At 44.4% G+C, this 496,387-nt stretch overlaps 7 protein-coding genes and 1 non-coding gene across 20 annotated transcripts; 4 read left to right on the top strand and 4 right to left on the bottom strand.

Moving 5' to 3' along the window:
- The first annotated feature begins 47,663 nt into the window (after window positions 1-47,663).
- LOC110563697 (charged multivesicular body protein 3) lies at window positions 47,664-125,547 on the top strand. 4 transcript variants are annotated; one of them, XM_060383556.1, is made up of 7 exons: window positions 47,803-48,818; window positions 50,966-51,105; window positions 102,525-102,585; window positions 109,711-109,890; window positions 120,248-120,369; window positions 122,199-122,313; window positions 123,614-125,547. In XM_060383556.1, exons 1-7 carry the CDS (start codon window positions 48,593-48,595, stop codon window positions 123,763-123,765), a joined length of 996 nt encoding a protein of 331 aa, XP_060239539.1. In that variant the 5' UTR covers window positions 47,803-48,592; the 3' UTR covers window positions 123,766-125,547. The 4 variants fall into 4 exon arrangements, with proteins under 4 accessions (XP_060239537.1, XP_021483165.1, XP_060239539.1 ...); XM_060383555.1 differs by lacking the exons at window positions 47,803-48,818; window positions 50,966-51,105 and adding an exon at window positions 90,450-90,624; XM_060383554.1 differs by lacking the exons at window positions 102,525-102,585; window positions 109,711-109,890; window positions 120,248-120,369; window positions 122,199-122,313; window positions 123,614-125,547 and adding exons at window positions 60,063-60,178; window positions 60,383-63,705 and having other exon boundaries at window positions 47,664-48,818.
- A 7,413-nt stretch (window positions 125,548-132,960) lies between these two features.
- Kdm3a (lysine demethylase 3A) lies at window positions 132,961-174,551 on the bottom strand. Of its 3 annotated transcripts, none has more exons than XM_021660866.2 (26): window positions 174,419-174,551; window positions 173,646-173,861; window positions 167,366-167,521; window positions 166,177-166,287; window positions 162,796-162,898; window positions 161,754-161,878; window positions 161,413-161,485; window positions 161,234-161,322; window positions 155,316-155,479; window positions 152,968-153,479; window positions 149,922-150,126; window positions 147,444-147,658; window positions 144,421-144,573; window positions 144,184-144,279; window positions 143,713-143,840; window positions 142,216-142,411; window positions 141,445-141,617; window positions 140,927-141,163; window positions 139,789-139,960; window positions 138,929-139,022; window positions 138,306-138,436; window positions 136,084-136,203; window positions 135,861-136,000; window positions 134,637-134,813; window positions 134,425-134,559; window positions 132,961-133,637 (listed from the first exon to the last, which is right to left on the bottom strand). In XM_021660866.2, the coding sequence occupies exons 2-26, from the start codon at window positions 173,829-173,831 to the stop codon at window positions 133,557-133,559; spliced, it is 3,972 nt and encodes a 1,323-aa protein (XP_021516541.1). In that variant the 5' UTR covers window positions 173,832-173,861; window positions 174,419-174,551; the 3' UTR covers window positions 132,961-133,556. The 3 variants fall into 3 exon arrangements, with proteins under 3 accessions (XP_021516541.1, XP_021516542.1, XP_060239535.1); XM_021660867.2 differs by lacking the exon at window positions 174,419-174,551 and adding an exon at window positions 174,083-174,303; XM_060383552.1 differs by lacking the exons at window positions 161,413-161,485; window positions 161,754-161,878; window positions 162,796-162,898; ... (2 more) ...; window positions 173,646-173,861; window positions 174,419-174,551 and adding an exon at window positions 158,183-158,235 and having other exon boundaries at window positions 161,234-161,315.
- A 56,159-nt stretch (window positions 174,552-230,710) lies between these two features.
- Reep1 (receptor accessory protein 1) lies at window positions 230,711-321,883 on the top strand. 2 transcript variants are annotated; one of them, XM_060383550.1, is made up of 9 exons: window positions 230,836-231,103; window positions 280,855-280,927; window positions 286,564-286,640; window positions 289,461-289,581; window positions 294,165-294,278; window positions 309,239-309,416; window positions 313,875-313,910; window positions 319,402-319,553; window positions 321,444-321,883. In XM_060383550.1, exons 1-9 carry the CDS (start codon window positions 231,072-231,074, stop codon window positions 321,513-321,515), a joined length of 855 nt encoding a protein of 284 aa, XP_060239533.1. In that variant the 5' UTR covers window positions 230,836-231,071; the 3' UTR covers window positions 321,516-321,883. The 2 variants fall into 2 exon arrangements, with proteins under 2 accessions (XP_021516546.1, XP_060239533.1); XM_021660871.2 differs by lacking the exons at window positions 313,875-313,910; window positions 319,402-319,553 and having other exon boundaries at window positions 230,711-231,103.
- A 5,630-nt stretch (window positions 321,884-327,513) lies between these two features.
- Mrpl35 (mitochondrial ribosomal protein L35) lies at window positions 327,514-340,134 on the bottom strand. The gene is made up of 4 exons (XM_021660870.2): window positions 339,996-340,134; window positions 334,375-334,564; window positions 332,700-332,844; window positions 327,514-329,293 (listed from the first exon to the last, which is right to left on the bottom strand). Exons 1-4 carry the CDS (start codon window positions 340,036-340,038, stop codon window positions 329,105-329,107), a joined length of 567 nt encoding a protein of 188 aa, XP_021516545.1. The 5' UTR covers window positions 340,039-340,134; the 3' UTR covers window positions 327,514-329,104.
- Window positions 340,135-344,698: 4,564 nt separating this feature from the next.
- On the top strand, window positions 344,699-387,722 carry Immt (inner membrane mitochondrial protein). Of its 7 annotated transcripts, none has more exons than XM_060383543.1 (15): window positions 344,699-344,892; window positions 357,945-358,018; window positions 359,597-359,786; window positions 365,606-365,714; window positions 367,798-367,899; window positions 368,221-368,316; window positions 371,521-371,657; window positions 375,503-375,606; window positions 376,587-376,722; window positions 377,199-377,328; window positions 380,279-380,293; window positions 382,173-382,396; window positions 384,356-384,487; window positions 385,549-385,678; window positions 386,783-387,722. In XM_060383543.1, the coding sequence occupies exons 1-15, from the start codon at window positions 344,848-344,850 to the stop codon at window positions 387,394-387,396; spliced, it is 2,238 nt and encodes a 745-aa protein (XP_060239526.1). In that variant the 5' UTR covers window positions 344,699-344,847; the 3' UTR covers window positions 387,397-387,722. The 7 variants fall into 7 exon arrangements, with proteins under 7 accessions (XP_060239526.1, XP_060239525.1, XP_060239528.1 ...); XM_060383542.1 differs by having other exon boundaries at window positions 367,795-367,899; XM_060383545.1 differs by lacking the exon at window positions 368,221-368,316 and having other exon boundaries at window positions 367,795-367,899.
- A 5,227-nt stretch (window positions 387,723-392,949) lies between these two features.
- Ptcd3 (pentatricopeptide repeat domain 3) lies at window positions 392,950-422,577 on the bottom strand. The gene is made up of 24 exons (XM_021661458.2): window positions 422,439-422,577; window positions 420,668-420,720; window positions 420,499-420,535; window positions 416,722-416,767; window positions 415,189-415,257; window positions 414,329-414,433; window positions 412,592-412,715; window positions 410,584-410,699; window positions 407,899-407,954; window positions 406,521-406,608; window positions 405,397-405,457; window positions 404,872-404,957; window positions 404,056-404,200; window positions 403,154-403,204; window positions 398,798-398,887; window positions 398,540-398,568; window positions 397,808-397,914; window positions 397,411-397,489; window positions 397,224-397,314; window positions 396,499-396,584; window positions 395,461-395,609; window positions 394,400-394,441; window positions 393,712-393,870; window positions 392,950-393,465 (listed from the first exon to the last, which is right to left on the bottom strand). The coding sequence occupies exons 1-24, from the start codon at window positions 422,543-422,545 to the stop codon at window positions 393,372-393,374; spliced, it is 2,070 nt and encodes a 689-aa protein (XP_021517133.1). The 5' UTR covers window positions 422,546-422,577; the 3' UTR covers window positions 392,950-393,371.
- LOC132654450 (small nucleolar RNA SNORD94) lies at window positions 394,714-394,850 on the bottom strand. The gene has a single exon (XR_009592092.1). It is a non-coding gene; the product is annotated as a small nucleolar RNA SNORD94 (small nucleolar RNA).
- Window positions 422,578-422,649: 72 nt separating the features above from the next.
- On the top strand, window positions 422,650-486,850 carry Polr1a (RNA polymerase I subunit A). The gene is made up of 34 exons (XM_060383541.1): window positions 422,650-423,042; window positions 426,599-426,803; window positions 427,932-428,081; window positions 430,901-431,008; window positions 433,646-433,731; window positions 433,853-433,956; window positions 437,479-437,586; window positions 438,744-438,849; window positions 439,088-439,250; window positions 441,571-441,741; window positions 441,934-442,056; window positions 444,001-444,231; window positions 448,512-448,766; window positions 454,854-455,045; window positions 462,220-462,369; window positions 463,242-463,425; window positions 464,611-464,693; window positions 464,804-464,962; window positions 466,854-466,952; window positions 468,724-468,876; window positions 470,300-470,382; window positions 471,821-471,986; window positions 472,738-472,959; window positions 473,789-474,003; window positions 474,555-474,722; window positions 475,406-475,541; window positions 475,971-476,128; window positions 480,321-480,447; window positions 481,426-481,536; window positions 482,079-482,354; window positions 483,565-483,765; window positions 484,918-485,035; window positions 485,508-485,672; window positions 485,944-486,850. Exons 1-34 carry the CDS (start codon window positions 422,966-422,968, stop codon window positions 486,042-486,044), a joined length of 5,154 nt encoding a protein of 1,717 aa, XP_060239524.1. The 5' UTR covers window positions 422,650-422,965; the 3' UTR covers window positions 486,045-486,850.
- Window positions 486,851-496,387: the final 9,537 nt, after the last annotated feature.

Raw genomic sequence — 496,387 nt, 5'->3', positions numbered from 1 at the left:
TCCTGTGCCCTTCACTCAGAGCGGTGGAAGGCAGCACGCCAACTCCTTTGTGGGTAGCTTTGGCAGGCCTGCCTTCCGAGCGGACCTCTCATCCCTTGCCCAGAAGAAACAGGAAGCGCTCTGAGTTCTACCAGGCCGAGCCAGCTGTTGAAACTGACACACGCCCCAGTCAGAGGCCATCGGGTATGGCGCTCCACTCCTCTGGGACTTTGTTCGTGTAGCAAGGGCGAAGCTGAACTTTAACACCACCGTTTACATGGCGTGTGGCCCTCCGGTTTTGTCAAAGTTGTGTTAGCATGGCCCAGAGGGGAACTGCGTGTTAAAAATAAAAAGAAGGGGGAAAGGAGGTAGAAGAAGCCAGAAAGACCTGGAGGAGACAAGAGCTCCACAAGGAGACCAAAAGAGCCCAAAAATGTGGGCTCATGGGGTCCTGCAGAGACTGATGAATCAACCAAGGACCATGCATGGAGAGGACCTAGACCCCCTGCAGAAATGTAGCCAAAAGGCAGCTCAGTCTTGGGCTTATTGGATGGCTCTTTGATCCCCTCCCTCTGGTGAGGTGGCCTATCTAGGCCACAGAGAAAAATATCAAGGCAGTCCTAAAGAGACCTGATAAACTAGGGTCAAGTAGTAGGGGAGGAGGACCTCTGCCATCAGTGGACTAGAGAAGGGACATAGGAGAAGAAAAGGGAGGGAGGGTGAGACCAGGAGGAGTTGAGGGAAGGGGCTACAGTCAGGATACGAAGTGAATAAATTGTAATAAATAATAATAATAATAAAGAAAAAATTAAAAAAAAGAAGCGAGCAGAGGGAGGAGAGACAAAGCTACCCAAAAGGTTCAGGATACGTAAGAAAACCAGACAAGAATCAGAAAAATAATGTGTGAATCAATGTATGCTAAATTGTGAGAACTGAATGTTGAATTATCTAAAAGCAATACTAAAATATATATCATAAAAGTCTTCAGCAATAATTTGAAAATTCTTCTGAATCAAAAGTTTACAATTCATCAGAGGGCTGATGGGGATGACTTAGTGGGAAAAGGCGCTTGCGGCTAAGCTTGACACCCTGAGTTCAATGCTTGAGACCCACATGATGGAAAGAAGAAATCAAATCTGAGTCCTCCTCGGACCTCCACATGCTCATGTTCTCTCTCTTTTTCCCTCTCTCTTCCTCTTTCTCTCTCTCTTTCTCACATACACACAAATTAATTAATTAAATGAATGGATAAATAGTAAGTAAATAAATAAATATAATGTTACACCTCAGTAAAGAAACAGCAATTACCAAACAAACTAAATAAAGATAATAATGTTGAAAAGCACAGGAAATACAATTCAAAATCCTCTGTATAGACTTGGCAGTAAAAGGAAGTAGCAGAGGGAGGAATCAGTGAGACATCTGTGGAAAACACTCAGCCTGAACAGAGAAAAACAGAGTCCTAAAGACCCACGTGATGCTTCAAGTATTTGGAAAGCCACCTGAAATTTCTCTTCATTTGGCAAAAGACATGAACCTACAAACTCAAGAAGCTGAGTCAAATAAGACACAAAGAAATCTGTGCCAAGACACACACTCATTTCTGAAAGCTAAAGCTGAAGAAAAAATATTGAAAGAAAACAGAAGTAGATATTGCTTATGGGAAATGCCACTGTGATTGACAGCAGGATTTTTTTTCCTTCCTGAAACCGTGGGGCTAGAGAAAGTGCTATGCATTTTTTTTCTCCAGACAAGATCTCACTGTAACCCATGATATCCTCAGACTGGTGGCAGTCCCCTGCCTCAGCCTCCAGAGCACTGGGATTACAAATGTGCAGTGTCATGTCCAGCTCTCATAACACTTTTTAAGTACTAAAAGAAAAGGATCACCAGACTAGAATCTTATGCCCAGAAAAAGTTTCTTTCCGTGATGAAAGGGAAATCAGGACATCTCAGTAAACAAAACTTATCCCCAAAAATCTATCGAGAAAATGGCGAAAGAACAGCCCTAAGCAGAAAGGAAATGAGAAAAGGAGCCACAAGACATTAGGAAGGACAGCACAGCTAGGAAAAATGCATCATGCAACAGGACTAGGGGTGTGGCTCAGTTGGTAGATCATTTGCTTAATGTGCATGAAGCCCTAGATTTGATCTCCAACACCAAATAATCCTAGAGTATTGATACACAGTGGAGGTAGAAGGACCAGAAGTTCAAGTTTGTCCTTGGCTACAAAAAGCTTTCAAGGCCAGCCTGGGATACATGTTCCAAAGAAAGAAAGATTCTCTTTGTATATTTTGTTTTTCTCAAGACATGGTCTCTCCCTGCATATCCTTGGCTGTCCTGGAACTTACTTTATAGACCAGGCTGCCCTGGAACTCAGAGATCCACCTCCCTCCTCCTCCAGAGTGCTGGGATTAAAGGTGTGTGCCACAACGCTGATGTTATTCTAAGTTACATAGAAGAAATTACCAAAACAGCCATGTAAACAGTGAATGATCATTCAAAGGGAAGTGCAGTAAATAATTTTGATTGCCAACTTGATTTTACATGTGTGTTGGTGCCCCAGAGGCCAAAAGAAAGTGTCAGATTCTCCTGGAGACAAGCCATTGTGAGTCATCCAATGTGGGTGCTGGCAACCAAACCCCAATCCCCTGCAAAAGGATTAAGTGTTTCTAACTACTGAGCCGTTTTTCTAGTCCCAAGCACTTTCTCCTTGCTTCTTGTCAGATGTTTGGATGTAGAAACAAGAGAAACAACTAATATGGAAGGTGATGTTTCTATATCTTGAGCTGGTAAAATGATGACATTAGTGGACTGTGATAAATTCACCTTATGTTAATGCGAGAAATCACAATAAATAACAACAACACAGAGAAACTGTGTTGTTAATAAATACTCCTGAGGGAAAAGGAGAGGGTTATCTATCTGTCTATCATCTATCTATCTATCTATCTATCTATCTATCTATCTATCTATCTATCTTGGTTTTTGAGGCAGGGTTTCTCTGTGTAGCCATTGCTATCCTGGACTTACCTTGTACACCAGACTGGCCTAGAACTCATCCACCCGCCTCTGCCTCCCTGAGTGCAGGGATTATAGGCCAGCGCCACCATGCCTGCCTATCACAAAGTTGCCATTTGGATGACTAAAAGGTTCTAGAAATAGATCCTGGTTACAGTTGCATAAGTAACCCACAAGGATGGTACAAAAAAGAAACTAAAGGATAAAAGTAGGACACAGAAAACAAAACATGAAATGGCATACTTAAACTGAATGCATCAGTAATTACATTAAATCTAAATGCACATTATAAATACTGCAATGAGAAGATTAAATTGACAAAGTGGATTTAAGATTGTAACTATAGACCTGAGGGTCTACAGTGTGCTCATTGTAAACATGACAGGTGCATACTAAATGTAAAAGGATGTGAAAGATATACCACACAAACATCAACCAAAAGAAAACAACAATCACTCGCTTACCACTACACGAAGAAACTGCAGAGCCAAGAAAGGTATGAGAGACACGGGAGGGCTTTAGGACAAGATGGATCTACTGAGACATAGCGATTCAAAATAGGTAAGGTCTAGAGAAAACACTGATAGAACTAGGGAGAAAAATTGATTACATTTATAATTCTCAATCTTTCAGTAATTTATAGAACAACTAAGTAGAAAACTAGTAAAGACATAGAGGTCAAAATCATGGGCAAGGAGATGGGGGGAAAGTGCCTGCCACCTAAACGCAAGGCCCGAGTTTGCACTGCCAGGACCCAGGTAAAGAGCCGGGTCCACAGCGTGCTCTGGTAACTCCAGCCGAGGAAGCAGTACGGAGCGAGGCACCCGGAGCCTAGCCTCATCAGCGGCTTCCGCTTCACTGAGAGAGCTCGGCTCCAAAAAGTGAAACAAAAGTGAGGTAAGGTCGAGGAGCCAGAAAGCTGGCTCAATAGCTAAGAGCACATGTTGCCCTACAAGAGGACCTGGATCCAGTCCCAGTATCCACACAGTGACGCACAACCATCCATTACTCCGGCCTCAGAGGGGCTGAGTCCCTCCTCTGACTTCCACTGGTACCTGGCGTGCATGTGGCACACGGACACACATGCAGGCCAAACACTGTTACATACAGAATAAAAAATAAATAAATTTAACCTAAATAACTAAGTGTCAGGCATGGTGGCGCGCACCTGTAATCCCAGCACTCAGGGAGGCAGAGGCAGGTGGATCAAGGCCAGCCTGGTCTACAAAGTGCATCTGGGACAGCCAAGGCTATACAGAGAAATCCTGTCTTGAAAAACCAATAAATAGATGATAGATAAATAGGTAGGCAGGCAGGCAGATAGATAGAGAGAGAGAGAGAGAGAGAGAGAGAGAGAGAGAGAGAGAGAGATTAAAAATAAGCAAATTTGGAGAAAAAAATGAGGAAAGGACACCCAACAGTGGCTTCTAGCCTCTACAAACATGCAGGCAAACCTTGTATACATCCCACACATGCATGCCTTCATATTAACCACAGGGACCTCTTTGAATGATTTCTTTAAAATGCATGAACGCAGAGCTGACAGGAGAGCTCCGTGGGCCTGTCTCTGAGCCTGATGACAACTCAAGTTCAGTTCCTGGACAAGTTAAAGGAGAGAATCAGGCCCCTCAGGTTGCCCTATGACCCCTACATGCACACACTCCTCAAAATAATTTATTTAAATGCATGAAAATATGCAAATGTTTCCAACCAGTTTTTAGACATAATTTTATTTTAAATTGTGTGTGTGTGTGTCTGTAGGTATGTGCACATGAGTGCAGGTACCCCCAAACGCAAGAAGAGGGCATCAGAGTCCCTGGCATTGGAGTTACAGGTGGTTGTGAAGCCCCTGCTGTGAGCACTGGGAGCTGAACCCAGGTCCTGTGTGAGAGAAGTGTACACTGTAACTGCCGAGGCACCTCTCCAGCCCTCCATCTGTCTTCATATGTGCTTTTGAGAGCGCACATAAAGAAGAGAAAGAGCGGCCTCTCTTTATGTCCCTAACTGTTGTGTCAAAAGCCTCTTACCCGTGTTTTTAGTGTTGTCTGGTTTGATTTTTCCAGAGATTGAGTCTGTGCCACATTTACTTCCTTCATCCTCTTTTTTTTTCTGTTCCCCCTCATTTTCCTATCAAATAATCAATAGTATATTTGGTGCAAGAGTATTTAAGAACAATTTGACTGTTGTTCTGGAGAGCACGCTTGATCTTCCCATTTGTCGGGATAGCAATGCACTAGTTACTTCTCTGTCGCTGTGCAAAGACACCATGGCCAAAGGCACCTGAAGGAACAGGGAGTTTGTTTTGGCTCATGAGTCCCGAGGGTAAGAGTTCATTGTCCATCATTTCAGGGAGGCGTGGCGGCAGGAGCAGGAATGGCAGCAGGAGCAGGAAGCTGGCAGCCTGCACAAGCAGAGAGAAATGAATTAGAAGTACCTGTGCCCAGTGACACAATTCCTCCAACAACGATGCACCACCTCCCCAAACAGTGTCCTTTTACCGGCCTGATGGTGTAAATTATTTGTCGCATGATGTCATTCCAAAGTTATTACACAGTTTGATGCCTTAACAAACACCCTCTCATTTTCTGTGGGTTAGGAATCTAAGAGCACTTGGATGAAACACTCCCAGGCTATAATTAATCACTGCTCACTGGGCTGTCAATCAACTGAGTAGGAGTCTCTTCCTGAGGTCAGGCACATGGGCTAAGCTCAGTTCCTCCACAGGCCGCCCTTCTTTCTGTACCACGCTATCTTCTCTGCAGGGCACTTGGGACGGGAGCTGGCTTCCCTCAGGATGAGCAAACAGGAAGGCGTGAGCGAGACAGACAACCACCTGGTTTTACTGCCTCATCTCAGAAATGACTCACCTGCTGGAATGCCAGTCATTAGAGGCCAGTACTAGGTCCAGGGCACAGTGCAGGTGAGAGAATTAGACAAGGGCACGTATGAGTTCTGGCAGGTCACGCGGAGCCCCCTTCAAGGCAGTCTGTGTTCTGCCCTTGAGGGGTCACAAGCAGGCTCACAGCCTTCCAAAGTCTCCCTAAGTCTTCCTTGGTTGTAGGAGAATAACTGAACCCTATCATAGTTGGAACTGTGCTCATCTTTTCTTACCGATTTGAACAAGAAGAAATGGTCTTCAGTAGGAAAGAAACCTATAGGAGGTCACAGCTACAAAGCCAGCTACATGAATAAAATCCTTGAAATAAAAATATAATCAAGATTATTTTTATTTTTACTTTTAATTTGCATATCTCATACTTTTGGGAGAATGCAATAACCATATTTTAAATATCCTCATTCAGTTGCATTTTTGATTTGAGTGTGAAGATATACAACTCAAGTGTCAGCCGGTTAACCCATGGAATTCTGCTTACAGCTGAGTTTGTGGCACCAAGTACATGGATCATTTATATTTCACGTCACAACTCAACTTCTGAGATACAATCAGCAAAACCCCATGGTTGCTCAGAAGGAGAACTCCTTCTGTGGTGTGGGGAGTGAAGGAAAGGTGGCCGGAGCTGCTACAGCTTGTGCCCTCTCGCTCTCTAACCTGCCTCTTTGTGACACACATTTTTTTTTTTAATGTAAACACCACAGGGTCAATTCCTGAGCCACTGACTTCAAATCCATTTCTCTTTTTAAAAGAGTTCTCTCATTTTTTAAATGTGGGTGTATGTCCACACACATGCTTCTGTATGTCCAGGATGTCAGGTATCCACAGAAGCCGGAAGAGGGCATTGCGTGCCTGGGGCAGGAGCTACAGGTGGCTGTGCACTGCCTGACATGGGTGCTGGGAACTGAACCCGGTCCCGTGCAAGAGCAGCACATGCTCGTAACAGATTGTTAGGCCGTCTCCACAGGCCCTTCAACAGCCGTTTCCATGAGAAGCAGAGTGCCTTGACCCGAACCAGAGGGACTGAACCTAAATCATGTCTTATAGCATCCAGGGGCAATGACTTCAGAACTTCCAAGGACATCAAAACACGTGATGCTCAAGTCCTTTATATAATAGAATGCTTTGGCATGACCTCCGGGTCCCTGCACATACTTGGTATCATCTCTCGATTACTAATGCAGGGTCGATACTATGTTGTTGGGCTTTACTGTTTAGGGAGGCTTGCCTCTACCTGTTCAGCACAGATGCTCTCCTCAAACGTCATTCGTATTGAGTGCGTGTATGGAATCCACATTTATGGACTTGTGTGGATCCGCATTTATGCATTTATGGACTGACTGTTCTGATAATGCAATTATCAAAATCCACCTTTCCTGTTCCCATCCCAGTGAATCGGAGAGTTTCTTCTCTGCCAACACCTTGAGGGCTTTAAAATGAATTTTGAGGTTTACATTGTCAAAATGAGGGGAAGTTCTTAAGTTACCTCGTTTATTAAAGAGAGAGATTCATTCTTACTTTACAGGGGGTGAGAGGGAAGAAAAGAAAATCCATCACTGGGACCTAGTGGGTATCTTTGAGGTAAGTGCTGTTTTTAAAAAATATTGTGTAGCACACGCCTGTAATCCCAGTACTCAGGGAGGCAGAGGCCGTCGGATCTTTGAGTTCGAGGCCAGCCTCTGTGTGTGTATGTGTGTGTGTGTCTGTGTGTGTCTGTGTGTGCATGCGTATATGTGTGTTGTGTGTGTGTGTGAGTGTGCACTTGCACATGTGTGTGTAATGAGTTTTTCATGCATCTGTGGTTGCAGGTATGTGTACGCTTATATATTCATGTGTGAGTCAGCAGGACCTTGGGTATCTTCCTCTGTCAGTCTCTTCCTTGCTGCCTTGAGGCAGTCTCTCTGTGATCCGGAAGCTTGCCATTTAAGATAGCCTCGCTGGCCAGTGAGCTCTTGGGGCCCTCTGCCTCTGCTCCTCAGATCCAGGCTTACAGGCGTGCACAGCCGTGTTCTGCTGCATCTGTGGGTGCTGGGGTTTGCTCTCAGGTCCCACACTTGCATGGTGAGTGCTCTTACCCACTGAGTGGTTTTGTTTTCTTGTTTTGTCACAAGAAACTATGAAGAGCTGGGGGCAGTGGCAAATTCCTGTAATTCCAGCATTTGGGAGGCAGAGGCAGGCAGATCTCTGAGTTCAAGGCCAGCCTGGTCTACAAAGTTGAGGGCAGCCAAGGCTACACAGAGAAACCCTGTCTCAAAAAAAAAAAAAAAAAAAAAAAGAAAAAGAAAAGAAAGAAAGAAAAAGAAAAAGAAAGAAAGAAACCAACCAACCAAACAAGAAACTATGAAGAAAACAATTCACAAAAAGTTAAAAGGCATATTATAAATAATAAATTGACATCTCCTAAACACGCCTTTTAGGGGTCACATGCAGTGCCCACTCACTGAATTTGGTAACCATCCTCGCCCCTCTCATCACTGAGCCATTGTTCTGGAAAGGGTTTCTCAGCTTAAGCTTTCTATTCTAACTTAAACCAACCCACCACATTCTTTGCTCACATTCTTCTTGATTCTGCTCTGTTTCCTGCTCCTTTGAACCCCTCTTGAATGCTGCTTGGTCCTCAGAGAAGCCAAATTTCACATGAACCCATCGATGGATTGCTCTTGCAGATTGTTGCTAAATATTTTCTTTTAAAAAATTATTTTATGTGTGTGTTTTAGCTACATGTATGTGTGTGCATTATGTATGTGCAGGTGCCCACAGAGGCAATGAGGACATTAGATACCTCAGAACTGGAGTAAAAGGCTGTTGTTGACTGCCATGTGGATACTGGGAATGGGATCTGGGTCCTTTGCAAGAGCAGCCAATGCTCTTAATCCCTGAGCCATCTCTCTAGCCCCTTGTTTGGTTTATTAACCTATAGGTTACAACCTGAAGGTTTAGTCATAACCTTTCTGTGTCTGATAGCTTAGGATACTGGTTCTCGAGTTCAGACCTTTGGAGGTGAAGCACATTACAGAACGGGGGTTAGTCCTGTCCACTGCTGCCACACGGTAGTGGGCATTGCTGTACATCCTTGAATCTTAAGGGTGCAGGGGCAGGAGGATAACCTTTTTCCGTGAAACAGAGAGCTCCTGCCTGCCTTAGAGCAACATTAAAATTCCAGACGACATTTCAGAGCTAGTTGGCTCACATGCAATTTAACAGACACCTGCAATTGATGTTTCCCAGCATCTTACCAGAAATAGTGTGTGTGTCAAGTATTCTGCATGTGAGCATTCATGTGTGTAGTTTTCTATGCCATGTGTGATTTATTTCATCTTTCTTTTTATTTCCAATATCTTATACTTTTATAAGTGTCTTGAATTTTTATTTAAACTAGGTTGTTTGGTGGGCAGTTTCTTAAGTTGCCTACTTTTCCCAGTACCATTTATTTTTAAGCATGTGTACTCATGCCTGTCTGTGTAGGGGAATATGCAAGCGGGTGCAGGTGCCTGGGGAAGCCAGAAGAGGTTATCAGATCCCCTAGAGTGGCAGTGACAACCGAGCCACAGGCACGGGTGCTGGGAAGAAAACTCAGGACCTCTGCAAAAGTGGTAAAGTGCTCTTAACTGTTGAGCCATCTCCAGCCCATGCTGTTATCTGTCTTACACGACTTTCCTGAGGCCCAGGAGGAAACTCTCTACACACTTCCTGCCGCAGCTTTCCTCTGTAGTCATTTCTTTATAAAATATACAAATCTCTATAATCAGGAGCCAGAGTTCTCATAGATTTTCCACCAAATAAGATTACTACTTAGGAAAATTCAACTTCAGTGTACTCTCCCAAGGCTATTTATTCTAGGAGCCAGTTTTGGCTATTTTTATTTGCTGACTCTTTTAGGCTTACTTGGATGTGAAGAAACACCATGACCAGGGAAATTTATAGAGAAGAACATTTATCTGAGGGCTTGCTTACAGTTTTAAAAGGTTAGTTCGTGATTAGCCTGGTGGGGAGCATGGTGACAGGCAGGCATGCTGCTGGAGCAGTACCTGAGAGCTTACTTTCTGAATTTCAAGTTACAGGCAGAGAGAGAAAGCAACTGGGCCTGGGCCTGGTGTGTGCTTTGGAAACACATAAGACACCTCCTCCAACAAGAACACGCCTCTTAATCCTTCCCAAACACTTCCACTAACTTGGAACCAAGCATTCAGCATGATTCTATGAACACAATTCTCATTCAAACCACCATATAGACCTATGTTACTAATGTAATAGTTTCTGTTACTAGTTTTCCCTGGCATATTAGTGGGGGTGTGTGTGTGAGATTTCATTACTTACCCCACATTAACTACCCAAGACAGCATAGCTTTAGCAGTATCACTCCAGCTGGAAGTTGATCTATTAATTTTTTGTCATTTGTTGTTTGTTTGTTTGTTTTTGGAACTCACAAAGGTCCGCCTGCCTCTGCTTCCCAGAGTGCTGGGATTACAGGCATGTACTCTAGGGCTGGAAAGATGGCTCAGAGGTTAAGAGCACTGGCTGCTCTTCCGGAGGTCTTGAGTTCAAATCCCAGCAACCCACATGGTGGCTCACAATTATCTGTAATGAGATCTGGTGCCCTTTCCTGGGGTGCAGGTGTACATGCAGACAGAATACTGTATATATATATTTTTTTTTTCAAAGAAATCTTTTTCTCTATTGGATTTCTGAATTTTTTGGTTTTGCTTTTTGTTTTTTGTTTTGTTTTATTTATTTATTTATTTATTTATTTATTTTGAGACAGGGTTTCTCTGTGTAGCCTTGGCTGTCCTGGACTCACTTTGTAGAGCAGGCTGGCCTCAAACTCACAGCCTCTGCCTCCCTGAGTGCTGGGATTAAAGACATGTGCCACCGTGCATGGCCTCGGACTTTTTAAAATTCATCTTTACTTTGATCTTTATTATTTCCTTCCTTGTTCTGAGTTTAATCTTTTCTAGTGCTTTGAGATAGATGCTGCCGTCACTGGCTTTAGGGTTTTTCCTCTGCTCTAACCCAGGTGTTTGCATTATTAAATTGCCCTTAGGTGCCGCTGGGAGCATGCTCCAGACGTTTCGATGATTATCATTTTTTTTTTTCAGCTCAAAAATATGTTGCAATCTCCACTTTGATTTCTTCTTGACTCATTATTTTGTTGATGAGTATTTGGGGTCTTTCCAGCAAATTTTCATCAGGCATTGGAACAAGACATACTTTGTATAATTTGAGCTCATTTTAGTTTATTGACACTTGCCTTATGGACCAGAATATATTATATTTTGATAACTGTTGCCATGGACACTTGAAAATGCATAGTCTGATACCATTAGATGGATACATTTATACATGCCAATAAATGAGGTTAATTGACTGCGGTGTCAGCTGTGGAATTCTCTGACTAAACCTGTAGCTCCCAAAGTGGGTACATACCTCCCTGAAGGGATGCAAAATATCTATTGACTATATGCCACATATAATTTACTAAAATAACATATGTACACATACATTTTCAGATTAAAAAAGGAGCTAATTTTAGTAACGTTCCCAGGCTGATGTCGTATACACTTTCTGTTATTTGTTTCTTACTTTTGTACCTTGTAACATTCAGGTTGGCTTCCAAACTGTCTGGTGCAGGATATGTTTTAAATTTTGGATTGCACTGGTCAGATTTGCATCCGTGGGACAAAGTACCTGATGATAATTTGTTGAAAAGGAAGAACGGGTTTTGGCTGATGGTTTCTGATCTCAGTCTGTGGATGCTTGACCCCATACTGAGGGATCACAGTAGATCAGGGCCAAGCATATGACAGAGGTCGCCATAAAGGGAAAGACAGGAAGTAGTCACAACAATCCCCTCAAGGACACATTTCCAAGCCTTGGAGGTAATTCCAGATCCAAGCTGGAGCACATATTCAAATTTTGGAAGTGAAACTCAGATCTGAACACAAAGTTCATTTGTGTCTCAGACATACCTTCTAAATATGGGCTGACGGTAATTTTGTATGTTCTTAATGATCTTGTGTGTTTGAAGCAAAGTTTGTGTCAACGCAAACGCCTCCAGGAGCTGAGTCCCCTCTGGGGGTTGGGGTGTGGCAGAAACTGTGCTGTGCAACTGTCGTGCATACAGCCCATCACATGGGGATGTGGCGTCTTCTGCTCGCAGAATCCCATTAGTGCCGAAAGCATTCAGGACTTAGGACACCAGGGATACTGCGCAGGATGATGAACATGGCTGATTTTATGTTCAGAAGGGCATAGCTGGGCATAGTGGTACAGGCCTCTAATCCCAGTACTTGGGAAGTAGAGGCGGGAGGATCAGGAGTTCGAGGTCATCCCCAGCCACACAGTAGGTCTGAGGTACTTGAGATCCCATCTCCAAAATCAACAAGAGCTTATACAATACTAGGTCTCCAGGTCTGGTGACACAGTGCACCTTTTGGCTCCACAAGGAGGCTCACAAGCATAGTCTTTCTATGGAGAACCCCTGAAGTAAGGCCCAAGTCTTCGGAAAACTCCACCTGGGAGTCATTGGGTTGTAGCCGTGACAATCTGATGATAATTGCCAATTTTCTTTTGAATAGGTGATTATATATTTTTCTGCAGCTCTTTTATTTTGGTTAACATTTTAGCTAATTTTTTGTACAGTTCCACCTCCCTACTGTGCTTGTTTTTTTTTAACCTTCTGCATTCAGATCCAGACATCACAATCCACAGCAATGAGGCTCTGATGAGCTGATGCACCCTGCATGAGCGCAGCTGCAGCTCTCTTCCTCATTTAACATTCAAATGTCGCTGAGCCATCTGTCACTTAGTTAAAAGTAGCTTACCTTTCTTGAAATGAATGTTCTTAGTGCCTTTTCATCAAATGTGAAAACTCTGGAGGAAAAAAAAAAAACAGACATTTTTATCAAATTACTTGCTTAAGACAAAATGAAATTTGACTTTTCTGAAAGTGGAGAAGTAGACTAATTTATATAGATTACCAATTGACTTTCATTAATGTTATTTACAACATGAAAATTTGTCAGCAATTTTGTTAGAAAGAAACTATAAACAAAATAATAACATGGATGAAAGAGGATTAAAGCTGTTGTTTTGTGGTTGACTTTTATTTAGTTAGTTTTATTCATTTGATTATTATTTATTTTTATTTATTTTATTTTAGGTGTACAAGTGTTTTGTCTGCACATATTATATGTACCACATGTGTGCCTGGTGCCCACAGAAACCAGAAAAGGACATCAGGTCTCCTAAAACTAGTTACAGATAGTTGTGAACTACCATGTGGGTGCTGGAACTGAACTCAGGACGTCTCAGAGCAACAAATGCTCTTAACTTCTGAATCATCTCTTTAGCCCCAAAATTGTTATTTTGAAACTAGACTTGAAAGAAAGAAAAAAAAAAAAAGAAAAGAAAGGAAGGAAGAAAGGAAGGAAAGAAGGAAGGAAGGAAGGAAGGAAGGAAGGAAGGAAGGAAGGAAGGAAGGAAGGAAGGGAAAGAAATTTGTTCTTTTTCTTGTGGAGGTGGTGGTGCAACGTTTCCAGACAGGGTTTCTCTGTGTAGCCCTGGCCGTCCTGGACTCGCTTTGTAGAGTTGGCTGGCTTACAGTGATCTGCCTCTGCCTCCCTGAGAGCTGGAATTACTGGCGTGCACCACACCCAATTATCTCTTAATTGAAGCTTGTGTTTGCCTTTTCTCTGGTCCAACACAAAATTTATTTTTAACTAAAGTAAGGCAATTTCTTATTATTTTATTTTATTTATTTTTTGAGACAGGGTCTTTCTACATAGCCTTGGCTATCCTAGAACTTACTATGTAGACTAGGCTAGGCTGGAATTCACAGCGATCCACCTGTCTCTGCCTCCCAAGTGCTGGTTTTAAGGACATGGGCTACCATCCTTGCAATTTCTTCTTAAAGATTAATTGCATATTTAAGAAGCTAAATTCACCAGCAAAATGTCCATCTCTTTCCCACAAATAGCTTTTTTTTTTTTTTTTTTTTTTTTTTTTTTTTTTTTTTCATAAAATTCTAGAACTTGTGGAGAGGCAGAGCAGTAAACCTCAGCTCGAGTGTAAGGTCCGACATTAGGTCACAGCATTCTCTTTTCAGCATCACCTCCCCAGGTCGCACAGACGGTGTGATGAGTCTTCCCACAGTTCTTTTGTCCAGAAAGGTCCTGGTGTAGACGTATGTCAAGACTGCCCACAGAATGAGCAGGAGACGGCTTTCACCCCAGCACTGGGAGGAAGAGAAGTGGAGCCCTGGGAGTTTGAGGCCAGCCTGGTCTATATAGCCAGTTCCAGACCAGCCAAGGACACAGAGAGGAAATCGGTCTCAGAGACAAACTAACCCAACAGACAAACAAAACCCCTTTCTTTTGGCAACATTACTTGTCTTAAATTTCTGTTTCATATAAACCCAAGAACCTTGTCACTTGCCCCCGGAGATCAAACTTGCATTGTTTGACTACTTGGCCATTTCACTAGCTCCTCATTCAGATTTTCAAAGCAGCATCATTTGGCTCTCATCAGTGTGTACAATCTCATTTCCTAAGTGATGAGCAACTGCTACTTCAGTACAATAAAGGAGAAAGGACAGAAATGCAGTCCAGTGTTCAACTGTATTATTGGGTTTCTTTAATGAAATTTTTATAAAAGTTTTGCCTTTACTTAAAACATTGAAAAACTAGAAATTATGTCTGTGGTCAAAGGAAAGAGAATTTAACAGTGCAATACACCTGGTTGTAGAATCGTGTAGGGCAAAACCACAGCTCCCACCATGGTGTCACCTCCACTGACTGAGAAGAGCTGTTCTCTGGTAGGATCTTGTGTCTTTTCTCTTTCCTCAAGATGGCCTTCCATCGTTACACACACAATCCTCACATCTGCTCAGAAATCCATTCCATCTGCTCCTTCCCTCTGGGATCTGTTCAAGCTCTTGTTTTTATATTTTTGTCACTTAAATAAGGGAGCAAAAACATTGATTTTGATGCTGTCATCTTTCTGCCTTCGGTGATATTTATTTTATTTTATTTATTTGTGTGTCTGTCTGTCTTCTGCCTGTATGTATGTATGTATGTATGCCTGTACATGTGTGTATGGATGTCCTTAGAGGTCAGAGGCCTCAGACACTCTAGAGCTGGAGTTATAGGCAGTTGTGAGTCATCCATTTTGGGTTCAGGTTCTCTGCAAAAGCTGTCCACGCTCTTAATCAATGAGCCATTTGCAGGCTTTCACTGGAATGTCTTAAAAGCAAAATCTAATAACTTGCTTCCATTTCTGCACCCCTCTGCAGTCTGCTTTCCTCCCCATTTTGAAATGTTCTCTCCTCAAAGGCTCACATCATCCATGTGGACCCCTAAAATTTCTTTTACTGTCTTCTTCTTTGGCTCTCCTCAGTGATTCCCTAACTAACCTTAACCACTTTCTGGGTCTTTCTGTCTATATGCAGACAAGTCCCCAAATGTCTCTCAGTCAGGAGCTCTTTCCAGAACTCAATAACTAAGCATCCAGCTGTTGGAAGGCCCTCTGTACCTGGACATGCCACAGGCACCATGAGTTGAGAATCTCCCAAGTGATTCTGTCATCTTTTCTGCGCTGCCCTCTCCTGCTCCCCACTCTACGCCTTGTATTAAATCATTCTACCAATTTAGACACCCAAACACCATCCATCTCAGCCACGGTCCCCGCTCCTCAGTGTTACCCCAGCTCAATTCTCACCTGTGCCATCACCACAGGTTTATTCTGGTTTTGTTTTTCAACCTAGAAATCTGCCTCCAGCCTTCTCAAACCAGCTGAGATAGATGGGAGGCCCCAACTCTCCTTAAGGGGATCTGGATAAGCATTAAGCGCTGCGGGAGTTAACTTCATGATAGAGCTTGTATAAACACTCAGAGCGTTTCCCCCTCCTCTTTTAAAGAGACTTATTTACTTTTATGTGTGTGAGTGTTTTGCTTGCTTGGTTCATGCCTGGTGCCCATGGAGGCGAGAAGAGGGCATCAGGTGTCTTGAAACTGGACTTACAGTTCTAAACCACCATTAGGGTGCTGGGAACCAGAGCCAAGTCCTTGTAACGCAGCCAGTGCTTTTAACTGCTGCGCCATCTCTCTAGCCCCTTTTCTACTGTTTAAATGACGAGAGCTGTCAGGCATGGCAGTTTGGCCAATTGCATTGCAGCCATCCCCTGTTCCTGATTCAGAGGCTGCTGTCCTGAGCTGTGGAGGCCCCCTCAGGACTGCCACTGCCACCTTCATAGTTGCCATGCCTGATGGGAATGTGTGCAGTATTACTGCTCCCCAGCCGGACAACAGCAAGGAGAGGGAGATGCCAAGGAGGTGCTCACCTTTCTATCCCCGTTCTCAGCACTACCATACACGGCTGTTTAGACGTCTTGTCACTGCTCAGGGAGATTCAGACGAAGCCCCGACACCGGAGGGACTTCCCACGAGGGAAAGATGCCCTGAAGCATGTTCATTCCTGTCATGGCCGGCACCCAATGACACTGCCTCAGGAGGCCTCACTTCAGCCACGGCAGTTGCAGATCCTCCTTGGCAGACCCCATCCAGAGTCATGCGCAGATGCAGTCCTTGCTCTGAATGGGGTGTCAGCGCCTCGGAAGCCCACGGCAGCTAGTCTACACCCACGACAGGATTCAACAAGCATCGTGTCCTCACTCTTCTCACACCTTCTTCCTGTGCACGGGCCCACTGTGCGCTGCAGCTCAGGCCTCAATTAATGCTGTATTCTTGTTTATTGGCTATTTCTGGTCTTGACCACAGTGTGATGATTAGCCTTAATTGTCAACTTGACACCACTTAGAACCCCCTGGGGAAAGACAAGGTGCTGTTTTGGCCTGTGGGAATGTCTGCGGGAGGTTGTGACCTCTCCCACAGTGGGCGGAGCCATCCCCCTCATAGGGAGTAGGGAACTGCATAAGAGTGGAGAAGTTACCTGAGTACAAGCAAGGTAGCAAGTGAGCATGTGTGCATGCGTTTCTCTGTCCTTGACTGTGGCTGTCACGTGACCAGTTGTCTCCAGCTCCTGCAACTATGATGTCCCCACAATGATGAACTGTAATGCTGAATTGCAAGCCAAGGAAAACATTTCTCCCATAAGATGCTTTTTGTTAGGCTATTTAACACAGTAACTGAAATGAAACTAAGACACTTGGGTACAGTAGACATCTTCTGGGGCTGCCAGTCAGAAGCAGCAAGAAGGCAGCCGAGAGCAGAGACTGTGAGGAGCTCAGATGGCAAAGGTAAAGGGTGCAAGCAATCCCTGGCTGCTGGGGTACCTCCAGGGTTTCACTCTGACTTGGGCAGCCACCAAGGTTCCTTAACGGAGCTGGGAAGAGCAGACGGTGCTGGCACTCAAGGCCTGTGGCTGGAGAGAAGGCCCAGCCTTTAAGAACTTGCTGCTCTTGCACAGGACCCAGGTACAGTTCCCAGCACCCATTTCAGGCAGCTCACAATCTGCTTCAACCCAAGTTCCAGGGAATTCAACACCCTCTTCTGGCAAGCACGGGCAGTTGCACTTGATTAGTTGATGTATCTAAACTCACACAGGTGTGCTTGTGTGTCTGCTACATGCCCTGCCCACAGCTTTCTAAAACAATGAACTTAGACCAGGACAGAGTAATCAGCATAACCTCTGTGCAAGGACAGCATGTAAATCTAGGAGCTATCCCATACTTTTTTCTCTAAACTGACTAGCTTGTCAGAGATAGGTAAGTCAGTGGCCTGAGGCTATTTCAAGTACAGACACTAAACTGGCCTACAGCTTATCAAGTTGAACATTACCCATATTTTTCCTCCTTCTCTTTTGAACATTTGTAAGCTCACAGCTCAGCAGATCTGACCCTATCTTCTCAAGTCTGATACTGAGTTGGCTTTTCTCTCTCTCCCACTATGCTGTTCCCTCTTGGAAGGCAGCAACACACAACTTAATTTTTTTTTTAATTCATAAATTTGAATGAGAAACTTCATGCTATGCTTTTAAATTTTATTTTGCAAGACAACCACTTATCTCCTTGCTTAAATATAGAAATGTTTCCCATGCTTTCCAGATATATATTTCCTCTTATAATTTTGAAAAATTATAAATGCCCAGAGCTGGTACTCAAGCTCAGAACAGCTAACAGGAGGAAGCCACACTCTGCCTGTTCATGACATTATCTATCTGAATAGAACAGCAACAGAACCCTTGGCTAATTGATGGCACATCCATTCTGTTCCCTGTCACTCATGTTATTCTATTTATTGCATAAATTCCTCCTCTTAATCAAATCCCTTAGTGACTCCTCCTCTGTCCAGGCCATAAACTCTAACTTCTTCAGCATGGCTTATAATGCCTTTCGCTCTTTTATTCCTGTCCATCACTCACCCTCGCCTTACCTCTTCCTCACCAGTACTTGAAAACATTGAAACATCTCTAAGGTCCCAGCAGCATGTTTGTTCAGCTATAGAAATGAGGTTTCTTTTGTTTGTTTGTGTTTGTTTTTGTTTTTGTTGAGACAGGGTTTCTCTATGTAGCCTTGGTTGTCCTGGACTCACTTTGTAGACCAGGCTGGCCTTGAACTCACAGAGGTCCTCCTGCCTCTGCCTTCCTGAGTGCTGGGATTACAGGCATGTGCCACGATGCCCAGCTGGAAACAAGTTTTAAAACATTGTTTAATAGCATCAAAATACAAAGACCCAAATTCCCACTATAGATAAATAAATGATGGCATATATATTTAGTGGACTAATACTCAGGGATTAAAAAAAAATGGCATACAACAACAGCAACATAGATGGATCTCACAGATATAATGATGAGCAAAGGAAGGCAGGCCAACATTTCCAGCATCATAGCACTCAAGATTAAAGAAAACTAGTTGACAGTGAATAGTGGTTGGCTACATATGCGCAGTGGTATGGCCTAGAAAAAGATAGGAGAGAAACTTCTGTGGAACAAGAAACGTTCTCTTCTGTGTCTCTGTCTCTAAGCTTTTGTCTCTGTGTCTGTCTTTCTGTTTTTGTCTCTGATTGTCTCTGTGTGTGTCTTTGTAACCCCTTTAAATCTCATTTACATGACTCCAGCCTATCATTCCCCAAAGGCCCCTGGAAGAAGTGGTTCTCAACCTTCCTAATGCTTCAACCCTTTACTATAGTTCCTCATATTGTAGTGACCCTCAGCCATAAAATCATCATAACTGTAATTTTGCTGCTGTTATATATTGTAATGTAAAAATCTGATATGTAGGAGATCTGATATGAGGCCCATATGAAAAGGTGTTCGATTCCCAAAGGGTCGAAGACCCACAGATTGAGAACCACTGTCCTAATGCCATTACTGTAAGGGTCAGTATTTTCAGTATATGAACCGGGAGGCACAAAGGTCCTGATCACAGAATGCCTGGTTTGGCGGTCATCAAACGTAAACACGGTGGGTGCTGAGCAGGTGCGCCCTTTGCACACGCTGATTGCAGTGCGGGGTGATACCGACCTCTGTAAAGCGTCAGGCCTGTGTAATGGGAGTTCACATCTGAAACCCTGCCCTAGTGATTCCACTCTTGGGAGAAAAATTCCTAAAAACGGGCTGTGAATATAACTCAGGGGAGAGTGTAGGAGGTTCAGTCCCCAGCACTGCAACAAACGCTACACAAAGGCACATATACGTAATTTTAAAAAATTAATAATGATTTATTTTATTTCATGGGTGTTGGTGTTTCTTCTACATGTATGAGCTGCCATTAGGGTGCTGGGAATTGAACCTGGGTCCTCTGGAAGAGCAGCAAATGCTCTGAACTGCTGAGTTGTCTCTCCAGGCCCCATACATATTTTTTTAAGTCAAGCAAAGGTTTGTAAACCAGGTGTAGAAAGATGTTTAAAACAATATTGTTCATAAAGATAAAAACTATTTGCAAACCTAATGAACCATTATTGGGAAACTATATATATCCAAGTAAACTATAATAAAGCAGCATAGTCCTCTAAATTATCTCTCAGCTTCTCAAATGCCGAAATGTGATGCCAAAAGGAGGTTAATTCCAAAATCAGAATGCAAATATCAGCTACCAAATTGTATCAGTTAATCTATAGTACATATAAACTACTTAAAACCAGGTGGCCTGAAACAACGCTATGTAACCACAGTTCTGTGGGTCATCAGTTCCGGTGCTCAATGGTGGTTTTTAACGCATCTGGCCTGGGGCTGCTCACTAGACTGCATTAACGTATCTGGTGGCCTGTGACTGATTCAGCACGGATGCTATAAGAAAGCTCTGCTTGCTTGTCTAGTGTTGATCCCGTGGAAGATGGCCTGAGGATAGTCCGAGGAAGCCGTGCTTGGGCATCTGTGCTGGACATCGTCTGGAGGACAGGCCTGTCTCCTTCTAAACATGTCTGTCACAGAGAGAAAGCTCGTCCAAGCTGCTGATGCAACTGCTGTTTTCTTCCTCCTTTTCTGCAACAGCACCTCTCTTCCCATGCTGACCGCAGGTTCTCTGCGTAGCAGAGGAACTTCTGTGAGTGCAGACATGAGCATGTTCCGCTACACCCGTTTATGCAATGCTGGGCTGGAACCCAGAGCCTTGTGAATGCTGGGGAAGCGCTGCCAACCAAGCCACCCGCAGCCAAGCTTCTTCCTATGACACTGGTGGCACCGAAGCAGTGCTCATACAGAAACTGCTGCTGCTCAAGGGCAGCCACAGGCCAGTAGAGGCAGGAGCAGAGGCGACAGATTCCACCGCTGGGTGGAAGGCACATCTAAGCCACAGTGCAGAGAGGGGAGTGAACAGTGGCCATGATCACACAGTAGCTGACAGCTGGTCTCAAAATGAGCACGTGAGGAAAAATCTGTACACTGATAGGAATTGGCAAAACAGCCACACAACTGTAGCAAGTTTTGTATATAAAATTTTCCATGAAATTATCAGTGAAATGTTCCAACTGAAGAAAAGAAAAACTTTAACATACCAAGATACATTATTTGACCACATTAAAGGGAAATGCAGAAAACTGTTTCATTCACAGGTGTTGCTCGTAAGCAGACCAGCTACGCCCAGCACAGTGGTACACACCTATAGTCTCAGATGCTTGTGAGGCAGGAGGATAGGCCGAGTCCAGGAGTTCTGGGTTGTAGTGTGCTATCCTTCTCAGGCATCCATATGAAGGTCAGCATCAATATGGTGACCTCCTGGGAGCAAAGAACCATCAGGTTGCCCAAGAGGTGTTTGGGCCCAGGTCAGAAAACATACCTTATAAATGTCGCTTGCATTAGATCCTGTCTAACTACAGAGTAGATCAAACAAGAACAAGATGAGCTTTGTTTGTTTGTTTGTTGTTTTTTTTCTTTTTGTTGTTGTTTTTTTCAAGACAAGGTTTTTCTGTGTTGCCTTGTCTGTCCTGGACTCACTTTGTAGACCAGGCTGCCCTCGAACTCAAAGGGATCCACCTGCCTCTGCCTCCCAGAGTGCTGGGATTACAGGCATGTGCCACTGTGCCCACCTACAAGATGGGTTTTAAATTTTTAAATAAAATATAATAGGTGAGCTGGGCGGTGGTGACACTTGTCTTTAATCCCAGCACTCTGGTGGCAGAGGCAGGCGGATCTCTGAGTTTGAGGCCATCCTGGTCTACACACTGAGTTCCAAGATAACCTGGGCTACACAGAGAAATCTGTGGTGGTTGATCTGGAGCCAGATGTTAACTGTTTGCCACTTCCCCAGCACCCCACCCCCTCCCCGCCAAGATTCTTAGTGTTCTACAAGTAAACCCTCATATAACCAAAAAAACGATGCTGTAATAATTATATATATATTAATAGTAGATATGAAGAGCATTATTTACTTCAGAAATCTTGACTCAAAAAAAAAACTAAACTGTGTGTGTGCCTGTGTGTGTGTGAGTGTGAATGTGTATGTGTGTGTGTGTGTGTGTGTGTGAGTGTGTGTGTGATCAGTGGCTTCTTTAAGGAAGAAAAGACTTACTTATCTCACAGGGTACACAACCCATCACAGCAGAGAAGCTTGAGTCAGCTGGTTAGATTACATCATTTTCAGCATCCAAGGCAGAGAATGCATAAAGCTTCCCAGGTCTCCTGAGCTGAGACAGAGCATGGAGACAGTTCTCAAGGTGCAGACTGGCTTTTCTAGATGTACAACCCAAAGATTTTCTGATTTTCTAGTTTGTCACAGAAACAAATGTTTGTACCTACTTATGAGCAAACCATTTTTATTTCATCATGAACTTCAGGTCTCTCCATACTCATAATTTTAGGCTTCTCCTATTCAACAGACATCTATCCTTACGTCCCTTCTAATAACGTCACTGCCCCAGATCTCACTAGATTCCCATGAAGCATGCTTCTTTCGGCGATTAGTTTTGAGATCTTTTTGACTAAATAGACACCTTGGACTCCTCCTACATCTAAGGCTATCCTTTAAACTTGGCATGACTAAAATGGAATTCACTGCCCCCCACAAACCACCTCTCTCTGACTCCTTTGGTTACCAAGCCCCTCATTTATTTCAAGTGCACCAGTACCAAAATTCAGGAGTCATTTAGGTGTATGCCACATACCTGTAATTCTATCATTCAAGAAGCAAAGGCAAAAGGGCTAGCCTGAGCTACACAGTGAGCCCCTGTTCAAAACCAAAAACTAACACAATGATCTACAGCCCATTTGATTTTTATCTTTCCTGATAGCATCATGCTGGTTTCCTCAGCCAGCTAATTTGCCTCCTAAAAAATCTCTTTAACCCACTTTCTAACCTCAAAAGGCCCCAGTTCGGTTTTTGAGGATAATTTGTCTGAGGACAGAATTCTCATCACTCTAGCCTTCCTTCATGCCTCATGCTGCCAACCATGTTCTTTGTAAGACAAACCTGGCAGATCACCTGATGAGAAAACAGAGTTCCATTTCTCCTGGAGGTTGTATGCAGAGGAACCTGTCTTCTCGTCCTTGGCATTCAGGGCTGTGCGCACTGCAGCGTTGGTAACATTTGGAAAGCCCTGGAAAGGCAGGAGAGGCTGAGGTTGGCTGCAGCCAGGGGGCTGTTGCAGTACCTTGCTGTCCAGAGTGTGATCCGCGGACCCAAGACTCAGGTTCCACATCTTAGCAACATCCTTGAGTGATTCTCCATGTGACCTGGGAAATCTTGGAAGGGATATTGCTCATGCACTGCGTTACACACGTCCAGTCTCAGGTGTCACCTCACTGTCTAGACCGGCTTCAGCAGCTGTGTAGGCCACGGCCCTACACAGCTACACATAGCAGCCCCTTTCCCTCCTTTGCCGTCCTTGTTTGTCATTCCTTTGACTCTCTGCCAGTACCTTGTCCAGTAAAACTAAGAGTCTTGCCAGTTCTGGTCAACAGACACCAGAGTATGTGGCTTATTTTGGAATTCAAACAAACGCAATATTTATTTACTTGTTTATTTTTAATGTGCTTTAGTATTTTGTCTGACTGTCTGTGTGAGGGTGTGGGTTCCTCCTGGAACTGGAGTAACAGACAGTTTTGAGCTGCCATGTCAGTGCTGGGATTTGAACTCGGCTACCTATGAAAGAGCAGCCAGTGATAGCGCTGAGCTATCACTCCAGCCTGCAATATTTATTTATTTAGTTATTTATTTTGCACTTTCGTGTTGCAGAGGAGTCTTCTCCTTCCCTGAAGGTTTTATATCGGTCTGATGTTTACATTCCACAGTGGCTTTCTGCTTCTGAGAAGCCCAGGGGCAAAGTTCAGAGCACAGAACTCAAGGCTTCTGGTGTTAATGCCACCGCAGTCCTGCTGACCATTGAATCCTTGAACTCCTGCCCTGACCGCCCTCAGTGATGAAGCTGTAAGCTGCTCTGATTGCTTGTTTTCATGATGTCTTGTGACTCTGTCTCAAGGCAATAAGATGGCGAGTGGTAAAGACACCTGACATCCTTCTCTGGCTTCTTCCTGCATGGGAATAGACACATGCACCCTCACACTCACATGTATGCACCATCCACACATACAATACACACCATACAATCACACACACACACACACACACACACACACACACACAATAGGTTTGTATGGATAATAGACTAAAAAAAAAAAGTTAAGAGAAGGCTTTATTTTGGCTTACAATACCCAGCAGCTGGTAGGCTTGGGCCTGTGTTTCTGTGTTTCTGGCCTATGTGACTACAGTGGCAGGAAGGAATAAGAGAGCAGAGCAGCTCCCTTAGCAGCAGGAAAGCAGAGAGAGAGAGAGTGCCTGCATGAGTAGACTGACATGAATGAAGACCACCCTTCTCTGGCCTAAAGTTTAGTGAGCTGAATTTTGTGTTTTCAAACATCTCCTGTCATTTGATACTGATACAGACTAGGGCCGAGCCTTCCTGTATTTTTAGCTGTCTCTCATCCCTGTATAAGTGCCTCAGGAGTGGTGGCACTCTTTGTCGCCACCATCTTTGTCGCCAGAACACTATGCACATTCCTGTTGGCCTCATTGCTCAGTGCTTTGGCAAACAAGCACAAAATCGCTCTCCGCAGCTGGGGCTGCTCTTCTGTCTGTTTCCTGCCCTCTTAGCTGGTTCAGGGTGTGCTTAAAACAGTGGTGGTTGGTGTATCCCACAGATTACATTCCCTAATTAATCAATCACCTATAACCAATTCATGTGATGAAAACTTGTGCCAGGGGCCTTCTGCCGTAGTCACTCTCCAGCCAGCAGGGAACCTGCCCTCAAAACCTGTGGAGCTACAGTCAGAATATCAATGGTCAACAGGGACGAAAAGACCAGTCCTGTGAGACAATGTTCAGGTAAGGAGTCTGATTGTTTTGGCTGGTATTACACAACCACTCCAGTATACAAAAGGTCAAACAGATGGAGCAATATCATCTGACCAGCTCATCTTCTAAGCAAGAAAACGGGTATCAAGAGAAGAATTGTGGAGACATAGGTATCCTAATAGAGAAGAACACCAATTAACTACTTGAGTCAAACAACATTGAATCCCAAAAATCTGTTTAATTATATCAATCATGACCAATATTTGTGTGTATTGTATGTATATGTGTAAACGTGCATACATGCCTATGAAGGGTAAGGATACCTGTTTTCCTCTATCACTTTCAACTTCTTCTTCTTCTTTTTTTTTTTTTTTTTTTTTGAGACAGGGTCTCAAAATGTAGCCCTAACTAGCCTGAAACCCCCCATGTATAGCCAGATTGGGCTCCAACTCACAAAGATTTAGCTGCCTCTGCCCCTGGGTGCTGAGAGTAAAGATGTGTGCTAGCATGCCCACATCACCACTCAAGAGAGTGTCTTCTCGCTGACCCTCTACCCCACCAGCTCACCAGGGAGCCCCTGGGATCCTTCTGTCAGCCTCTCAACACCTAACTTAGAGCCAAGCCACTGAGCCTGCCTTTTTAAACTGTGGGTGTTGGGGTCACAACTCACATATTACCCGGAAGCCTTCACCCAAGCGCCTGAAAGTAAATCTTAAAAATCAGCTGGGCAGTGGTGGCATATGCTTTTAATCCCATGCTTGAGAATCTATGTGTGTGTGTGTGTGTGTCTTTCTGTCTTTCTCTGTCACTGTTTGTCTCTGTCTGAGTATGTGTGTGTCTGACTCTGTCTTTCTGTCTCTCTGTCTCTCAGCTTGCTCTTCTTCAATAGCCTTCTTAGCCCTATTCCTGGATTTTTGCCCTGGCTCTTTTCACTTCCTTGCTATTTAGATAGATTCTCCTAAGGCAGTTCCTACTGCCCACTGCTTTATCACGCCATATGTCAACATTCCCATGCTTTCACTCTGGGCTTCTCCTGAAAGGACTAATCTGTTTTAGTTCCATAAAATTCAACAATACCCTTCTCTCAGGAATCTTTTTTTAAATTAATTACAGTTTATTCACTCTGTATCCCAGCTGTAGCCCCCTCCCTCAGGCCCTCCCAAACCCACCCTCCCTCCTGTCCTCCCACGCCCCTCCCCCAGTCCACTGATAGGAAAGGTCCTTCTCCCCTTTCATCTGACATTAGCCTATCAGGTCCCATCAGGACTGACTGAATTATCTTTACTCTGTGGACTGGGGAAGGCTGTCCTGCCCCCTCAGGGGAGGTGGTCAAAGAGCCAGCCACTGAGTTCATGTCAGAGACAGTCCCTGTTCCCAGTACTAGGGAATCCACTTGGAGACTGAGCTGCCAATGGCTACATCGATTCTAGGTTATCTCCGTGCATGGTCCTTGGTTGGCTCTCAGGAATCTTAAAACTCTTTCATACTTTGTATAAATTAGGCTCATACTTACACGATTATAAAAGACAACTTGTTACAGTGCTTAAAAATGATGTGTGCAGCTGGGTGAGTTCAATATTTGTTAGTTGGAGGCCAGCCTGGTATACAGAGTAAGTTCCAGGATAGCCAGGGCTATTACACAGAGAAACCCTGTCTCCAAAAAACCAAAACCAAACAACAACAACAAAAATGGTGAGTGTAAGAGGCAGGTGGATCTCTTTCAAGGCCAGCATGGTATACAAAGCAATCTCCAGGCCAGCCAGGGCTACAAAGTGAGATACTGTCTCAACAAACAAACAAACAAAACCAGAGAGTTCTTAGTCACGAGGAGCTCCGAGATGATTAGCTGGATGCTAATATGGAAGTCCACATACCAACACCAGACTCCTACTGTGTCCCCTCACATCATAAGAAATATGAGGTAAAGTGGAAAGGCTGTATAGTCAGGAGCTGCAGTAATGTGCATTATATTGGTAAATTCTCCTGTGTTGCTTTAGTCAGTTGAAAGCAAACTTTGGCAGGAGGCTTTTTCTCACCTCCAGTGCTCCTTGCCCTCAGGCAGGCTGTGTGGTAACCCCACAGCCAGGAGAAGGAAAAACGAGCAAGTGTGGGTACTAAAAACATCAAGTCATGAGAACAGCCAGAGAGTGAAGAGCTTCTAACCAAGGCTACTATTTTCATGTCATCGTATAAAAATGCCTACAGAGGGAACATAAAGCCCAAAGTTCAGCTTTCGAAACTCATCCATTAAGAAGACAGAAGGGACACTTGCCCAAACATCTCTCAGTCAGGAATGCCTGCTTGACTGCCTCAGCTTCCAGTCAATTTTCTGCTGGACGTTTGTGAGCCCCAATCTGACGATGTCACCTCCGGTCCGCATTCTCAGCTTTTCTGGACATCTCTGGTGATGTGGCCCTCGTCTGAACTGATGGTGTCTTGTTGTCTGTCCGCTGCTTCTCTGTGTTGGTGTCCACTATTTATTCTCTTACCTTTTGCTTACTATACACTTAATAGAAACTTGCTCACTCGAAATAAAAAATTCAGCTATCACAGACCATTCTCTGGACCTCACTGAATAATCATTTACATTTTATTCTGAGACATCCCACCCAGACCTCCCAGGGCCTTCTTTTCTACTGACTTTGACCCTTCAAGCCTCCTCCTAGAACTATCATTCTCCAGCTTTGGAATGAGCCTTTGCTCATTTGAAAAAAAAAAAAAAAAAAGAAAAGCAATTTTACAAGACTAACAAAAAAGGGTATTGATTGCCTCCTACTTCCTTGAGAAGGCCTTTTGTTTCTTCTATTTTTATACAAAGGTGAACAGCTTCTGTTCCCCAGTTCTGTGGAAATCCATCTGCTTCATCCTGATTACCCTGGGCTGTGTACCCTAACTCCAACTTAGATGTACAAAGCAACCTCGCTTGTATTCCATTTGGCCTCTCACAGATTAAAAGGGGGCGGATAATACACCTGCTCTTCATGCTCTCCCCTTGTGGAGTAAACTTTGAGGAAAAAGCATGTGTGCTGATGGTAAGGGCTGTATATCTTCTTGGACGAATAATAGGAGAAAACATCAACATTTCTGCCCTTTGGTTAAAAATATCTTTTGAAGAATTTCTTGTAGAGAAAATGTTGGTTTCTTTAAAAACACAGAAATGCTGTGAGAATATGCTTTCGTTTCAGTTCCGGGTATGGGATATGGGGCTGCTTCAGACTGAGTACAGAAGCTAACTATGGTTTGTCTCACACTCTGGCAAGGTCATGATTTTACCAGCTGAAGATAGTTTGCTTTTGGAATTCTGGGGACTGTTCAAACCAGAGCCCCAAGAGGTTGCTGCTCCCCCTTCTGCTGTTGCTGGTCGCTGGTTGGTGATTGCTGGTTGCTGATGCTTGCCGGGTTGCTGATTACTGGTTGGAGATAATCCTAACAACCAAGATCAAACTTGCCCAAGAAACTCAATGCCCCTAATCCACAGGAAGTAGTTTACTTTATTGGTGCCTCCTTTCCCTCTAATCTTTCTTTCCTGCCTAGGGTTGGGTGGTCGGAAGGGATAAGACGTAAGAAAAAGAACCCAACAAAGTAGACAAAAGTCCGGCTACAGTTTTTCCTAAGAAAATTATCACTTATGATAACTTGTGAATCATGTAGTAGAATCAAAGATGGTTGGCAATCCCCATTGGAATTCTAAATATTGCAAATGTCCATCTAAACCATTAGAGGTTTGATTGCATAGATTTCTGTACAGCTATACACAGATGATTGCTGCTACATAAATGAAAAAGTAGAATACATTGCCAAGTGAAAAAGGTCATTTATAAAGCTGTTTGTATGTGTGCTATTGTCCCATATCTGTTTGTTTTTCATGTTTATACATTCCTTCCTTGACTTATTGTGTGTGCATGTCTATGTACATTTTCATGTGTGTGATTGGGTGAGAATGTCCACATAACAATGCATGTGTGGAGGTTAGACAAAAACCTCGGGTGTTGGCTCTGGCCTCCTTTGGGACAGGTTTCTTTATTGCTCACTTCCCTGTATGCCAGACTATCTGTCCCACAGCTTCTGGGAATTCTCCGATTCCAGCCTCCCATCTTGTCTTAGGTGACAGGAACTTCAGACACTTGCCGTTGGGCTGACCGACCTTCATATGAGTTCCGGAGATTCAAATTCAGGTCCTCATGCCCCTGTGCCAAGTGCTTCACCCACTGCATTTCCCCAGCCCTTGTTTATCACATTTTTTACATTAAATTTGATGTTTCCCTTATAAATGTGCCTCTGAATGTAATATGCCTCTTGCTTCTGACTTCTGTCAAGTTGTTTGTTTGTTTTGATTCCTGACTGTTTTTCAGCTGCTAAGATTGGATGAGTATCTTCCCAAGGTCCATATGCTAAAGGCTTGGTCCAGGATGTTGCTATTGGGATATGGTATGTGCTTTACCCGCCAGGCCCCATGGGAGATGGTTAGGTCATTGATGGTGTGCCCTCAAAAGAGATTATGACTCAGACGAATAAGAATAAGGTGAGAAGGACAGAGGAAGACACCAACCTTGACCTCTGGCCTCCTCCTTTCTTTCCATCCGTGAGTTTTTCCTGCCACATGCCGGTGCTGATAACCTGTGTCCTCATAGGCTCAAAGCCAACCATCATCCTGGAATTCTCCTGAGTCAAATGATTTTTCTCTTTGTAAGATTATTTCAGATATTTGTTCCAGTGATAAAAGTCTAATAAACATGCTAGCAAGCTCTGCTCTTGTGTGTTACTGTGACTTGGAAACAGTGTGCTAATGCTGGCCCTTGTTCTCATGACCTGTCAGGTGAGAGAGGACCAATAAGGACTTTTTCACACTAGCCTGTGGGAAAAGCCTTCTCAGTTCTGTGAGACTTCCAGTTACTGATCTCTCCATTCCTTTTAGGGGTTCTTCATCTGGCCTTGGGGAATTCTTTCACATGCACACACTGATCCCTGTCTAGCCAAGTACTCAAGGGAGATCCTCTGAACATCTCTGGGATAGTTATTCTGTAAAACTTTCTTCTGTGGGGGATGGAGAAATGGCTTAGAAGTTGTAGAGCACTTACTACTCTTCCAGAGGACCTTTCCAGTTCTCAGCACCCTTGTCAGGAGCCTCACAACTGCCTGTAACTCCAGCTCATGGGATTTCAGTGCCCCTTGGCTCCAATGAACATTTTTCACACACCAGGCATGCACACATACCCACAAATAAAAACAGAAATAAATATATTTTTTAAAACTCTCCTCAGTGGGGCAGTGGTGGTAAACACCTTTAATCCCAACACTCAGGAGGCAGAGGTAGGTAGATCTCCAAGTTCAAGGCCAACCTGGTCTACAGAGTGAGTTTCAGGACAGCCAGGGCTACACAGAAAAACCCTGTCTTGAAAAGCTAGCTGGCTGGATAGATAGATAGATAGACAGATAGATACATAGAGAGATACATAGATACATAGAGAGATACATAGATACATAGGTATATAGATAGGTAAAGAGATTATAGATAGATAGATAGATAGATAGATAGATAGATAGATAGATAGATAGATAGATAGATAAAAAGCCAGCCATCTCTGGTACTCATCCTGTAAACTTTGTTTCTTGATCTTCACAGACCCTAGACTCCATCTCTTTAATTCAAGGAGACTCCTGGTCCTCTCTGGCCTCCTGTTCCCTGCATTCAAACTGTCTCCACATACATACAGCTGGGACAAGAATAGTACAAATAGCTCATATAGCCAGGATTGTATAACTCCATGGGTAAGACTTTGCAGGTGGCTTTAAGTATAGATTGAAACAAGATGGAGTTTCAGAAATGGGGTTGTCCCAGGCTGAGGCAGCTGCTTGTAGGTTAGTCCTCGAGAAGGAAGAAAGGCATCTCCTAAGCCAGTGAGCGGCTTCAGAAGAGCTTATCTTGGGTGTGCTGTGAGCTGAAACACAAGATGTGCGAGGAGAACACCAGGGAACTGAGATAGTAGCAGGAAGAGGGGGTGGGAAGGAGCAGGAATAAAAGGATGATTCTGACCTAGAGAGATGGGGAGCAGAGTGGGGTGGTTAAGAAAACAGTTTGAAGGAATGCTAAGGAATGACAGAGTAAAAGGTGAATGAGGGCCGTTAAGACGGCTCGGTGGTAAAGACATTGCTGCCAAACCTGATGATCGCAGTTTGGACACCAGGACCCACGTGCTGGGAGGTGAGCACCAGCTCCTGGATGTTGTCCCTGACCTCCACATACATGCCACCTGTGCACACACAAAATAAATATTACAGAAGAGAGAGGTGACTGAAAAGGGGAGGTCCCGTGGAAGACATTTACAGGGAAGGTCCCATGGAACTTGCTGCTCATTTGATACTGCCTTAGAGGAGAACGGAGAGGCTGTGTTAACTCAACACTCTGTCTGTCTAGGAAAGCCTTCACATAGTCTCAGTGCTGTGTAGCGCCCTTTGGTAGGTGGTAATTGATTACACTGCTCAGGAAAAGCAAAGCTGGGCTAGCTGCCTGGCTTCTTTCTGTAGCTTATCAGAGCTCTCAACCTGTTGAGCGGAAAGGCCTGAATCCAGGGCCCTCCCAGCCGCTATACAACAGTCTCTAGACATACCCACAACTGAATTTTACTAGTATACGTGCTTCTCAATCCCAACAAGAGAAAAACTAAATTAATCATCACACTCTCTGAAGAGACACAAATATTCCCTGCTTTACAGATGATGACCAAAGACCCAGATTACATAATTTCTGCATTCCTGAAAGCAAAGCCCAAGACAAATACTTCTGAGTAGGGTACTTATTTTTATTTTTTTTTGAGACAGGGTATCACTACATAGCCTGGCTAGTCTAGCCCAGGATGACCTTGAACTCACAGACTTCCCTGCCTCTTCCTCCTCGGTGTTAGGACTAACTAAAGATTTACATAGCATTGTCTGTCTTGAGTAAGATTTTTAATTGAAAAAAAAAAAAATCCCAAAGAGACAGAGAGGAGAAAAAAACCAGAAGGAGTAAATGGGAAAGAAACAATGCCAGCAGGAGGCTGTGCACCAAGTTGAACAGCACGGGGGAAGACTGGTTGTTTTATCCTATGCGACCTTTTAAACCTAAGCCATCCAAGGATGACGGGAGACATAGCTATCCATCAGCTACCCCAGCCCACACCTCACATACCGCCATGCTGCAGGTGAGAGCTGCGTAAGTCCTATAGATGGCCCAAAGCACATGAAAACGGGAGGGGTTGTCCCAGGAGCTAGGCAAGGGGAGTGTCATACAGATGCTGGCACCGTATCCCACGTAAAAGTGTAGAAGGGGTCTCCGCTTCAGCTGAGAGCTTCTGGGGAGCTCAGGATGACGTCACAGCTGGTATGAGAATGTAAAGCTTGTGGGAGCCCGGGCCAGGACTGTGCATCCTTATTAGGTCTTTTTTTTGTTTTTGTGTTTTGTTTTGTTTCTTTAAAGCTGCTTTTAATAGTTTGGTGTGTTTCCTGGAGAAGTACTGAATAAAAGGGTACATTAGGGCACGCTAGAACCCTGGTCTAGAGAGCACAACTGACAGAAAGAATGTATATTCTAAAAGGGGGTTATTAGATTGCATACGTGTACGGCCCAGGGAGTGCAGCGATGGTTGCCTCATCCTGCAGAGGCTGAGAACCCTGTAGCTGTTCAGTCTAGGAAGCAAGACGCCCCAGCAGCCCCGGTCTGGTGCTGGAGGTCTGGAAGGTTCCTGCTTAGACAGGAATCTTCACTGATCTTCAGTCTACATAGGAAGTCCAAACCAGCTGCGCTCTGATGTCCATGAAGAGTCGCATCAGTGGAAGCCGAGGTAGATGAATTTGCCTGCATTACAAGGAATAAGCAGACAAAAAGCAGAAGCTTCTCCTTCTCCGACTGCCTCTGTGTCTGAGCCCGGTGTGCGCAGGGGCGGAGTGCGGGCTGGGTGGAGGATTGCTGCTCATATTTCCAGTGGGTCTTCCCGCTTCACTGGAAACGATCAAGAAAACCCCTCACGGGTATGCCTGAAAGACTCGTCTGTTAGGTGATTCCATATCCTGCTAAGCTAAGCTGACAGTCGAGATAACTGCCACAAAGGGGTACACTACTCGGCCCCAGAGGCTGTTAGGGAAAAGAAGCGCTAGAGAGTAGCTGCAGAATTGGATCAAGGGGAATGCCGCGCGGCTGGGCCCCAGGAACATTACCTGTGGACACATCAGGGCCAGTTTCGGCCACAGGGCAAGAGGGTTGACACCAAGCCACAAACCGGCTCTGATCCCTCCTTCTAGCCTGCCTTTCTCTGGGCTGCCTGGCCTTGGAATCCCGCTGTCAGTGGGCAGCAGCAGAAACCCATCTCCAAGCTTGACCCAGTGGTGGGTAAGTTGGGGTGCACTAGTGGGGTATTTTTAACCTTTTTGTCAAATGTGCCACATTTTGCAGCCCCTCCAAAGCCGCCTTGTTTCCTCCTCCTCCTCCTCTTCCTCCTCCTCCTCCTCCTCCTCCTCCTCCTCCTCCTCTTCCTCAGGGTCTTGAACATAGACAAGCACCCTACCACTAAGCAACATTGGCTTTTTTGAGACAGGGACCACTTCAACTCACTCATGATCCTCCTCCCTGCCACCTACAAGCGCTGGGATTAGAGACAAGTGCCATCACATATTACATCTTAAGTCAGGGCAGCAAGATCCACAAAACTCACAGAAATCTGCCACAGAGCCACGGTCCCACGGGAAAGAATCAGATGCCCGCATCTACAAAGCTGCTTGGGGTAGTGGCTGGTAGCTGCATCAACATGGTTGGGAGGTCCCTTTGTTCATAATTCTAATCGTGACAGTTTCGCAGATGTGTGCAGTGTCTTGTGTGCATATCTCCCCATTAGCTTCCTTTATCATCAGGTCCAGAGAAACTCGAGACAAATGGCTGGCTGTGGTGCTTAAACCAAAACGGACACTGGCTGCCAGGCCCACGCAGCACTGGTGGCTCCTCTCTGCTCCTTTCACCCCCACACCTACCCTACACCTCCCCAGCTCAGGGGCTGCCCTTCCCTTTCCCCATCTTCTGACTCCTATAAAGACTTGTCATTTTGGCCACAAGTTCTCTTTGTCCTCTTGGATCTCTTGGCTCTCTCACTTGGTTCCCCTGGCTCTCCCTCTTGGTCCCCTTGGTTCTCGCTCGGTCTTCTCCTCTTTACTCCCTCTCTTTTCGCTTCCTCTCTCTCATGTCCCCATGCCCCTCATGGCCAGTTCAGTCTGCTGGCCGGTTTCAATCTACTATTTTCTCTCCGGCTCTGGACTCTTCCAGATGCTGTTCTCTCCCTCATCGTCTACAATGAAAACCTTCGCATCAACAGTGCCTTGGAATAGTCCTATCCATTTCCCATCCTGCCAATGCCCCCTTTTCTCCTGCCACCCCTTCCTTCCAAACTCCAGTCACCACGCCCTCGTGACAAGCACCTGATGAGATGCTGAGCCATCTCATCAGCCCTCATGTCTTTCTGTACATGCTGCCGTTGTGCGGGTGGTCCAGCTGCTGCTCTACGTTCATGACTGCAATGGCCACGCCCAGGAGACAGCTCTTTGCTGCGCTTCTTTCTATTCTCCACATTTTCCATCTCTTATTGATTGACTGATTTTGTTTTGTTCCTTTTTTAATTGTTTTGTGTTTTTGAGACAGGGTGTAGCCCTGACTATCCTGGAACTTACTCTGTAGACCAAGTGGGTCTCGAACTCAGAGATCTACCTGCCTTTGCCTCCTGAGTGCTGGGATTAAAGGTGTGCACCACCACTGCCTGCCTATCTTTTTTTCTTCCTCCATCATTTATAATCTTATCACTATCTCTTTCTCAGTGTTTTCTGGCCCTTGGAGGGGCTGAATACCCAATGTTGTGCATTCACAGCTCTTCAGCCAGTTAAGAGTCTCTTCATTAATTACCTACTCAAAATGAAGCTTCTCCACCCCAAACACTTTCCCACACTCAGTGCTAGTCTATAGTGAGAAACCCCAATATTTAACAAGCAGTTTGATTCTGTGTCCATTTAGCAAGGTATTAGCAGTACAATCTTCCCTATTAACTGGAACTTCCCCAGCCACACCCACCTCACTTTCAGCTGACTGCCTCCACTCTGATCCTCCCTAAGCAGCCCAAGGCCCCAGAGCACCTTCCTCTTTGATTATCCACAGACTGGTTCACCGTTTTCCTCTTCCTTCCCCAGCTCCTTGATGAGTGTCTTTTTCGTAATATGTTGTTTTAACATTTTTATTGTTTCTTACAACAAGAGTTTGAAACACAAAAGGACCTTCTTTGACTACTGCTTCTTTCTGCTGCTTATAGCTCGAGGTCTCTGGCAGGTTCCTTGCCCAATCCACTATGGGAGAGTAGGCCTTGTCCTCAAGCTTACAAACAGCCCCAGGACATTTTGGCTGTCACGGTGCCTATCAAAGCACAGATTATTCTTGGTTTTGCCGAAGGAGTGGTTTCACTGAGCACAAGGATATTTCTGGGTGAATGATTCAGAACCATGGCTCCCTTTACTTTTGTCAATTAGCTTTTGGGCTAGGTGTTATTCTAGATGTAGATCAGTAAAGTGGTTAGGCAACAGCCCTAACCTGTTAGGAGTTGATGTGCTAGCTGCAAGCTATCAGGCAATTCACACACAATAACTGAATTTTAATTAAAGTTAATAAGTTATGTGCAAAAATAAATTGGGACATTGTATTAGAAAGTGGCCTGGAAAAGAGGTAGCACAAGAAAAAAAAAACCTTAAGCCAGAGAGGGGCCCAGCATCTAGAGAAGGTGACAGAGCAGAGTATAAAAGATGAAAGTGAGCTGCTGTATATATCAGTTATCTACTGCCACAAATTATCCTGAGATGTGCAATGTTAAAACAGCAAACGTTCGTGGTCTCCCTGTGCTAGTGTCGTGTTTCTGTAATAAATACCCTGACAAAGAGGGAGTCTGGGGTGAGAGGGTTTATTTGGTTTACAATTCCAGGTTAAAGTTCATTATGTGGGGAAGTCAAGACAGGAACTCAAGCAGCCAGTCACATCACAACCATTGTCAAGAGCAAAGAGAGGATAACCTCAGTTTTACTTGCTTCATCTAGCTTTCTTCTCTCGCCAATGGTTCAGGACACCCTAGGAATGGTGCCTAGGGAATGGTGCCACCCACGAGGAACTGGGTCTTCTTATGCCAATCACCAGCTAAGACAATTCCTCAAGGTCATGTCCACAGGCCAGCAAGGTGTAGATCAGATATCCTGCATATCAAATTTTATATTATGAATTATAACTGTAGCAAGATTACAGTTATGAAGTAGCAATGTGATAATTTTATGGTTGAGGGACACCACAAGATGAGGTATTGTATCAAAGAATTGTAGCCTTAGGAAAATCAAGAACTACTGGTATAGACATATCTCTTAAAGATGTCTTTCTAGTAGATTCTATGTTGTGTCACATCAACAGACAAAAATCAACCTGCACATCTACCATTTCTAGCGCCATGATCAGGCATGGTTGAGTTGGGTGCCCCTACTTAAGAGTCTCTAGAGACACTGAATTTCAGGTTTCAGCTAAATTTGTGGTCAATGTAAGGAATAAGAGGGGATAAAGGAAGATGAGATTTTATGTCCATCCCTGAGCTGCTGGTCAGAGCTCAACTCCTTGCCACCCAGGCTGTTGACCTTTCTGATAATAAGCTGGTAAGAGAGTGGACAGACTGATATATACTGATACATGCCACTGGTCTACACCTTGTTGACCTGTGGGCATGACCTTAAGGGACTGTCTTAGTTGGTGATTGACATAAGAAGACGCAGGGTGTCCTGAACCATGGAAAAGAAGAGAAAGCCAGATGAAGTGAGTAATTTAAGTGGTATTAAGATCCCAGTCAGGAGGCTGAAAGCAGGAGGACCACAAGTTCAAGGTTAGGTAGGCTATGAAGTGGGAATACGTTTCAAAATGAAACAAAATTAAAATGCTGGTGAGGATGTGGAGTGTGGCAAGAAGGAACCCTTATTATTGTTGGCAGGAGTGTAAACTAGTAAAACTTCTACGGAAAGCATTATAGACGTTTCTTTACAACAAAAAACAAAAAACTAACTAACAAAATCTTTGAACCTAGATCCAGCTGTGCCATCTCTGGGATCTACTGAAAGAAATCAAAGCACACATACAATAAAGATTGTTATACATCTGCAATACTATTCACAATAGCCAAATTATGACATCAGCCTAGTCTCCATTAATGGATGAATGGGTAAAGAAATATACATATTTCACATGCAAAAGAGAGGATTATTTAGCCATAAAGAAAAATGAAGTCAGCTGGGTGATGGTGGTACACACCTTTAATCCCAGCACTTGGGAGTCAGAGACAGCTGGATCTCTGAGAGTTCGAGGCCAGTCTGGTCTACAGAGTGAATTTCCAGGACAGCCAAGGCTACACAGAGAATTCCTGCCTCAAAAAACAAAACAGAAAGAAGAAGAAGTCTTGTCATTTACAGGAAAATGAATGGGCATCATCTCAGTAAGGTAAAACCCTTAGACACAGAAAAACTAGTATCCCTTGATTATTTGCTCCCATGTGTAAAAACTGGGGAAGAAAAAAGATGCCCTGAAAGTGGAAATGGGACTCTGGGGAAAGGATCGGACAGCATGGACACATTAAGATGGTAAATTCTGTGGTATGGGAATTCTAGCTCAACTTTTTAAATAAATACACACTTGAAAATCAGCCATAAATTTGGAAATGCAAAATGAATGCAAATGTCGACAAACCAGCCTAATCCATCAATAGCATTGAAAGCCACAGGAGGGAAGGAAACCAAGTAACTTCAGCGACTAGAGATTTGCTTGACTCTTATAAGGCTAAGAGCAAAGAGCAGGAAACAAACACCACCGTGCCATTATCCATAATATGTTTAGTTTTTTAATTTTATATAGAATACTCTTATAATTATAATTATAAAATTATAAGAGTATGTTAAGAGTATGTAGTATAAAATTATACTTTATATAATTTTATATATAGAATACTCATAAGCTTGTTTTAGAATTAGTGACTCATACCTCCCTGTGAAAATAAGTTTATTATTTAGAATGCCATGCAGTCATGCACTGCTTGATGATGGACATACATTCTTAAAAAAAAAAAAAAGCATCAATAAGCAATTTCCTTGTTGGTCAAACTGAAGCATGTGCTCACATCACTCCCATTCTGTTATTTTTAGTATCTGTTACTAATTAAATTAACATTTATGGCTGCCTTAGTTGCTTTTCCTGTGGCTGTGGTAAACACCATGGCAAAAAGTAATTTGGGAAAGAAAGGGTTTATTTGACTTACAGATTACAGTCCAGTAGAAGGAGAGGCTAAAGCAGAGCCTAGGCAGGAACTGAAGGGTCCTTGGGACCTTGGAGGGATGCTGCTTACTGCCTTGCTCAGTTTGCTTTCTTACACAGTCTAGGACCACCTGCTCAAGATGTCATCACCCAGAGTGGGCTGGACCCTTCCACATCAGTTACTAGTCAAGAGAACTCCCCACAGACATGTTCACTGCCTGATAAAGGCAGTTCCTCAACTGAGGTTTCCTCTGCTCAAGTTTGTGTCAAGTTGACAAAAGTTAACCAGCACAGTTACCCAGAGGGGAATATAGGCAGTGGAAGAGCGCTTGCTTGTTATGTGGTGCCTCTGTGGGTTCTATACTCAGCCACACACACACACACACACACACACACACACACACACACACAGATGTATACACATGGGCATGCCCCGGGAGTGAGAAATAGTAAATATGCTAGCATTCTGGACTGTATGCTAGACACAGACTTAAAATTGTTCCCTTTCCCATGTCAAATCTGTGCTGCCAGACATAAAACCATAACATCCAGACAATCTGAGTAGAACTCAGATCTCTGTCTGCCACTTTCCTTATCTCCCCCAGAAGCCAAAATCATTTTGGGATTATTTTATTTTATCTTATATTTTGAGACATGTCCTCAGCATGTCGCCGAGCTGGCCTCAAAATCCCAGCAGTACTCCTGTCTGCCTCTCGGGGCGGGAATTACATCCATGCACTAACAGGGACAGCTGATTCCTTTTCTTCCATTTGCTGTCTACCATTCTCGTTTGCTGCAAACCCCAACCTTGCATCATTTACTCTCTGGAACTGATTGTGTCTTAAATACAAAGTGAATTATAATAAAAAATAAAACAACTCTTCCACAGAAGAATTTTTTTAAGCTGCATGGGCTATCAAGTCAGGTCAGCAGGTAAAAACGCTTTCTGCCGAGCCCGATGACCTGAGTTTGATCTCACAAAGTGATCTCTGGCCTCCACGTGGGCACCATGGCACACACATCTACACAATAATTCGATAAAAATGTAATCATTTTTAGTGACTTAAAAAAATAGCCACAGAAGCTGAGAACAAACCTCCCGGTGTTGCAGCCTCGTTTTCTCACCACTGGCTCTGGTACAACTCAGAAGTTTAGGGCTAATGGGAGTCTGCTCCCTTTCCTGGCTGCCCAGGCTGGAGAGGGATGGAGGGGTGGGACAAGCAGAGTGCACATCGCTTCTACTGTCCCCCCTGACCACAGTTCAGTCACTTACCCAACCTGACAGCAGGAACAGGCACAAACTATGGTCTATCTAGGCTCCACTGAAGAGACGATGACAGAGTAGGCCTTCTGCCACAACACTTAGGAGATGACACAGAACCCACAGAAAGTTCAGAGTTTGGGAACACTGAAAGCCCAAGGTGGAGTGTGGGCCTGAAATAGAGGTTTGCTCAAAGTCTTGTTGACTTTTCTCATTGCTGGGATAAAACACCCAAAAAGACAACTTAAGAAAGGACAGATTTCTTGTGGCTCCCAGCTTGTAAGGTACAGTATATCACAGCAGATGACACCTCTTTACTACCAGGAAGCAGGGAGAGATGAATGATGGAGCTCAGCTCACTTTCCTCTTTTTACTCACTCTGGGACCCAGCCCACGGGATTTGGAATGAGTCTTCCTACCTCAGTTAGCCTAATCTAGCATCCTGCCCCCAACATACACACTTAGAGTCTCTTAGGTGATTTAGAACTTGTCGAGCTGACAATATTAACTTCCTGGGCTCTGTGAAGGCAAGCACCTGCCTTCTTCAACCAAAAAAGAAGATGTGGTTTGCCCTCTCAAGTGAGCGCACTGGTTGTGGACTTGGAAGCACTAGGTCCACCTCAGAGCTGGAAACTCACAGCTAAAATGGGGGAAAGGAGACACCTGTGCTGTGTCTTATGTCAACTTGACACAAGTTTTCTCGGAGGAGGGAACCTCAATTAAGAAAAATGCCTCCTGGAAGACTGGGCTGTAAGCAGGCCTGTAGGGTATTTTCTTAATCAGTGATTGGTGGCAGAGGGCCCAGGCAACTGCAGGTGGGGCCATCCCTGGGCTGGTGGTCCTCCCTATAAGCAAGCTTAGCAAGCCATTTGGAGCAAGTCAGTTAACAGAGTTCTCCATGGCCTCTGCAATGGCTCCTGCCTCCAGGTTCCTGCCCTGCTTAAGCTCCCGTCCTGACTTCCTTTGATATGATGATCTGTGATGTACAAGTATGAGTCTAATAAGCCCTTTCCTCCCCAACTTGCTTTTTGGTCATGGTGTTTCACCAGAGAAATAGAAACCCTGACTAAGACATATCCAAAGGTACTAAGCACAAACCAAATAGCTGAGACTTGCTGGGCTCTGCCTCCTCTTCCATCCCAGACTGCTGATGGCCATATTTAAACACGCTAGGTTAGATTTTTCTTCGGAGACAGAAAACAGATTGGTGAGAATGAGGAAGCTCAGCCCTGCTTCTCACCCAACAGGGGTGCTACCCACTCTCAGGCAGCTGACTGCCAGTGAGTCGTTTGGCATCTCACATCTATGGACCTGTGAACAGAGAGCCAAGACTCAGCAAAGTAATTAAAACAAGCCTCTAGTGGAAGTGACAAAATCCAACAAATAGAAAATAATCACAGGTGGCACAACCTTGCAGTCCCAACACTTGCGGGACTGGATCCTGGCAGGACGATCCCCAGAAATCCAAGATCACATAGCAACTTCAAGCTTGCATAGCAAGCTCCACGTCAGCCAGGGTATAGAGTGAGACCTTGTCTCATAAAACAAACACGCCCAAATGGAAATGAAAACAGGTCCAGGAGAATGCAAAGGTAAATGATGCTTCAGCGGGGAAACTGCTATAATTAACATTTCAGTGATCACACAAAAAGAACAGGAGAAAGGGCTCACCCCAAGTGTCCTAGCACATGGCAGCCAGGAACAGAAGGATCAGAAGGCTAAGGTTATCTACATAGTGAGCTGGAGACCAGCCTGGTTACAGGAGATCCACATCACTTTTAAAGGGCAGCAATCAAAATGCTGCCAGCCTTCCAACAGAAAAAATAGCAGATCATTGTTTACATATTTTTGGAGGGAAAATGATTGTCAGTTTAGGGGTCTATACTTAGTAGTAAGAATAATATACTTTAAACATGAGAGGAACTTCAGCTAACTCTCAAATAGTTGAAAAAGAAAGTATGTGTATACAAATTAGAGAAAAGATGTGTTTCCTGTCTGTTTGCTGGCTCAAGTGATGTGTAAACAAAAGATGTGATAGGGAAGTTAGGTCAGATTAATTAGTTCCTTATTTAAAAATGTGAGGAAAGAGAAAACAAATTTGTTTGTTTGTCAAGACAGGGACTATGTATCCCTGAGTGTCCTGGAAGTTGCTCTGTACCCAGGCTGGCCTCAAACCTGGAGAACCATCTGCCTCTAGCCTCCACCTCCCAGTTGCTGGGGTTAAAGGCATGCACCACCACTGCCCAGCTGAGAAAACAGATGTTTCAGGCCTGCAACTTCTCCAGAGTTCACCTGTGTGCTGGTTTCCTGACGAGCCTCTGTGGAACGAGACATGGTCCCTACTGACAAGGAAGTAGAAAAACCAAAGTACATCTACAGGATCAAGGGAAGAAGGGATCCTTCAAAACTGGGACGGAGACAAAGAATCCATCGGCGCCGATGGACCCTGGATAACAGCAACAGGTATGCAATGGCTCTGGGGTGCAGCCTGGCACAGTCTGGAAGAAAGAGACTAAGAGCAAAAAGGTTATTTCCAGCACAGTGTGGGACCTGTAAATATTTGAATCGTTTTATAGTGTTGAGAGTTTGGGAATGAGTAAGTGGATGGCCACAGAAAACAGAATAAACCAAAATAACGTTGTTTTTGTTTTGTGAGACAGAGTACTGCTGTGTAGCCTTAGCTGTTCTGGAACTTGCCCTATAGATCACCAGGCTGACCTCAAACTCACAGAGATCAACCTGCCTCTGCCTCCTGAATGCTGGGATTTAAGGTGTGTGCCACCTTAATACACACTGTGTTAAGGCCAGCCTGTTAGTAAATTATTGATTCCAAGGGAAATGAATAATTCCACTCGAGAGGAAATATAAATCTTGTGGTTTAACCATGAATAGATTTATACAATTATAAAAAATATGTAATATTGGGAATGAAGAAAGAGAAATGGTTTAAGAATGAAAGGTATGAAAGAGCATTCTACAACAAAACATAATACGTAATCTATAAAATGGAAAAATCAAGAAAAGCAGTAGAAAATTTTTCTTTTAAAATATAGAGATTGCAAATAAAAAAGAAATGCTAAAAATAAGAATGTGGAAGACGGCTCAGAGAATAAAGTGTTTGCTGTTCAAGAAAGAGGATTTGAGTTCAATCCCCAGCACCTATGTCAAAAACTCATGTGGCACCAGTAATCCCAGACACAGGAAGATCCTGGGAGCTTGTTACCCAAAGCTAGCCTAGCCAGTGAGCTCCTGTCAGTGAGAGACTGTCTCAACAAGTAAGGTGGTGAGTGATTGAGAATCATCAGCATCAACTTCTGACCTCCTTATTCACACATGAACAAGTACACACACACACACACACACACACACACACACGTGCACATTGGAAGGAGGAAGCAAGAAAGGAAATGAGGAAAGAAGGCAGGAAGGCAAGGTGGCTGGCTAGATTGAAGGGAGCAGTAGTCTCTGGGAAATAAGCTCAGGATCAGTTGGGGTAAGCAAGGATGTGTTTTTCCCAGTAGGATTTGTCTTGGAAAATTCTGCGTTAGATTTGTGAGTTTGGTACAACTTCATTAGCATTGCCTTCACTCTCAGAACTAACTGTCCCAGTGAGAATGAAATGTTGACCCTCCCTGCGTGTGTTAGCTGCGTGTTATCTCTATGTAAATAGAGTGAAAGAATCGTTGGACTCCCAGTAGAATGCACTGTGTCACTGAGCTCAGCCTGATTTTTTTTCTTCCTCTCTTTCTCCCCACAATCTCCCCAACCCCTTTCTTTTTGAGACAAGATCTCATTCCATAGCCCAGGTGGCTTCTAACTCAAGGTCCTCTTACCTTACCTTCCCTAGAGCTGGGGTCGGCATACCTGGCTACCTTTGACATTTTGTCCCCTTAAACTTAGTTCAATTCACATAAATAATGAGTGATGTCAGAAATATGAGTGATGTCTGCCTCTGAACATTGTTTCTTATATTATCTCACTTAATCTTTTTTGTTTTCGTTTTATTTTGTTTTGTTTTTCATGACAGGGTTTCTCTGTGGCCCTGGCTGTCCTGGAACTCACTCTGTAGACCTGGCTGGCCTCAAACTCAGAGATCTGCCTGCCTCTGCCTCTCAAGTGCTGAGATTAAAGGCACGTGTCACCACTGCCTGGCACTCTCATTTAATCTTTTTGACAATGTAAGGGTGGACATCCTTTTATGGATGGTAAAAATGAGATCAAGGAGGTCTTGTTTCTATCTGACCAGGTGACATAGCTAGTAGGTAGTAATCCTTACTGGATAGGATTCTATTTAAGGTTTCCATGCTCTGTGACAGTATCAAATCATGAGGCATTTAAGCTGTCCTACAAATGAGCAGAATTTAAGATGTGAAACAAAGAACCCAGATCAATAGCCTAGCTATTACAAAAAGGGATTATGCAAAACAATGACTCACTCAAACATCATTTTGTCAGCCTGCTCTTTCAAAGAGGTTTTCATCAGTTTGTTGCTATGAATTGTATGTGTACCCCAAGTTCATGTGTTGAGAAATTGAACCCAAACATCACTGTGTTGAAAGGTGAAGTTTTCATTGTTCTTTTGATTTAGTGATGAGTCTGATTATATACCTCAGGCTGGCCTAGGAGTCATTATGTAGCATCAGGCTGGCCTATATTGCTGGGAGCACAGCCAAGTCACCACCACACACTGCCTATGAAGTTATGAAGTAAAAATTTCTTTTATTTTTTTCTTTCTTTCCTCCTCCTCCACTTTCTCTCTCTTTTTTTTTCCTTTCGTATTTTGAGCCAGGGTTTCTCTATGTAACAGAGCCAGGGTTTCTCTATGTAATAGAGCCCTTGCTGTCCTGGACTCACTTTGTAGATCAGGCTGGCCTCAAATTCGAAGAGATTTTCCTGCCTCTGTCCCCCAAGTGCTGGGATTAAAGGCATGTGCCACCATGCCCAGCTGAAGGAAAAATGTTTAATAGGATTGGCTTCATAAAAGCGGTCATTCCCCCCTTCCACCCTGCTACTCCCTGTCTTATGGATACAGGGAGGCTCTCTCCAAGTTCTGGTTTTCCCAGTATCCAGTTGTGGTCCAGATAAACTTCTCTTCATCACAAATTACTCAGTCTATGGGTAATCCCAAATCACAGGGACTGAGCCACGTGACCACCTAGGTTTAGGGGAAATTAACTCCCCTTTGTGGAGGACAGCCCTCCTTTCCTACCCCTGTAACTTTTGGAGTCCAAAGAATAAATTGTTCCTGCTAAACCTCCAAAGAAGGGCATACTGGTAGCTGTTCTCTAAAGACAGCTTTAAGATTAGAGAACTGATACTAAATTTCCATCAGAAAAAAAATAACAAAATAAATCCAAGGCAGAGTTCTACATCTTCAAAATGGGTATTCTACCTGTACAGACAGTTAATTCTTCTGGATGATTTTTTTTATGGCAAGTCCTTTAAAAGAAAGTTTTAACAACTTAAGAAAAAAAGATAAAGAACAAACGGAAAAAATCTGAATCCCAGTATCACTTAAACAATAAAAATGACTGACACTTTAGGGAATGACTTTATTTTTTAATGTGTGTGTGTGGGGGGGGTGTATGCATGCATGTGGGTGTGGAGGCCAGAGGCCAACTTACGCTGTTCTCCTTTATCTCTCTTTATCTTATTATTTATTAGACAAGTTCTCACTATAATATAGTCCTGGCACACCTCAAACTTGCTATGTAGAGCAGGTTGGCTTTAAACTTACATAGATCCACCTGCTTCTGCCTCCCAAATTCTAGAATTAAAAGTGTGTGCCACCATGCCTGGCTCCACTTTTTTTTTGAGACAAGATCATTCTCTGAACTTGGAGCTCACTGATTGGATAGACTGGCTGGTCATAGTTCCGGGCTACCACCTGTCTCTACCCTTAACACTAGAGTCACAGGCACATATTTTGCATGGATTCTGGAGTGCCGCATGCAGGCTCTCATGCCTGTACAGCAAGCACTTTACCCAGTGAACCACCTTCCCAGCCCCTTCTTAATACAAATCTAAAGTTAGGAGTGTCACATAAACTTCCGAGTTATCTGCCTTCTTCTCTTTCTCCTTCTTCTTCCTTTTCTTCTTCTCTAAACACTATTTTGGACAGGAGACTACCTTTTCCCTTTACTACCTGTGTAATACTAAATCATTTTTATTATTGCATTTGTTCACTCCTCATTTTTGGTTTTTTGTTTGTTTTTGGTCTTTTGTTTCTCTGTGTAGCCCTAGCTATCCTGGAACTTGATCTGTAGACCAAGCTGGTCTCAAACTCACAGAGCTCCGCCCGCCTCTGCCGCCCCAGTGCTGGGTTTAAAGGCGCACACCACTGAGCCTGGCTTGTTTTGTTGTTTAATTGCTGTGACAAAAGCAACTCAAGACAGCAGGGGTTCCTCTGGCTCACAGTGTGAGGGGGACAGCCTATCCTAAGGGAAAGCATGGAGGAGGCAGCTCGAGGTGGCTGCTTGCCTTACGTCCACAGCCAGGAAACAGTGATGGATGCTGCTGCTCAACTGGGTTCCTTCTTTCTTTTTCCTGTTTATTCCATTCAAAGCCCCAGCTCCTGGAATGCAGCCACGTTCAGGATGGGTTTTCTTTTCTCACTTCATCCTCTTTGGAATCTCCCTCACAGCTATTTCCAGAGCTGTGTTTCCTAGGTGACTCCAAATTCAGCAATGAAGATTGTCACATGCTAGGTTTTCTTTCTATTAACTCTGCCCTTAAAGTAAAATATTATACCCATCTTTGCATCTGTACCCAATAATTTCCTCAAAATAAATTCTCTGAAGAAAGCTTCCTGTAGCAAAGATCACATATTTGCAAGGATCTTCTAACTCACATTATAGATCACCTTCCTGGAAAGTTGCCCACCTCTACCAACAGAGTACATGTGTCCCTATGCCCTTATCCAGCCATCACATGTCTCTCTCATTGGCATGCCTGTCTGTCCTAAGAGTTAAACCATTGAGGGAACAAGTCGGAGGGTTGGAAATTGAGGCGACAGAAACAAGCAAGTGAAGTAAAAATTGTTTTTTTAATTTCTTTTTTTTCCTAGCCTCTCCCACATGATTTATTTTTCCGCTTTTAAACCCTGGCCTGGCTGGCTCCACCCTCAGCTCATCCTCCCAAAGTTCCCTACCTGTTATTCTTTCCTATTACTGACCCTGTGTCAGTCTGTTATTACTGAAATGCATTCCTTTGAGGCAAGGGATATCATTCATGTGTTTAGGCTTGAATAGCAATGCCACCTCCTAACAGTGCTACCATGAAATCAAGGATGCTGAAACTACAGAGCCAAGCCTGTCAGCGTGAACTGTTTACTGCCCTCTCCTGCATGGCCTGCTGCCCTGGACACAAAAGCACACTCGAGCTAGTTAACATGGAAGAGCAGAGCTGTACATTCCTACATCCTTGCTCCTGAGCCTGTCCCCCCTAACTCCTCCACTAGCTGGACACTGAGATGCCTTTGTTAACTGCATTTTAAAGGGATACTATTCTTCCCCTACTTTCTCGAGGTCCATTCTTTGCCTTCCACGGCTCAGTTGCTTGTGGATTGAGGGTCACACTCTCTCCCTAAAATTTTCACGCCTGGTGTAGGGTTGTTCGTGCTTTTGCATGCTGGCTAACATTTCCTCTGGAATTACTTGCAGTTCCTCTGGAACTGCTTGTTTTCCTCTCAAGGGGCTACTGGAAGCTTCGTTCAATTCATGAATCCAACTGTGCCCTCCGTCAAGACTGACACAGACATTTAAATAGAGGGCACGGGCCTGCTGGGGTTAAATAAACACGGAACCAGGTACTGTGGCTTGTCTGTCAAGCTCATTTTATACAAAGCTCCTCTGGCGGGCTAAGACACACAGACCTTTGCACCCGGACCTATCCGCCTAACAACTTTTGTCCTGAGAACTTAGGGCCTCCGTGTCTACTTTTTAACACCCTGAGGACACTGTAACAGCTAACCACAACTGGATCTTATACTAACATTCTTTTTAGCCAAACCACATTCTAAAGCAAAGGTCGGAAAAAAAACATCTGTTTTCAGAGTTACACCTGAAGCCCCTCAAGCCAGCTGTACCAAAAAACATCCCCAGTTCACAGGGACGCGACCTAAAATAAAGCTCTAATTTTTTACAAGTCTTGATGACTTGGGGTGGGCGTGGTGGTGGTGCACAGCTTCAGCCCAGCACTATGCCAAGGCAGGCAATCTCTGAGTTCTGAGGCCAGCTTGGTCAACAAAGTGGTTCCAGGCCAGCCAGGACTACATAATGAGACGCCTCCGTCTCACAACAAAACAAAAACCACCAATAAAAAACGAAGATCCTCAGCAGCCTTCATTTTTCACGCGCAGCACAAACATGCACACCCTTGCAGGGTCCAATGTCCAGTTCCGGGACTGAAATCGATGACTAACCATCTGCGGAGGAGAGCGGAGGGAACGCCGGAGCACACTAATTGGGGAGGCGTCGGCCACCCCAGCCTTGCTGACAGCCCCTCTCCCCGGGCTCCCCGCCGCTTCTGACCCCGCCCCTCCGGAGGCCACGCCCCTAGGCCGACGTCAGTTGTTATGTCTTGACTGGGGCCGCGGCTGCAACGGGTCCAGTGCTCCGGGGGCGACGGCGGCGGGCCGTGGAGGCGGCGGGGCCGGCGGGCGCGGTTGGCGCCGCGCGGCGACACAGCTGACGGGAAGCCGCCGGGAGGGCCGCGGCGGGGCCTAGCGTTGTCTGCTCGGTGCTCCTCTCCCCCTCCCTTCTCGACGGTCGCCGCGCGCTCGGGGTCCCTCTCAGCGGGAGCCGCCGCGACGCCCCCTCGCGGGCCGCGGGCCTGAGAGGCGCCGCCCGCGGGAACCTGGAGCCGCCGCCGCCGGGCCTGGGCGGCCGCCGGGGCCTCCAGCCTGGGCGCTCGGCGCTGCGGCGGCCGCTCCTCCCGGGCGCGCCGGGCCCCGGGCCTGGCCCAGCCAAGCACCGCGCCCTCCCGGCCGCGGCCGCGCAGCCCGGCCCCAACCGCCCCCCGCCGGCCCGCAGCGCCGCGGAGCCGCCGCCGCCGCCGCGGGCCCCGCCGCCCGGGTCCCTCCGGGCTGGCGCCTGGCCGCCGCCGCCGCCCGCCGCTCGATGGGTGCGGTGCTGCTGAGCGTCCCCCCGTCTCCCTTTCTCGGCTCTTGACCGCAAGGCCGGAGCCCGGGCCTGCCGGCCCCCTCGGCCGCACGCGCGCGCCGTCCACCTGCCTCCCCGCAGGGATGGCCCGCCGGTGACCGCCGCCGCCGCGCGCCCCAGCTGCCCTCGCCCAGGCTGCGCCGCGTCGCCCCGCACGCGACCCCCTCCGCTTGTCCGCGGCGTCCCGGCGACGCCAAGAGGCCGAAGATGTGGCTGAAGCTGTTTTTCTTGCTCCTGTATTTCCTGGTCCTGTTCGTCCTGGCCAGGTTTTTTGAGGCCATCGTGTGGTATGAGACTGGCATCTTTGCCACTCAGCTGGTGGATCCTGTGGCACTGAGCTTCAAGAAGCTGAAGACCATTCTGGAGTGTCGAGGGCTGGGCTACTCCGGGCTGCCCGAGAAGAAGGATGTTCGGGAGCTGGTGGAGAAGTCAGGCAAGTGCTGGGCTCCCAGAGGTCGCCTCCCTGTCCGGGCTCTTCCGGAACGAGGCGGTCCCCGGAATGGCTGAGGCGACTGCTCCGGAGAGCTGCCCAGGTCTTCTTTGTCCGTGTTTTCTATGGATTTTTCTGGATTTACATATAAATCCAGGCTTTGAAGAGGGGCTGTTAGGAGTATTGTTAGGAGTATCGGTGTCTTCCTAGGGTTCTTTGGAAATGACAGTTTGAAAGCGTAGCTTTTGAAAAAATTATTAAATGTAATCATTTGTTCCAGAATTCAGGAGCGGCAGTTAAAATTGACTGAAATGTAGGGAAAGGGAAAACTCCAAAATGTAGCCTGTAAAAAGCAGCATCTCCATAGTAAAAACAAGCCACTGGGAGGATAAAACATCATTAAAATAATAACAAAGAGGCACGTGGACCTGAGATTTACATGTAAATTATGCGTTTAAGTATGGCTAAGGTATACACTATGCAATGCTTTGCTTTTTATACTTTAAATTCAGTAAACATTTGGTGTGACTGTCGGCCTTGTTTGGAGTTCAGGTTTTCTTGCAGGATTGCAATTTTTAATATTGAGTATTGAATGTATACCTTTCTTGTCATGTGTCACAGGAATCCCTGCGTCACTTAATAGGTTGAGGAAGAAACTTGAAATAGCGCTGAAAGAATATTTAATGCCTTAAAGAATGTATTTACAGTAGCCACTGATTTGGGGTAGGATGGGGTGGGGAAATAGAGTTAACTTTTAAAGTGTCTCTTTAGATTGTCTTCCTGAGAGAGGAATGTAAATTGAGAAAGGCATTCGGAGTTGCTGTAGGAAGCCTTTGTAACTGATGATTATCTTTTTTTGTCGGTTCAAGTGTGTCTGTAAGCTAGGCCTTTTACAAGATAATTTTTCCCCTTATGTCGTGCTATCTAGACATACAGTGTGATAGGCAAGATTACAAACCATAGTCTAACACTGTGTATTTATGGAGTAAGGGTTACAGAACTCATCTCACCAGTGGGGTGGAGGGAAGGAATCCTTTGCTTGAAGGATACATTTTTCAACTGTGTATTATTTTTGCTTTTGTTTGCTGCCTGGCTTACGCTGCCATTTGTTGTTGGTAGAGGGAAGCGGGTTAGCTAAAGCAAAAGTTACTGTCTCATACAGTTACTTGATTACACACTTTTTCCCCTTTGAGCTTTATGTTAGGTATTTTTGCTATCTTTTGAGCCTAAAAGTGTTGTCATATGGAATGTACAAGGAATCCATATATAGCCTAAAGAATATACAACCGAAGTCTGATTCAGATCATATATTTTACAGCGTAACAACAACAGTCTTGGTATGGCAATTTAACCGTACAACCTAAATGTTTGTTGTGGATGGTTTTGCTGTTTGGAGTGGAACTGTGTTGTTATTGACTCACTATGTAATATTTAAGGCAAGAGTTAAATAATGTGATGTGAAGGTTTGGTTTTTATATTTGATGATACAAGATCCAAGTTTACCCTGTCAACTTGTGTATGAATGTGGGGTTTGTTCTGTTAGGTAACTTGCTATTTCTCCCCTTCACATAAACACCTTGTTGCCATTTTAAGCAGGCTGATGGCAAGTTCTGTGAACCCATTTCTAAAGCTTTTGAGTCAGAACACATTAAACAGGCTGTTGAAAAAAACATGTGAAGCCTTCACAGGCTTTATGTCAAATTAAATGGTTACTAGTTTAATGGGGTGTTTTGGGTTTTGGTTTTTCAAGACAGGGTTTCTCTGTGTAGCTTTTGCTGTCCTGGACTTGCTTTGTAGACGGAGCTGGCCTTAAACACACAGAGATCCACCTGCCTGTGCTACCTCAAGTATTAGGATTAATTCAGTAATTTATTTTCAAGCTGTATGATGACATCGTTAGAAGACAAACTCTACTTAAAGAGATGAAGTATTGTGGTTTTTGTTCAATTTTTATTTATTTATTTATTTTTTTTTTTGCTGATATACAAATCTTATATTCAGGTGCTATTCTTTTTCATAGAATGAAAATATAATAGTGTGCTTATTCATGATATAAAGTGGAATTAATCATCGTTAAAGTTGGGAACATGGTTTTGTTTTTTTTTTTTTTTTTTTTTTAATCTTACAGGGGTTTTTATTTTTTCCTTCAGGTGACTTGATGGAAGGTGAACTCTATTCTGCTCTCAAAGAAGAAGAGGCATCTGAGTCTGTTTCTAGTACCAATTTCAGTGGTGAAATGCATTTCTATGAGCTTGTGGAAGACACAAAAGATGGCATCTGGCTTGTCCAGGTAGAAAGAGTGATAATGCCTGAAGACCTTATTTATACCAAAATAGTTTTTGCCACTGAGTAACATTTCTGTTGTGTCATGCTTCCTAGGCAAAACTCAGTTCCCACAGGGCTTTTCAAGCCAATGATAGTGAAAATTAGGGCAGCTCGGTTGGCAGAGTATTGCCATGCTCATGAAGTCCATCCCTGGTGCCATCTGATACCAAGCACACAGGAGGCCCAGAAGCTCAAGGCCTTCCTCAGCTGCACATTGAGTTCAAAGCCAGCCTAGGACACGTGAAACCCTATCTTTGAAAAATGAGTGAAAACTAAAGAGTGGGAAAGGAAAGATTGGAGAAGGGGAGTTAATTATTTTCAGAATCAGCAAAAAGAAATGTCTAGAAGCACACATGTTCTTTTTCATGTAGTAATCTGCACTATTTTTATCTTTTGGGTTTTTTTAAGCTCTAGTTTTTAGTTCATCAGTTCACATATCTTTGAGTTTTTTTTTAATTCTAGTTTTTAGTTCATCAGTTCAGTTCACATAGTTTTAGTATGTTAGAGAAGAACACTAAGAGTAAAGAAATCTTTGCGTTGTGAAGTAGCCAACTTTGAATGGCAGCTATGTTAACAGCCGTAGAATCAACAACTCAGCAAAGGAGCAACTTAGTAGCTGTACTGGGGAAGCTGTGGAGCTTGCATTATTTTGCTTATGGTGAGAGATAGTTTTTATGATATCAGAATGAGGAGATTTCATTAGTATATTAGAAATTTCAAGCTGTAAAGGGCCTTAAAAATTATCTTTCATGGTATGGTTTATGGTAAGTGGATGTACATTAACATTAATGTACCCATGTAAATTAGAATAATTATGATATTGAGCGTGTAATGTCATCCTAAATATTGCTTAGGAGAAAGCAAAGTTTAATTTTGAAAATCTATATTCACTTGCAGTAACATATCAAGTAAACTTGGAGCCTGAATGTAGTGTGTGGATGGCTGAAACGCAGAGGTCATATCAAACTAACCATTTCTGAAGCAGTAAGAAGTAGTTTGTTCAAGGTCCTGGGACTTCGCAGCAGTATTGAACTGGGATCCTGGGCCCTTTGATTCTTTTCTTTCTTCAGACTAACTTTTATTTGATCATTGATGATTTATACATACATCCTCCCTTATCCTCGGTGCTTTTGACCTATCACTTTGCAAATTTTTTGCAATTATTGACAAATTTTGATTTAAGGTTTGAAAATTAAAATAGCAGCTTCATATTACTTTCTGAGAACAAACACTGCAAATTTGAATTTAAAATAAGTTTTGAATTCAGAAACCTTAATTGGAAGCCTAATGTTGTCATTGGCTTGCAGTGTGATTGGGAATAGGTGGGTGTTCTCCTGTACCTGGCTGGACTCAGGCAGACATGCAGTTAGAGAGGGTGGAGTGATGCTGTCATCCACTGTGCTGAAAGGGTGAGCTATGGTACTTCTTGTGGAGATGTCATTGGAACTGCTGACCTCCCCTTTAAAGTGCTATTCCTACTGCGTTTGACCTTTTACCTTCTAGATAATCAGCAAAGGTAGAACCTGAGAGGGTTTGGTCTGTACACTATCCGTTCTAGTTTATTTCTGTCTCAGTTCATTGATTTGAGAAATAAGCTGTAAGGGTTGAGAATATGGTTCAGGGGTAGAACATTTGCCTAGCATGCCTGAAACCCTAGATGTAATGTCCAGTATTGAAAGAAAAAAAATTAGTCATTTCTTTAAAGTTTTAAGAAATTGTTATTCTATTTTCCCCCAGTACTTATTTCTAATAATCTGGTCAACAAAGATTTCTTGGTTTTGCTAATTTTAGATTTATTAACAAGATAGAATAGCCAGTCCCATTGCTGTGCATGCATAGCCTAGATGCTTATCATTCACATGAATAAATTCTGTACAAATGAATGGTGAAAGAAGGCAAGAGGCACCTATGAAATTCAGAAGAACCATGCCAAAGGCCTGGGAATTGCTTTGAAATCCAGGATCCTACCTGTGAATGATAAATATATTTGATTGACTAGTTAGCAGTATATTCTCCCTTTGGGGAGGAGGGGAGGGGGTAGAGGGGGGAGGGTTGAGACAGGGTTTGTTTGCATAGCCCTGGCTGTCTTGGACTCACTCTGTAGCCTTGGCTGGTTTCAAACTCACAAAGATCTACCTGCCTCTGCCTCCCAAATGCTAGAATTAACAGTGTGTACCACCATGCCTAGCATAATCTTTACTTTTAAGTTACCTTTTTAAAAAGGATTTATTTGTTTTTATTTTATGTATCTGGGTATTTTGCCCTATGTATGTCTGTGTGTCATATGCATGCCTGGGTCAGCAGAGGCCAGAAGAGGGATTTTCTGGAACTAGAGTTCCAGGTGGTTGTTAATTGCCATGTGGGTGCTAGGAATCAAAGCTAGGTTCTCAGGAAGAGCAGTCAGTTCTCGTAGCTACTGAGTGATCTTTCCAGCCCCAATTATGTTATATTTTTTGATGTTTTAAAGATATATGGATTGAATCCCTTAATATATGGTAAAATTAACCCATTTATTCAGTAAATGGCTATGCCAGGCCCCGTTTTAGGATCTAAAGATATAACACAAAGATGTCCAGGGCTATGTCCAGGCAGCTCAAATTCCAGTTGTGAGACTCAAGACACCAAATAAATCAATGTTCAATATAATACCAATAAGTTCTGAGGAAAAAAAGAAACAGCCTGAAGAGATAGGATAATGAGAAATTTTTTTATGAGATAGCCATTGAACAAAGTTAGTAATATGTAATGGTGTAAGTGTTACACTATAGCCATATAGCTTCTAGCCTCTACATCATCTCCTCCCAATGTATTTAAGTCATGTAATAACAGGTGAAAGTGCCTCCTAAGAAAAATGGTGGAATGTGTGTATATGGGAAACAGTTTCATAAGGAAACAGTATAGTGGGACACACATGTTTTTCCAGTAATACTCAAGGTTTACACTAATTTCCACTGTCTGGCTTGTATTCTTTGTGGCCAGGGACTGACATCTGTCAGATTGGTCGGCAAGAACAGTGTCTGTTAAGACAGCTGAGAACAGTAAGCCTGAGACCCTGAGCTTGGCACTGTCAACTAACAGGCTAAACCTATTGGCGCCATAATTATTTGGGGGGGGGGTTGATTTGTTTAGTTAGTATTTTGGTTTTTTTGGGGGGGGGATTATTTGGTTTTCTTTTTTTAAGATTTATTATGTATACAATGTTCTGTCTGCATATACATCTACATGCCAGAAGAGGGCTCCAGATCTCATTCTAGATGGTTGTGAGCCACCATGTGGTTGCTGGGAATTGAACTCAGGACCTCTGGAAGAGCAGCCAGCTCTTAACCACTGAGCCATCTCTCCAGCCCCTGTTTACTTAGTTTTAAAAATTATACTTAAATTTTTTTAAACATCTGTTAGAAACAGAGGGATGTGTTCTCTTGGTTGTTTGCATTCCTCAGCCAGATCATATTAATCCAGCCTTTCAGGAATACAGGTTTCTACAGTTTGAATTATGGTTCTTTCCTACTTCTGTTTATGTTTTCTGTTGTTGCTTCTTTGTTTTGAGGCAGGGTCTCACTATGTAGTCCAGGCTTAGTAGCATTCTTCCTGCCTCATCTTTCTGAGTGCCTGGATTACAGGTGTCAGCCATCATGCTAGTCTTCTATTTTATGTATTTTGAAAGAAGCTGACTACTTTGTTTGTTCTTTTCTATTTTGTATAAAGGCAGTATTCTGCCTGTGCACCAGATCTTACTATAGATGGTTATGAGCCACCGTGTGGTTGCTGGGAATTGAACTCAGGACCTTTGTAAGAACAGCAAGTGTTCTTAACCTCTGAGCCATCTCTCCAGCCTCTTCTCCATTTTTTAAAATGTCTATGATTAATATTTTCATAGGCTGCACTGCATAGATTCTAGCCCTTTCTGTCTTCAACTTGTCAAGCCTGATTTCATGTGTCCTTGAGCATGTATGATGAATAGGACTGTTTTCTTTTTCCTGTTGATGTCACAGAATACCTGATGGTAGCAGCTTAAGAAAGGAGGGTTTATTCTGGCTCCCTTTTTGAGGATATAGTCCGTCATGGAGGGAAAGCACGGCAGCATCTGTGTAGGCGGCTGGCTACATCTCAGCCATACCAGGAAGCAGAGGGAGGTGATGCTGGCACGTGTGTACATGGTGCAGCCAGAGGACGGCTTTGTGGAGTCGGTTCTCCTACCTCTATGTGGATTCTGGGGGTCAAACTCGGGTCTCCAGGCTTGCCAGGCAAGGGCTTTTACCCCACTAAGCCATCTCTATCCCCTGATTTCCCCCACTTTTTAAAATTACATTTTTTTGTGGTGAGAAGTACTTGTGTAGATCAGAGGACAGCTTATAAGAATTGGTTCTCTCCACCAACTATTGCAAGAACTAATTTTCATTTTTTCAAACATAGCAAAATCCATATGACACTTTTACCAATGATATACACTATGTTTATTCACACAGAACCAAGGCCTTTCATTGTAGTACGATTGTAACACAAAGCTACAATTTCCTGCTCCCTCCCTAACCTAAGCTCCTGCCTCTCATTAGCCATTAATTCCCAATTTTGTGGATTCTTGGACTCTACCACCACCCAGTCTCCTTGGCATCAAAAATAGAAAATGATTCTTTTGTTTCGAAAGAATGCTGGTCAGAGAGTCAAATGACTTTTGAAATGGAAAAGTTACATAGTAAATGGCCTTTATGGATTTGTCCCTAACATTTTTATTTGTTTTGACTTTTGTCATAATTCAAAAATTCAAAAAGGGATATAGCTATTTGTTTCCTACTAGCTGTCCCAGTTAATGAGTTTAAAGTCACTGTGGTTGCACAGGAGTGAAAAAACACTTTATAATTTAAAGTATGGAAAGCTTTGGTCACTATTTGTTGAATTATGTTAATGCATTTCCTGTTTGGCTGGAAGCACTAACAGCTGATTTTAAACTTGTTTATTTATCTTTGTTCTTAAGACAAGAGTTTTGTTTAGGTTCAGTCTAATTTTTTACTCCTTTAATGGGCAACTACAGGGCAAATTATACAGCAAATACATATATTGGTGAAAACCTTTTTGAGTTTACCTATTTAGCAAGCCCATAAGAATAGTATACTTGATTTAACCAGAAGTTAAAGAAACAGTAACAAGGTAAATACTTAAATTAGTTAATTGAAATGCTGTTCAGTTTCAGCTTTTGTCCATCACTGACCCTCATTTTTGATGATTTTATACAGGTAGCATATACATATTTTACAGTTGTGAAACTAGATCCCTGTTAAAGTACTGAGAAATGTAGAAAATGTCAACACTCTCATTCCAAGAAATGGTATTATTTATGACTATTTGTGGGGATTAACAAGGATGAACCAAATGTTCTCATGAGATATAAATCCCTCATCTTCAAAAACAGGTAGAAGTATATCTGTAAATATACTAAATTTAGGCATCTTTTATATCTAAATGATTGAGATGATTGGTTTGTAGTTGTATAGCAAGATGCCATTTATACTGTCTTTTCAGATAACATTCAGGATGACAGGTTGCTGGGGAAGGAACTTTTGGTTATAAAAGAAATAGCTTTAAGCCAGGTGTGGTGGTGCATGCCTTTAATCTCAGCAAGAAGGCAGAGGCAGAGGCAGGTGGATTGCTGTGAGTTCAAGGCCAGCCTGGTCTACAAAGCAAGTCTAAGACAGCCAGGGCCACACAGAGAAACCCTGTCTCTAAAAACCGAGGAGGGCCAGCGCAGTGGAACAAACAGTTTAGGTCAGCTCAGATGTTTAATGAGCAGCGCCCAGATCATCTATAGAGACACTATAGGGAGTGAAAAGAATGCCTCACATTTAGCCTGTGATGCCAGGGCTCTTTTAGGCTTGAAATTCAAGCCATACTTCGGTCCAGAGTTTTTCTTGTATCTGAAAATATTCTCCATAGAGAATGAAGTCTCTTTTTTTAATTTCTAAGAAATATCTCTTTCCCATGTAATGAGAGCAGCAGTGTGGATGCCACTCCAGATCAAGAATGCTTTGTGGGACACAAGCTGTAAGTCAGTGAGGCTCCTGCTAATGTGCCACAGTAGTGACAGGCTTAGAAGATTTTGTTTTGCTGTTAACTGAGCCAGTAACAGTACCTGAGTTACTGTGTGTGTGAAAGCACTACCATTGTTATGGTGACCATTTAATTCAGCCTCCTTCAAAGTTAATGTATGCAAAACCATTAACTGACTAATGTAACTGCGTAGGATTTTAACAAAGCGATTTGTCATTTGTAGGTATAGTGAAAGAGTGATAAAAAATGATTTCAAGAAATGCTTAAACGACTTCTCATTTTTGTGCAGCTCTCTCAGTCAGGGATCCTTAAACTCGCCCAGAGCAGATGCTAGAACAGATTGCTGAGTAAACAAGGCCCGGGGTTAAAATTGTCATGTAGCTCCTCAGCCGTGCCCACAACTCTCCTCACTCACCTCTGTGTTCGCTGCCAGCACCCGGATGTGCCTGCCAACAGCCTTCTCTCATTCCTAACACAGGAATGCTTGTCATAAGTCTGCAAGGTACTTGCACAATGCACAATTAGGTCTTCTCTCAAAGAGGACCTAAGACATAGGGCTGTGTTCACATTGACAGAGGCACATGGAGAGGCTTGAAGCAATGTTATTGCCAACACAGGCCTAAAGTATCTGGGTTATTTCATAGCTTTAGTCAAGACATGGAAGAATGTTGGAAAAGAGTTATTTTAAGGAGAGAGAAAAGAAGAGACAGAAAAAGGAAAGTGCAAAGAGCAGAAAGTAAGACAGCACAAAGAACAAGAAAATATTTTATATAATTCCCCAGAGACCGGTATCATGAGAAATCTGAAAATTACATTCAGGTTTCTTGTCTCCATGATCAAGAGACATATGATTGCCTCTTGGGAAGTAACAGAAAGGAAAAAGAGCATTGCTTTGTGGCTGGGTATGGAGCTGAGTAGTGGAGCATTTGCCTCGTATGCCCCTACTCTCATGTGTCCCGCCTCCTGAACCACCACCACAAAAAGTAAAATAAGAAGCCAACCATGCTTGACTGCTTGATTCTCCAGGTAAACCTTTACAATATACATTTGGACCAGAGAAAAGGGTCAATAGCATCTTAGGTAATGTGATCAGCGTTACCCCCCTAAAAAGTCCTATATCTAAAACCATGTCTTAGGCATCTGAGAACGTAAATGCGAACTCATGTCTCCTTCAGTAACCATGTGTTTTCATTAAAAGCACCATCAAAATCATTGACTTACTTTTCTAATCTGTATGTGTGTTGAGTATCTAATGTGTTACACAGTGTTACATATGCATGTACTGCTCCATTGTATTAGAACACCAGTATTGGTGCCGTGTTGTTACTGAATGAGCTGGTAGTACAGAGAGGAACCTTCATAGTTTAGGACCATGTGTTCTTAGCCTGTGATGCCCCTGACATTGGTTAGACTTCCCAGAAGAAAGGCCACAGGTGAGGTAGCTGTACCATCCACCCCGTGACTTCTCCCAAGGAGTTGACTGCTGGCACTCAGTTCATCCACATGTCTGGAACTTCACTTTCTGGAGGCTTTTTGAATATAAAAGTGGTTCTTCCTGTCAGGAAAATTAGAGGTCCCAGAGTATTGTGTTGTAATTTTCAATTGAATAATGTTAGTAAACATGGCATTTATGAAAATAGGTTAGGCTTATATATGCTAGACTTAATTAGATGGTTTCATGAAAACTTTATACATTTTTTTTTGAGATGTACAACTTGAAACTTTATACATTTTTTGGCTTTCCATTGAATTGTATTTTATTACTTTTATATTTTATTTTACTGGTGTCTTTAGTGAAACTGTGCTTCCATTAAATAGGAAGATTGGAGCTAAAGAGAAGAGATACTTAACTACTGACTGACATAAACAGAGAAGTTATTAACATTTTGAAAGTCAATTTAGAATGTTTTCCTTTCTTTAAAAATAATCAGTTTCTCTCAGACCTAATTGTGTATGCATACTTGAAATAGAAGCGTAATGCTGTCAGCCAGGTGAGGTGGCATTTATCTTGTAATCCCAGCACTCTGGGAGGCAGAGGCAGGCAGATCTGTGTGAGTTTGAAGCCAGCCTGGTCTACAAAGTAAGTTCAGGACAGCCAAGACTACAAAGAGAAACCCTGTCTCAAAAAACAAACAAACAAAAAAGTTTAAGGATGTCAAATTTACTATGGCTATTCCTTTTCCTATGGCCTTTCAAAGTTGCTGGGGGGAAAGTTCTGTGAGCAGTACTGATTTAGTCAAAGCATAGTCTAATAAAAAACGTGTTTGGCTCTTGGCTACAAAACTGAACATTGAAAACATGAAATCTGAACTTGTTAAGTCCACATAATTTTTAGAAGCTTTATTTGGATTTTTAAACATTTATTTTTAAAGAGAAATTGACCTCCTAGCCATTTTCTGTCTGTGTAATATACTCACAGAGAATAGGTCACAGAGAATACAGCTAGCATTTTCACAGGCTTTTGACTCCTGTACTGTGTTACTGCTAGAGCGTGGAGTTTAGCATCCTATACTTATGTATGTTTTCTAGTTGGACAGTTGGAACTTCTGTAGGAATAGCAGTAAGGGCCAGTAAGGAGGCTCAGCAGGAAAAGGTACGAGCTGCACAAGCCTGCTGATGAGTTCAGCCCCCGGACCAGGAGAAAGGAGAACTGACTGCCACAAGTTGTCCTCTGATCTCCACAAGGTTGCTGTAGCACTCATGTGGAAACTTTAAATTAAAGTTTAAAAAATTTCAGTAATTAAGAGATGATTCAGTTAAACCAGAACTGAAAGCAGAATGTCTTTATTGAAAAAAGACTTATGCTGTAGATAAGAATTAGGTAATTTGGTTTACGTAATTAAAGTTTCATGTTTTCCCCCTCTCTTTTTTGGGAAATAGGTCATAGCAAATGACAGAAGCCCTTTGGTGGGTAAAATCCACTGGGAGAAAATGGTTAAAAAAGTGTCAAGATTTGGAATACGAACAGGCACTTTCAACTGCTCCAGTGATCCCAGGTAAGTGGATTAGTAAATGCTGAGTTTGAACCCTGGCCAGAATCTTTTTGCTTAATAAAGACAATACTACCAGAAGCCCACCAGAACTGAAAATTTAGTTACATGTGTAGTGTGCTGCTAGTTACCCAGATGTTTTTAGTTTTGCATAAACTGGTATTTGCTGACTTTCTCAGAGATCCCTTAAAACTTGTTCTTTTGTTTCAGTGTTCTCTTCCAGATGGTTGTGGATAACATCACTGTTCCCACCTATAGCTCAGACAGCTTCGAACTCATAGACCCCTCCCTCAGGCAAGGGCTCGGGTTACAGGCATGCGGTACTGCTCTCATACTTCTGACCTTCAGTTTGCATTTCATTAGTCACTTTCCGTCTGTTCCACAACTGTCTTTAGACATGCTCTTCTACCTAATGTCAGTCATATTTATCATTTTATCTAATCAAATATGTCCTTTCTACCTTTTTTTTTTCTAAAGAAGGCTTTGTTGGCCACTCTTTATTTAAAAAGGTGTATTTATTATTTATACAACATTCTGCCTGCACACCAGATCTTACTATAGATGGTTATGAGCCACCATGTGGTTCCTGGGGATTGAACTCAGGGCCTTTGGAAGAACAGCAAGTGTTCTTAACCTCTGAGCCATCTCTCTAACTCCCACTTCCTACTTTTTCTACCCTCTCACTATTTTATTTTTTTTCACTTTTTTTTTTTTTTTTTAGTTTTTGATTTGTTACTGTCTTCAGTATTCAACCTATTACATTATTTTTTGTCTTGTTCCACTTTTTAATTAAAAATTTAGGTTATATGCCTATGTGTATAGAGGAGTTATATGCATATGTAAGTGCAGGTACCTTTGGAGTTCAGAAGATGATAGAGGAGCGCTTGGGTCTGGAGTCATAGGCAGCCATGAGCCATGTAGTATGGATGCTGGTTAAAAAAAAAAAAAAATCAACATTTTTATATAGCCAAAAGAACTGACAGATAAGTTGGGCAAAGTGGTATGGGCATGTATTCCCAATGGAAGGCAGAATGGTAGGATCTCAAGTTCTGACCCAACCTACATAGTGAAACACTGTCACAAAACAAAACCCTGAAGAATGTTTGTTGTTTGTTTGTTTGTTTTGTCCAGGAGTGGTATAGCTGGATCTTGATGTAGCACTATTCCTAATTTTCTAAGAAAGCACCAGATTGATTTCCAAAGTGGTTGTACAAGTTTACATTCCCACCAGCAATGGAGGAGGGTTCCCCTTTCTCCACATCCTCTCCAGCGTGTGTTGTCACTTGAGTTTTTGATCTTAGCCATTCTGATGGGAGTAAGGTTTAATCTCAGGGTCATTTTGATTGGCATTTCCCTGATGACTAAGGACGTTGAGCATTTGCTCAGCCATTCAACAAGGACATTTAATCAACTATGTTCATAGCAGCTTTATTTGTAATAGCCAGAATCTGGAAACAACCTAGATGTCCCTCAACTAAGGAATGGACACAGAAATTGTGGTATGTTTACACAATGGAATGCTATTCAGCAATTAAAAACAAGGAAATCATGAAATTTTGCAGGCAAATGGATGGAACTAAAAAAGATCATTCTGAGTGAGGTAACTCAGAAGCAGAAAGACACACACGGTATATACTCACTTATAAGTGGATATTAGCCATATAATATAAGATAAACATACTAAATTCAATAGCTAAACAACAAGGAGGACTCTAGGGAAGATGCTTAATCATCATTCAGAAAGGCAAACAGTATAGACATTGGAAGCAGAAGAAAAGAGGGAACAGCACAGGAACCTACCACAGAGGACCTCTGAAAGACTCTCCCCAGCAGGGGATCAAAGCAAATGCTGAGACTCACAGTCAAACTTTGGGCAGAGTGCAGGAATCTTGTGGAAGAAGGGGAGATAGACTGACCTAAATGGGACAGGAGCTCCACAAGGAGACCAACAGAACCAAAAATTCTGGGCCCATCTGCAGAGACTGATGAACAAACCAAGGACTTGGAGAGGACCTAGACCCCCTACTTGGATGTAGATCATAGGTAGCTCAGTCTCCATGTGGGTCTCCTAGTAAGGGGAGCAGGGACTGTATCTGACATGGATTCAGTGGCCGACTCTTTGATCACCCTCCCCTGGTGGGGCAACCTTGCCAGGTTGCAGAGGAAGAGGATGCAGTCAGTCCTGAGGAGACCTGATAGGCTACAGTGAGATAGTAGGGGCAAAGGACCTCCCCTATCAGTGGACTAGAGGAAGGAGTATAGGGGGAGATGAGGGAGGGAGGATGGGACTGGGACAAGATGAGAGAGGGGCCAACAGCGGAGATACAAAGTGAATGAATTGTAATAAATAATAAATCAATAAAAAAAGAAAAAAAATGTTCTTTTTGAATTGGCAGTAAAAGGTTTTATACTGATGCATGGTTATATGCAATTCTTAAAAACAATATATGCATGTAGTCTTGTCTTTGTGAGGATACTTTTAGATTAGTATTTAGAAAAATGTATGTTTGTAACCAGGTGTTTGTAAGTATTAGGATGTTTTTTCCAAACCTGGAAAACATGATTTAATTTGAAAATTATAGCATAGGGAATTTTCTTTTGTTGGGTAGTTTCAAGTTCTTTTTAAAATGACAAGACTTAAAAAATATCAGTTCTGAACTGAAGAGAAAATATAAAAGGAGGAAATGAATGCATTAAAACTTCGCTTGTTTTACAAGCAAGATTTTTTTTTTTTTTTGTCATAAGGATTGTTATTTGATTTCTGACACAAGTGAGAAGCCAATGTAGTTAAAGGAGAGAAGATAAGGGAATGACCAAGAGTAGAGATGTGGGGCTGGGCAAATGTTTCACCAATTGAGAACATTCTTTGCTCTTGCAAAGGACCTGGGGTCAGTTTCCAGCACTTAGCCAGCTTGCAGCTGTCTGTCTCTAGCTCCAGAGCTCTGAGGGAAGCTGCACACATGTGATGCACATTAAGTCACATAAGCATGCACACTACATATAAAAATAAATACAGATTTTAATGAGTAGAAATGTGACATCACAATTATCTTGCAATTAAGCCATTAAAGTTCCTTAGATAAGATCTGGAGGAGGCCATCGTTTATGTATTTCATCTACTGTTTGGTTTTGGCAAAGGCAAAAACGGGATTCATATCATTGAATTATTTTTCATTGAATACATATATTGTTAAGGGTTGGAAATACTTAATTTTTAAGGCTTGTTTCTATTCAAACCATTTTATGTTAATGGAATTTGTGCTGTTAAAGGATTGAATCAATGCAGTAAGAAGTTGAAAGTCAGGAGCTTATGGTTCAAAGTCACTGTGATAGCTAGCTTCCCAGAGTCCTCAACAACCTGCTCTTTGAAAGACCGTATACCATCTTCATGTATCTGAAATTATACGACAGTATTTCTGAGACAAGTTAGTCATGCTACAATTGTAAAACATGCCACATATTAGCCTTTCCTCAATGGATCTTATGAATGTGTAACATACTTATCTCGCCCTAATAAAATATGAAAGTGCTTATTAAGTAAAATGTAATGTCCATGATTTATATCAATATTCTGAGTAACAACATAAATCATGTGGTACCTATTTTCAAATCTATAACATTTTTTTCAAACCTATAAGATTTTTTCTACCCTTTATCAATATAAATTTTGTATATCATAAAATTCCACATGGCAGGTTTTGGGGAGTTTAAGAAACAAAACAAAGGAAAATGTCAGCAGTTATCTGTGGTAATGCAATGGCTGTTTTTGTTTTTTGAATTTCTTATCACCTAGATTTTCAGAGAGGAGAAATGTCATATCACTGACTACGTCCATAAACTTAAAACAGATGACAGTTGTAATTATGCTCTTCTCATTCACTCTACTGGTAAAATGAATTGGACTGAAGCTCTTTCTACTTTCTTTGTTTCCTAAGTGTTAAATCCTGTTTTTCACAGTACTCATTAAAGAAAGAAGAAACCTAAGGGAACTTGAAATAGCTCTTTTGGATCAGCTTATGTAAAAATCACTGTGTGGTGCTAGGCCTTGTTGAGAAGTAGTGAGGCGGGGCCATACCTAAGGGACTTGGTATGTAGGAGCATTTCTCTCCTTCTCTGTCTCCCTAATATCTAACCATTTTTCAAGGCCTAGTTCATTTCCCAAACCTTTCTTGAACTCTTCACCTGCTCAGACTCGTGGTGATATCCCCTTTCTTTAATCTTTCTTTGATACTGGTTTTGCACCTGTAATAGGATTTTTTCATTCCATATGAGCAGAAATTACTTACCACGTAATGCAGTGGCACGGACAAGATGATAAAGTGCTGGCTGAGTCCTTGGCTCAGAAGTGCTTTTTGGTATACCTTGTACAAACTTTCTCCTTTTCCTAGAAACAGAAACTCAGAGTAGACTATGTAAGCTGCTTGTTCTGTCACAGTTGCCAGTATTGGTTTCTCTTTGGTTATTAGGAGGTCGTGCGGTCTAGGAGAAGAGCGCTAGAGAAAGTGTAAGAATGTAAGTTGTGCCGCAGCCTGGCTGTTTACTCAGTGTACTCTCTTCCAGGTACTGCAGGAGAAGAGGCTGGGTCCGCTCCACACTCATCATGTCTGTCCCACAGACCAGTACATCTAAAGGGAAAGTCATGCTTAAAGAGTACAGTGGCCGCAAGGTTGAAGTGGAGCACATTTTTAAATGGATCACTGCCCATGCAGCTTCTCGGATCAAAACTATATATAAGATTGAGCACTTGAAAGAAGAATGGAATAAAAGTGATCAGTACTGGGTAAAAATATACCTATTTGCAAACCTTGACCAACCGCCAGCTTTCTTCTCTGCATTAAGTATAAAATTCACTGGAAGAGTTGAGTTTATTTTTGTTAATGTGGAAAATTGGGACAATAAGAGTTATATGACAGATATTGGTGTTTATAACATGCCATCATACATACTTAGAACTCCTGAAGGAATTTACAGATATGGAAACCACACAGGTGAATTTATATCCCTTCAGGCCATGGATTCATTTCTCCGCTCATTACAGCCTGAAGTAAATGATCTGTTTGTTTTGAGTTTGGTTCTAGTTAATCTTATGGCTTGGATGGACTTATTTATTACACAAGGAGCGACCATCAAGCGATTTGTGGTTCTCATAAGCACCTTAGGGACATACAATTCCCTATTGATTATTTCTTGGTTACCTGTGTTGGGCTTTCTACAGCTCCCGTACTTAGATAGCTTTTATGAGTATAGTTTAAGATTGCTGCGATATTCTAATACGACCACACTGGCTTCATGGGTAAGGGCAGACTGGATGTTTTACTCTTCACACCCAGCCCTGTTTCTCAGTACATACCTTGGACATGGTTTGCTAATTGATTACTTTGAGAAGAAGAGACGGCGCAGCAACAATGATGAAGTTAATGCGAATAATTTAGAATGGTTATCAAGTCTGTGGGACTGGTACACCAGCTACCTCTTCCACCCGATTGCTTCATTTCAGAACTTTCCTGTAGACTCTGATTGGGACGAAGACCCTGACTTATTCTTGGAACGGTTAGCATTCCCTGACCTTTGGCTTCACCCTCTGATACCAACTGATTATATTAAAAACTTACCAATGTGGCGGTTTAAATGTCTTGGGGTGCAGTCTGAAGAAGAAATGTCGGAGAGTTCTCAAGACACTGAAAATGACTCAGATAGTGACAACATGGACACTTTTAGTAGTAAGGATGTATTTGAAGATAAACAAAGCATAATTCACAGTTCTCCAGGAAGAGCAAGTCACTGTGATGCTGAGGCTTGTTCATGTGCCAATAAATATTGTCAGACCAGCCCATGTGAAAGGAAGGGGAGGTCATACGGATCACATAACACTAATGAAGATACGGAACCAGACTGGTTGACTTGGCCTGTGGGTACGCTGCACTGTACTGAATGTGTTGTTTGCCTTGAGAATTTTGAAAATGGGTGTTTGCTAATGGGGTTGCCTTGTGGTCACGTGTTTCACCAGAATTGCATTGTTATGTGGTTGGCTGGGGGCCGACACTGTTGCCCTGTTTGCCGTTGGCCTTCATATAAGAAAAAGCAGCCATATGCACAACAGCCGTTGTCAAATGATGTCCCATCTTAACCATGTGCAATTTGTCCTTATAAGCTTTGAGTATCTTACAGCTTGCCTTTTTAATGTTAGTCACAATGTTTTTGTGGTTTGAAGTTAGTTCAGTGACAGGAAATACACATTATGCTGATGTTGATGGCAGAAATTTATTTGGTTGCCTTGTATGTCAATTGAATGCATACTAAACTGTAAAAAAAATTATTTACAGCATTGGAAATTCAGAAGTTAATGTTTTTCTGTAAGCACAAAAGAAGTATGGTAGAAATTTATCCTAGCAAGACTTTATGAGGCAGGATCAAATCCTAGTGGGACCGAGCTGGTTTCTCCTCCTAAGTGTTTTCTCCCTTTTTACAAACTCTGTCCAGCACCTCTTGGTAAATAATGTATGCTCTGAGACATGAAATTAAACAGATCTATGAAATAAATTATTTTAAAGCCAGAAGGTTATAGGTTTTCTGATATTAAGGGTGATAAGGTGACTGCTTTTTGTAGGCGTTTTGCTGCTTTGTTAATTTCTTGGGTAATTGCAACATGATTTTGAGATGGAGGAAAAAGGATAGGAATCCTATAGCAGACACTGCCCATGAGGAATGGTGGTCCACCTCAAACTTGGTAACTTTGACAGGAAAAAATTTCATAGGGGACTTTTTTAAAAAATGAATGTTACAACTTTATAGTATTTAGCATATTCATCTAAATAAAAACAACTATGGTGTATTAGTCATACAAGGATCATCTTGTATGTCTGACTTTTTATTTTGAAAATTTTCCAGTACTAGAGGAAAGCTGAGACTATAAATAATAAATATCCATTTCTCTTTAATGCACCATATTTGTGTTTTATTACATTTATCACCTTTTTATTACAAGTTTAATATTTCCCCTTTTCCCCCTTGAGCCTGTTGAAAGTAAACATGAATCATTATAATGCTTTATCCCTAACAGTCACCACATTTTCTATGAATGAGGGCTTTTCTTACATAATCACCACACCATTATCACATCCCTTAACTTTAATATTAATACCCAATATATGATCCTTGTTCCACAAATGCCCTTGCATGTTTATGTCTTTGTTTCATTCTTATTGTGAATATAGAGAAGACTCCTCCATTGGGTTTAGTCTTTCCTTTCATCCTGTCCTCTAGAAAAATTGCTGTTCGTGTGTGTGTGTGTGTGTGTGAGAGAGAGAGAGAGAGAGGGAGAGAGAGACTTTCCATTTTTCCATGTTTTGAAAATCACTGGACCCAGAGTTATTATTAATTTGTTTTAAAACTTCAGGTGCTCACTAGTTTAGAGCACTGGCTGTTTTTCTAGGGCACCCGGGCTTGATTCCTAGCCTCCATGGGACAGTTAACCAGCTAACTAAGCACCATCTATCTGTAGCTACAGTTCAGGAGGCATAACATCTTGTCTGTGCAGGCAGTGAATGCACATGAGACACAGGCAAAACACCTACCCACATAAAATAGAAATTATTAAAGCTCTAAAACATGCTTTCTGGTGTCCAAACAATACCATATTTAGCTAGTAAGAACATCTGTATACTGGCCTTTATGTCTTGTTAATGTCTGTTAACCTGGAAACACTTTGCTTTGTGACTCAGCCTTTTTGTCATCCATTTCTTCAAAGTACCCAAGTTTCATGATGGGCACCTCTAAAATCCTTAGTTAACTGTACTCTAAAATGGTAATGGAGAGGGGGGGAAAAACCCCTCATACTAAATTGCTTTTAGGGTACTAACATAGTTTTCTTTCATGATTAATTGTGCCGTACTTTTACATAGTAGTAGAAAATAGATTCTTTAGATTCTTTCCCACTTTTAGTGGAATTATATCATGATAAATCATCTTAAATTGAAAGTATCGCAAGTTTAAAATGCATTTACAAGTCTAAACTACCAACATAGTACACTGTAGAAGAATGTCAGTTGTTTCCCCTTAAGATCCCCTTGGCTGGCAGTTCTGACTTCATGCCCCTATCCAGAATACTGTATTTTTCTCATCTGGGAAGTGCTCAGAATTTCAGCTAACTACCTCTACAGGGACAGACTTCTTTCTAATCATAAAAATTGAGAAATCATCACACATAAGTAGGGATCTGGGGACATAGCTGAGTCAGTAGAGTGCTTGCCTAGATAGAATTCAAGAAACACTGAATTGATCCTCAGCACCATATAAACTGAGCAGATGAACAAGAGTCCAGTGTCATCCTCAGCTACATAGAGAGTTCAAGACCAGCTAAAGCAACATGAGACCTTATCTTAAAAAATAGAACAGGAAGCTACCTGTTAGTACAGCCTAAAATAATACAGCTGTAGAATCTGTATTTCATAAATTTGAGAACTTAAAATAGCAGCAGCCAGTGCTGCATATGATTCTGAATAGTAGAAACTGTTTTCTTACCTCTTCTTGTTCATGCTTTCAACAGTTGGTTCTCAAACCTACCTGGTCTTCAAAGGCCCTTCCAACATCATCAGTTTTATATGCAGCTATCTGCTAGAAAACTTCTTCTGGGTGTTGTTTATTCACTAAGTCCTTAGGAGTGAACCCAGGTCTTTCAGGGCATGCAAGACAAGCACCATATCATCCTCAGCCTTTGATTTTTGTCGGGAAGGGCCTCCTGTAGTTTGAGTTGGCCTTGAACTCATGATTATTCTGTGTTTAAGCCTGCCATGCCCTGGCTCTGAATTCTTTTAATTAAGTGTAGTGCTCTGTTGTCATCCCCAGTCATCCTCTTAAGGTCCCAATTTCAGTTAATGGAGATAGGGGAATGTGTGGGTAACAAGTTACAAAATGTACATGAAAGTGTAGAAAGGTTTAGAGCAAATTTCTCCAGCTTTCCAGAGCACAGTACACATTGGATACCATTATCCTAGAACAGGCCTTTTAAATATTTTCCATTCATGAGCCCTTTCATCCAAGAAAGTGATCTTGGGCATATAGGTTTATACAAACAGCTATACAAATCAAACATTTTCTGGCAATAAAATCATAAATCCATTTAAAATCCTCTGTTAGGCATACAGCTTTGCTGTTCACTAAAGAGTAAGTCAATTTTCCATACTAGTGAGATAGGTGTGTTTATTTTTACATAAAGAATTAAATCTTGGCTGAATGTTTTATGTTAACCTAGAAGCCCAGCACATCTTTGACATTATTTAGAACTGATCAACTTTTTAATTTTTATTATTGTCAGTGCAGAAGATGCCACTTTGTGTAAATATATAACATAAAATGAAAAGAGCAGAAATATGTTTAGAGCCATTTCAGAAATTATTGGAAATTCTGCCTAATCCCATGTCAAAATTCAGTTAACAATTTTTAATGAAACTGAGCTAGCAAACTAGCAATTCTTAAACAATCCGGAAAAAAAAAATTAAACAATCTGATACAACCCAATCCAAACATTTACTAATTGTACTAATACACTGATACGGTAGTTATATGCTGAGAAATAACAATAAGGAAAATTACTAAAAGCCTTTGTTTTCTGTGATTAAACTATTGTGTTTTCTATAAGAGCAGAAAACCACATATATGCTAAAAACATTGCACATCACATATGTTCATCACATATGATGGCCTTGAGTCTCAGCCAGGTTCCGGCATTGTGTTGGCTCTGGTAGCGTCACTGCACATGCAGGGCAGCATGTGTCTTGTATGTTCAGAAGCAAGACTAGTGAAGCCACACTGTGTGTCTCTATGTTCAGAAGCAAGACTAGTGAAGCCACACTGTGTGTCTCTATGTTCAGAAGCAAGACTAGTGAAGCCACACTGTGTGTCTCTATGTTCAGAAGTAAGACTAGTGAAGCCACACTGCAGCACAGGTAGATGGCACCAGAAACACCTTAGATTTACCATCTGTCTTATTTTGTATTACCTTTGACCTTTTGAAAATTCAGGAACCTTTTACTGTTACCAAATTTACCTAGACCCCCAAATTCAGTTACTGGACCCCATAAGGGGTCACAACCCACAGTTTAAGAAGTTGAGGCCTAGACAACAAAGAGATCTTACACTGGCCACCAAAACCCCTATTAGACATTCCTGGTCTCCTATTTCCGTTTGTTATCATTCCACATTACCACCCATGCTATAATCTTTGTCTCCAGGGGGTGCTTTGCCATCAGACCTTCTACCTGGCTGTAGTGTTCCTTCCACTACTCTTTGCCTGGCTTGACTGCATTTTCTCCCTAAATTCTGCACCTTCCCATCTTCTGCTTCATTAGACTTAAAAAGAGGCAAAGATATCTACAGATACAGTCAGGTGAGGGACCCCTTACTCAAGTGATCTGTCTTAGTGCAGCAATGGTTTGCATGTATATTCCAAAGAATGTATCAGCTGACCCGCTCTGCACCGTTAGCTCTATTGTAGCTTTTAGGTAAAATCATCCCTTTCTAGCTTGTTCATGGGTTTTTCTGCTGTGTTCAGTCTCTCAGAAAAAACTCATTGCAGAAAAAGCAATGGTAACTTGGGCTGGAGAGTTTCCTCAGAGGTAGAACACTTGCCTGCCTGGTAGGTACAAGGGCACGGGTTAATTCCTGCAGGTGCCAGTTTAGCTATAAACCAAAGGACGTACAGTTCCCTTTCCTAACTGTCTATGGAGCATCAGCATCATAGCTATCACAAAATTCTGCAAGCTCTTTGATTTGGAGGCATGTTTTTCAGACTGTTTTCTCTTTGTTGATGAATCGGGAACTGGTAACATTTTTACATGGGCAGCTTGGAGTTATTTTTTTTTTTTTAGAAAAGCCAACTCCTACAACAAATAGCAGTCAGAACACTAGTACTTGGAGGAGGGTTGTATTTGTCTTCACATGGTCTGGTTTGTGTTTACTTAATTCCTAATCCAAATAGCCAAACAGTAGGTTTCTGAAACAATCTGTCAAGCCAATTCCTGCCTTTGTTGCCAGGTTCTTTGGTAGAAGAAGCCTCTTAGAATACAGAGAGCCATATCCTAGCCTTTTAAGCCGTGTTGTTCCAATCATTTCTTAGTACTGAATGTTTTGCACTGGGATGTTGCTTTCTTTAGAATCCACTTCGTATTGTTTGACAAGGGGTAAAAAAAGGATGTGCATCTTAACTATTTTCCTATTTAAAATCATCAGAATCATGTGTGATGGTCAACCCGTCAAATCTTTCTGCCTTAATTTAGGTCACTGATGGCCACATTATGCCTGGCACACTCACCTTTACAAAATGTATAAACACTCTACCTGCCAGAGAAGCGTGGGGTTAGCTGGCAACATAGCAGCCTCCGGGGTTGAAGGTGGACACTCTCCAGTGCCACCATGCTTGGGAAGGAAGATAAATCAGAGTTCAGCTTTTGAAAAACCCAGTCCTGCTATAATCGCTCTTGGAAATATATTCCCATCACATCAAAACAGTAGCTAGTTCACTGGCTCTCTTTATTTTCTTTATTTCAAGAAAGCCCCATGAGCTCATTCCTGTGCTTTCAGCACCAAAATCATCTGTTCACACTAAGCATCTTCAAAAGAGGGAGCAGGAGCTACAGGAGCAGCTTCTCACTCCAGGCAAGCAGGTTCCTGCTGATAGGGCGTGAGGGCAGATCCACAGTCTGTGCTGTGCTTTACTGGCTGCGCAAAGGGTAGAGGGGAATATGCCAAAGCAAAGGGCAAATCTTAGCATAGCATGCACCAGATGGAATTACACAAAAATTAGAGCAAAGACATGACGATTTTCTAAGGACTAGAAAGGCCCACAGGAACCCACTGACTTGCCTTCCTTTACCCTAAGTGGGGTTGGAGCAAATAAACCCATTCAGACACTTGGTGCCTAATCAAATAGCCCAAACTTTTAGCAGAGGATGTCTTATTAAGTATAAATTACATTGTTTATCTGAGAATGATTCCACAGTCTTGAGTGCAGCCCTCGTGTTTCCTGAAGTAATATTCCCAGAGGAAGAACTACAGGAAAGTGGGAAAGTCCTTAGATGCTCTGTACTGTATGTTCATCAGCTAAAAAGAGGGATGGGACAAGAAAAGGATGGAACAAATAAGATAACCTGGGCTCGGATTCAGAGAACCCCCATAAAAGCCAGATGCAGTAGCACACATTTGTAACCCCAATACTCTGATAGCCCTGAGGTGCATGGGCCAGCTAGAGCACACAGCGAAGCAGTGGAAACAACAGAGACCCTGTCTCAAGTAAGGCACGAAGTAAAAACTGACTTCTGACTGTCTTCCGGTCCCAAGATGTAGGATGGTATGTGTCTTATGTCCCTATTGCTGTAAAGAGATACCATAACCAAGGCAAGTAGTCTGCGACCATCCTGGTGGAGAGCGGGGCAACAGGCAGGCATGGCTCTCGGACAGTAGCTGAGAACCTACCTCTTACCCACAACAGCCGGCAAAAAGATAGCAAGACTAGATCTTGCGTGGGTTTGTGAAACCTCAAAGCCCACCCCTGACACAGCTCCTGCAACAAGGCCGTACCTCCTAATCCTTCCTAAACAGCCTACCAACTGGGAACCAGACAAAAATTTATGGCCCATGGGGGTCATTCTCATTCAGACCACCAAAGTATGTTTGCCTATACAGACACAGACATCAAAGCCAAAAGCCACACCACTACCACTCCTAAAACAAAACAAAAACCCAAAGGAACAGATGCTCGTTTTCTTTCTTTTGTAATTCTTTTGGAAAACAATGTGCTTTCATAAAAATAGGAATAGGGAGCTGGAGAGATGGCAAAGGTCCAACAGTTAAAATTATATATTATGCCCTTTCAGAAGACACAAGTTCCATTCCCAGCATTCATGTCAGTTGGCTCACAACTGCCTCTAAATCTAGCTCCGGGAGTTCCAGCCCCCTTTTCTGGCTTCTGTAGGCACCTGCACTCATGTGTACAAACCCACATATATACACATACACAATTAAGAATAATCTTCAAACATAAAAATCAAACACGTAATTTGTAAATTTATCACAAAGTCAAACTATTTGTGTAACTAGATCACTACCGAGATTTGACATGTCTTTTGACTAAATAAAGAATTTCAGCATAGAGACTGCCCCACATAGCAATTACATACAGACATTATATTCCCTTCCTAGAACAAGACCACAAACAAGATTATTAAAAATAACTGGGGCCTAGAGAGAGTTGGCTCATAGGTTAAGAGCACTGGCTGCTCTTCCAAAGGTCCTGAGTTCAATTGCGGGCAACCACATGGTGGCTCACCACCATCTATAATGAGATCTGGTGCCCTCTCCTGGCATGCAGGCATACATGTAGGCAGAACACTGTATACATAATAAATAAATAAAATATTAAAAAAATAACTAATAACTAGTAAATCATGCTCATATTAAAAATATATGTATTGAGGCTGAAGAGGTGGTACAAGGGTTAAGAGACTGCTCTTCAAGAGGACTTGAGTTCGATTCTCAGTACGCACACAGTGGCTAACAACTCTCTGTAGAGTCCAGTCCCAGGAGATCTGACATCTTTCTCTGGCCACTGTGGGCACAGAGAGCAACAGGCATGCATGTTGTACACAGAAGTATATGCAGGGAAAACACCCATACATGTAAAAACTAATAAAATTTAACACGCACACACATCTGACTAAGCATGGTGGTGACCTCTGTACCCAGCGCTTAGCAGGGCCAGGCGAATGTCTGTGACACATAGGGCTGCTATGAATAGTCTTCTATATGACTTTGGTTTCCATGTTAATGTTTGCTTAGAGTCAATTTCTGGATTATGGCATTCTCCTATGCCCAGTTTTGGTAAACACTGACCCAACAGATATTTGAAGCCTGAGGAAATACCAAACCCAGTGATCACTGATTTTTCCCCACACATATTTATGATTAGTTTTAATTTATAAATTAGGTCCAGCAAATGATTAACAATAAATAGTAAATAGAATGATTATAAATTATGTTAATTTTCTCTGTTTCAACATCCTGTTTTTTTCATTTGTAGGAGACATTTTATGACCTTTCTTTGGCATTTCCAAATTACTAACATCACTATTTTAAAAGAATATTTTTTTTTGGCAATTCCATATATGTAAGTATTTCATTTTGATCATATGTACCCCCAAACACCTCCAACACATTCCCCTCCCCATTTTGTATCTTCCCTTTATTGTTAATTACCCATTGGGTTTAACCAGTGCTGTCTACTAGAATGCTGACTGATCTAGGTGGCTGGATTTTATACAGGTAATCAGCTACAGTGAGTTCACGGGTACAATGGCCATGCCATGTCCGGAAGACAGCATTTCACAGTGCTCTTCTCCATCCTCTGGCTTGTCACATACTTTCCCCTGGGCTTCCACTGTTCTTGGGCCTTGCTGGAGGGGTGGTAGTTCATGGCCCAGTAAGGGCATCACCCATGTGCCTCCAGACAGTCACTCAACAGCTATTCCCACTACTTGTGCTACTTATGAAGCTTTGCATTGACTGTTGACTGCTGCAGAGAGAACCTTCTGCAACTAAGCTCAGGTAGCACCAATCTATAACATCGCTACTCTTACCCTGGGGGCTGTTACTTCATAAGTGACTGTCACATGAAATTAAACTCTGATATGACAAACTGATAACCGAGACAACACGGAACATTTGCAGTGTGAATACACTGGACAAAAGAACAATTCCTGTTCCAGGCAAGATGGCACATGATCTTATCACTGTACTCTGAATGGTGTGAAACTTAAAACAATGAGCTGTTTATTTCTAGAATATTCCATTTTATATTTTTAGATTGCCATTGGCAGCAGACTGGAACTGTGAAATCCCAGGGTTAAGGTTAGGGTTAGGGTTACGGTTAGAAAGGGAAACCGCAGATAAAAGACGAGTGTATAGGTTTAAAAACCCAATACGCATAGTGTTTTCTCTGTCCACTTTCAGCCCCCCTCAGGGAGCTAGGCACCCAGCCCCTGTGGGTAAGCGGTGGGGCTTCTTGTGGTTTGGAAACAGGTTTTTACATTTCCATTTTCTTTTCTCTTTTTAAATCACTGATTTGTGTGTGTGTGTGTGTGTGTGTGTGTGTGTGTGGAGGAGGGGTGTTTGTTTAAACAGTCTCTCCATGTAGCTAAGCTGACCTCAGATTCAGGGCTCTTCTGCCTCAGCCTCCCTAGTGCTAGGATTGCAGGGATTTGCCACAATGCCTAGATCTTCATTGATTTGTTTCTTTGTTTCTTTATTTCTTTGTTTCTTTCTTTCTTGAGACAGGCTGATCTCTAAGTCATTCTGTAACAAAGGGTTACCTGGAACTCCTAATCTTCAGATGAGGAGTACTCCACCATCCTGGGTTGCTGATTTCTAACCCTATTGAATGTGGTCATACAATGTGTTGTGTTTCATGTGATAACTTCCTATTTGCCATGTGTTCACGATAAGACAAACCAAGTAGTTATTTTATATTTTATTGAATAGATGTCTTCCTGATCCATCAAGTATCAAAAGACAACTTCTAGCTTTTCTATCTATGGTGGCAGAGATTATAGTCTGAGTTTTATCTCCAAAAATTCAGATACTGAAGCCCTACCCACTAATATAACTATATTTGGAGAACAGGTTTCTAGTGGGGTAATGAAGGCAAAACAAGGTCATAATCACAGAGGCCTCTTTTTAAGATCATTGTTACCATTTTTAAAGTACCTTCTTTGGGATTTCTTTCAGTATTGGTTTGTGTTTTATGGATTCTTTTGGTATCTCTCAAACATAACTTTATTTTCATCACCATTCATTTGGAGAGCATTTTCCTGAATGACTCAATTCCAGTGTCAGAACCAGCCCAGGGTGTTAAGAAACTGAAGAAACGCAGACAGTTCTGAAATTTCACAGCAATTTACTAGCTTTTCAGATACATCCCCTAGGATGATAGCAAGGGAGAGCTGGCCCCACCACTCATCTGCCACGAGGTGGCATGGGTACAGGGATGATGCCCTCCCCAATCTCGCCCCTCACCATCTGAAGTAGTCAGGGGAGCGGGAGAGCTGACCCTGCCTCTCATCAGCTGTGGCATTGAGAGAATGGGCCCTGTGCCTTGCCTTGCCTTGCCTGGTCGTGAAGGTTTGGGGGGACTCAGCCCGAGGGTTTGAGAGCAGGAAAGCTGGCCCTGGGGAGAGTGGGCCTCCAGCCTTGACTGGGCAGCACAGGAGAGCTGGCTCTGGAGGCGTGGGTTCAGGTAAACCACCTGAGGTCATGAGAGCAGAAAAGCTGACTCTGTCTTCTGGGTGGCCTGGCAGTCCTGGAGAGCTCACCCTACCACTCAGGCCCAGATTCAGGGCTTTGAGTTGGCCCACCGAAAACTCTAGATCATCTTTGAACTGTTGGGGCCCATGAAAGGGCCAGTCTTGCTGATCTGAAACCACAGGATCTCCATGACATAGGCTAACAACAGGATAACCAAGAGGAGTCCTGGTGAGGACCTGATATTGATGGTGTCACAGAAGCCAGACACCTCGAACCAAACTGATGGCTCATTGCAATGGACATTTGCAAGTAAAGATGTGTGAACAGAGAATACTATGGGACACTGTGACATACTACAGCTTCCATGAAGAGATGTTTTTTATGCTTTTTTTTTTTTTTGTCTTTTTCTGTATTTTTTATTTTGGAGAAAGAGTGCAAGGATGGAGGGCAGATAGGAGGGGATGAGAAGATGAGTGGCATTTGGTTACATGATGTGAAACTCATAAAGAAGCCATAAAAAGTTTGGGATAAAAAGAAAATGCCTAATCCCAGCACCCAGGAAGGTAGAGGCAGGCAGATCTCTGTGAGTTTGAGACCAGCCTGGTCTACAAAGCAAGTTCAGGACAGCCAAGGCTACACAGAGAAACCCTCTCTTGAAAAGAAAGAAAGAAAGAAAGGAAGGAAGGAAGGGAAAGGAAAGCAAAGGAAAGGAAAGAAAACGCCTCTTCATAGGAACAAGTTTTTCTTAATTAGTTATGGATAGGGAGGCCCCGCCCATTGTTGGTTGTGCCACCCATAGGCTGATGGTCCTGGGTTCTATAAGAATGCAGTCTGAGCGAGCCATGTGGAGCAAGTCAGTAAGCAGCATCCCTCCGTGGCCTCTGCATCAGCTCCTGCCTCCAGGTTCTCACCCCATTTTAGATCCTGTGCTGACTTCCTTTGATAATGAACAATGATATGAAATAAACCCTGTCTAGGCACAGCAGCACATGCCTGTAATCTCAGCCCTCAGGGAGGCAGAGGCAGGCAGATCTCTGTAAGTTCAACGCCAGCCTGATCTACAGAGTGAGTTCCAGGATATCCAGGGCTACACATAGAAACCCTGTCTCATTAGAAACTCTGTCTTTCAAAACACAACAACAAAACAAAAACCAACAGACAAAACCACCCAGACAAACAAACAAACAAAACCCAATGAAACTCTGTAACCTGCTGGAGAAAAACACAGGGAATACACTTCAAGTTGTAGAGACTGGCGGAACTGTCATAGAATAGTCCCAAAAACCAGCAAGTGGGACTGCATGAAATGAAAGGTTTCTGCGTGTCAATGGAAATCATCAGCAGAGCAAGTAGCCTACAGAATGGGAAAACAATCTCTTCCTCAGATAACCAGTCAATATCTAGACTATTTAAAGAACTGTAAAAATTAAATACCATGAACAAAACCAACAGTTAAAAATGGTCTAATGAATGGACAGTTCTCAAAAGAAGAAACATAAATGACATTAAATATTTTTTTTAATTGTCACCATACTTAGCCATCAGGGAAACGCAAATTAAAGTACACTGAAAACTCAGCTCAGTTAGAATAGCTCAGAGCAAGAAAGCAAATGATGGGATCAAAGAGATGGCTACTGGTTAAGATTACTGGCTGTTCTTCCAGAGGACCAGCACCCATGTGGTGGCTCACAACAATCCGAAACTCCCAGGCAATCAATCTCTTTTTCTGGCCTCTGCAGGAAGCAGGACATGGTGCACAGACAGACATGCATGCAAACATGCACATACATAATAGTAAATAACTTTTTTCAAAAGGAGCTAGGCACAGTGGTGCAAAACTTTAATCTCAGCACTTGGAGGCAGAGACAGGGATTTCTGTGAGTTTGAGGCCAGCCTTATAATGGGACTTTTGGATCTATCAGCAGTATAAATAACAACACAGAGGCTTTTTAATATTTTAAAGCTTAGGCCTTTTTTCGCTAGGGCAGTCTCCCAGCCAACTATCTAGCTTAACCCTACTAATGCTGTCACTATGTCCCTCCATGCGGCTAGCTTTACTTCTCTGTTCCTGCTCACGTTCATCCATCTCCTTTGTGTTCCCTGGAGAATCTCCCACCTTGCCTTCTCCTCCCTGAGATTGGTCATCAGCTAGCTCTTTACTACAACCAATAGACAAGCGAGGAAGGACGAATACTTACAAAATGTAGGAGCAGCGATGGGCCATAGAAGTAACAATACCAAGATCTCACTAGCTCCTGGCTCTCTGCTGGCTTAGCCATCCAGAGACATCTTCGCACAATCTACCCCAACACAGCCTGCTCTACAAAGTGAGTTCTAGGATAGCAAGGGGTACACAGTGAGACCCTGTTTCCAAACAGCCAAAAAAGAAAAAGAAAGAGAGAGAGAGAGAGAGAGAGAGAAAGTGACAACAAATGCTGGTAAGACTTTGGAGAAAGACAGCTTTTCTTATTCATTGCTGGCAGGAGTGCAAGCTAGTACAGTCCTAGTGGAAATCAGTGTGGAGTCTCCTCAAAAAGTTAAAAACAGAAGCAGCATATGACCTGGTTAAGCAAGCCCTCCTGGACATATGCCCAAAAGACTCAGTATCTTTTTGTTTTGTTTCATTTTGTGTTTTTTTGTTTTGTTTGTTTGAGACAGGGTTTGTTTGTGTAGCCTTGGCTGTCCGGAAACTCACTCTGTAGACCAGGCTGGCCTCGAGCTCACAGAGGGAGCCTCTGTCTCCCAGAGTGCTGCGATCACAGGCATGCACCGCGGCACCCGCTAAGACTCAATACCTTACCCAGAGATACTTGTACACCCACATTTATTACTGCTCTATCACAATAGCAAGGAAATGGATTCAGTCTTGTATGTCCATTAACAGAACAGACAATGAAAATGTGATATATACATATATATTCCCATACTGTATATGAAATTATATGTAACTGTAAAAAATGGAATTATAAAATTGTCAGGAAAATGGATGGATCTGAAAGGTGTCATCTTAAATGAAGTGACTAAGAAAGACAAAACTCGTATCTCATATGCAGTCCCTAACTTTTAATATTTGTGTGTATGTAAATAAAACTGTGTAAGAGTTATTATAGACTAAGAAACTAAATAGGAGACAATGGAAGGGAAACAACAGAGGGCAAAAAGAGACAAATGACATGAGGAAAGAAGGCTACTGGGGTAAGAGGTGAGGGAAGGAGGGAAATGTAGGAGAGAAAAACAACAAAAAAATTAACTTTGAAAATGCTGTATTTAAATCTATTTCTTTTTATGCCAATAAAAGGAACAGTAAAAATAATTTTCTAAAAGTTCATTATAGCATTGGGGGTAGGAGATTGAAAAGGCTCAGAAAATGACAACAGGTCTATTTTGCTTTCTCTTGACACACAAGCTATGGATAAGAACCCCTTTACACCTGAAGACTGGTCAGAAATAAGGAGAATTCTCGCCTCGAAAGATGCTCAGCGGATCAAGATGCAACTGTGTTCATCCCCAGAATCTACATGGGGGAAGAGAACTGACCCTGGAGAGTTGTCCTCTGACCTCCACGCACAGGCCATGGCACAGGCTCCCTGTCTCCCACGTGCACGCACATAAATAAATAATGTAAAAAAATTGTAATAAAGATAAATCCATTTCAAAATTATTGTATGTCATCTAAGAAAATTCTATTTCCCAAAATTGGCTTATACTTAACATGGAAAATCAATCTGCAAGGTATATTTTGTTTTTTATTACACAAAAATTCCTACTGTAGACTGTAGCCTTTTTGTCCAAAGCATTTCATTTAATAGTCTACCTCATAAACAGGAATGCGATGGCCAAGAGGCTCCTAAGATGAATATCTTACAAAATGAGCAAAGTCGAACTGGGAAGTGAAGGAAAAATGCTTCTTGTTACTTTGCATTTTCTCCATTTTCATGTCAAATTCAGAGAAGGATTAAAACCGAAGGCCTCGCAGTGTCCCTTGAATCAGGGATACTCATCTACTTATAATATTTTCAGGGATCAAGAGGGAAGTGCATATAAAGCGTCTGAAAATGTGTGTGACTAAATGTCTGCATGACCATATGGCAGGGGCGGGAGATCCGTTAAATGTGTGCTGTGCTTGGCAGGAGGAAGGAGCTAGAATGTCTGCTCACTTAGCTCTTCCCACCCTCAGAGGTGTGAGTCTTAGGAAGGATACAAGGCATGCTTCCCAAAGTTCGTGTAAGCAGGACAAACTACAGCCACAGCCGCAGGTAGGAATGGAGACAATATCAGAGCATGAGTGGACAGCATGTGTTAGCTGAGCGAGGATGCACCTCAAGACCCTAAGAAGGAAGCTGCAAGGCCTCCTTCCAGTTGTCAATGAGCAGCTGTGCTGGTGTGGTCATAGCTCCATCTGTCTTGTGGCCCTTCCATTCCATCGAGAGCCAAGTGCTTAATTCAACCTTCTTCCACACCCTCTGCTCCTGAAGACCAACAGAAATGTGGCTTTAGGATTTGAAGTGTCAGAAACTTGGAAGGCTGTTCTTTTTGCTGGGATGCCTTCCTCTCTCTGCCAGTATAGGCAGTGGGTTTCAGCTTATATATCAGCAGCCCAGGGAATAGTCCCTGATTTGTTTGTTTGTGTTTTTGTTGTTGATCCAGGGTTTTTCTGTTTAGCCTCGGCTGTCCTGGACTGGATTTGTAGACCAGGCTTCCGACTCACAGAGCTCGCTTTGCCTCCCCGAATGCTGGGATGACAGGGGTGCACCATGCACACATGCATTATAATAATGTAGGTGTGGAGGCTGGAGGACAACTTGCAGTAATAGGATCCTGGGGATTAAACTCAGGTCATGCTAATAATGCTTACTGTTAGCCCGATAATTATTAGGGCAGTATATCTGCTCCTGCTGCCACAAGCAATAAAACACACAGACACCTGGCTGATTTTAGATTAGCCTTATCTTACCTGGGCAAGGCAGATAGTAACCCGCTAAACTACCTTTACCTCCCGGGCCTCTCATCAATACTTGCTTGTTCTTCATCTGGGGCCGCTTCCTCTATCCACGATGGCCATGTGCTTCTCTCTTCACCAACCCATGGTAGCACCTCTCTTTTTCCTCTCCCGGTACCTGTCTCCTTCTACCCAAAGCCCTTGAACCTTAGCCACACCTACCTCCTTCTGCCCTGCCCAAGCATAGGCCTTTTAATCAACTGGGGATAATTGGGGATCATTCTTTCTCATCACGTGGGTACAGGAGATAGTTCGACACTAGTAACAAAGCAGAGCAGTAACCAGATCTCAAGGCACTGACATCAGCATTTGAATACACAGTACCAGACCAACCCCCAACAATTTTCCTTTTCTGTCTGAATAAAAAGGCCACTTAAAAAAAATATACAGTAAGAACAATTATAAAAAATTACAAAAACTAATAGGTAAGGCATACATAATATTTAGCCAAAAGGTGTTTGGCACCAATGAAGAAAATGCTGTTTATCATATCTTGGGGAAACTAAAGTTTGTACAAACTAAAGTTTGTATCAAACTAAAGTTTGTTATTTTCTATCATATCTTATACTTATCAACCTAAAAAAAATCTATCAAGACCTTAAAACATCTTCCTAACTCCTAAGCTACTAAGCTTAATTATAAATTATTAGCTGTTTAGTCTTCAGCCCCATCAGAGGATTGAGCAGTCATAAAATTAATTACATAAGTAAAAAGAAAGTGCAGGTTAGCAGCTTCCAATAAAATTAATTACATAAGTAAAAAGAAAGTGCAGGTTAGCAGCTTCCAAAACATAAAAGATAACCAGACAGTTCGCTCTCTGGACAGCCACTCAGCCAAGAGGATGCAGTAGCCGGTGCCGTTCCACCCTGAATTTCTTTAGTAGGGTTGGGTGCTTTCCCTTAGGACTTTTCAGACAGGGGGGAGGGGCTAGTAACCAAAGATGGCTTCATCTGAGACAAAATGGAGAAACCTTTGCCCTGTTACACTCACTACTTTATAGTCCTGGCTGCCCTGAAATTCACTCCATAGACCAGGCTGGCCTGGAACTCACAGAGATCTGCCTGCCTCTGCCTCCCAAGTGCTGGGATTAAAGGTGTGTGCCACCAACCGCCCAGCTACTGGCTACTTTTTATGTCTACTTGACCAAAGTAGAGTCATCTGAGAAGAAGAAATCTTAATTGAGGATATGTCTCTGTAGGATTGGTCTGTAAACAAGTATGTAGAGCAATTTCTTGATTAATGATTTTATGTGGGAGGGCCGGACCACTGTGGAAGCACCACCCCCGGGCAAACTCAGCCAGCCTTGAGGAGCAAGCCAGTAAGTACCACTTCTCACTGGCTTCTGTATCAGGTCCTAACCCCAGGTTCCTGCCTTGAGTTCTTGCCCTCCGTTCCCTGGATGACAGATGGTTACCTGGAAGTGGAAAATAAGATAAACCCTTTCTCCTTAAATTGCTTTTGGTCGTGACACTTTATCACAGCAATGGAAACCCTAACATCATAGAAGGTCTTTATTTCTCCACGTATTTAAAAAGATAACGTTGTTAAATATAATAATCTTTGTTGGCAGTTATTTTATGAGATTGCATATATCATTCCATAATGCTTTCCTGGCATTTAGAGCTTCTCCTGAAAGATCTGGTATTATTCCAATGAATTTACCACCATGAGGTGGTGTTTTCATCACCATCCGCAGCAGATTGTTTCTCTACTCTCATTCTTAGCATTTTTATTTTATCTTGTATTTTGCATAGTTACTGGGCATTATATCCTAGAACCTCACACATGCTAGTAAACTAGCCTATCAATGAGCTGATTCCCAGTTCTTTTTTTTTTTTTTTTTAATTTTAAAACAGAGTGTCACTCTGTAGCCCAAGTTGACCTTAAAGTTGAGATACTCTCATCTCCTGAGTTGCTGGGATTCTGGGCCAGCACTACCAGACTATACATTCTTTTCTTACAAAGGCCTCCCTCTGACTCCAGCTTTAAGTAATCTGATTCCTTACTCTGACTTTTGAGGGTACTTGTACTTATGCGCACATATATACACAGACACAGACATGCACGCAATTAAAACTGAGTTCTTTAAAACTAGAAATCACTAACAAAAGAAACTACCCAAAACTTGAATAATACCTCTTGAATGATCAGTGGCACAACAAAACACACAGAAGAGGTTTTTAGAATTCATAGAATTGAAAATGAAAACAGCTTATCAGAAACCTTGGGATACATAAAACAGGGTTCTAAGAGGGAAGTTGATTTTTGAGTACTTATTTATAAAAATCAAAACAGAATGCTAAGAAACAATAATGCAGCTCAAAGTCTTAGGAAAACCTGAACAAGCCAAATCCAAAAGCAGGAGATGGAAAGAAACAAACATCAGGGAAAAAAAAAAAAAAAGATGAAATGGGGAATAAAAGAACAGTATAAGAAATCAAAGTAAAAACAAAGAAAGCAAATCAAAGAAAGCAAAGAACTAGTTCTCTGAAAAGATGAACAGTATCAAAAATATGCATTGAAACTAACCAAAAGAAATAGATAAGAGTTCCCTGGTAGAATTTTTGGGGTCACTCAAGTATACTATCATATCATCTGCAAACAGTGATACCTTGACTTCTTCCTTTCCAATTTGTATCCCCTTGATCTCCTTCAATTGTCTTATTGCTCTAGCAAGGACTTCAAGAACAAAGTTGAAGAGATATGGAGAGAGTGGACAGCCTTGCCTTGTCCCTGATTTCAACCTTTGGGCAGAGTGCAGGGAATCTTAGGAAAGAAGTGGGAAACAGTAAGATCTGGAGAGGACAGGAACTCCACAATGAGAGCAACAGAACCAAAAAATCTGAGCACAGGGGTCTTTCCTGAGACTGATACTCCAACCAAGGACTATGCATGGAGATAACCTAAGACCCCTGCACAGATGTAGCCCATGGCAGTTCAATATCCAAGTGGGTTCCATTGTAATAGGAACAGGGACTGTCTCTGACATGAATTGATTGGCCTGCTCTTTAATTACCTCCCCCTGAGGGGGAAGCAGCATTACCAGGCCACAGAAGAAGACAATTCAGCCACTCCTGATGAGACCTAATTAACTAGGATCAGAAAGAAGGAAAAGAAGACCTCCCCTATCAGTGGACTTGGGGAGGGGCATGCATGCAGAGGGTGGAGGAAGGGAGGGATTGGGACGGGAGGAGGGAGGGAACCACAGGGGGGATACAAAGCGAATAAAGTGTAATAAAGAAGAAAAAAAAAAAGAAATAGAGAAGACCCAAACTGATAAAGTTACAAATAAAACAGGACATAATATAGAAAGGAAACCCAGAGGGTTTGCATTGGAGAGATGGCTCAGTGTTGAGAGCACATACTGCTTTTCCCTACATTTAATTCCCAGCACCCCCACTGGGTAGTCGTAACTCCAGCCTTAGTAGATCTGACTCCCTCTTCTGGCCTCCAAAGGCACATGTCTTCCTGACACAAGCACACATAATCAAAATAAATCTGGAAAAGAAAGAAATCCAGCAGGCCATTCATTAGAGAATAATTTTGCACACATGCAAAATTAAATCAAGAGGATGTAAACAACTAAAACAGATTTATAATGAATAGGAAAACAGAAGCAATAGTTAAGAATTCCCCAACTAAGAGAAGCCTGAGACCATATGGATTCAGTGCTGGATTCTGCTTGGCCTTTAAAGGAGAATTAACATTCATGCTCCTTCCTACTTCATTAGACGAAAAGAGAATGATTGTTACTGAATTCATTCTACAAAGCCAGTGCTACCCTGGTGACAAATCCGGATAAGGACAAAACAAAAAATAAAACTATAGACTAACTTCCATGATGAATGTAGATGCAATTTCCCCAGAAGATACTTACAAGCCAAATTTAACAGCACATTGAAAGAGTCATGTGCCATGACCAAGCTGGTTTTATTCCAGGGACATAAGAAAACTTCCACATATGCCATCAATTAGTATATAGAGCACATAAATATACTGGGGGCTAGAGGTCACATGGTCATCTCAACTAGTGTAGAGATTACCTTTGGCAAAGGTTAGCATCTCTTCATAATAAAAGTCCTGAAAGAAATCAGGAACATAATGAAGGCTAAATATGACAAACCCGTAGCTAGTATTATACTAAATGGGAGAAAAGTGAAAGCTTTATTATCTAAAGGCAGCAGCAAAGAATGTATTTTCTCTGTTTTTATTCCATATGGTGCTTGAAGACTTAGGCGGAGCAATAAGCAGGAGAAACCAACGAAAGGATACAAATAAGAAAAAGGTCAAATCAGTCTCCATGTGGGTCCTCTAGTAAAGGGAGAAGAGATAATCTCTGACATGAACTCGGTTTCCTGCTCCTTGATCACTTCTCCCTGGTGGGGAGACCTAGCCAGCCCACAGAGGAAGAGGATCTAGGCAGTCCTGATAGGACCTGATAGGCTAGGGTCAGATGGCAGAGGAGGAGGACTTCCCCTGAGGTGGACTAGGGAAGACAGATAGGAGAGAAAGAGAGGATGGGACCTGGAGGAGATGAGGGAGGGGACTACAGCCTGGATACAAAGTGAATAAATTGTAAATAATAATAATAATAGGAAAAAGGTCAAATTATCCCTATTTTCTGATGATAGAATCTTATACTTAAAAGACTCTAAAGACTACAAGAAACCCTTTATATCTATTAGCACTTTCAGAAATGCAAAAGGATACAAAAAAATCAGTACTTTCTTTTCTATAACAATAATGAACATACTGAGAAATATCTTAGGGGAAAAGTTCCAATTCACAATAGCTTTAAAAGATAAACTCCTAGCCAGAAACAGTGGCAGAAGCCTGTAATCCCAGCACTCAGAGAGGCAGAAGCAGGCAGATCGCTGTGAGTTCGAGGCCAGCCTGGTCTACAAAGTGAGCCCATGACAGCCAAAGACAGATTCCTAGAAACAAATCTAAATGTGATGGTTTGAATGAGAACAATCCCCAAAGGCTCCTGTTTGAATGCTTAGTCCGAAGCTAGAGGAACTGTTTGGGAAGGATTAGGAGGTGTGTCACTGGGGTAGACTTTGAGGTTTCAAGTGTCACAGCAGGCCCAGGGTAGCTTGCTCTCTAGCTACGATTTGCAGATAAGATGTGAGCTCTCAGGTACCACTCCAGCACCATGCCTGTCTGTGTGCTGCCATGCTCCCCGCCATGATGGCCAAGGCCTAGCCTTCTGAACTGTAGGCAAGCCCCCAATTAAATGCTTTCTTCTAAAAGTTTCCTTGATCATGGTGTCTCATCCCAACAATGGGAGATGAAAGACCTTCTGCAAAAAAAAAAAAAAAAAAATGGTTTTAAACCTTGAAGAAATAAATCGAGAGTGACGGGGATCTAGCCAGCCTGAGCTTGGCAAACATGGCTCTGGTAGGCCTTGTCCTTCCCCCATTCCTTCTTCCTTGCTAAAAACCATCAGCTAGCCACCAAGCTCTATTCCTTTATTTGGTCACTTCCTCCTCCTGAGGATGACTACCAAGGTCCAGATATCAAAGTATTGAAGTCTAACAACCAAAAGCCCCCTTTGGCTCACCTAATTAACATACCCAATCAAAACAAAGGAATTCATCCTAACATGGGGTTTCCCGTTACCTTTATAAACTGCTGTTTTCCTATGTGCCGTGCCTGTCTCCTCTCTGTCCAGAGGGAGTCCTTTGTCCCCCTCCTGGACAAATATTCCTGCCCCCTCTCCTTTGTTCCCTTGCCATTCTCCTTCATTCTCTATCTCCTGCCTTTGTCCCTTATTCCCTGCTCTTTGTCCCTCTGGGGCAAATAAATCTTTGTGCTGAGAACTTGGTTTTGGGGTATCTTGTGCTGATACCTGTCATTTCAGAGAGATCAAAGATGAAAAGACATTCATGCTCATGAGTCCACAAAATATTGTTAAAATGGCCATTACTTCAAATGATCAATCCAATTCCAATAAAAAATAGAGAGACATTGCTCATAGAAAAACAAATCCCTAAAATTTATGTTGTGTGACAAAACTTTTCCTGGGGAGATAAAACACCCATGTCTACTCATCCCAGACAGGAAGCCTGTGACAGATCAAAGTACGCATACCATCAAAGTCTAATTGGTGAATCAGAGTTTTACTTGGGTTACTTTCGAACTATGGGTGAGGGGTTACTTATAGGGGCAGACATGACACAAAGACACATCACCAAGACCCACCCGAGCATTGGTGGCAGCTCACAAAGCTGAGAAGCTGGAGCTCACTGCACAGCCTGCAGCAGCTCAACAGGCTGGGAGTGTCCTTTCCAGATGTCTGGGTTGGTCTAACCCCCTTCTAGGTGTGCCAGTCCCTTGCTGGGTTCTAGCATTTATACCCTCCCAGAGTCCTTAGAATTAAACTATCTGCAGCTGGCAAAGAGCATGCCCCTCCCAGAGCACAAAGCTAAGAACAATTTTTTAAAAAGTTAAGAACAATCAAAGTCAAGAGCTGTGGACAAACTAAAGCAGCCCCATAGCCCACAACTGGGATTTAAAAAAAAAAAACAACAAAACATGTTTACATAATATATGCTGCATGTGTGCTTAGGAATTTACCTATTCTAAATATTCTATTTCTCTGTGTGGAGCACTCTGAACAGTATTTAGTCATGTAAAAATGCAAATAATGTCATACAGCAGGGAAATAATTAAATTATTATATTATATATTTTCTATAAAATCATGTAGCTAAATTGACACTGATGAAAACATGTAAAAAAAAAAAACTAAGAGATGCAGAACAATGTAAATGTTGGCAAATTGTTTGCATACATTGGAAAGACCTTCTGCTCAATAATGGAAACAACAAAGTAAAGAGCTAGCCCATAAGTGTGCTCACACATACGCATCCACCACACTAAATAAACATAAAAATTTAATGAGTGAAAATGAGAATTTTAGGGGTAACATTTAAAATAGATTTTTTCCAGTTTAGAAACTAGATTTAAACATTTCAATTATACTGAACAATGAGAAATTTGTGAAAGGTTTGACACATTGTATAATTTTCTCATTAATTTTTTGTCCTTCACTAGCTCTACAATTTTGACATCCCAAACCTTTGCTATGAATCTCTTACATTTAGCATCCCATCCTTTTTTTTTTTTTTTAAGATACCATTAGATGTTAATTAGTGTAGCCTGTCTGTTGGTATTTAGTTCTATTGTCTAGGACTTCTAGTTTAGAGTGAAGTCAGGAAAGACAATCATGTTCTCTCATTCCTCAGTTTTTAAAATAATTGCTTTAAATTAATGAAGTAATCACATGTAAACCTCAAGTTAAAATGGCAGCTTTTATCCAAATATGTGCTCTTTCTTTGAATTTCTGTTTCTCATTTTAGCGTATTTTTTTCCTGAAAATTATAATCCTTTATGCTAGTTGGACAGATTATTATAATAGCTTAGATGAGTCTTACCCCAAGGTCAGTTCTTTCCAGCGTCTCAGATTTATTCTGTAAATTCATTGGAACACAGAGGGCCTGTAGACATTATAGTCATCCCTATGTATGTCTTCCCAGCTGAACCCTATGATTCCTTTTAACCAGAGTTGGGACTCATTTTCTTGGCTCCTCTCTGAGGCTATTGCATGTGGTGGGGAGATGAATCTGGGCCATCCCCCTTTTAGCCTAGAGGGAACAAGTACCTCTTTTCTTCAGTGACTTCATGAGCAGGCACTGATAGACCTTTTAAATTAAAAGCGACAAGTTTTCTATAAGCAAGTAGAATTAGTTGTTGGCAGAGTGGCAGGAGAAAAAGGCCAAATTGCTAGCAAATAAACAAGTACTTTGAAAGCAAAGTAAACAAATGCTTGAACTGCATGTTCTGAAAACAAAATGACAGGGTATCCAACCAGTTCAGAGCAAACCAAGTGACCACTGACAAAACACGAGGAAGGCCCAGGCTCAGAAAGAACTCAACATCCACCTGAAGAGGCAGCACAGCCAGGCACAGAGGCTTTGTGTTGGCGTCTGGTGCCCATCCTGGTAAAAGCGAAAATTAAAATGGCGAAAGGGGATCATTATGAGTCCATAAGCCTGTCAGTTTATTTCCTATGTATTTTAAAATAAATAGGGAAACAAAAATCAATAAAGGCCAAGGAAGGAGTTGGGGAAATGGATTTGAACAAAATGTTACATTCATGTATGAAATCCTCAAACAATAAAGAAATTGGTAAAGAAAAATGGACATATCAATAACTTGGCCAAAATGGAAGGTGGAAATCCCCACTGCCAGGGGTCATATTACGATTTATAGAAAAATGTGATACAAAATCTAGAACATATACAAATTTAACTGTAAGATACACTGACGGGTTTCTTCCTGGAGAAACTAAACCATGGTCTAGGTTGCCTCTGTCCTGTTTTTTACTTATCATTGAGATTTCTCTGAATAAAATAGGGTTTTAAAGATTTCGCAAGTTTTTTAAGGGTAAGATGAGACCAGAGAAGTGGCTCAGCAGTTAAGAGTGCTTCCTGTTCTTCCAGGGAACCCAAGTTCCCTTACACGGTTCCTTGTCTATGAATCCACTTCTTCGCTAGGTATAGAACCTAAGTCTTCTGTTAGCGCTTCTTTAGAAGTTAGCTTCAACTCTACAAGTGAAACAAACGTTATACTCCGTTATGCCTAGCTCCCCTTGTTTTAAGGCTTCAGCGCAGACCACTGCCGGGACTTCTGAGACGTCCCAAAAAACGAGAAGGACGAGGGTCAAGTTTCCGAGCAGGTTTGCAGTCGGGAGGTGCCTCCGGGACACAAAGAGCGGCCACCCGCAACGATCTGGGAAGCGGTGGTAAGCAGGCGCGACTGCGCCGAGATACGCGCTCTACAGCAACTGGCAAGTTTGGGGTGCCAATAAATACCTCAGAGAGTTACTGCTACACTACCGCCCTTTATAGGCGCCATGGTGTCACCGGACTGCAGGGCCCCACCCAACCCGACTCTGCGCCTGCGCAGCGCGCATGCGCACAGCCCCCGCTGCCGCCACGCCCTTCTTAGGGCGTCCGATTCCCTTCCTCCCGGCCCCGCCCAGGCGGCTGTCCGTGACCTGCCTGTGCGCAGGGAACGGAAAGTCGGAAGGGCTAAGAGGGGTTCAGTTCGTCATGGGGCTGTTTGGAAAAACCCAGGAGAAGCCTCCCAAAGAGCTGGTAAGGGTCGGCGAGCGGGGACGCTCCGCGCGGGGCAGCGGAGGTGGGGACGGCCGGCCTCACGCTCAGGCTGGCCCCCATTTCCGGGGCCTTCCACTCGGTCGAGGGGCCGAGGGAAGAGCTCCGCGGCGGGCCGTGGGGCAGAGCGCGCCCCTGGCGATCGGCGCCCGACCGGGCTGCGCAGGGTCGGGCTAGGAGCGCGTCGGCCTCGCTCCTGGGCGCCGAGCGCGACGCGGCGGCCCCGAGGAGCCACCCTCCCCTGCGCGCAGTGGTACGGGCCGCCCGGAACCTTTCTCACGCCCAGGCCCCGCCCCCACGCCGCTCTGCAGACCACCGGGAGGACCGGCCCCCAAACGGAAGGTTGTGCGTGTTAACCGGGTCAGGAACCCCGGAAGGTCCAGGCACCTGCAAAGCGGGTCCCTTTCTTGCTCACCTCTCTGAACAGGGAAGCCCGACTTCTGTTTACTCCAGAAACTGAATGCTACCGAAAATAGTTCTGAACCTGCTCCGAATTTTTAGATCTGCCTATAAATTGAGTTATTGTGGGAAGCAAGAATCAGTTTGGGTCCTACTCTCATACTCTGTGACCTCGAGCCTTCTTCTCGCCTGTCAAGTAAGAAGAGTGCTACTGCAGTAATTGACCATTAAAAGATATAAAGTTTCAGCCAAGGCTACACAGAGAAACCTTGCCTCGAAACAACAACAATCAGTAAAGTTTGAGCTAGCAGTGGTAGTGAAGGTGTGTTCTTTACACACCCAGCCTTGTTACCCTTATGTAGACTACCAGCAGCCACACCAGCAGCAGCAGCAGACCTGAGCATATTGTACTTGTGGGATTCCATTCCAGACCTACTGAATCAGATTTTAAGTCATGACTAACCCCACTGGTTAGTATGTGCACTAATGTTTGGGAAGCACTGTTTGACAGCACTCGGATTTATCCCTCAAGTCCTTTAGTTCAGTAATGGAAGTGTACCTGTCGAGTCAGTCTCATTCATCAACTCTGCCATTTTCTGGTGTGTGATCTATTTCTTAGATGGTTATTCTACTAGAAGAGAAAGAAATTGCATTCTTAGCAATCACATTTATTTAAAATAATGAAAGTGTTATACAAGTAATGCACATACCAGGCATAAATTTAAATAGTCATGAGACCGTTTTCTTTAGACTCTATCTCAGTTTATGGATGACAAAGCTAAATCCATACACTAGTAGTGATTTTCTTATTAAGAAGAGTATACAAGCCTGATGTGGTGTCGAACATCTTTAATGCTTGTACTCGGGAGGCGTAGGCAGTCAGATCTCTGTGAGTTCGAGACCAGCATGGTCTACAAAGAAAATCCAGGACAGCCAGGTCTACACGTCTCCAACAACAACAAACAAGCAAGAGTATACGAATACCACAAAATGGTTATCTATGTAATATTCCAAAGTGAAATTGTGTGCTTATTTCAACTTAAGCTCCACAAATTCAATTTTATACTAGTGAGCAATATGTAACAGGTGAATGCTTTTAGAAGGTTGTAAGAGGCACAGGGGGGCAAGCTCATAGTTCAGCTACTTGGGTGGTTTGGGAAGGAATATTCCTGAGGGCAAGAGTTGGAGGCCAGATTGGACAGTGACCCCAGAAAACAGAGATTTTAGGGAAAAGTCTGGGTTTTGTAGAGTCTCTGAGACATCACTGTGCGTTCATTTTAAAAATGTAATCCCTGCATGAAAAAAGCATTGTAAAGAGTTGGCTATTGATCATTCTCCATGGTCTTACTGTGTCTTGTGCTTAGCTTTTCCTTAGTGTCATTTTCTGTGAAATGGAAGTGGGATGTAAACTTGATGTGATCCAAGTTAAACAGTTTTAGTCAGAATGTCTCACAGGAAGATGTGAACTGCATACTAGATCATGTTAAGAATAAGTTCTGGGTGGAGAGGAAAGAGACCACCAATGCAGCTGACACCGTGTCTGGTCAAGACAAACTTTATTCTCGATCAGTCAGCCCATAGAGCCAGCAAGTGCACTTGTAATGCCAGGTTCAAAGGATCCTGGGAGACCACCAGGAGAAGACTCAATGCAATAGCAAGAGAGCTTTATTACGAGCATGATCGAACTCGGGACCCAAGTCTCACTGACAAAGCAGTAGAGAAGTGGGACTCCAAGCTCTGAGTGAACAAGATTTTTAAAGGGAAAGTCTGTGAGCAGGGAGTTTCCATGGCAACAAGCAGAGGGGCACAAGCCTTGGCATTACAGAATTGGGTGAAGTTTAGCAGGGTGGGGTGACCGTTTCTGAGGCACACAATCACAATGGCTAAGGCATATAATCACAATGGCTATTTTTCTAAACCATATCTGAAACATTGGGGAGAATTTTCCCACCTGATTCCCAACCGATTTTCATTGATTATTGCCAGGGAGATTGTCTCTATTTTCTATGAAGCATTTTTTCTGTATTATTTCCTGGAGGCTGTTGCTAGGAGAGTTAACTTTGTTCTCTGCCAAGTGTACATTCTGTGATACTTCAGCTCCCAGTCAAGATGGCTCTTTACTCAGTCTAACTATACCCAGGCTAACTTAAACTCTTCTTTTCCCCCTTTTCATCTACCAAGAGGCCAGTCTTGGGCTCTCACAGTTCAAGGTCATCTCCAAGCTGGTGGTATGACTCTCATTATCATTAACTGTATAGTCCCTAGTCTTTGCCTAAGATATCTCCAGTTAAGCAGGTCCCAAAAATAATAGCTAATGTCAGGGAGCCCCCTTTGACCTAGCATTTCAGCCTGCAGGTGGGATTTTTGGGCCGGTGGTCTCATCTTCTGAAATTGCTTCAGCACTGACAGTAGGACCATTGCCATCAGGGGCTAGGAAGGCTAAAATGTCAGCCAAAGGCTGGGCAGTGGGGCAGTCCTCAGAAGCATCTGGTTAGTTGATTCACCTGAAGATGCAGGGAGCAATCATGTCAGCTTCCAGCAAGTTCTGATCTCAGCTTGCAGTCTCAATCAGGTGAAAATATGCTGAGACAAATTCAAACTAGAAACAGAAATTAAAATTTGTCTAATAAATGGGGAAAGTGAGGAATCCCAAGACCAGGGAAAAACTCAGCTGGGATCTGTTTGAGCTATGTCAGATTCAGGTCTCATGATTTTTTTTTTTATTTCATGAAACATTTTGTAAATAACAGGTAAAACTGCATCCAAGGAATGAATATCAATTTTTCTTAGCTGTTTGTTTTGTAACCTTTATAAACAACTTAAATGTGTCCATCTTCTGAAACTCTTAACATTTTAACTGTGGGCCCTGTTGTTGGTAATCAGCCACCAAAGGAGCTTGGCTACTTTTTATCAGTTCTTAGCATTTACTTTTAGTCCCCACCTCCATGTTACATTGGAAAGTTAGACGGAAATATGTCAATGGCTTTAGTGCCAAACTCTGGATGCTTGTACTTCCCTTAACAAAGCAACCAAAAAAATTAGATTTAAAATATTTTTAACTCCTATGCCAAAGTCTACCTCAAAAATAGCAAATATTAAAAATACCATAATCTAACTCCAGAAGACAACCAAAAGGCAGTTAAAATCTCAAGCTTGTGACTGGGTAATAAGCAATCAGTGTTTCATCAACTTATCAAAACTCTATTGGTCAATCTCAAAACTCTGGACTTCTGAAACATAACAACATAACATAAGCACAACAATAGCAGAGAGAGGAGAGAAATCTGAAATATCTCCCATTTTTAATATGCCTCAAATTACTTTTCTCTCATTACAATTCACATTCATATACCTTAAAACACCTACTTATACCCTCCAATCTTTCTTGCATTTATCAACCCTGAAACATTTTCCCAGACTAAACAACATTTTCTAGATTCTCAAAACCTAAACTCTTATATCCTCAGACCCTACATAAACTCCATTATCTTTTTATCCAGCTATTTACCATAAGACATAGATAATTAACATGAAGCCTGTAGGCAAGGCAGACCTGCTTCCCCTTTTAAAATAGAAGACCTAGTACCTGGTAATTTTAGCTAACTAATAAATTAACCAATGAACTAACAATGAATCTAATTATCTGCTCTTTAGCTGCAAGGCTACCATTAGCTTAGCTTAGCCATCAATGTAATCAGAGACCTGAGAAGGATAAAATATGTACCAATCCATGTACCAATCAAAATGACAGTGACAACTAGTCAGTCCATCACTCTAGGCAGCTGTCCCTGACTCCTGTGGTCTTATGGCATCATGAGCAGGGCAGTCCAGTGACCAGGCACAGAAGATGAGAGATTGTTTCTGTGGAGAAAGAAACGAGAGAATAGCCTCACCTCACCCTTAGCAATGTGAAACATTGACTCTCCAGGTGTCCACAGTTTAAGCTGGGCCCTAGCAGTGGACCAGTTGGGGCAGTCTTGCCCAGTGGTTAGCATACCATAATCCAGAGTCGCATTGTGCCCAAATCTTCTTGGAGACCTTGGGGAGCTACTGCCAGGATTTTGGACTCTCTGCCATAATAAGCTTACACATGTTAAAACACCATATTCATCAGATCTCTGATAAGCTTGAGGGCCGGCATATCTGAATTATTCTTCATCTCTCTTTTAATTATCTATTTTAAATTGCATCCTATGAAGTAGAATATCATAATCTCTAATTCTGGCATGTTCCTTAAATAAATGTTTTAAACCCATATCTATCTCAAGTAGATATATATAAGTAAACTTCATAATTACCCATCCTAGGCTTAATTTTAAAAACATAAACAAAAGACCAGACAATATCCATTCTTATAACTAATTGCAATTATTAGCATAACTTCAAATACCTTTCTGAACTAAAATCAAAGCAAAACTTTAAATCAGATACAATACATAGAAGGGCCAGCAAATCTTGCTCATCCTATCATATTGCATTAAGACTGAACAACAAAAAAGCATAAAGGACAAAAGTTTCATTTAGCATTAAATGGAGAACTAAACACAACTGGCAACCTTAGCAGAGATGGACAATTCTGGCCATTTCAAGCCTATTGGCCAGAAATAAACAGCATTAAATCATTTATATAGGAGCTGGCAACCAGGCATATATTTTTATAATAATTAACAATGACTTGAATATAACCCTGTGTAAACCTGGTCTAAAGAGCATAAGAAAACATTTTGCATTGAAAAAACATCAGCCTCTTGAATCATGCTTTCAGGTGTAAAAAAAAAAAAAAATACAGTTTATATCTCTTATAACATTCACATTCTTTATACCTTCAGGATAGGTTTTTCTCAGCTCCAGTCTTTTAATTTAACCAGACATTTTCTTGATTTTTAAACTATATAAAAAGTTTATTATTTTATAAAAATTACAGTTTTCATAATTGGCTCAAATAGTACAGCTTGGTTTCATTTGGTAAAATTAAAAAAATAAATATCAAAATCTTTTCCACATTGGCTGGGCTCTGGCCTCACACTCTTACTCAGTGGGCTAGTCTGAAAAGAATTGCCTCACAGGAAATAAAAGAAGGGGAAGGATGTCACTGCTCTATCTACATCCTGGAATGCAGCAGGAAGCCTTTGTATAATCAAAGGTTTTGGGCTGGGGGTTTGAAACATTGTATAAAAGCCTTACAAGGAAGGAAAGATGAAAACATTTGAATTCTTTGTCCTAAACATAAATTTTATATTATATGATAGAAAAGAGTAATATTTTTAGCACATTACACCAGAAAGCATATAGTAAGAGTTTCATTTTGTTTGTAGACAGGGTCTTGCTGTGTGTGCTGGATGGTTTTTGTCAACTTCACACAAACCTAGACATATCTGGGTGGAGGGAATTGCAATTGGGGAATTGTCGTAGGCAAGGCTGGGATATCGTAGTGAGGGAAAGCCTAGCTCTCTGGGCTGTGCCACCCCTAGACAGGTAGTCCTGGATGGTCCTCCATGGCCTTTGTTTCAGTTCTTGCCTCCAGGTTCCTTGACTTGTCATGATGTTCTACAGCTGGAAGCTGGAATAAACCTTTTTCCTCCCCATGATGTCATGATGTTCATCACAGCCACAGAAAGCAAACTTAAGACATCATCTAACTCAGGCTGGCTTAGAACTGCTGGTCCTTCTAAGAGCTGGCATCACAGGTGTGTGCCACTATATTTGGCTGCTTGTCTCAATAATGTTGCTTATGGGCTGGAGAGATGGCTCAGTGCTTAAGAGCGTTGTGTGCTCTTCCAAGGGACCTGGGTTCAACTCCCAGCACCCACATGGCAGCTCACAACTTCCCATAAGCGGTTCCAGGTGGTCTGAAATGCACATAAAATAAAATTAAATAAATTATTTTGAAAAGTAATGTTGCTTGTAACTTTTGTCACCTGCTTAAGGTCATGTCAGCCAGATAGCCATGCTGTAGTTTTCCTTCTTTTGCTATTCAATCAATTTTGTGGGAGGCCATGAAGTTGGATTGAGCATCTGAATTGGACTCTTTTTTTTTTTTAATTATAGTCTACCAAGCCAATAATTTAACCACAGTTTGATTAATTGTAAAGGGTGCTGCAGTCAATTAGTGAAGTGGTAACCAGTTGAGTAGCTAATGAAGCTGTAGTGTCTGTCTCCTCCATTTTTCTCTAAATGCTATCAGATTATATTGGTTGGATTTCTCAGAACTTTGTCTGGTTCTGAGAGTTGCCTGATTTGTGACTATTGTTTTGTTTTGTTTTGCTTTGCTCTAATATTCAATTTGAATGGTCTAAGGAATATTTTTCTAAGTAATAGAAAGTAACATGAGGGGTGCTACCTTGGAGCTATATGAATTGGCTGTGCAGGTTCTCATTAACCCTTTTTCTTAAATGCTGTAGCATCTATTTGTACCTCTTTTCTGAATCAACTGGCTTTTTTCATTATTATTTTTTACAGTTTATTTGCTTTGTATCCCATCTCCAGTCCCCCATCCCTCCCACTTCCTCCTCTATCCTTCCCTAATCCACTGATAGGGGAGGTCCTCCTCCCCACTCTCTGATCCTAGTCTATCAGGTCCCATCAGGACTACCTGGTTGCTGTTCCTCTGTGGGCTGGCTAGGTTACCCCACCAGGGAGAAGTGATCAAGGAGTAGGCAACCGAGTTGATGTCAGAGACTGTCTCCTCTCTCCTAACTAGGGAACCCCCATGGAGACTGAGCAGTCCCTGGGCTATATCTGAGCGGGGGTCTAGGTCATCTGCAGTCCCCGGGTGATGGTTTTCTGATTGGTGATTTCGTTTCTGATTTTATCATTCCTTTCTTAGTTTTTAGCTGACAGTCTCCAAAAAAGATCTTCCTGTTGTCAGTTAGGCATGCTTGGCTACTTGGACATACACTTTCTGTTAACAAGGCGAGAAAAGTGCCCAAGTGCTGCTGCTTTAATCAATAATATTTAGAATAAGAAATTGGCATAATGGTTTCCAGAAATGAGAAATGCTTTTCTCTCCAGTGCCATTTTAGTCTAGTAGATTTTAGTATGTTTTGTATGTCCACAGTCACTTTTCACCATTATTTTGTGTGATGCTGAAATACAAGTTTGGTCAGTGCTGCTAAACAGTTTCTGTCTCCTTTTAATATAATCTTAATGGTCATTGAGTGCTTCCTTGTTTTCTAGCTCAGTATTTATGTTGGTGTAATTCGTATATTCCCATTTTAGAACCCTAAATCTGCTATTTTTCTTAGAATGGCAGTGCTGTTTAGAACTCAAAGTTTGGGTGCACGTGATGTTTCTTGCTACTGGGATGTTTTCAGTTCTAGATATTTTTATAAAACATGAATAGGGTGTATATTAAATTTAAAAAAATTGTAATGGTGATTATAAATTGTATCAAACCAACCCTTTGCCAAAAATAGCAGGGGCAAACAAAAAGTACAACTATTTGAATCCACTGAAACCTACCAAAGCTGTGGGGTATCATAGTCAGGATCCCAGCAAACTGAGATGCTCAGTTGCAGGAGTTCTCTAGTGCTGAGTGCACTGGCCAGGAAACTGAGAATCTGAGCAGGCCTGTTGACAGACCCAGTGCCTAAAAAGTCACCGTAAGTGGATTTTGTGATGAACCCAGGCAAAGGATTCTGGCACATAACTCTGAAAAGTAGATCTCAGGAGTAGCAGTAACAGGAGATAGACTAGCATTCACAAATACTGAACAGTCACTGTCCTCAGCAGATTAACTGAGAACCAATTGCTAGCCCACTCAAGTTAGATATTTAGCAGAAAAAGTAAGTTTTCTCTGGAAGAAGATAAGGTAACCATCAGAGACTTAAATTATGCTGCAAATTCTTACATATAAAGTTCAGAGTTGATTTTTTTAGAAGACATTTATGTGTAGGAGACCTTCATATATCCTGGATGCAAATTCTTTATAAATTTGATTGGGGGCTTGTTCAGCACACGGCTCTAAGTGGTATATATCCTCATATCTCTCTCCTCAAAGCTCAGGGAACATTGTAACAGGAAATAGAAAGGATAGAGGATACCAGAACAAGGCCCACTTGCAAAGCTCCTGTGAACTCAGAGACTGAAGCAGCAACCACAGGGCTTAAATGTGCCTGCACCAGGTCCTCTGCGTATATATTACAGCTTTCAATTTAGTACTTTTATGGGACTCCAGGGTGTGTGAACAAGTGGATTTCTGATTTTTGTGCCTTCTCTTGAGCTCTTTTTCTTATGTTGGTTTGACTTGTCCAACTTCAATATAATGGTTTTTGTTTTGTCTTACTATATTTTATTTTGTTATCTCATAGAAGTGTATTCTTTTCTAATGAGAGACATAAAGGGAGTGGATCTCAATGGGAGAAGAGGTAGGGAGGAACTCGGAGAAGTAGAGGGAGGAGAAACTAACTAGGATATAATGTATGAGAAGAAATCTCATTTTTAATATAGGAGAAAAATAAAGTTATATTGAAACTATATAAAGTACTATATAGATATAAAGTTATATACATATTAATTTATTATTGGTATGGTTGCTAATATCTTCTTCCCATTTGTGGTGTTTTTATTTAATTATAGTCTTAGGCAAAATAAAAATTTCTAGTTTCAGTTAAATAAAAATGTCAGCCCTTTTCCTTTCTGATTATTGCTTGTGTCTTTTAAAACTTAATTTAAAGATTTTTTTTATTTATTTTATTTTTAAGTTAAATGTGTGTGTCTGGGTGTGGGTGTATACAAGTGAGTGAGCTGCCAACTCACTGGGTCTCTTAGAGCTGGAGTTACATGGGTCCTGGGAATCCAGGGCCTCAACAAGACCAGTGTGCATCCTAACTACTGGGCCATCCCAGCAAGACCAGTGTGCATCCTAACTACTGGGCCATTGCTATCTTCTTTTCTTTCCTTTTCTTTTCCTTTGTTTCTTTGTTTTCCTTCCTTCCTTCCTTCCTTCCTTCCTTCCTTCCTTCCTTCCTTCCTTCCTTCTTTCCTCTCTCCCTCTCCCTCCCTCCCTCTCTCTTTCTTTCTTTTCTTTCTTTCTGTGTTTCACATTTCTTGTGTCTTAAGGCACCCTTCTCGAACTTGACATCATGAATATATTCTCCTCCTTTAGATCTGGAGCTTGAAGAGAGGGCTTCATGGTGGGTGGGCAAGCCTTCTACCATTGAGCTGCATCACTAGCCTTCCATTTATCACTGGTGTAACAGGTTTTCATTTCATATTTGTGTTTTTGATCTACCAGGAATTAGCTTCAGGGATTGGTGGAACCGGAATTTGGATAATTGGTTTCTGTGTATCATTTGTCTCAGCACTGGCTGTAGGTGATGCCTTCTTGCTGGTTGCAGTTCCTTCACCTAGTTTGGTCTGACATATAATAGACTCAATGAGTGAATTTGAATAAAGCACTTATCTTGATGGTCTGAAACTTTCTGTAGGTCCATTATCATTTTCACAGCATAGTCTAACTTACTATTGATTTTAAGAATTTATTACTGGGGATACAAAGTGAATAAAGTATAATTAATAAAGAATTAAAAAAAGAATTTATTACTGCATTTCTTAAACTCTCACTTATTTAACTACCTCTGATTTGTATATAAAATACTGTTGCAACTAAGTAAATATTTTTTGAAATTCCTTTTTATCTGTTTTGAATTTTCTGTATCCCTACAGTTATGAAACTTATTTGATACATTTACTGGGCTCCTGGACTCAGACTGTGTTTCTGAAAGAATTTTAAAATCATCTGGAAACATGTAAAGTGCTAAGTGTCATTTGAGCTGCCTTAGTACAGTTAAATTGTTTTCGTTTTTAAGACAGGGTTGATCTGTGTATCCCTGACTGTCCTGGAACTCCCTTTGTAGACCAGGCTGGCCTTGAACGCATAGAGACGTGCCCATTTCTGCCTCCCAAATGCTGAGATTAAAGTCATGTGGCTTTAATTGGTATTTTTTTATTTATACATAAATATTAGCAGTAGCCAAGAGGTAGCAGCTAACTCAGATGGCCATCAACAGATAGAGAAACAAGTTTGTGGTATATACATATAATGGAATGAAAGTGAGACATGTTGTATGAATACTTTCATGTGAAATATTCAGAATAACCAGTTCTGTAAAGACAGAAAGCAAATTATTGGTTGCCAAGTAGTTGCTAGATGGAGAGATAAGGGATTATTTAAGGTGTGTACTGTGTTCTGAGGTGATGAAAAGGTTTTAAGGATTGACAGCAAATCGCACTAAATTTCACCATCAATTATATATTTTAACATGATTAGTTGCATATTATATGAATTTCACTTAAAATGTACGTAAATCTAACCTGATTATTAATTTAAAAATTGTATTCCCTTATAGTTTTATTTACGCTTTTTATTTGTATGTGTGTGTAAATAGATGTCATGTTATTAGATATTTAACTTCAAGTGTTATGGAAATACATATTCTAAGAATAGGACTTTTGTTGTTTTTCAAGACAGAGTTTCTCTGTGTAGTTTGGACTGTCCTGGACTCTATTTGTGGACCAGGCTGGTTTGAACTCACAGAGATCCACCTGCCTCTGCCTCCCTGAGTGCTGGGATTACTGATGTGCACCACTACAACTGGCTATGAAAGGAATTTCAAAACGCAGATTTATGTACCTGTGGATGAAGAATTCCTGTAGAATTAATGTAGGTTTTTTTGATTAGATGTAAGTACTGAAAAACCTACCAGGAAGCAGTTGGTAAATGGAAGGGCATTGAAGTAGCGATGTCACTAAGTTCTTCTGAGTCATGTGCCAAAAAGCACACAGTAATTTAATCTAAAATTTGCTTTTAATGACCCATCAGCTGTCACCTCAAATTTGTCTTCAATGTTTTTGGGGAAGAAAAGGGGAGGGGCGGAGAAACAGTTCACTGGCATGAGAATGTGCTCGAGTTAGCTACACCAGTATCTCCAGTTGGCCACATTCAGTGCCTCAGTCTTTAACCTGACAGAAGAAAAATACTATATAAAAGATGAGTTCTCAGGACACGTGCGGAGTAGTTTTAAAAGTAATTCTGTGTAAAAGATGCAAATCTTCTGATGCTCCAAGACTGTCCTTGCCCATGTAGTGTGCCCAAAGATACAAAAATAAATCCATGGCCCTAGGCCTGGCAGTGGTGCCACACACACCTTTGATTCCAGCGCTTGGGAGGCAGAGGCAGGTGAATCTCTATGAGTTTGAGGCCAGCCTGGTCTACAGAGTAAGTTCTAGGACAGCCAGGGCTACACAGAGAAACCCTATTTTCAAAAGCCAAAAAAACAAAACAAAACAAAAAAAACCCCAAAACCAAAAAACAAAACCCAACAACAAAAACCATAAAGGTCTTTCTTCAAAATTAAAAAACAAAACAAAACAAAGAATTGTGTCTAAACTCAATGTGTATTAATATAGAATTCTTAAGAATGTGCAAAATTGACTAGGAGTGTTTGCTTTTCTGATAATTCCCTATTTAAAATTTTTCCTAGGTCAATGAATGGTCATTGAAGATCAGAAAGGAAATGAGAGTTGTTGACAGGCAAATACGAGGTAAATTGCTATTTTATGTTTTCTATTCTATACTCTAATTCTATATTGCAATTCAGTGCACAAAAGCAAACTTAACTATACGTTATAAGAGTTAATTCTAATTCTATGTAGATGTTCTTATTACTTTGTTTCCTAATTCTATACTCAGAATAAAAAGGATAATGATCAAAACAGACTATATTGTAAGAGCAATATAGTCCTGCAAACAAAAGTCTTTATGGCATTTAAATAAGTTATGCATAAGAAAACAATGCAATCCCATTATCTCTACCCTCTGTATATTTTAGCATAACTTTAAATTGGGAACAATATATTTCTAAATAAAAGTTATTATTTTTTTTAGTTCTATTTGAAAATAAGGTGAATGACCAAAAATGGTAATGCTGAAACTAAGATTTATTTTATTTTATTTTTAACAGTTTTATACGTATAAGCAGTGTGTCTTGATTATACCCAACCTCAGGTTCCCCTCATTGCCCTCAGGCAATCCCCCACTTCATATGTGCATCCACAACCCCCTCCTCCTGTAATTCATGTAGTCTAATTAGTACTGTTTTTTGGAATGTTGACTGGCTTTATTGGCCTGATCTTGTGCAAGTCTGTGTAGGCATCCATAGCTGTAGTGAGTTCATGTGTGCAGTGTCTTTGTCATGTCCAGAAGAGTATTATTTCATGGTACTCCTCTACATGCTTATGTTCTTTTCACCCGTTCTTCTGCTGTGTTCCCTGAGCTTTGGATGACATGTTAATATCGCTGTCCCGTTTAGGGCCGAACACTTAATAGTCATTTTTTTTTAAGATTTATTTATTTTATGTATATGAATGCTCTGTTTTCACGCACACCAGAAGAGGGAATCAGGTTCCATTACAGATGGTTGTGAGCCACCATGTAGTTGCTGGGAATTGAACTCAGGACCTCTGGAGGAGCAGTCAGTGCTCTTAACCACTGAATCATCTCTCCAGCCCTTAATAGTCATTTATTCTCAGCATTTTGACCAGTTTTGAGTCCCAAGTTATGAGGCCAAGGTAGAGGGCAGCACAAATCTGTCAACATGATTATTTAGCAAGCCATCAGAAGTAGCTATTCTATAGGGCCTAGACATCCTAAGCCATAGTCTTTTGCCCAGGTTTAAAGTACCAAATATTAATTTCTTCCTATGGATGAGATGTCAGATCCAACCCCAAAGCTATTAGTTACCCCAGTATCCTTTGTGCCATTGTTAAACTAGTGAATTTTATCTTGCTTGGCAGGTCAGTATTGTAGTATGCAGGTTTTGCTGCTGAATAATAATAGTGATGGCTTCCTTCCCAACCCACAGGGGCCTGCATAGTACTTTCCAGCACTGTGAAGCTGGCCAGTAGGGAGGAAGTTACCAGGTCAGTTCTAGCTTGATTCCTCTATGTCTTTTGGCCAAAATATGTCCTGCTTCAGCAGTAAGGTCTTACCATCTAGTTCTGGTGGACAGCCAAAAAGTAATGGCAATAGCCTGTGTTATTTCTAATACTTCTGGGCTCTCCCTGATACCACAAGCAAATCTGGCACTGAGACTTTTACTTAATAATCCCATATCTTCTGGGGGAAGTATTGCCCATCCATGCAGGCTATCTGAATTTAAACTCTGTAAAAATTAATTTTTAACTAGCTTACAAAGCAATGAGAGAGAGAGGGGGGAGGGAAAGAGAGAGAGAGAGAGAGAGAAGACAACAAACCAAGCCAACAGAGCCACTGTGATTGGTGGAGTTATGGTAAGTTGTCTGATATGTATACTTTGAGCATCAGAAGAGTCAAGAGAAAAAAAGAAAGGTCAAGAGATCAGATGAAATTGTAGCTCACTATTCAGTAAACCTGTATAGCCAAAACAAAACAAAACAAAAAAACCCAAAGCTGAATCAATTAGAGAAAAACATGACCAAAGCATGTTTAGTTTACTGAAGCATGGACAGACAGCCTAAAAAGAGACACATTAAAATATAGGAAACAGTAGTAGAGCATCTGCCTGAAGTGTGTGAGGCCCTGAGTTCAGACTGCAACTCCTCTAAGTAAGGAAATACAGAAAAGAATAAGAATGGCAAAAACTTATTATCAGAAATGTCATAAACCAGAAAGAACATATTTAATATGGTAGAAGAAAAAGTTTTATCCTAAATTTCTTTATCTGAGTCAGGTGGTGGTTATGCATGCCTTTAATCCCAGAACTTGGGAGGCAGAGGCAAGTGGATCTCTGAGTTTAAGGCCAGCCTGGTCTACAGAGCAAGTTACAGGACCCAGGGTTGCACAAAGAAACCCCTGCCCTGAAAAACCATAAATAAATAAATAAATAAATAAATAAATAAATAAATAAATAAGAATAAAAAATAGAAAGAAAGAAAAATCTAAAAAATAAAAATAGCATTCACAGGTAAAAGTGAAGTTAAATATTTTTTTAAGCAAAAGGTGAGCCTCTTGCCAGAATACAAAATATTAAAGAAACTAGGTTGGGGCTGGAGAAATGGCTTAGAGACTAAAAGCACTTACTGCTCTTGCAGAGCACCTGGGGTTGGTTCTCTAACTCCAGGGATCCGATGGCCTGTTCTCTCCTCCAAAGGTACCTGCACACACGTTGTGCACATGAACTCTGTTGGTAAATACACATATATGTAAATATAAGTAAATTCAGAAATTATGGGCCAAAGGTAAATCATGCCAAATACAAACCTAGATACACACAAAGAATGAAGCACTTTAGATATGCAAGTAAACAATATTTTCTTCCTTTCATTATTTCTTTAAAAATTGTTTATAATAATGCATTATGACATATTAGATGCAGAAATAAAATGTATGCTATTAGCACAGGTAGTTCATTGTGATGATGCAGCTGATCTTAATTATATGCCCAATCTTAATTATATGCCCAACATACACAGGCATGAGATTTTTTTTTCCCTAAAAGTTCACTCAGAAGACAGTTTGTCTTATTATCCTTGCACCCAAAACTAGTTCAGGGTCCTGCCTTTTTGCCAGCTATGTCCTGGAACATATTTGAAAGGAAGCTGTTCACAGAAGGGGAGTTATTAAAGGTTGCTAAGGAGGTGAGACTTATTTCTTTGTTTGGAGCCAGGTGTTTATGCAGCCTGATGCAGATGAGGGTCCTGGGTTGCTAGGTACTTTGTTAGGAGAGGGATGTGTGTATGCATAGCCCAGGCAGAGTAGAGGCCCAGCTTTCCATATGTTTGCTCATCTGACTTGTGCTTCACCTCTAGAGGGTTGTATTAAAGGCATGAATCACAATGCCTGGATTTAATTTTTTTATAATATAAGTGGACTAAACTCTTTAATCAAAAGAGATTGTCAGAATGCATTAGAGATCATGATTTAACTGTATGTTATCAGCCGAGTGCAGTGGCGCACGCCTGTAATCCCAGTACTTAGGGAGGTAGAGGCAGGTGGTCTACAAAGCAAGTCCAAGACAGCGAAGGCTACACAGAGAAACCCTGTCTCAAGAAACAAACAAAAACAAAAACAGAAAAAAAAAAAAACCAACACAACCCTTTATGTTGTCTACAGGAAACTCACTTTAAATCCAAAGACACAAATAGATTGAGAATAAAAGGATAGAAAAAAAAATAGTATGCTACAGTATTATTAACCAAGAGAATAGATGTAACTGTACATCTATGTCAGGTAAATCAAACTTTAAAACATTAAAAACTTCCTGAGACAAAGAGCATATTATATTAATTAAAATTCTAATATAGTATCTACCTGATCATATACATTTCCCATCTATGTACCCTTAAAGTATAAAATGGAAAAAGAGTTGAAGGAATTAGTAGGATGTTAATAATAATTGGAGACTTCATTATTCCAAACATTTAAGTAAAGAAATGTATTAGAACAATGGAGGAAACTAGCTATATTTATTTATACATATACAAAATTGCCAACAACAGCAGAATGTGCATTTTCCTCAGGTATGCATGGAACGTTTTCCTGATAGACTCAGTGTTTGCCCCTAAATCAAGTCTCAATCAGCCTTGATCTTTAAGTCAATGATCAAAGAATATTTCAACCAGAAAATAATCTTTGGACCTGATGGCTTCACTGATGAATTCTACTGAACATTCAAGGAAGAGCTAATACCAGTTCTACCAGTTCTTGAACTTACAAAAATGTGCACAGGACTTTCTTGTTAAAATTATTTTTATAAAACTGTGTTTCTTGATTTCTCTCTTAACTTGCCTGTCACACAAATAATTGAGACTCTGTTATTTTAACAAGCTTCACAGCACAAAAACTGAGCAGTTATTTGTTCTTAAACCTCTAAGATAATCTGGTTTCCTCTAAGCATGCATCCCAGAGATACTTGCACTTTGAAGCTTTCCCTGCCTGCTGAAGCCCCTCTCCTGATTTCACCTGGACCTCTCCCTTGGCTGAATCCCCTACTTCCTTTTCTAACTTCTCCTCCCCTGGCTGGCAGGAAGTCTAGCCGTATTCTCTCCCCTGTTCAGTGATTGGCTGTAAGCTGTTTTATTGACATATCAGGGGACAGTTGAGGAGCATTGTTTACACAACATTAAGACAGGAGATTCTCAGACTAGAGATTGCAACCAGATATGGAATAGGGAGTTACAGAAATCAGCATATGAATTACACAGTAACCTTATACTTTCTGACTCATTCAGTAAGCTAGCATATCTTTAAATCAAAGCCAAAGATTGTTGTAGTGGTTTTTCTTCCCAGCCCCAAACTCCCAGAACAAAAACTCATGAGACTCAAAATATTATGTACAAATACCTAGGCCATATAGCTAGGTCCTTCTCTAACAAGCTCATAACTTAAAACAACCCATTTATTGTAATTTACATTCTGCCACGTGGCTGGTTATCTGTGCTCAGGAACCATGTACCTGTCCTTTTCACATCTTGTCAAACTAAACTCCTGTGCCTAGCTGTATCCCAGCATCCTTTCTGTCTGCCAGATGTCCCACCTTCTATTCTATCTGTACTATTAGCCATAGTTTTTTTTTTTTAATTGACAGGTAATGAATCTATATAATGGACAAGATATTCTCTCAACAAAAGATAGTTACAAGAAACCTGCCATCTAATAAACCTTGTAAACAATATGTAATAATACTTAATACAATACTAAGAAGTCAAGTTCAACACCATTTTGAATGACTCTACCTCCTGGCCGTATGAGACTTATTTTAGAATGTAAGATTTCCTGTTTCTTTCTTTGTTAATAATCTTAAGAAACAGAAATGAAAATGGTGCTTCTTGACCACAGGGTTTCAGGGCAGTCTGAAGATGGAGAATGTAGGGGTCTTTGATACACCCTTTCTTTCTAATTTTCACAACATACAAAACAACTACACCTGGATTTTTACAACAACTTTCTTTTGAGGGTAAGTTAGCCCAAGCTGATTTAGAATCATGATCCTTCTATCTCTGCCTCTTGAATGTTGGGATTACAGATGTGTATCACCATACTTAAACCCTGAAAATGACTTGAATGTCCTCCAAGTCTTTTCCAAGTGCTGTAGAATAGGATGTTGCCACTGAGTGGTGCCCAGTGTGGAAGCTGCTTTCTTTTTCCAACCTTTTTCCAAAACAAAAATATTTGTTTTTATGGTACTTCCTCCTCCAAAATGAAGTTGGATTTTTTTAGCTAACACTGATACAATCTTACAGTCTAGTCTTGATCAAGTTCATTTTCTCTGCCAGTTAAAGAATTAAAATGCAGAAAAAAATCTGGAGTGTGACAGGTAGCAATGGAGAAATTACAAACACTACAGACAGAAGCAGACACACAGAGAAAAAGACCTTCTGCAAAGCTGAGGTGGGATTTGGGAAGCTAAAAAATTTAGTCTCTTCTTAAGGGTTGGAGTTTTTGAAGTTTCTTGAGATTTCCTCCCCTAGTTTAGAGTTGGTCAGTTTGAAGAAACAGGGTGGTCGATTAGCCCACACCTGTATGGCATGTCCTGATTCAGCCTTGAATTTGTTGAGCTAGTCTATCAGCAGGCGTCCTTCTGGAGGGAGAAAACCTCAAGGCCGGGAAACCAACTCTTCCCCCACAAGGGGCTGTGGTTATCTTTCCCAAGGCCATTGTGTGCTTCATCTGCAATGGTCTTGAGATACCTATGTTCTGTATGTGCAACACTGTTTGATTAGCTTCTTGCTGACTTATTCCCACTGTATAATGGTTTCTGCTATTTTGCTTCTCCCCTAAAAATAGTATATAAGACACTGCAATTCCTAATAAGCTTGCTTGGCATAAGACGTAGCTTGTGAAAGATCTCCTGATCACAAGCTTCATTATCTTCTCTGTCTTCTATCTTTCTATTTTCATCTCCCGATCCTTCCTCTCAGAACTCTGTCATGGAAAATTGTAGACTGGTTAAGATGGTAAATTGTATTTGCACATTTTGCCACAGTTTTTAAAATGCAAAAGTTTTTAATGGTTATTAAGCATATAATAACACAGACATGTCTAAACTCTAGTTGATGCTGATACAGTGCTTTAATGTGTTCAGGTTCTCCTTAAGTTGTAGGTTTTCAGCAATTACTGTTCAGAGATTGTATTCTCATACTTGGAAGAAAGCTACATACTGATTGTCAGAATAAGCTCTGGGATGCATATACAGTGCGTGCTAAAGCAGTGTTAGAGCAGGCTCACAAAAGGTATTTAAAGTTTTTAGGTACAATAGGATTATATTTCTGTCAAAGGTATTTAAAGTTTTTAGGTACAATAGGATTATATTTCTGTTTATTGTCAACCTATGTTAGTCTTGTTTCAGGAAATAATAAATACTCATATATTATTTTTACTTTGTTTATATCCTCTGATATTTTCCTACTTACACATACATTTAGATTATAATAAAAAACAGTTTGAGTGCTTCGAAGCCTAATTTGCTCTTCCCCTTGTGTATGTGTGTTTGCATACGTGTATGTGGGTGGCCAAAGAGGCCAAAAGAGGGTATCAGATTCCTTGCAGCTGGAGTGAGAGGCATTGTGAGACCCCCTGCTGTGGATCCTGGGGTCCGAACTCTGGTCTCAAGATTGAGCAGCAAGTATGTAACCGCAGAAATATCTCTCCAGCCCTTACCTATGGTTTTTGATATTCTGTTCTAAATTTAGATATCCAAAGAGAAGAGGAGAAAGTAAAACGGTCTGTGAAAGATGCAGCCAAAAAGGGCCAAAAGGAAGTCTGTGTGGTCCTGGCCAAGGAGATGATCAGGTCAAGGAAGGCTGTGAGCAAGCTCTATGCATCCAAAGCACACATGAACTCTGTGCTCATGGGCATGAAGAACCAGCTGGGTAAGGCCCAGGTACCTTACACCCCCGATAATGCTGTTGTCATTGTCACTGTCAACACTGGTTTCCTTACATTGTCCTAAATAGGGTACTCAACAAATGTAAAATATAGTTGTTACTATTATTTTGTTAACTTTTTTGCCAGTGGTTTTGAAATAATCTACATAAAGTCTTTATTTAGAAGTTAGAACATATTGATGTGTACATTCAGCTATAGTCCATACTCTAACCAACACGTGAATGTTCTTCATAACATGAAAGTGTGCTTTTGAGTGTCCTGTTTAAAATATGGCTTCTCTTTGCATTTGATTAAAATTTAGATTCTGTTTGATCTTGAAAGTCCTTTGTACTCTAGCCTCATCTCTTCCTTGTTTCCTTTCTTCCCTACATCCATCTGTATCAGCTCTTCCTGTCCCTGGAACTTTTATCAGCTTATTCTTATCTTAGAACTTTTATATTTGGTGATCTCTCTGCAAGTACACAGTGCCCCCATCACTTAAAATGATTGGTCCTTGTCCTACAGATCTCAGTCAAGATGTTAGGCACATAGTAAAACTTTTCCTCTTCCCCTTCCTCCTCCTCTTTTTCCTCTTCTTTGGTTTTTCAAGAGAGGGTTTCTCTGTGGCTGTCCTGGACTTGCTTTGTAGACTAGACTGGCCTCAGACTCACAGAGATCTGCCTGTCTCTGCCTCCCTGAGTACTGGGATTACAGGCGTGCACCACCATGCCTGGCTTTATAAAGCCTTTTCTAAAGCTTCTCTCAACAACACATCATTATAGTGCCTTAAATTTCCTTATAACTCTTCTCTTTTTACAAGACAGGGCTTCTTTGTATAGCCTTGGTTATCCTGGAACCAGGGTGGCCTCAAACTCACAGAGAACTGCCTGCCTCTGCCTCCCAAGTGCTGGGATTAAAGGCTTGTTCTGTCAAACCCAGTTTCCTTATAACTCTTTTAAGTAATTAATTTCTAATGAAATTAACTTATTTGGTTATTTTTAATTTTTTTAAATGGTGTTAGGAATTAAACATAGAACCTTGTTTTGGTTAGGCAAGTTACATACCACTGAGCTATATCCCCAGTCCTTGTTTTCATTATCATAATATCTTTCATTATTGTTTATAAACTTGACATATATGTCTGTGGGTCATGCTATAATCATTTACTTTCATGAGATTTTAACTTCCTTATTAGCATTTCTGACTTGGTACCAAATTTAATCATAGCAGTATAATGTAGAAAGAATAAAGTCCAGGTCAGGCAAGAAGATGCACACCTTTAAATCTCTGCATCTGAGAGGCAGAAGCAGGTGGATGTCCGGGAGTTGGAGGCCACCCGGTCTACATAGCCAGTTCCAGGACAGCCTGGGCTACATAGTAAGACCCTGTTTCAAAAGAACAACAATTCAAGGGGGAAAAAAAAAAAAAAAAGAGTGGAACCTCTTGTGTAAATGGCCTTACTAAGTAAGTCCCATTGAATGCAAGAATTTATACATAAAGTATAGATTCCTAAAGGACATTCAAATGAAGAATAAAATTTCCCAGATACCTGTTAGATAAGGGATCGAAATTGAGATAGCGTTAGTCTTAATAGAGGGAAAAAGTGTTGCAAACATACAAGACCTTGTGTAGACACATGGCTCTTCAGTGTTTACCTAAAATATCACCCACATTAAAAATAATAGTTTCAATGAAGCATCACATACATTTTTGTCATTAATGTGAATTTGTTTGGTTTTGAGCTTTTTTTGATTCATTTGTTTTGCATTAATTTTTTTGTTTGTTTTTGTTTTTTTGAGACAAGGTTTCTCTGTCCTGAACTCATTTTGTAGACCAGGCTGACCTCGAACTCACAGAAATCTGCCTGCATCTGCCTTCCAATGCTCGGATTACAGATATATGGCCAGCTTGCATTAATTTTGTAATTGTTCATATTTGTAAACATCAGAAAAATTTACCTAGTTAGTAAAATGCATCTATTAAAGCCAACACTGGAAAGACATTGCCAGAAGGGGAGCAGATAGCATTTTGTTTTTCTTCAGTGGGGGATTGAATGATAAATTATGGCATATTCAAGCTTGATGTGGTACTCAGCCAACAGAAAGATGCTAGGGATGCCGCTTTCATAAGAAAGTAAGGCTGTAGGCAGTATGTAAGCTTGTACCCTGAGGGTAAATTGAGTATATGCTTGTGCAAATGTGTAAGTAAGTATAGGTGGGTCAACACATAACAGAAAAGATGTTCCAGCTGAAGGGTTGGATTAAGGGAAGAATTTCACTTGCTGTAATAAGTATTTCTGAGTTGAGTCTTCTGAATTGTTTTCTTTTCCGTTCCTTATTATGGTAAAATCTAAGTCTCTTCAAAACTAGTGTAAATAGCCTGGTCGATTGTAGGTGTGAGTTGTTAGCTTAAAAGTGCATTCTTACCCTCACCTAGTGCCTGTATTCCCTTTGGCAATCTAGGACACCATTGCATCTGTCCTCCTGTGGGCTTCTAGGAGGAAGAGTTCTGTAGCTGTTCGATGGTGGCCATTTCCGCTTGGGAACTTGAACCTTTTCGTTCTTCTGTGTATGCTTCCTTTTTACTGTCTTTGCTTCTGAAAGCAAGTGATTTTAGTCATTTGTTGGATTTTTCAGACTGATTTTTTAATTTTCTATTCATATTTTATTTTGAAGATAATTATTTTCAGATCTATGGTGGTGCACTCCTTTAATCCCAACACTCAAGAGGCAGAAACAGGAAGATGTTTGTGAGTTTGAGGCCGGCCTGGTCCCACAGAGTCCCAGGACAGCCAGGACCGCATAGAGAAATCTTGTCTCAAACAAACAGAAAAGAAATAGGTGAGGAGTGGGAGGCAGGAGGGGAGAAGTGGCTCAGGCTGGTTTAGTGTAGGCTCCATGAGTCCCCTACTTGATCTTTTCATACAAATTCTTTCTTTCGTTATTTCTCCTACAGTCTTTCCTTTTGTTTTTTTTTTTCAAGATTTTATTTATTTATTTATTTATTTATTTATTATGAGCATGAATGTTTTTCTTGCCTGTATGTATGTGTGTACACCATGGCATGTCTGATCCCCTGGAACTAGAGTTAAGACAATTGTGAGCTGCCATGTAGGTGTTAGGGACCAAATCCAGGTTATCTGCAAAAGCAGCAAAGTGCTCTTACCTGCTGAGCCATCTGTTCAGCCCTCTTTCCTTAAGCAACATCAAGAAGTATTACATTTACTTTCTTATATATTTACTTACTGTGCATGTGTTGGGAAACATACATGCTATAACACACATGTGAACGTCAGAGAGCTGTTCTTTTGGGAGTCAGTCCTCTCGCATATGGATCCCAGGGATGGAATCAGGTCATCAGTTTGTTGGCAGGCGCCTTTGCACATACACATGGAACCATCTTGTTGTCCCCTCTCCTTTTTTTTTTTTTTTTTTTTGTTGTTGTTGTTGTTGCTATTGGGCTTAAAATTTTGAAAGGTACAAGCACAATTATTTTAGGAATCAAATAGAAAGTTACTAATTTGAATAAATTTAGTAAGAAACCAATAAGCTTGATTAAATCAATATATGTTTATAATTGCAAACTGATAGATACCATAAGGCTGTAAAGGAGAAGTAAAAATCAAGGAGATGTCTTTCAGGCCCTGATGAGTTCTGAAGCAGGATATGAGGCTGAGTGCGTAAGTGTGTGGGGTACTTACTCCTAACTGAGAGGACTGTATGTATAAAGGCCCTGGGGTCAGGAGAACAGGATGTTTGCAACACGAAAGGAGGACTGGGGAGTTTGTGATACTAAGCAGAGGGTGCAGAGGTGTCTGGAAAGGATGGGCAGTGAGGTGCCGAATATTGTTTTTGCAGCTATTAGGAGACTGGTTTTTAAAGACAAGCTTGAAGTGTTGTAGTGACAGTGCAGATAAAGGGTAGTGGGAGTTGAGAGGTGAGATATTTTGGGGAGAATGAGGGAGGTATCTGAGTGGAAGGAGTAACTGCACAAAGACAGCTGAAATATTTCAGGCTGTGTTCAGGAGACAGTTTGACAGGAGTGCACTAAGGAAAAAGTTGGAAAGTGGGGCTGGAAAGGAGGATTGAAGTCAGTTCTCAGAGTTAGGTTGAGGGATTCTATCTTCATTTTGCAGGTATGGGGAATGCTGGGCCATTGTGAGCACAGACTGCAGGTGCAGGGTAATAGCAAAGATGGAGGCCTTAGGGCCTGAGAGGAAATGAAATGTAAGGAGAATCTGAATCAATGTATAGAATACAAAAGTGAATCCGGATGCAGAGTGGAAAGGCCTTAGTGAAGGTTAAACAAGCTTGAGGGAGGTGAGCTTTGGAACCTGGCAAGATTGCAGAGCTATTAGTGAAGGACTCTGATAACTCAGGAGAAAAACATACCTCTACGACAGAAAGGCTCCAGTTGGGACTGACAAGCTCCCAGGCAAGCTCCTTGAGATCAGTGACTATGGTGGAGTGTTGTATGTTGAAAAATTTGATACAGCTGAGGGATAACAGTATAGAACCCAAGGAGGAAGCAAAGAGAAGTCTCCATTCTAGGAATGGAAACTAGGAAGGAGTATAACCAGAGTTCCCAAGCATTGCTTGTCAGTTGGGGCCCCAGTGCCCTTCATCCAGCCCTAGCCTGTGACTGCTCTGAAGTAATTTATTTTATTTTTTTAACTTTAAGATGTTCTCCTGTTAAAATGTAGCTGTCCCCAGGTGGGTGATGCTAAACCTTGTCAGCTATTAATGTATTGTCATGATTAGATACTCAGCAAGCAACTGCTTTCTGACAGCAGCTGCGTGCAGAAAAAGACAGATGATGAGCATGTTTTGATTGGGGGCAAGAGTTAAGGAAGAGGTTCAAAGATGGGGTAGGAATAGAATTACCATATGATCTGGCAGTTCTACTTCTGGGTGTGTACCAGAGAATTGGAAGCAGAAGCATGACAGATATGTCTACCATCATGTTTCTAGTGATTCGTAATAGCCAAAAGGTGGAAACAATGTAAGTACCCATTGGTGGATAGAGAGATAAATAAGATGTTGCATACACATGTTAAAATATTTTTCAGCCTTGGGGCGAGGGAGATGGCTCACTGGGTAAAAGTGCTTGCTGTACAAACAAGAGGATATGAGTTTAAATTCCCAGCACCCACTAAATAGCTGAGCATGAGCACTCCTGCCTGTAACTCTAGCACAGTGTGGAGGCTGTTAAGAGACAGATCCCAGGAGCTCCCTGGCCAGCCAGCCTAGCCCAAACAGCAAGCTTCATGTTCACTGAGAGACGCTGTCTCAAAATAAATAAATAAATAAATAAATAAATAAATAAATAAATAAAGTGAATAGCAATTGTGACAAACCCATGACTTCTTCATGTATTCAGGGCATGCACAATGCACATACTTGTAGACATACTTGGGCATACAAAATAATGCTCATCCTTAAAAATGGAAAAAACTCTGACATAGGTTACAATACATGAGCCTTTATTCATTTGTTGATGAGCATGTAAATTTGTGTCCATGTCTTGATTATTGTAAGGCAGCAGTGAACTTGGGAATTCAGGTATCCCTTTGACATTCTCATTTCATTTTTTTTTTTAATATATACCTGGGAGTAGGGTTACTAGGTCACATGCTCCTAGTTTTGTTTTGTTTTTTTTTAAGAACCTTCATACCATTTTATTGTGATTTTGTTGTTGTGTGAGACTTTGTCTTTGTGCTAGCTAGTTTTATGTCAACTTGGGTCAAAGTCCAGCTTTTATGGGTCCAGGGGAGAAACTGAGGCAGGTGGGCTTTGCGTATGATGAGAACAGTAGCAAGCAGGCAGTTTAACTCTTTAGGGGCCAGTACTTTGCAACTGGCGAGAAACTCTGAAACGACTCGAGCCTCTGCTAGTCGATCCACTAGGAGATCAAAAAGAGAAGAAACAGGGACTTAGACCTTGGACTAAGCTGTTTAGGTTTTCCTGCTCCCCTGCAGCCAAGGCTGTGTTCTCTAGCTAGTGTTTCCCCCATCCCCACCTCACCGAGTGACAGCAGGCTATAAAAGGGGCTTAGGCAAATGGAAAAGTTCTTGACTTTTTGTTGCTGTTTTTGTTTTTCGAGACAGGGTTTCCCTCTGTGTAACCTTGGCTGTCCTGGACTCACTTTGTAGACTAGGTTGGCCTCAAACTCACAGAGATCCCAAAAAAGTGTCAGCCAGCTGGCTCAGGGCTTGGTCTCAGAACTTATTAATCCTCTGTGAGCCAATGGGAAAGAGAAAGGAAAAAGAAAGTTCTCATTCATCACACATACACATTCCCTCACAGATAAGGGGTCCCCCATCACACATATACATTCATGCAGATTAAGTATATATACGTACATATAGATAATATAGAGAGATAATTAAACATACAGATATATACATATTTACACATCTGGATGGAGTGGATCTCAGTGGGCTCCAGCCTACATATGTATGTTGTTTAATTAGACATATATGTATATATATATACACACACACAGATACAGATATGTACAAATATGTTTATATACATAGATATATATCTATATATAGAAAAATATATGTCTATATATGTGTATCTACATATCTATCTATCTATCTATCTATCTATCTATCTATCTATCGTTCATAACCAGGACTCCTGGTGCCATCTCTGGACTTAACCCAGGATGAATTGTTTGTCTTAAACCATAAGTCTGGCGTAGGCCTGTCCCTCTCTCTAATGGGATTTGTGTACTTGACATCTGGAGGTTCATAGGCTTTTACTGCTACCTTGTGCTGCAAAGAATGGGGTGTGGGGTGGGGGCTTTGAATTACTCAAATCAGAAATCCAATCAAGTCATTATCAGGAATTATGGAATCATTAATTCATCTAGACAATATTATTCAAGAAGGCGTATCCTTATGTTCATTCTGCAGGAGGTCTGCTCAACCAGAGTAGGTAGTATCTGTGATCACATCATGTCACAGGCAGTGAGGGCCTTCTCACGCTGTGTCAGATTTTTGAGAGATACAGTAATAGCAGCACAGAAAAGGGCATAGCAGCAGCGGGAAACTATTCTGAGGCAAAGTTTCTGAGGGCATTGGTTTACTCAGAACACACCCATTGCAGACCATGCCAAAAACGGTGGGCTGTCTCCAGGAAGCTTAGCTGCTTGCTTTTGCCAATCCTGTACAGCTCATGGCAAACTTTGCTGAAACTAATTTCATCTGAGAGGAAGGAACCTCAATTAGGAAAATGCCTGCATAAGACTAGACTGTAGCCAGGTGTGGTGGCACACACCTCTGATCCCAGCACTCAGAGAGGCAGAGGCAGGTGTATCTCTGTGAGTTTGAGGCCAGCCTGGTCTACAAAGCAAGTGCAGGACAGCCAAGGCTACACAGAGAAACCCTGTCTCAGGAGGGGAAAAAAAAAAAAAAACAAAACCTAAAAGACTGGGCTATAGGTAAGCATATAAGGCATTTTCTTAATTAGTGATTGATGGGGGGGGGCAGCCCAAGGTGGGTGGTGCCATTCCTGGGCTGATGGTCCCAGGTTCTATAAGAAGGCAGACTGAGGAAGCCATGAGATCAAGCCAGTAAGCAGCACCCCTCCATGGCTTCTCCATCAGCTGCTGCCTCCAGGTATCTGCCCAGCTTGAGTTTTTGCATTGCCTTCCCTCAGTGAACTATGCCTAAGGATAAATAAGCCAAATAAATAAACCCTTTCCTCAGCAAGTCACTTTTGGTCATGGTCTTTCATTACACCAATAGTAGCCCTAACAGAGACAGTTGTGCTTTGTAGCCTGGCTCCAACGTAACATAAGTGGCCTAGGCTAGTTCAGGCTAGCCTCAATTATAGGGTTGTCCTCTTGTTTCTGTCTCCCAATTGCTGGAATAATAGTTATATGCCAACAGGAGTGGTCTTTATAATATTTTCCATAGTAGTTGTACTAATTTACATTCTTATGCCAAAGTACCAAAGTATTTAAAATTTCATGTTCCCATTGTGAATGAGATTGTTTTCCTTATTTCCTTTCTGGGTGGTTCATTATTTATTTGTAGAAACAACACTTTTACTAGGATGTTTATTTTGACTCACAGTTCTGGAGGCTTTCATCCTTGCTTACTTGGCCCTGTTGCTATGAGCTTTAGGTGAGGTAATATATGGCTGGAAGCCAGGAAGTAAAGAGAAAGAACTGCTCCTGATTTCTATATGTTGGTTTTTGTTTATCCAGCATGTTTACTGAATTCATTAATTCTTTAATTTTTTTTTTAATTTAAGAATTTCTCAGTATAAGATCATGACATAAACGTACAGAAATTTCACTTCTTCCTTTCCTGTTGGGATGCATTTTGTTTATTTTTCCTGAGTAGTTGTGATGGCAAGGATTTCCAGTACTATGCTGAAAAGTTTTGGTTGGGCCTGGGGCTCAGGCTTGTAACCCTAGTACTTGGGAGACTAAGACAGAAGGATTGTCATGAGTTGAAAGTGAGTTCTGGGCCAGTCCGAGCTATTTAGTAAGACCTTGTCTATTAATAAAACCAAACCAAAACCAAAAGAAGTATCTGTTGAGCTGGAATTATAGCTCAGGGGTAGAGCTCTTGCCTGGTATCATGAAGCTCTAGTGTCGACGTCTCCTTTAAAAGGGAGGGGAAAGAGAAGGAGTGCTGAGGCTGGACCTGCCGGTCCCTGACCCGCCGTGCCCTCTCCTCTTCCTACAGGTTTGCCACGTGTCCGTTATTAGAGATGTGTCCCCTCTACCTACTCTTTTACTTGTTTTTTGTTTGTTTTGTTTTTACTGTGAAAGGGTGTGCTCGTCTCCATCGGTTGAAATAAGTCCGTTTTTACCCTTTGTTTTACTAATACGGTGTCATATTATTTTGTATATATTGAATTATTTTTGCATCCCAAGGATACAGTGCACTTGATCATGGTTAATGATCTCATTAGTGATCACTTCCCCTTCTTTCCTGTCCACTGGGCAGAGACAGGAAGGACTCTACCACTAGCACACCTCCTAACCTAGGATGACCACACGATGCTCAGTGTCTGTTCCACAGGCATTTCCCTCTTCACTCATGTTTCCTGTTAGATAGGAAAGCTTCCTAGGGTCTAGATTCTGCCGGAGTTACATTTTCAGTGCCTCCTGGCTTAACCAGGTACTGATACTGGTACAGGAAGAGTGTGTCACTGTCAGTGAACAGCCTGCTTTCTCCTAAGTGAGTGATCCTAGGAACTTCAAATTCCATAACTGGGAGGGTTGCTCCCTCGTTTCTTGACATCTTAGCAGTGAACACAGACGGGGAAATGGTCATATGCTTCTATGATAGTTTCTTGGAAAGAAAATGTGTACAGTGTTAGATCACAGAAGGCTCTTCCCTAGCAAGGAGCTGTAGCATAACTTTATTTTACCTCTGTTGATGTCACTTTTCTGAGGACTAGCAGCATCAGGCTGTTAACAGAGCAGACACTGTCCATCTTCTAGTGGCTGAGAGACGCTGCTGTGTAGCTGGAAACTTTCTCTTTTCCACTGTGGTCCTAACCTTAGTCTAGAACCCTGCCATTCATTTGTGACTTGTTCCCAGGTGTCAGTCTCCCTCCCTAATGGTCAGCTGTAGACCTTCTGGTTATTATGCACAGTGGCCAATTCTAAGTGTGAATACTCAGAGTTCACACCATAATATCTACTGTCTTAGTTTGGGTTTCTATTGCGATGAAACACTGAAGCCAAAAGCAAGTTAGGGAGGAATGGATTTATTTGGTTTATGCTTCCACATCACAATTTACCATTCAGGGAAGTCAGGACAGGGCAGGAACCTGGAGGCAGCAGCTGATGGAGAAGCCATGGAGGGGTGCTGCTAACTGGCTTGATCTCATGGCATCCTCAGCCTGCCTTCTTATAGAACCCTGGACCACCAGCCCAGGAATGGCACCACCCACAATGGGCTGGGCTCTCCCCCATCAATCACTAATTTTAAAAAATGTCCAATCTTTTTGATGTTGTTGTTTCTGTTTTCCAAGACAGGGTTTCTCTGTGTAGCCTTGGCTGTCCTGGACTTGCTTTGTAGACTAGGCTGGCCTTGAATTCAAAGCAATTTGCCTGCCTCTGCCTCTCTGAGATAACCTAATCTTATGGAGACATTTGCTTAATGGAGATTCCCTCTTCTCAGATTGTGTCAAGATGAGATAAAAACTGTCCAACACCACTAAGCAGGACTCAGTTTCAAAAAAGACCTCGCAGACATCTAGCACGGTAATGTAGCATAAAGTAATAGATCGTAAGGGAAGTTTGACAGTCCGCCTACCTGCTAGAGCGCTCTCATTCTTCAGTCTGTGTTTTGGATGATCCTGGGTGATTGCAGCCTTTTCTTCTCAGCGGTCCTAAGAGTAGCTGGCTCCCTGCAGAAGAGCACAGAAGTGATGAAGGCCATGCAGAGTCTTGTGAAGATCCCAGAAATCCAGGCCACCATGAGGGAGCTGTCCAAAGAGATGATGAAGGTGACTGGGCTAGTTCTGCTTTCGCTCTAGACCACTGAGGTCCTCTGAGTTGGGGGGGGAGGGTGAAACCAATTTTATTTTGTGTGTGTGTGTGTGTGTGTGTGTGTGTGTGTGTGTGTGTAAAGTATAGCAGAGTCTGGGTGGAATTGTAAGTGCTGAGAAGAAGCCCAAGCATGCACAGATCTTCAGATGGAGAACATCTAGTGATAGGGTCTGTGGGTTCCAATAGGAGGGAAGAGACAAAGAAACATTAATTTCACTGTCTGCAGTGAGGGCATTGGTGAAGCTGGCAAGAAAGATGATTATGTTTTCTGTAGTGCTAGATTAATAAATTGTGTTATGCTCTGATGTCCATTGTACCCACTCAGCACTGCCTGTCCATGTAAACCCAGCCTGAGATGGCACTGAAACAAAATAACTATGGCCCGGATCCTTTGTTTGGGAACCCCAGATCTGGCCTGCAGGCTGTAGCTGCTGATGGCTTTTTTAACTACAAAAAGGAGAGACTGAGAACCAAATGGGAAGTAGAGGTTCCTGCCACCCTCGGATGTGGTGTGGCAGAAACTGTAGTCCTGGCCTCCAGACAGGGCCAGGTGATGAGAGGAGGGTGTTGTACATGGAATTGGCATTCTGTCCTATCTTGATCTCTGAATGGCCTTATATGGAGTTGGAGAGCCTTATATGGCTTTGGAGAGCCATTTGTTTGTGTCTCATAATGGTCCCTTGCTATTTTCTTCTTTTTAAAAATTTTGTGTGTGGGGCTGGAGAGAGAGCTCAACAGATAAAAGTACTGTCTGCTCTTCGAGGGGTCCTGAGTTCAACTCCCAGCAACAACATGGTGGCTCACAACCATCTATACTGGGATCTGATGCCCTCTTCTGGCATGAGGATGTACATGCAGATAGAGCACTCATTTTAAAAAACTTTGTGTGTGTGAGCACTGTTGCATTAATGATACGTACATGTGTGTGGATGTGTGCATGTGGAAGCAGAAGTTGACATCAGTGTCCTCCTCTACCACTCTGCACTTCCTCTTTTGAAACAGAATCTGCCTGAATTTGAAGCTCGGCAGTCTGGCTAAGTTGGCTGGCCAGTTAGTTTCAGCGGCCACCCAACCGCGGTTAAAGTCCCTCCCTCCCCACGGTGTGGGGTACAGGTGTGGGTTGTCAGTGCCTGTTTCTAGGTGGGTTCGGGGGTGTTTTACAACTGAGCCGTCACGCCAGCTCCAGGCTGCCAGGCACAGGCTTCCAGTAAAGTGCCTGGCCTTGTTTTGTAGGTGAGAAAGCCTTGACTTCTCTTACAAGGAGGCAGTCAGGGTTTGGCGATTGATTTCTTCCCAGTACACCCCAGATTAACCTTATGCCAGCAGCTGCGGCCTGACATGCTGGGGTGGTTTTTGAGCACGTTCTGGAGTCCCTCCCTGCTCACGCCTTTGTCATCCTGGCGTCTCCTGTGCCTCTAGCCGGTTTTCATCCTGTATTTCAACCCTTGCCCTCTCAGGTCCTGCTTGCAGGGTTGGGGCAGCTGCTTCCCAAGCAGTTCCAGGGTCTTTGCTGACCTTCTCGGCGCGCGTTCCTTCCGCTGCTCTTGTAGTCAGGGTGATGAGGAACTAACTGCTCAGCAGCTGCACTCTCAGACCCTCCGAAAATTTACAGTGCTATTTCCTTTTGTGCCTTGTCTGCAGAGAGGCCATCGTCCAGCATTTCTTTTGTTATCACTGGGAAAAGGACTAGAGTCAAGGAGACTAGAACGTTCTTTGGGTGCTGTCTGGGGGTGTTACTAGGAGTAGGTGTAACGTTGAAGGAGGTGGCCTTTTGTTCTCTACTCAGGCTGGAATCATAGAGGAGATGCTGGAGGATACATTTGAAAGCATGGATGATCAGGAAGAAATGGAAGAAGCAGCAGAAATGGAGATTGACAGAATCCTCTTTGAAATCACAGCAGGTATGACCAAGAGAGCCCTCCAGCTCCTCCCTCCCACCGCCAGTCAGCATTAGCTATGTCTGCATTTGGAGTATGCAAGTATCTTGAGGAATAAGTAGAGTAAAGCTAAATATCCAGTTTTCAAAATACAAAGGATTTTTAGTTTCTAATTTTCACGATGAAAACAGCTGTTAGGGGTATGAATTAATACAGACCTGACTTTAGTATAAAACATGTCTGTGTTAAACATGGGAATTAATAACAACGGTTTTTTCTGGGTGCTTTATAGCTTTTATTTTTAATTTTGGGTTTTTGAGTTTTATGCTTAATAAAATGGTGGAATTTAAGTTTTAGTTGTTTTAAATTATTGGGAGAAAGAAGGTGTTTGAGAAAATATTTTGTGAAAAATTGGAAGTAGTTTGGGTTTCTCTGTTTATTAGATTTGTTTCGGTGTGTGACGTAGCTAGCTCTGATAGCCCACAGTGGTCTGAAATGCTGTCCTTGTCTCACGTGGAGGCGGTGCTCACTGGACCGCGCACTGGCTGTGTGCAGCCCCACGGCCAGCTGGGACTAGATTACAGGCGTGCACCCCCGTAGCTGGCTGACAGTATGCTTGTCTGCTGTTTTCTGTGGCACTGGGCGTCGAGTCTGGGGCCTCACACACCCAAGCCCTCTACTGCTGAGCTGTAGTCCCAGCCTTTAGTTTGAGAAGGGCCTCATGAAGTTGCTCGTGCTGTCCTTGAACTCACTCTGTAGCCTGGGTAAACCTTGATTTCTGCCCTGTTTCGGCTTCCCAGTTAGCTGAGATTATAGGCCTCTATCACCCAGTCTAGCTTCAACACTTAACTTTTATCCAGAGAAAATAAAAATTATATTTTCAGTAGTATTTATAAATTTTAAGTTAGGAACTTTAGAATTATGACTTTTAAAATACTTGCTGTTTTGAGATGAGGTTTATTTTGTCCAAGATGGTCCCCAAATCCTGAGCTAGAATGACCCCTGTGCTCCCAACTATGTGGACTAAGTATACCACCAATGCCCATTATTCTAGAAATTAAAGTTCTTATGGTTTTGGGCGTGGACGTGATATTATTCCTGTAGTGGTAGCTACTTGGAGGACTGAGGCAGGAGGATCAGTTGAGGGCAACGTGGCAGGCCTGCCTGCCCACCTGCACTGTTCTCTCTGCCAAGGTGTGTACTGTAAGCAGATCTCCACCCTAGACAGCAGCTCCACTGCCGTGTGGGAAAGTGAGAAGAGGCTGGGAAACCAAGGACCTTGTTCCTTCTGCAGCGGGTTTTAAGCTGTTCACTCTCCCTTCAGGAGCCTTGGGCAAAGCACCCAGTAAAGTAACCGACGCCCTTCCTGAGCCTGAACCTGCAGGAGCAATGGCTGCCTCAGAAGAAGGAGAGGAGGAGGATGATGAAGAAGACCTGGAGGCCATGCAGTCCCGGCTGGCCACACTCCGAAGCTAGGGCTGCCCAGTTGGGCTCTCAGCTCTGTGGTATCCTCCTCTGGGTGTGTCAGCCTCTGAGGAGCCGCCATTTCCTGTATCTCTTGCACTACACCTCTGCGCTACGTATTGGAGAGGGTTCTATGCTACTTTGTCTTCACTGTCTGCAGAGGATTTAAGGATTGTTTTTATGAAGGTCGTGTAATCAAATGCATTATTTTCAAGAGCATAAGTAGCATAAGTGTCTTCCATGGGGGAGGGCAAAGAAACCATTTTCTCATGAAGTAATTCTGAGAAGAGTAGATTGAATGTTGAGGACTCTATACCGGTGTGTACGCATAAAATACTATTTAAGTGGATGTCAATAAACTTACGCTTTGGCTCTTGGTCTCATTGTGAATGTGACATGCTATGAGCTCAAGCTGTTGATCTCCCAGAGTGTCTCAGGGTTAGCCCTGGAAAGAGGAAGTGCCATCTCCAGGCGTCGGGACACGGGAGCTCGGCAGAAGAGCCTTCTGCTCAGGAGGCACTGCTCCCGGTCGTCACAGACAGGGCGCGGGGGCTACTCTTGTGCATTTTGCCATCTGTTTTAGCAGCGGGTGTTGTTGGATGACCGTATCACGCACTGCTGTGTGCGTGGCTATCTTTGCAGCTGTTAGTCATTCTTCCCCACTGCAAGCGTCATGCAGAGAGACAGCTCTGGGATCAAGAGGCTTGCACTCCATCCCTGCCTGGAGCTGACTTTCTTGTGCACGGGGACATAGCCCTAACCACCTACACCAGCAGCTAACTAAGAGGTTTTGGTTACGCACTGAAACATACACACCAGGACATGTTTTAGATGCATTGCGGACTAACCCAGCGGAAGCACTGGGGGTGAGACAGTTTGGAAAGCTTTCTGCTATTTTCATGCAGGCCTCGCAAATGAGAACAGCTGCTTGCTGGTCACCCATGCTAGTGTGCAATGGCCTGTGTCCACCATTATTGTGGCCAAGAATGGCTTTGCTACCCAAAAGGAACCCTACGTGCGCTGTTCTTCCCTCCCTCTCTAGTCCCTGGCCACCCACTTGGCCTGCTCGCCGTCTCCATGGGTTTTACTTTTCCAGCCTTGATGAGTGTGTCTTCCCTCATGTGGTGAGAGGCATTTATGCCTCTGTGCGGGCTCATGACTTGATCGCTGAGCTCTTCCCACAGGCTGTACCACAGCTGTCCTTGCGGGCATCTGTGCCGCTTCTGAGGTCAGGACTTAATGAAACCTGACGCAGTGCCTGCAGCGGTTTCCCCTGGGTGGGAGTTTAATCTCCCTGGCTGCCAGGGAGCTCAATCATGCATCGTGTGGCCAGCATACAAGCACTGTAAGAGGCTGCACCAGCCTTGCAGAGGAGTGCTGCCCGCTTCCCTGGAGGAAGAGCTCGGCCGTCCCACGTCCTTGGCAGCACTGGTCCCGATTATTTCTGTTGTGCTGGTACTTGTCTGAATCTGTAATTCCTGATGAAGTACGCTGGGCATCTGTTTCTATACTTGCCTTGTCTGTATCTTGTTTGAAAATGTTGAAATAGTGGCCTTGAACTCATGACCTCTGCTCTGCCACCACACCCAGCTTGCCACCTGTATTTCTTCATTGTTGGTGTTTGTTCATTTTATAAACTGGATTGTTTGTTTTCTGATTATTCAATTTTAAGGTCCTCTTTCGTATTTTGGACCAGTCATCTATCAAATTTTATCCTGTTCTTTGGTCTGTTCTCTCATTGTTGAGTTTCTCAAAGCTGAAGTTTTTTACTTTTAATAAAACCCTGCTTCTCAATTATTTTGTATATCATGCCTTTGGTGTTAAAAAAAAAAAGTGTCACTACTGGAGATGTAGCTCAGTTGTAGAGTACTGGTCCTTGGTTCAATCCTCAAATACCAACACACACACACACACACACAGTCACACATACTTGCTCATTTAAAATCTCTGTGTTACCTAGTAATTTGTCTTGTTTTAGTTACATGTGTTTATTGTGGGATGTGTGTGCCGGAGTGTGCATTTGGAGGTCAGCTGACAGCCGTCAGGAGCTGGCTCTCTTCCCACAATCCGCTGGTCAGGCATGGAGGTAAGCCTGTTTTTTGACTGAGCCAACCTACTGGCCTTTGTGTTGTATTTTTTTATTGAGGTCTATAATCTAGTTTCAGTTCATTTTTATGAAGTATGTTAAAGTCTGTGCAGGTTTGTTTTGTCTCTTTTTGCATGTGGATATCCAGTTGTTTGGAATCGTTCGTTGAAATGGCTCTTCCTTCCAGTCTAATTTTATATTATATATTTCTAAGTATACATACATATATATGTATACATATATATAATATATATACGACAGTTACCTTGTGTACTTAGATTGAGAGGCACCACTGGGCATTTGCAGAGAGAAGTGCTAAGGTAGACCGGCTTCCATATTTGGGGGCCTAGGAGGAATGGAAGAGAAAAGGCCCGTTAGCGCTGGGCTCAGACTGGGCTGAGAGGTGTCTTTCCTCCTTTTTGTTGATTTTGTGTGGTCTCAAATGAAGAGTGTAGCACGTGCTGCAGTAGTCATTGTATGGATTATTTCTGTGCTCCCTGTCCTTCCACCCCAAGAGACACAGATGCGCACACAACCATCCTGGCACTTGGGAGGCAAAGACAGGAGGATTGCCTGGGCTTCATAATTGACCCCAACTCAAACCAGCCAGCCAAAAACAAAGACTGGTGGTGTGGCTCAGTGGTGGAGCACTCAACTAACATGGCCTCAGTTCCCAGCGCCACAAAAGAAAACGTGTTTTGATGACCAAAGCAGCGTTACAGTGATTCTCAGGTGCTATCACCCTTTGACTTGTCTGAGACAGGGTCTCACTATGTAGCCCTGCCTGGCCTGGAGCGTGTGTAAACCGGCTAGCCCACATCGACAGAAGATGGTCTGCCTCTGCTCTGGAGTGCTGGGATTGAAAGTGTGCACCACCGTGCCTGGTGCTCTTTTCTTCAGTTGTGTTGGTGATTCTGGGCCTTTTGCCTCCTCATAGAAACTTTAGAATTTATTTACTGAGATCCAAAAACTAACCACTGTTTTTGACTGGGATTCCATTGAATCTGTGGATTCCATTGGGAAGAGCTGATGTGTTGCAGTGACGCCACAATGCCGGTGAGTTTCTTTGCAGAGACACTGGCAATAGCCTGCCCATGTTCCTGAGCACGTTAGCCAGGGAGAGGACACTGCCAGGCTGTCTTTCCAGCCGTCGGCGAACAGGTCACGTTTTCACATCCCTGTTTGTACGCTAAGCAGAGCACTTCTGGCTGCCTGCCATGTACCCCTTTTTTCTGGTGATGCTCAGGTGGTACCCCAGAAACAGTTCGTGTCTGCAACCTGTCCCTCGATCCCACGAGTGTAAACTACGTGCAGCAACAGAAATGCTGGCGTTTCTGCCGTCCCACCAGGACCCACTGGTGCACCTGAATTACCTTGTACTCCTCCAGCCCACTCACTGTAAAGCATACTCTGAAACATCTGTTCTCCAGCCCGAAGTGCTCACTCTGCTCCTCCTCAGCAGGTGGCCATGACCTTCCCTGACCCCTGCCCTAGCCTCTCCATCTCACAAAGGCAGATAAAAGGCAAAAACTTGCTATCTATCCTGTTTGGTGTTCTTGTGTATTTGCATTAAAAAAAAAATCATGAAAACAAGACAAGTTAGAGTATGAACCCAATACTGAGCTCAATATTACAAATGGAGGTCTCAACAGAGAAAGTATTCGGAGAAGTGATGGCCTGAAGATCTCCCAAGTGTGAAAAAGCTCATTCAAGATGCACAGAGAAAGAGAGTACAGCACAGCATTGAGAGTAGGGTAAAGGAGACGGATTATCAGCTACTGACTTATTGGTGTATTTACTGATTTCACTTACAGCACTGCTTGAACTGCCTTTCGCTAAGCATGACTTCTCTTGCTACCTAGAACAAAATGACCTGGAGAAATAGTTGAAACAATGGGTCATTGCCCTTAACAACCTGACAACTCTTGCTTGCTTGCCCACCCCACTTTGGGGTTTTAGAGCATAAATGAGTTCAAACTGGATGCAGCACTCAGGCCTTTCAGGAGCTGTCCTGGCATCTGTCCTCTGGTGACATCTCATCCGCTCTTCTCTGGTGTTGGAGTGCTTATTCCAAAAAGACCCCACAACAGCATGCCAAACTGAGGGACTCATACTGGGACATGGGACAGAAGAGAAAGGCCGTAGAAGAGAAAGTTTTTAAAGCCAAAGAGAAGTGACTTAGGTAAAGGGATCTTTACTAAGATTTACATACAGTTTCTGATCAGGGACTACTGTGGCCAGGAGACAGTAGGGTAAAATTTTTTTAGGGTGTTAAAAAAAAATTAAAAGATGAAAAAAAAAAATCTATTGAGCAAGTCCTTTCAGAATTAAGGAAAAGCTAAGCATTTTCAGGAAAACTAAGGTATTTAGTGCTTCTGAATGTCCTCTGCAAGAAATGCTAGTCCTCAAGGCTGAAAGGACACTAGATAGTAACTTAAAGCTATAACAATCAAGAGAAAAGGGGAGGCAGGCAAGGGGTCAGAGAAGGGAGGGAGTGCACCAGACCCTGGAAGGGCCTGAGGTGAAAAGGGAGAAGCTGGCACTCACCCGTGGCACTCACCTTTAATCCCAGTGCTCCAGAGACATGTAGCTCTGCCTCCAAGGCCATTGTGGTCTATTCAGCAAGTTCCATGACAGCCAGAGAGAGACCACGTCTCAAGAAGGGTGGAATATGGTTGGGCACAGAGCTTGGGCACAGAGTGATGAAAGACAAATCCTAGTGTTCACGAAACTAGATCCATTACCACTCACTTGCATACTTCGGTTCGAAGGAGAGGATCTTGCTATCTGTGTTTCTGATTTGGAGTTTAATGTTTGTTTTGTGTATGTGTGTGGGCATGTGTGAAGCTCAATGGACAGCTCACAGGACTTGGCTCTCTCCACTCAATGGGTTCCAAGAATTGAACTCAGGTTGTCAGGCTTAGAGGCAAGTGCCTTTATCCACTTGTTGTGTTGTGAGTTTTGGTTTCTTTAAAACCCAGTCATGTTTGTATGTTTTTGTTTTAATCCTAGGAGCGGTAGATGGGGCTGCTTCAGTTTGTCCACAGCTGTGAAATATGATTGTCTTGTGCACTAGCAGGGGCGTGATCTTTGCCAGCTGCGGAGAGTTCAGTTCTGGGGACTCTGGAGAGAGTCCAGAGCCCAGTCTGGGCAAGCCAGAGCCCAGACAGGGATGTGTCTGCTCTGAAGGTGGCTGCTGCTGCTGCTGCTACTGCTGCTGCTGCTGCTTGCTGTCGTTACTGTTTGATAAGACGTTGGAGATCTCCTGACTAGGAAAGTTGGACTTGCCCCAAGGAGCGCTAATCAGCAGGAAGTACTCTAAAAAAACCCTCAATGCCCCCTCTCCCACTAACCTTCTGTCTCTCTACATGGTGTCGGGGTGGATAAGGGTTAGAAGGGAGGTGGAGGTATAAGAACCCAATAGTTAAAAAAAGATGTACGGCTACACCCACTGACCCAGCTCACCAGGTCCTAGAGTGTGTATGTTCTTTTTAACAACAGTCTATGTTCAGCCTCAACTGTAGTTTGATAATGTCTCAAAAACTATGTGTCAAAGTGGGCAGTGGTGGCACACACCTTTAATCCCAGCATTTGGGAGGCAAAGGCAGATGGATTTCTTAGTTCAAGGCCAGCCTGGGCTACAGAATAATTTCCTGGATGGCCAGGGTGACAAAGAGAAACTGTCACAGAAAAAAAAAAAAGTCTAAACTTTCACTAGTTTATGTGGATATTCTGGTATTAACCTGGTCTTGCATGTCTTAATTTTTCTGTTATAGCATTTTAAAGATCTTGTTGCATTTGAGCTTGTCTTATTCTCAAACCTAGGATTTTTTTTTCCCTGTGTGCGTTCATAAACTTATACTTTCCCTTTTATACTTCTGTGTGAGATCAACATCAAATCCATAGGGCTTTTGAGAAGTCGGTCTGCTTTGTTAAGGTCTTCCTCTCTGGCATCGGCCCTCACTCTTCTCCCCTTCTTCCACACACTCTGTCAATGGCTGCCACCTTCCCCTGAAACCTTTACAGGAGGCTGGACATCCACGGCGTCAGCCTCCAAACCTGAGCTAAATAACTCTTCCTTATAAACCAGCTAGAGAATGCAGCAGCCTCAACAGAAGATGAGCAGATGTGAGCGCTCACATCTCATCCCAGCACTTGGAAGGCAGAGGCGGGTGGATCTGAGTTAGAGGCCAGGCAGGACCGTCTTTGGAAAGAGGACAGATTTAGTTAGCTTCAAGTCATTCCTGTGTGTGGGCGATGTCTAAGATTCCTTTGTTTTTCTGGGCCTGTATGTATTCTACAAGCATTCCCCCTCAGTGCAGAGCTTAACTTGCCAGGTTTGTGGCTTTTGAGTCTTGAGATTCCTGCATCCGTAGCTCCATCTTCCTTCCTTCAGACCAGCAAGGCTCTGTTCTGAGTCACTGTAGTGGGCTGGGCCAGGAGGAAAATCCAGACAGCGGCTGTAGAGCAGGCTCCCAAGCGAGGCAAGCAGGACTAACAGGCTGTCTCCAGCGCTCTTCACCTTCATCCATGGAAGTGGAAGGTTATCACATTTTTTAAAATCAGTCTTTGCAAAGAACACCTTTTTCTTTATTATGTAAAATAACAAATACTTATTTCTTCAAGACAGGGTCTCACTATGTAGCTCTTGCTGTCCTGGAACTATGTAGACCAGGCTGGCCTCAAACTTAGTACTCCACCTGCCTCTGCCTCCCAAGTGTTGGTATCAAAGGCATGGGCCACTGCACTTTTAAATATTCATTACTGTATGATAAAATTATTTTGGCAAGTTTGGTAAAGTTAAGCCTTCTCATGTGTCTTTGATGGCTAACCTTGGTTGTTAATTTGACTACAGCTTAAGTCAACCAAAACCCAAGCTGCAGGGGTGGCCTGTGAGTGACTTCCGTAAGTAGATTATTCGGAACAGGAAGGCCCACCCCTAATCTGGGTCACACCTTCTGGTGGCAGCCCAAATAAAAAAGGGTGCAGGGAGCGGCTTCGCTCATGTACTTGGCCTCACTCGCTGCCTGGTTCATCCGTCCTGTTGCGTCATGAGGCCAGTGTTACATCAGCTGCTTTGGAATCCCAGTGGAGGCTGAAGAGCAGCAGTTCTCCAGGACTTCAGCTCCAAACTGTGACTGCAGAGGCATTCAGCCTGGTGGGTAAACAGCTACTGGATTCTCGGCCTTTTCGGTCACAAAACCACCATTGTTGCTAAGAAGTCACTCTTTCATCACTATCCTGTTAGTTCTGTTCATGTTATAAATTCTAAGTACTGCTTTACCTGAATCACCGTCCATACTTTTATGTATCAGTTCGAAATACCTTGCTTTCATTCCGATTTTTTTTAACTGATGCTTTTTGTCATGCACTACTGTATTTGCTGACATCTGAGGCATGGTCTCTACAAAATGGCTATTACTTCTGCAACATAAAACTAAAAAGTACGTTGGGGCATCATTGGGAACCACGCTTAGGTTACATTTATTTTGTGTAAAAGTATATGCTCCTTTATTGTGTGAAAGCCATGCCAATATGGACGTCTTCCTCAATTAGTCTCTTTCCACTTTGTTTTTAAATTTAAAAACTTTTATTAAAGAGTTATTTAAAAATTATGTGCATGAGCGTTTTGTTTGCATGTGCATGCCAGATGCCTGGGGAGGCAATGGCATCACGGTGCCTAGAGCTCAAGTTATGAGGAGCTGGAAGCAGCTCTGTGGTTCCTCTGTAAGAACAAGTGCTTTCTTTCTGGCCATCTTTTGAGAATTCCGTATATCCCATTTGTTGAATTCTTCTTGAGTATGTCACTGAACTTATTAGGGTGTGGCAGCTGGTTAGGCGGTGCTCGGCAGACTGGGGTTACAAGTGCAGACTGCCATGCCCGAGTTCTGCCAACATCAACCAGTTGTCACTGAACATTTTTCTGTGTCCTCCATATTAGTATTATTATTTTTCCTGATATTCAAGTGTTCTATTCACAGGGCTTTCTCCTCCAATGATCTAGTTCACAGAACTTTTATTATTACTGTTTTAATTGATACAAGGCACGTGTGAAGAAGTCAGAGGACAACTGTGTGGAATGGTTTTCCTCCTACTTGAATGTGGGTGCCAAGAAGTACCTTTATGTAACTACTGAGCTGTCTCGCTGCCTCTCACATGAAATTTCTAACTGCAAGCACCCTGTTTCATTTGAAGCTTTTTTCCAAACCTGATCATCCTGACAATCTCTTAGACTCATTTTCCTATACTCTTCTTTAAACTTTCATCTCCTCTATGGATTAGATCACTCCAGAATCTGAATCACCATTTATGAATTGTACTTTTATGTGTCAGTTTGAAATACCTTGCTTTCATTCTGAATTTTTTTTTCTTTAATTGATACCTCTTCAGGTGTATATGAAGATGTAAAAGTTCTTACTGGCTCTTGCCTTTTGTAGCTTTTTGTCATTATGATAAAGTCATCTGAGTAACCATTCCTGTAATTCTGTACGGAGACCTTTGACAGCAGGCTTGAAGATGGCTTCTCCACTCTACTTCTGGCATAGTTGGTTTCTGACCAACAGTGCACATTCTAGATCCAAATCTATAAAGGAGCTTATAAGAACTCAGAAAACATCGCCTATAGACTTAGAAATTCAGTATTGAAGGCTGTCGTGTTCATTACTGACCTCCCACTCAGCCCACAGGTTAACACCCCACTACAGGCCTTGTCTCCTCAGCACTGATGAACACATTCCTCTTGCAGTTACAGTGGCCCAGGATAGGGGACCGCAGGTGCCTCCCTTACTAGTATTGGCCCTTCACAGAGATGGGAATTGTAGGTGCAACTGTCCTAACCCTTCCAACATGGTACATACAGGATTAAGACAGACAACGTATTTCAGCCTCTTACTGCTCAGAAGCAGTTGCCAGTCACCATTTGGGTTTTAATTAGTTCCTATTTCCCAACTGGTGGTTCTTGACAAAAGTGGGATGGATGAACACTGTATTGGCTGCTAAGAAATGATGAACATCTAATTTCTTTGCCTTTAAGAAAGGCTCCTGCACCAATATCGTGAGCCTACATTTTCTAAAATGTGTGTGTGAGATCACAAAATAAAGGCCAGTGAACCGAGACAAAATATTATATGAATATTTTAATGCAAAATGCTTACCACTTAAAATTAGCAAAGCTTCATTTAAATTAAAACTCCATTAACTAAAGATGGTTAACCCCAAGAATTGTACAGTAGTTATTTCTGCTATGTAAGGCCAGTCCTATGAAATACATTTAGAACTGCACCATTAGCTGTCACTTCCTCCATTGCTCTTCTGGACCTTAGAGGGTGGGGGAAGGGCTCCAGCAAACATAACATAAAATAAAATCCAATCAAACTTTGCAGTAATCCCTAGTAGTTAAAAATTCATTTGAATGAGCTGTCCAAACAAACAGCTGGGAAATGACTGCAAGTGTTGTTTCAGAGCCGACAGATCTTCAGCTTGGCAGATCCGCAGTAGGTGAAGTCACAGTATAAGGATGCATGGTCTGGAAACAGTTACTACATATCCACACTTAGTGTCTGTAAACACTAGAAATATACACTGGAGACAGTACCCTCACAAGTCGGGCAGAGTTTAAAAAAAAGATGAGGTAACATGAAATCTCAAAGCCCACAGGAATCCTGCCTGGAGAGTTTGATCAGCTGCCAATAGTTCATCTCCCATGTGCAGAGAAGAGTTAAGGTTTGCCCCAACTGGATTCACTGGCTTTCAGCATAGCAACTGCATCTTTCACTGCATGGTAGATAACATTCTTCACCTACAGTGACAAAGAAAAAAAAAATGACTACTCAAGTAAACCTAACCTCCCTCACCAGGAATACCGTAACCACACATCAGCTTTAACTTCTCTCAGAACTCAAGTCAGTACTCAACATGCAATACACGGGCCTCTGGCTCCTGGAGACCAGTATGCCACACACACACCATCCACGCTTTCTCCAGGGAACTTAGAAAGCTCTACCGTTCCCTTACCTGTTTTGCCCAAGGTGAGTACACCCTGTTTTGTCAGACTTAGCAATTGCTATAGTTTTTAAACTTGGAGCAATATGAACTGATTCAATGTTCACTTTGGTTTGAGTTATGATCTTTCTGTGTAGCTCAACCCTTCAAACACTCCTCAACCTCTGGATTAGAGAAGCGGGGATTGCAGCTCGGGCTACTCAGTCTCTGGAAACAGCTCCTTCAGATCCCAATGTTCAGTTCATTCAGTCCTGCTCTATCATGTGACAAAAGCACTGCAGCACTGAAGGCCACACGCTGTGTTCCAGACCCCTGGCTGGTTGCTAAGTAAGACAGAGGTCAAAGGTCTATCCATTTTTGTACTAAAGACTTAGTGCCTAAGCAACAGGACCAGAGTGAGGCTTCCTCTGGGCCTGTAGTTTTGTTACTCAAGTACAGGACAGGACTAGAAAGACGGCTAGTTCACTATTACAACTGCGACATGGCCTAGGACACAGACTCTCTTTCTAAGCTCACTACTGGGTCATGGGCCATAGGCAGCAAACAAGTGCCAGGAACAGGTGCTATTTTTATGCTATTTTTACCTGCAGTTTGTCTTCATGGTTGGTGTGAGTCTGTGACAGATGACGGAACTCCTGAGTAAGCCAGAAGCAGTGTTTAACGTGCTCTGGAGACACGAAGTCTTCAGCTACTTTGATACAGCTGTATAAGTTATGGACCTGGAAAACAACAAGCCACATCTGTAGGAAGGGTCACAGCAGAAAGGCAAGAAACAGGATGAGTAACTGGTTCTCACCTGATGTGGAGCTCCTGCTGGAATGAATACCACATCCCCAAGAAACTGTACAATAGCCCAGCCTTGTACTCCATACTCTTGATAAAGGCGCTTTCTTAGCGATCGGTCTAAATACCAGCTCTGATCATGAATAGGATCATGGTCTGCAGGGTTTTCTTGACCTTGCTCTTCTGATACCTACAATACATTAAGAATAGTATTAACTTAGCAAATTCCAAAAATCACTAAGGCTGTTTTCCATTCCCAAAATACAAGCAGCCAATAAACATAAGGCTGCCTTCAAGTTAAGTGTTCCCACTGGCAGAAATAGAACGCAGGTGCATGAACAGAAAGGTTTAAGAGAATCACAAATCCTGGCCTGCCTGCTATAATTTCTTATAGCCTGTTTACTCTCTTGGACGATACTTTAAAATATAAATGGACTAATTATTAAACAACTTGTCTTGTACTTACTGAAGATCTGTATGTACTTAACAGTCTTGAGCTATGAAACAGTCCAAAAGATATAGCCTAAACTTCTTTATTCCATATTCAGTGTCTGGAAAAACATACTAAAAAATGGACATTATCAAGAAAACTATGGTGACCAGGAGGTCAAATAGTCAACCTTTAACCACAAACACTGGATTTCTAGCAACTGGCTATTAAAGGACCTACCTGATGTCAGGACCATAAACGGGCTAGGAATGTTCCTATGTCTCAGGTATGACTAAAGAATATCAGTCAAACCTGCCTCATTTGTAATCAGCAGTCTAGTCTCAACACTGAACAAGTTTAAACAGAGAAAAGCTCTGTCGTTCCAGTGCCGGGAGCCTCCACATAATGTTCAGCAACTACGATGAAACCAAGTCCTCCCAACTCCTAACCCCTTTAAATGACCAGCACAGTCTCTCAGCAAGTGAGAACAGAAGCAATGGACACTTCAGTGACTTACAACATGAGAGCTTAGGGCCAAGGACCGACATGTGAACTAATGAATGTTCCTATCTTCAAGCAGTTTTTAAAGAAAAAAAAAGTGCAAAATGGTGATCAGACAGTCAAATAAAGACAGAAAATCTCCAAGTGCATTATAATAACAACAAACAAGACAAGGCCTCCCTTTTTAGAATCCTTGTTTCTTAGCAACCACTGACAGCCCATCCAATTGATATGGATTGCACCATGTGGTGGTTTACAATATTGCTATTCTTATGCTCTCCTCACACGGCACAGGGTACAGCACACCTTTTTAAGGAATTCTCTTATCTTCTCTGTATCTTTAGCAGCATATATGTGCCAGAGAGCTCCTGGTTTCTCTTTTCCTTCGATAAACCGCTTGATTGTAAGTTCATCAGCATCTCCATCTTGGATGGTTCTAAGGACTTCTAGAACAAGAAAAAACAAGTGTGAACTCCAGGCCCTACCTCAGACAGTCAAGTCAGCCCAGCTTCCATGTTTCAGATCCTACCTTCTTCCTGCTCACACTGTCCTTTGGGAATTCCCACGTAAACCATGACATTAGCTGCATCAGACACATCCAAATGAAGATTTGTGGTCCCGTATTTCCGATCTTCTGGAGTGATCAATCCTGTGAAAATAAAATGCCCAAGTGTACCAGGATACTTATGTACCAGGAACCAAGAATTCATGCAAAGAATCAGAGTGGTGAAGTGATGTCCTGAAGGTAAGATCTGCTCAATGGATGTTTGCAGAAGTAGCTATAGTTCAAGCTTTGGCTTCAAAACCAATGAAAGCTCAGAGGTAAATAAGACATTAGCCAGCTTAATTGGGAGACCATTGGTAGTTGCTTCCACACACACTGCAACCTCAGGCAGCTCCACTCAGTCGGAGGGGACACTGCCCAGTGCACTGAGTCCAGTGTTCCCAGTCTGTCCACAGTAGAAGCCTCACCTTGTGCAGGGTCCACCCTGGCTGGCGCTACTGACTGCAGCACTCTCCCTCGTACTAAGCACGTCAGGCACAGGCCTGGAGGCCTCAGAAAGGGGGTGGTCGTGTTTGGAGAAAGGTTTCGTTTCTGGTTTCCTGGTGGCTGCTATCCAAGGGAGGCTAAAATTGAGGGATGGCAGTTTCTGTGCCAGCCCAGGACCCTAGAACTCAAGTTACACTTTGCTTTGTTTCCACCTTGCTGAAATACCACCCCTAGGACAGGTCAAGCCTTGGATATTTGGTTCAAATCATAGAATTGGAGATGTGTTTTAAAATGGTAAAAGAACACTATAAAGGGAAGACACAATGAAACAATCATAATAAACAAGTGACACAGTTTACACTGGGTGGTGAGCATGAGCCCTGCACTAGACACTGTAGTTTTCAATGAGTTTAAAAGGTATTTCTCCTGCAAAAAGTACAAAATGTAGGTTTAAAAAGCAATTAACATGCCAAAAATACGATGAACGAAACAGTTAATTACGACCACACAAAAGAATATTTTAAAAGTCAGATTCTACTTAACATAAAGCTTAAAAGCAGGCTTTAAACAAAAAATACTATGTAGAAAAATATTCACTATCTTTTAAACATTTTTTATGTTTTGTGTGTGCATTGAGTGTATGTCATATGTGTGCATGTACTCACAGAAGTCAGGGGTTATGAGACCCTCTAAAGCTGCAGTTATGAGCAGTGTGAGCTGCTGACAAAGGTGCTGGGAACTGATCCATGGTCTCTGGAAGAGCAGCAAGCACTCTTAACCAGTGGCCATCTCTCCAGCCTCCAAAAAAAATGTCTTGATAAATTTACAAATGCAAGAGAATGATGAACATAGATCTGAACATAGATCTCAACAATAGTGTCTAAGAACAAGGGACTGGAGAGTGAAGCTGGGAGGAAGAACGGCCAAAGAGACCAGCAGCTGGGATTGTGGGCGGCTGGAGTCAGCGCAACACTGGAAAACTAAGGGTGTAACCAAGTAAGAATAAACTGATCCCTACTCAATCACCATGTTAACAAAACACTAAACTGAAGACCCTCAGTTCAGATGGAAGTAGGATTGTACAATAACACCAGGATTCCCAGTTTTTTCCTTTTGTGTTTTTCAAGACAGGATTTCTCTGTGTAGCTCTGGCTATCCTGGAAATCTCTCTGTAGACCAGGCTGGCCTCAAACTCAGAGATACGCCTGCTTCTGCCTCCCCAGTACAGGGATTAAAGGCATGTGCAATCATTACCCAGTCAAGTTTTTTCCCAAGAAAAGCTTTTGTGGACACTGCCACCATTTGGTGTATAAGAGAACAGATCCACCTGCTGCTAAAATACTTGGAACAAGCCAGAAAGTGATCTTGGAACCACAGATACTCGTTTCTTTCTTCTAGTGCCATGACTTCTCCAAAACATGCACATACTATATGTTAGTAAGAAACACTGCATTTAAGTAGCGAATGTTAAATACAAATATTGCAAATGCTAGCAAAATTGACCAAGATATCCACCAAGACTGAAATGACTACATAATGTGAAGTTTTGCAATTAAAGTTAGGTGTAGAAGACAGAAAAACCTAAAACTGCAATCTGCATTAAAACTGCAGTTATGAAAAAGAAACACAAACACACGTGAACAAGAAATAGAGAAATGTGTAAGGATGAGATGAAGGCAGGGTCCAGCATTTTTCTATGCACTTTTTTTCCAATACCTTGTTTTATTTCTACTATGTTCAATTAGACATTTCCTTCTTACCATAAGCATTGTACATCTTGGGGCCCAGGTCTGGCCGTACAAAGTAGTTTGGTAGTCTAGAGGCCAAGTTCAGTTTGCCATCTCGCCTGGTATACTCGGGCAGTGGAATGTTGGCCATCAGATCATCAAATCTAGAAAAAGAAACCAATTTGCAAAGCAAGCTTGCTTTTCGACTCTAGTACTCTAGGGCTTCTTTTTGCTATACAAAAAAGGGCAAGTCTGAGACAGGGGTGGATAGCCTTGGTATTTCGAGCTCTGCCCTGGGCCACGCGGTATGTCCAAACGATCTGGAATGTTTCAGACAATGGAGCTGAGAAGTACTTCCTGAAGGGAACTAGATTCAGGAACCATGCTTTACTCTGGTGTGTCTGATCTGAATGCCTGAAAAACAGCCTCCAAGTCCTCAGGGCAAGGCACTTCCATCCTTATCAAATGTGCAGACCAGCATTAACCAGATCTACCACTTTTTCCATTGCATTAAGAAATATACATATCTCCTAAGGGTACAGACACAACTATCAGAACCAAAAACAAACAAACAAACAAACAAAAAACCCATGAAGCTATCTTACACTTCCTTAAGTGAAGGACAGAATTCACTCAACCCACATCTAAAATCGTACCTTGAAGGCATCATATCTCTAAAGTCTTCTCCTGGTGGCCAGTCCTTAAGTTTCAACACCATTGGTTCTTTCTCTTTTTCATTTTTCAAACGGTCTTAAGATGAACCAGAATAAATGAATTGTTATTCATAATTGTCAAACAAAAATGACAAGTTAGCTAATATCTTAATATTGCAAATAAAGTAGTTTGCCTGAAAATTTTCATAATCAAATCCTCCTGGCATAGAAATACAACTTTGCTCTTTCTCTTTCCTCTCTCAACAAGGTTTCTCTGTATAGCCTTGGCTGTCCTGGACTTGTTTTGTAGACCAGGCTGGCCTTGAACTCAAAGATCTGCCTGCCTCTCCCTCTCCAAGTGCTGTGATTTGCAGGCATGTGCCACCACGCCCTGCTTGCCAACTCCTATTTTTATGGCACCAAGAAATAAAGCTGTACCTTGGAGACAGCAAAATAGAGACTACTAGTTATGATCTATTGTGTTTCTGATTTTCAACACAATAAAACTTGTCCCCGGGACCTCTGACTTTGCCTTTTGAACGCTGTTGTGAAAGTACCAGTACCACCCTGACTGCCTACCTCCCCACAGCATCAAATCCTCTGGGGATTGCTCAGAATGAGGTTAAAAGCACCTCCTATTTTGTCCAGGTACTTGGAGGACCATCAGTGTGCACTTCTCTATGCCCCACCTTCTGGACTACACAGATTAGGTTGAGTCAGAACTCGTGTTATACTAGTAGCACCTGTGTCAGTTCAAAAGCATGAACTTTGTAAACACAAAGAGACAAGAGGCATAGCTAATTCTGAAGTCTTAAATCTCCAGGTTCCTGTGTCCCCTCTTTAGAGCAGTCTTTAATACATACTTGGAACATCTTCAAATCCGTCCCAGAAATCCCCTACTGTGGCTCCTGTGATGATCTCGTTGGTCCTACAGTTGACTAGGTCCACTTCCTGCTCACCAAACTCTTTCCGGAAGGACTCGGGTTTCCAGAGTTCGGCGTTTAATTTATGATGCACTCCGGACACCATCACTGGCTAAAGGAAGGAGGAGAAGAGATAAGACTGCCTACTATCAGCTCTGCCCTTCTTCAAGCAGCTGGTGTTCACTCTCAGCTGGTGACACACAACCAACTTACCTGAGCTTCCACAGAGGCCGTACGCTCACTATTCACCTGCTACACACTCTGCTCGAGGTGCGTATAATCCCTAGATTATTAAGCTGCTGGAGAAGGGATCACTCTTCTGATGCCCTTCAAGGCACAACAGCAGGCTAGGTGTGTTGACAACGACATACAAGCCAAGAAGTGTCACACCCACAAGGCCACCAACAGAGAACGGACTAACCACCATTCAAGAGCCAACAGCAGGTGCCATAGGGGATGACATACCAATTTCAAGATGAACCCATGCGGCTGTGACTTTATTTAAGTGTATACCTGTGTGCCTGTCTGGCCATCTGTGTTCAAATGCACTTGGAGGCTACAAGATGGTGTCAGAGACAACAGAAATGGAGATACAGGCAGTTGCGGGCCAGACATGGGTTCTGGGAACCAATTCATTTTCTCTGCAAGAGCAGCAATCATTCTTACCCACTGAGTCATCATACCAACCCCAGCACAGACTTTAATCCAGGAAAGTGGATATGTGATTTTGTAAAAAAAAAAAAAAGCAGTCAAATACATCAAATCCCAACAGTGTCTTAGTCACGTTCACTTGCCCTGTTGAGGCTGGCCACACAGGGTTAGTCAGGCCTGTCTCTCTCACCAAACCCCAAGAAACAGCTGCCTGAAAGGACTCAAATTCTAAGTGGAAAAGGTGGCAGCTGAGTAGATTTATACCAAGTAAGGCACAGCCACACCCATTCCCAATGACATCCACCCTTAACAAATGCAAAAACAGGGACAAGAGGCAATGAACACCACCGAGAGGCAAAGTGAGGAAAGGGATGGTGCTCGAAGAAGTCTGCGAAGGAACAGAGAGAGGGACAGAGGCCAGTATTACCTGCCCTTGTTTCCAGCATTCCCGAAACACGTTCCAATTGCTCTTATTGTTGGGATCTTGCAAGCACAGCAGGCGGTTATCACACAGCCAGTAGTGAGGAGTGTCAAAGCCAAGAATGCTGGGCTTGATCGTCAGTCCTTGAGGCCTCTTAGACAGGTCAGAAGAAGTCTTGTTTTGCACCAAAGAGGCAAAGATATCATCAAGGATTTTGGGTGTGTTTTTAAGTCCATTTTCTGTCTGAATTTGATAGAGAACACAAATCTTAAATATGTCATTCTCTACTACTGGGGGAAAAAAAAAGACCAAACAACTCTATAATGGTACAAGCATACATCACATGAGCACACACAAGAGATCACATCAGAGAACCCAGGCAAAGTTCAAAGTCCTTAATTCACCCATTTGGGTTTAAGAAAGTGAAAACTAGCCCATCCCTATTGGCCTGTGGAACAAACATGACTCATGCCATCTTCTCTACTCAACTTCGGAAGGGGACAAATAGTAAGACAAGCACATACCTTTCCCGTGGAGGAATTCAAGAGATTTCGAAGGAAACCAGAATTATTGTTGCTTACAGGTGTCAGAATTGTACTGTTGAAAGTGTGGAGGGCTGTGCTGGACTTGTTCATAGAGGGCAGTGCTGGAAGGCATTTGATTTCGTTCTTTAGAATCGGCATAGTCGGCTGTTTTTCTAAAACAGAACCAAAACACCCAGATGTGCATTCAAGGCAGATTCCTTGTTAGTTTCTACTAACACAATGACTTCAGGGCATAGCTTTCCTTTCCGAAAACCAAAGAAATCTACCTGGATTTCTTTGTTGTGTGCGTTGGGTAAGACTTTCCACTTTATGTTAAAAGAGTATCAAATACCCAGGTGAAACCAGAAAATGGTACTGTGGTTCTTTTATTTTTATTTTATTGATAGGTGCGTTATATTATATAGCTAGTCTAGTTATACTCTGTAGGACACAGAGGCAGGACTGACAGGGTAGGGAGGAGATAAAGAACAGAGAAGTGACCAGAACATATTATTTACATGTATGCTATTGTCAGCAGTACTAATCAATTCTCAGCCCCACTCCATTCTTGCCAAACATGATTTCAACTTCACCTACATTCTGTGAGGAGGTAGAATTAGTTCCCTTCTCAGGAGCTACACTTCAACATGTACTTGATGACAACAGGGAACACTTTCCATCTTATAATAGTCCCAGTCCTGTTCTCACATTTTAACCGCTAAGTCTCTCTGAGAATGTGCTCAAGCACTAAGAAAGGTAGGACACACTCACCCTTATTTTCCTTGTTGACATTCCCACTGGTAAGGTCGGCCAGCCAGTTTAAAGGTGATGTGTTGGCTGGACAGGCAGGCTTCACATTGCTGGCTGGCTTGGAGGCTACTTCCCCACCCACAGCTGCTGGCTCCAACACAGGGGAACTTTGCTGGAGCATGGTACCGAGGGCTGATTTTTCTCCAGTTAAAGACATCTGTAAGTGTAAAAGTAAAGTCAGGTGTAAGCTCAAGACTGACATTTGCCTTTTCTTAAACATTCTTCCATAACAGAAGTACAGAGCTAACACAGTTACATAATAGCCTCAGCTATCATGACTGTAATCATCTTCTGCTAATAATAACACAGAACAACAAGGACAAGACAGATTTTCATTTTTAGCTTTCAAGTATTACTAATGGAAACACAAGATATGGTAACAAATACTTTGGTGTTGTCCTCACCCACTAGCCAGGCTTGCGTATATCCCTACAGCCCCAAATACCAAGTGGTTTAAAATGACTGATCTGTGCCTATTTTCCCTGGGGACTCAGCAAGCATCCAGAGCAGGCACTCACAACATGCTTACAGAGTCAAAAAATGACGTAGGTAGTAAATGGAGGGGGTTCAGAAGTCACTCCGAGCTTTAAATATGATGAGCTGCTCTTCAAACAAGTAGGAAGAACCTACCACTGACGCTGGCACTCGGCTGCGATGAGCTTACACACAGCGGAAAGCCAACACAGCAATGTTCAGACTGCTGTGCTGGCCCTGGCTCCCTTTCTGTGCTGTGCTTCAGAGGCATGCAGCCACCGTTACTTTCTACCACTGTGTTCTTACCGGCTAGCCAGCTGAAGCATGTGCACGCCAGTGTGCGAGCCAAAGTGATCCTGCCAGAAAATGGCAGAAAAGAATTCCAGTTCACCTGGCACTAGGGAGGCAGGGGCAAGCATTCTGAGTGTGATGCCAGCCAGTTTACAGGCCCACTTTACAGACAGGACTAGGGAGACCTTGTCTTAAAACAAACCAAAAATTAAAGTTCAGTTCCGGTACCAAGCACCACAGCTTCTCTAAGCCCATCTGCCTTCCATTCTACAGCTTTAGAAAACGCACAACTGTTTGCTTCCCAAAAGACTACGGGTAAGGGTAGAAGGAGCCTCAGGAAGAGACATAATGGTAAGGACACCACCACCAAGAGGCAGGTGGGGATCAAGTATTGGGCACAGAAGGGATCATTTTCAACAATTCCTTGAACTCTTCTGATATTTTATTGGTAAAACACAGAAATTTAAAAATTTATACTGTTTTTGTGTTTAAGGAACAAAAATATAAAACATACTAAGAAGTCACAGATAAAGTCCACAAAGTAATATGAAGAGTTGAGAAGGGGATGCTGAATTGTAACAGACATGAACAAAGCCTCTCCCAAACTTTCCAATACAGCGTCAGAAATATATGGGTTAGTTGAGAAACAGACAAAAGCATAAGGACACTGAACCTAAGCATTAGCAGCAATACCTGTTTCAGGTCTTCCTTTAAGGCTGGCTTTGAGAAGAGCTTGAACTGCCTGTTGGAGCAGGGACAATTGGCCTTTATACCCCATTTTGCTCTGATAGAATGCACAATGTCTCCGACATCGTAGAGGGCTAAATCAGAGGACAGAAACAAGCACTGAAGACAAGTGCAATGCGTGCTCTCACCCAAGCGGAAGACTGACTTTCCCACAGGAAAGCTTTTCTCAGCAGCATAATGTCCTACCCCTTTTTGTCCCACCTTTCCCAGATGCACACTTTACTTCCTTCTACAAAGTTGTCCCTGAAAGCTTCAAAAGTGCAGGGACTAAATTTAACATGTTTCTTGAGTATTTTTAAGGACAATACTAAAAGTTATCAGGTAATTAGATTACACAAAGTACAAACAAACTAAAGCCCTTGTAAGTTAGCCAAGACATAGTGCAGGAAGGGCAGAGCGGTGCTTCCCAGGAAATACCTTTGCCAGGGATAATCTGTGTGGGCATCAGGTTCTCAGGCTCATGTATCTGGCTCTTCACACATCTTATCCAAGAGAAAGTCTTGTAGGCAGCACCTGCGAATAGCGGACTTGTGGGAACTGTTTGCCATGAACCTGGGACCCCAGTGCTTCAGAAATCATCAACCACAGACCAACAAAGGCTTAAGAGTCCAGTGTACCAGAGGCTGGAGGACTCTCAAGTCAGTTCTCACTCACCCTGCTGGCAGTTCTTCCTCTTCATCCGGTAGCAATCCACACACACTCCAAAGCCACACCGAGGGCACACCCAGTGCAGGTTGAAAATGGTTGTGTCACACACATCACACATTTCTCTAACTCCTTTGACAGCTCGCTTCCAAGCAACCTGCCCTGCAAAAACCAATAAACCATTTAGTCCTGAGATACAGAAGGTTTCTGAAACAAACACAGGCCGGGGTATGAGACCTCCCTGTGCCTAGAGTTCCCATTTGATCTCCTCAACCACAGATGCTGCTGCCCCATAAAGCTCTCCTGAATCCCTCAGCATGGCTAAGAATGCTGGGGCTTATTTGCACTGGACATCCTCAGACACTGTTCTCGGAGGAAGCAACACTGTGCCTTAAGCAGCACATACAGAGCTGGAACTCAGGTGCCAAGTATCCTACAATTCCAACCTCACAAATTCTTTTAGAATCTCAAGGCTGCATGGGCTATGCTTTCTCCAAGAGGAGAAAATGTATTCAAATTACACACCAACAATCAGCATCATTCATAGACTCCCTCAAAAAAAAAAAAAGAGAAAAATTCTCCTCAAGGGAAGAGCATATTACATTACTGTGGGGCACAATATATTTCTTTCACTTGTCAGTTAGAAACTTGGTTATATCAGGCCCAAAAATGACACTTGTTGGTACAAAGGACTCATCCACACTAACCAAATACCCAGCAGACTAAGAAACAACCCAGGATTCTAAAAAGCCAGATTTTCCATTCCAGGAGCCAAGCCAGATTGACTGGAAGAAGGGGTTTTAGGACCGCACACACCAACTGGAATTGGCCCCCAACCACCACCAAAGGGAGGAGTATCTGACAAGGTGGCCACATCAAGTATAAGAAAGCTTCCAGGGATGGGAACACGGTACAACGCTGGGTTGAATGGCAGAAGGCCCAATGTTGCTGAACAGAACATTCAAGTCACTGTCTGTCTTTATCACCACTGGTTCAAACCTGCTGCATTCTTGTTCTACAGAGACACATTTTTTTTTCCCATAAGGCAGTCTGTGGTGAATTAATTCTTTACCCTGAACATATCCCAAACGACATCCAGTTTACACTGACATACTCCAACCAGAGAAAGAACTACTACTGTACTGTAACAAAACAAGCCAGGCACAGTATCAAGAGGTCGAGACATTTTATGAGGTTTTATGAGCTTTGTCCTGGTTTGTTTGGTTAGACTGTTTTGTTAGAAACTACTTAGAGCTCCTAGCCACTATTTCCTAGACATTAAAGTCTATGGCAGACACCTGCTCTCACTATCAGGATTGGGGCTAAGGACTGATTAAGTTTCTTGGTAGGGTGATCTTTCATTATCACTCACGGCACTTCATTTCCTCCTCTAACGCAACCAGCTTGTTATTATCACATAAGAAAGACAAGCAAGATGATCACAAAGCCAAGAAAAGTCTACTACATGTAGGTATTTCTTCACGAGAGAATTCCTTAATTACACACTTAAGAAAACTCCCTATACTTTTTTTCTGCATGAAAAAACAAAAAACAAAAAAAAATAATAATAAAAAATAAAAAGCAAAAAAACAAACCAAAAAAACATCAGGTTTGATACATCAAGAAGGTAGCAACGAATTCATCTGAAAACAAGTGTCTATCTGTGCACTGTAGTCAGATGTAGACTGCCGTAACAGCAGTCATGTAAGAACGGTTAAAGGCCATCAGCACACATGGGAAATTTGCATCACTTCTACACAGAGGACAGAAAAGAAAGCTTAAGAGACCTCTGACTTCTGAACATGCACATACAAGCATAACTTTAACTCCAATAGCTCCAGAAGCTTAAAAACAATTATTTAACATTTGTTTTATATGCATTGGTGTGAGGGTATCAGATCCCCTGGAACTGTAGTTACAGTTGTGAGCTGCTATGTGGGTACTGGGAATTGAACTCAAGACCTCTATAAGAGTAGCCAGTGCTCTTAACTTCTGAGCCATCTCTCCAGCCCCCACCCCAGGAGCTCTTGCTCTACATGTCTGGATTCTATTGCTTAAATCTAAGAAATAGATCTAGAGAGATAGTTCATCCTAATTGGGTAAGAGTGCTCTCTGCTCTTGTAAAAGAGCTTAGGTTCAGTTCCCAGCACCACATGGAGGCTGACAACCATCGTTCAAGAGTTCCAGGGGAACTGATGTCTTCTTCTGGTGTCCATGAGCACCAGGCACGTATGCGGTGCCATTCAAGCATACTTGGTTATTCAAATTCCAAAATGATAGACACTAAAACAATGGAAAGATGTCACTGTTGTCTTTCAGTCCCTTGGGGAAGATAAAATGTCTGAAGAAAATATACGACAGGACACCCATGGTGCTTTTGGCTTGATATCTCATTTCTCCAGAGCATGCAGACAGGGAGAAAAGTGTATCCTTCCAGACACTCTACCTTGAGGTGACACAAAGTCATGGTCCCAGCACTCACCCATGTAGCTTACTAGGCTTCCTGTTAATGAAGGAGTGCTCCTCAAGAGTGGGTACAGTCTTATACTGAGCTAGCAGCTGTAGCTGTCCCTTCCCAGGTAATGGGAAGAACTGACTCCACTTGAGCTGGCTCTACTCTCACACCTGGGACCTAGCCCCTCAGACCAGGACTCAGGAGGCTTAGGATATGCTTATCCACCCTTCTCCTTTAAAAATGTACCGTAAATCAATAATCTTCTGTTGTAATCAACCTGAGGTATCATCCCCTTCTGCTGGGCCTACACATCTGGTGAGGCTGTGCAAAATGCCACTGATACCTCACACTGACCTTTCCAAATAAAAAGGAATGCTACTCTTTCCAACTGTGTCACAACCAACTCCACAGAAAGAACAGCTCAGAAGAAACCTGCTATAAAAGAATGGCAACCTCACTGTACCATCCACCTAGACTTCTGATGAAAAGAAAATTCATGCAACTGGGAATCAGGTGTCACAAAGAAACAACAATCAAGCTGGACTCCAACTTCCTACCCCCTAAAAGATGTTCTTACTGTGCGGCTCAATAGTTGACATAGCCTCCTTCTCAGAAATCACCATTTGACAGAAGTGGTCTCCAATGTTGGCCAAGATATACTTTGCTGTGTCCAGATCAGTTCCCACAACATTTTTGGTCAAAGGCAGCCACAAGCCAATCGCTTCACTGTCGTACTTGTTTGGTGTTAAGAAGCCTTCTACCCGCAACACACCGTGTTTATTGAACTGTAACCTAGAAGGGGGAAAACATACAAGATTGACATAAAACGTCAACGAGAGGCATCTATGTTACACACAAACCAAGTTATCATGTAGTCTCCAGAGACAATTCTCCACCTACTAGAATTAGAGCTTAACAGCAAAGACAGTGACAAGAAGTATACCAACAACCACTGAAAGGTGAGAGGTATCTGATTATATCTTCATTGAAGCACTGGAGCTAGGACCCTGCAGATTTGAGGCTATCTTCTGTCCACAGGTACCCTAGGGCCCATTACAGTGTGAGCTTCTAGAACCTTCGAAAGAAAATGTTAAGATGGAACTCAGGACCTAAGAAATAAACTAGCAGGCTGAACATGTTCTCAGAATGCACTCCTAACACTGGAATATCTGGATGGTTTGAGAAGCTATGGATTAGCTTTGAATATTTTTTAAACCTAATGTTTTACTCTTAAGAAGCTGACATAAAATTCAGTGACATGTGGTCTAAATGACCTGTACACTTAATTCAGGTAAGCAATATTTTCAACTTACATTTAAAATTATATTTTAAATTAGATTAAAAGACAAAGATAATAGGAAGAGACAAAAGCACCACTTGCTTATAATGAGAACTAGCTGAACATGAAAATATCTAAATACCCGAGAAACTGTAATATCTAACCTTCATTTATACTGAGAACATCATTCACTCATGTCTCAACAAAACAGGAAACAAAGTTGCTTCATTCTGGACAAAAGGAGTAAAATAAATCTGACTTTTTAGATAGTACAATAGAAACTTAAGTTTTTCTATAAAATTGCAAACATTAAACAAACAAAAACCCACCAGGTTTTCTCACCCTCAATTTGAAAAAGAAAAAAAGACGTAAAGAAAGAGTGATTCTTCATGAAGTGGGGTGTGAGGGCGTAATCAGGATATAGACACATTGAAAAGGTTAGTATAAATTCATGCGCTTGTACAATGAATAAATGGTAATGGGACAAGTGAGCTAATCCTACCAGGAGAGTGAGAGACAACAATCAGAAGCGAAGGGTGAAGGACTTGAAGACTTAAATCATAAAACGCTACCGAGCTCTTCCATCATCTGTACACCTAAGGCAACTGATCTGACACTTCTGCAATAAACTCATGCCATTCTAGTGAAATTCTACAAACTATTGCTAACTATCTGTGGGAGGGGAGCACTGTTAAAATCCTGGGTTAGGAAAGAAAACAAAACAGGAATTTTATTTCTTCTTGTCCACGTTTCACATCAGTTTATTATTGACTCACTGCTTCTGGCCGCTCTAGGGTTCAAGGCAAACAGTGAGCATGTCTCGTTATCTCACTGAAGGACCACCTGACAGGTGTACTTAATCCAATTTCAATAGGACTAGAACAAGACAGAGGTAGCACAGAAAGAGGAAAGTCATCACAGTACATAATGTGAACAAATCTGAATGAAAGAAAAAATGAAAACAAGAAATTACACACATGCCTCTCCATATGCCAAAGGAGCAGAGGCATGCCCGACCTCCCAATGGGCATGAACACCAGCGCACCTTCCTACAGGGCAGTTTGGCAGAACAGCCTTAACACACACCTGACCCGGCAATGGTACCGATAGACATCCCTTCAGAGATGTGGGCAAGCAGGTGACCACATGAGACTAACTGCTACTATAGTTCTAATGCATACAATATAGAAATTCCAAAGTATTTGTAGATGATAAGCATCATCAAGAGACTCCTTATATTCTCTCCTTATTTTCCTTATATTGAAGATTCAAAACAGTTTATGCAATACACCAACTAGGTGTGCCCAATTAGGTATGTCCAAATAAACTTTCTGACCAAACACTAAAAATGCATTGTAAAGAGAAGTTACCTGTGGAGATTTTCCTGAAACTTCCGCATTTTTCTATGACAATTATATGAAAAGTTTGTACTTTGGGGGCTGGAGCTGGGAACTTAGCTCAGTTGGTAGAGTGCTGTTTAGTATGTAGTGGATTCTATTCCCAGTACCACATAAGGCAAGCATGGTTGTGCATGCTTGTAAATCCTAGCACTCTGGAAATAGAGGCAGAAAGATCAGGAGTTCAAGGTCTTCCTTAGTTTGAGGCTAGTCTGGGATGTATGAAAAAAAGTGAAAAAGAATAAGATATAGAAAGAAAAGTCTAGATTGCCAAACACACAGTAAAAACAGTTTCTACATTCTGCATGTCCTGTTCATAGAAGAAAAAATCTGCAAATAGAGCCCAGATTATCTTAGTTTTTTCTCACAGATACCTCACCTCCTGAAGTGAAAAAAGCGACAGAACACAGGTGAGTCCTTCTGTTGCTCCTTGTCCTTGCGCAGGCTGTCCAGTCGACACTCCCGGCACTTGGACAGCTGTGCCATGATGTTGACGCAGGAGTCGTCCTGAACAAAGGGCTCTCCACTCTGTTGTAGCTTCTTGAGTTTATCTGGGTCTGTCAAAACTGACTTCCGGGCTGGGGCTAGCAAAGTAAGAAGAAGAAAATGAAACTTCAAGTTTCTGAATAGAACATCAACATTTGACTGAATTCTAACAAAACAAAACAAAACAAAAAGTCAACATTCCCAAAAAAAAAAAAAAAAAAAAAAAAGACACTTCTCCCCATTTTTGGTTCAGCTAAAATCGCTACAAAATAGCCCAAGAAAAGATGATTAAAGCAACAAGTAGCAAAGTTTTGCTCCCTAAAAACCCATTTGGCCACCTAAACCACCAAATTCAACAGTCAGTGTATCATCTCTTCACAATGCCAGATGATACAACCTGCTCTCTAAATTTAGAGGAAGACCACCTCTAAATCACACTCAGTGTAGTCACTGCAGGAGTGGGTTATGCTTGCCTCTATAAATGGCAGATCTGTTAACTTTCACACTCAAAAAGAAACTTAAAGGTGGTTTTTAAACACCCTTTCCAAAAGCTATTCAAAATAAAAACCCAATTTTCAAAGGTATCACTTAACTGTTGACATGCCTCACAGTTAATGCATGCACAACCTCCTTTTAGTAGCCCTGGCTAAAACCAAGACTCTTAACTCAGGTTCTGTTTTAAGTGGTAAGTGGCACGAGAATTATCACTGAAATGTTAATATGCTTTCTAGAGGGAAAGAGAGAAAAGGAAGAACTGTCACAGCAAAGAGACTCAATTAATGGGTCCACCCAAACAATGCACGAGGGAGTTCATTCATAGCCCAAGACCCTGTATCTCACAGCAAAGAGTATCTTCCAGAAAAGACCCCTTGCCTACAGGTCCAAAGGTAAATGGGGTGGGTGGGTTCTTACACAAACCAAAACAGACTATAAAATGCTAAGCAACACTGTCAGCCCTAGCCCCACTGAACATTTGTATTAAGAGTAAAAGAGAGGGTAAAAAGACGGAAACATAGTAGCACGGTGACATAGTTAATTGCCCATGATACTGAAAGGCACTGTCCATTGAGAGATGGACCAGGCTTCTACATATTATAGGTAGGTGAAGTCCAAAGGTTATTTTACACAATCTGGCTTAAAAGATGCTTAATAAGGAAAACAATCTCTCAGGTCACAGCCAAGAGAGAAAAGTGCCAAGCCCATTTCTGAGGTGCCAAACTCAACAGAAAGACAGGTACATGATTCTAGGTGGCATTTGCTTTTATAGCCCCTAAATGGAAAAAGGACACAGAATCCTTTTCCAGGGTCCTTCTGTATCTACAGGCAACTGTAGTGGGCACAACCCAGAGATCCCAGTGGGCTGCCGACCCCACACTAAGTGGCAACACGTGCTAGTCCAGATAAGGGGCAGCTGCACAGTGCATCCAGATAAAGCTGGGCTCCACCGCTCACCGAGGTACCTCTCATGTTTACTAAACAAGGATTTTCACTGCCTCTTCACAGAAACTAAAATGCCTTGCTTCAAAAATTAGCTGAGGACTGATGACTCAAAAAGAATAAATAGAACACATACATGGTTATGAATATTCACTGTCTCTTGGGAGTTACATAACTCCTAAGAAACAGTATAAATTTCATGTAATTAATTTTCTACAAACTGCATTATTAAACCTGAACCTCAAGAATGACAAAGTTGCGTAGAAGAATCCCTAGCCAAAAGTATCTCTACTCTACAACACCAAAGAGAGCCACAAGTGCATGGAACCACTCTGCCTTCTGCTGTCAGAAGCCTGCCATGACACTAGTGTGGGTTTGCTCGTCTGTGCACTCACGTGCACCACAGCACACTTTATAGAGCTCGAAGGACTACGAAGCAATCATTCTCTCCTTCCACCATGTGGCTTCTGGGAACTGAACTCAGGTCATCAGTCTTGGCAGCAGACAATCTTTACCAGCTGAGCCACCTTACTGACGTATGGTTTTGTTTTTCTGAATAGGGTTGTTTGTTTCAAGGTTCTAAAAAGCTTTATAAATCATGCCGACTTTTTATACAGCATCAATTCAGGTGTATAAAGGTTGCCTTCATGCTCTGGACCTTCTAACATGCTGAGGCCCTTTTAATACTCTAACAGAGCAGTAACACTTCTGACTACCGCCCTCCTTAGAAAGGACCAGCAGCACAAGGTAAGTCTTACCCAAACTGCTTAAGACCAGAAGTGCTGTCAACCGGCTGGCCTGGGGCTTGGACTACTGCATATACTAACTGAGATGCCTTGTGGGTGGAACCCAAGACCAAACACAACTCATTTCTGTTTCTTGGTGTGCCAGTACTGTTATAACTCTATCACCTGAGGTCATGAGTGGGATTTTCTACTTGTGGTATCTTATTGGTGGCTCAAACAGTTCTGATTTTAAAATATTTATGAACTTTTGAATTAGGAACGTTCAACTTGTAAGTATGAGCCACAGTGTACCATCTTCTCCGCACTAAGAACACTTAGTGCGAAAACTGAGTATATCAAGACCTACCCTTAACAACTGTGCTCAGTGTTTCCACCCATCTGAGACAGAACACACTAACACACACAAACACTACCTCGGTCTGTGTGCAGGTCCTACCTCTCCCACCCTAATCTGGATGCTACAAAAGACAGTAATAGTCCGAAGACAAAAGTAATCACTTTAGATTTTGCTTCAGAAAAATATTTTTCTTACAACCAAAAATTAGGAACCATCTGACCTATTTTAAGTCACAGGGTAAATGCATGTATGGGGTCTTTGCAGCATTAAAACTTTAACAGAATCGTATACTAATCCACAGGGTGAAAAAATTCATTTGTACAACATGGCTCCTTGAAACTTGTTTCTACAGTCATTCTTATATTTTTATCATGGGGAAGAAATAGATCATTTACCAATTAAGATTCTGAAACACTTACGAGTTTGGGTTTTATTACTGCTTCTTGTACAACAGCTCTCATTAGCTACTTTCACTGAAGTTTCCTTTAAATTCTGTGACTGGCAACCTAAATTTGAAGGTTCGACCTTCTTTTCTGCACAACTATTAAGGCTACTGACACCTGCTTTCACTTCTGGCTTATCTGAAAGATCATCAGATGTGGAAGCTGCATGTTCTAGATGTTTCTGCAGTTCAGGAGTAGTGGCAATGTCCAGTTCTGCCTTAGAAGAAGTCTTTGCAGGCAAGCATTCCTGTGGAAGGCCAGTGACTGGCTGTGGAGCAGATTCCAGTCTGTTCTCCTGATCAGGGTGTGTTTTAGGCTGGACACAGCCACCTTTGGGCTCACTCAGAATTTTCAAGTCTCCAGCTCCAACCTGAGAAGATTTTGAAGAAAGCAATCCTGCTTTGCAGACATCTGGTTTTGTTCTTAGTGCGTCGGGTTTTGTGTTTAGAGAGGAAGAAAGTTCTTCTGGTAAACTCTGCTTATGACATCTGAAAAACACAGTAGGGAAAAGTAGCTTCCTGGTCTCTCTCATCTCTAATCATCCGAAAACAATTCAGTTTTGTGTTATGACAACCAGCATGAAAGAAAAAAAGAAAACTGTTACAACAGGAAATTCTGAGGTTTCTGTGAGCTGGAGTTGAGAACAGTCCATCCCTGGCTCTGAAAAACTACCTTTCACACTCAGAAAAATACAAATCTAAATGCTCCCTGTTTGCTCGTTACTTCTTACAGCATAATGAACCTTAGTTTTCCCTCAGAACAAATACCACGTGGAACCAGAAAATATATACAGCAGTTAAGAAACGCAGTAGTTTTTAACGTGTCAAATTTGAAGTATACAGACACAAGGCCAATTGCTTAAGCTCTTCTTTTTCTATTTCAGAAAATCCTGTGCTAAAGACACTTACATAACAAAACAGAAATTTTATTTAAATTTGAAAGAGAAAACTAGTATTCTTGCTTACCAAAACTGAAAACTCAAATCTCACAGCAGGCAGATGTATCAAAATCTTTGATGTATGTATCAGCAATACTAGAAATCCCTTCTAATATGATGCATAAATTTACCCCTAAAAACCACTAGCAGCATGAAACTTGTTCTGTTATGAACAGCAAGCCACCAGGAGTGTGGCCACAAGCTGATTACTTGCTTCCATGGGGAAATTATTCGCCATATTCCCTACTTCTATTTTAAAATATTATTTTTATTCTTTGAAATTTCCATACATTTATACAAGGTATTATTTTTATTAATTTATCCATTTTATGTGTTTTGCCTGAATGTATGTATGTGTAGCACCTGTGTTCCCGGTGCCCTTGTCGGCCAGCGAGCCTTGGATCCCCTGGAACTGAAGTTATGGATGCTTCTGGACCACCAAGTGGGAATCGAGCCCAGATCTTCAAGAGCAGCGCTTGTTCTCTCAGCCGCTGTGCCATCTCTCCTGGCCCTCCCACTCCTTCCTCTGTCCTAGGGAATGCACACTAGCGTTTTTTACTCAGCCACAACGCTTTATTTCTACACTACTTCTTATCTGCTGTTCTCATCCAGGATTTCATCCTGCACAAGCATTTCTCACTTAAACTTTTCAATTAGAAATCTTTGTTTGGAGATCACTAAATTCCTACTGTGCCACCCTCCGAGCACACGCATGCCTGTGAGCGTATGTGGATTTGTGTGGGTGTACGCTTTTGTACATGCCAACACTGCTGCATTGGACAGCTATGTCACTACTCCCTAAGCTCCATTCCAGGCTGCCACCTACTTTCTTCCTAGTGAACCAATGTGCTCTGCCATTCTCCCACATTTCTTGGAGTTTTCTTCCTAATTGACTTTTCTACATTAAAGTCTCTCTGACTCGTATCTTCAAGTCTGAATCAGCTGCATATACAAGCCAGCAATCCCTTGCAAGAGAGAGCCTTCCCTCTAACTACTACAAATTTCTAAACTTCAAATTGTTTTCTTCACCTGTGAACTGACAAGCATGGCTACTGAGTCCATGTACCTATTCTTCGACTCTTCTCTAAAGCCACATTTTGACCAATAACCAGGGTTCAATGCATATTAGGCTAAACCTCACTGTAACCAGGCCACCCTCTCCTTCACAACCTCACTGACCTACATACAACCTCCCTTTTCCTCTAGAGAGTAGACACCTATTTTAACAAACCCTATGCATGTTCTGGATGCCTCCAATATTTCCACCTCTGAAGGCCTCCACCAATATCTCCTAAGGAGCGTCTGTGAAAACCAGGGATGAAACAATGAACTGTGAATAAAATGACTTACTTCTATGACTAAATACCTTGAACAAAGCACTACTCACCCTTGAGGAAGTTTTGCTCCAATGTTAGGTGGAGAATTGGCTGCCTGGGGAGTATTTTGCTGTCTTGGGTCCTTGCTAGACGGAGTTGCTGCAGTACAGCCAAGCAGGATCTCCTTAAACACTGTTGTGGGAACAGACTGTACAGGACACATACTGGGAGAGGCCTAAAAGAATCCAAACCAACAGACATTAAATACAAAGTCCCTAGTAGGAAATTATAATGTTAATGAAATTAAAGGTAACGTCCTTAAATACTAAGCAAGCACAACACCACTGCCATATAAAGACCAGCAGAATAAACAACTGATAAATCAAACTCCAAAAACTCTTATCTGACAGCTGTAAATAAATCACTCCATTTTTTCCACAAAATTTAAGTGATCCTATAATATTATAAGCTGATCTTTTCCAGAACTCTGTTACTGAGTAAGGAAGAGATGTAACAATTGCTTTATTAATGCAATGGATAGAGGTGAACTTTTTGAAGTGACAGCTGCGATGGTAGCTGCTTCACATGCAATCATCTGGACATGACTTGAGTGCCCACCACGCACTTACTGCGTAGATTGGCAGGAGACCAGACCGTATAGGACTCTTGTAGGCAATGGAACCTACTGGGTACCACGATAAGCCTTGGCAATGCAATAAAGATTGAGGCACGATTCTCGTTCTTATGTGGCTCATCAACTCACAAAGGTCACCCCAAGCTGGAAAAAATATTAAGTCATGACTGGCCTATGGGAAAAAGCTGGGATATCTTCCCCCTTCCCTTTCCACATAATTTCACCTTAGTAAAAACTAAAATATTGGATCCACATATTTATATTAGCTACAGAAATAAAATTTCCTACCATGAGAAAAAAAAAAAAAACATAAAAACTCCAGACAACTTTTATATGGCTGACTTTGTAGTTAGCCTACCTATTTTTGCTAGACTCTTCAGTAGTCCTATGCTTTCTCTGATATGTCACTACCATTACCAAATCCAAATCTAAAGAGTCATCTAATAACCTCCAAACTATGAAAAAGAACTTTTTAAAACTCAACAATTGCCAACATATTAAATGCTGTTTACTCATGAATCATTTTCTCATTTACACTGGCAGCCTTGAAAAGATTATCTAGCACAAAATAAAAATAGCGGAAAATAAGAAAATTTTAATTATCAAAGTTCTGGCATTATTTCAAATAATTTTTACGTAGCAAACTATCTTATTATTTCTGACATTATTTTGTCAACTCAAGTTTGGTTAAACTTTGTGTACCTGTTGGTCTTGTTCTGGTTGTCTGGGCAGGGGAGTTGACTACACTCTTGGGACACTTTATGTCTTGGGGCTTGTCTCCTAAAAAAACTGAGTTTATTTCTAAAAGGTATTTTAACTCTACTTTAATAGTTATCTGACGATCACTCATTGAATTAGCAGTCTCCCAAAGCTGATTGCCACTTCATTACAACTGCTAATTCGAATTCACTTTTCTCAAGCATCTCTTCCATCTTCCACCTCCCTTTCTTTGGATATGCTAAAACCAACATGCTTCAAAACTTAGATTGTAAACTGTATATTTTTATTCTGTGAAATATCAATCAATCTGCTTGTCATGAAACTCCCCATCTTCCTCATTTCCCACATACAATCAATGAATGAATGAATCAATCAAGCCTCCATCTTCAAAGCATCCATAAAATCTTTCCATTTCTGTGATACCACTACCACGTTTCCCCCAGACTAGTATGACTTCCCTCCATTCTTGCTAATCCTAATCCTGATGCTCTTATGCATCGTAGAGCCAGCATTTTAAGACACTAAGTAGAACTACCTCTCCACTGTCTAGAAGAATACTCCATAGTCCAGTTTCCTGCCAACTATCACTCCCATTTCTCTGAACTCTTCTCCCTGCCCACAGTACTTCAACTGAACTGGTTTTTCTTCAAACACTCACCCTAAGCCTTTTCTAGTCCAGGCTTCGAACTCGCTATTCCTTCTGCCCACAGTTTTCAGTGGCTGGCTAGTTCCACTTCTTACCCTTAAATTGGCTAAAGTGCTACTCCTCAGAATTCCAGGTTACTCACTGTAAAACAGTGTCCTAGCAACCACTCCTTAATTTTCTAACAGTCCCATTTCTGTTTCCACAGCACTTGTTACACCATGAAAGTCTCTTTTACTTCAGGTGTCAGCATCCTTGAAATATACACCTGGGGCATCATAGGCCTGTTCCTTTATCCCATCTAAACTCATCAAGCCAGACACAAGGTAAATGATCAGTAACACTGGTGGAATGATTTGTGAATGACTAGATGGATGACAAACACAGTTACAGGTGTTAGAAGTCACTTGAAAAGACAGGCAGTAGTGGTGCTCTCCACAGTGTATCAGTACCTCCTATATGGTAGGCAATAATATTCTTTGGAAGGGAAGAGACAGTGATGAAAAAAAAGGGAGGAGTCTGCTGGTTTTACTATGGTGATTCACCACAAAAAGAAAAGGATTTGGGGAAAAGTAGCAACAGTAGCACAGTGGATAAAAATCACTAGAGTCTGATGTCAAACCTTGGTTTGAAGTCAAGTTTTTGGTACTTCTATTTATACAGTAACGGTAACATTTACTACGGTGCTTGGCATACAGGGAAATCAATCTGAGAGATAAGCTCTCTTAAAGCAATAAAATCTTGTACAAATGTTCTCAATTATGCCACTGTGTGACAGAATCAGCATTAGCTGAGAGTGCTTTTTCTTAAAGAAACTGAGGAATAGCTCTTAATCCCTGCCTAAGACTCAACAGGGACAGGACCCCTGATACCAATCTCATCTTCACGCACACACTTCTGCCCTGGCCTCTGACTTGACAAAGGTCAAAGTTTCTTCTTACCTGAAGAGTTTTCCCTGAAGGTCTTCTATACCAGTCATGGCAATAGTTCCTCCCTGCCAGCAGACAGAGATAATATAATTGAGTGTACGACAGTATTCTAAAAAGGCCACTGCTGGCTCACACTCCTCAGCAGACTCTCCCATTTAACCAAGCAGTGTCATAACTCTGAGGAGTAGTCTGCTAGGCAGAGAAGACCTTCAAGGAGCCAGATGTCACTGGCAAACATGCTTATCTTAACCACACCACAGCCAAATGTCTCATCTGCCTAATCCCAAACTCCTGTCTTCCAAAGACCATCCTAAAAGCAAACCTGTGCCACTGCAATGTATTTGGGAAGTGCAAGCAGGAGAACGGTGCCAAGTGTGTTACTGTACTCACCTGTCACTTATATTTACAGTAACTGCATGCTTTTCCCATTTCTTTACCTCTTCAGTTCTAAAACCTAGGTCAGGCCAGTGTTTCCAAAACTTTCTCAATTATAAAATCACCCAGAATATAAGAAAATACTAGTATGGGGAAATACTCAGAAGGAATCAAGGAGGATACAAAAGAGTAATCTTTTAGTTTCAGAAGAGACATTCTAACACCGGGCCTAACAGCGAAAGGCAAGAGGAAGGAGCCCAGAGGAACAGCTATCTTTTCTTTGCTTCACTATACTTTTCTCGAGTAGCCATACATTTTTAAAGTAATAGCACCAGACTCCTAAAGCTTCTAATAATCAGGTAAAAATCTACACTTCCAACGTCCTTTATTTGTTAGTCTCCTGCTCCCAGAAGGTTCCCCATATTGATGACATCCAAAGAGCATAACATTTTATAATCCAAACTCAAGTGATCCTCCTGCCTCAGACTTCTAAGTAACTGGGACAACAAAAGTGCTTGATGAAAACTACTATTTTTTAAATTTAAAATGTCCTTGCTCATTTTTTCACGCAGAAGTTTAATAAACTATCTCTAAGCCAAAGCTAACGCTTAATTGTTAAAGTTTCTGCTATGCCTAACCATCAGTTCCAGAGCACACAAACAAACTAACAGCCATGAACAGACAGTACAAACACATTCAAAGATTAAGTCTTGCTTCTTTCCCTACCACAGGAAGTCAGCACCTCCTTAAACATGTTGTGTACCAGGCTTAACTGGGGGCCCACTCTCTGCCAAGGAGTTCTCTACTGACCCCAATTCTGCCAGCCTATCAGGATAATTTTTCCAATGTCCAAACAAGGTATACCATACTATTCCCTGACCCCTTCCCGCCCTGCAACTTTCAGTTTCCTCCTACTTCTGACTATTTAAACTGATGCATTCTCCTTGACAGGCAACATTCAGCTAACTGGCCTTTACACGCTTCTATAATAGATTGTTAACAACACCTCCAAAGTCAGAATCTGACAGGTTATAATTCTAACCACTTTTACATAGCTTCTAACAATACTGAATTACTTGGCAAGATCCTCTCTGAACTTAATCCTAAGATGCACTGCAATCATTTTTTTATAGTCCCTTAATACTTTTTCCCAAAGATTTACTATCCATTTCCTTCTAGAATAAGGATTTCTAACCAGCGCAGAGCCCGCCTACACTGAGAAACTACACAGTACTATACATCATCACCTGACCACATCACTTCAGCTTTGTGAACTAGAATTGCTGAGTCCCATGGTACAACAAATTGTTCAGTTTACTCACTGCATGAAGTATTCTCCTACTTCCTCAGCCCTAACACCTAGTCTTCTGCCAAGCCAACTTAATGCTATCCTCTACTGCCTCACTTCACACCCATTTACAGCAGCTAATACCATCAAAAGCCAGTGTCCAGGTTTCCACTGTCACTTCCTCCCACATCACACCACACATTCAAGAATAAACCAAGGCAGCCCTTCTGCCTCTGACGATGCTTCCTTTCTATTCCCATGCCTCTTGTCCTCCAGTTATCTAGCACATAGTGAATGCACCATCTTTCTGGATGGGTATATTTGAACTTAAATGAAAGAGAAATAATATAAATATCTAATTTCTACAATGACCTCATTTTTTCCTGAACAATATGAGCCTCCACTGAGGAGGTTCAAGCCTAGGCATTTCTAAGCAAGAGATAGGCTTTCATCTTTGGGTGAAGGATCAAAGTTCTTTCCGTCTGAACATAGACAAAAGGTGCAGCAAAGACCATCAGACTACCAAACTAGTCTCTTGGGCTTCTATAGCACAGTGCAGTGCCTGCTTTGGCTCTACCGATCCTGTTGTCTATTCTGCCCTTGATCCAGAACCCTAGCTAGATTCATTCGGGGCTCACTCTCCATGCTATTTTCCTCTGTCTTAGTCCCCTAATAGTCAAAGCACCTGCTTAAATGCTGTAAGCAGTCTGCTTGGTATCATCCTAGCCAATTTTAGAAGTCTAAACTCTAACCCAGAACATCATAATGTGGGAAATTATTTATGTTGCACATATGCATTTGGATCCCTAAGCTGTAAAATTGATTTGTCTTATAACAGGTATTAATGGCAGAATGAGAAACAGCCCCAAATAGTATTTCAAAAGAGAAATAAAAATACCATGTAAAGTCACACGGCTTCCATAAAAGCCAGTTTTTTTTTTTTGAGCCAAAAATTAATCAGCCACTTATTCTAAAAGTTAATAATATAGTTAATCACAAATGACCAATGCAAGTCATCATCATCATGAGGTTGAGGGTTCTATTTCAATGGACAATCTTCTCACAATCCTAAGGCTCTTCCCTTCCCCTCATGCCACGCAAGTTTCCAATTTAACTATATAATTCAATTACCCTCAGAACACCTCTAATGATAAAATTGTCACATATTGAGAATTTTAACCAAATAACTAAAAAAACAAACAAACAAAAAAACCTTTAACCCTCTAACTAGTGAACAGGAAATTTACATTATCTCCATCTGCTTGAGTATAGAAATTATGGCCAAGATCTGGAACAGCAGACAAGACAGCACAAGGAACAGAGCCAACTGCTACGCCACTCCTAAAGACTACCTGTACAATGTTAAAGTTTCACACAATGAAAAAATAAATCATAGTTACCTCAGAGCAAGATTTTGCTTGCTTAGAAACCAAACTTCCATTATTTTCAGAAGACTTGCGTTTTACAGCTCCAATTCTTGTGGAATTGCCTACAACATAGAACAGTGGGTTAAGTAGGCTTCCTTCTTTCTTGTGTGGAGAAAGAGGAGGAAGAAGAAAGGTTAATCAATGTGTCTTACCACATGTCACAAAGTTATCGTGTACAACTTCAACATGAATCAGTGCTGGGTCAACAATTTTCAGTGCTGGAATCTTAAAAAATAAAACAGACACTGGAAAACTTTTAAATGTTGAGAACAATACTTAAATTAACACAACAAACACAGCAACAGGACACCATACAAATAACGTTTTACAATTGTAATGCCTTTTATTTCTAACTGTAACATTTTATTAAAAGAAAGGAAGGAAGGAAGGAAGGAAGGAAGGAAGGAAGGAAGGAAGGGCTTAGCATCAAGAACATAGCTGCTCTGTACAGTATCCTGCCCTGTAAGACAATATCAATTTTCATTGCTTTTACCTCCTCACAGTTGACTTGAAGAGTTTTTGATGTTGGGTTTCCATTTACAACAGTTGCTGAAAACCACTGAGTAGTTGGATCCAAGCTATAAATTTTCACTTCTGAACCAACAAGGTTCTTGTCACCTTAAAAAAAAAAAAAAAGAGAAAGAAAAAAGTTCCATTCAGTCTCTTAGGAGCGGCAATATATTTACCCTATCATATTCTATGGGACTAAGACATACCATACAGTTCATCAAAACTGTGCTTATTATCTTCTGTAGTTTTAGAATAATCTAATGCAGGAACCCAAGAGAACTGCTAAGGTTAAAAACAAAACAAACAAAAACCCAGAGCAAAAGCTTATGGCTATGAAGCCGACTGAGAAACTACTAACAGTGAATAGAAGGGAAAAAATTTAAGGCTAAAAAAAAAAAGGCTTTAAAGCCAAGCACGATAGGGCATGCCTGTGATCTCAGCACTTGGGGAGGCAGAGGCAAGGGATCGCTTGTGAGCTCGAAACCAGCCTGATCTACGAAACAAATCCAGAATAGCCAAGGATACACAGAGAGACAGTCTCAAAAAACAAACAAACAAAAAGGTTTTGAGACACCTTTTTGTATGTAGTATGGTTTTTTATGTAGCTCTGGCTGTCTCGGAATTCCCTATGTAGACCAGGCAGGCCTCTAACTCAGAGATCTGCCTGCCTTGCCTACCAAGTGCTGGGATTAAAACACATGCAAAACCACTGCCTAGCTCCCAAATGTCCTATCAACTTCATATAACAAAATATCCAAACACAGCAGGTAAGTGCCACCTCTGAATTCTCAAAGTCCCAGGGGCTTTAGCATAATAAATCTGTTGGTCACATAACATCATACAGAAAAAAAAATTTTTTTTAAATTTGAATTAAAAAGAAATTTCTAATCTCCAAAATAAGTTTCCCCCCCACCTCCCAAAAAAGTTTCTTTCAATGAAAAGTAAGTAAAAATTCTAAATCTTAGCTTCTTATAGGTCCATCACTGGCTAACTCACAAACTGTCAATATCAGATCATCAACACACCTTGTAAAAGATGGCTTTCATCCAAATGTTTTACGATCAAAGCTTGAAATTCTTTACTGACTGTCTGATTATCAGTAAGGGAAAGGCGAAGACTGTTTACGTCCTGTAAAATTGAAGACCGAGAGAGTTGTTTATGAAAGTTAGGAGTTGGATGTTTCAATTGGTTTCATCAGATTAGTTAAATAGCATTTACTACCCATTTTGATTATACCAAACCACTGCAACTCCAGTAAACTTAATAGGTCAAAAAGTCACAAACCACTAAACAATTACAAGTACTCCAAAAACTAAAGTTAAATCACCCAAGGTAGGAGCATGAGATGAACTACAAGTTGGGCTGGAGAAGATGGCTCAGGGGTTTTAAAACCACTTGCTGCTCTTCCACTCAAGTTTGGTTTCCAGAACCCATGTTAGGCAGCTCTTAGCTCCAGCTCCAGGGAATCCAATGCTCTCTTCTGGCCTTCAAGGGCACCCACACAGATGGCATACACTCATACAGATAAAATTAATCCATTTTCAAAAGATACACTTGGGAGTCAGCACGACATAATTTGGGTATAAAAATAATATACCAATCAGACTGCCTAATCCAAATTAAAAAAAAAAAAAAAAAAAAGACTTTAACCCAAACCATGTGGATAGGGGAAAACCCCAAAAATATAAGACAGAAACATACTGTCAGTTCACTGAAATTGTTTTTAAGCTTATTTCACATAAACTCATTTAACTTAACTAGTATTCTAAACACATTTCTCTTGTTATAAAAGGTGGAGGGACACACAGAAAATCTGAATGAATAGGCTAAGACTCCAGAGGAGGCCTCTTCTGAGACACTCCATTCTTGGCAGTAGCTTCGCTGTTGGCACTATCCCAGTTCCCTGGCGTTAGGTGCATACTCGGTTATGATAAATTTATACAGAAATTGGATAGAAAAAACACCTGCCAAACCCAACTTCTAATGGGAAAAAAAGTGCTATACACAGAGCTCTCCAGTAGCAGGCCTTCAGACTTTTCCCTGTGACTTGGTAGCCAAGAATGGCTCACTATTTCTCCCACATGAAACAACTAGTCTCAGAGTAAGGGACTATGCTAGGAAAAAATGCATTTCTTTGGTCAAGTAACATCAGAGGCTCCATATATGCTCAGAGTCAATCCTAAACACTCATATATATGTTTTTTTCCTTAATGAATTTATTGCTATGACAATTAAGACGATTCTCCATTTCCCACTCCAGAATGAAGTGAGTTATGAACAAAATGCTGCTCTGGGCTCTGCACTGAAACAGGCTAACTCTAATCTACGAAGGAGGGTTTCAGGGCTCAACACACCCAGCAGTCAGCTCAAAAGATCATCATACCCAATGTCAAGGCAGACTGACAGTTCCAATTCCAACTTCTCTGCATGTCAAAGGATTTTCCAGGTGCAATCTACATTACTGTAGACCAAACGCACCACAAGGTACTCACGCCCTCCAACATGGAGTTTTACAGAGAAGCGCCTAGCTATAAGATGATGCCCTGAAGAAATAAACTTTAACCATTCTTCAACAAAAAGTAACAAATATACATTTATCCCCTTCAGCTAATTATATGTTGACATAAACATGTAGTTACATTCTCAATGATAACTCATAGTGCATTTTTCCTAAGAATAAATAAAGACTTAGAATCTGGATTTTCCTGTATTAAGAAACAGAACTAAGAATTCTACTTTCACTGAAAAGCTAGGACACATGAAAGATGTAAATTCTGAAAGCAATGCCCACAAGTAAAAACTATTATTATTCAGAAAGTAAAACATCCTGATCACGAAAATTCCCAGAACCTTACTTACGGGCAAGTCAGTCTTCCTTTTATAGCAGGAAAAAAAATCCCTCGATCCTCCCTAACACACACAGCTACCCTGCATCTCAAAGTAACTCAGGAACAAGCAGGTTCCCATTCCAATACTTAAAACACTACACAGTACATTCATTATCAGCCTCATTTTCCAGGACACAGAAGTAAGGTGAGACACAGCAGAGAGAAAAGCAGTGCTCTAGGGCTTTCCAATATAGGCCTAGCAATCCTATTGACCACTGATGCCAAAATGCCTGTTAGCAAACAGAGAGATTTAACAAATTTTCAAGAACAAAGAGACCCCGAAACACAAAGCAGAAGTGAAAAGGAGAGATTAATAAAGCTTAATAAAACATATCTATCTAAAAGAAGAACATTTTACGAAGACACGAGTATTCTTAAAGTAGTGATCCCTCCCTTCTAACAAATGCTTAACAATCACCTATGAACAAGATCCAAGAGCTTAATTGTTATAAAAATGAGCTTTGCACACTGACTGGACACACTGTGATTACTGTTGATAATGAGAAGTGATTACCAAATTGCTAAGAACATGACTGCTCTGAGAAGAAATAGAGGGGTCTTATGAACCTCTTAAGTCACACTTTCATCAAATGATCAATATGCAACAATTTTATTTTCTATATGTACGTTCAAAAAAAATTTTACTTAGTATATATTGCCGATCCATTAACTACCTAATGTACATTTCCTTCTTCAATGCTTTCTTGTACCAAACATCACTGTAACATTTAGGGGCACTTAAATAATGAAATTGTTAAAAAAAAAAAAAGATGACGGAGAAGGAGGATGAAGAAAGCAAGCAAGCAAACAAGAAGCAAAGAAGGGAGAGATGGAGCAGGAGAAAAAAAAGCATCACTAAGCTGCGCAACAATTTTTTTGGGGGGTTTGGTTTTTCAAGACAGGGTTTCTCTGTGTAGCCTTGGACGTCTTGGACTCGCTTGTAGAGCAGGCTCGCCTCGAACTCCCAGATATCTGGCCGCCTTGTGCCTCCTGAGTGCTGGGATTACCTGCTATGTCACTGCACCCAGCTTTTTTCTTTTTTCTACCAAAGGTGAAATAAAAATGCAGAAGACCACCTCCCTGTGTGACTTCAGCTGGGACTGGCATTAAAAAACTGAAAACTGTTGCTCTGTGCAGGACTCCACGGGGCTATAAACAAGTAGCAATTGGGGGTTATAGCTACATCTGAGCAAATAGACAAACCCACAAGCTAAGACTCATGAGTAAGGATTACATGTATGTTTACCTATATAAACAGTAACTTTGGAAAATCACTTTCGTATCACCTATACTTTTCTAGACCACACAACACATCAACAATGTGATACTGCTGTCCTTTTAATTCCAAAGGGACAGCACAAATCCACAAGCTAAAACTAAGAGACTTTATACAAGAAATAACTTTCATAAGTTTTTCCCTAGTAGGCATCTGAACAAGGGCAATGAATATTTTACTTTTCTCATTAAAAAAAAAAAAAAACTTCCACTTGTATGCTAAATACCATTCCTATGGATTACCTGTATAGGCTTCAAAAGGTCTTTGGAAACAAATACACTTTGTTGATCTCCAAGGAACCGAATAGAAGTTATGGATCCCAAGCCAGCTTTGTCTAGCAGAGATTTGTACATCTAAAAACAAAAACAAAACAAAACAAAAAAACTGTTAAGAAGTCATTGTAACTGCTATCAACATCATTCTGGAAACAGGAATTGGCAATTTTCCACACATGAAGGAAGTGGCAAAGCCATTAAGCTTTTATTTATTACAAGGATTTCCTAACATTTGTGCTGCCACCAGATTGCAATATTTATTTAAACACAGTAATTTAAACCAGAGATACATTTGGAAATTATTAACACACAGGTCTACAGATACATGATTTCATAAAAACTTACGTGGGGAAAAAAAAAAAAAGAGTCTACATGTTTTTCTGAGAGACAGGGTAATTTTTTTTTAAGAGCTAGAAAAAAATACAAAGGGTGAAATACAACCATAGTCTTATAGGCTCAAACATCTACAGTGGCTTTTCACTTAGAGACAAAATCTGAACTTTTGCTAGCACCCTACACAATCTTGACAGTTTTCCTTCTGCTGCCCAGCTCCTCCAACTACTCCATACCTGACTCTTCCTCCTCCAAGGTCTAGCTTGTATCCCATAAAGTCTAGCCTGTCCTCTCCAAATCCACAGATTACTTTTACTCCATAATAATAATACGGGTAAAACAAAATCCTATACGGGTTTACAGACTCTTTAAAACTCCAACATATTCTGACTCCCTCTTCCTCCTCCCACTCCCACCTCATGTCCTCCCTCTTTCTTTATTAATGGTCACTGAGTCCAGTCAGTGTTGCCTGTTAGAATGTACTCGCCATCAGCAGTAAACTCCCAATTTTCTTCTCATGTTGACATTCTGAACAAAGATCTGTGTGAGTGCATGTCTGCGACCTTCTACCTTGTGACCCTGACATTACTTCCATCTCGATTTCTAAGTGAAGAAAATAATGTCTACAAAGTCATGGGACCTACCTAGAGCCACAGAGCTCCTAACAGGGCAGGCAGAAGATCCTGAGTGCTTTTCTAACTCTTCCAACCTTGTCACACACATGACACTACTGTTTCAAAGGGACATTACATTTCACTTGTTTCACTCAAAATGGATTAAATGTTCTCTACTTCAGTTCAATGAAAACACAAGGTCTACTTACTATTGCAGGCCACTGAATAACTCGCTCAGGAATTTCAGGCGATTTCCGTTCTGCCAGAACCAAGTTATGCTCTACTAAAAACGCTCTTCTCAGAAGACTGTAGACATCTATCCATCTTCTCTTCCTCCAAGACTCCCCATCAAACTCCACACACACCTAAACACAAGAGTAAACTGAAGCTCTATGCTTTTATTTTCCTGCTTGAATGCAGGATGCTTGTTTCTACCAGGTATGCCATCTCTATTTCATGGCCTACAATATTAATGATAATCATACATGGTGAAGCTTTGGCTCCCAGACTACTTTGGGATGCAAAAAGTCCAGAGCACTTGGGTTAGTGGCCTCAAGATAACCTCTGAAAAGACCAGACTCAAAGAACCCCCAACTAGAAGGGTTTTATATATGCTAATTAGAGCATGATCTTGGGGAGCTAGAAGGAATTTAAAACCTAGAAAGAATACTTATCACTCTGCATTGTAATTGTGTCAGCACGAAAAGTGGGTTTAAGAGCACTCTTCTACCACCACAATCCACCTTTAGTTCCCCGTATCACAAGAACTTAGCACAAGCCTAATATATACAGCCCCTCTTCAACATCCCTTTCAACTAACCTGGAAAATTCACCTCAGAGTTAGAAGCCTAAAATTTATTTGTTCACTAATAGAGAAATATCCCTAAAGGTTTGTTGTTGTCTTGGGTGTTTTCCAGTGCTGAGGAAGAACCTCAGGCAAGTCCTCCATCACTAAGCTACGTCCACAGTTTCCTTTATCAATGTTAAACTATTTTTGAAAGTTGTAATGCCTTACACTTCTGACATGCAGGATACACCTGAGAACCTTAAGGCTGTAACTACTGCTACAATTCGCATAAAGACAAAGCATCAGGACAAAGCAAAAATATATAAACAAAATGAAAAATATCCACAATTCCAAAGCAGGTATATTAGTAACCCTGAGTCAGGAATTGTTTATAAAATCTTAAAGGTTATTAAAATGTGCTAAAAACACTCTGTATTTCCCTAAGGCAATTCATCTAGATCTTTAATCTTCAACAGATTTCAATGAACTCATGTAATATGCAATGCAGAAGATCAATTATTTTTATTTAAAATCCTTCCTCCTACAAGCCACCTTCTCACTTTGAAGGTCAAGGATTAATCTTTCATCTATAGAATCTGCTCATGACTTCTCCTCCACTCATCTGCTAGAAGCTAGAGAACCCTTTCTTTGAAGCTTTCCTTTACCAGAATCAACACCTGTCATGGCGGATGGAATGAAAACATCTGTACCTTCTGTTCTTAACTCACATGCACAGCTGGCTATTTGAGGAAGACTAACACATAAACTCTAACAGGTCAAAGTCTGTCTGCTTTTGCTTACCATCATGTATCACTGGAGCACAATTTCTAATCATTAACCAAATTATTAAAATGAATAAACCAACAATTTTTCTCTGAACTGGCCTGTCTTGTTTCCCTTATCCACTCAGAAAGCTACGTATAGACTTAGTGCTCTTTAGAAATCACTAAGACTGTAGGCTAAAGAGATGGCTCAGCAGTAATGAGGACTTGCTCTTTTGATAAAGGACTTAGGTTTGGTTCCCAGCACCCAAACAGTGGTACACAACTTTTAACATCAACTTCATATGCAAAGACTGCCATGTTTTCCTGCTTCCTAGTCAGAGAATCTGTTCAAATCAGCCTTAGGCTTAAGCCAGCTTTCAGTGGCATGTTTGTTTTTGTTTTTCCCTCTGTATCAGAAAAAGGAATAACAAAGATAACCATAAACAAAAGTACAGAATTAGAGATCTGGGCTTGACTCCCAGCTCTGATAAAGCTTTGTTAGAATGATTTTTACATGAGCAAAATCAATGTAAGAATAAAAGAAAACCCACTAACCTAAATCCCAAGAACCCATTATTTTGTACATTGTATAGTAACAGAGGACTAGGGAGTCTGATGTATTAGCATGAAGACCTGATTTTATATTCCCAGCACCCACAAAAAGCTGCACATGGGAGCATGTGCCCATCATTTGGTGCTGGGGAAGAGAGAGGGAGATCTGGAGGTTAGCAGTAAACAGTCTTTAGACAGCAAGTTCCAGACTCAGTGAGAAGTAGGGTAGACAGGGATAAGCATGACACTCAACATCCACCACCTCTGCTCTCTACCTCACGTGCACACATATGATTACCACATATACACATCCTCAAAAGAAAAATACACCGCTTAAAAAAAAACTTTAAGTCCTAATTTAATTCTAAGAATCTTATTTTACTAGCTTCAAAACAAAAATTGTTAACCTATATCTCACTGAATTTATGAAGTATTTCTGGCAGGACTTTTTTTTGTTTGTTTTCTGATTTTTCAGTGTGTTTTTTTGTTTGTTTTGGTTTTGGATTTTTTGGAGGCAGGGTCTTACTACGTAGCCCTTGCAGGCCTAAAAATCAATTGTGTTTAAGGCTAACCTTAAACTCAAGAGACTTGCCTGCCTCTGCTTCCCAAGTAATGGTATTAAAGTTATGTGACACTGAGCCCAGTTTAAGACTCCGCGATAACTTTGTCAGACCACCTGTTACGACTGGCAATCCCCAACATAACTACAGTATCTGTCTATTTTCACAAAGAACAGGAGAAGGATTTCCTTTAAAATGTCAGTGGCTTCCCAAACCCTAACTAATATCACAATTATTATCTATTATCCACTATTTGAAGCTTCAGATAACCTAATTAAAAAATCAGACAAGAACTCTCTCAAATTTGAAGCACTTTAGGAAAACAAAAAACAAAAACAAAAAAACCTTCGCTACTGAAAACTGTCCAAGTTTTTAACACTGCAAAATGATAGCAACATCTATGAACTTCAACTCCTAAAACCACACAACCATTTTAAAAAGAGAAAAAAAAAAAAAAAAAGTAAAAACCTTTCTAATATTTTATAATTTTTTTTGTTGGGCTTCATTTATAGCTATCCTGGGGCATATGCCAAAGGCTGGACACATACACGTGACTTTAAAGTATTAGGTTGTGTTTGGCCAATATTCATATTAGCTTTGGCTTAAAAAAAGATGACATACAAAATATATACTGTAATCTAAAACTTATGAGCTTTCCTCAACATTTTTTAGTTTCCTATCAAAACCATGTATGTCTTTTAGAAGCTAGGGCTTCAGCTCAGTGGAAGCTTGCATAGCATGCCTGAAGTCCTGAGTTAAAAGTCCGGAATAGTGACGTAGAACGCAAGGAGGGATCAGGAGCTCAAGGTCTCCCTCAGATACAAATTAAGACATGAGACCTGTCTCAAGCTATCAAATGTAAGAGAACTCCTCTCAAGATGATCTGCCATATTTCTATCAGAGGGTACTCATATTCAAAGATAACTGAAGTAACTCATGCAAGTTTATGAACGGATCAAATTATCTGGTTTCCATTGTGTTCTTCCCAAGGACATACAGAGATGTTATTTATGCCTAACTATGGTTCACTACCTATCCTTTCCAAATCTGCTTTGCTTTGAATAGAGTATTTATAAGGGGTACCTATTAGTCTATCAAATATCCTGATCAGATTTTGGATAATTCCAAATACTTCAAGCTAGTTTTTCTCCCAACAGTAAAGTCTCTATGTCACATGGAGTTATGTTACATCCAATCAAGCTTTTCTCCAAACCTAACAATTTTGACTTAAACTCATCTCACCTGAGTCTTTACAAAAAAAAAAAAAAGGTTTCCAAGAATAGGAATGAAGAGAATGACATGGTTAGTATAGTTTTGATTATGCAGTAACTCTACACCTAGCTCTCCAATGCTCAGAGCACTAGTAGTTTCACCACTCCAAAAATTAAAATAATAATCCAGCATGTGTGCGCATATATTTATGTACGGAATGCTACTCAAAAATCCTACAACTTAACATTCAATTTTAAGGGGTAAACAGTGTTTTACTGCATTGTACTGTTTCCAATTTTACATAGCTTCACTGGCAGCAGAATTCATAATTTTCCAATTCTAATGGTATGGAGGACAGAAAGCACCCAACTGCTGACAGTAATAAGAAATGGTATACACTACTTACTTGCTAAAGATAGCCAAAGAAAGGAGCAGAAAACTCAAGAAAGCAGATCTAAAGGAAGCTAAAGATCTACATAGGCAAGGCCATTCCCAACATGCGTATGCATCCTTCACCCTGGAGTAGAAACAGCAGGGTAAGATAAAACAAGCCCTTAAAACTAGGAAACGGCTACTACCTCATCAGTAAGTTATTTCTGTTCCCCGATAAGAAAGAAAATGATCACCTCAATCCTTCATTTATTCATCCAAGTATTTGAATACACACTAACTGCCAAGCAAAGTTCCAGGTGTTAGACACACAGAAGCATGCAAGATAAAGTTCCCTAACCCTATTCTAGCTGAATATTAAAGCCTACTGAGGTCTGGAGAGAAGAGAAAGCAAGTTTTTTAACTTCTTTAAATCTCAAATTTACTACGTTAAAAAAAAAATGTGTCTTACCAAATGTATCTTGCAAAGGTTTAAAATGGCACTTGCCACATGACCATTTAACAATGACTTACTTCAACAATGTCTTCACTTTAACTTCAAAACCCACTACTACACAGACTGCTTTTCTAACCTTTAAAATCCCATGTTAAGTCTTTTTCTAGATGAACAATGTTAAGCAGCCACCTTCTTGTTAGCCTTCCTTCAACTGCAAGTCTAGAAACTCTAGTATTTGCACTAATAGTAAATGGACAGTTGCATACAACTTGAAACTTCCTTGTATTTAGCCTTGTCATCCCACCACCAAGACACCCCCCTAACCCTAACTATCCCTAAGTCTAGATGTAAACATCGTCCAAATCATTTGGTTCTTGCTTTAATATCACTAGGCATAACCTGGCTCTAGAGTTTTAAGATACATTTTTGTTAAACACAACATGCCCTCTAACTTTAATTCCTTTTGCTATTCAACTAGGGAATGTGCACCTTCCAGAAGTTGTAAAAGTTTCTCAGTAAGGCAAAATCCATCCGAACAATAATGTTCCTGAACTTAAGTCCCAGAAGTCGCACTGCCAAACATGGATTCAAGTCCTCCCATCATTAGTCAGTAGCTAAGTAAGACAGCCTGGGCCAAAACCTTGTCTGAAATGAAGCTCCTTCTCAAAGGCTTCTCCAATAATCCTGAGGACTCATCATGGTGTGGCATGCACTGTCCTGTGTTCAAAGGAAGCATCTCAGAAATCAATTATTTAACTGACAATGGCTAAAACTCGCTTACTTTTGAGTAGTTTTCAAAAGGGCAAAAGCATAATGAAGTAAAGATTGCAAAGCATGTACATTACTCAGGGCGTAAACATCTCCTGCTCTGACAAGCTTCCTGCAAGTTATCACCACTTTGGAGCCTTTGTTAGGAATCTTTTCTACACAAGGAGCCTTTGTTGGCACAATGGCTTCCTCACTGGTTGTTTCCATTTTATCTTTTCACACCAATACTTGTATCAGAGAGGAGTCACTTCTTTCAAAAGATCTAACTAAAAAGGTTCCAGACTGACATTCACATTAAAAATACATTTACTGGTCACACTGGTTCCATTTCTCTCCTTCCTCCCAAACACCCTGTATGGGACAGCTCCACCCAAGGCCTCCACATATGGTCATATCCACACCAACCCAGGCTCACTGACAAACAGGAACCCACTCCTGCCTCACCATTCAGCAGCAATAATACTCACCACCCTAACCAGCCAAACAGAGCTAAGCTCCTCCCTCAAATAAACACAACGAAGCTCCTCCTCCTACAGTCATACATTTCCAAGTTGTAAAGTTTAAAAAGTTGAGTGAAGAAATAAAGAGGAACACCTGCACCTCAAATCTTTTTTGACAGCACTTCCAAGCTAGCACTCGATAATTAACGACTACAAACGCGGTTCCCTTCTAAACAATACTCTTCCCGGTGGGGACATAGTCCCAGTGGAACCCAGCGCCTGCATCATGTCTGAACAATCCTAAACCCCATTATTAATCTCAGGCTCCTGGATCTCTAGGCCAAACACACCCTGACACTACACACCATTTCAAAAACTTCCAAGGTCTAGATTTCTGCACCTTCAGATCGCATTCCAACTTTCTAGTGGGCCATTTCAGAAAAGGGAGGGAGGGGAGATTGACTGTCGCGTTACCAAGGTAACTGAAAACCCTGTGACTCCCCAGCCCCCGGGAGATGTTTTTTTGTTTGTTTGTTTAGGGATTTTGTGTTGTTCGGGGGTTTTATTTATTTATTTTTACCTTCAGGTCTTTCTTGGTAACGTCAGTGTGAGAAACAGCTCGAATGGTACCCGACAGCCAGGGCCACTCTGCAACGCGCTCCAAGTCCCAGCTGTCGTGTCCGCCGCTGCTGCCTTCGGCTGCGGACAGACTGAGGAATCGCTTCCCCACCAATACTGGCCAACTTTCTCCGAGCGTGAGCACCATGGTTTCCACGCCAGCAGGAAGGGCTCCTCCCTGCAAAGGCACAAAAACAAAACGCGATGGGGGCCGGCCGAGGTCGGAGGCGGCCCGAAGCGACGAGCGCCGACGGGGACCGGTGGAGTGACACCCCCGCGGACGGACCCCGCACCCCAAGCTGCCACTCGGGCCTTCCCACTCCCGGCCCTCCCCCGCCGCAAACGCCGACCCGAGCGCCGCGTGACCCCGTCGCCCCAACAACTTTCGCTTTTTCAAACCTCTCCAAGCCGGACGCCGAGGGAGAGGAGGAGGACCGAGCCGCAGCGCCGGCGCTCCGCCTAAGTGCCCGTCCCCGCGCCCGGCAGAGAAGAGGCTCCCGCACTCCGGAGGGCCCGTCCCGGAGGCCGGTCCCCGCCCCGGGCGGCCTCGGAGCCGCCGTGGGCTAGCTCGCGACTCGCCACTCGCCGCGCCCCCGCCCCCCGCTTCCGGGCCGCCGACTCGGGCGCACCCCCGTCCGGCCTGCGCCCCGAATCGAGGCGCCGCGGCGGCCGCCCGCGCGATCCCGTCACCTTCCTCCCTCGGGCTCCCGCAGCCGAGGCCGGCGGCGCGCTTACCCCGCCTCCCGCCTCCCTGAGTCACCCGCGACGGCGGCAACAGAGCCCAGCCGCCCAGCCGACTCCAGCTCTGACTTGGTTCAAGAGCTCTCTCTCACAAGACACGCACAACCTCCCGGGCCCGCCCCCTCGGAGCCGCTGCCGCCGTCCATTGGCTGAGCCGCGGTGGCTGGGCGGGGCGCTCGAGGAAACCGTCCGTCTCTATTGGCTAGAGCGAAGAGGGCGGGGCGAGGGAAAAAAAACAATTCCTTGGCTGCCTCCTCCCTTCCTCCCCCCCACCGACTCGAGGCCGACCCCCTTTAGAGCGCGCAAAACGCAGTCGGAGATCCCTCCGCCGCGGCCCCATTCTTCCATTTGTTGCCTCGCGCTACGCAAAAAAGTCCCGCCGACTTGGTTATCGACTTTGAGGCCAGACAGAAAATTGCACAGCTCAAAGATAAGACGGAATGGGGGGCCCCAGGGCCAAGAGCGCCCACTGGACTGCGCTTCGAGCGCGGAGGCTGTCGACCGAAGCGGGACCCTCCACGAGGCGGAAGAATCTCACGGGAAAGGGGCGGGGGCGGTACACAGCCTGCGGGGGAGGGACGGCCCTGGGACGTGCGGTTTCAGGCGTACGCAGCTAGGGGGAGGAGCGACTGGGCTCGGGAGCCGGTGCGCACGCGCCGGGAGGGGCGGGCCCTGGAGCTGGGGCTGATGGGTGAAATGGCCGCTGGAGGCGCAGGCGCACGTGGTGCCGATCGCGAACCTCTAGGTCCGCCATTTTGAAGGATGAATGAAGAAAGGCATGGAGTTACTGGAAAACGATGTTCATTGACTCTAGAGGCAAACATTCTGTTCAATACTATGAGGGGTGCAGTTTTTAAGAAAAAAAAAGTAAAGTAAATATAAGATGTTCTGAGACTTAACAGAGAAATTGGAAAAAGTAGATGGAGTTGATGATAAAAGTGATAATGGAAGAGAAGGTGACATTGAAGGACAAAGGAGAGAAAAGATGATTATGTGTTTTGGACCAAAGGAATGAATATTGCTTGAATGAAGAAACGGAATGACTAATTGAATACTTCTTTATGAAGCCTGGTGCTTGACCTAGCATTACATTTAATCCTTACTATAAAATGAGTAGAAAGTTACTATTTTACAAATGTGAAAATAGGAAATCAGGAAAAGGTCAAAAATGTATTAGGGAATGAATACATAAAGCAAATCAGTGTCAGATGTTCATTTTAAAATTATTTGAACTGAATACATAACATTAGAATGTTAAAGCTTAAATAACGCTGAAGAATTAACTAAGTTGGATTTATGATATTTGGGACCATTAAGAGGTGGAAAATGGAATGAAGAAACCTGCCCACTTTAACAAAAGGCAGAGATGGGAACAAGAAAAAAACAAAAGAAGAAGAAAGTATAGTAAAAAAAATTTAAATGACAGAAATAAGTCTATTTGAATTTACAATAAATATAAATGGGTTAATTTTATTCATAAACATGGAAGAGTATTTAGTATTTAAAAAGGATAAAATTTGACACAAAACTGCAGCATAAGAAGCTTGAAGCTATTAGGGTAAGTTATTCTTTCTTTCTTTCTTTCTTTATTTCTTTCTTTCTGTCTTCCCACTACTAGATCAAGTTCAGGGCCTTGAGCTTGCTAGGAAAGTACCACTGAGCTATATCCATAACCCTTGGGAAGTCTGCTTTACTGCAGAGGTCTAACATACTACATGGTTTTTCGAAGTAGATATGATCAGAATAATTTATCTTTATTAAGTGTTATATATATAAAACTTAAACACATTAGAATGGGTATCAAGCTAATCCCTATAGGAGATGTGGAAGACAGAAAACTCTCCCAGAGATCTTCACAGAACCTGTGAACATATACCACTTCACACAAAGAAGGCTTTGTGGGTGTGGTTGAGGATTTTGAGATAAGATTATTTTGATATAATTACAAGGTTCTTATTCAAATGCAGAACGAATTTAAAAGATATGAGGCTAGAGACAGGGACACACACAGAGAGATACATACACACACAGACACAGAATAGAAATTCAGACAGCCTCTAGAAGGTGGAAGAAGCAGAAGACAAACTCTTGAACTCTCCACTGGGGACACAGCACTGCCAACACTTTTGTTTTAGAGCCTCTGCACTGTGAGATAACAAATGTGTGGTGGAAGCTAATAGGGGTGGAGAGTAGCTGTGAGAGACCAAAGAATTAAATTTTAGTGGGTTTTTTTTGGGGGGGGGATTATTGAATTAAAGTTGCCAGGCAGGAATCCCCCTGCTTTGGGTGTGCTAGGAGGGACCAGACACTTTAAATCAACCACCTAGCCTGAGCACAAGGCTTTCTGCTCTCAACTGCTGTGGCAGTGAGGGTGTATGAGCCTGAACTATAACTTGTAATAAAAAGATCCTCATGTGTTTTGCAATGGACTCGACTCCTGGTGGTCTTTTGGGGCCTCACGAATCAGGTACATGATACTTGGTGGCTCATCCAGGATCCCCAAGACTTCCCAGGAACCCCTGAACTGGAGGATCAGAACCCTGGGTAAACACTTTTGTCTTGGCCAAGTTCTGTATTTTTGAGCCCTCAAGGTGGTATACAGTGGGTGGCAAGGGAGTGGTTGCATCATAGTACACCAGTTGACAAGCTGGCAGACCACGGCCACGGGGAATCTGGGAGATGTCCCAGATCCTGGTGGGGACAGGGCTCCACAATTGCACTGTGAGGGACATGGGGTCCCAAGTCTATTTGATAGGCCTAGAAAGTGTGTTTCTCCCACAGAGACAAGAAGTGCTGCCAACATACTAGTTTCAAGTTCTTACCCACTTGCCTGACGGAATCTGTTGTCTGTCTTTGTGTTTGTCTGGCTGGCTGGTTGTGGTGACTGTTGTCATTTCTTTGGACAGGACTTGGATGATGTATAACATGGAACAGACTCTTCTAAACCCCTAGACTTAATTCTTGCCCAGTCAGGGAGAACCCACCTGCCAATCGGAGAGGTTTTTGGTGGATGAGGAATCCCACCAGTTATTCTCCTCTCTGTGCTGCTTTTGGCTTCCATGGCAGGGAAGCCATGACAGGAATCTGTGAGTCTGAGCTTTTGGGTCCACTTCTGTTTCCTGTCACTGAATGGCTACTTTGTCCGTGCTTGTCTTTCTATTTTGTTCCTTGTGTTTGTATGTCTTTGTATTGGACTGTGACAGACACTATGGGGACAGACTTCCTCTAATCCATCCCCATTCCTTCCAACCCCTCCACCCATGTGACGTTCCCCCTCTCCTCATTGGTGGCAGGCATGGGATGGAATGTGAGGTTGGGGCCAGGGATGAAATTATTGAGACTGCACCTGGCCAGCTAGAAGCTGCCAACCCCCGAGCGCATTTTCTTCACGACAGCAGAGAGAATATCAACTGGTCTGATGGAATGACCGGCTGCCATCAGGCCACCATTTCATGCTAGTATAATTGGGTGGAATCCAATTTCAGGGCAGGCCACCCCTATGGAACAGGGCAGAGGGCCTATTGAGAGATGGGCCACTGTCCCTTTGGTTTCTCTTTCCTCTTCCTTTCTTTTGCATTCATTGTACTGATACATTGTTTTCTTATGTTGTTCTTTTATGGCTTTGTTTGTTTATGATGGTCTCAGTAGGCAGGTGACCAAACATCTGTGCACCGTAATGAATTTGCCTGCCCCTTTCTCCCAGCGCTGTAAGCTGAGGTACCTCTGTTCACTGGGGAGGGACAGATGGAGAACTCCCAAGAGCAGGGTGGGCTGTGCCAGCTTGCCCAGGCTGATGGAACAAACTGCTTGACATTACAGCTGGATTGAGTAAGAAAAGTTTTGTTTGTCTGTTTAAATGTATATATGGCCATTACATATTTTTTTACTGATCTTAAATGGTTAATATGCTCTGTTTGTCTTGGTTGTAGATTAACAGTTATTGGATATGTTTAAAGGTTAAATTCAAACTCTTGTTTAGAACATATATGTGTGCATATGTGTTTGTAAGATCTATAGAAGCGCAGATGTTTTTAAATAGCAACCGTGTGGCTTGCCATGCAATGTGATGTGCATTCTTGTGATGTGCACTCTGCCATCTTGAAATTGCCACATGGCGTGAGGCAAAGCAAAGGAAAAGAAAAATTTACAGAACCTCTTAGTTGTAATGAATTTTGTTTATCATCGGTATTTCCTTTTAGACTAAGAAGACAAGTCTCATTTTAAATGGGGATTGGTTTTAGAGATTGGACTGTTTGCACTGGTAAAATTGGGTTTTAAAAATTGGTTTTGACTTTTAAAATTATGGTTATGCTTTGTGATTTCACTCCTAAAAAGGGTACTTTATTTTGATATTGCAAAAGCAGGTTTTGGAAAATGTTTAAATGTTTAAGGCTGTGAAACATTTTAAAGTTTATCAGGCATTTAAAATAATGACCTTGGGTAGTCTAACAAAGAACTTGGAACCATTTCTCAACCCTTTTGGGGAGGACAAAGGACCTTGGTATTTATTTTATTAATTTTACCAAGTGAAACCAAGCCATACTGTTTGAGTCAATTGAGAAAACTGAAGTTTTTACAGTGTATCATGTCAGGATGGTTAAAAAAAAACAAAAAAACAAAACAACATGGAATGATGAAAAGGATTTTGATGAAAGTTTTTATGTTGTCTGAAAAGCAGGAGAGAAAACAAGAGACTGGGATAGTAAAGATAAGAAAAGGAAAGAATAGCTTGTCTAAAGTAAAAATGTCTGATTAAACCAGAAGAATGAAGCTAGGAACCTGAAGGTATACAGAATGTTATAGAAGGTCAGAGTATATATAGAAAGCCAGAGGGCCTACAAACAGTATTTGCTTTGGTTTTTCATGCCTGCAAATATGATTTGAGAAAGAACTGTAAAATATGTTGTTCTTAATTTAAAAGGCTAGTGATTCTTCAGTGCAAAATGGTTTCTTATGCTCTTCAAAGGGGAAAGAGGACTGCAGCTCCATGTTAGCCCAGGGTTATACTGACAATCAATTCAAATCATTATTAACCATTATATAAAATATATGCTTGACTGCCAGTTCCTGAGTGGACAGATTGATGCTATTTCTTTTTGGCTGATAGGTTTGGTATGGCCAGAATAGTTCAAATACTATTGTTTAAAGTTGTTCTATACTGTTCTGTTATGCAGTTGGTACTAAAACTTATATTTGATTACAATGTTAGCACGTTTGGGTACAGAAACTGTAAATGCCCCACAGTGCTTGCTATACCATGGGAGATAGCAATACCATCAGCAATGCCTAATGGCTATTTTTTTTAAATTGCCAGTCATGGCCTGTAGCAGCACATGGCTAGCCACCATGTTGGTTCAGGGATAAAGAAGGTGGACCTGTGGTTTTGCCACCATTTTTGTTAAGGGTGGCCAGCTGTGTTCAGTTCTCTGTTTAGTGCTAAGTGAAACTTGTGTCCTTTAAGCTTTTTGCTGTTCAGTTTTAATGTAATGTGGTAGGATCAACAAGATTTGCTGCCTCTCTATAATTTAAAGTTTTGCTTTGATTTTAGTTCAGATATTAAAATTATGATTTTAAAGTTATGCTAATGCCTGCAGTTGGTTAACAAGATTGAGCTTTACCTAGTCTCTTTGTTTATGTTTTCAAGATTAGCAGATGATAAAGATAGACAAAGAGTAACTCATATGCTGGCCCTCAAGCTTGTCAGAGATCTGATGAATATGGCATTTTAACATTTGTAAGCTCATTATGACAGAGTCCCAAAATCCTGGCATTAGCCCTCCAAGGTCTCCAAGAAGATTTGGACTCTGGATTGTGGTATGCTAACCACTGAACAAGACTGCCCCAACTGGCCCACCACTAGGGCCCAGCTTAAACTGTGGACAAAGCTTTGGACACCTGGCGAGTCATTATTTCACTTTGCTGAAGGCAAGGTGAGGTTATCTCTCATGTTCTCTTTTTCTGCAAAAACAGTCTCTCATCATCTGTGCCTGATGGCTAGACTGCCTCTGCTGATGCCACAAGACCACAGGAGCCAGGGACAACTGCCTAGGTGGTCGTCACTGTCATTTTGATTGGCACATTTATTTGGCTTATAATTTATCCTTCTCAGGTCTCTGATTACATTGATGACTAAGCTAAGCTAATGATAGTTTTGGAGCTAAAGAGCAGACAGTTAGATCCACTGTTAGTTCATTGGTCAATTCATTAGCTAGTAAGAACTACTAGGTACTAGATCTCTTATTTAGAAAGGCAAAGAGATTTGCCTTGCTCACAGGCTTCATGTTAATTGCCTGTGTCTTACAGGTGAATACCTGGATAGAAAGATATAAAGTGTATGTTAGGTCTGAGGATATAAAAGTTAAGTTATGAGAATATAAAAAAAGTATTGTTTAAGGGTCTAGGAAAATGTTTCAAAGTTGGTAAATCCAAGGAAAATGGGAGGGTCAAGTAGATGTTTTAAAGTATATGAATATAAGTTGTAATGATATAAGAAAGTAATTTAAGGCGTATTGAAAATGGGAGATATTTCAGATTTCTCCCTCCTCTCTGCTATTGTTGTGCTTATGTTATTATAAGATTTCAAAAGTTCAGAGTTATGACATTGATCAGTAGAGTTTTGATAAGTTGATGGAACACTGACTGCTTATTATTCAATCACAAGCTTGAGATTTTAATTTCTTTTTGGTTTTCTTCTGGAAATAGACTTACAGGTGCTCTCATCATGCTAAAAGCATTTGTCTAATGTGTATATCTGACCCAAAAGCCATAGCTCTTATTGGATCTTTTTTTTTTACTTTTATTAATTACACTTTATTCATTTTGTATCCCCCCATAAGCCCCTTCTTACTGGATCTTAATGGCACGAGTTTACTTCTGCTGTCTTGTAGACACCTGTTACCTGCTTTTTCTAAAGTATGGATCTCAAAACGATGGTAATTCTAATATACTTCCTTTTGTAAACTAAAATTCATGAGTTTCAGGAAATCAAAAAGTCAGAAGACCTGGATCTGGCAAAGTTCAAATGGACCCCAGATGAATTTTCCCCTTGGTCCTGGGATTCTTCACTTTCCCCATTTACTAGACAAAATTTAACTTCTGTCTCTAGTCTGAATCTGTCTTAGCAGGTTTTCATCTGGGTGACTCTATTCAGAGATCAGCTATGGACTGCAAACTAAGATCTGGACTTGCTGGAAGCTGACATGATTACTTCCTGCCTCTTCAGGTGGATCAACTAACAAGATTCCTCTGAGGACTGTCCCATTGCCCAGCCTTTGGCTGGCATTTCAGCTTTCCAAGCCCCTGATGCCAATGGTCCTATTGTTAGAACTGAAGCAGTTTCAGAAGAAGAGACCTTTGCCCAAAATGCCACCTAACAGGCTGAAATGCTAAGTTAAAAGGGGCTCCCTGACATTACCTATTATTTTGGGGACCTGCTCAGCTGGAGAAGGAACTGGTATTGTAGCACTGGATGTATAAAGCTGGAATTATAACAGATATCAAAGGCAGATATTAATAAAGATATTCAATGCCTTGAGAACTCAATCACCCATTTAGAAAAGAATGTTGATTACCTGGTAGAAGTAATGTTACAAAACAGAAGGGGCTCAGAGCTGTTGTTTTTACAGCAGGATGAGCTATGTGCAGCCCTTAGAAAGAAATGTTGTTTTTATGGAAACCAGTCAGGAATGATTAGGAAATCCTTAGCAAAAAATAACAAAAAGTCTGGAGAAACACTGGAAAGAGAAGATTCCAGAAGATGGTTTAAATCCTGGTATAATAGTTCTCCTTGGTTTACTACCTTATATCCACACTGATGGGTCCCCTACTCATTTTGATTTTTATCTTTGGACCTTGTATTTTAAATTGCTTGAATGCTTGAGAGTGATACAGTAATGGCACTCAGATCCCATTGTGGAAAGGTAAATCCGGAGGACTCCAGGAGTCATATCTGGAAGACCCAAGATTGGGTCTTCAAATGATCATGGTAAGGGGGGAATGAAAGACCAAAGAATTAAAAATTAGTTTTTTTGGGGGGAGTATTGAATTAAAGTTTAAAGCACAAGCCTGAACAAAGGACAGCCAGGTAGAGACATGTTCAGCCAACTGTGGGGAAGAACCAGCCATACTGCATTCTTTCCTGCCCACTAGAGATACAGTTGCTAGGAAACCAGCCTCTCCCCTAGGACAGCCAAACAAGGGAAGCCAGACCATTAATGGTTTGGGGGCCATCCTATAGTCAATCAGTTCAAAATGCAACATTTCCTTTTGTGTTTTGAGCAATAGGTGTTTGCCAGGCAGGAATCTCCCTGCTTTGGGTGTGCTGAAAGGGACCAGACACTTTAAATCAACCACCTAGCCTAAGCACAAGGCTCTCTGCTCTCAACTGCTATGGCAATGAGGGTGTATGAGCCTGAACTATAGCTTGTAATAAAAAGATCCTCATGTGTTTTGCAATGGATTTGACTCCTGGTGGTCTTTTGGGGTGTTGCAAATTGGGCACAACAACTGAATCTTTTCTAGATTTCTCTCAAGATAATTCTGATACTGTATCTTGCTGTGGAAATGTGAGGGCCTAAGCTTGGGTCACCACATAAATGCTGGATGGGCATGGAGGCCTGCCTGCCATTCCAGGTTTTGGAGGGTAGAGACAAGAATGCCCAGAGTAAACTATATTGGCAAGCAAAAGGTTCAACCGAGAGACCCTGCTTCAATGAATAGGTGGAGAGTGATCAAGGAAGACACCCATGGTAGCCACAGGGTGGCTCCATATGAGCATACTCATGCGTATACACCCTCATCTCCACAACAGGTGCACCCACAAACATACACATGTGCAAAAAAAAAAAAAAAAATTAAACATTGCTGAGCATAATGGCTCATGCCTGTAAGTCAGCTTGGATAACTAGTGAGATTCAACTCACAAATTAAAAAAAAAAAAATCATAAATTGTTGTTATATGCAATAAAAATGGACTTTTCCTTCCTGGCATAATTTAGAACTTATTGAATCTTCAAAATACCATTATAGGGTGGGTGTACTTATTCCTGCATTTCTGTTGAGAATTTTGAGGCAAAGAAACAACTCTTCCAAAGAAGGACGCAAGGAAGTGAGTTTGTCTTCAAAGCCAGTGCCCTAACTGCCCCTAACCACTCCAGGCTGAGTAGCCAGGTAAAAGCTGCCTGTCTCTCCACACATCAGACAGCTGCAGCTGCTTTGAGGCCTTGCTGGGGTTGAGGGGCCTCCTGGAAGGCACAGTGGATTGCTGGAATTCGGCTGACAACTGCTGAGAATCACAGCATCATCTCCCTGGGATTAGCCTTCAAAGGGCTCCCACAGAGAACTGAAGCTGAGGGCAGAGGACCTGTGTCCTACCTTTTCCTTTCTGTGTGCACCCGGGCCTCCTCTCACCTGAATTTTTTTTTTCTACATTGGTACTGACTATGTTTTTGTTCTTTGAATTATTTCAAACTGTACTATTTTATTTATTTACCTTTATTTTAATGTGCGTATGTGTGCCTGTGGTGTGTGTGTGTGTGTGTGTGTGTGTTTGTCAGAGGACAAGTACAGGCATCAGGTCTTTCTGTCCACCATGTGAGTCCTAAGGATTACACTCATGTTTTCAGGAATGGCAGCTTACCTGTTGAGTAAGTAAATGGACTGTTGCCCGTCCATTGCTTTCCTTTAAATCCTTGCAAACAATCCCCAGGGACCCACCCAGCTGTGGGATTCCAAATGTGAGCCCTCTGGCTTTTTAATGTGAGTTCTGGCAATCAAATTCAGGTCTTTATGATCAAAAGGCAAGCACTTTACCTACTGAACTCCAGCACTTTTGTTTGTTTGTTTGTTGTTTGTTTTTTCGAGACAGGGTTTCTCTGTGTAGCCTTTCTCTATGTCCTGGACTCACTTTGTAGACCAGGCTGCTCTCAAACTCACAGATCTCTGCCTCCTGAGTGCTAGGATGATAGGTGTGTGCCACCTTGCCCTGCTCTTTATTCATTCTTAAAGGTTATTTATAGAGGGACTTCTATATTTTTATAGTGGTTAAATAACGACACACACTTATTAATATTAACAGCTTAGGCATTAGCTGGGCAGTCTCTCAGCTAGCTCATCCTGTTTTAGCCCATGACCTGCCACATCTCTAGTTGTTTGCCTCTTTGCTCAGCCATGACATGTCTATTTTTTCCCATGTCCCTGGTGAATCTCCATATCTGACTCTTCTCCCAGAATCCCTGTCTTTGCCCAGAAGATCCACCTTCCCTTCTGCCTAGCCATTACCCATCAGCTCTTTACTAAAGCAAATGAGATACAATTCTATGTTGCCTTAGGCAGAAGAGGGAAGATGTATGTTTACAGAATGAAGTTGGTAATGGGCCATAGCTCTCTGCAGGTACAGAATTAGCAATCGAATATACAGAGACACACCTTCACACATGCACCCCAACAGTTATTGTAGTCCTTTGGGGGCATACTTGTTTTCATATTTTGATCTTAAATTTGTATGTGTGTGTACAGCTGTGTGCAGGTGGGTATTTCTGTGTGTACGTGGAGGCCAGCTTAAGATGCCAGGTGTCCTGCTTTATCACTCTCTACTTTCTTTACTTGGGACAGGGTCTCTCACTGAACCTGGAGCTAGGCTGGCCACACACTAAGCCAGGATTACAGTCATGTGCCTGGCTTTTTATTTTTTATTTTTTTTTTAAGACAGGATTTCTCTGTGTAGCCTTGGCTGTCCTGGAATCACTTTGTATTTGTAGACCAGGCTGGCCTCAAACTCAACAGAGATCCCTCTGCCTCCCTGAGTGCTGGATGGCTTTTTTTTTTTAAACATTTTTCTAGAAAGTTAAAACTCAGGTCTTTGTGGTTGTACAGCCTGTGCTCTTACCTATTGAACCTACATGTCTAAGTTTGAGTTTCAGCACCACATATATCAATCTTGGAGAGGGAGGCACACACCTTTAATACCAGCATTTTGGAGAGGGAGGTAAGAGGATCAGCAGTTCAAGGCCACCTTCAGCTACATAGTGAGCTCAAAACCAACATGGTTTACAGGAGACCGTGTCTTAGAAATTAAAATAAGATATATAATAAACTTCTCTTTATTTATGAATAGGCAATTTTTACAAGGTACTTATACTGAGCACAAGTGTTGTCTTGGAGGTGGCGGTTACAGGAAGAGGAGCTACTTTTATCTATAGTCAATTTAAAAAATTCCATGTGTGTGTATTATATGCGTATTTTGCATATTTTTCTTTCTTTGTTTTGTTTTGTTTTGTTTTTTGAGACAGGATTTTTCTGTGTAACCTGGGCAATCCTGGAACTCATTCTGTAGACCAGGCTGGCCTCAAACTCACAGCAATCTACCTGCCTCTGCTTCTGCTGGGATTAAAGGTATGTGCCACCACCACCTGGCTGTGCATTTCTTTTTCTATTTTAAAATAAGAGAAATGTTTTCCAAAGTGTTGTGTAATTTGCAATAAAAAGTTGTTAACAGAACTCAAGACATGATTTCTGGCTAAAGTTTGTTTGTTTATTTGGGGGTATGCATACCACAGTACGTTTATATGGAAATCTGAGGACAGCTTGAAGGAACTGGTTCTCTCCTTCCAGCAAGTGCCTTTACCCACTGAGCCATCTCGATGGACCCTAGCTGACTTTTACATGTTTATTTGCTGTGACTGTTTTCCTAATGAACTACACTGTGTTCAACCTGAGTGCACACAGTTTGAGGACACTGTTGCTGCGTTGGGGAAAAGTTGTATGTGAGAAAAGAGCTGAGGCGGCAGTACCAGAATCAAGCATATGTTCATGATTGTTACCCTTATATGCTGGAAAAGAAACTTTCAGCAAGTATTATGAATGAATCTCAGGGTCTAAACTCAGGACTATTTGAAATATAATGATTACCTCTCATAATTGACCTTAAGTCCAGTCTCTGTCCTAACAGAAGAATTTCAATCCTGGCTGGAGTCCTTATCCTTCACACCTTCTTATGGTTTAGGGACCATTTACTGGCCCAGGAGGGAGGTGAGTGGGATGCTCTTCTGGTCACTAGAAGCAGAGCTCTGCTGTCCCCTATTTATGCCTGCTAGAGATACGGGCATCTGACTGGCACAGGGCCCAGTGATAAAGTGCTAACATGACATGCCCAAGGCCTCAGGTTTTATCCTAGCATTGATGAGAGAAGAAGAGGGCATGAGGGAAAAAGAGAGATGGGCATCTTGTTGAAGTTGTCAAAAGATGGTGAAAGGACTAGGGAAATGGTCTAGTGGATATAGGAGTTACCGTCAAAACATGAGGACCTCATTTCAGATCCCAAACCCCCATGTAGAAGCTGTATGTGTATGTGACTTCAAATACCTATAATCTGAGCACTGAGGATGTCAGAGAGAAGATGACCCCAGGGGTACAAAGGCTATCAGTTTAGAGGAAATACTGAGTTTCGGTGAGAAAGCTTGTCTCAAAAAAATAGGTTGCAAAAAGCAGTTTAAAATGTGGCAGCAGGACTGACTGAGGAAGGAAGAGTGAAGTCAGCTTCTGGCCTCTACACGTGCAGCACAGGTGACTGTGTACATGCTTAACACACACATGAGTATACTAGATAGATAGATAGATAGATAGATAGATAGATAGATAGATAAACAGACAGATAGACAGACAGATAGATAGATAGACAGATAAAGAGATAGACAGATAGATAGACAGAGAGAGAGAGAGAGAAAGCCAGTGAAGTCTGGGGCCCCTTGGGAACAACCATTCTCTTTTTCTTTTAATTCCTGCAAGGCTCTGTGTTTACGTCATGGATTTCTCTTCTCTTCCAGATTAATAATAGACCCGAGAGAAACTGATGCTTCTGTTCTGCTCCATCACGTGTCCCTTGAGATAAGAGTGCTGAGCTACTTAATATCTCTATGCCTCAGCATTCTCATTAGCAAAATAGAAGTAATGATAGTGCTGATCTGAAAATTTTGTGGGGAGCACTGGAGAGATGGTTCAGTGGTTAAGAGCACCCCCCCACGTTCAGTTTCCAGATCTAGATGGGTAGCCTAGAACACCAGTTCCAAGGGATCTGGCACAACAAATCAATCACTTAATCGATCGATCAATTAAAATGTTGCAGTAGAAGCCATACAAGAAGTCTTAGCTATGTCATAAGCTAAGTATAGCTTATATTTTTAAGGCTAAGGTGGGGGAAATCACAAAACAGATTCCATTTTATGAGACTGGAACAAAGTCTGAAACTCTAATTTCAGTGCTTGTGAATAAAGTGTTTTGGAACATGGCCATGCTTATTCTTGCATACACTGCCTGTGTCTGCAATCCCACTGCGACAGTGGACTTGGACAGTGTGGCGTGGGCCTAAGCTATTTACTGTCTGATTTTGTTGTTTTAGATGTGTCTCCTGTAGCCCATGCTGGCTTCATAATCACTATGCAGCCAAGAATGAACTGGATTTTCTGATCTTCCTGCTTGCACCTCCTGAGTGCTAGGAACAGAGCCATTCTGTTTTTATTGGTGCTAAGCATCAAACCCAGGTCTTGTGTGTAGCTAGAGTGCTAGCTAGGTAAGCACTGTAGAGAATGGCTACACCCTCAGCAACTATCTGGTCTCCAACAAAAAAAAAAAAGTTTGCTAACCACTGCGCAAAGCCAGAGAAGGAGAGTTGAAAGCCAGGCGGGAAACTGCTTACCTTGAGAGCAGCAACGAAAACAAAAAGGCTCAGAGGGAATCATCCATGAGTCCACATTTCACCCAGAGATTAGACCATGGAGGAGAGGCATATGACCAGGCATCTTGATCTGACAACTATGCTAGTGTCAGGATGACTGGACATGTTAGAACCCAAAAACTGTTTATGCCAGTGTCTGATGAATTCTATTCCCAGCAGGAAAAACACTCCTCTGACCTTGAATTATTTGAGTGAAGTGGAGACAACAGAGTCTTTCAAGTTCAGGTTTTAGGGAGCATTATAATTTTTGTTTTCAGTAAGGTACCACTGTGAATCCACCATGCTCTGAGGAAGCCCAGGCTAGCCCATACAGGAAAGAACTCAGAAGCCCCTACTTACTCTAACTTATGTCAAGTTGAAAAAAACAAAGGCAAAAACAAAAACTAACCAATGCAGTTACCTAGACTAGTCTTGAACTCACTGTATAACACACACACACACACACACACACACACACACATCCTAGCCCCAGGAAGGGCCTGAACTTGTGGTCTTTCTGCTTCAGCCTTCCACAGTTACAGGCCTATAGCACCAGATAGGCCTTGATGCCTTCACTAGCCACAAGCATGTCTTTGCTCCACCAATGACTCCTTGAGGAAAAGCCAGTTCTCAAACCTCTCATACATCAGTAATACCCTATAGACGCCACCATTGTATTGCACCATTTTATTTTCATATTCTATTTTTCTCTCACATCCTAAAAATGCACTAGGCCACAGTTCACAAAGCCAAGAGTAGGATCTAATCTGATTTGCATCTTTAGCCCTAAAGCAACTAGGCATCGTATAATTGTTCCCATCTGCTAGAGAAGGAAGCGTCTCTGATGCCGACTGAGCAAGGCATGGGTTTATGAATATATCATAGTGTTGTTAGAAATCGTTTATATTGCTACACCCCTTTGACAGAACAGTAGTGTTTGGTTTTCCCGAGGTCCCTGGGCTATCTAGTCTTAGGTTTGGGGCCTCCCAAGCAGCATTGGGTATGGGTTCTAGCTCATGGAGTGGACCTTAACTCGAATTTGATTTTGGTTGGTTACTCCCAGAAGCTTTGTGCCACATATCTTGCAGGCAGGTCACCATTGTAGGGTGAAGGGTTTGCAGCTGGGTTGGTGCTTACCTTTCTCTGGTAGCGTGCAGAATTCCTTTCAGGACCACTAACACTGGTTCCTAGTGGTGAAGGCTCTGTGTAGACCGCAGCTTGGCTTCTCCACCTTCAATGAGCTGTGTAGGTGTTGTCTTCAGCAAAGGGGCCTTACAGTCAGGTTGTGGAGAGCCGACATTAGCCTTGGCAATAGCGGCGGTTGTTTGGAGCTTTCTGTAGTATCCCTTTGGCCAAGAACATAATTATATGTAACCCATTCCCAGTACTGGAAGTGTCATTTGGTACTGAGAGAGGTATCCACTTGGGGCTTTGTCTCCTTCGCTATCACATTCATATATATGTACATTTTAGGACACTTCTACTGCATTAGATCTATATGACCCCTCAAGTGATCCTTAATTTTTGCTGTCCCTCACTGTATTCCTTCCTTTGTTCCTCTCTTCCCTCCTAGTTTGATCCTCCTGTTCTAGTCCTGCCCCACTTTTATCCATCCTTAACTTTCTATTTTCCCTTCCTGTCCAGATCCATAACTCCCACCTTATTCTCCTAATTTGTGCTTATGTAGGTTGTAGCTTGATTATCATGGCTTAAGGGCTAACATCTACACATAAGTGAACACATACCATATTTGTCTTTCTGTGTCTAAGTTACTTCACTTAGGATGGGTTTTTTTCTAATTCTATCTACTTATCAGTGAATTTCATGATTTCATTTTTTTAGAAGCTGAGTAATATTCCATTGCGTAAACATACCACATTTCCTTACCCATTCATTTAGGTCTTTTCCAATATCTGACTATTATGAATAAAGCAGGATAAACATGGTAGAGCAAATGTGCTCGTGGTCAGCTGAAGCATCCTTTCAGTATACACAAAGACTGGTATAGCTGGGTCTCGAAGTAGATCAATTCTCATCTTCCAGAAAAAAAAAATACTGATTTCCATAGTGGTTATGAAAGTTCACACTCCCACCAGGAATGAATGAATGTTTCCTTACTCCACATTCTTGCCAGTTTGAGCTATCATTTGTTTTAGTGATCTTAGCCATTCTGGTTGGTATTAGATCAAGTCTCAAAATAGTTTTGATTTGCATTTCCCTGGTAACTAAAGTCACTGAACATTTCTTTAAGTGTTTCTCAGCCATTTGAGTTTCTTCTTTTGATAATTCTTTGTTTAAATATGTATCCCATTTTAAAATTGGGTTATTTATTTTCCTGATGTCAGGGGTTCTTTTTTTTTTTTTTTAGTTCTTTATATATGTTAGATATTAGCCCTCCATCAGATGTGTAGCTGGTAAAAAGTCTTTCCCCATTCTGTAGCCTGCCACTTTGTTCAAATGATGGTATCTGAAGCTGTTCAGTTTCATTAGGTTCCACGTATTAATTGTTGATCTCGGTGCAGGGCAGTTCTCTTTCACAATGGCTCCAAACCTTGTTTGTCCCATAAACCATAAAAATCTGCTGCTGCTCAGCTGGAGACTTGGGTGACAAGAAAGAGGAATTGACTGTTGCTTGTTGCTCTCCTTGTATTGGTTGCAACTGTCCAGTTTTTGCATTGGTTTAGCAGCAAACAAACTAGTTGTCCTTATCTCTTATCACCACCTCCAGCTCTAGATTGCAGCTTTACGCTGCTACAGCGTCACCAGCCTGAATCCCAGATTTGCTGATTGCCTGTTGTAGTTACTGCTTGCTTGCAAAATAAAGACTGGCTGCTGATAAGCACATGTCACCAGCTGCTGACCATCAGATTATCACAGAGGGCTGGGAGTATAGCTTAGCTGACAAAGTGCCAGCCTAGCATAGAAAAAACCCTGAGCTTGATCCTCATACCTCATCAGCTGGGAAACACACCTGTAACCCCAGCACTTGGCAGGTGAAGTCAGGAGGAAGAGGATTGGAAGTTCAAGGTTATCCTCACATACTCAGCAAGTTTGAGGCTAGCTTGGGGTATATGACAGAGACCCTATCTAGAAAATCAGCATGTCACACATTGTCTTTATGCCAGTCAAGAAATCGAAGTTCATACAAATTGGTTCAACCCAAATGTTGACCCTCCAGTTGACCTTGATCTCATCACAGTCTCATTGTGTAGTGGTTTGATGAAAAATGTCCCTCATAGGCTCTGACTTTTGAACACTTGATCACCAGTAGGTGGCAGTGTTTGCAGAAGCATCCAGAGGAAGTGTGTCACAGGAGCAGCAGAGGAAACAGCTTTGTGGTTAAAAGCCTCATGACACTTCTGTTTTGTGCCTCCAGTTGAGGATGTGAGCTTTCGGCTTCCTGTTTGGGGTGCCTTGCCTACCACTGGTTGCCATGCCTCCCACTGATGAACCATAAGCCCAAATAAACTCTTACTTCTGTAAGTTGCCTTGGTACTTTATCAAGCAACAGACATTGTAATTATGAACAACTTGTGCCATGACAGATGCAACTATGCCCAAATTACAAAAAAGTGGTACCTTCCCCTGACATGCTCTGATGACAGCACAAACATATAGCCCTTAGAACAAAACAAAATTGCAACCTCAGACCTGCTGCAGGAGAAGTAACTTTAGAATGCAGTCTCTGTTCTTCATTTGGTATCAGTGAATGACATCTCTTGCCTGTTCCCAGGAGGGCTTGATTATTCACAAGTTTCACCAATAGGAAAAGAACCTACAAATCCAGAAATGACAGGATTTTAAAGACAGACTCAGGCTAACCCAGCCTGTAAACTTTTAAAAAGGAAAGGCCATGGCAGCTCCAGAGAGGCCTCTTGGCCATTTGGTGATCAAAAAGAGTTTCTCTGGGGCCTAGAGTAGGGGTCTTACTGCCAGATCTCAAGACAGATCACATAGTACACTTTCTAAAACGAACTCCTTGTGAGGAGAGGGGGACGAGGAATCATTAGTGGTGGAAGCAGACATGAACAAAGTATAATGACATGACTATGAAAATGTCATATGAAACTCATTTTATACACTGAAAATGAATTTTACAATACAATATTAATAAGTCGGGATGATAGCTGTCTGGGTAAAGGTGCCAGCTCCTAAGCCTGATGACCCAAGTTCAATCCTAATGGTGGAAGGAGAGAACCAGCTCCCACAAGTTGTTTTACGACTTCCATATGCATGCCGTGGCACTTACATACCCACACAGAATAAATTAAAAGGGTAATAAACCGTTTAAAAAATATTTTAGAGAAAAAAAATAAAGGGATAGAAAGAAAAGATCTCCCCCATCTGAGTGATGCAACATTGAGGTTCACTTGCAGTTCCACGTGTCGCTCTGAGAGGGATGCTCGTAGAGAGCCTTCCGCTGTGATTGTGCGGATGGTGGGCCTGGGTGCATTCAGTGCTGAGTCAGCTTGCATGAGGAGAGGTGGGCGGCCCAGGAGCCACCGCGAGAGTGGCCAGAAGTGCGTGCTGTGTGTCCCCGCTCCTCCAAGCCCTTAGCCCATCATTGCTTCTTCAGATGCTGATGTTCACGTATCAAGTGGATGGACTCGTGCATTCATGGGTAGCAAAAAAAATATGGTTTGGGGTATGTCTGGGATTTCTGAGGAAGCTTAGTGTCTTAATCAGTAGACAAAGTAAAAAGTTCTGTGTCACTGACTTAGGCGGGCAGTCCGAGTGCCCAGATGGAAAGGCAGAGAATGAGTGACTTGCCCTCTTGAGTTGGGATGTTTAGCTTCTCACCGGCCTCGGGCCTTTGGCCCACAGGACCCACGTAAGTCCCACTTCTCCCGCCCACCCTCACCCTCAGGCAGAGACAGGCAGATCTCCGAGTTCAAGGCCAGCCTTACTCTGTTGGACTTATACTGTTGTGACTTGGTTCTCATGCTTGTGGTCTTGTACTGAATTATGGCCCAGGTTTCCTGGTTTTTCAGCTTGTAGGCAGCAGAGGGGTCACTGCCTGGCTTAAAAAAAACTTACATGAACCATATTACATGTGTGTGTGTAATATATATTCAGTTATATATGATGAGAGTAATATCCACATGAAAATAAACACACACATACACTGTTCTTCTTTTACTCTGGAGAACTTCAGAATATAGGATTAACCTGAAGTTCTTTTCCCCGGCCTTTGGTAGAAATCATACCTTGCTTACCTGCCGCCCTTTAGTGGTCTGGGTGGTCCTAGTTAACAGGCCTCTCCAGTGGCAGCTTCTTCCCTCCAGTCTTATTTGTGCCCCTGAGGCCTCTAGCTGTTTAGTCTGGCAACCATCCACAAGGCAAAGAGCATGAGCAGGCCAGCGAGCGGCAGGAGGAGTCAGACACCAACCGCTTTGAGTGTCTCTGTCTTGAGACAATTCTTAGAATGTGGGGACCTTCCTCCTCCCCTAATCTATATTCAGTGTTGGTCATTATAAAGTATCAGCTTCACAAAGGGAATTAGGCCTGTGCATAGTGGTACATGTGTGTAACCCCACAAACGGTGGACGGTGGAGGAACGCGGGTATTATAGTCTCTTCTAATTTAGTCATAATATCATTTCTGCTGTGTGCGCCCCTTCCCACAAAGATTCTGATTAATCACACATACACCAAATTATACATAAGCCCAAGATTATAAATAAGAGATTGTCTCTAGCCAGGGGGTAGTGGCACACACCTTTAATCCCAGGGCTTGGGAGGCAGAGGCAGGCAGATCTCTGAGTTCAAGGCCAGCCTGGTCTACAGAGCAAGTTTTAGGACATCCAAGGCTACACAGAGAAACTCTGTCTTGAAAACCCAAAAAGAAAGAAAGAAAAAAAAAAAAGATTGTTTCTAAATGTTCAGTTTAAGGACACAATTTGCCCTGAGTATGCACCAAAAACCAGTTCAGGCCAGATCAGTCTTTCGATTCTTCTTCCTGGACTTTAGCAGAATAGAATCTGTTTAAACTTAATGGTTATTAAGGGACACGAGAAACCATTCCAATTGTTCAAAGAGGTATTTCTGCTCACCTTGATGCAGATGTGGGTTCTAGGTTACTAACAGTTTCCTAGGAACATTTCAGAGTTGTGTGTGTGTGACACACAGGTAAGGGTCGGGTTGTTGAGTACATTAGAAGAGGGAACACACGTTTAACCCAAACAGAGTCGAGTCCCAGGTTGCTAAACTCTTCCCTGTGCTTGCTTACCTCAGTAGTGCAACAAATCTCAGTCTCTTAGCCTCACTGCGTCTGGACTGAAACTCCTTGTCCCAATGTTTTTTCACCCCATTGACTCCCAGTTCTGTGCATAGCTCCTCTACCCTTCCGAGAAACCTCAGCCTGTCATGGCCTCTCCTTCAAGGACTCGCCTCCACAGTTCTGAACACATTAGCGCTTCTTTTCCCACATCAGTCAAGTAAGTACCCCTACCTCTGCTTGGCCTGGGGTTCTTTTCGTCCTATACCAAGAGGTTATACAAGTCAGAACAGATCCTGGGATGTCAGAATTCTCCCCTTGAAAGTGTCACTAATGAATTTCCTGACTGTTTTATGAGTCTGAAACCTGTCAAGCCCATGCTGGGGGTTGAACGTATGCTAGGCAAACACGGCACCAGTGAGCTACATGCCATGTCAGCAGCTATCAATACCAGCAATTACAGGCAGTTGTGGTCACATGATGAAAGAATCCCTGTGTACTCTGGAGCAGACAGGAGAGGTGACCTAAATTCCCTGTGTCCTAAACCATGGCCCAATATGACCTTTTTAAAGGTTACCATCAAGGAAATAAGATAATTGTTCATGTCATAAACATGCATTAAGCTGTAAAACCACAGCAATTTCCTAGAAAATACTGGGTTGAGTTTGTTTATATTATCAAAAGGCACTGCCAGACAGGATCCCACTCCAAAAGAAAACAAGAAAAATGCAAGCAGACTGTTCATTAGGGAGAGACAACCTATTGCTGATATCATATAAACAGAATTTTATAAAACTACTGATTAATTCACTAGTTGTTTTTGCCGACTTACGTTTTTCCTCTGCAATGAAGTTTAATATGGCTCCATGTAGTCATTATTTGCACCCTCAACCCCTAACAGAAGCCCCCTTCATCTGCTTCTGTGATACCTGCATTCTGGCATCGGTACAGACACAATATAGGTAACACCAGTGGGACATTAGTTCCCAGAGCATGCTGGGAGCACCCAAGTCTGAGAGCTCACAACCCCGGCAACTCCAGCCCCAGGAGTTGGCTGGTCACTCCTGTGTCCGGGAGGGGGAAGGAGGAAGGAGGTGGAGGTGTTCAGGCTTCCGCCTGGGGGGCTTCAGCAGCCGACTGGGCTCCTCCTTCCCTGGTGCCACGCCCTGTGGTCAGGCGCTCAGATCTTCAGGCGGTGCTGCTGGCTGAATCTCCACAGTCATGGGACCTGCGATCAGACTCTGGGAGAAACTGAGGAGCTGAGCCACGGAGAAAGTAGCAACAGCTATCTATGGCTGCTGCTGACAGGGAACTCAGGGAGGAAGGCGTGTCCAACTGGAGCTCTGCGACCTTCTCTGTGGCAACAATGTATATAAACTATTTGTTTCCCCGAAGAAGGGAGCTTTACGAGGTTTGGTACTGTCAGCCAGGGACCAGGACCAGGAATCTGACCCCTTAGTATAAGTTCACAGTTTAGTTAAGGCAAGTTGTTTTGTTTAGCTTAGAATTCAAGTCTGTGTAAACCCACTGAGGCTTGAATTAATGGGCCCCTCCCCCACATCTCTCTAACTGTCAACCTGCCAGTTCCAGCCTCTAACTGCCGCAAGGGCCATTTCCAACCCCTCAGGGAGACCCCTCCCAAATTATGCTGATTTTAGGTGAAAGCTAAAGCTTTAGCCAAAGCTCACCAATCCCTAAACTCTCCCAAGCTCAGGATTTGAAATCCCACCAATCCGCACTCTGGCAATCTCTGCCCTAGAACGCTCTGGCCCCTAAAAAATCCTCTATAAAGGCCGTGTCTGCTCAGTCCTCTGCAGTCTTCTCCTGGGAACAGAGGCAGACGCCCCTGGATTCATCCTTCCTCTCCTGGATTTGTCCCGCCATCAGATCTCACTTAGGAGATTTGCTGCCAGGTGTGACCCTCGCAACAGAGGATGCCAGGAAGCAATGAAGAGAAGAAGGGGAAAGAGAAGTGGAGCGGAGCTGAGGCTCGCTGGGAACTCCCACTCCTCACCCGAGGAGGCCTCCTCTCAGCGCTGTGCGGCTCCTGGGCCCCGTGTCTCAGGATGCCTTTGGGATTCCTTCCCATCTCAGAGCTGCGTGGTCCAGGGGTTCCTGAGCTCCAGGGTGCCCTCCCATGTGAGCAGGAAGGCCCACAAGGGGGTGGCCTGTGTGGACACTACACACACACACACACGCACGCACACACACGCACGCAATTAAAAATATTCTTTCACTTAAAAAATGGAAATAGAACTCCATCACTTTCTGCCAATTAGCCCTCCCAGCTGCCTCCCTGGAGCCCTTCCATGCCCATCCATTTTCAAGTGATGGCCTCTTTTACTTAAATAAGTGTTGTTACACACACAGAGACACACGTATGCATGTACATGCATATATATGGGTAAATACAACCTGCTGAGTCCATTTTTGTTCTTTCCATTTTTCTTATTTGTGTGTAAATAGTTTCAGGGATGACCACTCTGCGCTGGAAAATCTTTTAAGAAATAGTTCAGGAATAATTCAAGCAGAATATAAACACTATATCCAGTTGAACTTGAGACTAGATCTCTCCCTCCTTCCTTCTCGGTGTTTCTCAGGGACTCAGCTGTGCTGAGAGCCTTGATCTATACATGGCTGTAAGACATACCTTACATTGATCTGAGCTTCACCACAGCTACAGTAATAGGAGTGAGGGTTTCTGAGAATGGGTTAAAAACTAATGGAAGAGAACTATCTGAATCAAATTTTAACTGATGACCTTCAAATCTTCAATATAGTCATGCAGAGGTCTTCCTTACACACCCGCAGGCAGAACTGCTTTGGCATTCTTCCTTCAGTGGGCTGGGAGAGTGTGAATATGTGTGCGACCGATCATATCCACACACATAAACACTGTCCTCCGGGAACACAGAAAATCTTCAGAGATCAAATTGCCCCCAATCAGGTCCTTAGGAAACACATCACATCAGGATCACATCAGCACAAGTAGGAAGGCTGTCATGTTCCTGCTCTCCTCTGGTCTAGGAGCTGTGCTTTGTGTTACAGTTTCTCTCCTGTGCTTTCCACAAAATCTGGTCAGGAAGATGCTACTACCCAAATTTCACAGAAGGGTTTAGAGGGAGACGTTTGAGATTACCTGTTATTTAAATGCAGAATCTGAACTCACGCCCATTCCCCAGCTCCTTGTACCATGCTGCCTCCTGGTGGCATATTGGCTGCTCCTGAGGCAAGCTAGTCACTACCATATCTGTTTCTTTGAATATTTTCCATGATGTCTAGAAGACACTGAGCAAAGGGAGTAATCAAGACAGTCATCTGTGGGGAGGCAGCTGGTCTTTCTGCTTAGAAATAAAATGCAAAATAAATAAATATTGGTAATCTCATGGCCGGTTTACTTGTGAGGGCTGCAGGAGGCCAGTGAGAAAGAACAGAGGGTGGTGGCAGGCATGGCCGGAGGACTGGGGGTCATGAAGTGTAATAGGTAAAGGCAGAGGAAAAGGCTGAAGCGCTGGGTGCTTGCTGGAGCTCTTACTGAGTCCTAGCGCTGGGAGAGGGGGAGGGGCTGGACTGAGCACCGTGTAACCGAGGTAGCTGAGTGTGAGCTAGTGAGCAAGGTAGCGCGGTGATCCTCAGTCTCTACTTCCGTTCCTACCTCCAGATTCCTGCCCACAGCACTTGCCCTGGCTTCCCTCGATGATGAGTTGAAACAAATCCCTTTTCCCTAAGTTGCCTTTGGTTATGCTTTACCACAGCAACAGAAGAGCAAACCAGTGAAGTATACCAAATGTCTAAGGGGAAAAAGTTACACTGTCTATAATGGCTTCCAAAAAACAGGAGGAATACTTTGAACTCTGACTGTATGGCCAACATTAATACATTAACCGGACACAGACAACAAAACTACAGACTAGTATCATGCATGCAAGGATTCTTAGCAAGTTTTAAGTAAATTGAATATAACAATATTAAAAAATATTTTTTCCTCTACAGGGTAGGGATAGTGGTTAAGACAGGTGTGGTGGCACCTGGGAACTGGAAGCAGGAAAATCTGGAATTCACAAACAACTTCAGCTATGTGGCAACTTCAAGACCACCCTGCTATATAGGAGACCCTGTCTCATATTCCCACCCACACCTATCAGCAGAAATAGTGGTCAGTCTCTGCTTCCATTGATGCTTGACAGTAGCAAACAACAGCAGCACAAAGGCATGAGCAGCCACGGGTGGTCCCTGGCAACAGTGAAAGGGTTAGACTAACTTTGTAACCTATATGTCTTCTAAAGCCTATAGTTTTGGTCCAGGTTAAGCTAAAGCCTCTTAGTACCTTTCCAGAGAGTGAAGGAATGTGACCCTATCTTTGAGGACAGATATAAAAAAAGGGCAAGCAAGCAATGACCCTCACTCAGCAAAAGAAGGACCAGATCCTTGTCCTTGAGATAGCGTTTCTTAGCAACGAACCTAGACTTCTTCTGAGTAGCTTTTGACCTCCAGCCAAAAGTCTGTAGCCCCTATTCTTCAAGGATGAGTTAACCACCCCCACCTTCAATTGCAGCTGCATCCACACTTGGCAGGACTGGCCAAGCTTGAGCACCTATAAGACTAACCAATTATCTTACTTTATAGCTTCCTCATCCAATCCTAAATTGCCAAAACTGCAACTTCAAATCTTCCACAATTTTTCTTTTAAAAACCTAAAGGCCTTTGTCTCCCGGTGCCACTCTTTGCTGACCGGCAGGGGTGACCCCGTTGTACAATGGTTAATAAACCTTTTGCTTTTGCAACAAGTCTTGGTCTGGGGGAGTTTCTGGGAAGGGCGCGAGCTGTGAGACCCCAGGTCTTACAACAGCACAACTGTCATACAGGCTCCCTGACAGTGAGACCCTTATCTCTACACCTGCACAGTTCTCGAGGACCTGGAAGTCGGGATTCCTCAGCCCTCAGAGCGGCTGCAGCTATCTCTGCGGGGGCCTCCTGTGCCCTGACGGCACCTGCTGCTGCTTCTCGCGAGGTCGGAAGATGTTGATGCCATGGCCACTGCGGCTGCTAGAACCTCTTCCCCTCTACTGTTGCTGCTCTGTTGACAGTTCTGACGGCACCCTCTCGACCTCTGGTCCTGGCTAAGCAGTTCCCACCGCTTTCCTTCTGTGCTGCAGCTGCTCTACCTTCGTCAGCTACCAGGCTGCTACTCTTGTAGCTTCGCCCGCCTGCCCACCTCTCTGCTGTTGCTGCCTCTTTCTTTAACCAGGTCAGCCAGAAAGGTTCACTCCAGAGAAGCTTTCACTGGACCGGATGCTGCCATACCAGGAGGCAGCAGCATGGTGAGGCATCTCGCAGCCACCTCACTGTCATTTACTTCTTTTTGTCAAGTTGACACAAGCCGGGATCATCTGGGATAAGGGAACTTCAGCTGAGAAAAATGCCTCCAGCAAATTGGCTCATAGGCAAGTCTGTGGGGGCATTTTCTTGATTAATGATTGATGTGGGAGGGCCCAGGCCACTGTGGCAGTGCCACCCTGGGCTGGTGGTCCTGAGTTGAATAAGAAAACAGATTGAGCAAGCCATGAAGAATAAGCCAATAAGCAGCAGTTCTCCATAACTTCTGCTTCAGTTCCTGCCTTGAGTTCCTGCACTAAAATCCTTCCCACAGGGGACGAGAAGTGAAATAAGCCATTTTCTCCCCACATTGTTTTTGGTTATGGTATTTATCAAAGTAATAGAAAACAAACTAAAACACCCACTGAGTATACATGTATACTGGATGGATAGCAACCTGCCTACACATCCAGAAAAACAGTATTCGCACCAGGCACAGAAAGCCTTTCAGGCATGTGAGGATATGTGTTTACACCAAGTGTGATTTGTACCAGTCACAGCAATTCTTCCAGGGTCAACAGTCTCTCTCTGGTCTGGGCAGAAATGGTTGCAGGGTCATCAAGGCTTGAGAAAGCTACAAAATTTGGGGCAGACATTTGAAGTAGTCATGGCTGGGACTGCATCCTCAGGAGCCAGAACAAGCAGCTGTGATCATTGTATAGTTTTCTCTGTACATACCCATAAAGTACAAACTATTATAAAGGTGGTTTACTAGCTGTATGATCGATAGTCCTTTTGTCCAAGACAACCAGGGCAGCAAGGGAGACCGGCAGCTTTCCAGAGTCCAGTTGCCATGCCCCTACCATCTTTGTGGCTATCAGGAAGCCTTCATTTTGCCCCAAGAACCTAAAAATTTGCCATTAATGTGATAGTGATTTTAACCAGTGTTTGAAGCTTGAGGGCAATTTTGTTAGAGTTTCAAAGAAAAATCACACCAGGCAAGCAAGCTACCCAGAGGAGGAGAGTGAGGAAGAGAAGGAAAAGAACCGTACTGTTTAAGTTAAGCCAACATGGGGGTCAGCCACAAGATAGTAGACAACTAATAGATAAGAAGGGGAGCAAAAGAGACAAGGGTCAAGAAGGGCAAACAAAATGTTAGGAAAATCTGAAGTGTTAAGAATGCATGCTTAGAAAAGAGAAGAAAAGGAAAAGTTATTTTCTACATAATTCAGAAAAATGTGCATTGGTTACTTGAGTGAGAATGTCCCCCATAGGCTCAGATGTTACACACTGGGAGGGATTAGCTGTAACTTTGTTGGAGGAGGTGTGTTATGGAGGTAGCAGGAGCAGGCTTTGAGGTTTCAAGAGAGTTGTGTCATTGGCACTGTGCCTCCTGTATCCTGCTCAGATCTGAGCTCTCAGCCGTCCCTGCCACAGCCTTTGCTCTGCCTTAATGGGCTATAACTCTCTAGAATCACAAGCCCGAGGACACTCTTCCTGTTACAAGTTGCCTTTGTCATGGTGTTTTATCACAGGAATAGAAAAGTTACTAAGTCGCAGGCAGACTTGTAAAACTGCATGGCTGCAGCTGTGTAAGAGACTGACAGTTTTAACAATGTTTTGATAGTGCAACAGCTGCCGGGTGTTTAAGGAGAGGTGAGTCCCTTCATCCATCTCACCCAGACCTCTGTGTCTCTGGTATCACACTGAGCGGCTGCTGCCGGATTACATAGAGGCATGAGACACTCCTTTGAAGTACCAGAGAAAGTACAAACAGGGGCTCCCAGTTCCCAGGCTCCCAACTTACTACAGTTTTCTGTGCTGTCCAGAAGTGTCCAGGAGCAGGTGTATTTAATTTTTTCTTTTTGGTGAGATGGGGTCTCTTGTTGCCCAGGACGGCCTTCACCTTGCAGTGTAGCTGAGAAGAACCTTGAACTTCTGATCATCACACTTGCTACCTCCTACCCGGAATGCTGTGCCTGCAGGCACACACTACCACATTTGGCTTACACAGTGCTGGGACGCGAACCTGGGGCTTCATGCATATACCCTACCCACAGCACCATATCTGGATGTTTGGATTTAAGCCTTTGCTTCCCCACCTGTTTTCTGCTTTATAGGCCAGGCAGAACTTTCACATCCTTTTGTGTGTGCATGTGCATGCACAAAGGGTCATACATTGCTCAACAGTTTTAAATACCTCTCCATTATTATTTCACTTCTTATAATCGCAAAGATATCTGCCCAAGTTTCTGGCCTCCCATCAGTCTCTTATAAAGAGAAAGAGCATGGTCACATAGTCACCTAAGACTCTTCTATGAAAATTCAATTCTTTTATTACATAAGACACTGGTGGAATAGATATAGACACATACATCTTATTTAATATTAATGTCAGATTGCAATGTTATGTAGCATACATGTATTTATCATAACTGAATCCTGTTTTTTAAAAAAACAGGATGCTGGAAAGCTGATCTCGCAAGTGAAAATCTGAGCAAGCAGGACTGTCATCTCGGTAGCAGTTCAGAAGGCTCATTTACTAGGAGTGAACCTTGGATGCCTAGTGGGGAGGGAGGGAGGGAGCTCAGAGAAAGGTGCGCGGTGGGCTCTGTGGTCCATAAATAACTATGGAAGGCCCGTTGTCTGCCATGAGGAACGGGCTTAAGAAGGTGGTGTTCTCACCAGGCTGCATGTTCTGTTCCCTGGCAGGCACAAAGGACTGTAAGATTTTAGAGATACAGGAGGAGGAAATGAAGCGGCAGCTCCACTCGGGTGGAGCTGCTCATAGACGGAGGTCTCTGCTCCTGTAGAGGTCGTGAATGGAAAGCTTCTGAAAGAACGGCAAAGCCTGCCTTTCCTCCTACCAGTTAGTGCCGCAGATGACAGATCCCTTCAAATGCACATTTTATTTTAATTATAATGGTATCATGTGCTCCATCTCAGAGGCACGGAAAATATATAAAACTGTGAAGACGAAAATTAAATACCATCCAGATATAAATACCATCCTCATAGCCTTCTGTTTGTTATATATGTACCCTCTTAACTTTTGTATTTTTAAAATATTTTTAAGAGGCTAAACAGTAAAACAATTCCTTCTTTTCTTTCAGATGGGCTGAGCTCACTCTGGGCATCCACACCAGGCAGCTCTGGACCATCTATAACTCCAGATACTGCGCTCCAACGCCCTCTTCTGGACTCCTTCGGCAGTGCACTCATGCACATAATCTATAGATACATTGTTGAACTTTTATTTAATGGAGTGTGTGTGTGTGTGTGTGTGTGTGAGAGAGAGAGAGAGAGAGAAGAGAGGACCACAACATAGGTGTGGAGATAAAAAAAATAATTTGTGGGAGTTGCAGATCTTGATCTACCTTTTACCTGCCTAGCCATCTTCTAGGCCCCCTTTTAATTTTCTATTAGAAGGTGTTTATTTATATTTGAGACATTTCTCATGCAGCCCAGGCTGGCTTCAAACTCATCACGGAGTCAAGGATGATCTTGAACCCTGACCCTCCTGCCACCACCTCCTCAGTGCTAGGATTATGGTAGTGAACCACCCCTGGCAACTGGCTTTTTGTACGGGTGTTGTCGAGACTTGGTCTCAGTGTAGCCTTGGCTGTCTTAGAACTCACTCTGTAAACCAACATGGCCTTGAACTCACAGAGATCCACCTGCCTCTGCCTCCTGAGTGCTGGGATTAGAGGCATGTGCCAGCACTGTCCAACAAGATCCTTTTTAAATTTTAAAGGTACATGCCACAAACAGACTGTTTCTGTCTTTTTTTAAACTTTTTACGTTATATCTTGACTATATTTCCATTCCATTAAACATGAATAACCATGTAATATCCTGTCTTCTGCAGGCTAAAGAGATGCTCAGTGGTTAAGAGTGCTTGCTTCATGAGTGTAAGAGTCTGCTAAGTTCGGATCCCAGCATACATGTAAACAGCAGAGTCCGCACCCAGCTATTACCCCAAGGCTGTAGGAGACAGAGGCACGTGAATTGCAGGGGCTTACTAGTATCAGCCCAGCTCTGCTTTCAGTGTCGCAGAGGAATAAGGCAGAAAGGGGAGTAGGACTCGTTCTTTATGTCCTTATCTAGCTTCTACACACAAACACATGCGTACACACACACACATATTGGATAATTTACTAGTCCTCTGGTGTAAGACTTTAAAATGTGTCCCCCCTCCCCGACTTACAGATAAAGGCAACGAACAGTTGATTGTTCACATCTATTTATCTTACGTTCCTAACAGTGGAAATCCTAGGCCACATGATATGAATTTCTAGGAAGTCTCTCAGGCACGCAAAGCTGGGTACCCACCAGGCAAGTCTGCCTGCCAGAACGATACTAAAACAGTGAGTTTGAACTCTTCATTATAGCTAATGTGAGCGCCGTGCTGCTGTGGGTTGAATGAGAAATGGCCCCCACAGGCTCCCGTACTTGAGCTCCTAGTACCTAGTTGGTGGTACTATTTGGGGATGTTGTGAAATTTTGGAGGTGCAGCCTTGCTGGAGGAAGTACATCATTGGGGGTTCGATTTGAGAATTTATAACTTTGCCCACTTCTCTCTCTCACTCCCCCCTTTCCCATTTCCTTACTGTGAGGCTAAAAATGTGATCACTCGATTTCCTGCTCCTGCCACAGTGCTTTCCCTGGCTGTTGCCTTCCCTGACATAACAGGCTCTCCCTCTCAAATATAAACCCAAACAACCCTTTTCTTCTCTAAGTTGCTTTTGGACATGTATTTTATCACAGTAACAGAAAAGTAAGTAAAACAAAGGATACCTTTATGTGTGTGAGTGTTCTGAACATTCTAATTTCATGGTGTGCCATTAATAGATCCATCATTTTTCAGCTCCAAATTTGCCCTTCTTTGCCTGCTCTGTGAAAACTGGCTCCAGACCTTTGAATGTTTCCTCTTGCCTTCGATGCTAAGGTTTGGTCAGTAGGGGCACTAGAGAGTTATTTCACTGCTTCTTGGTTCTAGACTATTTCAGTAGCTTCCTGCTTTTGCAGTCCAGGCTCCCATTGCACCCAGAGGCCACCAGCTTCCCTTGTCATGCCACTGTGACAGTTTACGGTGAATTATCTTCAGTGACACCTTCCATGAGCAGCTCACCCTGGCAGTGTAAAGCACAGATTTTCAGCAAGTCCCATGTGCACAGAACCCAGCAACTTTTCCAGGAATGGCCGCCCAGGAATACCTGCCATTCCTACACTCTAGCACTCTCTTTGCTTCTTACATACATACAACTCCTTGTCACTTCAGCTCACTATTTATTCATTCATTCATTTATGTACTTACTCAGTCACTCACTCATTCACTTACTCACTTATTTGCAGTGCTGGAAGCTGAACCAAGCCACATACATGCAAGGCAAGCACCCTACTCTCTCCTATTATGGTTAAATTTTTTTATTAATATTATTATTGAAATCTCTATTCTGCTTGGACCCCAGCTGATCCCTGAGCTCAGAAAAGACCTTGCTAGTGAATGATGTCACCTGACTTCTCAAGTCAGCCTGGCTGAGCCCCAAAAATACTATGCTGCAGGTTGTTGGATTTTCAAAGATTTACTTAGAGAGAGAGATACAGGCAGAGAGAGACAGACAGACAGAGAGAGCGTGCACAGGCACACTTGGAAGCCAGAAGCATTTGATCCCCATAAAGCTGGAGGTACAGGCTGTTGTGAGCCATCCAGTGTGGGTACTCATGTCCTCTGTAAGTATGTGCTGAGTCATCTCCATCCCCACTAAGTTGCTATTTAAATAATCAAAAGTTTAACTTAAAAGTTCTTTAAGTTTTCGGGTTTCAAAGCCTTACTGGTATATAATTTAGAAAGTAAAGTACAGAACCATATCTCTTTTCTTTTTCTGGAAACTGCCGGCTAAACCCCTACCAAGTCAGTGATATCCTTCTCCATCATTTCTTCTCCTCCCAGTTGCTAGCTCCCTGCCCTGCCCCATTTTAGGATGCTATCTCTACATCAGCATGTTCTGCATGTTGTCCCACCACTGGGAACCAGTAGCCTTAGAGTTAAGAGTTCCCTTGTGTGGTTAGCAACCTCATGAACTAATGAGAGTCCTTTGTTTTCACTTTCCTCTTATCACCGTGAGCCACCAAAAAGCAAGGCTGTCTGATTTTTCCCTTAAATAAAGGAGCTCAGGATGGCAGTTCATTCTACTCCTCAGCACAAGAACAGTTGGATTGCTGTTAAGTAACAGCAAATCCTCTCATCGCTGCTTCAGCTCTGCTTGCTGAGCACCACACATGTCCTTCAAGGTCCAATCACACCCTGCTGCTTCTCGTTTGACATTGGGGTTTGGGGGCTGTTCCTTCTCCCCTGCATGCCTTCCTGGGGTGGAATACAGACCACAGTTAGGTAGATTAACACTGAGTTTCAAACAGTTCATGGAGTCCTGGCAAAGGCTGCTGTCGCGGCACGATGCAGCACTCATCTCAAAGGGAATAAGAGACAGTCTATTCTTAAGCCAAATATGAGCAATCATGACCCAGAAATACGGATGCACAGTGCCCTGAAAGATACCTGCCGCTGTGGGCGTGGCTACACGAGATGTTCATTAGTCACAGAAGAAAGAAACTCATAAACCAAAGCGTTTACCAAACACCTGAGGAGAACGCAGGTGGGAAGGTGACAGCAAGGCGGGAAACCGCTCCTTAGGCTCAGGTGCCGTCCAACGCTGGCCTTTTTTAAAAGAAAGAACACATTTTAAGAATAATTGAAGCACTCAGGAGGCTGAGGTGGAGGCAGGAGCTCAAGACACTTTGTAGCTCAAGCTGGCCTGATCTTCCTGCTAGGCAAGCACTGTGTGTGCGAGCCCGAGCCCCCTGATCTGAAATTGGTGTCCCCCTGCCCCTTTCTGCAGCCTCACCTGGGGACCTTGTTTTATTAATCTGGCTTTGAAATTGGGTTTATCATCTTAAGGACTTCACTGATCTCTCATCCTTCCAGAAGGGCCTGCTCGAGACCTTGAAATCTTCCTAAGCCCACAGCCTCCTCTCCCCAGTGCAGTTGTTTCCAGGGACCTCCCTCCCCCAGCTCCCCCAGAGGGCACACCCATTCTAAGCCACAGTCAGCACTGGTCCCCTTCTCTGGGCTGCACAGCGCTAGGTCTCTAAAGGAGAAATTAGAATGATGAAATACCTCCCATGATAGAGTAAAAAGCTTTGGGTTCAATTCCTAGAACCTCATAAGTGTGATTCCAGCAGTCAGGAAGTAGAGGCAGGATGAGGTCATCCTTGCCCACCTTGAGTTTGAGGTCAGTCTGGGCTGAGACCCCCAACAACAACAACAATAGTAAATTTAAAAGGAGAAAGTTTGAGCGGTGCAGGCCAGCTTCTCAGTGAGATGGAGAGCCCTTGGGAAGGGCCATCTGCTTGGGTTGGAAAGCTTTGTTGGGTCCAGATCTTGCCCTGACATAAGCCCCTGTGTGACCTGGGCAAGACACGCATTGGCTCTGGAGTCTTCGGAATTCAGGATTGGAGTAAGGGCATAACCAGAAAACCCATTCAAAGGCTTTCCCACCAACCTGGAAATACATTGTATCACATTAAATTGTCAGTTAATTATGGCATTTGGACCAGCAGCTTCTATTTCTGTTGTATGCTTTATCATCTGCCAGAGAGATGGCCAGGTTCCGATAGTGGAGCTGGGGAGAACAATTTGGAGCAGAGCAGAAGAAGATGAAGGGAGGCAGAAAGTGAATTTAGTGAACACTGTGTGCCTCTCCGTTGGCACATGTCCTTGCATTTGATCCTCCAAGGAAATCAAAAGAAACACAACAACCCTGGGCCTGTCTCACGGGTGGAGCAACTTGCCTGAGGGCACCAGGTAGTGAGTTCCCTCTCTCTCTCTCTCTCTCTCTCTCTCTCTCTCTCTCTCTCTCTCACCACAGGGGCTGTGTGTGATGTGATAAAAGCAGAGAGTAGATTATTCTCGAACAGGAAATGACAAATCGGAGGGTTCAGGTCTCTCCTTCCACCACATGGACCCCAGAACTGAACCTCAGTGTGAGGCTGTGGAGGCCAGTGCTTTACCCTCTGAGCTAGCTCACCAACCCTGAATGTATTAAAAACCAACCAAGAGCCAGACGCAGTGGCACACACACACCTGGAGTCCCAGCACTCGGGGAGACAGAGGCAGGCGAAGCGAGTCCAGGATAGCCAAGGCTACACAGAGAAACCCTGTCTTGAAAAACAAAATTAAAAAAAAAAAATGAAACAAACAAGAGACAAGTTGGAAGTGGCAGGGCACACCTGCAATCCTAGCACTTATAAGGCCGAGTCAGGAGGATTGCTAAAAGTTTAGGGCCAGCTTAGACTATAAACTGGTACCTAGTGGCAAGCTAGCCAGGGCTACAGACGGAGAACCTATCTTAAAAAGCCGAAAAAAATTACAAAAAAACTAAAACCAAAAACCAAAAGCCCAAGTAAGGCGGGCAGCAAGATGGCTCCGTGGTTAAGGGAAGTTGCTGCTGAAATCTTGATTTCAGCTAGATCCACAGTGGGAGGAGAGAAATGAGCCCTCAAAGTTATGACCCCTCCGACCTGCACACATGCACCATGGAACAGGCCCTCTCCACCCTCAAAAGATGTAAACAAATGTTCTAATAATTTTTAAATAAATAAAAACGGTTAAAAATGCATTCTGTTTAGAAAATAAATAAACGCCATAAAAATGTAAAAGTATACATTCATTGTAGAAAATGGGGAGCTTCGTTCTGACCCTTTGCTGTATATGCATCATGCACTCTGCTGCACTGTATTTACCCTCCCAAAGACCCAATTCCTTTGACAGATGTAATTCACGTTGTTTTTGAGATAGGCTCTTGCCTTTCAGCCTTTCCCCAGCTCCCAGAGAGCTGGCTGCTCTGCCTCGCCAATCCCGGGAAGAAGGGCCTGTGCCACTAAGCCCACCCTTCACCCTGCTCTTGTTTCAGACAGAGAGTCTTAGAGTCCAGGCTGGCCTTGAACCCTGTATGTTGGAGCACAACCTTGAAGTGCTGGTTCTCCCTCAGCCTCTCAAGCGTGGGATTATGGCTATGGGTCACTGTGCACAGTTTATTTGGTGGTGGGGACTAGGACTTGATGCTTGTTAGACAAATACTCTGTACACTATTTTATTTAGACGTTCAGTATTCGTGGGGAATTATTTGGGACCTTTTATAGATAACCAAATACGTGGACACTGAAGTCCCTCATATAAAACTTCGTGACATTTATAAATAACTCACGCACACACTCTCTGGACTCCTGGTCATCTCTGACTTACTGGTAGTATCTAATGTAAATGCTATCACAAATTTGGTAGACTATTCTTCAGAAAACAATGCCAAGAAAAATTATCTGAGCATGTGTAGAGCAGACACAATTTTTTTCCAAGAATTTTCTGTCAGAGGCTAGCCCAATCTCTGGCTATAGCACCAGGACGTGGGTGCTTGCCCTATCTGTTTGGCATCTGGCTGTAGACTAAAGCCCACCCCAGCCAGGTTTAGAGCTTTAGCTCAGCAACAGAGCTCTTGCCTAGCAGATGCACAGCCTTGGACTCAGTCCTCAGTGATGCCAAGCTAACATATTCTATCTGCCGCTGAATCTCTGCTTTCTCCTTAGACACTTGCTCCACCCACAAGCCTGTGGGTGTCCGCTTTACTCACTTAAGAAAAATTGTGAGCCAGCTGTTCTGATCCGTGCCTGTGACTCCTGCACTCAGGAAGCTGAGGCAGGAAGATTGCCTTGAGTTCAAGGAAAGCCTGAGCTACATACAAGAAAAGAATTACAATAGCTTAGATTTACTGGCTGCAGAACTCCTTCTTTATAAATTAAAAATAGATTTTTTTTTTTTGGCCAGGCATGATGGCACAAGCCTTTAATCCCAGCGCTCAGAGAGGCAGAGGCAGGCAGATTGCTCTGAGTTACCTGGTCAGGACAGCCAAGGCTACACAAAAACAAACAAAGGAAAAAAAAGAGAAATGGATTTTTTGTACAATATATATTCTTACTACAATCTCTCCTCCTCCTATTCCTCCTAGCACCACTCCATGCCACCCCAACCTGAATCCACACCTTCCTGTCTTGAATTAGAGAACAAATAGGCAGGCATCTAAGGAGTAATAATAAAATAAAATATAATATAATATAATAAGATGAAACAAAAACAAACACATCAGAATAGGACAGAACAAACAAAAAATACTGAAGGAGAAGTACAAGCAGCACATACAGATGCAGAGACACACAGGAATCCATAAAAGCACAAAACTGGAAGCCATCATAAATACATACAAAGGACCTGTAAGGAGTTTTTTAATGTCCTGACTTAACACTATGAAGAACCTTCAAAGATGCCACTGGGTTCATTTTGTGTTGGCCATTTACTGCTGGGCAAGGGGTCTATGTCCTTATGACTAGTTTGTTTCCCAGTGAGACTCCCGGAGAGAAAACCAATTTTCCATTTGCAAATGGCTATATTTGAAGACAGCTTCCGGGTTAGGAATGAAGCCTGTCTCCACTTCCCCTTTCAGCACTAGGGCCCCATCTGGTACAGGCCTGCGCAGGCCCTGGGCATGCTGCCACAGTCTCCGTGAGTTCAGATGTGCACCAGCCCTGTGCACACAGGTGTCTAGAAGACCTCTGTGTCCTCCATCCTTTCTGGCTCTTCTGCTCTGCCTCCTCTTCCACAGAATTCCCTGCCCCTGAGTGGAGGGATTTGAGGGAGACAGCACTTTTAGAGGTGAGTGTTCCAAGATCTCTCGCTCTCTATGTCGTCTAGCTTTGGTCTCTGTATTTGTTCCCATCTGCTGCAGAAGAACGCTTCGGTTGCCGTGTGTCTCCCTCTCTCAAAACAGAAGGTTTGAAAACTATGTAGTTATATTAGAAGTAAAGTTCGCATTGTTGAATTAATAGTATCTGGTTGTTGGATGAAAACTATATAAATACCACAGAAATATCTATGCTATATATGTGAAATATATATATTTGCATTGAATATTTACAAATAATGTTTATATTACATGATATAATTATGTATTGTTTAACTATATACACACAACTTAATTTGTAGATTATATATTGCATAAATTACAGGTATTCTGAAGTTTTGAGGCTAACTTTGGTTACAGAGCAAATTTGAGGCCAGCTTGGGCTATATAGTAAAACCCTTCTCAAAAATGCCAGAAACGAGCTGGGATGTAGCTCAGTTGGTAAGGTACTTACCAAGCACACACCAGGCCCTACATTCAGTCCCCACTGCCACATGAAAGCTAGATGTGGTGGCACACTCCTGTAATTCCAGCACCTGGGAGGTGAAGGCAGGAGAACCAGAAGTTTAAGATCATCTCAGCTGCTTAGTGAGTCTGTGGCCAGCCTGGCTACAGAAGACACACATGTGTGCACATACACACAGACACATACCATGTAATAAAAGTTAGAAAACAAACCAACAGAAACAAAATGCTGTTTGCTCTCTGGTTGTGTCTCAGCACCCAGCCTTACATGTCATTCCAAGATTCTTCTCACTCACAAACATTACCTCGCTTGGGTCCCATGTCATCTCTTCTGTGGAGATGTGGAATGCATCCCATCTTGGGCTTGGCCTGGATATTGCATGAGTTATTGTCTGAAGCACCCTGTGGCTGTCAGTCACCAACCCACAGTTTCCATGCTTTGCCCCTGGGCCTTGTAGGTGATGCAAAAGAAGAGCTGATCACAGACAGTACGGAGGACCAGGGGCTGCAGCTGAAGCCATCTGCTGGCAGCCTCCCTGTGTTAAGACTAACAGTCTCCCATAACTAACAAAATTAGAGTGCTTTAAAGAACAGAATTTGTTCTCCACGGTTCCAGGAGACTAAAGCCCAAAAGGCATGTGCGAGCAAGCATGGGTGTTCAGGTACCATGAGCTTCCCTTGGGATCAGAGTTATAGGCAGTTGAGCTATGTGATTTGAGTGCCGGGAACTGAATCCAGGTCGTGTACAAGAGCAGCCAGTGTTAGCTGCGGAAACATCTCCTCCCCGTCCTCTGCATCTGGTGATTGCTTGGAGCTGCATGGTTCTACTCTTCGGCCCTACCGTGCCAGGCTTTCTTTCTCTGCTTGCCTTTGTGTGCTGCCTTCTTCTTTTCTCTCCTTTTTCCTTCCCTTCTTCTCTTCCCCTCCATCTCTTCCTCCTCTCTTCCTTCCAGTGTTGAGGGATGGAACCTGGGACCTCACATGGGGTAGATGAGAACTTCACCATCTCCAGCTATCCTCTTCCTAGGAGGAGAGGGGCCGGTGTACACCAGTGAACACTCGATTCCAGTTTAACAGTTATTTACCAGTAGATAGGATCTGCATGGCTACATTCACTCTATCTTCCTTGCCACCCATGTGAGAGTGTTTGATACTTTTTGAGCCTCTTGGAGAAGAGAGAGATAACACCAATTGCAAGGCTGTGTTTGCAAGACACAAACAAACACGCTTTATTTCTTAATTGGGGCATCTTTGTTAGGCTCAAACTCTGTGTTCTAACTCATCTAATGGTATCACCGGTGAGGAAGTGCAGAAGGAGGGAGAGCAGGAAGTGGTACGAACAATGAAACAGACTAGCACAGTGTGGCTGATGAGCTTGGCTGATGAGCTTGGCCTTGACCCTAAACGTCTTCGCACAGCCCCGAAGGCCCGTTAATAATGTTTGAAAAGAATGATGAGCATTACTTAGGGATAATTCACAAGTTCACCAAAGCTAGATGTAGAAGTAATCTGCTTACGTTCCTTCCGGTGTGTGCCTTAGTCTGCTTCAGCTGCTATAAGAAAACACCGTCAACAGCAGGGACTTAGTCACAGTTCCAGAGGCTTTGAAGCTGAGGATCCGAGTGCTGTTAGAGCCTTTGTCCGAGCGTTTCAGCCTTCTCGCTCACAGCTCGCAGGTGTCCCACCCTCGTGGAAGGAGTGCTTTGTATCACTCTAGGCTTTCTTTTAAAGGGCACTGACCCCCCCCCCCCAAAGTCCTCCTTGCTGTAGCGGGTCGTCATTTTGAGTGTTAGACTTCAATGTATGAACCTTGGAGACACAAAAATTCAGACCATGCCATACAGCATTTGGTTGACTTGTGAGGAGATCTGTCTTGGTTTGAGGGATTTTTAAGCAGCAGATGTTCGTGATGATGTGAGGTTTGAGGTTTATGATGGCAGCCTCTCTGCTTCTTGCAAATATTTCCCAGACCCAGTTTTAGTATTCTTCCCATTATCTGAAGCAGCATACTTATATTTGTCAGATAGCTGACCTATCCCAGGACGTAGGGGGAAAAAAACTTAGCTACTCCTCCTTAGTACATAATATTGTTTTGCCCTTTTATTTGTTTGGTTGATTTTTGATTTTTTGAAAGAGTCTCACTCTTTATCCCAGACTGGCAATCTGCCTACCTTATCAGTGCACACTGCTTCGCTGAGCAAAACAAGCACGTCTGTGTGGGACACACGGCACTCCTCCCGGAGTCCACCAGCATCTCAGACCTTCCTTATCTAATGGAACAGGAACAGGAGAGTTAGGAGGTTGGACAGGAGCACTGCTGAAGTCTGAGACCAAAAGAGGCTCTTGTAAAGGAGGACAGCTGTTCTAGAAAGAAGCAAGCTGTGCCATTAGGTCCACCAACACAGTCACTTTCACTAACACCAGCACGAGGATCTGAGGTCAGATCCCTAGGACCCACGTAAAAGTTGGGTGTGTCCATGTGCACCTCTAACCCCAGCATTGTGGGGCACAGAGACAGGAGGATTGCTAGGGCTTACTGAACTGTCAGCCTAGCCTCGCCAAAAATCTGTGAGCTCCTAAGGTGTCCTTCTGTGGCCTCTGAACCTGGACACTCTCCCCAAGTGCACACATACGCAAACACCACAGACACATCCCCCCCCCCACACACACATACATAATTATCAGCATTTTGGCTGTCATAACCTCATCAGGTGACTGGTGAAGGCTACAGAGTACTCCCTAGAATATGGTGCACACGAATATTTACACAAATTTGAGAGGGTTGGCAAGGTGTGTGGAACGTTCCTCCAAGGGCAGCCTCATGTGCTCCAGCTCCTGCAAGCTCCTGCTCCTGAGAGCCTGAATCCAGGCTGGAGCGGCAGCATGACCTAACTGCTGTGTTCTTCGAAGTCTTCAAGGGGAAGTGAATGTCTGTATCCTCAACAGACTTCTGAATGGCTCAGAGAGCAACCAATTGTGTCTTTGGAGTTGCATCCACTTTAGTGAGTGAAACAGGACAGACAAAGGGGCCTTTCCTCGCTGTCCAGGGTCTGGGTGTAAGTGCTCCCCCCTCCCAATCCAAGCGTCTGTCCGGCAAGTATGGCTCTCTCTTGCCACCATGGCCAGCACTTATTACAGCCAGTTCCAGAAGTCTCAGGTAAGCTTGTGAGTCTCACTTGCCCCTTCGTATAGCTGGACGTGTTTATAGAGAACGTGATGGGGTGGGTGGTTAATTCTGAATCAAAATAACAACTTAAAAAAATACTGCTACTGGGTCTGTGTGTCACTCAGAAAAAGCAAACTGAAATTTAAGCTAACCATGGAAGGCTGAATTTCAGATTTCACACACTCAGCTTCTCCATTGTCAGCAGAGCTGTAGGGAGGCGTTACCCAACACTCTGCTGCTCCCAGAAGCCAGAGGAGTCTCCCTGATCCTTAGGGACCGCCACTGAGGTAAAGTTGGAGCCTTGACTATGCCACAAAAAATAATTTCAGGAGAATCATAGTGAAGTAAAGTTAATGACTTTATTAACTAGAGATGAGTGACATACAATATACATTTCATATTTAAGCACAGCGTGTAGAAAAAGAGATGCTTAAGAACAGGTATTGTGCACTAAAAACATGGGTGTGGGCTTCTTCAGAAAGAGTCGCATCTGTATGTCTTCACATGGCCATGTGTGATTCTGTTGCTTTCTGTGTTGTGTTGCTGGAAGGATATAATTCATGACAAGATTGAAAGACTAAGCAAAGCTGTACGATTGAGAAAAAAAATGAGCTGGTGTATTTATTTTCCTTAGTGTAAAACATTTCCTTTTGTAAATTAACTAGTAAAATGTGTTTTCATGATGTGGAAATGAAAATGAAGTGTTAAGACAGTTAAACAGTTAAATGCAAGACACGAAACCTCTGCCCCTGATCAAGGCATTCTAGTTTGAAATGTCTAAGAAGACACACACTATTTGGTTTGTCTATTGTGTTTTTGACACCCAGACAAATCTCACAGCAAGGAGCTTCTTTCTCTTCCCACATCCTCTTATTTTTCCTGTGTCTCTCTTTTGTCTTAGAAGTCCTCCATGGTAGGGATGGAGAGAGATCCAGGGATGAAGAGCCTGCACTTGAGTCTGATTCCCAGCAACCATGTGTAGCAGCTCCCAACTCCCTGTGACTCCAGCTCCAGGGAGATCTGATACTTCTGGCCTCTGCAGCCACCTACACTCATGTGCACGTACATAGCTAAAGCCAATAAAATAGATAGTTTTAAAGTATAAATGGTGATCTTGTTTTTCAAGTAATCACTTAAACTAAATCAACTAAAATAGAAAATCTAAGCTAGATATGGTGACTTATACCTCAAATACCAGCATTCACGAGGCTGAGGAAAGAAGATGGCCATGAGTTTGTGGCCATTCTGAGTTCCAGGCCAGCCTCAGCTACAGTGTGAATCTCTCTCCATCTCTCTTTCTCTCTCTCTCTCTCTCTCTCTCTGTGTGTGTGTGTGTGTGTGTCTGTTTCTCTTGGTTTTCTTTTGAGACAGGGTTTCTCTATGTAGCCCTGGATGTCCCTGGAACTCACTCTGTGGACCAGGCTGGCCTCAAACTCAGAGATTGGTCTGCCACTGCCTACCAATTGCTGAAAGTAAAGGCATGAGCCACCACTCCTGCTGTGAATCCCTCTCTAAAAACAAGGTAAAACATCACTACAGGAAGAGGAGGACACCTCAAGGCCCACCAGCCTAGTGGCCTGCCCAAGGAGGAGCCAGTATGATATTCGAGTATGTGGTGGACAGATGGCAGAGAAAGTGAATCATGGGAACAGTTCGAGCATTATGAAGAGAGGTGGAACTGGGGATGCAAGGGTGGAGAGGAACAGCCTGTTTTAAGTAGCCTGCCCTGCCACCTGAGGTCTTGGTAAAGTCCCAGCCCATGCTGTCACTGAGGGTCATGTCTGAGTCTGTGGCTACGCAACAGCAGGGGTCTGTGTGGATGTCTGATGTTTGTGGTTCATGTGACCAGTAAAGACCATGCAGATGTCCCTGCTCTGGCCCACCACCTGGGACCATGTTAATGTCCAAGGGCTGTACAAAACTGGCCCCACCAATCATTGGCAGCCCCACACCTAGACTGGACAGCACAATAGAATTGGCCCTGGTGGCAGGGGTGCAGATGAGCTTACCTGATGCAAGAGAGCAGGAGAGATGTCCCTGTCCATTGCTGGCTGCAGCATTGGGTGAACTAGTTGGAGCAGTTGTGGAGAGGTGCTTGTTTGTCAGGCTGCTTTGTTGTTGAGCTCTCAGCAAAAAAGATGTTTTCACTCTGGTCTTCATCTGGAGACAGGAATAGGCAGGATGTTTTGCCAACTTCACTTCCTTTTGTTTGTGTGAGGATCACAGACAGGTGGTTGAGATAAACAAATTTGACTTCTTCATGAACTCCTTCATTGTATCGAAGTGCTTTGCTCTGACTATAAAAAGGGAGTATTGAACAACAGTGCAACAGATTCTACTGGTAGCCCTCTCAAACAGATCCCATGTGTAGTGTGTTGGTTTTTTAAATTTTCTTTCAATCCTCACTCCCCACTCAGGAACTATTCCACTCTGCCGGCGGGCTCTGGCAATTTGGTGTCTGAACAGGGATCTTGAGACATGGGGAAGCAGTGAAGAACACCTCAGGTGTTGGTGAGCTCGGGTCATAAAGTAAAGAGAAAAGAGCACATTGAGTAAAACCTGAGAGTAAAAATGAGACAAGGCAGTAGCCTCAGGGTCTTTGTATGGAATTTAATTTAATAGTCTGTATATGTGGTATGGGACTGAGAAAGCAAAACTTTCAGTATTAGAAAGAAAGAGGAAAGAAAGATGGGAGGCTTCAAGACAAAATGAGATTAAACTATTGGCTCCTCCAGAAGAGTTATATGTCCCTCCTGATGATAATTTTTTGTAGAAGAATACTTTAAGGACAACTTAGATCCTGATGAGGTTGCAGAATTAGAGGAAGGACAAGCTAGGCAGAAAGGAGAAGATATAACTGAGTTTTACAGTTTTCCAAATATAGAGCAACCTGATGGACAAAGTAATGTGGTGAGAGTCCATGCTCCTATACATTTTAAACAATTAAAAGAACAGAAAACTTCATGCTTTCAATATGATACTACAGCATCTTTTTCTCAAGCTCTGTTAGAGTCCTTGTCTTTTGAGGTCTACTGAGGCTCAATGGATTGGAAGCAATTAGCAAGAGAATGTTTAGCAGGAGAAGATCATTTACTGCGGAAATTAAAATTTGCTGAGTAGTGTCAAGATACAGCTTAAATCCCTGGAAATAGGAAAAAAAGAGGCAGTGTCTCAGTTTTTCCAGTAAGAAAGATAATGCCACAAAGCTTCTGTGCTCATAAAAATTGGATTGAACAAATGGCAAGGAGTTTTGTCTGTCTGTCTTGAATATATAAGTTCAATGTTCAATGTGTCTTGGTTAAAGATTATTGGTCATTGGGTATGTTTAAAATCTGTAACACAAAGTTAACTTACTTAAAACCTAGGGTTGAAACCATTCTAAACAACAAATGGATGTTACTCATATCCCAGAATTTGGAACACTAAAAATATGTTCATGTAACAATTGATACTTTTTCAGGATTTATCATGGCAACTTCCTTAGCAGGAGAAGCCACCAAACACATTATAAGTCATCACTTAAAATGTTTTGCTACAATTGGTATTCCTTCCATTAGAAAGACTGATAATTGTACTGCATATATGAGTCAAGATTTTCAGCATTTTTGTACACAAATGAAAATAAATCATAAAACAAATATTCCATATAATCCTCAAGGTCAAGGAATTATGGAGCGTACTATTAAGAATCAATTACAAAAAAATAAAAAAGGGGGAGTCATATCCCCAAATCTTAACATGTTTTGTTTTTTATTTTTTGGATGTGGATATACAAGGCTGTTCTGTGGCTGATCAGTTGTGGCACCCTAATTCCAAAGATTATTATGCTCCAATGAAATGGAAAGCTCTGATTACTGGAATATGGATGGGGACTGACTCTGTATTAATATGGGGAAGAGGGCATGTTTGTGTTTTTCCACAGGATGCAGAAGGAGCCAAGTGGGATAGAAAGGTTGGTGCAATTTTCAGGAGATGCTCCCCAGGAGGAGGATGTTCCTGCTGCTGACCATGGTGAATTCTGTCCTGATGATGAATGGAGAACTGTATTGGGCTTATGCTCCTGACCCACCTTTGTTTCATTCTGCTCTTGGGAGAAGATGATGTGGAGAGAAACTTCTTAGACACAATATGACTGGACTTGTTGATCTGGTAATCAGGACAATTCTCAACAAAATCAGGAAGAATAGGAAAAAGAGGACTGACTATGGGACTTTGGTCTGATTCTGGTTTTCACAGACCTATATTTGGAAACTTGCCACAGAAACTCCTGGGAAGCCCTATAATTGCCTATGTAAATTCTCCTTATGCTTTGTTGTTTGGAAATGTTAACATTTTTATACAAGGTTCAAACTTTAATGTTTCTTGCCATCAGTGTAAACTAACAAACTGTATTTCTAAGCTTTCAAATGGACAACAGGTTCTGGTTGTTCAACAGCCTTTTATTATGGTCCCTGTGAATGTTTCTCAGACTTGGTATTCTGATAAGGAGTCATCTTCTAAGTCATGTTTGTGGAATGTTATAAGACTTGGCTTATTACTCTTATTGGGAGCATGTCTCCTACCACTGATAACTAAAACCTTCATCAAGGCCTTTTAGAATGTTAAAGTTGATCTGCATAAGATTAAACTCCAGTGTCTACTCTAGCTGAAGTTGGTAGTCAAAAACAGCTAAGATCTCCCTGAAGAATGTTCAACCTAAGACAGGACATGAATGACAGAATTCATGTACCAATGGTGGGAATATATCTTTCAAGAGAGACAACCTAAGACAGGCACAATTTTCTGCTCCATAGCTTTTAAGTTACTGTCAATTTTAAAAATATAAAAAAGATCTGTGGAGAGCCACTTGTTTGTCAGCCTGCTTTGTATTGAGCTCTCAGCAAAAAAAAAAACAAAAAACAAAAAAAAACAACAACAAAAAAACAAACAAACATGTTTTCACCCTGGCCTTCACCTGGAGACAGGGATAGGCAGGATGTTTTGCCAACTTCACTTCCTTTTGTTTGTGTGAGGATCACAGACAGGTGGTTGAGGTAAACAAATGTGACTTCTTTATGAACTCCTTCATTGTATCAAAGTGCTTTGCTCTGACTATAAAAAGGGACTATTGAATAAACTGGTGCAACAGTTTCTACTGGCAGCCCTCTCAAACAGATCCCATGTATAGTGTGTTGGTTTTTTAAATTTTCTTTCAACCCTCACTCCCCACTCAGGAACTGTTCAACTGGGCTCCAGCAGACAGTGCTGGAGAACTGGCCCTCGTGGTGTGGGTACAGGAGAGCTAGCGAGCTGTCCACCTCAGCTACCATCCAGGCCCAGATCCAGGGCTTTGAGTTGGTCCACCCCAACATCTACACCTGTGAACTGCTGGAGCATGTGAAGGGGCGGGACCTGCAGACCCAAAGCTGCAGGATCTCCATGACACAGGGTAACAACAGGATATCAGAGAGGAGTCCCAGTGAGGATCCGGTATTGACGGTGTAGCAGAAGTCAGAGGTCTTGAAACAGACCACTGACTCATTGGAATGAACATTTGCAAGTGAAGATGTGTGGACAAAAAGGCATGCTATGGAACATACCATGATACTACAATTTCCATGACAAGATGTTTTTCATATTTTGTTTTATTTTTTATTTTCTTTTGTTGGGGAGATGGTTGCAAGGGTGGAGGGCAGATATGAAGGGATGGGGAGATGCGTGGGATTGGGGTGCAGAATGTGAAACTCACAAAGAATCAATAAAAGTTAAGAAAAACAAGATGAAACAAAATAAAAAAAACTAAAAGTATGTTTATAATATAAATAAAGATTGCATTGCTGAAATAATAGTACCTGGTTATTGAATAAACAGTATATAAATAGGCAGTATAGAGGCTCACACATACATATGAAATACATATACTTACATGGGATATTTATGTATAATGTTTATCCTTCAAATTTACATTCTATGTAAATGTACTCTATATAAACTTAATTTGTATGTTATATACACAAAAGTATGCTTATTTTATAATATTTATGTAGGTTGGAGTTATTTTTGAGACAGACTTCTATGCAGCCCAAGCAGGACTTAAAATACAAGACAAGGGTGACCTTGAACTTCTGATCATCTGGTTTCCACCTCCCAGTCTTAGGTGGCTCTGAGGGTCAAAGAGATTTATTAAGAAAGTCTACACTTCCACGGGAGAGGCAGACTGGAACAAAGAGAAAAATACCAGCTCAATGGTCCTGCTGTAGAGAGTTGGGATGTTTGCGGTACCTTAGCACAAGCCGTTTGGTTTCTTAAACTGATTTGTGTAATATGGGCTTGTTTTGTACATGATCTCTTATGTGGTTCCACCTACAACTTCATGCATTGCAGGACTCATTGGGATCTCAAATCTACACCCAGGTGTAGGATAAAAGAGCCTTATGCCACCTTCAGACATTCTGGAGTGCTCTGTAGCTGCAGTGGTGTGGGGAAAAGCAGTGGGCAGTGGAGAGGTCTTTGTTTTTTTCCCCATATGATAATTATGATAAACATGATAATAACTACCCGGGATCCCTTGCATGCTACCTAAGTGTTCTACCACTGACCTACATCCCCAGCCCTAGTGTAGCTGTGCTGTGGCACACACCTGTAATCCAAGCACTCTGGAGGCAGAGGCAGGCAGATCTCTGTGAGTTCAAGGACAGCCAAGTGAGTTCCGGATAGCCAAGGCTACACCGAGAAACCCTGTCTCCAAAAATAACCAAAATAATAATAATAAATTTCTGTTTTTTGCATGACAGTAACTGGGAAGGGGATGAATATCAGGGGCATTTCCTTCATGTCTTCTCTGCTTCATAGCCGAAGCACCTGATCTCACCTGGACTAATTTTATTTTATCTTATGAACAACCTTGTGAACATTCACAATTAATGGCTAAGCTAACTCAGGTTTCAAAAAATGCTCAATAGTATTAACTCTTGTGAGACTTTTCTTGGAATAGCATAAGTGTTCTTAAATTTGAAAGTTTTCTTTACTTACATTTATTTGTTTGTAGTGGGGGGTTCAGGGGGTGCGCACATGTGGTCAGAGTACAACTCACGGGAGTCAGTTGTCTCCACAGGGGTTCCATTGTCATGTCACCCTGAGCCATCTAACTGGCACTGAAGGGGTTTTGTCTCTTGAAATCAGGGGTAAGAAGCAGCTGTCCTCTGGCGTGAGAACCCCTGAGAGCCACAGTGAGCTGCTCACATTTGGAGAAAACTGCTTGCTCTTCCAGATGTCTCTGTCAGGTTACGGAACAATGAATGGCTTTGAAAGGAATTGACTTTCTTTCTCAGTGGGGCCCTGCCCATAAAATCTAACCAATGTCCTGGGCCCTCAGGGAAGGAGGATTACTCTGGACAGCCGTGTGGTTTGGTGGGATGCTAAGTGAATTAGATATTCACCATCAAGACCACAGACACTCTTTGAAGGACATCAGAAAGCTGAGGAGAAGCTAGGGAGACTGCCCAGTTATGAACACGTGGCCCTGAATTTGATGCCCAGAATCCCTATAAAAACAGTTGTGCGTTAGTGTTCCTCCACCTCCACGTGCACGTGTGTCCCCTTCTCTCCCCATGACAAAGAAATAAATGCAATTAAAGAATACCTCTAAAAACCCTTACATCATCCAAGAAAAGTCTCAGAAGAATTAACATTAGAAAGAAACTGTAGCTCTTGGAACCCAAGCTAGCTTAGCCACAAAACTGTGAACATGCTTGAAATCCCAGTGCTGCTGAGGAGAGACAGGTGAACCCCTGGGGTTCACTGGCAGGAAAGCCTAGCTGACTTGTTGACTCCAGGCTAGTGAGAGACCTTGCCTCAAAAAAAAAAAAAAAAACAAACAAAAATATGACACACGACGAGCCACTCCTAAGGTTTAGCCTCTACTACACAGATAAGCATGCACACCTGTTCACACATACGGGGCTGGGCTGGGGGGAGGGTGAGAAAACCTGTAGTTTGGAGTAATAGAGCAGTTCCTTTCCGCTGGGGCTGTTAACCTTTGGGGATGCAAGTCTGGGCTTCTGAGTTCTTTCTCTGTGGCCACCACTTTCACACAAATACAAATGTCAGAAAGAAAGAACTAAAAGGGTTGATATGGGAGCAGTAAGACATGAGAGTTTGTCACCTGCTGCCTTTCGTTAATTTATTCATTCATTCAGCAAACTGCCATATGCCAACCATAGGGCCGTGAGGTCAGTGAGTGAGAGTGGATGGAGTTCCCTAGCCTGCAGCAATTGAAAGCGGTGTAACTGAATACGAGCCACTGCAGAAAGCCACCTGTTACGTGAAGGAAATCTCTAGAGAAGAAAAACGGGGTGTTCTAGAAGAAAACCTCTACATAAGGTGTTTGTGTGACTTGTATATGAAGCCAGGGAGATAAGAGGAGGCTTTTCCAGACACTAAGTACAGCCAGGAAAAGCACTAGCTGGGAGCTCCTATTTTGTATATCTTGGGGAAGCAGCATTAAATCCCCCTACAGGAAGGCACGTGCTGTGGATCAGAACCCTATTTTATTTAGACAAGGTCTTACTATGTAACACAGGCTTGCCTTGAACTTACTATACAGCTCAGGCTATCCTTGAACTTGAAATCCTCCTTCCTGTACCTACCAAGTGCTGGGATCGTGGCTCAGTTCTCAAGCTCCTCCCTTACTTGTTCCACACTTACTTTGTTGTTGTTAGTTTGGCTTGGTTTTTGAGATTGGGTTTCTCTGTGTATCCTTGGCTGTCCTGGACTAAACTTGTAGACCAGGCTGGCCTTGAACTCACAGAGATCCACCTGCCTCTGCCTCCCTGTGTGCTGGGATTACAGGCATTTGGTACCACACCCCGCTCCACACTTACTTGTTTACACTGTTTTAAGTCCATGGACTTAGTAATGATCAGAGGAAGAAACGCTGGGTAAAAGCGTGTCTTTATAAGGTCCCATTGCAGTGGGAGAGACAGAAAGTAAACATAAGAAATGAACCAAGTACAGTCTGTGCTGTTCCCAGCGCTTAGTGCTATGGAGTCGCTAACAAGCAGAGAATCAACGAGGACACCACGGAGTTTAGTTCCTGTGAGCTTCTGGCCACATTTTCATCAACTGGTCATTAATTTATTCATCTATCCAACAAGTTTCTAGAAGGGTTCCTCGTTCTATTTATTTTTGTTTGTCTTGTGTGTGTGTGTGTGTGTGTGTGTGTGTGCATGTTTCACTGGAGCTTTTAAGGTCAAAGCCTGTGCTCTGGCCATCCCGACAAGCTCGACTCAGTTACTCACCCCCAGTATGCCAATAAAAACACAAGTAATAGAGAAAAGTTGTGAAGGAGATTTATCCAATACGGCTGCCTTGAGAAGCATACACAAAAGGGCCCGCTGGCCCTCCCCCAAGTCTGTTGCTGGAATACTCATATTGAGGTTTGGGCTTAAACTGGGTCAATACTGCTGCCCATGATCCAGGACTGTCTTTGTTCAGGTCTGTCCCGGAAGGTGGGCTGCGCTGTTGTCAGAACTCTGTAAGTCTCTTCCTGGGGGCAAGTTTCTCCTCTGGTCTCACCAGGACTCAGCCCTTACTTTAGGCGTGTGTGTGCTTGGTGCTCATAAAGGCCAAAAGAGGGAACTGGAGCCCCTGGAGTAACAGATGGTTGTGAGTTTCTGTGTGAGTATCTCAAAAAAAATTCATTCAGTTTCAAGAGAATAGATTTAAATGATGAGCGCACATACTCTATAATGGCTGCCGCATGAGGACACACATCCTCTTCACGTTAAGGAGTTTTCTCCTGACCCTTCTCAGTGTCTCTCTCCAAACAAAACACCCATGAGCTTTTCATCCTCCTAGTTAGATTTGCCTTTTTAGACTTTCAGGGAAGTGGAATCAACTGTGTGTACTCTTTTGCTATTTTTTTCATTCTAACTTTTGAGGCTCATTCACATTGTTGCTGACTCCTATATTTTCTTCATCTATTCACTGGCTGCTGTTGTTTCATTTCTGTTACCCTGACAAAAACAACCAAGGGGAGAAATGAGCTTATTTATTTATTTATTTATTAGCTCAGAATTCCAGGTCACAGCCTATCATCAAGGGGAAGTCAATCTAGCAGGAACTGGAAGCACCTGGTCATATCCACCCACAGCAGCAATGTCTTAGCGACTGTTCTATTGCTGAGATAGACTGAGAATGACCAAGGCAACTTACAGAAGAGTTTATTTGGGGGCTACAGTTTCAGGGGGTAAGTCCATGGCCATCATGGGAGGAGCATGTCAACAGGCAGGGAGGCATAGTGATGGAGCAGTAATTAAGAGCTCACATCTTGAAACACACCATTAGACAGAAAGAGATTCGAATGGTGCAAGTCTTTTGAATCTCCAAAACCTGTCTACAATGACACGCTTCCTCCACAGGCCACACCTCCTCATCTTTCCCAGACAGTTCCACCAACTGGGAACCAAACATTCAAACAGATGAGCCTCAGAGGGTCATTTTTTCTTAAGCAAAGAGAGAATGAATGTGTTAGTGATTGCATTCAGCTCACTTTCTCATTTTTTATACAATTTAGAACCCACGCCTAGCAAATGGTGCTGCCCACCTTTAGGATGGGTCTTCCTGTGTCAATTAACATCATCAAGAAAATCCACAGATGTGTTCATAGGACAATCTGATCTAGACAGTTTCTCACTGAGACTGTCTTCCAAGTTGACTTAACTGTGACAAGTTGACATCACACTTCCCGTAGCCCTTTTGGTCACTACACATAATGTGACCATGAGCATTCATATATGTCTTTACATGATCGTATTGTTGTCTTTCTCTTGGGTATGTGCTCAAGAGTAGCGCCGCTAAGCAGTGAAGTTTCTTTTTTATACAAATTTGTGTATCCTCTGATTTCCACATTTGATGCACATATTTTGAGTAACAAGAGACTGCTGCTCTGTTTTGCAAGTGATCACGATTGATTCCATGACAGTACATGGCAGCTTCAGGCACCTTTTGCATGAGCATCTCTTAGGACTGCCAGCTTTTTTACTATTAGCCACTGTGTGAGTGGGTGGGCTGTCTCACTGTGGTTTTGAAGGGCAATGCCCAGGCCCTAACCTAAGTGGGTAATTTCATTGCTTACCTCCCATAACTACTTTCTGAAGCATATAATAATGTTCTCACACTGTATATTGCTAAATTAAGGCACATAGGGGATCTATAGGTTGTAGTTTGGCCAAGGTCATAACATGCATAGTAAATGCCAGAGCCAGGCTTCATTCCGGGTGTGTTGAAGCCCAGAGATCAAGCCCTCAGCTGTACTAGCTTCTCCAGGGTAAATTCTTGGGCTTCACCATGGGTTCTGTGGTGGTTTGAACGATAATGGCCCCATAGGTCCATATATTTGAGTGCCTGATCCCCAGATGGTAGAACATTTTGGGAAAAATCAGGAGATAAGGTCATGTTGAGAAGGTGTCACTGAAGTTGAGCTTTAAAGTTTGAAAAGCCCACACAATTTTCAGCCACTGCTCTCTCTCTTAATATCCATTCCCTCTCTCTGACTCCAACTTGGGGCTAAGATGTAAACCCTCTGCTACCATGCCTACCTGCCTGCTGCCCTTCTTCCCACCATGGTGATCACGGACTCACCCTCTGTGAGCAAGGCCCCAGTTGAATGCTTTCTTCCGTAAGTCGCTTTGCCATGGTGTCTCTTCACCTCAACAGAAAAGCGACTACGACACGTTGCAACTCTTTTATAGGAAGCCTGGGGACGGCAGCTGGTCACCTGAGGAGAGGTGCTGCGGCGATGAAGAGGTTAAAGACAGGCTGGAGAAGCTACAGTTGACAGTCCATATTAGGGGATGGGCCAGGAGGGTGAGGCCAAAGGTCGCTGGTGCTAACCTCTGTTTTTTCCTGCTAAACCCTACCAACAGGTGCCTTGGAAGCTCTGCCTTCACCAGCCAGCAGCCCAAGGTTGTCCCTGACCCGCCCCTTCTGCTGACTGAATCCTGCCAGTGCCCTGAGAGAGGCCCCACTGATTCAGGGCACTGTTGCAAGAATCCGGGGTGTGTCTGTGGAAAGACCGTCCTGCTGTCTTGAAGCCTTCTGGAAACAGGTGGGGCCTAACTATAAATGGATATAGGTGCTGCTTCTATAAGCGGACAGAGTGCAACCAAAGAGAGCGCAAAACTGCAGCAGCAGCAGCAAGTTTCCAACACAACGCTTCTCATTTCAGCAGCTGCCCCACGGACTTCATTAGGACGAGACCCAAATCCACAGGCGCTCTGAAACAGGAACCAGCCACCAACCATGATTCATGACCTCAGGGTGAATTCTAAAGGATGTTGACCAGTTCTCAGTCCATATTGTAGACATCTTCCTTTTTAGGCACCTCTGAACAATACAAATAGAGGTTGCTGTCTAGTGGCCATTGTCCATGCAAGATCTTACATGAACCTCTGTTCTCACCACCATGGAGGCAGTTAATAGAGTATTTGAGATAGTATGGGTTGCTCTATCTACTGGCTGCTTTGGAGTAGGTATTCCAACTCTTCGATCTACTTGGTAGAGACTCCAAAATGTTTGCTTCATCTGCTCTTAAGAACCGAAAGGCACTTGGTGCCAATGAAGAAAGGTAGTTCATATCAATGAACTTTGAACAGCTGTCTCCCAACTTGGAACTGAGCATGCCCTATGAAAGATGGCTCCAAAAATGGGTGCTTTCAGAGTGTGAAAGTGGTTGAGGTGAGGCAAAGAAAGCCAGTACTGACTTCAGTGTTTCTAAGGTTACCCTAAGAGGAGGTTGACTGAACTCTTGAGATGCTCAGTCACAGTGCTTTATATAGGCTTCCAGCTAAAGGTGGATCCCAGACTAAAGGTGAATCTTCCCACCTCAAAGATCTGGATTAGAAGTGGATCTTCCCACTTCAAATAATTTAATTAGGAAGAAAATCCCCTCATAGTCATTTGGGTTTTAGTTAATTCCAGATGTAGTCAAGTTGACAACCAAGAATAGTCGAATGGCTATTAAGATGAATAAAAATAACACACAAGATGATTTGTCTATGGCTTTGGAACATTCCAACTCTCTACAATGACAGAGTTTTACTAAGTCACCCAGCCTTGCAGACTCTTCAACATACGTGTGTCTTTTTGTTCTGACAGACAAAAGTACAGGTCTCTTCTTTCTGTTTTCAATTCAGAAAGAGGAAAGAAAGAAAGAAAGAAAGAAAGAAAGAAAGAAAGAAAGAAAGAAAGAAAGAGAAAGGAAAGAAAGAGGAAGGAAAGAAAGAAGGAGAAGGAAGGAAGGAAGAAAGAAAGAAAGACAGACAGACTAGGGAGAAATTATTTTTGGCCAAGCTTATGTCTGGTGTTCACAAACCAATTGAGGTAGTAAATACATAAGAGAAATTGCAATTTCCCAGGTTGGGAGCATTCTCCAATAGAAAACAGCAGGCTGTCGGAAGATAGAGACACCGGAAATCCCACACTACACAGCCATTCCTGAGAAAAGGAATTCGAAGCTCGTCAACTATACTGACACGAGAGCCTTGTTGTCTAGAAGGCCAAACTCTTGCAGGGTCTCAGTGTTTTCCAGGGTGATGGCCAAGGACAGACTGGGGGGTCCATGAAGGAGAGATTCAGCATGTGTAGCATGTTTGCCCACGCTTCAACAAAAAACAACCTTCTCCCTGTACTTGATTCCCTTCATGCTTATCACTCAGCCTTGGTCTATGAAACAAGCCCTCCTGACTCTTAAAGAAAACCTGGGTGGTCCCCCTCATTTTCTAGTCCATTCCTCCAGACCTGAGAGTTTCCTTCCAGTAATAAAAATGTCCAGTTTAGCACAGTAAACAAAGCTGAATTTTCCATTTCCCTGTAAAGCTCACCCATTGGGCATGCCTAGGGAGGAAACAGCACAGGATAGCACTCCACTGTGTCCCCGCTCAGGAGACCTCTTCAAACCACAGTTTTTGAAATTTTAATTTTTTTCCCAATACTGAGGATTGAACTCCAGGCCTTGCACATACGAGGCCAATCAGCTACTGTGCTATTCCAAGATCTACTCCCGAATTTGCTGTCATTGTTTTACTTTTTGAGACAGGGTCTCAGTAAGTCCAGCAGGCAGGCCTTGAACTCTCTCTGTAGCCCAGGCAGGCCTCACCTTCACAAGCCTCCTTTCTCAACCTCTTCAATAGCTGGGACTATAGGCCTGTGCTACCAAGGCTGTAATATTCCATCCCTCTACCCCTCAACATGGCCAATAGGTCTTCTGAGCTCACTAGTGAGTGGAGAGAAGAGCAGAGATGGCTCAGAAGATCCTCCTTACTTTGTATTGTCTTGCTGTGTCTTTGGAATATGTATGGTGTGTGTGTGTGTGTGTGTGTGTGTGTGTGTGTGTGTGTGTGTGTGTGTGCGTAAACCAGAGTTAAACATCAGGTGTCGTTCTCCAGGCACCATCTACCTTGGTTTGGTGTACAGGACCTCTCACTGACCTAGGGCACACCAAATAATGTAGGCTCCAGTTGGTCAGCAAGCCCCAGGGATATATTCTCTTGCCTCTGTCTCTGGATTACAAGTGCTTATTTGTAACCTGGGTTCTGGGGATCAAACTCAAGTCCTGTGCTTGCAAGGCATGTGCTGTCAGTGACTGAACCTTACACAGCCCTTGTTGTGTTTTTAAATTTTTATTCATTTTATTGTTGTTCTTACAGTCATCGTCATTGTCATCATCATCATCACCATCACAGATGTGCACTGCTATACCAAGCTTGCCTTTGGTGTGTTGTTACTGAGTCTCACATCTGTAGTCTAGGCTGGCCTCAGACTCATGACCATCCCCCTTCATCAACCTCCCAAGTTCTGGGTCTACAGGCATGTGTCACCATGTCTGGCTCCACCTTAGGATTTTCACTGCCTGACAAATTTTCCAAGCTCTTTCCCTATTTAATTTTATTATCTCTAGTAAAGTATGGTGAAGCCAGACAATGAGTAGAGAGTTAAGAACGTATTCAGTTTATTCTCCTTGCTTTTTATCCCTGGAGAGAGCACAGGCCATATAGGCCACTCAAGGAAAACAGCGGGGTTTGCCACAAAGGAGTGAGGGAGCCGTAATCAACATTCCTGAAGAAGGGCAAGGGGCAGTTTATGATTTCCTAATCTGAATAATTTTCAGTGGGTGCTGGAACACGGGAATTTCTCTGGTTGTCTTATACCTGGGTGCGGAGTGGGCTGGAGTATAAGGATTCTGTAAAGGAGGTGGTTTAGGGCTGTGAGGGTCATAGCTGCCCAAAAGGAAAGTGACCAACCTCCAAACAGGGCTTCAACACCACATTAAAGCCTCCTAGATTACAAGTATTTTTGGGGTTCTTTGAGACTCCTCATCACAGAACACAGTTCTCTCACAGTCCCTCATTGACAGAAAGTGTTTTCTATCTGTATGTACACACACAGGAGAGAGAGAGGAGGAGGGAGAGAGAGAGTCATCATGTAGCTCAGGCTGGCCTTGAACTCCCTAAGTAGATGAGAATGACTTTGAACTCATGGTCTTGTCTCCCCTCAGGAGGGGGTGGAGTTACAGCGTGCACTACCACGCCTGGGGTTTGGAAGGAGGTAGGGAGGCAGGGGATTGAGCTGGTCTTAGGGGATGAGCGCAGGCTCCTGTCTCCATCCCCCGGGTACTGGAGTTATAGGCACATGCCACTGCACACATTCCACCACGTGTGAAGGCAGCGCCTTTCAGCCAAGCTCCAAAGTCGCCTTGCCTCTGCAGGAAGCCATCCTGGACAGCGCTCCTTTGGAGAAGGCTGCAAACTAGTCCTCTACAGAATTTCTCATGACTGGCACTGAATTTTACACAACTGAGTATCAGCACAGAGCAGGCCACTGGGCCCTGAACTATCGGCGGGAGCAGCAGAGCCGAGTGACAGCGGGTACTGAAGCTGTTGCAGGTGCATCCTCAGGGTGAGCATAGCAAGTCTCTCCAGCCAGGCTGACAAAAACGGACTCCGAGAAGACAGGGATCGAGACAAATCCTACAGGACGCAGCCATTTTCATACGCACTAAAGTGTTTATACTGAACGTAGCGTTTTGCCCAGGCCCCCACACGGCTCTGTAATGCTGCTGAGCGGTAATGTCTGCGGTGTTGGGCTCTCTGCGCCCATCAGCTGAGGCTTGAAGGTGAACCGGACAGAGGTGTGTGCCGACGCGGCGAAGACCAAGGTGCGGGGCTGTGAGACAGCTCCCCTGGATGCCTGTCGCTGTGTCTCATGACTTCTATCTCCGGGACCCACATTGCACTGTCTCCTGCATGCTGTTCTCTGACCTCCACTCGTGTGGTAGCGCATGCGTGCGTACACACACACACACACACACACACACACACACACACACACACACAGTAAATAAGAGAAACCAAGGTAACTGGTTTTACATGGTAAAAAGAACTCGTGGTGCACGGCGGCAGGGCTGGCGGGTGAGGAAGCCAGCGCTGGCAGTGGGCAGACCCTTGCTGAGATGCTGGGAGGATGGCTTGTGGGGTGCCAGCTTATCAGCAAAGTGAGGAATGACAGAATCTGGTCCCCACAGGTGCAGGCAGGATTTCAAAGTCCAGACCTCAGTTTCCCCGGCGTGAGGCTGAAGGTGGGGCAGCCCTCCGCGGGGGTTCGGAGGCCCAGCCCGCTAGGCCACCGCAGGACACGGTTCCGGGCGGGGGAGGAGGACCCGCCCTGGCTGCCGCCGCGGGCTGGGACGCTGGGAGCAGGGGCGGGTCGCACGGTGCCCTCGCCGCGAGCCGCCCAATCGCCGCGGGCGCGCGGAGCCCCGGGGGGCTGGGGCCGCGGGCGGAACGTGCCGCGGCTGCGCCGACGCGCGAGCGCGGGGCCGGGCCGGGCGGGCGCGCTCAGCAAGCGGCGGCGGCGGCGGCGTGCGGACGGACAGACGCGTCGGGAGCGCAGCACCGCCCGCAGCCCAGCAGCCCGGGCCGCGCCCGCCCGCCGGTCCTCCCGCCCGCCATGGTGTCGTGGATCATCTCCAGGCTGGTGGTGTAAGTGGCCTCTTGGGCGTCCCTTCTCCCCTTCCCTCCGGATCCCCGGGTCCCTTTAGGGCCTCGCGCCCCTGCGAGCCACCAGCCCCGGGTCGCCAGGGCTATTAATACCCGGCGGTCTCTAAATTTAGCAGGTACAGTAGCTGTTTGGGGACGCGGGGAGCGCGAGGCGACGCAGGACGCGCGGCGCTACTGACCCATGGGTGGCCGTGGGCGCAGGCGGCGCCTTGCCGGGGGACCCGGGCGTGAGTTCCCGCGAGCTGGTGGAGTCGCCGGGGCAGGGCGATGCGTCTCGCCTTGTCTCTTGCTTTGTTCCATCGCGGGTGGGGCGGATTTGCAGAAGCCCCGAGTGGGTGCCCGGCGCATCTCTCTCCTTTGGGAGAAATGCCTTGGGCTCGCCTGCCGCTGTGCTTTGTCAGGTGAAAATGACACACATTCCAGGCGAGCGAGCGAGCGAGCGAGCGAGGGGCGCTGCCTGGAGGGGTCATCGCGCAGACGAGTAGCCAGATGGAGGTAGGGCACTCAATGGAGGGGGAAAATCCTCCTTTCTAGGTTTCTCAAATAGAGGCAAAGGCTGGTGGCAAATAGGTTGGTATGCATCCGGGAGTAGGTATCTTCGTCCTTCTTGTCTGCTCTCCTTTGCAGCGGTCAGAGAGACAGCGGCAGGTATCTCTAGGAAGGCAAGGAAAATTTCCAAGTTGACAGACAGCACCCCCCACCAAGGGCGGTGGCAGTGACACCTCCCAGCCGGCGCAGGGGAGCGAAGTCGTCTGGGGTGAGGCCGGCAGGGAAGTCCTTGGAGAGGTGTGATGAGGACTTTTGTTTTCTTCTCGAGGGTCTCTCCTTGTCCCACCTTTCCTACCTGGATCAGGACGGACTGACCACCTGCTCCGGGGACCTAGGACTGAAATGGGTCTGGGAGGTCTGGGTGAGGAACACGTGCCTGGAATTCTCTTTGTGTTAACTCCCTTTGACAGCGCGGTGCCCCATCCATGTCCTGGCACGTCTCCTCTTCTTGATGGATGGTCAAAGCAGTCGAGGAGAGTCATCTGTAAAGTCCTGGCTATTGTTTCCCAGCCACCATTCTGCCCTTCCCTCCCAAAGCCCATCAGGTCACTCCACAAAGGTCTCTCCAGCAGCTGCTGCCAACTGCCGGGGGGGGGGGGGGTTTGCTCCGGACCTTCAGGTGGCATGTAGAATATTTCGATCACTGTGGCATTGCTGGCATCACGAATACAGGGAAGCCACTGGCACGCCTTGCCACACCTCATGCCTGACTAAAGCTCGTCTTGCCTTCGGTGGCATTTTCTTTCCTGGAGTGGTTCTGTGATCTTCGGGTTTGCTAGTGGCCCCTGGAGGACATCGGGTGGAGCACTGAAGTGTATTTGCTTGCCTCGTAGTCTTTCTATGTAGGTTTTCAACCAAGGTCAGGCAACCATTCTGGGTTCCTTAGCATCCCCCACAGAGGAGGCAACTGGGGGTCATGTAGAAAAGATGTGGAGTGGTGGAAGGGGGTTACAACAGCCTGATGCTGCCGTCTGAAACAACCACACCCTGAAGAGCTGAGACTTCCGATGACTTAAATGACCGTGAGAACTGCCCCTCAGGCCTGCCCCCTGGCACTGGAGATTGGTGGGATTTGGAGCAACCAGAAGAGGGCAAAGATACTTCCAACCCTGTCCCTAATCCCACGAATTAAACCCAACATGAATTATTAACACCAATTTTAATCAACAATTCCTGTTTCCCATTAACAGTACCCATAATAGAATATTAGCTGGTGTAAATAAACTGAAATCCAGCTACATCTCTGCCACAGAAAGAAATCTCATGATAATCTAGGAGAATTATAGCATTTAAGAATATAACTTATTGTTATGTGTGTGTTTGTACATGTATTTATGATGCAAGGAAATGATCAATTCAGCCCAATGTTCTAGGTAAAGGGATATTTCAAGGTGTGCAGCCAGGGTTGGGGGAGTGGGGGCTGGGATATTGTGTTTGAAATTAAAAAAAAAAAAAAATCCATGGTTCAAATCTAATTTTACCTCTTGCCAGCAGATCCCAGTTTATAGCCCTGATTACAAAAGATCTCAGTTCCTGAGCAATTAACTGCTGGTTGCTGTTGCAGAGGTTTCCCTCCCACGTGACATGTGGGTTCCCAAGCACCACGGAGAACACGAAATCAATGGTGATTCCCTCCTGTCCTCAGGGCCTACTGCAGAGGATGTAACACTCTAGAAGGGGTCCACCCCTGCAGTTTTCCAGCTAGATTCCCAGTGGGCTTTGTGCTTTGCTGCCCTGATTCAGTATGAACGGCTTCCTCTGAATTTATACATTGGCGTTCTAGATGAAACAAAATTTCAACAACAGAAGGGTTTATTGCTGATAAACACCCTCATCTGTAGAACTGCAGAGGGAGTGCACCTGCCCAAGGTCAAAAGGCCAGCTGAAGAAACGGAGCTTGGGATGTTCAGTCTGGTGGATCCATGGTCAAGGACCCCTGATGCTCATACTGAGGCTATCTCTTTAAGGCTCCCTTAGCCCTCTGGTCTGAGCTTGTGATAGAATTTTGTTCATAAGTCCCATTTCCTTCCTGCAAGCAGTCCTTTCAATGTTGTGTAAGCCACATCAAAGAATATTTAAGGAAGACCTATTGGTGTGTTTAAGGATGGAGAGGGAGTGTCTTTCTGTCTCTATGCCCCTGTCATTCAGCCAGAGGTACTGGGGCAAGCTGATAGTGCTGATGTCCCTTCTGCCACTGGCCATGAGTATTGTGAAGGCAGCAACTGTGACCTGCTTTCCTCCCCCAACCCCCATCCCCTCCAAAGGCAGCAATAGCTGGGAACCCTTCCCCCTTTTCCTCTCCCCTCCTCTCCTCCTGCTTGAAATGAAGTAGTTGGCATTTAAGCCCACTCAGCAAACACTGAGTTTGTTGAAGGATCCCTGAAGTGCTGGCTACAAGGAAGGAACCTTGCCAGTGCTATCCTATGATGATGGGAGTGTCTGAGCATCAGGGCACTTGTGTCCAGTGGGCAAAGCTCAATGAATGAGCTTCAGTTGGAGAAACTTCTCTCTGACCTCTGTCTTCCTCCTAGCAACCTGGGCTCAACCAGGGAGGAATTAAAAGAGTCAGCGGAGTAGCAAGGTGAACCTTGTTAGATGGAACCTGCTTGGTGCCTTCATGGGCACGAGGCTTATTTAGAATTTGCCTACTTGCCTTTTCATTTCTTCCTATTTGGGGCCTTGTGTGCCCGGGCTGGCCTCAGACTCTGTGCATGCTAGGAAAACACTCTACTAACCGAACCAACCCAAAGCTTTCGCCTCTTCTAAAAGATGTAGTTTTCTTTACAAATAGATCAAGACCTAAACATGAATGAATCTCACACTGGGAGAGGATGCCCATGAGTAAACTGATGGTGAGGAACACACAGGCTGCATTGTGACTTGGGAGAATGTGCCCATGGAGTATCCCAAGAATCAAATACTTATTGTCTTTGGCACAATTTTGGCCAAGGTCCAGCAGAATGTTGGCAGAAAGGACCCAGGGGCCCCCACCCAGTGTGTGGTTAGAAGCCCCTCTTCACGGGGGAAAAGGAGACTCTTCATCCAGTGAAAATGTGTGAAATCCGTGGGTGTACTGAAAGAAGAGGTGTTTCTACCTTCCGCTGATTCTAGTATCGCTTGTTTTCTCTGCTGTGCTGAGGGCGCTGTATGTGCTGAGCAGGGGCTGGAAAGACGCGGCTAGGGGTAGGCAGGGGTCAGGCAAGGATGAAGTGAGGGCTAGGCAAGGGCCCTGCCACCGGCTACAGCCCCTTTGCAGAGTGGTTTTTGTTGTTGTTGTTGTTGTTGTTGTTGTTTTTGCGTTTTGTCCTCGCATAGCCTACATAAGTTCCGAAACTCATAAAGAAGGTGGCATCCCAATAATCCCAGTACTCAGAAGGTGCAGACAGGAGGTCAAGACTGTCGTTATCAAGTTTAAGACTAGCCTCAGACACAGGAAACCATATCTCAAAGCAAAACAAAGGGAGCAGTAAGATTACTCACTGAGTAAAAAGGGGCTAGCCCCCCCAGCCTGATTACTTGAATTTGATTTCCAGGACCCACACGGTGGTGGAGGGAGAGACCCACTCCCAAAAGTCGTCCTCTGATCTCCACACATGAGCCATTGCACAAACATCCACACACTCACACAAAACGAAATCTAATTTAAAAATAAAATAAAATATAGGGGCTGGTGAGATGGCTCATCAGGTAAGGGTACTCTCTGCTAGGCCTGATGACCTGGGTTCAGTCCCTGGGATCCATGTGGCGGGAAGGGAGAGCTGAGTCCTGCAAATTGTCCTCAGACCTTAGTGTGGCACACACACGAATAAGATGTGACGAACCCTCTACAAATAAAAAACAGACCAAAAACCTTAGTGTTAGCAAAGCACAAAGTGAGGCAGGAGTCTGGATCCCAGGAGTAGGACTTGGAGCATGACAGCATTCATTCTGGGTCCCGGATGTAAGAGAGAGGAAACTGGAAGGAGTGCCTGTGGGCTGCCGTAAGCTGCTTCCCACTGTTGTGAAACAAATGGAGAGACGGTGAATCCTCACACAGAAGCTTGCCTTTCTTTGGGGCTTGCCCTTAAAATCTAGAATGCAGAAAACTAACCCAGCTAATAGAGGGTTAGTGTTCATTGATGATGTCTTTCCTGGTACAGCTTTGGGACATTGTAGGGGAACTGTTTCAGTCTAATTGAGTGCGGGAAGATGCTGGTGTGGGTTCTGGTCTCCACACGGATCTTTCCCATTGCTGGAGTGCAGAGCTGGAGGCCCCTACACCCAGTCTGAGAGATGAGGTTTGGTCAGCATCCCTGGGGAGGTCCTCATAGCTCCAGGACAGCCACTTTCTTCCCCACCTGGTGCCAGAGTTCCACATGTGCTCATAAGCAGAAGTGTCCTGAAGAAGTGAAACACCAGCTTAGGTGCTGTGACTGCTTAGCTGCCCCTTTCTTAACTAATCCTGCCTGTGTGCTGACAACAGCACTCCGGGCCTTCTACCATATGTCACTGGGGTTAGCTGGCAAGCGGGGGCCCCTCCTTTCTGAAAAGAGCCATCTTCTTTAGAGAGTGTAGTTGGATGACAGAAAGCTATGAAAATGTGAGGAGATGGCTCTCTCCTCATTTGCTGCCTGTTGCTGTGGTAAAACACTGAGCAGCTTCTGGGGTGGGGTGTGTGTGTGTCATCTTACCATTTCAGGTAATAGGTCATCACTGAGGGAAGGCAGGGCAGAAACTCAAGTCAGGAACCAGGAGGCAGAAACTGAAGCCTGGAGAAATGCTCCTTACTGGCATTTTCTTTTCTTTCTTTGGCTGGCCTGGCTACTTTCTCACATAATCCAGAACCACTTGCCCAGGGCTGGCACTGCCCATGTGAGGGTTGAGCTCTCTCATGTCAATCATTAATCAAGAAAATGTCCCCTAGACCTGTCTACAAACCAGTTGCTCTCAACCTGTAGGTCACGACCCCTTTGGGGGCTAAATGACGCATTCACAGGAATTGCATGTCAGGTGTTTACATTACAATTCATAACAAGGCAAAACTACAGTTATGAAGTAGCAGCAAAAGTAATCTTACGGTTGGGGTCAGCACAACACGAGGACCTGTCTTGTAAGGTCTCAGCCTTAGGTTGGAACTGCTGCTCTACAGTCTGTTGGAGGCCTCAGTTGAGCCCCGTCTTCCCGGATGACTCCAGTTCGTGTAAAGTTGCCTGAAACCAAGGAGCACAGGCCCTCTTCAGCTCTCTAGTGAGTCTGCCATTTTGTATTGTGTATGTGGTGTGTGTGTGTCTGTATGCATGTAGGGAAGAGAACTTGGCAGGGCAGTCGCCATAATGGGACCTTTGGGAGTTCACTGTCAAGGATGTAGCTTACATGGGTTTGTTTGGCTTACCTTTGGGCCTGAGACTATTTTTCTTTTACTTCTGGACTGGAGAAAGCCCTGAGGAATCAGGAGATGGATACTTACACAGTTAGCATGTGTTCCGAGCTCTCAGATCTCATCTGCCATCACATAGTAAGTACATGTACTATTGTCCTTTTGGAGTTTTTAAATCCTCACCCAAGCATTATTCTAGGAGTACAGGAGGAAAGGAAATTATACACACACACATATACACACAAATACATATATATGGACACAATTGGAGCATTAGAAGAAATATTTGATTTTCAGTTTTCTTCAGTGCTAGTGGTTGAACCTAGGACCTAGGTTCTACGTGTTCTGCCATTCAGTTGTACCCCTAGCCACAAAAGAATCTTGACAGGTAACTTGTTACAACCCTCAACCATGGACATGGGTGACCAGACATTGTACTGTTGTCTCTCGTGATCCCTGTGAGGCTGCTTGGACCACTCAATGGAGGAAGAGCATGCAGTGGGGCAGGCTCAGTGGGAAGGGGTCTAGTCCTCTCAATGGTTTCTGCAGGGAAGACAAAATTAGTTGCTCCAGGGTTTGGTTGCCAATTCTGGCCCATCTTCACTAGATCTGTGAGTGGGAACTTCTGTTTTCTGAGTTAAAATACCCTTTTGACATTTCTCCGTCCTTCCGCAGCAGCCACTGCCAACCCCTACCCATACTGCACACCATGGCCTTTCAGCCAACCGGCATTTTTAGGTCAAAGTTGCCTCCCATTGCCAGCACCAGGAGCTGACCAGGCTCGAGGCTCTGCATGGCGGCCTCTTTCCTCTTACAGCATTCATGCATAATTTCCATTTTTTGTGTTTTTTTTTATACATTTTATATTATTTGGTTAGTTTTAAGACAATGTCTCATGTGTCCTAGGCTGACCTAAAACTACGTAGCAGAGGACGATCGTGAACTTTCACCTGCTGCCTTTCATCTCCCGAGTTCTAAGAGCCGAGGCTCTGTGCACACCAGGCGAGCTCACCACAGAGCGAATGAATAGCCAGTGCCTCCTCTGTCTTTCTTCTTCTCCCGGGCACAGTTCAGTTATGTTTTACTGTAGGCATTCTCTTTTGTCCTAATTTTATTTAGTTAGAGGGAGATTTCTTTCAATAACAAAATATGTGTATGGGTGTTTTGTCTGCATGTATGTCTGTTCACCCTGCGCATGCCTGGTGCCCTCGGAGCCGCTGGGGCTGGCATTACGGACAGTTGTGACCTGTTGTGTGGGTACTGGGAATGAAACTGGTGTTCTGAGCAGAAGAGCAGGCAATAGTATTAACCACTGAGCCACCTCTCTAGTCCCAGCTAGCCTTGAACTCTGGGTGTAGCCCAGAGTGGCTTCTAAATTTATAGTCCTGCTACCTCTGCCTCCCCAGTGTGGACAACCAAGCCCCATGCCCCTGGGTACTCTTCTATGCATATTTTTTAACTTCTAGTAGTAAATAATGGGCGGTCCTTTAGACTGCAGGCTAAGTTTCCTGTTCCAGTCTGGGCCCTACCCTGCCCTGTCTCCCTCCACTCAGCTTAAAGAAGGCAAATGGGTCTAGATATGTGCTTTGGGAGAACTTTTTATCCCCTCTCTTTAAATTAGAAATGTTTCCCTCACTCACTGCCCATTTGTTCCCTTTTCTTTGTTGTGTTTTAGAGTGAAAAGTCAGGTATTGAATTTAAGGTGGGCTTGGGGATGATAAGGGATGGTTGCTGGCGCTGAGCCATTGTGTCCAGTCTTTATTCACAGTGCTCACTTCTTCATCATTGTATTAGTTACTTTCCCTGTTGTGACCAAATATTTGAGCGGAAGCCACTGAAGGGAGGGTGGCTTATTTGGCACACAGTTTGAGGGGATATAGGCCATCATGGTAAAGCACGTTGTGGTTGGTTATATAGCCTCCACAGTCGGGAAGTGGAGCCCGGAAGTGCAACTGGGCTAAGGAGTCTCAAAGCTTGCCCCCAGTGATTCACTTCCTTTAGCAAACCTCCATCTCCTGGTGGTTCTACCGTCCTCCAAAACAGCACCACCAGCCTGGGAACCAAGTATTTAAATACAATATCTTACATTTCATATTCAAACCATAGTACTCATGAAACCTGCTTTGGGTCAGCTGACTGAACTAAGATGTCCTCTGAGTTTCCAGAGTAGAACTGTCACCTTGTATCTTCTGATACTGTGGTTCGCTCATTTCCTGTCCCTCGAAGACAGTATCTATTTCCCTCCTGCCTCTGGTACACAGTAGGTGCCTCATAAGCGCATGCTGCATTATGGATGAGTTAGGATCTCTTTCCTCAAAGGTTGGCCTGAACCCCAGTAGCATCTGGAATAGTTGGGAATGCAGAATTTAGAGCTTCACCCAAGACCTAATGAATCTGCATTTCAACAAAATCCCCACACAGCTTGAAAAGTGCCAAATCAGGAGACAAGATGCATCATTTTCCCTATGAAATAAAAAGGAATGGATAGCCTCAGGCTACCATTTTGGCTAGAGAACTGGGACTCAGTCCTCATCTCTTCACTCGGGGCTAGTTCTAAGATGCTGCACCCTAGCTTTTTATGAGTTTCAAATGACGTGATTGAATTTCACTAACCTAGTGATCAGAGTCTGGACCATTTCAAAGATGGACTGATTAATTATGAGCAATAAAAATATGCTTTGTCACCGCTGAGGTTTAAATGAGCAAGACAATATCTGACCTATCAGGCTGGGCAACTTACAATAACACTCAGAGGAGAATGGATGCCACTAGCCTGGAGAAAGAGCCTGGAAAAATGTGAGTTGTTGATCCTGGAGTGGATTTCTAAGAACACATAAGCCAGGTGGTGTAGCAGCCCAGGCCTTTAATCCCAGTACTCGGGGTGGGGGAGAGGCAGGCATATCTCTGTGAGTTCAAGGCCAGCCTGGTCTACAAAGGGAGTCCAGGACAGTCAAGGCTACACAGAGAAACCCTGTTTTGAAAAATCAAACAAACAAAAAACAAAACAAGAAAGAAAGAAAGGAAGAAAGAAAGAAGGAAGGAAGGAAAGAAAGAAAGAAAGAAAGAAAGAAAGAAAGAAAGAAAGAAAGAAAGAGCACAGTAGGGCATGTTCTCATGATCATATGAAACACGGACCCATGAGTCCTTGTGTCTCTTTTGTGAAGTTTGTAGAATCCAGCAGCTTCTGAGTGTTTTCCAAGCCGGGCTCCCTGCGCTGTGAAATACTCTCAGCTCTAACTTCAAAACCCTCCCCCATGCAGCCATCTACTTAGTCACTTAATCCCGCCTCTACTTAATGCGCTGCTTCCTATTGTTTGGGCCATTGGATGTGGCTCACTAGCAGCATGTCTGCCTAGCATGAGCAAGGCCCAGTGTTCAAGCTCCAGCACCACCGAACAAAATAAACAAACGGGAACAATTCAGGACAGCTCTCCAATGCTTTTCCGCTTCAGTGCCTGTCCCTCCAATAACTTACTTAAAGTGGTCAGGCACAGCGGCGCATATCTTTAATACCACTGCTTGAGGCAGAGGCAAATTGATCTCTGTGAGTTCAAGGCCAACCTGGCCTACAAATCAAATTACACATGAACCTAAATAGTGAGACTTGACCAAAAATGAAAAGTTTGATTCTTGTTTCTGGAAATACTGGAAGGAAAAAAAAAAGCCTAAAAAGTTTTCCTTACAGAAGCAGAAAGACACACAAGGTATATACTCACTTATAAGTGGATATTAGACCTATAATATAGGATAAACATATCAAAATCTGTACACCTAAGGAAACTAATCAAGAAGGAGGACTCTGGCTAAGATGCTCAATCCCCATTATGAAGGGCAAAGAGGATGAACATTGGAGGAGGGAGAAAACAGGGAACAGGACAGGAACCTACCACAGAGGGCCTCTGAAAGGCTCTACCCTATAGGGTATCAAGGCAGATGCTGAGACTCATAGCCAAACTTTGGGTAGAGTACAGGGAATCTTATTAAAGAAGTGGGAGATAGTAAGACCTGGAGAGGACAGGAGCTCCACAAGGACAGCGACAGATCAAAAAAGTCTGGGCACAGGGGTCTTTTCTGAAACTGGTACTCTAGCCAAGTACCACTCATGGAGATGTCCTGGAACCCCTGCACAGAGGTAGTCTATGGCAGTTTAGTGTTCAAGTGGCCTCCAGTAATGGGGACAGGGACTGTCTCTGACAGGAACTGATTGGCCTGTTCTTTGATCACCTCCCCTTGAGGGGGGAGCAGCCTTACCAGGCCACAGAAGAAGACAATGCAGCCACTCCTGATGAGACCTGATAGACTAAGATCAGAGGGAAGGGGAAAAGGGCCTCCCTTATCAGTGGACTTGGAGAGGCACAGGGGTGTGGAAGAGGGAAGATGGGATTGGGAGGGGAGGAGGGAGGGAGGTACAGGGGGGATACAAAGTGAATAAACTGTAATTAATAAAAATTAAAATAATTATTAAAAAACTTTTCCTTAATAAAAGTGAATTAGAAAAGTAAAAGAAATTCTAAGCCAGGCAGGCAGTCATTTACAACTGAAATCTTAGCACTCAAGAGGCAGAGACAGGAGGATTTCCACAGGTTTGAGGTCACCTTCAGATACGTAGTAAATTCCAAGCTAGTCTGGACTCAAAGTAAGACCATGTTTCAAAACCAAAAATAACAAATAAAACTTCTAAAACTTTAAGATAAAAATATAACAGCATATGGCTGGGCGTGGTAGTGCATGCCTGTAATCCCAGCACCCAGGGAGGCAGAGGCAGGTGGATCTCTGTGAGTTTGCGGCTAGCCTGGTCTACAAAGTGAGTCTAGAACAGCTAAGGCTACACAGAGAAACCCTGTCTCAAAAGAACATATACATACATATATATCAGCTCATCTTAAAAGGCATAGCTGAGTTTTTAGCTATTGAAGGAGAAGATCCAAAGTCAGGCAGCTGAGACACTTGCATTTAAGCTCCATCAATTTCTCAAAGATGGAACTTCAAATTATTCATCTTAATGTCTGTGCTGCTCAGCACAGGGCCTCGCAACAAGGAAATGATCAATAATGGACACTGAATTGATTAATAAGTCAGCCAAGTGATGAATGAATGAATCAGTACTGAGAAAGGATGGGAGTCCTAACTTTTTACTTTGAATGCCCCCAAAGGCCCATGTGTTAAAAGCCACATTTGTGCCTAGTGCCTGAGGAGGCCAGAAGAGCATGCCAGGTCCCTTGGTGCTGGGGACTGCACCTGGATCCTTCTGCAAGACCAGCCGGTACTCTTAACTGCTAAGTCATCTCTCCAGCCCCGCCCCCTTGATCTTGAGAAGGATTTCTCACTCACACAGAGTTTGCCAAGCAGGCTAGACTGGCTGGCCAGTGAGCTCCAACACTTACAAGCAAGTGCCATCATGCCTAACATTTTTTTTTACATGGGTTCTGGACATGGAACTCTGGTCTTCATTATTGCAAAGCAAACCTTTATCAACCAAGCTATGTCCCAGCCCTCATTATGGTTTTATTTTGCATTTCCCTGAATCCTTAATGAGACTCTGAGTGTCTTTTTTTGTGTGTTTACTGGCCATTCATGTTGTCTTTCCTGTAAAGCACCTCTTCATCTTTGGCCAATTCTCCCACTTTCTCCTCTATACTGTTCTGTTGTCATTTATCTATCACAGACGTCTCCTCTCTGTCTGAAGCTTGCTCTCCCATTTTCTTTGTGATGTATTTTGATGTGCGGAATTTCTTGGTAATCATGTCATAGATTCATCAACTTTTGTGATTCATAGTGTTGTTAAATATTTATTTATTCGTGTGTAAATGGGTGTGCCTGAGTGTATGTCTGTGCACAGTGTGCAGAGGTGTCCTTGGACACCAGAAAAAAAAAGATGCCGTTCCCTGGAGTGGGGATTTCCAGACGGGAGCCCTCCAGTGAGAGTTCTGTACCCAGCTCCTTCGCCAGAGCAGCACGCGCTCCTACCCTCTGAGCCACGTCTCCAGTCGCCTAATTGTAGTGTTGCTGTGGCCCGTGAAGCCTTCCCTCCCTGAACTCATGAGCCTGTTTCACTGCTCTTGACACTTTTACAATTTCCCTGTTCACATTTCATCTTCTCATCCACTCTGAGAATGTATCCAAGCTGCGTTTATGTATCCAAGCTGCCAAGGGAGAGGGACACTGACTGTTAAGCCTGTGCCTCAGGTCAGTGGTGGGGCTGGTAAGAGAACCACGAACCACGATGGTGCAATAGTGGCTCTTTTTTCTTGGGGGTTACCAATAATTGTCTGCTCGGACCTCAGGCCCTTTCAACCAGAGAATTCATGCCTGCCTTTTTTTTTTTTTTTTTCTTTTTTTTTTAACCACCTGTGTAACATAAGTTTGGGCTGCCTACTTTAATGAGTGCTGCCCAATGGCTATAGTCTCAGGGGAAACGTTATTTTTTTCACCCAGTGTCACCGCTAAAGAGCGTACCTTCGTGCAGGGCGGAATGTTTTTCTCTAGGTCACCCTTTTACTGATAATGAGGTTCTTTTGTATTTTTTTTGCTACAGCTTTGCTTATTTATTTTGAGAGCATGTGTGTATGCATGTGGAGGTCAGAGGACAACTTTCCAAAGTGCTTTTTCGTCTCCCACCATGTGGGTTTCAGAGATTGGTCTCAAGTTGTTAGATTTGGTAGTGGGCTTCTTTGCCAACTGAGCCTTACTGATGTCTTTGATCACGTATTTGGAGTCAGTATTAGTTCTCCGAGGCTGCTATAACAAAGCACCACAAGCTAGGTGGCTTAACATGAGTGAATTTTTTTTCTCACAATTCTATGACCCAGAAACCATAAGTTAGTGCAAGGGTGAGACTATGTTGATGCTGGAGGCTGCGGGTTGGGGGGTCCTGCCCCTGGGAGATTGTCAGCAGCATTTGCCTTTCTGTACCTCTGTTGTCACCTGACTTTCTCCTTACGTGTCTGTCTCCGCTCCTCTTCTTAGAAGGACACCAGTCATACTGGATTTTAACCCTTTGTGATGGCATTGCCTTCACCCTGTTTCCAACTTAGGTCACAAGGTGGAAACTTCTGGGGTCTGGACGTTAGCATATCACCTGGAGGGACGTAAATTAACGAATGAAAGACTCTAATCCTTAGAAAGAGATGTCCAAAGCCAGGCCTGCACGAAGTGTGTTCTGGGGACCCAGATCACTTTACCTGGAGATTGATCCGAACAGTGACTTCTCAGCACACCATCCCCAGGGTGCTGAATGGAAATACCTGAGGCTGAGCCCAAGGATCTGGACGTTAATGAACATCTGGTTGGAAGCCACCACACATCACCTGGATTGCATCTCCCACACTTGACACACATGACGGAGTGTCCTCTAAAATTCAACACTTTGGAAAGCATCCTACTTTACTTCTCTGGGCATCGTGTTGACTTTTGACCTCTAAGGTACCCCTACACTGATATGCTTGCTTAGCAAGTTGTTAACACTGATTACATCTCCAAATCTGGAGAATCTTTGAAACTCACAAAAGTACACTCACAGTGTGTTATTTTTAACTCAGCAACACTACTCCTCTCTGCATGAGTATTCTCGTTATTGGATGCCGAACCACCAAAAGTAGCTGCAGATGCCCCATGGTTACCCCCAACGCTGAGTGTGTCACTCAAGGACGGGATGATTTTCCCACACCAGTGGCTGTTAGATTTGTTCATCTCTAGGCTTCTTTATATTTAAAAGCAGTTGAGGCTCCTGCTCCTCCAAAACTTTCCATTCTCTAGCTATATCCTTCAGTATTTACCACATTAAGATGAAAACAGAGGCATTTTGAAGGGTGCATTCATGTTTGTATTCTGAGACAAGATAGCACTTGGCCCAGGATGCCCTTGAACCCGCTATGTAGCTAAGGATGTCTTTCAACTCCTGCTTCTTCTCCTCTACCACTTAATTGGCGGGATTACTTGTGTGCACCCCAAGCTTCCTTTAAAGAATGTGCTTATAAACTAACTTAAAATAACAACAAAGGACCAGCGCAATGGCTCAGCAGGTAGAGGCAGTTGCTGCCAAGGCTGGCTACCTGAGTTTGATCCCAGGGACCCACATGATGGAGGGAGAAAAATGGCTCCCCATAGTTGTCCTCTGCCCTCACACAAGCACCATGGCAAACACTAGCACACACATAACACACACTTATACAAAAGAAAAGAGAAAGAATGAGTTTTAATTTTAATTTTAATTTATTAAAATTAAATTTTAATTAAAAAATCACATTTACCAGAACTAAATATTGTTAAGAAGGGGACATTGTACCTCTCTTCAGTCTCTTTCATACGGAGGCTTATTGTTGTGTGAAATCTGAAACCTTGTTGATATCTTCTTTATTTTGAATGGATCTCCTAGCCACAGATGAATTGATGACATCATGCATTGGTCATTTGCAAACTATGATATGTTTTATTATTCAGCATCAAAAAAGAAGCTTGTTAATGTCACCTTTAATCTCATCAGAGAAGTCCTTAAGGACTAGAGAGATGGCTCAGTGGTGAGGTGCTTGCTGAGAAAACATGAAGGCCTGAATTCCGTTTCCAGCATCCACGTTGCCTCCTCCCTCTGTATCATCTCTGGAGGCAGAGATGATAGGATCTTTAAGGCTTCCTAGCCAGCCCAGCTGACTCAATTGATGAGCTTCAATTTGTCTCCAAAATAAGGTAGAGGGGCTGGGAAGCTGTCTTACCAGGTAAAGGGAGTGGTGACCTGCGTCCAAACCCTGGAACCCACATAGTGGACTCTTCAGGGTTGTCACTGACCTGCACACACATGCCATGTGCTTATGTACATGCACACACACGCACGCACACACACACACAAATGAAAATGAACTGTTTTTGCTTGGTGCTAGGCATGTAACTCTAAGCTCTGTGTGTGCTCGGCGAGCATCCACCCCCTATACTACATCTTCATCCCCAAACCTAAGTAGTTGCTGAAAGATTTACCGAAGTTGTTGTCCATGCTAGACTAAGTCAGGGTATCTGCTGCTGCTGGAATCCATGGTCCCTTTTTTTATCCTTTCTGTTGGAGGTTTGAAGATAACACTTGCATTAAGTGTGGCGTGCTAGCTCAGAACACAGTGGCTTCTGGGGAGCCTTGATCCAGCAGCTCAGCCCTGGCACCAAGCCAGCAGGTTCTCTGCTTCAGCTCTTGGTGGCTCCTCTACCAACATGACGTGACTCCTGGTAGCCAATGGGCTTTGGTTCATCTGTGTCTAGGAAGGATCTGGGAGTCTCCCTGTGGAAGACAAGATGCTCTTCTGCAGAAGCCTGGCCCCTCAAAAGCATCTTTTAGTTTGATCACCAGCCTGCCTTTCTACCATTCCTATGGCAGAAAAACGGGATATGCCAAGTGACTTAAAACAGCCAGGGGCCATCAAATATCTGAGGATGTGGTCAGCTTCTCTGAGCACAGGGGCTTCGGGAGTTGAAGGGACAGGGCAGAGATGGAGAGGATATTTTGGGTCCCTTTCCAAGGTAGAATCCGTCTGGATGGTGGGCTACAGAAAGTGCAAACGCCCCCAAAGGAATTCGCCAGTACCTGTGACACTGTAAGACACTTCACTAGGCTGGGAGCTTGGCTCATCGAGTAAAGGCACTTGCTGTCAAGCTTGATGGACTGAGTTTGATCCCTGGGACTGAAGGAGAGAACTGACTCCCCACAGGTTGTCCTCAGACTTCACATGCGTGCTGTGGCCCCCATGCCACAACTTAACTGAGTCCCTGAAGTGTGACAGAGCTGCACCACATGCATTTCACACATGCAGCCACTGCACATAGCCAGGCTTTCCTAAGCCACCACTGAGTATAGGTGACTGGGGAAACCATCTGGAGTCACTGGTGTCATGGCATTTCTCACGTAGAGCCCTTTAATTTCATACAAGGTAAGCGTGACTGTCTCCTTCCATAGCCTTCCCCAGGCCATCCTTCCAGTCACGTGCAACCAAGGCCCGATGGGGTCAGGGTCACGATCTGGCCCAGGGCTAAGTAAACCAAGTGTAGATTCAGGTTCCTGGTGAGCTGTGACACCCTGGCACAGAATGTGCTGCCCTGTGGGGCTGCACCTCATCCCGGGCAAGGCCTCTGACTGATTACTTGTTCTACCATCAAATATCTAGAAGTAACAGTTGCTCAGAGCTAAACAGACTCTCTCTAGCATCTCAGGGAACCTAGGGGGTCTTCAGTGTTTATGGTGAGGAGCTGTTGAAGACAAGAGCCCAAGGGAGGACCCTTAGGAGCTGACTCCTCACACTCACCCTGAGAAATAGAAGCAAGCAAGAGAGTCAGGCTTAGCAGGCAATGGTTTTACCCACACGGGCCAGGAGAACAAACTTAGGGACTTCTGTGATGCCTTGGCCATCTCCCTGTTGCTGGCTTTTCTGTCCTGAATGGCTCAGCTCTAGCCAGCCTGCTCAGCCTACCTGGGCCAGCCCCACCTCAGAGAGCCTGGAATCCAAAGTCTGAGGTCATCCTGGACCAGCCCATCTCCAGCAGTATCCTGGAGGCATGGCGGCTCAGCACTTCCCTGGAGGCCAGCTCATCCACCTTAATGAGGCTCTGGGGGAGAGGAGCTTTCCGTGTAGGGCCTGGGCAGCTTCCCCCGCTGACATGGATGCTTAGGCAGCTGCTGCTGACACAGCACTGGCAGGAGAGTGAGGTCAGCCGTGGTTGCTGCATGCTTGCCACCAGGCTGGGGACAGTCACTTAGGGGTGGGAGCTTGAAGCCCAGGAGGAAAATTTGCAAGTTTCCTGGGTAGGGTCAGAACCAATTGCTCTGGGTTTGCTTTTTATTGATGTGTGACTTAGCAGTTACTAAACTGATTTCTTGTATGTTGTAGGGGTCCAGGGTCACGGATATGCTGATTGGAGAGAACAGTTTGTAGATGCTTCGTGGCTTGAAGGGTTTCAGGCTGGAGTCAGTTCCCAATGCTTAGGACAGAGGTGTGACTTCAGAAATCCAGATTCAAACATTGAGCAGCTCTGGGCTGGGGATGTAGCTCAGATTGTTGAGTGCAAAGCCCTCCTTCTGATCCTTTGTGTCTCATAAACTGGACATGGTGATGCACTCCTGCAGTCCAGCATTTGGGAGGCGGAAGAGGGAGGATCAGAAGTTCAAGATCATCCTCTGCTCCGCAGTAAACTGAGGCCAGCCTGAAATACACGAGGCCCTGTCTCAAAAACCAGCCAAGCCCTGAGTGATTCCAGCCGGGCAGCACTGGCTGAGCTTCGGATGGCTGCCCCTGGGGCACAGGCTCCTCAAGGGCAGTGACTGCACATGGTAACAAGTGTCCCTCCTGGTACCTTGCTTTCCGTCATCAGCCTGGACCTTGAGTCTGTTTTCCAAGAGCAACTCGGGGCAGGTGGAGGGGTCAGTGGACAAAAACAACAGTGTTTTACCAATGAGGTCACAACGGCTCAAACTGGTTTCAACATGTTGTATAGAAAAATAGTCATAGTCTGATTCAGCTGTGGCTCTGACGCTTAGCAGTTTGGTCACCGCAGTGAATGGCTTGTCTTGTCTGGGTCCCAGGTTTCCATTCACGGAAATGAAGGAGTTGGGGACTGGGGAGCATTCTCACTCCATAAGAAGTAAACTCCTGGGAAACTAAGGGAGGAGAGAGGTGGAGCGGATCAGCACTCATGGAAAGGAGGAAGGACTGTCACCTCTAAGGCTGTGAGATGGCTCAGTAAGCGCTTGCCCAGCAAGTGTGATGACCTTAGTCCCACCCCCACAGTCCACATAAAAAGCTGGGCATGAGGCTGGAGAGATGGCTCAGCGGTTAAGGGGTCAGGATGTGGGCTGAGCCAGCAGAGGGCAGGAGTTCCGTTCTCAGCACCCACATCTGGCTATTCGTAACCACCTATAACTCCAGCTCCAGAGGATCTGACCTGCCTGGCCTTCTTGGGCACCAATTCTATGTGTACATACCCATACACATGCACATAGTTAAAAAGAAAAGAACTCTTAACACAAAACTAGGTGTGGCAGTGTGTCTGTCACCTGTAATCTCGGCAGTGGTGAGACAAGCTAGAGCTTGCTGGCCAACTCATTCGCCAGTGGAGTATCACTTAGTGGAGGTCCAGGACAATGAGAGACACTTTTCTGCTAAATTGACTCCATTTTCCAGAACATTCCATATAATTAGCTGCACACTCTGCCAGGAAAGCAAGGGTCCTGGGGTAGCTTAAGTGCTCACTGGGGTTCCTGCCTACATGGATGCCTTCACTCTGAGTAGTCGTGGGTAGTTACAGCTAGGTCAGGAGGGACACAGACCTGTGGTTTGTTTCCCAGCTCGGAGGCAGACTTAGGTCTAGTTACTATAATGACAGTGAAGACTACCATCAACACGTCAGTTGCTCTGTCAGTTTGCTTGTGTTGTCTCACTTAAGCCGCATGGGAAAGACAGTGTTTACATGCTCTAGAGGAGGTTTACAAAGGTTGAGGAATGAGCCCAGCTCATAAATGTCCCAGACAGGAATTCATGTGTCTTCATAATCTCACAATCTTCGTATGCTCCTTGCCTGGATCTTCCTACAGCTCCATGAAGTGATCATTCATAACGCAGCGAGTTGATAAACTAGAAGTCCTCTCCCCATCTGCACTATTACGTGCAGAAACACTGTGGGATGCACAAGCTGGTCCAGGCTCATGGAACTCCATCTTCCAACTGCCTCTGGGATTCCCTTTTGTAGGGGGAGAGGCATGTTTGCTCTGGGCTGCTTGGAGTTAAGGAGAGCAGGGAGAATGAACCGGTTACAGTTGTCTGCCTCGGGTAGAGAGCTGGTGTGGTGTTGTTTGAGGGAATTCACTGGCAAAGGCAGACTTTGAGAGAAGGACCCACACTCTGCTTTTAGGCCGGGCCCAGCCAGTGAGAGCATTGTTAGGAGTGAGGCCAGACAGCGTATCGATGTCAAGTTGGCTGTCTCTCCCTCTCTCCATGTCTCTCCAGAGCTTCAGAATGTGTCCTTATTTGGAATAAGGTTCTTACAAATGTATGTCAAGTTGGAGTGGGTTCTTACTGGATTTAGTCTGGTCATAATCCAAGGCCTGCTGTCCTTATGAGAAGAGAGACATTTGGAGAGATTTGAAATGTGCAGGGAAGCAGCATGGGGCAGCTGAGACTGAGTGCTGTGATCCCCCTAAGCACAGTAATGACAAACAGGGGAAGAGGCAAGGGGGCGTGGCCTTACTGCTGCACTGACTTGAGATCTGAAGACTTCAGAGCCTCAAAAATAAATTGTTTCAAGCTACCAAGCTTGGCAGTTCTACGGAACCAATATGCTGTCCATGAGTTTGAAGCACCTGTTGACTCCTCCAGGGGCTTGTTATAAAAGGGACAAAGGGCAACTCATCAGAATGTGTCTTCTCAGAGCCTTCGAGGGCTCCAGGAATGGTCATCTGACCTAGAGGTTTTGCGTGGTGTTCAGAATCCTCCAGAATACAATTTCAGATGACCTGTTTTTTTCACTCTTCTCGTGAATGTCTGTGTTAGTTACTTTTCTTATTTGCTGTGGCAAAACTACCCGGCAGAAGCAATAAGAATGGAAGGTTTATTTTGGTTCACAGCTTGAGAGCACACCCCGTCATGACAGGGAAGACATGGTGGCAGGAGTCTGAGGAAGTGGATCACGCTGTGCCCACAGTCAAAACCAGAGAGATAAATACTTGCACTTGGCTGTGTTTCTCCTCTCTATTCTTTCTAAGACACCAGCCTCTGGAATTGTGCCCCCACACTTCAGGAATCTTCCCACCACAAGTAGACTATCTTGACACCCCACACACATACTCAGTGCCTTGTCTCCTAGCTGATTCTAGATCCTGTCAAGCTGACAACCGATATGGACCATCACAGCATCTCTCCTAAGCTTTCTGTGGTATAACTGGGTCATTGCTATGTCCCCTGGAATGCCACCTCCCTGTCTCCTTCCCCAATTCTGCCCTGTCTATCTCAAATGCTGATTTTTCTACCCTGGACCTTTGTATCTTTGTATTCTGATGCTTTGAACCTCGGAGCACACAGCACTAACCTACATAGCTGCCCTGAGGCATTTGATGTGTTTTCATATTTAACCCATCAGTTTTTTGTTTGTTTGTTTGTTTGTTTTTTATTAACTTGGCCAGTGTTATGTGTCACCTCTTGGGCCCCATTTCAATTCATCAAAGGCAGACAGTGGAGTATTCTGCTATATGTTTTGTGCATTATTATTGAACAGATAATAGGTATAGATAAAAAAGAAGTTTCTAAGCAATGATGGGGGTTAATTTTCCTGGCTTGAGAAAGATTAGAAAGAAAAACTGTTGACTCAAAGTTAAATCTTGATCTTCGAGATATATCCTACTCTCATTTCTATCATTCAGGTAAGATGCCCTGCCTGGCCAAAGAGGAAGAAAGGGTTTATTTGGCTTCTATTTCTAGGTTCTAGTCCATGATTTTTGGGGGAAGTCAAAGAAGGAACTTAAAACATCACATCCATAGTCAAAGCAGAGTGTGAACTCATGGCACCTAGCTTGCTTGCTCTCTTGCTGGCTTTCTTTACACAATCCAGAGCCCAGCCTAGGGAATGGTGCTGCCCATGGTAGACTTGGCCTTCCTCCATCAGTTAATATCAAGACAGCTCCCTACAGACATGCCCATGGGCCAACTTGATCTAGATAATTGAATGTCTTCCCAGATGATTATAGGTTGTGTTGTTGACAGTTTAAACTAATTAGCACACTATAGATTATGTACTCTGTGTATATCACTGCCATGCAAAACTTTATCCTTCTAGCAACCCCAGCCTTGTTTAAGCAGAAATTGAAAAATCATTGAACAACTCTTGTGTGCCCAGTTCTGTGATGAACCAATTGCACCCATGTAAAAGAAGACAGACATGACCCTTTTATTCAATGAGTGTGTAGTTTTTTCAGCAAATACCGACATGGAGCAAGTGAGTGTTTACGTTGATTTCCTATAGCTTTTGATTAATGTGACACAGTACAGGCAAGCCTGCCAATCAGGCTGTGCTCCTGAAAGCCATGTTTGTTTTTCATGTACTGCCACTTAGCTGTGAGTCATTGAAGTAGATGGACACCTGATTCCAGCTGAATCCACTGTACTTTACCTCTCCTGGACACAGAAAAATAGTTCAGAAGTAACCAGTTGCCATGAACTGAGTTGTCCTTTGCCAAAATTAATGTTCAGAAGCTTTGACCTGAAATATGATGGGATTTGGGATTGGGTCCTTGGGGGATATATAGCATAAATATAATCACGGGGGTGGGATTATGTGTTTATGATGGGATTAGTGTCTGCAAAGGAATAGGCTCTAGGCAGACCTTCCCTCCCTCTCACTTTTTCCACCATTTGAAAGCCAGGAGAACTCTCATCAGAACCCAGTAGTACCAACGATCTGATACTCCCAGTGTCCAGAACTGTGGGCAAGTGAATTTCCGCTGTTTAAGCTGCCAGTGTGCAGTAGCAGGCCATAGCAGTTGGATCTGGCCCCTGCAGTGCTTAGTAAGAATGAGCTGTAAAGAGCAAGAGGCAAGGCAGGGGCGGCTCAGTCGGCACAGTGTTGCCGAGCATGAATGAAACCCTAGCTTTGAGTTCAAACACCACATGAACCAGGAGTGGTGCTACATGCCTATAATCCCAGTTCTTACAATGTGGAGGCAGGAGTTCATGGCCATCCTGTGTTATATAACAAGTTCAAGCCCAGCCTTGGATGCGTGGGATCCTGTGTCAGAACGGAGAGGGGGTGAGAGGCAGGTGTAGAGGCTGAGCTTGCCTTGTGGAGGGAGCTTCCCGTGAAGAGCATGGGCTTTTGATTTTGTGTTTGTTGAAGAAGTTTTTTATCATTTGTTTATCATATGTGTTATGTGTGTATATATGTGTCTATGTGAGTATATGTGCAGAATCCAGAAAAGGGCATCAGATTCTTTGGAAATGGAGTGACATGTATTTTCTAGACACCTAGCTTATTTCCTGGGTGCCAGGATCTGGACTCTGGGCCTCATGATTGTACAGTAAGTGCTCTTAACTGTTGAGTCATCTCTTCTGCCCATGGAGCTCTCTCTTATTTAGTCTTCAGGTCTCTGGCAGATGTGTCCAACTCATGGCCATGGATGTCATGAACCTAGGGAGAGGTATAAATGCAGCTCAACTCAAAACTGCAGTTATTTAAACACTGTGGACATTTTTTTTTTTGAGATCTAAAAAGGAAAATCTTAATTGTGTGGCTCTTGAGGATTAGCTTTGTGGCTGACAATGTCATGTTTCAGTACCAACAAGATTGGCCGTAACCACGGTGGTTGGTGGAGAGGAACCCTGTGTGTCAGGAGAGACACAAAAGAGTAAGAGAAACCAAAGTGCATGGACCATGTGGACTGGACCATGTGGTCCCGAAGAGATTAGGGGTGCCAGTGTGGGGCCAGTGAAAGCCTGGGCGGGGGGGAGGGGAGCTTAGCCCTGGACTGCACTTCTATAAGGGTTCGAGGGGTTCTCCCCTGTGTTTTCCAGGGGGGATGGTGGAAAATCCATGCTGAGAATGAGCTTGTGTCCTTGCCTCCATTGTTGGCGATTATGTTTTGTTGTGGTTAGCAGCTGTGGGATCTGCTAGGATAGGGGTCAGTGGGATGAGGAGCAAGGGAGACTACCACAAAAGGAGGAACTTTTAACTACGCCAAAGACAGCGGAGTACAGATGGGTTTCAAATTACTAGTTAGGTGCAAAGATGGATGCTGAGAGAGCAACTGTGTCAGACATGTTCATGACGATGTGGAGGATGCAAAGAGAACAGGAAGAGAGGCATTCAAAGAGCCTCTAGCTGAGCGGAATGCTGCCTGGCTCCTCCGGGACTCTTCTGCTCCTGGTTCTCGATGCTCACACGCTCAGGCTGCCCTTGGCCTGTGTGTCACCCCAGCCTCCTCCCCACATGCCCACATTATTTCTTAGGCAACGAAGAACCACTTTCAAGATCTTCCCATGTGCTAGATAGAGAAAAAGGAAAGCAGAGGCCGGGTGGCTGGCACTGGGCCTTCAGGGAGTAGTGGCTCTTCAGCTGCTTGCTGGTGTCCACACCCCTTCTCCACACTTCCTGCCTTTCAGGCTCTGGAAGGCAGCCCCGAGCTGGTTCTGAAGCCACCAGGAAACATTGTTCCTCTACCATCAGCCTCCTAGTACATGATCTGATGGCAGGAATGATGACACCCACCATAATTCCAGCATTTGGGAGGTGGAGACAAGAGGATTAGGAATTCCAGGAGAGCCTTGGCTATTTAGTGAGTCTGAGGCCAACCTGGGCTTTATGAGACTCTGTCTCAAAACAAAAAAACAACAACAACAAATCCAGCTGAGCATGATGGCATACAACTTGAATCCCAGCACTAAGGAGGATCTCAGTGAGTTCAAGGTCAGCCTGGTCTTCATGGCAAGGTCCAGTCAACCAGAGCTGCGTAGTGAGACATGATCTGTGTTTTGTCATATCCCATAGTACCTTTCCAGCGTTCAGCCTGTTTGCCCCTTTCTGTGTAATGCCATCAGATAGAGAACAAGGCACCCAACACCTGTGTTGGTGCTTTTGGATCTTGCATCTAAGAGTCTTAGCTGTGCAAGGGCTTCCCATTTCTTTGTGTGTTTTTTGCATGTGTCTTCCTTTTGCTTTTGTGAAGTGACCTGTAGTTGTGTCTCAAGAACAGGTGGCCTTCTCTGAACTGTATGACAAAAAAATTCCTGACACTGGACACACACACACACACACACACACACACACACACACACAGACTTGCTATGATAGGAGCTGAACACAAGGACTTGCAGACAAAAGCAAGTTTCGTTTAGCACTGAGCTACACCCTTAGCCACTGATTTCATTAAGTCAGAGTTTCACCGTATATCCCAGGCTGGTCTTGAACTCACAATCCTACTGCCTCTGCCTTCTAAGTCAGACATGTGCCATGATGCTCAGCTTTAGATAATGTATTTTGTTTGGGGCTTGGAGAGAGGGTTCAGCAGTTAAGAGCACTGTTGCTCTTGCAAAAAAATGGTAATGGAATACATATGAAATGAAAAAAGGAGGGACATGAGTTTGGCTCCCAGTGCCTTCCTGGTGCTCACAACCATTCATAAGTCCAGTTCCAGGGGGAATCTGACACCTGCTTCTGAGCATTATGGCCACCAAGCACACACATAATGCACATATGTACATGTAGGCAAGCACACACACACGGAGGCTGGAGAGACGGCTCAGTGGTTAAGAGCACTTGCTGCTCTTCCGGAGGACCTGGGCTCAATTCCCACCATGCACATGGTGGCTCACGATGGTCTGTAACTCAAGTCCCAAAGGATCTCATACCCTCTTCTAGCATCTGTGGGCACTAGGTACACACATTGTGCACATACATACATGTAAACTGGACACTTATGCACATAAAAATTTTACAAAACCATTTACAAAATTTACAATACCATTCATATACACGAGATAAATAAATCTAAAATGTTTAAATACATATTTTTTTGGTATTTATGTTGTGAGATATGTATGTGTGCATGAAGTTGAATGTCACATGTGTGCAGGTACTTTCAGAGGCCAGAAGGGGGCATTGGATCCCTGGGAACTGGAGTTATAAATTCTTGTGAGCTCCTGACATGGGTGCTGGGAACTGAACTCTGGTCCTCTGTAGGAACAGCAGGTACTGTTAGCCGCAGAGCTGTCTTTCTAGCCTCAAGATATGTATTTTTAAAACCGACTTCATTAGAGCTAAGTTATAGAACCAGCCTACATGTTCATCAACAGATAACAGAGCAAAGAAAACATGGAGTATATACATGATGGAATTCTATTAAGCAGTTAGAAAAATAAAAGTAGGGTGTTTAAAGATGGGTGGATCTGAAGACCTTGTGTTTAATGAAATAATCCAGACTCAGAAAAGACAAATTTTACATGTTTTCTCTCATATATGAAATCTAGATTAAAGTATCTGTGTGTGACATGAAAGTAGAAACAAGACTATGAAAGGAGAGCCAGAGGTCTAAAAGGTGGAGAGAGGAAAAGTATGAAAATGGAATACATGTGAAATGAAAAAAGTAGGGACTATTTAGGAGGAGGAAAGGGAAAGATGGGAAGCCAAATAAGAACAAGATGCAATTATATGTAATTACAAATATTTACATATATATATATGTATTTATATACTAACATGCCACAATGAAAGCCATTACTTGGATGGTAGTTTAAAAGATTACTAACATTTGAAAAATGAATTCAGTAACTGGAATTGTTGCCACTGTTTCTACAGCACACTCCAGTACTATTACAGAAAAGTCCACAGTATTTCCTCTTAGAGAAGTTAGTTTGTAAAATCATGCAGTCGTAATCGTCCATTAAGGATGCCATGTTCCACTTCCCCCCTTATGTTAATTTCACATGCTTTATAAGTGTCACTCTTGTATGTCTGTGGTCATTCTGGGAAGTTGAGCACAATTTTATTGGGAACACGCTACACCCCTGAGCAAAGCCTGACCATAAAAACACGTGGGAAATACTAGATTCCGTCACCAGTGTGCCAGAAATTTAAGTTGCTGTGGCACTGCCATGCCGTTTGTTCTTTGGGCTTCTTTTAGAGCAGACTCCTCAGGCGGATAACACACGATACTCTAGAGAGCTTCTACACGTGTCATCGCATTTCTTCCCCTCGAGGAGAGAGCAGTCCCCGCTCAACAGCAGCGGTTGTCTTTCTGTTCCAGCCTCCAGTGAGTGTGTGAGAGTGGAGAAATGGTTTTCGCCTTAGTGCTCTTTGAGATGCGCGAAGAAAACTGCCCCGCCACTAATTTTTTTTAACTTTTATTAGTTACACTTTATTTACTTTGTATCCCCCCATAAACCCCACCCTCCTCCCCTCCTAATCCCACCTTCCCTCCCCCTTCTTCACGAATGCCCCTCCCCAAGTCCACTGATAGGGGAGGTCCCCTCTCCTTCCTTCTGATCCTAGTCTATCAGGTCTCATCAGGAGTGGCTGCATTGTCTTCCTCTGTGGCCTGGTAAGGCTGCTCCCACCTCATGGGGAGGTGATCAAAGAGCAGGCCAATCAGTTCGTGTCAGAGACAGTCCCTGTCCCTATTACTATGTAACCCACTTGGACACTGAACTGCCATGGGCTACATCTGTGCAGGGGTTCTAGGTTATCTCCATGCATGGTACTTGGTTGGAGTATGAGTCTCTGGAAAGACCCCTGTGTTCAAATTTTCTGGTTCTGTTGCTCTCCTTGTGGGGTTCCTGTCCTCTGATCAAGTTATACTGCAATGGAGGGAAACATATCTTTTTTTTTTTTCATTTGATGAGGTTAAAGTAATTGTCCCACATAAACATTCTTTAGCTCACATTTATAATAGATTAGTGGTGTCTGGGCAAAGATTTGGATGAACCTGGTTTTTCTGAGACAGGGTCTCATATAGCCCAGGCTGGCTTTCAACTCTCGTTTCTTCTACCGCTGTCCTTCAAGTGCTGGGGTTAGGGGTGAGTACCACCAGGCTCGGCTAGATTTTTTTTATTATCATACATTTATTAAAAATTATTTGAGGTGCTAGAGAGATGGCCCAGGGGTTAAGAGTGCACGCTGTGCTGTGCAGAGGAGCAGGGCTCAGTTCCCACCATCCATCTGGTAACTTACATCTGTCACTTCAGTTTCAGGGATCTGACACCGCTTTTTGGGCACCAGGCATGCACATGGCGCGTATACATAAATGCAAGCAAATACCCGTGTGCATAAGATTAACATAAATATTTTAAAGGTGTTTTCTTTTCATTTATGTATATGTGTCTGCCTCTATATGTGTACATATGCACGTGTGTGCACATGCCACAGAGGCCAGAGGCATCTTATCCCCTGGAGCTGGGCTTACAAGCGATTGCAAGCCTTCCACGAGGGTGATCAAGAGTATTCTTAACCACCACACCCCTCCATTCCCTCAGGATAAGGGAAAGGGGTGGGCAACTCTATTGTCTTTACTCAGAGGTGTTTGTGTTTATGTTTGGGGAAAGCAGGCTTTGTTCTTAAGCTAGGTCAGTGAGCTGGTATCATGGAAGAGGTGGGGCTTCATCTGGGCTGTAGAGGGACTTAGGAGACAACATAGATACAGCACAGTGAGGAGTGTAAGGACCCTAGCTATGTGCCTGTTTACTCTATCCTGCAGAGTCAAGCCCAGAGTCCAGGAAATGTGTGACACGCTGAATGGAGCAATTTAAAAGCCGTAAGCAGGAAAGGGAGGGGAAGCAGCTGAGCTACTCTAAGTAACAGCCAGATAGGTTTTGAATGGACATAAAAATGATTATCACCTGTTGTAGCAATTGTACATTTACCCGGGAGAAAGGACAGCAAATGCCCTAAGAAATACTAGACCCTGGTCAAGTATTCCTAGCAGCCTGATCCCTAAGTGCTAAAGGTTTTGATCAGGAGACTCTGCTGAAGAGTTCTGGCCTCCGAATGCATGTCAGACACACACACACACACACACACACACACACACACACACACACACGACCATTTGTCCTTCGCAATGAACTCCTTCACAGAGCCGCCCAAGAGTGAGGCAGCTGCTCCCAGGAAGGATGGAGTACCCGCCTGGGTGTGTGGGAAATCCTGATCTGTTGGTGTAGAAGCTCTGTTCTTTGTGCGTGTCGGGGGTGGGGTGGGGTGGCCTGTTAGGTGATCATTAGAGCCCTCCGCTGGGAGGGCCTGCGGTCCCATGAGAGACTTGCAAATCCTGCCATCTGTGGCTGAAGGGTGTGTTCTTGGCTCCTAGGCAGAGGGGACTCATCTTTCATGCAGCGAGTGCTGAGGGGAACTGCGATGCCATCATGTCCCTGGCCCTTTCATCAAGGCTGGGCTGCTAATGGCTTTACAGGAACGATTCCTTTTTTCACTGGAGTGTTTACAAGTCCTAGAACACAGACATATGTGACAGGACCTTCCCTCTTTTCCTCACTGTGAGACCCACCTCACTGGCCTCACAGTCTTAGCTATAACTGTTTCTCTGACCTCTCCCTCACCCAGATATTTCACTCATCCCATTCACAGCTTACCCACCTGTGCCAGTCACTGTGCTGGGAAATAGTGTTTTATGTTATCAGCCGCTAGCCTGCTCTTCAGTCTTCCTGCTCCCCTGCCCTTTGGATAGACACTGACAGCATGCGCTCTGGTAGTGAGAGGCCCGTTCACCCTAGCTTCTGCCTGACCCAAGTGCACTGAGCCACGTGTGGCTCAAAGCCATCATACTGTCATGTTTTTGTGGTGTGCACATGGTACTTCCCCAGCCTGGCATTCCTGCCCCACCCCCACCCGCTCCCTGCCGGGGGAAGCTACTGAGTTAGAAACCTCCTCTCAGCCAGCACAGAGCTCCTTGTGGGGGCTCTTTCTTTGCCAGGTCCAGCTAGACTTGAACCCTGTGTGGCCTGGGACTGTTCCATTCAGCGCTGTATCACACAAAAGATACATAAAGGGTCGCTGTGGGCAGTAGGATGGGAGGTCAACCGGAAGGAGAAAGAAGAAAACAGAAGTCCCTCATACTTCTGTTGTCTCTCTGGGTAACCAGCTTAGAGGAGACCTTAGGACTGAACACAGCAGCTTCATGTGTTTGATGTTACTACTGACATCACTTAAGATATTAATATCTCCATTGTCCATAAGAGTTTTATATAAGAGCGTGGTGAGTTGTTTGTGTTAAAGTGCTCATTCCTCTTTATTACTGACGTTCATGTAATGTTCAGTTTTTGACATAAAATGTTGCCTTGGGACGCTTTTATACCCTCACCTTTGTTTCACTTGGAGAAGTTTCCATTAGGACAGTTACCGCTCAGGGGACAGTAACACTGTTAAGGATTGAGAAACAGTAGCAGTTTGGCTCCCAGGGGGGGTGGGACACCCCTGCTTCCTACTGCAGTCTTTTCCTTCTTTCTTGTTTAGGCGGGACCCCCCACTGTAGCTCTGGACAGCCTAGAACTCACTGGAGAGCCCAGGCCAGGCTCAAATTCACCATTCTGCCTCATCCTTCCAAGTGCAAAGAATATAAATGCAGGTCACCATGTAGTTTTTTTTTTTAAATGATCGAGTTTGTGGAGTCTCATTAACTAATTAATTATTGGTCTTTCAGTACTGGGGAGAGAACCCAGGGTTTGTATACGCCAGGCTAGGCAAGTGTTCTACCATTGGCCACACCGCCCAGTTTCAGTTTGTGGATTCCGAGAAAAACTGAAGGCAGGCTGGCAAGATGGCTCAGCATGAGCTTGACGACCTGAGCTCAAAGCCCCAAAATCACAGTGAAGGGGGGAACGGATTCTGAAAGCTTTCCTCTGACCTCCACGTGCTAGTCATAGCACGTGCATATGCACACACTACTAATTAAGTTAAATTTAAATTTTTAAAGATTGTAAAACCCTAAAGTTTTTATATGGGGTGGGTTGAAGAAAGTGGGTCAAAACCAAGCAAAACCGCAGCACCACTGACTGCCTCCTTGACCATGGCTTCAATTTGGAGGAAACTTTCTGGGCAGCTTTTATTTTGATAAAGGCCAGGGCTGAGAGAGCCCTGTCCCACTACAGTCCTGGGACCAGGAGTCTGGCCTTCAGTGACAAGGCCAGCTGCCCTTTGCCATGGCACTCCGGAAAAGGGAGCCTTGTGGAGAAGCATCTCAGCTCTCCGGAGCAGGGAAGGGGAGGAGACTTGCCTGACGTCTGGGCTCAGCACGCCAAGCCGTCCTCCGTTAGTCACACACTTGTTAATGAGGAGCTCGGAACTCTGGATTCTGGAAGCCAGCTGGCTTTAGGAAACCTCTTGGGAGCAAAAGGAAGATGGGGCGTGGATGAACCGTTTGCTGCTGGGGAAGTCACACTGTGCGTTCCTTGGTCCGCATAGAACCTCCCGGCAGCTTAGATGAGTCATTGGCTGGTGATTGCCCGAGAGCCGAGCTTGTCGCCCCTGGGACCTACGCGGCTGTGACAGGACTGAGAGTACTGATAGTACTCCTGCTGATTTCCGGACAAGGACACTTACGAAACGGTGATGTGCAGGCAACTCTTTGAAGAGTAAAATAAAATGAGCCCTAATCCAGTTTCTATTTTCCAGATGACTATAGATAGTGAGGATGTTTTCCCCTAAATTATGGAGGGGCATTATATCTGTGTGAAGACACATACACTTGCATGTCTGTGCACGCTCGGACACAGAGGCCAGGGGTCGACACTGGATGTCTTCCTCAATCACTCTCCCCTATGTATGGAGGCAGGGTCTCTCAGTTGGCTTCAGAGCTCACCAGTCTGGGTAGTGTGGCTTCCCTGGGGATTCACGTTGCTGTTCCAGGTGGGCTACCACACTTACCTGGCATTCGGATGAGTTCTAGGGACCCAAACACAAATCCTCATGCTTTCAGAACAAGCATTTTACCCACCAAGCCATCTCTCCAACTCTCAAATTACACCTTAAAATTAATATCACACTATCTCTGAAATGAATTTTAAAATGAATTAGGCTGAGGTGAGAGGTTCACCTCTAGTTTGAGGCCAGTAGTCTGAGCTACATAGTAAATTGGAGGTCAGCTTGGGCTACACAGTGTGGCCTCATCTCAAAACAACAACAACAACCCAACCCCAAAACAGATAAATGGATAAATAGATAAAAGGAAAAGAACAAGTTAGGGATCTTAATTGTACAAGGTGAGATGGGAAGCCCCTCCCTGGAAAGGACCACCGTGCTGGTCCCTTTAAGTCTCTTGTTCCATTTCATCTGTGAGGTGAGGATTGTTGTGGTGTGTTTTTTTGTTTTTTCTCAGTTTTATTTTATTTTATTTGTAGATGAAGAAATTGAATCTTAGAAGTTTAATAACTTAAAGTCATAAAACCTAAAATAAGGAGAAAACACTTCCCTCTAAAGCCCTTGCCCTGCCCAGCACCCGAGGAGCTGTTTCGTTCCGGCAGGAGCTAGAAGGGGGCTTCACCATCAGGGGACAGGCTGGGTTCCTCCTGGCCAGCTGAGGTGGTGTCTGCTGTGGTCTGTCGAGCTGCCCAGGGAGCAGCCCCTCAGGTGGAGCTTCAGAGACAATATTGGATAGATGTCACACAGGTCCCGGCCTCAGTGACCTCAGATCTCGTCTGGGACAACAGAGAAAGCAGATGAATTTGATCAAGAGGTAGAATCTGGACTGGACCAAGGAGCGGAGGCTCCAAGGTCACAGACGTAGGCCAACAAATAGCTCCTAGGCTAAGGCCACCCTGGACAACTTAGTGATACCAAAAGTGAAAAAGAGCGGGGATGCAGCTCAGTGACAGGACGCTTGTGTAATGTACATGAGGTTCTAGGTTCAGTCCCCAGGAGCACCAAAACCCCCAAAGCGAAACAGCTCCTAAGAGGGCCCTGTGTGGGCGACTGCAGGTTCCTGTATGTGAAGGTGTGGGGGGGGCAGTACTTTTTAACTCTGTTTCATTTATATTTCTTTTCTCTTCCTCCCTTCTCTATCCCAATCCCTTCCAACACTCCAACACCAGGCAGGAGAGAGAAAGGGTTAGTGGGAAGAGGTGGGGCATGGTTTTCCTTTAGCTACTTCCTGCTGGTTGAGTTCTTAGGTTCCTTGTGGAAAGTCCAATCTTGGTTTCAGGATATCTCATCCAACTGCATCAACCATGAGCAGTAGATGGGAGCACCAGCAGCTTTCTACTTTCTTGGAGCGCCCCCCCCCCCCCCCGCTCTCTGGGCCCTGCCATTTATTCCCTCTCCAGAGTCTGCAGAGGCAAAGAGCCCTTCTCAGAGTCCGCATGAGGCAAATACTTTGCTGCTGTGGACAGTCTGAATCAGTCCCATATCTTACACCTACAACTAAAACAAAAACGTGTTCATCCACAACACAGGTGTTTGAAAAGTTAGGAGTGGAATGGCGTCCTTGAGGGACCCAAGCTGCTGGTGGGTGGACTAGCTGACCTTCGGGGTACCTGTGACAGAGAGTTAATGTGGCCTGGACTGGGGCTTACAGCACATACTTGGGTTATCTGAGCATGCTGTAGTGGAGGGACACAGGCGCTAATTTCAGTGACACCCTTGTATTGAGGGACACAATCAGCATATCAATATTCTCATTCTGAGCTTGAGGCCAGCCTACTCTACCTGGCAAATACCAGGACAGCCAGAGCTATGTAATAGAGAGATACAGTCTCAAAAACATAACAGCAAAAAGAAAGGTATGTGTTCTCATTGTTCCGCCTTGCTTCCTTGCCTTCTGCCTAGTCACAGAGATAAAACACACCCTTACTTCCCTGTTTTCCTCCTCTGTCATATACTCTTTGTTTTCCACCATTCACAGGAAAGTTGTGTCAGCACTCTGCCTTGCTGACCCGGATTTCCATCTGCAGGGACAAAGAGATGCAGGAAAAACAAAACTCTTCTAAGCCATTTTACTTCCTACTGTGACTTCCAGGAACGTATCATGGCAAAGGTTGACTACCCAGGAGTATTTGGGTGTCCTACAGAAGCTTTGCCTGGCCTCATCATTTTTGGGTGCCTGCCACCGTCATCCCACTAACTCAGGATGCAAAATAGGTGTGACTCAGTCCTGCTTGCTAATGTCCTTCATATGGAAGACAGAACCATACAGAACAAAGATCAAGTCATGTGAAAGTGAGGGTATGAGTGCCTGAGATGGAGAGGAGAACATACCAGCACCTTTATGTTCCTGTCCTCTGTTCACTGTGGATTCACCTGTGACAGAACTGTGGACATTCACTGGACCTCAGACTATCTTGGGGACCAGAAATATTTCAGAGTTAGTACTTTATTTTCAGACTTTCTTACAAGCACACACAGATGCACGCAAACACACACACAATCTCTCATGATTAGAACCCAAGTCACAACATAAAGTCATCTTTGGGATGGCCATGGTTGCACACTCCCATGGTCCCAGCTTGTGAGAAGTGGAGGCAGGAGGACCAGGAGCTCAGTCATGCTCACCTACACAGCACGGTCAGCACCAGCCTGGTTGCATAAGACTCTGTCTCAAGAAACCAGAAAGGACAGAATTCATTTCAGAGTGGATAAGATGGCTTAGCAGGTAAAAGTGTTTGCTGTTCAGGCCTGAGAACCTGAATTGTTTGATCCCCAGAAGCCATGGTGGAAAGAGACAGCCAACCATGTAGAGGCTCTGACCTCTACATTAATGTTCACATTCATACAGAGATATCATACATACATACATTATACATACATCATACATACATACATACACATTAATAATAACTAATAATAACTATATAATATATAATATATAACAATAATAATAACTAAATACATGGTGATTTAAAAATAAATATATTCATTTTGTTTTGTATGCACCTTGGTTACATAGGTTGGAGGTCATCTTAAGCAGTTGATTTAGTGTGCCTGTGTTTTGACTGCAGCTCATTACATGAGGTTGGGTAGAATTTTCCGCCTAGGCATACATATGGGTGCTCAAAAACTTAAAGATTTTGGGACATTCAGATTGGTGTGCAGAACCTGTAGAAAGCACCAGATGAGGGTTTCCTGGATAAACAAATGAAAATGAGTTCAAGATCACCCAGCCACTCTGATGAGAGCTGAGCCTGGAACCACAGTCCTCTACCCGCTGCCCCACCCTCGCTGCCTTTCCCCTGTGCCCCATCTCCCCTTCCTTTCCTGGGGACCTGCTTCCTGTGCTCTGACCCCCAAACACTGTTTCTGAAATCACCATCCCCCACAAGCCAATGCCCCAGATGGCTCACCCCTCCTCACTGCTGCTGGCCCCGCAGAGCTGTTATTCCATGCTCTCTGCAGAGAAGCTAGGGACTAGGGGTTCTTCAGTTACACTCAGGTTCTGCCATGACACCCCAGCCTAGACTAGGAAGTGCGGACCCTCTGTGGTGCTGAAGTTTCATCCAAACTGTAGCAGGGCCCTCTTGGGTCAAGCCCACAAACTGTAGCAGGGACTTCTTGGGTGGCCCTGCTGGTTGTTTTCTCTCTCTTAATTTGAGAGGAAGCCAGATTGGGCCTCAGGTGTCCTCTGAGACCCTCACAGACCCTTTCTAGATGGCACGTATCCAGACTCAATAAACCAGGGTGCAAGAGACAGTGATCCACTCCCCAACACACACACACACACACACACACACACACACACACACACACAGGCATGCACATCCAAATTGGAAATGTGTTTTCTTTCCCATCCTGTCCCTCAGAAACAATCTTTCTTGCTGGCAGTAGCTATCCTGGTTCTTCCAGCCATGTCGAAGTTCTAAATCCTACAGTGGAAGTTCTTGACCAGTCTGGTCAAATAAGTGTCCCGTATCACACTTCCTGGTGTCATACCAACCATGGAGTTGTCCTCATGGGAAACAGTTTCCCCAAATCTTGCAACATTTCTGTTTGTTCAGCTGTTTTCTGGGATATCCACTCAGATGCCCCCTTTCACCTGTACAACAAGTTACACATGAGTTACAATAAGAGAGACTCCGCCTGGGCACGTGTCAAAGACCCTGTGTCTCTAGGCAGCCCAGCACTGACCTCGTCCATCCTTTAACCTCTTCAGCATGTGTTTCCCACAGAGGGTGAAGATTCCCTCCTTGGTGGTGGTTCCTTGTGTGATGTCCTGGTTTCTCTTCTGTCACTGTGAGAAAGATCAGCTTTAGGGGAGAAAGAGCTTACTTGGCTTCCATTCCTCATTACAGTCCATCCCATCATTCCCGGGGAGGCCAAGGCAGGAACTTGAAGCAACTAGTCCCACCCATAGTCAAGAGCAGAGAAGAAAATGAATGCATCCACGCGCACCTCTGGTACTCAGCTCACTTTCTTCACTCTTACACACTCCACGACCCCATGTCCAGGGAATGGTGCTACTGTTTTTAGGCTGGGCCTTACCACATCTGTTAACATAATCAAGTCATCTGCAGCCTCCAGATCTACTCACAGGCCATCGTCTGAGACTCTCTTTCCAAGTGATTGTGGATTATGCTGAGTTGACAAAAATAACCATCACAATAACAAAACATCCTTCACTTGGATTTTCCCTTATGCCCACCCATGACTCCGGCCACTAAGGGGCCCACACACGGAAAGAAGGCACATTGTTGCACTCTGGAACAAAGAAAACTCCTTAGATTTCCAAAGCCAACTTTTAAATTAGATTTATTCATTTTATTTTGTGTGAATGTTTTGCCTGAATGTATGTATGTAATCTGCATGTGGGCTTGATCCCCACAAAGGTGGGCAGAGAGCATGGGGGCCCCTGGAATGGAGTTACAGAGGTTATGAACCACTGTGTGGGTGCTGGAAACCAAACCCAGGTCCTCAGCAAGAGCTGAAAGTGCTCTTAGCTGCTGAACCATCTCTCTACCCCCACTCCCAACCGCTCTTTTTGATCTCCTGCCTCTAATTTTGTCTCTCCTTTGTAGAAACCTAACTGCATCCATTCCTTTCCAAACAGTGGCACAGTTGTTGAAGAACAAGTCTCACGGCGGTACTCGAAGGAATGGCTTTCTTTTCTAAGCAAAGCCAGCATATTGTTGGTAGTGTAACCTCCCGATCGCTGAGTAGGAGTCCACGGTAAAGACTTGCCATTTGTGGCTGGAGAGATGGCTCAGAACTTGAGAGCACTTGCTGCTCTTGCAGAGGACTGGAGTTGAGTTCCCAGCATCCTGGTCTGATGGTTCACAACCACTTGTACCTCTAGCTCCAGGGCATCTGACACCCTCTTCTAGCCTCCATGGGCTCCTGCACATACGCGCGCGCGCGTGCACACACACACACGCACACACACACACACACACACACACACACACACGCACGCACGATAAAATAAATCTTAAGAATAGAATTGTCCTTTAAAGCATAATATCTCTGTTATCCAGATACATGGGCTGGGTACCCTATGCAGCCTGCATGAGGAGGTCTTCTTGCTCCTTCAGACCTCTGGAGGCCTGCATCACCTGCAGGAATGGCATGCTGTCATCCTGGTGCACCCCGCTGCCCGACCCTTGGCTGTGCTTGCTTGCAGACTCTTCTGCACTTGCTCGTGATTAAGACATGCTGGGAGGTCACCTCAGATTTTCAGTTGTGTTCACTGAAGGAACCTGGCAGGTTTCCAGCTGGCTTTCTTTTCATGGGGTTTGTGGTCTAATGAGAGTGACATTCTGGGCGTGAGCCAAACATTCCTCCTTCACAGGCTCTTTGTCCTCCCAAGAGCAGGTGAGACTTAGTTTCTGGCCTGTACATAATTTGCTTTCCCTTAGTTCTTCCTCCATTTCGAGTCAGGCGCTAGCAGAGCTTTTGCGGCTGCCCTTCATATACGAAACGTATAGGTGCTCTTCCTTTGAGAAGCCCACACCCATGTTCTCGGGTCTTTTACTTTCTTCCTAAGTGCCTTTCAGAGACAGACAGGCAGCAGGATGGCTCAGTGGGTAAAAATACTTGCCCTGCAAGCGCTTAAGCCAAAGGACCCACAGTGGAGGGAGAGAGCTGACTCCCAAAAGTTGCCTTCTGACATCTGTAAGTGCACAGTGACATGCGCGTCCCTACCCACATCTTATCTCTCTCTCACGTACATACATACTATATATGTGTGTGTACATACATATAATTATATATAATTTTTAAAAAACAAATATATAAGATGTCAATAGGAACATGTCGGGCTGGGATATAGCTTGGTTTGTAGAGTCCTTGCCTAGCATGTTTGAGGCCCTGGGTTCAATCCTCAGAACCACCTGAACCAGTCTTAGCAGTGAAGACCCCGACACCTGGGAGGTAGAGGCAAGAGGATCGGAAAGTCAAGGCCATTCTTGGCTACGTAGTGAGTTGTAATCCAGCCGGGAATACAAGAGGGCCTACCTCAAAAACAGTTTTGTTTTGTTTTGTTTTGTTTTGGTTTGGTTTGGTTTGGTTTTTCTGGCTGAAACATGCCTCCCCTATCTCTTTTTCCCTTTTTTTTTTCTTTTTTGGACTAGACATTGGACCTGGGACCTTGAGCACGCCAAGCACATACAGTGCCACTAAGCCACAACAGGAGCGTGTTTGCTGGGTGACTTCCGAGTAGAACGTAATGCACAGCCATCCTCCCTTTCTGAAAAGCCAGGCTCACTTTCAGGAGGTTTGCACTGCCTCTGAGCTTGCACTGAAACGTCATTCTGTAATGGTAGATAGCGAGGATGTACAGGCACTCGGCAGACTCGTGCTCCTTGTGAGATGGGACATTGACAAACGCTCTACGCTTACCAACCTCCTCCCACTGTTTTTGTTGTTGTTTGCTTTCTGCGAATTTAGCTTCTCCAGGTAAGAAGTGGACAGTTCTGATAAGTCTTGTCAGTGCACTCACTGGGGATCTACCTTTTCTGACCGGCTTATTTCACTTAGTGCAATGTCCTCTTGGTTGTAGCTTGTGTCTGAATTCCCTTCCCTTTCAAGGATGAATACATGAACACCTTCAACACGTGTTCTAAAGGTGGCTTATTCACTTATCTATCGATGGGCATTTGTACTGCCTCCGTTTCTTGGCTGTTGTGAATTGTGCTGCTGTGAACACAGGTGTGTAAATGTCTCTGTGAGAACCATTTCTGGTGCCCAGCTGCATGCAACATTAACGTTGATGATGGTGGTGATGATTTTGAGAGGAAATCTTGCTGTGTGGCCCGAGCTAACCTCCAACTCTTAGTTCCCCTGCCTCAGCTGCCCGAGCAACGGGCTTGCAGGCATGCACCGCGTGTCCAGTTGGCAGATGTTAATGGGAGAGGAATGTAGCAACGGGACCCATCAGACTCATCTCACGTGGCAATATTTTCACATTATGTCAGAGACTCATATGCGCAGGGATTCAGCCTCTGCACATGAGCGAGGAGATGGAAGGGCTGGGATTCCTTCCTGGGCAGGTGTGCATGAAACTCTGCTGCAAGGGAAGCTGAAAGTCAGCAAAATCGTGAAAGCTCTAGGTTCATAAGGCGAACGCTTTCCTCCGTGGGGCAGAGGGTTCCCGCCATGCTGGAGCCAGCAGAATGCCGAACACTCCTTGCACGGCTCCCTTGCCTCTATCTGCCTAGAGTGGCGTGGCCCGGTGGAAGAGCACATGCGAGTGTGCTGGCTGGGAGATGTTTGCGTCAGGTGTCACCGGTGTCCTGCGGGCTCACAGGGAGAGCCTCTGCTGCCACCACGCCGGCTCCGCGCCAGTCACCCCTCTGCCTTTCTTCATGATCCCACTGGAGCCCAACTCCTTGTGAAGACTCATTCTGTTCTCTCTTAGTCTATTCACATTCAGGGTTTCATGAGCTTGATTCTCTGGAGCCTGAACTTTTTTCTTTTCAGTGTGTGTGTGTGTGTGTGTGTGCGCGTGCGCGCGCCACATGTGTGGTACCCAAAGAGGCCAGAAGAAGGGACTGGATCCCCTAAAGCTGGAGACAGTTATGAGCAGTTCACACAGGTAGTGGGAACCAAACTCAGGCCCTTTGTAAGTGCAGCAAATGTTCTGAGCCATCTCAGCCCTCTCTCAGCCCCAGGCATAAAGCTTTTAAAAATCCATTAGCATTTGTTGTTAGGTTGTTTGTTTGGTGGTGGTAGATATCAAACCTAAAGCTTCGCCCACGGTGAGCAGGTGCTCCACCACTAGGCTACATCCCCATCCCTAGGTCAAAAGCGTTTCGGTGAACACACTTTGGGGAGTCTCTCCTGGACCCCGAGACTCGGAGGCACCTGAGGCTGAAGTTTCAGGCACTCCTGCTTATCCTCATTCTTTTACCTTTTGGAAAACGGGGTGTGATTTGTACGTAGTAAAATGAATCTTTTTCAGGTTTTTACTGTTCAGTTCCATGAGCTTTGACAAATGCGTACACTCTCTCAGCTGCCGTGTGCTATCAGGAAGGAGCAGACAGCTTTCTCGCAGTCCACTCGGCTGCCGTGTACTATCAGGGAGGAGCAGGCAGCCGTGTACTATCAGGGAGGAGCAGGCAGCTTTCTCGCAGTCCCCTCGGCTGCCGTGTGCTATCAGGGAGGAGAGGAGCAGGCAGCTTTCTCGCAGTCCGTTCCCAGTCTTTGGGTACCCTGGGATTACTGTCTGCTCTCCCCTGTGGTGGACATCCCTAAGAGTTGTCCTGTTCCATGGCTGTCCTGAAAGTCCGTCCTTTGGTTCTTTCCTCCAGACTGGCTTGAGCATATGGTGCAGACCTCAAGGGCAGTTAGACCTAAGCACCTGTTGGGTGGGAGTCATGAGGACACCAGCTGAGCAGATAAATACAAGAAAGCCTCTCAGAGACCTGCTGATTTGAGCCTTACAAGTTGTCTCAGGGTTTTATTGCTATGAAGAGACACAGTGACCACAGCAGCTCATACAAAGGAAAACATTTTACTTTGGGGCTGGCATACAGTTTCAGAAGTGTAGTCCATGACTGTCATGGTAGAAAGCATGGCGGGAAACATGCAAGCAGGCATGGTGCTGGAGAAGGAGCTGAGAGTTCTACGTCTTGATCTGAAGGCAGCAGAAGGAGATAGACTTTGTGCCGCACTGGGTGTGACTTGAGCATAGAAGACCTCAAAGCCCGCCCCCACACTTCCTTCAACAAGACCACACCTTCTCCGACAAGGCCACACCTCCTAATAGCTCCACCCACTATGGGCCAAGCAGTCAAACACATGAGTCTATGGGAGCCATTCCTATCCAAACCACCACACAAATCCAGTTTAGAAAGCTCCCTGTACTCTCCCCTCCCCTTCTTTGATGGTACAGACAGGGACCCCATCAGTTTTAGCAGAGGACCTCCCTTTCTCCCAACCAGGGGTCATCACTGGCTCTCAGATCTGAGAAGGGAAATGGTCTGGGATCTCAGCAGCCATGGAGCTATCACTCAAAAAGAATATGGTTTTTTTCTTCCATATAGACCCAGGAGAGTGTGGAGACTCATTTTTGTAATCCCAGCACTCAAGTGGCCAACACTGGAGCGCTACTGTGAATTCACAGCCAACCTGGGCTTCACCGTGAGCTCCAGACCAGCCTGGGCTACAACATGAGACCCTGTCTAAAAAGCTAAACAAACAACAAAAACAGAACTGGCAGGACTCACCATGCTGGTTTTTATTAATCAGTTATTTATGTAATTATCTGTTTGCTGGATCCTACCAGGAGACCGAGGATATACAGTAATTGATTAATTTTTCTTCCCCCTGCTTTTTTTTTAAACATTGTGTGTTTATTTTTACAGGTGTGTGTGTGTGTGTGTGTGTGTGTGTGTGTGTGTGTGCCATGAAGATTAAAGGATAACTTTTTTTGTTGTTTTTGTTTTTTTGAGACAGGGTTTCTCTGTGTAGTCTTGGCTGTCCTGGACTCACTTTGTAGACCAGGCTGGCCTCGAACTCACAAGGATCCACCTGCCTCTGCCTCCCTGAGTGCTGGGTTTAAAGGCGTGCACCAGCACACCTAGCTAAAGGATAACTCTTCCTTCCTGTGTGCTATAGGCTACCTGGCTCTTGTGCCTCTCACCCATCTCACAGGAGGCCTGCTGGGACTGCACACACACCACCATATCCAGCTTTGGATGTGATATCCAGGGATGGAACTCACGTTGTCAGGCTTGGGGGACAAGTGGTTTCACCTGCTGCACCTTTTCCCAGTATTAGTTAATTACTGAATGACAAGGGTTTTGCCGTTAAAAGAATTGGCATTTGAAGTTACTATTTCTGAGCGGTTGTGGGTCAGATGCTATTTGTCTGGGGTAGTAAGTCTTTACCGTTTGCACAGTGGCTGCTGTAAGCCATTGTTTTTGCCCGTTGTAGTCAAGGAAACGGATGCAGAATAGTTAAGAGACAAGTTTCCAGTCTCATAGCTAGTTACAGGTGGAGCTGGATTCAAACCCGGGCCTGCCATCCAAGCCCAGCCTCCTTCTGCTCACAAACAAGCAAGCATCTTATGAATAGACCCCCCCCCCCTACAATTTAGATTTCAAAACAAAAACAGAAAAAGATTCAGAACTTTGAGCAGGAGTTGAGTGGGTGGGATTATAGAGTTTAACAGCATGAATTAAGAGTTTAAAGAATGCTGGTTTCCTGCTACAGGAGACTTTTTCGGTCTTGTGTTTTCCTAAATTGGTTTGAGAACATTTCCATAATCTAATTTAAATGTGGATGTGGTGGTTTTTTTTGTTGTTGTTTTTTTTTTTCCTTTTCCCGTTTAGACACAGTGCACAGAGCTCTGGGCAGTACTCCCTCTGTGTTCAGAGAGGCTGCACATGCTCTGGATGTGAGAGGCCTGGGGTTCACTCTCACAGGGCTGGGGGCAGGTCTCAGCAGACCCGTCACCCCGAAGCCGGAGTTTCCCTTTGTAGATGGGAAAGGAACCCCGGTCATCATAGCAGCTTAGGGGTTGTCACCCAGATCAGAGGGGCCGGACTGCAGAGCTAGGGTTAGCCTAGGGAGTCGTGTGTCTGTCAGCTGGTAAAGACCTGCAGAGAGGGGCAGGCAGTTGGAACCCTTGGGAGAAGGAGGACTCCAGACATCGGCTGGCAGAAGCACACTCCATGGTGAGCAAGAAGGACGCACCCTCTCTCTGATCTGGCGAGATCAGCTCAGGCTGAGAAAGCGGCCCACTTGGGTGACCCTTCGTGTGCATAGACCCTGTAGTCATACCGCTGAACAGTGCCAGGAAATCAGTGTTTAACGCAGGGCCAAAGAAGACAGTGTTAGGCAATACAGTAGGAAAAAGATAGTTGGCAACATTCTCTCTGATTTCTAAGATTTACTTGTGTGGATTTGTCTGGATGTGTGTGTGTGTGTGTGTGTGTGTCTATGTACTCACATAAGTGCAGGGGCCAGAGGAGGCCAGAAGAGGATGTCAGATCTCATCAAACCAGTTCCAGGTTGTCAGCCACGTGGTGTGGGTGCCGGAGAGCAAACCTATGTCCTCAGTGCTCATAGCCACTGAGCTCTGTCTCCAGACCCACACTCCCCCTTTTCCTCCTCCTCCTTCCTTCACTTGGGGAGCACTCAGACCTTCACTGTATAGTGTGGAGACAGGAGGGTGGTGAGGGGGTGGGCAGGAGAGGCACACCGACCTGGGCTAGAGCTGGCACCCTGCCTAATTGTGAATCTAAATTATTTAAACTCACTAACTCTTAGTTCCTTCACCTGTCTTATGAGAAAACCAGTAATGCCTTACTTCAGTGAAGGTTAGAAATTCTGTTTGGTGATAAGTTGACATAGTTTCTCCTGTGTACCAAACACTCAACAACTAAACCTCTCAAGAGGCAAATGCGCAAGGGAGCCAGGCCTGCTGAGTCTGTTTCCTCGCTCAGCCTGTGGGAAGGTCTTCATGGGTAAGCAGAAGCCTGAGAGTTGGGACCATGGCAACCGGGGCCCCCGTGGCTTTCTGTGCTGTGGGAACCTGAAGCACTGTGCTCAGACTGAGCAGCCAGTGGCTTCTGGAGCCCATCGTGAGCGAGGGGGGTTCCCTGTGGAGGGCTGGGAAAGCCGGGCCTTCACAGGAGCATCTCGGTCACATGCCGTAGCTGAGACTCTCGGGACTCACAGATAGTGAGGTGTGTCATGGTTTTTGTGAGTCTTTGCTGGGTCACACCTGGCCCTCCTGATGTCACTATGTCATGATATCTCAGTATGGAGGCTGACGTCAAGTCAGCTTTCTCCAGTTTTGGAGGTGTGCACACAGCTCACTATGAGTATGAATTCACACAAAGTTTTTGTGTTTGTTTTGCATTTTTGGATGACACTTCAAACCAATGGTTTCTCTGTAGCACCTCATACTTTTTTTTTTTTTAATTTTGTTGATCTCCTTCTCTCTTCCCCAACCCCTTTAGCCTTCCTTTTGCTCTCCCAGAATAGGCCCATTTCTCTTTCATGTCATATGCATTCTGTTGTCTTCTTTTCCTCCTCTCCTCTTCAGACCATTTTCCTCTCATAGTTCCCTTCCTATCTAGCTTTATGACTTAGACCTACTTAGATACACACACACACACACACACACACACACACACTAGTGGCTCATACCTGTAATCCCAGTACATAGAGGTGGAGGAAAGAGGATAAAAAGTTAGTTTCCAGGCCAGTCTGGGTTATATGAGACTTTGTCTCAAACAAATGTAAGCATATATATATATATATATATATATGTATATATATACATACATATAAACAAAAACAAAGAAACAAAGAACAGAGAATCAGGCTAAGGAGATGGCCCAGCACTTAAGAACCTTGGCTGCTCTTAAGAGCACCTGGGTTCAATTCCTAGCACCCCCATGGCAGCTTACATGTCTGTAACTCCAACTCCAATTTCAGGGACAATCTCACACAGACATATATGCAGATAAAACATCAATCAATCAATGCTCATAAAAGACAAATAAATTATGTTTTTTTTAAAAAGAAAGTAAAGTGAAGAGCTAAGAATAGCCAGGAAAGTTTTAAGACTATCAGGATTTATTCTAAAGCTTTGTTTATCAAGTCCATGGTTATTATCAAGGTACCATGTTAGACCGTAGACTCAACTAGAGAGCTGAAAAATAATACTCTAACATTTCAGAAACTTTACCTTTGACAGGGCAGCACCGTACCGCAATGGGGAAGAGTTCAGCAAATGTGCTAGAGACAGCTGAGATCCAAGCAGGAAAGAGTAACATTGAATCCCAATTCATGTCCCATAGAAAATAAATTCCAAATGAGTTAAAATCTAGTAATGGAAAAGCAAACGTTTAAAATGTTTGCGTGTGCATGCATAGTTATGTGTGTGCATGTGTTTGCATGTTTTCGTGTTTGCACACATTTGCATGTGTACGTGTTTGCATGTTTGCACGTGTGGGTACGTGTGTGCATGTGGTGCCCAGAGGTCCCCTCTGGCCCTCTCCACCTCATTTTTTTGACATAGAGACTCTCAGTAGACCTGAAGCTTTCTGATCCAGCTATCCTCATGCTTCTGCCTCTTCAGCAGTTGAATTATAGGTGTTCACTGCCATATCCAGCGTTAGTCTTTTTTTAGGATTTAAATTTTTTTGTTAAGTGTATGTGGGGTGTGGGTATACGCATGTGAGTTCAAGTGACAGTGAATGCCTCAGATCCTCTAGAGCTACAGTTAGAGAAGCCGTGAGCTGCCTGTGGGGGTCCGGGAACTGAGCTCAGGTCCTCTGCAAGAGCTGTACGAATCCTAAACTGTCAAGCCAACTCCCCAGCCCCCGTGCCCAGCTTGTTAGATGGTGCTGGGCATCCAGACTTGATCCTTGTCTTGTATAGCAAGCATTTGTCCAGCCTGAAAAGTTTAAAACTTTTATAAGAAAAGGTGATCAGCCCTTCTTAAAAATACACCAAAACAAATGTCAAAGATCAGTGTAGATGTCTGTATAAAGTGCCCAATGTCTGAATAACAAAAGACATTGCAGGCCAAGTTATTAGAGTTGGTGGTAGGGAAGGCATTTGCAATGCACACTGTGAAGGAAAGATGTATATTCATAATTTAGAATTCCTTAACAATCACTAGAAAGGTGACTATATATATTATAGAGGGCTGTGAGCAGGCCAACTAAGAAGATCCCTTGAGCAAGAGACTTAAAAGTTTGATGAACATGTGTTTGGGGAGATGTTAACAAGGACACCATTTCACATCCATCAGACTGGCACAAGTTTCTGTGTGATGCTATCGTTCTACAATGCTCATGCTTGCGGGAAGAGGTAGAAATCGGTACAGCACTGCCAAGTGGTTTCACATCACATCTCGGAGGATGCTGTGCACTGTCACACAATGTCCACGTGGTGTGGATATGAGGTGCCTCTGCGAATGAAATGCTTTATGTGCTGAGAGCTAGGCTCACCAGCAAGTGGAGCTGCTCATTGAGAAGCAAAGGGGTTGTGAAGGCTCTGACCTGGTCAATCAGTCAATCCACTGATAGATTTATGACTTGTTGCATCTTTGGGTGGGACCTTGGTGGAAGACGTAGGTCTAGGTGAGGATGTCCCCGAGACTCGTCTTTTGTTCTGGGCTTCTCTCTGGCTCCCTCTGCTTCCTGAATGCTACCAGATAAGAGGATCATGACTTTGAGGCCAGACCAGAAAATGCATATAGACCCTGTCTCAAAAATCTAAGTGTTTCTGGGGCTGGAGCCATGGCTCAGCTGTTAAGAGAACTAACTACTCTTGCAGAAGACCAGGGTTCAGGTCTCAGCACCCACACAGTGGCTCACAACCATCCATAACTCCAGCCCCAACCGATCTGCTCCCTCTTCTGGCAGCCGCAGGCACCATCACATGAGCAGTGCACATGAACACACACAGTTACACAAATAAAATCAAAACAAGTAAATCGTTAAAGAACACAGCTAAGAGCTGACAACTAGAACATCAGTGTCACATTCTCTCCTCCAAAGCTCTCAGACCAGAGTGGAAGTGGGAAGGGGATTGTAAGAGCTAGAGATTAGGGAGGATCGGAGCAAACAGTGCCCTCTGGACATGCCTCACGCCTGAACTCAAAGCACCTGGTTTCCTGCTCGAGGCTGGCGTGAGATCAAGCCAGTCAACGTTCCAGCAGCCAGTGGGGAGGGACTCATGACTCCCCACCCCTGGCTGAGGAGCGATGGACAGCTGAGAGGGAGGTGTGGTCCCTGGTAGGTAGACCGAGCTTCAACAAATGACCACAAACCCAGGTGTCTATGGGCAGCACAGAATTGGATGGGCTATTACAAACAAAAGCACATGACGTTGGGAGGCACATGACGTTGGGCGGGACAAGGAGGTAATTCTTTAATTATAAAATATGGCCTATATATACAGAAAAGTCCATAGAATCAAGCCGAGCATGGTGACACACGTCTGTAATCCCAGCCCCTGAGAAGTGGAGGCAGGGGGAGCAGGAAGTCAAGACTACATTTGGCTACTATGTAGCAAGTTCAAGGCCTGTCTGGGCTACACAAGACCCTATGTAAAAGAAAAGATTTTTTTAAAAGAGTATCCAGACTGAGGACATTGCTCAGTGATTAGAGAGCTCAAATAGCATTCATGAAGCCCTGAGTTTATCCAGCACCACATAAACAGTCAGGGGATGCAAGCCAACACTGCCAGCAGTCAGGAGGTAGAAGCAGGAAGATCAGGAGGTCAGTCAGGGTCATCCTTAGCATCAGAGTTTAGGTCTTGGCAACATAAGATGCTGTCTCAAAAAAGGAACAAAACTGGAGTGTGGAGAAGCTTCTGAGGGAGAGGCGCCCAGGTTTCCCTGAAGTGGCATCTTCTGAGGAGAGGCGCCCAGGTTTCCCTGAAGTGGCATCTTCTGAGGAGAGGCGCCCAGGTTTCCCTGAAGTGGCATCTTCTGAGGAGAGGCGCCCAGGTTTCCCTGAAGTGGCATCTTTGAGATGGATCTTAAAGGGTTCCGTGGAGGGAAAGAAAATGCTCGCAGAGTTCAGAGGTGTGGCACTAAGAGTCAGGCAGCAGAAAGAGCCGCCTGGAGGGTAAGGACTGCCGGCCACCTGCGGACTTCAATCAGAAGCTCAGGGAGGGGCAGCTGTGAGGCTGGGGTCCAGGGGGACTCACTGGAAGCCGGCCTGTCAGGAGGCGTTTGGTCACAGCAGACATAAGGGGCGGACTGTATGGAGCTCAGTGGTAGGGCCCTCGGCTGGTGTGAGGCCCCGGGGTTTGTCCCCCTGGCATTCTCCCTGCTTAAATCTCAGAATAGTTCATGGTGTAAACAGACATAAATGCCAAACCCCTTTGGCATGGGCCTGCTTTATTCATGACTTCCTGAGAACGAGCCGTTTTAATCTTCTCTGGGGAGGTGAAATATTCTTGAGTCTGTAGAGACTCAGATGTAGGTGTCTGTGGAGGGCCCCCTCTGTTGTCAAGTGTCCCAGGCTGGGGGTGCTGGTTCCCTGATCATGTCCTAAGTCACTGTAGGAGCCCAGGCCTCCCTGGCTAGGTGCCCCTTGAGCTTTCCAGCTCCAGCCACTTAGAGGGTGTTACAGCTCACTGGAGTTCACAGCAGTACCACTCAGGAGGCCCCTGGATCCAATTCCACTGTTTATATGTTGCCTCTGAACAAGGGCTGGAAACCAGCCTGACAGACATGGATAACAACCATGGCATCTGTGCCCAGGGAGCGGCATGCTTATTTCCTCAGAATTGCTGGCATTGCGCCTAGGGCTTTGCTGATTCAGCCCGGTGCTGTCTGGGGCGCACCTCGCTGCCCAGACCTTGGTGCAGGGCCACAGCTATGCCCTGGAAGAGGCTGGCTTGATGTCTCCACTGTCTAAACTTCACACTGTGAACACATATTTACTGGGCACTCCCTTCCATGCCAAGAACAGGGCTCAACTACAGATAAAGCAGGCACGGCCCTGGCTCTGAGGAGCATCCTCTCTGTGGGAGAGACAGACCCTGAAGAGACTGCCGAAGTACTTTGGATAAGAGCAGGGAGGAGAGAATGTAGGAAGCTGTGATACTGTGGGCAGACAGGCAGAGGAGCCTGATCTCAGGGCTGTGGGAGCAGTTACAAGGCCAGAGAAGGCCTCAGCTAGGAAGGAAGCACCCTCTGATACCCAAGGATGCTTGAGTGTGGGACAGGCCAAGATAGGGACAGAGTAGCTGAGGAGGCTTCCTCCATAGGGTCACCTGTACCTAGACCTGGGGCCCCTCAGGCAGGATACACACTCCTTGGTCCACCTTCTTTTTTTTTTAAAAAAAAATCATATTTATAGGCTAGGCATGGTGGTTGCATGCCTTTAATCCCAGCTGTCAGGGTAGAGACAGACAGATCTCCGTGAGTTCAAGGTCAGTCTGGTCATTACCACCATGCCCAGCATCACCCACCATTCCAGATCACCACCATGCCAGATCACCACCATGCCAGATTACTACCATGCCCAGATCACCACCATGCCCAGATCACCACCATGCCCAGCCTTGTCTTCTCCTTCTTAAATTCCCTCCCTCCTTACTCCTTACTCCTGCCATCCTTCCTCTTCCTCTCCCTTCCAGCCTTCTTTTGTCCCTCTTTCTTGCCTTCCTGGTTTATTATGCCTCTCATCTTAGCCAATGGTGACAGGAAATAAGGCTTGGAAGGGGCCAGTTTACCTGGGTCTAGCCCCTGCTTTACTATTCTTTAATGGCAAAGCAGGAGGCCAACCTCTCTGAGACTGGGGCCCTATGTGCATTGGGTGGGGGTTCCTTGGCCAGAGAGGTCGAAGATATATAAGGTTTGTAAAGTACCTGACCCAGGCGCGCGCACACACACACACACACACACACACACACACACACACCTGGCCTGGTTCTGTTACTTCTGTTTTTCCATATACATTGTTGTCCCCCAGCCACAGTTTTCCTGATAAAGCTGCCCCCTCTTGGTTAATTGCATCTCTTCTCTGTATGACTTCTAAATGCCTAATGGGCATTGACTTTGGGTATCCTCCACATGGTATCCTTTCTAAAAAGGCGGGTTTCTTAAATGCACCCCCAAGTTCTGTCTGCGGTAGCCAGTTCCTGAAACACCTGAGACTCTGTGGCTCTTGTACCCAGCCAGTTTGCACTGAGGTGACAATTGCAATGGCTTTGTCATTTGAGCAAAAGTATGAAGCACTTCTAGGTCTGACATTCCGTTTGTTCATTTTAAAATGTCTGTTGGGCTGTGTGGTGGTGCACACCATAATCCCAGAACTCAGGCGGCAGAAGCAACAGAACTCTGTGACTCTGAGGCCAGCCTGGTCCACGTAGAAACTTGCAGGCCAGTCAGGGCTACATAGGGAGACTTTGTCTCAAAAGCCTAAGCATATATTGGGCTGGTGAGATGGCTCAGTGTGTGAAGGTGCCTGCTGCCAAGCCTGAGGACCTGAGTTCAATCCCTGGGAAGGAAAATACTGACTCCCACAAGTTGTCCTCCGATTTACACATGTGTGTCATGGCACACCCATTTGAATACATACACAAATGAATAGTTATTTTAAAACCACCTGTTCTCGGGCATAGTGTTGCCTGCCTGCAATTCCAGTGCTCAGGAGGCTGAGCCAAGGAAATCTTCCGGTGAGGTCAGCCTGAACCAAGTAATGAAGCTCTGTGCCTCCTCTCCCTAAAAAAGTGTTCTCAGCCCTCGGGCCATTTATAGTTCACTGGTGGGAGGGCTCTCAGCCAAAACACTAAGGAGCAGTGACAGAACACCCTGACAATACGTACACGATGCTGAGAGTTTGTTGGGGAGGGTTGACCTAGGCTGCTGGTCAGGGGGGTGTCCAGGGAATCGTGGAGGTTGGGATCTGATACATGAGTAGGTATTAATAATGAAAAAGATGGACAGGGAAGATTCCAGAAGAAAGCAGTGCTGACAAAGGTAAGGTAGGAAGAATGAGGGAGTAGAGCGTCCCCTGGCTGATAGAGCTCAGTTGCAGGTCTGGGCATTAAAAACTTACCCTGGTGAGGGCTGAGACACAATGAGCCAACTGGCGAACTATTTACTTGCATCTGAAGTGAGCAGCAAGGGAAGGCAGAGTGGACGGATGCTGATGAGAGGAGAGGCTGACCTGATTAGATCTGTGGCTCTAAAAGCTTACGCTGGCTGCGAGATGCTGAGGTCAAATCCGATGATTACTGGCTTTGCAGAGCTGCGGAAGGGGGCCAGCTCCTTGCACAGCTCCTTGGCTGCCCAGGCCAAGGTGGAAGTGGGTGGGTGGCTGTCTCGGGACAAGGTGTCTCTAAGAACAACCTAGCAGTGAGCAGGAGAGCTTCAGGGGAGACCAGCCCCCCGGAGCTGATGATGTGCAATGCTGTCAGTCAGGACGGGTGAGCTCACATCTCCCCTTCTCCCTCTGTCTCCCCTCTCCAGGCTTATATTCGGCACCCTTTATCCTGCGTATTATTCCTACAAGGCCGTGAAGTCCAAGGACATTAAAGAATACGTGAGTAGAGCCTCTCAGTTGGGGGCGGGGCTGATGGGTGAAGGAGTAGAGGGAGGCGTGGCCTTGCTGTGGGTCCTGTCGGCAGGAGGAAGCCCTCATCACCCTTCTTCTCAAGTGACTTCTCAGAAGCTCTGTCCCCATCCAAAACTGTCCCCTGTCTAGGCCCTAAGTGTTGAAGTGAGGAAAGCCGAGAGGTACGAGAGGAAATTTATCTGGAACTAGAAGCCGGGTGCCGCGGGTGACTTCCTCTCTGCCAGCCTCGGTTTCCTCATCTGGGAAGGCCTGAAGCCCACATTGAGAGAAGGTGCCCGTGTCTGAGGAGCCCTCCGAGCGGGCTGTGTCCCAGCTCTCGGTTCTGACCCTCTTCCAGCCTACCTTCCAACACCTGCAGTGTGAGCCTTGCTGCTCTGTGAGCTCTGTGAGCTCTGTGAGGTTGGAGGTGCTCGCAGTCGTCTCTCTGCAGCACTTTGCAGAGACATGAGCACATGGCAGTGGGCTGGGGAGGCTTCCCTGGTTGGAGGATTGCCCTAACTACTGTTGAGCGATTTGGGTGCCCCCAGCACCACTCCTGGTGATCCCAGCTACCTCCTATTAAGCCACCCCATTGACCAAGACATGCCGAGTGAAGGATGAGACGTGAGTGTCCTTTCCCTTGTAGGGCACTAGCCTGGTCAAAGTGCAAAGGATGTGGGTTTTGTCGTAAAGGGACTGAGCTGCCAAGTCCTAGGTCTGAAAATTCATTGGTGCAGTGTATATGCTGGGCAAGGGTTTTAACCTCCAAGAGCCTCAGGTCATCATCTGAACAGCAGGGTGGTGGCAGTCACTTCCTCTTCCCCTTGGAAGATGCTGCTTTTCAAGTTTGGGTAGGGAGGACTCGCTCTTTAGAGGATTGCAATCATTGATGTTCAGTGCTCCCAGCATTATCTCTGCTCATCCTGGGATGTAGGTAATAAATAAATAAACAAACAAATAAATAAATAAATAATTCAAGGCCTGAAGAGACGGCTCTGTGGTTGAGTCCTTGCTGCTCTTACAGAGACCCTGGTTCAGATCCCAGCACCCATTTTAGGAGGCTCACAACCACCTGTAACTTTAACTTAGGAGATCTGCCACCCTTTTCTGACCTCTTCAAGCACCTGCATGCACAAGCCCACGAAAACATTTGTGCGCGTGCATGCGCGCGCGCGCGCACACACACACACACACACACACACAGAAGTAGAGTCTTTGAAAAGTATGAATTAATTCAGAGCTATCTTGAAAGCCATTATTTTCATGGATTTCCCAAGAAGTCTTTCTGATGGACACCTCCAGGTTGACTTCAGCCGAAGCTCAGCCCCCTTTCTCCCAGTTTCCCAGAACTGCTTGCTTCAGCTGCTCCTAGCAGGGGACCCGGAACGGGTAACTTCTGGAGGCCTATCCCTGGTATGTGTGAGGACAGCGAGGTGTGCATGCTATAAATAGCTGGGGAGTCGCAAACACAGAGGCTCCTGGTTCTCAACTGACACAGCCGGGGCTAAAGCCATAGGCAGCTTCTTCCAGCCCTACCCCTCCTGACCCCTTCCCACCTGTGGTGCTCAGCAGCTGTGCCAGGACGGAGGCCTCACTGAGGTCTCTGGACTGCAAGGCTGGTCCTCTGCAAAGCAGGGCTGAGCCAACTGGGAAAGATCAAACCCTGGTAAATTGTTATGTGCTGACTAAACTCACAGGGGCCTGGTGTATGGCCAGAATGGCAATTCATTAATTTAGAGTGGAAACTAACTGACAAGCAGAACAGCTGTTTGTGTTGGTTGGCGTGTGCACACTTTCCCCATGGGGGACAGTTGGCAGTTAAGTTTAGAAGGTTTCTAGGTAAAAATGGCATTGGGAGACAGAGCTGAGTAGTACCAGGGGGACCTGCCCCCTTCCTCTGTTCTTATACGCTCTCTCTCTCTCTCTCTCTCTCTCTCTCTCACACACACACACACACACACACACACACACACATACACACAGTCACATATGTTCAATGTCCTAATACTCGCAAACACCTCCTCTAGCATACTCAGCATTGTGAGCATCACACATGCTCCTACACTGCTAATATGCTTGTGTCTTGCAGTCTGTTTGGTTTTATTTCTGTTGCTGTGATGAAATGCTTTGACTAGGGCTAGAGAGATGGCTCCGTGGTTACGAGCACTTGTTTCTCCAGAGGACCTGGGCTCAGTTCCCAGCACCTGGACTTAATGGCTCCCAACACCTGTAATTCCAGTTCTGATGCCTTTTTCTGAAGGCACCAAAACACAATTGTTACACACACACACACACACACACACACACACAGAGAGAGAGACAGAGACAGAGACAAAGAAGAATTAAAAAAAATAAAAGTAAATCTTAAATTTCTAAAAAAGAAAACACTTTGACTGAAAGCAGTTTTGCAGAAAAAAAGAATTTGGCTTACACTTTGGTCCCTGTCCATCATTGAGAGAAGCAAGGGCAGGAACTAAAGCAGGATCTTAAAGGCAGGCCTGCTTGCTAGTCACGCAGCAGTGCCTCTAACCAAGGAATTCAGCCGGCTGAGGAAGTATAGCAGAAACCACGAGAACGCTGTTTTGATGGCTCACAGGCTCCTGCTCAGCTAGCTTCCTTATAAAGTCCAATCCCACTTGTCCTGGGAACGGTATTTCCTTCAGTGGGCTGAGCCCTCCTACGTTAATTAACAATCAAGACGGTCTCCCTTAGATATGGCCACAGGCCATAGGACCTAGAAAATGTCTTTTTCTTCTCTTTTCCATTTTATTCTCTTAAATATTACATCTCAACCAGTTTCGCCTTCCTCCCCTGCCTCCAGCCTCCCCCTAGCCTTTCTCCCCTCTGCCTCCCCAGGGATATCAACCAAACACTGCATGACAAGCTACAATAAGACAAGGCACATACTATTACATCAAGGCTAGACAGAGCAACCCAGGAGGAAGAAAAGAGTCCCATAGGCAGACGAAAGAGCCAGGGACAGCCCCTGCTCCACTGTTAGGATCCCCACAAAAATCACAAAGCTGCTCAGTCATAACATATGCAGAGGACTTAGGCTCCCTACAGGTTCCCTGATCTCTCAAGTTCCCATGAGTCACAGCCTATTTTGTTTCCTTAGATCCCTCCTCCCCCTCCTTCGGAGGACTCCCTGAGCTCCGGCTGTTTGGCTGTGGGACTCTGTATCTGCTCCGGTCAGTTGCTGGTTGAAGTCCCTCTGGTCTCTTTGATGATGGCTCTGCTGGGCTCTGGCCCCAGAACACTCTTAGGACAAACTGAGGGTTGAAGGTTTCATGGCTGGGTTGGTGTTCCAATCCCTCCACTTGAGGCCTTGTCTGGTTACAGAAGATGGCCTGTTCAGACTCTGTGGCCCCCGCTACTAGGAGTCTTGCTAGGGTCACTCTTGTAGAGTCCATGGAGTTTCCATTGCACTGGGTTTCTACTTTGCCACCAAAATCACCCCAGTCCCATTGCTTTCTCCCAGTATTTTCTATCCCCAAACGCACACCAGATCCCTGCTCTTCCCAACCCCGGGTCCACCAAGAAATGGCTTCTATTTCAGTCTAGGGAACTTCCTGAGGACGCTTCTCTTCTGAGGGTTCTCCGCTCCGGCACCTCAGAGCCCCTTTGTCCAGGAAAAAGCCTGGGACTTTCCTGTGACTCCAGCCTCTCCTTCCTATCCAGGTCCAGTAATTCTCGTGCCCAGCTGGTGACTGTGCCCTCATTCTTAGGACCGCTGTGGTCCCGAGCCCTTCCCTCCAGCCCCTCCCTGAGAGCCGCTTCACACCATTTCCCTGAGATGAGTCAAGGAACCGGGACTAGCTTTTAAAAATATTTATTATTTTAAGTTGGTTACATTTGAGATTATATTTATTATCCATAATTTATAAAATATGTACAAAAACATAGGTTATTGGATAATGCAGATTTATTTATTTTACAGGTGTGGGTGTTTTGCCTGCTTGTCCATAAGTGCACCATGTGCAAGAAGCACCCTCGGTGGCCAGAAAAGGTCATCAAATCCCTGGGACTGGAGTGACAGAAAGTTGAGAGCCACCATGTAGTTGCTGGGAATTGAACCTAGGTCCTCTGGAAGAACAGGCTTAGCTTAATGGCTGAGCTAGCTCTTTAGCCCAGGATAATGCAAAATTTGAAGACTTTGACAGTAACTAGTATTTATAATGCTGAGTAACTCTTGTGGCCGTACTCTCATTTTTATATTCTTTTGTTATTATTTTAAAGTTTTCATACAAGTATCAGATTATTGTTACTGTAATGAGTCACCATGAGCTGCCCAGCATAACACAACATACTTTTCATTTTTTTGGTTTTTCAAGATGGTTTCTCTGTGTGTGGCCTTGGCTGTCCTGGACTCACTCTGTAGACCAGGCTGGCCTCGGTCTCACAGAGATCTGCCTGCCTCTGCCTCCTAAGTGCTGGGGCTACAGGTGTGCGCCACCGCACCCAGCAACAGCTTACCTTATTAGACTTCACAGGCAGGGCTGTTTCTCTGGAGAGAGAGTCTCTTTTCCTGCCTTTGTAGCTCAGGAAGCTGCCCCACCCAACCCCGAGAACACACCCCTTCTTTGGAACCAGCAGTTTTGCATCTCTGAGTAGTCCTCCAAAGGACCACACACGAACACACACACAGAGCTGGGAAGAATTCTCTCCTTAAGGATGCATATGATTACAGTTGTTGGATGACCCTCCCATCCCAATTTCCTTAATAACCAGTCCCTATTAACTATGTAGCACCCACCATCCTTGGGAAGTCGCTAATGACTGAGACACACTCTCAAAACTGAAACTGTTGGAATTAATCTGTTAACTAATAGTAAATTGATTCTTTGGGTTGGAGTGAGGGAAAGTTCAGGTGTGCCTCCCAGGGACAGAATTGATTTGCATCCTAATGGAAACTGTTTTTATTGAGATGAGTTTTCTATAACCTATGAGGCTGTAAACTAGCCAACAATGTTAAAAAATTAGGATACCTGAAGACCAGGATAATTTGGAACTCTGCTGGACCGCTGGCATCCACAGGACCCTCAGTCTTTTGCAAGTTTTCCTGATACTTCATCTTTTTAAAATTTCATTTTTATACATGTTGAAGTCCCTGTTTGAGATCTTACTTTGGTCCTTTCCAGTTCAAGGTCCAGCCAAGAGCTTTTTTTTCTTTTTGTGAAAGATTCTTGCTCTGTAGTCCAGGCTGACCTCATGATCCTCCTGCCTCAGAATCCTGAGCACTGGGATTCCAGCCAAGATGCTGGAGACAGCTTATGGTGTCAGTTTTGGGGGTGTTCCTCTGCTTGGCTTCCCTTCTCTGAGGTTCTCCCCTCTTGAACTTGCAGCTAGTCAGGCTCAAGTTCCTTCCCTAGCTTTTGGGCCTCAGGCACAACTAACCTGGGTTAAATCTATGATTCCCCAAGGGTTTTGCTTGGAATCCTCCTCTGATTGTGAAACAGCCCGTTTGCTCTCAGCATGAAGCTGTGGGGCAGACCTCACCCGAGTTAGGGAAGTCTGGGGAGGGTACGGCAGGTGCAGGGGGCATGCCTGGACCTGCCTCAGTATCCACTACCTTGGCACTGGCAGCCATGACCTTGTCTGTCGACTCTGCTCTCCCTCGACAGGTCAAATGGATGATGTACTGGATCATATTTGCCCTCTTCACCACAGCAGAGACGTTTACAGATATCTTCCTTTGCTGGTAAGCGCTCCAGGGATGGGGGCATTTCACAGCGCAGCTTTGCCCACAGTGGGGAGAGGTGGGAAAGGACCTCAGCCCTTCCTTGGGCCAGAGGAGCAGGACCAGGGATGTTAACTGGAGCATTTTTAATACAGTGCTCCATATGTTATTCAAGTTGATGGCTTTGACCAGCTCCCTAAGAGCCAGGGCTGTTTAAGGCACTGGGGATGTGGCTAGGACACAGGCAGAGTTCCTGCAGGGATGGATATGCAGTGGAAGGGGCTGAGCCTGTAGCTCGGGGGTGAAGCCAGTGCTGAATGCATGAGGTCCTGCGCTCAGCCCAGCACCACAAGACAAGAAAAGCATGCAAGTAAAATGCCATGTTTCAAGCAGGGCACGGTGGCTCGCATCTGTAATCGCAGCACTCAGAGAGGCAGAGGCAGGTGGAGACCAGCCTGGTCTACAGAATCAGCCCAGGACACCCAAGGCTACACAGAGAAACTCTGTTTTGAAAAAGCAAAAGGAAAAAGAAAATTAAAAAAAAAAAAAGACACATTTCTCTCCTAACCCCTAACCACTCTTCACACTTGTATGTCCTCTTTAAGCATTTTTGGTGCCAGGCATGATGGCACTTGCCTTTAATTGTAGTACGCTTAAGGCAGAGGCAGGCAGATCTCAGTGAGTTTGAAGCCATCCTGGGTTCCAGGACAGCCAAGACTACAGAGAGAGAATCTGTCTCAAAAAACCAAAACCAAAACCGAAATTGTTGGCATGTTAACACACACTTGTACAGACATTTTTATGTTTAATGTATTCGTCTCTGTGTGTACGTGTGTGCCGCGTATGACAACTATGTGATATCTGTGAGTATGAGCGTGCCATGGTACACATGTTGAAGTTAGCATCTGTAGAGTCAGTTATCCCCTCCACTTCTGTGTGCATCCTGGGGATCAGTGTGGGGCACCAACCTTGTACCGCAGCTTGTACCCCAGGAGACAATGTCCCACTCACATGCCCTCCCTCAGGCTCCCGAGGACTGGAATTTCAGGTGTGTGGTGCTTATATAGTTTTGTCGCTCTTTTTTAAAATAATATTAGACATAACAGTTCTGTTTGCTTATTGAATTCATTTTAGAAATACTTTCATAAATATATCTACTTAGTTTACAATGGCCGTATAGTATTTCATGGTCCAGCTAAAGTATAGCTTATTTAATAAGTGTTCCTTTGTAAAAATTCAAAGATCTCTCTTATCTTTAATTGTGTGCAGGTCTTGGGAGAGTGAGTACGTGCATACGCGTGCAGGTTCCTGGGGGAGCTGGGGTCACAGGTGGTTGAGAGTGGCCTAAAGCGGTGCTGGAAACCACATTCAGGTCCTCTGCAGCAGCACTCTTAGCCACTGAGCCCCACCTAATATCCCTTTGATGGACATTGAGTTGTTTGGCTTTTTTCACTTATAAGCAACAAACCTGCTAAACACACATCTTTAATCTCAGCCCTTGGGAGGTAGAGGCAGATCAAGTCCAAGACCAGCCTATGCTACGTGTGACTTTGTCTTAATCCTCTACCCCCAAAAGAAATTAATACAGCTATTTCTGGTGCAATTAAAACTATTATTTGCATTGATATACAGGCTTCTCTCAAAGACGTTGAATAATAAATAGTGTCCTGTTTATATTTAAGGGGGTTGACAGATATTTCCATTCTGGAGAAGAAAAGCTCTTTACTCTAAAAGGGCCAGTTTGAACTTATATACTGCATCTTATATACAGCACAGGCCCAAAGTCAGACCTGGACAGTACATTTTAGAATTATTATACTTCCTCTTCCTCTTCCTCTTCCTCTTCTTCCTCTTCCTCTTCTTTCTCTTCCTCTTCTTCCTCTTCTTTCTCTTCCTCTTCCTTTTCTTCTTTCTTCTTCCTCTTATTTCTTCTTCCTCTTCGTCCTCCTCCTACTCCTCCTCTTCTTCTTCTTTGATGCAGGGTCTCAGTGGCCTGTGACTCATCAAGCAGGCTAAACTGGCTAACCTCTGTCTGTCTCTGCCTCTCCCATGCTAGAATTGCAAGTACATGTTACAACATCTGGCTTTTTCTTTCTTTGTGGCATCTGTAGATCCATCACACTTGCAAAGCAAGCATTTCCCTGACTTCACTACCTCCTCAGCCCAAGATGCCAGCATCTTGTATCTTTCCAGCAGCTCCAGAATTGCAGGGATCTTTTTTGCCATGCCCCCCCAACACACACACACACACACACACACACACACAGTGCCTTATGTAATATGGCAGGGGTCCAGGTTTCTGGGATGAGTGAGTAAATGGACCTAAGGGTATATAGGAGTCCACGATGGTATGTTATCACACCCTTCTTTCTTTTGGCACACAAAAAAGATTGAGATCTCTGTGCCCGCCACTGAGTTGAGTAGAATCGGTAGGATTCTCCTGTTTGATAGGAGTTGGGCTCCTCTCCCTGGCCAGTGAGCAGACCCTGCCAGCTGCATCTGGAGCCACATGCCAACCACAGTAAGCATAGCCCTGCAGAGACTGCCAGCTGCTGCCAGGCAAGGCCGTGCTGTCATTGCTGGAGCGAACCTGCCTTCCTGCTTTTCTTGAGAAACAGAAACAAAACAAAAAGCAAACACATGAGTTGGCTTTCAGGGAGAGGTCTTGGGTGTGCGCATGTGCATGTGTGCACACGCACCTTCCACAGGAGGGTGAGGAACCCGGGACTCTGTCGTCTGTATGTGGGGTGGAAAGCATTCATGCCAGCCGCAGTCTTTTTTATGGGCCTTAGGCAGTGTTGCTGAGAACCTAATGGAAAGTCTACTTTCTTATTTTTCCAGGTTTCCATTCTATTATGAACTAAAAATAGCATTTGTAGCCTGGCTGCTGTCGCCCTACACAAAAGGATCCAGCCTCCTGTACAGGAAGTTTGTCCATCCCACACTGTCTTCAAAAGAAAAGGTAATTGATACTGCTCCTAGCAAGGGAAAATCAGAGTCCTGTGTAGAAAGGATTGTGGTTTGTGGGTTGTTGTTTTTTTTTTTTTTTTTTTTTTTTCAAGAGACCCCCTGTGGTTCTTCTTTACCTCAGCAGGTAAGCTGTTTCCTTTAATAGGCCATATATATATATATATCACTTTACCCAGTGTCCTCCGTTGTGATCCATTTTGCTTATAAAGGTTATCATTCCTTATTATTTTGAGTAAAAAAAGTAATTTTCCATTATGTATATATACCATTCATTCATTCATTCATCCACTGGTAAGCATCTGGATTAGTTCCATCTTACTATCGTGGATAGTACAGCAATATCTGAATGGTTCAAAATCTGTAGTCATTTCAATAGATGTTTTGATAGAATTCAGTATTCTTTGGGCTGGAGAGATGACTCAGTAGTTAAGAGCACTTGTTGCTCTTACAGAAGTCCTGGGCTCTTCCCATCGCTCACGTGGTAGCTTACAAACATCTGTCATTCCTGCATCCTTTTCTGACCCCTGCAGGCACCACACACACACACACACACACATAGACACACATAGACATGTGAACATATACACATACATCTAACACACACAATCAGTAGTAACATTTCTTCTTTATTGTGGTGCTAAAGATTGGCTCACGGCCTCGAGAATGCTAGGCAAATGTTCTACTACTGGCCTATGTCCGCAGCCCATAGGTCGTATTCTTAATACAACAATGACAATATTGTTGACAAGGAAATATGAAAGTAATCTCTTCATTTAAAAAAGTATGTGTTTACCTGAGTGGTGGCTGTGCATGCCTTTAATCCCAACACTCAGGAGGCAGAGGCAGGTAGATCTCTGAGTTCAAGGCCAGCCTGGTCTTCAGAGTGAATTCTAGGACAGCCAGACTACACAGAGAAACCCTGTCTGGGGGATGGTATGGAAAGTGAAAATCTGTACATGTTTAGACATAGCAGCTGGACGTGGCGGCTCACACCTCCATTCTTAGCTCTCAAGAGGCTTAGGCTGGAAGATTAGAAGTTTGAGCTACAAAGTGAGATTATGTCTCAAAAAAAAAAGCAGTGAAATCATATAAAGATGTTATTTATCATTATTGATAAAATGTTTTCATAAATTAAAAAATAAAAAGATTAATAATTTAACTCCCCAAAGATCACATATGTCCAGTTCCAGTACTCAGAAGAAAGAAGCAGGTGGATTTTCTGACACAAGTTAAAGGCCAACAAGCGTGGTCTACATAGTGAGTTTCAGGACGTCGGGAACATACAGGTGCTTGTCTCAAAGAATGAATGAATGAATGAATGAACTTTTTTTTTCCAAATTTAACCTTTTTTAAAAAAATTATAACAATATCTACATACACTCTTTACCATTTTTTTGTAGACTCTTTTTTAATTGTTGTCAAAATTAAGCTGGGGACCATGGCACACACACACAGTCCCAGACCTTTGCAAGAACAAGAGAGGAAAGTCTATAGAGCCAAGGAGTTCAAGACCAGTGCAGACAGTACAAGAAGATCATCTCAGAAACAAATCGATAAGCAAAAACTTAATACTGAGGGCTGGGGAGATGTCTCAGCTGGCGGAATGCTTGCCCCGCACACACAGAGCCCAGGGTTTAACATCCGATACTGTCCAAAACCAGGCCTGGTGGCACACCTGTAATCCCAGCACTCAGAAGTCGGAGGCAGAAGTTCAAAGGTCATTTTAAGAGACACAGTGTCTCCCAGGCCAGCCCGAGTTATTTGAGATCCTGTCTCTAAATAAGAAAATAAATCTTAATATAAGTGAAATATTTGTAACCAAGAAGATGGCTCAGTGCTGTGCAAGCATGAGGACCTGTCTTCATGTCCCCAGCAGCATATAAAAGACAGGCATGGTGTGTGCCTGTAACCCCAGCCTGTAACACCAGGAGAGTGAGGAGGGGCCAGGAAAAACAAGCAGATGCCAGGGGCTCAGTGTCAGCTAGTCTAGCTGAATGGTGAGCTTCAGGCCCGATGAGAGACCTTGTCTCAGAAGACTAAGGCAGAATGCCAGTTAAACGGCCCATAGTATAACTGTGCTAGCTGCAAACCTGACAATCTGAGTTTAAGCCCCTGAACCCAGATAAGAGACAGAGAGAACCCACTCCTGAAGGTGTATTCTGACTTCCACACACGCACCGTGGCCTGTGCACTCACCTCTTACACACACAGTCACACACACATGCACACGTGCACGCACACTCACACATGCACACATCCACACATACTCAATAACTAAATTTCAAATATTTTTAGAAGTAGAGTGCAATAGAGGGAGACACCCAAGTACATGCATGAGTGCACACATCCTCCCCCACACATGCACATAGCACACATGCTAAGTAAGTAAATAAATAAATAGGAACGAATCTCCAAGCAGAGAGTCATTTGTATCCTGGAATCATAAACATGACTGTAACCCACAGCTGCATGGTCTTTCCGATGACCCATCGTGACAGACTGTTTCCTTCTAAATACTGAGATTATTCCTGTCTTCTTCCTGTCACAGGTAATTCTGCACTGAGCACCACACATGGGATTCATTCGCTTCCTTCTTTTAGCTTCATGAATCCCTGAGAGGGGGATTACTCAGGTTAGGTGATTCCAACGGTGCAGAATTCGTTGATTACATTATTTTTCTAACCGGATTTCGTAGTAGAGTCCTTTAAAGTAAAACAGGCACCTGTTGCGTCTTTAATGTGAACTATCCCCACCGGCTGTTGTGTTTGAGGAGCTGGTCCCCTCCTTCTCTCTCCCCCTCCCCCCCCCCCCCCGGCGGTGCTGTTTTGGGAGGCTGTGGAAACTTTTGGATTCGGGGCCTAAGAATCAAATACGGCTTGTGGGGCAGGAATTCAGGTTTATCTCTGCCCCTGGGGCTGTGGACCGAGAGCTCTGTTTCCTGGTTGTTTCCTGGTTGTGCCCCGTAAGGAACAGCTGCCACGTGCGCCCGCCACCACTGTGGCTTTGAGCAGCTCCCACCACCATGTCTTGTCCACCATGACGGGCTCCGCCATCTCAAGCCCTCAAAATAAAATCCCTCCCGCATCGGTGGTCAAGTATCCTCTCACAGCACCGGGACAATGACTAAACACAGAGCCCGGCGGGAAGCCCCACTTCCTCAAGTCCAGGGCTTCAGACTTCCTGTTCGGGAAGGCTACGGGTGACAGGGCAACTGGGCAGCTGTAGACAGCCCTGCCCAGCCCCTTCGGAACCACGCCCACAGGCCCTCCCGTCTCACAGAGGTGGGCTAGGAAACTAGATAGCTCCTGACTCGGTTTCCAAATCCCACTCTCCTTTGCCCCAAATGTTACATTTTCCTTGAAGCTTTATCCTGTCCGTTGCAGGAAAGTGGTGTTTCTTCAGACCTGCCAAGGATCACTCCTTTAGTCTGCTGGATCACAGAGGCTGGGCCCTCCTGAGGACTGTGAACAAGGACTCCCCACCTCCCCCCACCCCCATCTCAGAGCAAAGGAAACTCACTAGCCTCAGCCACATAGCTTACTGCACTTTAAAACAAACCACTGTGCCTTACCAAACACCCACCTGCTCAGAACAATGAAAAGCACAAAACAAGGAAATAAAAAGAATATACCAGAGATGACCCAGAATCAAAAGAAACAGATTGCACTTGGCTTTGGTCAGAAAACTGAGTGCAGTTTTCCACCTTGCCTTTCCCTTGTTGTGTGACTCCAGAAGGCTTTAATTTATTTTGTTTCCGCGTCTGTTAAAATGATGTCCCTTATCCACAAAAATAATGCCTGATAGCAACATCTTAGAATCACAGAACTGGAGAATTACAAGGTTCTCATCACCTGTCTTGGAGATGAAGACAATGGAAGCTATCACATGTGGTAGCCAAAGTGCCGGCCTTGTTAACTCTTACCACCAGTGAAGCGTCATCGTTATTGTCCTTTTCTGGAAGAGAAAACTGCAAAGAGGGCCCAGAGAGATGGCTCAGCACTTATGAGCTCTTCCAGAGGACCTGAGTTCTGTTTCTAGCACTCAGGTGGTGGCTCGCAACTATCTGTAACTATAGTTTCAGGGGCTCTGACACCCTCTTTGACATCCACAGGCTCTGTATGCACATGACGCAATACATACATGCAGGCAAAACACTCATACACATAAAATACATCTTTAAGAAATAGAATAAAACCAAACAAAATAAACCCCAAGTTTTGCCACCAATTAGCTGAGGTGTGAGTTTGAAGCTCCGTTCCTGGCATTTCGTCACGCAGGATTCTATATTTTGTGGAGCAGCTTCTCAGGGGAAGGCAGGATTGTCTGCAGCCCTGAACCTTAGAGGAACTTTAGCGATAACCCAGGCCTTGGGTCCATGGGTTATTATGTGTTTGCTTATTCAGAATTCCCCTTTGAACCACCCTCCTATCTATGAACACATGTTCAAAGTGTCTCTGATGTTACAGACACTCCACTGGGAGTCAGCCATGAAGCAAGCTGCCAAGACCATTGCTTGGGGAGAGAGGATGAGCAGACATGTATTTGAACTTGCCTGCTCTGCTTCTTCTCTGACAGGAAATCGATGACTGCCTGGTCCAAGCGAAAGATCGAAGTTATGATGCCCTTGTGCACTTTGGGAAGCGGGGCTTGAACGTGGCGGCCACAGCAGCTGTGATGGCTGCCTCCAAGGTACAGTACCATGCTGGGTCCTGACTATCATGGCCAGCAGACATCTCTATCCCCCTCATTACCCTGCCTGTCACCTATGTAAATGGCACAGAATAGACTAAAGGCCAATTGGCAGCTCCTTATATTTATCTCTGAAGGTCTCTTTAAAAGTATGCTGGGGAAAGATGGTGACTTTTGCCTCCAGAGCATTCTTGTCTCTCGTATACATGCAAATGCACACACACAAATATGTGTGATGAGAAGCGTTTCCCAAAGCCTGTGAAACTCCCTGTGAAGCGCAAGTTAAAACCCTCTCACCGGGGCCAGACAGACGGCTCAGCAGTTAAGAGGACATGCTGCTCTTGCGGAGGACTGGAGTTGGGTCCCAGCACAGGGAGGTGGCTCACAACTGTCTGCTTCTCCAGCTCCAAGAGGGGATTTGGTACCTTCTTCAGACCCCAGTGGGTTCCCACACTCATGTGCACGTGCACAAACATGCATGTAATTAAAAATAAAATAAATCTTGGAGGAAAAAAACACTCTAACCTACCTGAAACTGAGGAGGAACTAAGCAGGGAAAGGGGGAAGGAAAAGGCATCGCTGTTCTGTTTCCCAAGATGCACTAGCACAGTCATCTAAACCCAAAGCGGCCAGGTACAGACGGAGACCATCCAGGCATGCAGATAGCCTCCGCGCGGTCCAGCACTTCCTGGGGAGGGATGCAGTGTCTTGGAGTGAGTTTAAAGGTGACAGTGCAGAGCATGATGGTGATGGGTATCACGGCATGGTAAAGCGGAGGTGGTTCCAAACAAGCAGGACTGGTGGACAGTGGTGACGCAGCCCTTACTTCTTTCCCTTTTTTCATCCAGCCTCTGGGAAAAAAATCCCTCTCATGTCCTTCCTAGTTTCTTCTCACATGACACTTTGTTACTGTGTGGACTGCTATGCCCACAGACCTGAACAACTGAAGAAGTCAGACATCTTCTCTTAGGGTAAACTCATCAGCTCTCTCTAGCGTTCCCTTCCCGGGATCCAGACACAGGCTGGAGGTCTTCAGCTGGCAGTCACTCCACTCTTCATTAAACCCTCCGGCTGAGAGGTGAGCCATCGAGCAAAGGAGAGGTGCTCATTCCTGGACGGTGACGCCTGGGTTTGGGGTCAGATGTGATAGAGCTCTGGGTAGGTTTGGGAGAGGCTGACGGACACAGACCTTGGTATTCCTGTGCTTTGAGTAGGTGGCAGGATGGAGCACCCTGAGGGCCACAGGGATCCAAGGTGAATGTCCTGGGCCAGAAAATAAGGAAGAGCATGCCCAGAGCGTTTGTTGGAGAAAGCTCAGCTGAGTGGTTGTTTCAAAAGTTCCTTCTACCAGTAGTGGTACCTTTAATCCCAGCACATTGGAGGCAGAGGCAGGTGGATCACTGTGAGTTCAAGGGCAGCCTGGTTGGTCTACATATCAAGTTCCATACCAGCTGGGGCTACAGAGTGAGAGCCAACCTTAAACAATAACACCATTTTGTTTTCCTTTTTAAAGAAAGCAAAGTTCCTGTTGCCTGAAGTGGAGGAGTGCTACAGAGGCGGGGGAGAAGGGGAGGAGAAACTGAAGGGAGGATTCTGGTTAAGACAAGGCGCAGCCAATGCACAGACCTGTGGGGACGTGTCACTCCAGTACCCACAGGACCCCTGGCCTCCTTGGTGTGATAGGAACTGTTATAGTGACAGGTCCCAGATAGCATCTTTAGAAAGAAAACTCTGTCTTGGTCCCTGAGATCCCTCAGGTTTACAAACATCAGTGAAGCGCAGGAACCTTCCATCTGTGATGCAAGCCTCTTGGGTTCAAATTTTTAAATGAAAGAAAAGAGAACAGTCCACCAAGCCCTAAATTCATTGGGCCAGCCCTGCAGCACACCGTGACAGAAACCATCTCTCAGTCCCTCCCTCCCTCCTGCATCTTCTCTGCCTTGTCTTTCTGCAGGCAGAGTACATGTGGTGTGTTTGTCAGCATAGCTCACCCAGTTCCTCAGCCCTGAGGCGTCGGCAACTTCCAGAGGCCTCAAGCCGGGGCCTCCAGAGCCTTGCCGCCTTACTGGCTAGCCATCCCTCACCCCCCACTACCAAGAAGGCCCATGAGCCCCAGACTCCTCCAGCAGGGTGTCTTACCTCAGCTAGAACCTGAAGGGTGCTCCCAGTGGCCTGGAACTTGTGTCAGGAAATAACTGCTTGTCAGTTCCTTCCATTTAGGTTCATGTGGGAAAGAACTTCCCCTTCTGCCCAGTGGTTTCAAATGAAAGCATCTTTCTGCTTTGTGGAACCCTTGATTTTTCTCACTAAATACAAATATCTAGGGAGAAAGAATGCATCTTCCCCTTCAAAAATAATGTCCTCTATTTTTTTGAAACAGATATGTGCTTAATGATAATAATAATAATAATAATAATAATAAAATAAAAAAATCCAGTCAGGCCCAGGTCTACATCAGTGGTTTCCATAGCAACAGCAGACAGCACCCAACTGTGTCAGAAGGTCACTCACCAGTGGGTCCAAAGCTGGCTTTCACACCTCGGCCACCTCGGAGGCTTCGAGTTTTGGTGTTTAGTAGTGCTGAATCAGAACTCAGGCAGTGAGCCCGTGGATCCCCATTCTTAACAAGTCCCCAGACGACTGTGAACCTTTAACTTTGGCTGGGTCACTGCCCGAGTCCCATCCACAGCAGAAAACGTGGGTGACTGAGGCTAAAACAGCTTCTTTTTATATTTCTCCCGTGATGCAAGTATAACACCGTAGAATACTAACCTGGAAGATGAGAAGAGCTGTGTGTGTATGTATGTGTGTATGCATGTTTGTATGTGAGAGTGTGTGTATATGTGTTTGTGTATATGTAAGCATTTGGTATGTGTGAGTGTGTGTGGATGTGTGTGGAAGAGTGTGCCCCTGCATGTGGACCAAGAAGACATCATTGTGCAACATTAGTCATTGCTACATGGGCTTGCAAATTCCTCTACCAGCTCACTTGGCAGGAACTGGTCCTCTCTTCCTAGTGCTCTTTTTCCATCTTTCCATGGCCCTGTGGATACTGCAGAGCTTTAGATGGAAGAATGAAAGATCTTTTGACCACATTATGGCTCAGCAGTTAAGAACACCTCTTCCAGAGGACCGGGGTTCAGTTCCCAGCACACACACACAACAGCTTACCTGTGTCTGTGACTCCAGTCCCAAGGGATCCAGCACCCTGCTCTGGCCTCAGGGGTACACAGATCTTATGCATATCTGTGGAGGCAAAACATCTACACCCATAAAAAAATTCTAAAAATAATATTGATCTGTAAGCACCTTACCTAACTTAACACTTGTGGAGGATGTTTTTATCTTCATGAAGTATGGAAATCTTTATAAACCCGGCAGGATGGCTCAGTGGGTCAAGGCTTTCACTGCTGAGCTTATGATGACCCGAGTTTGATCCTGGAATCCCCATAGTAGAAGGAAAGAGAGAGAGAGAGAGAGAGAGAGAGAGAGAGAGAGAGGGAGAGGGAGAGGAAGGAAGGAAGGAAGGAAGGAAGGAAGGAAGGAAGGAAGGAGGGAGAGAGGGAGGGAGGGAGGGAGGGAGGGAAGGAAGGAAGGAAGGAAGGAAGGAAGGAAGGAAGGAAGGAAGGAAGGAAGGAAGGAAAGGACAGACTGTTGAAAAGTTGACCTCTCAGGGGTTGAAGAGATGGCTCAGAGGTTAAGAGCACTGTCTGCTCTTTCAGAGGTCCTGAGTTCAATTCCAAGCAACAATATGGTGGCTCACAACCATTTATGAGATCTGATTCCCCCTTCTGATGTGCATGAAAACGAGCACTTATATACATAAAATAATGAATAAATAAATAAAAAGTTGACCTCTAACCTCTGCATATGTGCTGAACATGTACGTACACACACACACACACACACACTCACACACGAAATAAACAAATGAAAATGTTTTGACCTTCTAAACTATACCATTATGAAAGCATATTTCTTATTAGTAGTAGTATTTTTTTTTTTTATCTTGAACCTAGAAAAACTAAAACAGAAAAAGCAGACATGGGCATTTTCTTTCCAGGGAAGTTCACCCCTGTGCACATTATTTTCCCCAAGGCTTCCACCTCTGTCCCCAGGAAATGATTTGTCCTCTATGTAAATGTCCTGGTGGCTTCCCTGGCTTCTCTCCTCTATTTCCCATGTCATAGCCCATGATTCCACGCAGAAGGAAGACAGCCCAACCCTTTTAAAGACTAGAATTGGTAATCTCTCTTTTCAAAAACAATACTCTAGAAGATCATTTGTCCAGAAGAACCCATTTTCACATTCAAGGGAGGCCTCAGTGAGAACACTCAGTCCCAGCACTTGGGAGGCGTGGGCAGGAGGATGAATCTCTGTTTGAGACCAGCCTGGTCTACAGTGTGAGTTCCAGGACAGCCAGGGCTACACAGAGAAACCGTGTCAAGAAAAAGAAAGACAGACAGACAGACAGGCAATGTTGTTATAGTCTCCTGAACAGCTGCCTCTGCAACAACCCTAACTGTACCAAACCTATTATTAAAGTCAGCCTTGGAAGAGAGATGCCCAAGTAAGACTTGCATTCCATGAATCAGAGATTCTCCTACAAATGGATTTGGGGGCGGGAGCATCTGCACTCATGTGCTTATGTGTGCCTCACTGCCCACAAGAACCCATGTTTCTTTTTTAGATTACTAGCTTCTTAACTTAAAATTTTCTTTATGTGTACGCGTCTGTGTGTGTAGGTATTTGCACCTCAATGTGTATGTGTCTGTGTGTGAGTATCTGCACATGAATGCTGTTGCTCAGGAGGGCCAGGGGTGCAGGATTCCCCTGGAGCTGGAGTTCCAGGAGGCTGTGAGCCACCTGACGTGAGTGCTGGAAACAGGGCTCAGATCTGCAAGAGCAGCATGTGTGGCTTCACAGAGCATGTCCTCTTCCCCCGATTACTAGTGTCTTGAACTAAGGGAGTACGCCTTCTTTCCCTCCATTTCTGCATTAGAAAATTACCATAAGGGGCAGGAGAGACCTCCTCCAGAGGACCCAGGTTCAATTCCCAGCACACATGGCAGCTTACAACCATCCATCACTCCCAGGCGATCTGATGTCCTCTTCTGGCCCCTGCAGGCACTGCACAGGCATGGCACACACACACACATACACACACACACACATTCAGACAGTCAAAAATATAAATTAAAAGTAAATAAAATCTAAAAAAAAAAATAAAAGATTTAAATAACCAGAAGCATCCATGCTTAGTTTTGAGGTACTTTAATTGGTATTACTCATTAAACCTAATTGATGTGCTGGTCTTGGTGGCACACAGCTTTAATCCTAGCACTTGGGAGGCAGAGGCAGGTGAACCTCTGTGAGTTCAATTCTAACCTTGTCTACATAGATTTCCAGGAAATCCAGGGATACGTAGAGACCCTGTATTAAAAAAACAAACAAACAAAAAATACAAAAACACCTTAGTTGATATAAAATATACACCATCTTTATTTCTCTAACCCTATTCTATCCAGTATGGTGATAGCCAGTTGCCACATGGGTCTACTTCAATATAAATTATCTGAAATTAAGTTCAAATATTGAGTTCCTTACTTGGCCAGTAGCTGGCACAGGTAAAACTAATTTCCATCATGGAAAGCATCTTTGGGCAGCTGCCGTAAGCCCTCTGTGGACATCTTGGGTGTTCCTTGGTCTTCTTTTCCCATTTTCACCTGTAGCTACTCTGGCTTCGGTGGGATAGTGCCCTCTTCACTTACTGTGTCCCTGGAGCCGTGTTCATATGGCGTCCCGGGAAGCACGTGCCTGGAGCAGCACCCATGCAGTGGCTCCTGTCTCCTCATCCTCCCCCTTTTCACACCACAAACTACATCCACTCTCTTGACTTGCCACTGGAAACTCACCACAAGGCAATCATCAGATTTTGGCAAAAGCCTGCTATCTGAATAGCTGGGCATCACTCACTGGGAAATAAAATTTCGCATTCATTTAATAATGTTTCTCACTCATTTGATTTATTACCGGTCAATCTGACCTTTAAAAACTCCTACTCAGGGCTGATATTTCTGGAATGGCAAGAAGAGGCCGGATAGGTGTAATACCAGAAGGGACAGAAAGGTGTGATGCTGCCGGCAGGCTGGGGAGGAGCTGGGCTGCACGGGCCCCAGACGGGAAGGGAAGAGAGGCAGTCAGCCACTGCAGAGCTACTGTAACAGTCCGTGTTTGGAGGGCAGAGGAGGGGAAAGGAGGAAGAGCTGAAAGGCTAGGACTTGAGGAGTGGAAGAAAGGGGTGAAGCGCCGGAGACTACTGTGAGTCGTTACCCGGGTGCCAGAGCGTACCCCAAGTCTGGAAGGCTGGAGACTCTGGAGAGTGCAGAGGGTAGGGAACCCTTCCAACTGAGACAACGGTCTTGACAGCTGAGTGTCTGGAGAGTCCTGAACCCCTGGTTCCTTGGGGTTGCCTGCTTTGGATGATCGGGGTGACCTGATGCAGAGATCTGGGTCACCAGGCTGCCTGATTCAGCCTGCTATTTCTCATCAAGAGCCCCTTCCCAAAACAGAGGTCAGGAAACAGACCTCCACCACAGACACCCCTGTTCCTAGGTGCAAAATGAAAAGAAAAACAGGAGAGAAAGATGTTAGGGTATTGGGGCTAGTTTTCAGCATCATTCACAAACTGTTTCTAGAAGGTTCTCAATATCCTAATATCTTTTTTCTAACTCACTACTCTAAACCCTCCAGTAGAGAGCTCAGTCTGTCCCTGCTTTTCTTCCGGTGTGTCAGCCCTCACCTTGCACAGCTGTGGTCTTGTGTGTGAGGCCCCCACGAAGACTCCAGCCAGCCGTGCTGTCCTTCCACCCAGAATGCTCCATGTTTTGTCAGCTTGCTCGTTTGCCCTCTTGAGTTTCTGTCCTGGTGCCCTGCTCTGGCTGAGGCTCCCGGAAGCGGGAACCACTTCACACTGATATTCCTTCCTCCTCAGGACTTCATGGAGTCGGCATCCCATCAGCATTTGTTGTGTAGACAGAGAAATGCATGGGCTGAGCGAGTGAGTGAGCGAAGAGTGAAGGAAAGGGTGAGGACGACATGGCCCTCTTGTTGTCCTGTGTCCATAGCTTTTTTTTTTTGTTCCCCTTTTGCCCTTTATCAGGTGGCTCGACTCTTTCATTTTGTCTCCTCTTTGGACCTCAGAGAAGGGCAGGTAACCCCGGTGAGAGGTGTGACTAACTCCAAACCAGTCCAGTCAGGTAGAGAGGCTCACCCGCCATCTCTACCCACCAGCCTCTGGTCTGGATCCAAGGCAGGTGTCTTGCTGACACCTGTGTGTGACATGTGTGACTCCATGCCAGAACACAGGCCAGCTGCACTTGGCCATCATACCAGAGCCTTTCAGTGTGCTGGTCTGGCGGCATCTAACACGTGACTAACTCACTCAGTCCCCGCCCCCTTTGCTGAATGCCTGGAGAATGAATTGAGTGTGTACTGATACTCTCAAGGTAGAAATCCTCATCTCTTTCTGTCTTGTTAATCCGGTTTTTGTTTGTTTGTTTGTCTTTGTTCTAATAAAGCCCCGTGTGGCATGCTGAAGCAGGGCTTCCTGGCCCTGCCGTTGAGCACGAAGGGCTGCGGAGCTGTCAGCGGGCTGGGATGGCGTGAGGTGTAGCAGGAAGCACTAACGCTTCTTCAGTTACCCCTGGGAAATGTGGTTATGCTAGTGGCTTTGTTGTCAATTGCCTGACTCACTAAAACATGAAACATGTTGCTCTTACCCTCATTGTCATCCACGGAGGGCTTTGCAAACTGGGGGTGTGGGAGAGGAGTTAAAATTCACACTATTCTGTGCCGTCCCCCGTGACCTGGTGGGTCTCTTTAGAACCTGCTCAGGTCTTTAAATTGTTCTGGAGTTGTCTGTCTTACCTCTCAGTTCTGTTTCAATTGATGTTGAATATATATGCCCTCGGGCCACAGTGGTGCATACCTGTAATTCTAGCCCTTAGGAAGATCAGCAGCTCAAGGTCACCTTGACTACCACCTGGTAAGCTTGAGGCTAGCCCGGGCTTTAAGAGACTGTGTCTCCAAAGTAAAAAAAAAAAAAATAGGAGCTACAGAGATAGCTCAGTGGTTGAGAGCCAGGTTCAGTTTCTAGCATGCATATAGTGCCTTGCAAATGTCTGTAACTCCCGTTCCAGGGGATCCAATGTCTACTTCTGACCTCCATGGCCACCAGACATGCGCGTGGTACAGTACACACATGCAGGCAAAACCTCATACACGTACAACCAAATAAGTAAAAATTAAAAACAAAACAAATCCAAACTGCCTGCACGGTTTCGGGTTTGAACCATGTGTCACGATCATGGGAGCCCTGTATTCACAAAATGGTGTCCTCGGGGTCATCACGGGAGGCTGCTGTATGTTGCTGGGAGTTCAGTCGCAGTACCTTTCTAAAGGACTGCATGAGTCTTGTCCAAGATGCAAAAAAGACAAAAGAGCGTGGGGTCACTCCTAGCCACCCATCTAGCCTGCCACTCGAAGCATGCTTTCACTGAGCAGATAGTCCTGGGCACTGACCGTGGACAGCTGGACCCCGTCCACCTCCTTAGCCAGCAAAACTGTGCCGATCCCCACTGGGACAGAATAAATTGGCATTGTTTAGTGTGGGAAAGTACTAAAATCCGCCCAACAGATACACGTCTCAGGCTGGGGTGCAACTCAGTCGGTAGAGTGCTGAGCACCCCCGAAGCCTTGGGTTCAAATCTCCAGCACCACAAAAACTGAGTGTGGTTTTGCACACCCCAAGTCCCAGTGCTTGGGAGGTGGAGGCAGAAAGATCCCTTGGCTATTTAGCAAGTTCGAGGTCAGCCTAGGGTACATGAGACCTTGTCTAAAAAATTAAAACAACTGGGCATGGTGATATATGCCTTTAATCCCAACACTTGAGAAACAGATGCAGGCAGGCCTGTGAGTTCAAGGCTAACCTGGTCTACAAACAGAGTTCTAGGTCAGCCTGAGCTACACAATTAAACAAAAACAAAACAAACAACAAAAAACCTCTTTCCACGTGGTTCACATACTTACATACCCAAGTTCTCCGAAAGGGGCTCTCCTCTGCTCTACTGGTGTGGCCCTGTCCTTGTGCCCTGCACTCAGTTTACCAGAACACCCCCCCCCCCGAGGCTGGGCCCGGGCTGACAGTACGGGAGTGGGTGGGGTGGGCGCCGGTAGCCACCTCGCTCGGGCTCTAGAGTGCTCATGCTTTCCGACTCCTTGCCCCCTGCTGCGGGTCAAGCAGCCAGGGTCTGCCCGTCTGCAGGAGTAAAGGAAACGGCTGCAGAGGAAAAGCAGCAGACACTGCCCAGAGTTAAGTACAGTTATGTGGAGTACGGGACGGTGCCCCTGAGAGCGTGCTGCAGGGGGTCTGGATGGGGTTCGGAAGCTGTGCAGAGAGGTGCAACCGGTTCCATTGTCTGGAAGTCCTTAGATCAAGTGCTACTAAGAAAGGAAACATTGCTAATGAAGTGGGGACACAATGCCTTTCGCTCAGAACGTTTACTGCTGCTTATTTAAAACACACTACTAGACCAAGATGTTTTTTCTTTTCTTTCTTTCTTTCTTTCTTTCTTTCTTTCTTTCTTTCTTTCTTTCTTTCTTTCTTTCCTTCCTTCCTTCCTTCCTTCCTTCCTTCCTCTCTCTCTTTTGGCTTTTTCTAGACAGGGTTTTTCTGTGCATCCTTGGATGTCCTCGACTCACTTTGTAGACCAGGCTGGCCTCCGACTCACAGTGATACACCCGCCTCTGCCTCCCAAAGCACTGGGATTACAGGCACACCAAGTCCAGCTAGACTGAGATGAAAAACAAAACAAAACAAAATACTTTTGTGCACAAAATTAAAAGGAGCACAGAATTGGGCAGGGTGGTACATGCCTTTGATCCCAGAAAAGGCAGAGGTAGGTGTATCTCTGTGAGTTCAAGGCCAGCCTGGTCTGCATATTGAGTTCCAGGACACTCAGAACTCTGAGAGACCCAATAAATTTATTGGAAGACGCAATAAGTAAGTAAGTAAATAAATAAAGAGCGCAGAAGCACAGACTAAGGTCTCACTAAGGTCTCACTCCTTCCTGTCAAAGTCTGCTGATTGCTGCATCTCAGCCCACCCACTGATGCCCATGTTCTCCCTTTCGCTGGTTCTTGCAAATGGGCTAGTGATAAACAGCTGTTTTTTTGCAAAATTTTCATCTCTGCTGTTAATGCCTATTATGCCTGTTATATTGTTGCCATTTCCTTAATGGCTCCAGAAGAGGTCGGTGTAGCTTTAGACAACCATAACCCATATTCCTTCCTCTTAACTGAACCTTCCCTTTGTCTGGTCCTGTCATGGGTGATAACCAAGTATGTGTGTATGGTTGGAGATAGTGATAGAAGATGCAATTATAAGACCCACTGTGACTTCAGAGGTGGAAGACTGTGTCTATGACCTGAAGAAAACTCTTTATAGGAAGCCTAGGAGTGGATGGAGGTTGCCGTTTTTACAATCAGACTCTAGGCAATGGCTCTATGACGCTCCTCGCACCAGTTCCACAATCTGAACCACCTTTGAAGGGAGAGAGAAAGGAGCAGGGCAGGACCTTCTCTTCTGCACATCAGGAAGAGAAAATATCTCCCTACCCCAAAATCCCTCAGCGGAGTTCTCCTCACAACCTACTGGACAAGACTGCATCCGAATGCCAGCCACCGCAGCAAGGAAGGCAGGGGAAACTATGCTTAGTTTTCGCAGTCATTTCAAGAGTGAGAACCGGGAAATCATCAGTCCGTAAAGCACCTGCTGTGCATGTATGAGCATCTGAGTGCCCAAACCGTGTGCACATCTCAAGTGTGGTGGCACCGGCTTATCCCAGTGCTGGAGAAGTACAGACTTCCAGGGTGGCCTCGCCTGATTTGGTGAATCCAGGTCAAGGAGAGATCCTGACTCAACGGGAGTACAGTGTTCCCGAGGATGTCCCCTGACCTCCACACACGCAGATACACACGTGCCCCAGTAACCCGCATGCAATATATGCATGTACATAGTCAAAAGAAAAAGGATAGTCAGGTAACGGTGGTGTATCCCTTTAATGCCAGCACTTGGGGAGCAGACACATATAGACCTTTGTGAGTTCAAGATCTTTGTGATCTACATAGTTCCAGCCAGCCAGGGCTATGTAGTGAGACCCTGGAGAGAGGGGGTGGCGATGAGATTTAGAAAGATATGTGAATGCTTGCCTTTCAGTGTGGCCATAGACATTTGGAATACTTTTTAACCTGGTGTTGTTTTTTGAGACAGGGTTTCTCTGTGTAGCCCTGGCTGTCCTGGAACTCACTCTGTAGACCAGGCTGGCCTCAAACTCAGAGATCTGCCTGCCTCTGCTTCCCAAGTGCTGGGAGCACTGCCTGGCTATTTGTGAGTTTTCAAACGCAGAGAATCCAAATTATTTTCCCAAAGTAGGGAACCCAGTGTGGCAGGCAGAAGATGTTGCAGAAGATGACAGCTTCCAAATAACAAGACAGGGCTTCTCCCAAGCACAGCTGAAGTAGGCCTCCTGGGAGGTAAAAGAGAATGAGGTTGAGTAGAGCCTGAGCAGGGCTAAGAGGTTTTCAAACGAGAGGCACGTTGATTTCAGACCGCTCCAGCTGTTCTGCTTTGTTTTCAGAACGCCTGTGTCGTTGCTTCTGTGGTTCCCTCAGTGCAGGCTCAGCTTGGTCCTGAGCCACCCTCATCTCCTCTTTCCTAACCTTGCCTCTCGAGATCTTCCTGATGCTAGTGATTTTGGAGCTACGCTGGCTGGGCTCTGTGCGTGAAGCTGAACCCAGGCCAAGTGGGTACATGCTGTCTGGCTGCTGTGTCCCTCAGGTTTGGTACAGAGCATTTACAAGATCCAGAAGCTTTTGTTGATGGAGTTAGTCCCTGCCCATAGTTGGGCATGAGGTCATGAAACCCTACCTAGTCCTTTTGGCCATACGCTGTCTTTTCTTTCGCTGATTTCAATAGCATCTTAGGTATGGAAGACAGCAGGCGGCAGCAGCAGCCAGCATTTAGTTAGCATAAAAAAATAAAAATAAAAACTTCGGTTTTAAGGATTTATTTTATCTTTATTGGGGGGTCTGTGTGGGGGAGGAGGTGCATATTTTTGTGAGTGCTTTGGAGGCCAGAAGTGCTGGATCCTCCTGGAGCTGAAGTTACAGGCATTTCTGAGCCTCTTGATGTGGGTGCTGGGAACTGAACTCCGCTTTTCTGGAAGAGCAGCAAGTCTCAGCCATAGAGCCATCTCGCCAGGCCCTTAGCTGGCCTTCTCACATACTTAGCTCTATGCAGTGGGTATCTTAAGGATATAATACTTTATGTTTTTTATAGATTAATGGTTCTAACTTGATATGTTTGATTACTTAATCCATTTCAGTTTGTTTTTGTTGCTGTTGGCTTTGGGGGGAATAAGGTTCACTCTGTGGCCCAGGTTGGCCTGGAACTATGCTGCTGAGGCTAGCCTCAGACTTGTGACAGTTTTTCTGTCTCAGCTACTGAACGCTGGGATTACAGGTGTGAACCACCATGCCCTACATGTCATTGCTGTTAGCTCCCTTGATACAGTTCTTAATTTACCTTTCGTATGTTGAGAATTGACCTATTTCCTTTCTCAGAGCATCATGTAGCCTTGTGCTATCCCCTTTTGCTTGCCCCCCCCCAGCTCACTCCTTTGTTGTAGTAGTTTGTGGTTTCGCTGTTTTTATTATTGCTATAATTTTTGAAAGTATGATACGATTATATCATTTCCCTCCTTCCCTGTTCTTCTTTCAGCCTCCCTCATGCACTCTTTTAAATTTATGGTCTCTTTTCTTTACATATTATTGCATATGTGTGCATACACATTCCTAAATACATGAACACAACCTGATCAGTTATTATTTTATGCCCTTGCCCTCTTTTGTTCCTTGTCAAATTTAGACCGTCCTTTTTAGCAAGTGGCTGTGCTTTATTCATCCATTTAGTTCACTGTTTTATAACAATGATCCAGTTCTCCTCCCAACTGTGAAACCTTTGTCTGGTGCTTTTGGCCCTTGCTCATTTTCCTGCTGCAGTGCCCTCGTCGCGTCTGTGCTGATTTGCTAATGCTGTTATGTCCGCCCTCCCTTGTTATCCACAAGTCCTTCACTGTGAAAATCAGATGCCACTCCCACCATATTCTCTGGTTCCCATTGCCTCCCCAAGTACTTGCGGGAGGCCGCATGGTCGCCAGCATTCTGACACACCCAAGTCCATTGCCGGGCAGCTGCTTGCTCCAAGCCCCAACGCTATTCTTGGCAGCACCAGCCCCATCCCACTGAGGGTCCTCTTCCTCAGACAGTCTGCTTAGTGCATGGAACTGCATAGTTTCACATACTGGAACATGGGCTGGTATGGGCAACCTACCAGAGGCCTCGCTACTGCAGAAAACTGGATGGAGAGATGGCTCAGTGATTGAGAGTATGTGCTACACTTCAGGAGGACCCAGGTTTGGTTGCCAGCATCCATGTCGAGCGGTTCACAGCTGCCTATAACTTCACACACACACACACACACACACACACACACACACACACACACATTAATAATCTTTTAAAAAGATAACTGACTCCCCCACCTTGCCTACAGCCATCAGTTGCTAACAGCTCCTTGACAAGGGTAAGGCTTCCATGGATTTGATCAAGAGATGTTAAATGCATGTATGAAAGTCTCAAATAATAAATTATAAATAAAAATATACAAAACAAACAAAATTCTAAACAACAATAACAAAATGTGACCAGCCTCTCTCCTGCTCTAAGGCACATGTGCTTGCAGCGACATCCAGGCCTCAGTCCTCACCTTGACCCTCTCTCCTCACACAGACTGTCACTCAGGACCCGGTGGCGGAGGGAAGATTTGCTCTTCTGTCTTGCTTTCCCAACAACAGAATACATCCACACTGAGATTCACCCCACGGCTCCTTCAGCACATGGAGTGGTTACATCAACGGCAAAGTTATTTTTAAATATCATTTCTTCCTCTCCGATTCATTACCTTTTGAGTATTTTATGAAGCTTACATGCACCAATATGAGTAAGTGCGCATTGTAAACCATCTCAGCTGCACACAATTTTTTTAAAAAATGACTACTGTCATGTCATATGCATTTTCTAGCCTCTGGAAAGAAGGGCCGAGTGCGGAGAGTATTAGATTTGATTTTGTAACCAGATTCTGAGAACTGAGGCTAACGTGGCCATATATAGACTTGCAAGTGGGAAGCCAAGGCCTCCAGCCACCTCTGTAGAATAGGGACTGCAGTGGCTGCAGACACCTGCCCGGCAAACATAAAGCTCGGAGTTTGAGCCCATCGCTACATAAACTAGGTGTGGTGTCCCATGCCTGTAATTCTAGCATTTGGGAAGGAGAGGCAAGAGGATCAGGATCATCCTAACAGGTAAGCAGCAAGTTCAAGACTTGCCTGGACACATAAACCTACCACAAACAACAAAAAGGAGGTGGGAGCTGCAGAGAATACTGACATCCTACCTACAGATTTCCTTGGAGGTGTCTGAAAGAGAGAAGGGAACATCTCTGAAAGAGAAGGGGAGTGACAACTGAGCCCCAGAGGTGGCCTGGAAAGGAAAGGAAGAAAGGAAAGGAAGAAGGAAAGGAAAGGGAAGGAAAGGAGAGGAAAGAAAAGAGGAAAGTAAAAAGAAAGGAAAGGAAGAAATGGTATCTAAAATCAACTTTGCTGTCGACGTAACCCCACACATCAGCAGGTCTACCTGGGAACCACAACAGAGGCAAACCATGGCTGGTTTCTTCCTTGTCTAGTCACAGAGCAAAAGTCTCTCAGCCTTTGTCACATCTCATGTCTGTCCCCACTACTGCCCAAAGGGCTCTGACCTGTGCTCTCCTGTGTCGTGTCCAGGGACAGGGAGCCTTGTCAGAGAGACTACGGAGCTTCAGCATGCAGGACCTCACCACCATCAGGGGTGATGGTGCCCCTGCTCCCTCAGGGCCCCCTCCACCGGGGACCGGGCGGTCCAGCGGCAAGCACGGCCAGCCCAAGATGTCCAGGAGTGCTTCTGAGAGTGCCGGCAGCTCAGGTAGGTCGTCCCACTTCCCTTTGGAACTCTTGGGCCTCCATTAAGAGGCGCATGCTGGATGACACAAGGTGTCCCTTACCCCATGACCTGTCACCAACAGAGACGTGTTAGGTTGCACCAGGTTTATGAGGAGCATAGCACCACGTGTGCCATTCAGTGAGCTGGCCTAGGGAGTGTTAGGCCACTAGAGATTCCTCTCTCCCACAGGTGAGCTATTGTCTGAGAAATCAGAGTGCTGGCATCTGGGCCAAGTTGGGCTGAGGAGCAAGTCTGTGCTTTGGGAGCTCTTTCTACTCTCTTTAGCCCCACACTCAGGTCTCATGACCACCTGAGCATCTTCTTCCACCCCCCCAGCCAGGTGGTACCACGGGCCTTCCTCCTCCATGAGTACTTCCTCTCCCCTTCTCCACTGTCTCCACTCCATCTCTGACTGCCTACTCACTCTGCATGCCCACAGCCTGCGCCTACCAAGGACCACACTGAGCCCAAGGTCCAGCAGTGTGAGCACTTAGAGCTGAGGTCAGCGCATGGACAGGGAGCTTAGTTTCCAAGATGGATCCTGAGGAGATGACAGTGACTCCGGAGCAAAGCACAGCTGCTGACGGAAGTGGTGGGCAGCAGGAAGTGTGGCGGCCAGGCCAGCACCTCTCCCCCTCCTTGTTACAGAAGAAATAGGACTTGGGCTGTTGGGAACATATGTTATGTTCACAGTGTCAGCCCTGCCCTTACATGCCATCCAGGATTCCCAGGGCACCTGGACCCTTCTGTGCTTTAAGAGGCACCATGAAAGGCTCCTGGGCTCTCGTGACCCCCGAAAGACCCTGATTCTGAGGGCTAGCACAAGGTCTGGACACGATAATAACACTGAACACTCAATAGCATCAACATTCCTTGGTATTCATCACTTCTTCCCTGACCAAGACCATACCCTTTGCACTACCTCTAGGTTTGAAGGTCATATACTTTTGATGGGAGATGTTTTCAGTCTAGAAGCAGGGCAGGACTGCCGGCGGGAAAGTGTTGGCTGTGAGCGTCCAGTTAGAATAAGCTGGGTAAGAGTACTCAGGACCATGCCTGGTGCCAGGTAGTAAGCAGCTACTGCTACAAATCCTCCTATTGCTTTATCTCAGAAGGCACTTTACAACCCTGAAAGCGTTCAGGACACAAACACTTCTCTGTGAGGCAGTGTGAGCTCTGCTATTGGAATGGCCCACACTGAAGTTGAAAGGTCAGGCAAGGAGTCCTGCTTTGGCTGGGAAACAGGCTCAGGCAGTCCTAAACCCTTGAAGAGTTTACTTTGTCATTATAGAGAAGAACCAAGCAGAAGCAGCCGGAGCAGAGAGGTCATGCACTCTGTGGACGCCTTGCAGAACCAGAGTCTAGCTCTGCTGCCCATACCTCCTCTTGGAAGACTTTTCAGGCCAGGGCTCAGAATGAAACGGCAGGAGGTTGGGGTGTCTCAGGGATGATGGGGATGTCTCCAAGGCCTGCAATAGCTCCCAGCCCAGCAACAGACAGAAGAAGGTTTAGGATTTGTGGTGGTGTTGGCAGAAGTGGTGAGATCCCTTGCTATCCTGAGACCTCCCTTCAGAGAGGGGGTGCTGGGCCATGGTGGGGAGGTCAGGCAATGTAGCACTCTCCCCAGCTGCTCTGGGGCTTAAATCAAAATCACTCCAGAAAGAAAGACACATGAGATGTGGATTATTTCCTGGGTATGTGGCCGAAGTGCCCATGGTGGAGCTGGGGCTGCTGTCCACAAGGTGAGAGATGGGGTCCCTGGGGAAAAGTCTGGCAGAGGAAGTCAAGTCATCTGGGTATGCCCTGTCCCTCCCAGCTGTCCACAGTGTGAGGAAAGTGGGGTAAGGAGCCCCAGAGTAAGGGAGCAAACTGGGCTTCAGTATGCCATTTTTCTCATTGCTGTGACCAAATAACTGACTGACAAACAATGGAAGGGAGAGAGGGTTTCCTGTGGCTCATGGTTTGAAGGCACAGGCCATCATAACCAGAAAGGCATGGTAGCAGGAATATGAGGCTATGGCACATTGGGTCAGAGGTCAAGAAATAGGAAGAGAACTGGAAGTGGGGTCTGGCTATCAAAACTTAAGGCCCTCCCCCCGTGACTCACTTCCTCCAGCAAGGTCCCACCTCCCAAAGGTCCCACAGCCTTCCAAAGCAGTACCACCAGCTGGGGACTGAGTACACAAACACGGGGCATCCTGGCTAGGCAACACTGAGCTCATAGGATGCAGAAAGTGCCCCGCAAGGAAGCTGACAGCACTCGCCGAGGCAGTCACCATGTGTTCCAGCTCATTCCTGTGAGCCCACTTCCTTCCCTCAGTCCTGTGTGCTTCCAGCCACAGATCGCCTGCGTCACAGCAGAGGGTTTGACCTTTCGCAGGAAGAAGACCCAGTTCTTTAGCTTTCTCTTGAGGAAAAGGCCCTCATGTCATGTTTTAGGATTGTGAGGAGAGAGAGAGAGAGAGGTGGCAGGAGCTGACGACCACTTAGGAGAGGGAACAGGTAAAGGCAAGGCTGCAGGCCCTGTCCACGTAGCAGCTGGAGGCCTCAGAGTCAATGGACGCTGGTGGATCTTGAAAGCAGATGCCCCATGGAAATGCACAAACCATAATGGGTTCTTCTATGGAGTAAAAGCACAGCCTGGTGAGCTGAAATATGCCCGTAACCCCAGCAGAGGCAGGAGGCTCTCTGTGAGTGCAAGACCAGCCTCATTTACATAGTGAGTTCCCGGCCAGAACTACTTGACGAGTCCTCCAGGGAAAGAAAATAGGGAGGGAGGCAGATAGACAGACAGATAGACAGATAGATAGATAGATAGACAGACAGACAGATAGATAGATAGATAGATTGATAGATAAATGACAGATAGATGATAGATAGCTAGATAGATGACAGATAGATAGATGATAGATAGATAGATGACAGATAGATAGATAGATGACAGATAGATAGGTAGATAGATGATAGATAGGTAGATAGATGATAGATAGATAGATAGATAGATAGATGACAGAGAGATAGATAGATAGATTGATTGATTGATAGATGATAGATACATAGATGATAGATAGGGACATAGATTCATAGAGAGATGATAGACACATACATACATGCACACATAGTTGGTAGGTAGGTAGGCATGTAGGAGGGTAACAGCAGCAGCTGGCGAGATGACTCGGCTGGTAAGGTGCTTGCTGTATAGCATGAGATTCTGATCCCAGCATCCAGGGAAAAGGCTGGGGCAGGAGCATGCCCCTGCGATGCCTGCCCTGGAGGGAAGTCACTGCAGAATCCGAGACATGGCCCAGCCAGCCCATCTAGACAAAGCAGTTAGCCCCAGGTTCTCACAACAAAGCAGAGGGCAAGAGAAGAAACCAACATCAACCTACACTCACAAGCAGAAGCGGTCTCACACACACATATGCATACACACAAAAGTTACACAAAATAATAGAGAATTTGAAAGAGCACAAGTAAGCAAGAAGATGCATGTAGATGCTGGAATTCAGGGGAGGGAGGTGCCGCATAGAGCCATGCAGCGGGTCCAGGGAACCCTGAGCGTGCTCTGCTCAGCCACGGAGGACATGCACTGGCTCCCTGCATCTCAAGGAAGGAAAACAGGAGGAAGAAGACGCGGAAGCTGTGCAGGTGTGCTCATGCTGCGTGCAAGCGTCTGGCAGAGACCCTGGGTCTGTGCCTCCCCCTCCAGCCCACCTCCACATGCCCGCCGCATGCCAAGCACACAAATGGCCCCTGGGGAGGCAGGGCAAGGAGAGCACACGATCCGCCGAGCAGTAGGTGGAGAAGCGTAGGTCTCTGCTTTCAGCACCCTGGGTGAGGCTGCCTCCCCCTCCCCCCAGCCCCCACCCTGCAGAGCTGACCCAGCTGCCTCCCTGCAGAGTGAACTGAGAGGGACAGCACGCTGGATGGCTGGCCCTAGACACCAGGAAGGGTACACAGAGGTGAGAGAATGAAGAGAGCCTTCCACACTGAGTCCCGGGGTCAGCATGGATTTAGTGAGCACCCACTATACGCCAAGGCCCACATGGACTCAAGACCATTGAATGCAATGTTCAAAGCAGTAGCCAATTAGGTCTTCTGTCAAGTGCTCAGACACTAGCTCATTGGGACTGAGGGATCAATCTGAGGAGGTTTCCCGGAGGACTCTGAATCAAAAGGTTTAGGAGAGATTGGGGGGGGGGGGGGTAGTTATTCCCAGGAAAAACTTTCACAGTTCCCATCTCCTTAGATGTCGGAAGTGGGGCTGACCCTAGAGGAAGCTCAATCAGAGATGGTCCCTTCCCACATTGTAGTCTGTGTTGAGACCTCCCTCTTCCTGGGATTCTGACTCCGGGAGTCCGCACACTTCTGGGGCCTTCCTGCTTGCCTGGATCCTTTGGGTGGGGCTATCTCTGACAGCGCCCTACCCGATTCCTACAGTGTGTACCTGCTGTGCCACCTGCAGGACCCGGAAAGGTGAGTAGCAGCCAGCCTGCCCGCAGCCTGCTGGACTCAGCTTGCTTCAGGGGGCGCTAACCGGGTGCCGGCCCCTGATCTTGGAGCTCCCTTTCAGCTGCATGGGCCAGATGAGGGGACAAGACCCTTAAGGGATGCAAACACACTGTCTCACTTTTCTGTGGCCTCTCAGGAAGCTGCAGCCAGGATGGTGGCTGGGCTCAGCCACCCGAAGGCCTGACTGAGCTTGGCAGACCCACTCCAAGATCTCTCCACTGCTGGAGAGGCCTGAAACATGGGTCAGGATAGAGAGGCCAGTCGGGAAGCTGCTGTGATCTTTCATGACCTTGCCTTTGGAGTCAGATTAGCACCCGGTCTAATGGCCCCAAGTCACCAAGCCAAACTATGTTCCACAAGAGAATTATCTACCTCGTAGAAGAAAGGTCAGAGATGTATGTGCGAACCTCTAAACCAACATACAGGCCTACACATCCCTGTACAGGGAGGGGGTCCTGAGGACACAGGGATTTGCCCTGATGCTTTGAAGGGAGGAAGCCCTGAGTTTTCAGGGGATCCCGGCCCTGCTAAGGGAGCTCTGGCCTACTTACTAAGCTCTCCACTTACTAGCTGTGAAACTTTGTGTGAGTCACCTAACTGCTCTGAGCCTGTTTCGTCATCATAAAGGCCCCTGCTTTCCTTCCTGCACTATTATGGGAAAGGCTGTTAAAAGGCATTTTGAAGGGTAACTGCTATTCTTATTCTATTATTTATTTGCGTATGGGGAGTGATATGTGCACATGTGTATGTCACAGCCTGTGTCTGAAAGTCAGAGAACAACTTGGGAAGCCAGTTCTCTCCTATAATATGAGTTTAGGGATCAAATTCAGATCACTGCACTTGGAGGTGGGCGCCTTCACTATCTGGGTCATCTCTGTGGCCTGTGACTACTATTTTTACAGGCAGGAATAGCCGGGTGAACTCAGGATTCTGGGTCTCCACTTCTAGACAGGAACTCCTGATGCTGCTGCTGGTTGTCAGAGTGTGTGAGTGACGGCTGGTGGAGCTGTGGCTCTCTGAGGCTAGCTATACTGCTCTTAGAAGATGTACCTCAGAGCTGGAGAGATGGCTCAGCAGTCAGGAGCACTGGCTGCTCTTGCAGAGGACCCAGGTTCAATTCCCAGCACCCAGATGGCAGCTCACAGCTATCTGTAACTCCAGTTCCAGAGGGTTTAGCATCTGTGCATGCAAAACATCAGTGCACATAAAAAATAAAGAAATCTTTTTACAGCCTTAAGTCCTAGACAAGCGACAGGCAGGAACACAGTGGGAGAGCAGCGTTCAATTAGGCTTCACCATGCGCACCTGGGCCTCCCAGTCCACCTTGGAAGCTGTGGAGTCTCAATGCTCAACACTGGCACACAGGCCTGGTAAACTTCCTAGTTCATGGGAAACTCACTGCTGTGTCCCCAGATGGCCATGGCCACCTCTGTCCCCCATTCTCCATGTTGAATTGTAAGTGCCATGAGCCAGGGTGGTATCCCGCGGGGACCAGGTCAGTTAACGTCCATCCTTTCTGATGTGTTCCTCCTGGCCTAGGATGCCTTCACCTATGGGGGACACCAGTAGTTTTGTAGTCAGAGTCTGCGTACCAGACACCTAAATAGCCGATGGTAAGAATTTGAAAATCCAACAGGTGTCTTAGAGCAGATGGGTGTTTGGGGGAGCTAGAAGCAAAGAGCTGGAAGCATCCAGCTGTGATGGCTATGAGTGGAGTTCTGTCCTGGAGGCTTTGGCCCCAACCCTAGTTTTTGCAGGCCCTATTCTCCCAGGGCCCCATTGACAGGCAATACTCTGAAATCTTCTTCCTGCCCCCTAGAGCTCCTTGCAAGGAGTCATTCACAGTGCACCCCTCAGTGTCCCTAAGGGACAACTCTCTACTCTCTGGGCCTCGTTCTCCCTTCCGTAAGGTGGGAGAGATGGGCTAAATGCTTCTGTTGTCCCTCCGGCTTGCTACCAGTGAAGGGCACCCTGCTGGGAGTGCTGGCAGATGATCTTGGGATGTTTGTCTTACAGCTGGGCTGGAAGCTGGTGCTGTTCAGTCCAGAGCATGGGAAGGTCCTAGGCATCCTTAGAGACATGGGATCCCTGAGCAGAGACTGACCTTTCTAAAGGGTTTGCAAACCCAGTGGAGAACGGTGGCATTTAGGAGGCTGACAGTCAGCTACAGGGCAGTGGCTATCATGCCATTAGCTCACAGACCCTCGCAAGCAGCAGGTGTCAGTTAGGGCCTATTCTACACTGTGCTTCCCAGACACTAGAACATTCTCCCCCACCCCCCGCTCCGTTCTGCCTGCCTGTCAGCTCCTTGCTGTTACCTGAATCTTTGTCTCTTTGTAGGTGTTTCTATTATTACCCCCTGTCCACTGCCTTTCCTCCCCCCTTTCTCTCCTCTTCCCTGAACTGTCATTAGTCAGAGAGGTGTATCGGACCCCTTTTTAAATCAAGTATGTGGGGCATAAATTTAAGTACATGAGAGTTCATGCCAAAGCTCCTTCTCTAACAAAATGTTCCTTCCTCTCTCCATGGTGACTGCTGGGACCCTGGATGTAAGTGTTCAGACAGGCATGTCCTCCCAACACATTTGCTGCCTTGCGTCACTAATGTGTGCCGTGTGGGATGTAAGCTAACCTGGGTGTTGTGCCACGCTGTGTGGGGGGGGGTGGCTCAGCCCTTGGCACTAGCAGATCTGTTCATCTGTTCAGGTCTGTAAGGAGCTGAGACTCCCCAGCTCCTCTCCGCCTCCAGTGTTGAGCCCGACACTAACACATACAGTCCCTGTTGTGGGACCCCTGCCCTTAAGTAGAAACCAGGACAGTTCAGTTCAGCCTGGGCTGCCGTTGCTGGAGGGTTGGGAAGAGTGGAGCATGACCTCTTATGGGAGAGCCTGTACCCACACAAGTTCTCAGGCCTTGGGCTCTTAGCCATTGCTAAAGCTGAGGACATATTGGGCCATGAGTCTATGCAAATCTATAGGAATAGTTCTGAGTTTCCTGCCCAGCCACTTGTCCTGATCCTCAAATTGGTGCCACCCTTCAATGTGGCCAAGTTCAAGGTGACTTAGTTCTTATTATTCTGCTGCTTGTTTCAATATATATATATACACATACATATATGCGCAAAGCCCTGGATTGATTCCCAGTGCTAAAAACAATTAAAATAAAAAAAAAAAGTAAACACACTTGACGGTTGGACAGGGACCATCTTAACAGTTGGGCTATTTTTTTTAGGTGGGGTTCTGTGTCACTTTCATCTGATGCTATTTCTGTCCTCCAGCCACCCACACTGGCCTCCTTTGCTCCCAGCCTCTGCCCATATCAGGTCTGGCTTCTATTTCACTCCATTTCTAGGAGTCACAGGATCACAACTTTTCAAAATACAGTTCTTGTTCAAGGTTACAGTGGAGAATGTGCACAAAGCCCTGGTAGCAACTTCAGTACTAAGATGGGCATTGTTTTTTTGTTTCTTTGTTTGTTTTATTCTGTTTTTGTGTTTGAGACAGGATCTCCACACTATAGTCCAGACTGGCCTGGAGCTCACTATGTGGCCCAGGCTAACCCATTACAGTTTTCCTGCCTCGATTTCCCGTGTTAGGATTACAGCCATGCATGCCCAGCTTCCAAGGTACTTCTTGTTGTTGTGCTTAATGTATGGTTTGGACACTCTGCCTTGGTGCACTCTGCTGGTGGACTGAGGAATTAGATGCTCCAAGATCCTGCTGTGTCTCTGGGTTATCTTCTGATGCCCATGACAACTGGTGTAGGGAAAGCACTGAAAACAGGGCTTAAGGGGAGCAGCACACACCTGTTCAGAGGCCTAAACTCAGCCAGTGCCCAACCCCATCCTCAGGATGCAGGTTTTTGCTGGGTGGAGCTGGCTAGGATGCCTCTGCATTTTTACCTTGGCCTGGGAGCTTTGGGTCCTGGCTGGGCCTAACCTTATTCTTCCTCCCAGGCAAGAGGAATGTCCTGGTTAGTGAGTGCCATGCTCACTGGTTAGTGAGAGCAGAGCTGAGTTCTCTGAGATAGCGGCAGGCTTCCGGTTAGCTTATTGGAGTGACAGCATCGGCTGCATGCCCAGTTCTTCCTCCTAAGCTCAGGGGATATGAGGGATGAGCAGCTGCAATCCCGGAACGAGTCAGGAAGTTTTCTGCTAAACTGAGACAGTGTGGCTGACAAGAGAACCACGGTATGTGGTAGGAGCTGCAGGGTATGGACTCGAAGCATTACTCGGGGCTCAGGGCAACGAGGCTCTGGAGAACCAGTGTTCAAGGAAGGTGGGGTTACTATTATCGAGTTCAACAAGCTGATTCGGACAGGGGAGAACAAGAAGGCAACTATACTTAAAGTAAACAGACTGCGGGAAGCACAAAGAGAAGAAAGAAAAAAAATATTCTTTTCAAGGCAAAATTATGATGTCAGGCCCTGACAAGGCACAGCCTGCGCAGTGGGCTCTCCACCCACTGCTCAGCTCCGCCAGGACCGCTGAAAGCAGTGTGTTCTCGTGCTGCCCCCTGCTGGCTGCCGTCGAGCATAGCAGCGGAAACGGAAAAGTTGTTAGTTGCTGGCTCTGGTTTATTCCATACTGACCAGTATAACACCAATACTCTACTTTTAGGCTGAACCAGTTCTGCAGCTGAATATGACTTCAGAAGCAGTAGCAAGGTATTCCAACAAGAGCTCAGGTTTCTGTCCGTAGACCTCAGAGTGGTGGAATCAGATGAGCTGTGCATCTCTAGATCTCCTTTCTGTGTTTGTGGATGCCAGATAAACTGAGTATGGGAATAGAATACTTTACACTGCTTAAACTAGGACATCCTGGCTCAGTGACATGGCTGCATTCAATAGGCCAACTTAATTCTGGAGCTTTGCCTGTGGTTCATTCAGGTTAGACTGAAATAGGAATCCTGCTGTCACCTAGGGGTGGAGTGGGGAATACATCCAGATTTTGTGTATATGAGGGCCCACTGGCACCAGGACTTTTGAAATGACGTCTGCACAGCTCAGCTTTAGCTTGTCCTTTGAGGTCTCTTGGCATTTTATACCCGTCTCTTACAGAATGCCTCGTGCCACATGCACAGGGCACTGTGCTGTCGACACCACCTGTGTGTACAATTTAGAAAGCTGGGCATCACCCCTTGGGGGCACAGCTCTTGTTTTCAGAGAAGACTATTTCCTGGGCACTCTTCCAGTGTCAGCTCATGGGCATACGCGTCAGGGCTTGGCAAGTGTCAGAGTTAAGGGAGCCTCTTCTTCTGTCCTCCTGGTGACTGTTCGGTGGCTTCTGGGCCATGTGCTGCTTAGTCTTCCCTGAAGACAGTGGGGCTTCTTCCGACTGGGTCCCTGGCTGTCCTAACAGGCTTGCTGTGCTGTGTCCCTAATCCTGCCCTTCCTTGTTCCTTCCTGCACTGACCCTCCTCGCTGTACTTTGTCTCCTCTGTTAGATGGACATTAAGTGGTTGAGGGAGATGTGAATGAGGGTGGTGTGAAGTCATGGGAGCCCCACCAGGTCCAAAGCCCACTGGCGTTTTCTGACGAGGAGGAGGAGGACCTGTTGGAGTTCATATACAAGTATAAGGCACCGAGGAGGACGGAGTTGCCCCTGGAGGTACATGGTGTCTGGGGGTGTGGGCTGGTGCGCGTGTTTGCACTAGAGATCTGGGGGTCCTGAGAATGGTATCACGTGTGATCCCCAACATTCTGAGTACTTGGGGGGGAAAATGACTTCCTTCCATTAAACCGGCAGGACAAACCGCCAGGTAGCTGCTAGCTGCCTGCCAACGCATGTGTGCATTTGCATACTTGGCACTATGGCCAGTTGTGGATGTAGACAAGGGTTTTAGCAGCAGAAGGAGCATTCCTGGCACTCATAGGCTGTGTTCTGCGATACGGGTGGAGAGCCACCAGTCACAGGCTCAGGGAAAAGCCACTCGGTTCCTTTCTAGTTCTTTATCTAGCAAGCCTTCTGGTCTGAGGGTCCATTATGAGAACGTCATGATTCCTGGCACACACAAAATTAGAGGCCCTGGTGAGAATCAGTGAGATGCTCAGAAACATTCTGCCGCAAGTATGGGGGTTTAGCATTTTTGTTCACTCTGAGCAGGAAGCTACAAGCACCTCAGATATAGGCGTACCTCACATTCCTGTCCAAGGAGCATTTCATCTTTCCTCATATCTTCTTTCCCCACACCTCCTCCAGTGAAGGGATCAAACTAGGGCCTCCCACAAATGCTAGGTAAGCATTCAACCACTGAGCTATGGATTAGTTCTGGACGAGTCTCACCTGCCTCAGGGCCTGGGAAACCTCATGATGGGGAGAGTTCACTCTAAATATCCCAGGGCCGGTGCCTTTTATTTGGGAAGGGGGGGGGGTTCTCATTTTGTAGTCCAAGCTGGCCTTGAACTCCCTCAGTTTGGACGCTGGCCATGGACTCCTGATCCTCCTGCCTCTACCCCCTAAATACTAGGATCAGAGGTGTGCACTTTTGTGGTTTTGTTGTGGTTTTGTTTAAAGCTTTGCGCACACCTCCCCTGCTTACTGTAGTGTGGGTAGAGTGCTTCTTTAGCAATGTATGAGCCTTGGGTTCAGTGTTTCAGTATGGGGGAGATGAACGATTAGCCAGTGTGGAGCACATCTGCAATCTCAACCCTGCCCTCAGGAGGCTGAATCAGGAAGACCACAAGTTTGAGGCCAACCTGGGCTACAAAATGATCTCTCTCCACCACCCTGAGCTACTTAGAAAAACCTTATGTCCAATGAATGAGCAACACTAACCAAACCACTATGAGAGACAAAAGTAGCTGTGTGTGGCCAGGCAGAGGTCAGAGAGGTAAGGCATTTCCTAGACATGGGAGTTGTGGGCTGGTGCTCACGGGGAACAGAAATGTACAAGAAGAGGGCTTCCAGTCAGAAGGGACAACAGTGTGAAACGGCAATGGAGAGAAAGTTCTGTCCTTGCAGGGAAGCTTGGGGCTGGGGCCAGCTCTGTGAACCCCATTCGGTGGCATGCTAGGAGAGAAAATCTTCCTTTTTCTTTCATTTCAATCATAATTCATCCTGTGGATTGTGCCACCCTCAAAAGAAAAGGTCCCTGCAGGCATTGTTGGGGAGATGAGGTGGTGCTGGCCCTTGTGGCATGGCTCAGTGGAGAGTAAACAGTTTCATGTCCAGTTTGAAATACATACCAGAAAACAGTTCCCAAAGGAAATACAGAAATGAGCAATGGGCTGGAAATGTCTCTTGTTCAACTCATTTGAAACAAGGAAGGCATGCCTTTCTGCACAGCCTTCCCTTCGGACCCAGGAAGCTGTGAGGGCCTTCTCAGGGGTCTCAGCCTCACCTCACATGATTCCTGTTGCGGGAAATCATAGCAGTTCTACCAGCTGGGGGGAGCCAGCCAAAGAAGGTGATGCTCAGTATCCCGGGCCCAGATGCTAGCCCCCAAGATTCCACCCTCAAGCCGCATGGAGGACACCCTTTCTCTGCTTTCTCTACCAGGCACCGCCTAGAACCCTTCGATCCCGCTTCAAGAAGAAAAGTACCTCATCCTCGGCCACTGAGACCACATGAGTGAAATGAGCCAACAGCACCGGATCCACAGATGTCTCTCCTCTGCCTTAAAGAGCTAGTCCTAGTACCATGGAACCCGCAGGCTGGGTGTGCTTTGAGTGTGCAGCCTCACAGACATGGCCTTTACTCGCTCCCCTCTTCTGTCTTTAAGACTCTTCTGTTCTCTTTCTTTTTTGTTCCTGCTGGGGAGAGGCTAAAGGGAAAATGTGGTGGTGGAGGGTGACCTTACGTCTTCTGGGGTTAGGAACTTTCCACAGTTGGATTGTCATTGTGGCCACAGTGTTTCTAGATATATAAGCACTCTTACCCTGATGCTGCTGAGATGTACATTTGTAATTTATTTGTTGCATAGTTTTTAGTCTTGTAAATGCAAACGAAGTGATCTTTTTTAAGAAACCTTTTTGTTGTTCTGGTACTAATACTTTGGATTATGTTGTGCATACTTACGGCTTTTGACTCTATGTACGAACTGGCAAAGACTGCCAGAGGGTCTGGTGAGAGAGCTCCAAAAACAGAAACGTAGACAAATATTCCAGACAATGTCTCCAACCTGACAAAGCCAGTGCCAGCAGGGCATCCCTCCTCCTGCAGGGGCTGTATAGTCAGCAGAGCAGAGCTGAGGGAGGAGTGCAGTGTTTCAGCAATGCGGAAGGGTGGTGAGGGTCAGGGAGGGGGAGGAGGAAGGGCACTCATCTCCTTGGGCTCATGATCAGACGCTCTGTACTGTCTCAGGCAGGCAGCTCACCCTGAGCAGAGCTGTTTGGGGTATGGAGACTCTGCTGGAAGATTTACACAGTATCTCAGAAACTGCTGGTAAGACTTTCTCCTTCAGGGACCAGTGCTGTGGCTGATTTCTCTAGAGGAGGAGCCTACATCTGAGCAATAGAGGACACTAAGCAAAGAGAAAAGGCTAGAACTAGACTTTGTTCCAGGTGTGCTCAAAACACACGAGCCAGACAGCAGGGTCTGGGGAGGATTGAGGCGGAGATCCGCAGGCGGCTGTGGCTCTTGCTCCCTTCTGACTTGTGTGGAAAATGAATGGGATGGACTGACACTCATGCTCACCCCACGGCTTCCTGGATGTTTGATACGAGCCAGGACTGCACTGACAATTTTGACACGTGTCTGACTTAGAGGACACTGTGTTCTGAGGGAACGGCCCTCCCCTCAGAGCTGAGCCCAATTGTAGGGCTCGTCTGTGTGTGCTCAGAGTCGGTGTTTTCTTTCCGTGTATTGCATGCAGTGGCCACAACCCAGTCACTCGTATTTGCATTGTGTTTGTTCATAGCTGTGCCCTGAAGGATAGAGAAGTAGTGTTGTATGCCACAGAGCTCTCAATGACTGCAGGCAGGCTCAATAACCGCCCCGTTACTAGGCTACACAAACGGGCCCTGGGAGACTGCCAGTGCCACATTAGCTGGCCTTGGCCACTTCACGGAGGGTTGCAGTTGAAGTTCGCTGCTGCCAGAGACACCTAACGAAATTCTCCAAAGGTGACTTTGTGTTTTGGAACTAACCCTAAGGAACTAACCCAGAAGCTGAGGACTGTGAGGGTCAACGGTCTGCCTGTGCCCCGAACCCATCTTAACCCATTAAGAAAGTGTCTGTCCTCTTCAAGCTCACCCAACAGCCCCAGGCAGGAGAAATGATGCCCTGTAAAATGTACAAGCCTATCAGTTGGGTATATCTGGGATGGAGAGAAACAGGTGCAGAAAAGCCTAACAGAAGCAGCTTTGCGGTAAGCCACCCCCTCCCAATAATAAATGTCTTTAGGAGCAGACTTTAAGTCCTATTATATTTTCATCATTTTACAATAGGAAGTCATAACACATCTAGGCTATCGAGTTTGTACTCAGCTGTGCCAAAACCCAGGTTGAAGCACTCCTCTCATACATACTGCATTACTTCTCGCTCAAGATTTAAACTATACAGGTATCTAAATCGTTGTCTTATTGTAAATGTAACTATTCAAGTGTCGACTAAGGAGATGGTTCCTCTCTTAAAGACACTCACTGTACAGCTGAACACAGCTGTCTTATTTCTCGGAAAATGTGTTTACTCTTCCAACAAGCTGTGTATTTGTATGTGGACTGACATGTGATGTGAATGCCCATGTACATGTAGTGGTGTGGTGCTGTCTAAAGAAGATGCATGAGTGTTTCCAGTTTGCGGACTTAGACACAGGCTGTTGGCCAGTTGCTGGCTCAAAGGCCTACTTGTCTCAGCTTTGAGCTCCTTGCCGTTGAGTACATGCCCCAGTTCTGAAGAGCTGAGATGGGGCCTCATGCTTTCCAACTGCACATTCAGTCCTAATCCTCCTGACCTTGTGTGAATAGCTCGCTCACTGTGCCGGCCTTTGACATGTGTGTTCTCCGTGGTGAACTGTCCGTGTTTGTTTGTATTGCGAGTACTCAACCACAACCATCATAGAGCCTTCCTGGTTCTTCACCTTGCACAGTATTTGAAGTGCTGAGGTGGCAAAGATGTGCTTCATCGCCCGGCAGTGTGCACTCAAAGAGCTGATGTTCTGATGTGACTGTGTGCATTTCCTCTCATTTATTTCTAAGTCTCTCTAGAATGAGCTATAATTAAATAGTATACTGGACTGTGTATCTAAGGGATGTAAACTGCAGTATTCCAAAGGCTAAAGCTCTGCTGTTTTGTTATAATGCCTGATAAACATCTTGAATAAAGTCTTAACATTTTTCTTTAAAAAAAAAAGTGTAATGTTGGGCTTATGAGAAGAAGAAATACTTTTTTAAAAAGATGTATTATTTTGGTGGTTTTTAAACAATTATTGACCTAGATCAGCAAGTCAATCCTCAGCGGTCCTAGTGGGGAGTACCAGGAGATGAAAAGATAGAGATAGGAAGGCTGTGTTTTATCCCAGACAGGTTTCTTAAGAATAAGAAGTACAACATCTTTTATTGTTTTGTTTTCCAAGACAGGGTTTCTCTGTGTAGCCCTGGCTGTCCTGGAACTTGCTATGTAGAAGCAGGCAGGCCTGGAACTCACAGATCTACTTGCTTCTGCGTCCTTAGTGCTGGGATTAAAGGTGTGTGCCATTACAGAAAGCCCATACAATGGGATGAACTCAGCAGGAAGCTGATCAAGCGGTGCTGCACCAAAGAAAACACAAGCTATCTCAAGTGCATCATAGACCAAGCACACATCAATGTTGGGACTGATAACTCCAGTCTTTTCAAGAGAAAAGACCAAGTTCCCAGGAACCAAAACCTTAGCTCCTTTGAGGCCTTGACCCCACCTCCAAAGCAGACCTTGTCAAGGTCTGTGTCCTTGGCAAGGACATAGAACTAGATTCCTTTTTTCCTTTCACTGGGGCCTCTGAGAAAGCTTTGGATTGGCCTGGCTCTCAGCAAATTATGTGTATGTGTGTGCATGTATACACGAGTGCAGGTACCTGAGGAGGCCAAGAGAGGGTATCAGGTTCCCTAGAGCTGGAATCAAAGGAGGTTGTAAACCACCAGATGTAGGTGCTGGGAACCAAACTTGGGTCCTCTTTGCACTCTTAACCACTGAACCATCTTAACAATCCCACTTTAAGCTGAAGAGTTGGCTCAGAGGTTAACAGCACTGGCTGCTCTTTCAGAGGTCCTGAGCCCCATCTATACTGAGATCTGGCGCCCTCTTCTGGTATATATGTAATAAATAAAATCTTTAAAAAAAATGTGGGTAGGGCTGGTAAGATGGCTTAAACAGAAAAAGTACTTGCCAACAAGCCTGCTGACTTGAGTTTAAAGCCTAGGACATCCTGGTAGAAGGAGAGAAGACACTCCTTCAAACTGTCCTCTGACCTTTACATGCACACTGTTGCACCCCCCCCCCATACACACAGAAGGGGTCTAGGAATGCTGAGTGCCTCACTAACATGCACACAGCCCAGTTCAACACCAAGCACCTTATAAACCAGACATGGTGGGACACACCTTTAACCCTAGTGCTCAAGAGGTAGGAGCAGAAGGATCAGAAGCTCAAGGGAACTCTCAGCTATATAGAGAGACTGAGGCAGGCCTGTTTCAAAAATACAAAAGTAAAGATTGTAGGTATAAATTAGTTTAAAATGTTAAATGTGGAAGGTGACAAGGGTTAGAAACTGAGCGCTTGCACTCCCTGGAAACCTGGCTCATTCCTACTACACGGCATGACTAGGAGCTAAAACAGCACTGATACATGTTTCACACACTCCGCTGATGACACAAATATTACCCTCAGAGTGTCACTGTTGTACTGTTTTCAAGATCAATGGAAACTGTGCCTGTGAAAATAGAAGTAGTTCCCCAGTAGGCAGTTTTCCTTTTGTGAGCAGACCTCTAGGTGGCCATTTCCTTCTTGAGGGTTTTTCTTCACCTGCAGATAAGGGAGTACCTATGTAGGTTAGAACAGGCTTGCACAGGTGCAGAGCCACTGTGGATGGTAAAAATGTCCTTAATGCTGCATCCCTTGCCTTTAAACTACAAGTGTCAGGCACCAGGCATCACTGTTGGGAGTGCTGGTTTAGAATGCACAAAGCATACACAGGATATGACAGCATATTCCTATCACCCACCCACCCCAGAAGGAGCAAGAGGGTCAGAAGTTCAAGTTCATCAGTTATACATGAATCTGGGGCCAGCCAGGGCCAAGACAGACTCTACCTCAAAAACTAACCAACAAACAATAAGATAGCTGGCTCAATTCAGGGTACCCGGGAGGCCACAAAGACCTTCCGGCAGAGTTACTCACAGTTCTCTTTTCTTTGTCTAAAATAAAGCAGTAGATTCAGGCAGCAGAAAACAGGAGGAAGAGATGGGAAGAAAGGCTAAAAGTCTAGTCATTTATTCACTTGCTGAGCTAGGACCATGCACCAGCAGCGAAGACAGGTAGAAGACGAAGTCACACACCTTCAGAACTGAACTAGAAGAGTTATGAAGTGTTTACTGCTAGTGTCAGATCACAGGCATCTGTTGATTAAGACATGAATGTCCTGCGCTGTGAGAAAATCAAAGGAAGTACACAAGATCCCAAGGGAGCTAGACACGTCAGTCTCATCAAACAGCAGGCATCATTTTTCCTCTTTGTCTCCACAATGTGTTTTTAGAGAACAATGGGGAAAAAGGCTTATCCTTACATTCTGCAATGCATTTGATGTATTTCGGAATTTAAGCCTCTATAAGCTTTAGTTGCCTCCAATTTATATCAGGGATAAATGATAGCTCTTTCATAAGGTCGGCATGAGGTCCAGCAGTTTTACAGATACGCTCAAATCGAGCAAGTGTTCAATAAATCACATGTGGATAAACAAGTATGCATATCCTTGAACATCATTCAGGCAGGCCTAATGCAAAGTGCTTTACTGTCAAAATAGAAACTCAGCTTTGAAGAAAGGCTCCACTAGCCATAAACAAAAGCCGTTTGTATGAAACTCCTTTTGCATACACAGTGTGCCTGCAGCCTGCTGCCCTTCTACTTCAGCCCGTGTTTGCTGGTCCTTCTCTGCCTAGCCTGTCCTTGGCCACAGGCAAGTGGGAGGGCAGGGGTAGGAAAGGGCCCAGGTGCTGAGGCCATGTAACAGACCTGAATCATCTACATGGACTCTACAGGAGTACAAAGCTGGACAGTCTTCCTTCTCAGCTTCTGCACCAGCTCTTCCCAGTGCCACAGCTGTACGAGAAGCCGGAGCTGCACAGGCGAGGAAATACAAAAGCCTCCCAGTGCTCAGCCTCTGCCACTTCAGGAGCGTGAACACAGGAAGAGCCAGCAGAACAGAAGACACTGGGTGTACGAGGTGCTCAAGTGCACATTCGCTCTCCATTACCTGGTCCCACAAATACATCCATCCTTGGCCTTCTGGTTTCCTGACATTCTCCATCGCTCTCCATTTAGTGAACACACCCCCGCTTCAATGAATGGCCCTCAAATTCCTAGCCTGACATGCCCTAAAAACCCCAATGATTACCTTACTCTACTAATAGATGAAGGAATTTCATGTTATCATCAACAGATTTCAAATAGTAATTTATTTAATGAGAGCTTTCAGCTAGGCAAGCTCATTTGTTTAAAGATGCTTCCAGATAATTCTAGTGTGAGAGCTAAGAGTCACTGTCTTAGACTGTAGCCATCACTTGCCACTCGCTAAGCCTGACCCTGCGTAGCTTTGAGAGCAAGCAAAATCACGTGCATTCGCGGTGAAATAGCCATGGAGTCATTATTTCTAAAATGAATTATCATCCATTCATTGTTGCCCTCTGAGCACAGCTGGCAGCACATTAGTCTCATCAAATGACAGGTATTACTTTCCCCTTAGTTTCCACAGTGCATTTTTAGAGAATTCTGGGAAAAAAAAGCTTATCCTTATAAATAAAAATAAGAAATCTTAAGTGGATACACTTTAAAAAATATATATAGTGCCTCTGAAAAACTGGGCAGAGGGCTGGAGAGACAGTTCAGCATTTAAAAATTGGCTGTTCTTGCAGGGGACCCTGGTTCAACTCCCAGCACCCACATGGTGGCTCACAACCATCTCTAATTCCAATGCCGGTGGACCCAACAACTCTCTTCTGGCCTCCAAGGGCACCAGGCTCCAGGCACATATGTGTATGTGCACATGCATACACAGAGACAAAACACTCATACATTAAAAAAAAAAAAGAAGTTGAAAAAAAAATTGGGCAGAAATTTATTGCAGAGCTATGTGTTTTAAGAAGGGTATCTGGAAAGGTGACTTACTTTTATGAAAAGTACTTTGTTACAATAAAATGAATGATAACAGTCATAAACACGAAGAACCCAGGACACGGGATGAAAGTACATTGCTACCCCGTGTCACCTCTAAGCATAAGAGCTAACAACTACTTTTTGACTTCATACAAGCTGGCTGATACAACTAAGAGAGCCTGGGTGAGATCCTGACCCAAGAACAGGCAAGCTCTCCACTGCACAGTGGCATGGAGTAAGAGTACAATGAAAAGGTAAGCTGGCCCGCTTAGCGTCCCGTCAGTTACAAGAGATGAGATAACAGAGTTGATGGTTGTAATGGTTCAAAGGTTCAAGCTGAAGTCAGTCTGAGGGAGCATAAACTTTACATAAGCAAAAGCCAAGCTTAAAGACAGTGATGGTATAGAGCCTCACACACACGGTAGAGCCAGGGCATGAAGCCCCACCATCTCCTGCTCCACCCAATCTGGCCTTCCCAAAGCTGGGGTGGGGCAGTTTCAAGTAGGAGATCAAACTGTGAGGTGTCATGCTGGAAACAGGCATCCAGGATGTCTGTTTAGCATGGACAAGGTCTGGATACAATCTCAATCCCACAAAAAGGCCCACTGTTTTCAGTGTCTTTTTATATTTTTCCTCACTTGAGATTCCTTGAAACTAATGGGAATGAGGAAAGCTATTACCATTTGTTGGAAATAATACACAAAACTTTTTAACTTTTAGTTCTATGACCAATGCAATGTTTAGTGTATTGGGTTTTAAAGCACAATGGGATATTCTATGCTTGCCTATCAGTTGGTACAGTTTACAGTTTAACACATGCTCACTTTTACACAAAGATCCACATTCCATAGCTGGGAACCTATGAAAGCTCTGACCTATACTCGCAGGTTCGTTCGATCATGGTACATCTGGTACGGATCACCAGCGTACCAGTTGCGCCTCTTCCAGAAAGATGTTGTCATTTTATCTAGGAGTTTACTCTGGGTCTTGTTGCAGAACACAAATTCCCTCAGGCGCTTCTTTCTTGCAGTTGACTTTTTCCACAATGATTTCTTGTAGCCAGCCTATAAGATAATGTTACAAAGATATTTTAAAACTTGCAAAGGCAACAGCAGATACTCCATAACTTATAGTGGAGAGGCTCAAGGAGCAAAGCCAGACCTCCAAGTTTTCTCTAAAAACTTTGCAATGAGTAGCAGATAAAAAAAGCATGTGAGGGGCTGGAGAGATGGCTCAGAGGTTAAGAACACTCGCTGTTTCTTCCAAAGATCCTGAGTTCAATTCCCAGTCAACCACATGGTGGCTCAGAACCATCTATAGTAAGATCTGGTTGGTATGCAGGCAGAATGTTGTATAAATAATAAATAAATCTTAAAAAAAAGCATGTGAAGAGTTATTAATAATTGAAAACTTTGGAAAGATTACTTAAACTCACAAGCTACATGTGGGGGTACACACATGTAATTCAAGCACTGAGAAGACTGAGGCAGGAGAACTGAAAGCGGAGAGCCAGGCTCAGCAGATGAAAGCACACACTACTTTTCCGAGGACCTGAATTCAAGTCCAGCACCAACACAGGTGACTCACAACTACCTCTAATTCCAACTCGCCAGGACCCAAGGCCTCTGGCCTCCAGGAGCACATTACTCACATGTACAGACCCACATATACAAGTAACTGCAAATAAAATAAACCTAAGGCAGACCGATCTCTGTTGAGTTTGGGGCCATCCTAGACTACATAGGAAGTTTCAGGCTAGCCAGGACTACATAGTAAGACTTTGTCTCAAAGAAACAAATCTTTTAAAAATTATAGATAGATAGATAGATAGATAGATAGATAGATAGATAGATAGATGAGTAAGTAAGTAAGTAAATAAATAAATGAGCTAGTTGAGGGCCAGCTCAGACTATGGAGCAAGGAAAAAACAAAAAAATGGGCCCTGGAGATGGCAGGGTGGGCAAAGTGCTTGTACGGCAAGGAGCAAGCAGGAGCTCCTGGGGTTTAGATCCCAGAGCCTATGTAAAAGCTGGGTGTGTTAGCGGACACCTACAGCCCCAGTGCCGGTGGGGAGAGACAAATGGATCCCAGAACTCGCTGGTCAGGCAGGCTAGAAAAATTGGTGAGCTCCAGGTTCAGTGAGGAAGGCTTGTCCCAAAAACCTAAGGAGCTGGGAGATGGCTCAGGATACACAATACTCTTCCAGAGGACCAGCACCCACGCTGGACAGCTCCCAGCTCCACCTTCAGGAGGATGGGTGCCTCTGACCTCAGCAGCAGCTCCATTCACATGCACGGGACAGAGAACAGAAAATGAGGTTCTTGTTAAGGAACCAAATCAATGATCCTCTCAAGCCAAAGGCTCTGTATGGCACCAAGTAAGCTGAGCAACGACATGGCTCTTCACTGACAAGTGTGCTGGGATTCTAACACATCTCAGTGCCTTCCTTGCACCCAACAACTTCTGTAGTACAGGGAGGGAGGGAAGGAGGGAGGGAGGGAAGGAAAGAAGGAAGGAAGGAAGGAAGGAAGGAGATTGAAGAAACTGGTTTTAAGGTACTAGAGATTATATTTACACCACTCACTCTTACATCTTTAAATTCAGAGGCTCTAGCTAAATTTTCTCTTTAATTCTCTCTTTTTAATTTAAAATATTATCTCTTGGTTTAAAAAAATAAAAATAAAAAACATTATCTCTTTAATAATTTTCTTGTCCACAAGGTCACTGTGGATATCATATTTATAGAGTCCTAATTTTACTGTCCTGCTCATCACTGCTGGTATCCTTTAAAGAAGTCTCTGTGGAATAGCAACACAATGAAAACGCTAGAAACCTTAGTTTCTAGGTCAGAAGCAGAAGCAGGGAATAAATAATAAAAGTTAGGAACACCAGGATGAAACCATGCCACATAAAATACTTTCTGGTTTTATAATTAGTATGAGTTATCCCACCCAGACTTTAGTTTTCCTATAAACTAAATTCTGATAGGGCTGGCAAAATGACTCAAATAGTAAAGGTGCTTCTCTCAAGCCTGATGACTTTCTGGGAACCTTCATCTTCTGAAGGGGAAGAAGCCCCCACACCCATAGAAGGTGAAAGGAGAGACTGACTCCACAGAGGTACCCTGTCAACTCCAAATGCATGCTGTGGTATGCCGCCTACCTAATAATTATACACTTAACAAAGTGAAGACATAAAATTAGATTCTGATGAAGCAGGACTTTCTGCACAAGACACAGCTGGGGTGAGTACTGCTAAAGAGTTTATCAGGTCTTCTATAGGAACAAGTGTTCCAGAGCCCAATAGGGACATACAGGGGCCAAAGAGATGGCCCATGGATTAAGAGCATTTGCTGTTCTTGTAGAGGATCCAGGTTTGGCTCCCAGAACCCACAAGACAGCTCAGTCATCTTTAACTGCAGTTCCAGAAGACCAAATGCCATCTTTCAGCTTCTACAGGCACCAGGCATGTACACAATGCACATACATGCATGTGGCATAAAATAAAAATACGCATAAAATAAAAATCTAAAAAAGCAAAAGGGCCAGAAATGAAGGAAAGAAAACCACTCACTTAACACTGAAGGACCTAGTCTACTAAAGGGAGGAAAGAAAACCACTCATTTAACACTAAAGGACCTGGTCTACTAAAGGGAAGAAAGAAAACCACTCACTTAACACTAAAGGACCTGGCCTACTAAAGGGAGGAAACTGGTTAGAGGGGCGGCCCAGTGGTTAGACCTCCGGCCACTCTTGCAGGGGACCCGGGGTTCAAGTCCCGGAACCCGCACAGCTCTCGGTTGTCTATAATGAGATATGGCACCCTCTGCTGGTGGGCACACACATGTGCAGGCAGAACACTGCGCACACAATAAATAAATAGTACATAATACATAAATAATAAAATAAATAAAGGGAGGAACCTATTTCTAATGCTCCAAAATGAGCCATCAGAACTGGAGTGCAGATTCTTCTGACTAGAAACTACAAGGCCGTCTTGGTGGAGAAATGAGCTGAGTTTCTTCCTTCCTTTCTTTTTTTTTTTTTTTGCTTTTTGAGACAGGGCTTCTCTGTGTAGCCTTGGCTGTGTAGATCAGGCTGGTTTAGAACTCAGAGATCCAGCTGCCCTCTGCATCCCAAGTGCGAGATTAAAAGGTACGCCAACACCCTTGGCTCTGAGCTAAACTCTAATCTACACATTTATCTACAAGATTAGGATTGTCTCTAAGGAGAATTCCAACAGTGACTGCACCTGCCTCGCTGAAGAGTTTGCCTCGCTGAAGAGTGCTTTCCTCACACTCATGCTCTTCCTCTGCACAAAGGTAGACAGAGACGCCTGCAAAGCCATCACCTCAGCACAACACACAGGAACTACTAGTAGGATGACAGTGCACGTCATGGCTAGGCTCCATGGATTCTACTACATCTTCATTTCCTATCTTTGCAAGCAGGTAAGTGTGTAAAGACTCACCCTCCTCCTTAGCCAGAGGCCAGAATGCAGTCGAAGGAACCGATGCACAACTGCTTTTACTGTCTTTCTCTTGCCTTTCCGTGAGCTGCAGTATGTTAGAGTTCTGACCGGCGGCTTCAGGATGCTGGGAACCAATGCGGCCACTCTAAAACAAAGTTTTTAAAATGTAGCAATCAGACTGACAGAAGAGCAAGGAACTAACGTTCAACACACCACATTACTTCAAGCGACACTGGGCACAGAGAATGGCAACCTTCCCAACTTCAAGCCTTCTAAATACGGCCCTGCAGGGAGAGGCAGAACCTGGGTTCAACACACGGGAGACTCTAAGTTCAACCCTAACACCAAAAATAAAACCTACTCACTCAACCCCTAAGAGGGACTTTATCCCATGGTATTTAATCACACAATTTCTTATCTATCTGCCTACCCGAGTCTAAACTACTTGTTGGAGGTTGTTCTAATGCTGGCTCTCAAGACCTGGTTACACCTGCCCCTGTTTTGTGAACCTGCCTAAGACACACCTGACTGGTTGGTTAAATGGCCTCTACTTGGCAGGGCAGAATTAAATAAGCGTGGCTAAGGTTCCCAGGTTTTTGAGTTCAGGAGAGAATCATGAGAAACAGACAAGAAAAGGGGCGGAAGAAGAGCACCACAATGAGTTACTGTGGAGAAAAAAAACCACGTGCGCTGAGAGGAAGGACTCCAATAATGGCATGAAAAGGCCCAGATGAAAAATACAAGCAAGTACCATGGGATTATGTATGGAAAATAGACCAGTAAGGTGGATGACATTGGATAGGGGATGGAAGATGGATGGTGAGGATACTGAGACAATGTAAGTGAAATATCTGCTGGCCCAAGGTAAATACAGCAATTACAAAATCTAACAGGTGTCTGTGTGTTATTATTTGTGATAGTGGGTTAATACCGCTGTGATAATCTTAGGGCTAATAATAAACATTATATAGCCCAACACTCATTATTATTATTATTATTATTATTATTATTTACAATAACAACTCCTTGAGAACTTTAGCTTGTTTATATCTGCCTACTTTCTGCAAGTACAGTGCAGAAAGTACAGTGCACTATGGGTGTTTAACTGAGTACCTGCTAACTGACTCACACGCAGCCCAGCCACATCAACTGAGCATCTCGCTGGATCTCTGGTTTGCCTACTATCATCCATCTGGAATCTACATCAGCGTCATGAGAAATGAGCCCAGAGGCAAAGGCAGACATCGCTAGTAGTGCACTAGCCTAGCACATATAGTCTTAGGCTCCTGCCCCAGTGCACAAAATGTTCTAAAAAGCCAGGCAAGGCGGTGCATGCTGGTAATCCTAGCACTTGGGAGATGAAGGCAGGAGGGTGATTACAAGTAAAAGGCTGCACAGCAAGATGGGAAGGAGGTGCTGTGTAGTCCTGCTGCTGGCATCTAGAATACCATTATATTCTCCTACTCAGGCAGGCGAAGTGCTCGTGGGACAAGATTATCTACTTTAAATCTCCTGACCACATTTTATGGATTTTTGCAGGACTAGGGATAGAAGAAGGGGCTTCACAGAACGGGGCAAGCACTATACCACTGACCTACATGCCCAGACAAGGTACAAATGTTCTAGAAAATTCTGTGTAAATATTGTTTAAATATGTAATTGGCATATACTCTACCTGTTAAGGACTTCTGCAGTAGGCCCACATGCCAGGTGTCTGACAGATGTGACAAGTCTTGGGGCAGAGGAAACAGCTGATGACTGAGTGTGTCTAACATGGGCGGCACACAGTGCGGAATTAAGACAGGTATTCTTGGCACAGTTCCGAAAGGTTGAAGACGCCAACACATTCAGGGGACGGAATATCCCTGCAAAACAGAGAGACGCGCATTTACTGATGTACTCTAGCACATCCCTTATAATGCATGAAACCAAGGGAGCAGAGGGTCCCTGACACCAGCTTTACAGAGAACGTTTTTACCAATTTCATTGATATATACCTTACATATTATAAAATGACCAATTTTTATATACTCAATGGTTTTTAGAAAATTTAGAGTTCTACAACAATCATATAATCCAGATTGACATGTCTAAACTCTATGCCCAGAAGTGAGAAATAAGACATGTGTAAAATTAATTGGCACCCACCAATTCCATACCATGGGGGATCATCCCTACAGATTCAGTGCAATAACGGGTCAGAGACAGAGTGGAGAGCTCATGGACAGAGTGGAGAGAAGATTCATGAAGAAAACAAAGGCGCTTCAGTTATCTGACAGTGAACACACCCGCTGGACACAGAGATGCACACCTGTAATCTCAACATTTGAAAAGTGGCAGGAGAGCTGGGTGCGGTGGCGTACGCCTCTAATCTCAGTGCTCAGGGAGAAAAAGGCAGGTGGATCTCTGTGAATAAGAGGCCAGCCTGGTCTACAACATGAGCTCCAGGACAGCCAAGGCTACAAAGAGAAACCCTGTCTCAGAAAATAAACAAACAAGAAAGAAAGAAAGGAAGGAAGGAAGGAAGGAAGGAAGGAAGGAAGGAAGGAAGGAAGGAAGGAAGAAAGGAAGAAAGGAAGAAAACAAAAGAAAAGAGGGAGGGCTGGAGAGATGGCTCAGAGGTTAAGAACACTTGCTGTTCTTTCAAAGGTCCTGAGTTCAATTTCCAGCAACCACATGGTCGCTCACAACCATCTATAGTAAGATCTGGTGTGCAGGCAGAAAGTTGTATAAATAACAAATAAATATCTTTAAAAAAGAAAGATTAAAGAAAGAAAAAGAAAAGTGGAGAGAGGAGGATCAGGAATTTAAGGGTATCCTTTACTACAGAGAAAGTCTGAGGTCAGCCTAAGCTACAGGAGACCCTGCCTCAAAAAACAAAACAAAATCAACAAAATATATGCATAGAATCTACCTGAAAAAAAAAATTAACAAAGGGCTGGAGAGATGGCTCAGTGGTTAAGAGTGAATACTGCTCTTGCAGAGGGCCTGAGTTTGGTTCCCAGGACCACATCAGGTGGTTCATAACAGGAGCTAGGTAGGCCTAGCTTCAGGCCTAGCAAATGCACGAAAGTGCACACATACACACATGCACACAATTTAAAATAATAAAAATCAATCTTTTTTAAGGGCTAGGTGATGGTTTAGTGTGTAAACTGCTTGTTTTATAAGCCTAAGAGCCTGAGTTAGGGCCTCAGTATCTACGTAAAAGCTGAACATAATGGCACCGCAGTACCAGGGTAAGAGAGGGGTAGAGGCAGGCGCTTGCTTGAGAGAGCCAGGTTTGGTGAGAGACCTCATCACAATAAATAAATAAACCGAAGTGGCATGCATACTCCCACACACATATGCACAAGCAAAATAAAATGAAAGCAAAACAAGAAAATAAACAGACCCTCCAAGAAGGAGAACCCACTTTGGGCAGGACAAGCAACATCAGCAAATGCCTTGGTGCTAAAACAAATACAGCTATGAGAATAGCAGGATCAGGCCTGCCAGAGGCTGTGCACAGCTTCCCAACTGTAGCAGAAATGCCTGGGAACACACGGTGGGAATGAGCTGAGCAGAGCTGGGGAGGCAAAGATGTGTAAACTGGAGGCTATCCTCTCCCCTAAGGCCTTATAGCAAGCCTTTTCCCTAAGGCCACTATGCAAATTGGAATCAATCCCAGAACTTAGGTTTTAGTACTTTCTAACCAACTCTAGCGTGAGACTCAAGAACATACATGGTAAAATGTTCTTTGAGATGTGAAGTCCTAGGACTGGAATTTGGCGATGATTTCATCATTAAGCTATATGCATAAAAATAAATGTTTTAGAGCTAGGGAAATCACTCAGGTGTTAAAGTGTTTCCTATGCTTGAGTCTGATACCCAGAATTCAGATAAAAAGCGGGGCATATTTGTAATTCTGACACTAGGGAGAGAGACAGGTAGATCCCTGGGGTTTGTGGACTAGCAGCCTAATCAGTAAGTGCCACATCCCAGTGAGAGACCCTCTCTCAAAAACACAAGATGGATTGCTCCTGAGAGCAGTCCCAGACATACATCTGCATCTGCAGGCACGCGTGCGTGCACATACCCTCACTCACGAACATACCACAAATACAAGCATACTAAATTCGACTTAAATAAGTCAGCTTAAAGAAAGAAAAGCTAAGCCTGGCATAGTGGCAGATGCCAGTAAGCCCGTACTCTGGAGGTTGAAGCTGGAGATATACAGTTTAAGGCCAAAATGGACTACAAGGATACTATCTCAAAAAAACAAAACAAACAAACAAACAACAAACACCAGCAAGTAAACTGTCCAAGCCTAGAGGCCTATGCCTGCAATTCCAGCATTCCAGAGACAAAGGCAGGAGAATCACCACAAGCACAAGGCCAGCCCGCATACATACAACCTGGACTAACCAGTGAGACCTTTTCTCAAAACCACAACAAAAACTCTACCAGGTTGAGTCTACCTAATCTGATGGCCAAGACTTAGAAAAATGGCCCACTGCCTACTGTGTGGATTTCACCAAACAAATGGGGCAATATGGTGAACACAGACAGAGTCTGAACCAAACTAGTTTTAATTTTAGCTCTACAACTTAACTAGCGGTATGAACAGGAACAAATTAGTTAATCTCTCTATATTCATTTTCCTCAAACTTAACTTAGTTAGTTATGGAGAGGATTACATGAGATAAAACATTAAAGTGATTTAAGAGGGCTTGGCTCAGAAAAAACATTACATATATTCTACACACCTGTTTTTTAAAAAGGTTTACTCATTTATTATGTATACAGTGATCTGCCTGCATGCCAGAAGAGGGCACAGATGTCATTCTAGGCTGTTGTAAACCATCATGTGGTAGCTGGGAATTGAACTCTGGACCTTTGGAAGAGCAGCCAGTGCTCTTCAGCTCTGAGCCATTCCTCCGGCCCCAGAAACATTTAAGCAGCACTAACAGCACATAAAGTGCCAAGGAAAGCCAGGTACTGGGCCCAAAAACCTGGAATCTCACCACGTGGGGCACTAAGGAGGACAGAGACCTTAAGAGACTGAGCTACACAGTGAGGGCCAGTCCCAAAAAAACCTATGACACTATACTCTCATTCTTGCAAGTGGAATTTCATTCTCATCCTGAGGCTCAGTGGGAGCCTAACAACCTAACAACCAGAAGCGAACTCCTGGAACTCACTATGGAAGAGAAGAACCTAGTCCCAAAGGTCATCCTGATTCCGTAAGGTTGCTGTGGCATGCATTGCCCCCATAGACAAATAAAAATAGTTTTAGAAATATCACAAGCGGGGCTGGAGAGATGGCTCAGAGGTTAAGAGCACTGCTTGCTCTTCCAGAGGACCTGAGTTCAATTCCCAGCAACCACATGGTGGCTCATAACCATCTGTAGTGAGATCTGGTGCTCTCTTCTGTCGTTCAGGTGTACACGCAGACAAAACATTATATACATAATAAAATAAATAAGTCTTAAAAAAAGTTATTAAAAAAAAAAAGAAATATCACAAGCAGTTGACCTATATCATCTACTTTAAAAATGTAAGGGAGCAAGGACTAATATCAAGTAAATGAAAAGGCTTCATGAGAACACCCTGGAAATGCCTACCTAAGCTTTAGTTTGTTGAAATTGTGTAGGTCTTAGGACTGGAGAGAGCACTCGTTACTCCTGCAGAGGCCCAGGGTTCAGTTCTCAGACCTTGTGGCAGCTAACCACCCACAACTCAGTTCAGGGAAGCTGGCCCCCTGCCTTCTCCTCCACGGGCCCCGGCACACACGCAGTGCACTTAGGCAAAACACTCATGCATATGGAATTTAAAAATAAAAATGTTTAAAACTTGTAGATCTGGTAGTCCTAAGCGCTGGGAGGCTATGCAGCTCTCCTGCTGAGGGGACTGAACAGGCACACTCCTCTGGAAACTAGTTTCTGTATGTGCCCTCTGACTGGGGGCTCCACAGCCAGCCGTGCCTCACGCACACATGGCCTAGCAGTTCTCTAGCATTCATAAACCAGGAGGTGATACCAGTAAGCTTTGTACAGAACACCAGCCAACCAGGCATCCTGGCTCACATCTGGAATCCCAGTGCTGGGAGGCAGAGGCAGCTAGCCTGGGCTGCACACGAGACCCTGACTTTAGACACACCCGAACGGTAACCACCCCAGTGCCCATCAGTAGTAAAACAGAGGACTGCAGCATTGTCACATAAGAAAACACAGAAGTGAGAAAGCAAAACGTTTCACGAAAAGTAAACCCCAATAAGTAAAAGAAAACCAGACACTACACTATACATGTTATATATAAGTTAATGTAAAGTTCAAAACTAGACAAACTATGTTATTGAGAGTATTGAAGTTATTAGTTGCTAAAGTGGCTGTGGGAAGGAATAAAGGAATAATGACTAAGGCGATGCACTGGGTAGAAAGGAGCTTGTCTTTAAAATGTCCCTTTAGCGTTGTTAAACCATTCATGCATGTTATATGAACTTTTCATTATACATATTTCACAACTTACAAAAAGTCCCATTTTTAGGCTCTAATACCTGGAATTTTTATATGATTACTTTTTTCTTCGTGGTCTTCTATTCTCCCACAAATTTTATCCGTATAGTTGTGCGCAAATAACTTACTGATCACCCTTATCATAAATGTTCTACCTGCTTCTGCCTTTACCCCCGTATTTCCCCTAAGAGGGGTGTAGTTCAAAACAAATTAGGCCAGTCTTTTGATAGGTACACACGGGCCGGGCGTGGTGGCGCATGCCTGTAATCCCAGCACTCTGGGAGGCAGAGGCAAGAGGATCTCTCTGCGTTCGAGACCAGCCTGGTCTACCACAAAGCAAGTCCAGGACAACCAAGGCCACACAGGGAAAACCTGTCTCAAAAAACCGGAAAAAAAAAAAGTTACACCCGGTTCTCAAGTGTAGCAGACACTCGCTGCTTTATGAGCTTGTGTTTAACCCGCAGGTAGGAGGAAGCCCCATTTTACCGCCATAGAGCCAAAAGTGTGGCTCTCAAGGTCAAAGGTCTTGAGAGGCGGACTGAACCTGGAAGTCGGAAAAACGGAATCCTGGGGTCTCCCTCGCCTCCTCTACCTCAGTCTCGGGCATGCCTCCTAGGTCAGAGTGGAACGGTGAACGCGGGCCAAGGGTGCCACCCCACGCAAGGTGTCCCGCAGGGAACACTCGAAGCAAACCTACCTCAGGTCACCTTGTTTTTCTTTCCCCGTCAACATCTAGACTAAATGCCCACTCCCTCCCGCGCTAGTTCTTTCTCTGTGAAGACGTCAGCGGAGCACTGACCTGAGGCAGCTCTCAAGGCACCCGTGAAGACGGAGGCCGCCATCTTGCAAGCTGCCTACGGTGGCCGCAGAGGACCAAAAGCGCCGGAACAAAAGGCTAAAAACGTAGAGGTGGAGTGAAGGCGAACAGGCGTGGCCAAAGTCAAACTCTTCCATCTGCGCCTTTTTACTAGGTCCTGCCCTAAACCGCAGTCATTTGTACGTTTGTGTTTGGGTTCGCGCGTGTACGGAGAAAAACTTACAGGGGTTGGGTCTGTATAATTTTATTTTTCTTTTTTTTGAGACAAGGTTTCTTTGTGTAGCCCTAGTTGTCCTGCAACTCGCTCTGTAGACCAGGCTGGACTGGAACTCACACAGATACAGCTGCCTCTGCCTCCCAAGGACTGGACTAAAGGAGTGCGCCTTTGTGCAGTTTGCTTCCACATTCAATTTCTTGTGACATAGTAACCAAATAATCTCTGCAAAATTATGTATCAGAGTTAAAAGGCAATGATATTTTACCATTACAAAAATAGTTTTAATTTACGAGCTCCTCTGAAAGAGCCCCGGGCTCCCCGTGGGTCATCTCAATCACATTTTGATAACACTCAGTTATACTTGCTTCTCTGAGACATGGGAGGTGTAAATGGGCACTGAGCCTAGAACACTACTGTTGTCCTGTCCGTCTCCCACCTGTAGTGGCTGTTTTGAGTCCAAAACCGTCCATATATAATAAAATGCCACTGACATTACGGCCCTTTAAAAACTAATTATTGCGGAGGTTAACTTTGTGTGTGAGGGTTATATGTGTGGGGGACAACAAGGGACCCGCCCTTGTTGATGCAGGGTCTCTTGATGCTTCTGCTGCTGTGCTACATAGTTGCGGTATTTGGTCCAAGGCCATTCTTGTCTCCGCTTCCCATCTCGCCTCTGGAGTGCTGGGAATGTGAGTGGGTGTGCTGCATCTGGCTTCTCCCAGGCTTGACGCTTGTGTGCAGCTAGGGATACTTGGAGCCCTCTTCTAGCACAGTTAAAGGTGTTTTGATTGGCAAGGGAATCTTTGAACCTTCTTTTTTTTAAAAAAATAGAACCCAGTACCACGTGCCCAGCGGTGTCACCCCAAATGGTCTGGGCTCTCTTCCACAAGTCACTAATTAAGAAGATGCCCAAAGAAGAAGAAGAAAAAGAAGAGGAGGAGGAGGAAGAAGAAGAAGAAGAAGAAGAAGAAGAAGAAGAAGAAGAAGAAGAAGAAGAAGAAGAAGAAGAAGAAGCTGCCTTAGAGGCTTGCCTATATTTTCTCAGTTAAGGCTCCCTCCTTTCCAGTGACTCTAGTCTGTGTCAGGACAGGATCATAACTTTTTCTAATTTTTTAGGCATATTAAAGCAGGACTACATGGGGCTGGAGAAATGGCTCAGTGGTTAAGAGCACTGTCTGCTCTTCCAAAGGACCCAGGGTCAATTCCCATGCACCCACATGGGAGGTCGTCACAACTGTCTGTAATACCAGTTCCAAAGGATCTGACACCTTCACACTAATGCACATAAAATAAAATTAAATAAATTATTTTTAAAAAAGTAGGACTACATATGTTCTTTCTTCCTTGTTTTGGGAGGATGAGGTCTCCATGAGTCCCTCAAGTTAGCCTTGTATTCCAGGACTCAAAGCCACCTTTCTGTCCCAGACTCCCCAGTAGGCATATACCACTGTAACCCAGCTAACAACATATTCTACAACCTTTCTTTTTTTACTGATTAAATAATTGTCACTTTAATAATTTTCTGTAAAAGGAACTTTTGCTTCTTTTCATTGTTGTCTCGGGGGATAACAATTAGCCTGTCTTCTAACTTAGTCCTAGAAGCTTCTGGCCTCCTACAATCTAACCTAAGCCTAGGATGTTTTCAGCCTCTGAGACTTACTGTGTAATAAGCTCACCCTTTCTTGTTCTGAGCTCATAGCTAGCTGGTTCAACACAGCTGTTCTGGCTCAAACTCCTGTCCCAGCTAACTTATTCGATCTGGCTTTTTTTTCTCTTAGCCTCTGAATGGCTCTGCTTGGCCTCAAACTAACTCCAGATATTTTTTTCTAATCTTCTGGCTCCTTCTTATTCTCTGGCTTGTTCTGTCTTCATCTGTCTACCTTGCTTTTTCATTCAACCTCTCTCTGCAAAACTGTCCTGGTAAAACTGCCTCCTCCATAGTAACAGGGAAATTATGCAACAGAAACTTCCAAGTAACTTTTGTCAAGTCCTGATAACATTTTTGTTGTTACTTTTGATTTTTTCTTTTTTGGGTCTGCCTCTGCCTCCTGAATGCTTGGATTATAGGTGCTGGGATTATAGAGGTGACTCCCAAATCTAGGAACATTTTAACTATTTACTAATTAATTAATTAATCAATTTTTATGTATATGAGTGCTCTATCTGCATGTACACCTGCATGCCAGAAGAGGGCATCAGATCACATTATAGATAGTTGTGAGCCACCGTGTGGTTTCTGGGAATTGAACTCAGGACCTCTGGAAGAACAGTGTTCTTAACCACTGAGCCATCTCTCCAGCCCTATGAACATTTTAAAACAAAAACAAAAACAAATTCATGATTTTTTTTTTTTTAGCTAGTAAGGATTAACTTGTTTGGCACTGAATTTTTCATCTAAAATATTGTAGGTTTTGGGTGTGTGGTGTGTTTGTGTGTGCATGTGTACATTTGTATACATAGAGGCCAGGGATGAGGTCGGGTCTTTAACACAGATCTTCCTCTATCACTGTCTGCCTTGCTTAAAAATAAAATATTACAGCCAGGCATGGTGGCACATGACTTTAATCACAGCACTCAGGAGGCAGAGACAGGCGGATCTCTCTGAGTTCAGTGGCACCCTGGTCTACAAAGTGAATACAGTACAGCAGGGCTACACAGAAAAACTGTCTTGAAAAAAATTATTACATGAACATTTTGTGCAAATGTGTGTTTGTGTTTACACACATGTCAGGATGCATGTGTGGAGTATAGAGTTTAGTGGACAGTTTTCAGGAGTTTGTTTTTTCCTTCCACTATATGGGATCCTGGAATCAAACTAATTCAAGTTAGTGACAAGTGTCTTTATTTACTGAGCTATCTTATTTTAAAATTACATGTGTGTGTGTGTAATGTGTATGTGCATGTGTATTCCACATTGGGTGGTGCCCTCCCAGGCTTGAAGAGCATATCAGAGTCCCTGGGGCTGCTGTTACAAGTTGCTGGGGCCGCTGCATCCAGACTCTGAAAACTCAACTCAGGGCAGGCTTGAAAGATGCCCAGCAGTTTAGAGCACTGGCAGCTCTTCCAGACGACCAGGATTTACTTCCCAGCACCCACATGACAGTTCTCAACTGTCTGTTCTGCTCTAGTTTGCTTGTTCCTGTTTATTTGGCTTACATATTCATGTCATGATAGGTCATTGGGGAAAGTCAGGGCAGGGACTCGAGACAGAGACCTGGAGACAAGAACCGAAGCAGAGCCCATGGGAGAATGCTGCTTACTGGCTTACTTAGCTTACTTTTTAATTTTTTAAAATAATTTTGAATCATAAGCATGAGTGTGTGTCCATCTGTTGGTATGTGCATGTGAGCGCCAGTGCCCACAGGAGGTCAGAGGTGTTAGATGGGAGCTGGAGTTACAAGCAGTTTTGCGCCATCTGATGTGGGTGCTGTGAATCGAACTCTGGACTTCCAGAAAAGCAGGACAGGCTCTTAAAACAGTGAGCCACTCTCTATCTCTCCCCACTCCCCTTAGCTTGCTTTCTTACACAACCCAAGACCACCTGCCCAGGGATGGCACCATCTATAGTGGGCTGAGCCTTGCCACTTTAATCATCAGTGCAGAAAATAACCTCAGAGACATGGCCACAGGGCAGCCTGATAGAGACAATTCCTCAGTTCCGTTTCTTTCTGCCCAGGACACTCTATTTTGTGTCCAGCTGTCAAAAACTAGCCATCACAGCTCTTAATCAGTGAGCCATGGCTACAGCCTCTTCTCCCTTCTGAGACAGGGTTTCTCAAGTACTCTGAAGTTCACAGATTAGAGACTGTGATCTCCAGATACCTGTCTTCACTTTCCTAGCAAAAGGGCTACAGGCAAGTGCCATCACATCCAGCTCTCTCTCTCTTTTTTTAAGATTTGTTTTTATCTTGTGAATGGGTGTTTTCTCTGCATGTATGTATGCATCATGCGCATGTAGCGCCCACACAGGCCAGAAGAGGGCATCGGATCACCTGGAACTGGAGTTATTTTTAAATTACGTGCATGAACTCACACAGAGTGCCCATTCCCCTATTCTCCAGCGACCCCCTGAGGGGCGGGGGGAACCTGTGGGCATGCGTGTGCCTCAGCTCCACAGAGAAGTCAGAGGACAGCTAAGCAGAGTCGAAGTCTCTGTTCCCACCATAGAGGTCGCGGGGATCGAACTCAGATCGTCAGGACTGGGAGCAAGCCACCTCCCCGACCCCTTCGCTTTCATTCTTAGAGTCTCAGTAGTCCGTTTTCCGCCTAGTGGAACCCCGCACCGCCACTCTCCGGCCAGGTCACCTAGTAACCCCAGACCTCGCCAGGCAGAGCGGCGTCCGAGCGCGACCCGGAACAAGAACCCGCTTTTCCGCCTCCCGCTCGCCAATCAACGCGGGCTCCGCTTTCCGCAGCCGGGGTGAGCCCCACCCTCAGGGGGCCGCCCGGTCAGGCCCGGGGAGGCGGGCGGCGCGTGCGCGGTGCTGTCGGTCGCCCTTCCGGTGCGCCGGAGGACAGGCGGGACGGACGTGGGCACGCAATCCAGCACGCACACCCTCCGCTCGCGCCGCCGCGGTCGTTCCCGCGTACACCAGCAGCGCCGTCGCTTCGGCAGAGATGCTACGGGCTTGTCAGTTATCCGGCGTGACCGTCGCGGCCCAGGTGAGGGGGTCTCCCCGAGGGGTGCGCGGTCACGCTGCTGCCTGCGGAGTGCCAACGGACAGCGTGGGAGGGCCCCAGGCACGGGCGCGCCGGGATTCCCAGGCGGGAAACTGAGGCAGCCCGTCAGGGCAGTCGCGGGATTGGAACGACTAGAGGGTTATCGCTGAAGCCGCGGGCTGGGGTGTGGAGCACTCGCGGGGAGGCGGGGGTTGCTGTGGGCGTGGCTTCGGGGACCCGGCATCCAATCAGCACCTTGCTGCCTCAGTCGCGGACCAATCCTGGCCGCCGGCGTCCGGGACGCCCGTTGGGCACGTGATAGGTGTCCAATCGGGAAGGCCGGGCCGGAGAACTACAGTTCCCAGGAGGGATTGCTTCTCAGAGCTTCTTGCATCTTTAATAAGCAGGACTGTTGGAGAGCCAGCGTTTTAGGGGTCAAGGTTTCAGTTAACCTGGGTGGGTTGCTTTGGCTTTCGTAGTGGAGAGCACCCTTTTAGCTATTCTTAACCTACATTAAAGGTGAAAGGTTTTTCGTTTCTGGAGCTTAAACTTCTGGTGCTTGAGGAAGGACAGGAGTCATGACCTTGTGCTCATTGCTAAGCTTAGTTTGGGGATCAGTGTCTTTAAGCGCTGGAGCCATGTCTGATACTCAGGTATCCTGGTCACCCTGTTTTGCTTTTGTTTAATTTTTCATAACGGTCAATATAACTTTCTTTTTCTTTCTTTTTTTTTTTTTTTCTTTCGAGACAGGGTTTCTCTGTGTTGCCTTCGCTGCCCTGGACTCGCTTTGTAGACCAGGCTGGCTGCGAACTGATCCGCCTGCCTCTGTCTCCCTGAGTGTTCGATTACAGGCGTGTGGCACCGCGCCCGGTTCAATGTAACTTTCTAAAGTTGAAAATAACCCTGTTTCCAGTGCTTAGAGCTTTCAGAAAATTAATACTCTGAAGAAAGCTTGTGAGAAACATGCGCAGCTCGAGCAGTAATTGAATAAAATTCCCAGACAGAGTCGTCCTGAGATGATGCAAGTTCAGCTTTGTTTTTATATTATCCCTCAGAGCTAGAGTTAATACGTGGTTATAGGCTCCCTAACATGGATGCTAGGAACTAACTCAGGTCCTCGGGAAGAACATTAAGCACTCACAACCACTGAGCCATCTCTCCAGGGACATACTGTTGCATTCTGAAACTGCTTTTAACTTTTCTCATGTAATATTTTAGGTCCTGTTGTACCCTTTATTTTCCCGACCCCCATTTTAAATTTAATTTAATTTGGTTAATTAATTTACTTTCTGATTATTCTTTTTCTGTTTTCCGTACTGGAAATTGATCCTAAGACTTTGTATATACAAAGCAAGCATTTTATCACTGATGCATATCCATACCTCTCTTTGATTTTAATCTTTTTTCCTGAGACAAGAGTCTACATTGCCCAAGTTGGCCTCAAACTTTTGATTCTCTTGCCTGAGCCTCTCAGGTAGCTGAGATTTCCTTGTATACTGTTTGATAAGGGATTATATCAACTCTCAGAAACTATTCCTAAGGAGATGATTTTCTCATTTCCTTTCTTTAGCTTTGTATTTATGTTTCTAAATTAAAATTTTGTTTTTAAAATCAATTTACCGAATAATTCCACTTTGGCCAATGCCATCTGCTTTCATGTCTTCTTGCCTTTTCTGTTTCTCTTCAGAAATGTTCTTTTTACATGTTAAAAAGCAAACGTGTAACATCATGCTCTTCATTGACATCATGTTCAGAATAAAGTCTAGGCTCCTTTTCAAACTCACCAGGCTCTCTCCATATCTTGTTTTCTATTCTGCCTCCCTCACTGTCTTTTATGGTGGTACCTCCAGCAGATGCCTCACTGGTGTTCTTTTGGTTTTGGTTTTGCTCTGAACTCTTAATAGGTCTTTGCTTGGCTCATCCCATTTATGCAGGGTCTTAATAAATTCTCCTTCCATTCAGAGTGGCTTTTCTAAAGTAAACTTGGGACCACTCTTCTCTATACATGACTCACTTTTTACACTTAGGTATTTGAATGTCTTAGCACTACCTGACATGCATTTCATGTTTCCTACATTTAAAGTCTAAGTTCCAAGTTAAGGTATTGCATACCTGCACTCCCACCACTCCACAGGTAGAGGGGTCCAGCCAGGTCTCTATAGTTAAATTTCAGGTTGGCCAGGGCTATATAGAGCAGGATTCTGTCCCACAAAAATCCTTAAATTGCACAACTAGCCTGTGCCTGTGTTTGCTGCTATACTTCCAGTAGTTACAGTCCCTCACTCCTAGTAGATGCTCAGTAAATGTGACATGCTTGAGTAATCTATGTTTTTTCTTACTCAGTAAGTGCCCTGGCTTTCTTTTAAACCCACCCCTTAGGCTTTTGGGCCTCTGGTGATGTATTGAGTTAGTATTCTCTAGAGAAACAAAACTAATGTGTGTGTGTAGAACGATTGACTTAGTTAATGGGAGCTTTCAAGGTCAGAATCTGCAGTCTGGGCTGACAGCTGAGAGACTGAGGAAGCCAGGTGTGGTTGCAGCCTATAGGCCAGCACTCTGGGGACTTAGCAGCTGGCCCACTTCCAGTCTGAAGGCACTGGTTAGAGAGTTCCTTGCTTTTTATCCTACTTAGGCCTTTAGCTATTTGGATGAAGCCTGTGCTACAGAGGGCAGTCTACTTTACTTAAAGAGTTCACCAATTTAAATGTTAATCTTACTCAGTACATGCCACCTTCACACACACACACACACACACACACACACACACACACACACGTGCACGCACATGGGTACAATTAACTGTTACCATCAGAGATGCTACTTATTTCATTTGTTAAGTCTGCATTTAACATCCTTGAATTTTTACATGTATTTAAAAAGTTTGTTCTTCTCTCTTCAGAGGTGACCATTAGACTTAAGAGAAGCTGGTCTTTCGGCCTGGGCTAACCCTCTCCCACACATCACACTTGGAAGTAGTCATTTGCGCACATCATACTTGATGGAGACCAAAATATTGAGAAGTGATGTTACAAGCTTTCTTTGCTCATACTTTAGAAGAGGGGAGGGGCCTGGAGATACTCTGACTTAGAGTACTGGTTGCTTTTTCTTTCAGGAAACTGGGTCCCTTACCCAGTGCCCCTGTGGCAGACAGCTGTCACTCCAGTTTCCAAGGATCTGATGCCCTCTCCTGGCTTCCAGGGGCACTGCATACACACGGTGTTCAGAAGGCACATTGGCAGAATACCCACAAACATAAACACAAAGAAAAATTATGAAATGTCCTGATTCTATTCGTCCTTATAATACTTGTACAGTATTTTTGATAGTTACTTTAAAGAAATTTATTTAAATGTTTTTTATTCAGTCTGTTTTAATGATATTCTTTTCTTTTCCAGTCCTTCTCCAACCAACTTCATGTTCTTTATCTAAACAAAACAAAAAACAGGGGAAACAACAACAAAACAGAAAAAGACAAACTTTAAAAAGGGGGGTGCCTTTAATCCCAGCCCTTGGGAGGCAGAGACAGGTGGATTTCTGAGTTTGAGGCCAGCCTGGTCTACTTTGTGAGTTACAGGACAGACAAGGCTGCACAGAGAAACCCTGTCTCAAACAAACAAACAAACAAGCCTAAAAATAACAAAACAAAAGGCATACACACAAACATGGAATCTGTTTTGGACATGGGTCTGCTTTGGAGTGTAGTTGATAACACCCAATGGCATTCCACTGGAGAAAACAAATTTTTGCTTTCCCAGTAGGTAACACAAACAGCTTCTTGGCTAGGGTTGGAGCTGTGTTCCCTTCCCTTCTCAGTGCTGGAACTTGGTCTGGTTTAAACCTGTGTAGGTTCTGTGGCTTGTCACAGCCTCTGTGTGTTCACATGTATATCAGTATTGCCTGTTGAGGCTGTATCCAGGGAGTTAGTCACCATTTCTGGCTCTTAGAATCTTTCTGCATTTTCTGCAAAGAACTCTGAGGCTTAAGGGGGAGGGATTTGATACTGATGTCCTGTTTAGGGCTGAGTGTTCCAAAGTCTCTCACTCCCTGTACAGTGTCCAGCTGTGGATCTTTTGTTAGTTACTGTTTATGGCAAGAAGAATTTACTCTAGTGAGGTTGAGTGATGGTTTATGGGTTATAGTGGTGTCAGTGGGATTTTTATTGCTCTGTTCCTATAGCAGAATAGTAGTAGGTTTGCCCCTAGGACCATGACCACTTGAGCAGTGTTGTACATGGGTTCCCCTGACTTTTGAGAGCAATGCATGCATACATGGTGCATGGAGGCAAAACATCCGTGCACATAAAATAAAAAGTCTATAAGGAAAAGAAGAAAGACTACTGTTCTTGTGGGGAACTAAGCCAGCATGCTTAGCTAAAATGGAGACTTAATTTCTCTGTTAGTGAAGCAAACTGTTTAACCACACATGCCGCAAAGTAGTTCGGTAGATCTGTGCAGCCAGCTCTTTGCTTATGCTTATACTGCGTCCTGTTTATTGCTCTTCATTTTCATTGATCCCAGAGAACAGTTCAGGCTGTAGTCGGGCAACTTTAACCTGCAGAGTCTTCTTGTAGTGATCGTTTTTAAACTATTTTATTTGGGGTGTCTACTTCTGTTCCAACCTCCCAACCCTACATAGGAATGAAAGGTTATTGGGGAGAAGGGCGTAGAAGAAGGCTACTTCCTGCTGGTTAGGGTCGTTGGGCTCCTTGGGCAAGTCCAATCTTCATTTCAGGATATCTTCAACTTCTTGTCAAACTTCTTGCCAACAGCAACCAGGAGCTGCAAGGGAAAGCACCAGCAGCCTTCTTTTTTGGATCCCCTTTAACACTTAGCTCTGGCATTTATTCCCTCCCCAGAGTTCTCAGAGTTAAACTATCTACAGCTGGCAAAGAATCCTTCACAGAGCTACAACTTGGCAAATAGTCTCCTGCTGTGGACAATCTGAATCAGTCCCATATCCCACAAAACATGTTTACCTATCATAAACCAAAACTTTCACAACACTTAGTCTTCTTAGCATCTAGGCTGGCCTATTTCACTGAGGATGATCTTAAACCCCTAGTTCTCGTGCCTTAGCTAGAATTACAGATGTGTTCCACAACTGCACTTCCTTCCTTCCCTTTCTTTTCTTTTCTTTCCTTTTTCCTTTTTCCTTTTCCCCTTTCCTCTCCCCTCCCCTCCCCTCCCCTCCCCTCCCCTCCCCTCCCCTCCCCTCCCCTTCCCTTCCCTTCCCTTTTCTTTTCTTTCCTTTTTCCTTTCCTTTCCCTTCCTCTTCTTACCCTTTTCCCTCCTCCCCTTCTTCCCCTTCTTCACCTTCCCCCTCCCTATCCTACCCTCCCTCCTTCATCTCCTCCTATGCCCCTCTCCAAGTCCACAGATAGGGGAGGTCCTCCTCCCCTTTCATCTGACCCTAGCTTATCAGGTCTCATCAGAACTGGCTGCATTGTCCTCCTCTGTGGCCTGGCAAGGCTGCTCCCCCATCAGGGGGAGGCAGTAAAAAAGCTAGCCACAGAGGGGAACCCACTTGTATCCTGAGCTGCCATGGGCTGCATCTGAGCAGGGGTTCTAGGTTATATCCATGAATGGTCCTTGGTTGGAGTATCAGTCTTAGAAAAGACCCCTGTGCCCAGATATTTTGGTTCTGTTGCTTTCCTTGTGGAGCTCTTGTCCTCTCCAGGTCTAATTATCTCCCCCTTCTTAAGATTCCCTGCACTCTGCCCAAAGTTTGTTTATGAATCTCAGTATCTGATACACTGCTGGGTAGAGTCTTTCAGAGGCCCTCTGTGGTAGGCTCCTGTCCTTTTCCCTATTTTCTCCTTCCGATGTCCATCTTGTTTGCCTTTCTGAGTGATGATTGATCATCTTACCCAGGGTCCTCCTTCTAGCTCAGCTTCTTTAGGTGTAGATTTTTGTAGGTTTGTCCTATATTATATATCTAGTGTCCACTTATAAGTGAGTATATACCATGTGTGTCTTTCTGCTTCTGGGATACCTCACTCAGGATGATCTTTTCTCGTTCCCACCATTTGTCTGCAAATTTCATGATTTCCTTGTTTTAAATTGCTGAGTAGTATTCCATTGTGTAAATGTACCACAATTTCTATATCCATTCCTCCCCTTGAGGGACATCTGAGTTGTTTCCAGATCCTGGCTATTACGAATAAAGCTGTAATTGAGATAGCGCCAGATTGATTTCCAAAGTGGTTGTACAAGTTTACATTCCCACCAGCAGTGGAGCAGGGTTCCCCATTCTCCACGTCCTCTCCAGCATATGTTGTTACTTGAGTTTTTGATCTTAGCCATTCTGATGGGTGTAAGGTGGAATCTCAAGGTTGTTTTGATTTGCATCTCCCTGATGACTAAGGATGTTGAGCATTTCTTTAAGTGTTTCTCTGCCATTCTATATTCCTCTAGAGAGAAATCTCTGCTTAGCTTTGTACCCCATTTTTTAATTGGATTACTTGATTTGTTTCTTTTTAACTTCTTGAGTTTTTTATATATTCTTGATATTAGCCCTCTGTCAGATATAGGGTTGGTAAAGAACCTTTTTCAGTCTGTAGGCTGTTGTTTTGTTCTGATGACAATGTCCTTTGCTTTACAGAAGCTTTTCAGTTTCATGAGGTCCCATTTTTTGATTGTTGATCTTAGAGCCTGTTCTGTTCAGGAAGTAGTCCCTGTGCCAATGAGTGCTAGGCTCTTCCCCACTTTTTCTTCTAACTGATTTAGTGTGTCTGGTTTTATGTTGAGGTCTTTGATCCACTTGGACTTCAGTTTTGTGCAGGGTGATAAGTATGGATCTATTAACATTTTTCTACATGTAGACATCCAGTTAGTTCAGCACCATTTGTTGAAGATGCTGTCTTTTTTCCATTGTATGATTTTGGCTTCTTTGTCAAAAATCAAGTATCCATAGGTGTGTGGGTTTATTTCTGGGTCTTCAATTCTATTCCATTAATCCACCATTCTGTTTCTATGCCAGTTCCATGCTGTTTTTATTACTGTTGCTCTGTAGTACAGCTTGAGATCAGGGATGGAGATACCTCCAGACGATTGGTTGTTGTACAGGATCATTTTGACAGTTCTGGGTTTTTTGTTTTTCCGTATGAAGTTGAGAATTTTTCTTTCAAGTTCTGTAAAGAATTTTGTTGGTATTTTGATCACGATCCCTCTTACAAGATATTATAACTGTAGGAAATGTTAAATTATTGCATATAAATTTGTGTTTTAAATGCAAAAACGGTCATAATATTGTTAATTTCATCAGCCAGCAAGATTTATTGTGGAATCTAGAACCCTGGCATAGAATTTACAAGAGACTTTTCTATAGTGCCTGTCCATTTTTAAGCTACTCCACTACATGATGATTTCTTTACATATACTCTTTAATTTGGTAAAGCTGAGGAGAAGATATGTGGAAGATCATTACGTGGGAATTACGTGTTTTTGTTGTCTTTTGTTTTTGGAAGTCCTGTTTCTGTAGATGAGAAGCGTCAGTGCTAGCCTTATGGCATTTATTGCAAGGCTGTGTGTCAAGAAAAATTGCTGTCTTTTGCTCAGTATCATAGATCTTTAATAAAATGGGTTCCTAAAATTAAGAAGTAGTCAATATTTTGTGTAGCTGACCTTTGTGAGTTCTTCTTTTTCCCCACCCTTTATCCCTCTCCTAGCCTAGTTTCATCCCATATCATTAGATATCAGAGAAAGAAGGATGGCAAGCAACAGGGGCCGTAAAATAGGAGGTTTGGGGTATATAAAATTAGAGACACTGCTTAAGTGAGAGCAGACTGTAGGCAAACCTATTTGTCAGTGACCTAGATAGGTACTACACCAAATGCATAAGGAACAAAAAGCACTTTTGAAACAAGGCGTGATGGTATGTACCTATATGCCGTAGCACTGGGGAGGTGGAGGCAGGAAGATCAAGAGTTCAAGATTGGGCTGGGGAGATGACTCCGCTGGTAAAGTGTTTGCACACCAGCATGAGGACCTGGGCTCAGGGTCCTAGCACACGTGCACACGTAAAGAGCCAGGCCTGGTGGTGCATACCTGTAATCTCATTGCAGGGGAAGAGAAGATGGGGGTCCATTGAGCTCACTGGTCAGCCAGTCCAGCTTTAGATTTGGTGGGAGGCTCCATCTCAAAACTTACAGTGGAGAACTATTGAAGAGTACATCTAACCTTGTCCTCTGGCCTCCACATGTATAGCTGCATGTTTCTGAGCACACGTGTGTATGCATTTGCATGTGTATGTTCATTGTACATATACATGCAAATCCCAAACAACAGTGTGCTCAAACAGTGACACGAACCTAGACATACCTGGGAAGAGGGAATCTCAACTGAGTGATTGCCCTGTGATGCATTTTCTTGATTAATGATTGATGTGGGAGGGCCCAGTCCATTGTGAGTAGACCCATCCCTGGGCAGGTGGTCCTGAATGATGGAAGAAGTCAAGTTGAGGAAACCATGATGAGCAAGCCATAAGCAGCATTCCTCCGTGGTTCCAGCCTCTGCCTCTGTTTGCACTCATGTCCTGCCTCCCCTTAGTGATTGCGACGGGGACATGAAAGCCAATCTTTCCTTTCTAAATTGTTTTTGATCTTGGTATCTTATCACAGCAATAGAAAGCAAATGAGAACCAACAACAAATATTGCCTGGGTCATTCTAGGCTACATAGGCAGTTTGAGACTAACCTGGGCTACATAAGACTGTATTAAAAAAAAAAAAAGAGAGAGAGAGAGAAAAGTAACTTTGATTCCATCAAATTAAAATTTTTTTTAATCAAAGGTGCGGTTTAAATGAGAATGCCTTTACCCCCATAGGATCAAATATTCGAATACCTGGTCCGTAGTTGGTGGAACTGTTAGGAGACAGAACCTTCTTGGAAGAGGTGTGTTGATGGGAGTAGGCTTTGGGCTTTCAAAAGCCCAGGCTGTTCCTCGGCAGCTTTCTCTGCGAAGATCAAGGTCTCAGCTGTTGCACTGTGCCATTTCTCCCCATGGTGGTGGTCATGGACTTATCCTCTGGAATTGTAAGCCCCAAATGAACTTTCCTCTGTAAGTTGTCTTGATCATGGCATCTCGTAGCAATAGAAAAATTCCTAAGATAAAAGAATACTTGAGAAGGAGAAAACGAAGGACTATTTCAAATATATGATAAGGTCCTGGTATCCAGAAAATGTGAAGAACTTGTGCATCTTAACAAGAAGATAAATCAAGAACTCTGTGTAGGAGCTGGGCCGTGGCACACACCTTTAGTCCCAGCACTTGGGAGGCAAGGCAGGCAGATCTCTGAGTTTGGGGTCAGCCTGGTCTACAGAGTGAGTTCCAGGACAGCCAGGGCTACACACAGAAACCCTGTCTCGGAAAACAAACAAACAAAAACTGTGCAGGACTTGAGTAGCCATTTATGCAAAACAGGATATGAAACACATGGAAAATTGCTGATCATTGTTGATTCTAGGAAATTTAAGTCAAGGCAAAATGAGATACCCACTTACCCACTCTTGAGATTTTTGATTATAATAATGAAATGTTGCTGAGAACATAAATTGGGTGGAAGTATAAAGGTGCAGCTGCTTTGGAAAACTGGAGCAGAAGGCAGGGTATTGTACAATTTGCTTTCTTGGGATTATTCAGAATAGACATTCATAGAAACAAAAAGCAGATAGTAGCTGCCAGGGGTTAGAGAGGAAGGGAAAGTGGCCGGAGGAATGTGTGTGACAGCTTACCAGAGCCTAGGTTTCCTTTTGATAGTGATTGCTAGAGCTTGCTAGTGGTGATGGTTAATTGGACCTTGTCAATAGACGGTATAGCACTGGTCCACATGAGGGCTTAGTGAGCTTTACCAGGTACAGATAGAAAACCTGCCAGTGGTCATTTGCAGATGGCCAGAGAGGCAGAGTTAGACACTTAAAACGGGGAGTCAAGGATGGCACATCGTGAATTTTTAAAACATGGCAGTTGCAACTGATTTAAACCTAGCAAATGTGCTTAAATCAGTGAATTTCAAACAATACTGTTTTGTAGCAGGTAGAAGCACCTGCTGCCAAGCTTGATGGCTTATGTTCAGTCCAAGATACAAATAAACAAATGTAGTGAAAAATGTATTTGGGGGGACTACAGAGATGGCTCAGCGGTTGCTCTCGAAAGGACTTGGGCTCGATTCTCAGTTATAGGGCCCACAACTATCCATAACTCCAGTTCCAGGGGGTCTGATGCCACTCTGTATACCAAGTATGCATATGATACACCTACGGAGATGCTGATAAAACACACAAAAAAGAAATCGAATACATCTAAGTAAAATTACCTAAAAAAAGAAAACTATTTAAAAAATACAGTTCTGCTTAAGTTCAGCCATGTCACAAGTCCTCTTGTGTCTGGGAAATAGCATTGTTTACTGTTTCTGCTCTTTTCTGGGTTTGACTGGCAATTGTTGCATGTTGGCTGCCCATAAGACAGCGCCTAGGACTAGTCAGTTCCCAGTATCCCTTACTCTTCATGCTTGGCTACTGATGCTGGCTCAGCAGTGACCACTGCCTTGGAACTCCTGCTTTTGGCATCTCTGTTTTGGGATTTTCTCACAGCTTAGCAGTGGGTTCTGACGGCAAAGTTGGATCGAAGCCGTGTCCATTTATGTTGTAGTTTAGAAGGCATAGAACATCACTTTCGCTGCTCTCTGTTAGTGAATTATCAACCACGCCTGTTCTTGCACCTTCCCCACCCCATCCCCTCTTCCCTAAACTTTGGCAGCCACTGTCAACTTAGATTTCTATGAATTGGTCTGTTCTGGATAATCCCCGTAAAGGAACTCAGACAATATCAGGGAAGGACACATGGCACTTGTGTTTGATAAGGAGCAGTACAATTCTGGAAGAGCATTTCGCATGTCTGTGTCATTACAGCCAGTATTGCGAAATGCACTTAGCCCTATTTCTTGAGGGTGGAGGCTAGAATAACTGATACCTACCCCCATGTCCAGTCAATACTGTGTAATGCACTCAGCCCCATTTTTTGTGGGGTTGGGGGCTAGAGCAACTGATACTCCCTTTTCACTGTTGCCTTCTCTAAGATACTTCAAATTTTTTATCCTGCTAGGACCAGGATCTTAAAGTCTTTGATATGGCCTTAAAGTTCTTAACCTCTTCCAGTTTTGTTCTGGAAACCAGAGTACTAATGCCATCTGCTTCCTGTTTTATATCAGCATCTGCTGGGATGGCAGGCACAAGATGATCTCTGTGGCTAGTTTCTTTCAAAAAAGCAGACAGCAAGGGGTACCCAGCAGTCACAGTCAGTTCCATAACAAATGCAGGATCTAGCTGGATATGGTGGCTGATTTCCTGGTTGGTGTTCATCTCTGCTACTTGGCAGTTGTTCTGTGCAGTTTTTTGTTCTCGACTTTGGGTTCTTATTTTCACATCTTCTGTTATTTCTTTTCCAGAAAATGTGGACTTTTGTGCCTAAGTCATAGTTATAGCTGGCTCCTTTCCTCTTGGAACATCCAGCACCTTTTTTCACTTACACTTTTTTTTGTTGTTAAATTCAGTCTGGGTTGTTTTCCATCATGTGTTGGTAGTCAGGCTTTTGTGTTGCTGTGACCAGATATTGAAGGAAAACAAGGGCGGAAAGATTTATTTGGTTCAGAGAGCTCAGTGCATACATAGCCTGTGGCTCTTGGCCCAAGGTGAAATGGAACATCTTGGGAATGGGTACAGACATGTGACGGAGGGGATTCCACGATAGGACTTTGACAAGACAGTCCAGGATCATGCCTTCAGTGATCTGTCTCCTCCAGTTAAGAAAGTTTATGGAAAGGGCTGCAGGGATGTCTCAGAGGTTAAGAGCACTGGCTGCTCTTCCAAAGGTTCTGAGTTCAATTCCCAGCAACCACATGGTGGCTCACAACCATCTATAATGAGATGTGATGCCCTTTTCTGGTGTGCAGGTGTACGTGCAGCAGAACACTGTATACATGATAAATAAATAAATATATATATATGTATATGTATGTATATATATATATATATATATATATATATATATATATATAAAGTTTATGGAAAATCCCAGTGGTATTCAAGAAGTACATAACATATGTGACACTTAAAAGGCCAGCGAGTTGCTCTGATGATGCTATTTTCAAGTTAAAACTTGCTCGTGTGTGATCCTAGCACTGAGATCTGGAAGCCGGAGGATCATGGGTTCCAGGGTCATCTGGGCTGTGTGGGACCCAGTCTCTCAAAACAGCGACAACAAAATGAGGGCCACCAGATGGCCCTGGTAAAGGTGCCTGTTGTGCAAGCTTGGTGAGCAGAATTTGAGCCCCGTAAGCCACAGAAAGGTGGAGGAGAGAACTGACTGTGGAGCACATGTTCCATGGTGTTGGGTGGAAGGAGAAAGGTGCAGCTGCTATTCAGAAGCATTTAAGAGAGAGAGCCCAGTGGGAAAGGTGCTTACCAAGTCTGTCGATCCGAGTTTGCTCCTCAGATCCCACAAGCAGTAGAGAAACGGCTCCCCCAAGTTGTTCTCTCACCTCCACACGTGGAGCGTGTGTGCGTGTGTGGAACATATGCACATTAAATAAATAATTTAAACATGAAGATCAGAAAAATAACAACAAATACGTAAGAATAATTTTTTCTGTGTTATTGTTTGTGAAGTTTGGGGGTTTGTGTTATTTTTGTTTTTTGAGACAAGATCTCACTGTGGGCGCCGGGCTGGCTGGAACTTGTGGCAGTCCTCCTCCTTCAGCCGTCTAAGTGATGGTGTAGAACTGTTTTTAAGCACCCAGAAAAGTCTTCTGTGGTAGATTTCTGAAAGCAAAGTAATTTTTGTTTGAGTACATTTTTAATAAAAGTATTTTTTCTGCACTGTCAATTCTAGAAGCCCCTGAGATTTACTTGTTTTGTATTTTGAGGTGGTCTGGTTTTGTCTTTTAGACTGGCCTGTAGTTTGTGATCCTTCCTAGCCTGGAGGGTGCTGGGGTTACAAATGTGAGCCACCTTGCTTCCAGATTTCTTTAATGTACTGATGTAATGTCTTCTCCTCCTTTAGAGCTGTCTGTGTGGGAAGTTTGTGCTCCGTCCACTACGACCATGCCGTAGATACGCCACTTCAAGCAGTTCTGGGTATGTGGTTTGTCTCCCTGGAACCAGGCTATTTGCTGTGTGCTAATAATAGGTGTGTGTGTTTGCATGTGTGCATGTGTATGTGTTTATTTTGAACATGGGCATGGCCGCGTAAACTTAGTACAGTAAGATTTTTCATTCATTTTAATTTTTTTGAGATGGGATCTCTACATAGTCCCAGCTATTCTAGAACTTACTATGTAGACCAGTCTGGCCCCAAACTCACAAGAGATCTGTCCACTTTTACCCCCTGACTGCTGGGTATCAATACTATATTTTTGAATGAAACCATAGTCACAATCTTTATTGTAAAAATATTGTTAAAATCATTCTTCATTATTGTTATTGCTCTCTTTTTGTTTGGTTTAGACGTTAAGCTTTGTCATGGTTATATATGTATAGGAAAAAAACAGCATTTGATTCTATCTGTGGCTTCTGATATGTTTGTTCTTGGAACATCACCCCCTCCCCCCTCCCCTGCCCAGGGAGCTGCTATATTACACTGAAGCTTTGCTCTAACATCTGAGGAGTCCCTTTAGTTACATTCTTTTTTCTTTTCTTTTCTCTTCTATTTCTTTCTTTCTTTCTTTCTTTCTTTCTTTCTTTCTCTCTCTCTCTTTCTCTTTCTCTCTTTCTCTTTCTTTCTCTCTTTCTTTCTTTCTCTTTCTCTCTCTCTCTCTCTCTTTCTTTTTTTTCCTTTAAGACAGGGTTTCTCTGTGTAGCGTTGGCTGTCCTGGACTTAAACCAGGCTGCCTTCAAACCTGCAGAGATCCGCCTGCCTCTGCCTCCCGAGTGCTGGGATTACAGGCGTGTGACACAGCGCCTGGCTCCTTTCAGTTCCATTCTTTTGGGTGAACTTTGCTAATGTTACTCCTTTTGGTTTTTGGTAACTGGATGGAACAGAACATAGTTTCCCTCTTTGAGTGCTTGCTTTCAGTTGTATGGGAGTGCTTGGAGGTCCCAACTGGACTGTTGTAAGTTTAAAAGTGCTCCTTAGTTCTACTGATGTCTTACTGTCTTCTGGTTTGGAATTCATGGTCAATTTGGGACATGATGCGCAAGACATTTCCAGCTCAGTATTTTGAAAATTTAAATTTAATTTAATGTGAAGTCTTGCTTTGTAGCCCAGGCTGGCTTCAGTCTCAGATCAGTCTTCCTGCCTCAGCTTTTAAAATAGTAGAATTAGCTTTCTCTTTTGTAAGGGATTTTCTTTATTGTACTTACAGAAAAGCTTAGAGAAAAGGAGCTTTGAAAGTCAGTGATTTGAGGGACATCACAGGAAATCTCAAAATTGTAAACAGTTTTTAAGAGTTAAATGAGAGCCTGCTTTATTCTTTCTGTCATAGTTACTGCCTTTTAAAGTATTGTTATCCATATGTAAATATTGCTATTTCATATTGCAGACATTTTAAAAATGATCAAGGAAAGATAGTTTGCAGCTGTGGTGTTCCACTTGGCTGCTGTGGTCCGAGTCAGTGCTAGAGAAATGGAAGTGAGGAAGTCTGTAAGACTCAGTAGGAAAGCAGATATAAGGGAAAGGAAGAAAGTATGATATTTTTCTATTTTTCTTTCTTCTAGGTTGACTTCTGGTAAAATTGCTGGAGCTGGCCTTTTGTTCGTTGGTGGAGGAATTGGTGGCACTATCCTGTATGCCAAATGGGATTCCCATTTTCGGGAGAGTGTAGAAAAAACCATCCCTTACTCAGACAAGCTCTTCGACATGGTTCTTGGCTCTGCACCTTACGCTGCTCCATTGCCAAAGAACTCTGTAAGAACTTTAAACAGTATTTCAATTCATGTTACAGAGTACTTTTCACTCAACTACTTATTTTTGAGACAACTTTATGTAGCTCAGACTGGCCTTGCACTTCTGATCCTCTGGCTTTACCTCTGAAGTCCTGGGATTACAGGAAGGAACCAATACACCTGAGTGTATGGAATACTTTTTAAAAGGAAGCTGTTTTCGTCTGGACAGTATTATTTGTGTATAGCTCGGTATAACTTGCCAGATGTGTGTTTGTTAGTTCTCTTCAACTTGAACTTAAATTAGTACATTCTTGAATAGTAATTATATAAGTAGAGCTTTAGCCTGTGGGAGTTCCATAAATGCTCTCAATTACCACATAAAAAAATAACCCTCCTGCACAAGGGTAAATAAAAGAGGCATGTTGGGCAGAGGTGATTGGCTGGCCTGTGACCTGAGGCACTGTTGTGGCTGATTGCCTTACTTAGTGTACTAAAAATATAATGTAGGTATAAAGGAGGTAGTTACAGATCCCTTTAGATAGGAAAACAAGTCACAGAATTGCAGATACCCGCTGTTTGTTTGACAGAATGTGTCCTCCAGTGTCCCTGGAGTGTTGTACCTATGCTTCAGTTTCACTTTATACATATACCACTGGCTTATAATTTTTAATTTTAATTTTTTAAAGGTTATTTATTATATGTACAATGTTCTGCCTGAATGTGTGCCTGCACTCCAGGGGAGGGCATTAGATCCCAGTATAGATGGCTATGAGCCGCCATGTGGTTGCTGGGAATTGAAGTCAAGACCTCTGGAACAGCAGTCAGTGCTCTTAACCTCTGAGCCATCACTCCAGCCCCCTAACAACTTATTTTAAATTTTACTTACTGTTACTATTAGTGTGTGTGTGTGTGTGTGTGTGAGAGAGAGAGAGAGAGAGAGAGGGAGAAGGTGAGGGTAAATTTTCAATTATGTGCTGTTCTTCCACTGTGGGATCCAGAGATCAAGCTCAGGTTGCAGCCAGTACAAGTGCTTTTCACCTCTGAGCCATCTTGCCAGCCTTAGCTTAGAACTTTTAAGTTCATGTTTAAAAGCAGTGAATTGCATCTCCTGGAATTAGATTATGAATCACCTGTGGGTGCTGGGACTTGAACTCAGATCCTGTGGGAAAGCCTCTAGTGTTGTTAACCACTGAGCCATCTCTCCAGCCTCCTTTTTAATTTTAATTTTTAATTTAATTTTTTTCTTTATGTATATTGGTGTTTTGGCTTGTATGTGTATGTACTGCATATGTGCTGGTCCCCATGGAGACAAGCAGAGGGTGTCAGATTCCCCAGAACTGGAGTTACAGTTTGAGCCACCATGTGGGTGCTGGAAATTAAACCCTGGTGCTCTAGAAGAGCAGCCAGTGTTCTAAACTGCTAAATCATTTCTTCATCTCCTAATCTTAAATATCTTTTAATTCAAACACAGCATCTTGTTTACACAAAAATAAACAAAAGACATACAAAAGTGCATGGGCCTTTTGGCTGTTTGCATTAGGTATTTCTTTATGCTCTGAGGCTGGGTGTGCCTGCTCAGGTGGTTCCTTCTCCCAAGCTTCGGGCATCTGATATCCAGAATTTAGCATGGCCTAGTGACCTTTTTTAAAATCAGTTCTGTTGGTTAAAAAGTGTTACCTGGTTCCTTTATCACAACCAACCACACTGTTCCTGCCTGGTCTTCCAATTCATTATTTTTCAGATCTTTAAAACATCTGCATTGGGTGAGGGAGACAGGACTCTGAAATACTCAGAATCACGTGGCCTCATCTAAAATCCTTGGTCAGTTAAGCCACCTGGAGGAGACAGACGAAAGTCCTTCTAGGAGTAGAGTTCCTGCATGAAAAATAGAGTAGTATTCATTTCTTCTTCAGCCCAGTCAACCACAAGTGCCAGCTTTTGTAAATGAATTCTTCATCTCTGACTGGCTTTTGTCTCTGCTCACTATGCTGTAGTTGCTTTGCAGACTGTTTCCAGTTGGCTAGCATAGTGTACCTACACTGTACTGTCCCAAAACCTACATGCTTTGTGATTTGCTTCCCCCTCCCCCTCCCCAGTGGTGCTGGAGGTTGAGCTCAAAGGAGTCAGTCCTCTTTGCTTTTTCAGTAGCGCAGATCATAGCGGTTACCAGGTTGCTGGGTGTCAGGTGACTTGGGTGGAGTCTAGGGAGGAGTCAGAGTCAGGTGACATGGGCGGAGCCTAGGGAGGATACAGGGGTCAGTTACCAGGTTGCTGAGAGCCAGGTGACTTGGGAGGTGTGTAGGGAGGAGTCAGAGGCAGGTGACTGGGCCGCAGTTGAAGGGGGATCTTCATTGTTGCTTTTGTTGTTTGAGCTACCGTGTCTTTTATCATTTCCTATCCCAGTTGTCTTCTGAATTAAAGCCATTGCTTTCCTGTGCATCTGCCCTTTCCCGTCTTCAGTATTTTTTTAATTTTTATTTTATTTTTATTAATAACAGTTTATTCATTTTTTATCCCAGCTGTAGTCCCTTCCCCCGTCCCCCTCCCCCAGTCCTATGATAGGGGAGGTCCTCCTTCCCTTCCATCTGACCCTAGTCTATCAGGTCTCATCAGGACTTCTCATCATTGTCTTCCTCTGTGGACTGGTTCTCCTTCAAGAACATAGATTATCTTCATGTCAGTGTAGACTCTTCTAAAATAAGCATTGTTATTTTTTCATGTCACTGCCAGGAACTTTTAAATGTTTTTGTTTTTCAAAAATGTTTAATGATTTTTATTTTATGTGCACTGTATGACTGTGAAGGTGTCAGATCACCTGGAGCTGGAGTTTTGAGCAGTTGTCAGCTGCCATGGGGGTGCTGGAAATAGAGCCTGGGTCCTCTGGAAGGGCAGCCAGTGCTCTTAATCGCTGAGCCATTTCTCCAGCCCTACATTCTTAATTACTTTTTTCTTTTTTTTAAAGATATATTTATTATGTATACAGTGTTCTGCCTGCATTTACACATGCATGCCAGAAGAGGGCACCAGATCTCATTATAGATGGTTGTGAGCCACCATGCGGTTGCTGCATATTGAACTCAGGACCTTTGAAAAAGCAGCCAGTGCCATCTCTCCAGCCTCTGTTCTTAGTTTCTTTACAACCAACTGTGAAATGGGATTGTGGCTGGCCGGTAGTGGTTCATGCCTTTAATGGCAGCATTTGGGAGGCAGAGGCAGGTGGACCTCAGAGTTTGAGGCCAGCATGGTCTGCTGAGTGAGTTCCAGGATAGCCAGGGCTAAACAGAGAAGCCAAAAAGGAAAAAGAAAAATGAGATTATAAGGCTTGTCTGATGGACTGGCCAGATAGGTAGTTCAGTCAGTTGTTTTGCCATTAAGATTGCTGATTACATGTTAGAAAGAGAGAGCTGACTCCTTCAAATTGTCCCCTTACTTCCACATGAGTGCCGTGTGTTTTTCTTCCTCTGATAAATGTTGAAAATAAAGAAGACTGATTAAATATAGAAAGGTTAAATGTCAGCCCAGAAGCAGGCTATAGGTTCTTTTCATTTCTTTTTCTTATTTGGTGGGGAGATCAAGGTTTAAGGCTGTCCTGAAATTCACTCTGTAGAGCAGGCTGACTTCAAACTCAGAGATCCACCTGCCTTTGTCTATGTGTTCTGGGATTAAAGGCATGCACCATGGTGCCTGGTACTGATTGCTTTCTTGCTTTGACCTGTGGGCTCTACTCATTGTTGGTTTGCTATTTATTACTCAGCACTCTGGCTCTTCCTTGCTTTTCCCACCTTATGCCTGAATAGTATTATTGTATACAAATTTGTAGTTTTGTGTCATTGGTTAAAGATTTCTTTTTAAACTGAGTAGAGAACTAGGTATGATGATCTTAAAGAGTTAATGGTGTAGAAAAGTAGCCAAGAGCATTTCAGAAAAGAGCTGTTGTGGTAGAGATGAAAGGGCACTTGCTTTTCCAGACACTGCTTTTATTCCAGTACTATTTCTGTAAAAAGATTTTGACTTAGGGATAGAATTTGGAGAAATAGAACAACTGAATTTGGAAATGCATTATAAACCTGCTTGCCGTAAGAATCTGAGTTTCTGGAACCTGTGTGAGAATGATATGCTAATCTCTTGTAAAATATATGTAACCGTGGCCCGGAGATAAAGCTTGCTTTTCCAGCATGCACGAGCTTATGAGTTTGGTTCCTGACAAGAAAAGGGGAAAACAAACCAACAACTCCTTCTCCCCCAACAACTAACAACTAACTCATTGTATAGAGGCATAGTTGAATTTTAAGAGAGGATGAATGGGCCAAGTCAGAAATACCAATCTTCTAAAGAACAGTTCTGATTTAGAGGAGACTATCTGCTTTCTTCTGTTTTTAAAACCTGTAATAGGTTGCATGTTAATTTGTACATTCTAACTTTTAAATAAGTGGAAATTGTATATTTTCCTCAGCGTTGCTTGGGAGGAAGGAGAGATTTTAGAGCTTTCCCAGTGATGGCTGAGAGCTGGCAGGAAAAGGTGTAGTGAAGAGCCCATTGCAACCACTGGTGAAACTGCTATGTGCTTGTTACAGTGAGCACATGTTTCATAATTTCAGAAGGAATAGTGTGGTGGCTCATACCTGCAATCCCAATTTAGAAGATACTGTAGAACGATTGGAGTTCAAGGCCAGCCTGAGCTACAGAATCAGACCCTGTTTCAAAAATTAAAACAGGCTGGGGCTGGAGAGATGATTCAGTGATTAAGAGCATTGCAGGCTCTTCCAGAGGACCAGTGTTCGATTCCCAGCACGCATGTGGTGTTTTGTAACCATATGTAACTCCAGTTCCAGGAGATATGGTGCCCTCTTATGGCTTTTCTGGGTACCAAGTATATGTAAGATACACATGGGTGCAAATAAAGCACCCAAAGACATAATAATTGAGGTTTTTTTTTCTTAAATTAAGGCAGCCTAATTCAAAGAAAATAGGCATCGTTCTAGTTTTTGTGACAAAGTTCTATACCAGTCCTAAGTAATCATCTTAGGACTCTGATACACTGCCTACTCTGTCTCCCTTCCCTAAAGGAAGGGGAACAACAAGAGTGGGTGAACAACAACTTTTCATTAATCCATTTTCCATAGCAAATCTGGCAGTCCCATTAGCGAATAGTACATTAAGTCAGTCTGGCTGTAACTGGGAAAATAAAGCAGTTATTACTTACCAAACGTCATGTGTGATTACGTTAATCCTGGCAATAAAAGAGACAACAACAACAAAAACACATGTTCAAGGGGCTGGAGAGATGGCTCAGAGGTTAAGAGCACTCGCTGTTCTTCCAAAGGTCCTGAGTTCAATTCCCAGCAACCACATGGTGACTCACAACCATCTATACTGTGATCTGGTGCCCTCTTTCTGGCTTACAGGCACACATGCAGGCTGAATACTATATAGTATGTAAATAATAAATAAATCTTAAAAAAAAACCCACATGTTCAGTTTTACTCCAAGTCTCTTATCAGTCATTTGTTCCTAACTGAATGCATACAGTAAGCCATGATTTTATTTAGCAAAGAAATGGATGTAGGTGGAAGTAGCCTTCTTAGTATTAGGTATATAAAAGGAATGACATATACAGGGATGGCTATGTATCATTTGCCTTATTATTAGTCTTGAAAGAAGCCGTTGGTAGTGCTAAAATAATGGGTTAGTCCATTGAAATTAAGTTCTTAGAAATGATAGCTTCTTCCTATGAGTATACTGCAAAATGCTGATAAACTGACCTTTAAAAAAGAATATTACTTTGCATTCCCTTTTAAAGACAACATTATATTCTAAATATTAAACATTTCCATTTCCAAGATTGAGTCTGGTCCACTAAAAATCTCCAGCATATCAGAGGTGATGAAAGACTCCAAACTACCCATGGCACAGACCCAGAAAGAGAATGGAGACGCTCCGCCTTCAGCAGGTACTTGTTTAGAGCCACTCTCTGGAAGGTGTAATGGGAGGAATTGGTTCAGTGTTTCTGTGCTTACAGTTAGAGGATGGTTTCTCTTTCCCTCTAAAGTCCTTAGTTCACCTGTCCTCCCTCTGTGAGCCTCAGTGATGGAGTAGACACAGCATGGAACTTTGTGTTTAGCTGTTAATTTTAATCCTTTTTTCTGTATCTGACACCCAGCCTTTTCCTCCTGTGTGTATGTTAAGAGATACTCTCTTGTCTCTACCCCCGCCCCCGCTTTGGTAATAAGCATGTCTTGCATATGCCTGCGGGTCTTTATTACCCTACTATATAGCACCTGTCTAAAACAGAAACAAAAACACCTCTGTTCACCATACACTAAAACTTTTTCTGATTTTCTTTACTTCCTTTTTAGGATATTATTTTTATTTATATGGGTGTTTTGCCTGCATATATGTCTGTGTACCATGTGTGTGCAATGTCCACAGAATTCAGAGGGCATTGGCTCCCTTTGAGGGTTGTTAGCTGACATGTGGATGCTGGAATGGAACTCCAGAGCAGCCAGTGCTCTTAATGGCAGAGCCATCCCTGAATCCCTTTCAGTTTTCTGCAGTTAACTTCTGACTTGATTAACCACTGGACTCTGTTTAAACAGATGCTTACCGACTATGTATTGTAGGAGCTAGAGATCTGTTAGTGAGCAAACACTTTAAATAAAAATTATCTGTTTAAAAAAAAAACACAATGCAAGTAGGAAGAAAGATAGTGTGTGTATATATATATACACACACTATATATCTGTTAAGATAGTAAAAAAAAAAGTTATCTGTTAATATTCCTTGATGGGACAAGAGGAGGAAGATCACCTACAGATAAACAAGCAGAGTCAGCTATAGTAGGAAGGGCCTTTGTAATCAGGAGCCTCACCTGAAAGGTGTCATTTGAGCAAAAGCTAGAGAGAGAGAGGGTACTGAGAAAGTCACCCATATCTGCTGTGGTGGTGTTTCGCAGGCCACGGGCTTGCCACAGTCAGGCAAGAAGCAAATGAAGCTGAGGTGAACTTGGTGGACAACAGTGGCAGATCCACCAAGGGAGCAGGAGGGTGGCCATTGGAAGAATTTTGTTTTATATTTGGAGTCAGGTGTGGAGGTGCTGGAGGGTCTGAGCCAGGGAATTTATGTCTGGCATCTATTTTTCACAGATTTGTCTCTCTGGAAGTACTGGTGTATGCCTATGATTTAGCGCTTGGGAGGCAGAGGTAGGAAGATTAGCAATCCAAGGGCAGCCTCAACCACATGGAGAGTTGAAGGCTTGGCTGGGCTGCATGAGACACTGCCTCAGAAAGACTGTGGCACGTGGATGAGTAAGCCGGGACAAGAACAGGAGACCAGTCAATAGGTTTTGTTAATAATACACTTTGATCTTTTGAATGGGAACTTTCATTCTTAAAATTTGTCTCATTTTGCTGTTTTCCTACTCTTTTCATCTCGAATTGTTTTCCTCTTCCGTCAACATTTTTGTTTATAAATTCATTAGCCTTTCTTAAAACTGTCATTTCTGAAATGATTTTATTTTAATGAATTCTTCACGCTGTCTTCACTGTGAACATAATCTTCTCTCTTTGAAACTGTCATCTTGTTTCAAATCTTTCATGTCTTCCTTTATCTTTGCTGCTCTTCAGAATGGCTAGGGACCCTCTTCTGAATTGCTTTCTTTCTTTTGTCTCTCCTCCCCTGACACAGACTCCTTTTTCTCTCACTGTTTTTTTTTTTTTTTTTGATGTATTACTGATGATCACTTCTCTGTGCTTACAGTTAGCACTGCACTAAAAGCCTCTCTTGAGGTAAGAGGGATTAAAGTGTCGTGGCACTGAGGAGATTTTGTGTCAGCCTTTGTCAGTTTTCTGTGTTTCTGTGATGAACAGTGCCTCTGTTATTCAAGCACAGGGAAGTAGAAGTATTTGTATTTTTAATTAGTACAATGTGCATTTCTCAACAGTAGATTCCTACGTACAGGTTAACAGCAGTGCGGTACCGTGCATAATACGTATTTATAGCACCTACAGGGGCAACTCAAATTATTTCTGCAGCAGGTGATACACTTTTGGTCCCAGACCCTGCGGTTCAGCATGAAGACGCTATAAAAACCGATTCTCCCAACATTGGTGAAGAAAAACTCACATCTGTAACCTCAGGTAGTTTAATTAATTTATGTGTTGTACTGTAGATTTTTTGCTCACCAGAACTGCATTGCCTAGGCAGCCCATAGATACTGTGGAAATGTGTACCTGGACTGGCTTCCAGCCTTTAGACTTGCCTAAGAAAGATTTACATTTCTAAGTCCAAGCTGACCTTTGAAAAATATGTTAACGGTGAATCCCTCATTTCCTTTGGAGTCCTTAAGAGGGTAATGTTTAAAGTCCTCACCACCTTTTGTTGACATCACTGCTTTGTGTCCCTGCTAGCTGTATAAGTCTGTTGAAATTTGCTTTCGTCTTGTTCACTTTTGCTGCAAGAGGAAGCATCCTCATCTTCTGTAAGGGAGCGGCCACCTGAAGAAGTTGCGGCTCGCCTAGCACAACAGGAAAAGCAAGAACAAGTTGAGAAGGAGTGTATGTAAATCAAGTCTTCCTCAGTTGTTCTCCTCGTCCTTTAGCCCACATTTGGCATCCAGTAGCTGGTTGCGTCTTCTTTTGTTTGTGTGTCATTGCAGCTCCCCACATCACTTCATCACTTGTGCTCTTTCTATCTAAACTGCCTTTACCTAGGTAACGAACGATTCTGAAGGTATTATTGGTGACCATTCCAGATCCATTTTATTTCTAGTAAGAAGCTTTCTTGTAACTCCAGAACAGAAATGGGGCTTTAAAGCTTATGTGCTTATGTATGTGAGCCCCAGTGGCTCACACTGCAGCCTCTGTTTCCTCCACTCGGCACGCTCACTGTTGGCAAGGGTTCTGATGTTGCTCGTCTTCAGCAAAACAAGTGTATTTCCTATTACCTTTCAATTCTGTTATTTTGTGGTTGTGTGTGTGTGTGTATGTGTGTGTGTGTTCAGGTTCACTCACCCATGAGAAAGTGTCTAGAGCTCAGTGATTGACTTCAGATACTTTCTTGTGTTTCTCTGCACCTAACTTTTTGAGACAAGATTGCTCATTGAACCTTAAGCTTTCTGATTCTGCTAGACTAGCAGTTCTCAACCTGTGGATCATGACTCCTTTGAGGGTTGCCTAAGGCTATCTGCGTCTCAGATGTTTGCATTCTGATTCGTAACAGAAGCAAAATTACATTTATGAAGTAGCACTGAAAATTTTATGGTTGGGGATTACTGCAACAGGAGGAACTGTATTAAGGAGTGCAACATTAGGAGAGTTGGGAACCACTGTGGGAGACTGACTCCCGTGGGCCTGGGCTCTGCCTGGCTCCATCCCAGCTCTGTGGCTGTGGATGTGCTTGCTGTAGTGCCTGGCTTTTACGTAGATGGTGGGGCCTGAACTCAGCAGCAAACGGTTCTACCCACGGAGCCACGCCTCCCGTCCCCATTACATGGCTGCTCTTTTTCCAGGAAGTGTGCACTGGCACTATACTGTGTGCTTTGCATTAGTGACTTTGGAAGTAATGGAGTGTAAAGGGTTTTTGCTGAACAGAAAATTATTTTCAAATTCTGTAGCAGCTGTTGTGAATTTTCTGTCTGGTGACATGACTTATTTTTACTGCTGCTGCTCCTGGCTTTTTTTTTGGGGGGGGGGCACCTTGTTGGTACTACCCTGTACTGAGGAGCTGCTGTTGTGAGAGAGAATGCATGGGGAAGAAGGAGCCTTAGGTGTAGGGCATTAGTGTAAGCCCTGGACTTGAGTTGTGCTTTTGCTATTTTAATTGTGTGTGTTCTGTTTCATTCATGGCCTTCTTACAGATAGTTGAAAATGTTAACTGAAAGAATTCTCAGTGAAATGTTTTTGTACTTTCCCATTTTCTCTTAATGTTCATATTCTCCCTTTTCTTCCTTTCCTCCCTCCCTTCTTCCATCTTTCTGTCTCTGATATGTTTTGCCATGAGTAGCTCAGGTTGTCTTTGACCTTATTATATACACTGTAGCCCAGGATAGCCTTGACCTTACAATCCATCTGCCTCCGTCTTCTCAGGTATAAGATTACATGTTGGATTCATGTTCTCTCCTCACTTTTCGTTTTTTGTTCGTATTGGGCCCTTGATTTAAGTTACAAATTGGAGATTCAGCGTCTGCTACATTAGCTGTTTTTTGTGGTTTTTTTTTTTGGGGGGGGGTGAGTCTAAATTTGCTCAAGTCTAAATTTGATTTAGACAAGCTGAAAATTTTTAGCATCTTGGCTTTTGCCTCTTAATTTTTCTTTAAATCTTAGAACTATGTATGCACATGTACTATTTTTTTTTTTAATCAACAATTTGAGCTTAGTGGAGAGATATCTAAAGAAGTGACAGTAGCCAAGGACCACCCCCCCTTTCCTCTTGCTTTTTTGATGCTCTTTAGATTAAGCTGCAGTTTGATCTCAGTTTTTTGGTATTTTTTTCGTTCTTGGCTTTCTTTACTTATTTGTTTGCATGTGCACACTCTTAGTGTTAAAATAAAATAAAGGAGAGCCCAGCCTTTTACATTTGATGTTTATTTTTTGAGTGCTTTTGTGGGAAACTGCCCATTTTAAGCCTCCCTTTTTTGTTGTTGTTGTTTGTTTGAATGATTTTGTTTCTTTGTTTTGGATAGGATCTGTTTTAAAATTGTGTTTTTTAAAATTTAGTACATGCATGTTTATATGTGTGGAGCCACAAAGTACCATGGTATGTATATGTGGAGATCAGAGACATCATGGGAGTCGGTTGTTTAGTTCTCTCTTTGTATCTTGTGCTCCAGGAATTGACTGAACTCATGCTGTTCAGCTTGCCAATAAGCACTTTTCTTCACTTGCTGAGCCATCCCATTGGCCTTCCCTGAGATGAGGTTTTGCTGTGGTGATCCTTCCGCCTGTCTCCTGAGTGCTGGGGTTACAGACAAGCACCATCACACACTGCTTCTCTTTTACATTTTGCTGGCATGTTTTCTTGTTTGCTGTTTTCTTTCTCTTTGATTTGTTATCTTCTTCTATCCTGGAATATGAGCTGCTATGGGTTTTCCTCTTGCTAAAAAGTTGAAAGCAGGCACTGTTTTTTTTCCTGGTGAGTTGGTAATTTTTACATAATGAAAATGTTAATGATTGTGCTACATGCATACCCTTCAGAATGCTCTAAACCTTTTTCTGTTTGATTGTTAGCCTTTTTAAGATAATTTTTTCCTGAACAACCTTTAATTTGGAAAATTCATGTGTGTATAAAAGTGAAAATAATATATTAAACTGACAGATTCATCATCTGTATTTAATTTTTTTAGGATTTACTGATTTTATTCATTTATTTATTTATTTATTTTGGGCTATGTGAGAGCTTTCCTACATGTTTGTATGTACTTCATGTGTGTGCTTGGTGCCTGTGGAGGCCAGAAGAGGATGTTTAAATCCCTGGAAGTAGAGTTACATGAGTTTTGAGCTGCCATGTGAGTGCTAGGAACCAAATCCTTGTCCTCTGCAAAAGCAGCAAGTGCTCTGCGCTATTTCTGTAACTACTTTCCCACTCCTACCCCGACTCCTGTACTTTAATTAAGAGAATTATGCTTGCCTAAAATTGGGTTCTATGTATAGTTTATTTTGTTTGGTGTTTTTGAGAGTTGTGATAGCATACTTCTAGGAAAAGAGGAAAAGTTTCAAGTCTTTTTAAGGAGGATTTGTTTTTAACTGTTCTTTCTTTTCCAGCTCTAGTCAGGAGTTTAGAAGATGCTCTGAGCCATACTGCACATGTCACCCTTCAGGCTATTACGGCCCAGAATGCTGCAGTACAAGCTGTCAACGCACACTCCAACATCCTGAAAACAGCCATGGACAACTCTGAGGTGTGTCACGGAGGGATTGACCTGAGAAATAGACTGTCTCTGTTCATTATGGGCTTTCTCACGGAGTAAAGACAGTCTAGGATACTTTTGTTCCTTGTTTCCTTCTGTATTTTTAAGTCAGGGTCTTCTCACTCTGTATTCTGGACTAGCTGGTAATTAAGGAGGCCAGGCTAGCCTCACACTTACAGTGATCTTCTATAAGCCTCCTAAGGATGGATACCATAGGTATGTGCTTATATTTAGAGTACTTGTCTTGAAATACAGGTGGGAGTAGTGGTGCATACCATTAATCTCAGCACAAGGAAGACAGAAGCAGCCAGCTAGCTCTCTTGAGTTTGAGGCCAGTCTGGTTTACATAGCTGGTTCTAGAAGTGGTTCCAGGCCAGTGAGACAGGGCTACATAGTGAGACCCTGTCTCAAGACAAACAACCAAACAAAATTGAGAAAAACCTTCAGATATGTAAAATGAACCACAGCAGTGTTACAGTGTGAGAATTAGGGGGTTTGTTTTTTTGAGACAGGGTCTCATGCAGTCTAGGCTGAAACTAAATATCATTTGTAGCTGATACATGAGACCTGTCAGTAATGTCATCATCAGTAAGATGTGTAAATGTACTTTTCAAATTTTAAAGTGTTTTTTCACTTATTTTAAGTAAATTAAATTTTACTGTTTTGCTTGGGATAAGGTCTCCTGTATCACAGGCTGTTGCTGAACTTACTGCAGGTAGAGATGGACTTAAGCTGCTCTGTCTCTGCTTGAAAGGTGCTGTGATTACTACATGTGTGCAGCCTCACCTGGCTTGAGAGATGGTTTAGATTTGCTTTTTCTTACTACTTCCATATGTTTTTGTTACCGCCTCATTTATTCTTTTTTACTTATTGCTTTTTTTGAGATGGGGTTTCTCTATTTAGCTCTGGCTGTTCTGTAACTCCATCTGTAGACCAGGCTACCCTTGAACTCCACCTGCCTCTGCCTCCCAAGTGCTGAGATTTAAAGGTGTGTGTTACTATTGCCCGGCCCAGCCAATCATTTCTTTAAGTAAACTCTAAATTTTTACATATTTTAGAATGATGTCAAGTTGTAAGAAATAATAAAACTTCTTATATATCATAGACAATGCATATTTTAGTGTTTGTGTTAATAATTTAACTCGTTAAACACTTAGAAATAATAATTTTGATTTCTATTACTGGGATTCAGCAAATTGTCATTATGATTACAGTTGAGTTCCAGTGTGTGAAAGCACACTTGAGGAGCAATCATTTAGACTGAGGTAGAGTGAGATGTGAGCTGTGACACTAAGGCCGAAGAAAGCTCAGCATGATCAGAGAGTGACTGCTGCACACTCCAGGATTGTGCATGGTGCTGTTTCAGTTCTGTGACCTTCATCCCCCAGAAGTGAAAACTTGGAAAACTTAAGCAGTGGATGGGCGTGCTGGCACACAGCTTTAATCCCAGGCAAAAGCAGGTTAAATCTTTGAGTTCTAGGAGAGCCTGGTCTACAAATCGATTTGCAGCTTAGCCAGGCCTGTTCTATACAGAAACCACCCATAAATAAATAAATAAATAAACAAATAAATAAATAAATAAATAAGAGAATTTACAAAGAAAATTCTTTTATTTGACGTTGAAAAGGGAGAAAGTGTAGCTATCATAGCGAAGTGGGAAAGTAGTCCAGATATTTGTCATGCTCGTTACATAGGTGTGGAAATGACCGGTGTGGAAAGGCTGTCGTTTCCTTGGTGTCAGAGAGGCACTGGGTGAATGTTGTTCAGAGGGACAGCAGTGGGAGGCTTTGGAGTGGAGCAGCATGGAGCGGTACTGCCCTCTGCAGGGAAGGGACAGTTTGCTACTGAAGAATATCTAACAGAGGCAGTTATGGAAATGGGGATTAGGCATGTCATCACAAAAATTTGTAAACACGGTTTTCAGTTGTTTTAAACACTAGGTTTTTGAAAAAAAAAAATTGATTTAACAAACCTGTTTTAAGCTTAAGAAAAGGTCTCCTGTATCAAAGGATGACCTCAAGCTTGCTGTGTAACTGAGGATGACCTTTACTTCTGAGTCTCCTGTCTCTACGTGTGGAATGTTGGATTTACTGGCATGTGCTACCATGTCTGGTCTTACATGCTTCTGGAGATGGAACCCTAGGCTTTGTGTATGCTTGCAAGCAGCGCCTCTGCTAATTGAGCAATATCCCTAACCGTGTTAAAGCTTGTGATCCTCTTGCCTCAGACTCCTAAGTGTTAGGATCACAGACATGTGCCACCATTCCTGGCACATCTTTCTAAATGTTAGAAACGCACTCCAGGGCTGGGGAGATGGCACAGCCATTAAAGGCTAGGCTCACAACCATAAATATAAAAATGCATTCCAACTTCTGATTGCTGTAGTAAAGCTGCATGTGGACCTGGGATGTTTAGTATATACCATTCTTTTTTATTGTGTTTATGGTGAGTATGCGTGTGTCCCTGTCATGGTGCATATACGGAGGTCAGAAGACAGCTTTAAAAACCAGTTTCTTCCTTCTGCTTCATCGAGGCAGTATCTCTCTGGTTTCTACCACATCTTGTAGTCCAGGCGAGGTGTCCCATTAGCTTTCAGATGATTCTGTTTCTCCTTCCTGTCTCAGTGTAGGAATGCTGGTATTGCAGATGCATGCCACTACACCCAGCTATTTACATGGATTCCAGGGATAAAACGCAGGGTGTCAGGTTTGTGTGACCACCTTTTTTATCTGCTGAACTGTTGTCCTGGTCCCCAAATTATTTTATCAAAGGAGTGCTGGGAAATAGCTGTACTTGGCCTGACAATATCTGTTATGGGGATCTTTCTCTCTGGACATCTGTAAGCCTGAATTGCCTATAACCAGGAAGATACAACTTTGTCATTCATGTTTATATCTTTACAAGTCTATTAGTATCAGTTATGAAGAATTTTGTAATTTAAGTCAAGGTTCATTTCTCATATTGCATTGTAGTACTTGGTTATTGTTTCAAATGTTTTCGCTCATCAGATGAATTGGAGGTGTTCATTAATCTTCTCACCAGATCTTTGTTATTATTATATACAATTTTAATTATCTTATCAATGTTTTATAATGTAAAGGAATTCCTTTGTAATGTTTTGGAGTTTTAAGGATTTAAAAATTGAGTCTAAGAAGCTCATTAGACTGCCACAGTGGTCCAGTGCAATAAAAGTTATCTTCATCTTAAGAGCATTGCTTTTAAGTCCGCCCCTGGTAATTGATGTGCCCTTAAAGTGGAGACCATATCAGATGTTAGTGGGAATGTCCCGTGGAGAATTGGTGCTGAAAGAGAGTCCTTAAGTAAGTGGTGTTGCCCTATTCTAGAATGCCCTGTTTAGAGCAGGCTGGCTGGAATTCAGTGACCCATATACCTCTGTTCCTTGGGTTGAGATTAAAGGCGTGTATCATCAGGCCTGGCTGTTTTGAGAATGTAATGGTAAGTATATAAAAATCAGTCATGTGAGATAAGGAATTTTTCTTCTGAAGAAACATTGTGTATAATTTTTTCCTCTGAGTTTAATGGCACCAAATTCTGTGTTTAAGCTTGACCTGTTATATGACAATGACAGCAATTACCTATGTACATAACTTTTTTTTTTAAGATTTATTTATTTATTTATTTATTATTTATACAGCATTCTGCCTGCATGTGTGCCAGCAGGCCAGAAGAGGGCACCAGATCTCGTTATAGATGGTTGTGAGCCACCTTGTGGCTGCTGGGAATTGAACTCAGGACCATCTTGGAAGAACAGCGGTGCTCTTAACCTCTGAGCCATCTCTCCAGCCCCTATGTACATAACTTAAAACTTTGTTTAGATTGCAGGTGAGAAGAAGTCGGCCCAGTGGCGAACAGTGGAGGGTGCGTTGAGGGAGCGAAGAAAAGCAGTTGATGAAGCTGCTGATGCCCTTCTCAAAGCCAAGTAATTACTCATGTACTATAACAAGTAATTAGGACCTCTTCTGTTGGCTCTCTTGAGGCTAGACTTTCTCTGTGCTGTCTTTATAAATGAAGGAGAAACAGAAGCCATTCCCTTACTTCATCACCAGTTTGTCCTTTGAACTGGCACCAGAAACAGGAAGATTTAAAAGAATAAACTGTATTAAGTACAGTTAACCTAAAATAAAATGAGTAGAAATTTATGTAAAGGACTCATAAAAGTCAGGTTTGCATTGCTTAGATTATGTGTCTGCACAGTTACCACAGTTCTGTTCTATTTCTAGATTTTAACGGGAATGGTCAGTGTAGATTTATCAGAATTCAGAATATATATCATAAGTTTGTCAGCACTACAAAAAAATTGATTGAGCTGTCTGCTACCTTGATGTTTTTTTCTTACGAATTGGCTAAAATTATTATCTTGGTCTGTTTTGTGTTGTTGTAATATTGGGTATGTCCAAAAGCAGGTTAGGGAGGAAGGGTCTTATTTGTCTCATACATCTCAGTCATAGCCCATCACTGACAGAAGTCAGAGGGAATCAGGGTAGGAACCTGGAGGCAGGAACTGAAGTAGAGGCCCTGGAAGAATTCTGCTTACTGCTTGTTCCCCATGGCTTGTTCAGCCTGCTTTTTATACACCCCAAGACCACCTGCTCAGGGGCGGTACTGTCCACAGCGGGCAGGGCTCCTGCACATCATTCGTCAATCAAGGAAATGCTTCCCAGTCTGATAGGGAGATGTTCCCAGTTGAGGTTATCTTTTAGACGACTCTAGCTTGGGTCAAGTTTACAAAAACCACAATTAAGGTCAAACACAGAAGCTGACACAGGTGTATTATTCCAAGGCCTGATATTCCATGCACCATGGCCTGAGGACATTCATATATTATGCTCATGAATGCTTTGATAAAGTTGGTAAGAATTATACTGAGTCTTAGTATATTTTTCTTTTTTTCTTCCTTAGAGAAGAGTTAGAGAAGATGAAAAGCGTAATTGAAGATGCAAAGAAAAGAGAGGTTGCTGGGACCAAACATCAGATAACTTCTGCAGAGGGGAAACTTCACAACATGATAGTTGATCTGGATAATGTGGTCAAAAAGGTATGTTCCTAAAACCTTCGTAATGGTTTGTATTTTAAAATATCTGCCAAAGCATTTTTAAAAATTCAGGAAAATAATAAGATTCTTACTATCTCTTTAGGTTTTTCCATTGTAAAGTATTCATTATAAAAAGCATAAGGTTTTACTGCTAAAATTTGTATGGGAGGACTGGTAGCAACATAAGGAAGGGCACTTGCCTGTGAGTATGACTGTCTGAATTGGATTTCTGGGGCTCATTTAGTGGAAGGAAAGAACTGATTCCCACAAGATGTCCTCTGACTTCTGTTTACATGCTATAGCGCATGACTAGCCACATAAACACAGGTATAACGTGTGTGTTCACGAAACAAATAAAAATGTAAAGAAATAAGACAAGCTTAGTTTCTATTTTGTGATCTTTCTGTGTGTACTCCCTAGCCAGCTGATTTCTTAAGAGTGTAGATCATGTATCTACACCAGATTTTGTATCTGCTCAGGTTCAGGCTGCTCAGTCAGAGGCGAAGGTGGTGTCTCAGTATCATGAACTTGTGGTCCAAGCAAGGGATGACTTCAGAAAAGAACTGGACAGTATCACTCCAGACATCACTCCTGGATGGAAAGGGATGAGTAAGTACAACTAATTGTCATTTTCTTTCTGAATTTTAGCATCTGATCGACTAATCTAAACTGGCTTTAACTCTAGTCTTTTAATCCCAGTGCTTCTGGCATGTATTGATTGGCGTACAGGGTGTTGTTTTATCGTTGTCACAGCCATAGCAGGTAGAACACTGGCGTTGCTTCTAGTCATGGTGAGCAGAGCCTCAGCTAGTGTTTAATTCTGTATGATTCAAGATTTGACTCTAATTTGCTACTGAAACTAAAAATGGAATCCAAGTGACTTAGAGTGATATTTTAACATTAACTCTATTAAGATATGTATGTAGATATAATTACTCAAATCTTTGGTACTTAAAAATCTTTGCAATGGACTAGTTAAGGCACACTTGGGAAATTCTTTTAGTGACCCCAGTTCTAGGCTGCTTAAGCTCATTACTCCCGTGTTTTAGCCTCCCAAGTGTTGGGGATTACAGGCATTCACTGCTTGGCCTAGCTGGAAAACCCATTCTTGTAAGATTACAAGATTGAGTAAAAGAAGTGGTGTGCCTAAGGGCCGAGAAGAGAGGGTGGTTATAGTTGTCAGGTGTGGTTGTGCATATCTTCAGTCCCAGGACTTGGGAGGAAGAGGCAGGAAGATTCCGCCAGCATGGTTTGGAAGCTAATCTGGTCTACATAGTGAGTTCCGAGACAGGCGGGGCTACGTAGTGAGACCTTGTCTCAGAAGCATAAAGTTAAGGTGCTGAAGTCATCTGAGGGTGAGCAGATAGGACTGGTACTAGTGTGTCCCAGGAGGATTGACACAAACAGGAAGATGCAGTGGATCAGTTGTTTAGCAATTGGTTTGTTAAACTGCTGAACTTGAAGATGTGTTTACTCATAACCCAGCATTTCAGCTCTTGTGAATTTGCTTATGGAAACTCACAAAAGTGCACGAAGGCACTGTTGTAGTAAGAGACTGGGAGCTAGGGGTGTAATTGAGGGGTTGAAGACTCCCAGCATGCAAGAGGACCTGGGTTGGAGCCTCAGCACTTAAAAAAAGGTTAAAAGGCCTGGTGTGGTAGTGCATGCCTTTAATCCCACCACTTGGGAGGTAGAGGGAGACAGATCTCTGAGTTTGAGGCCAGTTTGCTCTGTATATCAAGTTCCAGGACAGCCAGAGCTATAGTTAGATCCTGACTCAAGAGAGAGAGAGAGAGAGAGAGAGAGAGAGAGAGAGAGAGAGAGAGAGAAAGAAAGAAAGAAAGAAAGAAAGAAAGAAAGAAAGAAAGAAAAGGTGGTGAGAGGATTAGGCTAAAGGGGATGGCTGAGTGGTAGAGCACTTGGCTAGCAAATACAAGCCCTGAGTTCAGTCCCCAGCGGCAAAACAAACAAAAGAGAAAGAAAAATTTGAAACAGCTAAACGTTCATTATGTATGTCAGTGCAAAAGAACGGGTTTGTGTCTCTCCAAAGAGAAGACTTGGTGGTATGGGCGCATGCTACCAAACCTGGTGACCTGTGCTCTTATCTCCAGGACCCACGAGGAGGAAGGAGAGGACTGACTACCAAAAGTTGTTCTCTGACCTCCACACAGTTGACATGGTGTACTCCAACCCAAATAAATAAATATTAAAAAAAACATTGGAGTAGGATGGCACTAACACGCAGTTTAAAAGCCTGTAAACCAAGCTGTTTTTCTAAGGATATATTTTTATGTCCAGCATGAAAAAGTGCTTGGGGTCTGGAGAGATAGTTCAGTACTGAAGAGTACTTACAGTTCCTTTTGAGGCCCCAGCACCCACATAGCTTATATGCGCAACTCCAGCTTCAGGGGATCTGGTTTCCTCTTCCAGCCTTGGCAGGCATCTGCGTGCACTTGGTGCCCATGAACTCATGCAAGGACACCTAACATTACACACATAAAAATAAACCGCTGTGAAAAGTGCTTGGGACCCATAGCTCAGAGCAAAGGTCATGCGCGAGTCCCCTTTGTTGCTTCTGGGCTGCAGTGCACATGCTATATCAATGTGCACTGTCACAACCACCTCTTGCATTGTCCCAACTTTGTCAGGTTTTCCTTTGACACAGACGCAGTTTTTTCAAATGAAAAATCCATATCTTTGAATTTGAGCCAAGAGGTCCTTAAGAGGCTTCATAATAGAGACAGGCCTGGTTTTGCATGCCTATAACCCCATGTATTTGAAGAGGCTGGGGCAAGAGAACTGCAAGTTCCTGGGCTACGGGGTAGACCTGTCTCCTAATAAAAGGCAAAAGTTTGGTTGTAGACATAACGTAGTGACAGGGTGCTAGTCTAGTGTGCTTGAGGGCCTAGGTTCTAGCTCCAGAATTGCCAAGCGGGAAAAAGAGAGAGGCGGTCACTGAGGCGGGCCGCTGTTTCCTCTCTTGTCACTTGTTCACTAGTGTTTGAACAACATTTAAACTTCTTGGTTTAATTTTGCACAGGTTCAATGCAAATTTAGTGTAAAGTTCACTGTAAAGTTTTTTTCTAAGAAGCTTGCTATTGTACAACCCTGTAACGCCAGCTTTCAGGAGAAAAATGCACAAGGATATCAGGATCTGGAAAGGCTCTGTTCCAAAATTTCCCCTGAAGAAAGACATTAATTCTCGAAGTATTTGACAGTTGGGAGAGGCCTGCCACTGGAACTCAGGACTAGGCTTAAGAAATACTCTATAAACGAGTTCAGTTGACAGTAATGAAAGGAAAATCTTTAGTTGATTTGCTGTGATGAAACAGTGACAAATCCCTTCTAACTAGAATAATTTTTAATGTCAGTGATTCTCTTATTCTTTTAAAATATTACAGCGTACCTTGATGTGTGTTGTCTCTGGATCTCTGTAAACATAGGAAATATTTTGCTTTCCAGTAAGCTTTTCTTAGTCCTTCTGGCTGTTGCTATTTCATGATTGCCAATCAAAGTGCACACCTTATTTTTTCAAACTATCCCTTCTCTTTCTTTGCAGGTATTTCTGACCTAGGTGAGTGATTATGTATATTTTATGTTGAATGGATTTTCTGGGTTTTTTAATGGGTTTTTTTTTTTTTTTGGAGTGTTGAAATACTGAACTCTGGGGGGTGTGTGTGCGTGAGTGTGTGTGTGCGTGTGTGTGCGTGCGTGTGTGTGCGTGCGTGTGTGTGCGTGTGCGTGCGTGCGTGTGCGCGCTTATGTACTTGCCATCTAAATTACAGCAAGCAGAACTGAGTGTGATACTGTCAGTTGTCATCTATAGATAATCAGGAATAACTGTGTTAAGAGATTGTAAGGCTGTAAATGTGAGATATGTTTATGTGTACACACAGTAAGGTTTTTATTTTACTTGTTATTTCAAAAGGACTTCAAACATGAAAAAGAAAAAAATACGAATAAACTCACACGGCTAGTTTCACTCGACTTCCTCAGTTATCAGACCAATGTCCAGTTTTGTCTCATCTCTTCATAGCCTTCATGTCAGAGCAGACTCCAAATACATCTTTTTTCTTGTAAATATTTTTAGTATGTTTTTAAAAGGGCAATACTATTATTATGCTTAAGGTTTAATAATTTCTAGTGCTGTTAAATATGCAATACTTAAGTCTTTCTACTTTTAGAAAGAATTTTTACTTACAGTATTTAATTCAAACCAGGATTAAGAGATGTTCCACACATTAAAATTATTCTGGGAGTCTCAGAGCTTGCATGCACACTTTTTTGCTTTTCAACTTTTTTTGATGATTCAATCATTTATCTTACAGACTTGCCCATATTTTGTATTTTATGGGAGGAGCGTTCATTCCTAACCTTTAGTAAAGGTTGGGCTACCGTGGAATGTGAAATTACCTCTTCTAAAACAAACCAACAAATCACAATTAAGTCTTTGGGCATGAATATCAAGTGATCCCATTGGGTACCATTGATCACAGCTTACGGTGCTAGGTAGTGTGCATTTAAGGAAAGGAACAAGAGGCTGGAGAGATGGCTCAGTAGTTAAGAGCAATGGTTGCTCTTTCAGAGAAGCCAGTTCATTTGTCAGTACCACCTGGAGGCTTAAAACCATCTATAACTCCAATTTTAGGTGTCTGGAGCCCTCTTCTGTCCTCTTACAGCACTAATCACACATGTGATAGCACAGAAGCACATGAGGGCGAAACAGTAATGCACAGAAATAAAATAAAATAAATTTTCCAAAGGAACAAAACCAAGAGACTCCTTAGTTTTAATAGAAAGCAGTCCTTTTATTTAAAAAAAAAAATGTAAAGAATTGTTTTATTTGTTTTATCTATATGTAGCCTACACCACTTGGATGCTTGCTGCCTATGAGACCAGAGGCGTTTACATGCCCTGTAACTGGAGCTACAAATAGTTACGAGCTTCCATGTGTGTGCTGGGAATCCAGCCCTGTTCCTATGGAAGAGCGTCCAATGTTCTCAACCTCTGAGCCATTTCTCAGCTCTGCAGACTACTACTTTACTCTGCTTGTGGGGCGATGGGGTGTGGAGGTGGGGAGAGAATCAAGTCAAGGAAATTGGAGGTCAGAGGAGAACTTGTGGGAGTTGGTTTCCTTCTGAATATTAGGGCTAATCGGAGTTCTACATAAGTAGACATACAGAAGTGATTGTATCTACAAATTTTTTTAGGAGCAAAATTAGAGTAAATTAGAAGCCAGGATATGATGGGTTCAGATTACAAACACTGATTTGGGTCTTGGAAAGGAGCTGTGTGTGCTGCCTCAGGACCCACCTATTTATTATTTTGCTTAGAGTTGACAAGGCTTTAGTTTCTGGACATAGCTGTTAATCTCTAGTTTAAATTTTGTGTTAGCTCCTTTCTGCTTTATCATTTCAGTGGCATCATTGACACTTTGATGTTAATCTGTTTAGCTGACAAGCTCTCTGCTGATGACCTGAATGCGCTGCTTGCTCATGCCCATCGTCGTATTGATCAGCTCAACAGAGAGCTAGCACAACAGAAAGCCACAGAGAAGCAGCACATCGAGCTAGCCCTGGAAAGGCAAAAGCTAGAAGAAAAGCGGGCCTTTGACTCTGCGGTGGCAAAGGCATTGGAGCATCACAGAACTGAGATACAGGCTGAGCAGGACAGAAAGGTAGTGGAGAAGAGAATAACCTGGCATTTGAAGTTAGCCTGACTTGTTTCTGGAGATCCCTGTGGTCATCACCAGCTGCTGGTAGTAGATGTAATTCATGCAAAGCTGTCATTAGAATGGCATCAGGCTTTTTTTTTTTTTTTTCCTTCTGAGTGAAAACTTGTAGGATAGGTGTGATATAGCTGGCTTTATATTGAGCAGATGAAGAAGTGGAGTGTAAGGGATCAGCTGCTGATGTCCAGGATCAGCTCAGTGTTTCCTCCTGTACAGCCGCTTGTCCTCTGATGCTGACAGAATTTCTCTTGTCCTCTGAATCTGTTCTGTCCTGTGATGTTGAGGGTGTGATGGTTCAAAGGGGGAAGACACAGCTCCACTTGCCATCCCTTTTTGCTATATTATGTGTCAAGCATGCAGGGACTCACTCAGAGCTCTCTTCCCATCCTCTCATTACCTCTTACATTCAGTCTGCTGCCATAGTAAACTCCACATGTCTGGCTTTCTTTTCCTGCCTCAGTCCATGTTATTGTCTTAATAAGTTTCTCAGGTTTTGACTGTGTAACCAGGCTGGCTTAGAATTCATGGCAGACTCTTCTTTTTTAATTTTTAAAATAAGATCTTGTTTGGTAGCTATGGCTGCTGAGAACTCACGGCTATAGTGCCTTATCGTGAGTTCTGAGTTTACAGATGAGCCAAAAGTCCAGATTCTTAAACAGTACCCAAAGGCTCTTAATCATATACTTGCCTTTTGTAAGCCTGTTCGTTTTCTTGAATCTTGTTTGTTTTGTTTTTTGTTTTCTTCTCTGTGCGGTGTCTTTGTCTTTCTCACTAGGATCTTTGTGCTTTGTGCACCTATTGTTTTGGCTCTTCTCCTTAAACCTTAGTTTTATACTTGGATGTCACTGACTCAGCCATGCACCTCCTGTCTCTTCAGTTTAAGCAGCACCTGTGGGTCAATTTCTGCCATCTTGCTATTTTCAGTGAAAGTGGGCTGAGGAGGTTGAGGGGCAGTTAAGGCTTTACACAGGCCCCCTGCTCACATTCGCTCTTGGAAACAAGTGTCCCAGTCTCAAGTGTGTGTGTACCTTGTTTGAGCATTCGTGTGTCCAAGCAGACAGGGGTCTTGTTAGGCGCAGGGCTGGTCTTAAGTGTTTATACACTGCCTGACTGGATTCATTGACTCACTGTGCTCATTCTGCGAAAAGGTGAGGTTTGTGTTCAAGCTATTTTGTGTTAATATGTAGTATAAGCCATGGCTAATTGCTAAGTAGAGTAGGCTGGAGCATCTCTTAACTTGTTTTGATATTCCCATGTTGAACCTAAATCCACGTGAAAATAAGCTGTTGACAGGTTTTGTTGTTTTTAAATAAATATGTTCAAATGTACCTGCTGGCTACTGATTTTAGAATTGACTTCTCAAGGTTGTTGTCATGACAGAGAAGGTGAAAATATGAACGTGGACAGATATGGCTAAACGAGGCTTGAAGCCAGCTCTAAACTAGGTTTCTTTGCTCTCAGTTCTGCAATAAGTTATTTCCTGTGGAATGTTTGAGTCAACAAATAATGGTGTCTGTGTTGGAGCCATATGGCAACATTATGGATGCACAAGGTTTGAGGCCAGAGAGAGCCATGTTTGCTTGCTTGCTTTCTTATTTTTTCCCCAGAGCTGAGGACCAAATCCAGGGCTTTGCACTTGCTAGGCAAGCGCTCTACCACTGAACTAAATAACTAAATCCCCAACTTCGAGAACCATGTTTGAAATACGATTTTTGATATACCTACGTGTCCTTGAGTTTCTTTTGGATGTTCAGCTTCATGGCTCATGTTAAAAATGAGATAATTGTGTACATGTGCCTGGTACAATAATGGGTTCTTGTTAAAGCTGCTGCTATTATTATCCTACTAAACTAGTCTTTCCCTTGAAAAGTTGAAAACTAACCATTACTGTGTTTGGTTTCACAGGTAGAGGAAGTCAGAGATGCCATGGAGAATGAAATGCGGACCCAGCTTCGACGGCAGGCAGCTGCCCACACTGACCATTTACGAGATGTCCTCAAGGTGCAAGAACAGGAACTAAAGTATGAATTTGAACAGGTGAGGAGCTGCGCTGAGGCTCTTTCCTCCCCCCTCCCCCCCTGCATCATTAAGAGCTTCCCTCTCCTCTCTTGAGTTGTGGGTAGCAGCTGGGCACATGCTAAGCATGTTTTGTACAGCTGCACCATACCCTTAGCCTTTCTCCTTTAAGTATACTCTGAAGACAAGAATAAGGACATTGCCAGTGCTACCTAGCTTTGGTAGAATGGGCTTTTTGTTAGTTAATCTACAGAACTGACTCTTTTTACATCAGATATGTTTGTGTTCATGATTAGATATATAGATTATAGATTTGTGTTGCAGCACAAAAATTTCTCATAAAAGATTTTTATTTTCTGTATATAAATGTTTACTGCATGTCTGGATGTGTACTGTGTTTGATGAGTGCCTGTAGAGGCTAGAAGAAGGCATCTGATGTCCTGGAACTGGGGTTACAGGTGGTTATGAGTCACTTTATGACTGCTCTAGGAAATGCTCTTAACCACTGAGCCATCTCCAGCCATCCCAGGTTTCTTTTAGACAATGGCAGTCTAAAAGCTTAGCTAAAAGCTTCTTTTCTGCTGTCTTTTTTTTTTTTTTTAAATATGTCCTAACAGAAAATTCAGAGATTTAAGAAACGTGAGTCACAGCCAGTTGTGGTGATGCATACCTTTAATTCCAGCATTTGGGAGGCAGAGGCAGGTGGATCTCTGTAAATTTGAGGCCAGCCTGGTCTACAGGGTATGTTCCAGGACAGCCAGGTCTTGTTACACAGAGAATTTTCTCCCTGTCTCAAAAAACTTAAGGAAAAAAAAAAAAGAAAAGAAATTTTTATTTAGATTGTAGCCTCAGCTGGCCTGGAACTTGTTATATTATTCTACACTGGCTTGGAACTCACTTGCCTCTCTGCCTCCTGAGTGCTAGAACTGAAGGTGTGTGAACAACCTACCTGGCTATATTTTGAGATTTTAAGCCTCCTTTTTACCTTCAAGACTAGCAGTTTCTAGAAGATTAGTGTCTTGTTAAGCAGCAAGCCTAGCAGTAGCATTAGCTGTCTGTACACTGTGTGTGTTTTATTTCAGGGCCTGTCTGAGAGACTGTCTGAGCAAGAATTAGAGTTTCATCGTCGCAGTCAAGAGCAAGTTGACAACTTCACTCTGGACATAAATACCGCCTATGCCCGGTTAAGAGGAATCGAGCAGGCTGTTCAGAGTGAGCCTCCTTTACATACTACAGTCTAACCCCGGTTAAAATAAAAATAGGGAGCATGTAGCCACTCACCACATAACGAGTTTAAACTCAGAATTATATATGTCACAAAATCACCATTTTCAGGGCATTTTCTCTCATATACTTTGGGGTTATCTGGGGTGGGGAGGTGTATACTATTGTGATGAGACCTGTGTGTGCTAAATTGAAAGTGATACATTTCCACAACATGCACATTAATAAAATAAGGTTTCTTTGTGCTGTCCTAGCATCTTTTTTTTTTTTTTTTTTTTTTTTTTTTTTTGTCATATGACAATCAAAGTAAGCCCAATCTTTGGGGATATCAAACTCTAGTTCAGTTCATTGAGTTTTTGTTAAAGTGTATGTGGGTATGTTGCCTGCATGTATGTAAGTACACCACGTGTGAGGACAAGAAGGCTAGAAGAAGATGTGGGATCCCCTGAGACTAGAGTCACAGACAGTTATGAGCCACCATGTGGGTGCTAAGAACAGAACCTGAGTCCTTTGGAAAAGCATCCGATGCTCTTAATCACGGACTCATCTCTCTCTTAGTTCATTAAGTTATATTTGAATATTTGTATTTATTTTTCTTGGCAAATTTCTGGTGTCCTTAAAATTCTTGGCCTAGGGCCTAGGACAAGGCAGGACTGTTGCATGCCTTTAATCCCAGCACTCAAGAAACAGAGACAGGCAGGTTTTTGTGGGTTTAAGGCCAGCCTGGTCTACATAGAAAGTTCCAAAATAGGCAGGGCTACATAGTGAGACTGTCTCACCAAACAAAAAAGACAGTTTGCAAATACAAATGACTTCTGCATCATCTTTGACCATGCCTTGTCCTGGATCACACAGGAAGGGGAAGGTAACTTGGTTGCGCTCCGTACTGCACCTCCCAGGTTTTTTAATATTAGTAGATTCAGATCCTTATCAAACCATGTCATCTCTTGCTATCTTGTGAAAGGGCTAGCTCTGCCTTGTTAACTTGTTGGATATAGATCATTGATGCTGCATCTGTGGGTGTTTAAGACAAAATGTTTGTCTTTGGTTTATTTCGTTATTATTGGTTTACCATTCTTTGTTTGTTTGTAGGTCATGCAGTTGCTGAAGAAGAAGCCAGAAAAGCCTACCAGCTCTGGCTTTCAGTGGAGGCATTAAAGTACAGCATGAAGACGTCATCAGGAGATATGCCTACCATCCCATTGAGGAATGCAGTTGAGGCCATCAGAGTCAGCTGTGCTGACAATGAGTTTACCCAGGCTTTAACTGCAGCCATTCCTCCAGAGTCCCTGACCCGGGGGATATACAGTGAAGAGACCCTAAGAGCCCGTTTCCATGGTGTTCAAAAACTAGCCCAAAGGGTAGCGATGATTGACGAAACCAGAAATAGCCTGTACCAATACTTCCTTTCCTACTTGCAGTCCCTACTTCTAATCCTGCCTAAGCAACTGAAGCCTCCGGCAGAGCTCTACCCTGAGGATATAAACACATTTAAATTGCTCTCATATGCCTCCTATTGTATTGAGCACGGTGACCTGGAGCTGGCAGCCAAGTTTGTCAATCAGCTAAAAGGGGAGTCCAGAAGAGTGGCACAGGACTGGCTGAAGGAGGCCCGAATGACCCTAGAAACTAAGCAGATAGTGGAGATCCTGACTGCATACGCCAGCGCCGTAGGAATAGGAACCACTCAAGTGCAGCAAGAGTAAGGCCTAGGAAGAGTTGTGTAATGTCATTTCATATCAAAGAAAATCAGCATTGCTATTTACAGGGTTTGCAACAAGGGTCCCAGAATTGTCTAGACGTGAGCAGGTTCCAAGTCCTGTGTGAGATGTTAACACCTGTTGCATTTACCGTCCTTATACTGCTATCATGCCAATGAACTCCAGGAGGCTTTATTTGCAACTTGTGTAACACTTCCTGTTTCTCAGGTTTTACTGATCAGGCTTGTGAGCCACTCAAAATAATGTCTGTGATCCCTATTATTGATTCTGCCCTTGGAGCAAACTGAATAAAGCAACACGATGAAAACTGAGTACTCTATCCCTTTTCAAAACTGCCATTTCCAGTTTGTTGTGTGAGCAGAAAGCTTCCTTGAGAAGCAGCATCAGTGGTAGGAACTTGTGGCCAGTTTCAGGGCTGTGAGCTGGTGACCTGAAGTCCAAGGCCTGTTGCTTTGACTTTGAATGTTTGGGCACATGGATCCCCTCCTGATGGTCAAAATCAAGAGTGATGTAGAAGCCAAATGCCGGTGTGTTTGTAGTTGGGGATCTCAGTGATTGAAAAGCACAGGAAATAGTCTGCACCCAGGCTGCTTTGATAGCTTCCCGTGGGAAAAGTTCTCTTACTGGGTCCAGCACACATGCATCTGCACCTCTGCCCAGGCGCAGCATTCCTGGCGAGGTGGCACACCTGGGCTGTGGGTATTGAGTAGATGGAATCCGAAGAAAGCTATGAATAAGACTGCCAGTGAATCTCTTGTTTGGCAGTTACCCCAATGAAGAAACTAACAAATTCTTACTTTTGACTTAAATACACCCTGAAGACTACAATCTCCTGGCAGGATACCTACCAAGCATGAGAGCCATTTTATGTATTAGAGAACATACCTGCAGCCTCTCAGGATGGGTATGTTGAGGTGGTGGTTGTGGTTTTTGCACTGGCTTTGTCCTTTGGTTTGGTATACACTGGTCATGTTCAACCTGGGCTGATGCTTTCTTTGAAGGTCTCTCTGATTGGAGCACCTGCATGTGGATTGCCCTGTTCTGAAGGTGGAGGCACTGTGGACACTTACTGAAGCTAAAAAGTTTTTCCTTTGAGATAATGCACTGTCCGCCTCCCTACTCGCACCTCCAGGAACAGGATAAAACTGCAGAAGTGCATTCATTGTAAACTGAAAACGTGTGTTCGTCATATAAACAGTGTAGTTTCTAATCACAAAAATGTACTGGATCGTAAAGCCAGTTTCCCTTGGAACCCTGAAAACCTTTCTTCGTATGTGACTACATAATTGTGGTCCATCCTTACAGGTCAGGCCATACTGGGCCACACTGAGTCTGTCTACAGACAAACGCACGCATTTAGGGTGGTGGATGTCACAGTGATGTGATTCTTAGAGTTCCCCAAAAGCAGTGCCTCATTTTCGTTCAGTATCAGAATAATGCAGACTTCAGATTGTGCGAGTGTGTTGCGTGTTTGTCTACGTGCTCCTCACTTGGTTTTTGAGTCTTTACTGGCCTGAAACTTCATTAAGCTACTGTTTCAAGAATTTCCCCATTGTGCCAGGCTTTTTTTTTGGGGGGGGGAGGGAGCTATTTGTGGGTTCTAGGACTGTGCGCCTGCCTGTTGCAGCACTTTGGAGACTGAGCAATCTCCCCAGCCCCTGGCTTTCAATTTTTGATAACTAGGACAGTGGCTTTGACAAAGTACACCACCTACCCCTGGTATATTGACAAAGGAAGTCCTGCTCAGCAGGCCTCCGTGCTTGTGCCTTGGCCTGCCTCACACAGGTCTCAGTAACTGCTAGTGAAAGGGGAGCTTTGAGTTCTCCATCTCAAGGAATTGGGAGCTGCAAGTCTCAGGCTGTAAAGTTTGAGGCGCCAGCAATCAGAGGGGTCATGGATTCTTCATGTAGCATCCCATTTAAACAGCAAATGGGAGCATACCACTGCCACTTGAAACTGACGCAAAACCATGGGATCACCTTTGTCCAGTGTCCCTGTTACATTGCTCACCTCACTGCCTCATCCTTGATTGTTGGAGGAGGGTTCAGACTGGCTGTGGTGGGATGCTTGTGATCCTGGCACTGTGGAGGTGGCAACAGGAAAATTAGAAATCCTTAAGAGCAGGCTTGATTTTTGTTTAAAAAAGGAAAAAGGCCAGTAGATGAAAATCAATGGTTGTGTTCATGCTTAATATTAAAGTGTTGGCTTTTGTCTCAATGTTGTTGTTTTTTTTTGGGGGGGGGGGGCGGAATCAGGGTTTCTCTGTGTAGGCCTGGGTGTCCTGGAACTCTGCCTCAGTGATTATTTTTCTTTTTTGAGTTTCCAAATCAATAAGCTGCAGTAGAATCTTAAGCAGTCTTGTAGAAGAATACATTGAGTTAACTTACATCCTCTGTTCTCTCAACAGGTTCTGGATAAAAGCAGTCTGCAAATCCCAAATGAATAATCCTACCAGTTTCAAAGTTTCAAACTTGCTTGAACTCAGTGGAGAAGAAAAGGTCATCTTCATTAACACAAAAGGCAAATAAAAAAGCTTGATTGATAGGAAGTTGACCTCTATCGGTTTCAGTGGTTTAGGCTTCTTGCAGTTTGAGGCAGGAGATGTGGTTTGTCTAACCTTGATAGTTTTGTTTAAGGAGCTCTAAACTGTTAGAAAGCACTATCGGAGAGGCCATTGCTGTGAGAGTACATCCCACTGGTAGGATGAGGTGGTCATCCTATAATAATAGGAATAAATGGCCTTCACTCTTGGCTACTATGAGTTGCCAAGAGATTTAATACTAAATCGTTCCTTGGAACTCCACAGCTGGGCTGGTCAGGTGTGCAGCATTTTTAGTATACTGAGTCTGGCAGGTTTTAACTATCTCCTACATGTTACTTCATGCCAAACCAGTATACCCTGTTTTTCTTTACACTTTACCTTTAATGTCAGCACTGTATCCACAGAGATGATCTGCATTATCCTGCTCAGTGTTTCTAGCAGTTAACGCTTCCATCGCAGTCTTGGTGCACATAGCCATCCATGTATGTGATCAGACTTTGAGGGGATAGGTTTGGATTGTAACCCATTTTATTAAGAAATCCTGGTCCTCTTCCCCACATCCCTGGGGTTTTATTTTTTAAAGACAGACTAATTTTAAAAGTATGAGTGCTCTCTCTGCATGTATGTCGGCATGCCAGAAGAGGGCATCAGATCCCAGTATAAATGGTCGTGAGCTACCACAATCTGGGAATTGAACTCAGGACCTCTGTAAGAGCAGACAGTGGTGCACATAACTGCTGAGCCATCTCTCCAGCCCAGTCCCTGGGATTTTAAAGGAAGGGCACTGCTGTAGTCCACATAACCACCGAAAGAACAAAATGATTTCCTCTCGATCTGCTGCTGAATGTAGTGTTTCAACAGCAGCCATGGTTAAAAGTTTTGTTTTTTGAGACAGGGTTATCTGTGTCCTGGAACTCAATTTGTAGACCAGGCTGGCCTTGAAATCCTCCTGCCTCTGCTGGGATTAAGGTGTGAACCACCATCACCCAGCACCAGATCGTTTTTAAGATCAATGGGGTCTCAGGAGACAGGATGGCACATAACCATTAAAATCCATACTAAAGGACTAGAGATGGACTTAGCAGTTAAGAGTGTTTGCTACTCTTGCAGAGGACTAAGTACAGGTTCCCAACACAGACAGGCGCTCTCCCGTGGTACCTGTATGTTGGCACACACATCTTTATAGTAATACTCTCCCTCCGAACTCCAAGAGAGTCCTTTCTCCCAATTGTTTTATTACTGCTGTGGTTTCTCTAGTTCCTGCTACAAGTTGCTCAGATATATCCTGTCCCCACATTTTGCACTACTGGGGAATTAAACATGGTCTCATGCACACTAGGTATACCGTACTAATCACTTCGCCTTGGTAGTCTGCTCTCTCTAATATGGTTGCTTACATGTGGACCTCTTTGAAGCAGCATATGCACTCTCAGTGTTCCAAGGCTTCTCAATCCTGAATTCTGAGCCAGGTGTGGTCATCTGTTCCCTTAACCCCAGCACTTGGGAGGAAGAGGCAAAGGCTGAGGGATTTCTGTAAACTCAAGGTCAACCTGATCTACCATACAGAGAAACCCAGTCTAAAAAACAAAGAATGTGTGAAATGAATTACTGTTCTTTCCCGTACAAGCATGGTAAGAAAGCTGGACATGGTGTCACACAGCTGTTATTTTTGGCATTCAGGATGCGGAGGCAGATTGCATGCCCTTCAAAGACGGCGTGGGGTGCACAGTGGGGATGTCTAAATAAGTGTCAAAATACCTAACTAAAATGAAGGGGTTCCACAGTAGCAAACCAACAAACCATTGAATTTATTAAGTGCCACTTAGGAATATAGTACTAGCGTTGTGCAGGCATGCGACATTGGGGCTGTGTGTAGACACAAAGCAAACACATGACTCAGAACAGAGCCCAACACCGAGAAACGACAGTTAGCAATATCTAACAGAGGCCATTGCTATGAGGGTTTATCCAGCTGGTCCATGGTTGAGGTGAGCCATAGGAACAAATGGCCTTCACTCTCGGCTTCTATGAGTATTAACACTAAATCATGCCGATTTTACTTGAGACGAAAGACTGTTGAGTCAGACACAAGCGGAAGACAGCAGACATCATTATACAGGTGGGCCTTAATCTTTCTCAGGTGACAAGTCTTCTTGGCTCCAGTGCAGAACCCTGTGCCTTAGTTACCTGAGAGGAGTGTATGGGTTGGTGGCATTCCTTAACTTAACCCTGCAAAATTCAAATTTCTGACTGGTTTCATTTAAAAGAAATGAGGGGGCTGGAGAGATGGCTCAGAGGTTAAGAGCAGTGGCTGTACATCCAAAGGTCCTGAGTTCAACTCCCAACAACCACATGGTGGCTCCTAACCATCCATAATGAGATCTGGTGCCCTATTCTGGCATACAGGCAGGCACAGTACTGTATAAATAATAAAAGAAACGAGATGAAAATGAAGTTGGCTAACTTGCAGTAGCAATACACTGTACTGACATTTCATAGTCTTTAGTCATCACTAGTCCTCTAGATCACTTTAAATACCTATGTATAAAGAAAGGGCCGGCACAGACCAAAATAATGCTCTGTGGTGGTAGGGAGGAAATGGAGGACTTCATGGGCTTATTAGGCAAGAGCTATACCTTAAGCATTCTTGGATATGTTCTTTCAAGAGCTGCACTACTCATATCCCTAAAATTCTTGGGTATTCTCATTTGAATGAAGTCTGGGCCTGGGGAGATGCTCCCTTAATAAAGTGCTTGCTATGTGGCTAGGAGGACCTCAGTTCAGATCCCAAAGTATGATGTAAAAGCCAAGCAGATGCCCAGGGCTGGCCAACCAGTTCTAACCGAACTGGAAATCTCTAGGTTCAGTGAGAAGCCCTGTCTAAAGAACCCTGGAGAACTGAAGAAGACAGCATCGCCCCTTTGCCCCTACATGACCATGTACACACATAATACAAAAACTATATTCCTTTTTTTTTTAAAAAATAAACCCACACACCTAATCACTGTATTTATTTAATGATTTTACCAGTCGGGTAGCCTAAAACCAGTAACTTGCTTCTGATTTAATTAGTTCTAAGACAGTTATTCACATCTGTTTAAGTACTCCCCAAACTGGGATTCGATCAACTGAACAGTAATTACATATCTTCATGAAAACCAGTTTGTACTCTTTTGTCTAGGCCAAAGGACCAGACATCACAGAGCAGGTAGGCAGCAAAGGCCGGTGAGCTCTTGCCCGACGGACATAGTGGGAATGAGGCAGGCTTGCAGACACTCCGTGTGCGGGACTTCTTTTTCTCCAAGAGCCACTGACTTCACAGTGCGTGAGGGTGCTGGAGATGGATCCTAGGGTCTTGTGTCCAGGCTACAGCCCTTTATCTGCTTATTTTACCACCTGTAATAGTCCAGCAGCTCAATCACTTGTCTTCACTGATGTCACTGTCACTGTCACTGCTGCTATCTCCATCAATGCTGCTGCTGTTCAATGCAGTGAGGTTACCCAGGGCTTCTCTGTAAGGCGGAGAAATGACATCACACTCTAGCTCATAGGATCAGGGGTATTTGGCATGTGATACGTAAGTAGTCAAAAGCAGTTTTGAAAGCAGAAAAAGGGATCCCAAAACTGTACTTAACAAAAAGTTCCAACAGCCCAACATGTTCAAAGCCTATGATGGAAGAAACAAGACCTTCCCTGGCTTTGTAAGGAAAGCAGAAGAACACCATAAGGACCCGAACAGGAGTCAGAGACAGACTTACTTTTGTTCTGGGTCTAATGTGAAATCCATCATTACTCTTTGGGCAAGGCTCTCACAGATAGGCAAGCTGAAGGCACTTGCCAGCTTCACAGCCTCAATGGCCCGATCAGGACTATTTGATGTTTTTGCAGCGTCCACAAACTCCTCCAGTAGTTTATCTCTGTAAAAGAAAGCAAAACCCAACAGTCCCCAGCCTACTTATTTTCTACTACAGACTTAATGTGTGTAGTTGCAGCATGTATGTGCAATGTCCGTAGAGGCCAGTCAGATCCTCTGGAAATGGAGTTTAAAATGGTTGTGAGCCTTCACATGGGTGGTGAGAACTAAATTACTTGGCCATACGGAAAAGCATGCAATGTGCGCCATTTCTCCAGTGGCCATAACTTAAGTTTTTAACTTTTACTGAAATATTTACAGGCAAGGTACAGAGGATGTGTATTAGTAAAATCCTCATTAATTTTGGACAAAAGATACAGGATAACATTCTACATGTCCCCAAGATATGATCCCCGAACAGAGAAAAGAAGCCTGAGGATATTCTGAATAGTAGATGAACTGCTTGCCTGTCTAACCAAAGAGCTCTCAAACGCAGTTTAGATAGGTGAAGAGATTCCAGTTGTGCACCCGAGAGTCAAAGTCCATGTAACTATTTCAAGCCTGTATCAGGTAAGGCCTTTTAGTCAACTCACCTGGGAATCTTATTGTGCTTTTTGAAAAGTGCCAGCATTTTCCTGTGGAAGAAGAGGAAAGGTGACTACTGATAGAAAAACAAGTGGCAGCCAGACAAACTTCCTAAATTCCTCTGGGCTCTACTATTTCCCAGTCCCGGCTGCAAAAATTCAACAGGTAAATCTGAGATGTGGCCAATGCTGAGAAAAGCTGTCTCCTTCAGAGGCAGTCCATACTGTACCCTGTGCAGGGGGAGAAGACGCGGTGGGGTGGGCTTAGCCTGCTCCCCTCTTAAAGCCGCAGTCAGTCGGTGTTAACACTCCACCCGGAAGAACAGGCTCAGATTAAGGCAACAGTCTCATGTATGTGAGTGCCCTCAGTCTGCCACGTGCAAGACAAAGGCACCACACATACATTCAGCTCCCATGACTCAGCTGAGGTCCGTACCCCTGCGCCAATCATCACAGCCTGCTCATACCATGTGGAGAGACAGAGAGAGGGAACCGAGATCATCTTGACTTTTCTACAATGTACCTCTTAATTTTGGAAAAATGAGTAAGCCCAAGGTCCCCTTTATAAACAATAGTATCAGTGAAGTGCTGGTAAAACACACACAGAAGCAGAATAGTGGCACAAACCAAAGAGGCTCTTTTCAAGGCCATGTTTCAAGAAATACCAGTTGCCAGAAGTCTAAGGTGGGGAAATACCAGGCCACATTCTAAGGTGAGGAATGGCGATTAGAGGACTAGCAAGCTAGTCATACTGAATTGCCAGAGCAGTTTCAAAAGTATCCTTCTCACATCACTCAGAACCACAGGCGAAGAATTTCTTGCTCAGTTAAGATCCAGAAAAGGAAAAGGTATGAAATTAAAATTCTCACCTCACCTACATCATAGATAATTGGTCTTAACAAAAATCTCTTTTTTAACTTGTATATGCAAGTGTTTACAAAATCTGTATACTCAGGTTTGGAATATTGTATATTCACCTGCTCCTAAGCTGACTTAGAGAACACTCACCCATCAAGTTGAGTGAGTGCTCAGCTCTAAGCTGGCATTTATACTTAGGAATTTATACTCACCAGGCTTCCTGGGTTCTGCCACCTCTTAAAAAAAGGACAGCTATACACTGTAGATGGTTGGCTGGCCAATCAAGAGCACTCTGCTGGGCATCTTGGCTTTCATATGTAGATTTGATATCAGCAGCACAGTCAGCAAATGCCACCTGAAGCTGAAAGGCTCTAAGAGTCAGAAGAACTGCCTAGCTGCTCTGACAACAATTTAAAATCAAGAGACTATCACATGCATGGCAAACAAGAACAACATAAAATGAAGCCTGGACCTGGGATAGGCAACTAAGTACCTGTTTGAAATCTAGTCATAAAAAATCCTCTAAGAGATTTTAATTTCTTGATAGTGTATTCATGTGACATACGGGTGCCAGAACCCACATATGGAGGTCAGAGGACAACTTGTGGGAACTAGTCCTCTCCTTCCATGTAGGCTCCAGGGAAAGCACTTAGGTCTTCAGACTTGGCAGAAAGCGCCTTTATCCACTTGACCAATCATCTCCTATCTTTTCAAGTAGCAATAAAATAAAAGACCTTAATAATTTTTGTGTGTATAGGTATTTTCCCTGCATATATACACGTGTGCCTGATGCCTGCAGGCCAGTTTCGCTGGAACTGTCACCAACAGTTTCGAGCCCCAATTTTGATTATTGTTAATTATGTGAGTACGGGAGAACATAGGCATCTGAGTGCAGGCGTTGTGAGCACCTATGTGAGCAGTGGGACCTGCGTCCTCGTCCTCTAGAACAGTAAGTGCTTTTCCACTGAGCCATCTCTCTAGGGCCTGGAATAATTATTAACATAATCTGGCTTTGTCACCACTATATTCCTGCTGCCTGCTTTGGACTAGAAGAACCAGGCTAACACTAAGACTAGTGTTCTGCTAATGGTAATACACATTGAAACTTAACCTAGATTTGTACATGTGAACATCCCACAAGGATGGGGAAAACCAGGGAAACAACCTTAAAAGACATAAGTATTCGCAAATACACAGGTCAGTGCACATCTGACGATGATGGTGGAATTTGAGCTTCAAGACAGCCCTACCTCTGGCGAATGTTTATCCCTGGCCATGAGCATCAAGATTTCTCCTTTTAGGGCTTCTCGAAAAGTATGGCCATATTCTTTACTATCTTAAAGCAAAACAAAATAACAGTGATCACCAAAATGAAAATCATCTGGTGAACCTTTATCTGCTACTGCCTTTTATGTTTTGGTGGGGGAAAGTTAGCACAACTTTAATTCCAGTACTCTGCGAGGAAGAGAAAGGATTTCTGAGAGTTCAAGGCCAGCCTGGTCCACAAAATGAGTACCGGGCCAGTCAGTTCTACACAATGAGACCTGTTGCCAATTCCAATCATCCTTGGGTAAGACACAGAACTGGACTTTGGTAGGAATTGTTCAGGCATTGATATCTAAAACACATGAAACTGAGACTTAGCCATGTTCATGACTATTACTTAGCAACATAACCAGCACTGCTCCTGAGTTGACTGCAACACGAGAATCAGGCCAACAGAGATGAGCACAGGCTCTGTGGTGGGACAGCAGCACTCAAGATGTAGAACCAGCCATATAATTGGCAACCTTTACAACTGCTCAGAATGAGCTCATTTTCCACACGTGTACTCATCCAATAAAACATGAGCAAAGCTTGAAGTTTGACCTTAACACAATTAAAAATGGACGCATTCAGTCCTAAAAATGCAAACATGTTAATCCAAACATGAGTCACTGAAGTAAGCTAGCACGTGTACAAATCTGTCTCTTACCTTTCCAAATCTGAGGAACAATTTCTAGCCTATTGGCCACATCCAATGCTTGGAGAAGACCTATCAATACTTGGGAGTGGGGAAGGTACACCTGATTGAGAAATACAAACATGACTTTAAAGCATCCATCAGAAAAGATTCACATATTCATCTACAAAGACAAAAAGCAAGTAATGAATCCTCTTACTGAAGGTATTAGGTCCTTATACCACTTCAAGATGACATCAATTTGTTCCATTGAACAAATCAAACTGAAAAACCTCGAACTGTGGAGAGAAAAAGCATTTAGATGAAGTCATAAGGAACAGAGTTTGGATCCTGGCAGCCATTTGAGATATCAGGCATTCCTCTAGCTAATGCCTATAACCCCAACACCGAAGTAGGGAATAGATAGGCTCAGTGGGCTTCCAGACTAGCTGAGACACCTATGTTCAGAAGTGACCTTGCCTTGGAAAAACAGGTAGAAATGACAGAGAACTCCTGGTACCCTCTTCTGGCTTTCCCATGCATGCACAAGTGTGTGCATACTCACAAAGACAAGCACACACATATTAAATCTTTAAATATATAAAGTAACAACTTACTAATAGAAATTACGTTGAAGATCATGTCCAATCAATTTCCGGTTGTCCCCCGTGTTTAAAAGGCCATGTACTCGGTAAGCAAGCTCTAAATCTCTGAGAGATGAACACTGAAAATTTGCAAGGCGCATTACCCAGACATTCTTACAAGCCAAACCGTAACTCAACACATGGTGATAAGTGTATTTCTTTGTATAAGTACTTAACTAAGGGTAGATTCAATTTATTGATTAATATAAAAAAAATACTCAACAAGGAACTGGTAGTTAAATCCTAGGGTTATGAAATTTAAAACAAAATTATTTTTCATAGCAACTCTATGACTGTACCATCAAAATCACCATGAAATAGCTACCGAGTAGTCATATGAACTCTGAGGAAACCCCGAGGACAGACACAAGGCTGCCACACAATCATCCTTAACCAACAGGATGTTTCCTACTCATCCTGAAACTGTGAAATGTCTCCACTGATGATGATAAAATGAAAACCAACAAAATAATCTATTTCTATCACTTTACAAAGTTAATGAGCAAAAAAATATTTTGAAAGCTTATCAAAACAGGCATGAAAAGAAGGCAATACAGTGAAGAGTAGGGTATATGATTGTAAAAGTATAGATTGTAGAAAAGCAAAGAGTTAAAAAGCGAAAGGACATGCAGAAGCCTACAATTACAGGTCAAACGGGGGGGGGACTTACATCAGGGATAATTAGGTTAATAAATTGGCACTTACCACATTTATTGCCGACTGAAAAAATTTATCTAAAAACCAAAGTTTGCAAGAGGCTTAATTGGTATGGATGTAACATCATTTTCATATAAGTAACAATATGCTACAGACATTCTTGGCTTTCTCAGAATGTTATGTTCAATCCAAATAGTTACTTAGCTAAACAAAGGTTGCCCTCAACACAAGGCCTCTTCACTAATGGTATTCAGGCAAACCACCCTCATTAGCTAGGGGGAAAGCATAAGTAATTTCTGTACATACCATCATCCAGGTCCCGTGGAGAAAATTTCCTCCCCTCTAATTCATTCATAATATCATAGATGATGAAAGATGTTGCTTTCATAGAGCTACCTGCAGAAAAGCAAGGCAAATAGGTTTTTATCAGGAGTCCATTTCCATACATACCACCAACTTCACATCCCCAAGTTACAAATACCCCTAACTGTTGCCTCCATCTTGAGCCCAAGACCTGGCAGAGAAAGCTAGGCAAGGCCAAAAATGTCCTGAAGAAACCTCTACAGGCCAGAACTCAAATCTTTGTAAAGTCTGTAACAATCACTGTGCTCTGTACTTGTGTTCCATTTAGACTGAACCCTTTTCATCCCTACTAAGCACCTCAAATTTCTTTGGACTGGGACAAATACCAACACCACCATCCCAAACTGTGAGTTCCCAACCATACCCCAGATAGCTCCCAGAGAGCACAGCCAGAGTGGTGCTGCTTCCTACCCAAATCAGGCCTGGGCCTGTGCAACTCCACTGAAACAAAGGCCACCCACTAACAGAGTTAGTTAAGCTGTTTCCTGTCAGAGAACTGGCTACTCAGGAATCATGTGACTGGCAGTCTGCTAAACTGGTGCCGAAGGAAAGTCCCTGCCCCTCATGAATGCCTGAATTGGTGTCTTCAACACCCTCTGCAGGTCTGAATATGCAAATTAGGTGATTTCGTCCCTTGTTGTTTTGTCTTCTCCTCCCCACTGACTAGATAAGCTAGCCCTGCCATTTCAATAAAGGAGATCCTGTTTTCCAGCATCCTAAGACCACTGGTACACAACAGTGCACATTGGCAGTGGCCAGGGGTGGGGGGTGGGGGACGCAACACACAACAGGGAACCACAGCAAACCATCACTGAAATTATTAGGTGGTACTTGTGTTCTTTTAAAGTCAAGTCAGATAGGGAAGCAAGACAAAAGCCAACTGTAGAGTTAGTGGATGGGGTGGTTTTTAGAAGTCACATGAGCCATCCATACCAACAATAAGGTATGAAGATCATGAATCAGGGTTCACCTCAGTTACATAGCAGCACACAAAGGGCAAAGGCAGGCGGATCTCTGTGAGTTCAAGGTCAGCCTGGTCTACAAAGCAAGTTCAGGACAGCCAAGGCTACGCAGAGAAACCCTGTCTCAAACAACAACAACAACAAACCCTAATGGGCAAAACCAATAGAGCAAACTCTGTACATGTGGAGGGTCTGTGCAAACACCAAGGCCAGCAGAATGTTGATCCACAAGTGGCAAGAAGTTCAGCTCAACACAACTCAGTAGCTGGTGTTGGTTCAAACTTTCAGGGTCTGACCCCAGGTAGATTATTGTAGGCAGAATTAAGCACAGCACAATTTGGAAAACAGTGTAGTAGTAATAATTAACTCTACCCCATGTGCACGGCAAGGCTTACAATATAACCACATTGAAACTGTTATGAAATAAAAGTGATACTGGGAATCTTCCATCAAGACAGGTTCTATAGATTAGCTGAGAAAGCAGGCTCAAGGTAAAGAAAGCACATGACCAGGGTGGGAAGCCAGTGCAGTCCGGAATACATGTCAGCAGGCTCTTGGCTGTATCTGCTTCCGGCCTTCTGGGAGGAAAACAGGTTACACATCTCTCCCTTTAAAGATAGAACTCTGTGGGTTAACATTCCTGGTTCCTTGAATGTGTACTGTGAGCAGTAAGATCTACATGGCTTCTATGCTCCACTACCACACAAACACACATGTAGCCAGCAGAAGTGAATAGTGAGGACTCAGCAATGACCTGTATAGCAAGGCCAAGAAACATACTGTAGAAACAGTCTCACCAGGTGGTAGGGAGGGGAAGGTGGGGAGGCCAGGTGGTGGTGGCAGTGCAGGCCTTTAATCCTAGCACTGTGGAGGCAAGGCAAGTGGATCTGGGTGAATTCGAGGCCAGCCTGGTCTACAAAGAGAATTCCAGCATAGCCACCGCTACACACAGGAACCCTGGCTTGAAGCCTCAACACCACCACCCCAAACTCCAGAAAATACTGGGAAAAATGTATTTCCTTTTTAAATATTTATGCATGTCAGTGCGTCTCAACCTTCCTAATACTGCAACCCTTTAATACAGTTCCTTATGCTGTGGTGACCCAAACCATAAAATCATTTCATTGCTACTTCATAATAACTTTGCTACTGCTATGAATATAAGCATCTGATACGCAGCCCCAAGCTTAGAGCCGCTGATGTGTGTGTACTCTGTGTACTGTGGTCTTGAGTCCAGAGGATGTCAGATCCACAGAAGCTGGGAGGTGAGCCTGTGAGTGTTAGGAGCAGAACATGCAAGTTTTCCCGACCACTTACAACAATAGCTCTCAACCTGTGTGTCACAGCTGCAGGGGTCGTCAAATTGCCCTTTCACAGGGCTAGTGTATCAGATATCCTCACAGTGGATATTTACAATTCACAGCAGAAGGAAAATTACAGTCACAAAAATAAGTTTATGGTTGGGGGTGTTACCACAACACAAGGAATTGTATAAAAGGGTCCCATCATTAGGAAGGCTGAGAACCACTGACTTAAACCATCTCTTTGGCCCTCAAAATTCCATTTCTACATGTAGAAAAAAAAATGTGTATAGAAAAATCATTCAGAAATGAGCCAAAGTCTACAATGTAAGACCTAGTACCCTGAAACAGCCTGAAAGAAACCACCACAGGGACAATGCTTCAAAACCGTGGCATAGGCAAGTGTTTTCTGTAAAGGACATCAATACCCAGCAGTGTGGCACATCTTTGTCAACCCCAACACCCAGGCAGGAGGATCACGAATCAGAGGTTTACCAGTGAGCTGCTTCTGGGGATTCTCCAGGTTCTTCCCCATCTCACTGGACACTGGTATTAGAGGCCCACTCCCCAGTCAGACTTTACATTGGTTCTGGAATCCAACTTAAGTTCTCCAGGCTTGCAAGGCAGGCATTTCATCCACTGAAGCAGGGTTTGTCTCAGGGCATTGATAAAACGCAATGACAAGAACAACTTCCGGGGAATGGGGTAGGTGGCCCAGGGTGAAGGACTGACCTGTCACCGTTAGGACTACGAGTGTGTGGGGCTCACCCTAGGAATACACTACACACACTTGTGTTCTGGAGAGCACACTCTATAGTTTTCAGACTGTTACAGGGCCTTTACCCACTGACCCATCTCGCCCTTTCTCTAGACTCACACAGTACACGTATGTAGTTAAAAGATGACCTTTAACATCTGATCTGCTTGCTCTGACTTTTCAAGTTCTGAGGTTAAAGACAAGTGTCACCAGGTCTGGAACACATAAGTTCTATTTAAGTCTCATTTGTAGGAACTAAAACTGGAGATCAACATAGTAAGCAAAACTAAGTTATACTTGAACAAATACTACATTTCCTCTTTCACATGGAATCTAGACTATGCAGACATGTCTGTTTATACATGAAATGAAAGTAGAAGAGGAGTCACTGTGAGGAACAAGACTGATAGAGGAGCATAGATGCCAGAATGAGAATGGGCAATTCTGGAGGCAGTGAGATGGCTTGGTGTCTCACATAAGAGCAACTGCTGCCAACTCCGAGGATGGAGCTTGATTGTTGGAACTCATAAAAGAAAAAATAGACTGCTGAGACTTAATGTCACCTTTTAAAAATATATTCTCAAACTATACAATTACCCATGGCTACTAAGCTATTATACTGAGCAGCACAGTTCTAAAGACGAAAAGGAACTCTTTAACTACAAGCTACCTTGCCTACTCTTCTTTATAGTCCAAGAACGCCACAGTACACTCTGTAGCCCTCTCCAAGTTTGTAGTTTATATTGCAACCTAACCTCAAGATAAACCTTTTGCTCAAACTGTAAATGCTAATTTGTGAATTTTCTTTTCTTCATGTGTATGGTTGGGTTTTTTTTCTGCATATATGCTTCTGTGTACCTGGAGCCCTTGGAGGCCAGAAGCTCTGGATCCCTGAGACTAGACTGATATATGATTGTGAGCCATCATTTGGGTACTGGGAATCCAACCTGAGTCCTCTGGAAGAGCAGTCACTTCTCTTAACCATTCTCTCTAGCCTCTGAATCCTGTGGGTTTTTTATTTGTTTGTTTGTTTGTTTTTTTAAGAAAGGGTTTCTCTGTGTAGCCTTGGCTGTCCTAGAACTTTCTCTGTAGACCAGGCTGGCTATCACCTCACAGAGATCCACCTGCCTCTGCCTACCCAGTGGTGGGATTTTGTTCACTACCATGCCCAGGAAATTCTCATGAAGAATTCACATGAAGAACAGGTACTTCAACACGTACATAAACTCAACAGCAACGGTTAATGTTCATACAAGTCAAAATGTCAGGTTATACATACCTCGCTGGTAAAAGAGGCGAATAATATAATGGTATGTTGCAAGTGATGGTTCTCAAATTACCAAGTAGATAGAGAGAAAAAAAAAAAAAAAGAAATACAATAAAACACAGCTATCCAAAATAAAGATGAAACAGATTGTTAACACTTCTATTCCTTTGAAGATATTTTTAGCTCATCTCATGAGAGTGAAGTTGCTCTAAAGACGGCATCACTTTGTTATAATCATACAAGTGTGACTGATCACTGAAAATAACGAAGCATCATGCCCAACTAATCATCAATGAAGTAATTACTGAACTACCCGTAACAGGCCAGCCCAGAATATCTAATTACATGCTGAAGAAAGGACATTTAAACCTGGCTAACAAAGCAATCAGTTCCTGTCTAGACCAAATGTTAAAAATAACATTGTACTTACAGCAAAGAACACCAGGGCTAACCTTCATCCTAACAGTTAATCCTTGGAATCCACGGGAACATAAATCCAATATACCACGGATGCCCAGTTACTCCTATGCTGAAGGCCCTCATATAAAATAATGCAGTATCTGCATGTAATGCCCACATAGCCTAATGTATGCTTCAAAGAATTTCTAGACCACCCGAAACATCTGGTGTGTTACAAAGGCTATGCAAACACTTCTTGTATTTTTTAGGAATCAGTGACCAAGACCAAGTGTATACATGCTGACAATTTTTTTCCCTGACATTTTTATCTGGGGTTGAGTGCCAAGATAGATACAGTAGCTACCAAGGGCCAACTGCAAAGGAAATTACGCATGCAAAAAGAAAGTCCCAACAGAATAATGGTAACGATGAAGCTACTTCTTGCTTTTGTGGTTCTGACCAGTGGTCCACCTTGGTAGTTCATCTTCAGGGAGGATTCCAGGATGTACCCTTACCTATTCCAACATATTTCATTTCACGTAAGGTCTGTAATGCTGGCAGCCTTCCAAACAAGTAAAACTTCTGGAGACATTTCAACACTGTATTAAAAGTCTGCAGGTTTGGTTTCACCTTCTGTGCAACCATATGTTTCAGAAGATCCTGGGTGAATCCAAAACGGAAAATACTTTTTTTACTCCAAGGTAACTTGACAGCCTGGTTTGGTGGCCCATGTCTTTACTCCAAGAACCCAAGATTCAAAAGCAAAAGATCTCTGTGAGTTCAGAGCCAGCCTGGCTCACATATCAAGTTCCAGGCATTAAAGGCTACATCCCTTTTCTTAGAGAAACCTGGAAAAACTGTGACAAAGTACTGGCTGCAGGGCTGGAGACCTCATTTTCTAGAAAAGCCTAACACTGTCATGGGGTCAAATACCTGTCCATCCAGACCCTATGATCCAACCCAGGGAATCAAGGTATCTATCCAGCAGCCTTCTACCAAACTGAGACTTCCAAAAGAACCTATGAACAGATCACTACAGTATAAAGACATGTCCTATTTTAGTTTTTGATAAAATCCTCTCTAAGGATTTCAATTTAATTTCTCTGGCCAGAATTCTATTACCCGTTCCATGCAAAGTGTCCCAACTCTTCCTGAATTCCAGCTCTATGGTCATTGGTGAAGCAGCGCTCTCTCTTCTCCCGTTAGACAGGCTTCTTAAGCAAGGGCATGGCACTGAGCAGTTGTTTGCTGAGAGCAGTGACTGCCACAGAAATGCTAAATTAATCTTTCTTAGTAAAAGGTAGCTAGAAGACATTGAAGGTGTTCCTTACCAGTGTATTAGTCCATTTTTCCTCAAATTTCTCATTGGGCATCATCATTTTGGCTTCAATCAATGCATTGAAAGTATATACATCAGCTGTAAAATGAAAGTAATAAAATGAAAATTTACCTCAAAACAGCCGAAAATGAGAACTGGTCAGTCTTTGGTGTGTCTTAGCTAATCTCAGTAAGTCCTAGATCTTCACTCCCATTTTAATCATGAGCGTGGCAAGAAAAGACAAACAATCTAAACAACCACCCCACATCCCTCAAACAACTGTGGGACAAAATCCAAAACTCTCACAGAATCTTGTTAGGGGAGCAGTTCTCAACCTGTGTGGGTCACACTTCAGACATCCTGCACACCAGATATTTACATTACGATTCATAACAGTAGCAAAATTATAGCTTACAAAGTAGTAACGAAATTCTTTTATGGTTGGGAACCACCACAACATGGCACACTGTATTAACGGGTCACAGCACTGAGAGGTATTAGAGGAAGACATGCATAGAGGGGGGTCACCAAAACTCACCACGAAGTCTGTTATTTAATAACTCAGTGTACAAGTTCAACGCCTGTTCATAAGCTCGGTGCTGGAGAGGAAAAAGCAAACATCATCAAAGTCCCCCCAACTGGGACCACGAGCACACAAAACTGGAGGCTCCTATTCTTGGGAACATGCACCCAGTGTAGTAGGCTTCCTCCAGGGGGCACTGGCAATGTCTAGAGACATTCTCAGATGTCACAACTGATACAAGGCAGGAGTGTGTTACTCACATCTAATGGGTAGAAATGGGAGAACGAGGTAGAGGGACAACACACTTAGCTTACAACATATAGGAAAGTCTATCTTTCTGATCTTTTAGATTTAAAATGTTGGTACAACGGTGGAAGAGGTTGACTCGGTCCTTGAGAGTGCTTGGTGCTCAATCACAAGGACCAGAGTTTTCATTCCCATACCCATGATAGGCGGCTCACAAATGGCCGATAGTAACTCTGTCTCGACGGGACCCATCACCTTCCCACCCACCCACCCACCTATTCCCTATAGTTAGATTCGGACAGATGCATACATACATGGAAAAAAAAAAAAAACTCGTAAAACTTTAATACAGGCTGTTCTTCCCTAATCCAAAATCTGAAATGCTAAATATCAAAATTTGAGGACTGATACAACGTTCTAATTAGGACCTCACTAGACAGCACAGGCTCACAAAGCTATTACATAAAATGCTCATGTTAAATGCTGTATATGCCCACGTAGCATATTCCCAATTACTCTGGGAAGAATTGTCAAGTCTAAGGCTAGCCCTGGCAATTTCAGAGGCCTTTTGTTTCCCATCTCCCAAAACTGGTTTTGGCAGGTATTGTGAAGCATCTTTAATGAAGAGGCAGACTGCTGTGAGTTAAGCCTTGTCTGCATAGTACGCTAGCCAGCCAAGGTTAGAGGCTCTGTCTCAAAACCTACAACTCTTTGCATGTTATGTTTATTAAAAAGTATATGAAACAAATAGATATCCTGGTCAGAACTGACCCCAGCCACAAAGTATCACTTTATGCACACACTCACGATCCTAGGCATTAACGCCTTGCTAGAATAGGCAGAAAAGAAACACCAACTCAATGGACCTTCGATATAAAAACAAAGAAAGGCACCTTCACCATCCCTCGGATCATTGTGCAGTAAGAGTGTCCGTTCTTCTCTGGCATCAGAGCAAAGATTCTCTCAGCATTGTTTTGTGCTCTAAAACAATAGAATAAACATGAGCCATCGGCACAGAGAAAATCAGTAAGTACTCACATTCTGGTAATGTGCATAAATAATTGTTCTACTACCCACAGTATAGGTCATCACCTCAAAACTAGATGGTCAAAAAGACAGCCACACTGTCTAGACATTCAAGCTCAGGGCCACGACCAGGAGCAATAACAAAGTGTTTATTAATGTAAAATAAGCACCCAGGTAAAAACAAAGCACCCCACACAAGACTCACAGCAGAGGCTCTGTGCCTCTGTCGCTTCGCAAACCCCGATACAGAATTCCCCAAGGCAACTCTGCCTCCCGAGTCTTGCCATATTCTAGCATGAGCAATTTTGCCTCTTTACCAGAGGGAAAGAAAATGTTTGTACCACCCTGTACAAATTTTCCTCTATACTGAACACCCCAGTATTACAGAAAGCAGACAGAAGTAGGGTATGAGCCAAGATCTTACTACAAAGTTCATGTGTGTGCATCTGAATATGTGTACTGTGTGCTTGTGCCCGTGGGGGTCAGGTCTCCCAGAGCTGCACTTACAGGGTGCTGGGAACGAAACATGGAGCCTCTGAGAAAACAGGAAATACTTGTAACTACTCAGTCATCTCTCTAGAGCTGAATTAATGGTAGTGTTTCTTCTCTATATATCCATACACAACACTTATTTTATTTTAGTTATTCCTTAATTCAATGTTCAACCATTTTTGTCTACTTTCAGTAAACAAAAATGCATCAAATCTTCTAGAATTAAGGATCTACATCTCAAGATAGTATTATTAATGAAACTATAAACAGATGAAAAACTATGAAAAGTAGAAGCAATTCACATCCTAACAGGATCTGTATGTGGTGGCAGAAATCACCACTATTATAAACAGTCCAGCCAGAAGGAATGCTGCACACTTGTTATACCAGCCCACAGGAGCAGGAGCGGTCCAGGAGGCTAGCCTGGGCTACAGAGGGGGAATCTCGAATAAAACAGCATTAAGAAGCCAGGTATAGTGGTGCACACTTTTAATCCTAGCACTCAAGAGGCACAAAGATCTCCGAGTCTGAGAGCGGCCTCTTCTGCACAGTGCTCCAGGGCAGACAAGACAAGACCACAGAGTCCCTGCCTCACGAAAAACCAAAACCCCAAAACAAACAAACCCAACAATAACCGTTCTAAAGAATACACCCGTAAGGTATGTATTACAGGACTGCAACTCTAAGACGACGTAGCATATTCTTCATGTACTGTAAAATCCCAATAACACAAGGTTCTCACGTATAACATACTTCCAAAGAGTAGTTTTCATCTTGGATGTTTGGTTATTTTCCTCTGTGGCCTCTTCCTAAAATGGATAAAATAAAAGGGAAGACAATGTTTGCTTGTAAACTACTTAAAAATCAGAAATAAAACTTCAGAAAACTAAAATCAGCAAAAGGCTGAGAGAAACCCCCAAAATGTTCACACCCACAGTGAATTCCTTCAGTGTGGAAATCAGTGCATGTGGAGGAAAGCACAGTAAGCTCTTAAATGAGCGATCATCTGGAGATGACAAAGGCAACGCCCTATGTGGCCTGCCTAGGGTTAAAAAGCTAAGTGTAATCTGCTTCCACAGAGCCCACACTGGCTTCCTGCTTAGAAAGATGCCGCACACCTGCGGGCAGAAGTGAGACGCTGGCGTCCTAACGCTGCCTAAAAAAGCTTTAACACACAACCTGTCCTTGCTATCAACCAACTAAGCGTCTGTGATGAGGCAGGCCAGGATGCCTGACTGGCACTTGCAGAAGAAGCCAGGATTAGTTATGCAGCCTGCTGTGTCAGGAGCAAGGTTGAGGGCCAGCCTGGCAGGCCTCGGAAGATGCTCTGCAAGGCCAATTTATGACTCTCCCACTGCCTGAGTACTTTACAACAGCCAAGGTACTATGGAGGGAAGTAACCCACAATTAGTGGACAAAGAACAGAAACAGTCCATCACTCAGAAACACTTTTAAAAATGGTTTTATCTTCTGCAAAAGAAAAAACAGTTTTTTAAAAACGTGAAAATTAAACCCCCCATCCAGAAGGGAACAGAGGTCTAAACATGAAATTCATTTTTTTTTTTTGAAAGCATGAAGTCATGAAATGCCAGGTGTGGACATTCCCATTTAGTAGATGGTCCACAAATTCAGCTTTTGAACTTGTTATAAAATTTGGATTGGGGATGTCAAATTAAGGATGTTTAGTAATCTCTTGCTTCCAGGATGAACCTTTCCATACCATTCTCTGACCGCTATACTCTGACCGCTACTCGACATTTTCAACCATCGCCTGCAATTGGCTACCTACACTGTTTTCAGGAAGTACAGGCAGAAGTCCATACACACCAGCTACACAGGGCTCCTTGAGATCTAGTTCTAGAAAGAAAGCTTTGACAGACAGGCTACCAGGCCACCTAGTGGCAAAGCTTGGCAAAGCCCAGCAAGCTCGCTCCTCCTTGCCCATATGTATACTTTAATTCATATGCATATCTTAATTCACTGTGCATTCAGTATGGACCTGCACATGGCACAGCACACGTGTGGAGGCCACAGGATACTGCTGAGGAGCTGCTTCTCTCCTCCTTCCTTTACACAGGCTCCAGGAATCAAACTCAGGTTCTAGTAAGTGCCTGTATCTGCTGAACTAGCTCCAGTGAGCCCTATATGCATAATTTTTTGGAAAAGGAACAAAATATGGAGTCTTTCCTTCATCACACTGTCACAATAGTGACAAAAGACAAAAGACAGGCCTAAACTTTACTGGCCAACACTCTGCCTGAGTATGAGGCACATGAAGACAAAATATTGCCAAGTAGAATAAAATTAAAATACTTGTTCCATCAAGTAAAGAAAAATCAAAACTATATGAAGAATCTACCCAAACCCTAGTTACACACAAATGATGGTAAGGCTTCAGGAAAAAAGAAACTCTCATCTACTGCTGGTGAAAACATTAGTTAGTGGAACCACTATGGAAATCAGCATAAAGCTTCCTCAAACAGCACAAAGCACACAATCCAGCCAGGTCATTCCTGGGTGCATACATATCCCTGAAAATTGTGTCTGCAGACAGCAGCACAGGTATATTTACTGTGGCCTTATTTACAACAGCCAAACTGGTTTCAGCCTACATGCCCATCAACAAATATACTTCTTTTGAGAGAGGGATTCACTATGTTGCTTTGGCTGATCTGAAACTCACTCACCCTATAGACCAAGCTAGCCTCAAATGCAGAGATCTACCTGCTTCTGCCTCTGGGCTGGAATCTAAGGCGTGAGCCACCACACCCAGCTATGTGTTAGCTGGGCCTAAAGGTGGAACCTACAATCCAGGCCAGCTACTTAGGAGGCCGAGGCATACCGAATATGAAGGCTAGTCTAAGCAACTCGGTAAGAGCCTTAGCTCAAAAACACAAACAAAAGAGGGGGTAAAGAGGAGGAGTAGAGAAGGTTCCACAATCCAGTGCTTGCCTACAATGTGGAGTGTCCTATGTTCACTTTCCCCCAAAATGTGTGGCATATAAACATACTGAAGTTTCATTCAGCCATAAAGATCAAAATTATATCATGTAATAGAGAATGGACGGAACTAGAGATTACGTATGGATTCGGAAAAAGATGTTGCTTGTATTTTCACATATGTAGAATCTCTTCCTAAAAGCAAAGTAGAACGGAACTATTTGGGAAGACAAAAGAGACCACTGGGAAAGGAGAAAGCGGGTAAGGAGGAAGAGTATGATTAAAATGCACTACATACATAACAAACAGATCACCTTGCATAATTAATGTACAGATTAAAAATGAATGGAAAACAATTGCCCATATGTCTTCCTCCTTCATCACTGTTTAGTGCCACGTCAGTATAGAACTGTTTACTATGACACATGATATAGAACCTTGACTCATTGATAAAAAAAAGAAACAAAAAGCCAGGTTTTTTCATTTTTTTTTTCTTACCAAGTTTTCCAAATGTTCAGTTTGTTGAAAATGATAGTCAGCTGGGGGCTCTTGGTCACCATAGTAACACAATAAATCCAAGAGACTATTCACTGTTTCAAGAGAAACTGTGGTTCCTGTGATTAGTTGGAAAAAAAAAAAAAAAAAAAGAAATGTTGTATTTATTAATAAATTTGTCTGGCCTAAGACACAGCTTGTGGCAGACCTCTTGACCCTGGTTTCCCATCTTCTTTATTTTCTGAGCCCTCAGCCCTTCCTCTCTGGAAGGGCTAGCACGGTAATTATTCTAACATGGAATAATTACCTCCCAGTCCACATCAATTTCCACTTACTCTCCTTACACAGATCCACACATTATACCAACTGGATTCAGGCCCTCATGAAAACATACTCACAACTACTAAAATAACTGCATAATTTGAACAGTCTTAAAAACATATGACTCCTTTGACTCCCAGCACCTCAAAAAGTCAACAATAAAATCTTCAAAAAGCCTACTGTTCAAAATGTGCTATTCCCATGTGAGTACTGGCTTATAGAGAAGTGCAAAGGGAAGAGAAGCAGAGGGCTCTGGAGAGATGGCTCAGTAGCTAGGAACATTTACTGCTCTTGGCAGAGGACCAGAGTTCAACTCCCAGAACACCCACATGGATGGCTTCAACCCTCCCTAACTTCAGTTCCAATGGACCCACCATCGTCTTCTGACCTCCAAGAATGTAAGGCAAGCACATGGTATACATGTACAAAAGTGGACAAAATATTCATATAGAAATACAATAAAGAAATCTAAATTTTTTTTTTTTCCAAAAGGAAAGTAAAGACACAATTTACTAAGCTTGGCACAACTGTCCATTCCTGTAATCCCAGCACTCAAGAAACTGAGGAAAAAGAAGTTGAAGGTCATTCTTCACTACATAGGGTATTTAAGGCCAGTTTAAGTGATAACCTGCCTCAAAAACACCTAAAGGAATTTACTGAGTGACCGCATACACTTAGACCACCGTGGGCCTTAGCACTGAGAAGTTCAACACTGGGTCTCATTCAGGAAGCAGAAGCGAGAACATCACCAACACGCTGTCTGGTACCACCCTTCAGTTGTGTGATACTACAAATTCTCAAAGGATATATCACACACCCTTCAGTTGTCTACAAATTCTCAAAGAAGGATATAAGAAAATGTTTTGGGTTCAAATGGCTCATTCAATGATTTGTCCAGTTTCCATTTCTTTTATGTTTATCATATTTATGAACAGTCTGCATTCCTAAACTTTAATGATTACAGCTGACTCTAAAGCTGATGTTTTATTTACAGTAACTTTTCAGTCATGTTACCTAGAATTTTATTTACTAAAAAGTTATCTAGTTCTAATTCAAAGCTCAACAGGATGTTAGAGGCTCAGAAAATTACATGGCCTTTTCTAGACTACTAAGGCAGAACCATATTAATATCAAAGTCCCCAATTCCAGGTGAACAATCTTTTAAAACCTATCTCAGGGGCTGAAGAGATACTTAGCAATTAAGGGTACTGATTGCTCTTCCATGGGACGTGGCTTGATTCCCAGCACCCACATAATGGTAAAATAACCATAGGTAACTGCAGCTAAGGAGGATCTGAGGCCCTCCCTTTTCTGGCCTCTCTGGGCACCAGGTCCACAAAATGATGCACAGAAATACATGCAAGCAAAACACTCACACACATAAAAGAAAAATAAAGTATTTCACTGTTTTATATGGCCTTGCCTTCTTAGATCTGATGCTAAAAACAGAGGCTATGTACTTTCCTTCCCAGTGCACAGGACAAAATAAACTAATGAACCTGAATTTCTACCTCACTTACAATTTCAGTATGAAGCTAGAGCAGAAAATGAATTATGCATATTATACCACTTAAACAAGAAACAATGCCAACAGATAAAGGACACATTATTTGTCATTTTTACTCAAAACTATTTGGACCATATAAAATGGCCCCATGTTCCAAAACGGGCTCTGACTAAAATAGGTCACCTGCTTGCAAGAGCTGATCAAAAAGGTCCACAGAGGCCTTGACTTTTTTGAGTCTGATCCGTTCCTTCAGCGCAGCTTCACTCACACCTTCAATGTGAGGTTCAAAGTCCTCAGGCATTAAGCACTAGAAAAGGAAGATGAATAAATGACTCCAAACAGGCAAAGGTAGCATCACAGCAGTCGGATGAGGACGTTAGACAGAGCACAGTTCCAGTTCCTGTTTCCTGCACATCTGAACATAAGTGTCTTAGTACAAAATCTAAAACAAAACACACAGGTAAGAACAAAAAAAGCCAATAAACTTCTGAATAGAAAACACCTTAGCCATCTCCTGACTTGATTTTACTTCAGTCACTAATTTTTCATATATAAAGTATATATGAAATGGGTACTCCAGGTACTAAGCTAGGTATTAGGAATTACGAGATTTTTTTTTTTTAGGGGGGTGGGGAATCTAGCTTCAAAGTACTCTTATTCTAATGAAGAAAGATTAAGACATTAGAGAGTTAAGAGTAGAGATGGTTAATGTTGTCAACGTGACAAAAGGTGTGTGAGGAACTTTCCAGGTCAGGTTAACTGAGGTGGGAAAAGCATTCTAAATGTGACAGGACCATTCCACATAGGTTCTGGACCGAAAATAAAGAGAAAGCAAGCTAGCTGCTGGGGCGCATGGCTTCTGCTCCTCACTCTGGTGACTAGCTGCTGGGGCGCATGGCTTCTGCTCCTCACTCTGGTGACTAGCTGCTGGGGCGCATGGCTTCTGCTCCTCACTCTGGTGACTAGCTGCCCACTGCTCTTGCCACCATGCTGCACCTACTATGACGGGCTGCGTCTCCTTCAACTCTAAGCCAGACTAACCCTTTCCTTCACTTCTCGTCAGGGGTTTTGTCACAAGAGGAAAAGTAATCCATACAGGTGTACAGTTAGCGGCAGAGAGCTTACAGAGAGCAATACACATGTAAAGCAGAGATAAAGACAGAGCTCATTATATACAGTGTGCAAAGGCGCTACCTCCTTGCAGGAGACCCCTGCAAGGCTTCCAGCAAGTGTCCTGACCAATGACAGGAGAACTGTCAGCCAAAAAGATAAACAGGGAGTGGCAGACCAGCAAATGACCATTCTACAACTGCCATGCTCTAATATGTCTCAGCTGTGCTGGCTTGCTGGTCAGTCACATAAGCTGCAGTATGAGGACGGCTTGTCAGGGTCTGAGGGAGAGGCTGTAGGCAAGACAGGCTGCTGAGGTTGGTAGTTGCACTCACACTCCCTGGGGGAAAGCGCTGTGCCTGCTCTGTTCACTGCTGTGCTGAGAGGACTGACTGCAGTGGCTGCTGGCGGACACTCTACAGACACCTCACAGCCACAGAACAGAGGGCAGCCCAAAGCAAGACCTCAGCCAAGAGGAGGAATCTGGGCAAGATGCACAACAGTGCCAACAGAACCCAAGAATGAAGAAAACAAAGAGTAGACTGTAAAAAGAGAAAAAGGAGCACAGAGACCTCAGAAAGACGACATTTATAAGGAAATGCAGGAGGCCACTAGAGGACCCTGAAAAGAAACTGTCACAGAGGAGATGATTCAAGAGTGGCATTATGTATCACAGGCAAAAGGATTTTAAAAGGTTAGCAAAGGTTCTTTCTCCAATATCCAGGGCACTAAAATGGATGAATCAGCTATGGGAGTGTGATTTTATTTGCATTCATATTTTTATGTAAAAGTACAATCACCTCTCCTTACCGGTATATGAGGCTCAGCTATATCCTTTTGGAAATATTTGGGATGTGAATTAACAATAAACTTTGCTGCAGTTTCCCCAGACTTCTTTGCCAATAAAAATGAACGCTGTATAAGAAAAATAAAAATAAAATAGCACTTACATATAATTTAGACTCAGGCAAAGCTCTACCCTCAGCAAAAATTGCTCCCTTTCCCCCAGAAAAATATACAATAATACAAGTCCTAGTTACAAGCCAAGTTACAGTACTTCATACATCTCACGTCTGAGTGTGCCATTAATTTCAATTCAACACACAGATACTCTGCTTATGTGTTAGTTAATATTGAAAACAAGAAAACTAAGCCAAAACCTTCTTCAGAAACAATACTTAAAATTTTTTGATAATACAAACATTCAGAGTCTACCAACCCTGTTAGCATTTAGGCTTTTCAAGGTTTCTACGGTTTGAATAGGTATGGCTCCCCCACAGACTGATGCGCTTGTTTGGCCCATAGGGAGCAGCACTTAGGAGGTGTGGCCTTGTTGGAGAAGTGGGTCACTGCGGGGGACGGGCTTTGAGGTTTCCTATACTCAGGCTATGCTCAGTGTGGCTCATTCAGCTGTTGCCTGTGGATCAAGATGGAGAACTCTCCATCCCCATGTCAGCCTCTGCGCTGCCTCGACTGCTACCACGATGACAATGGACTAAACCTCTGAAACTGAGCCAGTCCCAATTAAATGGCTTCCTTTACAAGAGTTGTCATGGTCATGGTTTCTCTTTCCAGCATTGAAAACATTTTAATAATTCAACCATTTACACTCTTGCACAAACCACTAAGGCTTTTAAACATTACCAGAAAAGTTACATAACACTACTCACAGACTCGAAGGCAGAGGTTGGTATGAGGTAAGGGTCATCTTGAAATATATAGGGCGCAGCTGTAGGATCCTATGAAAAAGGCTAAGCTTTAGTGATGAAATTCTACATATGTATTTTACAGAAAATATATATGCCTGCACACATAAAAACAGATGTCAATAAGACTTTACTGAAACTATACGCAACACAGAGCAGGTAAGTACAAACCCTCATGGCACCAGGGATTGAACCCAGAGTCTCACAGCTAATCAGTAAGCATTGTAGCACTGTGCTAATTCCTCAGCCTTACTTCTTAGGATTTCAGTCTGTTGTCAGGACTATCACTGTTCTGAACTCTGGTTACAGTTAACCAGTGCTGCCGAACAGTTTCCCGGAATAAGATTTCCTTTACCGCAGTCACTATGCACTGATGCGCAACTTCACGTGAGTTTCTTCTTCAGCTGCTGGGGAATGGCTACATAGACACAACATTTCCCATGCAAACAAGAGTCACAAAACTCATGAGTATTGGATAGGTGTGCTAGCCTTCCTACAATTCTAGTGCTCAGAAGGCAGAGACAAGGGATTCCCAGAATACTGGCTAGCTGAACTAGCCTTTTTAGGTGAGTTCTTGGGTCAGCTGAAACACTGCCCCAGCGAGTCAGGTGGACAGTGATTGAGCAGTTCATCTGTCCGTATACAGGGATCTGAAACGCTTTTCAGAACTGCGTGTGCTTCTTGGACCTATGGAGCTATCAACTCCAGCTCGCTACCCCCACCCCCGCTTCCTACTCCCCTCTCCTCCCCTGAGGGCTGTCTATGTGGATGGCTGACCTCAAAGGTATACTGCTTCTGCCTTAGTCATCCTCAATGCTCCAAATATTGTACAACCATGCCCAGAAAAATCTGTATTTTTGTTGCCATCTTATTTTGCTTTGGCTGTCCTAGAATTCATGATGTAGATCTTCCAGCCTCTGTGCCCGCCCTAGGTGCTGGGGTTAAAGGTGTGCTCCACTATATCCATCACAGGTCTCTATTTCGACCAGTGTATTATCAGCAGCAGGAAAGGCCCATGTCTAAGCCAGGACAAGACCGTTGTCACCAAATCCCTCAGAAAGAAGCACCTGTTTTGGTGTTTTAAACTAATTAATTTTTATTTCATGTCATTTTTAGAAACAAGCATTTTAAGAAGCTTTTCCAATAATTAAAAAATTACTAGTATGAGCTGGGCATGGTGTACAGACCTTTAAGGAGGCAGCGGCAGGAGGATCTCTGTGCCTCAAGGCCAGCCTGGTCTGCATGACAAGGTCCTGAGACAAGAGCAGCTGTCTTTAAAAGGAAGATAAAACAGACAAAACCCTGAACAATTATCAGTGTGCTATAAACACACTACATGGGCATGTCCTAGCCAGCCCTAGGCCGGTGGTTCTAATCCTGTCTCCTCATTCCCCTAAAGGAGGGACTGGGTTAGCTTTTAAGGTGTTTTCTCGATAAACAGCAGTTTAATTCTGAATGAAGAGCTGTAACACTGAATGTGTTCTTAAGCCTACTTACCCTGGTTACTGTGGATGCAAGTGCCTGAAGAACAGCTACCTTATCCCTAGAACAAGAACCACAAGTCAACCTTTATCAAGACTATTATTCATACTTACAAAGTGAACAACTCACTCACTCTACTTTCAGAGGACATTGGCCATAAAAACGAGCCAGGACTTATTTCTCAAATCCACTACAACAGAACAGGTGAGAAGCAGGCATGACCGCAGATCCTATAATCTCGGATAAGGGAGAGAGGCTGAGTTGAAGGTTTGAGACCACCTAAGCCACAGAGCTCGACTCTAACTCAGTAATCAAGTGCTAGAGAATGCAGTGCAGCGTCCCTGTGCGGTTAGGCCCTCAGCACCAAAAGCCTGGTTCTTCTGACTGGTACACACTCCTCATTCCCTTTCCTTCATATGCACTCTGGCACCTAACACCCAGGGCTAGTGATTCCTTCTAACCTCATACTTGCTGACTTCCTCCAACCCACTTCCATACACATTCTTAGAGCAGCTCTCTGAACTCTTGCCTGTAAGTATTCAAACTACTGGCTCTTACCTCTACCCTGGAACAACTAAAGGAAAGCCTCTGCAATGACTAACTCGTATCCTTAGTGAACTCCACAGGACTCTGAGGTATCTCTTTATATAAATCTAATGATAAGAATGATAGGTGTGGCAGGAACGAGAATATAACACACTCCAGAGAACTTGAGGGTGGGAAAAGGAACACACTGAAGTCTGGTGCTAGCCAAAGAAGGAACTTTTCTCTCAGAAAAAGATCTCATGCAGCTCTAACAACTCATCAGACCACCTTTCAGCAGGAGACTGAAGCCCAGGCAATATGGACCAATGATGTATGAAAGCACACCGTGGCCCAGACCAACGACTTATCACTCTAGCCCTTTGCTCACTTGGGATTGGAGGCAGCGCGTACGGACTCCACTAGATCTCTCTGTCCCTCTTCTCAATATGGCAACACTGCATAAACCCTTTACCTGTAGCTTTTCTCTGGGGAGGCCATGAGACCCTTAGGCTAGCAGCACACTTTACCTTTGTTGCTCAACTACTGGAAAGGCTTTCTTGGAACAAATGACAGATAACACAATCTAACCTCAAATCTCTTTACTCTTCATTATGTGTAGGTGTTTCTTTGTGGGCACGTGCACCCAAGTGCTGGTGTCTGTGGAAGCAAACGCATTGCCTGCACCTGGAGCTATAGTTATGGATTACTGTGGGTCACCTGACCCTAGAAACTGAACTCTGTCCTCTGCAAGGGCAATACACAAGCTTAACTGCTAAGCTATCCCTTAATCTTGCTTGAGTTCATGTGTTTAATTTCCAAGAGAATGACATGATGGGTTATTCTAAATAAAGTCTAAAAGAACATTTATAAGATTGTAAGTTATCTGAGGAAGAGAAAAAAAATTCAAAGTTTCATGTCATTAGAAGCTGAATAATTCTACTGTATGAAACAGCCACTGGAGGAGCTACCATGCCTGTTTTTGTCTGGATGGTTTCTTTGAGACGGGGTCACTTTATGTAATCCTTGAACTCAAGCTCCTCCTTCCTAAGCTTCCTAAGTACTGTCACTGCGGGTGTGGAACCAACTTTACACATCCTTTTCAAGACAAGTGCACAGCACGGAGCTTACTCTTTGTCAAGAGGTATTTTAAAAAGTAAACACAATAAATATTCTTAAGACTAAAACCCAGGGCTGGAAAGACGGCTCAGTAGTCATGTGCAACTATTGCTCTTTCAGAGGACCTGGCTTCATTTCCAGCATCTACACCGCAGCTTACTACCATCACTAACTCTAACTCCAGGAGACATTCTCTTCTGACCTCCGTGGGCACCAGGCACACACATGGTATTCAAACACATATGCAAGCAGTCATATACCTAAAATAAACTTTAAAAAACAAAATAAAACTAAGTTTACAGGTTAAACTACTGTGTCTGATGTCATATTGTGACCCTACCCAACCTGAGTTTCAAATCTCCAAAGCAAAATTTCTTTTCAGACAAGGTTTCATGTAGTCTAGGCTGGCCTGGAACTCCCTATGTAGCTGAGGACAAACTTGAACTTCTGATCTTTTGCTTCCACATCCTTAGTGATAGGGTGGCAGGCGAGTAACACCACACCCAGTTTCCTGCAGGAAACTGAATCCAAGGCTTCAATTTTTCTAGGGAAGTTCAATATCAACCTTCCATTTCCAGAACTTTTAAAGGTAGCTTTAAGCATAAGCAGATGAAAACAAAAAGCAAACAAACAAAAACAACAATCAAACCAAGGTGATGTCCCTCAGCACACATTACACGCAACTCTCCACAGATGCAATTCATGTCTTTAAACATTATGAATAGGATGATGTTATTTCCAGTTGGGTATCTAGGCTGTTTCAACTGTGATTGCTCCCAAGCTCTCTCAGGATATACACCAAGTGCTCCTCCTGAGTGGCTAACCAGTAAGGCAGACATTAGCTTCTGATCCTAATCTCTGTCCAAATAATTGTTCAAATTCATTATTCCATCAACAAACACTTCTGAGCACATTTTCTACTCTGCTAATCTAGAAGCTTCTAAATTGTACTTCTTTTAAAAATCATAAGTAGACTTCCTCTCCTCTTCAAAATAACCTCATTATCTAAATTAACCTGCTTTACTGCCTTTATCATATCATATTCATGTGAAAATTCACAATGACTATCATTTGCTCAAGTTTTCTATGACACTGTAGGACCTAGATTAGAGCCCTAAAGGACAAAAGGCATGTGTAATCTGAAAACACAGAGTCCTAAGCCTAGAAACCACAACCTCCACATCAGGGGTCAACATTCACCTCACACCATTTCCTTTTTTTTTTCTTTTTTTGGCAAGTTGCGGGGAGGTATGGGAAAGAGAAAATATTTTCTCTTTTCTTCAAAAGAGCTACCAACAGGAAGGTGCATTTTTAATAAAACAGAGTGAGTCTATCTAGTTTCAGGTATTGCTAAACTACAACTGTTCAACGAAAAACAACTTGATTGGAGTAAATAGTAATTTTCTTTTTTGAGTAAAGGTCTTGCTCTCAAGACCAGGCTGGCCTAGAACTTGTGACAATCCTCCAAATTCTGCCTCCTGAGTGCTGGGATTACAGCGGTATACCACAAAACAGCACTCAATATACCTGACGTCTGGCTAGCTACACAGGTCAAGTTACATACATAACACAGGACTATGAGATACAATACAGGCAGGTGACAACTAGATTATATCATACTCGAAATAGTCCTCTTGTTCTATTTCCTGTAGTTTTTTTTTGGGGGGGGGTATAGAGGTTGGCAAGAGGCTGTCCACCAGAATGCTGTATTCGCAGATGACTCTTAGCTACGATGCTCCACCATGCCTATAAAGATAGGGCCTCGCGGTATGAACTCACTAGGTAGATTTGTCACAGAGACCTGCCTGCCTCTGCCTCCTGAGTGCTGGGATTAAAGGAGCGTGGTACCGTGGCCAGCCATTGTTCCTATTCTTGTCAAGGGAAAGAAGGAAAACAAATGAATCTGATCATGTCTATATAATGGCATATCATACAGCCACTAAAAATTAAAAACATTATACAAAAGTACATCCAATAGTTCAAATCTAAACTAAATGTACAGTTTATACCTAAAAAAAAAAAAAAAAGTGTATCACCAAACTTAAAAATAACAGCCAACATAGTATTTGTCTATGTGATAGGCATGGTTTAAATCCTTATGTTTTATTTATAGTAAACACCCAACCACTTGCTAAATAGCAAAATACTCACCATGTTTTCTTCTTTGGAATGATTATTTCTTCAGTCCCTTACAGAGAAAAATAAAAACAATCAGTTTCCTAACACTACAAAGAAATAAAATGTGTCTTCTTTCAACTAAAAAAACAACAACAACAACAAAAAAAAAAAACAAAACCTATTTCTACAGTTTTAAAAATACCTGCTATATCTGTTCCTTCAACCTGTGGGAGAGATGTACTTCCAGGGTAAAACCTGCATTAAAAACAAAACGGAAAAATAAAAAGTCCTAATGTTAACACTGCCCATTAATGAAGTTCTCAGCCATAGTTTCTAATTATCATGGCTCAAACAGACTAGACTGTACCCCTCATGTCAATGTGTGCTAGAAAGACACCATCAAGACAGCATCAATGTAACAACAGGCAGCCAAGACTGACTGATTCATTTATTTCTGATGTTAGGAATCAAACCAGAGCCTCATCCATAACAGACAAACGCTGGACCACTACAGTCTGCTATCCTCTCAGCCAGGAGTCTTTAAGCATGCAATCTCATCACAAAGCAATCAAGATTAGAAAAGGAAAACTTAATGGTACTGGAACAATCTAGTTTGAAATACACAGAAACTAACCTGGAAAACATAGGACAGGGATCAGTTCAGTAAGTCGTTGCTTTTATTAGAACCACCCTGACAGCAAAGACCTACCTCACTTAAAAAAAGCAAAACAAAGCTAAGATCACCATGGCTTCACCACTTTTAACAAATTACCAATACCACAGCGCTTTTAACTGCTACATTCTCAGAGCCTCTCAAAAAAAAATTTTTCCCCAGAAGAGAAATACTGGCTCATGAATATTGTGTTTTAGAATATTGTATTCATCATGAATAACTACATACTCATTAATATCCTAAAATAAAATCAACAAAAAATAATAAATATTTAATGTTATCTTGCGTATTCCACTCTTAAAGGGCATCAGATTTACTCAGAAAATGTATATGTGATCACAGAGGAAAATATTTCATCCAGTAGTACCTGGTCTAAGTTATCACTTTACTTTTTTTATTATTTTTGTGATTGTATGTGAGCATAGTGTACCATATACAAGCAGCCAGGGGCAACTTTGTGGAGTTGGTTTTTCTCCTTCCAACTTGAGAGGGCTCCATTTTAACTCACACCTTAATCATTCCTTACAGTTCTTCCAGTTATTACTAGTAAGAATTCACTTCAGGGATTATGTGTCTATTATCATCCAACTGAGGAAAAGGCAAACACTAAATATAAACAAGTTTTTCTTGGATTGCTGATTTTAGCTCAGTAGTAGGGTGGGTTAATTAGCACGAGTGAGGTCTTGGAATACACACACACACACACACACACACACGCACAAATGAATTTGGATTTCAAGTTTACAGTACACCTAAATACCTCCTACTTCCACCAGGCCACTGTTTGAAGAATGTAAAAAGAAATTACATACATATTTGCAATATGTCTCAAGCTGTAACTATCACCATATCGAAAGACTGAGGTCAGACTTTTTAAAGGTTTCCTGCTTTTACTAAAGCCTGATTTCTTTAGCTCAAAGTTCTCACAGCATTCGGTTCACAACAGCAAGAATAGCCTGCCCTGTACTTGGGAAAAACCCATTACTTCTCCCTTTCCTTTTGGCAGTTAAATATGGGAGGGGGGTTAAATAAATTTGTGTAGGGGCTTGTAGAGGCACTCAACGGGAGCGTAAGAACTGGGACATACTTTAAAGAGAAATTTTAATTCCATATAGTGTTCCAACCAGCCAATAAAAATCTCCCGCAGGAATCCTCGCTGTTCGAGGCATCCGCGCTAGCGACCTCGTGTTACCCTTGGGAGCGCGTGGCCTCCAGCATGCGAACACCTTTGCATCCCACCTGGTCCCACGACTCTCAGGGAAGTGAGACCAAACTGACTCCGGATCATCTGACTTCTTACCTGCGGCAGAGCTTGGGTTCACACACACACGCCCCACGAGCGGCCTGCAGCACGACAAGCCCGCTGCGGAACGGCAACCGGCGGGCGGACGCCGCCGCCGCCGCCATCTTGGCACCCTCCGCAGAGCACGTCGGGAAACCACTCCGCCCACAAGCCGAGGGGCGGGGCTGGCGTGGAAGAGCTCAGCTCGAAACGGGGGGTTGCAAGGTCCTGCTTGGCAAGACTACCAACGGGAGGCTCGATACGCATCCGTCACCTCACACGGGTTTACTTAAGATGTTGCTCTAACGACTCGCGTGTAACTTTTTGTTTAAAGGGAAAGATGGTCTTGAGACCATTTTCTTCCGCTCCTAGCCCACCCGGGAAGCTAAAGTGAACTCGTCCAAGTCAGTACCCCGGGCCGCATTTCCCGCACGCAAGCGCAGTGGGAAACACATGGTGGCGCCGCACTGCGAGGCCCGAGTGCAGCTTGTCGGAGCTGGCTGGAACGTCTCTCGGGGTGACGGATCTCAGAACTGAACCGAAGGATGCTGACCTCCAAGCACATGCCATGGAGGCGGATTCAGGGAATTTCCTTCGGGATGTATTCGGCCGAGGAGCTCAAGTAAGGAGTTGGAGGGATGCGTGCTAAGAGCAGTTATGGAAGTCGGCGCCGGGAACTACGATTCCCAGAAGGCCTTGCGCTGAGCCAGTAGGGTGGGGGGGGTTGGTTGGTTGGCCCCTGCTTGCAAGAAATAGGAAGCAATGTGTTGGAACTAGGGTTGTCCTGTCATGTGGCATTTTCGTCCGTTCATCTTCCTCCTTAATGAACCAGTTTTATGTCATGTGTACTCTCATATCCCTCACGCGTTTATTAACTAGTCTCTTCTCGTCCAAGCGATGATGAGCCTTTAAATCTCAGATCAAGACCCTGTTCTGCTTCCCTCCGGTTATGAAGTCCAGGGCTTTCTTTTAGTCTTCATACACACATCTCAAACTTACATTAAAAACTCAACATGCCACCGGGCGGTGGCAGTGCACGCCTTTAATCCCAGCACTTGGTAGACAGAGGCAGGAGGATCTGTGAGTTCGAGGCCAACCTGGTTTACAAGTGAGTTCCAGTACAGCCAGGGCTAAGTAGAGAGACTGTCAGAAAAACAAAACAAACAAAAATAAACCAGAAACCTCAACAGTTTCACAAACTGAAAGGAACTGCTTTTTCAAAGAGGCGTGCCAGATTTAATGCAAAATGAATAATTCTAGACTCCACTCTAACATCTGATTTTTATTAGGGTTTTGTTCTATGTTACCTACATACATAATTCAATTTTACCCTCCTTTTATCTGTATTGCCACTACCTTAGGTCAGTTCTTTTGTCAAGATCTGTCTTTTTCTTTCACCTCCACCCACATACCTATTTGGTCCTGTCTATCCTCTACACAGCTGTCAGTACTATTCTGAAGTGCAAATGTAATCATGCTAATATCACTCTTAAAAACCTTCCTAGGAGTTTGCCCTTGGAAAAAGGGCAAATATAATATAACCTACAACAGTGGTTCTCAACCTTCCTAATGATGGGACCCTTTAATACAGTTGCTCATGTGGCGGTGACGTCCCCATCATAAGATTATTTCATTGCTACATCATAACTGTACTATTGCTCCTTTTATGGATTGTAATGTAAATGTCTGATATTCAGCCCACAAAGGGGCCAAGACTCAGAGCTTGAGTACTGTTGAAAACAGCTTGAGGTCAGTGCTGAAATTTTGCATCTGCCATAAGTGTTCCCTTGATGTTCTCTTTTATCATGTTAGGAACTGGTAGCTTTCTCCAGAGTAAATGCCATGCCCTTGAAACGACGTGGAAGGAGCTTTCTGGTCTCTGACCTCACTTTACTCCAGTCACCTTGGCCTCTTTGCTGTTGCTGAAAACCACAGGCGTTAAAGGACTTGGATATATATAGTGCCACAGAATATTCACAAATGGCCAAAAACCATAAAAAGGTGCACAACATCTTAAATCAATAAAAGTCAAAACCACAGTGAGATACCACCTCAACCCACCATTTTTTATTTATGATCAAAAAAGCAAACACACAAACCTAGAAAATAAGAGGTATTGATGAGAACATAAAGGAGGTAAAAATTTTTGTATGTGGTTGATGGCAACGTAAAATGGTGCTGACATTATGAAAAACAGAGCAATTGTTCCTCAGAAAGTTAAAGGTGGCATATTGTCAGATCTAGGAATTCTGCATCTGGGCATGTACATACACCTTAACAGCAGCATTATTCACAATTGCCAGAAAGCTAAAATAACCCAAATGTTCATCCGCAGCTGAGTTGATGAAATGGGATATATACACATCATCTACTATTTACTTAACCCTAAAAAGGAAAGAAATTCTAATACAGTAATCTACAGTTTCGAGGATAGTATGCTAAACAAAATAAGCAAGTCACAAAAAGACATTTACTGACTGATTTCCTTTTGTAAGAAGAAGGTAGGTAGTGCTGATGTTGGCACATTTTTTTTTTTAGATAGTGTTTCTCTGTCTCTAGGCAGTTCTGGATCTCACTCTGTAGACCAGGCTGGCCTTGAACTCACATAGATCCACCTGCTTCTGCCTCTGGAGTGCTGGGTTTAAAGGCCCACCATCCAGCTCAGTGTGGTGTACATAATACCACTGATTTTTAAAAATGATTTCTTATTTATTCATTTTTATGTGCAATGATGTTTTTGCTGCATGTATGTCTATATGAGAGTGTTGGATCCCCTGAAATTGGAATTAGAGACAGTTGTGAGCTGTCATGTAGGTGCTGGGAATTGAACCTGGGTCCTCTGGAAGAAGAGCCAGTGCTCTTAACCTCTGTGCCATTGCTCTAGCCCCCTGAACTGCACGATTAAAAATGGTTAACATGGTATGTTTTATGTATATTTTATTGCAATTTCAAAAATTAGGATTGAAAAAACGAGACAGCTAAGTAATTTGTTCAGTATTACTGAGTACAAGGTTGCAGGCTGATCTGTGCCGGGGGAAGAGACCACATATACAGCATTGTGTTAGATAAAGTGTCTGAGGTCTGTTAGCTTCCCAGCAGAAAGGTAACCATGGAGATGAGAGCTAAAGCAACAGAGCAGTCTCCTTGCAACCTTGGTCCTTACAGCAGCAGTGACGTGGGATCTTCCAGACCTGCACAACTTTTCATTGTGGACCACCGTCAGTTTACCTGGCCACACAACTCACTAATTTGTTGTTGTGTCTTCTAGAGTGCAAAATTGGGATGGTAGCTTTGTCCTTAGATTAATTTTCTGACTTGGACATGCTCAGGTTATTCTTCAGTGAGAGGTCCTGAGGGGGATATGCCAAGGGATGCAAAGATATCTGATGGAGGAGATAAAAGCTGGGGTCAGGTGGTCTTGCACAAGCTCTGTCTTAGCCCAAGCACGTTTTTATTAGGAAGTACAGCATCTTACGTATTATTTGTAGGGAAAATAGCCAAAGTTAGCGGACAGCTAAGTTGGACAATGTTGGCAAGAGACTACGGGATACCTTACTACTGTGGCTGCCTCAGGACTGGGAACCAAGACCCTACAACCTTGACTCCTTCAATGCACTGGCTCCTTCCTGCCCTAGACTGGCTTGGCCAAGTCCACTCCACTGGGACAAGGACCCAGAACTAAAGTTCTCCTTGTCCTTTCATCAGGATGTTTGAGAGAGTCTCAAGTCAGTCTGGCTCCCACACTTTTATAAATTAGAAGAGATTTAAAAGGCAGGATTGGCTTTGTAAAGGTACATTTTTGTGACATGTAAGGATACTCTCCAACTGTTTCACTGTTGTATGAACATCCAAATGCCGCTAGGTGGAGCACACATAGGCTGCCATATGTGGCACAATAGCTCATAGTGGGTACACGGCTAGTTATTTGATAGTTACGAGATTCTGTTAAACAAAGTGAGAAAGCCTTGCATAAAGTAAGTTCTGTTTCTTTATGATTGCATTTGTGTTTAATTTTCTTGAATCCATTATTCTGTGTACAGGAGTTATTGTTTGGTATTTCCTTCATTGAACAAGTTGGGTTTTCTAGTCGGGTCTGGTTTCTAACCTGCCTCTCCCACTTCAACCTCAGAGAAGTTAGTAACCTAATCTTTCCCTGGATCTTTTTCTAACCAACTCAGGAAGTTAAGTGTTAAATCCATTACGAACCCTCGCTATGTGGACAGCCTGGGAAACCCTTCAGCCAATGGCCTATATGATTTGGCGTTGGGCCCTGCTGACTCCAAAGAAGTGTGCTCCACCTGCGTGCAGGACTTCAACAGCTGTTCCGGGCACCTGGGCCACATTGATCTCCCGCTCACTGTGTATAACCCTCTCCTCTTTGATGTGAGTGCTACCCTGGGTGTGTGGGTCTTGGGGATGCTAGGGTTGTGGGGACTACCTCTTTTTCCTTTTTCTTTATAAAGAAAAACCTTTAGGGACCTAGAACCTAAATTTAGTATACCCCAAGTGTCCATGTCCAAAATGCTTGAGACCAAAGGTGTTTTGAAATTCAGATTTTAGAATACTTACAGCCTACATAATGGTGGTATTGTAGGAATGGAACCCAAGCATAAACATGGAATTCACTCATGTTCTATATATACCTCATACACACAGCCAGAAGTGAGTTGTATGTGTTTCTGACATGGCTACCTTTTTCCTTCAGCTTATACCCATGAACTCAGGGGTTGAATTTGTTTGTTTGTATGTTGGGGCTCAAGTTTGGGGTTTTAGATTCTCAGATAGAGACGCTAACCTTGTAACTTCAGTTTACACTGCTGACTTACCGAAAGGATTGTGTGAGTCCAGCTGAGAAAAGCCACGGGTCAGTTCTGCTTGTATAAGAGGGAAATGTTTAGTGATCCACCTCACCTGTCCAAGGCTCAGGGTATAATCCGGACTTACTGCACAAGGGCACTGTGCCCTTCAGAAAGCTGGGTGGCAGTCGCCTTCCTAGTAATAGGTGGAATTCTGGGGCTCCCAAGGCTTTTCAGATGGCTCTGCAATGTGACTTTCTGGCAGGAGAAGCAAAGCCCCAAAGGAAGACCAGTAACATCAAAATGTAGCTCCTGTCAAGGCTGAACTTGGTATGTTCTACTCTTTTTATCAAGTAACCTAGCCCCCAGGAGTATTTTTAAGTTTTTCGGATTGTGATGTGCACACAGACATAGTTTGTTTGTTGAGCATGTTATAGAAAGGCTATTCTCCAACTAGTAGTTGGTGTTTAGGAAAAGAAAAAAAGGAATTCTTTTTCTGAGACCTTACATGAGTTTCAAATTTGATTAGTTTAAGATGAAACCATAAAAGAAATATTTGGGAATGTTTGTCTGGATGATAGGGTCTAAAGGTTCTAGAGGCAGAAGTAGAATTCTTAAGGAAATAGACTAAGGGAAGAAAAATCTCTTGCCTGCAGTTAAAATCACCACTGTGTCTCTTTCTGATGTCCCATTTCTTTTTGTTCCCACCCTTTAGAAACTCTACCTGCTGCTCCGAGGCTCCTGTTTAAACTGCCACATGCTGACTTGTCCTCGGGCTTCAATTCACCTGTTGCTCTGCCAGCTGAGGGTCTTGGAAGTCGGAGCCCTACAAGCGGTCTATGAGCTTGAGCAAATTCTGAGCAGGGTAGGTTGGTAATGTTTGGATGTTGTCCTTAATTGCCAACCCAGTAATCTCCAGAATGTTTGGCCCTCATGTCTTATGCTAACACTTGCTAACACTTCTTCCTGGGTCTGTGGGGAGCAGTGTAGAAGAGGCAGACTTAGTGCACAGCTGAACTGCTAGGCACATTGTTCCCTGTCCAAGGGTTCGCTGGCAAAATGGCTGACGATAAGCCAGGCTCAGAGACCTTACAGTCTGTAATATGGCCTGCCAGAGAGTAAGCTGGTGCTCAAAGTCAGCCAAAAGGACACAGCCCATGTGAGGATTCACAGGCCAAATCTGGGGCAATCAAAACGAAGTGATGGTAAGTAATTATAATCCATCGACTGCAGTAGGACTCTGCAGCACCATGTGTTCACAGGAGAGTACACGGAGAACAACTTGAAGGACTGCTAATTTAAGTAGCTGCTGCTGCTACCCTTTAGAATACATTCTGCCGTGAACCTACAGAATCTTAATTAACCACAAGGTTGAGGAAAAAAAAGAGTGTAACTTTCCGATAGGAGACTCGGACAGTCTCCCTTACGCGGGTAGTCAAAGTGAGCAACACCTGACGGAAAAACTTTAAACCATGCGGTGTGTTCTGAGCTGTGGTAAAAAGGGTGCATCGCTTTGGGGTTTTCCTACCACAGATTGCCTGAACCTTGCTCATGAGGAAACATCAGATATACCCAGGTTGAGTATTTGTGAAGCTGTTCTTTAACCTTCAAGAATGTAAAGGCCGTTGGTGAGAATGGAACTGTTCCATTTTCAGACTGACCTGCGGCCTGCTGCTCTAAGAAGTGTCTGAGATCTGTTCTCCCAAAGACTCAACATCTGTAAACTATTAGCTTTTGCTGTAAAAGACATAAGGAGAACTTTAAAGCTTGAATGGTGTCTGGAAGTTAGTGGTGATAGTTGATTACTGCTGACTTAATGTCTTGATTATTGTAGAGTATTATTAGAGAGTATCCCTCTTAAAGCCCTGGCTAGCCTGGGACTTCCTGTACCTAAGACAATGCTGGCCTCGAACTCACAGAGATCCTTTTTCCTCTGCCTCAAGTACTGGGATTAAAGGCCTGTGCCACCATGTCCAGTGATATATATTGCTAGATTTGGCTTCTTAATATTTTGCTTAGGATTTGGCATCTGTAATCTTGAGTCGAATTGACCTGTAAATTTCCTTTTTCATATTGCTCTAAGAGTTTGGGTACCTGTACTATGTCAGCCTTATAAAATGTGTTAAGGAGTCTCTCTATTTTTTTATTTTTTGCTATTTTGTTTTTATTTTATGTGTATGAGTGTTTTGCCTGCATGTATGTTTGTGCCCAACATGCATGCCTAGCATCTTGGAGGCCAGAGGAGAGCACCGAATCTTCTGCAGCTAAGAAGGGAGGGGCCACTGCGTGGATCCTGGGACCCGAGCTCAGGTCCTCTGGAAGGGCTGCCAGTGCTCCTAATTCCTGGGCTGTCTTTTCAGCCTCAAGAAGTTCTCTATCAAATGCCCAGAAGGTGTGAGTTTGTAGAGGATGAGAGATCTTGGAGGCAGTAGGGTGATGCCTGCCTGTCATGTTGGATAGCCAGGGAGCTTCCAGGACATGCTTTGGTAGAGCTCAGGGCTGAGGTTTCTCCTAGGCACTCAGCCCTCTGAACAGAGATTCAGTCTAACAAGTCTGGGCTGGTTTTTGCCAGTAGCAGAAATTTTCATTCTATTTGCTTCCAAGAGAACAAAACTGGGCAGTTAACTCATGGTCAAATTTACCTATGAGAAAGAAGCAAGAGAAAGAAAATGTTCCTAAGCCTTTAATTTAAAAAGTTATGTTTTTGTAGGAATTTGTCTTATCTCAATTTAATCTTATTTTCGTAAAAATGCTCATGACTCCTATCTTTATTTTCTTTTTTCGTCATAAAAGGTGCAAATAGAAATGTAGTCCGTCTACATTTGGCAGCCTTTGATGTCTCCTCTTCCCTAGTCATTGTAAACCTGCTTGTAATTGCTAGCGAGTATGCTAGGGTCTTGCCGCCTCCCTTCAGAGAGGAGTCTCGCCGCTTCTGCCACGTGCTTCAGTGGAGCTGCCAGGCTGAAGCCATCATGATCCAAGTTTAAAGCCCTGGCCTGCATGCCATATTGTACAAGTGTTGTTGCCCTTTGGGTCCTCACCTTGTTAGGCCTATATGTTGGAGTTGGGGAGTGGTGATGTCCCATTTGAACTCATTCTAGGTCTTTATTTCTGTTCCTGCATCATTTGGGGGCGTCAGAATGAAAAGCATTGAAAGTGATGAATTAGAAAATGGATTTGAAGCCAGGGCTGTCACTACTGGGGCTTCTCAGAGGCATCATTTCCAGTGCCTTCCACAGAAACGCATGAGGATGTGTGACTGCTGCATCCAGATGCATAAAAGTGCTCAGTGAGCCCAGCTCACATGGACCTCGCTGGACCCTATCTTTACATTAGTTTGGCATGCTTCTTCACTGTCCTGTCAGCTTGTGGGAGAATTGGTGTCAGAAACAGTGTTGTTCCATCTTGGGTCTTTGCCATGTTTGATTTGACCCGAATTGTCCGGTCTACCATAGGACTTGTTATGTTTGGGAGTAAACCTAGGGCCTTGTGTGTGCTGGGCAAGTGAGAGGTCCGCTTCGCCACTAACCGTGCCCCTACCCCCACCTCACTGTTCTGAAAATGGAGCACAGTGGCTATGGTTTCCACTCCTCCTCTAGGTTGATCTCCATCCTGAAGAGGCCAGCCAACCATGACGGTCATCAGGCGTTATCGTAGTAATGCAGTAGTTTACCTCTTTTTTAGTTTCTAGAAGAAACTTCAGATCCTTCTGCCGTCGAGATTCAAGAAGAGTTAGAGGAATACACAAGCAAAATTCTTCAGAACAACCTCTTGGGGTCCCAGGGTGCTCATGTGAGTTAACCATCATCTTATCTCCCTTTTTGTGACAGTCTGCTTTTAGCGTGATGACCACAGTTCCTCAGTGCCGTCCTCTGCATATTTTTCTGGCTTCCCAGGGTGGACCTAGTTTTCAGTCCTGGTTCTGCCCCTTACGAGCCCCAGGACTTTGCAAATTTTTAAAATTGCATGAGTGTTCATTTCCTCATCTTTATGGCTGTCAGCAGGGCTGTTAAGAGGGTTAGATGACTCTAATGTAAGTACGGCATCCAGCAAGCAGTAATGTTGAGAATGATGTCTGTCTCTACCCCCATTCACCCGTCTCCTACCCTTTACTTTCTCTAAACCCTTGCTGCCTCATCCGCCCTTGGGGCATCTGTGAAGGAATTCATTTGCTCAGTGAATGAATGGGTAGGTAATCAACTATAACACTGACCTTCAAGTTGAATTCAGTTTATGACTAGGTATCATACCATTTAATTCACCTAGCAGGTCCCCAGGGGGTTCCAAGAGCCCTTGGGTGGGACCTGTTTGAGGCCAAGAGAAGCAGCACTGTGTGAACCCTGAGAGCCACCTGGGGAAGCTTCAGGGAGGGAGCCGGCTATATCCAGAGGCTTGGCTTAAGGCTGAGTTAACCTTGGCCAGGCGGTGGTGCGCACCTTTAGTCCACACGCTTGGGAGGCACCAACAGACATCTGAGGCCAGCCTAGTGTACAGAGAGAATTGCAGGACAGCCAGGGCTACACAGAGAAACCCCGTCTCAAAAAAGCAAACCAACAATTAAGTTGCACATACTCCAAGCTCCTAATGGATTCATGATCTTTCTTAGTCATAAATTTCTGAGGAAATTTATGTTTAGTCCGATACTATGAATGAATCATTTTTATGAATGAGTCAAGATTTGTCTAGAAAGATGACATTATAGCCAAAGACATTAACCTATCCCTGCTTTTCCACATGGAAGCACATTTCTTTTAAGAGTTAGCCTGATAGGACCAAAAAGTGGCTCAGCAGATGGAGTACGTGCTGCCCTCACAGAAGCCCCAGGCCATGTTGGATGGCTCACAACCACCTACTTCATAGGGATCGGATGCCTCCATGGTCACAGACCCTCACCTGCACATACCTGTCTACACATAGACAAACATAACATTCACATAATTTTAAGACAAAAATTAAAAAAAGAAAGAATCTACATTAACTTCTTTTCTAGAAACTTCTTTATTTCTTAGTTGTATTCTTGAAAAGCCTAATCCTGGCACAAACGCTTAGGTGTGAGACAGTGAACTCCTTGATGTGTGCCCTGTGATGAACAGTGACTGCTCCTGGCAGAGGCTTTGGGGAGCTTGCAGTGTTTAGCTAGGTCCTCCCTGGGAGAGGGGGGGTTCTCCTCCACTCCAGCTCTGCTCTGCCTCCTGCTGTCTACCTGGCTTGTGCTCGGGCTGCTTCCGTTGCCTTTAGTGCACTCATGTGCTGTAGATGCCTTGGCTCATTCTACCTAGTTGTTCTGTTGTCAGCTGTAGATTCTTGTCCAAATGGTTCCTGATAGCAAGACTGAACAGTGTGTGTTTGTCTGCCGTAGCTGACTTCCCAAGTGCCCTACTATGATATGGAGCAGATAGGAATTTTTCATCGCCGTCAACACATCTTCAAAAATACTCTCAGAGGTTGTGTTGTGTCAGGGCCAAAATCCTGCTCTACAAAGTTCTATCAATTTCGGAGTCAATCTGGTACCTTTAGCAAGAGAGACCTAAGGGTGAAGATTATGGTACAGTACATGAGAGTGACAGGTTCTTCTGGGCATCTTAGTAAATAAACTGACAATGCAGAGGTGGCCTCAGTGACAAGTAAACCATAGTACAAGAACTGGCACTGGCCCACATGGAACACATGGAAACACTAGTGTTTCCGTGTCAAAGGCTCTGCCTCATCTCCATGTGTTACTCAGTTTCATCAAAGTCCGCATCATCTGTTCTAGGGATAGGAAGCAGCTGGCAGTTTCCAGATGATCTGCTACAGCCCAGCCAAAAACAACTTCTTGAGGAGCCTCAGTGCCTTGTCATTGATAATGTTTGGTCCCTTCTGTGGCCTCATAGATAGCTATATTAGAGACTATTCTGTGGGACAGTTCAGTTACCTTTTGTTGCTGTGATAAAACACCGTAATGAAGGGTGTCTGGCACTTAGTCCCAGCAGTGGAGCTGTAATGGCAGGAGGCCCCAGACTGAGGTCAGGCGGCAGTTGCTAATGTGAGCAGAGAGCCAACTGGAAGTGGGGCAGATCTGACCTCTGAAAGCCTGTTCCCACTGACACAGTTCCTCCAGCCAGACCACAGCCCCTAAAGCTTCCATAACCTCCCCAAACAGGGCCACCAGCCAGGGACCAGGGGTTGAAATACCTGAACTTACGGGAGACAGTTCTCGTTCAAACCACCACAGGAAGGTTTTCTCTAGATAGAAAGTGAAAGACCATTAAAGCACCCAGCCAGTCATCATTCCATTGTGCCCCAGAGCAGGTATGGCTGGGCATATCTGTACTCCCATTATTTGAGAGGCTAGAACAAGAAGATTACAAACGTGAGGCTAGTCAGGGCTACAAACTGAGACTGTAGCTGGAAATAAGTCACTCTAATACTCTCTGACGTTTTAAACAGGTGAAAAACGTGTGCGAAAGCAGAAGCAAGCTCATTGCTTACTTCTGGAAGACACATATGACTGCTAAGCGATGTCCGCACTGCAAGTGAGTGTTGTCCGTCAGTCTTTCCAGTCCCTGCTGACCTGGCTTTGGCAGTCACTCCGCACTCTTAGTAAAAGTGTCTCACTGAGGTTTGTTTCTCTCCACAAAATATCCCTGCGTGTAGAACCGGACGCTCGGTGGTTCGGAAAGAGCACAACAGCAAGCTGACCATCACGTATCCAGCCGTGGTGCACAAAAAATCTGCCCAGAAGGATGCAGAGCCACCAGGTAAGCGGGCTGGGTCTCTAAAGACGCTGTGGCCGTGTTTCTCCTGTGTGCCCTTCAGATTCACCCAGGCTTCTTAGGCTGGAGGAGAGCTTGGGGAAGACCCCCCCAGGTCCATCACCTGGGAAAGGGCCACCAGGCTATGCTATGAGACAGTGCCCTGCAGGGGCCTGCTGTCTCAAATCATTGTTTTTGTCTTGGGTGTTTTGAGGCTGGCATCAAAAACTCTAATCTGCTTCAGTCTCCTTTAGTGATAAGAGTATGTGGTTGTTTCTTTGGAAGATTTTGTTTACAGGATCTCTTGCAAACTGGTATTGAATTCTTGATCATTCTGAAATTCTGGGATTACAGGCATGTGTCACAACACCCAGCAATTGAAACATTTTTAATAGAGATTTTAGTTTTGCCTGGAAAATGTTTTGAGGTATTTCATTGAGTAAGCAAGCATGGATTTATTTTTGTAGTAAAATACAGGTGAATAATAGTTAGAATTGCAAGAACTCAGTAAGACAGGAGCACTTCCTTCAAGTTGCTCTTGACCACCTAAATCTGTGTAGGCAAAGGTGTGTTCTCAGCTCTGCTCTGTTCATGTATTGTTACAGAAAAACTACAGTGAACAGCTTTTCTTTTTTCCTTTTATGTTTTGTGTTGTTTAGTTCTGAAGTGAGAATTAAATAAGGCACGAGTACCAAGGCTAGTACGTGTTTCGCTGTCGTGTTCACGAGGTGCTCCGCTTCGTTTTTTATTGTGTACTCTATATACCAGGTCAGAAAACTGGAACCTGAGATGCACAGCTGGCTCTGTTGTGTGCCCTGAGAGGCTTGGAGAGGCTGCTTCTCAGCTGTTTACAACTCCTGTAGTGGAGCCCACCCAGAGCTGAGGGCACTACATCTCTGACTAATGTTACCCACAGCAGATAACACGATTGAACCTTGTCTAAGGCTTGAGAATATGGAACAGGCAGAAAAGTACATCTGCTTCCCCAGGTGCTGGGATTATAGGAATGCGTCACCAAGCCCTTCTGTATACTGGTTTTTAATAAATGTTTTATTGGAGAATAAACTTAGACTTACAATTCCTTTTGTCCAGTTGTAACGTTTTAGTTTGCCCAAACATTCATCAGAACTATTTTCTGTGGCACTATTAACTTACGAACTTCATTTGAAGCTTGCCAGTTTTTCTGGTCATGACTTTTCCATGTTCTAGGGCCCAGAGTGGGATCCCACACCATTTAGAAAGACTGCTAAGTGTTATTTTATAGAACAGTCTCAAGAGTGGATTTTTCTTCACATATCTGCAAGTGGCCATGGAAACATTTTCTCTTACCTTCCTTGACAATTGCTATAGTGACCCTCTAGGTTGTCCTAGAAAATGCTAATTTTACTGAAAACAGATCTTCAGAACTTTAAATAATAACTCCAATTGGGGAGCTGATGTCCAATGATAAAGTAGCCTTTCGGTTCCTTTGTCAAGCCCATTCATTTGAGATAACTTTTGCTGTAACTGCAAGAATAGGGTGCACCAGAAGCCTGGGTATTAGAAACCTGTAGGAAATAGTCTTTGTTTTGGCTCCAGGGTTGGGTTTTGGTGGTTTTTTTTGGTTTGGTTTTCTTATATTTAATAAGTCAATATTTGGTTGGGGGAGTTTGAGACAGGCGCCCTCTCTCTCTCTCTCTCTCTCCATAGTCCTGGCTGTCCTGGAACTCCCTATGTAGATCAAGCTGGCCTTGAACTCATAGAGGTCCTTCTACTTCTGCCTCCCAAGTGCTGGGTTAATGGTGTGCACCACCACACCTGACATAAACAACTCGTAAATATTATTCACCCACATTGGGCTGGCAAGATGGTTCAGCAGAAAAAGATGCCTCCTGCTAAGACTGACAACCTGAGTTCAGTCTCCAGGACCCACATGGGAGAAACCTGACTCCTGAAACTTGTCCTTTGACCTTTACCCACACACTATTACATCCATGCTCACTCCACAATAGGTAGGTAGATAGAGAGAGAGAGATGATAGATAATCAATGTACCACACTCTACAGTGAATGAATGAATAAATAATCAGTGGAACAGAAAAATTGACCAGAAGGACAGAACAGTGTTGTTTATGGATAATTTAGAATACTTGGAATGTATGTTCCAGCTGGTGGCTGTCATCTATGCGCTAAATGCTCTTGAGTGCTACAGACGCAATCACAGCATAGATCCTGCCCTGATAAATCAAGAAAAGAGAAAGTTGAGCACTGCTTCATTTCAGTTAAGGCATCCCAGGAAATGCTGACATTTTGAGCATATAGGGTACTTTAATTACCTTTGTTCCTCATCTGAATGTCAGAAATCAATCTCCTGAACACCCCTGGTAAGACTTTCTACTTAACCTGGGCCTAGCTAGTAATCAGGCTCTTAGAGGATCTTGCTTAGTCCATGAGGCCAACCTCACATAGGTGTGGTATTTCTTAAATCAGTCTACTGGAATCTGTAGAAATCTTCACACAGGGACTAGCAAGAGCGCTCAGTGGATGAAAGTATGTAGGGCCCAAACCTATGTTCTAGCCCCAGAACCCATAGTGGCAGGAGAGAACCCACTCCTGAATGTTGTCAGAAGATAGCTTCCGTATGTGTGACTCCATATGTGTGCTTAGTGGCACATTTGTTTTCACACTTACACAATTAAAAAGAAAAATCTTCCCACATGTATTAATACTTCTGCTTCTTGGACCCTCTCTGGTGAAGCATGCATAAAGATAATGTTACTTGTTTTCATACAGTACAGGGGATTAAACCCAGGGCCTCATTCATGCTACGAATGTGTTCTAGCAGAAATCTGTATCCCAGCCCAATAATGTTATTAGGAAACTTCTCCGTAGAGTATCAGGCAGCCATTAAAAGTGGAGAGTGGAGCTGGGCATGGCTGCATACCCTAAGACCAGCACTTGGGAGGTGGAGACAAGAGGACCAGGACTTCAAGGCTAGCCTGGGCTGCATTAGACTGTCTCAGTTCCAAACAGAAAGGTGGTCAGAGGAAAGCTTTGTAGCAGTTGTTCACGTGTTCCTCTGATAACACCGAATGAACCAGGTTCTGACGAAAGTAAATCCCTGCAGGATTTTTGTGGGTTTCTTTGTTTGTTTGTTTTTGTTTTTTTGAGGTAATATCTCACTGTGTAGCTACACACTGTCCTAAAACTCAGGCTTCTTCCGCCTCCTTCTCCTAAGTGTTGGGCTAATAGGCCTGCACTACCTTGCCTAGCAAAATCTCATTGTCATGCAAAGAACTTACATGAACCAAAGTACTGGAAGAGTATTTAAGAGTATGAAAATAGCTATGTTAATTGTGTGAGCTAGTGGGAGTGCTGTCTTTTACTCTGCCTCTCTGGTTTTATCTGACAGTGTATTGTTTTCATTACTCTAGAAACTAGAGTAGGTATGGAAATCTGGGTTAAAAAGACGCTGTCCTGTAGATTGATATTTATGGTCTATTTTCAAGCTTTTTAGAATGGGGACAAAAATGGATATTTCTTGTTACAGAACAAGCACCAGCAGCTCCAGGGATTGACGAGGCTCAGATGGGGAAACGGGGGTACCTGACCCCACACAGCGCGCAAGAACATCTTTTGGCCATTTGGAAGAATGAAGGTGCTGGAGAAGTAGCCTCTCTGTGTGGAGTGGGCGCTCCTGGTTCATGTCCCCGCCCTCTTACTACCTCGACCAAGGTTCTAATTAGCGTAGCACTCAGCTGCAGTCCCTCCAGTCTCAGGCAGGTTGCGGAGCGCATTGACTTAGAGCGTAAGGAGCAGGACAGGTCACCCCAACACCAAGAGCTCGCTGTAACTTGTCCAGGTGCTTCTTCACTGATGCGTTTCTGGAATGTTCATGGTCACTCAAAAGCCCATTTAAAAAAAGAAAGATGTTCTGGATATGGTGGTGCACACCTTTAGTCCCAGCACTTGGGGGTCAGAGGCAGGTTCAACGAAAGCCAAAACTACATAGTGAGACCCTGTCTCAAGCTCCACTCCATCCCCCCCAAAAAAGATATTTATACATCCTATGGGAATTCCTTTTTTGAATCAAAGAGCAAACTTTTATATATTCAGTTCTCTGCAGAAACGGAAATTTTCCATTCTCTTTTGAATGCATAATGTAATCTATGCAGGATACTCAAATCCTCGCACCATCTTCTGAGAGGGTGTTCTGAGACATTGACTCTGGCCTCTGCATAATAAGTGCTCCCAGACGAGCACAGACTTAACGGGGTTATCAAGTGTGAAAAGTGCCAAGCTAGTGAGATGCTCTCTGCGGCAGGCTTTACTCATTTTATTTTTATTCATTTTCTCCGAGCACTTTTAGCTTTCCTTGGTCTTAGATCCAGTTTGCAGACAAGCCCTCTTGGCATACCCATAGAGATAATGTTCCATTTTTGTTTTTTAAAGGCTAAACTTCATTTTAACTTGATTATTTCTTAATTCCAATTAATTATGCCCAGAGTCCAAAGCAGCAAATGTTCAATTGTACATGGAAGATTACAAATTTAGGAGGGAAGGTGAATAAATTTCCTGTTTCTGCACAGCTCGTGTCCTTCCTGAAGCACTGTGGTCCCTGAGAGTCTATGCTATCTCACTTGCATGCAGGCTGTCACATCCCCAGCTGCTTTGGGTTTGTTTTTATTTTAAAAAAAGTTTTCTTACCCTACATAGGATCCGATATCCTGTTTTGTTTTTTTCTTCTTGGTAATATTTTTATGTCCTTATACATATGCTTAAATGGCCTTGTGGGTTATTTTCTTTCAAACACAGGCTTCTTCCTGAATTGCCTTTTTTCGGGATTGGATGATCCTGGCATGGAGTCCGGTTTCAACCCCAGCATGTTCTTTCTAGATTTCATAGTGGTGCCGCCCTCCAGGTACTGTCTTATAACTTAACTTGTCATAAAAAGGGTGGGCTGAGGGACTGAGCAGGGCCGTGTGACACCGAGGAATCGAGCTGCTGTCCACCCAAGGCTCAGGCAGTGGCGTGAGCATTCTGCATTGGTTGGTTGTCCTAGAATGGTTGGTGGTTTTCAGCAGGTTGAGCTGTGTTGCTCTCAGTAAGTAGGTTGAGAGGCTGAAGAACATTCGTGGAGCCTGTATGTCGCCCTGTAGGTATCGTCCAATCAATCGCCTGGGCGACCAGATGTTTACTAATGGCCAGACGGTGAACTTGCAAGCTGTCATGAAGGATGCAGTTTTGATCCGGAAACTTCTGGCATTGATGGCCCAAGAACAGAAGCTGCCCTGTGAGATGACAGAACTCACCATAGACAAGGTCAGGGCTGCCTCAGTGCTGATAGAACGTCTTTTAATGGCAGGTGTGGTAAGAGCTACACACTTGGTCCTAACCCTGTGTGAGCACAGATGCTGTGGCTGCTACAAGATGCTACCTGCAGTGGGCAGTACCCCTGGTTGGCAGTGTGACTTGTTGGGGCAAGCACAGGCCTGACTATAGATAGATCTAGGTGTGGTTTATTCTGTATCCAATGATCAGGCCAGTGATTTTAGTCAAGTCTCTTTGATTTCTTGGATTCATCTCCACTAAAAAGTGTAATTTATGTGAGGGTTCCTACCCAGGCTGTGCACCATCACCAGCCAGGAAGGCTCTGAGGAATCATCTTCCCTCAGGCTCTAGGAATGTGTTTTAGGCTCCTTAAGTTCTTCAGCAATAGAGCTAGGAAGACAATGTAGAATGCAATATTCTAGAATGAGACCATCCCCGTTGGCATTTCCTTAGCCCTTTCACTGCCAACTCTCTAGTGAACATAAAGCTGCCAAGGTCACTCCCACCCTTGAAATGTGGGCTCCAGCCTTGGAGAGACAGGCCTCTGAGATTCCATGCCAGATGCTCAGGCAGTCCTGCTATCAGCCAGGAATGTCACAAGGTCTCACCACTGTCCCCTGGGCACTTATCTTTGGATGACTCCTTGAAACTTTCTTCGGTCTGCTGGAGTTTACTGATGGGTCAGTATAAGTGTGCTTTTAACAGATCATCAGCATAAGAGAGAGTTGCCCTCTGCAGGCCCTGGTCCAGTATGGAAGACAGAAGACTATAGGATAACCAAATCCGATGGCTAAGACTGAGAATTTTATTTTAGTGTCCCTTAAGAGTAGAGTCAAGCTTTAGTCAATAATAACAGAGCTTGATCTTTGTAGAAAAAAAAAAAAAAAAAAACTAGTACCATCTTGATCCCTAGGCCAATTTCCCTTTGATTAATTAGACATATTCTTGTTTTTTCCCTATTTGTGTTCATCATTGTATTCAGTGATCTCCCAGGAACTATCCCTAGGGACTAGGATATACCAAAAGCCAGTGGACAAGGTCTTGTCCATTTCAACAGTCATCATGTGGCCTTGAACCAGCAATGCTATAGTAGTGAGTTTGACTAGACAGCCCTCTGCTATCATGCAAGTGCTGAAAAGGACCATGATGTTGCCTGCAGAACTGCATGTATCCTCCTAGATGATTCCTTTATTCCTTGGTTGTGGGGACAAATCCAAGTTATTACTATGACATTGTCATCTACTGGATCCTCACCTGCCTTCAACCTTCACACACTGATAGTTTTTTTTCCTTATGTGAACTATACTGGAGGACTTGAAATTCCGTCCCTTAGGACAGATGCAGCCAGATGTGGCCAGCAGGTGGTGCTCTAAGGCACTCTAGTAGTTTTCTTCCTAGGTAGAGAAAAGCAGAGGAAAAGACAGGACTAGGGATAGAAATATTTTTAAATGATTGAATATTTAAGCCTCTTGAGGCTCAGCCAATAACTTAATCTAACCCACTTGGGGGCTCACATCATATAACAGTATTGTATAACAGTATTATATGGCACTTTTCTTTTTAAGAAAGTAAAGTTCTAATGTTACTGTTACTATTTGTTTGTTATTATTTGGAGACAGGGTCTCGTGTAGCCCATGCTGGCCTTTAAGTCACTGTGTAGCCAAGGCTGCCCTTAAACTTCTGATCGCCTGCTGCTACCTTCCAGGTGCTGGGATTACAGTGTGCACCGTCACACCCAGTTAACGTGGTGCTGGGGATGGAGCCCTTGGCTTCCTGCCAGTTAGGCAAGCACTCCACCTGCATTTTTATAAATTCACTGATCGTGGTTTCCTAAACCATGTAACGAAACTCTGTTGTCTGGTGGGAGCCTCAGATGTAGAGTGCCCGCAGGAAAGGCTGCTAAGGTTCTTAGTCTGAGAGGACCGGGCATTCAGAAGCTTGAAAAACAACATTTTTTGTTGTTTTGTTTTTATCTTAGTTTAATTTTTATTTTTGAAACAGGATCTTGCTTGTAGTCTAAGCAAGTCTCAAACGCAGGACCCCTGCCTCAGCTTCTCAGGTGCCTGATGGTTATAGTATGTACTGCAGTGCTGCTGCGCTTATGAACTGAGAGTTCATTTTACTACTGAAGGCGACAAGCTGAGACATATATAGTGGGCCTGATGTGTGCTGATACACATTCAGAAGTCCAGTTCATCCTCTTTCAGCTTCAGAAGCCGGCCCCAGAGCTCATTTCTTTACCAGAGCTGGGTTGAGTAAAATAACAAGTTTTTCTTCAATCTTTCCTATTTTCTTGGCTTTATCTTCCCAGGAAAGTGACTCTTCAGTTGCTATCGACCGATCCTTTTTAAGTATGCTTCCAGGCCAGTCTCTCACAGACAAACTTTACAACATTTGGATTCACCTTCAGAGCCACGTCAATATTGTGTTTGACAGTGAGATGGACAAGCTGATGTTGGAAAAGTACCCTGGCATAAGACAGGTGAGCAGAGAACTGGATCCCCGTCACAGGTGGGTGAGGGCCAGCAGGAAACGACTAACAGCGTGTCTGTACCCGCCTCCTATCTGCATGCTTGGAAAGGAATGAATGCACGTTATACACACTGGGTCAGAAGCAAGAAGACAATACAAAATTGAATTATTCACAGTTCTGTCACCTTTTTGCTCTCTATAGATCCTAGAGAAGAAGGAAGGCCTGTTCCGGAAGCACATGATGGGAAAGCGAGTTGACTACGCAGCCCGTTCAGTCATCTGCCCAGACATGTACATCAACACCAATGAGATTGGAATTCCCATGGTGCGTGCTTGGGGAGAGGCTTCATGTTACTACCGGTGGCTGTGAGATAGGTGTGCCACAGAGGCCTCAGGACAGAGTGTGATGGTCGATCAACGTGTCTCCAGCGGGGATAGCTTCCACTGCTTTCCATGTGGAGGAAGAGCCTGTCGGGGAGGAACTTGGGGTTCATAATGGTATTGCCATCTTATTAGAAGACACTTGTCCTGAAACATGAGGGAACTCCAGCACGTCATTCCACACCCTGACTCTGTTGTCTTATTCTTGCCAATCTTAACCCAGTCTTTAAACCTTCCTTGTTTAAATGAGTCCATGCTGGGAGAAGAGGGCAAGGGACGTCAGTCCCACTTGGTCATCTGGCAGTGGAAAGTGGGAGAGCCCTCAGAAGGGCAGTGTGCGGGCATTGTCTGTCCCTGCCAGCTCTGGGGGTGAGTGGCTCTCCCGGTCACCCATTAGCATTCCCTTGGCGAGCCAGCTTCCCTTCTCACTTCCCGACCCGTTAAAGCCGTGGTGCTCATTAGCAGCACCTCTCCAGCTGACTTCCTCCTTAATGGGCCTTGAGGTCAATAATGAGAAGATGGTTTAATTCCCTCTGTGCACAGCTTCATTTCCTTACACGCCACCCTGTCCCTCTTGGGGGAGCTGGTAATGAGCAAAGCTAAAGTGTTCTCATTCTTGGGCACAGTTTGGCTTCCTGGGCAGGAGCCTGTTGTGTCAAGAACAGGCGAAGAAGGCTCTACTGTGTTTGCTGCCTCCCAGGAACCATAGGCCCTTGCATGTAAAAGCTGAACTGTACACCAAGGAAAGGTATTACGAAAGCCAGTCATACGATTCTTAAGTTTGAATCCCTGAGAGGAAAGGCTCAGGACATGTTAATTTTCTTCTCTAGGCAGAATGTAGAGGCCATCCTGGCTTTGACCTCTGCCTAGAGTGCCCCAACTTTGGGCGAGACCTTTAGTGAGGCCTTGCCTGGTATCTCCATAAAATACCAACCTTCTCTTTTTTGGTAAGTTTATTTGCTAATGCTTGTATGAGAGGCTCCTATGCTGTCCACCCTACTGACCTTTACCTTCCCACAATTCCCAGAGCCACGCAGACCTGAGGTTATTACAGAGTGACTAGGAAGGACAGAGTGGCTAAAACTGCTGCTCCCCTCTTCTCCCCCACAGTGCACCAGAGCTGTTATTTAGGAACACGGAGGTGAGATAAAATGAGAATGAGCTAAAGCCTGGCAGGGAGCCACACAGCAGAGCACTACCTGCGAAAGCTGTGGCCAAGTGATGACCAGACAGTAAACAAGTCCTTTAGCTCAGAGTAAAAGGTGGAAACCTCGCAGGCCCACACACTGCTCCTACACAGAGACCTGGGCCATCAACTTCCTGGGTTCTGCAGTCCTTGGTGCATTCGTATGTGTGTTGAAGTATCAAAAAAGTAAACATCAGTGATTCAGAAACTCACGTAACTGTAGAGAACTTGTTTTAGGGCAGGTTTCGGGTCTGGTGTTGACAGAACACTTCATATTCTCAGGTCTTGGCGTTTTAAATCCATTTCCTCTACAGTGCCACTCTGAGGCCATGGCTGGGCCCGGTAGAAGGACCCCGAGCAGTTAGTGATAGCTGCTAAGATGGGGAGGGTGTGGCGGCTCTCTGAAGTGCCCATACTGCTGCTTTGCAACACCGACTTTATTGGTAGACGGGAAAGGGTGAAGTTTCAGCGTGTTTTTCAGCAAGCGAATGCATAGATTGCCAGTCTGTTCCCTTAGGAGAGCAAGCACAGTAAAGAGGTTTAACAAAGGAGACACGTTGCTCTGCCTGCAGAAGGGCCTTGGCTAAGCAGACGGCTCAACACAGTTTGGGAAGAAGTCAGGCAGGTTATTTTGTTAGCGTTTGTATTCCTGGAACCTTTGTCTGCCCCTTCTGAATTCCAACATGCTATCCTTTTTTCTAGGTATTTGCCACAAAACTGACCTACCCTCAGCCAGTTACCCCCTGGAATGTGCAGGAACTGAGACAGGCAGTCATCAATGGGCCCAACGTGCACCCAGGAGCCTCCATGGTCATCAATGAGGATGGCAGTCGCACAGCCCTGAGCGCAGTAGACGTCACACAGCGGGAAGCTGTGGCCAAACAGCTCCTGACGCCGGCCACAGGAGCACCTAAGTCCCAGGGGACAAAAATTGTGAGGAAAACAAGGGTTTGGTCGGGACTGTCTCGTTCCTGTCTTGTTCCTGCAGGCTGCCTCTGAACAGGGCTGCTCCAGGGGTGGTTCTCACATCCGTGCGGCCTCACAGGAGCAAGAGGGAGAGATAATCGGATGGACCCTCACCCCTCACACTGAGTTAGCATCTCTGGGACTGGCTAACTGTAGCAATGGGTGCAAGCCCATCAACGTTCCCGCCTGTCTAGAAGGAACTCTGGGGGGACAGACACACGCTTGGCTTGACATGGCAGCCATTGGTTCCCACTGGTGCTCACAGCAGTACTGTAGGCCAGTCCTCTTGCTTTCCATATTTTCAAAGCTCTCCTCAGCTACAACAGTTAAATTCTGCTCTGTGCCGTTTTGCTTTGGTGACTGGGGCACCATTCAAACCAACAGATAGCTCAAGGCACCAATTTCGTTCTTTGTTAGATTGGTGTATTGTCAGGTTTTTTGCTGGGAGATCTGTGAGGGGTTCAAGAAGCAGCAAGGTGTGTTTTGCCTAACTTCAGTGGATCCGGGCAAATCTTTCTATTCACACAAACAGTTGTAACAAGGAGAAAAGTTTCACCAGGAGTATGCAGCGAGGGGTCAGTAGTGCTGAAGTCCTGCTGTGTGCTCAGGCTTGGCAAAGACACGGTCCTGACGGGTTGCCGTGGGTGAATATAGGCTGTGAGCCGGGAAGTGAGCCCTCAGAGGCTGCAGAAGAATCAAGGATAAGTACAGGCATGCTGCAGAGGACACACCAGAGATACTTTGTCATAGAGATCTTAAGAAGAGATATGTGACGCTGTAGTTTCCATTCGGAGAGAAGAGGTGTCGAGGAAAGATTGTTTTTAGCCCTTCTAAATTTGAGATGGCTGGAGAATAAGGCCACCTCCTGTACAAAGTAGACTTGTGAGGTGCAGGCGGGGAGACTTAGAACTAGGAAAAAGCTGTTGGAATTTTAGACTCAGAGTGATGCAGGGGTGCTCTGGGAGTAGGAAATGTGGGAGCAGTGGGGAATTAGGGAGCAGTGGCGGTCGCCTGCTGAGTTTGTGTCTGTACTTGTTTCTTGTATGTGGGTATGGCATGCTTTAGGGTGGAGCAGAAGTCATTTGTGGACATTGAGTGAGGCAGTGTTCAGAGCCTTCATGCTGCTGAAATAGGCAGTAAGTAGCTAGGGCTTTTGAACAGTAAGTCAGAAATGTCTAACGAGATTGGGGTGTAAGGATAAGGCAGAGGTGGGTTGCTTTCTCCATGTGGCCTGCTTACCTCTATGGGCTCAGGTGAGCTAGGCAGAGGGTGGGCCAGGAGTTGGCTCAGGAAGGCTGCCTGGCTGCAGTGTGTTAGGTCACGTGAAGCCAGTGAGAGATCTCCTGAGGAGCAGCGAGGGTGAGTGAGAGAAGTGAAGCTCGTTACCTGCCACCCTGGGCTCAGGTCCTTAGCAGGCTCATCAGGCCCCTTGTCTTTGTTTTCTCCATTGGTCCACCTCAACCCGGCTTCTTCACAGCTCTCCAGCTGCCGCCATCTCCTTTCAGGCTTTGCACGCACTGTCCCCTGCTTGGAACTCTCTGCCCTCCTCCTGACTGTCTGATTCTTGCTATCCTTCAAGTCTCAGCCCAGTTCTTTTCCCTGGAGTCAAAGTAAATATTGCGGCCTTAATTGGTCTTACACATTCAGCTCTTAGGGTATAGTGTGAAAGCAAGTATAGACACATAGATATGTGTCCAAAAACACTTATTTACAAAACCCGGTAGCCAGGCAGCAGACAGCATTTTACCACTTCTGGAAACCATGTTAGGCTCCCAGCACACAGTGCGCACCCGGTCTTTCTCCCTGCTTCCTGCTGTCACCACATGGTATCACTGTGTGCACCCGCCTCTCTCTGCGTGAGTTCCCCATTCCCGTGCAGACAGGAAAAGACAGGAAAGAAAAGTTGTCCCTCCCTCGGCGAGGGTCCTGGGACTCAGAATGGCAAGTTTAATGTCAAAATGTCAATAACGTTATGGAGATGCAGGGTACCTCACTTTAGGTGCCTGCTCTTCTAATGTGTCATTTTGAAGGGCTGGAAGAGGTGACTGGGAGGGAAATTGAGGATTAACTTAGAGGTTAGGTGAGAAGGGGAAGGGTTGGCAGAAAGGTCATTTTCCCTGAGACAGAGTTAACCTCTGCCCTTTCTCCTGGGCCTTATCAAGAAGGAAGTGTTCAAGATATCATGGGCTTGCTTTTCTGCCTGGCTGCCTGAGCAGCCTGTGGCCCCAGGCCTGCCCTTGCAAACTCTGACCCAGGCATTGGGGCACAGTAATTTTCACCACAGTATTTATTTAGTGACAAGAGAAAGGAAAGGCCTTAGGTTTGGGTTGGCAAGAGGAGTGCCCTGTGCTCCAGGGTTTCTGTTTGGATTGGCCAGTGCCTGGCAAAATGGCCTACATTTCTTCCCAGCTGCAGTGAATTTTCTTACACTGGATTCACTAGACTCAAATAGGCCCAGCCTGGATTTTTGGGCCTAGGCCACAGATCTGACTAACTTTTCCCTTGAGACACGAAGGAAAGAAAACCTCAGTCTGTGTGACGCACTGAGCAGCCAGTGCCTCAGGCAGATCCTCATGGGAATCCTCAGAGCTCAGGTCTCCTTGGAAACACATGGAAGACTCTGATACAGGGGGAGGAAGGTTGAAATGCCTTAGGAAGTGGAAACATGGACTCTGCTTTCAGGATTGCTTCACTGCTCCAGTTGAGAAAACTTTGAGAACTGACAAGGACTGTGGGGAAGGAGGGGAAAATCTTGAGAGCCTGGAGCCCAGCTTACAGGCTTGCCTTAGCCAACTTCCTGGTGTGCCTCGCATGTGTGGGAAACAGGATTGTTTCCTCTTGTCTTTTAACTGCCGTGACACAGAGCAGACCTGAGGAGGAGAGAGGATTACCAGGGGTCCATATCCTCTGTTGTTGCCCTCATTTCTGGTCTTTTGGTTTGTTGTTGTTGTTGTTTTGGCTTTCTTACTCCATTTATTTCTTTGAGAGGAAGTAAGGGAATACAAATGCCATGGCATGTGTGTGCAGTCAGAAAACAACTTTCAGCAGTTGGCTTTCTCCTTCCACCATGTGGGTCCCGGGGATTGAAGTCAGGCCATCAGGCCCTGTGGAAAGTGCCTTTACCCCCTGAGTCATCTCTGACAGGCAGAGGCAAGGAGGATCCTAAGTTTGAGGCCAACTTTCACAATACAAGATCCTGTTCACAAAAAACTGTATTTGCAGAAGTAATTTATATTCTAATATGAACAATACTAAGATCCGTGTGGGAAAGATGTCACCATATGCCTTACCAGTCTTCCTTTGAATCCATGCCCCAGAGGCCTAGCAGTGAATACCTACGTACCTTTTCCTGAATTGATTTCCAGTCATTACATCCTGTCTCCCGAAATGCTACTGGGATTTTTGTTTTAGTTTTGTTAATACTTCTCTGAGCCTCACACTCAGAATGGTACTGATCTAATTTTGAAGCCTCACTCTGGCCCGTGGCCTTCGGCAATGTGTGTGCACTGGGAAACCCTGCCGTTCTGAGGGCAGTGAGGATCTCTACTTGTTTGCCACTGTAAGCTGGGCTGTGTAAACACGCACTCTTCTTTCCTTGGTACTTTCTCTCTTCTGAAAGGCTAAAAGAAAATGTTTTAAATGTCGCAAGTGGTATTTTCGGATCATTTCCCCCAAGATTATGACAATTTTGATTTTTTTTTTTTTTTTTTTTTAGTTTTTAGTTTTTCCGCTTGTTTTGAAATTTTAAAAGAGAGGATGTTTTCAGGGGTCACTGAACTGAGAGAGTCAAAGCCTTACCCTCCAGGCCTCACTGCACTGTGAGAAGTTGGGCTAATTCTAAGCTGTGGAATTCATGTGTGACCTTGGGGGGAATCTGAGAAGCCTGACAAGTTTTTTCAGTCCATGGAAGCAGGTAGTCTGTTTCTTCGTTAACTCTGAGAGGAGGCCCAGGGCTCTGGAAGGCTGCACATTCTGCTGAAGAAGGTGCTCCTTACTGCACACACACACGTCAGCCATGTCTGCGCCTTACGCCTGTGAGCCCAGAAGCGGGAGCGTAGCTGTGAAAGGCCAACAGTGAGGTCTGGCAAGTGTTACTCAGTTTCTGGAGCTTTTCTCTAGATCATTTAGTTGACTAGAACATGAGGCATAGAGAGCTCACCCAAGTGACATGTGTTAAGCCCTTGGAAGGACCAGTGAGAGCTCCAAAGCTCTTCTGGCATTCACCTGCTCTTCCCTCTGCGCCCCAGGTGTGCCGGCATGTGAAGAATGGGGACATCCTCCTACTGAACCGACAGCCCACCTTACACAGACCCTCCATCCAGGCCCACCGTGCCCACATTCTGCCGGAAGAAAAGGTCCTTCGCCTTCACTATGCCAACTGCAAGGCCTACAATGCTGACTTTGACGGAGACGAGATGAACGCCCACTTGCCCCAGAGTGAGTTGGGCCGAGCTGAAGCCTATATCCTGGCTTGCACTGATCAGCAGTATCTCGTTCCCAAGGTAAGCCTGACCTTGCGACCATGCCATGGGTCTTGGCTGGTGTGCAGCTCCAGGACAGGAGCATGTGGAACAGGAGGTCCTAGGCTTTTCAGCTCTTGACCCCTAAAATCGGGGAAACACTTTCATCTTGTTGTGACTTAGCATGTTAGGAGAAAACCTAACAGTCCTAGAGCGCTATTAGGTAGCTGAATAAAAGCATTTAGTTCTAGACTTGTCTGGATTTTTTAACTGACTGGCCTAGTAAGAATTTAGCATGCAAAATATGAAGACTCACAGAAGACTGATTCTTTAGCTATGAGGAGCCTGAATTTGGGAGTGTTTCTGTTTATTTGTTTACTTTTATAATTTTTACTTTTTTATTGAAATTTAATTACATCATTTCTTCCCTCCAGCCCCTTCCAAACCACCTTTTCTCACACATACACACATACACACACACAATAACACCCAACACACATAACACCCAAACAATAACACCAACACACATGCTAACATGGAAGAAGAAAATCTCACAGGGCTCCAGTCATAGCCAAAGAATGCTGGGAGTGGGATAAATAATCTTCGCTAGTAATGAGCCCCCTCACTGGTCATCTAGTACACCCTGAAATCCCACTAAATGAAACCTGTTCAGTTCATAGAGTTTAGTATTTATGCGTTTTGTACACACACACGCACACACACACACTTGTGGATATATCATTTAGGACTGGGTACTCTTCTGTCAGCTCTTCTCTTCATTTTGACCAGTTGGGGTTTTCTTTGATGAGGAGTGAGAGGGTATATGGGTAAGTATTTAGAACACAGTTGAGAATTAGCTAACTTAGTGAAGTGTCGGTAGTAGCTTTTGTTTGGATTGGTTTGGTTTTTTGACCTCATTAGCCCCAGGTTGTTAGTTAGGTTTCTAGTAGTGGGCGTGATTTCCCTTCTCTTGAGTGTGTCCCAAGTCCAGTTAGACAGCTGTGAGTTACTGCTAAGACATGAGTGCTGCTATTACACCCTTGCAGATACCTTGCTGTGCTCAGAGGCATTATGGCTCAGAGGCACCAAAGCTTGGTAGGGCTCTTGGTTGCTTCCCTCCCTTGGCAGCTTGTACATCATCTTCTATGAAAACTAATCCTCAGGGAGGAGGCTTTTGGGTCAGATCTAACTTAGACCCTCTAAGCTCTGTGACTGAAATGCATGATGTCTTAGCAATCGGGACTTGACTTCAAGCTCTGGGAGGCAGTCAGGGGCAGCAGCTGTAGCTTATATATGAAGGATAGTCTGTTGAACTCCCCTGACCAATAACACAAACGGGAGCTTTTCATGCCTACTTTTTGCTAAATAGCCTGGCTTCCGGAGGGGAACACCGTCAGCCCAAGTAAGATAAGTTTATTTAAGTTATCTGTGTATATGCATACACTTAAATGTATCATATGTAATTTTAGATAAATAAAAAATAGTATGATTGCTTATGGCTTTTTCAGATACCCTTAGTGCCCCCTCTCCTCCTTCCTCTCTCTCCCCTCTCTCCCTCCTGCTATATTGACCTCACTTCCCCATCTCCGAGCCTAAGTTTTAAGAGGCAGCTTAGGGGTCCTGATGAGATCACCCTGCAACTCGTGAAGGCTCCCTGTGAATTCCTTCCACTTCTCTCCAAGGTTGTTCCTCATGGACAGCCTCGTGTTGTCAGAGCTGTCCACGTGGACTGCAAAATAAATTGTCTTCCTCTTGCCCTTGGCCAGCTGCTACGTTTACTTCTGTTCCAGGGGTCTGAGTTAGTGGGTGCTTATGGGAGGAACAGAGCAAAGAAAACCAGACTGAGGAGAAAGGGTTGAGTATATTCCAGGCTCCATTTAGTCTTCCCACCTGCTCAAAGGGCTGAGGACTTTTCAGAGTGTACAGTTTCTTGGCAGTGATACATAGCATTCATTTGGAATGTGGTGGAATCTGAAGAGACTAGAAATAGTGATGGAAACCACAGGAACTGTTTCCCAGGTGTGTATTTCATGCCAAACACTGCAGAGTACTCAGAAGGCATCTCGCTTCACCCTATTCACAGTCCTCGGAGGTAAATACTGCTAATGTCTGCACTTTACGCTCGAGGAATGGAACTTGCTCAAGGTCACTGAAGTAGGAGGGAGGACAAGGAGCTCTCAGGTCCTTGTGTGGGCTCCACTATCAACAGGGAAAGTATGCACCCCAGGAAGGCCAGAAGCTGCCCTCCGATGCCCAGCTTCACTGCCCCTTGCTTAGATCCTCTCCCTCATCCACAGTCCGTCACGCTGATGTATCACTGTGGTTTCACCTGGTGCCAGTTGTGCTTAACTTTTCTGCTCACATTACTAGACCACTGGTTAGCAGAAAGACTAAATGTAGGAAGGGGTTTTGAGCCCACTAGACCACTCAGAAATTGTAAAAGGTAACTCGCTAATGTGAAGATTGGCTCTTTACCTTTTCATGTAATAACAATAGTGAAAATAATAATAACAACAGTAGTAGCTGTAGGAGTGGTAGTGATCTGAAGCCATCATATACTGACCAGGCCCCAGGCCTCAAGAGCCTCTCTCAGCAGTTTGCAAACATTTTTATATGTAGTCTTCACAGTGGATTTAGAAATAGGTGAAGAAACACAAAGAAAATAAGTTGCCAGCCAGTAACAAGGCCAAGACTCAAACCTCTGAGTCCTTAGCCAGACTGGACACCAGGGCTGGACCTGGTCCTAGGTGGAGGCTTATGGCAGAACATGAAACTAGGGATTGTTTGAGCCCGTTTCCTCAAAGGGGACGCGACCAGGAAGTAGCAAGTGAGTTGGTGTCAGTGGCTTGAGGTCATTGCATACATGAGGTATTGGGGGCACCCTGAAGTCTTCAGACTTATGTCCTAGTCTGCAAAGCAGCTGGAGGCTTCCTGTTAATGCTGTGCCTGGAGAGGATCAGCCTATCCGAATCCGCATGGATCCTGTTGTGTGCCTTTCACTGTGACTTTTAGGTTAGGCTTATGCTTAAAGGAGAGAAGCAGAACCCAAAATAAAATATCAGGAAACAAACCTAGGACCCTGCTCTGGCTATACAGGCATTCTGCCATTGGACTTCGTCACCAGCCCTTGAATTAATTCTTTTTAAGGGAACCTTGGAGATAGCCTGGAGTATCTCTTCATTTTCAGTCAGTTTGTTTTGTCAAAAGTTAAGATTCTGGTCAATTTTATATAGTCTTTAGTATATAAATGCCAAGAGGGAAATCCTTATTTTACTTGGGGTTGTAAAATACAGCATCTTTGGTGGCAGAGGAGTAGGACGTCAAGGGTGCTTTGACTAAGCAGAAAGCCCACTGCTTTGGGACTTTCCTTCTTTTTCTCTCTTTTGGTCTTGTTCCCTCTTTGGGCCCAGGCCTTCATAGTCCAGGTAGTTTGGTCATTTTTCCTTCCTTTTGTTCATGTTTTGCTTTGTTCGTTGTTTCATTTCTTCTATGTTTTCTTTTTTCCTTGAAAGCTTTCATTAATTCACTCTGAAAAGACCAACTGCAATTAAATGAGTTGAATAAAAGCTCATGATTTTATTGTCTTCATAACAAAATCAGCCCAGGACTGGATCACTTGGCCCTTTCTCTTCTTAATCGCTGCCCAGTTCAGAATGCTTGCCTCTCCTACTAGCCAGCATTCCCTTAGATCTGCAGCTAGGCTCAGCACACTCCAGTCTCACCACAATCTCTGTAGTTTCAGGCTTCTAGCAGAAAACAGGCTTAATCTGCCCACCACAGCCACTCTGTTTCCCATCACAATTCCGCTTCCCCGGGGCATACAGAGGATTCATGCCCTTCTTATACTGTGTCACTTAGTGGGGCCTCATTTCTTGCAGAATGTCTGGCAGGTCTTGGGAACATTCACCAGGTTCTTGGGAGTGATAATCAGCTCGGAAAGAAAGAGGCAAGGCCAGCAACGGAAGTTTCTCTACCTTCTTCTTTTCCTAGCCGTAGTGCCAGGTTAATCTATTTTTAGGGAAACAACTGAGGTTTCATTTAGCTGTTTGAACAATATCGTCCTTCTCTTTCAGTGCTGAGGGCCAGAGCTTTGTGGAAAGCTCTCTCAGAAGGACTTGCTGTCCTTCCCTGACTGTACTGAGCTAGGGACTTGATGACAACATGCACAGATCTCTGAGCATTCTGACAAAAGATGTCAACCTTAATGTCGTCTTGCTGGAATGTTGAACAGTAGCAGAACTAGTGCTTTCTGGAGTTTTGGAACAGAATTGTTCTTTCCAACCCTAAACAGCTTTTTTAGGAAGTTCAAAATTATAAGTAGACCCTTAGTAATTGCATTAATCAGCATTTCTCCATAGAAGCCATGATTAGAATATCGAAAGCAGTTTAGCTCTTTAAGGAAGTTTCTAGTCCTAGAAAAGCCTGGATAGAAAAAAGAGATAAGGTACCAAGTGTGTTTCATAAATTGTGGTTACATTCCTTGAAGAGTGAAAATTCTGTAATATCTGCCCCCCAGAGACTGGAATAAATCAAATGCGTAATCCTGGCTTGGATTTCTCCTCCATGAAAAACAATATCCTTTTTGGAGTAAGACATGGAAGATTGTTTTTTTTTTTTAATTTAACTAATAATTTAAATTTTCTTTATACAATATTTTTTCATTGTGTTCTTTCTCAAAACAAAAACAGGAACAAAGATCAAAACTTAAATATATAAATAAATAATACAAAATATACCAAAACAAAACAAAAAGCACACAAACCATGGAGTCTGTTTTGTAATGACAAACCACTCGTGGGCATGGGCCTGCCCTGGAGTGTGGTTGGTACATTGTCACGGAAGAGACTTGTTTTTGTTTTAATTCATGTTAGTAACTTGAAGCCTTCATAAGAAAGGCTTCATGCTCCATCTGCTCCCGCCTTGTGTTTATGCCACCTTTTCAGCCGTCTATATCTGAGCTCTCTTAGACCCGTTGTTGCAGTGACAAGAACCCTCTCAGTCTTTGAATTAGTGTGTGTGTGTGTGTTTACATTTGGGTCCTTCCAGTGACAGTGTTGTGAGGTCCTGGCCTCTCTGGGAAACATAGCTGCAGTATGACAGTCAGATGATAAAGCTCTTGGAGCTCTGTTCTCAATTATTTCTTAGATTCCTGTAAACATGGATACATTTTCAGAAACTACTTACAGAATGTCACCGAGTGTAGCTATTTTTGCCTTTGATTTGCTTGTGTTGCCATGAACACAGACCTGACAGATAAAGCTGAGGAGACTGGGGATTATAAAGATTATGAAAATGCCAAATTAAATTAATGTGGCCCATGAACCTGGGTTTTTTATAAAAGCCCATGTTTTGGCCCTAGGTAGGAAATACCTTCATGAGAACCCACCCTCAACCACATGCTGTGTTCTGAGGACAGACCGATAAAAGACGTTTTTTCCAGAGAAGTCAACTATCTCACGGCCCCCTCCAGAACCCGGAGTCCTTCAGTTCCTCCTGCCTGGCCTGTCATCCCTAAGGCTTCAGCTGCACCACTGCTGTCAGGGAGAGGGAGTCTGACTGCCCCTCCCCGCTCTGTATTATGGCCTGGCCTGCACTTTTCTTCCATGACAGTCAAAATACTTTGTGGTCATGTATTCATCTCAGCATTTGTTTACTATCTGGCTTTTCCTGAAGCAGGCTGATGCTCTGCCTAATGCCTAGGCATACAGTAGGCTCTCAGTAAATATTTGTTAAATGGATAAATGATTTACAGAAGAACAAGGCCAGAAATGTGTGAAAAACACAAAAGCATAAAAACCAAACTATGAAAATTAGAACACAACTGACAACAGCCAGACCAAACTTATGCATAAATGCCAAAAATCTGCTGAGTAACTAGAAGCAGATGGGATTAACTAAGGAGGGCTTGTGGAACTGGTTGAGTTTGAGACACTTTTGTGTTAAGCCAGTAGGCAGTTGGCAAAAGTTGAGGCCAGTAACTCCTGGTCCTGTGATTTTCTAAGTGAGGGCATGGAGCGGATAGCCTGGGCTTTGTGCAAAAGCACTTGGTAAAGTGGCTTCTAAGCAGATGGCTAGAAGGTGAAGAGTTTGACTTCACATTTGTCTTTGTCTTTTCTTTTTGATTTGCAGGATGGCCAGCCGTTGGCAGGGCTGATTCAAGATCACATGGTTTCAGGTGCAAACATGACCATCCGGGGATGTTTTTTCACCCGGGAACAGTACATGGAGCTGGTGTACCGAGGACTCACAGACAAGATGGGACGTGTGAAACTCTTTCCTCCTGCCATCCTGAAGCCCTTCCCACTGTGGACAGGAAAGCAGGTAATTGGGAGACTGGCAGCCAGTGTATTTTTAAAAGGAGATACGCCGCTCATACAACAGTTTCAATTCCAAGAGATCTCAGACCACAGCAAGATTTCTAATCAGGAAACAAGGTGACTTTCCTTTTGGGTGGGCCCCCAAGGCTGGGAAAACCCATACATGATTCTACTAAGAACGGGTTGCATGGTTTCTCTTTATTGATTCTCACATAAACTTGGTGTTCTCTGATTCAAGTCGGTACTAATGGTGATGGTGTTAGAGCACTAATTCCTAAGGTCATTCCAAGGGTTTTGCTGAGTTCTTTACACTTGTTTTAGTGCTTAAATCCAACCTTCTCTCATTGGTAGATATGGTGTAGTTTAATACTTAATGTTAAATTACATGTTCAGGGTTATTAGAGACAGAACTGGAATTCAAACCCAGGTCTTTTTTAATGTCTGAAGTAACCATATAATAGTCTAAATGGAAATCAAATAATGAAATACACTACAGTATATTCATCTGCTGTACCTGGCCCTCCAAGTTGAGCTTCAAGGATCAACTTCTAGAGCCTTGGCTCTTTACCTGTAAAGTTGGGTTTGAGGTAGTCTCTGTAGCCTCTTCCAGCCCATCATTCTCTAAGTGTGTTAACCTGGGATCTGACTAGTTTTAGTTTAAGGTCTAGACATCATTGTTTCATAAGTGATTATGTATCCATTTTGTCACTGTAACAAAGTATTTTGTTTGAGGAAGGATTTACTTTGGCCACTTGGCTCTGTTGCTTCTCCCCTCTGTGTTGGTGAGTGAGGATGTTATGGTAGGGAGCATGTGTAGAGCAGAGGACTTAACTCATAGTGGACAGGAGACGGAAAAAGAACCAAGAAGCGTGGAAGAGGTAGTCCCTCAGAGGCATGGTCCAGGGCATAGGCCTCCGACACTAAGAGCCAGTCGAGTAAACTCATCGGTGCATTAGTCCGTGATGGCGTTAGCACTCTCAAGGCCCAGCCACCTCGCAGTAGCCCCACCAGCTGGGGACAAAGCCTTCAACACAGGAGCTTTAGAAGGAGTCGCTTGTCTAATTATTCCAGCGGTTGAATTTGGCTTGCTAATATTTTGTTTAGAATGGTTCTTTCTTTTCTCCTGCTGTGACTAAACACCTGGCATGGCAGGAAAGGCTGGTGGCAGCAGCTTGAAGCCAGAGGTCACATTGCACACAGTCAGCAAGCCCAGCACTGGTGCTCAGCTCGCCTTTATTAGACTGCAGCCAGAATCTGTGGGTGATGTCTGCCAGTTCAAAGATGACTCTTCAGTTAAACTTTCCTAGAAATACCCTCCTAGACACACCCAGAGTTGTGCCTCCATGCGTGATTCCAAATTCCTTCAAGTTGACAACGAACAGTCACCATCTCTAATCACAATTAAAATTCTTTATTTTATTAGTGTGTGGGTAAGTGCATGCATGTGTGTGCAGGTGCTGTGGTATTCAGGTGAAAATCAGAGGACAACTGTTGAGAGTCGATTCTAGCCTTCCTTGGCAGGTTGTAGTGATTGAACGCGGTTGTCAGACTTACAGAGCAAATTCCTTTACCTGCAGCCGTCTTGCTGGGTTCCAAGTGCTTCTTTCCAAGAAGATTGTGGGACCTTGGTCTCTTGGGGTGTACTCTCCTCTGTCCCCTCCCCATTTCTCTCCTGGCTCAGGATAAGGTAAACTTGCTTCTCCTCACCATTGTTGCCCAGCACCCTGACCAGAAGTTCAACTCTTTCATTCCCTCTAGATTGCTTTTATAAGTGGTTTATTAAATTTTCTATTTTTTATGATTATATATTAACTCTGTATCCCAGCTGTATCCTACTCCCTTATTCCCTCCCAACCCCACCCTCCCTACACACATAATCTTACAGATAAATAAGAATGGGATCATATTATAATGTCCCCAGGGCTGCTCTCAGAACTGTGAGTCATGGTTAAATTTGACAGTTTTTAAAGACTCATTTAGCAGGACAGTGGTGGCACACACCTTTACTCCCAGCACTCAGGAGACAGAGGCAGGTGAATCTTTGGCTTAAGGCCAGCCTGGTCTACAGAGTAAGTTCCAGGACAGCCAGGACAATACAGAGAAACCCTGTCTCAAAAATAAAAATAAAAGACTCATTTATTTTTATTTGTGTGTATGAACATTTCATCTGCATATATGTCTGTGTATCACCTGCATGCCTAGTGCCCTTGGGGGCCAGAATAGTGTGCTGGATTCCCTGGAACTGGATTTACTTAGGGTTATTAGCCACCATGTAGGTGGCAGGAAGCCGACCTGGGCCCTCTGGAAGAGCACCTGGTGACCTTAACCACTGAGCCATCTCTTTGGATCACCCCCCCCTTTTGTATCTTGCTATGTAGCCCAGGCTCTCTTGAACTTGTCAGTCCTGCCTTAGCCTTCCAAGTGCATGGATTGTAGGGATGCACCACCACACCCAATGTGACACTCAGCTTGTGTTTGTATTGAAAATCACCCCTTCAACCGCCATCTGGAACCTGAAGTGCTTTCCGCATCATTGAGTGAACGGATCACTTCACTTTTGTTTAGTGGAGGAGGCTTGCTTGCTTGCTCTGAGTGCGCTCCCAGGTCCTTCAAAGGGCATTTTGTTTATCAGACCTTTTTTTTTAATCCAGTTTTTACAATAGTTGTTTTATATTGTATTCAAGTGTGCCTCGCCTCCTTTTTTAGTTGGCACTCTCCTATTTGACGTAATTATGGTGCACTGACATAGTGCGCCATTTCCATTCAGGAACGCAGTGTATAGCGATCAGATAGGGAAGGCTGTGACGGGACGTTGCTCAGTCCTCTGGAGCAGCCGTTTTAAAATATACAAGTCTTGGCATCCCGCAGGTCTGTTGTGTTTTGGAACATGAGTAACCCTTTGTTCACCTGCACCCCTTACACCTATTAACCATCTTCTCTGCAGCCCCTTCCCAGCTACTCACAACCTCTTTTCTACGTCGTGTTTCTCTGAAGTCAACTTTACAACATACAGTATCAGCTTTTCTGTGGCTTGAGTGTATTGTAGTCTTGTTACAAATAAGAGTTCATTGTTTTTATGCCTGAGTAGTAGTCCACTATGCATATTACCAGCTGGTCTTAGCTGTTTCTTCATAGATGGATGCCCAGGCTGATTCTGTATCTTGGCTGCTGTGTTGGAGTAAGTGCAGCTTTCTGCCCGTGGGTGTGTGCCACATGGGATGTCTGAGTCACGCAGGAGTTCTGCTTCTAGTGTTTTTGAGGAAGTTCCATCCTATTTTCCATAATTGTTACAGGAGTGAGAGTTCCCGTTTTCCCTGGTTCTTGACAAGCCTGTTTTTAACATACCCTTATATGGCAAGAAGGTCACATAACTGTTTCTGTGTGCCTGGTTGGCAGACCCAAACTTTCTGTTACTGCTTTGCAACCTAATCAGTGAGCTTACTGGTATAGGGTGGGTGAGCTTGTTGCACGTGTGAGCGTGAGAGCCGCCTCTCTCCCTTCAGCCTCTGTCATGTTGTGTTCAGTGACAGAATGTTCCCTAGTTGACTTAGGTGTCCCTCTGTTGTCAGGCATTTACATTTTTGCTTGATTTGTTGTTGTTGTTGTTGTTATTATTATTATTATTATTATTATTATTATTTTGACTAGTGTTGTAGTAAACATCTGTTTCTGCATATTCTAGGATATTTTCATGGGGATATATTTTACATCAATTCCTAGAAATTGCTTTCCAAGGATATTTACCTTTTGAAACTTGTGAAGAAATGTATTTGCTTAATAAAAGTTTTTAAAGATTAATTCAGGGTTAGCATAAAAACTATTTTAAATGCTATTGTGCATACAAGCTGTTATCTTTTACGTTTTTATTGTGTGTTTTGTTATTTTTGAAACAGGGTCTCACTTGGTAGTCCTGGCTGGCCTCAGCCACTGTGTAACCAGGTAGCCTCCAACTCACTTGTAGCCATCCGCCCCTGCCTCTTACGTGCTGGGATTGCTTCCTTCCTCCACTCCTGGTCTCTATGATTTTGACTAATTTGTGTATTCCATCTAAATCATATCATAAAATGTAAGGCTTTTGTGACTTGCTTCTTTAATTTAACGTAAGATTCTGACAGCCTACCTGTTACACTTTCTTTTTTCTTACGACTAGGGAATGTTCTGTCATGTGGACATACTACAGTGTGGTTACTCATGTTCGGTTGCAAAGGGACAGTTAGTGTTGTTCCCACTCTTGGATATTACCAGCGAAGCTACGGCAAGGCTTCAGCTGTTCTTGTGCTGGAGGTGGGCTGGCAGGCCCCAGTTCCCTGTGTGAGCGCCTAGTTATCCCTCACTTTGCACCAAATTCCAGTCTTGACTGTTCCTAGCCCAGGCAGCCTCTGCACAGAGAAGCCTCACCTCCTGCCCCCAACTCCTTCCCATACTTACCCTCCCGATGCCAGCCCTGTGTAGAGCTGAGGTGTGGAGAGAAGAAGCCTCCTGAGTTCTCTGCTCCAGAAACAGTGTTAGCTGCTTTATTATTTTTATTTCCTTTTCTTTTTTAAACTTTTATGTGCACAGGTATTTTGCTTGCAAGTGTATCTGTATACCACGTGTAAGCAGTGCTCACGGAGGCCTGAAGAAGATATCAGATCCTCTATAACTGGAGTTACAGGCAGTTAGCTGCCACGTAGGTGCAGGTCTTCTTTAAAAGCAGTCAGTGCTCTCAACCACTGAGCCACCTCTCCAGCCCCAGTGCCTTTAACACCTGCATGCTTGCCCCTAACCCTGTGCCCTCTGTGGGAATGTCCTTGGCAACTCTTCCAAAGCTGGTCCATTGTCCCCAAGGACACCTGCCTTCCTTCCTCTCCCTCACTTGCTTGAGAGAGTGCCTCTCCTGGCCTCTGTCAGCAACTGTTTGCTGAGTGATAATCCTTCTGGTTGACTCAGGAAAGCCAGGCTGACCTTTCAGTACTAAAATTAATTCTAGTTACATCAGTTTAATGTGTCATTTAGCTCCATAAAAGCTGATTGGTATCAGGTTATGGGCTTATCAGTCTTCCTTATCAAGGTGACACCTGTTCACTAAGGCATGTTCGCATGTAGACCTAGAATATATTCACAGTAAATGGTCCTGTCAGGAGTTAAATTAAAACATGCTTTTGTCTGAATATTTGTTTTCCCAAGATTCATGTTACAGTCCTCACTCTACCCCCAACCCTCAGGGATATATTGCAGTGAGGCCTTTGGGAGATGTTTAAGGTTATGGGAGCAGAATGAATGGGATTGATGTCCTTCCTAAGTCTTCTAAACACTCTTTCCCCAAGTCAAGACAGAGTAAGAAGTCTCCATTTATGACCTAGAAAGCATGATTCTCTCCAGACTTTTGAGTCTGCCTCATTTTGTCCTTCTCTGCTCCCATAACTATAAGAAATATCAAAACCTACCAGATACTTTTCTTCTCATTCAGACTAAGCCTGTCCACTCAGCCTTCCCGTCCCTTGCCCTAAAAGACATGATTCAGCCCCTGACTGCTCTGTGTTGCAGGATATTTGATCACACTGTGAACCCTGAGATTGTGTTATTTACTGAAAATTTGTTTCTAGTTGTGGTGTGGCTCAACCCTAGCACACCTTATTCTAAGAGCTTTCTGTTTGAATTACATAAAGTCAGCCATAGGTCAAGAAGAGCAAGAAAACAGTTGACAGGGAGTGAACGTGGGGGGTGGGGGGAAACAGAGAGTAAGAAGTCAGGAGGCAGTAGAAGGGAGGGACATTGAATTTGAGGGGTTTTTGAAATGGCTAGAGGAGAGCTTCCTTCTTTGGGGCTGTCGCCTGAGGAGGAAGGTCAGCTGGGTGCTTTCTCTGCCTCTGAGCTAGCAGGCTTTCACCCCAGGATCTGGGGCCTGAGTCTTTATTGGTAAAATCGAACATTTGAGATTTTCTTAAAAGCATTTGGTGCCCACCGCTAGCTGAGCCTTCCTTCCCTGGCCGTCTTACTTAAAGCCACAAGGCTCTCTTACATTCTATTCTGAGTTACCTCTCCTTATTCTGTTTCCTCCAAATCACGGATTCCCCAGGGAGTTGAGGCTGCAAGGAGCTTTATTCTGTTCTCAGTGCCTGGCTCATGGTAAACCCTAAATAGATAACTGCCGGTGAACGAATACATCTTGTCTGAAGGCTGTTAACAAGAAGTGCTTGATCGGAATGTGCCCCTCGGTGCATCCCAGCCCCTCATGCCTCACTCTGCAGCCTATTCTCAGTCAGAGGCTGCAGGCCTCCCGTGGGAAGCTCTTTAGTCGGTTCTTCATCTTTATGTTGATGCCCTGAGAATCGAAACCTTTGTGCAGGGAGGAAGTTATTAAACATAGTAGTAATTGTTACCTGCTTGAGGTGGGTAGCATTAGGAGCCTCACCATCTTTCTCAGTTTTGCTAAGTGTCCACTTCTGTTATTTTACCACATAATCTGATACTTGTTTTGACCCTGCAGCAGTATAAATAATGACACAGAGGCTTATTAATATTTTAAAACCTAGGCCTTTTGCTGGGCAGTCTCCCGACTACTCCAACCTGACTAATCCTGGTACTACATCCTGCTGAGTGGCCAGATCTCCCTCTCTGCTTCACTCTGGTCCATCTGTTCAAACACACACACACACAGACCCGAAGTCCTCTGGCGACTCTCAGTTCTTCTCCCAGAGTCCCTTTCTCTCTGCCCAGAAGTTCCACCTTCTACTTCTTGCCTAGCTATTGGCCATCACCTCTTTATTAAAGCCAATTCTAGATTGCCTTAGGCAGCTGAGGAAGGAACAGATATTTATAAAATGTGAGGCTGGTGCGGATGCCGCTATGGTGCTGGGCCATAGCGCTCTGCCAGTACAGAGTTAACAGTTGAATATACAGAGCAACACCTTCACACATGCGCCCCAACATTACCCCCAAAACAAGTTATTATTTTTTTCTTCCTTTGGCCTATTAGAAATTAATGCAAGCCTCCAAGATTACTCACTTTAGGATGAGGTGTTTCAGGGAATAAAAATCCTAATGAAGTTTTAGTGTATTTTTGGTAGACTTGTCTTTCCGAGGACCTGCTTGCCTTGCTGTGCCTTGCGAGCAGAGGTGGCATCACGAGGCAGCCGATCCTGATGGGCGGTTAGTTATCTCTTCCCCTTCCAGCGAATTGTCCTCTTTTTTTCCAGGTTGTGTCAACCCTCCTCATAAACATAATCCCAGAGGACTACGCCCCCCTGAATTTATCTGGAAAAGCAAAAATTGGCAGTAAAGCCTGGGTGAAGGAAACACCACGGCCTATTCCTGACTTTGACCCTAACTCCATGTGTGAGTCCCAGGTATGGCTTTATAAAATTGATTTCTGTTCCTGGGGTTGGCAGATTGACTTCAGCAAGTTCAGAGACTGGTGCCGTGCCTCAGAAGAAAAGTTTTGTCCAAGGTGGTATCCACTCTTGTTTAAGATGTGCTCAGAGCTGATCTCTGCCCTCTGGCTCTCGGCATGAAACCCCTGCTGATGTGGGAAGGTTTCCAGAGGCTGGTGCCGATTCTGCAGTGCTTACAATGGGGAGCTCATGTTTTCTTTCAAGACCTCTGAGTGGTTTGAGTGAGCGAAATTGCCATGAGGTCCGCAAAGCCCAACTCCAAATATTCAGAACTAGGATTAGGGAAGGCCAGAGTGGCCCTCACACCCCACCCCACCCCCCACCAGAGATTGCCAAGGCCTCTGTCTATTCTTGGTGAACAAGCTTCTCAAGTCAGCAGCTGGCTGGCTGTCTCTAACAGGACCTGCTTTCCTCTTTCCCTCCCTCTTCCCTCTTTCTTTCCTTTTTCTGTAGTGTTGGGTTTGAACCCAGGGTCTCCTGCATGCTTAGCATTAACTCTGCCAGTGAATCCCATCCCCTGCCCTGTGTCAGGACTAACAGATGCCCCCTGCAAACCTGGAGCAGCCACGTTTTTTTTCATCCACTTGCTGGATCATCCACTTGCTGGATCATCCACTTACTGCGTGCAATTAAAAACCTAGCCAGTGTGTGTTCATCTTCCTTACTTAAAGTATTAGTCTCACACATTCCCTCCCTTTCTCCCTAAGGATTTGAGGCAGGTCACAGTAGAGGGACCCCCACAATGAAGCTAATAGTGCTTGGCTTGTGAGGGTGGCTCCTCTAAGCGGTGCCCTGCAGCCTGGCATTGGTGATGCTTCCCTGCACAGGTGGTCATCAGGGAAGGGGAGCTGCTGTGCGGAGTGCTGGACAAGGCGCACTACGGGAGCTCTGCCTATGGCCTGGTCCACTGCTGCTATGAGATCTATGGGGGCGAGACCAGCGGCAGGGTCCTCACCTGCCTAGCCCGCCTCTTCACTGCCTACCTGCAGCTCTACCGAGGCTTCACCTTGGGTAAGTACTAGGCCTGTGGCCCGGGCTCTGCCCACATTCCAGGATGGCATCTAGGCCACTTTCTTGGCGAATGTTTAGCCTCTTCCCTTCAGTGTTAGCCATCTGAGTTTCACACCCTGTGTTTCTTCTCCTGCCACAGCTCAGAGTAACCCCTGCCAACCCCATCCCCATTCTGCTCCTTTCTTCACCTTCCTACACCTAGCTCACAGTGAAGATCAGACCTAAACAACAGCCAGGCCTGTAGCTCTGCTAGCTCGTGGCACAAACAGGAACGGCTCAGATGCACTGATGATTCATATGCCGTAGGGCTGACAGAAAACAAGGTCACACTAGGAGGGAGTGGAGCTTTAGGGGAGGGCTGGCTAATGCCATTCCAACCCTGTTTAGCAGAGGTTATAGTAACGAGGATGGCCTGCATGTGACCTCATGGCAGGGTCTGCTCATGTGGTTGTGGCTTGCATGGAGAGGAATCGTTTCTGTCTCTGCTCGCATGTAGTCTTCAGAAGCCTCGGGGTTCTATAGGGAATTCCGGATGTTTGCTTTAGCTTTTAAACAGTCAGTTGTTGCCTTCCTACTCAGACCTTGGCTGAGGGATTTTTCAGACTGTGTCATGCATGGGTCCAAACAAAACATTGTTAGGTTGAAAAGAAATTACTGTTGAAGGTGAGCAATTCTTCAAGGCTTTGAGCCAAAGGATGGGCTTTCCTGAAGGGATTTGGACCTTCTACCTCTGACACAGTGCTGAGAACCGTTGGACTGTACCCAGACTTGATGTGGTGTGTGCTTGCACATGTATGTAGTCACAGCTGCACGTAGGATCCCGGGGATACTCACTGTCTGCTTCTCTTCTACTGCTGAACATCCTTCTGGCCAAAATCTCCAGCTGTTTCATCCCTCACATATTTATTGGGTGTAACCAGCAGAACTTCTGGCTAAAAGCACATTTGAAACTCCAGCCTAGGCTTGCTTACTTTCTTCCTGTGTACCTCAGTTTTGAGCCCTAATTTTATCGCTTGTGAAAGAGAGGTTTCGATGTTTAGGTTTTCTTAAGCAAGCACTGGTGTTAATATTGCCGTTCCAAGGCTTCCTCTATGTGTGTCTCTCAGCTTTGGATCTGAGCACCACCAAGTGTACAGTGCGACATTAGGCCCGGGCCCTGTTGAGCTTATCTGTTTGACTCTGCAGGTGTGGAAGACATTTTGGTTAAGCCAAATGCAGATTTGAAGAGACAGCGCATCATTGAAGAATCCACCCAGTGTGGGCCCCAGGTAAAGAGGAGGGCTGGAAGGCCATGGCCTGCTGCCCAGGGGCCACTTAGCTTACAGAATAAAGCCACACCCTCCTTTACTAAAGCCTCCTGTTCCTTTCTTCATTCTAGGCTGTCAGGGCTGCACTGAACCTGCCAGAAGCTTCATCAAGTGATGAGATTCAAGGGAAATGGCAGGATGCCCATCTGGGCAAAGACCAGAGAGATTTTAACATGATTGATATGAAGTTCAAGGAGGAAGTGAACCATTACAGCAATGAGATAAACAAGGTTAGCCTGGCCACACAAGGCACAGATCCCCATCTTTTTGAATGCTCATTCTGTTGGTTTGTTTATAATTACATTTGATTCTCACCCTGCACCCTTTAGAGCAGTCTGAGTAGGTGAGATTTGAAGTTGGGCAGGTACAGCCCATCTTTATGGAGAACACAGGGTGTCATTCTCTCGCTCTTTAAGTCTGGAAGGAAGGCCTTGGTTTCATTCTAAAAGGGAACACTTTGCACAGCATTTCTGTGTGCTTGAGTTCTGCACTAGAGGGGCTGAAGAGAGAAGCTTGACTGTAGAGCCACTCCACTGTCGGTGGAAGAACAGGGAAGGGCAGGAGTCTGGTGCAGCAGAGCCAGGAGTGAGCACCGGGCTTTGTGTTGAGCTTTGTACTTGCTGTGTGACCTTAAGTAAGAGGTGTGACTGGGCTCTCGGTTGTTCTGGGAAGCAGATGTGTGAGGAGCCCCGCTTCAGGGGCTGGCCTGGACTCCCTGCCCTGTGGTTTGAAGAGGAGCCAGGCTGGCACTCCCTCTGCCTGGTAGACCCCAGGGCCCAGCCTGAGGAAAGAAAGGAAAGGCTACTACTCATCACCAGAGTTGTCTGTGGGGGTTCTCTTCCTGCCTTTCAGCATTCATGTGGTGGCTAGAAGACGGTCCTCACCAGTAGAAAGTGTTATCCAGAGGAACCTTCTAGCACTGCCTGGGAAAGCAGCGGACAGTACATCTTAGAATAGCCTCTCATCCACAGCTCTCACCTTCTGCCAACCCGGCTCTGCTCCTCCTGTCTTGAGTTTGGTGTCTAGATCCCCAGGCAAAGCTGAAACAGATTCAGAACTCATGTCATTGTCCTGGGGGTCGCCCTGTGCAGCTTTCTCACTTTCTGCTGGCCTTGTGCTTGGTGACTTGCTGGCAAGTGTGGACGTTGGTAATGCTCCTTATGGATGTAGAGTATGCTTTTCTGGGTCGATTCATTAGGCCCTCACCTTAGATGTTATTCTTTTTTTCTAAATTTATTCGTATTTTGTTTTATGGGCGTTGATGTTTTGCCTACCTGTATGTCTGTGTAAGGGTGTCAGATGCCCCGGAACTAGGGTTACAGACAGTTGTGAACTGCCATGTGGGTGCTCGGAATTGAACCTGGGTTCTGTGGAATAGCAGCCACTGCTCTTAACCACTGAGCCATCTCTTCAGCCCCAATTTTATTCTTATCTATTGTCTTAGTCACTGTTCTATTACTGTGAAGAGACATCATAACCAAGGCAACTCTTATAAAGGAAAGCACTTAGTTGTGGGCTGGCTTACTGTTTCGGTGGTTAGTCCATTATTATCATGGCAGGAGCGTGGTGGCACACAGGCAGACATGCTGGAGCAGTAGCTGAGAGTTCTACATCCTGACCCGTAGGCAGGCAGACAGAGAGAGACTGCGGTCGGCATGGGCTTTTGAAACTCCCAAGTCCACCTCCAATGAGACTTCCTCCAGCAAGGCCCACCTCTTAATCCTTTTAATCCTTTCAAATAGTGCCACCTCCTGGTGGCTAAGCATTCAAATGTCTGAGTGTCTGGGGCCATTCTTACTCATGCTACCACATCTAACGTCTTCAGAGTCACAGATTAGATTTGCCAGCCCCCTGCTTCTCAGCCTTTCGTGGTTCCCTTTTTGCTGCCATTTGACCGGAACCTGGGGCTCCTGTGGGTGTAGTGGGCAGGGTGCTTATGTAGAGGTTTCAGCGGAAGGATGATACTAGATTAGGGTTTTCTTTCTCTAAGTGCAATTCAGCCCTTAGCTGTAGGTAAATGCTCTATTGGCTTTGTTTCTTTCTGTGTCAGGGCTTTACCTTCTGAATGTGGGGTCTTAGGAAAGGTGAAGTCGCTGAGCAGTACGTTGATCTCATCCACAGGCATGTATGCCTTTTGGCTTGCACAGACAGTTCCCCGAGAACAACCTGCAGATGATGGTGCAGTCGGGAGCCAAAGGGTCAACTGTGAACACCATGCAAGTATGAGCAAAAAATAGCTTAGCTGGTTTGCCAGAGGGGTGGGCTGGTGGCAAGAGTCAGGTTTCAGTTCATTTCTGATTTTAAAATCTTTTTTTTTAATTTTTTTTTTTATCAGTTACATTTTATTAACTCTGTATCCCAGCCGTGTCCCGATCCCTCATTCCCTCCCAGTCCCTCCCTCCCTCCCTCATCTCCACCGTGCCCCTTTCCAAGTCCACTGATAGGGGGGAACCTCCTCCCCATTCATCTGATCCTGTTTTATCAGGTATCTTCAGGACTGGCTGCAAAGCCCTCCTCTGTGGCCTAACAGGACTGCTCCTCCCTTCGGGGGTGGGGAGACCAAAGAGCCAGTCATTGAGTTCCTGTTAGAAATAGTCCCTGTTCCCCTCACTTTGGGAAACCAATTGGTTACTGAGCTGCCACAGGCTACATCTGAGTGGAGGTTCTAGGTTATATCCATACATGGTCCTTGGTTGAATGTCAGTCTCAGAAATATCTTTAGTCCATGTAAAATATAACTAAAAAGACTGGGAAACACTAAGGCATATAGAAATCTTCTTGTGGGTGGGGGAAGGCAGATTCCCGAAGTTCGTTGGCCATCCAGTTTAACCAGATTGATGAGTTTCGGGTTCAGTGAAAGACCCCATTTCAAAACATAAAGGCGAAGAGAGAAACCCCAGTGTTAGCATCTGGCCTTCACACGTGTGTACATGAAGTCCCACACACCGCACAGTCTAACAATGTTGCGTGATGTACCTCTTTCATTTACTATTATGTTGTAAGCACTGTTCTAAGGATCACTTACTTCTTGTGTCTCATTACCTTCCCATAGCTCCTTGGCGCTATGGAGACATTTTCACATTGCTTAGTGTCTGTTTCAGTGTGAGTTTTTGTTTTCAATCCCGATGACCTTGTGAGGCTCTCAGGAGCATGGGCCATTGTCCAGTGAGTGCCAAGACAGAGTGGCTCAAGAAGCTGGACACCACTGAAAGCCACCACTCAGGGGAGATGCTCCCAGGAGGATTTACATGCCGCTTCCTAAGCCTACAGATGAGTGGCTTGGCTTCTGTCTGGCTCTGGGGTTATTTTTTCCTGTAGACTTCATTTCCCCATTGGAACCTTTTCTTAGGGTTCTTACTGCTGTAGAAATCATAATAAGCAAAGGCAACTTGGGGAGGGGTTAATGTCATCTTACAGATCCATGACTAAGGGAAGCTTAGGGCAGAAGCTCAAGGCAGGACCTGGCACAGAAGCCCTGGAGGAACATTGGCTTACTAACTTCCCCCTCGTGGCTTGCTCAGCCTTCGTTCTTCTACAACTCAGGACAACCTGCCCAGGGTGGCACTGCCCCCAGTATTTGGGTCCACCCACATTAATCACTAACCAAGAAAATCCACTACGGGCTTGCTTCCAGGCAGCCTATGGAGGCACTCTCTCCATGGCGCTTCCTCTTCCCAGACAGTTCTAGCTTATGCAAAGTTGTCAAACAACAACAAAAAACAAAAACAAGGGCAAACCTTCACGGTACTTCCAGGTACAATGTGATGATTCCAAGTCATGGCTTCTTCTCTAAGCATTGCTATTCCCCACTGCCCTCCACGGGGGAGAAAAGCCAGTGCTGACTTTTTCCCGACATATGCTCCTGTGGCTTGTTTAACCATCTAGGTCAGTCTTCAGATCTAACTCCTCTAAACGCTTCTCTTGAAGGACAGCTGGAAGTTCTGTTCCGACAAAGTATTGCTGAGCACTCGATTGTGTTTCCCTTCCCCAGATCTCTTGCCTGCTGGGCCAGATTGAGTTGGAAGGTCGGAGACCCCCACTGATGGCATCTGGCAAGTCACTGCCCTGCTTTGAGCCTTACGAGGTTACCCCCAGGGCTGGCGGCTTCGTCACTGGAAGGTTCCTTACCGGTATCAGGCCTCCTGTATGTGTGTTTTTGGCATTTTCCCTCACTTGTAGACCTGGTAGTGATTGATGACTTACGGCACAAGAATAATCACATATATGTTGAAGGCATCTATACTACAGTTCTCAAGGAGACGCAACTACCGTGAAAAGATGGGGCCAGATGTGTGGCTCATGCCGTAATCCCAGCCTTGCCCTGAGAATTGTCGTGTTTGAGTCCAACCAAAGCTACAGAGCAAGACTTGCCTCAAAAGAAAAGGAAAAGACAAGCTGATCTTGCCTTCCACCTTTTCTGTGATGCAGCCTCTCTAAGCCAGTTCTTAGCTGCTTCAGAAGCAGCCGGAGAGGGGATGTATAAGTCACCAAAGTGCTCATAATACCGAAAGGGGCATGGTGGAGACTGACTTTATGAAGTCTCCATTTCCCGCTTCCTCCCCTCACTCCGTAGCAGTGGGACATCTGTGACAGGTGGATAGTCTTGCTTCAGCAGATGCATAGTTTTCCCCTAAGGGAATGGCCTTTTTAATGTTATGATTTAATGATTTAATGATTCCACGATGTTGTACATGGGTGTGCATGTCTGAAAGGATGCCAGGTCTAGAGTGGACTGTTCCAAGGCTGCTGACTGCTCCAGAAGCCCCTCCACAGGCCCCGCACAAGCACTTCCAAGATCATCCACAGCCTATAGCCAAGAGATGGTAGTAGGTTGATGTAGACTAGAATAATTCAAATTCTGACTCAGACCCTTTAGTGCATCAAGAAATCACTGAGCTGGGCATAGTGGCACGTCTTTAATCACACCACATAGGAGGTAGGGACAGATGGATCTCAGTGAGTTTGAGGCCAGTCTGATCTACATCTTGAGTTCCAGTACAGCCAAAGCTACGTAATAGAGAAACCCTGTCCTCAAAAAAAAAAAGAAAAAGAAGAAATCACTGTAGTAGTTCATAATTCCTTTGTGTAATGAAACAGAAGAGTGGTAAAGAAAATTGCAGTTTGTCCCACGTAATAAAAGATGGGACAGTACCATAAAGCTTACTTTGAGGTCCCCTCCCGTCCCTTGTATGTGTTTGCTGATGGGTATTGTAAACATACTCTTCCTGTAATGGTAGTCAGAGTTTTGGAAAAGCTAAGCATGGTAGCTCACAACCGTAACCCCAGTTACTCAGGAGCCTGGGACAGGAGGATCACAAATTCAAGGCTCACTTGGACTCCATATGAAGTATGAAGACCTATTAAAACCCCACGCAAAGAGTAGTTTGGGAAACACCTTAACTGTCCACACTGTCAAGCGGACCCCAGGCATGGGTGCTAGGATGGGGACTAGGCTGGGAGCGGTCTGTGTGGCCAGGAAAGGGTGCGTAGGTGGCGCCCAAACGGCCCTCTAGGAAATACTGCTGCTCACTGCCACCTGTGGGGCCTGGCTCCCTCTTTTCCCATAGGAGTTCTTCTTCCACTGCATGGCAGGGCGAGAAGGCCTTGTGGACACTGCTGTCAAAACCAGCCGTTCCGGTTATCTCCAAAGGTAACAGTGCCTGTAGCCCTGTGGTAGGCGGGTTGGTGTTCCAGGACCTTGCTCCTGTCGTGTGTCACTGAGGAGTCCTTAGATGATGTAATCTCTTTTCAATGTCTCCATGTGTGGTCTGAGACAGAAAATAACACACAGTATTTCTATGTTCAGGTAGAGCATGCCCTCAGAGGGTTACACAGTAGGCCCCGTGTTGTGCAGGTCTTCTGGGTGTGCCCAGCCTGTGTGCTGCGTGTGCCTCACAATGTCTGTGAACACAGCCCAACACAAAATTATGACCTTACCTCAGACATTATGAGAGTCGTTATGCCTATGTAAAGCTGCATTACACCGTTCTCAGGGGTGAGCTTTGTGGATGGCAATATGATGAGCCTGTCAGAAGGTTGGACATGTCTAGATGGCAGTAGTGCGCTTGTCCTTTGAGAGGCTCAGCAGCCTGGGATACACACAGAGGACTCTAGTATCAGCTGTCGCCTGGGAGGTCACCAGCCAAGACCTTTTCTTTCCTTTCTGGTAGGAAAGCAAACAGCCCTAGGCTTTTTGTCATAGTTCTTCCTGCTCTCAAAGAATGTATGCCAGTGGGAGTAATGATGGTAATGAGGGGAATATGGCTGCCTGTGATGTGACAGCAAGAGGTTCCAAGAACACATGTCAGTGGGCCACTAGAGATAAGGCCTGAAGCTCAGGGAAGAAGCCTGGAGATGTGGAGATGGGGCGGAGCTGCTAGGCCCTGTAAGACCAGCATAGTGGAGGGCAAAAGACTAACATCACCACCATGTTTGGTCAAAGGAGACCTGGGCTTTGGCACCAGCTTGCCAGGCTATAAGTTAAACGCCATGAAAACTGGAGGTCAATACTTGGCTCTACCCTTGTGGCTTGGGTTGGATGCTGGAGGAGAGAACAGGATCTTGGGAAACTTCAGTAGACACATAGTAGTGACCAAGACAGAAAGCAAGGGACGGTTAAAGGAGCAGCTGTCACTAGAGGACTGAAGATGAGGGTCATCAGATTAGGGACATGATGTCGGCATTTAATTCCTGGTGATGCCGCTTTGCTTGGCAATCTCTCAACATTGACAGTTCAGTTCTCCCTCCTCTCTCCTTCTTGGCCTGCCTGTGACTCTAAGGATGCCAGTCGTTTAGAGCTCCAAGATACAGGAGAGTGAAGGGGTGGGGAGCAGCCCCAGCAACTGAACTAGATGGGAGCCTGGCCCTGGGCATGTGGTAGCCAGATCCCTGAGGTGGTCTCCTTGAAAACTCGCAGGAAATGTGACCTCTGAAAGTTGGGTCCCAGGGCTTGGGGCAGTGGAAGTGATCCATCCTAGAGTCCTGTTTATCTGCAACAGCAGCCCCTTCCTTCCCCCTTTCCTGTCACCTGTTTCCCTCTGAGCTGCTCTGGGAGGGGTTAACCCGGGCGCTGAGCAGTTTCCTCACAGGTGCATCATCAAGCACTTGGAGGGGCTGGTCGTCCAGTACGATCTGACAGTTCGTGATAGCGATGGCAGCGTGGTACAGTTCCTGTATGGGGAGGACGGCCTGGACATTCCCAAGACACAGTTCCTGCAGCCCAAGCAATTTCCCTTCCTGGCCAGCAACTATGAGGTAACGTCAGACCCTTGGTGCCTATGAGTGATGGCTGGAGCCCTGCCACTCCAGCCGTATGACCATTGAGAAAAGCCAGAAGTTTTATAAAGCCCCCATCAGTGTCCTAAAGCTTTTGATATTTTCAGAGCTCCTCCTTAGACTGTGACCATACCAGGTCTTGGTAAAACATGAGTATTTGTGGAATAGTAATTGCCTTTGGGGAGTGGGGATACTGGGCCTAAAACTGAAACATTCAGCAAGTCTAGGTACCTCCTTTGTGCAATCTAGAGCTGTAGTAGCTCTCAGTCTACAGCAGAGGCAACTAAATGCTGACGCTACAATAGCCAGCTGGTGGGAGGTGGGCAAGGGTTTGAACACAGGCCCACCTTATAATGTCTGTAACTTGTATATGCCAAGTAATGGCCATTGCCGTGGGCTGAACAGTTAGTTACCCTGGTTTTCAGCTTAGGAAGCCAAAACCATCATGAGCTGACCAGGACTTAGTTCTGATGGCAGAATTAAGGCTCGCTCGTGCTTGCCTGGGCCCTCACCTTACTTGCTTCTATCCCAGTACCCTGGCCTTCTTTCCCTCTTTCTAGGAAGCTATTCTTAATGAGCTAATCTCTTTCCTGATGATGGGGACTTTATTCACCAGTGAGTGCTTGTTCCTTCTAAGAGGTGTTTTGAGGACTCTCCTCGTGTACTTTGGGTCCTGCAGTGTGGCCCATCTTTCATGCTGTCATCTTGCCTGTGTGATTTATTTACTTAGGTGATAATGAAATCTAAGCATCTTCATGAAGTTTTATCCAGAGCAGATCCCCAGAAAGTGCTCCGCCACTTCAAAGCCATTAAAAAATGGCATAGCAAGCATCCCAATGCCCTGCTGAGAACAGGCGCCTTCCTGAGTTTTTCCCAGAAGATTCAGGCAGCTGTGAAAGCCTTGAACCTAAAGGGCGAGAACCAGAATGGCCGCAGCCCAGAGACCCAGCAGGTAACATGGTCAGGCCTCTGCCGGAGGAAAGATAGGCAGTGGCTCCCTAATAACGAATGTGATGTATCAGGCAAGATGCCAACGGTCACCATGTGAGTCCGTAGCTAGGAGACTCGTTACAAGGTGTGAGCAGTAGGGCTTGAGGAAATTAATTACTAGGGCTGGTGGCAGGAGTGCCTCACCACACCAGGCATGAAGAATCAGGAAGACTGTGGTTAGAGACCTGTTGGAGAGAAGGCCAGCCTGGGTTGGGAGAGAGGTGCTAACTGGCATTTGGTGGTCACCTCATTCTTGGTACCTGGTTGCCTGGGATAGTTCTTTGCCTCTAATCATACCAGAATCATAAACACCCCATTTGCCTCCAGAGGAATCCCAGTTGGACAGTAATGATGTCATGCCCCGACCGTGTGATTTGTTTGGACAGGCCGGGATTAATTGCCCAAAGCATCACACAGTAGAATCTGTTCTAAGTGTTGAGGTGTTTGTTTGTTGTTGTTGTTGTTGTGTGTGTGTGTGTACACATTTGGTGTTTTGCCTGCATGTGTGTCTGTGTGAGCGTGTCAGGTCCCCTGGGAATGGAGTTATAGACAGTTGTGGGCTGCCCTGTGGGTCCTCTGGAAGAACAGCCAGTTCTCTTCACCACTGAGCCATCTCTCCAGCCTGTTGAGGTGGATTCTAACCTCACCACAGCCAGGTAATGCCTTGCGTTAGCCCCTACTCTCAGCCAAAGCCAGTCCTTTGAGTCTTGTGCCCCTGCTATGCCTGGAGTCCAAGAAGCCTGTTGAGATACCTTCCCATCTAGCTAAGACACATCCTGCTGTGTGTGCAGATGTTACAGATGTGGTATGAACTAGATGAGCGGAGCCGATGGAAATACCAGAAGAGGGCCGCCCCCTGTCCCGACCCTAGCCTTTCTGTGTGGCGTCCAGACATCTACTTTGCGTCTGTGTCTGAAACGTTTGAAAAAAAGATTGATGACTACAGTCAGGAGTGGGCAACTCAAGCGGAGAAGAGTTACAAGCAGTCGGAGCTTTCCCTGGACAGGTGAGGACACTGATCTGTGGCATGGGCTGTGGGCCCCTGACCCACTCCAGAAGAGGAAGGCAGCCTCTGCCTGCACCCCAGGAGGTCTCATCTGCCTTCAAGAGCCCCCAGAAGAACTTGAATGGACGGAGAGAGCTCTCTGGCTTCCTCCACATGCACACACCCTCCACACTCACTTGGGCTAGTGTGTGGGAAGGGCGGTTAGTACGTAACAGAACTGTGCAGTGCAGACACGTGACGTGAGCTGCACACGCGGGTGCACCCCTGCCTCTGACTGCTTGATAAACCCCAAACTATTTCTAGTTGGTGGAGCAGAAGTGTTAGCCCTCTCTAAACTTCTCCTTCTAGTGGGGGAGGGGTGTGAACGGTTCTCAAAATAACTACTGCTCAGAGGCCTTTGTCACTGGCCTGGCAAGGGTACATGATGTTCTTGTAGCAAACCTGAGTGGCTCAAACAAAGAACCCGCTAGGGCTTTGTGTACCTGGTGTCTGGTGGTGTCGTGGGCAGTCTTGTACTTGTCCCTGATCCCTGCTGTCCCCTCTGTCTCCAGGCTGAGGAACTTACTGCAGTTGAAGTGGCAGCGCTCGCTGTGTGACCCCGGCGAGGCTGTTGGCCTTCTGGCCGCCCAGAGCATCGGGGAGCCGTCCACACAGATGACACTGAACACCTTCCACTTCGCAGGCAGAGGCGAGATGAATGTCACCCTGGGCATTCCGAGGTACAGGGTCCCAAGGGTGCACACTGCAGATCTCACAGCTGGGAAAGGGTGCTGGTGAGCCAGGGATTAAGTCTCCTCTGAGCGTGGATCCTCAGTTGAGGTTCTGGAGCCTGTTTGCAGCCTGAATGCTTTCTGTAGCTTGATCCTTTAGGATTTCTGTGTATCCCTCTGCCACATCCTTCACCAGGTTACCAGAGATACTTTAGAGTCCTCCCACACGAGAACGTTGTTAACCGGTATACCCTGTAGTGTGGTGGTTGCCGGGGGGACAGCAGGTGTGGGCCCACACGGCAGGCCTCGCTCAGGGCTCCTTCCACAACAGCTCCCTGACTTCTCAGCATGGGGTTCTCTCCCGCGACTGCAGGAGGCTGAGCCCGCTGGACTGGGGCTGAGGTTGGCAGGCCTCAATAGTGCTGAGGGCTGGGTCATCTCATCCATTTGCTGAGCTCTCTGAGTGGCTGCTGAATGCCAAGACTGGTGCAGGGAAGCAAGCCTTAGGTGGACCTGCACACAGGGGCCAGTCCTGCAGGCAGGGAATCTGGCAGGAGCAGCGCTGACTCTGGTAACACCACACTCCCAAGGCTTCTCATGCCAAGAATGTGCTCTGCCATCTCCAAAAGAGCTTTCAGGTGAACGAGAAAATCTACTTACCTCTCATCAGATGTGTCCTTATTCTTTGACAGGCTGAGGGAGATTCTCATGGTGGCCAGTGCCAACATCAAGACGCCTATGATGAGCGTGCCTGTGTTCAACACCAAGAAAGCACTGAAGAGAGTGAAGAGTCTGAAGAAGCAGCTCACCAGGGTGTGCCTGGGGGAGGTAACTGTCTCATACTCTCACACACAGGTGAAGGCCTTATCCTGCATCTTCCTGCCCCAACAGCAGCCTGCTGGCAGCTTAGCTCGAGACTCCCACCAGGAAGACAAGACACTGCCTCTACCAGGTGCTAAGCAGGGTTACAACAAGAAGCTTTTAAGACAATAGTTGGTTCCATAACATTTGCCAGAAGAATGCAGTAAGAATGCTTCCTGGGTTAACACAACACACTTTAGGGCTCAGGCCACACTAGGAAAGTACTTTTTAGGCTGTTCTCGCAAACTTCCCCAAGGATTCAGGCAGCAGAGCTTTGGAGTTTGGGGCTATGGCCCCAGCTACCTCAGAGTTGTGGAATCTTGTGATGCTCTTGCAGTAGCACATAGTCACATGTGGCCTGAACAGGTCAGATTCTCTGTGTTCATCTGGTTCTAGGTGTTGCAAAAAGTTGACGTTCAGGAGTCCTTCTGTATGGGAGAAAAACAGAATAAATTCCGGGTGTATGAGCTCCGGTTTCAGTTCCTACCACATGTATATTACCAGCAGGAGAAGTGCCTGAGACCTGAGGACATCCTGCACTTCATGGAAACCAGGTGAGGACACATCTGTGTTTGTCGTTGACTTTGGCCCAGGGAGCCTCCTGGCATGAGCCCAGAAAGGACGTCTTTAGAGAACAGTAGGCCCTGCCATCTAGTATGGAGCCCTCACCCCAATCTGGCCTGTGACTGCGACCATCCTTAGCCACCTGTTACTGCAGGTTGTCTTGAGTTGATGAGTTCTCTCCTGCTCATGGCATTAAGGTGTGGAAGGACCTGTACAGGAAGTAAAAGCCCCATCACAGTGGCGCTTCTGTATTTCCAACCAGCACACAGTGTAGAGTGGGATGCCCTGGGAATACACCTGTAAACGTGTTTCCTCCCTCATTTCTAGTCAGCTGATAGTGAGCCAGTGGCATTGTTTCGAAATCACTTCTGTAAATATATGCTCCATGCAGGAATTCTGGTTTCTGTCTGCTAGGGAGAATGAACTTCTTTCTGTCATATTCCGGTCACTGACAGACATTTGAAAGCATAGGCCATAAAGCTGAGGGTACAGAGTCAGAGGGTGGGAAGATTGACCAAAGCACTTGACTTGCCCACTGACCCCATGGTGGTGAAGCAGCTTGGGAGGCCACTGGCAGAATGTGCAATCTATTTTAGGAGGTTGGCGCTCGCAGGCAAGAATGTGGGCCAGGGTGCCGGGATCTTCTGCCTTAAATAAGAAGGGCTTGCCTCCTCTTGCTGTCCTGTTACATGCTTTTGCTTTGGGTGAGCAGATGGGGAGAGAAAGAAAGTCAGTCTCCTAAACTAGCAAATATACTTCTAGGCAAAAGAGATACCATCATTGGCAGGATTTGGCCATAGGCCCCCAACCACTGCCTTTTATGTAGACAGGATCCGAGGTCAATCCAGAGCTGCTCACTTGTAGAGAACGTGGACCATCAGATGGCTCAGGGTAAAGGCACATGTCACCAAGCCTGACATTTGATCCATGTGCCCTCATATAGTAGAAGGAGAGTCCTGACTCTCAACAGTTGTCTGTCCTCTGAGTTCTGTATGCACACCGCCATGTGTACACACAAAGATCAGGAGAGCTAGTAGTGGGCAGAGAAGAAAGTCTTCTACTTCACCCGTCACTCTTGCGCTGAGTTAGTCCAGGCAGCTACTGAGGCGGGTGAGACCAAAGGAGAGGGACTATTTGCCTTTAGCAAAGATAAGACCTCCTGGTAAGCTGGCCCTCTAAGCAGGTGGCCTTTAGGATGGCTGTCAGGACAGTTGAACTCGGATGAAAATGAAGTCCTTTGGACAGGAGCCACCAACCAGCTGATCCTGCCCAGATGACACGACCCCGGTTGCTCGCTGTGCTCTGTCAGTGCCTTCCTGTGTTTGTTCCACCAGGCAGTCCTCCATATGCTCTGGGACACAGGGCAACGTGACAGGAGCACAGAATAGGCTCCAGCTTGCCAGCTTGGTAATAACAGAGGAGGAGGGCTCGCAAGTGCTGGCCTGCAAGTTCTCTTCTGAGAAGGGTCAGCACCGCAGGGCCTCTCGAGGATGACTGACAGGGGGTTGAATTGACAGCTTGCTCCATTTCTCTTCACCCAAAAGCTTTAGCTGCCAGGCGGGTGGGACTCCATGAGGTACATGGCAGCTGAGCTTAGAGGTCTGCCTTGTTGAAGTGAAAACAGCAAATCACTTTTTTCTTTTTGAGGCAGGGTTTCTCTCTCTGCTTAGCCTTGGCTGTCCTGGACTAGGCTGGTATTGAACTCACAGAGATCTGCCTGCCTCTGCCTCTGTTCATAGAGGCCAGAGATGTCAGATCCCCCTAGTGCTGGCGTCATAGGCAGTTGTGAACCATCCAATGTAGGTTCTGGGGACTAAACTTGGGTTCATTAGAAAAGCAGTAAGTGCCCTTAACCACTGAGCCATCTCGCCAGCCCTAAACTGCTTGTTTGTGTTTCTTCTCACCAAGTGACAATCCTGGCTTGTTCCCAGCGGTTAAGCACTTTTGGAATTCCTAGGTGTGTTTTGCTTGTACACTTAAAAAGCTGTGATAAACAAGGTCATTTGCAGTCACTTTGGGTAGTGAGTCCGTAGCAGACCTCTGAGGTCTCAGGCAAAGCTAAAGGTAAGAGCAGTCTGTGTTATGGGCTGCCGTTCAGCATGCCTTTGTCAGCCCGGGCAGTGAGTGATTCAGCCACATTAAGGCCTCAGAGGTTATAGGAAATGGCAGGGGCCTTGACAGCCACCATACCCCACAGCTGTTTCTCCATTCTTCCCTTCTCCTATCTCTGCTACCCCTTTTCTTTTCCTCTGCCTTCTTCATCTGTAGATCATAACTCTTTTGGATTTTGTTTTTAACACATAATGGAAAGAAAAGGAACAGAAACACATGGACACAAATGGTCTCAGAGATTGCTACTGGCACCCTTCACTTTGGCTATTTGTGTGACTAACCCGGAGAATGGGTCAGAGTGGGAGAGTGGAAGAGCATGATTATGAGTCAAAGATTGTAGGCTCTGGCCCCTGGACCAGCCATGAGCCTCACGCAGTAGCCGCTTCTGCAGTTCATAGTTGTTTACGTAGGATGGGTGGGTCCTCTGCCATATTCCTCTCTGGTTCCTCTCATTTGCCATACTGAAGTAGCACGGCCTTCAAAGAGCATTTGCTGAACGCTGTCACTCCCCTCGCTCTTGGCACAGTCACAAAAGAGCAAATTGGCAGCGCCTCCAGTGCAGATGCCCAAAGGATGCCTGAGTAGGAACAGATGGACAAGGTGACTGGTGGGCAAGGAACCTCAGCGCTCAGCTGGGGCGTCCATAATGAGACAGGATGGAGGCACTCGATGACAGCAGTAACCCTAGGCTGTGGAGGGAGCGGTCTGCTTTAGTCCATCTCCTCTGTGGGGCCCTGGGCAAGTGACCCTTATAACATGAGAAGGCTCTCGCCCTTTTCCACTCTTCACTCTTTCCAAAACTGCCCTGTCTTCTCTCTTCTGACTCTCCTGCCCCCTTTCCTCAGCACCTGCTGAGCACGCTTGTGGCTGGATTAGTGGGTCTCGGCAAAACTGCGCACTCTTTAAAAAGTTACAGAAATGGCTGGAGAGTTGGCATAGAGCTTAAGAGACCTTGCAGAGATCCAGGTTTGGTTCCCAGCACCCACATGGTGGCTTACAAACATCTGTAACTCCAGTTCTAGGAAATTTGATACCTTCTTCTGGACTCCATGGTTTCCAGGCACACATCTGGTGCACATACGTAACATACATGCAGGCAGATACTCAACACATAAGTAAATCAATAACAAACAAACAAAAACAGGAAGAGAAGATGATATTCTTTTGGTTTTAATGACCAAAATAGTAAAAACATGTGACCTGCTGCTTTTCAAACTAAAGCTCCCTGCTGCATGGGGCCTGGGAGCATGTGTTTTCATCGTTTGCTTGCCTACAGGACTAGTGTGGGTTAGGCACAGGTTAGAGCTCAGAACACAGGGTAAATGAAGGCAAGGGTTGAGGTGAGACCTAGTGTTTTGTAAATTAAAGCTGAGTGCCTGCTCAAGGAGTGAGAAGGTTTGTTTGTTTGATTGTTTGTTTGTTTGTTTTTAAGCAATGTGGAAATGGGGCAGGCTGAGGTCCAAGGGACCCTTAAAATGAGGGGCTTAGGGAGTAGGGGCCCATGAGTTCTTTCAGATAGGTTGGATTCTAACCTGTTGGTATGACCATCTCTCATTCATTCAGTTGTTGGGGCTCCCAGATATGAGGCTGGGGATTCTTCTGACTCAGCCAGACCTGCTATGTTGAGATATTGCAGACGTCTGGGAGAGGTTGGGCTGTCCCAAGCTGGGTTCCCATCTCTGATTAGATGACAAGCACAGTGGCACCAGCATCTGTCGTTTACCAAACACAAACTCTACCAAGCCTTAAGGAAAGTACATGGTGCTTAAGACAAGCTTGCATAGTACATACTAACAGCCACATTTCCCAGACAAGTAAGTGAGAAAGTGCAGGAAGCTGTCCGTCACAGAGTCACATCACTCAAAGAGTGACATGGCGTGTATACAGATGAGGCTGAAGTGTGGGATAGGTGTTCTTTCTGACAGATTCAGCAAGTAGGGGAAGGTAGAGGTGGGTGGGAGATACTGGCCTTGGCCCTCTGTGCTAGCTCCCATGCAAATCCCTCAGCATGGAGAGGGCAGGACACACTTAGCCTGACGGGCTTGGATGGCTTTCTTCTTTCTCATTCAGATTCTTTAAACTACTAATGGAAGCCATCAAAAAGAAGAATAGCAAAGCATCAGCCTTCAGAACTGTGAACACGAGAAGAGCTACTCAGAAGGACCTTGATGACACCGAGGACTCGGGGAGGAAGCGGGTAAGCCAGGGCTAAGGCCCCTGTGAGGTGCATAGGACTGATCCTGAGGCTGAGAGGCATGAAGGGCCCAAACTCTCATCTCTGGGGGAGGTTTTGTGATAGTTCTCAGCACTCTACAAGACTCTTGTTGGTGCTGGTGTGGGAGGTTCCTACAGCCAGGGACCAGACCTAGGGCTGCAAGCAGAGGTTACTGCTGACAAGCAGGCCTGGGAATGCCCCACCTAGCTCTGTGTCACCTGGCTCTGGGCCTGTCTAGAATGCAAGGGTGGCCTAGGTCAGAGAAAGTCCTAGGTCCCTCCTTTCCTATGGCTTTGACATTTTAATTCTGGCACAAGATTGACATGGACTGTATTTAACCATCTGTCCAGTCTTGACTTAGCCAGAAAGGCTAAGAAACTAGGAACTGATGCCAGGAAGAGAAAGACAGCTTTTTCCTCAGCTCCACCTGCAACATTGGAGCAGTATTTTTTTCATCTTGTAATGACTGTGGGCAGCCATGTGCCACTAAAATGCATCCACAACAAACAAACAAAAAAAAAATTAAGGGTAAATAAGAGAGGGTAGTGAAATGTATGTGACATGAAAGCCCGAGGAGGGACTAGCAAGCCATTAGAACTAAGGAGTGAACTAAGGAGTGAACAGGGAGAGAAGATGGAGAGGGCAAGAAGCATGAAGTACACTGAGTGATGCAGACCACAACAGAACCCACTGCTTTGTATGTTTAAACACAAAAGGCTCACAAATGGTGCACAGAAAAGTCACAGGCACAGGGGTTAGCAGACCCAGGCTAGGTGAGTGGAGACCAGGTAGCAGGCTGGGTTAGGTCGTGGGTGCGGAGAGGGTGACTGATGGAGGGGAAAGTAGATGGACGGTGGAAGATGGCTACAGCATCACTAAGTGAAAGGGCCGTTGTGTGGATTCACTGACTGCTGGATAGTGTTAGAACTAATCACTTTTCTCCTTCATCTCAAACCACAGAGAGAGGAGGAAGGGGATGAGGAAGAGGAGGGGAACATTGTGGATGCTGAAGCTGACGAGGGGGATGCAGATGCTTCTGACACCAAACGCAAGGAGAAGCAAGAGGAAGAGGTGAGCAATGCTGGCTGAGTGCGCGTCTCCTCTCCCCAACCTCTGTCACACTCGGAACCCGCCAGCAGTCTGAAGGAAGACTTGTCTGTCCAGTATACTCTTGTTTAGTCAGACAGGACTTTTCTTAGAATCTGGCTAATGCTGGATATGAGTCAGACTCAGAGACCCAGAGAAGACAGACAAGAAGTCAGGGTCTACTGCTTGTACAGTAGACCCTGCTTGATCTCCCTCACTTTCCCCAAACCAATCCCCAGTGTCATAATCTCGCTAAGGACAAAGAGAAGATTAGAGAGGCTGAGGAAATTCACAGGGGAGAAAGCTCAGGGGAGTGGAGTGGGTGAGCCAAGGAAGCTGTGGGAAGTGACTGCCCCTGAGAGGCACATCAGGACTGAGGGGTGACCGTCTCAGAGGAAAGGTGATGGAAGGTGTCCAGATCAGAGCCGAGAGGCTATTAGTGGGCCAACACGGCCTGGGGTTGTTCTGTGGGTAAAATTCAGGTGACTGGGACCCTCACTGACTGCCTGCATTTCAATTCCTGCCAGGTTGACTATGAGAGTGAGGAAGAAGGGGAGGAGGAAGAGGAAGAAGAGGGTGTACAAGAGGAAGGGGACATCAGTGGCGAAGGTGCCCCCCAGGCCCATGAGCCAGATGGGGAAGAAGGTTTAGGCCTTGAGGAGGAACCATCCCAGAAACCTGCCCACCGCCACTCCCGGCTTCAGGGACCTGAGGCCGTAGACCGCCGGATCCAGGCTGTACGGGAGGCCCACTCGTTCATTGAGGACTACCAGTATGACACCGAGAAGAGCCTCTGGTGCCAGGTCAGTGTCTGTACACTGCCAGCCCAGTGTCTGGGCTTATGTCCAGTCTGAGCAGTAGAAGTATACCGCTGAACCCACAAGCTGCTCTTCCTGTGTGAATATCCCTTGAAGAGCCTTTCCTTTCTTTTTTTTAATTTTATTTTATATGTACGGGTATTTTGCCTGTGAGTGTAACTGCACACCATGTGTGCAGTTCCCTTGGAGGCCACAAAAGAGCATCACATCCCCCTAGAAATGGAGTTACAGATGGTTGTGAGCCACAATGTGGGTGCTGGGAATTAAACTCTGGTTCCCTGGAAAAGCAGCCAGTGTTATTAACCGCTGAGCCCTTTCTCCACCCCTACCCCCCAGTAAGAATTTTTTAACGATTGGCAATCTAGTACTCTTAAAGTACAGCCCCACATATCGCACTTCCCAACCTCTAGTGCCCAGAAATTGTGTGTGTGTGTGTGTGTGTGTGTGTGTGTGTCCGTCCGTGTGTGTCTGTGTCTGTGTGTATGTCAGTCAGCGGCAGGCCCAGCAGGTGAGACCTTCCCAGTGAATCACAGGTGTCCCCATACACCACAGGTATAGCAGCCTCCTTCCTGCCAGAAGAGAGTGAGCCTTCAGTTCTGCCTCCCCAAAAGGTCCCCTGGACCCCGTCCTCAGAATCTCATAGTTCCTTTGAAGACGAGTGGTTTAATGCTTTGGTGTCAGCATAAACATACTCCTTGTCCTCTTTTTGGTTTTTCGAGGCAGGGTTTTTCTGTGTGGTCTTGGCTGTCCTGGACTCACTTTGTAGACCAGGCTGGCCTCGAAGTCACAGAGATTCGCCTGGAATTACAGGTGTGCGCCACTGCGCCCGGCCCTCCTTGTCCTTTCTTTCTTCAATCAAATTCCACAGTTCCAAAGCTTAGATAACTAGGCTTGCTGATGAGACCCAAGCCTAAAGCCAGACACACTTCATTGTGGTCTTAGAGAGGACAGGCAGTGGGGTGGACTTGAGTGTCCGTGTCTTTGTGATATCTGTTGACTGTTTTCACCTTGAATGTGGGTCAGTTAAATCACCCAGTATTCCGTCCTCCTCCCAGCACCTCCACCAGGACCCCTCTCCCTAGCCAGGAGACTACGGAGTGGGCTTTGAAGGCTTTGAAGTAGACCTACAGGCCCCAGCCCTCTTCACGGAGCTAGGGCCCCTGTCTTCCTTGGCTCAGCTCTCTTTCTTTCATAGGTGACTTTGAAGCTCCCACTGATGAAGATTAATTTTGACATGAGCTCCTTGGTTGTGGCCTTGGCCCACAATGCCATTGTCTATACAACCAAGGGCATCACTCGGTGCCTCCTGAACGAAACGACCAACAGTAAAAATGAGAAGGAGCTTGTGCTGAACACAGAGGGAATCAACCTCCCTGAGCTGTTCAAGTACTCTGAGGTAGGTGACCTCTGCAGGCTGTTTGCTGGGCAAATCCTCGACCCCAGCCTTTTGTTTTTTAGGAACCAGGCAGTGCGAGTTAAGCTCCCCATCAACTGACTCTGGACCCTACTGAGACATATGCGCTACACTGTGGTCCCCAAATTGAGCCCTTGTCCATGACCCTAGGTTTCCCAGAACCTGTTAGTTCTGCCGCAGAGAAACCTCTCATCGTTAGCCCGGCTTCCTCAGATCATTTAAGAACACTGCTTGTGCTGTTTTGTTTTCTCTTGAAGTTCTTCTCAAATTAGAGTATAGGAAACAGTGTGCTGCATTGCCGGCCCAAGTGCTGCTCACTGTATCTGGTGAAGGTAGCTGCAGCTCAACCCCGAGCTCCCTGCGTGAAGCTGAAGGAGGCCTGTGCTCCTGTCCCACCTACTCACCAGTCCTTCCTTCAGAGATGCTTTCAGCCTAGTGCATAAGAGTTTCTCCCACAGGCTGCTAAGAAGCCTGGGGCTGCGCTGGCCCTTGCCTCCTAGCCCGCACTGCACTGTCCAGGACCCTGTGCTACTCTTTTCCCACAAGCTTGCCCAGGGCATGAGCAGGAAATGATCTGCACCTCCTGAGAGTACAGGCTGCGGCTCGAGTTATCTCAGGTGGGCCTTTTGTCAAGCACTCAGTCAGGCAGCCTGTCTCTCCGTCTCCTGTGGAGTGGGACTAGTGCTGGGGCAGAGCCCTCCAGGCATAGAGCAGAGCCCCAAGAGTCCCTGTGGCACAGTTAGAACCGCAGGCCTCTAGGAAGGCCCAGTAAATTGTGGGCTCCACCCTGTCCCTGCCCCACCCTGGAGAAGTGTCTGAGGGAGTGCTCCTCACCTCTCAAGAGTCCTTCCCAGTAAACAGATCTTTGTTAAAAGAAAAATAATGAATAATAAATAAAAACCTTACTGGTTTCTCGCTGAGTCTAAAGTGTGTGCTAAATTGTCTCTTCACACTGGTTACAAAAGCAAGACAGGGCCACGACTGGTGGCAGCAACACTTCTGCCGGCAACATTCCTTTTTGCCCATCCCCGCTGCCTCTACACACTGGGCACAAGAGAGAGAACAGTGGGGACAAACACACGGGAGAAAGCTGGCAGTGGGCCCCTTAAGTCCGTCCCTTCTTTCCTCGCCCAGGTGCTGGACCTGCGCCGCCTCTACTCCAACGACATCCACGCCATGGCCAACACCTACGGCATCGAGGCTGCACTGCGGGTGATAGAGAAGGAGATCAAGAATGTGTTCGCCGTGTATGGTGAGCAGAGTGTGACAGCATGTGACAGCATGACAGCCTGGGTGGAGCGCCTGGTGGCCAGGGCAAGAGAAATGAAGTTGTCAGGCCTGCAGTTTGGTGGGAACGGAAGCATGGTCGTTGAGTGTATAGGGATTATGTCACTTGAGAGTCCCCTTGAGAGAGTGTGGAAGGTGATGGCTGTGACTCTTGAAGCTACTCAGTTGCTGGTGCTTTGGGTTCATAATCGATGGCTTTGGCCCTTTCAGGTTTTAAGTCCCAGGTAGAAACATCTCAACTAGACAGATTCTGTGCCACTAGGTAGACATAATGAGAGATGAAAGAATCAGCAGGACCAGGGCTTTCACAGCTGGATGAAGAGGTCTCGGAGCTGAGAGAGCCCTCGGGGTCTGGCCAGCGCCTGTCTTGTGTTGTGTGATCCCACTCACTGTCTGTCACTGCTTGACCCCCCTCCTAATGTTCTGCCCTCTGACAGGCATCGCAGTTGATCCTCGCCACCTCTCCCTGGTTGCTGATTATATGTGTTTTGAGGGTGTTTATAAACCACTCAATCGCTTTGGAATCCAGTCAAGCTCCTCCCCTTTGCAGCAGATGACATTTGAAACCAGTTTCCAGTTTCTCAAACAGGCCACCATGATGGGTGAGTGTGGGCAATGAGCTGGGCCCTCCCTGGGCAGGCAGGCTTGTTCCACATTGCACTGGGTGTGAGCTCGGAATCAGAAGTACAGCGGTGCAGACAGTACAGATCTGCGTTCTGATGGAATAAGGAGAGAGCTCCTCTTCCAAACTTAGGTACAGGGCCGCGAGTCCACAGGGCCTCATAGGTACCCACCATACAACCTCAGCACTGAGCCCTCAGTCCCCTCACGTCTCCCTCAGATCCCTGACACAAGCTCTTCTGTCTTTCTTAGGTTCCCATGATGAACTGAAGTCACCTTCAGCCTGTCTCGTGGTGGGAAAAGTCGTCAAAGGCGGGACAGGCCTGTTTGAACTCAAGCAGCCCCTCAGATAGCAGCATTGTCTGCCCAGCCTGGAGGTGCGCACAGCTGGCAATTTAGAGTGACAATAGCAAAGCAGTGACCTTGGCTTCCAGAAAGCAGCCGGCCTGGGGTGGGCCAGCTTCTCTCAGAAAAGGCTTATCCTCGCCTTTCCCATCTCAGGATCAGTAACAAGGCTTTCCAAGCCCTCCAACATGCCTGTGGCTTCACTTGTGCCCCTGCCAAATCCCCGACTGCACCCCGGACTACGCAGTGGGAACATCACCGTGAGCCATGCTTGCTCTTGGGAATCCCGGGGACCATCGTTGCTTTACATAGCTAGTGGCTAAGGATACATTCCTAGGGAATCCTGAAGAGCCACAAAGGGCATGAAATCTGCCTCTCTGTGCCTACCTCTCCCTGCTGCAGCCACCAGAGGAGAGCCTTCCACCCAGGACTGCCTCCCTGGGCCAAAGACAGAGTGGCACAAAGCCCTGGCCCTGCTGCCATTGCTGTGTGCTGCATGTAGTAGACCAGACTGGCCCCACAGCCAGGAGCATCTCTCTGGGACCCCAGCAGCTCTATACCTCATGGAAAGCCCTAAGTTTCCCACTGGGGCTATTGAGCCTGACCCTCCTGCCTCTGCTCTCAGCTTGATGTCAAAGCCCACAGTCACCCTCTAGGCCCTGTACTTTTAGGGTCTTTGAGGCATGCAGTGAGGTGCCCTGACTGGACAGAAAAGCAGAGCCTTTGTAAAGCCAGGCAGTTTCTATTTTTGTCCACTGTTATTCCAGCACAAGCTGAGTAATAAACATGGCTGGGACTGGCTGTTGGGAGAGAATCAAGACTTCGGTTTTTAATGTTTTCCTATCGTGTGGTTTCTGCATCTGATAATTAGGATTTTCTTGGCATAGATATATTCAGGCTCCTCTTCCAGCTTTTACCTGGCAATGTAGGGGCAGATCTTGACCCCTCCCAACTCTCCACTCCTAGGCTTCACTCTGCCTCCCACACATGGCCCCATGGCCAAAAGCATAGGACAGAAGCCTGTGGGAAGAATTTGCCAACCTTGGGTGAGAGGAATGCAGTGAGCTCAAGGGTGGGCTGGGCTGCAGGTTGCCTTCCTCAGGGAGATTCCACAGCCTCCTTCAGGCTGTGACAGGACCTAGCCTGTGCTTCCTGTGCACACCCAGGAAGGCCCCAGGTCAGACTGCAGGACAGGGCTTAGAAAAATGTTACAGCTTCTAAGGGGGGCAGACAGAAAGGGTTCCCAAAGAACCTTGCCCTGAGGACACAGCATGCAGGATAGAAAGGGCATCCATTCATTGGGTAAAAAGGCAAGTCGGTTACTCGGTTTCTATTCAAACTAGCTGGAGAGACAGGATCCTTGTAGGAAATACCAAAGTGATTGGGAACTGGCATCCAGAGAATGAATAGGTGTGTGGCTTCATAGGGTCAACCTCACCTGGAGTGCATGGAGCTAAAGGAGCAAACCCTGAATGTAAAAGTGTGACTGGCGACTGACCACACTTACACCAGACCCCTAACCTACACTGGAGCCTGAGGTGATGGCAGCCTTCCTCCACCCACCCGCGCAGCGATTTCACCACTGTTGGTCTGTCTATCATATTTAGCTTGGGCCTACTGTGACTCTTGAGGCACCTTCAGAGATGAACATTTGCAATCCTGCGAATATTCCCAAGACTATTGCCATAACCCGCCAGGGAGACCAGTCTCAAAGCAAGCAAGTAATCCTGTAAAATGACCCAGCAAGAAGCAAGAGAGCAGGCTCTAGACAGAAAAACCAAGTTTGTTCTTCTCTGCTCATCTGGAATGGAGGCATAATTCCCACTTCACTGCTGAAGATTGAGGCTGGGCTCCTGCTCTACTTCCGCACTCTGCCCCTAGCACCTGGGGAACATTTTAGAAAGCTGACTATAGAACCACACCCCAAGATTGGGATAGAATGGCCTTGGGTACATCCTGAATATGAAAAGAACTTCAGAAAAAGAATGTACAGCGAGAGTTGAAAACCACAAGCATAGCTCATCCTCAGCGCTGTAACTCAACGTTAACTTCATGTGTGAGATGACTTCTCAGAAGTAAGTCACTGGCCCTCAGTCCTCCAGTGAGCTCTAAACAGCTCAAGTCTCTCCTGGTGCCACGTGTTGTTTGCAGGGCTCGGTGGAAGCTGCAGTCATCTAGCAGACATGAAGCCTGGCAGAAGATAGGTACAGTTCCCAGCAGGAAGCTTCAGCACATCAGGGAAACACTGTCTGTCTTTCAGAGTTTCTGCCAGAGGGATGCCAGCAGGACCAAAAGGAGGGGGTGCTTGACCAACCAGTACTGTGTCTAAAGCAGTTCCATGGAAGTTGCCATCCAAACAGTAAAGCTTTGGCTTGGTGGCACATGCCCGCAATCTCAGCACTGGGAAGCAGAGGCAGGACCATCTCATGTTTAACGTCCTCCTAGTCTTCGTAGTGAATTCAAGACCATCTTGACCTACATAGTAAGATGCTGTCAAAAAACAAAACAAGGGCTGGAAGTGCAGCTCTGTGGAAAGTGCTCTTGCCAGGGCCTGGGCCCAGTCCCAAAACAGCAAATTAAAAACTTAGAATCTGAATGTCCATGGAGAACCATCATCCTGCTGGTTCTTCTGCCTCTGTCCGTCCATGAACGCTGAGGAGTCTCTGGTGTCACAGAAGTGTGTGAGACCGTGTGGCCCCTGCTGCTGCTGACCTCCACCCAAAGAGCGCACACAGTGGTGCCCATCCGTTCTCCCAGTTGCCTCCTGTCCCACATCTATCCCACCACAGCCTCCACTTGTGGGAACTGCAGGGGCCTGACTCATGGAACTAGTAATAGAGCAGGCCAGACCACACTTAGGGACTTCTGCCTTTACTGGCCAAAGGCTAAGGTGTCCAGCAGGCATCATGTGAGCTTATACCGAGCACTCCTCCCAGCTTGGACCAAACTTCTGGTTTCATGGTGGCGAAAGACAGGGTGACTGGGTGCCCGGAGGCCAGAAGAGAGGAAACTAGAAATAATCCTTTCAGTCATTGCTTCTCCACCACAGTTTTCCTTCCCTACACCTCCCCCATCCTGGCTGCTCCTTGAGTCCAAGGGTAGAAGCCCCACCCTGGTCCAGCCTCTGTGTCTCTATACATGACAAAAGCCTGGCCCTGCCTGGTGCTGCCTTTCAGACTGGCTGTCCACTTTGCCCAGGTACCACTGGTTTCAGTGGCCTTACCCAGGATTGTTTTGGGTAGGTGGAGAGGGATGGTGTGTGTGTTTGTATTGGTGCCTGTGCACATGTGAGTGGGGGCCAGAGGTCAATGCTGAGGTCAGTGCTCAGTTGCTTTCCATCTAGTTTCTGAGAGAGTCTCACTGAACCCAGAGCTCAGGAGTTGGCTAATTTTACATGGGTACTTTGTTTCCAAACTTGGGTCCACATGCTTGCTGGGACTTAATGACCGAGCCATCTTCCCAGCCCCTGAGCCAAGATTTACCATGAGCCTGACATTGCAGTACATGCAGCCAGTCAACCCTTGGGGAGGCCACCACAGAGGGGCTGTGCCTCATCAAGACAGGCTCTGGGGCAGCCATGTGCCCTCAACTCACATGTAACACTACTTGTCTTTCCACACTTCCTTCCTGAATAAAACTGTTACTGAGTGTTCCAAAGTCATACACAACTATAGGTGTTTACCTGAGCACACAGTGGTTCTCAACCAGGGGCACATCTGTCTTCCCTTCCCTGCACACCTGGATCTTTTGTCAGGGTCTAAAGACATTTGTGTCACAACTGTAATGATGGCATCTAGTGGGTACAAGTTTGAATGCTGATGTAACTGAAGTATAATCTTAACAACAAAGAATCATGCAGCTGCAAATGTCACTAGTGTAAGACTGGGAAGTCCGCTACACGGCCGCCTTGGGGTGGGTGTGCTCGCTCTTATGAGATGAGATCCTTTACGCATTGCCCTCTCCGTAGATGGAGCAGGCACTGCACTGTTACTTCAACTCCAGGTTCCCTGTAAATAGACGGTTTCTTAACAGGAGCTCATTCCTTTGCACTTCTGAAAAATGCCTGTTGCTTGCCTTTGTCTCTCTCCCTGTCCCTCCTCCCCTCCCCCGGCCCATGTGTAGACCAGAGGTCAACCTCAAGTGCTGCTCCTCAGGGGGTGTTCACTTTATCTTTTTGAGACAGGGTCTCTCGATACCCTGGAACTCACCAGCTAGGCTAGGCTAGCCGGCCAGGGAGCCCCAGGGCTGTGCCTGTCTCTGCCTCCCCAGTGCTGGGTTTACAGGTGCACACCAGTACACGGGGCCTTCTGACCTGATTCCCTAGAGTCCTCAAGCTTGCGTGGCAAGCGCTTTACTAACTGAGCCATCTCCCCAGGCCCTCCACTACTTTTTGTTTTTATTGTTGTGTTTCTGTTTGTCTATTTTAAAGAATTATTATATGAAAAAGTAGCCTTTTACAACCTGCCTTAAATACTTTTCTCCCAAATCATTAAGTGAGATAGCATAGATAAAGAATTTGGCACAGAGTTCAAGCTGGCCAAACCTTCAGTAAGGTCGGCTCTGAGCCGGATGTAGTAGCATGTGCCGGCAGTTCCTGTTCCTTGAGAGGCTGACTGGAGCTTTGGGCCAGTCTGGACAACACAGTAGGATGCTGGCAATAATAACAATAGTCTCTGTTTGGCTACCCTGACAGAGGTCACTAAATGTGGCTGGAGCATTTTCTAACAGAGTGGTTAAAAAGCAAAGGAGTGTGGTGGGTGACTAATCGGAGAAGTGCATTTGTGACTGCATGGAGATGTGCTGGTACTGAGGCCGAAGAATGACATGGAGAAGAAGGAAGCCAGCTCTGCCCTCTGGATTCTGTGCACCGTTACAGAGGCCCACTTTTACCTGTGGGTTACAACACATGGATCTGACCTAAGTCCTTACCCATCGCCAGCTCATGCAGGCCTACCATCAGCTGGTAAGGGGGTTGTGGTCGTATTTTTTTTTAATTATTTTATTTTCGTTTCTTAATATCTTTCTCTTCTCCACCCCAATCCTTTCCAATATTCCAATACCAGGTAGGGGAAAAGAACATTAGTGGGAAGAGGGGGTTTAGTTCTCTTAGGCTACTTCCTGCTGGTTATGGTCCTCTGGATCTTTGGGGCAAGTCTAATCTTTGTTTCAGTGTATCTCCAACTTCTTGTCAAACTGCCTCAGCAGCAACCGTGAGCAGCAGAAGGGAGCACCAGCAGCCTTCTTAAGAGGTTCCTCAACACTCTCTGGGCTTTGGCATCTTATTCCTTCTCCAGATTCCTTAGATTTAAACTTTCTGCAGCTGGCAAAGATCATGCCCTTCCCAGCCTACAGGAGACAAATAGTCAGCTGCTGTGAACAGCCTAAAGCAGCCGCAGATCCCACACCTGGGATTAAAACAACATATTAAATCAACATTAAATAACGTAATTGTTATGTTTACTTAACAAGTTTTAAAACACCAAGACTTCCACTACAGGGGGTGTGACTCCTTCCTCAGCTTACAGCTTGCTCAAGGCCACAGTTGACAAGCATGTGGTAGAACAAGGACCTAAAGCCAGGCTGCTGGCCCAAAGACAGCCTCTTCATCTCCTTCCTGCACCCAGCCCCTTGTTTGGATGAAGCTCGCCGTCATGAGGCTGCTTTCCACCGAATATGAGTCAGGAGCATCTCTTCTTGGCTCTATCTAGGGAGAGAACTCCTGAGGACAAGCAGTCTCTTTATGGAGTTTCAAGTTACTGTCTAAACCACAGAAAGGCAGACTTTGAAGTTAGAGAAAAATAGCAAGACCTGAATTCTGGGTTACTCAAGGGTATCTGCAAGCCTTGTGGCCTAACTGCAAAGGAAACCTGTGAACTACAGCAGTTATACCGAACATCTGTGGTGCCATATGATCAAAGCCATGGCTTGTTTCCCCTCAGCTGTTTCACAGAAAAATAGAACTACTTAAAGTAAATGGCAGTGCCACCCTACAGTTAGCCCACATCTCAAGGAAGACGCAGTCTGGTGTCCTCAGAGCCAGGCTTGCCTAGCCATCTCCTAACTCCATCACCCAGTAATGGCTGGAGCAGGTGACAGCTCCTGTGTTCTCTGAACAGTGGACAGGTGACAAGGAGTGGCACCAGGGTTGGTGCAGGAAGAACAGAAGATCTGCAGGAGTCTGTAGACTGGGCATATCACATTAAAGAGGGGAATGACCAGCTGATGTTTCAGGGCCACTGTTTGCGATGTTCCAGGCTTGTGCCTGCGTGAGGTGCTTTGCAGCCTGTCGCCAGACCAGCCTCTCACAGACCAGTTTCTCACACAGCACCCTTAACGTCTGGGATCTGCTAAGCCAGTTTTGCCTTGGCACTTCCTGCTCTACACTACTGTAGACTCACCCCACTGGGCATGGGTTCTGTCTTAATTCGCTTTTCTATTGCTGTAATAAAATGGTTCTGACCAAAGACAACTTGAAGAAGAAAGGGGTCTTATTAGGTTCTAATTGTAAAAGTAGCTTTTATTCTCCAGATCGCCTCTGTCTGCTAACCTAGGCCTAGTCCTGGAAGCTTCTAGCCTCCATACAATCTTACCTAGGTCTAGAATGTCTTCAGCCTCTGAGGCTTACTGCTGAACAAGCCCACCCTTTCCAGTTCTTTCTGAACTCTGGCTGGCTGGTTCAACTTAGCTGTTCTGTCTCAAACTCCTCTCCAAGCTGACTGAAAGGAGCTTCTCTCAGTTTCTGACTGAATTACTCTGCTTGGCCTCACACTAATTCTAGTAATTTGTTTTAATTTTCTGGCTCCTTCTCTGGCTCGTTCTGTCTTCACCTGTGTTTAGCTTGTTCTGTCTTCAACCTCTCTCTCTCTAAAAACTGCCGCTGAATTCCATGAACTGAACTGCCATGAACCTTATTCCACTGCACTGCCTCTCAACTTACTCTCAAACGGCCTGGACAGCACCAACTAGAACTCAGAGAGATTGCATGCCTCTGTCTCCTGAGTGCTGGGATTAAAGGTGTGTACCACCACACCTGGACCTAAGCTTTTCTTTACCTGAAACTTGCTATTATACCAGGCTTGTCTTGAACTCAGAGATCTGCTTGTCTCTGTCTCCTGGGATTAAAGGCATGTCTATCTGTATTCCAGCCAAAGTGGCCACATTGTTGGATTAAAATTCCTCTGCATCTAATCGTATTCCATCATTGAGGAAGCTCAAGGCAGGAACTCAAGGCAAGAACTGAAGCAGAGCATGGAGGAACGCTATTTTCTGGCTTGATCTGCAGCCTCACTCTGCTTGCTTTCTTAAACCTCCCAGGACCACATGCTCAGGGATGGCACTATCCACAGTGGGCTGGACCCTTCTACATCTATTAATCAGGAAAATGTTCCGTAGGCATGCCTTCAGGCCAGTCTGATGGAGACATTTTCTCAGTTGAGGGTCCCTCTTCCCAGATGACCTCAGCTTATCCCGAGTTGAAAACAATGACAGAATCACCACAGGTCCTTAGGCAACACTTGGCCATTATGCGTTCCTCTTAGCAGTAGGACTGTGGGACTTAGAGAATCACAGGGAGGTGAGTCCACCTAACTGGAACAAGACAAGCTTGCCCATGGAGGACAGGTGGGTTTCTCTCTGGGTTGGCTCAGGACATGTGCCATCCTGTCTTTGAGTGATAGATGAGCAGGGATAGTAGAGCAGCCAGAACAAAAGTAGGTTGTTGGGACTAGACCTAACAAGAAAGAGACAGTGCTGGAAGCCCCTTTCTGGTGCCCATGGGCCCAAGAAAGGATTGGAACTTCCTGCAGTGGGTTCACAAATGCTCTTGTCTTCTTTCTCATGGGAATGTTCACACAGTTACTGCTGGGAGAGAAGGGAGCAAAATCAGGCTCTGCTCAGGGCCCAGCTTGCCACCCAGGGCCTGGCCTCCTATGAGTTTCCCAAAGCTGGGGGGAAAAAAAGCCTGTGGTCATTTTTCAGGCTGAGAGACATACCCACAGGACACTGGCCTCTCTCATCACTTTCCCAGAATTTTCCTGGACATCCCTATAGAGTTTCTGGGAATGTCCCTGGTAGCTCTCTCTGATAAGGCCTCCCTATTCTATAATGTTGCTGGCACTTAAAAAAAACTGAACATTTCTCACATATCTGCCCATCATGTGTTTTCTGTGTGGGCTCCTAGAAGAGGGACTGGGGCCATAGTCCCACAAGGGAAGTGAAAGACAGCTTTCTTTTTTTAAATTGTGTGTGTGTGTGTGTGTGTGCCTGAATGTGCACATTACATGCATATAGGAGCACACAGAGGTCAGGAGAGGCTTTGGATCCCCTGACATGGAGTTACAGATGGTTGTGAGCTATGGTTGTAGGACAGGATCCTCTGGAAGAGCATCCACTACCCTTAACCATTAAGCCATCACTCCAGCTCCATAAATGAAGCTTTCTTAAGTGTCTTTCTGTCCACCTGTCTCTCCTACACACAGAAGTTTCAAACAGGCTTCAGTATGCTCAGCCATAATTTCCTGAACCCTGGCCAATGATGTATAAGTAGGTGCTGGGGAAATGTATGATTTTCCAAGACTTTGCCAGGAAGGCCATCCTCCACTTCCTTTCCTCTTGAGCACACATCTGTAAGGGTGTACGGCTAGGAAGTCATCTTCCCGGGAAGAGCAGGGAAGGCAGAGGACCAACTGTCTTAGTTACTTTTCTGATGCTGTGATAAGATACCAAGGCAATTATAAAAGAAAAAAAGTTGATTGGGGCTTGCAGTGCCAGAGGGTTAGTCTTTGGCCTTCGTAGTGGGGAGTATGGCAGCAAGCAGGTTGGCAAGGAACTGGAGCATTAGCCAAAAGCTCGCATCGTGAAACACAATCACAGGGCAGAGAGACACTCATGAGAATGTGCAAGTTTTGAAACTTCAGAGCACCCGTGACATCTCTCCACCAATAAGGCCACACCCCCTAATCCTCTGCCAAAGGTTCCACCAGCTGCAGACCAAGTATTCACATATATGAGCCTACGGGGGCTCATTCAAACCACCACACCAACCTAGCGCCCTGGCAGGGACTGTGGTAGCCCATTTTGATTCTCTATGGCATTGTGGAATTAATACTCAGTTGTCGTTCAGACATTTTACAGGGAAGAGCATTCCTTTCATTATGTCCCTAAAGTTAAGAAAAGCTACACAGTCCTCTACTATAAGGTAAGGACATGAGCGTGAAGACTGCAGACCTCATGCTAGATACCAAATGCTGGTATCCATTACAACTTTCAACTTCACATGAATGAAAATTTTCCCTAATGTTTATCCTGGCAGTTATTCCCATAGCAACAGTCAGACTGGCCTCACTGGTACAATACAATAATTCCTAGGATATTATTACTAGAATTTTCAGGGTTTTTTAGGAAAATTCTTAATTCTTCATTCACAGATTTAGAGACTTAATTTTTGTAAGGTGAGGGGAAAGTATGGCTCCCTAACAAATTATCACAAGCATAAGTAAATGTTCATGTATAATTTCATAGCCTCCATTGATCCAAATTGGGAAAGGCTTACCTGGTTTCTGCTTAAAACCCCATGAGGATTTCATCAAGGACCTGACAAAAGCCTCATTCCAGTTGACCTCGTCTGAGATCTACCAGTTTAGGGCAGGTCCTCAGCCCCTCGCAGCTCTGGATGTAATCTCTTCAATATGCAAAAATTGTTGTTTGTTTTCATATGCAGTATTACTATGTAGCCTTGACTAGCCTGTAACCGCTTATGTCCTGAAAACACACTTGCCTCAAACCCACAGAGATCATGTTGCCTCTGCATCCCGAATGCAGAGATTAAAAACGTGAGCCACCCACAGATGTAGCCCATGGCAGCCCAGTATCCAAGTGGGTTCTCTAGTAAGGGGAACAGGGACTGCCTCTGACAGAAACTCAGTGGCTGGCTCTTTGATCACCTCCCCCTGGGGGCGGGGGCAGTCTTACCAGGCCACAGAGGAAGCCGATGCAGCCAGTCCTGATGAGACCTGATAGGCTAAGGTCAGAGGGAAGGGAAGGAGGACCTCCCTTATCAGTGGACTTAGGGAGGGGCATGGGAGGATATAAGGGAGGAGGGTAGGATTGGGAGGTAATGAGGGAAGCAGCTACAGCTGGGATACAAAGTGAATAAACTGTAATTAATATAAAAAGTAAAATTAAATAAAAAACGTGAGCCACCACACCTAATATTTTGAAGATACACTTGTTTTCCTCAGTCTATCAGACTATGAAACAAGGAACCGGAAGAAACTGGCATTGCCTCAGAAATTTAAGGAAAAGGCTGCCAGCCGGAGGGTAAGCTCATTCCCAGAAAGGACTTCACACAGTT

Source organism: Meriones unguiculatus, chromosome 5 (assembly GCF_030254825.1).
Source record: "Meriones unguiculatus strain TT.TT164.6M chromosome 5, Bangor_MerUng_6.1, whole genome shotgun sequence".
Taxonomy (NCBI): Eukaryota; Metazoa; Chordata; class Mammalia; order Rodentia; family Muridae; genus Meriones; species Meriones unguiculatus.
This window is presented reverse-complemented; position numbering and strand designations above follow the sequence as displayed.

Coding starts and splice junctions, on each gene's coding strand:
- LOC110563697 (XM_021627490.2), top strand. CDS start 48,593: ATGTGGCTGAAGCTGTTTTTCTTGCTCCTGTATTTCCTGGTCCTGTTC. Junction 48,819..50,965: donor GGAGCTGGTGGAGAAGTCAG/GCAAGTGCTGGG, acceptor TTTTTCCTTCAG/GTGACTTGATGGAAGGTGAA. Junction 51,106..60,062: donor ATGGCATCTGGCTTGTCCAG/GTAGAAAGAGTG, acceptor TTTGGGAAATAG/GTCATAGCAAATGACAGAAG.
- Kdm3a (XM_021660866.2), bottom strand. CDS start 173,831: ATGGTGCTCACGCTCGGAGAAAGTTGGCCAGTATTGGTGGGGAAGCGA. Junction 162,899..166,176: donor ACCTTTTGAAGCCTATACAG/GTAATCCATAGG, acceptor TCAATTTTACAG/GACGTAAACAGTCTTCGCCT. Junction 133,638..134,424: donor ACCATGAAGACAAACTGCAG/GTAAAAATAGCA, acceptor TTGTCACTGTAG/GTGAAGAATGTTATCTACCA.
- Reep1 (XM_060383550.1), top strand. CDS start 231,072: ATGGTGTCGTGGATCATCTCCAGGCTGGTGGT. Junction 286,641..289,460: donor ACAGATATCTTCCTTTGCTG/GTAAGCGCTCCA, acceptor TTATTTTTCCAG/GTTTCCATTCTATTATGAAC. Junction 313,911..319,401: donor CACCTGCAGGACCCGGAAAG/GTGAGTAGCAGC, acceptor ATGGACATTAAG/TGGTTGAGGGAGATGTGAAT.
- Mrpl35 (XM_021660870.2), bottom strand. CDS start 340,038: ATGGCGGCCTCCGTCTTCACGGGTGCCTTGAGAGCTGCCTCAG. Junction 332,845..334,374: donor ACTGCAGAAGTCCTTAACAG/GTAGAGTATATG, acceptor ACTTTGTTTTAG/AGTGGCCGCATTGGTTCCCA. Junction 329,294..332,699: donor GCCTCTGGCTAAGGAGGAGG/GTGAGTCTTTAC, acceptor ATTATCTTATAG/GCTGGCTACAAGAAATCATT.
- Immt (XM_060383542.1), top strand. CDS start 344,848: ATGCTACGGGCTTGTCAGTTATCCGGCGTGACCGTCGCGGCCCAG. Junction 365,715..367,794: donor AGACGCTCCGCCTTCAGCAG/GTACTTGTTTAG, acceptor TTATTTCTGCAG/CAGGTGATACACTTTTGGTC. Junction 375,607..376,586: donor GATGCCCTTCTCAAAGCCAA/GTAATTACTCAT, acceptor TTTCTTCCTTAG/AGAAGAGTTAGAGAAGATGA.
- Ptcd3 (XM_021661458.2), bottom strand. CDS start 422,545: ATGGCGGCGGCGGCGGCGTCCGCCCGCCGGTTGCCGTTCCGCAGCGGG. Junction 397,315..397,410: donor ATAAGGACCTAATACCTTCA/GTAAGAGGATTC, acceptor TTTCTCAATCAG/GTGTACCTTCCCCACTCCCA. Junction 393,871..394,399: donor AAGCACAATAAGATTCCCAG/GTGAGTTGACTA, acceptor TTTCTTTTACAG/AGATAAACTACTGGAGGAGT.
- Polr1a (XM_060383541.1), top strand. CDS start 422,966: ATGCTGACCTCCAAGCACATGCCATGGAGGCGGATTCAGGGAATTTCC. Junction 428,082..430,900: donor TTGAGCAAATTCTGAGCAGG/GTAGGTTGGTAA, acceptor CCTCTTTTTTAG/TTTCTAGAAGAAACTTCAGA. Junction 474,004..474,554: donor TCGGAGCTTTCCCTGGACAG/GTGAGGACACTG, acceptor CTCTGTCTCCAG/GCTGAGGAACTTACTGCAGT.